At 38.3% G+C, this 576,716-nt stretch overlaps 16 protein-coding genes, 1 non-coding gene and 1 pseudogene across 23 annotated transcripts in view; 9 read left to right on the forward strand and 9 right to left on the reverse strand.

Moving 5' to 3' along the window:
• Positions 1–11,833: 11,833 nt before the first annotated feature.
• On the reverse strand, positions 11,834–23,316 carry LOC109729208 (UDP-glucuronosyltransferase 2B4-like). Its single transcript, XM_020284266.2, has 6 exons — positions 22,574–23,316; positions 21,116–21,264; positions 17,308–17,439; positions 15,201–15,288; positions 14,076–14,295; positions 11,834–12,470 (listed from the first exon to the last, which is right to left on the reverse strand). The coding sequence occupies exons 1-6, from the start codon at positions 23,295–23,297 to the stop codon at positions 12,191–12,193; spliced, it is 1,593 nt and encodes a 530-aa protein (XP_020139855.2). The 5' UTR covers positions 23,298–23,316; the 3' UTR covers positions 11,834–12,190.
• A 10,755-nt stretch (positions 23,317–34,071) lies between these two features.
• Positions 34,072–34,868, reverse strand: LOC105879077 (UDP-glucuronosyltransferase 2B31 pseudogene; annotated as a pseudogene).
• A 3,254-nt stretch (positions 34,869–38,122) lies between these two features.
• LOC105883085 (UDP-glucuronosyltransferase 2B31-like) lies at positions 38,123–52,620 on the reverse strand. Its single transcript, XM_012785972.3, has 6 exons — positions 51,827–52,620; positions 50,204–50,352; positions 46,238–46,369; positions 44,146–44,233; positions 43,022–43,241; positions 38,123–38,756 (listed from the first exon to the last, which is right to left on the reverse strand). Exons 1-6 carry the CDS (start codon positions 52,548–52,550, stop codon positions 38,477–38,479), a joined length of 1,593 nt encoding a protein of 530 aa, XP_012641426.2. The 5' UTR covers positions 52,551–52,620; the 3' UTR covers positions 38,123–38,476.
• A 3,234-nt stretch (positions 52,621–55,854) lies between these two features.
• Positions 55,855–75,211, reverse strand: LOC142860987 (UDP-glucuronosyltransferase 2B4-like). 2 transcript variants are annotated; one of them, XM_075997810.1, is made up of 7 exons: positions 74,815–75,208; positions 74,247–74,634; positions 72,784–72,932; positions 68,831–68,962; positions 61,856–61,943; positions 60,769–60,988; positions 55,855–56,491 (listed from the first exon to the last, which is right to left on the reverse strand). In XM_075997810.1, the coding sequence occupies exons 1-7, from the start codon at positions 74,968–74,970 to the stop codon at positions 56,212–56,214; spliced, it is 1,413 nt and encodes a 470-aa protein (XP_075853925.1). In that variant the 5' UTR covers positions 74,971–75,208; the 3' UTR covers positions 55,855–56,211. The 2 variants fall into 2 exon arrangements, with proteins under 2 accessions (XP_075853925.1, XP_075853924.1); XM_075997809.1 differs by having other exon boundaries at positions 74,247–75,211.
• Positions 75,212–77,681: 2,470 nt separating this feature from the next.
• Positions 77,682–87,589, reverse strand: LOC105883084 (UDP-glucuronosyltransferase 2B4-like). Its single transcript, XM_012785967.3, has 6 exons — positions 86,825–87,589; positions 85,342–85,490; positions 83,955–84,086; positions 81,843–81,930; positions 80,724–80,943; positions 77,682–79,034 (listed from the first exon to the last, which is right to left on the reverse strand). The coding sequence occupies exons 1-6, from the start codon at positions 87,546–87,548 to the stop codon at positions 78,755–78,757; spliced, it is 1,593 nt and encodes a 530-aa protein (XP_012641421.2). The 5' UTR covers positions 87,549–87,589; the 3' UTR covers positions 77,682–78,754.
• Positions 87,590–107,028: 19,439 nt separating this feature from the next.
• LOC105883086 (UDP-glucuronosyltransferase 2B4-like) lies at positions 107,029–132,991 on the reverse strand. Its single transcript, XM_012785975.3, has 7 exons — positions 131,682–132,991; positions 127,177–131,554; positions 124,989–125,137; positions 122,172–122,303; positions 120,060–120,147; positions 118,944–119,163; positions 107,029–108,593 (listed from the first exon to the last, which is right to left on the reverse strand). Exons 2-7 carry the CDS (start codon positions 127,898–127,900, stop codon positions 108,314–108,316), a joined length of 1,593 nt encoding a protein of 530 aa, XP_012641429.1. The 5' UTR covers positions 127,901–131,554; positions 131,682–132,991; the 3' UTR covers positions 107,029–108,313.
• Positions 132,992–133,096: 105 nt separating this feature from the next.
• On the reverse strand, positions 133,097–155,771 carry LOC105869304 (UDP-glucuronosyltransferase 2B4-like). Its single transcript, XM_075997863.1, has 6 exons — positions 154,997–155,771; positions 153,550–153,698; positions 149,490–149,621; positions 147,385–147,472; positions 146,263–146,482; positions 133,097–133,620 (listed from the first exon to the last, which is right to left on the reverse strand). The coding sequence occupies exons 1-6, from the start codon at positions 155,718–155,720 to the stop codon at positions 133,341–133,343; spliced, it is 1,593 nt and encodes a 530-aa protein (XP_075853978.1). The 5' UTR covers positions 155,721–155,771; the 3' UTR covers positions 133,097–133,340.
• Positions 155,772–183,024: 27,253 nt separating this feature from the next.
• LOC142864735 (UDP-glucuronosyltransferase 2B4-like) lies at positions 183,025–197,265 on the forward strand. Its single transcript, XM_075997843.1, has 6 exons — positions 183,025–183,808; positions 185,137–185,285; positions 188,565–188,696; positions 190,799–190,886; positions 192,132–192,351; positions 193,951–197,265. The coding sequence occupies exons 1-6, from the start codon at positions 183,085–183,087 to the stop codon at positions 194,228–194,230; spliced, it is 1,593 nt and encodes a 530-aa protein (XP_075853958.1). The 5' UTR covers positions 183,025–183,084; the 3' UTR covers positions 194,231–197,265.
• A 4,414-nt stretch (positions 197,266–201,679) lies between these two features.
• On the forward strand, positions 201,680–212,675 carry LOC105869299 (UDP-glucuronosyltransferase 2B4-like). The gene is made up of 6 exons (XM_075997847.1): positions 201,680–202,427; positions 203,759–203,907; positions 207,190–207,321; positions 209,345–209,432; positions 210,335–210,554; positions 212,161–212,675. Exons 1-6 carry the CDS (start codon positions 201,704–201,706, stop codon positions 212,438–212,440), a joined length of 1,593 nt encoding a protein of 530 aa, XP_075853962.1. The 5' UTR covers positions 201,680–201,703; the 3' UTR covers positions 212,441–212,675.
• A 1,155-nt stretch (positions 212,676–213,830) lies between these two features.
• Positions 213,831–232,034, forward strand: LOC105872235 (UDP-glucuronosyltransferase 2B4-like). Its single transcript, XM_075997844.1, has 6 exons — positions 213,831–216,875; positions 218,192–218,340; positions 221,102–221,233; positions 223,255–223,342; positions 224,241–224,460; positions 230,354–232,034. Exons 1-6 carry the CDS (start codon positions 216,152–216,154, stop codon positions 230,631–230,633), a joined length of 1,593 nt encoding a protein of 530 aa, XP_075853959.1. The 5' UTR covers positions 213,831–216,151; the 3' UTR covers positions 230,634–232,034.
• Positions 232,035–237,855: 5,821 nt separating this feature from the next.
• On the forward strand, positions 237,856–253,451 carry LOC142864736 (UDP-glucuronosyltransferase 2B7-like). Its single transcript, XM_075997848.1, is given in 8 exon segments — positions 237,856–239,224; positions 242,853–243,001; positions 244,592–244,723; positions 246,752–246,839; positions 247,745–247,870; positions 247,873–247,963; positions 249,560–249,910; positions 253,319–253,451. Coding segments are annotated over 6 exon segments (825 nt in total). The 5' UTR covers positions 237,856–239,224; positions 242,853–242,893; the 3' UTR covers positions 249,840–249,910; positions 253,319–253,451.
• Positions 253,452–253,519: 68 nt separating this feature from the next.
• LOC105869279 (UDP-glucuronosyltransferase 2B4-like) lies at positions 253,520–269,157 on the forward strand. Its single transcript, XM_075997846.1, has 6 exons — positions 253,520–254,391; positions 255,709–255,857; positions 260,418–260,549; positions 262,562–262,649; positions 263,549–263,768; positions 268,347–269,157. Exons 1-6 carry the CDS (start codon positions 253,668–253,670, stop codon positions 268,624–268,626), a joined length of 1,593 nt encoding a protein of 530 aa, XP_075853961.1. The 5' UTR covers positions 253,520–253,667; the 3' UTR covers positions 268,627–269,157.
• Positions 269,158–281,118: 11,961 nt separating this feature from the next.
• LOC105869277 (transmembrane protease serine 11E-like) lies at positions 281,119–375,807 on the reverse strand. Its single transcript, XM_075997747.1, has 11 exons — positions 375,650–375,807; positions 360,201–360,536; positions 305,592–305,716; positions 300,668–300,789; positions 297,988–298,055; positions 294,025–294,188; positions 292,941–292,979; positions 291,101–291,278; positions 289,560–289,819; positions 288,803–288,945; positions 281,119–281,280 (listed from the first exon to the last, which is right to left on the reverse strand). Exons 1-11 carry the CDS (start codon positions 375,805–375,807, stop codon positions 281,119–281,121), a joined length of 1,755 nt encoding a protein of 584 aa, XP_075853862.1.
• Positions 375,705–417,389, forward strand: YTHDC1 (YTH N6-methyladenosine RNA binding protein C1). Of its 5 annotated transcripts, none has more exons than XM_012760977.3 (18): positions 375,705–376,109; positions 385,108–385,143; positions 392,098–392,199; positions 392,540–392,868; positions 392,987–393,404; positions 395,313–395,402; positions 395,876–395,929; positions 396,494–396,588; positions 398,974–399,082; positions 399,165–399,282; positions 406,427–406,511; positions 407,494–407,660; positions 410,209–410,291; positions 411,573–411,609; positions 411,682–411,745; positions 411,854–411,916; positions 413,357–413,491; positions 416,397–417,389. In XM_012760977.3, the coding sequence occupies exons 1-18, from the start codon at positions 376,082–376,084 to the stop codon at positions 416,619–416,621; spliced, it is 2,238 nt and encodes a 745-aa protein (XP_012616431.1). In that variant the 5' UTR covers positions 375,705–376,081; the 3' UTR covers positions 416,622–417,389. The 5 variants fall into 5 exon arrangements, with proteins under 5 accessions (XP_012616431.1, XP_012616434.1, XP_012616432.1 ...); XM_012760978.3 differs by having other exon boundaries at positions 375,706–376,109; positions 411,706–411,745; XM_012760980.3 differs by lacking the exon at positions 395,876–395,929.
• A 12,971-nt stretch (positions 417,390–430,360) lies between these two features.
• LOC105869276 (transmembrane protease serine 11B-like) lies at positions 430,361–455,557 on the forward strand. The gene is made up of 10 exons (XM_075997748.1): positions 430,361–430,401; positions 439,962–440,080; positions 445,869–445,984; positions 446,068–446,135; positions 447,836–447,996; positions 450,167–450,205; positions 451,992–452,169; positions 453,918–454,177; positions 454,536–454,678; positions 455,361–455,557. The coding sequence occupies exons 1-10, from the start codon at positions 430,361–430,363 to the stop codon at positions 455,520–455,522; spliced, it is 1,287 nt and encodes a 428-aa protein (XP_075853863.1). The 3' UTR covers positions 455,523–455,557.
• An 8,588-nt stretch (positions 455,558–464,145) lies between these two features.
• LOC105869275 (transmembrane protease serine 11B-like protein) lies at positions 464,146–484,501 on the forward strand. 2 transcript variants are annotated; one of them, XM_075997821.1, is made up of 10 exons: positions 464,146–464,244; positions 471,595–471,713; positions 474,364–474,482; positions 474,582–474,649; positions 476,128–476,288; positions 477,582–477,620; positions 478,465–478,639; positions 480,709–480,968; positions 481,791–481,933; positions 483,608–484,501. In XM_075997821.1, the coding sequence occupies exons 1-10, from the start codon at positions 464,237–464,239 to the stop codon at positions 483,767–483,769; spliced, it is 1,254 nt and encodes a 417-aa protein (XP_075853936.1). In that variant the 5' UTR covers positions 464,146–464,236; the 3' UTR covers positions 483,770–484,501. The 2 variants fall into 2 exon arrangements, with proteins under 2 accessions (XP_075853936.1, XP_075853935.1); XM_075997820.1 differs by lacking the exon at positions 464,146–464,244 and having other exon boundaries at positions 471,578–471,713.
• A 7,847-nt stretch (positions 484,502–492,348) lies between these two features.
• LOC142864753 (U4 spliceosomal RNA) lies at positions 492,349–492,489 on the reverse strand. Its single transcript, XR_012915100.1, has one exon. It is a non-coding gene; the product is annotated as a U4 spliceosomal RNA (small nuclear RNA).
• Positions 492,490–575,344: 82,855 nt separating this feature from the next.
• Positions 575,345–576,716, forward strand: part of LOC105869307 (transmembrane protease serine 11F) — a 40,268-nt gene continuing 38,896 nt past the window's right edge. Inside the window, exon 1 of the mRNA XM_075997749.1 lies at positions 575,345–575,412. Coding sequence (XP_075853864.1) covers positions 575,345–575,412 — 68 coding nt within the window. The remainder of the gene's footprint in view (positions 575,413–576,716) is intronic.

The raw sequence follows: 576,716 nt of genomic DNA on the forward strand, positions 1-576,716 counted from the left end.
ATGATTACAAAATAACTCAAAGAGGTCCAGGTGATTTTATACTCTTTTCTCGTAGGAAAAGAGAAGAAAGGAATGTAGGAGCAAATGAATTTTAAGGAGAAATCAGTGGGCCCAGAGGCAGAAATTATTTTGTAAATTATACTCTTTGTAAATTGAATGGCATTAGAGAAGAAATAATGGTTTGGGACAAAGTTTATCTGTGTTCTAGGTGTGGTGCTTAATTTCCAATCTCTTCTATGATGAGTTTTTTTTTATTCTGTGGTGAATATAATTATAGAGAAGGAATTGAAGGCAATTGTTTTCCTCTTTGTTGAGTCCAATTTCAAGGTAGATAAGGGAAGTTCAGAGAACAGTTTCATCCTGTGCTTTGGCAGAGACAGAGTGTTGAGAGATAAGGGGAGGGTTAGAGAGATAGATTATGAGGATTATGCTAATTAGTTCAGCATGTCAAAGCACTATATTTTAGGATACCATTTTCTGAGCTCCAACATTCCCCTGTGTAAAACTGCCCCAGAAGTTTTATACATTAAAAGCTGATTTGGTGACTATGGAAAGAAAAATTGAGTTAGTAGCCTCATGGCAAAAGATCCCATTAAACCAGTCTCTCATTTCTGGGACTATGACAGTTCAATTAAACATTTGTATTTCATTTCAGGAGATAGCATTACTGATGGGCCTTCAAAGAAAAGCATAAATCATGCAGGAAACTGGTCTTTAATAATAGACATTTCTATAGAAAAAACGAGAAAACAGAGTTAATGTCTGGAGTAGCTTGTAAGCTAGTTTCTTTGGAGTCAAGAGGGAAGTCATTTGAGAAAGTTTTTAGATTTAGGATTTGAGGATCATTTTCAATTGGAGCAGAAGTAGGCAGTGGCAATCTAGCAGATTTTCCTGGTTTTTATTTTGCATGTCACAAAGTATATCCAAACATAAGCTGTTGTGATTTTTCTATAAAGTCCAGTTGATCTATTCAAGTTTTCTGTTCTTTTATGGCACTTATTTTTTCCTCTGGTGTCTTTCTATTGACTTTTCTTTGGTGTCGAGAAGTTACAAAACATACATTTGTTATTTGTAAATATTCTAGAATACTGAGTTATGACAGTGGCTCAGAGCAACTGGCAAAGAAATGCGATCAATTAAGGTCAGAAAGACTGGTATAAATTAATAAGTAATCCTAGGTCAGAGGGGGTGAGCTTTGAAGCTGGATGGGTCAATCAAAAGGAGGACATGCAGGTTGCAAGAGTCAAAACAGAATGAAATAAAATTGAGATAAATATATTGATAAGTTCACAAATTCCTCAATGAAGCATAGCATGAGAAATTAAGGTCAAGAATTGTACAAAAGCAATTTATGTAACCACAATGTTTGTACCCCCATAATATTCTGAAATAAAATAAAATTTTAAAAGAGCAATTAGAGGCTGACACCATGGCACTCACTCTAGCTTGAGCAACAAAGTGAGACTCTCTCAAAAAAAAAAAAAAAAGACACTGAAAAAATACATAAAGTACCTGAGTTAAATTAAAAATAAAATAAAAGAGCAATTCAGAAAAAGAAAGCTTTAGAAGTAAAGCAGATAATCAGGAGAGCACTAATGTAAAGTGCTAACGAATAAAACATTTTAATCAGCTTATTGGCAATTTATAATATGTTTACTGATTCCTGTTGAGCGCTCAGAGGGTGAGTCAGAAAAACTGAGAATTCACTAATGCTCTCTACTTCTGATCTTGTTCATTCTTTTATTCATCTATTCAATTATATTTTATTTCATGTAAACAATAACATTTCATATAATTGAAGAATGTATTTCTGATTTTAATAATATCTAAGTAGTTGTTTTTATATCCATTTTTCTCACCTCCTAATATTGTCTTATGTCAATGAATCTTTTATTTCTGAACATCTGGGTTGTGCATATTAAAATATCATTCCGCTTTTCCCCCCCTAGCTCTAATCCTCAGGTACAATCTTTCTTTTCTGTATGATTGGTTATTACCTGATAATTTTTATCAGTTAATCTTCAGCAGATGTCAATTTCTTCAAACATTCCTCATATCTCATATTGTGAGAGCATCCCTTCACAATGGAATGTTGATTATTTCTGTCGTAGCCTAGAAAGGGTTCCAGTTTCATAACATTTGGTTTAGAAATCACCTCATACTTGTTACAATGGCTTTTATGAAAAGGGTGAAAGAAAACGTGTATTGGCAAGGATTCAGGGAAAAGGGAGCTCTTGCAGATTGTTAGTGGGGATGTAAATGAGTACAGCCATTATGGAAAATAGTATGGAGGTTCCTCAGAAAACTAAATATAGAACTACCATATGATCCAGCAATCTCACTTTTGGGAATATATCTGAAAGAAGTGAAAGAAATATGTTGAAAAATACCTGCACGTCCACGTTCATTGCAGCATTATTTACAAGAGCCAAGACATAAAAACAACCTAAGTGCTCATCAACTGATGAACAGATAAAGAAAATGTGGTATATACACACAATGGAATGCTATTCAGCCCTAAAAAAGAATGGAATTCTGTCATTTGAGACAATGTGGATCAACCTAGTAGAGATTATGTTAAATGAAATAAGCCAGGTACAAAAAGACAAGGAACACATGACCTTATTTATATGTAGAATCAAAAAAAAGAAGAAGAAGAAGAGAGTAGAATGATGGTTACCATAGCCTAGGGAAGAAGAGGGGAAAGGGAGCAAGGAAACAGAGATTGCTGGTCAAGGACACCAAGTTTCACCTGGACAGGAGGAACAATTTTTGAGGTCTAGTATTCAGTAGGGTGACTATAGTCAATAATGTATTAATATTTCAAAATAAGTAAGAGAAAATTTTAAGTGTATCACCACAAAAAATGTTAAATAAGTGAGAAAAATATTTAATTTGCTCAATTTAATCATTCTACATTGTGTACATATAGCAAAACCATCATATTGTACTCCATAAATATAATTATGATTTGTTGATTAAAATAATATTAATAAAATATGTAGTGTAGATTCTTTTTTAAAAATTTTAAACATATTGCTGACCCTGCAATTCTATATCTAGGAATCTGTCATGCAGAAATACTTGCATATGAACATATGTATGTATGGTATATTCCTTCCAGCACTTAAATGGCTATCAGTCAACAAACACACTCACTTCCATTAAAAGGTGAAAGATATACAGCCATTACAGAGAAAGAGTAGATCATAGGCATATTGTTGAATGTTTTTTATTTGACGTAGCAAAATAGAAAACAATTTTCAGGAAAAACATAGGCATAATATTATTCTTTGAAAAAGAAAACAAAATATTTATAAATTTCTATAAACAAAGAAAATAATCTGGATTCAATACACAGAATTTCTAACAAGGGAATTGTGAATTTTACTCCATCTATATCGCTGACTACCTTTTCACAATAATGTTTTCATGCATTACTCACAGTTGGCCCTCTGTGTCTATGGGTTCTGTCTTTGCAGACTTGACCAAACATGGATGAAAAATAAGTAATAAATAATAAAATCACAACAATAAAAAATAAGATCAAATTTTAAAAACAATACGACCATTTACATAGCATTTATATTGTATTAGATAATATAAGTAATCTAGTGAAGATGTAAAGTATGTGGAAGGATGCATGTAGGTTATATGCAAATATTATCTCATTTTATATAAGGAGCTTTAGCAGCCATGGATTTTGATATCTGGTGAGGGCAGGTCCTGGAACTAATTCCCCTGGAATATCAAGGGACAACTGAATATAGTTTAAAATTAGTAAAAAGTAGTAAAATATACCTATTGACCCCAAATGGCAAGTTTCAGGATTCTGATATCATATTATATGTTAGTCATTAAGAATACTTAAATTGACCAGATATATGGGACATTATCAATGTGATCCATTTAAGGATTGTTTTAGGACACTTATTTAAAATATAGATAGATAAATATATTACAATGTTAACTGAAAGTTATACTAGTTTTAAAAAATCTAAAATCTCACAATTTGAAGTAATGTTACTATATTTTTTCACTTGTTAATGTATACACTGAGATTTTACTATATTTTTAATATTAATCTTTAATATTTTACAGTACCTTAGTGCCCTCTTCGGGCTACTTCAGAAGCTTTTGTTAGTGGTAATTTGGACACATTACTACAAATAATTTCAAAATACTTCAAGTCATGTCCCATTCCCTGAACTTTGGCAAACCTTGTGGCTGCCTCAACTAACAGAATGCAATGAAAGTGATATATCTTAACTTTCAAGGCTTGGTGACAAAAGGTAATACCTCTTCTCTCTCTCTCTCTCTCTGTCTTCCTTCTTTTCCCTGTCTCTGTCCCTCTCCCTGTCTCTCCATATTTCTCCTTCTCTCCCTCTCTCCTTTATTCCTATATTTCTTCTCTCATTCTTGTTTTCTCTCTCTCTCTTTCTCTCTCTTTTGGAGCTTTGTGCCATACATCAATTACCAAAGAAAAAAGTACAGGAATGATCACAGAGATATCATAAGAAAGTAGAGAAAGATTCTTTGTGTGATCAACCTTTACTCAGGCTTCTGAACCTTCTCCTAGGCCTATCTGTGCACTTCCTTGTAAAATTTAGTACTATCAAAAGAGCCTAACTCAGTCAGTTTAGCCAGAAATCCACATCATTGATATCTGATTATCTTCAATATCTTATAAGATTCCTTATCTTCCGCCCTCTCCTAAGTGGACTAACTACCATAGTCTATCTTCAGCAAGAATTCTGTTAGTTCTGTTTAGCCAGAATCCCCTTATACTTGATGTTTCCTCTTGGTAATTTTCCATCCACCAACTCCCATCCTGCTCCTTGACTATAAATTTCTACTTACTCATGCTAAGAGTTGAGTGCAATCTCTCTTCCATACTGCAAGATCTCATTGCAGTGGTCCCTTAATTTATCACAATGGGCATGAAAAGAGATTTTCTCATTGTGTTTTAACGTGTATCACAGAACATATTTTTTCTGTAAAAACTCCCAGTTCTTACAACCAACTGTAGTTTGAGTCTTCCCAAACCAATAATCAAGTATGTACTGAAAAATCTTTAGATGTTTACAGCTCCAGTAACCATACAATTGACTAAAAAAAAACCCAAATAAAAACTATATAGCTGAGTTCAGCCAACATTCTGAACAATGAGAAATGATAATAAAATGGTCATTGTTGTTCTAAGCCCCACAGTGGTGGGTAGTTGGTTATGCTGTAATAAATAACTAAAGATTATTTCTACTTATTTTCATTGCATATAGGTAATATTACAATTAATATGTAGCTACATAAATGGGAACATAACTGTACATAAATATTATATTTTAGAAACAATTATTACCCAGGAAGGGGAGTCAGGCATGGAGGTGTACAGATTGCCCTCTGCACCCAGTTAGCCTGGATATAATCCCTGCAAAACCACTACATAGATACGTGGCATTGGACAAGTTACTTAACCTTTCTCTGTCTCAACTTTCCTCCCAGTGAAACGGAGATGATAGTAATGATACTACTTACCTCCCAGGGTTGTTCAATGGCTAAATGTGTTAACACAGAAGAGTTCTAGAAATTGCTATATGGAGCTTTCTTATGTAGCAAAATTCAATTTGTTTTATCATCATTGTTAAGTGAAGAATAGTGAAAATATTAAATAGATAGAAAAGAGAAGAAAGAATTCCCCTACATAAAGTCCTGTGAGATGTTTGCCTGAAAAGAAAACCAGCTTGGAGTCTCCAGATCCTCTCCCATCACAACGTGTGCTCCTAAAACCCACCCCGACCACTTGACTTAACGTCTATGCTTCTGAGAATCCAGCTATAGGCACTGCTACTAGGAGAGGAGGGAGGTAGCCGCTGGGAGGTGACAAAGAGGCTTCTCTTTTCACATCTGGGTGCAGTGGTGACATCAGGACCTACTTTGGGCATCTCCTTCCCATTCCTCACCAGGCTGCACCACAGAGTTCTGTTCAACACCAGGACACTCAAGGCAGGAAGAGTGCCAGAACAATCCAATTGAAAGTGGGATGCAAATTAAAACCTTCACTGCATACTGAGCAGGGGATCCATAATGCCATCCAAAGGGCTTTCAATATTGATGTGGGTCTTCATCCAGAAGTCCTGAAGTGTTAGGTAGATAGTGAAGGATTCCAAATCTCCTAGGAATAAAAATGGGTGCTATTGCCCCCATCTTGGTCCCGCTCAACCCTGATTCTCCATACCTTGGTGAGAAGTGAATATCCCATGTATCTGCCAATTATAACTTGGTGCACCAGCTGCAAAAGATGCAGAGGACTCTCTAGCCCACAGGCCAGGTCATATGGGTACCATAGAGTCCACAAAGTGACCTAGAACCCACTGTGTAATTGAGGCTCAGGTCATTTGACTCCCAATTGTCTAATTAAAGTGGTTCCATGGTGATGGTGAGTTCTGAAACACAAGTGAGGTCCCTATCTGGACACTATAAAATAGCCAAGTTCCCTCTTTCTCTTTGCTCTCCCTTCTGATTTCCCTACTGCAACAATGGGTCGAGTAGTCATTCATAGCACATGTTCCATGCTTTATAAACCTATATATCAAGCTCTTGCCCTATAATCCTATCTATCTCTCCTCAATTAACCTCATTTTTGTAGTTGCCTAACTTTGGTGTGTCTGGTCATTTTTTGACCATGCACATCCCAAAAACTGATGGTCTCAGACTGAAACCTAACAGAAGGACTCATGTCACCTATATCCAACCCTAATACAGCATTCACTTATGAAGCATGGAGGTTGTATTCCACATTTGTTATTTGATAAATTAGAAATACTTTAGAAAATAATTTAATACAATCTAAAATGTTTCTTGTTTGTCTTCATTGTCCAGACTGCCAGGGGAATACACCTACTTGATCTGGGGAGGCTGTAGAGTTTATTTGAATTAAGCCTTGATGGACCACCAATTCCAGCTTACAGCATGTTACCAAAACACATGCGAATTATAACCCAACAAGCAGTGTAAGAATGTTCCGTCTCTCCACATCCTCACCATCATGGTATATTTTGGGATTTTTTGATACAGTCCAATCTCACTGGAGTTAAGTGATATCTCATTGTGGTTTTTATTTGCATTTTTCTAATGATTAGAGATGTTAAGCAATATTCTACATCGTAATATGATAATATCTGGCATTTCCCCTCTCCTCCTCTATTTTCATTTCTTCTAATCTTGACGGTTTTATTTGAGGGTTCTTTATTGTTGAATGCAATATGACAATAGCAAATGAATTTTGCAAACTTAAGACTCATCTCTAACCCATCACTTTTTTTTCTTTTTTTCTTTTTGCTTCATCCCCCAAACATTGTACATCTTACTTGTTGTGGTTGTATATACACATCCCTACCTCTCCCCTCCCACCCTCCCGACACCTGAAAATGTTACTCCTATATGTCCACTTAGGTTTTGATCCATTAATACCAATTTGCTGGTGAGTATATGTGGTGCTGGTTTTTCCATTCTTGAGATACTTCACTTAGCAGAATGGGTTCCAGCTCTATCCAGGAATATACAAGAGGTGCTATATCACCATTGTTTCTTAAAGCTGAGTAGTATTCCATGGCATACATATACCACATTTTATTAATCCACTCATGAATTGATGGGCACTTGGGTTGTTTTAACATCTTTGCAATTGTGAATTGTGCTGCCATAAATATTGAAGTACAGATGTCTTTTTTATAGAGTGTCTTTTGTTCTTTTGGGTAGATGTCCAGTAATGGAATTGCTGGATCAAATGGAAGATCTACTTGTATCACTTTAAGTTATCTCCATATTGCTTTCCATGGAGGTTGAACTAGTTTGCAGTCCCACCAGCAGTGTAGGAGTGTTCCTCTCTCTCCACATCCACTCCAGCATTTGTTGTTTGGGGACTTTTTGATAAAGGTCATTCTCACTGGAGTTAAGTGATATCTCATTGTGGTTTTGATTTACATTTCCCTGATGATTAGAGATGTTGAACATTTTTTCATATGTTTGTTCACCATTATTCTGTCTTCTTTTGAGAAGTTTCTGTTCTTGTCCCTTGCCCAATTTTTCATAGGGTTGTTTGATTTTTTTTTTTTTTTTTTTTTTTTTGCTGATTTTCCTGAGTTCTAAATAGATTCTAGTTATCAGCCCTTTATCAGACATGTAGCTTGCAAAAATGTTCTCCCATTCTGTGGGTTTTCTGTTTGCTCTCTTGACAGTTTCTTTGGCTGTGCAGAAGCTTTTTAATTTGATCAGGTCCCATTTGTTTATTTTTGTTGCTGTTGTGATTGCCTTTGGTGTCTTCTTCATAAATTCTTTGCCTAGGCCAATGTCTAGAAGAGTATTTCCAACATTTTCCTCTAGAATTCCAATAGTTTCACACCTAAGGTTCAAGTCTGTTACCCAGCGTGAGTTGATTTTTGTGAGAGGTGAAAGGTGTGGGTCTTGTTTCAGTCTTCTACATGTGGCTATCCAGTTTTCCCAGCACCATTTATTGAATAAGGATTCTTTTCCCCAGTGTATGTTTTTGTCTGCTTTGTTGAAGATTAGTTGGCTATATGAGGATGGTTTTATATCTGGGTTCCCAGTTCTGTTCCACTGGTCAATGTCCCTGTTCTTGTTCCAGTAAAAAGCTATTTTAATGACTATAGCCTTGTAGTATAGTTTGAAGTCTGGTAAATTGATATCTCCTATTTTGTTTTAATTGCCTAGGATTGGTTTTGCTATATGGGGTCTTGTCTGGTTCCATACGAAGCGTAAAAATATTTTTTCTATATCAGTGAAAAATGATGATGGTATTTTGATAGGGATTGCATTGACTCTGTAGGTCACTTTGGGTAGTATAGACATTTTAACAATGTTGATTCTGCTGACCCATGAGCATGGTATATTCTTCCATCTGTTTACATTCTCTGCTATTTCCTTCTTCAGTGTTTCATAGTTCTCCCTGTAGAGGTCTTTTACCTCCTTAGTTAAATATATTCCAAGGTACTTTATTTTCTTTGTTGCTATTTTGAAGGGAATGGAGTCTTTGATTTGGTTATTACTTGTACTGTTGTTGGCGTATATGAATGCCTCTGACTTCTGTGTATTGATTTTGTATCCTGAGACTTTACCAAAGCACGAGAGTTTGATCACTTCTGCTCCCATTTGGATGCCCTTAATTCCTCTCTCTTGTCTGATTGCTGTAGCGAGGACTTCCAGCACTATGTTGAACAGAAGTAGAGATAGTGGGCAACCTTGTCTTGTTCCAGTTCTAAGTGGGAATGCTTTCAATTTCCCCCCATTCAGTATGATATTGGCACTGGATCTAGTGTCCAATGACACTCTACAAATAGACACCTGCACTCGAATATTTATAGCAGCACAATTCATAATTGCAAGTCTGTGGAAACTGCCCAAGTGCCCATCAATCCAAGAATGGATTAATAAAATGTGGTATATGTATACCATGGAGTACTATTCAGCTCTAAGAAACAACGGTGATATAGCACATCTCATATTTTCCTGGTTAGAGCTGGAACCCATACTACTAAGTGAAGTATCCCAAGAATGGAAAAACAAGCACCACATATACTCACCAGCAAACTGGTATTAACTGAGCAGCACCTAAGTGGACACATAGGTACTATAGTAATAGGGTATTGGGCAAGTGGGAGGGGGAGGGGGGCGGGTATATACATACATAATGAGTGAGATGTGCACCATCTGGGGGATGGTCATGCTGGAGACTCAGACCTGTGGGGGGAGGGGGGAAAGGGCATTTATTGAAACTTTAAAATCTGTAGCCCCGTAATATGTCGAAATAAAAAAAAATTTTTTTAAAGAATTTAAATTATATAACCAATGTGAAACCAGCTTTATTTTCCACCAGTAGGTAATATTGAAAGAATTTAAATTATATAACCAATGTGAAACTTCATTTTATTTTCCACCAGTTATTTCAGAGTTGCTTTGAACTCTATAAATTTAATGAGTAACAATTAGTGCAAAGATCATCTACATTAAAAAAAACTGTTCAGGAAGTTAGACAAAAATATCTCCTACGTTCTCAAAACAACCCCACATGGCATTGCCTTCAGCACAAGCAGTCCAGGCCGGGGTGAAGGGCCAACAGAGGACAGGAAAACTGATTTTGCTGTGATTCCAAAGGTAGCTGCGTCCTTTGTGGCCTGAGCTGCCTGATGGTGTCCGTTGCCACCAGACCGTCTGTCTCCTGATGACCAAGGCAATGAACTGTAGCTTCTTCCTCGGGGGCTAAAATGGCATCTAGCAAGGCTAGGATTTGTTTGGTATATTTTATTTCTTTATTACTGGACATTAAGTGTCCCTTTTCTATCTAGATGGCTCCATGCACATGAACAACAGGAAAAGCATACCTGGAGTCTGGGTAATGGTCACTTGTGTGCCTTTATCTAGTTGGAGTGCCAGACAAGGGCTGCGAGTTCTGCCTTCTGTGCTGAGGTTCCAGAAGGGAGGACTTCAGCCCTAATATCTGTTGATGGGTTATCACTGCATACCCAGCTCTCCATTCTGTCTGATCCATAAAGCTGCTTCCATTAGTAAATCTCTCTAGGTCTGGGTTTCCTACGGGTGCATCAGTTAGATCCAGCTGGCTAGAATCAACTCATTCAATTAATTATTTGTAAACTGTCATGCACACGTTAGGATGGCATTTGGGGAAGTAAGGTGTCAGGATTAAAGGTAGAGACTGCTCTCAGTGTTATATTTCGGGTATCCTAAAGGATGGTCTGATATCTCTCAAGCCTCCCAGAGGCCAGCCAGTATTCTCCTGTCTGTTCCAGTAAGGGGAGCACACAGTGGGGTGTGCAGAGTGGAGGGCTGGCCTATTGTAAACTTCTCTGCCTCTTGATACAGGTAAGAAGCGGCAGCAATAGCCTGAATGCAAGAAGGGCATCCCTTTGTGACAATGTCCACTTGCTTTGAGAAATAAGCAATGGGTATCTTAATATTTCCCAGATCCTGACTTAGCACTCCTAGACTCATTCCTTGCTTCTTATGCACAAAAATATCAAAATGTTTTTATATATCTGAGAGTCCCAATGCAGGGGCACTCAACAGTTATTCCTAGATATTTCAGAAACCCTTGGCAGTCCCCAGTTCACTCTAACAGATCATTATCTCCTCCCCTTAAGGCATCATACAGAGGCTTAGCAATGAGTCCCAAGTTAGGAATCCAGACGTGACAGAAACTGGCCACGTCTCAGACTCTACAGCTGTTGTCAAGTGAGAGATCTGGCTGCTCTCCAAAGGCCTCCGGCTAATCAGGGAGCAGGTTTCTCTGTCACTGGGAAAACCTGAACTCAAGATATTTAACTGAAGGCTGTAAAATCTGAGCCTTTTTCTTGGATACCTTGGATACAGCCAGGAAGTTTAGAGTCAGAATAGTACTCTTGTTGGATGCTTTTTGTCGTAGTGCCCACAACTAGTATGTCATCAACATATTGCAGTAAATGCCCATCATTTAACTGAGGTCTCAGAGGTCCTTCCCAGGAATCTCCCCAAGAATGGGAGGGGAGTTTTTAAAGCCCTGGGGAAGAGCTGCCCAATAGTGTTGTTGCCTTGATTGCATATCTGGGTCTTCCCATTCGCAAACTGGCAGTTCCTGTGAGTCTGGGCTCACAGGGATGCAGAAGAAGCACCTTTTATATCTGAGAGCCTGACCCAGCAGAGCACACCAGTCAGGGTTGTGAGCAGTGTGTAAGGGATGGACAGTTATCAACAGAAATTAAAACTATGAAATTAAAACTATACCTAAATGAAGGAAAGAATTTGAAGCATGTGTAAAACAATATTAATACTGAGCAAGGATGTATTGATGGTCTCATGTTCATGTACAATATGGAAATGATAAAGTTTGTTAAATATTTTTGACAAAATTTCTGAATATGGATAGTACATGTCTACATAAACTCATATCATATTTAATATTTTTCTTTTCCCCCAGTTTTTCTTTTCTATTCACAGTAATATATTTCTAACTTTTAAAAAGTATCAACTGTGACATAAACAAACTTTGATTTGACAAACTAAATTGTGAAAAGTCAAGTTGTCACAGGAGGAAGGGAATCTTACATCACAAACTCTTCTTGCTGGAATAAACTGAAGGAGTCGCATCTTTCAGGGATTACAGGTTCAAACCTAGATCTAATTATTCCCTTTTTGCCTTCTTTCTTGCTGTAACAAACATCCAGCAGAAAAACAGACAACACTTTGTGATGACGAATATAGCAGTGGCCACACAGGCCAGAAGGAACCCAAGCACATCCAGAGAGTGGTACTGGAACCAGGTGAGGTCGTGGGCTGCAACCCGAAGGTGTTTGGCTCCTTTGTGGCGCATGACAAACTCGATCCAGAAGACTGCTCGATCCAGGGGCTTCATTGGCTGATCATGGTGAATTCTTGATAATTTCATAGCATTCTCTTTATACCTGGAAAAAAGTCATAAATATTCCAACATTGAAAGTAAGCTTATTGGCTACCCACATCAAATTCATGAATGGTTTTGGAAAAGTGTCATGCAAATGACTCAAGGGAAATGTAACAATATTGACATAGAATTTGAATGTTTTGAGCCATCATAGCCAGTTTGATTTTTAAATTGGAATTTTATCATTAAAATATTTTTAAAAGGGAAAATGAGAGGTCAGGTGTGAAAGCTCGTATCTTTCTAGCAGAAGAAATATTATGAGTCATCCCATGTGCTGTAAGTAAGGCAGTGGAAATGCAATCTGAGAATGAGCATCTTGATGTTTTCAAAGGGAATTGTGTCCTGGTGGTTGAAATGGCCCCTGAGAAGTCTCTGCTTCTATTCTACTTTTCTGTCTTCACTCTCTGAAATAGAGTGAAATATCTTCTCTCTAAAGAAGATATGGGAATGACCAGTAAGCAGAGGAGGAGATGCTCAAATTTTAGCCATAAGAGAAATACAAATTAAGACTAATGAGAGACTACTTTACTCACACTATAATGGCTGTAATGAAAACACAGATGAGAAGTGGAAACAGTATGAAGGAACTGAAACCCTCCTGTACTGCTGTTAGTAATGAAAAATGGGGCATGTACATTGAAGAACAATTTGGCAGTTTTTCACAAACAAAATTTGCCATAGGGCCCAGCAATTCCACTAATAATTTCTACTGTCATAATATGAGAAACATATTTTCACACAAAAATGTGCATAACAATGTTTATAATTGGAACAAAAAAATATCCCTGAGCTGCTAAATGGATGGATTCATTATGGTATATTCATGTACCAAAGGACATTATACAGCAATAAAGGGGAACAAAATACTGATACATGCAACAACATGGATAAAACTAAAAAAATTATGCCTAGTGAAAAAAACTACTTACAAAACACCATAAATTGCATAATTCCATTTATGTCAGAATTCAAGAAAGGGTAATTCATACAGACAAAAATAAATGGGCCTTTACCTGGCATTAGGGTCTTATTGGAAAAGACATCTATACCCTATGAAGTTTCTTTGGGGTTGATACAAAAGTTCTAAAATTATATTATGGTGATGGCTTCATGATTCTTTAAAAATACTAAAAATATTAAAATTTTACACTCTAAATAGGTGAACTATATGCATTATAAATTATAGCTCATTATCAAAGCTATTAAAGTAATTATAATATAAAAGTAAATTTAGGGGCAAGAAAAAAGTGACACATTCAGAAATTTTAGGAATTGAATTACAATATTTTATCATATTTGTAAGTTCATTACCCTTTTTTAACTGTGAATTCTGTCTTGTTTTTTAAAATTTATCTTTTTTATACTTATCAATATATTGGAAGTTATGCTTATGTAGAAGATTTTGCACTAATTGTTTACCCATTAAATTTATAGAGTTCAATGCAACCGTGAAATAAATGGTGGAAAACAAAAGCAGATTTTACATTGGTTACATAATTTAAATTCTTTCAATATTAATCTACTGAAAAGGGGATGAATTTCATCTTCATGTTGACAAGAGACCATATCTATCAATACCACTTTTTAAAAGAATTAGTGTACTCACACAGGGTCATTAATGACCGTCCTCAAAGCACTGAGCAAATCTGTCCTTGACATTGTGTTGAAGTCCACTCTAACAGCTGCTCCCTTGGCCTTCATGTGAGCAATGTTGTCTGGTTGATCCGCAAACAAAGGGATGCCCACCATGGGGACCCCGTGGTAGATGGCCTCATAGACGCCATTGGCTCCACCATGAGTTACAAAAGCCTTGGTTTTTGGATGACCTGGAATTGGGTGAATATCAGTAGAATTATTCACTATGAGTCTTAGGAATAAAATGGGAAATGCACAATACAGGACACTGAAAGTGGTAATGTTTTCTAGGTAACAGGTTAGAACACCCAGGACACTGCCCTAAAATTGCTGTCAGATTTCAGAGGAGGAAGCACCTACTTTTGCTGGAGAGGAAAGTGAGGCCTGCATGGAAGAAATGGTGTGGGACTCGAGAATGGAAAAATGGATACAAGATTAGTGAGCAGAAAAGATGAAAAGACACATTTTGGGAAAAAGAAATAAAATGTGTGAAATATAAACAAGAAAGAAGAGAAGGAAAAGATTGAGCATGTATTCATAAAAACACGTTCTCTGAAAGCAACATGCAGTGAGGGAGTCTGACATGTGAGTGCCCAGGGCACAGGGAGAGTGCTGGGAGCAGGGCTAGGGTCAGAGGAAGGACAGGCCACACTTCCCTGGGAGGGTGTGAGCACATTACAGTAAAGCCTGGGAGTTTTTCCCATGAAAAATGCAGAGTCACCGGTAATGGAAGAGCAACTGTTCTTGTTCTGTGTCATGTGGAATAACCTTGCAGTAGGGAGAAGGACAGGGGTGAAGTTGTAGAAATAGGAGACAGACAGACAACCCAGGACGCTATTGAAAAATTATCTGAGAATCAGAGACACCTCATATAAAGTTATTTTGTTTTTGCACATAAAAAATATGAGTGTATGTAACATAATGACAACTGTTGTAGTTTATTCTTCCCCCCTAAGGCTTGACAATAAGTATAAAGTAGTTAGGTTTATTTTTGAGTTTTCAACAATAAATAGTCCATATGTTCATTGCTGTTGACCCACTACCACTCTAATTGGCTGTTAGTCACATATTCAGCATTTTTTCTCCAATATCTTACCAAGAAGGTCATTCTGAGGCAACCATTTGTACAGCCGAGTATTGGGTCCTAAGGTGTCTGGTTTCTTGCCATCAAATCTCCATAGAACCTGTCAGGGTAAAAGAAATACCTTGTTCCATGGTGGGAACTCCAAAGTTATGGCAGGGTAAAGCTCTAAAGGGGATATCGACCATCTAGTTAAATCCCCTCCTTATAAAAGATGAAGAAATGAGAACAAGGTTGTTAGGTAATGAGAACTACTAAAACTCTGAGGTAAATAGGATAACCGGATTTTATGCGCTCATGGTTAGAATCACTTTGATATATAAAGAATTTTAAGTAAGTTAGATGAATGATACTTTCAATAGTAAATTCAAGTATTTGAAAAAATTGACAGTCAATATAATTGTAATATAAAACACATACATCGTAATGATCTTTGCATTTATTTTATTTGTGCATTTTCTACTAGCTGCCATCTTCTAAATTTAATAATATTCTGTTTATTCCTTCTTTCAAATTTTATATTTAATTATCTTGGGCAGTGAATATTTATACTTATGTACACATGATATGTTCATACAGGCACAGAATGTGTAAATTGCAATCATGGGAATTGTGGCTATCACCTCAAGCTTTTCAGTAATATAAATAGTCATTCGTTTATATGTACTTTTTATATAAATAATTTCTTTACAGTTTGACATTATTTGATTTACGAAACTAATCTGTCAGATGAGCTACTTGTGAGGAAGATAGCCATTCTGCATTGGTAGTATGCATGACTACTGTTAGGTAGAATTTATTAAGCATTTCTACCAAGAAAAAGTTCAAGTGGAAATTTTTGACAGAAATTTGGAGTGTTATCACTATTTCTAGTTTTGAAAATTCTTTCAATGTAGAAAAATAGTGCTGGTGGTCAATCGACGAATAGCAACACAGCCGTTGAAAAAGTCCAAAACTGTATTTTCCTAAAATTTTACTTAATAGATCATAAACACTTAGATGATAGGCCACAGAAGTGATTCATATGGTCTACTATAACTAAGCCATTTCCATGGCCAATACCAAAATAAGCTTACTGTAGACTTTGCCGGTCAATCCGTATAAACTTGGATAAATTTTAGACCTGATTACCTTCCACTTGCTATTTTAGTGTTGAAGTATTTTGAGTTTTCAGCAAAAAAGTAGCACAGGTCATTAGGGGAGATAGATAGAAAACTTAAAAAGTCATTCATGAATATACATAGACTGCAAATGTATTCTATATATTATTAATGGGAAATACTTTCCTACTAAATTTTAGGGAAGGAGCCTCTGAACCTCTTCCCATTCCTGCCTTCATTCTGATTGAGTCCTTCCTTTATTCCATTCTCTTTCCTCAATCCAAAAGAGGTGTTTATTTAGTGGTTTGGTCAGAGTCTTGTGGGGCCACGTTTTATAATGCACAGGTTCTACTATTAGGGCAGGATCCCATCTGCAACTTCACATTACATCCAGGCCTGTCCAGCAAGGCAGGTGAGTTTTTATTTCTGTAATTTCACTTGGCTGGATGGGTACCTGGGGTAGTGATTTCTCAGCCCAATCATCCTGTCTCTGAATAGAGACCTGACTGCACACCAAATAGGCTTTTTCCAAATTTATAGGAGTTACAAAAGGTCAGATCACATGAGAAGCCTAACCTGCAATGCATTGCAGACTTTTCTCAATACCTGCTCATTGTGATTGTGCTAGTGCAGACACTCACTAAAATTTAATTTCTTTCTGATAATACCTGTAGTGTGTACAGAGCCCTCAGGAAGTCTGTTAAATAGGATTAAATGACAGGGTAGAATTTAGTGATGTCTGTTTTCAATACCATGATATTTAATAATATCAAAATTTCACTGCACCTTTTCAGTATATTTCTTATAATCACACTGTTAATGCCAATGTTATTACAAATGAAAACCCTCCTATTTACTATTGTAGCATCTTCCATATATATTTTAGTTTTTGAGATGATATCTGAGATAAGTAGAGCTATCCTAACAGTTAATGCTTTTGACAGAAATTTCTGCAGCCGTACTCTTTACAAAGTTGAACAGAGTGATTCAGTAGCTGTCCACCATTAGACGCTTTCTCCAACCTTTTGTGGGATCTGGGCAAGGGCTGCAGCGATCACATTGGCCCTTTCTTCTGTCATGTTACTGAGCATCGACCCCAGAGAAAACACCACAATGCCGTTTTTCCCGGAGCTCTGGACAAAGTCTTCCATCTCCTGTGAAGAAAACATGTGTTCCATCACAAATGGGTGTCAGTATAAGAACGACATTTGAAGAGATTGTTAAAAACATCTAAGAAGAGAAAAAAGCAAGTATTATCAAGAATTAGTAGAGCAAGGGCCATTTTTTAACTGAGCTCATCACTTGGTTTATTTGGAAAGTAATGTGTTTTGTGTGATAGATGGCTTCTATTGTCGGTATTTGTGCAAATATGTGTTTGCATGTGTATGCATGTATGTATGTGCATGGGAGGAAGAAATGAAGTAGAGCTATTACAATATAGTTGGGAAAGATAATGCTAGAAAATATTATACCCAGAATGTTCAATTATATTATTGTCTTTACTATTATAATTTACTTTTTTAAAGGTGGATTCACTAGGCTTTAATTCTATGTGGTTATAGTTTCAAATAACTTTTGTTCATTTCAGGCATTTTTCTATAATATTTTTTGGTTTGGAGCCATTGGAGTTATTCTCTGATTATTACCAGGAGGGTATCTTACTAAGAGTTGGGATGATTTTACATCCACATTTTTTCAGTTCTATAATATTTTCTCCCTCACTTAAAGTGTGTCAGAATTTCCCAGTCTTTTCCCACACACGCACACAGACAGTAGGTGAAGGTTGATAGTCACTGATATTCTGGATTATGATATTGTGGTTTAGAATTATAGGGAAATAGTCCCAAGGGTTCCTTTGATACATAGATTTAGATGGTATATAGGTACATAGTTTAATGATATTTCTTAGGTCATTGTTTATGTATGAGACATTTTTTATCCTGAAATTACACTTGAAATTGCTGTGCTATTTATAACTGTCAGGGAGGGACTGTCCTTGTCCTCTCACTGTGTCCCACGGAGAGCAGCTTTGTCACAGGGGAGAGAACAGCAGGCCTCGCTGTCGTGGAGACCTGGTCACTCTCCTGAGTAGCTCACTCACAGTGTGTAAAGTTCTTGGTGAATATGAGCTTGCTTGGACTTGATTGAGAATGATCTTCACTTGTGTTTTCCATTCTGTGCCCATTTTTCAATATTAATACATTCTACATAGGAATATTCTAAACCATTCAATGTATTCTCCCACCAAAGAAATTCAAACAACCAACACCCCCCACCCTCCACAAAAAAAGGAAAGAGGTGAAAGATCAAAAATAAATGTAGAACCAAGTGTATCCTGGGCATCACATCCAAATCATATTCTCTTTTTGTTGTTGTTCCTTTCTTATTAAATTCATTGTTTATTTCTGCAAAATAATGATCATTTTTTTCTACATCACAAGTAGACTTTCATATGTTAATCCTTGGGGTGAACTCTCTATTTAAAACAGCTATTTACAAAAAGAATAGTTTGAACCAATGACATTAGTTTTAAGAGGAGAGTCACTGTACTTTAAACACTCTTCCATGTAATACATGGGACATCCAGGTATTCTGTGTGATTCCGTTACCTGAAGAAACATTTCTTGTAACTTGTTTTCAATGTTTTGTCTCACTGGCTGACTGCCTATAAAAACCTTCATTCATTCACTATGAAGTAATACAACCTCTCTTTACAGATTCATTACTGATCTCTTTCTGTGATTCCTTTATAAAAATAATACAAGATCAATGTAAGAAATTTTGTAATAGTATAAAAAATTAAAAGCAAAGATATTGATTTTCATCCATACTCTCTGTCCAGATATATTCCCAATTAAAATTTCATGTACTTTCATTATGATTTTTATTCTGTTTATATAGCTCAATGTATTTATGTGATATTTATTTAGAAAATTTTAATTTTTTATTCTTTGATCATTTTGCTTTATTTATTTTTTCTATTTTTTAATTTTTTTTATTTCAGCATTTTATGAGGTTACAAATGTTTAGGTTACATGCGTTTCTTTTTCCCTCCTTCAAGTGTGAGAACTTCAAGTGTGAGAACTTCAAGTGTGTCTTTATAAATTGAAATCAGAGAAAACTTTGTGATATTGTTCTCTACATCATTTTGCCTCTCAGTTTCCAACAAAACTTGCATTATGGTTGATTAATTTTGGGTAAAATTACTGTGGTAATATGGTATGAACAGAATAGAAGTTTTTAATCCTTTTTAATATAAGACATGCAAATTACTTTGAGTTGCCAACTTGATTTATTTTTTGTTTCTATAGTTTCACATACGTATACTTTGAAACCAACAGGTACATGCATTCTAAACGCTTCCTATATTTTACTAAATGTCTTACTACTCTAAAATATAAAAGTATTACCTCAGAACTTAATATTTAATGGAAAAGTTAGCAATTTGTGGGATAATTACTTTGTATATTACTTAATATTTTTATATTATATTTTTTGTATATTACTTAAGTAATGTAATTACTTAATATTTAATGGAAAAGTTAGCAATTTGTGGGATAATTACTTTGTATAATAATTAGAGAATACATTTCACAACTTTTAACTTGAATTCAAATTATCATGCAAGTTAGTAGCAATGGCTAGTGCTAGTAATTATCACTATTTTACTACTAGTTGTCCTGTTCCTTATCCTCCTTCTCCTACTCTCTTCCCTCTCTCACTGACTCTATCATCTTCCCTTAAAGTAAATGGGAAAATTTGTTAGGTTTCAATTGCATAGCATTTTCACTAATCTTACCTCTCCTCTTCTCCCTCATGAAAATTACCATAAACAATTTGCATTCAACTTAAATATTGGGTTTTATTTTTTTTTTTATTTTTTTTTTTTTTTGAGACAGAGTCTCACTTTTGTTGCCCAGGCTAGAGTGAGTGCCGTGGCGTCAGCCTAGCTCACAGCAACCTCAAACTCCTGGGCTCAAGCGATCCTCCTGCCTCAGCCTCCCAAGTAGCTGGGACTACAGGCATGTGCCACCATGCCCGGCTAGTTTTTTGTATATATATTTTTAGTTGGTCAATTAATTTCTTTCTATTTTTAGTAGAGACCGGGTCTCGCTCAGGATGGTTTCGAACTCCCAACCTCGAGCAATCCGCCCGCCTCAGCCTCCCAGGGTGCTAGGATTACAGGCGTGAGCCACCACGCCCGGCTGGGTTTTATTTTTGAATAAGATTTCAGTTTTATGTTGGTGCTAATAAAAAGGTAGACAAAAAATATCTTGTAACAGATTACATTAATATGATAGTGCACTAGAAAGCTTACTTCTTTTGTGTTAATAGTAGAATATTAAAGTAAAATATATTTGGTTCCTATGTTCCTTCCTAAGGAGTATTATTTTATATACTGGAAGAATTCTTTTGTAACTCAAATCTAAGCTCACTTCTCAGATACAAGTAATAGAATTTATTTGGTTTTTATTATATACGCACTGCACATTTTCTCTGTGCTTCTCTCTTAGGCAATTATGAGGTTGAGGCAAAAGTTTCCCCGGGCAGCTTTATTGAGGTGTCCTGTAGACTTGGCCTAAAGCAGGAAACACCTGTTGTGATAAGGTAAACCATCCCTTTGTGCTCTAAGAGGTAAAACTCTGGGATCTCAGTGAGGAATGCTTTCAATGCTGGAGTGAAATAAGTAAACATTAAGTTTTGCTGTCAATATTTTGGGGACACCTTTACATTGGTGAGGAACAGTGTTCCTTTTAAGCTAGAACAATGGTGAAGAGCCTCAACTCTTACAATCAATAAACAAAACCAAACAAGTAGGAATATGTTCACCTTAGGCAGAGATTTGGCAGGTTTGCAATGGAGTCCTCCAATGAATTCAATATTAGGTAAGAATGGGCGTGGAAAATCAAAATCCCAATAGTTTCGAATAAGCCACAGATCAGCTTTCTTCATTGTCTCATAGAATGTAGTGGGTCTGCCTGAAGGGAAGAAGGAAAAGAAAACATAGATGACACAAGAGAGTTGTCATGAGAATATAAAGGTAATTTCTTGAAAGGAGTTGTAATAATGTAGCCAAAGACATATAAAGTGTTTGTGTTTTGATAAAAGAAATATATACACATATTTATATACAGGCATGATTTAATTCGCATGTACTATGTATGTTGCTCATAGGTTTGTATAACAAAAGCAAAGTGCTAAGAGAATTTTCAGAGGAGACTATGTCTCTAATATCACATCAGTTTATTCACAATCATCAGTAATTATAAATATGAGCCAATCTGGAATTACCCATGCATTTGCTTGTTTTCTAAAGCTGCTGTACTAACAAATATACATTTACACATGTCTTTTAGCTCTGCTATCAATTAATCCTACCAAACGCATAAAAACTTCATTGTAATAAGTACTGAATATAGTATCAATGATTTATGAAGGTGGTCTCATGATCCTTGTTGGTTCTCCAAGTTTATAAAGAGTTTGTATGAAAATATAGTTGAAATCCTTGTACATACTACTTTTTTGGGTTCATGTGAGAGCTTAATAATATTAGTATTTCAAGAATAAATATATAATATATATACATGGAATCTAGAATTTTTAAAAAATTATAGAAATGTATAGAGTTTCCTACCCCTTCATTTGGCTCATATTTTACTTAATGTAAATGTAGAATTTAATAATATATAGACACAAACTTGGATGTTCATTTATCAGTAAGATTTTAGGCTTTAAAACAGATAGACTCCAAGCCCTTAGTGAAAGAACATAGAAAGATTGGAAATCTTACATTTTAGTTGTTCATATCTAAGACATGCCTGTCTCTCAACTGTGAAGGAATTGTTTTGTTTCTACAGAAAAAAAAATTTTAATTTCCAAATAAGGAAATTAAGGCACACAAAGAGAAGCAACTTCCTCAATGCTACATTAATAGTTGTGCTAGAACAATGTTTAACTCCTCAATCTACACATCTGCCTTCATCAAGATGTTTCTTGATGTGTCCATTAACTTTTGTTAGGGATGAAAAAAATGTGTAATAAAGTAGTTACTAGATTGCTAATCTGCACATCTATGTCTTGATGTACTGTAGAAGTGGTGGCCACAAGGTTCTAACTGATCCTATAATTTTTGATAATATTTGTGAGATTGATATATCATCTTATATTTTCATATCATAATAGCATTTACAAAACATACACTCGTCTGATTCATAGTCATACAAGCTCACCTTCCAAGGTTTAAGGAAAGACAGGAATTACTAACCACCAATTAAAAACATGACTTACCCAGTACTTCACTGTAGAACTGATCCCACTCCTTCACTTTAATTGTTTGGAACCAAAAGTCAAAATAAAGCACATATATCATATTTTTTACCCTCTCCATGAATGTCATTTGATCACTTAATTCTGACATAAGTACAGGTACATAGGAAGGAGGTACTAGAAGTCTTCCACCATACTTTTCAAATTGGTAGCCAGGAGAGAAGCGGAGACTATACACAAGGGGTGTTTTAAGTATCTCAGCCAGCAGCTCACCGCAGGGACCCATGGCATCAGCAAGAACCACATCAAACTTTGACTCTTGTAGCCTTGTCATAAGTTTCTTGTTTAAAACTGCATCTTTACAGAACTTTCTCATAAATTCAGAAAATCTCCACATGATTTCTTGTACTTGAGAAAAATATGACAAAAATGTATCTTTTGGAAGATTATATATCCATTTATTGATCAGTTGAATGATAACATCTTCAAAATCACTTTTAGTTAAAGACGTAGGAAAAACTTCAAATTTAATACTGGTTGCTTGTTTCCGATCAATGAGAATGGAAATAGGATGTGTCAATACAGTCACCTCATGACCCCTCTGGATAAGTTCATCCAGGATTGTCTTCATGTTCATCCAGTGGCTGTATCCTGTGGGCCACACCAGCACCTTTCCACAAGACCCAGAGCTAAAGTGACCACTCAGTTCTATCAGCAGGAGAACTGAAGCCAATTTCATAGCCATCTTGGTGAAATGCAATGCTGTTTATTCAAGTGGATGGTCTTTTCTGTCATTTCTCATGCTTATAACCAAGGATAAATCAATCCAGTTAAAATTTAACTCATATACTTAAAAGTAAATGCAGTATTTGAACAAAGTGAGCATGTGGTTCCTAATTGGACAAAACAAAGGTAGATGAGCTGTATTTACTCAAGTGTGTTTAATGTCTCTTTCATATTTATAAGTGCTATAATCCAGCTAATTTTGATGACCTGGAATGTGGAAGTAAATTGTGTTATGTAATATATGTTAGGGGACTGTCAAAAATAGTGGCAAGAGAGAGGCTCCTGGGTCTGCAGACCCATGACACAGAACTAGAAATAAGGTAATTATACAGCTGAGTCAGTATTTCTTATATATTATGGTTCAAAGATTTTTTTGTAAAACTTTGTTGATATGTAATGTGTAAACCATATGATTGACCAAGGATTGATTAAAATTAAATGTTTCATAAGACACTCAAAGAATTGTACATCCACTACAACAAATAGTGTTATCTCTCGAAAAGAATTCCTGTGTGATTTAGCTTTAATCTCCTCACCTTGCATTTCTCCACCCTCCTCCCCTAACGCAACCACAAATGTAATTTCTGTGTCTATACATTTTCTTTTTCTATGCAATTCGATAAATGGAATCATAAATTATGTGGTCCTTTATGAGTTGCATTTTTTACTTAGCATAATGTTTAAAAAAGGACATCCATGGCATTCCTTATATAGGGACTTCACTCCTTTTTATTTCCAAATTGTATTGTATCATATGGACAGACACATTTTATTTATTCATTTGTCAATTAATAGACATTGATTTTGTTCAATTTTTACTTTTATGAAAGCCAAAAGTTATTTATTAACATGTATGAATGTTATTTATTGTTTATTGACATCATTATAATGTTGATTTTTATTATTCATTTACAAGCTTTGTATGGACATATTTTGATTTATTTTGGGTATATGCCTAGAAGTAGAATTACTAAGTCATATGCTACTTGTATGTTTATGCTTTTGAGGAATTATCAGACTGTTTTCCATAATGGCTGCACCATTTTCCATCCCCAACAGCAATGGGTTTCCATTTCTCCACATCTTTGCAAGCACTTTTAATTACACATGTGTTGATTTTAGCCAGTGGGAGTGAAGTGATATCTTTATATTTCCTTATTTTCCATTTCCTTATTTTCTAAAGGTGTGGAGAATTTTTTTTTACATTTCTTTATTTTCTAAAGGTGTGGAAACTTTTTTCTTGTGCTTATCAGATATTGTATATATTTCTTGGCAGAAATCTCTATTCAGATCTTTAGCCTATTTTCAATTTACCTATTTGTCTAACTTTTGAATTGTATTTTCAAATATATTTTTGATAATTGTCCCTTATGAAACACATAATTTGCAAATATATTTTCTAATTCTGGTGTTTGATTATCATTTCCTTGATTGTGTGTTTTGAAGCACAAAAGTGCTAGTTTTGATGAAGTTCAATTTATCTATTTTAATTTGGTTGCTTTTGTTGTTGTTATATCTAAGAAACTAATAGCAAATCCAAGATCACAAAGATTAATCTCTATGTTCTATTTTTAGAGATTAGAATTTCTTCTTGATTTTTAAAAATTACTTCAGGGATCAGAAAATGGTGGCTTAGGGGTTACCTCTTGGCTCTCTGCTCCCAGCATAGGAGGTGAAGAATGCAAACAGCTACACATGAGAGGATTGCTCTCCCACAGGATCAGCATCATGAACCTGCAGAGAATTAGTGCAGGACAAGCCGCACTAGAAAAAGAAAAAGGTGTGTTAGAAAATCCACTGCAAAGCCTGGAGAGTGTGAGACATACAATAGGGAATAGAGCATGGGAAGTTGGCGCCCTTTGGCCAGCGTTGGCAGTGTGATCTGACCCACAGGAGGGCGACTCTTCCGCTACATCCACATCCTCCACATCCACTCAGGTAGGGAATCTCCTGAAGTCAGTGTGAAGTTGTAGCATGGGCTGAAAGGCAGCGTAGAGAAGAGACAGGAGTGGGAAACATTTTGAACTCTCCAGTGCACTGTGCTGGGTCCACACTGGGTTGGGGAGGGACTGGTCTGAGTGGACACTACCTGGGTCAGCAGGAGGGAGCTTGGAGACAGGCACCTTGCCTCTGGTGTCCATTGGGACCAGAACAAGAGAGATGAACACCAAAAAGGAGGCTCTGCTCTTGGAACCCACTGAAGATTCAGCTGGCGCAGGGTGGGACAGAGTACAGATCTCTCCCATGGAATAGTCATGAGTCAGTGTTTTAGGCTACCAGTGGGCTCAGCAGGAGGCTTTTAGAGACAACGTGCCCAACCCAGCACCTCTTACCCACTGGGCAGTCTCCAGCGCAGGCTCTCTGTGGGTGGGAAGCTGCCATTTTGGGAGTCCATAGCCCAAAACCCTGTGGGGTGTTGGCCAGGCAACAGACTCAGGCAACACCCCTATCCCTGCCCAGCAGATCAGGCCCCACCTTTGGAGGAGGAGAGAAATAAGACAAGGTGTTTTCTGGGCTGAGACTTGTGGAAGTCATACAAAAAACCCCTCCCCCAGCCATACAGGACAGACTCAGCCCGTGAAGGCAGGGAGACAGGAGAAAGGTTGCTTTCCCTGTGTGACTGGCTTGACTCTATGAGACCTTAGAACTAAGCAAAAGGGGACAGACTATTGACTGAGTGCACTGGGTTGGTTATGATCATCTAATAAGATCATAACACAAGGGCTTGCCCTTAGAGCCCTAGCTATTGCCAGTTTAGGGGCTTATGGTCTGGGAAGGAAAATCTTATTCAGAATCCTTAGCAATTGCACCATTGGACACCCCACACAGGAAACGTGAAAGATCAGAGAGAAAAGTCATCTCCCAAAGAAATATTTCCATCTCCTTCAGTAGATACCAACTTACACAGTGTGATTAAACTGATAGAGGAAGAATTCCAAATATGGATTGTAAGAAAATTCAATGGAATTGAAGAGAAAATAGAATCCCAACATAAAGAAACAACAAGAACTATACAGGAAATGAAGACAAATTCTCTAAAGAAATGGAAAGCTTTTTTTGTGTATTTTCTTCTCCCTCTGAAACGACAATGATTCCTATATTTGGCTTCTTTATGTAAACCCACATTTCTTGTATGTTTTTGTCTTATCTCTTATTTCTGTGTCCTTTTACTTCATCTGATTTGTTTAGCCCATAGGCATTATCTTCTAGTCTCAGAGTCTTTCCGCTGTGTGATCCATTCTATTCTGGAGGCTTTTCGCTGTGTTTTAAAGATCCTTAAATGTCTCCTTCATTGCCATGAATTCCATTTGGTTTTTTCGTAGTATTTCCATTTCTTTAGAGAATTTGTCTTCATTTCCTGTATAGTTCTTGTTGTTTCTTTATGTTGGGATTCTATTCTTTGGGAGGTGACTTTTCTCTCTGATCTTTCACGTTTCCTGTGTTCTTTCACTGATTCTTTCAACCAAGCTACTTTGTCAAGGACAGGGCATACTCAGACTGGTTTATCAACCTAGTTCTGAGTCCCCAAAGTGACATTTCTTGACATTTTTGATACAGGCTAATCTCACTGAGGTTAGGTGATATATTTCATTGTGGTTTTGATTTGCATTTCCCTAATGATTAAAGATGTTGAGCATTTTTTAATATGTTTGCTGGCCATTATTCTGTCTTCTTTTGAAAAGTTGCTGCATTTCCTTTGCCAATTTGTTGATGGTGTTGATGGTGTTGTTTGGATGTGCAAAAGCTTTATAGTTTGATCAGATTCCATTTATTTATTTTGTTGCTATTGTTATTGCTTTGTGAGTCTTCTTCAGGAATTCTTTACCTAGGCTGATGTTTGAAAGAGTCTTCCCAACATCTTCTTATAGAATTCTTAAGGTTTCATGCCTTAGATATAAGTCTGTTCTTTATCTTGAATTGATTTTTGTGAGAGGTGAGAGGTGGGGATTCAGTTTCAATCTTCTGCATGTAGCTATCCAGTTTTGCTAGCACTATGTACTGAAAAGAGATTCTTTTCCCTAGTGTATATTTTTGTCCGCTTTGTCAAACACTAGATTAGCATATGTGGATGGTTTCATCTCTGAATTCTCCATCCTGTTCCAAAGGTCTATGTCTCTGTTCTTGGACCAGTGCAATACTGTTTTAATTTCTATAGCCTTGTAGTACAGCTTGAAGTCTGGTAGACAGATACCTCCAATTTGTTATTTTTCTTAAAATTGCTTTGGCTATATGAGGTCTTCTCTAGTTCCATACAAAGCATAGAATTATTTTTTCTAGATCTGTAAAGAATGATGATGGTACTTTGATAGGGATTGCATGAATTCTGTAGATGACTTTAGGTAGTATGGACATGTTAATGATGTCGATTCTACCAATCCATGAGCAAGGTAGATTTTTCCATCTGTTTACATCTGCCACAATTTCTTTTCTTAGTGTTTCCTAGTTCTCCCTGTCAGAGTCTCTCACATCTTTAGTTAAATATATTCCCAGATATTTAATTTTCTTTGAGGCTATTGTAAAAGGTATTACATTTTTTATTTGAATTTCAGCTTGACTATTATTGACATGTATGAAAGCCTCTGATTTGTGTGTATTGATGTTGTATTCTGAGATTTCACTGAATTCATTTATCAATTCCAGGAGTCCTGTGGTTGAATATTTGGTGTTTTCTAGATACACTATCATATCCTCAGCAAAGAGGAGAGGTTGATCTCATCTGCCCCCATTTGGAAACCCTTATCCTTCTCTTGTCTAATTGCTCTAGCAAGGACTTCCATCACTATGTTGAATAGAAGTAGAGATAGTGGGCAACCTGTCTGGTTCTGGTTCTAAGTGGATATGGTTTTAATCTTTCCTCATTCATTTTGATATTGGCTGTGGCTTTATCATAAATGGATTTGAGAATTTTAAGGTATGACCCATCTATGCCTATTTTGTTAAGAGTTTTTATCATAAAAGTGTGCTGGACTTTCTCAAATGCTTTTTCTCCATCTACTGAAAGTATCAATGGTCTTTGTTCTTGTTTTTACTTATGGGGTGAATTGCATTTATAGATTTGTGTATGTTGAACCAGCCTTGCATTCCTGGATTACAGCCCACCTGGTCATGGTGAATTATTTCTTTGATATACTGCTGAATTCGATTTACTTAAATTCTGTTGAGGATTTTTGCATGAAGGATTTTTGCATGAAGGATTATTCATGAAGGATATTGTTCTATAGTTTTCTTTTTTTTCTTGTGTCCTTTCCTGGCTTTGGTACCAATGTGATATTGGCTTTTTAGAATGAGTTAGGAAGGATACCATCTTTCTGAATGTTGTGGAATAATTTCTGTAGTATAGGTATGAGTTCTTCTTTGTATGTTTGGTAAAACTCTGAAGTGTAGCCATCTGGTCCAGACTTTTGCATTTTGGAAAGTTGTTAATTGCTGCTCCTATTTCTGAGCTTGAGATTGATCTACTCAGGAATTCTACTACCTCCTGGGTGAACTTAAGGAGGTTGTGTGTTTCCAAGAATTTGTCCATTTCATCCTCTTTATGTAGTTTATGGGCATGTAAGTTTTTATAGTCATCAAAAATAATGTTTTGTATGTCTGTGGTGTTTGTTGTTACCTCTTTGTTTCATTTCTACTTGAGTTTATTAGCATTCTTTCCCTTATTAATCTTCTCAATTTAGCAAGAAGGCTGTCAATTTTGTTTATCTTTTCACAAAACCAGCTTTTGGTTTTGTTGATCTTCAGTATAGTTCTCTTGTTCTCAATTTCATTTAGTTCTGCTATTTCTTTTCTACTACCAGGTTTTAAATTTATTTGCTCTTCCTTTTCCAATTCCTTGAGACTGTTTATTAGATTGTCAATTTTTGATCTTTCTGTTTTTTGGATGTGAGCATTTATTGCTATTAGTTTTCCTTTCAGTTATGCTTTTGCTGTATCCACAGGTTTTGATAACTTGTGTCTCCTTTATCACTTAATTCAAAGAAACTCTTGATTTCTTTCAGTATTTCCTCCATGATCCAATAATTATTCAACAAAGATTGTTTATTTTCCATGACTTCGTCACATGGTGAGTATTCCTGGTTGAATTCAACTCTAATTTTATACTACTTTGATCACAGAATGTACATGGCATAATTTGTACCTTTTGAATTTTTGAGGTCTGATTTGTGGCCTACTATGTGTTCAATTTTAGGGAAAGTTGCATGGGCTGATGAGAAGATTGTATATTTTGCTTCATTTGGGTGGAATGTTCTGTAGCAGTCTGTCAGATCTTTTTGTTCTAGAGCTCTTTTTAAGTCCCTTATTTCCTTGCTGATTTTCTGTTTTGGAGAACTGTCCTGTTATTTCAATTGGGTATAGAAGTCCTTTCCTAATATGGTATTATTGTTTATCATGCTATTAAGATTAAACAAGGTTTGCTTTATGTAATTGGGAGTTCCTGAGTTAGGTGCATAAATATGAAAAATTGTTAATTCTTATTGTTGGATCTTCCCTTCCCCATTACATAGTGGCCATCTTTGTCCTTTTTTACTTTTGCTATTGTAAAATTTATGTTATCTGAAAATACTATAGCTACCCAGGAGAACGGGGAAGACCCTGAGGCTGAGAGACATAGACCCAGCTTGGGCTCGCTGTGGGTGAATTGGGACTGGAACTCTTCTCCCTGGTGGGGATATAGTTTGAACTCTGGGACCCAGAGGTCAGACCTGCAGACCAGATCCCATGTACCGAGGTCTCGCATTGCCCGGGGCACAGAAGGGATATACACAAACAACATACTGAAGTGTGTGTGCCTTCAGGGGCAGATCAGCATCCTAGAGGGCAACCCTCCTCCCAAAGGGAGACCATGTGTCCAGCCCAGGTGGCATTCCTGCACAGGGAAACTCCCGGCCGGCATCACAGTCCACGGAGGCCTCGTGGCGTGTGGTTTGACCTTCTGGCAGAGGCCCAGGAGTAGCTGCGGAGTTGGGGATGGTGGAAAGACGCAAGGCCCGCTCCAGACTGCAGGTATCAGACAGCCCCACTCCACATGCAGACTTTCTGACTGAGCAGGGCCATTCGAGCCCCTCCCTGTCAGCTTTGCCTGGTAGCAGAGAACAGAACTTTGACTACTGCTAACGACATTGGTGGTGCCTGAGGGCAGGCTTACCCAACCCAGCTCCACCCAGATTCTCTCCTAGACCAGTCCTCACTGAAGGGGAGAAAAGGACACACCTGGAAGTCCCAGGGTCGCACCGACCACCTGAGGCACTAGAGTGCCTCCTTACAGGAACAAGAGCTGGTTACAGGACACAAAAACAACAGCATAGCCTGTTCCTCCAAGAAAGCACCACCTACTGACAGGGAGAACATCCTGCACAGCCTTTTTATGGCACCTACTGACTCATTATACAGGGAATGATCAAATCTCACCCACAGACACCAACTACTGGCTCAGAAACTAAATAAGACATGTGAATATCCAAACAAAAAACTAAAGCAAAGAAACAGCAACTTATTGATATGGGAAGAAATCAGCAAAGGAACTCCAGAAATATGAAGAACAAAATGGAAAAAAAAACCCCAAAGAGGAGCACCAGCCCCCTAGAAACGGACACCAACCAAAATAAGGCAACCAAAATGACGGAAGAGGAATTTCGTATGTGGATCATAAGAACACTCACCGAGCTGCAACAACAACTCAATGACCAACACAAAGAAACCACAAAAAGCCTCCAGGACATTGAACAACACAATGAAGAAAAGTTTAACCAAATTCCTGGAAATGAAGAATCAATTCAGGGAACTACAAAATTCAGGGTAGATCAAACAGAAGAAAGAATCTCAGAGATTGAATATAACACCCACCAATTAAATAAATCAGTCACAGAGATAGAGCAGAGAAACAAGAGAAAAGAGCAAAGCCTACAAGAGCTGTGGGATTATGTGAAGAAACCTAATGTGAGAGTCATACGGTTACCAGAAGAGGAAGAAGACAACACTCAAGTGTTGAAAAAGCTATTTGAAGATATAATAGGGGAAAATTTCCCAGGCCTTGCTAAAAACCTCGATATACCATTCAAGAAGCTCAGAGGACCCCTGTGAGATTCAACGCAAACAGAAACACGTCACAAAATGCAGTCATCAGACTGACCAAAATATCAACTAAAGAGGCCCTTCTAAGAGCTGTAAGATGAAAGAAGCAAGTAACATACAAGGGAACGCCAATTCGAATAACAGTAAACTTCTCTAATGATATGATATTATATCTAGAAAACTCCAAAGATTCAACCAAGAAACTCCTGGAACTGATAAATAAATTTAGTAAAGCTTCAGGATACAAAATCAATACCCAGAAATCAGAGGCATTCATATATGCCAACAACCATCTAATTGAGAACCAAATCAAGACTCAATTCCCTTCACAACAGCAACAAAGAAATTAAAGTACCTTGGAATATACTTAACCAAGGAGGTAAAAGACCTCTACAGGGAGAACTATAAAACACTGAGGAAGGAAATAGCAGAGGATGTAAGCAGATGGAAATCCATACCATGCTCGTGGATCGGCAGACTCAACATTATTAAAATGTCTATACTACCGAAACTGATCTACAGATTCAATGCAATACCAATTAAAATCCCATCAGCATTCTTCACAGATATAGAAAAAATAATTTTACACTTCGTATGGAACCAAAGAAGACCCCAAATATCAAAAGCAATTCTAGGCAACAAAAACAAAATCGGAGGTATTAAGATGCCAGAGATCAAACTATACTACAAAGCTATAGTAATTAAATCAATATGGTATTGGCACAGGAATAGGAATATTGACCAGTGGAACAGATGTGAGAATCCTGATATAAAACCATCCTCATATAGCCATCTAATCTTTGACAAAGCAGACAAAAAGATACACTGGGGAAAAGAATCCCTTTTCAATAAATGGTGCTGGGAAAACTGGATAGCCACTTGTAGAAGGCTAAAACAGGACCCACACCTTTCACCTCTTACAAAAATCAACTCCTGCTGGATAACAGACTTAAACCTAAGGTATGAAACTATTAGAATTCTAGAGGAAAAAGTTGGAAACACTCTCCTAGACATCGGCCTCGGCAAAGAGTTTATGAAGAAGTCTCCAAAGGCAATCACAGCAGCAACAAAAATAAATAAATGGGACATGATCAAACTACAAAGCTTCTGCACAGCCAAAGAAACAGTCATGAAAGTAAACAGACAACTTACAGAATGGGAGAAAATTTTTGCATCCTATGCATCTGATAAGGGGCTGATAACTAGAATATACTTAGAACTCACGAAAATCAGCAAGAAAAAAATCAAATAACCCTATTAAAAAGTGGTCAAAGGACTTGAACAGAAACTTTTCTCAAGAGGACAGAAGAATGGCCAACAAACATATGAAAAAATGCTCAATATCTCTAATCATCAGGGAAATGCAAATCAAAACCACAATGAGATATCACTTAACTCCAGTGAGAATGGCCTTTATCAAAAAGTCTCCAAACAATAAATGCTGACGTGGATGCGGAAAGAGAGGAACACTCCTACCCTGCTGGTGGGACTGCAAACTAGTTCAACCTCTGTGGAAAGCAATATGGAGATACCTTAAAGCGATAAAAGTGAATCTACCATTTGATCCAGAAATCCCATTGGTGGGCATCTACCCAAATGATCCAATGACACTCTACAAAACAGACACCTGCACTCAATTGTTTATAGCAGCAAAATTCATAATTGCAAGGCTGTGGAAACAGCCCAAGTGCCCATCAATCCAAGAATGGATTAATAAAATGTGGTATATGTATACCATGGAGTAATATTCAGCTCTAAGAAACAACGGTGATATAGCACATCTTATATTTTCCTGGTTAGAGCTGGAAACCATACTAATAAGTGAAGTATCCCAAGAATGGAAAAACAAGCACCACATATACTCACCAGCAAACTGGTATTAACTGAGCAGCACCTAAGTGGACACATACGTACCAGAATAATAGTGTATTGGGCAGGTGGGAGGGGAAGGGGGGCGGGTACATACTTACATAATGAGTGAGATGTGCACCATCGGGGGATAGTCATGCTGGAAACTCAGACTTAGGGGGGAGAGCATTTATTGAAACCTTATAATCTGTACCCCCATAATATGCTGAAATAAAAAAACAAAACAAGCAAACAAAAACCAGATAAACTCCAAGCCCTTAGTGAAGGAACTTAGAAACCTTGGAAACCTGAGATTTTTAGCTGTTTGTTTCTGAGACAGATCTCTCTCTCAACTGTGAAGGAATTCTTTGGTTATATAGAGAAAATATTTTAATTTCTAAATAAGGAATTGAAGGTCGCAAGGAGAAACCACTTCCTCAATGCTACATTAATAGTTGTGCTAGAACAATGTTTAACTCCTCAATCTACACGTCTGCCTTCATCAAGTTGTTTCTTGATGTGTCCATTAACTTTTGTTAGGGATGAAGAAAATGTATAATAAAGTAGTTACTAGATTGCTTCAAGAAATGCTAAGTGCTTTTATTTGCACATCTATGTCTTCTTGGATATACTGTAGAAGGGGTGGCCACAGGGTCCAACTGATCCTATAATTTTTTATAATATTTGTGAGATGGATATATCATCTTATATTTAAATTTCATAATTACATTTACAAAACATACACTTGTCTGCTTCATAGTCATAGAAGCTCACCTTCCAAGGCATAAGGAAAGACAGGAATGACTAACCACCAATTAAAAATACGACTTACCCAGTACTTCACTGTAGAACTGATCCCACTCCTTCATATTAATTGTTTGAAACCAAAAATCAAAATAAAGCACATATATCATATTTTTTACCCTCTCCATGAATGTCATTTGATCATTTAATTCTCACAGAACAACAGGTACATAGAAAGGAGAGAATAGAAGTCCTCCCCCGGACTTCTCTAATGTGTAGCCAAGAGAAGCGGAGACTGTACACAAGGGGTGTTTTAAGTATCTCAGCCAGCAGCTCACCACAGGGAGTAATGGCATCTGCAAGAACCACATCAAACTTTGACTCTTGTAGCCTTGTCATAAGTTTCTTCTTTAAAACTACATCTTTACAGAGCTTTCTAATACAGTCAGAATATTCCCACATGATTGTGAAAATATGACCAAAATACATCCTTTGAAATTTTATATATTGCTTTGTTGATCAGTTTCACATAAAGATCCTCAAAGTCCTTTTTAGTTAAAGATGTGGGATAAACTTCAAATTTAATAGCAGATGTTTTGCTGGGATGAACAAGAATGGAAGCTGAAGATGCCAGTACTGTCACCTCATGATCTCTCTGGACAAGTTCATCCAGGATTGTCTTCATGTTCATCCAGTGGCTGTATTCTGTGGGCCACACCAGCACCTTCCCGCAAGTCCCAGAGCTAAAGTAAGCACTCAGTTGCATCAGCAGGAGAACTGAAGCCAATTTCATAGCCATCTTGGTGAAATGCAATGCTTTTTATTCGAGTTGCTGGTCCTTTCTGTCATTTCTTTATGCTTATAACCAAGGGTTAATTAATCAAGGTAAAATTTAACTCCTGCATTAAAAGTAAGTCCATCCTCTGAGCAGTCTGAGTGTGGCTGGCAAGTGGACAAAGCAAAGGCAGATGACTTCGTGTTCACTCAAGTGTGTTTAACGTCCCTTTCTGTTTATAAGTGCATTAATCCAGCTGACTTTGATGACCTTGCATATGCAAGTAACATGTCTTATGTCATATATTTTAGAGTTCTGTCAAAAATAGTGGCAGGTGAGAGGCTCCTGGGTCTGCAGTCCCGTGACACAGAACTATAAATAAAGTAATCATATAGCTGAATCAATATTTCTCGCATATCATGGTTCAAATATTTTTTTGTAAAACTGTTTTGATGTATAATGCACATACCATATTATTCACCATATTGTTTAAAATTCAATATTTCTTAGTATATTCACAGAATTGTGCATCTACTACAACAAATAGTTTTATCTCCTTAAAAGAAACCCTGTGTACTTTTGCTTTTATCTCCCCACTCTGCATTTCCCCATCCTGTCTGCTCTAGGTAATCATTAATTTAATTTTTATATCTGTAAATTTGCTTTTTCTGGACAGTTTGATAAAGAGAATAAAAAATATGTGGTCTTCTGTGACTGACATTTTTCACTTAGCATAATGTCTAAAGAGGATCATCCATGCTATTTTTTATTGCCAAATAGTATTCCATAATATGGATATAAATATTTTATTTATTCATTTATCAAGTGAAGGACATTGAGTCTGTTTGGTTTTTGGATTTTATGAATAATGTGGTTAATCAGCATTCATGCACAAGCTTTGCATCGACATATTTTAATTTCTCCTTGGTATATGCCTATAAGTAGAATTACTGGGTCATATGCTACCTGTATGCTTATCCTTTTGGGGAATTGCTAGACTGTTTTCCACATCGGCTGCACCTTTTTCATTCCCACCAGCCTCCTATGAGGGCTTCAATTTCTCCACATCCTGGCAGGCACTTTTTATTATCTATCTTTTAATTATAATCCATGAGAGTGAAGTGATATCTCATTATGTTTGACATGTGCTTGTTTTCTAAAAGTGTTGAGAGTGTTTTTCTTGTACTTATCATCAATTGGATATTTTTCTTGGCAGAATTTCCATTCAAATTCCTTCTTCTTTTTGTTTTGCCTGTTTGTCTTATTATTGAGTCATATTTTAATATTTTTATTTTATCATTGAGTTATGTTTTTAAAAATATATTTTTAAATAGTCCTTCATTAGACATATAATTTATTCTTTTGTCAAAAAGAAAGATGATATTGTTTTTCAGTAGATTAATATTAAAATAATTTAAATTATATGACCAATGTGAAACCTGTTTTTATTTTCCACCAGTTATTTCAGAGTTGCTTTGAACCCTATAAATTAAATGAGTAACCAATTAGTGCAAAGATCATCTACATAAAAAAAAAAACTGTTCAGGAGGAAACAGAAAGATATCTCCTCCATGCTCAAAACAACCCCACATGGTCCTTGCCCTCAGCACAAGCAGTCCAGGCCGGGGTAAAGGGCCAACAGAGGACAGGAAAACTGATTTTTCTGTGATGCCAAGGGTAGTTGCCTCCTTTGTGGCCTGAGCAGCCTGATGGTGTCCGTTGCCACCAGACTGTCTGTCTGCTGATGACCAAGGCAATGAACTGCAGCTACTTCCTCGGGGGCTAAAATGGCATCTAGCAAGGCTAGGATTTCTTTGGTATATTTTATTTCTTTATTACTGGACTTGAAGTGTCCCCTTTCTTTCCATGTGGCTCCATGCACATGAACAACAGGAAAAGCATACCTGGAGTCCGGGCAATGGTCACTTGTGTGCCTTTATCTAGTTGGAGTGCCAGACAAGGGCTGTGAGTTCTGCCTTCTGTGCCGAGGTTCCAGAAGGGAGGACTTCAGCCCTAATATGTGTTGATGGGTTATCACTGCATAGCCAGCTCTCCATTGTCCCTGATCCATAAACCTGCTTCCATCAATAAATATCTCTAGGCCTGGGTTTCCTTGGGGTGCATCAGTTAGATCCATGAAATTATTTGTAAACTCATTCAATTATTTGTAAACAGTCATGCACACGTACAGATGGCTTTTGGGGAAGTAAGGTGTCAGAATTTAAAGTAGAGACTGCTCTGAGTGTTATATTTTGGGTATCCAAATGGATGGTCTGATATCTCTCAAGCCTCCCAGACACCAGCCAGTATTCTCCTGTCTGTTCCAGTAAGGGGAGCACACAGTGGGGGTGTGCAGAGTGGTGGGCTGGCCTATTGTAAACTTCTCTGCATCTTGAAGCAGGCAGCAGGTGGCAGGAATAGCTCAAATGCAAGAAGGTCATCCCTTTGTGACAATGTCCACGTGCTTTGAGAAATAAGCAATTGATATCTTAATATTTCCCAGGTCCTGACTTAGCACTCCTAGACTCATTCCTTGCTTCTTATGCACGAAAGGTTATGCATCAAAAGGTTTTAATATATCTGGGAATCCCAATAATGGGGCACTCAACAGTTATTCCTAGATATTTCAGAAACCCTTGGCAGTCCCCAGTTCACTCTAACAGATCATTATCTCCTCCCCTTAAGGCATCATACAGAGGCTTAGCAATAAGTCCCAAGTTAGGAATCCAGATGTGACAGAAACTGGCCATGACTCAGAAGCTCCACAGCTGTTGTCAAGTGAGAGATCTGGCTGCTGTGCAAAGGGCCTCCGTCCAATCAGGGAGCAGGTTTCTCTGTCACTGGGAAAACCTGAACTCAAGATATTTAACTAAACGCTGTAAAATCTGAGCCTTTTTCTAGGATACCTTGGATAAAGCCAGGAAGTTTAGAGTTACAATAGTGCTCTTGTTGGATGCCTTTTTCTGTGGTGCCAACAACTAGAATGTCATCAACATATTGTGGTAAAGTCCTGATTTAACTGAGGTCTCAGGGGTCTTTCCCAGGAATCTCCCCAATAATGGGCGGCGAGTTTTTAAAGCCCTGGGGAAGAGCTGGCCAATAGTGTTGTTGCCTTGATTGCATATCTGGGTCCTCCCATTCACGATCTGGCAGTTCCTGTGAGTCTGGGCTCCCAGGGATGCAGAAGAAGCACCTTTTAAATCTGAGAGCCTGACCCTGCAGCGCACACCAGTCAGGGTTGTGAGCAGTGTGTAAGGCTTGGACAGTTTTCAACAAACATTAAAACTATGAAATACTATACCCAAATGATGGAAAAAATTCGAAGCATGTATAAAACAATATTAATACTGAGCAAGGATATATTGATGGTTTCATGTTCATGTACAATATGGAAATGATAAATTTTGATAAATAGTTTGATATAATTTCTGAATTGGAATAGTACATGTCTACATAAACCCATATCATATTTAATTATTTTTACTTTTCCCCCAGCTTTTCTTTTTGCTTCAGAGTAAAATATTTCTAACTTTTAAAAATATCAATAGTGACAGAAACAAACTTTGATTTGACAAACTAAATTGTGAAAAGTCAAATGGTCACAGGAGGAAGGGAATCTTGCATCATAAACTCTTCTTCTTGCTGGAATAAAATGAAGTAGTTGCATCCTTCAGGGATTACAGCTTCAAACCTCCATCTAATTATTCTCTTTTTTCTTTCTTTCCTGCTGTAGCAAACATTCGGTTGAAAAACAGACAACACTTTGTGATGACGAATATAGCAGTTGCTACACAGGCCAGCAGGAACCCAAGCACATCCAGAGAGTGGTACTGGAACCAGGTGAGGTCGTGGGCTGCAACCCGAAGGTGTTTGGCTCCTTTGTGGCGCATGACAAACTCGATCCAGAAGACTGCTCTATCAAGAGGTTTCATTGGCTGATCACGTTGAATTCTTGATAATTTCATAGCATTCTCTTTAAACCTGAAGGAAAAACATCAACATTCCAACATCAAAATACGTTTATTGCCTAAACATCTAAAATCTTGGAAAGATTTTTGTAAAGTATCAAAATTAATGCCATAGTTTTGCCTTAGAGAAGTACACTTATACTTGGGTGATTATGGAAAGTTTGGCTTTTATTTATTGACTTTTTTGAGACAGAGTCTCACTGTGTTGCCCAGACTAGGGTGCCATGGTGTCAGCCTAGCTCACAGCAACCTCACACTCTTGGGCTCATAGGTCCTCCTGCCTCAGCCTCCTGAGTAGGTGGGACTACAGGCATGCACCACCACGCATGGCTAATTTTTTCATATGTTTTCAGTTGTCCAGCTAATTTCTTTGTATTTTTAGTATATATGGGACCTCGCTCTTGCTCAGGTTGGTTTCAAACTCCTGAGCTCAAACGATCCGCCTCCTAGAATTTTAGGATTACAGACGTGAGACACCGTGCCTGGCCAAGTTTGGGTTTCATGTAGAAATTTTCTCATTAGGAAATATATACATAAAAGCATATGGAAAAAATATATATTTGTTTGATTATTTATTTATTTTTGTAGAGATGAAGTCTTACTCTGGTGCCCAGGCTGGAGTTGGTGACATGATCATAGCTCACTGTAACATTGATCTCCTGGCTCAGAAGATCCTCCTGCCACAGCCTCCTGAAGAGCTAGGACTAGAGGAGTGCTCCTCCATGTGCAGGCTACTTTATTTTTAAATTATTATACAGATGGGGTCCTACTGTGCCGCCCAGGTTGGTCTCCAACTTGTAGCCTCAAGTGATCCTCCCCCTTAGCCTCCCAACGTTCTGGGATTATAGATATGAACACTCACATCGAACCAAGAAATATATTTAAAATGGAAAATGGAAAGTTAATATCTCTCTAGCAGAGGAAATAATATGAGCCATTCTAAGTGTTATAAGTAAGATAGTGGAAATGCAAGCTGAGGATGGTCGTCTTGATTTTAAAAGGGAATCCTGTCATGATGGTTGAAATGCCTCCTAACCGGTCTCTCTGCTTCTACTCTCCTCTTCTGTCTTCTACACTCTGTTTCCCACCTAGTACTCAGAATGAATTTCTTTTAAATAAATGCCATGTAAATTATGCTCCCTGGTTAAGATTTCCATCTGGCCTCTCATCACATTAAGAATAAAATCGAACTCTGCTCTTTGGTCTACAGGTTCCTACATCATCAGGCTCTGGATCATCTTCTCTTAATACTTTCCCCTGGTGCACTGTCTTCTAGGGACATAGACCCTCTATTGTCTTTTAAGCGACCACGTGCTTTCTCACCTTAGCACCTGTAAGGTGCTAGCACTGTAAGGTTTGTGTCCCCTCTTTCTCTCTCTTTGTGCATTCTTCCTTGAAACAACAAAAGCGTTGCCTCATTCTCTTTAGAGGCTTCCCCTTAAATGTTCCCTCTCAGAGAGGCTACTCCTGGTGTGGTAGCACACAGGTAGGACTTCCTGTTTCTTTAATGTGCTTATCTTTCTTTTAGATCTTAGAATTTTAAAACATGTTGTATATCGTTTCAAATAAACACTTAAATGTAAAATACATAAGATAAATGTATGTACTCTAAGTAAGCAGCTCAAATGTTCAAAATCACCTGAAAAATTATTATGAAGACACTGTATACACATTACTCAGATCATAATATTTGGTATCACACCTGTCTAGTAGTATCCCCTTTCCATAGAACACTTTAGTCCCTACCCCCATCTTCAAATTAAGTATTATCCTGACTTCTAACACCGTAGATTAGCTTTGCTTATTTATGTAACTGAGTCATATAGTGTGTCCTTATTTGTGTCTGTCTTTTTTAAAGCAGTAGTTTGTTAATTCCATTGCTATGTAGTATCTCTTGCTTGACAAATGCTACAAATTATCTCTTCATATTATGATTGACAGACATTTATGATGTTAACATTTTTGAACACTACTAACAATTCTGGTATCAACATTCTAGTATATATATCATCAGGTTTATATGTTTATACATTTTTGCTTCTTATATACTTGGGCAGGAATTATGGAGATGAATATATATATATAATGATGACTTTCTTGTTGACTGAATTTTATCAAAATGTATTTTTAATGATTAAAATATAAAACAAATGATCATTTCTTTGACTATTTCTAACTTATATATACTATGGCTAGACCATATATCTTTATGATTATCAATTTTTTTAAATTTATTGACTATTGATCTATAACTATATGGTCTATTCAGGTAACTGAATTTCATATATATATATATTGCATATGTATTTGCTACACATCATTATGCATATGCATATCACATAGCTTACTTTTTTTTTTTAACCATTCACAAAAATGTATTTGGGATCAATTATAAACCTAAATGTAAAGCCTAGTTTCACAAAGCTTCCAAAGAAGATATAGGAAGATATCATAACTTTGGAGAAGATAAAGTTTCCTACACAGGATGCAAAAAGCTCTCACTACAAAGGTTTTGGTTAAAGTGTGTTCTCTGAATGTTTTATGTCCTTAATCATTATTTTGTCTTTTCTTTATCTGTTTAGATTTAATATAAGTACTGGTGTATCCACATTCATATCTAACATCTCATTCTGAATTGTCTCTTCTATTTTTCCAATCTGCTCTATGTTTATTTTCTCATTTTTTCCTCCCTTCAGTTAAAGAATTTTTACCATTATTGTCCCACTATTTTCTTCTTGATTAAATATTTTTAAAGTATCTCTTCAAGTGATCCTTCCTTATATGCCAATCTTACTGATGGTAGAAATAAATGCTGAATGGATAGTAGCTGGTCTAGGCATAGAATTTTCCAATTTATTTCCTATGGAGTATGGAAACAATTAATTATTCAAGATGTCTTTTATCAAAATGAAAAATTCTGTGCTTTAAAGAATATCATCAAGAATGTATAAAAATCAACCCATCCAGAATGGAAGAAAATATTTGAAATCATAAATCTGCTAAGGGATTATAACCATAATATATAAAGGAGTGTTATAAGTCCTTAATAAAATGAGTTAAAAAAATAGCCTAATGTTCAAAAGATTAAAGTAGAACCATCTCCAAAGAAGATATGTCAATAATCAGTAATCACATGAAAAGATGCTAAATATTTTTAGTCACAGGGAAATACAAATCAAGACCAATGAGAGACTACTTTTCACCCAGTACAATGCCTGAAATATGAAGACAGATGGTGAGTGTTGGGAATAGTGTGAAGGAATCGGACTCCTCCTATGTTGCTTATGATAATGCAAAATTGTGCATGTGCTTTGGAAAACAATTTGGCAGTTTTTCATAGACAAAAAGTTCCCCTATGGCCCAGCAATTCCATTAATAATATCTACTCCCAAAATATCAACACATATTTTCGGGCAAAAACATGGCCATCAATCTTCATAATTGGAAACAAGGAAAATTTCCATGAGCTGATGAATGGATAAATTAATTGTGGTATATCCACACTAAAGACTATTATGCAGCAATAAAAGGGGACAAAATACTGATACATGCAACCACATGGATAAAGCTAAAACACAATATGCTTAGTGAAAAAGCTATTTCCAAAGCACCATAAATTATATGATTCCATTGATAGCAGATTTCTAGAGAGGGTGATCCATAGAGAAAAAAATTGGTATTTCCGTAGGGTCGGGTGTTTATGTGAAAAGACATCTATGTCTTATGAAGTTTATTTTGGGTTGATAAAATGGTTCTAAAATTATATTATGGTGATGGCTTCAAAACTCTGTAACATTAATAAAAATATTCAAATTTTATACTCTAAACAGGTGAATCTTATGCATTGTAAATTATACCTCATTATTATATCTATTAAAATAATTATAATATACAAGTAAATTTTTGAGTAAGAAAAAGGAATACATTCAGAAATTTTAAGTATTGAACTAAAATATTTTATCATAGTTTTACATTGATTACTCTTTTTAACTGTGAATTCTGTCTTGTTTTTTAAAATTCATGTGTTTTATACCTATCTATATATTGGAAGTTATTTTTATGTAGAACATTTTTGCACTAATTGTTTACTCATTAAATTTATTAGGTTCAATGCAACCGTGAAGTAACAGTCTAGTGGAAATGAAAGCAGATTTCACATTGGTTACATAACTGAAATTCGTTCAAAGTTAATTTACCAAAAAAGGGATTTATTTTACTCATTGTTGACATGAGAACCTATCTATAAATACCACTTTTTAAAAGAATTAGTGTACTCACATAGGGTTATTAATGACTGTCTTCAAAGCGCTGAGCAAATCTGTACTTGACATTGTGTTGAAGTCCACTCTAACAGCTGCTCCCTTGGCCTTCATGTGGGCAATGTTGTCTGGTTGATCCGCAAACAAAGGGATGCCCACCATGGGGACCCCGTGGTAGATGGCCTCATAGATGCCATTGGCTCCACCATGAGTTATGAAAGCCTTGGTTTTTGGGTGACCTAGAATTGGGTGAATATCAGTAGAATTATTCATTATAAGTCTTAGGAATAAAATGTGAAATGCACAATACAGGACACTGAAAGTGGTAATGTTTTCTCGGTAACAGATTAGAACACCCACGACACTGCCCAGAAATTGAATTCAGATTTCAGAGGAGGAAGCACCTACTGTTGCTGGAGAGGAAAGTGAGGCCTGCATGGAAGAAATGGTGTGGGAAGTGAGAATGGAAAAATGGATACAAGATTAGCGAGTAGAAAAGATGAAAAGACACATTTTGAGTAAAAGAAAAAAATGTGTGAAATATAAAAAAGGAAGAAGAAAAGGAAATGACTGGGCAGGTGTTCATAAAAACACGTTCTCTGAAAGCAACATGCAGTCAGGGAGTCTGACATGCGAGTGCCCAGGGCACAGGGAGAGTGCTGGGAGCAGGGCTGGGGTCAGAGGAAGGACAGGCCACGCTTCTCTGTGGAGGTGTCGTCACAGTGTAGTAAAGACCGGGATTTATTCCCATAGAAAATGCAGAGTCACTGGCAATAGAAGAGCAACTGTTCTTGTTCAGTGTCCTGTGGAATAATCCTGCAGTAGAGGAAAGGACAGGGGTGAAGTTGTAGAAGTAGAAACAGAGAGAACCCAGCAAGCTATTGAAAAATTCTCGGAGAGGCAATTACACCTGAAATAAAGATATTTTATTTTCGGACATAAACAATATGAGTGCATGTAACAAAATGCTCACTTGCTATAGTTTATTCTTTCCCCCAGGAATAAAAAATAAATATAAAGTTGTTAGGTTTTATTTTTGTGTTTTCAAAAATAAATATTCAATATGTTAGCTGCTTTTGAACTACTATCACTCTAATTGGCTGTTACACATATATTCAGTTTGTTTTTTCTCCAGTATCTTACCAAGAAGGTCATTCTGGGGCATCCACTTGAACAGCCGAGTATTGGGTCCTAAGGTATCTGGTTTCTTGCCATCAAATCTCCAAAGAACCTGTTAGGGTAAAGAAAATACCTTGTTCCATGGGCGATACTCCAAAGTTATGGCATGTTAGAACTTGAAAGAGATCGTCAATTATCCAGTTAAACCCTTCCCATATAAAAGAAGAAGAAATGAGAATAAGGTAGTTAAGTAATAAGAACTACTAAAACTCTGAGCTAAATAGAAAAACCGGATTTCATGTGCTTATTTTCTAATTAATTTGGTATCTAAGGAATTCTAAGTAACTTAGAGAAATTATATTTTCAATGACAAATGCAAATATTTAAGAAATCATTTGATAGTCAAGGTACTTCTTATAAAGTTATCATCTTATCTTATCATCTTATAAAGTTAATATTAATGTGTTTTTCTAAATGTTTTATTTTTAATTATTTTGGACACACAATAGTCGTAATTGTGTATGGGGTACATGTGATGTTTTGATACAGGCTAACAGTGTGTAATTATCAAATCATGGTAACTGTGGTATCTGTCACATCAAGCATTTCAGTGATATGAGTAATTGTTTAGATCTACTTGTTCTATAAGTAATTTCATTAGAGTTAGACATTATTTGGTTTACAAAACAGCAAATCAGTAAGATCAGCTACTTGCCAAAAATATATCAAGGCTGCATTGGTAGCATGAATGATACTGTTAGGAAATAAGTTATCAAGCACTTCTCCCAAGCAAAATTTTGAGGGGCAATTTTTGACAAAAACTTGGAGTGTTATTACTATTTGTAGTCTTGAAAATTCTTACAATGCAGAAAAGTGGAGCTGTTGCTTAGTTCAAAAAGTCTAAAATTGTATTCTGCTAAATTTTGCTTACTAGATCATTAACACTTAGATCACAGGCTACAGCAGTGATTCATATGGTCGCTATAACTAAGCCATTTCCAAGCCCACTACCCGAATAGCTACTGATTGCAGAATTCCCAGGCAGTCCTTATAAACTTGAGTTTAATTTAGGGGTGATTATCTCCAACTTGCTAGGTGAATATTACACAAATTTCGAGTTTTCATCAAAAAAGTAGCACAGATCATTAGGAGACATCTATGTCAGATAGAAAACTAAAAAGTAACTCATGAATACACATAGACTGCAAGTGTATTCTGTATATTAGTAAATAAGTTCCTACTATATTTTATTGAAGGGGCATCTGAACCTCTTCGCAATTCTGGCTTCCTTCTGATTGACTCCTTCCTTTATTCCATTCTCCTCCTCAATCAGGAGGAGAAGTTAATCTGGTGATTGGAGCAGAATTGTGGTGGGGCCACGTTTTATAATGCACAGGTGCTACTGCAAGGGCAGGATCCCATCTGCGTCTCTTCATTACACTCAGGCCTGTCTAGAGAGGCAGGAAAGGTTTTCTCTTTTTGTAAATCTACTCAGCTAAATGGGTATCTGGAGTAGTGATTTTTCAGCGTAGGGGGATTTTTTTCTCTGATCAGAATCCTGGACAAAGCACTGAAAAGGTATATTCCGAATTTATAGGAAGGTGCTTGCTTCGGCAGCATATATACCAAATTCATAGGAAGTACCAAGGTTAGATCGCATGGGAAGCCTAAACTGCAATGCATTGCAGACTATTTTTAATACCTGCTTCTTGTTATTGTGCTAGTGCAGATACTCATTAAAATTTAACCTCTTTCCAATGATGTCTATATTGTGTACAGAGCCTTCAGAAACATAGCAATAGGATCAAATGACACATAGAATTTGGTGATTTCTCTGTACATTCTTGCAATACCATGATAATACCAAAACTTTTCTGCACTTCTTAATTATGTTTGTTTATGACCACAATGTTAATGTCAAAGTTATTTAAAATGAAAATCTACATTGTTACCATTTAGCATCTTCCATATATATTTTAGTTTTTGAGCTGATATCTGAGATAATTAGAGCTATCCTAACAGTTAACCTTTTGGACAGAAGCTTATGCAGGTGTACTCTTTACAAAGTTGGACAGAGGGATTCAGTAGCTGTCCACCATTAGGCGCTTTCTCCAACCTTTTGTGGGATCTGGGCAAGGGCTGAAGCGATCACATTGGCCCTTTCTTCTGTCATGTTACTGAGCATCGACCCCAGAGAAAACACCACAACGCCGTTTTCTCCAGAGCTCTGGACAAAGTCTTCCATCTCCTGTGAAGAAAGAATGTGTTCCGTCACAAACAGGTATCAGTACAACAAACACAGTTGAAAGGATTTTTACAAACATCTAAGAGAAAATCAAGAATCAATGATTGTTCTTCTTTTGAGGAATTATTATTTTTTAACTGACCTAATCACAAAGTTTTCTGGAAGGAAATTTTCATTATGAGATAGATGGCTTCTATTTTACATATCTGTGCAAATATGTGTATGCATGTATGTATGTGTGTGGGAGGAAGAAATGAAGTGGAGCTGTTACAATGTAGTTGGGAGAGATAATGCTAAAAACAGATTATAGCCAGACTTTTCATTTATATTATTATATTTACTAATATAGGTTCTTGAATGTGGCTTTCCTTGAATTAATTGTATATGGTTAATGCTCTCTACTAAATCACTTGTGTTCATTTTAGGCATTTTCTGTAGAATTGGTTTAGTTTGGACCCATTGGAGCCTTCCTTGACTATGAGCTAGGAGGAAATCTTACTAAGGTTTAGGATGATATTTTATCTATATTTCTTTAGTTGTATAATCTTTTATACCTCACTTAATATCTGTCAGAGTTTCCCAGTCTTTTCCCCTAAAAATAAAAAGAACACACACACACACACACACACACACACACACACACTCTCACACACTTAAAAGCAGGAGGTTAAGAGTCGCTGATATTTAGGATTATGATACTGTGGTTTGGACTTTTAGAGAAATAGTCCCAAAGGTCCCATTTATAATACATAATTATGAGGACAGGGTAGAAAGTATCTAGCCATAGTTAATAGAACAATAAAACATAACAGGGGGGATAATTTCTGGACAGCTCTTCTATACGGTATATAGTTATACGGCTGAATAATCATATTTCTTACGTTAGTGTGTAGATATGAGGCATTTTATTTATCCTGAATTTGAATGATTAAACTGATGAGCTATTTATAACTGGCTGTGAGGGACTGTCATTGTCCCTCACTGTGTCCCACAGACAGCACCTGTGTCACTCGGGAGAATCACCAGGCTTTGTATCACGGAGATCTGGTCACTGTCTTGAGGACTAAATCACTCTCTATAAAACTCCTGGCGATTATGTGCTTGCTTGGAGTTGATTGAGAATTATTCTTACTGCTGTTTTCCGTTGTGTGCCACATTTTCAATTGAAATACATTCTATACAGGAATAATTGCAAATTGCTCCAAGTATTCTCCCACCAAAGAAAAAATCAAACAAACCAAAACAAACGAAAGAGAAAAAAAATAAAGGAAGAGTCAAGCGTTTCCTGGATTTTACATCAAAATCATATTCTCATTTTTTGTTGTTGTTCCTTTTACATTAAATTCATGCTTTTTATTCTCTGTGAAATAATCATTCCTCTAACATAACAAGTAAACTTTCATGTATTAATCCTTGGAGTAAACCTTCTCTGTAAAACAGTGTTTACAAAAAAAATTCCAAATTTGAAAAATATAGTTTTCACTAAATGACATTGGTTTTTATAGGAGAGTTACCATGTTACTTTTCCACATAATATATGGGAAAAGAGGATATTTGGTGTGAATCTAGTTCCCTGATGCTGCATTTCATGTAACTTGTTTTCATCATTTGTCTCCTGGGCTGACTGTCCCCCAAGGCATTGTGCGTCCATCCATTCAGTGTCAAACTAATGCATCCTCTTTACAGATTCATCACTGATCTCATTCTGTTATGTCTTTATGAAAATAATATAAGATCAATGTAAGCAATTTTGTGATGGACTGGAAATGTAAAACAAAGATAATGAGTTTCACCCAGATTCTGACCAGAGGTACTCCCAATTATATGTGTGTCCTATTATTATGGTTTTTATTCGGTTTATATGACATAATATAATTATGTGACATATATTTAGAAAATTTTCATCTTATTTTATATACCTTTCATCCAACAAAAAGTATGATATTGTTCTCTTCAGTGTTTTGCACCTTAGTTTCCAACTAATGTTGCATTCTGCTGACTATTTATTTTATGGTAAAATTATTGGTGTGGTATGGTATGCACATTGTATGAGTTTTTGATCATTTTTATGTAAGATATTTAAATTACTTTCAGTTTATTTTATGAATATCTGTCACAAATCTTAAATCTACTCATCTTGATTTATTTTTTGTCTGTACATTTTATGTAAGTATACTGTGAAACCAGCAGCTATGTCCATTTTTAAAACACTTGGTATATTTTGTCTAATGTCTTACTATTTTATTAGTAAAACACACAGGCATTATTTGAGAACCTAATATTTAGTGGAAAAGCAAGCAATTTGGGGTCACAATTACTATCATAATTAGAGAACAGATTTCAGATTAATAATAGATTAATCAGAACAGATTAATAATAATTAGAGAACAAAAGTCACAACTATTGACTTGACTTCAAATCATTATGCAAGTTAATTTCTATGGCTGGTATTAGTAATGATCACTATTGCACTACTAGTGAGCCTGCTCCTTGTCCATCTCATCATATTCTCTTCCCCCTCCTACTGGCACCATCACTTTCCCTTAATGTGAATGGATATATGTATTGAGAATATGTTTAGATTGCACAGAATTTCATTACTCTTACATCTCCTTTTGTCCCTTGTGGAAGTTATCATAATCAGTTTACATTCAAAATACATATTGAGTTTTACCTTTGAATAAGGCTTAAGTTTTAAGTTGGTGCTAATAAGAAGGTAGACAGTGGGACTGCAAACTAGTTCAACCTCTGTGGAAAGCAATATGGAGATACCTTAAAGCAATACAAGTGGATCTACTATATCTTCCAGCAATCCCATTACTGGGCATCTACCCCCACCCCCAAAAAAAGTCACTCTATGAAAAAGACACCTAAACTCGAATGTTTATAGCAGCACAATTCACAATTGCAAAGCTGTGGAAACAACCCAAGTGTCCATCAATACATGAGTGGATTAACAAAATGCCATGGAATACTAGTCAACTATAAGGAACAACAGTGATATAGCACCTCTTGTATGTCCCTGGATAGAGCTGGAACCCAATCTATTAAGTGAAGCATCCCAAGAATGGAAAAATAAGCACCACATGTACTCACCAGCAAATTGGTATTAAGTGATCAACACCTAAGTGGACATATAGGAATACCATTTATCTGGTGTCGGGCAGGTGGGGGGGAGGGGATGAGTATATACATACATAATGAGGGGGATGTGCACCAACTGGGGGGTGGACATGCTTGAAGCTCTGACTTCAGGGAGGAAGAGGGGCAAGGGTAATATATGTAACCTTAACATTTGTACCCCCACAATCTTCTGAAATAAATAAATAAATAGAAGGTAGACAAAAAAGATCTTGTAAAAGATCACATAGTAGGGCACTAAAAAACCGTTTTCTCCTTTATCTTAAAGTATGATATTAAAGTAAAATATATCAGGTTCTTAATTTCCTGCATAAGGAATATTTTTTTATATTATGGCAGAATTCTTCTGTAAATCAAATCTAAGGTCACTTCTCAGATACAAGTAACAGAATTTAGTTGGTCTTTGTTATATGTGGACTGTACATCTACTGTGACTTTCTCTGTTAGGCAGTTATGAAGTTGAGACAAAAGTTTTCCGGGCAGCTTTATTGAGGAGTCCTACAGACTTGACCTAAGGCAGGAAACTTTCTCTGATAAGGTAAACCTTCCTGTTTATGCTCTAAGGGGTAAAACTCTGGGATCTCAATGGGGAATGATCTGAATGCTGGAGTGAAACAAGAATAAGCAAGACTAATGGTGAAGAGCCTCAACTCTTACAATAATTAACCAAAACCAAACAAATAGGAATATATTCACCTTAGGCAGGGTTTTGGCAGGTTTGCAATGGAGTCCTCCAACGAATTCAATATTTGGCAAGAGTGGGCGAGGAAATTCCAAATCCCAATAGGTTCGAATAAGCCACATATCAGCTTTCTTCATTGTCTCATATAATGTAGTGGGTCTGCCTGAAGGGGAGACAGAAAAGAAAACATAGATGACACAAGAGAGTTGTCTTGAAATATAAAAGTAATTTCCTGAAAGGAGTTGTAATAATGTAGCCAAAGACATATAAAGTGTTTGTGTTTTGATAAAACATATACACATATTGATATACTGGCATGATTTAATTCCCATATACTCTATATGTTGCTCATAGGTTTGTATAAGAAAAGCAAAGTGCTAAGAGAATGTCATGTCACATCAGCATATTCACAATCATCAGTATATATTAACAGAAGCCACTGTGGAATTCCCCATGCAATTGTTTATTTTCTAAAGCTGCAATAGGAAAAAGTACTACAGTAATAGGGTATTGGGCAGGTGGAAGGGGGTAAGGGGGGTATATACATACATAATGAGTGAGATGTGCACCATCCTGGGGATGCTCATGCTGGAGACTCAGACTTGTGGGAGGAGGGGAGGAAAAGGCATTAATTGAAACCTTAAAATCTGTACCCCTATAATACGCTGAAATAAAAAAAACTCTTTGAGCATCACTATCAATTATTCCTGCCAAAATGATAAAAACTTCCTTCTAAAAGGTACTCAATTTTGTTTCTTCTATTTATAAAATAGAAGATCATGATCCTTAGTTCACCAATTATATCAACATTTTTTGTGAAAATATGGTTGAAATCCTTGTACCTATTACTACTTTTGGTTCATGTGAAGATCTTAATAATATTAGTATTTTAAAAATAAATATACTTGGAAATGACAGGTGGAAATTTTCAAAAGTTATAGAAATGAATAATTTTTGCTCCCCTTTCATTTAGCTCATATTTTTCATAATGTAGAGGTATATTTTAATAAAATATACATAATATTGAAAGTTCACATCCCAATAAGATTTTAGCCCTTAAAATAAATAATCTCCCAGCCCTTAGTGAAGGAATGCAGAAATATTAGAAACCTCAAATTTTAGGTATCTGTGTCTGAGACAGAGCCATCTCTTAACTGTGAAGGAATTCTTCTTATATAGCAAAAAATATTTTAATTTCTAAATAAGGAAAATAAGGTATACAAGGGGAAGCAATTTCCCCAATGCTACATTGGTAGTTGTACCAGAACAACGTGTGATTCCTCAGTCTACACGTCTGCCTTCATCAAGATATTTCTTGGTGTATCTATGAACTTTTATTAAAGATGAAAAAAGTGGATACTACAATGGATATGGGATTGCTTGAAGAAATCATGAATGGTTTATTTTGCACATTGATGACCATATGGAGTGGGCTGTAGGAGTGATGGCCACAAGGTTCTAAGTGATCCCATAATCTTTCCATAGTGTTTGTGTGATTGATAGATCATCTTATATTTTTCATTAATTGTTTCAAGTACAAAAGATACAGTCCTCTGACTTCATATTCATACAAGCTCACCTTCCAATTCACAAGGAAAGATAGGAATTAACAATCACAAATTAAAAACATGACTTACCCAGTACTTCACTGTAGAACTGATCCCACTCCTTCATATTCGATGTTTGGAACCAAAAGTCAAAATAAAGCACATATATCATATTTTTTACCCTCTCCATGAATGTCATTTGATCATTTAATTCTGACAGAGAAACTGGTACATAGGAAGGAGGGATTAGAAGTCCTCCACCATACTTTTCAAATTGGTAGCCAGGAGAGAAGCGGAGACTGTACACCAGGGGTGTTTTAAGTATCTCCGCCAGCAGCTCACCGCAGGGACCAAAGGCATCTGCAAGAACCACATCAAACTTTGACTCTTGTAGCCTTGTCATAAGTTTCTTGTTTAAAACTGTATCTTTACAGAGCTTTCTAATACAGTCAGAATATTCCCACATGATTTCTTCCACTTGTGAAAAATATGACCAAAATACATCCTTTGAGATTTTATATATTGCTTTGTTGATCAGTTTCACATAAAGATCCTCAAAGTCCTTTTTAGTTAAAGATGTGGGATAAACTTCAAATTTAATAGCAGATGTTTTGCTGGGATGAACAAGAATGGAAGCTGAAGATGCCAATACTGTCACCTCATGACCCCTCTGGACAAGTTCATCCAGGATTGTCTTCATGTTCATCCAGTGGCTGTATTCTGTGGGCCACACCAGCACCTTCCCGCAAGTCCCAGAGCTAAAGTGACCACTCAGTTGCATCAGCAGGAGAACTGAAGCCAATTTCATACCCATCTTGGTGAAATGCAATGCTTTTTATTCGAGTTGCTGGTCCTTTCTGTCATATCTCATGCTTATAACCAAGGACAAATTAATCAAGGTAAAATTTAACTCCTGTACTAAAAGTAAGTTGATCCTCTGAACAGTCTGAGAGTGTGGCTGGCAAGTGGACAAAGCAAAGGCAAGTGACCTCGTGTTCACTCAAGTGTGTTTAACGTCCCTTTCTGGTTATAAGTGCATTAATCCAGCTAACTTTGATGACCTTGCATGTGCAAGTAACATGTCTTATGTCATATATTTTAGAGTTCTGTCAAAAATAGTGGCAGGTAAGAGGCTCCTGGGTCTGCAGTCCCGTCACACAGAACTAGAAATAAAATAATTATACAGCTGAGTCAGTATTTCTCGCATATCATGCTTTAAATATTTTTTTGTAAAACTGTTTTGGTGTAAAATGCACATGCCATATTATTCACCATTATTGTTTAAAATTCAATATTTCTTAGTATACTCACAGAATTGTGCATCTACTACAACAAATAGTTTTAGCTCCCTAAAAGAAACCCTGTGTACTTTTGCTTTTATCTCCCCACTCTGCATTTTCCCATCCTGTCTGCTCTAGGTAATCATTAACTTAATTTTTGTATCTATAAATTTGCTTCTTCTGGAAAGTTTTATAAAGAGAATACAAAATATGTGGTCTTCTGTGACTGGTATTTTTCAATTAGCATAATGTTTCAAGAGGATCATCCATGCTATTCCTTATTGCCAAATAATATTCCATAGTATGGATATAAATATTTTATTTATTCATTTATCAAGTGATGGACGTTGATTCTGTTTGGGTGTTAGCTTTTGTGAATAATGTTGTTAATCAGCATTCATGCAAAAGCTTTGAGTCAGCATATTTTAATTTCTCTTTGGTATGTGCCTATAAGTAGAATTACTGGGTCATATGCTACCTGTATGTTTATCCTTTTGGGAAATTGCTAGCCTGTTTTCCGCATTGGCTGCACCTTTTTTCATTGCCACCAGCCTTCCTGAGGGTTTCAATTTCTCCACATCCTGGCAGGCACTTTTTATTATCTATCTTTTGATTATAGTCAGTGAGAGTGAAGTGATATCTCATTATGTTTGACATGTGCTTGTTTTCTAAAAGTGCTGAGAGTGTTTTTCTTGTGCTTATCATCCATTGTATATTTTTCTTGGCAGAATTTCTACTGAAATCTCTTCTTCCTTTTTGTTTTGCTCATTTGTCTTAGTATTGAGTCATATTTTAATATTTTATTATTGAGTTACATTTCTAAAATATATTTTTTTAAATAGCTCTTCATGAGACATATAACTTATTCTCTTGTCAACAAGGAAGATGAGAGTCATCTGTTTTAAAGTAGTTTAATATTAAAAGAATTTAAATTATATAACCAATGTGAAACCTGCTTTTCCACCAGTTATTTCACAGTTGCTTTGAACTCTAAAAATTTAATGAGTAACCAATTAGTGCAAAGATCATCTACATAAAAAAAGCACTGTTCAGGAGGAAACAGAAAAATATCTCCTACATGCTCAAAACAACCCGACATGGCCCTTGCTTTCCAGGGCCAAGCAGTCCAGGCAGGGGTGAAGGGCCAACAGAGGACAGGAAAACTGATTTTGCTGTGATGCCAAGGGTAGCTGCGTCCTTCGTGGCCTGAGCTGCCTGATGGTGTCTGTTGCCACCAGACCGTCTGTCTGCTGATGACCAAGGCAATGAACTACAGCTACTTCCTCAGGGGCTAAAATGGCATCTAGCAAGGCTAGGATTTCTTTGGTATATTTTATTTCTTTATTACTGGACTTGAAGTGTCCCCTTTATTTCCAGATCACTCATGTGCATGAACAACAGGAAAAGCATACCTGGAATCCAGGTAATGGTCACTTGTGTGCCTTTATCTAGTTGGAGTGCCAGACAAGGGCTGTGAGTTCTGCCTTCTGTGCTGAGGTTCCAGAAGGGAGGACTTCAGCCCTAATATGTGTTGATGGGTTATCACTGCATATCCAGCTCTCCATTGTCCCTGATCTATAAAGCTACTTCCATCGGTAAATATCTCTAGGTCTGAGTTTTCCTAGGGGTGCGTCATTTAGATCCACCTGGCTAGAATCAACTCATCCAATTATTTGTAAACACTCATGCACAGGTTCAGATGCCATTTGGGGAAGTAAGGTGTCAGAATTTAAAGTAGAGTCTGCTCTCAGTGTTATATTTGGAGTGTCCAAAACGATGGTCTGATGTATATCAAGCCTCCCAAGGCCAGCCAGTATTCTCCTGTCTGTTCCAGTAAGGGGAGTACACAGTGGGGTGTGCAGAGTGGAGGGCTGGCCTATTGTAAACTTCTCTGCCTCTTGAGGCAGGTGACAAATGGCAACCATAGCCCAAATGCAAGAAGGTCATCCCTTTGTGACAATGACCACTTGCTTGAGAAATAAGCAATGGGTATATTAATATTTCCCAGGTCCAGATGTAGCACTCCTAGACTCAGTCCTTGCTTCTTATGCACAAAAACATCAAAAGGTTTTAATATATTTGGGAGCCCCAATGCTGGGGCACTCAACAGTTATTCCTAGATATTTCAGAAACCCTTGGCAGTCCCCAGTTAACTCTAACAGTTCATTATCTCCTCCCCTTAAGGCATCATACAGAGGCTAAGCAATAAGTCCCAAGTTGGGAATCCAGACGTGACAGAAACTGGCCACGTCTCAGACTCCACAGCTGTTGTCAAGTGAGAGATCTGGCTGCTCTGCAAAGGGCCTCCGTCCAATCAGGGAGCAGGTTTCTCTGTCACTGGGAAAACCTGAACCCAAGATGTTTAACTGAACGCTATAAAATCTGAGCCTTTTTCTTGGATACCTTGGATAAAGCCAGGAAGTTTAGAGTTAGAATAGTGCTCTTGTTGGATGCCTTTTTCTGTGATGCCGACAACTAGTATGTCATAAACATATTGTGGTAAAGTCCTGATTTAACTGAGATCTCAGGGGTCTTTCCCAGGAATCTCCCCATGAATGGGAGGGGAGTCTTTAAAGCCCTGGGGAAGAGCTGCCCAATAGTGTTGTTGCCTTGATTGCATATCTGGGTCCTCCCATTCGCAATCTAGCAGTTCCTGTGAGTCTGGGCTCCCAGGGATGCAGAAGAAGCACCTTTTAAATCTGAGAGCCTGACCCAGCAGAGCACACCAGTCAGGGTTGTGAGCAGTGTGTAAGGCTTGGACAGTTTTCAACAGACATTAAAACTACGAAATACTATACCCAAATGATGGAAAGAATTCCAAGCATGTGTAAAACAATATTAATACTGATCAAAGATATATTGATGGTCTCATGTTCATGTACAATATGGAAATGATAAATTTTGATAAATAGTTTGATATAATTTCTGAATTGGAATAGTACATGTCTACACAAACCCATATCATATTTAATTATTTTTACTTTTCCCCCAGCTTTTCTTTTCACTTCAGAATAAAATATTTCTAACTTTTAAAATGTATCAATAGTGACAGAAACAAACTTTGATTTGACAAATTAAATTGTGAAAAGTCTAGTGGTACAGGAGGAAGGGAATCTTGCATCATAAACTCTTCTTCTTCGAATAAAATGGAGGAGTTGCATCCTTCAGGGATTACAGCTTCAAACCTCCATCTAATTATTCTCTTTTTTCTTTCTTTCCTGCTGTAGCAAACATCCGGTTGAAAAACAGACAACACTTTGTGATGACGAATATAGCAGTGGCCACACAGGCCAGCAGGAACCCAAGCACATCCAGAGAGTGGTAATGGAACCAGGTGAGGTTGTGGGCTGCAACCCGAAGGTGTTTGGCTCCTTTGTGGCGCATGACAAACTCGATCCAGAAGACTGCTCTATCCAGAGGCTTCATTGGCTGATCATGTTGAATTCTTGATAATTTCATAGCATTCTCTTTATACCTGAAGGAAAAACATCAACATTCCAACACCAAAATACGTTTATTGCCTAAATGTCTAAAATCTAGGAAAGATTTTTGCAAAGTATCAAAATTAATGCCATAGAATTGCCTTAGAGAAGTACACTTATACTTGGGTGATTATAGAAAGTTTGGCTTTTATTTATTTACCTTTTTTAAACAGAGTCTCTCACTGTTGACTGGGCTAGATGTCATGGCATCAGCCTAGCTCACAGCAACCTCAAACTCCTGGGCTCAAGCCATCCTCCTGCCTCAGCCTCCTGAGTAGCTGGGGCTACAGGCATGTGTCACCATGCCCGGCTAATTTTTTTTATATATTTTCAGTTGTCCAGTTAATTTATTTCTATTTTTTTAGTAGAGACGGGGTCTCACTCTTGCTCAGGCTGGTCTCCTAGTCCTGAGCTGAAACGATCCACCTGCCTCGGCCTCCCAGACCGCTAGGATTACAGGAGTGAGCCACCACGCCTGGCCAAGTTTGGCTTTTAAATAGAAATTTTGTCATTAACAAATACATACATTAAAGCATATAGGAAAAAATATATACATCTATTTGCTTATTTATTTATTTTTCATAGAGATAAAGTCTTATTCTGTTGCCCAGGCTGGAGTTGGTGACATGATCATAGCTCACTGTAACATTGATCTCCTGGCTCAGAAGATCCTCCTGCCACAGCCTCCTGAGGAGCTAGGACTAGAGGAGTGCTCCTCCATGTGCAGGCTAGTTTATTTTTAAATCATTATAGAGATGGGGTCCTACTGTGCCGCCCAGGTTAGTCTCCAACTTGTAGCCTCAAGTGATCCTCCCCCTTAGGCTCCCAACGTTCTGGGATTATAGATATGAACACTCACATCGAACCAAGAAATATATTTAAAATGGAAAATGGAAAGTTAATATCTCTCTAGCAGAGGAAATAATATGAGCCATTCTCAGTGTTATAAGTAAGATAGTGGAAATGCAAGCTGAGCATGGTCGTCTTGATTTTAAAAGGGAATCCTGTCATGATGGCTGAAATGCCTCCTAACCGGTCTCTCTGCTGCTACTCTCCTCCTCTGTCTTCTACACTCTGTTTCCCATCTAGTACTCAGAATGAATTTCTTTTAAACAAATGCCATGTAAATTATGCTCCCTGGTTAAGATTTCCATCTGGCCTCTCATCACATTAAGAATAAAATCGAACTCTGCTCTTTGGTCTACAGGTTCCTACATCATCAGGCTCTGGATCATCTTCTCTTAATACTTTCCCCTGGTGCACTGTCTTCTAGGGACATAGACCCTCTATTGTCCTTTAAGCGACCACGTGCTTTCTCACCTTAGCACCTGTAAGGTTTGTGTCCCCTCTCTCTCTCTCTCTCTCTCTCTCTCTCTCTCTTTGTGCATTCTTCCTTGAAACCACAAAAGCTTTGCCTCTATCTCTTTTGAGGCTTCCCCTTAAATGTTCCCTCTCAGAGAGGCTTCTCCTGGTGTGGTAGCACATGGGTAGGACTTCCTGTTTCTTTAATGTGCTTATTTTTCTTTTAGATCTTAGAATTTTAAAACATGTTGTATATCCTTTCAAATAAACACTTAAATGTAAAAGGTAAATGTACATACTGTAAGTAAGCAGCTCAAATGTTCAAAATCACCTGAAAAATTATTATGAAGACACCGTATACACATTACTCAGATCATAATATTTGGTATCACACCTGTCTAGTAGTATCCCCTTTCCATAGAACACTTTAGTCACTACCCCCATCTTCAAATTAAGTATTATCCTGACTTCTAACACCGTAGATTAGCTTTGCTTATTTGTGTAACTGAGTCATATAGTGTGTCCTTATTTGTGTCTGTGTTTTTTAGAGCAGTAGTTTGTTAATTCCATTGCTATGTAGTATCTCTTGCTTGACAAATGCTACAAATTATCTCTTCATATTATGATTGACAGACATTTATGATGTTAACATTTTTGAACACTACTAACAATTCTGGTATCAACATTCTAGTATATATATCATCAGGTTTATATGTTTATACATTTTTGCTTCTTATATACTTGGGCAGGAATTATGGAGATGAATGTATATATATAATTATGACTTTCTTGTTGACTGAATTTTATCAAAATGTATTTTTAATGATTAAAATATAAAACAAATGATCATTTCTTTGACTATTTCTAACTTATATATACTATGGCTAGACCATATATCTTCATGATTATCAATATTTTAAGTTTATTGACTATTGATCTATAACTATATGGTCTATTCAGGTAACTGAATTTCATATATATATATTGCATATGTATTTGCTACACATAATTATGTATATGCATATCACATAGCTTACTTTTTTTTTTTTTACCATTCACAAAAATGTATTTGGGATCAATTATAAACCTAAATGTAAAGCCTAGTTTCATAAAGTTTCTAAAGAAGACATAGGAGGATATCATAACTTTGGAGAAGACAAAAGTTTCCTACACAGGATGCAAAAAGCTCTCACCACAAAGGTTTTGGTTAAAGTGTGTTCTCCAAATGTTTTATGTCCTTAATCATTATTTTGTCTTTTCTTTATCTGTTTAGATTTAATATAAGTACTGGTGTATCCACATTCATATCTAACATCTCATTCTGAATTGTCTCTTCTATTTTTCCAATCTGCTCTATGTTTATTTTCTCATTTTTTCCTGCCTTCTGTTAAAGTATTTTTACGATTTATTGTCCCACTATTTTCTTCTTGATTAAATATTTTTAACGTATCTCTTCAAGTGATCCCTCCTTATATACCAATCTTACTGATGGTAGAAATAAATGCTGAATGGATAGTAGCTGGTCTAGGCATAGAATTTTCCAAATTATTTCCTATGGAGTATGGAAACAATTAATTATTAAAGATGTCTTTTATCAAAATGAAAAATTCTGTGCTTTAAAGAATATCATCAAGAATGTATAAAAATCAACCCATCCAGAATGGAAGAACACATTTGAAAATCATAAATCTGCTAAGGGATTATAACCATAATATATAAAGGAGTGTTATAAGTCCTTAATAAAATAAGTTTAAAAAATAGCCTAATGTTCAAAAGATTAAAGTAGAACCATCTCCAAAGAAGATAAGTCAATCAATAATCACATGAAAAGATGTTAAATATTTTTAGTCACAGGGAAATACAAATCAAGACCAATGAGAGACTACTTTTCACCCAGTACAATGCCTGAAATATGAAGACAGATGGTAAGTGTTGGGAATAGTGTGAAGGAATCGGACTCCTCCTATGTTGCTTATGATAATGCAAAATTGTGCATGTGCTTTGGAAAACAATTTGGCAGTTTTTCATAGACAAAAAGTTCCCCTATGGCCCAGCAATTCCATTAATAATATCTACTCCCAAAATATCAACACATATTTTCGGGCAAAAACATGGACATCAATCTTCATGATTGGAAACAAGGAAAATTTCCATGAGCTGATGAATGGATAAATTAATTGTAGTATATCCACACTAAAGATTATTATGCAGCAATAAAAGGGGACAAAATACTGACACATGCAACCACATGGATAAAGCTAAAACACAATATGCTTAGTGAAAAAGCTATTTCCAAAGCACCATAAATTATATGATTCCATTTATAGCAGACTTCTAGAGAGGGTAATCCATAGAGAAAAAAATTAGTATTTCCCTAGGGTCAGGTGTTTATGTCAAAAGACAACTATGTCTTATGAAGTTTATTTTGGGTTGATAAAAAGTTTCTAAAATTATATTATGGTGATGGCTTCAAAACTCTGTAACATTAATAAAAATATTTAAATTTTATACTCTAAACAGGTGAATCTTATGCATTGTAAATTATACCTCATTATCAAATCTATTAAAATATTGATAATATACAAGTAAATTTTTGAGTAAGGAAAAGGAATATATTCAGAAATTTTAAGAATTAAACTAAAATATTTTATCATAGTTTTACATTGATTACTCTTTTTAACTGTGAATTCTGTCTTGTTTTTTAAAATTCATCTGTTTTATACCTATCTATATATTGGAAGTTATTTTTATGTAGAACATTTTTGCACTAATTGTTTACTCATTGAATTTATTAGGTTCAAAGCAACTGTGAAATAACAGTCTAGTGGAAATAAAAGCAGATTTCACATTGGTTTAATAATTGAAATTCTTTCAAAGTTAATCTACTAAAAAAGGGATTTAGTTTACTTATTGTTGACATGAGAACTTACCTATAAATACCACTTTTTAAAAGAATTAGTATACTCACATAGGGTCATTAATGACTGTCTTCAAAGCACTGAGCAAATCTGTACTTGACATTGTGTTGAAGTCCACTCTAACAGCTGCTCCCTTGGCCTTCATGTGGGCAATGTTGTCTGGTTGATCCGCAAACAAAGGGATGCCCACCATGGGGACCCCGTGGTAGATGGCCTCATAGACACCATTGGCTCCACCATGAGTTACAAAAGCCTTGGTTTTTGGATGACCTAGAATTGGTAAATTTTCTCATTATATCTCTTAAGGAATAAAATGAGAACTGCATACTACAGAACACTGAAAATGGTAATGTTTTCTAGATAGCTGGTTAGAACACCCAAGACACTGCCCTGAAATTGCATTCAGATTTAGAGGAGGAAGCACCTATTATTGCTGGAGAGGAAAGTGAAACCTGCATGGAAGAAATGGTGTGGGACTCGAGAATGGAAAAATGAATACAAGATTAGCAGGTGGACAAAATGAATAAAAGCACATTATGGATAAAAGAAATAAAATGCACAAATAAAAAAATGGAAAAGAAAAGGGTTAGTCACATAAGAACACGTTCTCTGAAAGCAACATGCAGTCAGGGAATCTGACATGCGAGATGCCCAGGGCACAGGGAGAGTGCTGGGAGCAGGGCTGGGGTCAGAGGAAGGACAGGCCACACTTCCCTGTGGAGGTGTCGTCACAGTGTAGTAAAGACCGGGATTTATTCCCATAGAAAATGCAGAATCCCTGGTAATAGAAGAGCAACATTATGTTTCAGTGTCATGTGGAATAATCCTGCAGTAGAGGAAAGGACAGGGGTGAAGTTGTAGAAATAGAAACAGAGACAACCCAGCAAGCTATTGAAAAATTTTCAGAGAGGCATTTACACCTGAAATAAAGATATTTTGTTTAAAGAAAATGAGTGCATGTAACAAAATGCCAACTTGCTATAGTTTATTCTTTTCCCCAGGATTAGAAAATAAATATAAAGTTGTTAGGTTTTATTTTTTGGTGTTCAAAGATGTGTGTTAGTTGCTTTTGACCTACTATTCACTCTAATTGGCTGTTACACATATATTCAGTTTGTTTTTTCTCCAGTATCTTACCAAGAAGGTCATTCTGGGGCATCCACTTGAACAGCCGAGTATTGGGTCCCAAGGTATCTGGTTTCTTGCCATCAAATCTCCAAAGAACCTGTTAGGGTAAAGAAAATACCTTGTTCCATGGGCAATACTCCAAAGTTATGGCATGTTAGAACTTGAAAGAGATTGTCAGTCATCCAGTTAAACCCTTTCCATATAAAAGAAGAAGAAATGAGAAGAAGAATGTTTAAGTAATAAGAACTACCAAAATTCTGAGGTAAATAGAATAACCAGATTTCATGTGCTTACTGTTATAATTAATTTGGTATCTAAGGAATTCTAAGTAACTTAGAGAAATTGTATTTTCAATGATAAATGCAAATATTTAAGAAATCATTTGATAGTCACAGTACTTCTAGCATAAAAACATACATTAATAATTATCAATTCATTTATTTTATGCTAGCTATCATCTTATAAAGTTAATATTAATCTGTTTTTCCAAATGTTTTAGTTTTAATTATTTTGGACACATAATAGTTGTAATTGTGTATGGGGTGCATTTAATGCTTTGATACAGGTTTACAATGTGTAATTATCAAATCATAGTAATTGTAGTATCTGTCACATCAAGCATTTGAGTAATATGAGTAATTGTTTACATCTACTTGTTCTATAAGTAATTTCATTAGAGTTAGACATTATTTGATTTATAAAAAAGCTAATCAGTAAGATCAGCTACTTGCCAAAAATATATCAATGCAGCATTGGTAGTATGCATGATACTGTTAGGAAGTATGTTATCAAGCACTTCTCCCAAGCAAAATTTTGAGGGGCAATTTTTGACAAAAACTTGGAGTGTTATTACTATTTGTAGTCTTGAAAATTCTTACAATGCAGAAAAGTGGAGCTGTTGGTTAGTTCAAAAAGTCTAAAATTGTATTTTGCTAAATTTTTCTTACTACATTAACACTTAGATCACAGGCTACAGCAGTGATTCATATGGTCACTATAACTAAGCCATTTCCAAGCCCAGTACCCAAATAGCTACTGATTGCAGAATTCCCAGGCAGTCCTTATAAACTTGAGGTTAACTTATAAGTGATTATCTCCAACTTGCTATGTGAATATTACACTAATTTCGAGTTTTCAGCAAAAAAGTAGTGCAGATCATTAGAAGAGGTCCATGTCAGGTAGAAAACTAAAACATAATTCATGAATACACATAGACTGCAAGTGTATTCTGTATATTAGTAAATAAGTTCCTACTATATTTTATGGAAGGAACATCTGAACCTCTTCCCAATTATGGCTTCCTTCTGATTGACTCCTTCCTTTATTCCATTCTCCTCCTCAATCAGGAGGAGATGCTAATCTGGTGATTGGAGTAGAATTGTGGTGGGGCCACGTTTTAAAATGCACAGGTGCTACTGTAAGGGCAAGATCCCATCTCCATCTCTTCATTACACTCAGGGCCCATCCAGTGAGGCAGGAAAGGTTTTCTCTTTGTGTAAATCTACTCAGCTAACTGGGTACCTGGAGTAGTCATTTTTCAGCTTAAGGCCCATTCTTTCTCTGAGCAGAACCCTGTACAGCACACTGAATAGGCATATTCCAAATTTATAGGAAGGTGTTTATATACCAGGTGCTGCATATATACTAAATTTATAGGAAGTACCAAAGGTTAGAGCAAATGGGAAGCCTAAACTGCAATTCATTGCAGACTTTATTCAATACCTGCTTCTTGTTATTGTGCTAGTGCAGATACTCATTAATATTTAACTCCTTTCCATGATATCTATATTGTGTACAGAGCCTTCAGAAACTCTGTTAGCAATAGGATCAAATGACAGGTAGAATTTGGTGATTACTCTGCACATGCTTGCAATACCATGATAGTACCAAAAGTTTACTGCACTTCTTAAGTATATTTGTTTATGACCACAATGTTAATGTCCAAGTTATTAAAAATGAAAATCTGAGGGGGGAGATCAAGATGGCAGACTAGAAACACCACCAGACAGAGTGTCTCTGCAGAAACGACAGATTCTAGCAGAAATTAGAAAAAAGAAGCAAGAAGGCGAGCATACAGCGGACAAGGGCCGGGAGGAGGGGTACCTGAGACCCCGGGAGACTCCATGGGAGGAGGCTGCAGAGGAGAACTGGAGGCTGAGACCGCCAGAGCAGCCTGGAGACCAGTGAGAAGGGTAGGTGGATCACTCACCTTTCCCTCCCCTGCATTTGGGACTGCTGGTGGGCTCCCCGCGGGTGGAGAGACCTGAGGATACCAGCCCAGAGACGGCTGCCGCCACCTAGCGGTGAGCCTGTAGCGGACTCTGCACCAGGCTCCCAATTCCCTCGGGGCACCTCCGTGTGCACAGACCCGAGACAATACAGCCACCAGCCAGAGGCACCTCCAGAGAACGAGACCTTCCTTTTTGGGACCCCACAGCTGACTAAGGGGAACACAGACTGTGAGCTCCCTATCCACCAGCCCTCCCAGGTGCTGCTGGCACAGTGTTCCCTGGAGAACGGTGAAGACTCAGAGGCTGAGAGACAAGACCAGCCCTACAAGAAGTACTCAAAACAGTGTTATGCACAGAACACCATGATAAAAACTCACAAATATAAAAACAACCAAAACCCAAAGATTAAAGGCCAGATATCTCTAGGGATCAAGAGAGAAATCAAAGCAACAACATCCAACCCAACAGAATGAACAGTAATCTACCTTACCTATCAGTTCTCTCAATGAATGTGAATGGCTTAAACTCTCCACTCAAGAGACATAGGCTGCCTGAATGGATAAGAAAATACAGGCCAAGTATATGCTGTCTTCAGGAAACACATCTAACCTGCAAGGATGCATATAGACTAAAAGTAAAAGGGTGGAGATCAGTACTCCAGGCAAGTGGAAGCCAAAGGAAGGCTGGCGTGGCAGTTCTAATTTCAGACGATTTAGTTTTTAAACCGACAAAAGTAGTGAAAGACAAAGAGGGTCATTATATAATGGTGAAGGGCACACTTCTACAAGAAGAGATAACAATTTTAAATATATATGCACCCAACTTAGGTGCACTCAGATTCATAAAGCAAACCTTACTGAATCTAAGCATATTGATTAATAGCAACTCCGTACTCACCAGAGATTTCAACACAATACTGATGGCACATGACAGATCCTCCAAACAGAAAATTAAGAAAGAAATAATGAACTTAAACAAAACCCTGGAACAATTGGGTCTGACTGACATCTATAGGACATTCTACCCAAAATCCACTGAATATATGTTCTTCTCATCAGCTCACGGGACATTCTCTAAGATTAACCATATGCTAGGACACAAAGTAAATCTCAAGAAATTAAAAAAAAATAGAAATCATACCATGTACCTTCTCAGATCACAGTGGAATAAAAGTAGAAATCAACCCTAACAGAAACTCACATTTCTATGCAAAAACGTGGAAATTAAACAATCTCCTGCTAAATGATTACTTCATAAATGAAGAAGTCAAGATGGAAATAAAAAAAATCTATGAAGAAAATGACAATGTAGAGAGAGTTATCAAATCCTCTGGGACACAGCTAAAGCAGTTCTGAGAGGAAAGTTTATCTCCATAAATGCCTATAACCAAAAGACAAAAAGATCACAAATACACAATCTAACAAAATGACTCAAAGAGCTGGAAAAAGAAGAACAGACCAACCCCAAACCCAGCAGAAGAAATGAAATCAACAAGATCAAATCAGAACTAAATGAAATTGAAAACAGGGAAGCTATTCAGGAGATTAATAAAACAAAAAGTTGGTTCTTTGAAAAAATAAACAAAATTGACACACCATTGGCTAAGCTAATGAAAAGCAAAAAGAGAATCTCTAATAAGCTCCATCAGGAATAAAAAAGGAGATATCACAACTGATCCCAAAGAGATACAAGATATAATTCATGAATACTACAAAAATCTTTATGCACACAAACTGGAAAATGTGGAGGAAATGGACAAATTTCTAAAAACACACAGCCTCCCTAGGCTCAACCAGGAAGAAATAGATTCCCTGAACAGACCAATCTCAACAGCTGAAATAGAAACAGCAATTAAAAATCTCCCTAAAAAGAAAAGTCCTGGTCCAGATGGCTTCACACCTGAATTTTACCATGCTTACAAAGAACTGGTACCTATCTTGCAGAAACTATTCCACAACATCGAGAAGACTGGAAACCTCCCCGACACCTTTTATGAAGCGAATATTACTCTGATACCCAAACCAGGAAAGGATGCAACAAAAAAAGAAAACTACAGACAAATATCCCTAATGAATATAGACGCAAAAATTTTCAACAAAATCTTAGCTAACTGAATCCAGACGCTTATCATAAAAATAATCCATCACGACCAAGTGGGCTTCATCCCAGGGGTGCAGGGATGGTTCAACATACGTAAATCTATAAATGCAATTCACCACATAAACAGAAGCAAAAACAAACACCACATGATTCTTTCAATAGATGCAGAAAAAGCTTTTGACAAAATTCAACACCCTTTCATGATGTGAACACTTAAGAAAATAGGCATAGAAGGGACATACCTAAAAATGATACAAGCCATATATGACAGACCCATAGCCAACATCATACTGAATGGGGAAAAATTGAAATCATTCCCACTTAAAACTGGAACCAGACAAGGCTGGCCACTATCTCCACTTCTGTTCAACATAGTGCTGGAAGTCTTGGCTACAGCAATCAGACAGGAAAATGGAATTAAAGGTATCTAAATAGGGGCAGAAGAGATCAAACTTTCACTGTTTGCTGATGATATAATATTATATCTAGAAAACTCCAAAGATTCAACCACGAAACTCCTGGAACTGATCAATGAATTAGTAAAGTCTCAGGATACAACATCAATACACAGAAATCAGAGGCATTCATATATGCCAACAACAATCAAATTGAGAACCAAATCAAAGACTCAATTCCCTTCCCAATAGCAACAAAGAAATTAAAGTACCTAGGAATATACTTAACCAAGGAGGTAAAAGACCTCTACAGGGAGAACTATGAAACACTGAGGAAGGAAATAGTAGAGGATGTAAACAGATGGAAATCCATACCATGCACGTGGATTGGCAGACTCAATATCATCAAAATGTCTATACTACCCAAACTGATCTACAGATTCAATGCAATACCTATTAAAATCCCATCAGCATTCTTCACAGATATAGACAAAATAATTTTACGCTTTGTATGGAACCAAAGAAGACCCCGAATATCAAAAGCAATTCTAGGCAACAAAAACAAAATGGGAGGCATTAATATGCCAGATATCAAACTATACTACAAAGCTGTAGTAAATAAATCAATCTGGTATTGGCACAAAAATAGGAATATTGACCAGTGGAACAGATGTGAGAATCCTGATATAAAACTATCCTCATATAGTCATCTAATCTTTGACAAAGCAGACAAAAACATATGCTGGGGAAAAGAATCCCTTTTCAATAAATGGTGCTGGGAAAACTGGATAGCCACCTGTAGAAGTCTAAAACAGGACCCACACCTTTCACCTCTCACAAAAATCAACTCATGCTGGATAACAGACTTAAACCTAAGGTATGAAACTATTAGAATTCTAGAGGAAAAAGTTGGAAACACTCTCCTAGACATCAGCCTAGGCAAAGAGTTTATGAAGAAGTCCCCAAAGGCAATCACAGCAGCAACAAAAATAAATAAATGGGACATGATCAAACTACAAAGCTTCTGCACAGCCAAAGAAATAGTCATGAAAGTAAACAGACAACCTACAAAATGGGAGAAAATTTTTGCATCCTATGCATCCTATAAGGGGCTGATAACTAGAATATACTTAGAACTCATGAAAATCAGGAAACAAAAATCAAATAACCTTATTATAAAGTGGGCAAAGGACTTGAACAGAAACTTTTCTAAAGAAGACAGAAGCATGGCCAACAAATATATGAAAAAATGCTCAACATCTCTAATCATCAGGGAAATGCGAATCAAAACCACAGTGAGATATCATTTATCTCCAGTGAGAATGGCCTTTATCAAATAGTCTCTGAACAATAAATGCTGGCGTGGATGCGGAGAGAGAGGAACACTCCTACCCTGCTGGTGGGACTGCAAACTAGTTCAACCTCTGTGGAAAGCTATATGGAGATACCTTAAAGCGATGCAAGTGAATCTACCATTTGATCCAGAAATCCCATTGCTGGGCATCTACCCAGATGATCCAATGACACTCTACAAAAAAAGACATCTGTACTCGAATGTTTATAGCAGCACAATTCATAATTGCAAGGCTGTGGAAACAGCCCAAGTGCCCATCAATCCAAGAATGGATTAATAAAATGTGGTATATATATAATCCAAGAATGGATTAATAAAATGTATACCATGGAGTACTATTCAGCTCTAAGAAACAATGGTGATATAGCACATCTTATATTTTCCTGGTTAGAGCTGGAACCCATACTATTAAGTGAAGTATCCCAAGAATGGAAAAACAAGCACCACATATACTCACCAGCAAATTGGTATTAACTGAACAGCACCTAAGTGGTCACATAGGTACTACAGTAATAGGGTATTGGGCAGGTGGGAGGGGGGATAGGGGCGGGTATATACATACATAATGAGCGAGATGTGCACCATCTGGGAGATGGTCATGCTGGAGACTCAGACTTGTGGGGGGAGGGGTGAAATGGGCATTTATTGAAACCTTAAAATCTGTACTCCCATAATATGCTGAAATAAAAAAAATTTAAAAATTAAATAAATAAAAAAAATGAAAATCTACGTTGTTACCATTTTAGCATCTTCCATATATATTTTAGTTTTTGAGCTGCTATCTCAGATAATTAGAGCTATCCTAACAGTTAACCGTTTGGACAGAAAGTTTGTGCAGATGTACCCTTTACAAAGTTGGACAGAGGGATTCAGTAGCTGTCCGCCATTAGGCGCTTTATCCAACCTTTTGTGGGATCTGGGCAAGGGCTGAAGCGATCACATTGGCCCGTTCTTCTGTCATGTTACTGAGCATCGACCCCAGAGAAAACACCACAACGCCATTTTCTCCGGAGCTCTGGACAAAGTCTTCCATCTCCTGTGAAGAAAGAATGTGTTCCGTCACAAACAGGTATTAGTACAACAAACACAGTTGAAAGGATTTTTATAAACATCTAAGAGAAGAAAATCAAAAATCAATAATTCCTCTTCTTTTGAAGAATTATTATAGTATGGGTTATTTTTTAACTGACCTAATCACAAAGTTTTGTGGAAATAAATGTGCTTTATGAGATAGGTGGCTTCTATTTTATATATCTGTGGAAATATGTGTTTGCATGTGTTTGCATGTATGTTGTGTGTGGGAGGAAGAAATGAAGTGGAGCTGTTACAATGTCGTTGGGAGAGATAATGCTAAAAACAAATTATAGCCAGACTTTTCATTTATATTATTATATTTACTAACATAGATTCTTGAATGTGGCTTCCCTTGGGTTTAATTGTATATGGTTGAAGCTCTCTACTAAATCACTTGTGTTCATTTCAGGCATTTTTCTGTAGAATTTTTTTAGTTTGTTGCCATTGTAGCCATTCCTTGACTATGAGCAAGGAGGAAATCTTACTAAGGTTTAGGATGATTTCTTACATATATTTCTTTAGTTCTATAATCTTTTATACCTCACTTAATAACTGTCACAGTTTCCCAGTCTTTTCCCCTAAAAAAAAAAAAAAAAGAATACATACACACACACACACACACATCTAAAAGCAGGAGGTAAAGAGTCACTGATATTTAGGATTATGATACTGTGGTTTGGACTTTTAGAGAAATAGTCCCAAGGGTCCCATTTATAATACATAATAATGAGGACATGGTAGAAAGTATCTAGCCATACTTAATAGTACAATAAAACATAACAGGGGGGATAATTTCTGAACAGCTCTTCTATACGATATATAGTTATACAGCTGAATGATCATATTTCTTATGTTATTGTGTAGATATGAGGCATTTTTTTATCCTGAAATTGCATGATTAAACTGATGAGCTATTTATAACTGGTGGGAGGGACTGTATTGTCCCCCCACAGCACCTGTGTCACACTGGAGAGAATCACCAGGCTTTGTATAACGGAGATCTGGTCACTGTCTTGAGGACTAAATCACTCTCTATAGAATTCCTGGTGATTATGTGCTTGCTTTGACTGAGAATTATTTTTACTGCTGTTTTCCATTGTGTGCCACATTTTAAATTGAAATACATTCTATACAGGAATAATTCCAAATTGCTCCAAGTATTCTCCCACCAAAGAAAAAAACAAACCAAAACAAACGAAAGAGAAAAAAAATAAAGGTAGAGTCAAGCGTTTCCTGGATATTACATCAAAATCATATTCTCATTTTTTGTTGTTGTTCCTTTCACATTAAATTCATGCTTTTGATTCTCTGTGAAATAATCATTCCTTCAAAATAACAAGTAAACTTTCATATATTAATCTTTGGAGTAAACCTTCTTTGTAAAACTGTGTTTAAAAAAATTCCAAATTTGAAAAATATAGTTTTAAGTAAATGACATTGGTTTTTATAGGGGAGTCAGCATGTTACTTTTCCACGTAATATATGGGAAAAGAGGATATTTGGTGTGAATCTAGTTCCCTGATGCTGCATTTCATGTAACTTGTTTTCATCATTTGTTTCCTGGGCTGACTGTCCCCCAAAACATTATGCGTCCATCCATTCAGTGTCGAACTAGAGCAACCTCTTTACAGATTCATCACTGATCTCATTCTGTTATATCTTTATGAAAATAATACAAGTTCAACGTAAGCAATTTTGTGATGGACTGGAAATGTAAAACAAAGATAATGAGTTTCACCCATATTCTGTACAGAGATACTCCCAATTAAATGTGTGTACTCTGGTTACAGTTTTTATTCTGTTTATATAACATAATATACTTATGTGACATATATTTAGAAAATTTTCATCTTATTTTATATACCTTTCCTCCTACAAAAAGTATGATATTGTTCTCTTCATTGTTTTGCACCTTAGTTTCCAACTAATGTTGCATTCTGCTGACTATTTATTTTATGGAAAAATTATTGGTGTGGTATGGTATGCACATTGCATGAGTTTTTGATCATTTTTATGTAAGATATTTAAATTGCTTTCAGTGTTTATTTTATGAATATCTGCCACAAATATTAAATCTGCCCATCTTGATTTATTTTTTTCTCTGTACACTTTCATGTAAGTATACTGTGAAACCAGCAGCTATGTGCATTTTTAAAACACTTGGTATATTTTGCCTAATGTCTTACTATCTTATTAATAAGACACACAAGCAGTATCTGAGAATCTAATATTTAGTGGAAAAGCAAGAAATTTGGGGTCACAATTAATAATTAGAGAACAGATTTCAGATTAATAATAGATTAATCAGAACAGATTAATAATAATTAGAGAACAGATTTCACAACTATTGACTTCAAATCATTATGCAAGTTAATGGCTAGTATTAGTAATGATCACTATTGCACTACTAGTGAGCCTACTCCTTGTCCATCTCATCATATTCTCTTCCCCCTCCTACTGGCAACATCACCTTCCCTTAATGTGAATGGGGATATTTATTGAGAATATGGTTAGATAGCACAGAATTTCATTAATCTTACATCTTCTTTTGTCCCTTATGGAATTTACCATAATCAGTTTACATTCAACATAGATATTGAGTTTTACCTTTGAATACGGTTTCAGTTTTATGTTGGTGCTAATAAGAAGGTAGACAATGAGACTGCAAACTAGTTGACCCTCTTTGGAAAGCAATATGGAGATACCTTACAGCAATACAAGTGGATCTACTATATCATCCAGCAATCCCATTACTGGGCATCTACCCCCCCCCAAAAAAAAGTCACTCTATGAAAAAGACACCTAAACTCGAATGTTTATAGCAGCACGATTCACAATTGCAAAGCTGTGGAAACAACCCAAGTGTCCATCAATACATGAGTGGATTAACAAAATGCCATGGAGTACTAGTCAGCTATAAGGAACAACAGTGATATAGCACCTCTTGTATGTCCCTGGATAGAGCTGGAACCCATTCTATTAAGTGAAGCATCCCAAGAATGGAAAAATAAGCACCACATGTACTCACCAGCAAATTGGTATTAAGTGATCAACACCTAAGTGGACATATACGAATACCATTTATCTGGTGTCGGGCAGGTGGGGGGGAGGGGATGGGTATATACATACATAATGAGGGGGATGTGCACCAACCAGGGGATGGACATGCTTGAAGCTCTGACTTGAGGGGGAGGGGGCAAGGGCAATATACGTAAGTTTAAGAATTGTACCCCCACAATATGCTGAAATAAATAAATAAATAAATAAATGAAAAGAAGGTAGACAAAAAAGATCTTGTAAAAGTTCACATAATAGCACACTAAAAAGCTCATTTTCTCCTTTTTTCTTAAAAGTATGATATTAAAGTAAAATATATCAGGTTCTCAATTTCCATCATAAGGAATATTAGTTTATATTATGGCAGAATTGTTTTGTAAATCAAATCTAAGGTCACTTTTCAGATACAAGTAACAGAATTTAGTTGGTCTTTGTTATATGTGGACTGTACATTTACTGTCACTTTCTCTGTTAGGCAATTATGATGTTGAGACAAAAGTTTCCCAGGCAGCTTTATTGAGGTGTCCTACAGACTTGCCCTAAGGCCGGAAACACCTGCTCTGATAAGGTAAACCTTCCCTTTTGTGCTCTAAGGGGTAAAACTCTGGGATCTCAATGGGGAATGATCTCAATGCTGGAGTGAAACAAGAATAAGCTAGAATAATGGTGAAGAGCCTCAACTCTTACAATAAATAACCAAAACCAAACAAATAGGAATATGTTCACCTTAGGCAGGGTTTTGGCAGGTTTGCAATGGAGTCCTCCAACGAATTCAATATTTGGCAAGAGTGGGCGAGGAAATTCCAAATCCCAATAGGTTCGAATAAGCCACATATCAGCTCTCTTCATTGTCTCATATAATGTAGTGGGTCTGCCTGAAGGGGAGACAGAAAAGAAAACATAGTTGACACAAGAGAGTTTTCATGAGAATATAAAAGTAATTTCCTGAAAGGAGTTGTAATAATGTAGCCAAAGATATATAAAGTGTTTGTGTTTTGATAAAACATATACACATATTGATATACAGGCATGATTTAATTCCCATGTACTCTATATGTTGCTCATAGGTTTAAGAAAAGCAAAGTGCTAAGAGAATTTTTAGAGGAGACTATATGTCACATCACATCAGCATATTCACAATCATCAGTATATATTAACAGAAGCCACTGTGGAATTCGCCATGCAATTGTTTATTTTCTAAAGCTGCAATAGGAACAAATATACATGAAAAAAATCTGTGAGCTCCACTATCAGTTTTTCCTACCAAACTGATAAAAACTTCCTTCTAATAAGTACTCAATTTTGGTTCTTCTATTTATGAAGCTAGTGTCATGATCCTTGGTTTGCCAATTATATCAAGAGTTTTTGTGAAAATATGGTTGAAATCCTCCTTCCTATTACTACTTTTGGTTCATGTGAAGATCTTAATAATATTAGTATTTTAAAAATAAATATACTTGGAAATGACAGGTGGAAATTTTCAAAAGTTATAGAAATGAATAATTTTTGCTCCCCCTTCATTTAGCTCATATTTTTCATAATGTAGAGGTATATTTTAATAAAATATAGATGATATTGAAAGTTCACATCCCAATAAGATTTTAGCCCTTAAAATAAATAATCTCCAAGCCTTTGGTGAAGGAATGCAGAAATATTAGAAATCTCAAATTTTAGGTATCTGTGTTTGAGACAGAGCCATCTCTTAACTGTGAAGGAATTCTTCTGATATAGCAAAAGATATTTTAATTTCTAAATAAGGAAAATAAGGTATACAAGGAGAAACGATTTCCCCAATGCTACATTGGTAGTTGTGCCAGAACAACGTGTGATTCCTCAGTCTACACGTCTACCTTCATCTAGATGTTTCTAGGTGTGTCTATTAACTTTTATTAAAGATGAAAAGACTGGATAGTACAATGGATATGGGATTGCTTGAAGAAATCGTGAATGGGTTAATTTGTACATTGATGACTTCATGAAGTGGGTTATAGGAGTGATGGCCACAAGGTTCTAAGTGATCCAATAATCTGTCGATTATGTTTGTGTGATTGATAGATCATCTTATATTTTCCATCAATTGTTTCAAGTTCAAAAGATACAGTCCTCTGACTTCATATTCATACAAGCTCACCTTTCAATTCACAAGGAAAGATAGGAATTAATAATCACGAATTAAAAACATGACTTACCCAGTACTTCACTGTAGAAGTGATCCCACTCCTTCATATTAAATGTTTGGAACCAAAAGTCAAAATAAAGCACATATATCATATTTTTTACCCTCTCCATGAATGTCATTTGATCATTTAATTCTGACAGAACAACAGGTACATAGGAAGGAGGGAATAGAAGTCCTCCACTGGACTTTTCAAATTGGTAGCCAGGAGAGTAGCGGAGACTGTACACAAGGGGTGTTTTAAGTATCTCAGCCAGCAGCTCACCACAGGGAGTAATGGCATCTGCAAGAACCACATCAAACTTTGACTCTTGTAGCCTTGTCATAAGTTTCTTGTTTAAAACTGCATCTTTACAGATTTTCATCATGATTTCAGAAAATTTCCATGTGATTTCTTGTACCTGTGAAAAATATGACCAAAATGTATCTTTTGGAAGATCATATATCCATTTATTGATCAGTTGTATGATAACATCTTCAAAATCACTTTTAGTTAAAGATGTAGGAAAAACTTCAAACTTAATACTGGTTGCTTGTTTCGGATCAACAAGAATGGAAACAGAATGTGTCAATACAGTCACCTCATGACCCCTCTGGACAAGTTCATCCAGGATTGTCTTCATGTTCATCCAGTGGCTGTATTCTGTGGGCCACACCAGCACCTTTCCACAAGTCCCAGAGCTAAAGTGACCACTCAGTTGCATCAGCAGGAGAACTGAAGCCAATTTCATAGCCATCTTGGTGAAATGCAATGCTTATTATTCGAGTTGCTGGTCCTTTCTGTCATTTCTCATGCTTAAAACCAAGAGTAAATTAATTAAGGTAAAATTTAACTCCTGCATTCAAAGTAAGTCCATCCTCTGAGCAGTCTGAGAGTGTGGCTGCCAAGTGGACAGAGCAAAGGCAGATGACTTCGTGTTCACTCAAGTGTGTTTAACGTCCCTTTCTGTTTATAAATGCATTAATCCAGCTAACTTTGATGACCTTGCAAGTGCAAGTAACATGTCTTATGTCATATATTTTAGAGTTCTGTCAAAAATGGTGGCAAGTGAGAGCCTCCTGGGTCTGCAGTCCTGTCACACAGAACTAGAAATAAAATAATTATACAGCTGAGTCAGTATTTCTCGCATATCATGGCTCGAATATTTTTTTGTAAAACTTTTGGTATATAATGCACATTCCATATTATTCACTATATTGTTTAAAATTCAATATTTCTTAGTATATTCACAGAATTGCGCATCTACTACAACAAATACTTTTATCTCCCTAAAAGAAACCCTGTGCACTTTTACTTTTATCTCCCCACTCTGCATATCCCCATCCTGTCTGCTCTAGGCCATCATTAATTTAGTTTTTATATCTATAAGTTGGCTTTTTCTAGATTGTTTGATAAAGAGAATAAAAAATATGTGGTTTCTGTGATTGGCATTTTTCACTTAGCATAATGTTTCAAGAGGATCATCCATGCTATTCCTTAGTGCCAAATAGTATTCCATAGTATGGATATAAATATTTCATTTATTCAGTTATCAAGTGATGGACATTGATTCTGTTTGGTTTTTGGCTTTTATGAATAATGTTGTTAATCAGCATTCACGTACAAGCTTTGCATCGACATATTTTAATTTCCCTTTGGTATGTGCCTATAAGTAGAATTACTGGGTCATATCCTACCTGTATGCTTATCCTTTGGGGAATTGCTAGACTGTTTTCCGCATTGGCTGCACCTTTTTTCATTCCCATCAGCCTTCTATGAGGGCTTCAATTTCTCCACATCCTGGCAGCACTTTTTATTATAGTCAGTGAGAGTGAAGTGAAATCTCATTATGTTTGACATGTGCTTGTTTTCTAAAAGTGCTGAGAGTATTTTTCTTGTGCTTATCATCCATTGTATATTTTTCTTGGCAGAATTTCTATTGAAATCGCTTGTTCCTTTCTGTTTTGCTTGTTTGTCTTAGTATTGAGTCATATTTTAATATTTTTATTTTCTCATTGAGTTATGTTTTTAAAAATATATTTTTTAAATAGTCTTTCATTAGACATATAATTTGTTCTCTTGTCAACAAGGAAGATGAGAGTCATCTGTTTTTCAGTAGTTTAATATTAAAAGAATTTAAATTATATAACCAATGTGAAACCTGCTTTATTTTCCACCAGTAGTTAATATTGAAAGAATTTAAATTATATAACCAATGTAAAACCTGCTTTTACTTTCCAACTGTAGTTAATATTGAAAGAATTTAAATTATATAACCAATGTGAAACCTGCTTTTATTTTCTACCAGTTATTTGAAAGTTGCATTAAACTCTATAAATTTAATGAGTAATCAATTAGTGCAAAGATCATCTACATAAAAAAAAAAAAACTATTCAGGAGGGTACAGAAAATATCTCCTACGTGCTCCAAATAACCCCACATGGCCTTTGCCTTCAGAACAAGCAGTCCAGGCCGGGGTGAAGGGCCAACCGAGGACAGGAAAACTGATTTTGCTGTGATGCCAAGGGTAGCTGCGTCCTTCGTGGCCTGAGCTGCCTGACGATGCCCCTTGCCACCAGACTGTCTGTCTGCTCATGACCAAGGCAATGAACTGCAGCTACTTCCTCGGGGGCTAAAATGGCATCTAGCAAGGCTAGGATTTCTTTGGTATATTTTATTTCTTTATTACTGGACTTGAAGTGTCCCCTTTATTTCCAGATCACTCATGTGCATGAACAACAGGAAAAGCATACCTGGAATCCAGGTAATGGTCACTTGTGTGCCTTTATCTAGTTGGAGTGCCAGACAACGATTGCGAGTTCTGCCTTCTGTGTCGAGCTTCCAGAAGGGAGGACTTCAGCCCTAATATCTGTTGATGGGTTATCACTGCATACCCAGCTCTCCATTGTCCCTGGTCCATAAAGCTACTTCCATTGATAAATATCTCCAGGTGTGGGATTTCCTAGGGGTGTGTCAGTTAGATCCAGCTGACTAGAATCAACTCATTCAATTATTTGTAAACAGTCATGCACACGTTCACATGCCATTAGGGGAAGGAAGGTGTCAGGATTTAAGGTAGAGTCTGCTCTCAGTGTTATATTTGGAGTGTCCAAAACGATGGTCTGGTGTTTCTCAAGCCTCCCAGAGGCCAGCCAGTATTCTCCTGTCTGTTCCAGTAAGGGGAGCACACAGTGGGGTGTGCAGAGTGGTGGGCTGGCCTATTGTAAACTTCTCTGCCTCTTGACGCAGGTGACAGGCACCAGCAATAGCCCGAATGCAAGAAGGTCATCCCTTTGTGACAATGTCCTCTTGCTTGAGAAATAAGCAATGGGTATCTTAATATTTCCCAGATCCTGAGTCAGTACTCCTAGAGTCAGTACTTGCTTCTTATGCACAAAAACATCAAAAGGTTTTAATACATCTTGGAGTCCCAATGCTGGGGCACTCAACAGTTATTCCTAGATATTTTTAAAAGCCCTTGGCAGTCCCCAGTTAACTCTAACAGTTCATTATCTCCTCCCCTTAAGGCATCATACAGAGGCTTAGCAATAAGTCCCAAGTTGGGAATCCAGACGTGACAGAAACTGGCCACGTCTCAGAAACTCCACAGCTGTTGTCAAGTGAGAGATCTGACTGCTCTGCAAAGGGCCTCCGTCCAATCAGGGAGCAGGTTTCTCTGTCACTGGGAAAACCTGAACTCAAGATATTTAACTGAAGGCCGTAAAATCTGAGCCTTTTTCTTGGATACCTTGGATACAGCCAGGAAGTTTAGAGTTACAATAGTGTTCTTGTTGGATGCCTTTTTTGCGGTGCCGACAACTAGTATGTCATCAACATATTGCAGTAAAGTCCTGATTTAACTGAGGTCTCAGAGGTCTTTCCCAGGAATCTCCCCAAGAATGGGCGGCGAGTTTTTAAAGCCCTGGGGAAGAGCTGCCCAATAGTGTTGTTGCCTTGATTGCATATCTGGGTCCTCCCATTCGCAATCTAGCAGTTCCTGTGAGTCTGGGCTCCCAGGGATGCAGAAGAAGCACCTTTTCAATCTGAGACCCTGACCCAGCAGAGCACACCAGTCAGGGTTGTGAGCAGTGTGTAAGGGATGGACAGTTTTCAACAGAAATTAAAACTAGGAAATACTATACCCAAATGATGGAAAGAATTCCAAGCATGTGTAAAACAACATTAATACTGAGCAAGAATATATTGATGGTCTCATGTTCATGGACAATATGGAAATGTTAAAGTTTGATAAATAGTTTTGATATAATATCTGAATTGGAATAGTGCATATCTCCATAAACCCATATCATATTTAATTTTTTTACTTTTCTCCTAGCTCTTCTTTTCTCTTCACAATAAAATATTTCTAACTTTTAAAGAAGTATCAACTGTGACATAAACAAACTTTGATCTGACAACCTTCATCCTGAAAAGACAAATGGTCACAGGAGGAAGGTAACCTTACATCAGAATCTCTTCTTGCTCGAATAAACTGAAGGATTCCCATCTTTCAGGGATTCCAGCTTCAAACCCAGATCTAATTATTCCCTTTTTGCCTTCTTCCCTGCTGTAGCAATCATCCACCAAAAACACATAGAACATTTCATGATGACGAATATAGCAGTGGCCACACAGGCCAGCAGGAACCCAAGCACATCCAGAGAGTGGTACTGGAACCAGGGGAGGTCGTGGGCTGCAACCCGAAGGTGTTTGGCTCCTTTGTGGCGCATGACAAACTCGATCCAGAAGACTGCTCGATCGAGAGGCTTCACTGGCTGATCATGGTGAATTCTTGATAATTTCATAGCATTCTCTTTATACCTGGAAAAAAAGTCATAAATATTCTGACATTGAAAGTAAGCTTATTGGCTACCCACATCAAATTCATGAATGGTTTTGGAAAAGTGTCAACCAAATGACTCAAGGGAAATGTAACAATATTGACATAGAATTTGAATGTTTTGGGTCATCATAGCCAGTTTGATTTTTAAATTGGAATTTTATCATTAAAAAAATTTTTAAAGGGAAAATGTGAGGCCAGGTGCAAAAGCTAGTATCTTTCTAGCAGAAGAAATATTATGAGTCATCCCATGTGCTGTAAGTAAGGCAGTGGAAATGCAATCTGAGAATGAGCATCTTGATGTTTTCAAAGGGAATCATGTCCTGGTGGTTGAAATGGCCCCTGAGAAGTCTTTCTGCTTCTATTCTACTTTTCTGAACTCCTGACCTTGAGCAATGCGCCCGCCTCAGCCTCCCAGAGAGCTAGGATTACAGGTGTGAGCCACCGCACCCGGCTACTTTTCTGTCTTCACTCTCTGAAATAGAATTTTCTCCAAAGAAGATATGGGAATGACCGGTAAGCAGAGGAAGAGATGCTCAACCTTTAGCCATAAGAGAAATACAAATTAAGACTAATGAGAGACTACTTTACTTACACTCTAATGGCTGTAATGAAAAGACAGATGAGAAGTGGAAACAGTATGAAGGAACTGAAACCCTCCTGTACTGCTGTTAGTAATGAAAAATGGGGCATGAACATTGGAGAATCATTCAGCAGTTTTTCACAAAAAAATTTTCCATAGGGCCCAGCAATTCCACTAATTATTTCTACTGTCATAATATGAAAAACATATTTTTACACAAAAATGTGCATAACAATGTTTATAACTGGAACAAACAAAATATCCCTGAGCTGCTAAATGGATGGATTAACTATGTTATTATCATATACCAAAGGACATTATGCAGTAATAAAAGGGAAGAAAATACTGATAAATTCAAACACATGGATAAAACTAAAAACAATTATGCCTAGTGAAAAAAAACTATTTACAAAACACCATAAATTGCATGGTCCATTTATGTCAGAATTCTAGAAAGGGTAATTCATAGAGACAAAAATAAATTGGTCTTTACCTGGCATTAGGGTCTTATTGGAAAAGATATCTATGCCCTATAAAGTTTCTTTGGGGTTGACACAAAAGTTCTAAAATTATATTATGGTCATGGCTTCATGATTCTTTAAAAATACTAAAAATATTTAAATTTTATACTCTTAAATAGGAAAACTTTATGCATTATAAATTATATCTCATCATCAAAGTTATTAAAGTAATTATAATATAAAAGTAAATTTCGGGGCAATAAAAAAGTGACACATTCGGAAATTTTAGAAATTGAATTAAAATATTTTATCATATTTGTAAGTTCATTACCTTTTTAACTGTGAATTCTGTCTTGTTTTTTAAAATTTATCCTTTTTTATACTTATCTATATATTGGAAATTATACTTATGTAGAAGATTTTGCACTAATTGTTTACTGATTACATTTATAGAGTTCAACGCAACCATGACATAAATGGTGGAAAATAAAAGAAGATTTTACATTGGTTATATAATTTAAATTCTTTCAATATTAATCTACTGAAAAGGGGATGAATCTCATCTTCCTTGTTGACAAGAGACCATATCTATCAATAGCACTTATTAAAGGAAATAGTATACTCACATAGGGTCATTAATGACTGTCCTCAAAGCACTGAGCAAATCTGCACTTGACATTGTGCTGAAGTCCACTCTAACAGCTGCCCCCTTGGCCTTCATGTGAGCAATGTTGTCTGGTTGATCCGCAAACAAAGGGATGCCCACCATGGGGACCCCGTGGTAGATGGCCTCATAGACGCCATTGGCTCCACCATGAGTTATGAAGGCCTTGGTTTTTGGATGACCTGGAATTGGGTGAATATCAGTAGAATTATTCACTATGAGTCTTAGGAATAAAATGGGAAATGCACAACACAGGACACTGAAAGTGGTAATGTTTTCTAGGTAACAGGTTAGAACACCCAGACACTGCCCTGAAATTGCTGTCAGATTTCAGAGGAGGAAGCACCTACTTTTGCTGGAGAGGAAAGTGAGGCCTGCATGGAAGAAATGGTGTGGGACTCGAGAATGGAAAATGGATACAAGATTAGTGAGCAGAAAAGATGAAAAGGCACATTTTGGGTGAAAGAAATAAAATATGTGAAATATAAAAAAGAAGAAAAGAAAAAGATTGTGCATGTATTAATAAAAACACGTTCTCTGAAAGCAACATGCAGTGAGGGAGTCTGACATGCGAGTGCCCAGGGCACAGGGAGAGTGCTGGGAGCAGGGCTGGGGTCAGAGGAAGGACAGGCCACACTTCCCTGGGAGGGTGTGAGCACATTACAGTAAAGCCTGGGATTTATTCCCATGGAAAATGCAGAGTCACCGGTAATGGAAGAGCAACTGTTCTTGTTCAGTGCCATGTGGAATAACCTTGCAGTAGGGAGAAGGACAGGGGTGAAGTTGTAGAAATAGGAGACAGACAGACAACCCAGGACGCTATTGAATATTATCTGAGAAGCAATTACACCTCATAAAAGGATACTTTGTTTTTGCACAGAAAGCATATGAGTGTATGTAATAAAATGCGAACTGTTATGGTTTATTCTTCCCCCCCTAAGTCTTGAAAATAAATATAATGTAGTTAAGTTTATCTTTGAGTTTTCAAAAATAAATATTCCATATGTTAGTTGCTGTTGACCTACTATCACTCTAATTGGCTGTTAGTCACATATTCAGCATTTTTTCTCCAGTATCTTACCTAGAAGGTCATTCTGGGGCAACCACTTGTACAGCCGAGTATTGGGTCCTAAGGTGTCTGGTTTCTTGCCATCAAATCTCCATAGAACCTGTCGGGGTAAAAAAAATACCTTGTTGCACGGGGGAACTCCAAATTATGGCAGGGTAAATATCTAAATGGATTATCAACCATCTAGTTAAATCACCTCCTTATAAAAGATGAAGATATGAGGACAAGGTTGTTAAGTAATGAGAACTACTAAAACTCTGAGGTAAATAGAATAACCGGATTTTGTGTGCTCATGGTTAGAATCACTTTGATATATAAAGAATTTTAAGTAAGTTAGACGAATGATACTTTGAATGGTAAATTCAAGTATTTGAAAAAATTGACAGTCAATATAATTATAATATAAAACACACATCAGTAATGATCTTTGCATTTATTTTATTTGTGCATTTTCTATTAGCTGCCATCTTCTAAATTTAATAATATTCTGTTTATTCCTTCTTTCAAATTTTATATTTAATTACCTTGGGCAGTGAATATTTATACTTATGTACACATGATATATTCATACAGGCATAGGATGTGTAAATTGCAATCATGGGAATTGTGGCTATCACTTCAAGCTTTTCAGTAATATGAGTAGTCGTTTGTTTATATGTACTTTTTATATAAGTAATTTCTTTACAGTTTGACATTATTTGATTTACAAAACTAATCTGTGAGATGAGCTACTTGTGAGGAAGATAGCCATGCTGCATTGGTAGCATGCATGACTACTGTTAGGTAGAATTTATTAAGCACTTCTTCTAAGAAAAAGTACAAGTGGCAATTTTTGACAAAAACGGGAGTGTTATCACTATTTCTAGTTTTGAAAATTCTCTTAATGTAAAAAAATAGTGTTGGTGGTCAATCAGTGAATAACAACAGAGTTGTTGAAAAAGTCCAAAATTGTATTTTGCTAAAATTTTACTTAATAGATCATAAACACTTAGATGATATGCCACAGAAGTGATTCATATGGTCTACTATAACTAAACCCTTTCCATGGCCTGTACCAAAATAAGCTTACTGTAGACTTCGCCAGTCAATCCATATAAGCTTGAATAAATTTTAGACGTGTTTACCTACCACTTGCTATTTTAGTGTTGAAGTATTTTGAGTTTTCAGCAAAAAAGTAGCACAGGTCATTAGGGGAGTTCTATGTCAGATAGAAAACTTAAAAATTCATTCATGAATATACATAGACTGTTAATGCATTCTATATATTATTAATGGGAAATACTTTCATACTATATTTTATGGAAGGAGTCTCTGAACCTCTTCCCATTCCTGCCTTCATTCTGATTATTTCCTTTATTCCATTCTCCTTCCTCAATCCAAAGGACGGTGTTTGTCTAGTGGTTTGGTCAGAGTCTTGTGGGGCCATGTTTTATGATGCACAGGTTCTGTTAGGGCAGGATCCCACCTGCGTCTTTATGTTACATCCAGGCCTGTCCAGCAAGGCAGGTGAGTTTTTCTTTCTGTAATTCGACTTGGCTAGGTGGGTACCTGGAGTAGTGATTTCTCAGCCCAAACATCCTGTCTCTGAACAGAACTCTGACTGCACACCAAATAGGCTTTTTCCAAATTATAGGAGTTATAAAAGGTGAGATCACATGGGAAGACTAAACTGCAATGCATTGCAGACTTTTCTTAATACCTGCTGATTGCTATTGTGCTAGTGCAGACACTCACTAAAATTTAATTTCTTTCTGATAATATCTGTAGTGTGTACAGAGCCCTCAGGAAGTCTGTTAAATAGGATTAAATGACAGGGTAGAATTTAGTGATGTCTGTTTACATGCTTTCAATACCATGATATTTAATAACATCAAAACTTCCCTGCATCTTTTCAGTATATTTCTTGTGATCACACTGTTAATGCCAAAGTTATTACAAATGAAAACCCTCCTACTTACTATTGTAGCATCTTCCATATATATTTTAGTTTTTGAGCTGATATCTGAGATAAGTAGAGCTATCCTAACAGCTAACACTTTTGGCAGAAATTTTCTGCAGCCGTACTCTTTACAAAGTTGGACAGAGGGATTCAGTAGCTGTCCACCATTAGGCGCTTTCTCCAACCTTTTGTGGGATCTGGGCAAGGGCTGCAGCGATCACATTGGCCCTTTCTTCTGTCATGTTACTGAGCATCGACCCCAGAGAAAACACCACAACGCCATTTTCTCCAGAGCTCTGGACAAAGTCTTCCATCTCCTGTGAAGAAAGAATGTGTTCCGTCACAAACGGGTGTCAGTGTAAGAATCATATTTGAAAAGATTGTTAAAACAGCTAAGAATAGAAAATCAAGTATTATTAAAATTATTAGAGCAGGGGCTAGTTTTTAACTGAGCTAATCACTGAGTTTATTTGGAAAGTAATGTGTATTATGAGATAGATGGCATCTATTGTGGTTTTGTGCAAATATGTGTTTGCATGTGTATGCATGTATGTATGTGTATTGGAGGAAGAAATGAAGTGGAGCTATTGCAATGTAGTTCAGAGAGATAGTGCTAGAAAATATTATACCAGACTGTTGAACTATATTACTGCATTTACTATTATAATTTACTTTTTTAAAAGAGGGCTTCACTTGGCTTTAATTCTACATGTTTGTAATTCTAAATTGCTAGTTCATTTCAGGCATTTTTCTATAGATTTTTTTTGGTTTGGAGACATAGGTGTCATTCTCTGATTATTACCAGGAGGCTGTCTTACTAAGAGTTGGGATGATTTTATATCCACATTTCTTCAGGTCTATAGTCTTTTCTCCCTCACTTCAAGTGTGTCAGAATTTCTCAGTCTTTTCCCACACACGCACACAGACAGTACGTGAAGGTTAAAATCTGTGACATTCTAGATTATGATATTGTGGTTTAGAATTTTAGTGAAATAGTCCCAAGGGTTCCATTGATACATAGAATTAGATGGTATATAGGTACATAGTTGAATGATCATATGTCCTAGGTCATTGTTTAGGTATGAGACCAACAGCTATATGCATTCTTAAAATGCTTTCTATATTTGCCAAAAGTCTTATTCTTTTAACATACACAAATGAGAAAATGTATGGTCACTTTTAAGACACAAGTAATATAATTTATTTGTTTTTTATTATATACACACTGTACATTTTCTCTGTTCTTCTCTCTTAGGCAATTATGAAGTTGAGGCAACAGTTTCCCCAGGCAGCTTTATTGAGGTGTTCTGTAGACTTGGCCTAAGGCAGGAAACACCTGCTCTGATAAGGTAAACCTTCCCTTTGGTGCTCTAAGAGGTAAAACTCTGGGATCTCAGTGAGGAATGATTTCAATGCTGCAGTGAAAAGAGTAAACATTAAATTTTGCTATCAATATTTTGGGGACACCTTAATATTGGTGAGGAACAGTGTTCCTTTTAAGCTACAATAATGGTGAAGAGCCTCAACTCTTACAATCAATAAACAAAACCAAACAAATAGGAACATGATCACCTTAGGCAGGGGTTTGGCAGGTTTGCAGTGGAGTCCGCCAACAAAATCAAAATTTGGTAAGAGTGGGCGAGGAAATTCAAACTCCCAATAGGTTCGAATAAGCCACATATCAGCTTTCTTCATTGTCTCATATAATGTAGTGGTTTTGCCTGAAAAGAAGAAAGAAAAGAAAACATAGATGACACAAGAAAGTTGTCTTGAGAATATAAATGTAATTTCCTGAAAGGATTTGGAATAATGTAGCCAAAGATATATAAAGTGTTTGTGCTTTAATGAAACCAACATATATACCTATTGATCTATAGGCATGATTTAATTCCCATGGACTATATATGTTGCTCATAGGTTTGTATAACAAAAGCAAAGTGCTAAGGGAATTTTTAGAAGAGATTATGTCTCTAGGATCACATCAATATATTCACAAGCCTCAGTAATTACTAATATAAGCCACTCTGGAATTACCCATGCCGTTGCTTATTTTCTAGAGCTGCTGTACTAACATATATACATTTATTTGAGCTCTGCTATCAATTAATGCTACAAAACACATAAACATAGTTGTAATAAGTACTGAATACAGTTACAACAATTTATGAAGGTAGTCTCGCGATCCTTGGTTCTCCTAGTGTATAAAGAGTTTTTCTGAAAATGTGGTTGAAATCCTTTTAGATACTACTTCTTTGGATTCATGGGAAGATATTATTAATATTATTATTTTAAGAATAAATATATAATATTTACACATGAAACTAGAATTCTTTTTAAATTATAGGAATGTATAGAATTTGTTACCACTTCAAGTGGCTCATATTTCACTTAACTTAGACATATAATTTAATAAAATGTAGACACAAACTTGGATGTTCACACATCAGTAAGATTTTTGTCTTTAAAACAGATAACCTCCAAGCCCTCAGTGAAGGAACTTAGAAACCTTGGGAACCTCAGGTTTTAGTTGTTTGTTTCTGAGACAGACCTGTCTCTCAACTGTGAAGGAATTCTTTTGGTTCTATAGAAAAAATATTTTAGTTTCTAAATAAGGAAAAGAAGGCACACAAGGAGAAATAACTTCCTCAATGCTACATTAATAGTTGTGCTAGAACAATGTTTAACTCCTCAATCTACACGTCTGCCTTCATCAAGATGTTTCTTGATGTGTCTATTAACCTTTGTTAGGGATAAAGAAAATGTGTAATAAAGTAAATACTCTATTGCTTAAAGAAATACTAAGTTCTATAATTTGTACATTTGTGACTTTGTGGATGTAATGTAGAAATGGTGCCCACAAGATTCTAACTGATCCTATATTTTTTCCATAATATTTCTGAGATTTCCATAATATTTCTGAGATTTATCTTATATACTCATTTCATAATTGGATTTAGAAAACCTACACTCATCTGATTCATAGTCATAAGAGCTCACCTTCCTAAGTGTAAGGAAAGATAGGAATTAACAATCACGAATTCAAAACATAACTTACCCAGTACTTCACTGTAGAACTGATTCCACTCCTTCATATTCAATGTTTGGAACCAAAAATCAAAATAAAGCACATATATCATATTTTTTACCCTCTCCATGAATGTCATTTGATCATTTAATTCTGACATAAGTACAGGTACAAAGGAAGGAGGGAATAGAAGTCCTCCACCATGCTTTTCATATTGGTTGCCAGGAGAGAAGCAGAGACTGTACACAAGGGGTGTTTTAAGTATCTCAGCCAGCAGCTCACCACAGGGAGTAACGGCATCTGCAAGAACCACATCAAACTTTGACTCTTGTAGCCTTGTCATAAGTTTCTTGTTTAAAACTGCACCTTTACAGATCTTCATCATGATTTCAGAAAATTTCCACATGATTTCTTGTACTTGTGAAAAATATGACCAAAATGTATCTTTTGGAAGATCATATATCCATTTATTGATCAGTTGTATGGAAACATCTTCAAAATCACTTTTAGTTAAAGACGTAGGAAAAACTTCAAATTTAATACTGGTTGCTTGTTTTCTATCAATGAGAATGGAAATAGAATGTGTCAATACAGTCACCTCATGTCCTCTCTGGACAAGTTCATCCAGGATTGTCTTCATATTCATCCAGTGGCTGTATTCTGTGGGCCACACCAGCACTTTTCCACAAGCCCCAGAGCTAAAGTAACCATTCAGTTGCATCAGCAGGAGAACTGAAACCAATTTCATAGCCATCTTGGTGAAATGCAATGCTTGTTATTCGAGTTGCTGCTCTTTTGTGTCATTCCTCATGCTTATAACCAAGGGTAAATCAATCCAGTTAAAATTTCACTCATATACGTCATAGTAAATATAGCATTTGAATAATGCCAGCATGTGATTCATTATTGGACAAGCCAAAAGTAGATGCGCTCTTATTTACTCAAGTGTGTTTAATGTCCCTTTCATATTTATAAGTGCTATTATCCAGCTAATTTTGATGACCTGGCATGTGGAAATAATCTGTGTTATGTAATGTATGTTAGGGGACTGTCAAAAATAGTGACAAGAGGGAGGCTTCTGCATCTGCAGTCCTGTGACACAGAACTAGAAATAAAGTAATTATACAGCTGAGTCAGTATTTCTTGTCTATCATGGTTCAAAGATATTTTTTGTAAAACTTTGTTGATATATAATGTATAAACCATGTGAATAACCAAGGATTGATTAAAATTAAATGTTTCATAAGACACTCGAAGAATTGTACATCCACTACTATATCAAATGGTGTTATCTCCCCAAAAGAATTCCTGTGTGCTTTAGCTTTAATCTCCTCACCATGCATTTCTACACCCTTCTCCCATAACGCAACCACATATGTAATTTCTGTGTCTATACATTTTCTTTTTCCGTGCAATTCAATAAATGGAATCATAAATTACGTGGTCTTTCATGAGTTGCATTTTATACTTAGCATAATGTTTAAAAAGGTCATGCATGGAATTCCTTATATAGGGACATCACTCCTTTTTATTTCCAAATCGTATTGTATCATATGGATAGACACACTTATTTATTCATTTGTCAATTAATAGACATTGATTTTGTTCAATTTTTGCTTTTATGAAGGCAAAAAGTTATTTATTAACATGCATGAATGTTATTTATTATGTATTCACATAATTATAATGTTTTTTTATTCATATTTAAACTTTGTATGGACATATTTTGATTTCTTTTGGGTATATGCCTTTAAGTAGAATTACTGGGTCATATGCTACCTGTATGTTTATCATTTTGAGGAATTGCTAGACTGTTTTCCACAATGGCTGCACCATATTCAATCCCCAACAGCAATGAGTTTCCATTTCTCCACATCTTTGCAAGCACTTTTAATTATACATTATAGCCAGTGGGAGTGAAGTGATAGCTTTACATTTCCTTATTTTCTAATGGTGTAGAGAATTTTTTCTTGTGCTTATCAGATATTGTATTTATTTCTTGGAAGAAATTTCTATTCAGATCTTTAGCCCATTCTTGAGTTACTTATTTGTCTAACTTTTGAGTTGTATTTTCAAATATATTTTTGATAATTGTCCCTTATGAGACACATAATTTGCAAATATATTTTCTAATTCTGGTGTTTGACTATCATTTCCTTGATGGTGTGTTTTGAAGCACAAAAGCACTAATTTTGATGAAGTTCAATTTATCTATTTTAATTTGGTTGCTTTTGTTGTTTTTATATCTGATAAACTAATAGCAAATCCAAGGTCACAAAGATTAATCTCTCTGTTTTATTTTTAGAGATTAGAATTTCTTCCTGATTTTTAAAAATTACTTCAGGGGTCAGAAAATGGTGGCTTAGGGGTTACCTCTTGGCCCTCTGCTCCCAGCGTAGGAGGTGAAGAATGCAAACAGCTACATGTGAGAGGATCGCTCTCTCACAGGATCAGCATCATGAACCTGCAGAGAAGCAGCGTGGGACAAGCTGCACTGGAAAAAGAAAAAGGTGTATTAGAGAATCCACTGCAAAGTCTGGAGAGTGTGAGACAACAATAGGGAATAGAGCATGGGAAGGCCGTGTCCTTTGGCCAGCGCTGGCAGTGTGATCTGACCCACAGGAGGATGACTTTCCTCCACTGATCTCAGCATCCCCTTAGGTAGGGAATCGCCTGAAGTCAGTGTGAAGTTGTAGCATGGGCTGAAATCCAGCATAGAGAAGAGACAGGAGCGGGAAACATTTTGAACTCTCCAGCGCACTGTGCTGGGTCCACACTGGGTGGAGGAGGGACTGGTCTGAGTGGACACTTCCTGGGTCAGCAGGAAGGATCTTGGAGACAGGCACCTTGCCTCTGGTGCACACTGGTACCAGAAAATGCGAGTTAAACACCAAAAAGGAGGCTCTGCCTTTGGAATCCCCCAAAGATTCAGCTGGCACAGGGTGGGACAAAGTACAGATCTCTCCCATAGACAGTACTGAGTCAGTGTTTTAGGATAGCTTTGGGCTCATCAGGAGGCTCTTAAAGACAGCATACCAAATCCACCACCTGCTACCCATGGAGCACTCCCCTCCAGCGCAGGTTCTCTGTGTGTGGGCAGCTGCCATTTTGGGAACCCATAGCCTGAAAACACTGTGGTGTGTTGGCCAGGGAAGGGACTCGGACAACATCCCTGCCCCTGCCTGGCAGAGCAGGGCCCACCTTTGGAGGAGGCTAGAAACAGGACAAGGTGCTTTCTGGGCTCACACTTGTGGAAATCCTACCCAACACCCCTTCTCCACTGGTACAGGACAGACTCAGCTCTTAAAGGCATGGAGACAGAGAAAGGTTGCTTTCCCTGTGTGACTGGCTTGAATCTGTGGGACCTTGAGACTAAGCAAAACGGGACAGATTATTGACTCTGTACACTGAGTTGGTTATGAACACCTGATAAGATCATAACACAAGGGCTTGCCCTTGGTGCTCTGGCAATTGCCAATTTAGGGACTTGTGGTCTGGAAAGGAAAATAATATTCAGAGTCCTTAGCAATTGCACCATTGGAACCCCACCAATATAAGCTAGCTTGCCAGTGTGGCAAAAAAGCCCTGAATAACATATTGGCAGCTCTCCCCTAACTGCAGATCAAGAAAAAGCTGAAGTACACACTCATAGGCTTGCAGGTACCTGTAGCTCTTCCCACACCCCTGAAATCTTAACAGGACACAAGTAACCCTTGGGAGAGGCATGCCAAAGACAGACACACTTGTATATCCCATTTGGGGGTTTAAAGCTAAATACAAAGGTATTCGAATGTATTGATAACCAAATCCTCCATGCAAATTAAAAGCAACAAAAGAGAGGGTAACCTCGTAGCCCAAAACAGTGTCTTCCATCTCAAACTAGTAGACCACAGTGGAGTCACAGCCCCAAAAGTGAGCCAACTCCAGGGAGTCTATGCAAGGGATCCAAACTCACTAACCTCCTTAAGCAGGATGTGAAGACAATAGGTCAGAGTTAACCCAACAGGCTAAAACACTTCTAAGATATTATAGGAACAGAGGGCATCTTCCCAGCATTGTCAAGAAATGTTCCTTGGGAACTCAGAATTAAGTCCATAAACCAGTCTCAGTACCCCCTGTCCTTGACAAAGTAGCTTGATGAGAAAGAATCGGTGAAAGAACACAGGAAGCATGAAAGATCAGAGAGAAAATCACCTCCAAAAGAAAATATTCCATCTCCTTCAGTAGAAACAACTTACACAATATGATTCAACTGACAGAGGAAGAATTCCAAATATGGACTGTAAGAAAACTGAATGAAAGTGAAGAGAAAATAGAATCCTAACATAAAGAAACCACAAGAACAATATAGGAAATGAATGACACATTCTCTAAAGAAATTGAAATACTACAGAAAAACCAAACAGAATTTTTGGCAATGAAGGAGGCATTTAAGGCAGTTTAAAACACAGTGGAGAGCCTCAAGAATAGAATGGATCACACAGAGGAAAGAATCACAGAGCTTAAAGACAATGTCTATGTTCTAAGCAAATCAGATGAAGAAAAAGGACACAGAAATAAGAGATAAGACCAAAACGTACAAGAAATGTGGGTTTACATAAAGAAGCCAAATATAGGAATCATTGTCATTTCAGAGGGAGAAGGAGAATATACACAGGGGCTTGAAAATTTATTTCATGAAATAGTGGTGGAAAATATGCCTGGCCTGGCCAGAAATCTTGACATCTTGATACAAGAACATATCTAGATATAAGAAGCATACAGAACTCTTGGGAGACTACATGTGAAAAGGCAATCGCCATGTTATGTAGTTATTTGGCTGACCAAAGTAAACATAAAAAAGCAATTCTCTGAGCAGTGAGGCAAAAGCAACAAATAAGCTACAAAGGAAAACCTATGAGACTAACTGCAGATTTCTCAACTGAATATTAGAAGCCAGAAGTGACTGGGTGCCTCTACTTAATCTTATAAAACATAATAATGCCCAACCTAGAATTCTTTGCCTGGAAAAATTAAGTTTCATCTATCAGAGAGAAATAGTGTTCTTCCCAGATAAGCAATCACTGATTGAATTTTCGAAGACCAGATCAGCCATACAAGAAGTACTCAGACCTGCATTACACACCAAACAGTACAATAGACTCCCTACAAAGTAAAATCATTCAGGAGTTAAATGGTAAAAGCTGGACTCCATGATGGCTTAAAGAGTAAAACAAAAACAACAGGATTCACCCAACAATACGAATGGAAATCTACCTTACATTTTAATCCTTCAACAAATGTAAGTGGCTTCAACTGTCCTCTGAAGAGACACAGATGAGCAGAACAGATAGAAATCCATAAGACTAGTATCTTCTTACTACAGGCAACACATCTAACCCACAAAGATGTCTTCAGGCTGAAGGTCAATGGATGGAAAACAATCATCCATGCGATTGGAAGTCAAAAGAAAGAAGGAGTAGCTATAGTATTTTCAGATAACATAAATTTTAAAATAGCAAAAGTAAAAAAGGACAAAGATGGCAACTATATAATGTTGACGGGAAGATCCAACAATAAGAATTAACAATTTTTTATATTTATGCACCCAACTCAGGAACTCCCAGTATATAAAGCAAACCTGGTTCGATCTAAATAACATGATAAACAATAATGCCATATTAGGAGGGGACTTCAATACCCCACTGAAGGAACAGAACAGTTCTTCCAAAGAAAAAATCAGCAAAGAAATAATGAATGTAAACAGAGCTCTAGAACAAAAGGATCTGTCAAACTGCTACAGAATATTCCACCCAAATAAAACTAAACATATCATCTTCTCTTCAGCTCATGCAACTTTTCCTAAAATGGATCACATATTAGGCCACAAATCATACCTCAAAAAATTCAAAAAGAGAGAAATTATGACGTGTATTTTCTGTGATCAGAGTGGTATAAAATTAGAGTGCAATTTCAACAGGAATATCACCACCTGATGAAGTCATGGAAACAAAATAATCTTTTGTTGAATAACAGTTGGGTGAAGGAGGAAATACTGAAAGAACTCAAGAGTTTCTTTGAACTAAATGATAACGGAGACATTATAAATATCTTGAACTAAATGAAAACGGAGAGTGATCAAAACCTGTGGGATAAGGCACAGGCAAACCTGAAAAGGAAAACTAATATCGATAAATAGTCACATCCAAAAAACACAAAGGTCAAAAACTGACAATCTAATAAACAGTCTCGAAGGAATTGGAAAAGGAAGAGCAAATCAATTCAAAACCTGGTAGAAAAAAAGAAATAACTAAGATCAAAGAAGAACTAAATGAAATTGAGAATAAGAGAACTTTACTGAAGATCAACAAAACCAAAACCTGGTTTTTTGAAAAGATAAACAAAATTGACAGCCCTCTTGCTAGATTGACAAGGCTAAGAAGGGAAAGAATGCTAATAAACTCAAGTAGAAATGAAAAAAAGAGAGGTCACAACAAACACCACAGAAATACAAAACATTATTTTTGATTACTATAAAAATTTATATGCCCCAAGACTACATAATGATGATGAAATGGACAAATTCCTGGAAACATACAACCTCCCTAAGTTCCCCCAGGAGGTAGTACAATTCCTGAGTAGACCAATCTCAAGCTCAGAACTTGGAGCAGCAATTCAATACTTTCCGAAATGCAAAATTCTGGACCAGATGGCTACACTTCAGAGTTGTACCAAACATACAAAGAAGAACTCATATGTTTACTACAGAAATTTCTCCACAACATTGAGAAAGATGGTATCCTTCCTAACTCATTCTATGAAGCCAATATTACCTTGATACCAAAGCCAGGAAAGAACACAACAAAAAAAGAAAACTATAGACCAATACCTTCATGAATACAGATGTGAAAATCCTCAACAAAATTTAAGCAAATCGAATTCAGCAGCATATCAAAGAAATAATTCACCATTAACAGGTGGGCTGTAATCCAGGGATGCAAGGCTGGTTCAACATACATAAATCTATAAATGCAATTCACCTCATAAGTGAAAGCAAGAACAAAGACCATATGATTCTCTCAGTCGATGTAGAGAAAGCATTTGACAAAGTCCAGCACAATTTTATGAGAAATACTCTTCACAAAATAGGCATAGACGGGTCATAACTTAAAATTATCAAATCCATTTATGATAAATCCACAGCCAATAATGAATGAATGGGAAAACATTGAATCCATTCCCACTTAGAACCGGAACCAGACAGGTTGCCCACTATCTATTCAACATAGTGATGCAAGTCCTTGCTGGAGCAATTAGACAAGAGAGAGGAAGTAAGGGTTTCCAAATGGGAGAAGATGTGATCAACCTCCAATTCTTTGCCAGTGATATGATAGTATATCTAGAAAACATCAAAGATACAATCGCGAGACTCCTGGAATTCATAAATGAATTCAATGAAGTTTCAGGATACAACATCGATACACACAAATCATAGGCATTCATATATGCCAACAACAGTCAGTCTGAAATTCAAATAAAAAGTGTAATACCTTTTACAGTAGACTCAAAAAACATTAAATATCTAGGAATATATTTAACTAAAGATGTGAGATACTTAGCAGGGAGAACTAGGATACACTAGGAAAATAGTGTAAAATTGTGGCAAATGTAACCAGATGGAAAAATCTACCTTGCTCATGGATTGGTAGAATCAACATCATTAAAATGTCCATACTACCAAAAGTGATCTACAGGTTTAATGCAGTCCCTATCAAAATACCATCATCATTCTTTGCAGATTTAGAAAAAATAATTCCATGCTTTGTATGGAACTAGAGAAGAACTCGTATAGTCATACCAATCTTAAGTAAAAAGAACAAATTGGAGGTTTCAGTCTATCAGAGTTCAAGCTGTACTGCAAGGCTGTAGTAAATAAAACAGTATAGCACTGGCACAAGAACAGAGACATAGACCTTTGAAACAGTACAGAGAATCCAGAGATGAATCTAATCTTTGAAAAAGCGGACAAAAATACACACCAGGGAAAAGAATCTCTTTTTAGTAAATGGTGCTTGCAAAAGTGGATAGCTACACACAGAAGACTGAAACTGGATCCCCACCTCTCACAAAAATCAATTCAAGATGGATAACATACTTATATCTAAGGCATGAAACCTTAAGAATTCTAGAAGAAGATGTTAGGAAGACCTTTCAGACATTGGCTCAGGCAAAGAATTTTTGAAGTGGAACCCCAGGGCAATTACAACAGCAATAAAATAAATAAATGGGAACTGATCAAATTAAAAAGCTTTTGGATAGCCAAGGAAACTATCATTAGAGCAAACAGCCTGCAGAATGGGAGAAAATATTTGCTCTCTACACATTTGATAAAGGGCTGATAACAAGAATCCATCTAGAACTTAAGAAAAATGAAAAAGAAAAAAATGAAACAACACCATCAACAAACGGGCAAAAGAAATGAACAGCAACTTTTCAAAAGAAGACATAATAATGGCCAGCAAACATATTAAAAATGCTCAACATTTTTAATCACTAGAGAAATGCAAATCAAAACCACAATGAAATATATCACCTAACCTCAGTGAGATTAGCCTGCATCAAAAAATCCTAAAACAACAAATTCAGGTGAGGATGTGGAGAGATTGGAACACTCTTACACTGCTGGTGGGATTGCAAATTAGTGCAACCTCTGCGGAAAGGAATTTGGAGATACATCAAAGAAATAAAAGTAAACATACCACTTGATCCAACAATAGCACCATTTGGCATCTACCCCAAAGAGCAAAACACATTCTATAATAAATACATCTGAACCCAAATGTTTATGGCAGCACAATTCCCTATTGCAAGGATGTGAAAATAACCCAAGTGCCCATCAATACCTAAGTGGATTAATAAAACATGATATATTTATACAATTGAATATTACTCTATTTTAAGAAATGACAGTGATATAGCATCTCTTATATTTTCCTGGATAGAGCTTGAGCCCATTATCCAAAGTGAGATATCACAAGAATGGAAGAATAGGCAGCACATGTCCTCACCATCAAATTGGCACTGACGGATCACCACCACATTGCTCACATGGTAGTGATATTCTCCAGGGATTAGGGGGCTGTGGGGAGTAAACTCACAACTGAGGGATACCATGAGCATTGTAGAGGGGAAAGGCTTGCCTCTAGTCCTCACTTGGGTGAGGCAAAATCATGAAATGTAACCAAAATATTTGTACCCTCATAGGATCGTGAAATAAAAATAAGTTAAATAATTACTTTAATCTCCTAGTTAAATTTCTTTGATAGGCTTCTGAATTCCATCTCTGCGTTGTCTTGATGTCCATTGGGCTTCCTCAAGACAGCTATTTAGAATTCTCTGTCTGAGAGTTCACATATCTTCATCACTCCAAGATCTAAAATTGATCACTGGTGACTTATTTAGTAGTGTGTGTGTGTGTGTGTGTGTGTGTGTGTGTGTGTGTGTGTGTGTGTGCTCATGTTTTCTTGAATGTTCTTGATGCTTGTGAATGTTCACTGATGTCTGGGCTTTGAAGAGTTTGGTATAATATTGACTTTTATATTGACAGTCTGGGCTTGTTTTATATTCATTCTCCTTGTTAAGGATTTCCAGGTATTCAAAGGTAATTTAGGATTTTCATCTAAATGTTTGGCCACTGCAGCTTTATCAGCACTAGGGGGCACCTCAAGCCCAGCAATACTGTGACTCTTGAAGATTCTTAGTGGTACCTCCTTAGTGGGGTTGGGTAAAATACAGGAGAATTCCTTGGATTATAACAGAGAATGGCCTGGGGGAAAAATATTTTTTGTCTCCTTAAAGCTCCCACTTATTTTGTGAACTGCAGCCTTGCCTGCTTCCCTGAGGCAGGTTAACTCTTTTCATAAAGTTCGCAGGTGAATGGAATGCACAGGCTCTGTCTTTGGCAAAGATATGGTGATCAGAATTATTAACCACAGTCATTGTCTGAACATGAGAACACTCCCTTTAAAATGTCTGTATTTCTGCCTATGTTCAGGGGGTTTGGAATTTTGATGTGAAGTCTACCATTTTTTCTCCTTTACAAAGTAAACTCTCTTTCCTACCTCCCCAAATCTCTTGTCTTGATTCTCCTGATTTGCTCTCATGGACAAGGGGTCGAATTTTCAGTGACAGGATTACCAGGAAAAATCTCTTTCCTCACTTTCCCCGAAACAGAAGGAGTCTCACTCTCTGGGCTGGGCTTCCTGGAGTAGGTAGAGGGGTACAATGAGTACTTCAATGGACACCACACCTGGGACTGTGCAGAGTCCACCTCATATCAGTATAGTACTGGGTCTTCCCAAGTGCTGTGACCACAACTGCCTGGCTACCACGGATGTTCATTCGAGGTTCAAGGTCTCTTTAGTTATTAGGTGGTGAATCTTGCTGGGATGAGTTCCTTTACTTCAGAGCATCCGGTTCTCTTTGGGTCCAGAGTGGTCTAGAAATGCCATGCAGGAATCAGGGGCTTCAGAACTCTGCTGAGTACTTACTTTTTTTTTATTATCATTATTATGGCTAAGATGATAGCCAGGGTGCAAGACAAGTCCTCAGTACAATTTGCTATCCTTTTCCACAGCAGGAGGAGTCTCTTTCTGATCTTCATTGCCTAGATTTGGGAAAGGGTGAAAAAGACATTCCCTACGCAGCCACAGCTGGTGTATGCACTATGTGTCACATGCACCCATAGTGCACTGGCCCCAAGACCAGTGCAACACCAGGACTTACACAAGAACTGCAATCTATGTGGCCGACTGCCTTTCACATCCAGTTGGAGCCCTGGGACACGTTCACAAGCCAGAGTCGGAGGTAGCTTCTATTCATTTTCTACTGCCGAGGCAGAGGATTCCCCTCTGGCTGGGACTGGTCTAAATGCTTACTCTGTGGGTGCTGGCAGAATTCTACCTCATGTTGTCCTCCACTGTGGCAGGAAAGCACTGAGTGCCAGTACAAAGTCCCATAATTACTTCACTATCTCTCCCCCAAGCACAAAGATCCTCTCTGCTTCTGTGCAGCCCTGCTGGGGAATTGGGAGGTGGTGGAAGAGGCAGTCCATAGTATATTTCTTGTCCTCTTCAATGCCTCTTTCCTTAGTATGACATTAAAACCAGTTATTGTGTTCACTCACCCGTTTTTTGGTACTTACGAAGGTGCTCTCTTGCATAGACAGCTGTTCAGTCTGGAGTTCCTGTGGGGGATGATTGCAGGAGGATTCTATTCAGCCACCTCGCTCTACCCCTTTCGTGGGAAATCTCAATCACTTTTTCTTGTAAGTCTACTCAGGTTTTCTGTTTGCTTTTCAATATATTTCACAATTTTTCTTGTCTTTCCCTATCTGTGATGAAGATCTGGTCACAGAGTGGCAATGGTAGGGAGGGTGGAACAGGTCAGGTTTGAAATGCAATAGTCTCTCCATAGTTTGTTGTTTGTTTGTTTGTTTACATTTTTTAATAGAATACAAAATGGAGTTTCTAACTGGGAAGCAAGAAAATAGTCTATTAGGTGTATTCAACACTGTCTATTATATTAACTGCTAATACACTTACCCACCTTCCCCATGTTGACTTTGCTTTATTTTATATTATTTTAGCCTATTATGGGGGTACAAGTGTTAAGGTTACATATATTGCCCATGCCCCCTTCCCCCTCGAGTAAGAGCTTCAAGCATGTCCATCCACCAAATGTTGCACATCTTACTCATTGTGGTTGTATATACCCATCCCTCCTCACCCCTCCCACCCTCCCGACACCCGAAAATGTTACTCCTATATGCCCACTTAGGTGTTGATCCGTTAATACCAATTTGTTGGTGAGTATATGTGGTGCTGGTTTTTCCATTCTTCAGATACTTCACTTAGTAGAATGGGTTCCAACTCTATCCAGGAATATACAAGTGGTGCTATATCACCATTGTTTCTTAAAGCTGAGTAGTACTCCATAGTGTACATATACCACATTTTATTAATCCACTCATGAATTGATGGGCACTTGGGATTTTTCCATAGCTTTGCGATTGTGAATTGTACTGCTATAAACATTCAAGGGCAGGTGTCTTTTTCATAAAGTGACTTTTGATGTTTTGGGTAGATGCCCAGTAATGGAACTGCTGGATCAAATGGTAGATCTACTTGTATCGCTTTGTGGTATCTCTTTATTGCTTTCCACAGAGGTTGAACTAGTTTGCAGTCCCACCACCAGTGTAGGAGCTTTTGTAGTTTTTTTAAGTACAACTTTTTATTGCTACCGGAGTCTTTTATCAGCAGTACATGATCTGACTGCAATACCTTATTCAGACAAAATATGTCTTTATGGGCTATGTATTAGGATGATAATTTTTACATACTTTAACTTTTTTAGCTTAAAAACATTTTTAAATGTTAAACATGCATTGTAAATGCATCACTTTCACAATTAGGATGATTTGTGATATGATCTAAACTTTTAATAAGTTAATAGAGTAAATTTAATAAAGTCATGTAGGACATATCTTGAGTGTACATTCAACAATTCAGCACCGAGTTATGTTTTGTAAACACACACACACACACGGTCACATACGCATATACATACTAATGTGTCACGCAGCTGGCACTGTCTTCATAAAGGTATTCCAGTGTTCTACCATGCTGAAGATGCTTCAGAATGGGGGGAAATATGGTAGGACTAGTAAATTTCATAAACATGGGGCCATTGCCACTCTTCCTTTGGTGCACAGTAAATTCCTTGATCACAGTTATGCTGTATAGATTGTCATGATGACTGATAAGCCACAGATGGTAATTTTGGCAGGCGCATTGCATGCAAGAAATGCAAATCTGTATTGAGATTGTGTATTTCAGTTGGAGTAAAAGGCTGTCCGATGTAATCAACTTGCTATCAGGTAGCTTGATGATCACCCTGGTGAATGATATCATATCAGTAATTCATATTGGTCTCTGCTGTTGGTAGATTGAGCTTTTAGTGGTGGTCTTAGCAAGGTTTCCCTTGGTGAACTAAAGTCCTTGTTGCTGACCGTAGTCAAGTTTGCTCCTGAGTCCACAGGGTAATGATAGCAGTGTCTGAGGAGAGAGGCTGACTGGTGCTCACAAAACAGTCATCTTATCCACTCGATGATCAAAATTCTCCTCTGCCAGTGACACCGTTTGGTGAACACTCATATGGGACACAATTACTATCTTTAGGATTTTGGCCACCCAGAGAGGTTCATGTACATACCTCTTCCCCGTACTTCCTTGTCATAAATTTTCCAATCATGTTCCTTCTAAGTCTCTGATCATTCAGCCAAACCACTGCTACAGAATCAGTATACATTGCATGTCTGGCCTGTATCCTTCCAGGCAAAGTGACGAGTTAGGCACACTGATTGAAGTTCTGCCACTAGAAAGATTTCTCTTTGCCACCGTAGTTCTTTGTTGTTGTGGTTGATGCCCCAGAAAGGCAACGTGCTGCTACAAGTGTCCACTTTCAGGTGATCTTTGTGGATCATGCAGAGCCATTTGTACAAGAGGCTCAAGGGCACCTCCCCTGTTAACTGACCACAGGGAACTCCCCATATGGTTATAGATACAACTTCTGGGAGATAAAGCAGGATGCCATGAGTAGGAACCCCGGGCTTTGGGCCACATCTTAATGGAACTTACTTGTGCCTTCCTGTCCTGCTCCAGCTGGATCATGCATAATCCACTTCCATCTGATGGTGGAGTGCTGCTGTGCATAGCTAACTTTATGGCTCGAGGGTTTAGATAACATCCAGTTCAGGATGGGCGGCTCAGGTCACATGGGTACATGACGGCTTATGGTTAAGTGCTTAGTCTCTACTAAGATCTATTAACAAGCCAAAAAGTATTTCTCAAAAGAGTAGTTATGTGTGAAGAATAACAAGACTTTGCTCTAAATATTTAAATGCCTATGCTGTGATTCGTGTATGGGGCTAGTCAAAGGCTCCAAACACCATCCTTGTCTGTCAGCACCACCTCCAGCACCACTGGATCTGCTGAATCATGGCTCACATGGCAGAGCAGTCTGCACGTGCTCCACACCTTTCTCCTCTTCCTGGCCATGCTGAAAACTCAAATATTGTGGATCACTTGGCAAACAGGCTGGAGAAACATACCCAAAGAAGAATATGTTTCCTGCAGTATCTGGAGGCCTATAAGGCATTATTAATTTTGTAGTTGTAGGAGTGGCCAGATGCAATAAATTACACTTCACTGTGGAAGGGATGTCAAGTTATGTCCCACAGCATTGGTTTCGAGCAATTTCACTTGAGTTTTTGGTCAATTTATATCCCACCTTTTACTTCTCGAATATCTTACCAATATGTCCAGAGGAGCTGCTACCTTTTGCTCACTAGTCCAATCAGCATCATGTCATCAATGGAATGGGCCACTGTGATACCTTTTGTAACAGAAAGTCAATCAAAATTACTGTGAAATAAATTAGAGAATAGGGCTGCAGACTTGATCTATCCCTGAGGTAAGACACTATAGGTGGTTTTTCTAGCTGACAGAAAACTACTCATGGTGGTCTTTACTAATGAGTATCAAGAAAGAAATATTGTCCAGATCAATACTTGCACAGCAGATACTGAGTGGTATGTTCTAATTCTTAGTGAATGAAACTACATCTGGCACATCCGTTTCAGTTGAAGTCACCACTTGGTTAAACTTATGATAATTCAACATTTTTCTCCAAGAGCTACTTGTCTTCTACACAGTCAAAATAGGTGAATGAATGAGGATGTGTTGAAGTCACCACCTTTACATAATTTACACCCTTAATGTGCAATATCTCCAAAAATATGGTATTGTTTTGGTTTTATTATTTTCTTATAAAGGGAAAGGTATACTAACTTCCACTTGGTTTTTCCCACATTTATAGCCCTCCCTGCTTAGGTAAAGAAACCAGTGTGGGAAATATTCCAGCTACTGGGTATATGCATTTCAATTATGCATTCCTGAAGAGGCAGAGAGACCGAGGATGGGTACTAGGACAGACAGCCCCCCTCCACTGGTGACCTGGTTTCCATAAACCCCTATCTGACTGGTGGCCACAGTGACTTTTGGGTTCTGCTTAAATTAATGTGAGCTCAGAGCCAATGTCCAGTAACCCAGAAACTATCTGGTTATTTCCTTTTCTCCAATGCTCAGTTACCCTGATAAAGGGCACATTTCCTTTCAGGGATGGCTGGCGATAATTTAACATACATTTTTCGTAATGTACCAATGTTCTTCCTAAAGAGGACCTATTCTCCCCTTCATTCAAGAAGTTCTGTGCTTGTAAACTGGTTCACGTCAGGCAATTGTTTGACTGTTTGTCTTGTGACTCAAGTTAGACTTTTGTTCATTTGAACTAGACCTTTTATATTTATACAGAACTAATAATAAGTTAGTGGTCTTTCCAACTATTCCCATTCTAGGAAAACCATGATCAACTAGTCAACAATATAGGCTTGCACAAGTCAAACTACTTGATTGCCGCTTTGATTCTGTGTCCATTACAGTAACCATGCCCACCTGGGGTGTTGTTCCTTAACACCTGCCACCCCAGGATATAAGTACTTCCATTTTAGTTAGCCCTCAGACTCTGGATGCCTTTCCTTAACATTTTCACCAAGTAGTTTGGGCATTTTCAGTTCAGTCCAGGTAGCCCATCTCTTGGCCCAGGTTTCAGAAAATCAAACAAAGAATCCATTAGAGCACTTTTTAACTCTCAGAACTATAATATTAAAAGCAGAATCTCTGCTTAGGGAACCCCTATCAATAAATTTAATTTGCTTCAACAACTTTATGTTCCTTACACCATTATCTCACACACTTGGTACCCATTCCCATACATTACTAAGATTTTTGTCTGCACATATCAGCAATCTCAAGTAGATCTTTTGGAGCATAGTGCACCTGCTTGTGGGTCACACATCAAGGCTCACAGTTGAGGGTCCTCTGGGAACTGAGTCTTGCTATAGGTCATCCATAATTTGAATGCCCCTTTCAAAACTCATGTTGAGGTTTAAGTGTTATGCAACGGTTTTAAAGGTTGGTACCTTTAAGAAGTGAATAGGTCATGAGAACCCAGTTCTCAGGAATGGATTAATGTCATTATCATGAGAGTGGGCAAGTTATTATAGGAGTGGGCTACTGATAAAAGGGTATGTTTGTCCCACATTTTGTCAGTAACCTAACTCAAGAACAAACTAACCCAAAGCCAGTAGATAAAAGAGATAATAAACATTAGAATAGAGATATGTGAAATAGAGCACAGAAAAACAACAGACAATCAAAAATACAAAAGATTAATTTAAAAGATCAAAGATTATTGACAAACTTTCAGGTAGACTAGAAAAGAACAATGGAGAAAAATGCAAATAACGACATGAAAAATGAAAATTGGGACATTATTTGTGATCATTTGGAAATCAAAAAATTATAAGAGAATACTATAAACAAAAAACAAACTAGATAGCCTAGATAAAATGGAAAAAAATTAAAAACCCAAATTACATAATCTGATTCAAGAAGAAATGGACAATTTCAACATACATTTAATAAGTAGAGAGATTAAATCAGTAATCAAAAACATCCCAAAGAAAAAGCACACAACGGGAGATTTCTACTAAATATTTAAAGAAGATGTAACACTAGTTCTTTGAAAAATCTTTTAAAAATGCAAGAAAAGAGTGTCCTCTACACTTTCCTACTCACTATATAACTTTGGTATCTATACTATATCACTATATCACTATATCACCTACTCACTATATCACTTTGGTATCTTCATCCAGATACCAAAGGAAGACAAAGACATCTCAAGATAAAAAAATATATAAAATAATATCTTTCTTGAGTATAGATGCAAAAATTTTTATGAATGTCATAGCTCGTTGAATCCAGCAACATATAAAAAGTACACTATGACCAACCGTGAATTTTCCAGAAATGTAAGGATTGTTCAATCCTTATACAAAAATCAATCACATACTTTTACACGATTGAAACACTCCCCAGAGTAGTGTTAGAAGAAATTTTCTCAACATGATAAAAAGTGTCTATGAAAACCCACAACTAACATCATATTTATTGGTGAAGACCAAACAAAGACTTTCTCCCTAAGGTTAGGAAGGAAACAAAGACGCCTTGTTTCACCACTTCTACTCCACAGTGTACTGGAAGTTTCAGCCAGAGCATTAAACGAGAAAAAGAAATAAAATGGCCTTCTCAGCTAGGGTCCTCCCCGTATTTATTTCCAAGGACACAGGCAGAGGCTCGGGGCCCTTTGTTAATTTCTTTAACAACTCCCATACAGGTCAGCTGTTTTCAGCTGACCTTTGCACTCAGCAAGCAAACAGCTTTGGGCAGGCGTTTTCGCCTGACCCTCATGGTCTACCATCCACCCATCCTTTCTTTCCAGCCAGGTCAGCTGTTTTCAGCTTTGCACTCAGCGGACAAACTGCTTTGTGCAGGAGTTTTTCACCTGATCCTTCATTCGCCGTGCTCAAGTTCTTTCCATTCATCATTTCTTCTTGGCCCAACCCCTGCACGGAGAGAGAATTGTTAAGTGACTGTTTAATGTCATGATGAGGATGCTCTGGACCTAGATAGGTGTGAAAGGTACACAACATTACGTAAGCGTCAAATGCCACTGACCTGTACAGTTTAAAGTGGTTAAAATGGGCCACTTTCTCCTCTGCCAGGCAGCCTTTGCACCAGGCTCCACCCGGGGCCTCTTTTCACTGGAGCCCCCACCCAGGCACATGACTCCAGGAAGCAGGAAGAGCAGGAGGCAAAGTGAGAGACGTCCTGTCTGCCCCAGCCCTATGTGGCCAGGAGAAAAGGAACCTGAAGAAAGACTGGAATCAGAAGGAAGAAAGTTCATTTCAGAGACAAAATAGTTCCCTCTTCTGCTGTACCTGTTCCTCTGGCAATGCAATCTTTCAACTTTCAGGTTGTGAAGCATTCTAGACCTTGATCATGGAATCAAGATTGAAAAAAGGCCGGCACGGTGGCTCACGCCTGTAATCCTAGCATTCTGGGAGGCCGAGGCTGGTGGATCGCTCAAGGTCAGGAGTTCGAAACCAGCCTGAGCAAGAGTGAGACCCCATCTCTACTAAAAATAGAAAGAAATTAATTGGCCAAATAATAATTAGCTGGGCATGGTGGTGCATGCCTGTAGTCCCAGCTACTTGGGAGGGGGCAGAAGGATCGCTTGAGCCCAGGAGATTGAGGTTGCTGTGAGCTAGGCTGACACCATGGCACTCTAACCTGGGCAAGAGTGAGAGTCTGTCTCAAAAAAAAAAAAGAAAAAGAAATTGAAAAAAGACATGGTGTTCCTCCACTGGAGCCCAATTTGGCAGCGCTCTGTTGCAGGGTCAAGAAGCCCAAGTTGAGAGAGGAGAAAAAATGGCGGAATAAAGGTCTCCCCCCGGATTCCTGCTCCCAGAGAAGGATACATAGATCTTGGTCTCCTACCCACGACTGGGTCTCCCCCCTACAAGGACGGCATCGAGAATTGGCAGAAGTTCAGTGCAGGACTCTCAAAAAAGGAAAAGGCAAGGTGATCGGGAGACAAGACCGCATGCTCTGGAGAGTGCAAAACAAACAATAGGGCGCGTGGGCGGCGCCGCCCCCAGACCTGGGGTGAAGTGGGATCTGACCCACAGGAGGACCCCTTGCTTCCCACCGACCTCCACACCCACCCAGCCAGGGACCTGTCTGAAACTGGTGGGAAATCGGCAGGAGAAGAGGGTGCTGGAGAGTCAGGTCCTCAGTGGAAACTTGTGGGAACCGTGCTGGGACGGCTCCAGGACGGGACAAACCGAACTGAGCTGACAGGGGAGGCAGTTAGATGCCGTGCCTCTGGTAAGGAGGGGCCAGCCCCACAGAGCTGCTCACTGGGTCGGGGACTCTAAGCTGTAACTGCCTGGGGTGAATAAGACTGCACGGGGGTCAGCAAGAGCGAGGGCTGGGGCCGAACAGGCGGTCGGGCAGGCGGCACACAGGAGGCAACAGGGCGTCCTGATGACCCAGACCCCCAACCCGGCGCCTGCCACCTCCTAAACAGTCGCCCCCAGTGCTGGTGCCCCGCCAGTGGGCAAGCCGTCGCCATCGAGGGGGTCACAGCCCAGCTGCCAGACGGTGCAGTGGCAGGCCCCTCCCCCACCAGTCTAGCAACTCTCCGGGCAAATTCCGTCCCTACGCAATCTGCAATCGGCTCGCCAGGCCTGGCTCGACCAAGGAACTACTGAGCAGACAAACTGCCCAGGGGAGTTACAGCCACTGGGGCGCCGGGTGCAGGGCCGACTGGGGAGCTACGAAGTGACGGCCACCTTATATTTACCTGAAATTGCTAAGGGAGGATATTGGCATCAGATCCAGACAACAGACTCTTTGTTCAGGAAAGGTGACTTAAAGGAGCCAATTACCAGTAAATTCAGGAAAAAAAATTAAACTTACCAGGTACTGAAGTGAGAAGGTGAAAATCAGTTACTTAGAGCACGTTTCGTCTCCACTGCTCTGTTTCCAGAATGACATTCTTCACGCCCCGTTCCTATACAGTCATTACTCCTGACACAGGAATGACCAGTCCCACCCCCTAGTGGCCCCCGGTGGCTATGACATCACTGAAGCAAATGCCTCCTCTTCCTGGCTCAGTCACTTCTATTATGCACCATTTTATGATGCTGGCTCTCCTTGACAGGTCAGCCTCTGTCTGACTGAGGGGTGAGGCTACATGCAATAAAATAGAACTTGAAGGGCCCAAGTCTTACGTCAGCCTTTCCTCCATATGGGCCTGCATTGGATTGGGCTTCCTACATGATTAGTGAGAATTATTGTGTGGGTCCAGAAGCCTCTTGTTGGGTTATTTGCCACATGTGTGTTGGTGACATGCTGTAAGCTGGAACTGATGATCCATGAAGGCTTAATTCACACACACTCTACAGCCTCCCCAGATCAAGGAGGTGTATTCCCCTGGCAGTCTGGACAATGAAGACTAATAAGAAATATTTTTAGGTTGTATTAAATATTTTTTTAAAAAAAATTTTGAATTATCACATAACAAATGTTGAATACACCTCCATGTTTCACAAGTGAATGCCATGTTAGGGTTGGATGTGGGCACCATGAGTCCTTCCATTAGGTTTTAGTCTGAGACCATCAGTATTTGGCATGCCCATGGTCAAAGAATTACCAGACACACCAAAGTTAGGCAAGCACGGAAATGAGGTTTATTGAGGAGAGAAAGATAACATTATAGGGCAAGAGCATGATATGGGTTTACAAAGCATGGCGCATATGGCATGGACGAATACTGGACCCATTGTACCAGCAGGACAGTCAAAAGGAAGAGCAAAGAGAAAGAGAGAGCTTGGCTATGGTCTGAGTCCTATTTTATAGTGTCCACATAGAGATCTCCCTTGTGGCTCAGAGGTCACCATCACCATGGAACCACTTTGATTAGACAGTTGGGAGTCAAATGACCTGAGCTTTAACTACATATCAGGTTCTAGGTCACTTTCCAGTCTCGATGGTTCTCATGTGGTTTGGTCCATGGGCTAGAGAGTCCTCTGCATCTTTTGCTGATGGCACACCAAGTTCTAACTGGCAGATTGATGGGGTAGTCCCTCCTTCCCCAAGTATAGAGAATCAGGGTTGGGAAGGACCGAGATAAGGGCAACAGCAACCACTTTTGTCCCTAGGGAACCCAGAATCCCTTACTATCTACCTAACACTTCAGGGCTTCTGGATGAAGACCCACATCAAGATTGAAAGCCCTTTGGATGGCATTACAGGTCTTCATTACAGATCTTAGTAAGCCATGAACGTTTTAATTTTCATCCCACTTTCAGTTGGATTTTTCCATCACTCTTCCTGCCTTGAATGTCCTGGTGTTGAACAGAACTCTGTGGTGTAGCCTGGTGAGGAATGGGAAGGAGATGCCCAAAGTAAGTCCTGATGTCACCTCTGTACCCAGATGTGAAAAGAGAGACCCCTTTGTCACCTCCAAGCGGCTCCCTCCCTCCTCTACTAGTAGCAGTGCCTATAGCTGGATTCTCAGAAGCATAGATGTACAGGCATGAGTATGAGAGAAGGAATCAGAGAAGAAATATAGGAATAAAGGAGAGAGAGAGAGAAGAAGAAATATGGAAAGACAGGGAGAGGGACAGAGACAGGGAAAAGAAGGAGGAGAGAGAGAGAGAGAGAAAGTACAATTCATGTACTGAATTGGAACAGTACATGTCTACATAAACCCGTATCATATTTATTTATTTTTTATTTTCCCCCAGATTTTCTTTTCTCTTCACAATCAAATATTTCTAACTTTCAAAAAATTATCAATTGTTTCATAAACAAACAGATTCGACAAACTTAATTGTGAAAATTCAGGTGGTCACAGGAGGAAGGGAATCTTACGTCACAAGCACTTCTCGCTGGAATAAACTGAAGAATTCTCATGTATCATGGACTTCTGCTTCAGGTCTAGATCTAATTACTCCTTTTTTTTCTTCTTTCCTGCTGTAGCAAACATCCACCAAAAACACATAGAACATTTCATGATGACGATTATAGCAGTGGCCACACAGGCCAGCAGGAACCCAAGCACATCCAGAGAGTGGTACTGGAGCCAGGGGAGGTCGTGGGCTGCAACCCGAAGGTGTTTGGCTCCTTTGTGGCGCATGACAAACTCGATCCAGAAGACTGCTCGGTCGAGAGGCTTCACTGGCTGATCACGCTGAATTCTTGATAATTTCATAGCATTCTCTTTATATCTGGGAAAAAAGTCATAAATATTCTGACATTGAACGTAAGCTTATTGGCTAACCATATGAAATTCATGAATGGTTTGGGAAAAGTGTCATGCAAACGACTCAAAGGAAATGTCACAATATCGACATAGAATTTGAATGTTTTGGGTCATCATAGCCAGTTTGATTTTTGAATTGGAATTTTACTATTAAAATATTTTTAAAAGGGAAAATGAAAGGGCAGGTGCAAATGTTAGTAACTTTCTAGTAGAAAAAATATTATGAGGTATTCCACATACTGTAAGTAAAAGAGTGGAAATACAGTCTGAGAATGATCATCTTGATGTTTTCAAAGGCAATTGTGTCTTGCTGGTGGAAATAGCTCCTGAGAAGTCTCTCTGCTTCTATTCTTTTTTCTCTTCTACTCTCTGTTTCCTATCCAGTACCCAGAAAGAATTTCTGTGAAACAAGTGTCATATTATGACACTCAGAGAACAAGACTTCCACCTGGATTCTCGTCACATTAAGAATCTGTTCTGTATTCTACATGACCCTACATTGTCAGTCCTGGAACATCTAACTCTCTCCCATGCACCTTCTCTTCCAGGGAAGTTGTCCTTCTGTTGTCCTTTTAGCTACCACCTGTGTACTCACCTTTAAACGTTTTGTCCCCTCTCTCCCTAACTTGGAACATTCTTCACTGACACAACACAGTGCTTGCTTCCATCTCTTTTTGAGGCTTCCCCTTAAATGCTGACTCTCAGACAGGCTTCTCCTGGTATGGTAGCACCCCTAGGATTTCCTCTATTTTAGTGCGCTTATTTTTCATTTGATCTTAGAGTTTTAAAATGTGTTGTATATCATCTTAAAGAAACCTTTAAATAGGAAATTGAAAAGATAAATGTACATACTCTAAGCAAACAGCTCAAATGTTAAATTTAACTAAAAAATTATGTGGATCCCAACGCACCTATTGCCCAGATTACAATATGTGGTATCGCACCTGCTCAGTCGTATCCCCTTTTCTTAGATAAGTTTAGTCACTACCCTCACCCTCAAATTAAGTATGACCCTGACCTCTAACACCATAAATTAGCTTTCTTTATTTATATAATTAAATCATATAGTGTCTTTTTATAGCAGTTGTTTGTTAATTTTATGACTGTGTAGTATCCCCTTGATTGACAATGGCTACAGATTATTTCTTACTATTACTTTTGATAGATATTTATTTTGTTCATGTTTTTGGACACTAGTAATAATTCTGGTATACATATTCTAGTGTATTTATCATCGGGTTTATATATTCATATGCTTCTGCTTATATATTTGGGTGAGGCATTTCTGGGACAAGAGTGTGTGCATTATTATGATATTTTGTTGACTCTGAATTGTATGAAAGCATATATTTAATTGACGAATATAAAATTTTTAATTACCATCTCTTTGACTCTTTTTAAGTCATATATATAGTATGGGTAGACCATTTATCTTTATGAGTCTGAATCTTGAAATATTCACTGAGTTGTGATCTATATGGTCAACTCAGGTAACTATTATATATATTCTTGACAAACGTGTCTTTCCAGTTTATACACACATACACACAAGAGCATACATGTGTATAAATGTAGTACATATATATGCTATACATAAATATCTAAACATCTGTCACATACATTACATTTTTATATTGTGTTCTTTAAATGCTTATGTCCTGAGTCATTATTTAGATTTTATATTAATACAAGTACTGCTGTATTTACATTTATTTATAACTCTCATTCCGTATTTTCTCTTCTATTTTCCAACCTGTTGTATGTTTATTTTCCAGTTTTTTGTTATCTTTTTAACGTATTCTTATCACTTGGTGTTTACTATTTCTTAAAGTATTCCTTTAGGTGATACCTCTTTATATAACAATATTATGGAGAGTAGTAATAAATACTGAATTGGTAGTGGCTGGTCTAGCCATAACATTTTCCAAATTATTGCCTGTGACTATGGAAACAATTAATTATTAAAGATTTATTTTATCAAAATTAAAAATTTGTGCGTCAAAGGGTATCATTAAGAATGTAAGTAAAATAGTGGAAATACAATCTGAGAATGATCATCTTGATGTTTTCAAAGGCAATTGTGTCTTGCTGGTCTAAATCAACCCATTTAGAATGGAAGAAAATATTTAAAAATCATATATCTCGCTCCTTGTGGTGGCTCTGGCCTGTAATCCCAGCACTCTGGGAGGCCAAGGCGGGCGGTTCATTTGAGATCGTAGGTTCAAGACCAGCCTGAGCAAGAGCAAGACTCTGTCTCTATTAAAAACATAAATAGAAATTAGCTGGACAACTAAAAATATATACATAAAAAATTAGCAGAGCATGGTGGCACATGCCTGTAGTCCCAACTACATGGGAGGTTTATGCAGTATGATTGCTTGAGCCCAGGAGTTTGAGGTTGCAGTGAGTTAAGCTGACATCATGGCACTGTAGCCCGGGCAACAGAGTAAGACTCTGTCACAAAATAAATACACAAATACATAAAATAAAAATGATATATCTGATAAGGGATGTTATCACAATATATAAAGTTTTTAAATAAATCATTAATAAAAGAAATTAAAATTGGGGGGTGGAGCAAGTTGGCAGACGAATAACACTGCCAGAAAGAGTGTCTCTGCAGAAAAGACAGATTCTAGCAGAAATTAGAGGAAAGAAGCAAGAAGACGAGCATACAGCAGACGAGGGTCAGAAGGAGGGGTACCTGAGACCCCGGGAGACTCCACGGGAGAAGGCTGTGGAGGAGAACTGGAGGCTGAGACCACCGGAGCAGCCCGGAGACCAGCGGCAAGGGGAGGTGGATTTGCTGTTTCCCCTCCCCTGCATTTGGGACTGCTGGTGGGCTCCCCAGTGGGTGGAGAGACCTACGGATATCAGCCCAGAGATGGGAGCCGCCAGCCAGCGGTGAGCCTGTAGCAGACGTGGCACCAGGTTCCCAACTTCCACTGGGCACCTCTGTGTGCACAGACACGAGCCACGCGGCAGGGGCCATATTTCCTCCTCCTCCCCTCCGCCGACCCTACCAGAGGCTGCCCAGAGAGGCAATACTGCCACCAGCTGGAGGCACCTCCAGGGAATGGGACCTTCCCTTTTGGGACCCTACAGCTGACTCAGGGGAACTCAGACTGTGAGCTTGCTACCCGCCCGCCCTCCCAGGTGCTGCTGGCATGGTGTTCCCAGGAGAACGGTGCCAACTCAGAGGCTGAGAGACATAGACCCAGCTTGGGCTCCCTGTGGGTGAATTGGGACCGGAAATCCTCTCCCTGGTGGAGATACAGTTTGAACTCTGGGACCCAGATGTCGGACTTGCAGACCAGATCCCCTGCACCGAGGGCTAGTATTGCCTGGGGCACAGAAGGGTTATACGTGAACAGCCTACTGAGGTGTGTGTGCCTCCAGGGGCAGATCGGCATCCTAATGGGCAACCCTCCTCCCAGGAGTAGGCCGTGCACCCAACCCAGGTGGCGTTTCTGTGCAGGGAACCTCCCCGCCGGCATCACAGTCCAGGGAGGCCTGGTGGCTTGTGGTCTGGCCTGCTGGCAGAGGCCCAGGAGTAGCTGCGGAGTTGGGGAGGGTGGAAAGAAGCGAGGCCCGCTCCATACTGCGGGTCTCAGACAACCCCACCCCCACACCAGACTTTCTGGCTGAGCGGGACCATTCCAGCCCCGCCCTGACAGCTTTTCCTGGAAGCAGAGTACAGAACTTTGACCCCTGCTAACTGCAACTCCATAATCGCCGGACATTTCAACACCCCACTGACAGCACGAGACAGATCCTCCAAACAGAAAATTAATAAAGAAATAATGGACTTAAACAAAACTCTAGAACAATTGGGTCTGACTGACATTTACAGAACATTCTACCCAAAATCCACTGAATATACGTTCTTCTCATCAGCTCACGGGACATTCTCTAAGATTGACCATATCCTAGGACACAAAGAAAATCTCAAGAAATTTAAAAAAAAGAAATCATACCTCAAGAAATCATACCATGTACCTTCTCAGATCACAGAGGAATAGAAGTAGAAATCAACCCTAACAGAAACTCACATTTCTACACAAAAATGTGGAAATTAAACAACCTCCTACTAAATGATTACCTCATAAATGAAGAAATCAAGACAGAAATAAAAAAAAATTCTATGAAGAAAACGACAATAGAGACACAAGTTATCAACTCCTCTGGGACACAGCTAAAACAGTTCTGAGAGGAAAGTTTATCTCCATAAATGCCTATAACCAAAAGACAAAAAGATCACAAATAGACAATCTAATGAAACGACTCAAAGAGCTGGAAAAAGAAGAACAGACCAACCCCAAACCCAGAAGAAGAAGTGAAATCAATAAGATCAAATCAGAACTAAACGAAATTGAAAACAGGGAAGCTATTCAGGAGATTAATAAAACAAAAAGTTGGTTCTTTGAAAAAATAAACAAAATTGACACACCATTGGCTAAGCTAACGAAAAGCAGAAAAGAGAAATCTCTAATAAGCTCCATCAGGAATAAAAAAGGAGATATCACAACTGATCCCAAAGAGATACAAGATACAATTTATGAATACTACAAAAATCTTTATACACACAAACTAGAAAATGTGGAGGAAATGGACAAATTTCTAGAAACACAGAGCCTCCCTAGGCTCAACCAGGAAGAAATAGATTCCCTGAACAGACCAATCTCAACAGCTGAAATAGAAACAGCAATTAAAAATCTCCCTAAAAGGAAAAGTCCCGGTCCAGATGGTTTCACACCCGAATTTTACCACACTTACAAAGAAGAATTAGTACCTATCTTGCAGAAACTATTCCACAACATCGAGAAGAACGGAAACCTCCCCGACACCTTTTATGAAGCTAATATTACTCTGATACCAAAACCAGGAAAGGATGCAACAAAAAAAGAAAACTACAGACCAATATCCTTAATGAACATAGATGCAAAAATTTTCAACAAAATCTTAGCTAATCGAATCCAGACACTTATCAAAAAAATATCCACCACGACCAAGTGGGCTTCATCCCAGGGATGCAGGGATGGTTCAACATACGTAAATCTATAAATGCAATTCAACACATAAACTGAAGCAAAAACAAAGACCACATGATTCTTTCAATAGATGCAGAAAAAGCTTTTGACAAAATTCAACACCCTTTCATGATACGAACACTTAAGAAAATAGGCATAGAAGGGACATACCTAAAAATGATACAAGCCATATATGACAGACCCATAGCCAACATCATACTGAATGGGGAAAAATTGAAATCATTCCCACTTAGAACTGGAACCAGACAAGGCTGCCCACTATCTCCACTTCTGTTCAACATAGTACTGGAAGTCTTGGCTACAGCAATCAGACAGGAAAATGGAATCAAAGGTATCCAAATAGGGGCAGAAGAGATCAAACTTTCACTGTTTGCTGATGATATGACATTGTATCTAGAAAACCCCAAGGATTCAACCAAGAAACTCCTGGAACTGATCAATGAATTTAGTAAAGTCTCAGAATACAAAATCAATACACAGAAATCAGAGGCATTCATATACGCCAACAACAATCTCATTGAGAACCAAATCAAGGACTCAATTCCCTTCACAATAGCAACAAAGAAATTAAAGTACCTAGGAATATACTTAACCAAGGAGGTAAAAGACCTCCACAGGGAGAACTACGAAACACTGCGGAAGGAAATAGCAGAGGATGTCAACAGATGGAAATCCATACCATGCTCGTGGATCGGCAGACTCAATATCATCAAAATGTCTATACTACCCAAACTGATCTACAGATTCAATGCAATACCTATTAAAATCCCATCAGCATTCTTCACAGATATAGAAAAAATAATTTTATGCTTCATATGGAACCAAAGAAGACCCCGAATATCAAGAGCAATTCTAGGCAACAAAAACAAAATGGGAGGCATTATTATGCCAGATATCAAACTACACTACAAAGCTGTAGTAATTAAAACAATATGGTATTGGCACAAAAATAGGAATATTGACCAGTGGAACAGATGTGAGAATCCTGATATAAAACCATCCTCATATAGCCATCTAATCTTTGACGAAGCAGACAAAAACATACGCTGGGGAAAAGAATCTCTCTTCAATAAATAGTGCTGGGAAAACTGGATAGCCACCTGTAGAAGGCTAAAACAGGACCCACACCTTTCACCTCTCACAAAAACCAACTCATGCTGGATAACAGACTTAAACCTAAGGTATGAAACTATTAGAACTCTAGAGGAAAAAGTTGGAAACACTCTCCTAGACATCGGCCTGGGCAAAGAGTTTATGAAGAAGTCCCCAAAGGCAATCACAGCAGGAACAAAAATAAATAAATGGGACATGATCAAACTACAAAGCTTCTGCACAGCCAAAGAAATAGTCATGAAAGTAAACAGACAACCTACAGAATGGGAGAAAATTTTTGCATCCTACGTATCCGATAAGGGATTGATAACTAGAATATACTTAGAACTCACGAAAATCAGGAAGAAAAAATCAAATAACCCCATTAAAAAGTGGGCAAAGGACTTGAACAGAAACTTTTCTAAAGAAGACAGAAGCATGGCCAACAAACATATGAAGAAATGCTCAACATCTCTAATCATCAGGGAAATGCAAATCAAAACCACAATGAGATATCACTTAACCCCAGTGAGAATGGCCTTTATCAGAAAATTTCCAAACAATAAATGCTGGCGTGGTTGCAGAGAGAGAGGAACACTCCTACACTGCTGGTGGGACTGCAAACTAGTTCAACCTCTGTGGCAAGCAATATGGAGATACCTTAAAGCGATACAAGTGAATCTACCATTTGATCCAGCAATCCCATTGCTGGGCATCTACCCAAAAGATCCAGTGACACTCTACAAAAACGACACCTGCACTCGAATGTTTATAGCAGCACAATTCCTAATAGCAAGGCTGTGGAAACAGCCCAAGTGCCCATCAATCCAAGAATGGATTAATAAAATGTGGTATATGTATACCATCGAGTACTATTTAGCTCTAAGAAACAGTGGTGATATAGCACATCTTATATTTTCCTGGTTAGAGCTGGAACCCATACTACTAAGTGAAGTATCCCAAGAATGGAAAAACAAGCACCAGATATATTCTCCAGCAAACTGGTATTAACTGAGTAGCACCTAAGTGGACACATAGGTACTATAGTAATAGGGTATTGGGCAGGTGGGAGAGGGGATGGGGGCGGGTATATATATACATAATGAGTGAGATGTGCACCATCTGGGGGATGGTCATGATGGAGACTCAGACTTTTGGGGGGGGCAGAAATGGGCATTGATTGAAACCTTAAAATATGTACCCCCATAATCTGCCGAAATTAAAAAAAAAAAAAAGAAGTTAAAATCAACAAAGTGTCCAAAATATTGAAACAGAACTTTCTCCAAGGAAGATTGGTGAAAGACCAGTAAGCACGGGAAGAGACGCTCAATATTTTTAGCTATAAGAGAAATACACATCAAGACTAATGAGAGGATAATTTACACCGACTATAATGGCTATAATAAAAAGACAGATGAGAAGTGTTGGAAACCATATGAAGGAATTGAAACCCTCCTATACTGCTGTTATTAATGAAAACTGGTGCCTATACACTGGACAACAATTTGTCAGTAGTTTTTCATAAACAAAATTTGCCATAGGGCACAGCAATTCCACTAGTAATTTCTACTGCCATAATATAAAAAACATAATTTCACACAAAAATATGCATAACAATGTTATGATTGGAATAAACAAAATATCCCTGAGCTGCTAACGGGATGGATTAATTATTGCATATTCATCTACCAAAGGATACTATACAGCAATAAGAGGGAATAAAATACTGATACGTGCACAATATGAATAAAACTAAAAACAATTATGCCTAGTGAAAATAACTATTTACAAAACGCCATTAATTGTATGACTCCATTGATGTCAGATTTCTAGAAAGAATAATCCATAGAGAAAAAAAGGAATTGGTATTTACCTGGGGTTAGAGACTTATTGGAAAAGATATCTATGCCCTATGAAGTTTCTTTGGGATTGATAAAAAAAAATCCTAAAATTATATTATGGTGACGGCTTCATGATTCTTTAAAGATACTAAATATATTTATATTTTATACTCTAAATAGCTGAATTTTATGCATTGCAAAATATATCCCATTATCAAAACCATTAAAGTAATGATAATATCAAAGTAAATTTTGAGGAAAGCAAAAAGGAACACAGGTTCTGGATCATGGAGCTGAGTCAACAGGATGCCCCGTTGTCTCTTTTATGTCACCCTCCCACCATCTCACGCCTGTCCAGCAGGAGCTCTCGCTCTTACTGACCCACCTGGTTAAAATGTCTATACTACCCAAAGTGATCTGCAGATTCAGTGCAACATCACAAGATTATTTTTCACAGATATAGAAACAATAATTTTACACTTTGTATGGGCCCAGGAAGACCCCATATAGCAAAAGCAATCCTAAGCAATAAAAAAAAATAGGAGGTATCAATTTACCTGATTTCAAACTATACTACAAGGCTATAGTACTTAAAAAAGGTTTGCACTGGCACAAGAACAGGGACATTGACCAGTGGAACAGAACAGAGAACCCAGGTATAAAATCATCCCCATATAGCCATCTAATCTTTGACAAAACAGACAGAAACATACACTGGGGAAAAGAATCCTTATTCAATAAATCATTCTGGGATAACTGGAAAGCCACCTGTAGAAGACTGAAACAGGATCCACACTTTTCACCTCTCACAAAAATCCACTTATGCTGGGTAACAGACTTAAACTTAAGGTGTGAAACTATTAGACATTGGTCTAGGCAAAGAATATATGAAGAAGACCCCAAAGGCAATCACAGCAATAACAAAAATAAATAAATGGGACCTGATCATATTAACAAGCTTCCGTACAACCAAAGAAACTCACGAGAGCAAACAGGCAACCTATAGAATGAGAGAAAATTTTTGCATGCTACACATCCAATAAGGGACTGATAACTAGAATCTATTTAGAACTCTGGAAAATCAGGAAGAAAAAAATCAAACAACCCTATTAAAAAGTGAGCAAAGGACATGAACAGAAAGTTTTCCAAAAATAAGACAGAATAATAGCTAACAAACATATGAAAAAATGCTCAACATCTCTATTATTCAGAGAAATGCAAATCAAAATCACAATGAGATATCACTTATCATCAGTCAGAATGGCCTTTATCAAAAAGTCTCAAAACAATAAATGATGGTGAGGATGTGGAGAGATAGGAACACTCTTACATTGCTGTTGGGACTGCAAATTAGGTCAACCTCTGTGGAAAGCAATATGGAGATATCTTAAAAAGATACAAGTAGGTCTACCATTTGATCCAACAATCCACTACTGGGCATCTTCCCAAAAGAACAAAAGACATTCTATAAAAAAGACATCTGCACTCATATGTTTATACCAACACAATTGACAATTGCAAAGATGTGGAAACAACCAAGTGCACATTGATCCATGAGTGGATTAATAATATGTGGTATATGTGTACCATGGACTACTATTCAGGTATAAGAAACAATACAAGCACCTCTTGTATTTCACTAGATAGAGCTGACACTTATTCTACTAAGTGAAGTATACCAAAATTGGAAAAATAAACACCTCACGTACTCACCAGCACAGTGATTTCACTGATCAACACCTAAGTGCACATATAGGAATAACATTCATTGGGCGTCGAGCAGATGGGAAGGCGGAGGAGGGGATGGGAATAAACATATATATTGAGTGTGATGTGCACCGTCTGGGGGATGGACAGGCTTGACGCTCTGAATCGAGGGGTGCGGGGGAACAAGGGCAGCATACCTAACCTAAACATTTGTACCCCCATAATATACTGAAGTAAAAGTATAAACAAAAAAGTTAAAGTAATACATTCAGAAATTTTAGGAATTGAGTTAAAATATTTTATCATATTTCTAAGTTAATTACTCCTTTTAAATGTGAATTTCTGTCTTATTTTTTTAAAATTCATCTTTTTTTATAATTCACTATATATCTGAAGTTATTTTTATATAGAAGAGTTTTGCACTATTTGTTAACTCATTAAATTTATAGAGTTCAATGCATTTCAGAAAAAGAGTCTACTGGAAATAAAAGCAGATTTCACAGTGGTTATATAATTTAAATTCTCTCAATATTAATCTACTGAAAAAGGGATGAATCTCATCCTCCTTGTTGACAAGAGAACCTATCTATAAATACCACCTAGCAAAAAAATTAATATACTCACATAGGTTCATTAATGACTGTCCTCAAGGCACTGAGCAAATCTGCACTTGACATTGTGCTGAAGTCCACTCTAACAGCTGCCCCCTTGGCCTTCATGTGAGCAATGTTGTCTGGTTGATCCGCAAACAAAGGGATGCCCACCATGGGGACCCCGTGGTAGATGGCCTCATAGACGCCATTGAGTCCACCATGAGTTATGAAAGCTTTGGTTTTTGTGTGACCTAGAATTGGGTGAATATCAAAGAAATTATGGATTATGCACCTTAGGCATAAAATGAGAAAAGGACAATACAGGACACTGAAAGTTGTAATGTTTTCTAGATAACAGATTGGAACACCCACAACACTGCCCTGAAATTGCTGTCAGATTTCAGAGGAGGAAGCACCTACTGTTGCTGGAGAGGAAAGTGAGGCCTGCATGGAAGAAATGGTGTGGGACTCGAGAATGGAAAAATGAATATGAGATTAGCAAGCTGAGAATGAAAAGACACATTTTGAGTAAAAGAAAATGTGTGAAATATAAAAAAGGAAGAAGAAAAGGAAAAGTTTCGGCATGTATTCATAAAAACACGTTCTCTGAAAGCAACATGCAGTCAGGGAGTCTGACATGCGAGTGCCCAGGGCACAGGGAGAGTGCTGGGAGCAGGGCTGGGGTCAGAGGAAGGACAGGCCACGCTTCCCTGTGGAGGTGTCGACACAGTGTAGTAAAGCCTGGGATTTATTCCCATAGAAAATGCAGAGTCACCGGTAATAGAAGAACAACTGTTCTTTTTAAGTGCCGTGTGGAATAACCTTGGAGTAGGGAGGACAGGGGTGAAGTTGTAGAAATAGGAGACAGACAGACAACCCAGGGCGCTATGGAAAATTATCTGAGAATCAGATACATCTCATATAAGGATACTTTGTTTTTGGAAATAAAGAATATGAATGCATGTAACAAAATGGCAACTGTTGTAGTTTATTCTTCCCCACTAGGGCTTGAAAATAAATATAAATATAGTTAGGTTTATTTTTGAGTTTTCAACAATAAATATTCCATATGTTAGTTGCTGTTGACCTACTCTCACTCTAATCGGCTGTTAGTCACATATTCAGTATTCTTTCTCCAGTATCTCACCAAGAAGGTCATTCTGGGGCAACCACTTGTACAGCCGAGTATTGGGTCCCAAGGTGTCTGGTTTCTTGCCATGAAATCTCCATAGAACCTGTTGGGTAAAGAAAATATCTTGTTTCATGAGTGTAACTCCAAAGTTATGGCACAGTAAAACTCTAAAGGGGATATCAACCATCTAGTTAAATCCCCTCCATACAAAGGATGAAGAAATGAGAACAAAGTTCTTAAGTAATGAGGACTACTGAAACTCTGAGATAAAATAGAATAACCAGATTGCATGTGCTTATGATTAGAATCACTTTGGCATATAGGAATTTTAAGTAACTTTGATGAATGGTACTTTCAATGTTAAATTCAAGTATTGAATAAATAGACAATGTATATATAAAACACATACATCAATAATGATCTTTCCATTGATTTTATTTGCCTATTTTCTATTAGCTGCCATCTTCTAAATTTAATAATATTCTGTTTATTCCTTCTTTTAAATGTTTATATTTAATTAGCTTTGACACTTAATTGTTTTGCATATGTATACACGATGTCTTCATAGATGCATAGAATGTGTAACACTTAAATCATAGTAATTTTGGTATCTATCACCTCAAGCATTTGAGTAATATGAGTAGTAGTTCATTTATATCTACTTTTTACATACGTAATTTCTTTACAGTTTGACATCATGTGAGTTATAAAAATGATCTGTATGATGAGCTGCTTGTGAGAAAGATAGCCATGCTGCATTGGTAGTATGCATGACCACTGTTAGGTAGAATTTATTAAGCACAGCTTCCAAGAAAAAGTTTAAGTGGCAATTTTTGAGAAATATTCATAGTGTTGCAGCTATTTCTAGTTTCAGAATTCTTTCACTGTAGAAAAAAGTGCTGGTGGTCAATTGATGAATACCAACACAGCTGTTAAAAAGTCCAAAATTGTATTTTGCTGTATTTTGCTTAACAGATCATTAACACTTAAATGATAGGCTACAGCAGTGATTCATATGGTCTGCTGTAACTAAGCCATTTCCATGCCCAGTACCAAAATAAGCTTATTGTAGAATTTCCAGGCAATCCTTTTAAACTTCAATAAAATTTAGAAATGTTTACCTTCCAGTTGGTATTTTAGTGTTGAAGACTATGGAGTTTTCAGCAAAAAAGTAGCACAGGTCATTAGGAGAAATCTATGTCAGACAGAAAACTTAAAAACTAATTCACAATTCACATAGACTGCAACTGCATTTTGTATATTATTAGTGGGCAATACCTGCCTACTACATCTTATGGAAGGGGCCTCTGAATCTCTTCCCATTCCTGCCTTCATTCTGATTGAGTTCTTCCCTTATTCCATTCTCCTTCCTCAATCCAAAGGAGGTGTTTGTCTAGTGGTTTGGTCAGAGTCTTGTGGGGCCACGTTTTATAATGCACAGGTTCTACTGCTAGGGCAGGATCCCACCTGTGTCTTCACATTACATCCAGGCCTGTCCAGCAAGGCAGGCAAATTTTTCTTTCTGTAATTCAACTTGGCTGGGTGGGTACCTGGAGTAGTGATTTCTCAGCCCAATTATTTTTTCTCTGAATAGAACCCTGACCGCACACCAAATAGGCTTTTTCCACATTTATAGGAGTTACAAAAGGTCAGATCGCATGGGAAACCTAAGCTGCAATGCATTGCAGACTTTTATTAATACTTGCTTATTGTTATTGTGCTAGTGCAGACACTCGCTAAAATTGAACTCGTATCTGATAATATCTGTAATGTATAAAGAGCCCTCAGGAAGTCTCTCACAATAGGATTAAACGGCAGGGTAAAATTTGGTGATTTGTGTTTACATGCTTTCAATACCATGATATTCAATAATATCAAAACTACCCTACACTTTTTCAGTATATTTGTTATTATCACACTGTTAATGTCAAAGTTAGTACAAGTGAAACCCTCCTCTTTACTATCATAGCATCTTCCATATATAGTTAAGTTTTTGAGATGATATCTAACTTAAGCGGAGCTATACTAACAGTTAACACTTTTGACAGAAATTTTCTGCCCCTGTATTCTTTACAAAGTTGAACAGAGTGATTCAGTAGCTGTCCACCATAAGACACTTTATCCAACCTTTTGTGGGATCTGGGCAAGGGCTGCAGCGATCACATTGGCCCTTTCTTCTGTCATGTTACTGAGCATCGACCCCAGAGAAAACACCACAACGCCATTTTCTCCAGAGCTCTGGACAAAGTCTTCCATCTCCTGTGAAGAAAGAATGTGTTCCGTCACAAATGGGTGTCAGTGTAAGAAACATATTTGAAAAGATTGTTAAAAACATCTAAGAAGAGAAAAGCAAGTATTATCAAGAATTAGTAGAGCAACAGTCATTTTTTAACTGAGGTAATCACTAGGTTTATTTTGAAAGTATGTGTTAAGAGATAGATGGCATCTATTGTGGGAATATGTGCAAATATGTGTTTGCATGTGTATGCATGTGTGTGAGAGGAAGAAATGAAGTAGAGCTATTAAAATATACTTGGGAGAGATAGTGCTAGAAAATACTATACCCAGAATGTTAAACTATATTATTGTATTTTATAATTTACTTTTCAAAGAGGGCTTCACTTGGCTTTAATTCTCTATGGTTATAGTTCTAAATCATTTTTGTTCATTTCAGGCATTTTTCTATAATATTTTCTGGTTTGGAGCCCTTGGAGTCATTCTCTAATTATTACCAGGAGGCCATCTTACTAAGAGTTGGGATGATTTTATATCCACATTTCTTCAGGTCTATAATCTTTTCTCCCTCACTTCAAGTGTGTCAGAATTTCCCAGTCTTTTCCCACACACGCACACAGACAGTGGGTGAAGGTTAATAGTCACTGACATGCTGGATTATGATATTGTGGTTTAGAATTTTGGTGAAATCGTCCCAAGGGTTCCTTTGATACATAGATTTAGATGGTATATAGGTACAGAGTTTAATGATATTTCGTAGGTCATTGTTTATATATGAGACATTTTTTATCCTGAAATTACACTTGAAATTGCTGTGCTATTTATAACTGCCAGGGAGGGACTGTCCTTGTCCTCTCACTGTGTCCCACGGAGAGCAGCTTTGTCACAGGGGAGAGAACAGCAGGCCTCGCTGTCGTGGAGATCTGGTCACTCTCCTGAGTAGCTCACTCACAGTGTGTAAAATTCTTGGTGAATATGAGCTTGCTTGGACTTGATTGAGAATGATTTCCACTTGTGTTTTCCATTCTGTGCCAATTTGTAAATATTAATACATTCTACATAGGAATATTCTAAACCATTCAATGTATTCTCCCACCAAAGAAAATCAAACAACCAACCCCCTCCACCTGCCAAAAAAAAAAAGGAAAGAGGTGAAAGATCAAATAAATGTAGAACCAAGTGTTTCCTGGGCATCATATCCAAATTATACCCTCTATTTGTTGCTGTTCCTTTCCTATTAAATTGATTGTTTCTTTCTGCAAAATAATGATCAATATTTTTCTACATCACAAGTAAACTTTCATATGTTAATCCTTGGGGTGAACTCTCTATTTAAAACAGCTGTTTACAGAAAGAAGAGTTTTAATCAGTGGCATCAGTTTTAAGAGGACTTTAAACTGTGCTTTAAACAGTCTTCCAGGTAATACATGGGACATCCAGGTATTCTGTGTGATTCAGTTACCTGAAGACAGATTTCATGTAACTTGTGTTCGATGTTTTGTCTCACTGGCTGACTGCCTATAAAAACCTTCATTCATTCACTATGAAGTAATACAATCTCTCTTTATAGATTCATTACGGATCTCATTCTGTGACTCCTTTATACAAAGAATACAATATCAATGTAAGAAATTTTGTAATAGTATAAAAAATGAAAACAAAAAGTATTGAGTTTCATCCATACTCTCTGTCAAGACATATTCCCAATTAAAATTGTTCATGTGATTTCATTATGATATTTATTCTGTTTATATGACTCAGGGTATTTATGTGATATATGCTTAGAAAATTTTAATCTTTTTTTATTCTTTGATAATTTTGTTTTATTTATTTTTCTATTTTTTAATTTTTTTAAATTTAAGCATTTTAAGGGGGTACAAATGTTTAGGTTACCTGTGTTTCCATTCCCCCACTTCCCCTCTGGGGTCAGAATTTCAAGAGTGTCTTACTGTATATAAATTGAAATCAGAGAAAACTTTGTGATCTTGTTCTCTTCATCATTTTGCCCCTCATTTTCCAACAAAACTTGCATTATGGTTGATTAATTAATTTTTGGTAAAATTATTGTGGTAATATGGTATGAACAGAGTATCAGTTTTTAATCTTTTTTAATATAAGATATCTAAATTACTTTGAGTATTTTATGAATATCTGCCAGAAATATTGTATCTTCCATCTTGATTTATTTTTTGTTTGTATAGTTTCACATACGTATACTTTGAAACCAACAGGTACATGCACTTTTAAAATGCTTGATATATTTTGCCAAAAGTCTTACTCTTTTAAAATACACAAATACAAAAAATATAAGGTCACTTTTCATATACATTGGTAGAACTTATTTGGTTTTTATTATATACACACTGTACATTTTCTCTCTGCTTCTCTCTTAGGCAATTCTGAGGTTGAGGCAAAAATTTCCCCCGGCAGCTTTATTGAGGTGTCCTGTGGACTTGGCCTAAGGCAGGAAACACCTGCTCTGATAAGGTAAACCTTCCCTTTGGTGCTCTAAGATGTAAAACTCTGGATCTCAGTGAGGAATGATTTCAGTGCTGGAGTGAAACATGAAAACATTAAGTTTTCCTGTCAATATTTTGGGGACACCTTTACATTGGTGAGGAACGGTGTTCCTTTTAAGGTAGAACAATGGTGAAGAGCCTCTGCTCTTACAATAATTAAACAAAACCAAACAAATAGGAATATATTCACCTTAGGCAGGGGATTGGCAGGTTTACAGTGGAGTCCACCAACAAAATCAAAATTTGGTAAGAATGGGCGAGGAAAATCAAAATCCCAATAGTTTCGAATAAGCCACATATCAGCTTTCTTCATTGTTTCATATAATGTAGTGGTTTTGCCTGAAAAGAAGAAAGACAAGAAAACATAGATGACACAAGAGAGTTGTCTTGAGAATATGAAAGTAATTTCCTGAAAGGAGTTGGAAAAATGTAGCCAAAGATATATAAGGTGTTTGTGCTTTAATAAAACAAACTCATACACATATTGATTTATAGGCGTGATTTAATTCCCATGGACCATATATGTTGCTCATAGGTTTGTATAAGAACAGCAAAGTCGGCCGGGCGCTGTGGCTCACGCCTGTAATCCTAGCTCTTGGGAGGCCGAGGCGGGCGGATTGCTCAAGGTCAGGAGTTCAAAACCAGCCTGAGCAAGAGCGAGACCCCGTCTCTACTATAAATAGAAAGAAATTAATTGGCCAACTGATATATATATAAAAAAAAATTAGCCGGGCATGGTGGCACATGCCTGTAGTCCCAGCTACTCGGGAGGCTGAGGCAGAAGGATCACTCAAGCCCAGGAGTTTGAGGTTGCTGTGAGCTAGGCTGACGCCACGGCACTCACTCTAGCCTGGACAACAAAGTGAGACTCTGTCTCAAAAAAAAAAAAAAAAAAAAAAAAAAAAAAAAAAAAAAAAAAGAACAGCAAAGTGCTAAGAGAATTTTTAGAGGAGATTATGTCTCTAAGATCACATCAGTATATTCACAAGCATCAGTAATTACTAATATAAGCCACTCTGGATTTACCCATGCAGTTGCTTATTTTCTAGCGCTACTGTACTAACATATATATGTTTATTTGAGCTCTGCTATCAATGAATGCTACAAAACCCATAAACTTCATTGTAATAAGTACTGAATACACTTTCAACAATTTATGAAGGTAGTCTGATGATATTTGGTTCTCCTAGTATATAAAAGAGTTTTTCTGAAAATGTGGTTGAAATCCTTTTAGATACTACTTTTTTGGATTCATGGGAAGATATTATTAATATTATTATTTTAAGAATAAATATATAATATTTACACATGGAAGCTAGAATTCTTTTTAAATTATAGGAATGTATAGAATTTGCTACCCCTTCATGTGGCTCATATTTTACTTAACTTAGATGTATAATTTAATAAAATGTAGACACAAACTTGGATGTTTACACATCAGTAAGATTTTTGTCTTTAAAACAGAGAAGTTCCGGCCGGGCGCGGTGGCTCACGCCTGTAATCCTAGCACTCTGGGAGGCCGAGGCGGGCGGATTGCTCGAGGTTGGGAGTTCGAAACCATCCTGAGCGAGACCCCGTCTCTACTAAAAATAGAAAGAAATTAATTGACCAACTAAAAATATATATACAAAAAATTAGCCGGGCATGGTGGTACATGCCTGTAGTCCCAGCTACTTGGGAGGCTGAGGCAGGAGGATCGCTTGAGCCCAGGAGTTTGAGGTTGCTGTGAGCTAGGCTGACGCCACGGCACTCACTCTAGCCTGGGCAACAAAAGTGAGACTCTGTCTCAAAAAAAAAAAAAAACAGAGAAGTTCCAAGCCCTTAGTGAAGGAACGTAGAAAAGTTGGAAACCTCAGGTTTTAGTTGTTTATTTCTGAGACAGACCTGTCTCTCAACCGCGAAGGAATTCTTTTGGTTATATAGAAAAAAATATTTTAATTTCTAAATAAGGAAGTTAAGGTACACAAGGAAAAATAACTCCCTCAATGCTACATTAATAGTTGTGCTAGAACAATGTTTAACTCTTCAATCTACATATCTGCCTTCATCAAGATGTTTCTTGATGTGTCCATTAACTTTTATTAGGGATAAAGAAAATGTGTAATAAAGTAGATACTATATTGCTTAAAGAAATACTAAGTTCTGTAATTTGCACATTTATGACTTTGTGGATGTAATATAGAAATGGTGGCCAGAGGTTCTAACTGATCCTATAATTTTTCCATAATATTTGTGAGATTGATATTTCATCTTATATTTTCATTTCATAATTGCATTTACAAAACATACAATCATCTGATTCATAGTAATAAAAGCTCCCTTTCCAAGGGATAAGGAAAGATAGGAATTAACAATCACAAATTAAAAACATGGCTTACCTAATACCTCACTGTAGAACTGATCCCACTCCTTCATATTCAATGTTTGGAACCAAAAGTCAAAATAAAGCACATATATCATATTTTTTACCCTCTCCATGAATGTCATTTGATCACTTAATTCTGACATAAGTACAGGTACATAGGAAGGAGGGAATAGAAGTCCTCCACCATGCTTTTCATATTGGTTGCCAGGAGACAAGCAGAGACTGTACACAAGGGGTGTTTTAAGTATCTCAGCCAGCAGCTCACCGCAGGGAGCAATGGCATCTGCAAGAACCACATCAAACTTTGACTCTTGTAGCCTTGTCATAAGTTTCTTGTTTAAAACTGCACCTTTACAGAACTTCATCATGATTTCAGAAAATCTCCACATGATTTCTTGTACTTGTGAAAAATATGACCAAAATGTATCTTTTGGAAGATCATATATCCATTTATCGATCAGCTGTATGATGACATCTTCAAAATCACTTTTGGTTAAAGATGTAGGAAAAACTTCAAATTTAATACTGGTTGCTTGTTTTCGATCAATGAGAATGGAAGCAGAATGTGTCAATACAGTCACCTCATGTCCTCTCTGGACAAGTTCATCCAGGATTGTCTTCATGTTCATCCAGTGGCTGTATTCTGTGGGCCACACCAGCACCTTCCCGCAAGTCCCAGAGCTAAAGTGACCACTCAGTTGCATCAGCAGGAGAACTGAAGCCAATTTCATAGCCATCTTGGTGAAATGCAATGCTTTTTATTCGAGTTGCTGGTCCTTTCTGTCATATCTCATGCTTATAATGAAGGATAAATTAATCAAGGTAAAATTTAACTCCTGCACTCAAAGTCCATCCTCTGAGCAGTCTCAGAGTGTGGCTGCCAAGTGGACAGAGCAAAGGCAGATGACTTTGTGTTCACTCAAGTGTGTTTAACGTCCCTTTCTGTTTATAAGTGCATTAATCCAGCTGACTGTGATGACCTTGCAAGTGCAAATAACATGTCCTATGTCATATATTTTAGATTTCTATCTAAAATAGTGGCAGTAAGAGGCTCCTGGGTCTGCAGTCCTGTGACACAGAACTAGAAATAAAATAATTATACGGCTGAGTCAGTATTTCTCGCTTATCATGGTTCAAATAGGTTTTTGTAAAATTGTTTTGGTATATAATGTACATTCCATATTAGTCACCATTATTGTTTAAAATTCAATATTTCTTAGTATATTCACAGAATTGCACATCTACTACAACAAATAGGTTTATCTCCCTAAAAGAAACCCTGTGTACTTTTGCTTTTATCTCCCCACTTTGCTTTACCCATCCTGTCTGCTCTGGGCAATCATTAATTTAGTTTTTTATCTATAAATTTTCTTTTTTGGGACAGTTTGATAAAGAGAATAAAAAGTATGTGGTCTTCTGTGACCGGCATTTTTTACTTAGCATAATGTCTAAAGAGGATCATCCATCCTATTCCTTATTGCCAAATAGTATTCCATAGTATGGATATAAATATTTTATTTGTTGATTTATCAAGGGATGGACCTTGATTCTGTTTGGGTTTTAGCTTTTATGAATAATGTGGTTAATCAGCATTCATGCACAAGCTTTGCATGGACATATTTTAATTTCTCTTTGGTACATGCCTATAAGTAGAATTACTGGATCATATGCTACCTGTATGCTTATCCTTTTGGGGAATTGCTAGACTGTTTTCCACATCGGCTGCACCTTTTTCATTCCCACCAGCCTTCTATGAGGGCTTCAGTTTCTCCACATCCTGGCAACACTTTTTATTATCTATCTTTTGATTATAGTCAGTGAGAGTGAAGTGATATCTCATTATGTTTGACATGTGTTTGTTTTTTAAAAGTGCAGAGAGTGTTTTTCTTGTGCTTATCATCCATTGTATATTTTTCTTGGCAGAATTTCTACTGAAATCTCTTGTTCCTTTTTGTTTTGCTCATTTGTCTTAGTATTGAGTCATATTTTAATATTTTTATTTGATTATTGAGTTATATTTTTAAATATATATATTTTTAATAGCCCTTCATCAGATATATAACTGGTTCTCTTGTCCACTAAGAAAATGAGATTCATCCATTATTCGGTAGATTAATATTAAAAGAATTTAAATTATATAACCAATGTGAAACCTGTTTTTCTTTTCCACTAGTTATTTCAAAGTTGCTTTGAACTCTAAAAATTTAATGAGTAACCAATTAGTGCAAAGATCATCTACATAAAAAAAAATTGTTCAGGAGGAAAGAGAAATCTCCTACATGCTCCAAACAACCCCACATGGCCCTTGCCTTCAGCACAAGCAGTCCAGGCCGGGGTGAAGGGCCAACAGAGGACAGGAAAACTGATTTTGCTGTGATTCCAAGGGTAGCTGCATCCTTCGTGGCCTGAGCTGCCTGATGATGCCCCTTGCCACCAGACCGTCTGTCTCCTGATGACCAAGGCAATGAACTGCAGCTACTTCCTCGGGGGCTAAAATGGCATCTAGCAAGGCTAGGATTTCTTTGCTATATTTTATTTCTTTATTACTGGACTCAAAGTGTCCCCTTTCTTTCCATATGGCTCATGCACCTAAACAATAGGAAAAGCATACCTGGAGTCCAGGTAATGGTCACTTGTGTGCCTTTATCTAGTTGGAGTGCCAGACAATAGCTGCGGATTCTGCCTTCTGTGCTGAGGTTCCAGAAGGGAGGACTTCAGCCCTAATATGTGCTGATGGGTTATCACTGCATACCCAGCTCTCCATTGTCCCTGGTCCATAAAGCTGCTTCCATCAGAAATATCTCTAGGTGTGGGTTTTCCTAAGGGTGCGTCAGTTAGATCCAGCTGGCTAGAATCAACTCATTCAATTACTTGTAAACAGTCATGCACAGGTTCAGATGGCATTTGGGGAATTAAGGTGTCAGGATTTAAGGTAGAGACTGCTCTTAGTGTTATATTTCATGTATCCAAAAGGATGGTGTGATATCTCTCAAGCCTCCCAGAGGCCAGCCAGTATTCTCTTGTCTGTTCCAGTAAGGGGAGCACACAGTGGGGTGTGCAGAGTGCTGGGCTGGCCTATTGTAAACTTCTCTGCCTCTTGAGGCAGGAGACACACGGCAGCAATAGCCCGAATGCAAGAAGGTCATCCCTTTGTGACAATGTCCACGTGCTTTGAGAAATAAGCAATGGGTATCTTAATATTTCTCAGGTGCTGAGTCAGCACTCCTAGACTCAGTCCTTGCTTCTTATGCACAAAAACATCAAAAGGTTTTCCTATATCTGGGAGTCCCAATCCTGGGGCACTCAACAGTTATTCCTAGATATTTCAGAAAGCCCTATGTCCATCCCCAGTTCACCATAACAGTTCATTATCTCCTCCCCTTAAGGCATCGTACAGAGGCTAAGCAATAAGTCCCAAGTTAGGAATCCAGATGTGACAGAAACTGGCAACATCCCAGAAGCTCCACAGCTGTTGTCAAGTGAGACTCTGTCACGGGGAAAACCTGAATCCAAGATATTTAACTGAAGGCTGTAAATTCTCAGCCTTTTTCTTGGATACCTTGGATACAGCCAGGAAGTTTAGAGTTAGAATAGTGCTCTTGTTGGATGCCTTTTTCTGTGGTGCCGACAACTAGTATGTCATCAACATATTGCAGTGAAGCCCCATCATTTAACTGAGGTCTCAGAAGTCTTTCCCAGGAATCTCCCCAAGGATCGGAGGGGAGTTTTTAAAGCCCTCGGGAAGAGCTGCCCAATAGTGTTGTTGCCTTGACTGCATATCTGGGTCCTCCCATTCGCAATCTAGCAGTTCCTGTGAGTCTGGGCTCCCAGGGATGCAGAAGAAGCACCTTTTAAATCTGAGAGCCTGACCCAGCAGTGCACACCAGTCAGGGTTGTGAGCAGTGTGTAAGGGTTGGATAGTTTTCAACAGAAATTAAAACTACGAAATACTATACCCAAATGATGGAAAGAATTCCAAGCATGTGTAAAACAATATTAATACTGAGCAAGGATATATTGATGGTCTCATGTTCATGTACAATATGGAAATGTAAAGTCTGATAAATAGTTTTGACATAATTTCTGAATTGGAAAAGTGCATGTCTCCATAAACCCATATCATATTTAAGTTTTTTAATGTCCCCCAGCCTTTCTTTTCTCTTCACAATAAAATATTTCTAACTTTTAAAGAAGTATCAACTGTGACATAAACAAACTTTGATTTGACAAACTACATCCTGAAAAGGCAATGGTCACAGGAGGAAGGTAACCTTGCATCACCATCTCTTCTTGGTCGAATAAACTGAAGGATTCCCATCTTTCATGGGTTCCAGCTTCAAACCTAGATCTAATTATTCCCTTTTTGCCTTCTTTCCTGCTGTAGCAAACATCTGGAAGAAAAACAGACAACAGTTACTAACAGTTAACGCTTTTGACAGAAATTTTCTGCAGCCATACTCTTTACAAAGTTGGACAGAGGGATTCGGTAGCTGTCCACCATTAGGCGCTTTCTCCAACCTTTTGTGGGATCTGGGCAAGGGCTGCAGCGATCACATTGGCCCTTTCTTCTGTCATGTTACTGAGCATCGACCCCAGAGAAAACACCACAACGCCGTTTTCTCCAGAGCTCTAGACAAAGTCTTCCATCTCCTGTGAAGGAAGAATGTGTTCCGTCACAAACGGGTGTCAGTATAAGAAACATATTTGACAAGATTCGTTGCAACATCTAAGAATAGACAATCAAGTATTATTAAAATTATTAGAGCAAGGGCTAGTTTTTAACTGAGCTAATCACTGAGTTTATTTGGAAAGTAATGTGTATTATGAGATAGATGGCATCTATTGTGGTTTTGTGCAAATATGTGTTTGCATGTGCATGCATGTATGTATGTGTATTGGAGGAAGAAATGAAGTGGAGCTATTGCAATGTTGTTTGGAGAGATAGTGCTAGAAAATATTATACCCAGACTGTTCCGCTATATTATTGTATTTACTATTATAATTTACTTTTTTAAAAGAGGGCTTCACTTGGCTTTAATTCTATATGGTTGTAATTCTAAATTGATAGTTCATTTCAGGCCTTTTTCTATACATTTTTTTGGTTTGGAGACATAGGTGTCATTCTCTGATTATTACCAGGAGGCTATCTTACTAAGAGTTGGGATGATTTTATATCCACATTTCTTCAGGTCTATAGTCTTTTCTCCTTCACTTCTAGTGTGTCAGAATTTCCCAGTCTTTTCCCACACACGCACACAGACAGTAGGTGAAGGTTAATAGTCACTGACATGCTGGATTATGATTATGTGGTTTAGAATTTTAGTGAAATCGTCCCAAGGGTTCCATTTATACATAGAATTTGATGGTATTTGGGTACATAGTTAAATGATCATATTTCCTCGGTCATTGTTTAGGTATGAGACACTTTTTATCCTGAAATTACACTTGAAATTGCTGTTCTAACTGTCAGGGAGGGACTGTCCTTGTCCTCACACTGTGTCCCACGGAGAGCAGCTTTGTCACAGGGGAGAGAACAGCAGGCCTCGCTGTCGTGGAGACCTGGTCACTCTCCTGAGTAGCTCACTCACAGTGTGTAAAATTCTTGGTGAATATGAGCTTGCATGGACTTGATTGAGAATGATTTCCACTTGTGTTTTCCATTCTGTGCCAATTTTTTAATATTAATACATTCTACATAGGAATATTCTAAACCATTCAATGTATTCTCCCACCAAAGAAATTCAAACAAGTTAATAGAAGTTAAAACTACCAAATACTATGCCAAAATGAAGTAAAGCATCCTAAGCATTCATAAAAAATTGTAACACTGAGACAGGATATTGTGATGGTCTCATATTCATGTATAGTATGTAAATGTTAAAGTTAAACACATTTTTGATATAACTTCTGAATTGGAACAGTACATGTCTACATAAATTAATGCCATATTTATTTATTTTTATTTTCCCCCATATTTCTTTTCTCTTCACCATAAAATATTTCTAACTTTTAACAAAGTATCAACTTTTTCCTACACAAACTTAGATTTGTTAAACTAAATTGTGAAAAGTCAAGTGGTCACAGGAGGAAGGGAATCCTACATCACAAACTCTTCTTGCTGGAATAAACTGAAAGAGTCGCATCTTTCAGGGATTCCAGCTTCAAACCTAGATCTAATTATTCCCTTTTCTTCTTCTTTCCTGCTGTAGCAAACATCCACCAAAAACACAGACAACACTTTGTGATGACGAATATAGCAGTGGCCACACAGGCCAGCAGGAACCCAAGCACATCCAGAGAGTGGTACTGGAACCAGGGGAGGTCGTGGGCTGCAACCCGAAGGTGTTTGGCTCCTTTGTGGCGCATGACAAACTCGATCCAGAAGACTGCTCGATCGAGAGGCTTCACTGGCTGGTCACGCTGAATTCTTGATAATTTCATAGCATTCTGTTTATACCTGGAAAAAAAGCCATAAATATTCCAACATTGAAAGTAAGCTTATTGGCTACCCACATCAAATTCATGAATGGTTTTGGAAAAGTGTCATCCAAATGACTCAAGGGAAATGTCACAATATTGACATAGAATTTGAATGTTTTGGGTCATCATAGCCAGTTTGATTTTTAAATTGGAATTTTATCATTAAAAATATTTTTAAAAGGGAAAATGAAAGGTCAGGTGCAAATGTTAGTATCTTTCTAGTAGAAAAAATATTATGAGGTCTTCCACATACTGTAAGTAAAATAGTGGAAATACAGTCTGAGAATGATCATCTTGATGTTTTCAAAGGCAATTGTGTCTTGCTGGTGGAAATAGCTCCTGAGAAGTCTCTCTGCTTCTATTCTTTTTGCTCCTCTACTCAGTTTCCTATCCAGTACCCAGAAAGAATTTCTGTGAAACAAGTGTCATATTATGACACTCAGAGAACAAGACTTCCACCTGGATTCTCGTCACATTAAGAATCTGTCCTCAAGATGGCGGACGAATAACACCGCCAGACAGAGGGTCTCTGCAGAAAAGACCGATTCTAGCAGAAACTAGAGGAAAGAAGCAAGAAGACGAGCATACAGCAGACAAGGGCCGGAAGGAGGGGTACCTGAGACCCCGGGAGACCCCACGGGAGGAGGCTGCGGAGGAGAACTGGAGGCTGAGACCACTGGAGCAGCCCGGAGACCAGCGGCAAGGGTAGGTGGATTTGCTGTTTCCCCTCCCCTGCATTCGGGACTGCTGGTGGGCTCCCCAGCGGGTGGAGAGACCTGCGGACACCAGCCCAGAGACTGCCGCCGCCTGCCAACGGTGAGCCTGTAGCAGACGTGGCACCAGGTTCCCAACTTCCTCCGGGCACCTCCGTGTGCACGGACCCGAGCCGCGCGGCAGGCGCCATATTGCCTCCTCCTCCCCTCCGCCGACCCTACCCGTGGCTGCCCAGAGAGACAATACAGCCACCAGCCGGAGGCACCTCCAGGGAACGGGACCTTCACGTTTGGGACCCCGCCCGCCCTCCCAGGTGCTGCTGGCACCGTGTTCCCAGGAAAACGGTGCCGACTCAGAGGCTGAGAGACATAGACCCAGCTTGGGCTCCCTGTGGGTGAATTAGGACCGGAAATCCTCTCCCTGGTGGGAATACAGTTTGAACTCTGGGACCCAGAGGTCGGACCTGCAGACCAGATCCCCTGCACCGAGGGCTAGCATTGCCCAGGGCACAGAAGGGTTATATGTGAACAGCCTACTGAGGTCTGTGTGCCTCCAGGGGAGGATCGGGTCCTAGAGGGCAACCCTCCTCCCAGGAGGAGGCCGTGCGCCCAACCCAGGTGGCGTTCCTGTGCAGGGAATCTCCCCGCCGGCATCACAGTCCGGGGAGGCCTGGTGGCTTGTGGTCTGGCCTGCTGGCAGAGGCCCAGGAGTAGCTGTGGAGTTGGGGAGGGTGGAAAGAAGCGAGGCCTGCTGCAGACTGCGGGTCTCAGACAGCCCCACCCCCACACCCAGACTTTCTGGCTGAGCAGGATCATTCCAGCCCCGCCCTGACAGCTCTCCCTGGAAGCAGAGAACAGAACTTTGACCCCTGCTAACGGCCTGAGGGCAGGCTTACCCAACCCAGCTCCGCCCAGAACAAGAGCTGATAACAGGACTCAAAATCAACACCATAGCCTGTTCCTCCAAGCAAACGCCACCTACTGACAGGGACGGCATCTTGCACAGCCTTTCCACGGCACCCACTGACTCAATATACAGGGAGTGGTCCAATTTCACCCACAGGCACTACCTAACGCCTCAGAAACTAAACAAGGTGTGTGAATACCCAAACAATAACCTAAGGAAAGAAACAACAACTGATCGACATGGGAAGAAATCAGAGAAAGAACTCAGGAAATATGAAGAACCAAACGGAAAACACACCCCCAAAGAGGAGCACCAGCCCCCTAGAAACGGACACCGACCAAAATCAGGCAACCAATATGACAGAAGAGGAATTTCGTATGTGGAACATAAGAACACTCACCCAGCTGCAACAACAACTCAATAACCAACACCAAGAAACCACAAAAAATCTCCAGGATATGAGAAAAGAAATAGACACATTGAAGAAAAGTATAGCCGAACTCCTGGAAATGAAGAATCAATTCAAGGAACTACAAAATACAGTGGAAAGTCTCAAGAACAGGGTAGATCAAACAGAAGAAAGAATCTCAGAGCTTGAAGATAACACCCTCCAATTAAATAAATCAGTCACAGAAATAGAGCAGAAAAACAAGAGAAAAGAGCAAAGCTTACAAGAGCTGTGGGATTATGTGAAGAAACCTAATGTGAGGGTCATAGGGTTACAAGAAGGGGAAGAAGACAACACTCAAGGGTTGGACAAGCTGTTTGAAGATATAGTAGAGGAAAATTTCCCAGGCCTTGCTCGAAATCTCGATATACAAGTTCAAGAAGCCCAGAGGACCCCTGGGAGATTCAATGCAAACAGGAAGACGTCACGTCATGCAGTCATTAGACTGACCAAAGTATCAACTAAAGAGACCCTTCTAAGAGTTATAAGACAAAAGAAGCAAGTGACATACAAGGGAAAGCCAATTTGAATAACATCAGACTTCTCTAATGAGACTTTACAAGCAAGGAGAGACTGGGGCCCCATTCTCACTCTTTTGAAACAAAACAATGCCCAGCCTAGAATATTATTCCCTGCAAAACTAAGCTTCATATATGAAGGAGAAATAAGGACATTCTCAGACAAGCAAAGGCTCAGAGAATTCACCAAGACAAGACCAGCCCTACAAGAAGTACTTAAAACAGCGTTATGCACGGAACATCATAATAATAACCCAGGGATATAAAAACAACCAAAACCCAAAGATATTAAAGGCCAGATATTACAATGGCTCAAGACAGAAATCATAGCAACAACATCCAACCCAACAGAATGATCAGTAATCTACCTTACCTATCAGTTCTCTCAATAAATGTGAATGGCTTAAACTCTCCAATCAAGAGACATAGGCTGGCTGAATGGATAAGAAAATACAGGCCAAGTATATGCTGTCTTCAGGAAACACATTTAACCTGCAAGGATGCACATAGACTAAATATAAAAGGGTGGAGATCAATATTCCAAGCAAATAGAAGCCAAAAGAAGGCTGGTGTGGCAGTTCTAATTTCAGACGATTTAGTTTTTAAACCAACAAAAGTAGTAAAAGACAAAGAGGGTCATTATATAATGGTGAAGGGCACAGTCCAACAAGAAGAGATAACAATTTTAAATATATATGCACCCAACATAGGTGCACCCAGATTCATAAAGCAAACCTTACTGGAGCTAAGAAAATGGATTAATAGCAACTCCATAATCGCCGGGGATTTCAACACCCCACTGACGGCACGAGACAGATCCTCCAAACAGAAAATTAATAAAGAAATAATGGACTTAAACAAAACTCTAGAACAATTGGGTCTGACAGACATCTACAGAACATTCTACCCAAAATCCACTGAATATACGTTCTTCTCATCAGCTCACGGGACATTCTCTAAGATTGACCATATCCTAGGACACAAAGAAAATCTCAAGAAATTTAAAAAAATAGAAATCATACCATGTACCTTCTCAGATCACAGTGGAATAAAACTAGAAATCAACCCTAACAGAAACTCACATTTCTACACAAAAACGTGGAAATTAAACAACCTCCTACTAAATGATTACTTCGTAAATGAAGAAATCAAGACGGAAATAAAAAACTTCTATGAAGAAAACGACAATGGAGAGACAAGTTATCAACTCCTCTGGGACACAGCTAAAGCAGTTCTAAGAGGAAAGTTTATCTCCATAAATGCCTATAACCAAAAGGCAAGAAGATCACAAATAGACAATCTAATGAAACGACTCAAAGAGCTGGAAAAAGAAGAACAGACCGACCCCAAACCCAGCAGAAGAAGTGAAATCAACAAGATCAAATCAGAACTAAATGAAATTGAAAACAGGAAAGCTATTCAGGAGATTAATAAAACAAAAAGTTGGTTCTTTGAAAAAATAAACAAGATTGACACGCCATTGGCTAAGCTAACGAAAAACAGAAAAGAGAAATCTCTAATAAGCTCCATCAGGAATAAAAAAGGAGATATCACAACTGATCCCAAAGAGATACAAGATACAATTTATGAATACTACAAAAATCTTTATGCACACAAACTGGAAAATGTGGAGGAAATGGACAAATTTCTAGAAACACACAGCCTCCCTAGGCTCAACCAGGAAGAAATAGATTCCCTGAACAGACCAATCTCAACAGCTGAAATAGAAACAGCAATTAAAAATCTCCCTAAAAAGAAAAGTCCCGATCCAGATGGCTTCACACCTGAATTTTACCATACCTATAAAGAAGAACTAGTACCTATCTTGCAGAAACTATTCCACAACATCGAGAAGAACGGAAACCTCCCCGACACCTTTTATGAAGCGAATATTACTCTGATACCAAAACCAGGAAAGGATGCAACAAAAAAAGAAAACTACAGACCAATATCCCTAATGAATATAGATGCAAAAATTTTCAACAAAATCTTAGCTAACCGAATCCAGACACTTATCAAAAAAATAATCCGCCACGACCAAGTGGGCTTCATCCCAGGGATGCAGGGATGGTTCAACATACGTAAATCTATAAATGCAATTCACCACATAAACCGAAGCAAAAACAAAGACCACATGATTCTTTCAATAGATGCAGAAAAAGCTTTTGACAAAATTCAACACCCTTTCATGATACGAACACTTAAGAAAATAGGCATAGAAGGGACATACCTAAAAATGATACAAGCCATATATGACAGACCCATAGCCAACATCATACTGAATGGGGAAAGATTGAAATCATTCCCACTTAGAACTGGAACCAGACTAGGCTGCCCACTATCTCCACTTCTGTTCAACATAGTGCTGGAAGTCTTGGCTACAGCAATCAGACAGGAAAATGGAATCAAAGGTATCCAAATAGGGGCAGAAGAGATCAAACTTTCACTGTTTGCTGATGATATGATATTGTATCTAGAAAACCCCAAGGATTCAACCAAGAAACTCCTGGAACTGATCAATGAATTTAGTAAAGTCTCAGGATACAAAATTAATACACAGAAATCAGAGGCATTCATATACGCCAACAACAATCTAATTGAGAACCAAATCAAAGACTCAATTCCCTTCACAATAGCAACAAAGAAATTAAAGTACCTAGGAATATATTTAACCAAAGAGGTAAAAGACCTCTACAGGGAGAACTATGAAACACTGAGGAAGGAAATAGCAGAGGATGTAAACAGATGGAAATCCATACCATGCTCGTGGATCGGCAGACTCAATATCATCAAAATGTCTATACTACCCAAACTGATCTACAGATTCAATGCAATACCTATTAAGATCCCATCAGCATTCTTCACAGATATAGAAAAAATAATTTTACACTTCGTATGGAACCAAAGAAGACCCCGAATATCAAGAGCAATTCTAGGCAACAAAAACAAAATGGGAGGCATTAATATGCCAGATATCAAACTATACTACAAAGCTGTAGTAATTAAAACAATATGGTATTGGCACAAAAACAGGAATATTGACCAGTGGAACAGATGTGAGAATCCTGATATAAAACCATCCTCATATAGCCATCTCATCTTTGACAAAGCAGACAAAAACATACGCTGGGGAAAAGAATCCCTCTTCAATAAATGGTGCTGGGAAAACTGGATAGCCACCTGTAGAAGGCTAAAACAGGACCCACACCTTTCACCTCTCACAAAAATCAACTCACGCTGGATAACAGACTTAAACCTAAGATATGAAACTATTAGAACTCTAGAGGAAAAAGTTGGAAACACTCTCCTAGACATCGGCCTGGGCAAAGAGTTTATGAAGAAGTCCCCAAAGGCAATCACAGCAGCAACAAAAATAAATAAATGGGACATGATCAAACTACAAAGCTTCTGCACAGCCAAAGAAATAGTCATGAAAGTAAACAGACAACCTACAGAATGGGAGAAAATTTTTGCATCCTATGCATCCGATAAGGGACTGATAACTAGAATATACTTAGAACTCACGAAAATCAGGAAGAAAAAATCAAATAACCCCATTAAAAAGTGGGCAAAGGACTTGAACAGAAATTTTTCTAAAGAAGTCAGAAGAATGGCCAACAAACATATGAAGAAATGCTCAACATCTCTAATCATCAGGGAAATGCAAATCAAAACCACAATGAGATGTCACTTAACCCCAGTGAGAATGGCCTTTATCAAAAAATCTCCAAACAATAAATGCTGGCGTGGTTGCGGAGAGAGAGGAACACTCCTACACTGCTGGTGGGACTGCAAACTAGTTCAACCTCTGTGGAAAGCAATATGGAGATACCTTAAAGCGATACAAGTGAATCTACCATTTGATCCAGCAATCCCATTGCTGGGCATCTACCCAAATGATCCAGTGACACTCTACAAAAAAGACACCTGCACTCGAATGTTTATAGCAGCACAATTCATAATTGCAAGGCTGTGGAAACAGCCCAAGTGCCCATCAATCAAAGAATGGATTAATAAAATGTGGTATATGTACACCATGGAGTACTATTCAGCTCTAAGAAACAATGGTGATATAGCACATCTTATATTTTCCTGGTTAGAGCTGGAACCCATACTACTAAGTGAAGTATCCCAAGAATGGAAAAACAAGCACCAGATATATTCTCCAGCAAACTGGTATTAACTGAGTAGCACCTAAGTGGACACATAGGTGCTACAGTAATAGGGTATTGGGCAGGTGGGAGGGGGGAGGGGGGCGGGTATATACATACATAGTGAGTGAGATGTGCACCATCTGGGGGATGGTCATGATGGAGACTCAGACTTTTGGGGGGAGGGGGGGAAATGGGCATTTATTGAAACCTTAAAATCTGTACCCCCATAATATGCCAAAATAAAAAAAATAATTAAAAAAAAAAAAAAAAAAAGAATCTGTTCTGTATTCTACATGACCCTACATTGTCAGTCCTGGAACGTCTAACTCTTTCCCATGCACATTCTCTTCCAGGGAAGTTGTCCTTCTGTTGTCCTTTTAGCTACCACCTGTGTACTCACCTTACCACCTTTAAACTCTTTGTCCCCTCTCTCCCTAACTTGGAACATTCTTCACTGACACAACACAGTGCTTGCTTCATCTCTTTTTGAGGCTTCCCCTCAAATGCTGACTCTCAGACAGGCTTCTCCTGGTATGGTAGCACCCCTAGGATTTCCTCTATTTTAGTGCGCTTATTTTTCATTTGATCTTAGAGTTTTAAAATGTGTTGTATATCATCTTAAAGAAACCTTTAAATAGGAAATTGAAAAGATAAATGTACATACTCTAAGCAAACAGCTCAAATGTTAAATTTAACTAAAAATTATGTGGATCCAAACGTACCTATTGCCCAGATCACAATATGTGGTATCGCACCTGCTCAGTAGTATCCCCTTTTCTTAGATAAGTTTAGTCACTACCCTCACCCTCAAACTAAGTATGACCCTGACTCTAACACCATAAATTAGCTTTCTTTATTTATATCACTATGTCATATAGTGTCTTTTTATAGTAGTTGTTTGTTAATTTTATGACGGTGTAGTATCCCCTTGATTGACAATGACTACAGATTGTTTCTTACTATTACTTTTGACAGATATTTATGATGTTCATGTTTTTGGACACTACCAATAATTCTGGTATAAATATTCTAGTTTTATGTATCATCAGGTTTATATGTTCATATGTTTCTGCTTATATATTTGGGTGAGGAATTTCTAAGACAAGGGTGTGTGTATAATTATAATATTGTGTTGACTCTGAATTATATAAAAGCATATTTTTAATTACTGAATATAAAATTTTTAATTATCATCTCTTTGACTCTTTTTAAGTCATATATATAGTATGGCTAGACCATATATCTTTATGATTCTGAATCTTGAAATATTTACTGATTCGTGATCTATATGGTCAACTCAGGTAACTATTCTATATATTCTTGACAAATGTGTCTTTCCAGTTTATACACACAAGAGCATACACGTGTATATATGTAGTACATATATATGCTATACATAAATATCTAAACATCTGTCACATACATTACATTTTTATATTGTGTTCTTCAGTTGCTTATGTCCTTAATCGTTATTTTGTCTGTTTAGATTTTATATTAATACAAGTACCGGTGTATTTACATTTATTTATAACATCTCATTCCATATTTTCTCTTCTATTTTCCAGCCTGTTTTTTTTTTTATGTTTTTTTATTTCGGCATATTATGGGGGTACAGATTTTAAGGTTTCAATAAATGCCCATTCCTCCCTCACCCCACAAGTCTGAGTCTCCAGCATGACCAACCCCCAGATGGTGCACATCTCACTCATTATGTATGTATATACCCACCCCTCTCCCCCTCCAACCTGCCCAATACCCTATTATTGTAGTACGTATGTGTCTACTTAGGTGCTACTCAGTTAATACCAGTTTGCTGGAGAGTATATGTGGTGCTTGTTTTTCCATTCTTGGGAAACTTCACTTAGTAGTTTGGGTTCCAGCTCTAACCAGGAAAATATAAGATGTGCTATATCACCATTGTTTCTTAGAGCTGAATAGTACTCCATGGTATACATATACCACATTTTATTAATCCATTCTTGGATTGATGGGCACTTGGGCTGTTTCCACAGCCTTGCAATTATGAATTGTGCTGCTATAAACATTTGAGTGCAGGTGTCGTTTTTGTAGAGTGTCACTGGATCTTTTGGGTAGATGCCCAGCAATGGGATTGCTGGATCAAATGGTAGATTCACTTGTATCGCTTTAAGGTATCTCCATATTGCTTTCCACAGAGGTTGAACTAGTTTCCAACCTGTTTTATGTTTATTTTCCAATTTTTTGTTATCTTTTTAACGTATTCTTATCACTTAGTGTTTACTATTTCTTTAAAGTATTCCTTTAGGTGATACCTCTTTATATAACAATATTATGGAGAGTAGTAATAAATACTGAATTGATAGTAGCTGGTCTAGCCATAACATTTTCCAAATTATTTCCTATGACTATGGAAACAATTAATTATTAAAGATTTATTTTATCAAAATTAAAAATTTGATAAAAAATTTTTCAAAGGGTATCATTAAGAATGTGTAGAACCAACCCATTTAGAATGGAAGGAAATATTTAAAAATCATATATTGGGCTGGGTGAGGTGGCTCTGGCCTGTAATCCCAGCACTCTGGGAGGCCAAGGCAGGCGGTTCATTTGAGATCGTAGGTTCAAGACCAGCCTGAGCAAGAGCAAGACTCTGTCTATATTAAAACATAAATAGAAATTAGCTGGAAAACTAAAAATATATACATAAAAAAATTAGCAGAGCATGGTGGCACATGCCTATAGTCCCATTTACTTGGGAGGTTTATGCAGTATGATTGCTTGAGCCCAGGAGTTTGAGGTTGCAGTGAGCTAAGCTGACACCATGGCACTGTAGCCATAAATAAATAAATAAATACATAAAATAAAAATCATATATCTGATAAGGGATGTTACCACAATATATAAAGTTTTAATATAAATCATTAATAAAATAAATTAAAATCAACAAAGTGTCCAAAATATTGAAACAGAACTTTCTCCAAGGAAGATTGGTGAAAGGCCAGTAAGCACAGGAAGAGACGCTCAATATTTTTAGCTGTAAGAGAAATACACATCAAGACTGATGAGAGGCTACTTTACACTGACTATAATGGCTATAATAAAAAGACAGGTGAGAAGTGTTGGAAACCGTATGAAGGAATTGAAACCCTCCTATACTGCTGTTAGTAATGAAAACTGGTGCCTGTACACTGGACAACAATTTGTCAGTAGGTTTTCATAAACAAAATTTGCCATAGGGGACTGCAATTCCAGTAGTTATTTCTACTGCCATAATATAAAAAACATATTTTCACAGAAAAACATGCATAACAATGTCATAATTGGAATAAACAAAATATCCCTGAGCTGCTAACGGGATGGATTAATTATTGTATATTCATCTACCAAAGGATACCATACAGCAACAAGAGGGAACAAAATACTGATACGTGCCACGACATGGATAAAACTAAAAACAATTATGCCTAGTGAAAATAACTATTTACAAAACGCAATTATTTGTATGACTCCATTGATGTCAGATTTCTAGAAAGAATAATCTATATAGAGAAAAATGAATTGGTATTTACCTGGGGTTAGGGGCTTATTGGAAAAGATATCTAAGTTTCTTTGGGGTTGATAAAAAAAAGTCCTAGAATAATATTATGGTGATGGCTTTATGATTCTTTAAAGATACTAAATATATTTATATTTTGTACTCTAAATAGCTGAATTTTATGCATTGTAAATTATATCCCATTATCAAAACCACTAAAGTAATAATATCAAAGTAAATTTGGGGGAAAGCAAAAAGGAACACAAGTTCTGGATCATGGAGCTGAGTCAACAGGATGCCCCGTTGTCTCTTTTATGTCACCCTCCCACCATCTCATGCCTGTCTAGCATGAGCTCTTGCTCTTACTGACCCACCCTGGTTAAAATGTCTATACTACCCAAAGTGATCTGCAGATTCAGTGCAATCCATATTAAAATACCAACATCATTATTCACAGATATAGAAACAATGATTTTACACTTCGTATGGAACCATAGAAGACCCCATATAGCAAAAGCAATCCTAAGCAATAAAAAAATAGGAGGTATCAATTTACCAGGCTTCAAACTATACTACAAGGCTATAGTACTTAAAAAAGTTTTGCACTGGCACAAGAACAGGGACATTGACCAGTGGAACAGAACAGAGAACCCAGATATAAAACCATCCCCATATAGCCATCTAATCTTTGACAAAGCAGACAAAAACATACACTGGAGAAAAGAATCCTTATTCGATAAATTGTTCTGGGATAACTGGAAAGCCACATGTAGAAGATTGAAACAGGATCCACACCATTCACCTCTCACAAAAATCCACTTATGCTGGGTAACAGACTTAAACGTAAGGTGTAAAACTATTAGAATTCTAGAGGAAAACATTGGAAATGCTCTCCTAGACATTGGTCTAGGCAAAGAATCTGTGAAGAAGACCCCAAAGGCAATCACAGCAACAACAAAAATAAATAAATGAGACCTGATCAAATTAAAAAGCTTCTGCACAACAAAAGAAACTCACGAGAGCAAAACAGGCAACCTATAGGATGGAAGAAAATTTTTGCAAGTTACACATCCATAAGGGACTGATAACTAGAATCTATTTAGAACTCAGGAAAATCAGGAAGAAAAAAATCAAACAACCCTATTAAAAAGTGGGCAGAGGACATGAACACAAACTTTTCAAAAAATAAGACAGAATAATAGCTAACAAAATATGAAAAAATGCTCAACATCTCTAATATTCAGAGAAATGCAAATCAAAATCACAATGATGTATCACTTATCTCCAGTGAGAACGGCCTTTATCAAAAAGTCTCAAAACAATAAATGCTGGTGTGGATGTGGAGAGATAGGAACACTCCTACATTGCTGGTGGGATTGCAAACTGGTGCAACTTCATGTGGAAAGCAAAATGGAGATACCTTAAAGCAATACAAATAGGTCTACCATTTGATCCAACAATCCACTACTGGGCATCTTCCCAAAAGAACAAAAGACATTCTATAAAAAAGACATCTGTACTCGAATGTTTATAACACCACAATTCACAATTGCAAAGATGTGGAAACAATCAAGTGCCCATCAATCCATGAGTGGATTAATAAAATGTGGTATATGTATACCATGGAGTACTATTTAGATGTAAGAAACAACGGTGATATAGCACCTTGTGTGTCTTCCTGAATAGATCTGGAACGCATTTTACTAAGTATCCCAAGAATGGAAAAATAAGCACCTCATGTACTCACCAGCGGAGTGAATTCACTGATCAACACCTAAGTGCACATATAGGAATAACATTCATTGGGCATCAAGCAGATGGGAGGGTGGAGGAGGCGATGGGTATAAACACATATATTGAGTGCGATGTGCACTGTCTGGGAGATGGACAGGCTTGAAGCTCTGAACCGAGGGGTGCAGGGGGACAAGGGCAGCATATGTAACCTAAACATTTGTACCCCCATAATATATTGAAATATAAGTATAAACAAAAATGATAAAGTAATACATTCAGAAATGTTAGGAATTGAGCTAAAATATTTTATCATATTTCTAAGTTAATTACTCCTTTTAAATATGAATTTCTGTCTTGTTTTTTAAAATTCATCTTTTTTTATACTTATCTATATATCAGAAGTTATTTTTATGTAGAAGACTTTTGCACTATTTGTGTACTCATTAAATTTATAGAGTTCAATGCATCTCAGAAATAACAGTCTACTGGAAATAAAAGCAGATTTCACAGTGGTTATATAATTTAAATTCTTTCAATATTAATCTACTGAAAAAGGGATGAATCTCATCCTCCTTGTTGACAAGAGAACCTATCTATAAATACCACCTAGCAAAAAAATAAATATACTCACATAGGGTCATTAATGACTGTCTTCAAAGCACTGAGCAAATCTGTACTTGACATTGTGTTGAAGTCCACTCTAACAGCTGCTCCCTTGGCCTTCATGTGAACAATGTTGTCTGGTTGATCCGCAAACAAAGGGATGCCCACCATGGGGACCCCGTGGTAGATGGCCTCATAGATGCCATTGGTTCCACCATGAGTTATGAAAGTCTTGGTTTTTGGATGACCTAGAGTTGGGTGAATATCAAAGAAATTATTGATTATGCATCTTAGGAATAAAATGAGAAAAGGACAATACAGGACACTGAAAGTGGTAATGTTTTCTAGATAACAGACTGGAACACCCACGACACTGCCCTGAAATTGCTGTCAGATTTCAGAGGAGGAAGCACCTACTGTTGCTGGAGAGGAAAGTGAGGCCTGCAAGGAAGAAATGGTGTGGGACTCCAGAATGGAAAAATGGATACAAGATCAGCAAGCAGAGAATGAAAAGACACATTTTGAGTAAAAGAAATAAAATGTGTGAAATATAAAAAAGGAAGAAGACAAGGAAAAGATTGGGCATGTATTCATAAAAACACGTTCTCTGAAAGCAACATGCAGTCAGGGAGTCTGACATGCGAGTGCCCAGGGCACAGGGAGAGTGCTGGGAGCAGGGCAGGGGTCAGAGGAAGGACAGGCCACACTTCCCTGTGGAGGTGTCGTCACAGTGTAGTAAAGACCGGGATTTATTCCCATAGAAAATGCAGAGTCACTGGTAATAGAAGAGCAACTGTTCTTTTCCAGTGTCCTGTGGAATAGCCTTGCAGTAGGGAGAAGGGCAGGGTTAATGTTGTAGAAATAGGAGACAGAGAGTCAACCCAAGACGCTGTGGACAATTATCCGAGAATCAGGGACACCTTGTATAACATTACTTTGCGTTTGGAAATAAAGACTATGAGTGTATATAACATAATGACAACTCTTGTAGTTAATTCTTCCCCCCTAGGGCTTGAAAATAAATATAAAGAAGTTAGGTTTATTTTTGAGTTTTCAACAATAAATATTTCATATGTTAGTTGCTATTGACCTACTATCACTCTAATTGGCTGTTAGTCACATATTCGGTATTTTTTGTCCAGTAGCTTACCAAGAAGGTCATTCTGGGGCAACCACTTGTACAGCCGAGTATTGGGTCCCAAGGTGTCTGGTTTCTTGCCATCAAATCTCCATAGAACCTGTTGGGTAAAGAAAATATCTTGTTTCATGAGTGTAACTCCAAAGTTATGGCACAGTAAAACTCTAAAGGGGATATCAACCATCTAGTTAAATCCCCTCCATACAAAAGATGAAGAAATGAGAACAAAGTTCTTAAGTAACGAGGACTACTGAAACTCTGAGATAAAATAGAATAACCAGATTGCATGTGCTTATGATTAGAATCACTTTGGCATATAAAGAATTTTTAGTAACTTAGACAAATGATACTTTCAATGTTAAATTCAAGTATTGAATAAATAGACAATGTATATATAAAACACATACATTAATAATGATCTTTCCATTTATTTTATTTGCCTATTTTCTATAGGCCGCCATCTTATAAATTTAATAATATTCTGTTTATTCCTTCTTTTAAATGTTTATATTTAATTATCTTGGACACTTAATTGTTGTGCATATGTATACATGATGTCTTCATAGATGCATAGATATGTAACATTCAAATCATAGTAATTGTGGTATCTATCACCTCAAGCATTTGATTAATATGAGTAGTAGCTCGTTTATATCTACTTTTTACATATGTAATTTCTTTAAAATTTGACATCATTTGATTTATAAAAATAATCTGTACAATGAGCTACTTGTAAAAAAGATAGCCATGCTTCATTGGTAGTATGCATGACCACTGTTAGGAAGAATTTATTATGTACAACTTTCAAGGAAAAGCTTAAGTGGCAATTTTTGAGAAAAATTCATAGTGTTACCGCTATTTCTACTTTTGGAATTCTTTCACTGTAGAAAAATAGTGCTGATGGTCAATTGATGAATACCAACACAGCGGTTAAAAAGACCAAAATTGTGTTTTGCTACATTTTACTTACTAGATCATTAACACTTAGATGATAGGCTACTGCAGTGATTCATATGGTCTGCTATAACCAAGCCATTTCCATGCCCAGTACCAAATTCAGCTTATTGTAGAATTTCCAGGCAATCCTTTTAAACTTCAATAAAATTTAGAAATGTTTACCTATAGTTGCTATTTTAGTGTTGAAGAGTATGGAGTTTTCAGCAAAAAAAGTGGCACTGGTCATTAGGAGAAATGTATGTCAGATAGAAAACTTAAAAACTAATTCACAAATACACATAGACTGCAACTGTATTCTCTACATTATTAATGGGAAATACTTTCCTACTACATCTTTGGAAGGGGCCTCTGAACCTCTTCCCATTCCTGCCTTCATTCTGATTGAGTTCTTCCTTTATTCCATTCTCCTTCCTCAATCCAAAGAAGGTGTTTGTCTAGTGGTTTGATCAGAGTTTGTGGGGCCACGTTTTATAACGCACAGGTTCTACTGCTAGGGCAGGATCCCATCTGCATCTTCAAATTACATCCAGGTCTGTCCAGCAAGGCAGGTAGTTTTTCCTTCTCTAATTTGACTTGGCTAGGTGGGTACCTGGAGGAGTGATTTCTCAGCCCAATCATCCTGCCTCTGAATAGAGCCCACCAAATAGGCTTTTTCCACATTTACAGGAGTTAAAAAAGGTCATATCGCAGGGGAGGCCTAAACTGCAATGCATTGCAGACTTTTCTCAATACCTGCTTATTGTCATTGTGCTAGTGCAGACACTCACTAAAATGTAACTGGTATCTGATAATATCTGTAATGTATATGGTGCCCTCAGGAAGTCTGTTACAATAGGATTAAATGACAGGGTAGAATTTGGTGATTTCTGTTTACACGCTTTCAATTCCATGATATTTAATAATATCAAAACTTCACTGCACTTTTTCAGTATATTTGTTATTATCACACTGCTAATGTCAAAGTTACTACAAATGAAAACCCTCCTCTTTACTATTGTAGCATCTTCCATATATATTTTAGTTTTTGAGCTGATATCTGAGATAAGTAGAGCTATGCTAAAATAGTTAACCTTTTGGACAGAAAAATTCTGCCCCTGTACTCTTTACAAAGTCGAGCAGAGGGATTCAGTAGCTGTCCACCATTAGGCGCTTTCTCCAACCTTTTGTGGGATCTGGGCAAGGGCTGAAGCGATCACATTGGCCCTTTCTTCTGTCATGTTACTGAGCATCGACCCCAGAGAAAACACCACAACGCCATTTTCTCCAGAGCTCTGGACAAAGTCTTCCATCTCCTGTGAAGAAAGAATGTGTTCCGTCACAAACGGGTGTCAGTATAAGAAACACATTTGAAAAGTTTGTTATAAACTTCTAGGGACAGAAAATCAAGTATTGTCAAGAATTAGTAGAGCAAGGGCCATTTTTTAACTGAGCTTATCACTTGGTTTATTTGGAAAGTAATGTGTACTGTGGGATAGATGGCTTCTATTGTGGGTATTTGTGCAAATATGTGTTTGCATGTGTATGCATGTGTGTGCGTGTGTGGGAGGAAGAGATGAAGTAGAGCTATTACAATATAGTTGGGAGAGATAATGCTAGAAAATATTATACCCAGACTGTTCAACTGTATTATTGTATTTGCTATTATAATTTAGTTTTCTAAAGGTGAATTCACTTGGCTTTAATATTATATGGTTATAGTTTTAAATCACTTTTGTTCATTTCAGGCATTTTTCTATAATATTGTTTGGTTTGGAGCCACTGGAGTTATTCTCTAATTATTACCAGGAGGCTATCTTACTAAGAATTGGGATGATTTTATATCCACATTTCTTCAGGTCTATAATCTTTTCTTCCTCACTTCAAGTGTGTCAGAATTTCCCAGTCTTTTCCCACACACACACAGACAGTAGGTGAAGGTTAATAGTCACTGACATGCTGGATTATGATATTGTGGTTTAGAATTTTAGTGAAATCCTCCCAAGGGTTCCATTGATATATAGAAGTAGATGGTATATAGGTACATAGTTGAATGATCATATTTCCTAGGTCATTGTTTAGGTATGGGTCATTTTTTATCCTGAAATTACACTTGAAATTCCTGTGCTATTTATAACTGTCAGGGAGGGACTGTCCTTGTCCTCACACTGTGTCCCACGGAGAGCAGCTTTGTCACAGGAGAGAACAGCAGGCCTCGCTGTCGTGGAGACCTGGTCACTCTCCTGAGTAGCTCACTCACAGTGTGTAAAATTCTTGGTGAATATGAGCTTGCTTGGACTTGATTGAGAATGATCTTCACTTGTGTTTTCCATTCTGTGCCAATTTGTAAATATTAATACATTCTACATAGGAATATTCTAAACCATTCAATGTATTCTCCCACCAAAGAAATTCAAACAAACAACCCCCTCCACCCTCCACAAAAAAAGGAGAGAGGTGAAAGAACAAAAAGAAACAGAAACAAACAGAAAGAACCAAGTATGTTCTGGGCATCACATTCAAATCATATTCTCTTTTTGTTGTTGTTGTTGTTGCTTTCATATTAAATTCATTGTTTCTTTCTGCAAAATAATAATCCATTTTTTTCTACATAATAAGTAAACTTTCATATGTTAATCCTTGTGGTATACTCTCTATTTAAAACAGTTGTTTACAAAAAGAATAATTTTAAGCAATGACATCATAGAGTCACTGTAATTTTAATACTATTCCATGTAATGCATGGGGCATCCAGGTATTCTGTGAGTCAAGTTACCTGAAGCTGCATTTTGTGTAACTTGTGTTCAATGTTTTGTCTCACGGGCTGACTGCCTATAAAAACCTTCATTCATTCAATATGAAGTAATACAACCTCTCTTTACAGATTCATTACTGATCTCATTCTGTGACACCTTTATAAAAATAATACAAGATCCATGTAAGAAATTGTGTAATACTATAAAAAATTAATAAAAATGATATTGAGTTTCATCCATACTCTTTGTCTAGCAATATTTCTAATTAAAAGTTTATGTGCTTTCATTATGATTTTTATTCTGCCTATATAACTCAATGTATTTATGTGCTATATGTTTAGGAAATTTTAATCTTTTTTTAAATTCTTTAATCATTTTTTAAATTTATTTTTCCTATTTTTAATTTTTTTTATTTCAGCATATCATGGGGGTAGAAATGTTTAGGTTACATGTGTTTCCTTTCCCCCCTCTACCTTTCCAGAGTCAGAGCTTCAAGTGTGTCTTATTGTCTAAAATTTAATTCACAGAAAAAATTGTGATCTTGTTCTCTTCATCATTTTGCACCTCAGTTTCCAACAAAACATGCATTATGGTTTATTAATTAAATTTAGGTAAAATTATTGTTGTAATATGGTATGAACAGAATACAAGTTTTTAATCCTTTTTAATATAAGATATGTAAATTACTTCCAGTATTTATTTTATGAATATCTGCCACAGATATCGAATCTGCCATCTTGATTTATTTTTTGTTTCTTTTCCTTTTTTGAGACAGAGTCTCGCTTTGTTGCCCAGGCTAGAGTGAGTGCCGTGGCGTCAGCCTAGCTCACAGCAACCTCAGACTCCTGGGCTCAAGCAATCCTCCTGCCTCAGCCTCCCAAGTAGCTGGGACTACAGGCATGCACCACCATGCCCAGCTAATCTTTTCTATATATATATTAGTTGGCCAATTAATTTCTTTCTATTTATAGTAGAGACAGGGTCTTGTTCTTGCTCAGGCTGGTTTCAAACTACTGACCTCGAGCAATCCGGCTGCCAAGGCCTCCCAGACTGCTAGGATTACAGGCTTGAGCCACCGCCCCCGGCCTATTTTTTGTTTCTATAGTTTCACATACGTATACTTTGAAACCAACAGGTACATGCATTCTAAAAGCTTCCTATATTTTGCCAAATGTCTTACTATTTTAAAATACAAAAGTATTATCTCAGACCTTAGTATTTAATGGAAATTTGGCAATTTGTGGAATAATTACTTTGTATAATAATTAGAGAATACATTTCACAACTTTAACATTAATTCAAATTATCACTATTTTACTCCTAGTTGTCCTGTCCTTCTCCTACTCTCTTCCCTCTCTCACTGGCCCTATCATTTTCCCTTAAAGTAAATGGGGAAATTTATTAATAGGTTTAGATTGCATAGAATTTCTACTAATCTTACTTCTCCTTTTGTCCCTTGTGAAAATTACCATAAACAATATGGTATTCAAGTTAAATATTGTGTTTTATATTTGAATAAGATTTCAGTTTTATGTTGGTGCTAATAAAAGGTAGACAAAAAATATCTTGTAAGAGATTATATAAATATGATAGTGTACTAAAAAGCTTCTTTTGTGTTAAAAGTAGGATATTAGGGCCGGGCGCTGTGGCTCACGCCTGTAATCCTAGCTCTTGGGAGGCCGAGGCGGGCGGATTGCTCAAGGTCAGGAGTTCAAAACCAGCCTGAGCAAGAGCGAGACCCCGTCTCTACTATAAATAGAAAGAAATTAATTGGCCAACTGATATATATATAAAAAAAAAAGAAAAATTAGCCGGGCATGGTGGCGCATGCCTGTAGTCCCAGCTACTCGGGAGGCTGAGGCAGAAGGATCACTCAAGCCCAGGAGTTTGAGGTTGCTGTGAGCCAGGCTGACGCCACGGCACTCACTCTAGCCTGGACAACAAAGCGAGACTCTGTCTCAAAAAAAAAAAAAAAAAAAAAAAAAAAAAAAAAAAAAAAGTAGGATATTAAAGTAAAATATATTTGGTTCTTGTGTTTCATAAGGAATATTATTTTATATGCTGGCAAATTCTATTGTAACTCAAATAAGGTCACTTTTCAGATACAAGTAATAGAAATTATTTGGTTTTTATTATATACACACTGTACATTTTCTCTGTGCTTCTCTCTTAGGCAATTATGAGGTTGAGGCAAAAGTTTCCCCAGGCAGCTTTATTGAGGTGTCCTACAGACTTGGCCTAAGGCAGGAAACACCTGCTCTGATAAGGTAAACCTTCCCTTTGGTGCTTAAAAGTGGTAAAACTCTGGGATCTCTGTGAGGAATGATTTCAATGCTGGAGTAAAACAAGAAAACATTAAGTTTTGTCAATATTTTGGGGACACCTTAACATTGGTGAGGAACAGTGTGCCTTTTAACGTAGAACAATGATGAAGAGCCTTTGCTCTTACAATAAATAAACAAAACCAAACAAATAGAAATATGTTCACCTTAGGCAGGGGTTTGGCAGGTTTGCAATGGAGTCCGCCAACGAAATGAACATTAGGTAAGAGTGGGCGAGGAAATTCCAAATCCCAATAGGTTCGAATAAGCCACATATCAGCTTTCTTCATTGTCTCATAGAAGGTAGTGGGTCTGCCTGAAGGGGAAAAAGAAAAGAAAACATAGATGACATGAGAATATAAAAGTAATTTCCTGAAAGGGGTTGGAATAATATAGCCAAAGATATGTAAAGTGTTTGTGTTTTGATAAAATAAACATATACCCATATTCAAATAAAGGCATGATTTAACTCCCATGTACTATATATGTGGCTCATAGGTTTGTATAAGAAAAGCAAAGTGCTAAGAGAATTTTCAGAGGAGACTATGTCTCTAATATCACATCAGTTTATTCACAATCATCAGTAATTATAAATATAAGCCACTCCAGAATTACCCATGCATTTTCTTATTTTTTAAAGGTGCTGTACTAACAAATATACATTTACACATATCTTTGAGCTCTGCTATCAATTAATCCTACCAAACCCATAAAAACGTCATTGTAATAAGTACTGAATATGGTATCAATGATTTATGAAGGTAGTCTCAAGATCCTTGTTGGTTCTCCAAGTTTATAAAGGGTTTTTGTGAAAATATGGTTGAAATCTTTCTACATACTACTTTTTTGGTTTCATGTGAAGATCTTAAATATATTAGTATTTCAAGAATAAACATATAATATTTATACATGGAATCTAGAATTTTTTAAAAATTATAGAAATCTATAGAATTTACTATCCTTTCATTTGGCTCAGATTTCATTTAATGTAGACATATCATTTAATGAAATATAGACACAAGCTTGGATGTTCACACATCAGTAAGATTTTAGGCTTTAAAACAGATAATCTCCAAGCCCTTAGTGAAGGATCGTAGAAACATTGGAAACTTCACATTTTAGTTGTTCCTTTTTGAGACAGACCTGTCTCTCAGCTGTTAAGGAATTGTTTGGGTTATGGAAAAAAATATTTTAATTTCCAAATAAGGAAATTAAGGTATACAAGGAGAAGCAACTTCCTCAATGCTACATTAATAATTTTGCTAGAACACTGTTTATCTCCTCAATCTACACATCTGCCTTCATCAAGATATTTCTTGATGTGTCCATTAACTTTTGTTAGGGATAAAATAATGTATAATCAATTAGTAACTAGATTGCTAATTTGCACATTTATGACTTCATGGATATACTGTAGAAGTGATGGCCATAAGGTTCTAACTGATCCTATAATTTTTCCATAATATTTGTGAGACTGATATATCATCTTATATTTTCATTTCATAATAGCATTTACAAAACATACACTCGTCTGATTCATAGTCATACAAGCTCAGCTTCCAAGGCATAAGGAAAGACAGGAATGATTAACCACCAATTAAAAACACAACTTACCCAGTACTTCACTGTAGAACTGATCCCACTCCTTCACATTAATTGTTTGGAACCAAAAATCAAAATAAAGCACATATATCATACTTTTTACCCTCTCCATGAATGTCATTTGATCACTTAATTCTGACATAACTATAGGTACATAGGAAGGAGGGAATAGAAGTCCTCCACCGGACTTTTCATATTGGTAGCCAGGAGAGAAGCGGAGACTGTACACAAGGGGTGTTTTAAGTATCTCAGCCAGCAGCTCACCACAGGGACCAAAGGCATCTGCAAGAACCACATCAAACTTTGACTCTTGTAGCCTTGTCATAAGTTTCTTGTTTAAAACTGCATCTTTACAGATCTTCATCATGATTTCATAAAATATCCACATGATTTCTTGTACTTGTGAAAAATATGACCAAAATGTATCTTTTGGAAGATCATATATCCATTTATCGATCAGTTGTATGAAAATATCTTCAAAATCACTTTTAGTTACAGACGTAGGAAAAACTTCAAATTTAATACTGGTTTTTTGTTTTGGATCAACGAGAATTGAAGCAGAATGTGTCAATACAGTCACCTCATGTCCCCTCTGGACAAGTTCATCCAGGATTGTCTTCATGTTCATCCAGTGGCTGTATTCTGTGGGCCACACCAGCACCTTTCCACAAGTCCCAGAGCTAAAGTGACCACTCAGTTGCATCAGCAGGAGGACTGAAGCCAATTTCATAGCCATCTTGGTGAAATGCAATGCTTGTTATTCCAGTGGCTGGTCTTCTCTGTCATTTCTCATACTTATAATCAAGGATAAATCAATCCGGTTAAAATTCAACTAGTATACGTAAAAGTTAATACAGCATTTGAACAATGTGAGCTTGTGGTTTTTAAGTGGAGAAGCCAAAGGTAGATGCACTCTTATTTACTCAAGTTTGTTTAATGTCCCTTTTCTGTTTATAAGTGCTATACTCCAGCTAATTTTCATGACTTTGCATGTGCAAGTAAGCTGTTATGTAATATATGTTAGGGGACTGTCAAACATAGTGGCAAGTGAGAGGCTCCTGGGTCTGCAGTCCCATGACACAGAACTGGAAACAAAGTAATTACACAGCTGAGTCATTATTTCTTCTAGATCATGGATCAAGGATTTCTTTGGTAAAAATTTCTTGATATGTAATGTGTATACCAAAAGATTAACCAATGATTGATTAAAAATGAATGTTTCATAAGACATTCAAAGAACTGTTCAACCACTGCAACGAATAGTTTTATCTCCATAAATGAATCTATGTGCAATTAAGCTTTCATCTCTCCACCCTGAATTTCTCCATCCCACCTGCCCTAGGCAATTACTGATTTTATTTCTGTGTCTATACATTTTATTTTTCTGTACAATTCGATAAATGGAATCATAAATTAAGTGGTCCTTCACGAGTTGCATTTTTCACTTGGCATAATGTTTTAAAAGGGTCACCCATGGTATTCCTTATATGGGGACATCATTTCTTTTTATTGCCAAATAGTATTCTATCATGTGGATGTATACATTTTCTTTATTCATTTGTCAATTAATAGACATCTTTTGTTCAATTTTGACTTTTATGAATGCCAAAAGTTATTTATTAACATGCATGAATGTTATTTATTGTTTATTCACATCATTATAATGGTGTGTTATGTCTATAATTGGTGTTATGTCTAAGAAACTAATAGGAAATACAACGTTACAAAGGTTAATTTCTATCATTTATTTTTAGAGTTCTATAGTGCTAGCACTTAGACTTAAATTTCTTTTATGTATTTTTAGTTAGCTTTTGTAAATGATTTGAATTAGAATGTTCAACTTTATTTTTTTGTATGTGGGTAATCTATTTTCCCAGCATCATTTGTTAGCTAATGTGCTCTTTTTCCATTAAATAATTACATCACCATTGCCAAAAGCCAGAAATGTGGGCATGCTTGGTGGCTCAGGCCTACAATTCCAGCACTTTGAGAGGCCAAGGCAGGAGGATCACTTGAGACCAGAATTCCCAGACCAGACTGGGGTACATGGTGAAAGCAGGTCTCTAGAAAACAAACCAAGAAAGAATTAGCTAAGTGTGGCAACATGCGCTTGTAGTCTTAGCTAACTGGTAGGTTGAGGTGGGAGGATGGCTTTAGTCCAAGAGTTGCAGTCCAGGTTTCTCAGCATTTGGGTGTATGATTATTACATGCCCTAAGGTATTATTTTTTGGGTTAAATCTGCTTGGTATTCTATGACCTTCTTGTACCTGAATATTGATATATTTCCGTAGGTTTGGAAAGTTCTTTGTCATCATTTCTTTGAATAAATTTTCTCCTCCGATCTCTTTGTCCTCCTCCATTGTAAGTCCAAGAACATGTAGATTTGCCTCTTTGAGGTTATTTTCTAAATCCTGTAGGCATGCTTAATTCTTTTTCATTCTTTTTTCCCTTCTCATTGTGTATTTTCGTATAACCTACTTAAAGGTCACTAATTTGTTTTTCTGCTTGATCACTTCTGATGTTAGGAGACTTTGATACTTTCTTTCATTTTGTCAATTGACTTTTCCAACTCCAGAATTTCTGCTTGATTTTTAATAATTAGTTCAGGGGTCAGAGTATGGTGGATTAGGGGTGACCACCTGGCTCTCTGCTCCCACAGGAGGAGGTGAAGGACGTGGAAAGCTACACGCAGTGGCTCCCTCTCCCACAGGATCAGCATCCTGGACCTGCAGAGAAGCAGCCGGGATGAGCAGCGCTGGAATAAACAAAGTGAGTGAGAAAATCAACCGCAGAGTCTGGAGAGTGGGAGATGAACTGTAAGAACAGAGTGTGGGGAAAATGGCGGACAGGAAGGCGGGAGAGGAGAGGCCTGAAAAGTCGCAGTGAGCTGGAGCCGCCGGAGGACCTGAAGAAGAAGCAGAAAAACCTGTGAAAACTAAGACTGTGTCTTCCAGTAATGGAGGGGAAAGTTCCAGTCGCAGCGCTGAGAAGAGATCAGCTGAAGAAGAAGCTGCAGACCTCCCAACAAAGCCTACAAAGACCTCCAAGTTTGGATTTGCCATAGGTAGTCAGACAACAAAGAAAGCATCGGCCATGTCCATCAAACTTGGATCAAGTAAGCCTAAAGAAACTGTTCCAACTCTTGCTCCAAAAACTCTTTCAGTAGCAGCGGCTTTTAATGAAGATGAAGATAGTGAACCAGAGGAAATGCCTGCAGAAGCAAAGATGAGGATGAAGAATATTGGAAGGGATACATCAACATCAGCTGGACCAAACTCCTTCAATAAAGGAAAGCGTGGGTTTTCTGATAACCAGAAGCTATGGGAACGAAATATAAAATCTCATCTTGGGCCGGGCGCGGTGGCTCACGCCTATAATCCTAGCACTCTGGGAGGCCGAGGCGGGCGGATTGCTCAAGGTCAGGAGTTCAAAACCAGCCTGAGCAAGAGCAAGACCCTGTCTCTACCATAAATAGAAATTAATTGGCCAACTAATATATATATATAGAAAAAATTAGCCGGGCATGGTGGCGCGTGCCTGTAGTCCCAGCTACTTGGGAGGCTGAGGCAGAAGGATTGCTTGAGCCCAGGATTCTGAGGTTGCTGTGAGCTAGGCTGATGCCACGGCACTCACTCTAGCCTGGACAACAAAGCGAGACTCTGTCTCAAAAAAAAAAAAAAAAAAAATCTCATCTTGGAAATGTCCATGACCAAGACAATTAAATGATGTGTTTTGAAATTGGGGTGTGGGGTGGGTGTAAAGTTAAAAGGAACAGTTTCCTTTTTTAAAGAATGGTATAAGACTATCTTTGGAGCCGCTTTTTTTTTTTTCTTTTTCATTTTTTTTTTTAGGATTGAGTGGTACACTAATAAATGAGAGTTTGAAATTAGAGGTAATTTATGTTTTATATACAGATTTCAAGACATTTGCTAATTTTGTAGTTTCATGTGATTAGTTTCCAAAGGTTACAGATGATAAAGAAATCAGAAATGGTACCTTTTTAAGAATTGCATATTTTTTTAAACACAACTATTAGCACATTGAAAGGGAAGCAAAAAGTTATTGTCTATTTAAAACTGCAAGCAGTTACCCTCTTAACTCCCTAAACTGGCTCCCAGGAACAGCCTTATAGAGAGAGGGAGTGTTGTATTGGGAGGGAAATGTTACTGAACTATTGACTGAAAGTAAATGTAGATAAAATTAAAATACAGCTTTTTTTCCTTATGGGCATTTGTTTTGTTTCAAGTCAACATAAACTAGGTATTGCATTGCTATCAGTGGATATAGACACTTAGCTCTTTTTTAAAAAATAAATAAATTTTAAATTTTTATGTAAACTGTTGAATATTTGAAACAGCTCACTTCATCTTAAATGGGTCTTGTCTTTCTTCACTAGCCTTCAAAGGAAAACCATTTGCTACCAAAGTAAATCAGTATTTTGAATGTGCTTCTCCTGGTTTCTGTTTATTAGCTAGTTCATGTAAGCATTTCCACCAGAACTTGAGGCAAATCATAAGGAAGCTGTTTCTTTTAAAATAAAAACCACCACCAAAAATTTAAATGTACATATTGCTTAAGTATCTGGCTGTTTTTATTTTTTAAAGGTATAAACACCAAAAAAAAAAAATTTTAAATTGTACGAAGATGGAAAATGAGAAGATGCACTTTCTGTAACTTTGTCTAAGCATTTAAGTTGCTAACTTATGAAATCCAATTTGAATTGAACTTAACTACAGGCTTTATTATTATCTGGTTTATTTTAAGAATATACATATTGACCAATGATGGCCTTTCAAAAAGCACATTTTAGGTACTGAAAATAGAAGGAAAGAAAATGCATCTTCAAACATTTTATGGAATCTCTCACCACATTTACTTTGTTAGATTTGTGTGTTTGTAGGGTGTTTGTTTTTGTATTTTTGTATTGTATATGAACTTTTTTTTAATGTGACAGTTACACATCTTTAAAAGCATAGAGACAAAAGAAACATACAGTATAATGATTCCCTTGAAAAGTCCTGCAATGTTAAAATTTGGAGGCAGCTTCATTCTATTTTATTGGTGGTAACTACTCGCTGAGCTCTTTTAATAGGTAATAACTCCAGAGAAGCAGCCTGTGTATATTGCTAACACTTTGTTCATTTGCTTTTAAGTTTAGAATAATCCCCAGGTAAAACAACAGAAATGTATATAGAACTCTTGGTTCTTACATGATTTAATTTTATCAAGATACATGAATTTAACTTAGGATACATGAATTTAACTTAATGTGGGAAAACTATCCATTTTTCTCCAATTTACTGTTTGTTAAAATGACATCCCTCTCCTACATATTCTTTTCTTGACCCAAATGAAATATAACCTAAGGTCAAGATGGGAGAGAGAAATGACTGAGATGAATGTCTTTACTAAAAAACAATAAATTTGTCAAACTCAAAAAAAAAAAAAAAAAGAAGAGAGTGTGGGACAGCCACGCCCATTGACTGGCGGGGGCAGTGTGGTCTGACCCACAGGGGGACGACTCTTCCTCCACCGACTCCACATCCACTCAGGCAGGGACGCACCTGAAGTCAGGGTGAAGTTGTGGCACGGGTGGCATGCAGTGTGGAGAAGAGGAAAAAGGGGGAACCACTTTGAACTCTCCAGTGTGCTGTGCTGGGTCCACACTGCACGGGGCAGGGACTGGTCTGAGTGGACACTTCTGGGGTCCTCAGGAGGGAGCTCGCAGACAGGCACCTCGTGGCTGGTGCCCACCCCCAGACTAAAACAAGGGAGGCGGACCCCAAAAAGGAGGCTCTGCCCTTCTAAAGCGCTGAAGATGCAGCTGGTGCAGCATGGTAGGGAGTACAGACCTCTCCTTCTGAACAGCTGGGAGTCAGTGTGTTAAGGAGCACTGTGCTCAGCAGGCTTAGAGACAGCGAGCCAAAGCAGCACATGCCACCCACCAAGCTGTGGCCTGCAGAGCTGGCTCTCTGTAGGTGGGCAGCCGCCATGTTCAGACTCAGGCCATGCCCCTTCCCCTGCCAGGCAGAGCAGGCCCTGCCCTTGGAAGAGGGGATGACAAGAGAAGCCGCTATCTGAGCATCCTGTCCCAACCCAGCCTCTGGCCTTTTCTCACCAGCAGGTAAAACCCTGTCCTTAAAAGGGTGGAAAAAGGAGAGAAGCCACTTTCCTGAGTGAGTTGCCATGCAATCTTGAGCGACACCCATCCCACTCAGCTGCCTGAGTTTTGGGCCAAACGGACAGACCCCCTCCTGGAAGGGTGGAGTAGTGAAGGAGGTTGCTTATTGAGGCAAGACCTGTGTCTGCCCCTTTGCTGCAACTCGGTTTCCAGTACCTCCCACTAGAGGGACAAACCCAACTGTGAAAGGGCAGAGTAGTGGTGATGGAAGGCCCTCGGATGGGACCAGGCCTCTGTTATTTCCTGTGAAGGGACAGACCCCATGCCTGGAACAGTTGAGTAGTGAGGTAGGTCACTTTCTGGTCTGAGACCCTCAGTGGCCTTGGTCAGGGCTTCTTCAGCAGCCGTGGGGTCTGCACCTCATACCAGCTAGACACATCCTGCCCTTGGAGGGTCGAAGTAACAAGAGTAGACACTTTCTTGCTGAGATGCCCAGTGGCCTCAGGACATGCTCATCCCCCAGTCAGGTGACTTATCTTTCTCTTTGGCAGAGCAGATCCCACTCTTGGAGGTGGGGAGAAATGAGAGAAGACATTTTCCGGGCTGGCACTTGAGGCAATCTCGGCCAACACCTCTCCCCAGCCTGACAGCAGAGACTCAGCCCTGGAAGGCAGGGAGAAAGGAGAAAATTCTCTCTTTCTGTGTGACTGGCTTGAATATCTGGGATCTTAGAACTAACAAAAGGGGACAGAGTGGTGACTTAGTATAGCAGGTTGGTATTGACCATCAGATTAGATCGTAACACAATGGCATCCCCTTGGGGCCTTGGCTGTTGCCAGCTTAGGAGCTTGTGGTCTGGAAAGAAGATCTGGTCCAGAGTCCTTAGCAATTGCACCAGTTGACACCCCCCATCAGGAGCTGCTTTGCAAGTGTAGTGAAAGAGCCCAGAATAACATATTAGAAGCTCCATTTTAGCTGCAGATGAAGAAAGCTTTGAAGTATACACCCTTAGGCTTGCAGGTACCTGTTGCCCTTCTCACCCTAACTAAATGGGCTCAAATAACCCTTGTGTGTGGCATGACATTCCCCCAAAACTGAGACACTTTTATATCCCCCTTTGGGTTTTGCAACAAAAGAGAGGGTAACCTCAGGCCAAACACAGTGTCTTCCATCTCAAACTAGTGGACAGCAGTGGAGTCAGGCACACAAGACCGATCTAAGTTCTGGGAGTCTAAGCAAGGGATCCAAACTCACTAATCTCATTAAGCAGGAGGTGAAGACAAGTCAGAGATAACCCAACAGCCTAAAACACATCTAAGACAATACAAGAGAAGAGCAAATCTCCCCAGCATTGGCAAGGAACGTCACTTTGGTGACTATAAACCAGTCACAGTACTCCCACTTCTGGACTAAGTAGCCTGATGATAAATAATCAGCAAAAGAACATGGGAAACATGAAAAATCAGAGAGACAAGTCACCTTCAAAAGAATATATTCAATCTCCATCAATAGATACTAACTTACACGACATAATTAAACTGACAGAGGGTGAACTCTGAATATGAATTGTAAGAAAACTCAATGGAATTGAAGAAAAAGAGAATCCCAACATAAAGAAACCACAAGAACAAAATCTCTATAGAAATAGAAATACTACGAAAACACCAAACAGAATTCATGGTAATGAAGGAGGCATTCAAGGAACTTCAAAACACAATGGAAAGCCTCAAGAATAGAATGGATCATGCAGAAGAAAGAATCTCAGAGCTTGAATATAATGCCTATGTGCTAAACAAATGGGATGAAGAAAAAGAACACAGAAACAAGGGACAAGACCAAAACAAACAATAAATCTGGCATTGCATAAAGAAGCCAGATATTAGAATCATTGACATCTCAAAGGGAGAAGAGGAAAATGAACAAGGGATGGAAAATTTATTTCAAGGAATACTGGATGAAAATATGTCTGGTGGGACCAATAATCTTGATAGCCAGACACAAGAAACACACAGAACTCCTGAGAGACTCAATGTGAAAAGGCAATCACCACATCACATACTTATTAGGCTGACCAAAGTAAACACAAAAGAAGCAATTCTCCAAGCAGTGAAGCGAAAGCAATGAATAAACTACAAAGGAAAACCTATCAGACTAACTTGCAGATTTCTCAACTGAAACTTTTCAAGCCAGAAGGGACTGGGTGCCTATCCTTACTTTTCTAAAACATAATAAGGCCCAACCTAGATTCATTCTCCAGCAAAGTTGAGTTTCATCTATGAGGGAGAAATAAAGTCCTTCCCAGAGGAGCAATCACTGATGGAATTTTCCAAGACCAGACAAGCCCTACAAGAAGTACTCAGACGTGTATTACACACTTAACAGTGCAATAGACACTCTTCCAAGTAAAACCATTCAAGAGTTAAAGGCTAGGCCGGGCGCGGTGGCTCATGCCTGTAATCCTAGCTCTCTGGGAGGCCGAGGCGGGCGGATTGCTTGAGGTCAGGAGTTCGAAACTAGCCTGAGCAAGAGCGAGACCCCGTCTCTACTATAAATAGAAAGAAATTAATTGGCCAACTAATATATAGAGAAAAAATTAGCCGGGCATGGTGGCGCATGCCTGTAGTCCCAGCTACTTGGGAGGCTGAGGCAGGAGGATTGCTTGAGCCAGGAGTTTGAGGTTGCTGTGAGCTAGGCTGATGCCATGGCACTCACTCTAGCCTAGGCAACAAAGTGAGACTCTGTCTCAAAAAAAAAAAAAAAAGAGTTAAAGGGTAGAACCTGGACTCCATGATGACTCAAGGTGTAAAATAACACAACAAGATTTCAACTGACAATATGAATGGAAATCAACCTCAAATTTCAATCCTCTCTATAAATGTGAATGGCTTCCTCTGAAGAGACATAAACTGGCAGAGTAGATAAAAATCCAAAAGCCTAGTATCTGCTATCTACAGGAAACACATCTATCCCAGAAAGATGCCTTCAAGCTCAAGGTCAAGGAATGAAAAACAGTCATGCAGGCAAATGGAAGTCAAAAGAAAGCAGGAGTAATTATACTATTTTCAGATAAGATAAGTGATAAAATAGCAACGGTAAAAAAGGACAAACATGGCCACTACTTAATTGTGAAGAACTAACAAGAAGAATTAACAATTGTTAATATTTATACACCCAACTCAGGATCGCCCAGTTACAGAAAGAAACCTTGTCTGATCTAAATAGTATGATAAACAATAATGCCATAGTAGCAGGGTATTTCAACACCCCACTGAATGAATTGGACAGGTCTCCCAAACAGAAAATAATGAAAAAAGTAATGGCCTTAACAGAGCCCTAGAATAATAGGTGACATACCTCTACAGAACATTCCACCCAAATAAAGCCAAATATACAATCTTCTCATCAGCTCATGGAAAATTCTCCAAAATTGATTACATATTAGACCACAAATCAGACCTCACCAAATTCAAACAATAGAAATTATACTGTGTATCTTCTCTGATCATAGAGGGGCAAGAGTAGAGCTTAATTCCAAAAGGAATACTCACCACCTCAAAGTCACGGAAACTAAACAATCTATTATTGAAGAACTATTGAGTCAAGGAGCAAATAGTGAAGGATATCGAGAGTTTCTTTGAACTAAAGATAACAGAGACACAAGATATCAAAACCTGTGGGATACAGCAAAAGCATACCTGAGAGGAAAACTAAAAGTAATAAATATTCACATCCTAAAAACAGGAAGCTCAAATATTGACAATCTAATAAACAGCCTCAATGAATTGGAAAAGTAAGAGCAAATTATTTCCAAACCTAGTGGAAGAAAGAAGTAACTAACATCAAAGCAGAAGTAAATGAAATTGAGAACTAGAGAACTATATGAAAGACCAAGAAAACCAAAACCTGGTTTTTTGAAAAGATAAACAAAATTGACAGCCCTCTTGCTAGAATGACATGAATTCAAGGGAAAGGACTCTAATAGCTCAATTAGAAATGAAAAACGAGAGGTCACAACACATACTATGCACATACAAATCATCACTTTTGATTACTATAAAAATTTATATGCCCCAAAAACTACATAAAGAGGTGACAATGGACAAATTCTTGGAAAAATACAACCTCCCTAAGTTCACCAATAGAATTCCTGAATAGACCAATCTCAGGCACAGAAATTAAAAAGCATCAATTAAAAACTTTCCCAAATGCAAAAGTCTGGACCAGATGGCTACACTTCAGAGTTTTACCAAACATACTTAAAGGACTCATAGCCATAGTACAGAAATTAATCCACAACACTGAGAAAGATGGTATCCTTCCTAACTCATACTACAAAGCCAATATCACCTTGATACCAGAGCCAGGAAATGACACAACAAAAAAGAAAACCACAGACCAATATCCTTCATAAATATAGATGCAAAAATTGTCAACAAAATTTAGCAAATTGAATTTAGCAATATATCAAAGAAATAATTCACCCCTGGCCTTTATTCCAGGGAAGCAAGGCTGGTTCAACACACACAAATCTATAAATGCAATTCGCTTTATATATAAAAGCAAGAACAAAGACAATATGATTCTCTCAATAGATCCAGAAAAAGTATTTGACAAATTCCAGCATATGTTGTTTTTATAAACTATTAATAAAATAAGCATAGATGGGTCATACCTTAATATTGTCAAGTCTATTTTGGATTAAACCATGGCCAATATCATACTGAATAGGGAAAAAGGAAACCATACCCACTTAGAACCAGAACCAGACAAGGTTGCCCACTATTTCCACTTCTATTCAACAGAGTGTTGAAAGTCCTTGCTAGAGCAATTAAACAAGCGAGGGGAATTAAGGGTGTCCAAATGGGGGCAGATGGAATCAAACTCTCACTCTTTGCTGATGATATGATACTATATCTAGAAAATCCCAAGGATTCAACCGAGAGACTCCTAGAATTGATAAGTGAATTCAATAAATTCTCAATACACACAAATCAGAGATATTCATATATGCCAATAACAGTCAAGCTGAAACTGAAATAAAAAATGCAATACTGTTTAAATAGCCTCAAAGAAAATTAAATATCTAGCCATATATTTAATGAAAGATGTGAGAGACTTGTACAGGGAGAACTATGAAACACTCAGAAAAGAAATCGTAGAAGATGGAAACAGATGTAAAATTCTACCTTTCTCATGATTGGTAGACTGAACATCGTTAAAATGTCCATACTACCCAAAGCGATCTACAGAATTAATGCAGTCCATATCAGAGTACCATCATCATTCTTTAGAGATCGAGAAAAAAATAATTCTATGCTTTGTATGGGACCAGAGAAGACCTTGTATAGCCAAAGCAATCTGAAGTAAAAATTACAGACTTGGAGGTATCAATCTACCAGACTTGCAGCTGTATTACAAGGCTATAGTAACTGGAACAGCTTTACACAGACACAAGAACAGAGACGTAGACCTTTGGAACAGGACTGAGAATCCAGAGATGAAACTATCTACATATGGCAATCTAATTTTTGCAAAACAGACAAAAATATACACTGGAGAAAAGAATCTCTGTTCAGTAAATGGTGCTTGCAAAACCGGATAGCTACATGCAGAACATGGAAACTGGATCTTAACCTGTCACCTCTTACAAAAATCAATCCAAGATGGATAACAGACTTAAATCTAAGGCATGAAACCTTTGGGATTCTAGAAGATGTTGGGAAGACCCTTTGAGACATCAGCTTAGGCAAAGAATTTTTGAAGAAAGCTCCTAAAGCAATCACAACAGCAACAAAAATGAATAAATGGGATCTGATCAAATTAAAAAGCTTTTGTATAGGCAAGGAAACTATCTTTAGAGCAAATAGCCTACAGAATGGGAGAAAATATTTGTTCTCTATACATTCGATAAAGGGTTGATAACAAGAATCTATCTAGAATTTTTAAAAAATCAGTAAGAAAAGCCGGCATGGAGGCTCACGCTTGTAATCCTAGCACTCTGGAAGGCCGAGGCAGGCGGATTGCTCAGGGCAGGAGTTCAAAACCAGCCTGAACAAGAGTGAGACCCCATCTCTACTATAAATAGAAAGAAATTAATTGGCCAACTAAAAATATATCTATAGAAAAAATTAGCCGGGCATAGTAGTGCATGCGTGTAGTCCCAGCTACTCCGGAGGCTGAGGCAGCAAGATTGCTTGAGCCCAGGAGTTTGAGGTTGCTGTGAGCTAGGCTGACACCATGGCACTCACTCTAGCCTGGGCAACAAAGTGAGACTCTGTCTCAAAAAAATGTTATGTTCTAACCTGATGATCAAACCAACCTGCTATATACTAAGTCAACACTCTGTCCCCTTTTGCTTAGTTCCAAGGTCCTGTAAACTCAAGCCAGTCACACAGGAAGAGAGACCTTTCTCCTTTCTCCCTGCCTTCCAGGGCTGAGTCTGTGCCATGGGGCTGGGAGAGAGGAGTTGGCTGAGACTGCCTCGTGTCCCGGCCCGGAAAATGTTTTCTCTCATTTCTCCCCACCTGCAAGAGTTGGATCTTCCCTGCCAAAGGGGAAGATAAGTCGCCTGACTAGGGGATGGGCTGTTCCTGAGGCCACAGGGCAAAATCTCAGCACAGGAAGTGTCTACTCTTGTTACTGTGCAGTAGATAGACTGAAGATGACTCCTGTAGTTCTGAGATGGAGTCAGTCTTGCTCCAACTATTAGTAAAAGTTCCTGACCACGTAGGAAAGTTCCCAGAGGAGGGAGGAGAAAGTTGAGGAAGCCTGTTATCAAAAAGAATGGAGAGGTCCTGTTGGCTGAAAGTCCCTTGTCCCTTAGTGTGCCTTTCCATTGTTCGCTTAACTAACTCCTAACCTCAAAGTTCTGCTTTTGTGATTGCTTGCTTGCATAGCTGCCAGCCCCCAGGGTATAAGAAAAATGCAAAGACTTTGTTTGGGGCCGTTTCTTCCTCCCTGCATGGTGACAGCAAGAGTGGTGACAGCCCCTGGGCAGGTAAAAATAAACTAATTTGGCTGATTGGATTCTGGTGTCCGAGTGCCCTTGATCTGCTGGTTTATAACAATTGGAGGCCCCAGTGAGATCAACAGCTTAAATCAACCGGACCCTGCCCAGAGGAAATCCAGTTCCTCTGCGGGAAAAAGTTCTCAGTTGGGGCAGTGGCCCGCCACTGTAGGGGAGGCCGCGGAGAGACGTTCCTCCTCCCCACGGTTGGCTGGGGCCCCGCAAAATTCCACAGGTGAAAATCTGGAGAGACGTTCCTCCAGCCCGTGGAATCAGGCGCCCAGGGAAAGACGTCTTTGGTGAGTCTGAATGACTCTGTACAGAGTTTTTGGAGGGGAAAGAGCTGCTGGATGCAGCTTAAGGGTCACCCCTGAGTTCTGAGTTAGGTTAGGTGTTTGGGTAAAGTTTGTCTGTCGTTTGGCACCAAATTGTCAAACCCCGTGTGCATGTGCGAGTGACAGTAACTCAGTGACTGCTTGCAGCCACGGGGTCTGTGGCCCCAAGGCTTCGGCTACGGGGCATGAGTGGGTCCTAACCTGCAGTTCTGTGGTCGCATTGTACTGCATAACGGTGATTCACTCCCTGTTAGGGAGTGACCGGGCCTGGGCTTTATACAGGTACACCTTGGCCAAGACATGCCTAAGTTCCCGCGAGGGACACAGGACACCTGATAGGAATCCCCAGCCCTCTTTGTTTTTGGAAGTGCATTCTGTGAAATCGCAGTGTCAAGTGTGGTCTGTGTCTGTCTAGTTGTTTCTGGGTTTTGGCTAAATATGGTCTCTTGTTTTCTTCTGCGGGGGAATGGGATTTCAGGAAGGTGAGGTTGAATCTGGCGAGACATAAAAAATGACTATAGGGGACCGTGTGGCTGTGTAGACAGCATCCCCAGCCCTGGCCAGGTAGCCTGAGCTGCAGTTCCTGTGGACTCTGCAAGCGGTGGTGAGTGAGAGGGACACGGTGACTACCCGCTGGCCGAGTGAGGGAAGGGAACCCCCTCGTGGTCCGCGTGTCTCCTGTTGACTGCCGTTGAGATTGGATTCTCTGCAGGTCCTTTACTCCTCCCTCCGCAGGTCTCAGCGCGTTCTCCCCCACCAACCAGACTAACTCTTACTTTTCTTTCCTTGCTTCTGGCCAGCCTCTCGCTTTCAGCATGGGACGGGGGCCCTCAACTCAGAAAAAACCCCTTGGGGTGTCTCCTGAGAAACTTCTCTGGCTCCCCTACCCTCAGGACTTTATGTGAATTGGAGTGACCCTCTTTGGGTCCTCACTGGCCACCAGAGGGCACCTTCCACCTGTCTCTTCAGTAACTAAATGTGTTGATGTGAATCCTTCTAAGATTTCGTTTGAAGGGTGGTCTGTCAGATCCCAGGTGCTCGTCCTAAGGCTACCCCCTCTCCCAAAAAGCCCTCACCACCTCCAAAGTCAGGTCACCCTGTGTTCCCATCCCAGGTGGAAGATCCCTGTGTGACTTGTGGATCCCCCACCCTATGCCCTCTGTCTGCTGAGGAAGGGGACAGAATGGAGGAAGGGAGGGAGGAGAGGGAAGTGGCCCCTGAGCCACCCAGTAGTCCACCAAGGACTCGGGGAAAGAGAAATCGAGACCCTCACCAGACTCTTCTGGGGACCCAAGGGCAATCCTTCCGCTGCGCCAGATGGCCCCTCTACCCAGGAGTGACCGTCCTTTTATGGTTTATGCCCCATTATCCACTAGTGACCTCTATAATTGGAAGGCCTCAAATCCCCCTTTTTCTACAAATCCGCAAGGTCTCATGTCCTTTGTGGAGACGGTGTTCCACACCCACCAACCCACATGGGATGACTGCCAGCAGCTGCTGCCCGGGGCCTTTTCACATCAGAAGAACGTGAGCACATCAGCTGGGAAGCGAGAAAGGCCGTCCTAGGCCCAGATGGACAGCAGCATCTGCTGCAGACTTCAGAGAGACCCAAGTCCCAAATCACAGACCACATTGGGATCCAAACACCGATCAAGGATGGGGGTCAGTATGGCCAGACTCTGCCACTGGGCCTCCGTGGAGCGGCTAGGAAGCCTACAGATATGTCTAAGTTTAGTGGATTGGATCAAGGGAGTGGGGGGAGTCCGGCCACCTTCTCAGAGCGCCTATTTGGGGCATACCAGACCTACACCCCCATAGACCTGGAGGCACCCAAGAATCCTAGAACTTTTGTATCTCAGTCGGCCCTAGACATTAGGAAGAAGTTGCAAAAGTTAGATGAGTTTGAAGGGAAGAATCTCAGTGAGTTGGTAAAAATAGCTCAAAGGTTTTTAATAACCAGGACTCAGCCAAGGTAGCAGCCTCCAACAAGACGGCAGAAGTCGTTATCGCTGCCCTGCAGAAAACTAAGCCACGCCAGAGACAGGGAGGCCCTCCTCCAAGAATCTGAAAAAAAAAAAAAGAGAAACCCAGGGGAAACCTTCCAAAAAGGCAGACAGGTGGCACCTGACCAGTGTGCAGTTCGTAAGCAATTTGGACATTGAAAGAATAAACGCCCCAATAGAGGGAGACCTAAGGAGAGGCCAGCCCAGGTCCTCCTGGAAAATGCTGAATGAGGGGTCGGGGCTCCTATCCTCTTGCCCCGGGAGGGCTCCCAGCTGGTAGGTGGCTCTACCAGTGCATGAGTGTGAACAAGGCCTGAAAGCCGAAGCAGCTTAATCCGGGACGGTGTGCGGGTGGCAGGGTCCACAGTCACCAACCACCATGACTGAGGTGCTGTGGCCGCAGACACTAGGACATGTAACCTCAGCTCAAAAGGCAGAGCTCTTAGCCGTGACCCAAGCTTTAAGGCTAGCAAAAGGGAGGACTGTCAATATCTACACAGATAGCCGGTACGCATTTGCAATGGCGCACTCACACGGGGGTTTGTACCAGGAGCGAGGACTCCTAACCTCGGGAGGCAAGGAGATAAAGAACAAGGCAGAGATCCTGGCCCTGTTGGAGGCCACTTGGCTCACAAAAGCAGTAGCAATTGTTCATTGCCAGGGCCACCAAAAAGATGAATCAGACATAACAAAAGGCAATACGTTCGCTGATCAAAGTGCAAAGAAAACAGCCCAAAGACCAGTGGGGCCTGTCGATATTTTGCCTGTCCTGCCCTCAAGACTCCTACCTCCCAAACCGACCTGCTCCCATGAAGAGCAAAGGGTGGGAGCCTAGATGAACTGTGTCAAAAAAAAAAAAAAAAAAAAAAAAAAAGCATTGGTTAAAGACTCCAGATGGTAGGATATTCCTCTCCAGGAGGTTGGGCAAGAGCTTTTGCACCATCTTCATCTGAGATCTCACCTAGGGGCAACCAAACTTCAGCAGTTTGTGTCCAGACATTGTCTCCTCACTAACTTGGTCTCAATAGCAAAGGACATCACCAGTCATTGTGTAACCCGTACAAAGGTAAATGGCACGAAGACTCCCCAGATCATCAGAAAATGGGAAAGAGGACAGAGCCCTGGAGAGCAATGGGAACTTGACTTCACAGAAATGAAACCAAGAAAGTATGGGTACAGATACTTCCTTGCATTAGTAGATACCTTTTCAGCATGGACTAAAGCTTTTCTTACTAAAAAAAAGAAAAAACAGCACAGGTAGTGGCTAAGTTCCTACTCACTGAGATCATCCCCCGATTCGGCCTCCCTTTAGAATTGGGGTCCGACAATGGCCCCCCATTCATTGCCCAGATCTCCAAAGCAGTAGGTGAGGCATTAAAATTACTTGGAAGCTACATTGTGCTTATAGGCCCCAGAGTTCCGGGCAGGTAGAAAGAATAAATAGGACTATAAAAGAAACCTTGACCAAATTACACCTAGAGACTGGCGAAAATTGGGTTAGCCTGCTCCCCTTTGCCTTGCTGTGGCCCGCTGCACTCCCTGCAGGGCAGGAATCACCCCCTTTAAAATCATGTATGGATTTCCCCTGCCAATACTGCCACAATCAAGGCAAGAGGCACAGGCCTCCATAAGGAACAATGACCTTCTTAGTTCTTTACAGGCCCTCCAGCGTCTGCAATCAGACCTCCGAAAGCTGTCGGGGCCCAGCAGGACATGAGGTTTATTCCTCCCGGCCTCAATCCACTTCAGTGTTTGAAACCTGGTGATTGGGTGTGGATTAAAAGGCATAATCCAGACTCCCTCGAAGCTCGGTGGGCTAGAGCATAGCCTGTAATCCTTACTACCCCTACAGCTTTCAAGGTTGCAGGAAAAAGACCTGGATTCATTACACACAAGTAAAGAGGCCCCAAGACAGCCAGAGACCAGAAACATGGAAAACAGAACACACAGGCGACCCCTAAAGGTGTGTTTGTCCCAACACTCTCCATAGTCCTCCTCTTCCTCCTAGCAGCAATTCCCCTGGGTTGGACCAGCTGGGCTTGATCCAACTACATGCCCCCATATACCTGGATTTTGTCGCACACGGAGGACGGACAGGAGATTGCCTGGACAAACGCTACCTACCAATCAGCAACCCTTCTTGTAGTTGATCTGTGTGACTTAATGGGTCCGAATCTCCCTAATCAAGCACAGTGGTGGTGGGAAGCTCTCTCAGAAGGCTATGGGGTGCAGCCCCTGGTGCAGGCACGAGAGTGCAAAGATCACAATCTAAACAATGTACAAGTGTATGTGAGCCGATGCTGTAGGCTGGGGCGGGGCCTCACGTTACTACTGTCAGCCCTAGGGTTGTAAAACTAAAGCCCTCTAAAAAAATGCCAACGCTGGAAAACGTATTACAATCAGGCGTGACTCCAGTCTTTGTTCCAACAACAATAATTGTAATAAGCTTAAAATTTTCATCAAAGATTGGCATCAGGCTGAGTAAAAGGCTAGAAAAACCTGGGGACTAAGACTACATACAACAGGACCAGATCCAGGAGTGTTATTCACTATTCAAAAATTACCTATAGTTAGAGTCCCCAAACCCATCAGGCCAAATGAGGTCTTAAACCCAGCCAAAGACCAGGGTATCCCACCCCCAAAAAATGACCCAGTACTCACAAAACCTACCCTGGCAGAGCCCCTGACACCCCCAGGGTGGAAACAGGATAAGCAACACCCAGTGCTGCAAACCCTGGACGCGGTGTTTAAGTTTATAAACAATACCAATCCAGGTGTCGTTCAGGATTGCTGGCCGTGCTTAAGCCCAGCGCCTCCCTATTATGTTGGGCTCGCTGCTGGTGCTCCCATGGGAAACAACTCTACTGACATTAAAAACATAAGTGAAAACTCACAGTGTAACTGGAACCAGATGCCTGTGTTAACCCTTGGAGACCTCCAAGGAAAAGGGACATGCAGGATATCCTCCTCCGTTCATATGTCAGCATCCCGATATAAAAAAACTGTGATGCGACCATAACCCTCCCGGAAGAAAAAGCAGAGACGGAAGGGCTATCACGTGTACCTTAAGAGCCCCAAATGGCACTTGGTTTGCTTGCTCTGGGGGGCTAACTCTGTGTATATCCTCCTTCATAATGACTAAACATCCGCAAATTTGTATCCTAACTCGTGTTATTCCCCAACTATATTATTACTCAGGAGAAGGAGGACTAGAGCATTTTAAAAGACCACACAGATGGACCAGGGCCCCATTCCTGGTGCCCTCCTGGTTAGAATCCGACTGGCCAGATCAACCCCCATCAGCGTCACTGCCCCGGCCACCGGACCTCTAAGCCCCAGCTCCCGAGCCTTCACCACCCAGGTCAATGCAGACCTGAAAGAGCTTGAGAGTTCTATCTCCCACCTAGAAACTTCTCTAAACTCTTTGGCCGAAGTTGCTCTGCAAAACCGCCGTGGTTTAGACTTACTTTGTCTAAAGCAAGGAGGGCTTTGTATGGCTCTCGAAAAAACATGCCGCTTCTATGCTAATAGACCTGGAGTAATCAGAGATAGTCTAGCTTTAGTAAAAATACGAATCAAATTTTAAAAAACACAGCAAAAAAAGAGTCACATTGGTATAAAAGTGTCTTCAGTTGGTCACCCTGGTTAACAACTCTAGTATCTGCCCTTGCAGGCCCCTTAATTCTCCTTGTGGGGCTCACTTGTGGCCCCCTCACTGATACAGAAAATGGTGGGTGCCTGGAAGAGGCTGCTTGCCGCCTCCCCGTTGCTCTGCATCTCTGGGGGCCAGCGCTGCGCATGGCCAGTTGGAGGACACGCTGCTGGGGCCTGGCCCGTGACACACAGCTGCCCCAGACCCCACATGCCGCCAGGACCCCGCATGCCAGAATGCCCCCAGCCCCATGTGCCACTGCCTGTTTCCGGCCACGCTGCTTGCGTGATCCTGATTGGGTAATTTTTGAATCCCACTGTTGTTGATTGGGTGTTAAAGCCTGTTGCTGATTGGATGTTAAAGCCAGTTGCTGATTGGATGTTAAAGCTTCTAGCTGATTGGACGCTTCTTGAGCCCTACCAAGGGTATAAAAGCAGGGGCAGAAGGGCAGGAGGGGAGGACGTCGGAAGACACGAGGAGAGCTGTAACTCTAGGTGTGCTGAGTCTGCTGTAGAAGAATAAAGGCTGTTCTCCGACTCTTCGTGTGCTGCTCGGCTCTTTCCCAGGTCAAATGAATAAGAGCTGTGATAAGAGCTGTAACGCTAGCTGTACGTACTGCCGCCACATTTTGGTTCCCTGACCGGGAAAGCCAACCAAGCTGGCTCCTTGAAGTCACCGGAACAGTGAATGGCGCGGACAGTGAATGGCACAAACAACGCGGGCAGAGGAGCCCCATCCGCTCCTGGGAGGTAGGCCTGTCAGTGGGACAGAAGAGGAGCCCAATCGGCTCCTGAGGTGTAGGCCCGTCAGTAGGACGGAAGGGGAGATATCCTAGGGAGATAAGCCTGTCAGTGACAAAAGAGGAGCCTCACTGGCTCCTAGGTGTAGCCCTGTCAATGGGATAGAAGAGGAGCCCCATTGGCTCCTAAGGAGAGGAATCTCCCAGGGGAGGAAATGTGGAACCTCTGAGTGAATGTGAGTAGAGAGAACAGTGATGCTTGCGGTCATTGTGTCGGTAGCCCCACAGCTTCGGCTACAGGGTTTGAGTGGGTCCTAATCTGGGGTTCTGTGGGGATGTTGGCATAACGGTGATTGCCAAGATGTGCCTAAATTCCCTCAAGGGACACAGATATGGGGACACCTGAGAGCAGGAAAGGAGTGTTGGACAGTGTAGGGAACAGGAGTGCTGGATGAACATGGGAGGGTTCAAATCCAAGCCAACAGTTGCAAGGTGCATGCTCGTAAGTTTCATGCATTCATTGTGGAGAGTGGTGACTGGGACTGCACCCGACACCCCACCACCATCGGTTTCTCCACCGCTGGCATCTCCACCACTCGTCCACCGGTTGCAGTCTGCCCCAGCCTTCCAGATGCCTCTGCATGAAATGCGAGGTCCAGCGCAGGTTCGGGATGCCAGAACCATCCAGCCAGGGGACCTGCCCTGCATTATCAGGCTTTCTCCACCACTGATCTATTGAATTGGAGACACCGTACACCGTCCTACTCAGAGAAACCACAGCCCCTGATCGACCTCCTGGAGTCTGTCTTCCAGACTCACCGCCCCACGTGGGAAGATTGCCGGCAACTCTTGCTGACTCTTCAATACCGAAGAACGGCGTCGGATCATGACTGGAACTCCAAAGTGGCTGCAGGAACGGATGCTGATGGGCACCCTAGATGTGGAACAATGCGTATCACGAGCGTGCCTGAGACCAACCCAGAGTGGGATTTCAACGCACCAGAAGGACAGGCGGCACTCGAGCGGTACCGAGAGGCTCTTCTCCAAAGAGTGTGAGAAGGGGCCAAAAAGCCGACCAACATGAACAAGGTTTCCCTAATTACTCAGAAGCCAGAGGAGTCACCGTATGACTTCTACGAGCGCCTCTGTGAGGCACACCAGATATACACACCTATCGACCCAGAGGCAGCTGAAAACCAGAGAATGGTGAATGCAGCGTTCTTTGGGCAATCGGCCTCCGACATTTGGAGGAAGCTGCGGGAACTTGAAAGATTTGCAGGCATGCGTATCATGCAGTTAATGGAAGTGGCCCACAAGGTGTACGTCAACCGAGACCGGACTGCTCAGAGGGAGGAAGACCAGAGGATGAAGAAAAAGGCTGCCCTCCTGGCTGCTGCCCTTGGTAGATCCGCCCAGGAGGCCCAGACCCACACAAAAAGGGGGAACCAGAGGACAGGCACCCTTGGCAAGAGACCAGTGCGCCAATTGCAAGAGGTTTGGCCACTGGAAGAATGAATGCCCCCACAAGGGAAGTCAGCTAGTGCGCCCCAGACCCCCACAAAGGGGGGAACCAGAGGACGGGTGCCCCTGGCAGGAGACCAGTGCGCTAATTGCCAGGGGTTTGGCCACTGGAAGAATGAATGTCCCCACAAGAGAAGTCACCTATTGCAAAGGAGGGCCCCATTCAGAACAACCCAACAGAAACCGGAAGCCCAAGAACTAGTGGAGCTCGCTGGCATTGAGTCTGAGTTGGGCCGACCGGGTTCCTTCAGCCCTCAGGAACCCACAGTCGAGATGGAAATAGGGGGCCAACAGATGGCATTTGTGGACATTGGAAGAGAACATTCAATTATAAGGCACGAGGTTCTCCACATGCCAGACTGTCCGGTGCCTCTTTTGGGACAGGACTTGCTGAGCAAGTATGAGGCAGACGTCAACCAGAGGACCGAGGAGCGGAAGGCCAAGAAGAAGCTGGCAGAGAAAGATAAGGAGTGCACTAATCTGAGGCGCAGCCACCAGCGGGCAGTGGAGTCCCTGCAGGCCTCCCTGGATGCTGAGAGCCAGGCCCACAACAAAGCACTGAGGCTTAAGGAGCAGATGGAGGTGACCTCAGTGACCTGGAGCTGCAGCTGGGCCATGCTGCCCAGCAGGCCATGGAGGCCCAGGTGGCCACACGCTGCTGCAGGCCCAGCTGAAGGAGGAGCAGGCAGGGCGGGATGAGGAGCAGCAGCTGGCAGCTGAGCTCCGAGAGCAGCCGCAGGCCCTGGAGTGCTAGGCTGTGCTGTTGGCTTCTGAGCTGGAGGAGCTGTGGGCTGCACTGGAGCAGGGTGAGCGCAGCCGGTGGCTGGTGGAGCAGGAACTGTTGGAGGCCACTGAGCACCTCAACCTCCTGCATTTGCAGAACACAGGCCTCCTGAACCAGAAGCAGCAGCTCAAGGTGGATTTGGCTCACCCAAGTGGGGAGGTAGATTTGGCCCACCTGAGTGGGGAGGCAGAGAAAGTCAAAAAGGCCATCACCGATGCCAACATGACGGCTGAGGAACTGAAGGAGTAGGACACAAGTGCACACCTGGAACGGATGAAGAAGACACTGGAACAGATGGTGTGGGAGCTCCAGGCCCAGCTTGAGGCTGAACAAGCTGCCCTCAGAGGTGAGAGGCAGGTCCGTATGCAGGTACTGGTGCAGACTGTGGGCCCCTGGCAGAAGCCAGTGGCCTTTCTGTCCAAGCGGCTAGATGGCCACCTTGTCTGTGGGCACTGGCAGCGACCATCTTGTTGGTCAAGGAGGCAGACTGGCTTGTTTGGGCAGGGTGTCCATACCCTGAACCCTGCCATCTTCCTTCCTACTGGGCCAGGGCCCCCAGACCATGACTGTGCTGAGGCCGTGGAGGAGGTCTGGGCAAGGTGGCCAGACTTGAGGGATGGTCTGTTGCCGGCGTCTGACCTCGAGCTCTACACAGACAGCAGCAGGATGGCAAACAGTTGGCTGGCTATGCAGTTACCACAGGGAGAAAAGTCATCATGTCAGCCCCTCTGCCTCAGGGATGGTCAGCCCAGAGGGCAGAGTTATGGGCACTCATCCAAACCCTCAGGTATGCCCCCGACAAAAGGGCCAATGTATATACAGACTCCAAATATGCCTTCGCTACAGTGCACATACATGGGGCAATCTATAAAGAAAGAGGGCTATTGACCACGGGGGTTGGGGGGAAGAAATCAAGAATAAGGAAGAAATTCGTCAACTATTGGAAGCAGTGTGGGCACCGAAGGAGATTGCAGTCATCCACTGCAGGGGCCACCAGAAGGGCACAGACTCAGTCACCAACGGCAACCATCTGGCGGACCAGGCAGCAAGGCAGGCAGCCAGTATGGGGCAACCAGAGGATCTCACCAAATGCCACATTCTCCTGGCCCCTGAGTGGCCAGAGAAACCCAGGTACATGCCAGAGGAAGACCAATGGGCAGAGAAGGAACAGGCCAAGAAAAACGCAGATGGATGGTGGCAGTTGCCCAACAAAACCGTCTTCATCCCAGAAAAGCTGGCCTATCCCATTGTGCCACGGTATCATAATCTGACTCATCTGGGAAAAACAGCCCTTACCCAGTTGCTCGCCCGATACTATTACATAGCCAAACTCCTATCAGTGGTAATGATGGCCAGTGCCCAGTGCCAGATCTGTGCCAGGAACAATGCAGTGGCTAAACCAAGGCCAGCTCCAGGAATTCAGCACACTGGGGTGTCCCCATTTGAGGATGTGGAAGTGGATTTTACAGAAATCAAACCAAGCCGGGGATACAAGTCTGTTCCCACCTGAACTGAGAAGGCCAGAGAAGTAGTGAAGCTCTTGCTGAGAGAGGTCATCCCCTGGTACGTCTTGCCTCTCTCCATCAGCAGTGATAATGGACCTAGCTTCACTCCAGAAGTTACACAGATCCTATCCAAGGCATTAGGTATCCAGTGCAAGTTACACACAGCCTATAGGCCGCAGAGCTCAGGGAAAGTAGAGCGCATGAACTGAACCCTCAAGGTTACATTGGATAAACTCTGTCAGGAGACACAGTTATCCTGGGTAGGTATGTTAAACATCGCCTTACTGCAGGTAAGATGCACTCCTGGCCCCACTGGGTACTCACCCTTTCAGATCCTATATGGTAGGCCACCTCCCATCATCAAATGCCTGAAGGGGAATGCTAGGCAGTTGGGAGAATTGAACCTAGACCAACAGCTCCAGGCCTTGGCTAAAAGCCACTATACACCTGACTGTTCAAGAGAGAAACCAAATTGGAATGGGAGTCCCAGTCCACCCCCATAAACCTAGGAACCTGGTCTGGGTAAAGGACTGAAAGCAGGAACCCTTAGAGCCAACCTGGAAGGGACCCTATACTGTGATATTGGTTACCCCCACTGTGGTCAAAGTTGCAGGTGTCACCCCATGGATCCACCATTCCCGAGTGAAGCAAGCCCAGACAGATGTTGCGACCAGTCATTGGACGGTGCAACAAGGTCAACAGGACCCGCTGAAGATCTAGCTCAGACACTTGTCTACAAGTTGGCCCTGAATATGGCTGGACTCAATGGGACCACTGGTCTGGACTGTCATGGGAATTGGACTCGGGGCCTTTGCCCCAAGAGACTGGACTAACTTGCTTTGGTAATCCTTTTCTGGGTTTATATGGGATGCCTCTGTGTTCTTGGTTGGGGCTCTCTGGGGAAGAATATGTAAACCAATCACTGCAGCAAAGGGGCATCCACAGGTGTTGGCTCATTAAGCAACCACCTTCAGTACTCGACCCTTCCAGGAGGGAGGGGAGTGTCTGTCCCTTTGACCCAAAACTCAGGCCGCTGGGTGGGATGGGTGTCGCTCAAGATTGCATGGCAACTCACTCAGGAAAGTGGCTTCTCTCCTTTTTCCACCCCTTTAAGGACAGGGTTTTACCTGCTGGTGAGAAAAGGCCAGAGGCTGGGTTGGGACAGGATGCTCAGAAAGCGGCTTCTCTTGTCATCCCCTCGTCCAAGGGGGGGCCTGCTCTGCCTGGCAGGGGAAGGGGCGTGGCCTGAGTCTGAACATGGCGGCTGCCCACCTACAGAGAGCCAGCACTGCAGGCCACAGCTAGGTGGGTGGCATGTGCTGCTTTGGCTCGCTGTCTCTAAGCCTGCTGAGCCCAGTGCTCCTTAACACACTGACTCCCAGCTGTTCAGAAGGAGAGGTCTGTACTCCCTACCATGCTGAGCCAGTTGCATCTTTGGCACTTTACAAGGGCAGAGCCTCCTTTTTGGTGTCCACCTCCCTTGTTCTGGTCCGGGGGTGGGCACCAGAGACAAGGTGCCTGTCTGTGAGCTCCATCCTGAGGACCCCAGAAGTGTCCACTCAGACCAGTCCCTGCCCCGTGCAGTGTGGACCCAGCTCAGCGCACTGGAGAGTTCAAAGTGGTTCCCCCTTTTTCCTCTTCTCCACACTGCACTTCACCTCCTGCTACAACTTCGCGCTGACTTCAGGTGCGTCCCTGCCTGAGTGGATATGGAGTCGGTGGAGGAAGAGTCGTCCCCCTGTGGGTCAGACCACACTGCCCCCGCCAGTCAATGGGCGTGGCTGTCCCACACTCTGTTCTTACAGTTCATCTCCCACTCTCCAGACTCTGCGGTTGATTTTCTGACTCACTTTGTTTATTCCAGCGCTGCTCATCCCGGCTGCTTCTCTGCAGGTCCAGGATGCTGATCCTGTGGGAGAGGGAGCCACTGCGTGTAGCTTTCCACGTCCTTCACCCCGTCCTGTGGGAGCAGAGAACCAGGTGGTCATCCCTAATCCACCATACTCTGACCCTGAACTAATTATTAAAAATCAAACAGAAATTCTGGAGTTGAAAAAGTCAATTGACAAAATGAAAGAAAGCATCAAAATCTCCTAACATCAGAAGTGATCAAGCAGAAAAACAAATTAGTGACCTTGAAGATAGGTTATATGAAAATACACAATGAGAAGGGAAAAAAGAATGAAAAAGAATTAAGCATGCCTACAAGATTTAGAAAATAACCTCAAAGAGGCAAATCTAGGTGTTCTTGAACTTACAATGGAGGAGGACAAAGAGGTTGGAGGAGAAAATTTATTCAAAGAAATGATGACAAAGAACTTTCCAAACCTACGGAAATATATCAATATTCAGGTACAAGAAGGTCATAGAACACAAAGCAGACTTAACCAAAATAATAATACCTCAGGGCATGTAATAATCATACACCCAAATGCTGAGAAACCTGGACTGCAACTCCTGGACTAAAGCCATCCTCCTACCTCAGCCTACCAATTAGCTAAGACTACAAGCGCGTGTCGCCACACTTGGCTAATTCTTTCTTGGTTTGTTTTCTAGAGACCTGCTTTCACCATGTACCCCAGTCTGGTCTGGGAATTCTGGTCTCAAGTGATCCTCCTGCCTTGGCCTCTCAGAGTGCTGGGATTGTAGGCCTAAGCCACCAAGCCTGCCCACATCTGGCTTTTAGCAATAGTGATGAAATTATTTAATGGAAAAAGAGCACATTAGTTTACAAATGATGCTTGGAAAACAGATAACCCACATACAAAAAAATAAAGTTGAACCTTCTAATTCAAATCATTTACAAAAACTAACTCAAAATACATAAAAGAAATTTAAGTCTAAGTGCTAGCACTATAGAACTCTAAAAATAAATGATAGGAAATACAATGTTACAAAGGTTAATTTCTATTAGTTTCTTAGACATAACACCAAAAGCAAAAGCAACCAAATTAAAATTCATAAATTCAACTTCATCAAAGTAAGCACTTTGTGATCCAAAGATCAAGGAAGTGAAAAGAAAACACCAGAATGGGACAATATATTGGCAAATTATGTGTCTAATGAGGAATGATCATCAAAAATATATTTGAAAATACAACTTAAAAATTAGACAAATAAGTAAATCAAAAATGAGCTAAACATCTGAATAGAAATTTCTGCCAAGAAATATATACAATAGCTGATAAGGAACAAGAAGAGAAAGAAAGAAGAAAAAAGTCTCCACACCTTTAGAAAATAAGAAAATGTAAAACATAATGAGATACCACTTCACACCCACTGGTTATAATCAAAAGACATATAATTAAAAGTTTTTGCAAAGATGTGGAGAATTGGAAACCCTCATACATTGCTAGTGGGAATGGAAAATGGTGCCACTATTGTGGGAAACACTCTAGCAATTCCTGAAAACCATAAAAATACTGGTAGCATATGACCCAGTAGTTCTACTTCTAGCCATATACCCAAGAGAAATCAAAATATGTTCATACAAAGCTTGTACATGAATGATAATAAACAATTTTATAATTATGTGAATAAATAATAACATTTGTGCATGTTAATAACTTTTGGCATTCATAAAAGTCAAAATTGAACAAAAGATGTCTAATAATTCACAAATCAATAAATGTATACATCCACATGATAGAATATTTGGCAATAAAAAGGAATGATGTCCCCATATAAGGAATACCATGGGTGACCCTTTTAAAACATTATGCTAAGTGAAAAATGTAACTCGCGAAGGACCACATAAATTATTATTCCATTTATCGAATTGTGCAGAAAAATAAAATTTATAGTCAAGGAAATTAAATTAGTAGTTGCTTAGGGCAGGTGGGATGGAGAAATTGAGGGTGGAGAGATGAAAGCTAAAGTGCACAGAGATTCATTTTGGGAGATAAAACTATTTGTTGTAGTGGTTGCACAATTCTTTGAGTGTCTTTTGAAACATTTAATTTTAATCAATCATTGGTTAAACTTTTGGCATACACATTACATATCAAGAAATTTTTACCAAAAAAATCTTTGATCCATGATACAGAAGAAATAATGACTCAGCTATGTAATTACTTTGTTTCCAGTTCTGTGTCATGGGACTGCAGACCCAGGAGCCTCTCACTTGCCACTATTTTTGACAGTCCCCTAACATATATTACATAACAGCTTACTTGCACATGCAAAGCCATGAAAATCAGCTGGAGTACAGCACTTAAAAACAGAAAAGGGACATTAAACAAACTTGAGTAAATAAGAGTGCATCTACCTTTGGCTTTTCCACTTAAAAACCACAAGCTCACATTGTTCAAATGCTGTATTAACTTTTACGTATACTAGTTGAATTTTAACCGGATTGATTTATCCTTGATTATAAGTATGAGAAATGACAGAGAAGACCAGCCACTGGAATAAAAAGCATTGCATCTCACTAGGATGGCTATGAAATGGACTTCAGTTCTTCTGCTGATGCAACTGAGTGCTTACTTTAGCTCCGGGTCTTGCGGGAAGGTGCTGGTGTGGCCCACAGAATACAGCCACTGGATGAACATGAAGACAATCCTGGATGAACTTGTCCAGAGGGGTCATGAGGTGACTGTATTGACACATTCTGTTTCCATTCTCGTTGATCCGAAAAAAGCAACCAATATTAAATTTGAAGTTTTTCCTACATCTGTAACTAAAAGTGATTTTGAAGATGTTTTCACACAACTGACCGATAAATGGACATATGATCTTCCAAAAGATACATTTTGGTCATATTTTTCAAAAGTACAAGAAATTGCATGGGGATTTTCTAAAGTTATAAGAAAGATCTGTAAAGATGCAGTTTTAAACAAGAAACTTATGACAAGGCTACAAGAGTCAAAGTTTGATGTGGTTCTTGCAGATGCCATTACTCCCTGCGGTGAGCTGCTGGCTGAGATACTTAAAACACCCCTTGTGTACAGTCTCCGCTTCTCTCCTGGCTACCAATATGAAAAGTCCGGTGGAGGACTTCTATTCCCTCCTTCCTATGTACCTATAGTTATGTCAGAATTAAGTGATCGAATGACATTCATGGAGAGGATAAAAAATATGATATATGTGCTTTATTTTGACTTTTGGTTCCAAACAATTAAAGTGAAGGAGTGGGATCAGTTTTACAGTGAAGTACTGGGTAAGTCATGTTTTTAATTGGTGGTTAGTCATTCCTGTCTTTCCTTATGCCTTGGAAGCTGAGCTTGTATGACTATGAATCAGACGAGTGTATGTTTTATAAATGCAATTATGAAATGAAAATATAAGATATATCAATCTCAGAAATACTATCAAAAATTATACGATCAGTTAGAACCTTGTGGCCACCCCTTCTACAGTATATCCATGCAGTCATAAATGTGCAAATTAAAGCACTTAGCATTTCTTGAAGCAATCTAGTAACTACTTTATTATACATTTTCTTCATCACTAACAAAAGTTAATGGACACATCAAGAAACAACTTGATGAAGGCAGACGTGTAGATTGAGGAGTTAAACATTGTTCTAGCACAACTATTAATGTAGCATTGAGGAAGTTGCTTCTCCTCATGTACCTTAATTTCATTATTTGGAAATTAAAATATTTTTTCTATAGAACCAAAACAATTCCTTAACAGCTGAGAGACAGGTCTGTCTCAGAAGGGAACAACTAAAATGTGAACTTTCCAATGTTTTCATGTTCCTTCACTAAAGGCTTGGAGATTATCTGTTTTAAAGCCTAAAATCTTACTGATGTGTAAACATCCAAGTTTGTGTCTATATTTTATTAAATTATATGTCTACATTAAGTAAAATCTAACCCAATGAGGGGTAGTAAATTCTATAGATTTCTACAATTTTTAAATAATTTTAGATTCCATGTATAAATATTATGTATTTATTCTTGAAATACTAATATTATTAAGATCTTCACATGAACCCAAAGAAGTAGTATGTACAAGGATTTCAACCATATTTTCACACAAACTCTTTATAAATTTGGAGAATAAACAAAGATCCTGAGACTACCTTCATAAATCATTGACACTATATTCAGTGCTTATTACAATGAAGTTTTCATGGGTTTGTTAGGATTAATTGATACCAGAGCTAAAAGACATGTGTAAATGTATATTTGTTAGTACAACAGCTTTAGAAAACAAGCAAATGCATGGGTAATTCCAGAGTGGCTCATATTTATAATTACTGATGATTGTGAATAAACTGATGTGATATTAGAGACATAGTCTTCTCTGAAAATTTTCTTAGCACTTTGCTTTTTTTATACAAACCTATGAGCAACATATATAGTACATGGGAGTTAAATCATGCCTGTACATAAATATGTGTATATGTTTGTTTTATCAAAACACAAACACTTTATATATCTTTGGCTACATTATTACAACTCCTTTCAGGAAATTACTTTTATATTCTCATGACAACTCTCTTGTGTTGTCTATGTTTTCTTTTCCTTCCCCCTTCAGGCAGACCTACTATGTTCTATGATACAATGAAGAAAGCTGATATGTGGCTTATTCGAACCTATTGGGATTTGGAATTTCCTCGCCCACTCTTACCTAATGTTCATTTCGTTGGCGGACTCCATTGCAAACCTGCCAAACCCCTGCCTAAGGTGAATATATTCCTACTTGTTTGGTTTTGTTTAATTATTGTAAGAGTTGAGGAACACTGTCCCTCACCAATATAAAGGCGTCCCCAAAATATTGACAGCAAAACTTAATGTTTACTTATTTCACTCCAGCATTGAAACCATTCCTCACTGAGATCCCAGAGTTTTACCTCTTAGAGCACCAAAGGGAAGGTTTACCTTATCAGAGCAGGTGTTTCCTGCCTTAGGCCAAGTCTGTAGGACACCTCAATAAAGCTGCCTGGGGAAACCTTTGCCTCAACCTCATAATTGCCTAACAGAGAAGCACAGAGAAAATGTGCAGTGCGTATATAATAAAAACCAAATAAATTCTATTACTTGTATCTGAGAAGTGAGCTTAGATTTCAGTTACAAAAGAATTCTTCCAGCATATAAAATAATACTCCTTAGGATGAAACACAACAACCAAATACATTTTACTTTAATATTCTACTTTTAACAGGAAAGGAGAAGTAAGCTTTTTAGTGCACTATCATATTAATGTAATCTGTTACAAGATATTTTTTGTCTACCTTCTTATTAGCACCAACATAAAACTGAAATCTTATTCAGAAATAAAACCCACTATTTATGTTGAATGCAAATTTTTAGGGTAATTTTCATAAGGGACTAAAGGAGAGGTAAGATTAGTGAAAATTCTAAGCAATCTAAACCTATTAATAAATTTCCCCATTTACTTTAAGGGAAGATGATAGGGCCAGTGAGAGAGGGAAGAGAGTAGGAGAAGGAGGATAAGGAACAGGACAACTGGTAGTAAAATAGTGATAATTACTATTGCTAGCCTTTACTACTAACTTGCATGATAATTTGAATTCAAGTTAAAAGTCGTGAAATGTGTTCTCTAATTATTATACAAGGTAATTATTCCACAAATTGCCAAATTTCCATTAAATACTAAGGTCTGAGTACTTTAAAATAGTAAGACATTTGGCAAAATATTGGAAGCTTATAGAATGCATGTACCTGTCAGTTTCAAAATATACATATATGAAAAAATACAAACAAAAAATAAATCAAGATGGCATATTCGATATCTGTGGCAGATATTCATAAAATAAATACTGGAAGTAATTTACATATATTAAGTGGGAAATATAAGAAACAGAGCATAAGAACAGAAGTATAAGAACAAAGTAGAAAACAGTATAAGAAATATAAGAACAGAGTAGGAAACGTCTATTCTGTTCATACCATATTACCACAATAATTTTACCAAAAAGTAATTAATCAGCCATAATGTAAGTTTTGTTGGAAACTAAGGGGCAAAATGATGAAGAGAACAAGATCACAATTTTTTCTGTGATTTCAATTTATATACAATAAGACACACTGGAAGCTCTGACTCCAGAAGGGAAGGGGTGGGAAGGAAACACACGTAACCTAAACATTTGTATCCCCATAATATGCTGAAATTTAAAAAAATTTAAAAATGGGGAAAAAATTTTTTAAATGGTTAAACAATTAAAAAAAGATTAAAATTTCCTAAACATATATCACATAAATAAATTGAGCTATATAAACAGAATAAAAATCATAATGAAAGCACATAAACTTTTAATTAGCAATATCCATGGACAGAGAGTATGGATGAAACTCAATATCTTTTTATCAATTTTTTATAGTATTACACAATTTCTTACATTGATCTTGTATTATTTTTACAAAGGTGTCACAGAATGAGATCAGTAATAAATCTGCAAAGAGAGGTTGTATTACTTCATACTGAATGAATGAAGGTTTTTATAGGCAGTCAGCCAGTGAGACAAAACATTGAACACAAGTTACAAGAAATGTAACCTGACTCACACAGAATACCTGGAAGCCCCATGTATTACATAGAATACTATTAAAAGTACAGTGACTCTACTATTAAAATTGATGTCAGTGGTTCAAACTATTATTTTTGTAAACAGCTTTTTTAAATAGAGAGTTCACCACAAGGATTAACATACGAAAGTTTACCTGTGATGTAGAAAAATCTTGATCATTATTTTGCAGAAAGAAACAATGAATTTAATAGGAAAGGAACAACAACAAAAAGAGAATATGATTTGGATGTGATGCCCAGGACACAATTGGTTCTACATTTATTTTTGCTCTTTCACCTCTTTCCTTTTTTTGTGGAGGGTGGGGGGTGTTGGTTGTTTGAATTTATTTGGTGGGAGAATACATTGAATGGTTTAGAATATTCCTATGTAGAATGTATTAATATTAAAAAATTGGCACACAATGGAAAACAAAAGTGAAGATCATTCTCAATCAAGTCCAAGCAAGCTCATATTCACCAAGAATTTTACACACTGTGAGTGAGCTACTCAGGAGAGTGACCAGATCTCCACGACAGCGAGGCCTGCTGTTCTCTCCCCTGTGACAAAGCTGCTCTCCGGGGGACACAGTGAGAGGACAAGGACAGTCCCTCCCTGACAGTTAGAACAGCAATTTCAAGTATAATTTCAGGATAAAAAGTGTCTCATACCTAAACAATGACCTAGGAAATATGATCATTCAACTGTGTACCTATATACCATCTTATTCTATATATAGAATTGGAACCCTTGGGACGATTTCACTAAAATTCTAAACCACAATATCATAATCCAGCATGTCAGTGACTATTAACCTTCACCTACTGTCTGTGTGCGTGTGTGGGAAAAGACTGGAAAATTCTGACACACTTGAAGTGAAGGAGAAAAGATTATAGACCTCAGGAAATGTGGATATAAAATCGTCCCAACTCTTAGTAAGATAGCCTCCTGGTAATAATCAGAGAATGACACCTATGTCTCCAAACCAAAAAATATCTATAGAAAAATGCCTGAAATGAACTAGCAATTTAGAATTACAACCAGATAGAATTAAAGCCTACTGAAGCCCTCTTTTAAAAAAGTAAATTATATTAGTAAATACAATAATATAGTTGAACAGTCTGGGTATAATATTTTCTAGCACCATCTCTCCAAACTACATTGCAATAGCTCCACTTCATTTCTTCCTCCAATACACATACATACATGCATACACATGCAAACACATATTTGCACAAAACCACAATAGATGCCATCTATCTCATAATACACATTACTTTCCAAATAAACTCAGTGATTAGCTCAGTTAAAAACTAGCCCTTGCTCTAATAATTCTTAATAATACCTGATTTTCTATTCTAGATGTTTCAAACAATTTTTTCAAATATGTTTCTTATACTGACACCCATTTGTGACGGAACACATTCTTTCTTCACAGGAGATGGAAGACTTTGTCCAGAGCTCTGGAGAAAAAGGTGTTGTGGTGTTTTCTCTGGGGTCGATGCTCAGTAACATGACAGAAGAAAGGGCCAATGTGATCGCTTCAGCCCTTGCCCAGATCCCACAAAAGGTTGGAGAAAGCGCCTAATGGTGGACAGCTACTGAATCCCTCTGTCCAACTTTGTAAAGAGTATAGCTGCACAAATTTTCTGTCAAAAGCGTTAGCTGTTAGGATAGCTCTACTTATCTCAAATATCAGCTCAAACACTAAAATATATATGGAAGATGCAACAATAGTAAATAGGACGGGTTTTCATTTGTAGTAACTTTGGCATTAACAGTGTGATCACAAGAAATATACTGAAAAGGTGCAGTAATGTTTTGATATTATTAAATATCATGGTATTGAAAGCATGTAAACAGACATCACTAAATTCTACCCTGTCATTTAATCCTGTTTAACAGACTTCCTGAGGGCTCTGTACACACTACAGATATTATCAGAAAGAAATTAAATTTTAGTGAGTGTCTGCACTAGCACAATAACAATCAGCAGGTATTAAGAAAAGTCTGCACTGCATTGCAGTTAAGGCTTCCCATGTGATCTCACCTTTTGTAACTCCTATAATTTGGAAAAGGCCTATTTGGTGTGCAGTCAGAGTTCTGTTCAGAGACAGGATGTTTGGGCTGAGAAATCACTACTCCAGGTACCCACCTAGCCAAGTCGAATTACAGAAAGAAAAACTTGCCTGCCTTGCTGGACAGGCGTGGATGTAATGTAAGACGCAGATGGGATCCTGCCCTAACAGCAGAACCTGTGCATTATAAAACGTGACCCCACAAGACTCTGACCAAACCACTAGACAAACACCGTCCTTTGGATTAAGAAAGGAGAATGGAATAAAGGAAATAATCAGAATTAAGGCAGGAATGGGAAGAGGATCAGAGACCCCTTCCATAAAATATAGTAGGAAAGTATTTCCCATTAATAATATATAGAATACATTTGCCCTCTATGTATATTCACAAATTACTTTTTAAATTTTCTATCTGACATAGAACTCCCCTAATGACCTGTGCTACTTTTTTGCTGAAAACTCAAAATACTTCAACACTAAAATAGCAAGTGGAAGGTAATCAGGTCTAAAATTTATTCAAGTTTATATGGATTGACCGGGGAGGTCTACAGTAAGCTTATTGTGGTACTGGCCATGGAAATGGCTTAGTTATAGTAGACCATATGAATCACTTCTGTAGCCTATCATCTAAGTGTTTATGATCTATTAAGTAAAATTTTAGCAAAATACAATTTTGGACTTTTTAACAGCTGTGTTGGTATTCATCGATTGACCACCAGCACAATTTTTCTACAATTAAAGAATATTCAAAACTAGAAATAGTGGTAACACTCCAAGTTTTGTCAAAAATTGCCAGTTGAACTTTTTCTTAGAAGAAGTGCTTAATGAATTCTACCTAACAGTGGTCATGCATGCTACCAATGCAGCATGGCTATCTTCCTCATAAGTAGCTCACCTGACAGATTAATTTTGTAATTGAAATAATGTCAAACTGGAAAGAAATTACTTATATAACAAGTACATATAACTGAACAACTATTATACTACATATGTTACTATATATACTATATATATTATTATACTATATATTCTATATACTATAGTATAACATATACTATTATATTACTGAAAAGCTTGAGGTGATAGCCACAATTCCCATGATTGCAATTTACACATTCTATGCCTGTATGAACATATCATGTGTAAATAAGTATAAATATTCACTGCCCAAGATAATTAAATATAAAATTTGAAAGAAGGATTAAACAGAATATTATTAAATTTAGAAGATAGAAGCTAGTAGAAAATGCACAAATAAAATAAATGCAAAGATCATTAGGATGTATGTGTTTTATATTACAATTATATTGACTGTCAATTTTTTCAAATACTTGAATTTACCATTGAAAGTAGCATTCATCTAAATTACTTAAAATTCTTTATATATCAAAGTGATTCTAACCATGAGCACATAAAATCCAGTTATTCTATTTATCTCAGAGTTTTAGTAGTTCATTACTTAACAAAATTGTTCTCATTTCTTCATCTTTTATAAGGAGGAGATTTAACTAGATGGTTGATAATCCATTTAGCTTAAACCTGCCATAACTTTGGAGTTCCTCCATGCAACAAGGTATTTCTTTTACCCCGACAGGTGCTATGGAGATATGATAGCAAGAAACCAGACACCTTAGGACCCAATACTCGGCTGTACAAGTGGTTGCCCCAGAATGACCTTCTTGGTAAGATACTGGAGAAAAAATACTGAATATGTGACTAACAGCCAATTAGAGTGATAGTAGGTCAACAGCAACTAACATATGGAATATTTATTTTTCAAAACTCAAAAATAGGCCGGGCGCAGTGGCTCACGCCTGTAATCCTAGCTCTCTGGGAGGCCGAGGCGGGTGGATTGCTCGAGGTCAGGAGTTCGAAACCAGCCTGAGCAAGAGCGAGACCCCGTCTCTACTATAAATAGAAAGAAATTAATTGGCCAACTAATACATATACAAAAAATTAGCCGGGCATGGTGGCGCATGCCTGTAGTCCCAGCTACTCGGGAGGCTGAGGCAGGAGGATTGCTTGAGCCCAGGAGTTGGAGGTTGCTGTGAGCTAGGCTGACGCCACGGCACTCACGCTAGCCTGGGCAACAAAGTGAGACTCTGTCTCAAAAAAAATAAAAAAATTAGAAAAAAAAAAAACTCAAAAATAAACTTAACTACATTATATTTATTTTCAAGCCTTAGGGGGAAGTTGGCATTTTATTACATACACTCATATGCTTGATGTGCAAAAACAAAGTATCCTTTTATGAGGTGTAATTGGTTATCAGATAATATTCAATAGCGTCCTGGGTTGTCTGTCTGTCTCCTATTTCTACACTTCACCCCTGTCCTTCTCCCTACTGCAAGGTTATTCCACTTGGCACTGAACAAGAACAGTTGCTCTTCCATTACCGGTGACCCTGCATTTACCATGGGAATAAATCCCAGGCTTTACTGTAATGTGCTCACACCCTCCCAGGGAAGCATGGCCTGTCCTTCCTCTGACCCCAGCCCTGCTCCCAGCACTCTCCCTGTGCCCTGGGCACTCACATGTCAGACTCCCTCACTGCATGTTGCTTTCAGAGAATGTGTTTTTATTAATACATGCACAATCTTTTCCTTGTCTTCTTCCTTTTTTATATTTCACACATTTTATTTCTTTTACACAAAATATGCCTTTGCATCTTTTCTGCTCACTAATCTTGTATCCATTTTTCCATGCTCGAGTCCCACACCATTTCTTCCATGCAGGCCTCACTTTCCTCTCCAGCAACAGTAGGTGCTTCCTCCTCTGAAATCTGACAGCAATTTCAGGGCAGTGTCTGGGTGTTCTAACCTGTTACCTAGAAAACATTACCACTTTCAGTGTCCTGTGTTGTGCATTTCCCATTTTATTCCTAGGACTCATAGTGAATAATTCTCCTGATATTCACCCAATTCTAGGTCATCCAAAAACCAAGGCTTTCATAACTCATGGTGGAGCCAATGGCGTCTATGAGGCCATCTACCACGGGGTCCCCATGGTGGGCATCCCTTTGTTTGGGGATCAACCAGACAACATTGCTCACATGAAGGCCAAGGGGGCAGCAGTTAGAGTGGACTTCAACACAATGTCAAGTACAGATTTGCTCAGTGCTTTGAAGACAGTCATTAATGACCCTATGTGAGTATACTAATTCTTTTAATAAGTGGTATTGATAGATATGTTCTCTTGTCAACAAGAAAGATGAGATTCATCCCTTTTTCACTGAATTAATATTGAAAGAATTTAAATTATATAACCAATGTAAAATCTGCTTTTATTTTCCACCATTTATTTCATGCTTGCGTTGAAATCTATAAATGTAATGGGTAAACAATTAATGAAAAAATCTTCTACATAAACATAACTTCCAATATATAGATGAGTGTAAAAAAAGATAAATTTTAAAAAACAAGACAGAATTCACAGTTAAAAAAGGTAATGAACTTATAAATATGATAAAATATTTTAATCCAATTCCTAAAATTTCTGAATATGTCACTTTCTTCTTGCCCTCAAATTTACTTTGATATTTTCATTACTTTAATAGTTTTGATAATGAAATATAATTTACAATGAGTAAAATTCACCTATTTAGAGCATAAAATTTAAATATTTTTAGTATTTTTAAAGCATCATGAAGCTATCACCAAAATATAATGTTATAACTTTTGTGTCAACCCCAAAGAAACTTCATAGGCCATAGATGTCTTTTCCAATAAGACCCTAACGCCAGGTAAAGACCAATTTGTTTTTGTCTCTATGTATTACCCTTTCTAGAATTCTGACATAAATGGAATAATGCAATTTATGCTGTCTTATAAATAGTTTTTTTTTTTCCACAGGGACTATTGTTTTTAGTTTTATCCATGTTGTTGTATTTATCAGTATTTTGTTCCCTTTATTACTGTATAATGTCTTTAGGTATATGAATACACCATAGTTAATCCATCTATTTAACAGCTCAGGAATATTTTGTTTGTTCCAGTTATAAACATTGTTATGCACATTTTTGTGTGAAAATATGTTTTTCGTATTATCACAGTAGAAATTATTAGTGGAATTTCTTGGTCCTATGGCAAATTTTATTTGTGAAAAACTGCTGAATTATTCTCCAATGTTCATGCCCCATTTATCATTACTAACAGCAGTACAGGAGGGTTTCACTTCCTTCATACTGTTTCCACTTCTCATCTGTCTTTTCATTACAGCCATTATAGTGTGAGTAAAGTAGTCTCTCATTAGTCTTAATTTGTATTTCTCTTATGGCTAAAGGTTGAGCATCTCTGCTTACTGGTCATTCCCATATCTTCTTTGGAGAAAATTCTATTTCAGAGAGTGAAGACAGAAAAGTAGAATAGAAGCAGAGACTTCTCAGGGGCCATTTCAACCACCAGGACACAATTCCCTTTGAAAACATCAAGATGCTCATTCTCAGATTGCATTTCCACTGCCTTACTTACAGCACATGGGATGAATCATAATATTTCTTCTGCTAGAAAGACACTAGCTTTTGCACCTGGACTCGCATTTTCCCTTTAAACAAAATTTTTAATGATAAAATTCCAATTTAAAATTCAAACTGGCTATGATGACCCAAAACATTCAAATTCTATGTCAATATTGTGACATTTCCCTTGAGTCATTTGGATGACACTTTTCCAAAACCATTCATGAATTTGATGTGGGTAGCCAATAAGCTTATTTTCAAAGTTGGAATATTTATGACTTTTTTTCCAGGTATAAAGAGAATGCTATGAAATTATCAAGAATTCACCATGATCAGCCAATGAAGCCCCTGGATCGAGCAGTCTTCTGCATCGAGTTTGTCATGCGCCACAAAGGAGCCAAACACCTTCGGGTTGCAGCCCACGACCTCACCTGGTTCCAGTACCACTCTCTGGATGTGCTTGGGTTCCTGCTGGCCTGTGTGGCCACTGCTATATTCGTCATCACAAAGTGTTGTCTGTGTTTCTGCTGGATGATTGCTACAGCAGGAAAGAAGAAGAAAAGGGAATAATTAGATCTAGGTTTGAAGCTGAAATCCCTGAAAGATGGGAATCCTTCAGTTGATTGCAGCAAGAAGAGTTTGTGATGTAAGGTTACCTTCCTCTTGTGACCACTTGCCTTTTCAGGATGTAGTTTGTCAAATCAAAGTTTGTTTATGTCACAGTTGATACTTTGTTAAAAGTTAGAAATATTTTAATGTGAAGAGAAAAGACAAGCTGGGGGAAAAGTAAAAAAATTAAATATGATATGGGTTTATGTAGACATGTACTATTCCAATTCAGAAATCATATCGAAAATATTTATCAACCTTTTTCATTTCCATATTGTACCTGAACATGAGACCATCAATACTTCCTGGCTTAGTTAATATTGTTTTACAGATGCTTAAAATTCTTTCCATCATTTAGGTATAATATTTCATTGTTTTAATTTCTGTTGAAAACTGTCCAAGCCTTACACACTGCTCACAACCCTGACTGGTGTGCTCTGCTGGGTCAGGCTCTCAGAGTTAAAATGTGCTTCTTCTGCATCCCTGGGAGCCCAGACTCACAGGAACTGCTAGATTGCGAGTGGGAGGACCCAGATATGCAATCAAGGCAACAACACTATTGGGCAGCTCTTCCCCAGGGCTTTAAAAACTCCCCTCCCATTCTTGGGGAGATTCCTGCAAAAGACCTCTGAGACCTCAGTTAAATCATAGGACCTTACTGCAATATGTTGATGACATTCTACTTGTCGGCACTGCAAAAAAAGGCATCCAACAAGAGCACTATTCTAACTCTAAACTTCCTGGCTGTATCCAAGGAATCCAAGTATATCTAGTTCTTGGCTGTATCCAAGGTATCCAAGAAAAAGGATAAGATTTTACAGCGTTCAGTTAAATATCTTGGGTTCAGGTTTTCCCAGTGACAGAGAAACCTGCCCCCTGATTGGACGGAGGCCCTTGGCAGAGCAGCCAGATCTCTCAGTTGACAACAGCTGTGGAGTCTGAGACGTGGCCAGTTTCTGTCACATCTGGATTCCTAAGTTGGTACTTATTGCTAAGCCTGTGTAAGATGCCTTAAGGGGAGGAGTTAGAGTTAGAGTTAGAGTTAGAGTTAGAGTGAACAAAGGGGGGGATGGACAAAGGGCTTTCTGAAATATCTAGGAATAACTCTTGAGTGCCCCAGCATTGGGGCTCCCAGATATAGGAAAACCTTTTGATCTTTTTGTGCATAAGAAACAAGGACTGACTCTAGGAGTGCTGACTCAGCACCTGAGAAATATTAAGATACCCATTGCTTATTTCTCAAAGCAATTGGACATTGTCACAAACGGATGACCTTCTTGCATTCGGGCTATTGCTGCCGCTTCTTACCTGAGTCAAGAGGCAGAGAAGATTACAATAGGCCAGCCCAGGACTCTGCAAACCCCACTGTGTGTTCCCCTTACTGGAACAGACAGGAGAATACTGGCTGGTCTCTGGGAAGCTAGAGAGATATCAGACCATCCTTGTGGATACACGAAATATAACACTGAGAGCAGTCTCTACCTTAAATCCTGACACCTTAATTCCCCAAATGCCATCTGAATGTGTGCATGACTGTTTACAAGTAATTGAATGAGTTGATTCTAGCCAGCTGGATCTGACGCACCCCTAGGAAAACACAGACCTAGAGATATTTCCGATGGAAGCAGCTTTATGGACCAGGGACAATGGAGAGCTGGGTATGCAGCGATAACCCATCAGCACATATTAGGGCTGAAGTCCTCCCTTCTGGAACCTTGACACAGAAGGCAGAACTCGCAGCCCTTGTCTGGCACTTCAACTAGATAAAGGCACACAAGTGACCATTGCCTGGACTCCAGGTATGCTTTTCTTGTTGTTCAGGTGCATGGAGCCATATGGAAAAAAGGGTGCAAAACCGGGTGCAAGTGGTCAAGCTAATGGTCTTAAGCACCCAATACCAAACTTTAAGGCCAGTAATAGTGAAATAAAATATACAAAATAAATCCTAGCCTTGCAAGATGCCGTTTTAGCCCCCGAGGAAGTAGCTGTAGTTCAATGCCTTGGTATGCAGCAGACAGACGGCTGGTGGCAAGGGCCATCATCAGGCTAGATGATCACCCTAGAGCCAACCTGGAAGGGACCCTATACTGTGATATTGGTTACCCCCACTGTGGTCAAAGTAGCAGGTGTCACCCCATGGATCCACCATTCCCGAGTGAAGCAAGCCGAGACAGATGTTGCAACCAGTCATTGGACGGTGCAACGAGGTCAACAGGACCCGCTGAAGATCCAGCTCAGACACTTGTCTACAAGTTGGCCCTGAATATGGCTGGACTCAATGGGACCACTGGTCTGGACTGTCATGGGAATTGGACTCGGGGCCTTCGCCCCAAGAGACTGGACTAACTTGCTTTGGTAATCCTTTTCTGGGTTTATATGGGGTGCCTCTGTGTTCTTGGTTGGGGCTCTCTGGGGAAGAATATGTAAACCAATCAGGAATTGTAACTACCTAAGTCAAAGGGCTATGGTAACCATGGGGCCCAATGTAGTTATTAGATTCATAGAGAGGTTGATGCCTCTGTGTAAACTGATACGGGCATCAAAAGTGGGGAATGATGCAGAAAATGTTGGGTGCCGGGAAGCGGCCATCTCCCTGTTGGTCTGCATCTCTGCAGGCCAGTGCTGCACATGGCCAGTTGGAGGACACACTGCTGGGGCCAGGCCCCACAGCACACAGCAGTCCTGGACCCCGAGTGCCGCCGGGACTCCGCATGCCGGAATGCCCCCAGACCCACGGGCCACTGCCTATTTCCTGCCGTGCTGCTTGGGTGATCCTGATTGGTTACTTTTTGAATCCCACTGTTGTTGATTGGATGTTAAAGCCTGTTGCTGATTGGATGTTAAAGCTTCTAGTTGATTGGACGCTTTTGAGCCCTACCAAGGGTATAAAAGCAGGGGCAGAAGGGCAGGAAGGGGGAGGACATCGGAAGACACGAAGAGAGCTGTAACACTAGGTGTGCTGAGCCTGCTATAGAAGAATAAAGGCTTTTCTCCGACTCCTTGTGTGCCGCTCGGTTCTTTCCCCAGTCAAATGAATAAGAGCTGTAACGCTAGCTGTACACACTGCCACATCATCATAATGAACCGCATCATGGCATTTGTGCAAAACCGGGTGCAAGTGGTCAAGCTAATGGTTTAACCACCCAATACCAAACTTTACCAGACACAGATCCCCTGGTAAAATCAAGGATTTGATTAGCTAATAAGACCAGTGGGGAATGAAGTAGATAGATTAAAGATGGCTCCTATAGACCTAAAATGGAGTCAGTCTTGCTCCAACTATTAGTAAAAGTCCTGATGTAGGAAAGTTCCCAAAGGAGGGAGGAGAAAGTCGAGGAGGCCTGTTCTCAAAAAGAATAGAGAGCTCCAGTTCCTAAATGTCCCTTAGTGTAACTTTCCATTGTTCGCTTAACTAAGGGCTAACCGCAGAGCTCTGCTTCTGTGATTGCTTGCTTGCATAGCTGCCAGCCCGCAGGGCATAAGAAAAAAGGCAAAGGGCTTTGTTCGGGGCTGTTTCTCCTTTCTTGCATAGAGTGGAGACAAACCCTGTGCAGGTAAAGATAAACTAATTTGGTTGATTGGATTCTCGTGTCCGAGTCCCCTGATCTGCTGGTTTACAACAACTCCGCCCCTCCAAGGGCAGGATGTGTCTAGCTGGTATGAAGTGCACACCCCACGGCTGCTGGGGAAGCGCTGCCCAAGGCCACCGAGGGTCTCAGACCAGAGAGTGACTTATCAGACTACTCAACCATTCCAGGCATGGGGTCTGTCCCTTCACAGGAAATGACAGAGGCCCCGTCCAAGCTGAGGGCCTTCCATCACTTGGACAGATCTCAGACCAGAAAGCGGTTTCCATGGCTGCTCTGCCCTTTCACAGTTAGGTCTGTCCCTCCAGCGGGAGGCACCGGAAACTGAGTCACCGCAGCAAAGGGGCAGCCACAGGTCTTGGCTTAATTAGCAATCACCTTCAGTACTCGACCCTTCCAGGATGGAGGGGGGTGTCTGTCCCTTTGACCCAAAACTCAGGCCGCTGGGTGGGATGGGTGTCGCTCAAGATTGCATGGCAACTCACTCAGGAAAGTGGCTTCTCTCCTTTTTCCACCCCTTCAAGGGTGGAGTTTTCCCTGCTGGTGAGAAAAGCCAGAGGCTGGATTGGGACAGGAATGCTCAGAAAGCGACTTCTCTTGTCATCCCCTCCTCGAAGGGAGGTCTGCTCTCCCTGGCAGGGGAAGGGGCGTGGCCTGAGTCTGAACATGGCAGCTGCCCACCTACAGAGAGCCAGCACTGCAGGCCACAGTTCGGTGGGTGGCATGTGCTGCTTTGGCTCCCTGTCTCTAAGCCTGCTGAGCCCCGTGCTCCTTGACTCGCTGACTCACAGCTGTTCAGAAGGAGAGGTCTGTACTCCCTACCATGCTGAGCCAGTTGCATCTTTGGCACTTTACAAGGGCAGAGCCTTCTTTTTGGGGTCCGCCTCCCTTGTTCTGGTCCGGGGGTGGGAACCAGAGACGACGTGACTATCTGCGAGCTCCGTCCTGAGGACCCCAGAAGTGTCCACTCAGACCAGTCCCTGCCCCGTGCAGTGTGGGCCCAGCTCAGCGCACTGGAGAGTTCAAAGTGGTTCCCCTTTTTTCCTCTTCTCCACACTGCACTTCACCTCCTGCTACAACTTCGCGCTGACTTCAGGTGCGTCCCTGCCTGAGTGGATGTGGAGTCGGTGGAGGAAGAGTCGTCCCCCTGTGGGTCAGACCACACTGCCCCCGCCAGTCAATGGGCGTGGCTGTCCCACACTCTGTTCTTACAGTTCATCTCCCACTCTCCAGACTCTGTGGTTGATTTTCTGACTCACTTTGTTTATTCCAGCGCTGCTCATCCCGGCTGCTTCTCTGCAGGTCCAGGATGCTGATCCTGTGGGAGAGGGAGCCACTGCGTGTAGCTTTCCACGTCCTTCACCTCCTCCTGTGGGAGCAGAGAGCCAGGTGGTCACCCCTAATCCACCATACTCTGACCCCTGAACTAATTATTAAAAATCAAACAGAAATTCTGGAGTTGAAAAAGTCAATTGACCAAATAAAAGAAAGCATCAAAGTCTCCTAACACCAGAAGTGATCAAGCAGAAAAACAAATTAGTGACCTTTAAGTAGGTTATATGAAAATACACAATGAGAAGGGAAAAAAAGAATGAAAAAGAATTAAGCATGCCTACAAGATTTAGAAAATAACCTCAAAGAGGCAAATCTACGTGCTCTTGGACTTACAATGGAGGAGGACAAAGACATTGGAATAGAAATTTATTCAACGAAACGATGACAAAGAACTTTCCAAACTTACGAAATATATCATTATTTAGGTACAAGAAAGTCATAGAACACCAAGCAGATTTAACCCAAATAATAAATACCTCAGGGCATTTAATAATCATACACCGAAATGCTGAGAAACCTGGACTCCAACTCCTGGACAAAAGCCATCCTCCCACATAAGCCTACCAATTAGCTAAGACTACAAGCGCATGTTGCCACACTTGGCTAATTCATTCTTGGTTTGTTTTCTAGAGACCTGCTTTCACCATGTACCCCAGTCTGGTCTGGGAATTCTGGTCTCAAGTGATCCTCCCGCCTTGGCCTCTGAAAGTGCTGGGATTGTAGGCCTGAGCCATCAAGCATGCCCACATTTCTGGCTTTTGGCAATGGTGATGAAATTATTTAATGGAAAAAGAGCACATTAGTTTACAAATGATGCTGGGAAAACAGATTATCCACATACAAAAAAATAAAGTTGAACCTTCTAATTCAAATCATTTACAAAAACTAACTCAAAATACATAAAAGAAATTTAAGTCTAAGTGCTAGCACTATAGAACTCTAAAAATAAATGATAGAAATTAACCTTTGTAACGTTGGATTTCTTATTAGTTTCTTAGACATAACACCAAAAGCAAAAGCAACCAAATTAAAATTTCTCAATTCAACTTCATCAAAAAAGCACTTTGTGCTCCAAAGATCCAGAAAGTGAAAGAAAACACTAGAATGGGACAATATAGTCACAAATTATGTGTCTAATGAGGAACAATTATCAAAAATATATTTGAAAATACAATTCATAAACAAATAAGTAAATCAAAAATGGGCTAAACATCTGAATAGAAATTTCTGTCAAGAAATATATACAATAGCTGATAAGGAACAAGAAAAGAAAGAAAGAAGAAAAAAGTCTCCACACCTTTAGAAAATAAGGAAATGTAAAACATAATGAGATATCACTTCACTCTCACTGGTTACAATCAAAAGATATATAATTAAAAGTTCTTGCAAAGATGTGGAGAAACAGAAACCCTCAAACATTGCTGGTGGCAATGGAAAATGGTGCCACCATTGTGGGAAACACTCTAGCAATTCCTCAAAACGGTAAACATACAGGTAGCATATGACCCAATAGCTCTACTTCTCGGCATATACCCAAGAGAAATCAAAATATGTTCATACAAAGCTTGTACATGAATGATAATAAACAACATTATAATGATGTGAATAAATAATAAATAACATTTGTGCATGTTAATAACTTTTGGCATTCATAAAAGTCAAAATTGAACAAAAGATGTCGTTTAATTGACAAATGAATAAATAAAATGTGCATATCCACATGGTAGAATACTATTTGGCAATAAAAAGGAATGATGTCCCCATATAAGGAATACCATGGGTGACCCTTTTTAAACATTATGCTAAGTGGAAAATGCAACTCGCGAAAGACCACATAATTTATGATTCCATTTATCGAATTGTACAGAAAAATAAAATTTATAGTCAAAGAAATTAAATTAGTAGTTGCTTAGAGCAAGTGGGATGGAGAAATTCAGTGCGGAAATTAAAGCTAAAGTGCACAGAGATTCATTTTGGGAGATAAAACTATTTGTTGTAGTGGTTGCACAATTCTTTGAGTGTCTTTTGAAACACTTAATTTTAATCAATCATTGGTTAATCTTATGGTATACACATTACATATCAACAAATTTTTGCCAAAAAAATCTTTGATCCATGATACAGAAGAAATAATGACTCAGCTGTACAATTACTTTATTTCTACTTTTGTGTCATGGGACTGCAGACCCAGGAGCCTCTCACTTGCCACTATTTTTGACAGTCCCCTAACATATATTATGTAACAGCTTACTTGCACCGCAATGTCATCAAAATCAGCTGGAGTACAGCACTTACAAACAGAAAACGGACATTAAACACACTTGAGTAAATAAGAGCGCATCTACCTTTGGCTTCTCCACTTAAAAACCACAAGTTCACATTGTTCAAATGCTGTATTTAGTTTTACGTATATGAGTCAAATTTTAACTGGATTGATTTATCCTTGGTTGTAAGCATGAGAAATGACAGAAAAGAAAAGCCACTAGAATAAAAAGCATTGCATTTCACCAGGATGGCTATGAAATGGACTTCAGTTCTCCTGCTGATGCAACTGAGTGGTCACTTTAGCTCTGGGACTTGTGGCAAGGTGCTGGTGTGCCCCACAGAATACAGCCACTGGATGAACATGAAGACAATCCTGGATGAACTTGTCCAGAGAGGACATGAGGTGACTGTATTGACACATTCTGTTTCCATTCTCGTTGATCCGAAACAAAAAACCAGTATTAAATTTGAAGTTTTTCCTACATCTTTAACTAAAAGTGATTTTGAAGATGTTTTCAAACAACTGATCGATCAATCGACATATGATCTTCCAAAAGCTACATTTTGGTCATATTTTTCACAAGTACAAGAAATTACATGGAGATATTCTGAAGTTCTAAGAAAGATCTGTAAAGATGCAGTTTTAAACAAGAAACTTATGACAAGGCTACAAGAGTCAAAGTTTGATGTGGTTCTTGCAGATGCCATTATACCCTGCGGTGAGCTGCTGGCTGAGATACTTAAAACACCCCTTGTGTACAGTCTCCGCTTCTCTCCTGGCTACCAATATGAAAAGTCCGGTGGAGGACTTCTATTCCCTCCTTCCTATGTACCTATAGTTATGTCAGAATTAAGTGATCAAATGACATTCATGGAGAGGATAAAAAATATGATATATGTGCTTTATTTTGACTTTTGGTTCCAAACAATTAAAGTGAAGGAGTGGGATCAGTTTTACAGTGAAGTACTGGGTAAGTCATGTTTTTAATTGGTGGTTAATCATTCCTGTCTTTCCTTATGCCTTGGAAGCTGAGCTTGTATGACTATGAATCAGACGAGTGCTAGTTCTGTAAATGCTATTATGAAATGAAAATATAAGATGATATATCAATCTCAGAAATATTATCAAAAATTATACGATCAGTTAGAACCTTGTGGCCACCCTTTCTACAGTATATCCATGCAGTCATAAATGTGCAAATTAAAGCACTTAGCATTTCTTGAAGCAATCTAGTAACTACTTTATTATACATTTTCTTCATCACTAACAAAAGTTAATGGACACATCAAGAAACAACTTGATGAAGGCCGATGTGTAGGTTGAGGAGTTAAACATTGTTCTAGCACAACTATTAATGTAGCATTGAGGAAGTTGCTTCTCCTCGTGTACCTTAATTTCATTATTTGGAAATTAAAATATTTTTTCTATAGAACCAAAACAATTCCTTAACAGCTGAGATACAAGTCTGTCTCAGAAAGGAACAACTGAAATACGAAGTTTACAATCTTTTCATGTTCCTTCACTAAGGGTTTGGAAATTATTTGTTTTAAAGCCTAAAATCTTACTGATGTGTAAACATCCAAGTTTGTGTCTATATTTTATTAAATAATATGTCTATACTATGTAATATCTGACCAAATGAGGGGTAGTAAATTCTATAGATTTCTACAATTTTTAAAGAATTTTAGATTCCATGTATAAATATTATGTATTTATTCTTGAAATACTAATATTATTAAGATCTTCACATGAACCCAAAGAAGTAGTATGTACAAGGATATCAACCATATTTTCACACAAATTCTTTATAAACTTGGAGAACCAACAAGGATCCTGAGACTACCTTCGTAAATCACTGATACTATAGTCAGTACTTATTACAATGAAGTTTTTATGGGTTTGGTAGGATTAATTGATACCGGAGCTAAAAGATATGTGTAAATGTATATTTGTTAGTACAGCAGCTTTAGAAAACAAGCAAATGCATGGGTAATTCCAGAGTGGCTCATATTTATAATTACTGATGATTGTGAATAAACTGATGTGATATTAGAGACATAGTCTCCTCTGAAAATTTTCTTAGCACTTTGCTTTTTTTATACAAACCTATGAGCAACATATATAGTACATGGGAGTTAAATCATGCCTGTACATAAATATGTGTATATGTTTGTTTTATCAAAACACAAACACTTTATATATCTTTGGCTACATTATTACAACTCCTTTCAGGAAATTACTTTTATATTCTCATGACAACTCTCTTGTGTCGTCTATGTTTTCTATTCCTTCCCCCTTCAGGCAGACCCACTACGTTCTATGAGACAATGAAGAAAGCTGATATGTGGCTTATTCGAACCTATTGGGATTTTGAATTTCCTCGCCCACTCTTACCTAATGTTCATTTCGTTGGCGGACTCCATTGCAAACCTGCCAAACCCCTGCCTAAGGTGAATATATTCCTACTTGTTTGGTTTTGTTTAATTATTGTAAGAGTTGAGGAACACTGTCCCTCACCAATATAAAGGCGTCCCCAAAATATTGACAGCAAAACTTAATGTTTACTTATTTCACTCCAGCATTGAAACCATTCCTCACTGAGAACCCAGAGTTTTACCTCTTAGAGCACAAAAGGGAAGGTTTACCTTATCAGAGCAGGTGTTTCCTGCCCTAGGCCAAGTCTACAGGACACCTCAATAAAGCTGCCTGGGGAAACCTTTGCCTCAACCTCATAATTGCCTAACAGAGAAGCACAGAGAAAATGTGCAGTGCGTATATAATAAAAACCAAATAAATTATGTTACTTGTATCTGAGAAGTGAGCTTAGATTTCAGTTACAAAAGAATTCTTCCAGCATATAAAATAATACTCCTTAGGATGAAACACAACAACCAAATATATTTTACTTTAATATTCTACTTTTAACAGGAAAGGAGAAGTAAGCTTTTTAGTGCACTATCATATTAATGTAATCTGTTACAAGATATTTTTTGTCTACCTTCTATTAGCACCAACATAAAACTGAAACCTTATTCAGAAATAAAACCCACTATTTATGTTGAATGCAAATTTTTAGGGTAATTTTCATAAGGGACTAAAGGAGAGATAAGATTAGTGAAAATTCTAAGCAATCTAAACCTATTAATAAATTTCCCCATTTACTTTAAGGGAAGATGATAGGGCCAGTGAGAGAGGGAAAAGAGTAGGAGAAGGAGGAAAAGGAACAGGACAACTGATAGTAAAATAGTGATAATTACTATTGCTAGCCTTTACTACTAACTTGCATGATAATTTGAATTCAAGTTAAAAGTCGTGAAATGTGTTCTCTAATTATTATACAAGGTAATTATTCCACAAATTGCCAAATTTCTATTAAATATTAAGGTCTGAGTATTTTAAAATAGTAAGACATTTGGCAAAATATTGGAAGCTTATAAAATGTATGTACCTGTCAGTTTCAAAATATACATATGTGAAAAAATACAAACAAAAAATAAATCAAGATAGCAAATTCGATATCTGTGGCAGATATTCATAAAATAAATACTGGAAGTAATTTACATATCTTATATTAAAAGGGAAATATAATAACAGAAGTATAAGAACAAAGTAGAAAACAGTATAAGAAATATAAGAACAGAGTAGAAAACGTCTATTCTGTTCATACCATATTACCACAATAATTTTACCAAAAAGTAATTAATCAGCCATAATGTAAGTTTTGTTGGAAACTGAGGGGCAAAATGATGAAGAGAACAAGATCACAATTTTTTCTGTGATTTCAATTTATATACAATAATACACACTGGAAGCTCTGACTCCAGAAGGGAAGGGGGGGGAAGGAAACACACGTAACCTAAACATTTGTATCCCCATAATATGCTGAAATTTAAAAAAATTTAAAAATGGGGAAAAAAATTTTTTTAAATTGTTAAAGAATTAAAAAAGATTAAAATTTCCTAAACATATATCACATAAATAAATTGAGCTATATAAACAGAATAAAAATCATAATGAAAGCACATAAACTTTTAATTAGCAATATCCATGGACAGAGAGTATGGATGAAACTCAATATCTTTCTATCAATTTTTTATAGTATTACACAATTTCTTACATTGATCTTGTATTATTTTTACAAAGGTGTCACAGAATGAGATCAGTAATGAATCTGCAAAGAGAGGTTGTATTACTTCATACTGAATGAATGGTTTTTATAGGCAGTCAGCCAGTGAGACAAAACATTGAACACAAGTTACACAAAATGCAGCTTCAGGTAACTTCACTCACACAGAATACTTGGATGCCGCATGTATTACATAGAATACTACTAAAAGTACAGTGACTCTACTATTAAAACTGATGTCATTGGTTCAAACTATTCTTTTTGTGAACAGCTTTTTAAAAAGAGAGTTCACCACAAGGATTAACATATGAAAGTTTACCTGTGATGTAGAAAAATCTTGATCATTATTTTGCAGAAAGAAACAATGAATTTAATAAGAAAGGAACAACAATAAGAAGAGAATATGATTTGGATGTGATGCCCAGGACACAATTGGGTCTACATTTATTTTTGCTCTTTTACCTCTTTCCTTTTTTCGTGGAGGGTGGGGGGTGTTGTTTGTTTGAATTTCTTTGGTGGGAGAATACATTGAATGGTTTAGAATATTCCTATGTAGAATGTATTAATATTCAAAAATTGGCACAGAATGGAAAATACAAGTGAAGATCATTCTCAATCAAGTCCAAGCAAGCTCATATTCACCAAGAATTTTACACACTGTGAGTGAGCTACTCAGGAGAGTGACCAGATCTCCACGACAGCGAGGCCTGCTGTTCTCTCCCCTGTGACAAAGCTGCTCTCCGTGGGACACAGTGAGAGGACAAGGACAGTCCCTCCCTGACAGTTATAAATAGCACAGCAATTTCAAGTGTAATTTCAGGATAAAAAGTGTCTCATACCTAAACAATGACCTAGGAAATATGATCATTCAACTATGTACCTATATGCCATCTAATTCTATGTATAAATGGAACCCTTGGGACGATTTCACCAAAATTCTAAACCACAATATCATAATCCAGCATGTCAGTGACTATTAACCTTCACCTACTGTCTGTGTGAGTGTGTGGGAAAAGACTGGAAAATTCTGACACACTTGAAGTGAAGAAGAAAAGATTATAGACCTGAAGAAATGTGGATATAAAATCATCCCAACTCTTAGTAAGACAGCCTCCTGTTAATAATCAGAGAATGACACCTATGTCTCCAAACCAAAAAAAAATCTATAGAAAAAGGCCTGAAATGAACTAGCAATTTAGAATTGCAACCATATAAAATTAAAGCTTACTGAAGCCCTCTTTTAAAAAAGTAAATTATAATAGTAAATACAATAATATAGTGGAACAGTCTGGGTATAATATTTTCTAGCACTATCTCTCCAAATAACATTGCAATAGCTCCACTTCACTTCTTCCTCCAATACACATACAGACATGCATGCACATGCAAACACATATTTGCACAAAACCACAATAGATGCCATCTATCTCATAATACACATTACTTTCCAAATAAACTCAGTGATTATCTCAGTTAAAAACTAGCCCTTGTTCTAATAATACTTAATAATATCTGATTTTCTGTTCTTAGATGTTTCAAACAATCTTTTCAAATATGTTTCTTATACTGACACCCGTTTGTGACGGAACACATTCTTTCTTCACAGGAGATGGAAGACTTTGTCCAGAGCTCTGGAGAAAACGGCGTTGTGGTGTTTTCTCTGGGGTCGATGCTCAGTAACATGACAGAAGAACGGGCCAATGTGATCGCTGCAGCCCTTGCCCAGATCCCACAAAAGGTTGGAGAAAGCGCCTAATGGTGGATAGCTACTGAATCCCTCTGTCCAACTTTGTAAAGAGTACAGCTACATAAGCTTCTGTCCAAAAGGTTAACTGTTAGGATAGATCTACTCATCTCAGATATCAGCTCAAAAACTAAAATATATATGGAAGATGCTACAATAGTAAATAGGAAGGTTTTCATTTGTAATAACTTTGGCATTAACAGTGTGATCACAAGAAATATACTGAAAAGATGCAGGGAAGTTTTGATGTTATTAAATATCATGGTATTGAAAGCATGTAAACAGACATCACTAAATTCTACCCTGTCATTTAATCCTATTTAACAGACTTCCTGAGGGCTCTGTACACACTACAGATATTATCAGAAAGAAATTAAATTTTAGTGAGTGTCTGCACTAGCACAATAACAATCAGCAGGTATTGAGAAAAGTCTGCAATACATTGCAGTTTAGTCTTCCCATGTGATCTGACCTTCTGTAACTCCTATAAATATGGAAAAGGCCTATTTGGTGTGCGGTCAGGGTTCTCTTCAGAGACAGGATAATTGGGCTGAGAAATCACTACTCCAGGTACCCACCTAGCCAAGTCGAATTACAGAAATAAAAACTCACCTGCCTTACTGGACAGGCCTGGATGTAACCTATAGACGCAGATGGGATCCTGCCCTCACAGAACCTGTGCGTTATAAAACGTGGCCTCACAAGACTGACCAAACCACTAGACAAACACCGTCCTTTGGATTGAGGAAGGAGAATGGAATAAAGGAAGTAATCAGAATTAAGGCAGGAATGGGAAGAGGATCAGAGACCCCGTCCATAAAATATAGTAGGAAAGTATTTCCCATTAATAATATATAGAATACATTTGCCCTCTATGTATATTCACAAATTACTTTTTAAATTTTCTATCTGACATAGAACTCCCCTAATGACCTGTGCTACTTTTTTGCTGAAAACTCAAAATACTTCAACACTAAAATAGCAAGTGGAAGGTAATCAGGTCTAAAATTTATTCAAGCTTATACGGATTGACTGGCGAAGTCTACAGTAAGCTTATTTTTGTACTGGCCATGGAAATGGCTTGGTTATAGTAGACCATATGAATCACTTCTGTAGCCTATCATGTAAGTGTTTATGATCTATTAAGTAAAATTTTAGCAAAATACAATTTTGGACTTTTTAACAGCTGTGTTGGTATTCATCGATGGACCACCAGCACAATTTTTCTACAATTAAAGAATATTCAAAACTAGAAATAGTGGTAACACTCCAAGTTTTGTCAAAAATTGCCAGTTGAACTTTTTCTTAGAAGTGCTTAATGAATTCTACCTAACAGTGGTCATGCATACTACCAATGCAGCATGGCTATCTTCCTCACAGGTAGCTCGTCTGACAGATTAGTTTTGTAAATCAAATAATGTCAAACTGGAAAGAAATTACTTATATATAAAGTACCTATACCCGAATGACTACTCATATTACTGAAAAGCTTGAGGTGATAGCCACAATTCCCATGATTGCAATTTACACATTCTATGCCTGTATGAACACATCCTGCGTACATAAGTATAAATATTCACTACCCAAGATAATTAAATTTAAAATTTGAAAGAAGGAATAAACAGAATATTATTAAATTTAGAAGATGGCAGCTAGTAGAAAATGCACAAATAAAATAAATGCAAAGATCATTACGATGTATGTGTTTTATATTACAATTATATTGACTGTCAATTTTTTCAAATACTTGAATGTACCATTGAAAGTAGAATTCGTCTAACTTACTTAAAATTCTTTTTATATCAAAGTGATTCTAACCATGAGCACATAAAATCCGGTTATTCTATTTTCCTCAGAGTTTTAGTAGTTCTCATTACTTAACAACTAACTTGTTCTCATTTCTTCATCTTTTATAAGGAGGTGATTTAACTAGATGGTTGATAATCCATTTAGAGCTTAACCCTGCCATAACTTTGGAGTTCCCCCGTGCAACAAGGTATTTCTTTTACCCCGACAGGTGCTATGGAGATTTGATGGCAAGAAACCAGACACCTTAGGACCCAATACTCGGCTGTACAAGTGGTTGCCCCAGAATGACCTTCTTGGTAAGATACTGGAGAAAAAATACTGAATATGTGACTAACAGCCAATTAGAGTGATAGTAGGTCAACAGCAACTAACATAGGGAATATTTATTTTTCAAAACTCAAAAATAAACTTAACTACATTATATTTATTTTCAAGACTTAGGGGGGAAGAATAAACTATAACAGTTCCCATTTTATTACATACACTCATATGCTTGATGTGTAAAAACAAAATATCCTTTTCTGAGGTGTAATTGGTTATCAGATAATATTCAATAGCGTCCTGGGTTGTCTGTCTGTCTCCTATTTCTACACTTCACCCCTGTCCTTCTCCCTACTGCAAGGTTATTCCACTTGGCACTGAACAAGAACAGTTGCTCTTCCATTACCGGTGACTCTGCATTTTCCATGAGAATAAATCCCAGGCTTTACTGTAATGTGCTCACACCCTCCCAGGGAAGTGTGGCCTGTCCTTCCTCTGACCCCAGCCCTGCTCCCAGCACTCTCCCTGTGCCCTGGGCACTCACATGTCAGACTCCCTGACTGCATGTTGCTTTCAAAGAATGTGTTTTTATTAATACATGCACAATCTTTTCCTTGTCTTCTTCCTTTTTTATATTTCACACATTTTATTTCTTTTACACAAAATATGCCTTTGCATCTTTTCTGCTCACTAATCTTGTATTCATTTTTCCATGCTCGAGTCCCACACCATTTCTTCCTTGCAGGCCTCACTTTCCTCTCCAGCAACAGTAGGTGCTTCCTCCTCTGAAATCTGACAGCAATTTCAGGGCAGTGTCTGGGTGTTCTAACCTGTTACCTAGAAAACATTACCACTTTCAGTGTCCTGTATTGTGCATTTCCCATTTTATTCCTAGGACTCATAGTGAATAATTCTCCTGATATTCACCCAATTCTAGGTCATCCAAAAACCAAGGCTTTCATAACTCATGGTGGAACCAATGGCGTCTATGAGGCCATCTACCACGGGGTCCCCATGGTGGGCATCCCTTTGTTTGCGGATCAACCAGACAACATTGCCCACATGAAGGCCAAGGGGGCAGCAGTTAGAGTGGACTTCAACACAATGTCAAGTACAGATTTGCTCAGTGCTTTGAAGACAGTCATTAATGACCCTATGTGAGTATACTAATTCTTTTAATAAGTGGTATTGATAGATATGTTCTCTTGTCAACAAGGAAGATGAGATTCATCCCTTTTCAGTAGATTAATATTGAAAGAATTTAAACTATATAACCAATGTAAAATCTGCTTTTATTTTCCACCATTTATTTCATGCTTGCGTTGAACTCTATAAATGTAATCGGTAAACAATTAGTGAAAAAATCTTCTACATAAACATAACTTCCAATATATAGATGAGTGTAAAAAAAGATAAAATTTAAAAACCAAGACAGAATTCACAGTTAAAAAAGGTAATGAACTTACAAATATGATAAAATATTTTAATCCAATTCCTAAAATTTCTGAATGTGTCACTTTCTTCTTGCCCTCAAATTTACTTTGATATTATCATTACTTTAATAGTGTTGATAATGAAATATAATTTACAATGAGAAAAATTCACCTATTTAGAGCATAAAATTTAAATATTTTCAGTATTTTTAAAGAATCATGAAGCCATCACCATAATATAATTTTAGAACTTTTGTATCAACCCTAAAGAAACTACATAGGGCATAGATGTCTTTTCCAATAAGACCCTAACGCCAGGTAAAGACCACTTTGTTTTTGTCTCTATGAATTACCCTTTCTAGAATTCTGACATAAATGGAATAATGCAATTTATGGTGTTTTATAAATAGGTTTTTTTTCCCCACAGGGACAATTGTTTTTAGTTTCATCCATTTAGTTGCATGTATCAGTATTTTGTTCCCTTTTATTACTGTATAATCTCTTTAGGTATGTGAATATACCATAGTTGATCCATCCATTTAGCAGCTCAGGGATATTTTCTTTGTTCCAGTTATAAACATTGTTATGCACATTTTTGTGTGAAAATATGTTTTTCGTATTATCACAGTAGAAAATATTAATGGAATTGCTGGACCCTATGGCAAATTTTATTTGTGAAAAACTGCTGAATTTTTCTCTAATGTCCATGTCCCATTTCTCATTACTAACAGCAGTACAGGAGGGTTTCACTTCCTTCATACTGTTTCCACTTCTCATCTGTCTTTTCATTACAGCCATTAGAGTGTGAGTAAAGTAGTCTCTCATTAGTCTTAATTTGTATTTCTCTTATGGCTAAAGGTTGAGCATCTCCTCCTCTGCTTACTGGTCATTCCCATATCTTCTTTGGAGAAAATTCTATTTCAGAGAGTGAAGACAGAAAAGTAGAATAGAAGCAGAAAGACTTCTCAGCGGCCATTTCAACCACCAGGACACAATTCCCTTTGAAAACATCAAGATGCTCATTCTCAGATTGCATTTCCACTGTCTCACTTACAGCACATGGGATGACTCATAATATTTCTTCTGCTAGAAAGATACTAGCTATCGCACCTGGCCTCCCATTTTCCCTTTAAACAAAATTTTTAATGATAAAATTCCAATTTAAATTCAAACTGGCTATGATGACCCAAAACATTCAAATTCTATGTCAATATTGTGACATTTCCCTTGAGTCATTTGGATAACACTTTTCCAAAACCATTCATGAATTTGATGTGGGTAGCCAATAAGCTTACTTTCAAAGTTGGAATATTTATGACTTTTTTTCCAGGTATAAAGAGAATGCTATGAAATTATCAAGAATTCACCATGATCAGCCAATGAAGCCCCTGGATCTCGCAGTCTTCTGGATTGAGTTTGTCATGCGCCACAAAGGAGCCAAACACCTTCGGGTTGCAGCCCACGACCTCACCTGGTTCCAGTACCACTCTCTGGATGTGCTTGGGTTCCTGCTGGCCTGTGTGGCCACTGCTATATTCGTCATCACAAAGTGTTGTCTGTGTTTCTGCTGGATGATTGCTACAGCAGGAAAGAAGGAAAAAAGGGAATAATTAGATCTAGGTTTGAAGCTGGAATCCCTGTTATATGGGAATCCTTCAGTTGATTGCAGCAAGAAGAGTTTGTGATGTAAGGTTACCTTCCTCTTGTGACCACTTGCCTTTTCAGGATGTAGTTTGTCAAATCAAAGTTTGTTTATGTCACAGTTGATACTTTGTTAAAAGTTAGAAATATTTTATTGTGAAGAGAAAAGACAAGCTGGGGGAAAAGTAAAAAAATTAAATATGATATGGGTTTATGTAGACATGTACTATTCCAATTCAGAAATCATATCAAAAATATTTATCCAACTTTATCATTTCCATATTGTACATGAACATGAGACCATCAATACTTCTTTGTTCAGTATTATTATTGCTTTACAGATGCTTGGAATCCTTCCATCATTTAGGTATAATATTTCATTGTTTTAATTTCTGTTGAAAACTGTCCAAGCCTTACACACTGCTCACAACCCTGACTGGTGAGCACTGCTGGGTCAGGCTCTCAGATTTAAAAGGTGCTTCTTCTGCATCCCTGTGAGCCCAGACTCACAGGAACTGCTAGATTGCGAGTGGGAGGACCCAGATATGCAATCAAGGCAACAACACTATTGGGCAGCTCTACCCCAGGGCTTTAAAAACTCCCCTCCCATTCTTGGGGAGATTCCTGCAAAAGACCTCTGAGACCTCAGTTAAATCAGGACTTTACTGCAATATGTTGATGACATTCTAGTTGTCGGCACTGCAAAAAAAGGCATCCAACAAGAGCACTATTCTAACTCTAAACTTCCTGGCTGTATCCAAAGTATCCAAGTATATCCAGTTCTTGGCTGTATCTAATGTATCCAAGAAAAAGGATAAGATTTTACAGCCTTCAGTTAAATATCGTGGGTTCAGGTTGTCCCAGTGACAGGGAAACCTGCTCCCTGATTGGACAGAGGCCCTTTGCAGAGTAGCCAGATCTCTCAGTTGACAACAGCTGTGGAGTCGGAGACATGGCCCGGAGACGTGGCCAGTTTCTGTCACATCTGGATTCCTAACTTGGGACTTATTGCTAAGCCTCTGTAAGATGCCTTAAGATAATGAACTGTTAGAGTGAACTGGGGATGGCCAAAGGGCTTTCTTAAATATCTAGGAATAACTGTTGAGTGCCCCAGCATTGGTGCTCCCAGATATAGGAAAACCTTTTGAAGTTTTTGTGCATAAGAAGCAAGGACTGAGTCTAGGAGTGCTGACTCAGCACCCGAGAAATATTAAGATACCCATTGCTTATTTCTCAAAGCACGTGGACATTGCACAAAGGGATGACCTTCTTCATTCGGGCTATTGCTGCCGCGTGTCACCTGCCTCAAGAGGCAGAGAAGTTTACAGTAGGCCAGCCCTCCACTCTGCACACCCCACTGTGTGCTCCCCTTACTGGAACAGACAAGAGAATACTGGCTGGCCTCTGGGAGGCTTGAGAGATATCACACCATCCTTTTGGATACACGAAATATAACACTGAGAGCAGTCTCTGCCTTAAATCCTGACACCTTACTTCCTCAAATGCCATCTGAACATATGCATGGCAGTTTACAAGTAATTGAATGAGTTGATTCTAGCCAGCTGGATCTAACTGAGGCACTCCTAGGAAAACCCAGACCTAGAGATATTTACCAATGGAAGCAGCTTTATGGACCAGGGACAATGGAGAGCTTGGTATGCAGTGATAACCCATCAACAGATATTAGGGCTGAAGTCCTCCCTTCTGGAACCTCAGCACAGAAGGCAGAACTCGCAGCCCTTGTCTGGCACTTCAACTAGATAAAGGCACACAAGTGACCACTGCCTGGACTCCAGGTATGCTATTCTTGTTGTTCAGGTGCATCAGCCATCTGGAAAGAAAGGGGACTCTTCAAGGACAATAATAACGAAAAAAATATATACAAAAGAAATCCTAGCCTTGTAAGAAGCCATTTTAGCCCCCGAGGAAGTAGCTGCAGTTCGTTGCCTTGGTCATCAGCAGACAGACAGTCTGGTGGCAAGGGGCATCCTCAGGCAGCTCAGGCCACAAAGGAGGCAGCTACCCTTGGAATCACAGCAAAATCAGTTTTCCTGTCCTCTGTTGGCCCTTCACCCCTGCCTGGACTGCTTGTGCTGAAGGCAAGGGCCATGTGGGGTTGTTTTGAGAACATAGAAGAAATCCTTCTGTTTCCTCCTGAACAGTTTTTTTTTTTTTTTTATGTAGACGATCTTTGCACTAATTGGTTACTCATTAAATTTTTAGAGTTCAAAGCAACTGTGAAATAACTGGTGGAAAAGAAAACCAGGTTTCACATTGGTTATATAATTTAAATTCTTTTAATATTAATCTACCAAAAAATGGATGAATCTCATCTTCCTTGTGGACAAGAGAACAAGTTATATGTCTGATGAAGGGGCATTTAAAAAATATATTTTTAAAAATATAACTCAACAATAAAATAAAAATATTAAAATATGACTCAATACTAAGACAAACAAGCAAAACAGAGAGGAACAAGCAATTTCAATAGAAATTCTGCCAAGAAAAATATACAATGGATGATAAGCACAAGAAAAATACTCTCAGCACTTTTAGAAAACAAGCACATGTCAAACATAATGAGATATCACTTCACTCTCACTGACTATAATCAAAAGATAGATAATAAAAAGTGTTGCCAGGATGTGGAGAAACTGAAGCCCTCATAGAAGGCTGGTGGGAATGAAAAAGGTGCAACCAATGTGGAAAACAGTCTAGCAATTCCCCAAAAGGATAAGCATAGAGGTAGCATATGACCCAGTAATTCTACTTAAGGCATGTACCAAAGAGAAATTAAAATATGTCGATGCAAAGCTTGTTCATGAATGCTGATTAACCACATTATTCATAAAAGCTAAAACCCAAACAGAATCAAGGTCCATCCCTTGATAAATCAATAAATAAAATATTTATATCCATACTATGGAATACTATTTGGCAATAAGGAATAGGATGGATGATCCTCTTTAGACATTATGCTAAGTAAAAAATGTCGGTCACAGAAGACCACATACTTTTTATTCTCTTTATCAAACTGTCCAAAAAAAGAAAATTTATAGATAAAAAACTAAATTAATGATTGCCCAGAACAGACAGGATGGGAAAAGCAAAGTGGGGAGATAAAAGCAAAAGTGCACAGGGTTTCTTTTAGGGAGATAAAACTATTTGTTGTAGTAGATGTGCAATTCTGTGAATATACTAAGAAATATTGAATTTTAAACAATAATGGTGACTAATATGGAATGTGCATTATATACCAAAACAGTTTTACAAAAAAATATTTGAACCATGATAAGCGAGAAATACTGACTCAGCCGTATAATTATTTTATTTCTAGTTCTGTGTCATGGGACTGCAGACCCAGGAGCCTCTTACTGCCACTATTTTAGACAGAACTCTAAAATATATGACATAAACATGTTACTTGCACTTGCAAGGTCATCACAGCTGGATTAATGCACTTATAAACAGAAAGGGACGTTAAACACACTTGAGTGAATACGAAGTCATCTGCCTTTGCTCTGTCCACTTGGCAGCCACACTCTCAGACTGCTCAGAGGATGGACTTACTTTGAGTGCAGGAGTTAAATTTTACCTTGATTAATTTATCCTTCGTTATAAGCATGAGATATGACAGAAAGGACCAGCAACTCGAATAAACAGCATTGCATTTCACCAAGATGGCTATGAAATTGGCTTCAGTTCTCCTGCTGATGCAACTGAGTGGTCACTTTAGCTCTGGGACTTGCGGGAAGGTGCTGGTGTGGCCCACAGGATACAGCCACTGGATGAACATGAAGACAATCCTGGATGAACTTGTCCAGAGAGGTCATGAGGTGACTGTATTGACACATCCTATTTCCATTCTCATTGATCGGAAACAAGCAACCAGTATTAAATTTGAAGTTTTTCCTACATCTTTAACTAAAAGTGATTTTGAAGATGTTATCATACAACTGATAGATAAATGGATATATGATCTTCCAAAAGATACATTTTGGTCATATTTTTCACAAGTACAAGAAATCATGTGGAGATTTTCTGAAATCATGATGAAGCTCTGTAAAGATGCAGTTTTAAACAAGAAACTTATGACAAGGCTACAAGAGTCAAAGTTTGATGTGGTTCTTGCAGATGCCATTACTCCCTGTGGTGAGCTGCTGGCTGAGATACTTAAAACACCCCTTGTGTACAGTCTCCGCTTGTCTCCTGGCTACCAATATGAAAAGCGTGGTGGAGGACTTCTATTCCCTCCTTCCTTTGTACCTGTACTTATGTCAGAATTAAGTGATCAAATGACATTCATGGAGAGGGTAAAAAATATGATATATGTGCTTTATTTTGACTTTTGGTTCCAAACATTGAATATGAAGGAGTGGGATCAGTTCTACAGTGAGGTATTAGGTAAGTCATGTTTTTAATTTGTGATTGTTAATTCCTATCTTTCCTTATCCCTTGGAAAGGGAGCTTTTATTACTCTGAATCGGATGAGTGTATGTTTTGAAAATGTAATTATGAAATAAAAATATAAGATAATATATCAATTTCACAAATATTATGGAAAAATTATAAGATCAGTTAGAACCTCTGGCCACCATTTCTATATTACATCCACAAAGTCATAAATGTGCAAATTACAGAACTTAGTATTTCTTTAAGCAATATAGTATCTACTTTATTACACATTTTCTTTATCCCTAATAAAAGTTAATGGACACAGCAAGAAACATCTTGATGAAGGCAGACATGTAGATTGAGGAGTTAAACATTGTTCTAGCACAACTACTAATGTAGCATTGAGGGAGTTATTTCTCCTTGTGTACCTTCATTTCCTTATTTAGAAATTAAAATATTTTTTCTATAGAACCAAAAGAATTCCTTCACAGTTGAGGGACAGGTCTGTCTCAGAAACAAACAAGTAAAATCTGAGGTTTCCAAGGTTTCTAAGTTCCTTCACTAAGGGCTTGGAGGTTATCTGTTTTAAAGACAAAAATCTTACTGATGTGTGAACATCCAAGTTTGTGTCTACATTTTATTAAATTATATGTCTAAGTTAAGTGGAATATGAGCCACCTGAAGTGGTAACAAATTCTATACATTCCTACAATTTAAAAAGAATTCTAGCTTCCATGTGTAAATATTATATATTTATTCTTAATAATATTAATAATATCTTCCCATGAATCCAAAGAAGTAGTACCTAAAAGGATTTCAACCACATTTTCAGAAAAACTCTTTTATATACTAGGAGAACCAAGGATCATCAGACTACCTTCATAAATTGTTGAAAGTGTATTCAGTACTTATTACAATGAAGTTTATGGGTTTTATAGCATTCATTGATAGCAGAGCTCAAATAAATGCATATTTGTGAGTACAGCAGCTCTAGAAAATAAGCAACTGCATGGGTAAATCCAGAGTGGCTTATATTAGTAATTACTGATGCTTGTGAATATACTGATGTGATCTTAGAGACATAATCTCCTCTAAAAATTCTCCTAGCACTTTGCTGTTCTTATACAAACCTATGAGCAACATATATGGTCCATGGGAATTAAATCACGCCTATAGATCAATATGTGTATGAGTTTGTTTTATTAAAGCACAACACTTTATATATCTTTGGCTACATTATTCCAACTCCTTTCAGGAAATTACTTTTATATTCTCAAAACAATTCTCTTGTGTCATCTATGTTTTCTTTTCTTTCTTCTTTTCAGGCAAAACCACTACATTATATGAGACAATGAAGAAAGCTGATATGTGGCTTATTCGAAACTATTGGGATTTTAATTTTCCTCGCCCATTCTTACCAAATTTTGATTTCGTTGGCGGACTCCACTGCAAACCTGCCAAACCCCTGCCTAAGGTGAACATGTTCCTATTTGTTTAGTTTTGTTCATTTATTGTAAGAGTTGAGGCTCTTCACTATTGTTCTAGCTTAAAAGGAAGACCGTTCCTCACCAATGTTAAGGTGTCCTGAAAATGTTGACAGCAAAACTTAATGTTTACTTGTTTCACTCCAGCATTGAAACCATTCCTCACTGAGATCCCAGAGTTTTACATCTTAGACCACCAAAGGGAAGGTTTACCTTATCAGAGCAGGTGTTTCCTGCCTTAGGCCAAGTCCACAGGACACCTCAATAAAGCTGCCGGGGGGAACTTTTGCCTCAACCTCAGAATTGCCTAAGAGAGAAACACAGAGAAAATGTACAGTGTGTATATAATAAAAACCAATAAGTTCTACCAATGTATATGAAAAGTGACCTTACATTTTCGTATTTATGTATTTTAAAAGAATAAGACTTTTGGCAAAATATATCAAGCATTTTAAAAATGCATGTATTTGTTGGTTTCAAAGTATACATGTGTGAAACTATAGGAACAAAAAATAAATCAAGATGGCAGATACAATATTTCTGGCAGATATTCATAAAATACTCCAAGTAATTTAAATATCTTATATTTAAAAAGACTAAAAACTGATACTCTGTTCATACCATATTACCACAATAATTTTACCAAAAATTAATTAATCAACCATAATGCAAGTTTTGTTGGAAAATGAGGGGCAAAATGATGAAGAGAACAAGATCACAAAGTTTTCTCTGATTTCAATTTATATACAGTAAGATACTCTTGAAGTTCTGACCCCAGAGGGGAAGTGGGGGAAAGGAAACACAGGTAACCTAAACATTTGTACCCCCTTAAAATGCTTAAATTTAAAAAAATTAAAAAATAGAAAAAATAAATAAAACAAAATTATCAAAGAATGAAAAAAAGATTAAAATTTTCTAAACATATATCACATAAATACCCTGAGTCATATAAACAGAATAAATATCATAATGAAATCACATGAACAATTTTAATTGGGAATATGTCTGGACAGAGAGTATGGATGAAACTCAATATCTTTTTGTTTTCATTTTTTATACTATTACAAAATTTCTTACATTGATATTGTATTCTTTGTATAAAGGAGTCACAGAATGAGATCCGTAATGAATCTGTAAAGAGAGATTGTATTACTTCATAGTGAATGAATGAAGGTTTTTATAGGCAGTCAGCCAGTGAGACAAAACATCGAACACAAGTTACATGAAATCTGTCTTCAGGTAACTGAATCAAACAGAATACCTGGATGCCCCATGTATTACATGGAAGACTGTTTAAAGTACAGTGATTCTCCTCTTAAAACTGATGTCACTGATTAAAACTCTTCTTTCTGTAAACAGCTGTTTAAAATAGAGAGTTCACCCCAAGGATTAACATATGAAAGTTTACCTGTTATGTAGAAAAATATTGATCATTATTTTGCAGAAAGAAACAATGAATTTAATAAGAAAGGAACAGCAACAAACAGAGGATGTAATTTGGATGTGATGCCCAGGAAACACTTGGTTCTGCATTTATTTGATCTTTCACCTCTTTCCTTTTTTTGTGGAGGGTAGAGGGGGTTGGTTGTTTGATTTTCCTTGGTGGGAGAATACATTGAATGGTTTAGAATATTCCTATGTAGAATATATTAATATTCAAAAATTGGCAAAGAATGGAAAACACAAGTGAAAATCATTCTCAATCAAGTCCAAGCAAGCTCATATTCACCAAGAATTTTACACACTGTGAGTGAGCTACTCAGGAGAGTGACCAGATCTCCACGACAGCGAGGCCTGCTGTTCTCTCCCCTGTGACAAAGCTGCTCTCCGTGGGACACAGTGAGAGGACAAGGACAGTCCCTCCCTGACAGTTATAAATAGCACAGCAATTTCAAGTGTAATTTCAGGATAAAAAATGTCTCATACCTAAACAATGACCTACGAAATATCATTCAACTATGTACCTATATACCATCTAAATCTATGTATCAATCACTCCCTTGGGACTATTTCACTAAAATTCTAAACCACAATATCATAATCCAGCATGTCAGTGACTATTAACCTTCACCTACTGTCTGTGTGCGTGTGTGGGAAAAGACTGGGAAATTCTGACACACTTGAAGTGAAGGAGAAAAGATTATAGACCTGAAGAAATGTGGATATAAAATCGTCCCAACTCTTAGTAAGACAGCCTCCTGGTAATAATCAGAGAATGACTCCAAGGGCTCCAAACCAGAAAATATTATAGAAAAATGCCTGAAATGAACAAAAATGATTTAGAACTATAACCATAGAGAATTAAAGCCAAGTGAAGCCCTTTTTGAAAAGTAAATTATAATAGTAAATACAATAATATAGTTTAACATTCTGGGTATAGTATTTTCTAGCACTATCCCTCCCAACTATATTTTAATAGCTCTACTTCATTTCTTCCTCTCACACACATACACACATGCATACACATGCAAACACATATTTGCACAAATACCCACAATAGAAGCCATCTATCTCACACTGCACATTACTTTCCAAATAAACCAAGTGATGAGCTCAGTTAAAAAATCACTGTTGCTCTAGTAATTCTTTTTTTTTTTTTTTCTTTTGTTTTTTTGGAAGTAAACAGCGAAGGAAGCTCTAGTAATTCTTGACAATACCTGCTTTTCTCTTCTTAGATGTTTTTAACAATCTTTTCAAATGTCGATCTTATACCCACACCTGTTTGTGACGGAACACATTCTTTCTTCACAGGAGATGGAAGACTTTGTCCAGAGCTCTGGAGAAAATGGTGTTGTGGTGTTTTCTCTGGGGTCGATGCTCAGTAACATGACAGAAGAAAGGGCCAATGTGATCGCTGCAGCCCTTGCCCAGATCCCACAAAAGGTTGGAGAAAGCGCCTAATGGTGGACAGCTACTGAATCCCTCTGTCCAACTTTGTAAAGAGTACAGGGGCAGAAAGTTTCTGTCAAAAGTGTTAACTGTTAGTATAGCTCCGCTTAAGTTAGATATCATCTCAAAAACTTAACTATATATGGAAGATGCTATGATAGTAAAGAGGAGGGTTTCACTTGTACTAACTTTGACATTAACAGTGTGATAATAACAAATATACTGAAAAAGTGTAGGGTAGTTTTGATATTATTGAATATCATGGTATTGAAAGCATGTAAACACAAATCACCAAATTTTACCCTGTCATTTAATCCTATTGTGACAGACTTCCTGACAGCTCTTTATACATTACAGATATTATCAGATACGAGTTCAATTTTAGTGTCTGCACTAGCACTATAACAAAAAGCAAATATTAAGAAAAGTCTGCAATGCATTACAGTTTAGGCTTCCCATGCGATCTGACCTTTTGTAACTCCTATAAATGTGGAAAAAGCCTATTTGGTGTGCGGTCAGGGTTCTATTCAGAGAAAGGATAATTGGGCTGAGAAATCACTACCCCAGGTACCCACCCAGCCAAGTCGAATTACAGAAAGAAAAACTTGCCTGCCTTGCTGGACAGGCCTGGATGTAATTTGAAGATGCAGGTGGTATCCTGCCCTAGCAGTAGAACCTGTGCGTTATAAAACGTGGCCCCACAAGACTCTGACCAAACCACTAGACAAACACCTCCTTTGGATTGAGGAAGGAGAATGGAATAAGGGAAGAACTCAATCAGAATGAAGGCAGGAATGGGAAGAGATTCAGAGGCCCCTTCCATAAGATGTAGTAGGCAGGTATTGCCCACTAATAATATACAAAATGCAGTTGCAGTCTAAGTGAATTGTGAATTAGTTTTTAAGTTTTCTGTCTGACATAGATTTCTCCTAATGACCTGTGCTACTTTTCTGCTGAAAACTTCATAGTCTTCAATACAAAAATAGCAACTGGAAGGTAAACATTTCTAAATTTTATTGAAGTTTAAAAGGATTTCCTGGAAATTCTACAATAAGCTTATTTTGGTACTGGGCATGGAAATGGCTTAGTTACAGCAGACCATATGAATCACTGCTGTAGCCTATTATCTAAGTGTTAATCATCTGTTAAGTAAAATACAGCAAAATATAATTTTGGACTTTTTAACAGCTGTGTTGGTATTCATCAATTGACCACCAGCACTATTTTTCTACAGTGAAAGAATTCCAAAAGTAGAAATAGCGGTAACACTATGAATTTTTCTCAAAAATTGCCACTTAAACTTTTTCTTGGAAGCTGTGCTTAATAAATTCTACCTAACAGTGGTCATGCATACTACCAATGTAGCATGGCTATCTTTCTCACAAGTACCTCACCGTACAGATTATTTTTATAACTCACATGATGTCAAACTGTAAAGAAATTACGTATGTAAAAAGTAGATATAAACGAACTACTACTCATATTAGTCAAATGCTTGAGGTGATAGATACCACAATTACTATGATTTAAATGTTACACATTCTATGCATCTATGAAGACATCGTGTATACATATGCACAACAATTAAGTGTCCGAGATAATTTAATATAAACATTTAAAAGAAGGAATAAACAGAATATTATTAAATTTAGAAGATGGCAGCTAATAGAAAATAGGCAAATAAAATCAATGGAAAGATCATTATTGATGTATGTGTTTTATATATACATTGTCTATTTATTCAATACTTGAATTTAACATTGAAAGTATCATTCGTCTAAGTTACTTAAAATTCCTATATGCCAAAGTGATTCTAATCATAAGCACATGCAATCTGGTTATTCTATTTTATCTCAGAGTTTCAGTAGTCCTCGTTACTTAAGAACTTTGTTCTCATTTCTTCATCTTTTGTATGGAGGGGATTTAACTAGATGGTTGATAACAACTTTAGAGTTTAACTATGCCATAACTTTGGAGTTACACCCATGAAACAAGATATTTTCTTTACCCAACAGGTTCTATGGAGATTTCATGGCAAGAAACCAGACACCTTGGGACCCAATACTCGGCTGTACAAGTGGTTGCCCCAGAATGACCTTCTTGGTGAGATACTGGAGAAAGAATACTGAATATGTGACTAACAGCCAATTAGAGTGATAGTAGGTCAACAGCAACTAACATATGGAATATTTATTGTTAAAAACTCAAAAATAAACCTAACTATATTTACATTTATTTTCAAGCCCTGGGGGGGGAAGAATAAACTACAACAGTTGCCATTTTGTTACATGCATTCATATTCTTTATTTCCAAAAACAAAGTATCCTTATATGAGATGTAACTGATTCTCAGATAATTTTCCATAGCGCCCTGGGTTGTCTGTCTTTCTCCTGTTTCTACAACTTCACCCCTGTACTCCCTACTCCAAGGTTGTTCCACATGGCACTTAAAAAGAACAGTTGTTCTTCTATTACCAGTGACTCTGCATTTTCCATGGGAATAAATCCCGGTCTTTACTACACTGTGTCGACACCTCCACAGGGAAGTGTGGCCTGTCCTTCCTCTGACCCCAGCCCTGCTCCCAGCACTCTCCCTGTGCCCTGGGCACTCGCATGTCAGACTCCCTGACTGCATGTTGCTTTCAGAGAACGTGTTTTATTAATACATGCCCAATCTTTTCCTTTTCTTCTTTTTTTTTATATTTCACACATTTAATTCTTTTACTCAAAATGTGTCTTTTCATTCTCTGCTTGCTGATCTTGTATTCATTTTTCCATTCTCGAGTCCCACACCATTTCTTCCATGCAGGCCTCACTTTCCTCTCCAGCAACAGTAGGTGCTTCCTCCTCTGAAATCTGACAGCAATTTCAGGGCAGTGTCCTGGGTGTTCCAGTCTGTTATCTAGAAAACATTACAACTTTCAGTGTCCTGTATTGTCCTTTTCTCATTTTATTCCTAAGGTGCGTAATCAGTAATTTCTTTGACATTCACCCAATTCTAGGTCACACAAAAACCAAGGCTTTCATAACTCATGGTGGAGCCAATGGCGTCTATGAGGCCATCTACCACGGGGTCCCCATGGTGGGCATCCCTTTGTTTGCGGATCAACCAGACAACGTTGCTCACATGAAGGCCAAGGGGGCAGCTGTTAGAGTGGACTTCAGCACAATGTCAAGTACAGATTTGCTCAGTGCTTTGAGGACAGTCATTAATGACCCTATGTGAGTATATTAATTTTTTTGCTAGGTGGTATTTATAGATATGTTCTCTTGTCAACAAGAAAGATGAGATTCATCCCTTTTTCAGTAGATTATTATTGAAAGAATTTAGATTATATAACCACTGTGAAATCTACTTTTATTTCCAGTAGACTGTTATTTCTGAGATGCATTGAACTCTATAAATTTAATGAGTTAACAAATAGTGCAAAACTCTTCTACATAAAAATAACTTCTGTTATATAGTGAAGTATAAAAAAAGATTAATTTTTAAAAAACAAGACAGAAATTCGCATTTAAAAGAAGTAATTAACTTAGAAATATGATAAAGTATTTTAACTCAATTCCTAAAATTTCTGAATGTATTCCTTTATCTTTTGTGTTTATATTTTTACTTCAGTATAATATGGGGGTACAAATGATTAGGTTACATATGCTGCCCTTGTTCCCCCGCACCCCTCAATTCAGAGCTTCAAGCCTGTCCGTCCCCCAGACGGTGCACATCACACTCATTATATGTGTTTATTCCCATCCCCTCCTCCGCCCTCCCATCTGCTCGACGCCCAATGAATGTTATTCCTATATGTGCACTTAGGTGTTGATCAGTGAAATCACTGTGCTGGTGAGTACCTGAGGTGCTTATTTTTCCAATTTTCGTATACTTCACTTAGTAGAATAGGTTCCAACTCTATCCACGAAAATACAAGAGGTGCTTGTATTGTTTCTTATACCTGAATAGTAGTCCATGGTACACATATACCACATATTATTAATCCACTCATGGATCGATGTGCACTTGGTTGTTGCCACATCTTTGCAATTGTGAATTGTGTTGGTATGAACATATGAGTGCAGATGTCTTTTTTATAGAATGTCTTTTGTTCTTTTGGGAAGATGCCCAGTAGTGGATTGTTGGATCAAGTGGTAGACCTACTTGTATCTTTTTAAGGTATCTCCACATTGCTTTCCACAGAGGTTGACCTAATTTGCAGTCCCACCAGCAATGTAGGAGTCTTCCTATCTCTCCATATCCTCACCATCATTTATTGTTTTGAGATTTTTTGATAAAGGCCATTCTCACTAGAGATAAGTGATATCTCATTGTGATTTTGATTTGCATTTCTCTGAATATTAGAGATGTTGAGCATGTTTTCATATGTTTGTTAGTTATTATTCTGTCTTATTTTTGGAAAAATTTCTGTTCATGTCCTTTGCCCACTTTTTAATACGGTTGTTTGATTTTTTTCTTCCTGATTTTCCAGAATTCTAAATAGATTCTAGTTATCAGTCCCTTATTGGATGTGTAGCATGCAAAAATTTTCTCCCATTCTATAGGTTGCCTGTTTGCTCTCGTGAGTTTCTTTGGTTGTGCGGAAGCTTGTTAATATGATCAGCTCCCATTTATTTATTTTTGTTATTGCTGTGATTGCCTTTGGGGTCTTCTTCTTAGATTCTTTGCCTAGACCAATGTCTAATAGTTTCACACCTTAAGTTTAAGTCTGTTACCCAGCATAAGTGGATTTTTGTGAGAGGTGAAAAGTGTGGATCCTGTTTCAGTCTTCTACATGTGTCTTTCCAGTTATCCCAGAATGATTTATTGAATAAGGATTCTTTTCCCCAGTGTATGTTTTTGTCTGCTTTGTCAAAGATTAGATGGCTATATGGGGATGGTTTTATACCTGGGTTCTCTGTTCTGTTCCACTGGTCAATGTCCTTGTTCTTGTGCCAGTGCAAACTTTTTTAAAGTACTATAGCCTTGTAGTATAGTTTGAAATCAGGTAAATTGATACCTCCCATTTTTTTTATTGCTTAGGATTGCTTTTGCTATATGGGGTCTTCCTGGGCCCATACAAAGCATAAAATTATTGTTTCTATATCTGTGAAAAATAATCTTGTGATGTTGCACTCAATCTGCAGATCACTTTGGGTAGTATAGACATTTTAACCAGGGTGGGTCAGTAAGAGCGAGAGCTCCTGCTGGACAGGCGTGAGATGGTGGGAGGGTGACATAAAAGAGACAACGGGGCATCCTGTTGACCCAGCTCCATGATCCAGAACCTGTGTTCCTTTTTGCTTTCCTCCAAATTTACTTTGATATTATCATTACTTTAATGGTTTTGATAAAGGGATATAATTTACAATGCATAAAATTCAGCTATTTAGATTATAAAATATAAATATATTTAGTATCTTTAAAGAATCATGAAGCCGTCACCATAATATAATTTTAGGACTTTTTTTAGCAACCCCAAAGAAACTTCATAGGGCATAGGTATCTTTTCCAATAAGTCCCTAACCCCAGGTAAATACCAATTCTTTTTTTTTTTTTTTTTTTGAGACAGAGTCTCGCTTGTTGACCAGGCTAGAGTGAGTGCCGTGGCGTCAGCCTAGCTCACAGCAACCTCAAACTCCTGGGCTCAAGCAATCTTTCTGCCTCAGAATCCCGAGTACCTGGGACTACAGGCATGCGCCACCATGCCCAGCTAATTATATATATATATATTAGTTGGCCAATTAATTTCTTTCTATTTATAGTAGAGACGGGGTCTCACTCTTGCTCAGGCTGGTTTCGAACTCCTGACCTCGAGCAATCCACCCGCCTCAGCCTCTCAGAGTGCTAGGATTACAGGCGTAAGCCCCCGCGCCCGGCTACAATTCATTTTTGTCTCTATGGATTATTCTTTCTAGAAATCTAACATCAATGGAGTCATACAATTAATGGCGTTTTGTAAATAGTTATTTTCACTAGGCATAATTGTTTATAGTTTAATCATATCGTTGCACGTATCAGTATTTTGTTCCCTCTTATTGCTGTATGGTATCCTTTGGTAGATGAATATACCATAATTAATCCATCCCGTTAGCAGCTCAGGGATATTTTGTTTATTCCAATCATAACATTGTTATGCACGTTTTTGTGTGAAAATATGTTTTTTATATTATGGCAGTAGAAATTACTACTGGAATTGCTGTGCCCTATGGCAAATTTTGTTTATGAAAAACTACTGACAAATTTTTGTCCAGTGTACAGGCACCAGTTTTCATTACTAACAGCAGTACAGGAGGGTTTCAATTCCTTCATACGGTTTCCAACACTTCTCATCTGTCTTTTTATTATAGCCATTATAGTCGGTGTAGAGTAGCCTCTCATAAGTCTTGATGTGTATTTCTCTTATAGCTAAAAATATTGAGCGTCTCTTCCTGTGCTTACTGGTCTTTCACCAATCTTCCTTGGAGAAAGTTCTATTTCAATATTTCTGACACTTTGTTGATTTTAATTTATTTTATTAATGATTTTTTTAAAAACTTTATATGTTGTGATAACATCCCTTATCAGATATATCATTTTTATTTTATGTATTTATATATTTATTTATTTATTTATTTTGAGACAGAGTCTTGCTCTGTTGCCCGGGCTACAGTGCCATGGTGTCAGCTTAAATCACTGCAACCTCAAACTCCTGGGCTCAAGCAATCATACTGCATAAACCTCCCATGTAGTTGGGACTACAGGCATGTGCCACCATGCTCTGCTAATTTTTTTATGTATATAGTTTTAGCTGTCCAGCTAATTTCTATTTATGTTTTTAATAGAGACAGAGTCTTGCTCTTGCTCAGGCTGGTCTTGAACCTACAATCTCAAATAAACCGCCCGCCTTGGCCTCCCAGAGTGCTGGGATTACAGGCCAGAGCCACCACAAGGAGCCAGATATAGGATTTTTAAATATTTTCTTCCATTCTAAATGGGTTGATTTAGACCAGCAAGACACAATTGCCTTTGAAAACATCAAGATGATCATTCTCAGATTGTATTTCCACTATTTTACTTACATTCTTAATGATACCCTTTGACGCACAAATTTTTAATTTTGATAAAATAAATAATAATTAATTGTTTCCATAGTCACAGGCAATAATTTGGAAAATGTTATGGCTAGACCAGCCACTACCAATTCAGTATTTATTACTACTCTCCATAATATTGTTATATAAAGAGGTATCACCTAAAGGAATACTTTAAGAAATAGTAAACACCAAGTGATAAGAATACGTTAAAAAGATAACAAAAAACTGGAAAATAAACATACAACAGGTTGGAAAATAGAAGAGAAAATATGGAATGAGATGTTATAAATAAATGTAAATACACCAGTACTTGTATTAATATAAAATCTAAACAGACAAAATAATGATTCAGGACATGAGCATTTGAAGAACACAATATAAAAATGTAATATATGTGACAGATGTTTAGATATTTATGTATAGCATATATATGTACTACATATATACACGTGTATGCTCTTGTGTGTATGTGTGTATAAACTGGAAATACACGTTTGTCAAGAATATATAAAATAGTTACCTGAGTTGACCATATAGATCACAACTCAGTAAATATTTCAAGATTCAGAATCATAAAGATATATGGTCTAGCCACACCATACATATGACTTAAAAATAGTCAAAGAAATGATAATTAAAAATTTTATATTCAGTAATTAAAAATATGCTTTCATACAATTCAGAGTCAACAAAATATCATAATTATACAGACACCCTTGTCCCAGAAATGCCTCACCCAAATATATAAGCAGAAGCATATGAATATATAAACCTGATGATACATACACTGGAATATGTATACCAGAATTATTAGTAGTGTCCAAAAACATGAACATAATAAATATCTATCAAAAATAATAGTAAGAAATAATCTGTACCCATTGTCAATCAAGGGGATAATACACAGTCATAAAATTAAGAAACAACTGCTATAAAAAGACACTATATGACTTAGTGATATAAATAAAGAAAGCTAATTTATGGTGTTAGAGTCAGGGTCATATTTAATTTGAGGGTGAGGGTAGTGACTAAACTTATCTAAGAAAAGGGGATACTACTGAGCAGGTGCGATACCACATATTGTGATCTGAGCAATAGGTACGTTGGGATCCACATAATTTTTAGTTAAATTTAACATTTGAGCTGTTTGCTTAGAGTATGTACATTTATCTTTTCAATTTCCTATTTAAAGGTTTCTTTAAGATGATATACAACACATTTTAAAATTCTAAGATCAAATGAAAAATAAGCGGACTAAAATAGAGGATCTCCTAGGGGTGCTACCATACCAGGAGAAGCCTGTCTGAGAGTTGGCATTTAAGGGGAAGCCTCAAAAAGAGATGAAGGCAAGCACTGTGTTGTTTCAGTGAAGAATGTTCCAAGTTAGGGAGAGAGGGGACAAAACGTTTCAAGGTGGTAAGGTGAGTACACACGTGGGAGCTAAAAGGACAACAGAAGGACAACTTCCCTGGAAGAGAATGTGGATGGGAAAGAGTTAGATGTTCCAGGACTGACAATGTAGGGTCATGTAAAATAAGAACAGATTCTTAATGTGACGAGAATCCAGGTGGAAATCTTGTTCTCTGAGTGTCATAATATGACACTTGTTTCACAGAAATTCTTTCTGGGTACTGGATAGGAAACAGAGAGTAGAAGAGAAAAAAGAATAGAAGCAGAGAGACTTCTCAGGAGCTATTTCAACCAGCAAGACACAATTGCCTTTGAAAACATCAAGATGCTCATTCTCAGATTGTATTTCCACTATTTTATTTACAGTATGTGGAATAGCTCATAATATTTTTTCTACTAGAAAGATACTAACATTTGTATCTGACCTTTCATTTTCCCTTTTAAAAATATTTTAATGATAAAATTTTAATTTAAAAATCAAACTGGCTATGATGACCCAAAACATTCAAATTCTATGTCAATATTGTGACATTTCCCTTGAGTCATTTGGATGACACTTTTCCAAAACCATTCATGAATTTGATGTGGGTAGCCAATAAGCTTACTTTCAATGTTGGAATATTTATGGCTTTTTTTCCAGGTATAAAGAGAATGCTATGAAATTATCAAGAATTCAGCGTGACCAGCCAGTGAAGCCTCTCGATCGAGCAGTCTTCTGGATCGAGTTTGTCATGCGCCACAAAGGAGCCAAACACCTTCGGGTTGCAGCCCACGACCTCACCTGGTTCCAGTACCACTCTCTGGATGTGCTTGGGTTCCTGCTGGCCTGTGCGGCCACTGCTATATTCGTCATCATGAAATGTTCTATGTGTTTTTGGTGGATGTTTGCTACAGCAGGAAAGAAGAAAAAAAGGGAGTAATTAGATCTAGACCTGAAGCGGAAATCCATGATACATGAGAATTCTTCAGTTTATTCCAGCGAGAAGAGCTTGTGACGTAAGATTCCCTTCCTCCTGTGACCACTTGACTTTTCACAATTAAGTTTGTCGAATCAAAGTTTGTTTATGAAACACTTGATAATTTTTTGAAAGTTAGAAATATTTTATTGTGAAGAGAAAATAAAATCTGGGGGATAATAAAAAATAAATAAATATGATATGGGTTTATGTAGACATGTACTGTTCCAATTCAGAAATTATATCAAAAATTTATTTAACTTTATAATTTACATATTATACATGAATATGAGACCATCACAATATCCTGTCTTAGTATTAATATCATTTTATAAATGCTTAGAATGCTTTACTTCATTTTGGCATAGTATTTGGTAGTTTTAACTTCTATTAAACACCGTCCAATAATTAGAATTGCATAAACCACGTACCAGAAGGGAACAGGGACGAAAGGCCGACCTCAGTCATTGGTGACGAGATCACCCTAGACAGAAGAGTAAGTTGCAAGGAAGAAGCACAGCCCAGGTGAAATGTGTGGGAAAGGTACCAGAGCCGACCCTTACTGGAGGTCACACAGCAAGAAGTTGTGGAGCAGAACAGGGAGAGAAAGGTTTTGGCAGAATCTAAGCCCTGAGGGATTCAGGGCCTGGTGGAGGAGGGAGTGGGAGTGTTGACTTTTGCTCCCTCACCCCTGTGGCAGTCTTCCAGCTCCCAGTCTGTCAGAGAGCCCTTCCTCCCGACCAATCCAGACACTGCTGCCATCCCTGACTGAGGGCTTCCTGGGAGCAGAGCAGTGGGCTGCGGGCCCCTGTGGGGTGCTTCCCTCCACACGCTCAGTCTGAGATGGCAGGCGCCATAGTGCCCCACACAGGCCGGGGCCTCCATCCTGTGGGGGAAGCCACAGCCCCTCAGTCTCTCTTTTCCTGGATCCCACACCACCATTCCCAGGAACCCATTTGCACTATGACAAACTCAAAGGAACAGGGAGACACAGGAGAGGAACAGTATTCCTGGAGTCTGACTCATGAGGCAACTGAGGCAAAGTTTCAGGACTCTGATTTCATGTTATCTGTCAGTCATTCAGAATTCTGCAATTGACTTGATATGTGGCACATTATCAATGTGACCCATTTAAGGTTTGTTTTAGGATACTTACTTAATATTTGAAATATAGATAAACATATTACAATGTTAATTGAAGTTATAATACTTTAAAAAAATCTAAACTCTTACAATTTTAAGCAATTTTACTATGTTTTTTAAGATGGTAATGTGTATACTGAGAATTTACTGTATTTCTAACAGAAATGTGTTTTAACATTAATATTTCGCAGTAGCTTAGTGACCTCTGCTGGCTACATCAAAGCTTTTGTTTTGTTAGTGGTAATTTTGACACATGACTACAAAGAATTTCAAAATCCTTCCATCACGTCATGTCCCCTTTCCCTGAACTTTGGCAAACCTTGTGTCTGCCTCAACTAAGAGAATGCAATGAAAGTGATATATCTTCACTTCCAGGGCTTGGTGAGAAAAGGTAATACCTTCTCTCTCTCTCTCTCTCTCTCTCTCTCTCTCTCTCTCTCTGTCTCTCCCTCTCTGTCTCTCTCTCTCTCTCTCTCTCTCTCTCTCTCTCTCTCTCTCCCCTCTCCTTCTTTTCCCTGTCTCTGTCCCTCTCCCTGTCTCTCTATATTTCTTCTTCTCTCCCTCTCTCCTTTATTCCTATATTTCTTCTCTCATTACTTCTCTCATTCTCATGCCTGAACATCTATGCTTCTCAGAATCCAGCTATAGGCACTGGTACTAGGAAAGGAGGGAGGTAGCCGCTGGGTGGTGACAAAGGGGTCTCTCTTTTCACATCTGGGTACAGAGGTGACATCAGGACTTACTTTGGGCATCTCCTTCCCATTCCTCACCAAGCTACACCACAGAGTTCTGTTCAACACCAGGACACTCAAGGCAGGAAGAGTGATGGAAAAATCCAACTGAGAGTGGGATGAAAATTAAAAGCTTCATGGCTTACTAAGATCCGTAATGAAGACCCGTAATGCCATCCAAAGGGCTTTCAATCTTGATGTGGGTCTTCATCCAGAAGCCCTGAAGTGTTAGGTAGATAGTAAGGGATTCTGGTCTCCTAGGGACAAAAGTGGTTGCTGTTGCCCCTATCTTGGTACTGCCCAACCCTGATTCTCTATACTTGGGGAAGGAGGGACTACCCCATCAATCTGCCAATCAGAACTTGGTGCGCCAGCTGCAAAAGATGCAGAGCAATCTCTAGCCCATGGACCAAACCATTTGAGAACCATAGAGACTGGGAAGTGACCTAGAACCTGATATATAGTTAAAGCTCAGGTCATTTGATTCCCAACTGTCTAATCAAAATGGTTCCATGATGATGGTGACCTCTGAACCACAAGGGAGGTCCCTATCTGGACACTATAAAAGGACTCAGACCATAGCCAAGCTCTCTCTTTCTGTTTGCTCTTCCTTTGGACTGCCCTGCTGGTACAATGGGTCCAGTAGTCGTCCATGCCATATGCGCCATGCTTTGTAAGCACATATCATGCTCTTGCCCTATAATCTTATCTTTCTCTCCTCAATAAACCTCATTTCTGTGCTTGCCTAACTTTGGTGTGTCTGGTCATTCTTTGACCATGGGAGTGCCAAATACTGATGGTCTCAGACTGAAACCTAATGGAAGGACTCATGGTGCCCACATCCAACCCTAACATGGCATTCTGTTGTGAAACATGGAGGTGTATTCAACATTTGTTATGTGATAATTCAGAATTTTTTAAAAAAATATTTAATACAACCTAAAAATACTTCTTATTAGTCTTCATTGTCCAGACTGCCAGGGGAATACACCTCCTTGATCTGGGGAGGCTGTAGAGTGTGTGTGAATTAAGCCTTCATGGATCATCAGTTCCAGCTTACAGCATGTCACCAACACACATGTGGCAAATAACCCAACAAGAGGCTTCTGGACCCACACAATAATTCTCACTAATCATGTAGGAAGCCCAATTCAATGCAAGCCCATATAGAGGAAAGGCTGACATAAGACTTGGGCCCTTCAAGTTCTATTTTATTGAATGTAGCCTCTCCCACTCAGACAGACAGAGGCTGACCTGTCAAGGAGAGCCAGCATCATAAAATGGTGCATAATAGAGGTGACTGAGCCAGGAAGAGGAGGCATTTGCTTCAGTGATGTCATAGCCACCGGGGGCCACTAGGGGGTGGGTCTGGTCATTCCTGTGTCAGGAGTAATGATTGTATAGGAACGGGGCGTGAAGAATGTCATTCTGGAAACAGCAGTGGAGACGAAACGTGCTCTAAGTAACTGATTTTCACCTTCTCACTTCAGTACCTGGTAAGTTTAATTTTTTTTTTCCTGAATTTACTGGTAATTGGCTCCTTTAAGTCACCTTACCTGAACAAAGAGTCTGTTGTCTGGATCTGATGCCAATATCCTCCCTTAGCAATTTCAGGTAAATATAAGGTGGCCGTCACTTCCTAGCTCCCCAGTCTGCCCTGCACCCGGCGCCCCAGTGGCTGTAACTCCCCTGGGCAGTCTAGTCTGCTCAGTAGTTCCTTGGTCGAGCCAGGCCTGGCGAGCCGATTGCAGATTGCGTAGGGACGGAATTTGCCCGGAGAGTTGCTAGACTGGTGGGGGAGGGGCCTGCCACTGCACCGTATGGCAGCTGGGCTGTGACCCCCTCGATGGTGACAGCTTGCCCACTGGCGGGGCACCAGCACTGGGGGCGACTGTTTAGGAGGTGGCAGGCGCCGGGTTGGGGGTCTGGGTCATCAGGACGCCCTGTTGCCTCCTGTGTGCCGCCTGCCCGACCGCCTGTTCGGCCCCAGCCCTCGCTCTTGCTGACCCCCGTGCGGTCTTATTCACCCCAGGCAGTTACAGCTTAGAGTCCCCGACCCAGAGAGCAGCTCTGTGGGGCTGGCCCCTCCTGACCAGAGGCACGGCATCTAACTGCCTCCCCTGTCAGCTCAGTTCGGTTTGTCCCTGCACGGTTCCCACAAGTTTCCACTAAGGACCTGACTCTCCAGCACCCTCTTCTCCTGCCGCGATTTCCCACCAGTTTCAGACAGGTCCCTGGCTGGGTGGGTGTGGAGGTCGGTGGGAAGCAAGGGGTCGTCCTGTGGGTCAGATCCCACTTCACCCCAGGTCTGGGGGCGGCGCCGCCCACGCGCCCTATTGTTTGTTTTGCACTCTCCAGAGAATGCGGTCTTGTCTCCCGATCACCTTGCCTTTTCCTTTTTTGACAGTCCTGCAATGAACTTCTGATGACTCTCGATGCCGTCCTTGTAGGGGGGAGACCCAGTCGTGGGTAGGAGACCAAGATCTATGTATCCTTCTCTGGGAGCAGGAATCTGGGGGGAGACCTTTATTCCGCCATTTTTTCTCCTCTCTCAACTTGGGCTTCTTGACCCTGCAACAGAGCGCTGCCAAATTGGGCTCCAGTGGAGGAACACCATGTCTTTTTTCAATTTCTTTTTCTTTTTTTTTTTTGAGACAGACTCTCACTCTTGCCCAGACTAGAGTGCCGTGGCATCAGCCTAGGTCGCAGCAACCTCAATCTCCTGGGCTCAAGCGATCCTCCTGCCCCCTCCCAAGTAGCTGGGACTACAGGCATGCACCACCATGCCCAGCTAATTATTATTTGGCCAGTTAATTTCTTTCTATTTTTAGTAGAGATGGGGGTCTCACTCTTGCTCAGGCTGGTTTCGAACTCCTGACCTTGAGCGATCCACCAGCCTCAGCCTCCCAGAATGCTAGGATTACAGGCGTGAGCTACCGTGCCGGCCTTTTTTCAATCTTGATTCCATGATCAAGGTCTAGAATGCTTCACAACCTGAAAGTTGAAAGATTGCATTGCCAGAGGAACAGGTACAACAGAAGAGGGAACTATTTTGTCTCTGAAATGAATTTTCTTCCTTCTGATTCCAGTCTTTCTTCAGGTACCTTTTCTCCCGGCCACATAGGGCTGGGGCAGACAGGACGTCTCTCACTTTGCCTCCTGCTCCTCCTGCTTCCTGGAGTCATGTGCCTGGGTGGGGGCTCCAGTGAAAAGAGGCCCCAGGTGGAGCCTGGTGCAGAAGGCTGCCTGGCAGAGGAGAAAGTGGCCCATTTTAACCACTTTAAACTGTACAAGTCAGTGGCATTTGACGCTTACGTAATGTTGCGTAACTTTCACACCTATCTAGGTCCAGAGCATCCTCATCATGACATTAAACAGTCACTTAACAATTCTCTCTCCGTGCAGGGGCTGTGCCGAGAAGAAATGATGAATGGAAAGAACTTGAGCACGGCAAATGAAGATCAGGTGAAAACTCCTGCACAAAGCAGATTGCCCGCTGAGTGCAAAGCTGAAAACAGCTGACCTGGCTGGAAAGAAAGGATGGATGGATGGATGGTAGAACGTGAGGGTCAGGCGAAAACGCCTGCCCAAAGCTGTTTGCTTGCTGAGTGCAAAGGTCAGCTGAAAACAGCTGACCTGTATGGGAGTTGTTAAAGAAATTAACAAAGCGCCCCGAGCCTCTGCCTGTGTCCTTGGAAATAAATAAGGGGAGGACCCTAGCTGAGAAGGCCATTTTATTTCTTTTTCTCGTTTAATGCTCTGGCTGAAACTTCCAGTACACTGTGGAGTAGAAGTGGTGAAACAAGGCGTCTTTGTTTCCTTCCTAACCTTAGGGAGAAAGTCTTTGTTTGGTCTTCACCAATAAATATGATGTTAGTTGTGGGTTTTCATAGACGCTTTTTATCATGTTGAGAAAATTTCTTCTAACACTACTCTGGGGAGTGCTTCAATCATGTAAAAGTATGTGATTGATTTTTGTGTAAGGATTGAATAATCCTTACATTTCTGGACAATTCATGGTTGGTCGTAGTGTACTTTTTATATGTTAGTGGATTCAATGAGCTATGACTTTCTTAAGAATTTTTGCATCTATAGTCAAGAAAGATATTATTTCATATTTTTTTTTCTTGAGATGTCTTTGTCTTCCTTTGGTATCTGGATAAAGATAGCCTTATATAGTGAGTAGGAAAGGGTAGAGAACACTCTTTTCTTGCATTTTTAAAAGAGTTTTCAAAGAACTAGTGTTACATCTTCTTTAAATATTTGGTAGAAATCTCCCGTTGTGGGCTTTTTCTTTGGGATGTTTTTGATTACTGATTTAATCTCTCTACTTATTAAATGTATGTTGAAATTGTCCATTTCTTCTTGAATCAGATTATGTAATTTGGGTTTTTAATTTTTTTCCATTTTATCTAGGCTATCTAGTTTGTTTTTTGTTTATAGTATTCTCTTATAATTTTTTGATTTCTAAATGATCACAAATAATGTCCCAATTTTCATTTTTCATGTCGTTATTTGCATTTTTCCCCTTTGTTCTTTGCCAGTCTACCTAAAAGTTTATCAATCATCTTTGATCTTTCAAATCAATCAAGTTTTGTATTTTTGATTGTCTCTTGTTTTTCTGTGCTCTATTTTATCTCTATTCTAATGTTTATTATCTCTTTTATCTGCTAGCTTTGGGTTAGTTTGCTCTTCTTCCTCTGGTTTCATATAGCATGAGTTAGGTTACTGACTTAATATTATTCTTATTTTCTATGCAGATATTTACAGGTATAATTGCTTTTCTTTGAACACTGCTTTCTTTGCACTCCATAAATTCTGGTTTGTTGAGTTATACTTTCCATTTTTTCTCAAAGGATTTTTTAATTTTACATGAAATTTTTCTTTTACCTTTTGGTCGCATAACAGTGCATTTTTAAAATGTCTATGTATTTGTGAATTCTCCAGTATTTCTTCTGTTATCGGTTTCTGATTTCATTCCATTTTATTTAAAGAAGACCCTTCATATGATTTCTTTTTCTTTTTTCTTTTTCACAGAAAACTTTTTTCATCGGCCTTTTGGCAAGAGGCACTAAGTTATTTGCCTGGGAAAATAATCCCATCATATTTACTTCTGCTGTAACCAGCGTGTGGCTTCCTCTTTGCTGACACCATACAATTCATTGAGATTCTGAATAAAACTAAAATGAGGAGGAAGGTAGGATTCACTTTCTATCTGACTCCTGACTACCAGAGAAGGGATACTGATTTCCTTCTGCCCTTGGAATGTGTGATTATTAGCATTTGGACCTGGATTAGAATCTATACTAACAACTTTTCTGGGCTTCCAACTCAAAGATGGGAGATCATGGGAATCTCACACTTCATATTTATTTGAACCAATATATTATGTTTCTATAGATAGATATGTGTGTGTATATATAAATACATATGTATATATATAAATCACTTATTGGTTCTGTTTTTTGGAGAACCCTAAATAAACAGATTTTGATACACAGAGTTTTAAGAAACAGAATTTTAGGGGTGAATTTTATGAATTAGTTCCAGGGCTTTTGGAATTGGCATTCTGATATTATTTTATTTAAATAGGTGAATGATTCTACTTTCTGTGGTACAAAAGCATTGACAGTCTATGTAGTAAACTAGAAATAGGAATAGGCAAAATATCTGCAATCAACTCTCCTAATCAACCACTTATAAGGAGCAAGGAGGTAGGTGATTGAGTAGATGACACTTGCTAACATTTATAGAAATCATAAATATGACATTGGTTGGTGGCTACTAATGTCACTGGACAAGTGGTGAAAGAAAAGCATCAGTGCAGAATTTGAAATTCATGTCTAAGTGCAGTATAAATGATCAGAAGGCTTCTATGTGTGTCCTGAAGAAGACTCCTATCTCCCATAGCCACAAGACTAATGTGGCTGAAAATCCAGTGCGCAATCTCATACTTTGCGCGTTAATTTAAAATACAAGTTCAACTGGCATAAAAGGTTGTCTTCTGTTAAGGTGGGATCATTGATTGAGACAGAATGAGATCCTGTAAGTTGGGAAGGAGACGTGAAAGGACCATAATGAAGCTGGGGCTAGTACCCCTTAATTCTGAGGAGTCTTTGCCAATGGACAGGGTCACCCCACCCCAACAGAAACAATTTTCTCATGTCTGGGGGAAGTTGCTTCCCCACCAACAGTGGCGACAGCAATCCCACCTTCAGAGGTATTGGACTTATCAGCCCCAGTGCTGTCAGCCTTTCCACCTCTGAGACTACTAACCCTGCACTGCCTGAAGGAACCGTAATGGCCTTCCTGGAGGCGGGTCCCATGCAAAATAATGCTGATTCCTCTAAGGACAAATGCTCACCAACATCTTGGAACAAAGATTTAGTCTTCATCCATTTTCTGTTGGTGTAATAGAATGCCATAAACTGAATCATTTATTGAAAAGAAATGTGGGAGGAGGAGCCAAGATGGCGGACGAGAAACACCGCCAGACAGAGTGTCTCTGCAGAAAAGACAGATTCTAGCAGAAATTAGAAAAAAGAAGCAAGAAGACGAGCATACAGCGGATAAAGGTCGGAAGGAGGGGTACCTGAGACCCCAGGAGACTCCACGGGAGGAGACTGTGGAGGAGAACTGGAGGCTGAGACCACCGGAGCAGTCCGGAGAACAGCAGCAAGGGTAGGTGGATTTGCTGTTTCCCCTCCCCTGCAATTGGGACTGCTGGTGGGCTCCCCAGCGGGTGGAGAGACCTGCGGACACCAGCCCAGAGACGGCCACCGCCAGCCAGCGGTGAGCCTGTAGCAGACCTGGCACCAGGTTGCCAACTCCCTCGGGGCACCTCCGTGTGCACATTCCCGAGCCTCGTGGCAGGCGCCATATTGCCTCCTCCTCCCCTCCGCCGACCCTACCCGAGGCTGCCCAGAGAGACAATATAGCCACCAGCCGGAGGCACCTCCAGGGAACAGGACCTTCCCTTTTGGGACCCGACAGCTGACTCAGGGGAACTCAGACTGTGAGCTCCCTACCCGCCAGCCCTCCCAGGTGCTGCTGGCACAGAGTTCCCAGGAGAACGGTGCTGACTCAGAGGCTGAGAGACATAGACCCAGCTTGGGCTCCCTGTGGGTGAATTGGGAGGGAACTCCTCTCCCTGGTGGGGATACAGTTTGAACTCTGGGACGCAGAGGTCGGACCTGCAGACCAGATCCCGTGCACCGAGGTCTAGCATTGCCCGGGGCACAGAAGGGATATATGTGAACAGCCTACTGAGGTGTGTGTGCCTTCAGGGGCAGATCAGCGTCCTAAAAGGCAACCCTCCTCCCAAAAGGAGGACAAACGCCCAGCCCAGGAGGCGTTCCTGCGCAGGGAACCTCCCTGCCGGCATCACAGTCCAGGGAGGCCTGGTGGCGTGTGGTCTGGCCTGCTGGCAGAGACCCAGGAGTAGCTGCGGAGTTGGGGAGGGTGGAAAGAAGCGAGGCCTGCTGCAGACTGCGGGTCTCAGACAGCCCCACCCCCACACACAGACTTTCTGGCTGAGCGGGACCATTCCAGCCCCGTATACATATGATATATGTATACAATTGAATATTACTCTATTTTAAGAAATGACAGTGATATAGCATCTCTTATATTTTCCTGGATAGAGCTTGAGCCCATTATCCAAAGTGAGATATCACAAGAATGGAAGAATAGGCGGCACATGTCCTCACCAAGAGGTAACCCCTAAGCCACCATTTTCTGACCCCTGAAGTAATTTTTAAAAATCAGGAAGAAATTCTAATCTCTAAAAATAAAACAGAGAGATTAATCTTTGTGACCTTGGATTTGCTATTAGTTTCTTAGATATAACAACAACAAAAGCAACCAAATTAAAATAGATAAATTGAACTTCATCAAAATTAGTGCTTTTGTGCTTCAAAACACACCATCAAGAAAATGATAGTCAAACACCAGAATTAGAAAATATATTTGCAAATTATGTGTCTCATAAGGGACAATTATCAAAAATATATTTGAAAATACAACTCAAAAGTTAGACAAATAAGTAACTCAAGAATGGGCTAAAGATCTGAATAGAAATTTCTTCCAAGAAATAAATACAATATCTGATAAGCACAAGAAAAAATTCTCTACACCATTAGAAAATAAGGAAATGTAAAGCTATCACTTCAGTCCCACTGGCTATAATCAACACATGTATAATTAAAAGTGCTTGCAAAGATGTGGAGAAATGGAAACCCATTGCTGTTGGGGATTGAATATGGTGCAGCCATTGTGGAAAACAGTCTAGCAATTCCTCAAAATGATAAACATACAGGTAGCATATGACCCAGTAATTCTACTTATAGGCATATACCCAAAAGAAATCAAAATATGTCCATACAAAGTTTAAATATGAATAATAAAAAACATTATAATGATGTGAATAAACAATAAATAACATTCACGCATGTTAATAAATAACTTTTGGCCTTCATAAAAGCAAAAATTGAACAAAATCAATGTCTATTAATTGAAAAATGAATAAATAAAATGTGTCTATCCATATGATACAATACTATTTGGAAATAAAAAGGAGTGATGTCCCTATATAAGGAATTCCATGGATGACCCTTTTTAAACATTATGCTAAGTATAAAATGCAACCCACAAAAGACCACATAATTTATGATTCCATTTATTGAATTGCACGGAAAAAGAAAATTTATAGACACAGAAATTACATATGTGGTTGCGTTAGGGGAGGAGGGTGTAGAAATGTAGTGTGAGGAGATTAAAGCTAAAGCACACAGGAATTCTTTTGGGGAGATAACACCATTTGATATAGTGGATGTACAATTCTTTGAGTGTCTTATGAAACATTTAATTTTAATCCATCCTTGGTTAATCATATCGTTTATACATTATATATCAACAAAGTTTTACAAAAAATATCCCCATAGACAAGAAATACAGACTCAGCTGTATAATTACTTTATTTCAATAAAGTACTAGTTAAGTTATATTTTTAATTCATAATGGTTAATTCCTATCTTTCCTTATGCTTAGGAAGGTGAGCTTTTATGACTATGAATCAGATGAGTGTAGGTTTTCTAAATCCAATTATGATATGAGTATATAAGATGATATGTAAATCTCAGAAATATTATGGAAAAATTATAGGATCAGTTAGAATCTTGTGGTCAACATTTCTACATTACATCCACAAAGTCACAAATGTACAAATTACAGAACTTAGTATTTCTTTAAGCAATTTAGTATCTACTTTATTACACATTTTCTTTATCCCTAATAAAAGTTAATGGACACATCAAGAAACATCTTGATGAAGGCAGACTTGTAGATTGAGGAGTTACACATTGTTCTAGCACAACTATTAATGTAGCATTGAGGAAGTTATTTCTCCTTGTGTTCCTTCTTTTCCTTATTTAGAAATTAAAATATTTTTTCTATAGAACCAAAAGAATTCCTTCACAATTGAGAGACAGGTCTGTCTCAGAAACAAACAAGTAAAATCTGAGGTTTCCAAGGTTTCTAAGTTCCTTCACTAAGGGCTTGGAGGTTATCTGTTTTAAAGACAAAAATCTTACTGATGTGTGAACATCCAAGTTTGTGTCTACATTTTATTAAATTATATGTCTAAGTTAAGTAAAATATGAGCCACATGAAGTGGTAGCAAATTCTATACATTCCTATAATTTAAAAAGAACTCTAGTTTCCATGTGTAAATATTTATTCTTAAAATAATAATATTAATAATATCTTCCCATGAATCCAAAGAAGTAGTATCTAAAAGGATTTCAACCACATTTTCAGAAAAATTCTTTATACACTAGAAGAACCAAGGATCATCAGACTACCTTCATAAATTGTTGTAACTGTATTCAGTACTTATTACAATTAGGTTTATGTGTTTTGTAGCATTAATTGACAGCAGAGCTCAAATAAATGTATATATGTTAGTACAGCAGCTCTAGAAAATAAGCCACTACATGGGTAATTCCAGAGTGGCTTATATTAGTAATTACTGAGCCTTGTGAATATATTGATGTGATCCTAGAGAAATAATCTATTTTAAAAATTCCCTTAGCACTTTCCTTTTGTTATACAAACCTATGAGCAACATATATGGTTCATGGGAATTAAATCATGCCTATAGATAAATAGGTGTATATGTTTGTTTTATTAAAGCACAAACACTTTCTATGTCTTTAGCTACATTATTCCAACTCCTTTCAGGAAATTACTTTTATATTCTCAAGACAACTCTCTTGTGTCATCTATGTTTTCTTTTCTTTCTTCTTTTCAGGCAAAAACACTACATTATATGAAACAACGAAGAAAGCTGATATGTGGCTTATTCGAAACTATTGGGATTTTGATTTTCCTCGCCCACTCTTACCAAATTTTGATTTTGTTGACGGACTCCACTGCAAACCTGCCAAACCCCTGCCTAAGGTAAACATGTTCCTATTTGTTTGGTTTTGTTTATTGATTGTAAGAGTTGAGGCTCTTCACTATTGTTCTAGCTTAAACGGAACACCGTTCCTCGCCAATGTTAAGGTGTCCCCAAAATATTGACAGCAAAACTTAATGTTTACTTATTTCACTCCAGCATTGAAATCATTCCTCACTGAGATCCCAGAGTTTTACCTCTTAGAGCACCAAAGGAAAGGTTTACCTTATCAGAGCAGGTGTTTCCTGCCTTAGGCCAAGTCTACAGGACACCTCAATAAAGCTGCCCGGGGAAACTTTTGCCTCAACCTCATAATTGCCTAAGAGAGAAGCACAGAGAAAATGTACAGTGTGTATATAATAATAAAAAAATATATTCTATTACTTCTGTCTTAAAAGTGACCATACATTTTAATATTTGTGGATTTTAAAACAGTAAAACTTTTGGCAAAATATATCAACCATTTTAAAAATGCACATAGCTGTTGTCTCATACCTAACAATGACCTAGGAAATATGATCATTCAACTATGTACCATCTAATTCTATGTATCAATGGAACCCTTGGGACGATTTCACTAAAATTCTAAACCACAATATCATAATCCAGAATGTCAGTGACTATCAACCTTCACCCACTGTCTGTGTGTGTGTGTGGGAAAAGACTGGGAAATTCTCACACACTTGAAGTGAGGGAGAAAAGATTATAGACCTGAAGAAATGTGGATATAAAATCGTCCCAACTCTTAGTAAGATAGCCTCCTGGTAATAATCAGAGAATGACACCTATGTCTCCAAACCAAAAAAACATCTATAGAAAAATGCCTGAAATGAACTAGCAATTTAGAATTACAACCATATAGAATTAAAGCCAAGTGAAGGCCTCTTTTTAAAAAGTAAATTATATTAGTAAATACAATAATATAGTTGAACAGTCTGGGTATAATATTTTCTAGCACCATCTCTCCGAGCTACATTGCAATAACTCCACTTCATTTCTTCCTCCAATACACATACATACATGCATACACATGCAAACACATATTTGCACAAAACCACAATAGATGCCATCTATCCCATAATACACATTACTTTCCAAATAAACTCAGTGATTAACTCAGTTAAAAACTAGCCCCTGGGCCGGGCGCGGTGGCTCAAGCCTGTAATCCTAGCACTCTGGGAGGCCGAGGTGGGCGGATTGCTCGAGGTCAGGAGTTCGAAACCAGCCTGAGCAAGAGCGAGACCCCGTCTCTAATATAAATAGAAAGAAATTAATTGGCCAACTAATATATATATATAAAATTAGCCGGGCATGGTGGCGCATGCCTGTAGTCCCAGCTACTCGGGAGGCTGAGGCAGAAGGATCGCTTGAGCCCAGGAGTCTGAGGTTGCTGTGAGCTAGGCTGACGCCACGGCACTCACTCTAGCCTGGGCAACAAGTGAGACTCTGTCTCAAAAAAAAAACAAACTAGCCCCTGCTCTAATAATTTTAATAATACTTGATTTTCTATTCTTAGATGTTTTAAACAATCTTTTCAAATATGTTTCTTATACTGACACCCGTTTGTGACGGAACACATTCTTTCTTCACAGGAGATGGAAGACTTTGTCCAGAGCTCTGGAGAAAATGGCGTTGTGGTGTTTTCTCTGGGGTCGATGCTCAGTAACATGACAGAAGAAAGGGCCAATGTGATCGCTTCAGCCCTTGCCCAGACCCCACAAAAGGTTGGAGATAGCGCCTAATGGTGGACAGCTACTGAATCCCTCTGTTCAACTTTGTGAAGAGTATGGCTGCAGAAATTTTCTGTCAAAAGCATTAACTGTTAGGATAGCTCTACTTATCTCAGATATCAGCTCAAAAACTAAAATATATATGGAAGATGCTACAATAGTAAGTAGGAGGGTTTTCATTTGTAATAACTTTGGCATTAACAGTGTGATCACAAGAAATATACTGAAAAGGTGCAGTAAAGTTTTGATGTTATTAAATATCATGGTATTGAAAGCATGTAAACAGACATCAATAAATTCTACCCTGTCATTTAATCCTGTTTAACAGACTTCCTGAGGGCTCTGTACACACTACAGATATTATCAGAAAGAAATTAAATTTTAGTGAGTGTCTGCACTAGCACAATAACAATCAGCAGGTATTAAGAAAAGTCTGCAATGCATTGCAGGTTAGGGTTCCCATGTGATCTCACCTTTTGTAACTCCTATAAATTTGGAAAAAGCCTAATTGGTGTGCAGTCAGGGTTCTATTCAGAGACAGGATGATTGGGCTGAGAAATCAGTACTCCAGGTACCCACCTAGCCAAGTCGAATTAGAGAAAGAAAAACTCACCTGCCTTGCTGGACAGGCCTGGATGTAACGTTAAGACGCAGTTGGCATCCTTCCCTAACAGAACCTGTGCGTTATAATACATGGCCCCACACGACTCTGACCAAACCACTAGACAAACACCTCCTTTGGATTGAGGAAAGAGAATGGAATAAAGGAAATAATCAGAATGAAGGCAGGAATGGGAAGAGGTTCAGAGACCCCTTCAATAAAATATAGTATGAAAGTATTTCCCATTAATAATATATAGAATACATTAGCAGTCTATGTATATTCATGAATGACATTTTAAGTTTTCTATCTGACATAGAACTCCCCTAATGACCTGTGCTACTTTTTTGCTGAAAACTCAAAATACTTCAACACTAAAATAGCAAGTGGAAGGTAAACAGGTCTAAAATTCATTCAAGTTTATATGGATTGACCAGGGAGATCTACAGTAAGCTTATTGTGGTACTGGCCATGGAAATGGCTTGGTTATAGTAGACCATATGAATCACTTCTGTAGCCTATCATCTAGGTGTTTATGATCTATTAAATAAAATTTTAGCAAAATGGAATTTTGGACTTTTTCAACAGCTGTGTTGTTATTCATCGATTGACCACCAGCACTGTTTTTCTACATTGAAAGAATTTTCAAAACTAGAAATAGTGATAACATTCCAGTTTTTGTCAAAAATTGCAACTTGAACTTCTTCTTGGTAGAAGTGCTTAATAAATTCTACTTAACAGTGGTCATGCATACTACCAATGCAGCATGGCTATCTTCCTCACAGGTAGCTCGTCTGACAGATTAGTTTTGTAGATCAAATAATGTCAAACTCTAAAGAAATTACTTATATAAAAAGTACATATAAACGAACGACTACTCATATTACTGAAAAGCTTGAGGTGATAGCCACAATTCCCATGATTGCAATTTACACATTCTATGCCTGTATGAACATATCATGTGTACATAAGTATAAATATTCACTGCCCAAGGTAATTAAATTTAAAATTTGAAAGAAGGAATAAACAGAATATTATTAAATTTAGAAGATGGCAGCTAATAGAAAATGCACAAATAAAATAAATGCAAAGATCATTACTGATGTATGAGTTTTATATTACAATTATATTGACTGTCAATTTTTTCAAATACTTGAATGTACCATTGAAAGTAGAATTCGTCTAACTTACTTAAAATTCTTTATATATCAAAGTGATTCTAACCATGAGCGCATAAAATCCGGTTATTCTTTTACCTCAGAGTTTTAGTAGTTCTCATTACTTAACAACTAACTTGTTCTCATTTCTTCATCTTTTATAAGAAGGGGATTTAACTAGATGGTTGATAATCCATTTAGATATTTACCCTGCCATAATTTGGAGTTCCCCCGTGCAACAAGGTATTTTTTTTACCCCGACAGGTTCTATGGAGATTTGATGGCAAGAAACCAGACACCTTAGGACCCAATACTCGGCTGTACAAGTGGTTGCCCCAGAATGACCTTCTTGGTAAGATACTGGAGAAAAAATACTGAATATGTGACTAACAGCCAATTAGAGTGATAGTAGGTCAACAGCAACGAACATATGGAATATTTATTTTTGAAAACACAAAAGTAAATGTAACTGCATTATATTTATTTTCAAGCCTTAGGGGAGAAGAATAAACCATAACAGTTCGCATTTTATTACATACACTCATATGCTTTCTGTGCAAAAACAAAGTATCCTTTTATGAGGTGTAATTGGTTATCAGATAATATTCAATAGCGTCCTGGGTTGTCTGTCTGTCTCCTATTTCTACAACTTCACCCCTGTCCTTCTCCCTACTGCAAGGTTATTCCACTTGGCACTGAACAAGAACAGTTGCTCTTCCATTACCGGTGACTCTGCATTTTCCATGGGAATAAATCCCAGGCTTTACTGTAATGGGCTCACACCCTCTGAAGGAAGTGTGGCCTGTCCTTCCTCTGACCCCAGCCCTGCTCCCAGCACTCTCCCTGCTGCCCTGGGCACTCACATGTCAGACTCCCTGACTCCATGTTGCTTTCAGAGAATGTGTTTTTATTAATACATGCACAATCTTTTCCTTTTCTTCTTCCTTTTTTATATTTCACACATTTTATTTCTTTCACCCAAAATGTGCCTTTTCGTCTTTTCTGCTCACTAATCTTGTATCCATTTTTCCATTCTCGAGTCCCACACCATTTCTTCCATGCAGGCCTCACTTTCCTCTCCAGCAAAAGTAGGTGCTTCCTCCTCTGAAATCTGACAGCAATTTCAGGGCAGTGTCGTGGGTGTTCTAACCTGTTACCTAGAAAACATTACCACTTTCAGTGTCCTGTGTTGTGCATTTCCCATTTTATTCCTAAGAGTCATAGTGAATAATTCTACTGATATTCACCCAATTCTAGGTCATCCAAAAACCAAGGCTTTCATAACTCATGGTGGAGCCAATGGCGTCTATGAGGCCATCTACCACGGGGTCCCCATGGTGGGCATCCCTTTGTTTGCGGATCAACCAGACAACATTGCTCACATGAGGCCAAGGGAGCAGCTGTTAGAGTGGACTTCAGCACAATGTCAAGTACAGATTTGCTCAGTGCTTTGAAGACAGTCATTAATGACCCTATGTGAGTATACTAATTATTTTAATAAGTGGTATCGATAGATATGGTCTCTTGTCAACAAGGAAGATGAGATTCATCCCTTTTTCAGTAGATTAATATTGAAAGAATTTAAACTATATAACCAATGTCGAATCTGCTTTTATTTTCCACCATATATTTCACGGTTGCGTTGAACTCTCTAAATTTTATGGGTAAACAATTAGTGCAAAAATCTTCTACATAAGCATAATTTCCAATATATACATAAGTATAAAAAAAGATAAATTTTAAAAAACAAAACAGAATTCACAGTTAAAACAGGTAATGAACTTACAAATGTGATAAAATATTTTAATTCAATTCCTAAAATTTCTGAATGTGTCACTTTTTTCTTGCCCCCAAATTTACTTTTATATTATAATTACTTTAATAGCTTTGATAATGAGATATAATTTACAATTCATAAAGTTAACCTATTTTGAGTATAAAATTTAAATATTTTTAGTATTTTTAAAGAATCATGAAGCCATGGCCATAATATAATGTTAGAACTTTTGTGTCAACCCCAAAGAAACTTTATAGGGCATAGATGTCTTTTCCAATAAGATCCTAACGCCAGGTAAAGACCAATTTATTTTTGTCTCTATGAATTATCCTTTCTAGAATTCTGACATAAATGGAATCATGCAATTTATGATGTTTTGTAAATAGTTTTTTTTCACTAGGCATAATTGTTTTTAGTTTTATCCATGTTGTTGCATGTATCAATATTTTGTTCCCTTTTATTACTGTATAATGTCTTTAGGTACATGAATATACCATAGTTAATCCATCCATTTAGCAGCTCAGGGATATTTTGTTAATAAATATTGTTATGCACATTTTTGTGTGAAAATATGTTTTTCATATCATGACAGTAGAACTAATTAGTGGAAATGCTAGGCCCTATGGCAAATTTTGTTTGTGAGGAACTGCCGAATGGCTCTCCAATGTACATGCCCCATTTTTCATTACTAACAGCAGTATAGGAGCGTTTCAGTTCCTTTCTACTGTTTTCACGTCCTATCTCTCTTTTTGTTACAGCCATTATAATGTGTGTAAAGTAGTCTCTCATTAGTCTGAATTTGTATTTCTCTTATGGCTAAAATTTGAGCATCTCTTCCTCTGCTTACTGGTCATTAACATATCTTCTTTGGAGAAAATTCTATTTCAGAGAGTGAAGACAGAAAAGTAGAATAGAAGCAGAAAGACTTCTCAGGGGCCATTTCAACCACCAGGACATGATTCCCTTTGAAAACTTCAAGATGCTCATTCTCAGATTGCATTTCCACTGTCTTACTTACAGCACATAGGATGACTCATAATATTTCTTCTGCTAGAAAGACACTAGCTTTTGCACCTGGCCTCTCATTTTTCCCTTTTAAAAAAATTTTTAATGATAAAATTCCAATTTAAAAATCAAACTGACTACGATGACCCAAAATATTCAAATTGTATGTCAATATTGTGACATTTCCCTTGAATCATTTGGATGACACTTTTCCAAAATTATTCATGAATTTGATGTGGGTAGCCAATAAGCTTACTTTCAATGTTTGAATATTTATGACTTTTTTCCAGGTATAACGAGATTGCTATGAAATTATCAAGAATTCAACATGATCAGCCACTGAAGCCTCTTGATCGAGCAGTCTTCTGGATCGAGCTTGTCAAGCGCCACAAAGGAGCCAAACACCTTCGGGTTGCAGCCCACGACCTCCCCTGGTTCCAGTACCACTCTCTGGATGTGCTTGGGTTCCTGCTGGCCTGTGTGGCCACTGCTATATTCGTCATCACAAAGTGTTGTCTGTTTTTCTGCCGGATGATTGCTACAGCAGGAAAGAAGGAAAAAAGGAAATAATTACATCTAGGTTTGAAGCTGGAACCCCTGAAAGATGGGAATCCTTCAGTTTATTCGAGCAAGAAGAGCATGTAAGGTTACCTTCCTCCCGTGACCATTGCCTTTTCAGGATGTAGTTTGTCAAACCAAACTACGGTAGTAGTTTGTAGTTTGTTTATGTCGCAATTGATACTTCTTTAAAAGTTAGAAATATTTTATTGTGACGAGAAAAGAAAAGCTGGTGGAAAATTTTTAAAAGTTAAATATGATATGGGTTTATGGAGACATGAACTATTCCAATTCAGAAATTATATCAAAACTATTTATCAAACTTTATCATTTCCATATTGTACATGAACATGAGACTATCAATGTACCCTTGTTCAGTATTAATATTGTTTTACACATGCTTTGAATTCTTTCCATCATTTGGGTACAGTATTTCATAGTTTTAATTTCTGTTGAAAACTGTCCATCCCTTACACACTGCTCACAACCCTGACTGGTGTGCGCTGCAGGGTCAGGCTCTCAGATTTAAAAGGTGCTTCTTCTGCATCCCTGGGAGCCCAGACTCACAGGAACTGCTAGATTGCGAATGGGAGGACCCAGATATGCAATCAAGGCAACAACACTATCGGGCAGCTCTTCCCGAGGGCTTTAAAAACTCCCCTCCCACTCTTGGGGAGATTCCTGCTAAAGACTTCTGAGACCTCAGTTAAATCAGGACTTTACTGCAATATGTTGATGACATTCTAGTTGTCGGCACTGCAAAAAAAGGCATCCAACAAGAGCACTATTCTAACTCTAAACTTCCTGGCTGTATCCAAGGTATCCAAGAAAAAGGCTCAGATTTTACAGCCTTCAGTTAAATATCTTGGGTTCAGGTTTTCCCAGTGACAGAGAAACCTGCTCCCTGATTGGACGGAGGCCCTTGCAGAGCAGCCAGATCTCTCACTTGACAACAGCTGTGGAGTCTGAGACTTGGCCAGTTTCTGTCACGTCTGAATTCCTAAGTTGGGACTCATTGCTAAGCCTCTGTATGATGCCTTAAGGGGAGGAGATAATGAACTGTTAGAGTGAACTGGGGATGGCCAAAGGGCTTTCTGAAATATCTAGGAATAACTGTTAGTGCCCCAGCAATGGGACTCCCAGATATATGAAAACATTTTGATGTTTTTGTGCATAAGAAGCAAGGACTGAGTCTAGGAGTGCTGACTCAGGACCTGGGAAATATTAAGATATCCATTGCTTATTTCTCAAAGCACATGGACATTGTCACAAAGGGATGCCCTTCTTGCATTCAGGCTATTGCTGCCGCGTGTCACCTGCCTCAAGAGGCAGAGAAGTTTACAATAGGCCAGCCCAGCACTCTGCACACCCCACTGTGTGCTCCCCTTACTGGAACAGACAGGAGAATACTGGCTGGCCTCTGGGAGGCTTGAGAGATATCAGACCATCCTTTTGGATGCTCCAAATATAACACTGAGAGCAGTCTCTACCTTAAATCCTGACACCTTAGTTCCCCAAATGGCATCTGAACGTGTGCATGACTATTTACAAGTAATTGGATGAGTTGATTCTAGCCAGCTGGATCTAACTGACGCACCTCTAGGAAAACCCACACCTAGAGATATTTACCGATGGAAGCAGCTTTATGGACCAGGGACAATGGAGAGCTGGGTATGCAGCGATAACCCATCAACACATATTAGGGCTGAAGTCCTCCCTTCTGGAACCTCAGCACAGAAGGCAGAACTCGCAGCCCTTGTCTGGCACTTCAACTAGATAAAGGCACACAAGTGACCATTACCCCAACTCCAGGTATGCTTTTCCTGTTGTTCAGGTGCATGGAGCCATGTGTAAAGAAAGAGTACACTTAATGTCCAGTAATAAAGAAATAAAATATACCAAAGAAATCCTAGCCTTGCTAGATGCCATTTTAGCCCCCGAGGAAGTAGCTGCAGTTCATTGCCTTGGTCATCAGCAGACAGACGGTCTGGTGGCAACGGACACCATCAGGCAGCTCAGGCCACAAAGGAGGCAGCTACCCTTGGCATCACAGCAAAATCAGTTTTCCTGTCCTCTGTTGGCCCTTCACCCCTGCCTGGACTGCTTGTGCTGAAGGCAAGGGCCATGTGCGGTTGTTTTGAGCATGGAGGAGATATCTTTCTGTTTCCTCCTGAACAGTTTTTTGGTTTTTTTTATGTAGACGATCTTTGCACTAATTGGTTACTCATTAAATTCATAGAGTTCAATGCAACTTTGAAATAACTGGTGGAAAATAAAAGGAAGTTTCACATTGGTTATATAATTCAAATTCTTTCAATATTTACTCTGGTGCAAAATAAAACCAGGTTTCACATTGGTTATATAATTTAAATACTTTCAATATTAACTACTGGTGGAAAATAAAGCAGGTTTCACATTGGTTATATAATTTAAATTCTTTTAATATTAAACTACTGAAAAACAGATGAATCTCATCTTCTTTGTTGACAAGAGAACAAATTATATGTCTAATGAAGGACTATTTAAAATATACATTTTTAAAAACATAACTCAATAATAAAATAAAAATATTAAAATATGACTCAATACAAACACAAATGAGCAAAACAGAAAGGAACAAGGCATTTCAATAGAAATTCTGCCAAGAAAAATATACAATGGATGATAAGCACAAGAAAAACACTCTCAGCACTTTTAGAAAACAAACACGTGTCAAATGTAATGAGATATCACTTCACTCTCACTGACTATAATCAAAAGATAGATAATAAAAAGTGTTTCCAGGATGTGGAGAAACTGAAGCCCTCATAGAAGGCTGGTGGGAATGAAAAAGGTGCAGCCAATGTGGAAAACAGTCTAGCAATTTTCCCCAAAAGGATAAGCATAGAGGTAGCATATGGCCTAGCAATTCTACTTATAGGCATATACCAAAGAGAAATTAAAATATGTCGACTCAAAGCTTGTACATGAATGCTGATTAACAACATTACTCATAAAAGCCAAAAAACAAACAGAATCAATGTCCATCACTTGATAAATGAATAAATAAAATATTTATATCCGTAGTGTGGAATACTATTTGGCAATAAGGAATAGCATGGATGATCCTCTTTAGACATTATGCTAAGTGACAAATACCAGTCACAGAAGACCACATATTTTTTATTCTCTTTATCAAACTGTCCAGAAAAAGAAAATTTATAGATAAAAAACTAAATTAATGATTGCCCAGAGCAGACAGGATGGGGAAATGCAGAGTGGGGAGATAAAAGCAAAAGTGCACAGGGTTTCTTTTAGGGAGATAAAACTATTTGTTGTAATAGATGCACAATTCTGTGAATATACCTTAGTATATTGAACTATTGAATTTTAAACAATAATGGTGAATAATATGGCATGTGCATTATACATCAAAACAGTTTTACAAAAAAATATTTGAACCATGATATGCGAGAAATACTGACTCAGCTGTATAATTATTTTATTTCTAGTTCTGTGTGACGGGACTGCAGACCCAGGAGGCTCTCACTTGCCACTATTTTTGACAGAACTCTAAAATATATGACAGAAGACATGTTACTTGCACATGCAAAGTCATCAAAGTTGGCTGGATTAAGGAACTTATAAACAGAAAAGGACGTTAAACACACTTGAGTGAACACGAAGTCATCTGCCTTTGCTTTGTCCACTTGCCAACCAAACTTTCAGACTGCTCAGAGGATGGACTTATTTCGAGAGCAGGAGTTAAATTTTACCTTGATTAATTTATCCTTCGTTATAAGCATGAGAAATGACAGAAAGGACCAACAACTCGAATAACAAGCATTGCATTTCACCAAGATGGCTATGAAATTGGCTTCAGTTCTCCTGCTGATGCAACTGAGTGGTCACTTTAGCTCTGGGACTTGCGGGAAGGTGCTGGTGTGGCCCACAGAATACAGCCACTGGATGAACATGAAGACAATCCTGGATGAACTTGTCCAGAGAGATCATGAGGTGACTGTATTGACACATTCTGTTTCCATTCTCATTGATCCAAAACAAGCAACCAGTATTAAATTTGAAGTTTTTCCTACATCTTTAACCAAAAGTGATTTTGAAGATGTTTCCTTACAACTGATCAATAAATGGACATATGATCTTCCAAAGGATACATTTTGGTCATATTTTTCACAAGTACAAGAAATCACATGGCGATTTTCTGAAATCATGATGAAGATCTGTAAAGATGCAGTTTTAAACAAGAAACTTATGACAAGGCTACAAGAGTCAAAGTTTGATGTGGTTCTTGCAGATGCCGTTACTCCCTGTGGTGAGCTGCTGGCTGAGATACTTAAAACACCCCTTGTGTACAGTCTCCGCTTCTCTCCTGGCTACCAATTTGAAAAGTCCGGTGGAGGACTTCTATTCCCTCCTTCCTATGTACCTGTTGTTCTGTCAGAATTAAATGATCAAATGACATTCATGGAGAGGGTAAAAAATATGATATATATGCTTTATTTTGACTTTTGGTTCCAAACATTGAATATGAAGGAGTGGGATCAGTTCTACAGTGAAGTACTGGGTAAGTCATGTTTTTAATTCGTGATTACTAATTCCTGTCTTTCCTTGTGAATTGGAAGGTGAGCTTGTATGAATATGAAGTCAGAGGACTGTATGTTTTATACTTGAAACAATTAATGGAAATTATAAGATGATCTATCAATCACACAAACATTATGGAAAGATTATGGGATCACTTAGAACCTTGTGGCCATCACTCCTATAGCCCACTCCATATGGTCATCAATGTGCAAATTAAACCATTCAACTTTTCTTCAAACAATACCATATCCATTGTTCTATTCATTTTTCTCATCTTTAATAAAAGTTAATAGACACACCTAGAAACATCTTGATGAAGGCAGACATGTAGACTGAGGAATCACACGTTGTTCTGGCACAACTACCAATGTAGCATTGAGGAAACCATTTCTCCTTGTATACCTTATTTTCCTTATTTAGAAATTAAAATATCTTTTGCTATATCAGAAGAATTCCTTCACAGCTAAGAGATGGCTGTCTCAGACACAGATACCTAAAATTTGAGGTTTCTAATATTTCTGCATTCTTTCACTAAGGACGTGGAGATTATTTATTTTAAGGTTAAAATCTTATGGGGATGTGAACATCCAAGTTTTAATCTGTATTTTATTAAAATATACCTCTACATTATGAAAAATATGAGCTAAATGAAGGGGGAGCAAAAATTATTCATTTCTATAACTTTTGAAAATTTCCCCCTGTCATTTCCAAGTATATTTATTTTTAAAATACTAATATTATTAAGATCTTCACATGAACCAAAAGTAGTAATAGGAACGAGGATTTCAACCATATTTTCACAAAAACTCTTGATATAATTGGCGAACCAAGGATCATGATACTAGCTTCATAACTAGAAGAAACAAAATTGAGTACTTTTTAGAAGGAACTTTTATCAGTTTCACAGGAATAATTCATAATGGAGCTCAAAGAGTTTTTTACATATATAATTTTTCCTATTGCAGCTTTAGAAAATAAGCAATTGCATGGGGAATTCCACAGTGGCTTCTGTTAATATATACTGATGATTGTGAATATGCTGATGTGATGTGACATATAGTCTCCTCTAAAAATTCTCTTAGCACTTTGCTTTTCTTATACAAACCTATGAGCAACATATAGAGTATATGGGAATTAAATCATGCCAGTATATCAATATGTGTATATGTTTTATCAAAACACAAACACTTTATATGTCTTTGGCTACATTATTACAACTCCTTTCAGGAAATTACTTTTATATTCTCAAGACAACTCTCTTGTGTCATCTATGTTTTCTTTTCTGTCTCCCCTTCAGGCAGACCCACTACATTATATGAGACAATGAAGAAAGCTGATATCTGGCTTATTCGAACCTATTGGGATTTGGAATTTCCTCGCCCACTCTTGCCAAATATTGAATTCGTTGGAGGACTCCATTGCAAACCTGCCAAAACCCTGCCTAAGGTGAATATATTCCTATTTGTTTGGTTTTGGTTATTTATTGTAAGAGTTGAGGCTCTTCACCATTAGTCTTGCTTATTCTTGTTTCACTCCAGCATTCAGATCATTCCCCACTGAGATCCCAGAGTTTTACCCCTTAGAGCATAAACAGGAAGGTTTACCTTATCAGAGAAAGTTTCCTGCCTTAGGTCAAGTCTGTAGGACTCCTCAATAAAGCTGCCCGGAAAACTTTTGTCTCAACATCATAACTGCCTAACAGAGAAAGTCACAGTAGATGTACAGTCCACATATAACAAAGACCAACTAAATTCTGTTACTTGTATCTGAGAAGTGACCTTAGATTTGATTTACAGAAGAATTCTGCCATAATATAAAAGAATATTCCCTATGAAGGAAATTAAGAACCTGATATATTTTACTTTAATATCATACTTTAAGATAAAGGAGAAAACGGTTTTTTAGTGCCCTACTATGTGATCTTTTACAAGATCTTTTTTGTCTACCTTCTATTTATTTATTTATTTCAGAAGATTGTGGGGGTACAAATGTTAAGGTTACATATATTGCCCTTGCCCCTCTTCCCCCCTGAAGTCAGAGCTTCAAGCATGTCCACCCCCCAGTTGGTGCACATCCCCCTCATTATGTATGTATACACTCATCCCCTCCCCCCCACCTGCCCGACACCAGATAAATGGTATTCGTATATGTCCACTTAGGTGTTGATCACTTAATACCAATTTGCTGGTGAGTACATGTATGTGGTGCTTATTTTTCCATTCTTGGGATGCTTCACTTAATAGATTGGGTTCCAGCTCTATCCAGGAAAATACAAGAGGTGCTATATCACTGTTGTTCCTTATAGTTGACTAGTACTCCATGGCATTTTGTTAATCCACTCATGTATTGATGGACACTTGGGTTGTTTCCACAGCTTTGCAATTGTGAATTGTGCTGCTATAAACATTCGAGTTTAGGTGTCTTTTTCATAGAGTGACTTTTTTGGGGGGTGGGGGGTAGATGCCCAGTAATGGGATTGCTGGATGATATAGTAGATCCACTTGTATTGCTTTAAGGTATCTCCATATTGCTTTCCACAGAGGTTGAACTAGTTTTCAGTCCCATTGTCTACCTTCTTATTACCACCAACATAAAACTGATACCTTATTCAAAGGTAAAACTCAATATCTATGTTGAATGTAAACTGATTATGGTAACTTCCACAAGGGACAAAAGGAGATGTAAGATTAATGAAATTCTATGCAATCTAACCATATTCTTTTTTTTTTTTTTTTTTTTTTTTTTTTTTTTTTGAGACAGAGTCTCGCTTTGTTGCCCAGGCTAGAGTGAGTGCCGTGGCGTCAGCCTAGCTCACAGCAACCTCAAACTCCTGGGCTCGAGTGATCCTTCTGCCTCAGCCTCCCGGGTAGCTGGGACTACAGGCATGCGCCACCATGCCCGGCTAATTTTATATATATATATCAGTTGGCCAATTAATTTCTTTCTATTTATAGTAGAGACGGGGTCTCGCTCAGGCTGGTTTTGAACTCCTGACCTTGAGCAATCCGCCCGCCTCGGCCTCCCAAGAGCTAGGATTACAGGCGTGAGCCACAGCGCCCGGCCTAACCATATTCTTAATACGTATCGCCATTCACATTAAGGGAAGGTGATGGTGCCAGTAGGAGGGGGAAGAGAATATGATGAGATGGACAAGGAGCAGGCTCACTAGTAGTGCAATAGTGATCATTACTCATACCAGCGATAAGAAATTAACTTGCATAATGATTTGTAGTCAAGTCAATAGTTATGAAATTTGTTCTCTAATTATTATTAATCTGTTCTGATTAATCTATTATGAATCTGAAATCTGTTCTCTAATTATTAAAGTAATTGTGACTCCAAATTGCTTCCTTTTCCACTAAATAGTAGGTTCTCAAATAATGCCTGTGTGTTTTATTAATAAAATAGTAAGACATTTGGCAAAATATACCAAGTGTTTTAAAAATGCACATAGCTGCTGGTTTCACAGTATACTTACATACAATTGTACAGACAAAAAATAAATCAAGATGAGTAGATTTAAGATTTGTGACAGATATTCACAAAATAAACACTGAAAGTAATTTAAATATCTTACATAAAAATGATCAAAAACTCATACAATGTGCATACCATACCACACCAATAATTTTACCATAAAATAATTAGTCAGCAGAATGCTAGTTTAGTTGGAAACTAAGGTGCAAAAGAATGAAGAGAACAGTATCATACTTTTTGTAGGAGGAAAGGTATATAAAATAAGATGAAAATTTTCTAAATATGTGTCACATGAGTGTATTATGTTATATAAACAGAATAAAAACTGTAATCAGAGTACACACATTTAATTGGGAGTATCTCTGGACAGAATATGGGTGAAACTCATTATCTTTGTTTTACATTTCCAGTCCATCACAAAATTGCTTACATTGATCTTGTATTATTTTCATAAAGATGTAACAGAATGAGATCAGTGATGAATCTGTAAAGAGGGTGCATTAGTTTGACACTGAGTGGATGGAAGCATAATGCTTTGGGGGACAGTCAGCCCAGGAGACAAAATATTAAACACAAGTTACATGGAATGCGGCGTCAGGGAACTAGAATCACACAAAATATCCTCTTTTCCCATATATTACGTGGAAAAGTAACATGCTGACTCCCCTATAAAAACCAATGTCATGGCCGGGCGTGGTGGCTCACGCCTGTAATCCTAGCACTTTGGGAGGCCGAGGCGGGCGGATTGCTCAAGGTCAGGAGTTCGTAACCAGCCTGAGCGAGACCCCGTCTCTACCAAAAATAGAAAGAAATTAATTGACCAACTAAAAATATATATACAAAAAATTAGCCGGGCATGGTGGCGTATGCCTGTAGTCCCAGCTACTCGGGAGGCTGAGGCAGAAGGATCGCTGAGCCCCGGAGATTGAGGTTGCTGTGAGCCAGGCTGACGCCACGGCACTCACTCTAGCCTGGGCAACAAAGTGAGACTCTGTCTCAAAAAAAAAAAAAAAAAAAAAAAAAACCAATGTCATTTAGTTAATACTATATTTTTCAAATTTGGAAATTTTTTTGTAAACACAGTTTTACAGAGAAGGTTTGCTCCAAGGATTAATACATGAAAGTTTATTTGTTATGTTAGAGGAATGATTATTTCACAGAGAATAAAAAGCTTGAATTTAAGGTGAAAGGAACAACAACAAAAAATGAGAATATGATTTTGATGTAAAATCCAGGAAACGCTTGATTCTACCTTTATTTTTTTTTTTTTGTCTTTCTTTTGTTTTGTTTTGTTTTTTTGGTTTTTTTCTTTGGTGGGAGAATACTTGGAGTAATTTGGAATTATTCCTGTATAGAATGTATTTCAATTTAAAATGTGGCACACAACGGAAAACAGCAGTAAGAATAATTCCCAATCAACTCCAAGCAAGCACATAATCGCCAGGAGTTTTATAGAGAGTTATTGAGTCCTCAAGACAGTGACCAGATCTCCGTGATACAAAGCCTGGTGATTCTCCCGAGTGACACAGGTGCTGTCTGTGGGACACAGTGAGGGACAATGACAGTCCCTCACAGCCAGTTATAAATAGCTCATCAGTTTAATCATTCAAATTCAGGATAAATAAAATGCCTCATATCTACACAGTAACGTAAGAAATATGATTATTCAGCCGTATAACTATATACCGTATAGAAGGGCTGTCCAGAAATTATTCCCCCTGTTATGTTTTATTGTTCTATTAACTATGGCTAGATACTTTCTACCCTGTCCTCATAATTATGTATTATAAATGGGACCTTTGGGACTATTTCTCTAAAAGTGCAAAACACAGTATCATAATCCTAAATATCAGTGACTCTTTACCTCCTGCTTTTAAGTGTGTGAGTGTGTGTGTGTGTGTGTGTGTTTGTGTGTTTTTTAGGGGAAAAGATTGGGAAACTCTGACAGATATTAAGTGAGGTATAAAAGATTATGGAACTAAAGAAATATAGATAAAATATCATCCTAAACCTTAGTAAGATTTCCTCCTTGCTCATAGTCAAGGAATGGCTCCAATGGCTCCAAACTAAACAAATTCTACAGAAAAATGCCTGAAATGAACACAAGTGATTTACTAGAGAGCGTCAACCATATACAATTAAACCCAAGGGAAGCCACATTCAAGAACCTATATTAGTAAATATAATAATATAAATGAAAAGTCTGGCTATAATCTGTTTTTAGCATCATCTCTCCCAACTACATTGTAACAGCTCCACTTCATTTCTTCCTCCCACACACATACATACATGCAAACACATATTTGCACAGATATGTAAAATAGAAGCCATCTATCTCATAATGCAAATTTCTTTCCAGAAAAGTGTGTGATTAGGTCAGTTAAAAAATAACCCTTACTCTAATAATTCTTCAAAAGAAGAACAATTATTGATTCTTGATTTTCTCCTCTTAGATGTTTATAGAAATCCTTTCAACTGTGTTTGTTGTACTGACACCTGTCTGTGACGGAACACATTCTTTCTTCACAGGAGATGGAAGACTTTGTCCAGAGCTCTGGAGAAAATGGTGTTGTGGTGTTTTCTCTGGGGTCGATGCTCAGTAACATGACAGAAGAAAGGGCCAGTGTGATCGCTTCAGCCCTTGCCCAGATCCCACAAAAGGTTGGAGAAAGCACTTACTGGTGGACAGCTACTGAATCCCTCTGTTCAACTTTGTAAAGAGTACACCTGCATAAGCTTCTGTCCAAAAGGTTAACTGTTAGGATAGCTCTACTTATCTCAGATATCAGCTCAAAAACTAAAATATATATGGAAGATGCTAAAATGGTAACAATGTCGATTTTCATTTTTAATAACTTTGACATTAACATTGTGGTCATAAACAAATATACTTAAGAAGTGCAGAAAAGTTTTGGTATTATCGTGGTATTGCAAGAATGTACAGAAAATCACCAAATTCTATGTGTCATTTGATCCTATTGCTAACAGAGTTTCTGAAGGCTCTGTACACAATATAGATATCATTGGAAAGGAGTTAAATTTTAATGAGTATCTGCACTAGCACAATAACAATAAGCAGGTATTGAGAAAAGTCTGCAATGCATTGCAGTTTAGGCTTCCCATGCGATCTAACCTTTGGTACTTCCTATGAATTCGGTATATATGCTGCCGAAGCAAGCACCTTCCTATAAAGTTGGAATCAACTTTATAGGAATGTGCCTATTCAGTGTGCTGTACACGGTTCTGATCAAAGAAAGAATTAGATCCTACGCTGAAAAATCACTACTCCAGATACCCATTTAGCTGAGTAGATTTACAAAAAGAGAAAACCTTTCCTGCCTCGCTAGACAGGCCTGAGTGTAATGAAGAGATGCAGATGGGATCCTGCCCTTGCAGTAGCACCTGTGCATTATAAAACGTGGCCCCACCACAATTCTACTCCAATCACCAGATTAACTTCTCCTCCTGATTGAGGAGGAGAATGGAATAAAGGAAGGAGTCAATCAGAAGGAAGCCAGAATTGAGAAGAGGTTCAGATGCCCCTTCCATAAAATATAGTAGGAACTTATTTACTAATATACAGAATACACTTGCAGTCTATGTGTATTCATGAGTTACTTTTTAGTTTTCTATCTGACATAGATGTCTCCTAATGATCTGTGCTACTTTTTTGCTGAAAACTCGAAATTAGTGTAATATTCACTTAGCAAGTTGGAGATAATCACCCCTAAATTAAACTCAAGTTTATAAGGACTACCTGGGAATTCTGCAATCAGTAGCTATTCGGGTAGTGGGCTTGGAAATGGCTTAGTTATAGTGACCATATGAATCACTGCTGTAGCCTGTGATCAAAGTGTTAATGATCTAGTAAGCAAAATTTAGCAAAATACCACTTTAGTCTTTTTCAACTAACCAACAGCTCCACTTTTCTGCATTGTAAGAATTTTCAGGACTACAAATAATAATAACACTCCAAGTTTTTGTCAAAAATTGACACTTAAAATTTTGCTTGGGAGAAGTGCTTGATAATTTATATCCTAACAGTATCATGCATACTACCAATGCAGCCTTGATATATTTTTGACAAGTAGCTGATCTTACTGATTTGCTGTTTTGTAAATCAAATAATGTCTAACTCTAATGAAATTACTTATGGGACTAGTAGATATAAATAATTACTCATATTACTCAAATGCTTGATGTGACAGATACCACAATTACCATGATTTGATAATTACACACTGTTAGCCTGTATCAAAACATCACATGTACCCCATACACAATTACAACTATTGTGTGTCCAAAATAATTAAAAATAAAATATTTGGAAAAACACATTAATATTAACCTTATAAGATGATAAGATGATAACTTGATAAGAAGTACCTTGACTATCCAATGATTTCTTAAGTATTTGCATATATCATTGAAAATATAATGTCTCTGAATTCCTTAGATTCCGAATTAATTATAACAGTAAGCACATGAAATCCAGTTATTCTATTTACCTCAGAGTTTTAGTAGTTCTTATTACTTAACAACCTTGTTCTCATTTCTTCTTCTTTTATATGGAAAGGGTTTAACTGAATAATTGACAATCTCTTTCAAGTTTTAACATGCCATAACTTTGGAGTATTGCCCATGGAACAAGGTATTTTTCTCTACCCTAACAGGTTCTTTGGAGATTTGATGGCAAGAAACCAGATACCTTAGGACCCAATACTCGGCTGTTCAAGTGGATGCCCCAGAATGACCTTCTTGGTAAGATACTGGAGAAAAAACAAACTGAATATATGTGTAACAGCCAATTAGAGTGATAGTAGGTCAAAAGCAGCTAACATACTGAATATTTATTTTTGAACACCAAAAAATAAAACCTGACAACTTTATATTTATTTTCTAATCCTGGGGAAAAGAATACACTATAGCAAGTTGGCATTTTGTTACATGCACTCATATTCTTTATGTCCGAAAACAAAATATCCTTATTTCAGGTGTAATTGCCTCTCGGAGAATTTTTCAATAGCTTGCTGGGTTGTCTCTGTTTCTACTTCTACAACTTCACCCCTGTCCTTTCCTCTACTGCAGGATAATTTCACATGACACTGAACAAGAACAGTTGCTCTTCTATTGCCAGTGACTCTGCATTTTCTATGGGAATAAATCCCGGTCTTCACTACACTGTGACGACACCTCCACAGAGAAGTGTGGCCTGTCCTTCCTCTGACGCCAGCCCTGCTCCCAGCACTCTCCCTGTGCCCTGGGCACTCGCATGTCAGACTCCCTCACTGCATGTTGCTTTCAGAGAACGTGTTTTTATGAATACCTGCCCAGTCATTTCCTTGTCTTCTTCCTTTTTTATATTTCACACATTTTATTTCTTTCACCCAAAATGTGTCTTTTCATCTTTTCTGCTCACTAGTCTTGTATCCATATTTCCATTCTCCCTTCCCACACCATTTCTTCCATGCAGGCCTCACTTTCCTCTCCAGCAAACTTAGGTGCTTCCTCCTCTGAAATGCAATTTCAGGGCAGTGTCGTGGGTGTTCTAACCTGTTACCTAGAAAACATTACCACTTTCAGTGTCCTGTGTTGTGCATTTCCCATTTTATTTCTAAGACTCATAGTGAATAATTCTACTGATATTCACCCAATTCTAGGTCATCCAAAAACCAAGGCTTTCATAACTCATGGTGGAGCCAATGGCGTCTATGAGGCCATCTACCACGGGGTCCCCATGGTGGGCATCCCTTTGTTTGGGGATCAACCAGACAACATTGCCCACATGAAGGCCAAGGGAGCAGCTGTTAGAGTGGACTTCAACACAATGTCAAGTACAGATTTGCTCAGTGCTTTGAAGACAGTCATTAATGACCCTATGTGAGTACACTAATTCTTTTAATAAGTGGTATTTATAGATAAGTTCTCATGTCAACAATAAGTAAACTAAATCCCTTTTTTAGTAGATTAACTTTGGAAGAATTTCAATTATTAAACCAATGTGAAATCTGCTTTTATTTCCACTAGACTGTTATTTCACAGTTGCATTGAACCTAATAAATTTAATGAGTAAACAATTAGTGCAAAAATGTTCTCTATGAAATAACTTCCAATATATAGATAAGTATAAAAAAAGATAAATTCTAAAAAACAAGACAGAATTCACAGTTAAAAGGAATAATGAACTTAGAAATATGATAAAATATTTAAATTCAATTCTTAAAATTTCTGAATGTATTCCTGTTTCTTACTCAAATATTTACTTTTATATTATCATTATATTAATAGATTTGATAATGAGATGTAATTTACAATGCATACAATTCACCTGTTTAGAGTATAAAATGTAAATATTTTTAGTATGTTTACAGAGTTTTGAAGCCATCACCATAATATAATTTTAAACATTTTTATCAACCCAAAATAAACTTCATAAGACATAGATGTCTTTTCACATAAACACCTGACCCTAGGGAAATACCAATTTTTTTCTCTATTGATTACCCTCTCTAGAAGTCTGCTATAAATGGAATCATATAATTTATGGTGCTTTGGAAATAGCTTTTTCACTAAGCATATTGTGTTTTAGCTTTATCCATGTGGTTGCATGTATCAGTATTTTGTCCCCTTTTATTGCTGCATAATAATCTTTAGTGTGGATATACCACAATTAATTTATCCACTCATTAGCTCATGGAAATTTTCCTTCTTTCCAATTATAAAGATTGCTATCCATGTTTTTGCATGAAAATATGTTTTGATATTTTGGGAGGAGATATTATTAATGGAATATTAATAATATCTGGGCTATATGGGAACTTTTTGTCTATGAAAAACTGCCAAGTTGTTTTCCAAAGCACATGCACAATTTTGCATTATCATAAGCAACATAGGAGGAGTCCGATTCCTTCACACTATTCCCAACACTTACCATCTGTCTTCATATTTCAGGCATTGTACTGGGTGAAAAGTGTCACTCATTGGTCTTGATTTGTATTTCCCTGTGACTAAAAATATTTAGCATCTTTTCATGTGATTACTGATTATTGATTATCTTCTTTGGAGATGGTTCTACTTTAATCTTTTGAACATTAGGCTATTTTTTAACTTATTTTATAAAGGACTTATAACACTCCTTTATATATTATGGTTATAATCCCTTATCAGATTTATGATTTTCAAATATTTTCTTCCATTCTGGGCAGGTTGATTTTATACATTCTTGATGATATTATTTAAAGCACAAAATTTTTCATTTTGATAAAAGACATCTTTAATAATTAACTGTTTCCATACTCCATAGGAAATAATTTGGAAAATTCTATGCCTAGACCAGCTACTATCCATTCAGCATTTATTTCTACCATCAGTAAGATTGGTATATAAGGAGGGATCACTTGAAGAGATACTTTAAAATATTTAATCAAGAAGAAAATAGTGGGACAATAAATGGTAAAAATACTTTAACAGAAGGCAGGAAAAAATTAGAAAAGAAACATAGAACAGATTGGAAAAATAGAAGAAACAATTCAGAATAAGATGTTAGATATGAATGTAGATACACCAGTACTTATATTAAATCTAAACAGATAAAGAAAAGACAAAATAATGATTAAGGACATAAAACATTTGGAGAACACATTTTAACCAAAACCATTGTTGTGAGAGCTTTTTGCATCCTGTGTAGGAAACTTTATCTTCTCCAAAGTTATGATATCTTCCTATATTTTCTTTGGAAACTTTATGAAACTAGGCTTTACATATAGGTTTATAATTCATCCCAAATACATGTTTTGTGTTTTTTTTTGAGACAGAGTCTCGCTTTGTCGCCCAGGCTAGAGTGACTGCCGTGGCGTCTGCCTAGCTCACAGCAACCTCAAACTCCTGGGCTCAAGCCATCCTGCTGCCTCAGCCTCCCAAGTAGCTGGGACTACAGGCATGTGCCACCATGCCCGGCTAATTTTTTCTATATTTAATAGTTAGCCAATTAATTTCTTTCTATTTATAGTAGAGACGGGGTCTTGCTCTTGCTCAGGCTGGTTTCGAACTCCTGACCTCCAGCGATCCGCCCCCCTCGGCCTCCCAGAGAGCTAGGATTACAGGCGTGAGCCACCGCGCCCGGCCCCAAATACATTTTTGTGAATGGTAAAAAAATAAAGTAACCCATGTGATATGCATGTACATAATTATGTGTAGCAAATACATATGCAATATATATGAAATTCAGTTACCTGAATAGGCCATATAATGGGTTATAGATCAATAGTCAATAAATTTTAAAAGATTCAAAATCATAAAGATATATGGTCTAGCCATACTATATATGTTAGAAATAGTCAAAGAAATGATCATTTGTTTTACATTTTTTTTTCTTTTAAATGACATTAGGTTTCCAGTTTTACATTTTAATAATTAAAAATACATTTTGATAAAATTCAGTCAACAAGAAAGTCACAATTATATATGTACATTCATCTCCATAATTCCTACCCTAGTATATAAGAAGCAAAAATGTATAAACATATAAACCTGATGATATATATACTAGAATGTTTATATCAGAATTATTAGTAGTGTTCAAAAATGTTAACATCATAAATGTCTGTCAATCATAATATGAAAAGATAATTTGTAACCTTTGTCAAGCAAGAGATACTACATAGCAATGGAATTAACAAACTACTGCTACAAAAAATACAGACACAAATAAGGACACACTATATGACTCAGTTACATAAATAAGCAAAGCTAATCTACGGTGTTAGAAGTCAGGATAATACTTAATTTGAAGATGGGGGTAGTGACTAAAATGTTCTATGGAAAGGGGATACTACTAGACAGGTGTGATACCAAATATTATGATCTGAGTAATATGTATACAGTGTCTTCATAATAATTTTTGAGTTAATTTTGAACATTTAAGCTGCTTACTTAGAGTATATACATTTATCTTATGTATTTCACATTTAAGTGTTTATTTGAAAGGATATACAACATGTTTTAAAATTCTAACATCTAAAAGAAAAATAAGCACATTAAAGAAACAGGAAGTCCTACCCATGTGTTACCACACCAGGAGAAGCCTCTCTGAGAGAGAACATTTAAGGGGAAGCCTCAAAAGAGATAGAGGCAAAGCTTTTGTGGTTTCAAGGAAGAATGCACAAAGAGAGAGAGAGGGGACACAAACCTTACAGGTGCTAAGGTGAGAAAGCACGTGGTCGCTTAAAGGACAATAGAGGGTCTATGTCCCTAGAAGACAGTGCACCAGGGGAAAGTATTAAGGGAAGATGATCCAGAGCCTGATGATGTAGGAACCTGTAGACCAAAGAGCAGAGTTCGATTTTATTCTTAATGTGATGAGAGGCCAGATGGAAATCTTAACCAGGGAGCATAATTTACATGACATTTATTTAAAAGAAATTCATTCTGAGTACTAGATGGGAAACAGAGTGTAGAAGACAGAGGAGGAGAGTAGCAGCAGAGAGACCGGTTAGGAGGCATTTCAACCATCATGACAGGATTCCCTTTTAAAATCAAGATGACCATCCTCAGCTTGCATTTCCACTATCTTACTTATAACACTTAGAATGGCTCATATTATTTCCTCTGCTAGAAAGATATTAACTTTCCACTTTTGATATTAAAAGTATTTGTTGGCTGGTGTGGTGGTTCATACCTCTAATCCCAGCACTTTGGGAGGCTAAGGCGGGAGGATCACTTGAGACTACAAGTTAGAGACCAACCTGGGCAGCACAGTAGGACCCCATCTCTATAATAATTTAAAAATAAACTAGCCTGCACATGGTGGAGCACTCCTCTAGTCCTAGCTCCTCAGGAGGCTGTGGCAGGAGTTTGACGTTACACTGAGCTATGATCATGTCACCAAGTCCAGCCTGGGCAACAGAGTAAGACTTCATCTCTATAAAAAATAAATAAGCAAACAGATGTATATATTTTTTTCCTATATGCTTTTATGTATGTATTTGTTAATGAGAAAATTTCTACATAAAACCCAAACTTGGCCAGGTGCGGTGGCTCACGCCTGTCATCCTAGCACTCTGGGAGGCTGAGATAGGTGGATAGTTTGAGCTCAGGAGTTGGAGACCAGCCTGAGCAAGAGTGAGACCCCATCTCTACTAAAAAAATAGAAAGAAATTATCTGGACAACTGAAAACATATAGAAAAAATTAGCCGTGCATGGTGGTGCATGCCTGTAGTCCCAGCTACTCAGGAGGCTGAGGCAGGAGGAGCGCTTGAGCCCAGGAGTTTGAGGTTGCAATAAATAAAACAATAAGTAAATAAAAGCCAAACTTTCCATAATCACCCAAGTATAAGTGTACTTCTCTAAGGCAAGTCTATGGCATTAATTTTGATACTTTTCAAAAATCTTTCTTGGATTTTAGATGTTTAGGCAATAAATGTACTTTTGATGTTGGAATGTTGATGTTTTTCCTTCAGGTATAAAGAGAATGCTATGAAATTATCAAGAATTCACCATGATCAGCCAATGAAGCCTCTCGATCGAGCAGTCTTCTGGATCGAGTTTGTCATGCGCCACAAAGGAGCCAAACACCTTCGGGTTGCAGCCCACGACCTCCCCTGGTTCCAGTACCACTCTCTGGATGTGCTTGGGTTCCTGCTGGCCTGTGTGGCCACTGCTATATTCGTCATCACAAAGTGTTGTCTGTGTTTCTGCCGGATGTTTGCTACAGCAGGAAAGAAGAAGAAAATGGAGTAGTTACAGCGAGGGCTGAAGCTGGGATGCCTGAGGATGGGTCTGCAGTCTATTCCAGCAAGAAGGGGTTGTGATGGCGAATTCTCCTCCTCCTGTGACAGAACATCTTTTCCGTACTTACTTCAAGTCAAAATTTGTTTTCCAGAGATTTAGTACCTGTTTAAAAGTTAGAAATATTCCATGTCAAATACTGGGGGGGGGGGGGACTAGGAAAAAGTAAAAATAATGTAAAATAAATGAGTTTCCAGTTAAATTTATTGTTCTAATTTATAAGTTATAGCACAAAACATGCATTGAACTTAACTATGTTTTACACATTGTACATGGACAGAAGAACATTGAGAAGTCCACTCATAATATCAAGACTGTTTTGCTAATACTCAGAAAACTTTGACTTCATTTTGAGCAGAATTTTGTTCTTTTTTTTTTTTTTTTTTTTTTTTTTAAAGCCAGTCAAATTTAGCAGTGGGGGGTTGAATACCAACTTTAGTGACACTAATGTGAATAAGTTCTGATAACCCACTACCATCGGACCAGCCTGTTCTTTTAATTGTTACTGAAGAAACTATTAAATGATTAATTTCAGTAAAAGGTCTCTTCCTTCCTTTTGATATTGTTAGACCAATGGTGCTACTTGGCTTTTACTGGACATGCAGCCCCAGTGTACCTCTTTCCTAAAAGATATGGCAAGACATTTATTTACTTTCTCACAACCTAAGGTATTTCCCAGGGGAATGTATGTGGAATTAGAAATATAGTGACTACTACCTGTTTCCCACAGTAAAATGGAACTACTTTACAAACTCTTTGGTTTCACAAACCAATTTTTAAGGCCATTTTAAAAGATTTAGCAGAATGATTTCACTCCCTTTTTCAGCCTTTTATAAAAGATGTAGGGTCTCAACTTTAAAGTGTGACAATATAGGAATATTACATATAAGATATCTATATATAGGATATTATAGCACTATAAAGGGACTTATTGAATTTTCAATCTCTCTAAACATACATGTACAAACCTATGTATATTTGTTTCCAAATAAGACATAGCCTCACTTAACTACCTAACAGGTATGTTATAAAATTCAATATGTTTGTTGAAGACAGTTTGAAATAATGACTTTTAGTCTATATAACCATGCTTTGGATGATCATGTCTAATTTTTGTTTCTTTTTATAGAAGCCTGTTGCTTCATTTCTCCCATAATCCTAATGTAGAAACATGACATCCTTTGGCATGACTAAAAGTAAGATAACCATCATTTTCTTTTGCATCTAAGCACCCTATAATTGGCCATAATCAACAAAAATTCAAAGAATACAAAAAATTACATAAATTGTATAGAAAATAATTAAATAAAACTATAGTAATTCCTAAGGCCCTCTTTTAATCTGCACATCATGGAAGCACTTTATGATCAAAATGTTGCAGGTTGACAAAAAAATCTAGTTATCTCTATTGGTAAGAAGTCTTATCACATCAATGTCTCACAACAAATATTCTTCGGCCTAATACATGATTTTTTTAAAAAAAACTAAAACTTTGATGCTAGGGAAATTATGTGAAGAGTTTATAACAGAATATTCCATACAAATAATCCAGCAATTGACACATAATTACAGAAAAACAGAATATACAGCCATAGTTGAAAATGTTGTTTTATGATGCATGAAACCTAAATTAATTACATCAAACTTATTCTACAGCACATATAACAAAATACTTGGTGCTCATTGTATATTAAGAATTACTACAAATTACTACAAATCCCTAACCAAAAAGATAAATAATCTAATGTAAAAATTGATGGAGGACATGAACTGGCAATTCAAAGTAAAAATGGACAATAACATAAACGATGACAAAAGTCACTGACATTTAGGAAAATAGAAATTATGTATGTAAATTTGACCTAGAGAAAATTTGCAACCTATAAAACCCTGATAAAACTATTTTCCAGGGTGTATCATGTGGAATAATATTTTCAAATAAAACTTAAATATGAGAGAGGAGTGAGATGCCCTGCAGGCAGTCAGGGCAGGGTGAGAAGTACAATAGGACCACCAAGTCACAAGAATGTGAGCATGCTTAGCTAAGATAATGTAACCAGTAGGGACCCTTAGTTATTTTACTCTAACCATAACATCTTTAAGATAAAAGGGGGAAAATCTAATTGTTGGATTTGCCAGCATCTTCCCAAATCTAACCAAGACAAACATCTGCCATCCCTGATCCCTGTTACTTTTTAGACATTCCTGGTGTGACCACCCACTTAGATCTTCCTCTTTCCTTAACCACCTTTCAAGTTAGGTTGGCCACCCAGCAGGATACCCCTGTTGAGAAATATGATTGAGGAATTAATGAAACATGGCTCATATACGATCATTATTCTATGGGATAACCCAATATTACTATATTAAAGACAGAAACAGGAGTTGGCAGGGTTTTGCCCTGAAGGAATGTGTGGACTCAATGGTTCACTTATTAGAGGCTGCTATCATGGGAGAGCTCTCAAATCTCCAGTAGGGATGTTTTCCAAGAAGGCTTCCCAGTATCTCAAAATCTGTGAGCTTCCCTGTGTCTTGAAAGACAAGACAAGGCAAATATGGCCCACAGGATGGGAGCCGGAGACAATGAGTGCACTTTGCCCAGAGAAGCACCCAGTGGTTATAAACAACCTGGTTATTAGAGACGGGTTTCCTGCTCTCTCCTGTCTGTCTACCTTTAAGTCCACCATAACTAATCAAAGAAATACAGAGTCACTAAACCTCTTTTGTTATACCTTTGTTAATTGACAACTACTACCTCTTAGAATTTAAAAGTTAGCCCCTGAAAGACTTTGTACCTGTTTGTTCACCTAGGTAGATTAGAAGCCCCTTGAGAGGACTTTTGACCCTAACCCACTACCTGTATCCCCTAGCAACTGCATTCCCTGATATGCAAATATGTTACCCTGACAACTGGTAATTGATTAATTTCTGTGATTATAAAAACCTGTATGAATCTAACCATATTGCTGGTGTTCATGGAGATACGCCAGTCTCCTGAGTACCCCGCTGTGTTATATCTGATCTTTTTATATATATAAAACTATAAACTATATCTTAGTCTCTGTGTATTCTTTTATTTCTCTCTGTTGCCTATCAATTTCCTTATCCTCTGTGGCGACCCTTATCTTAGGGAACTGGCTCCGTGGAGAGAAGCAGCTGATCTCGCCGTGGGCCTGCCTCAACTACTCCCCTGCAGTCTGGCCTAGTAGGCAGGACTCCGGCAGGACATTTTTGGGCTGGATACGGTTTTGCAGGATTTTTTCGGCAGGTTTCTTCTGCATGTTTCCTAAGATAAATGGCTTCACTGGAGTGAAGAAGCTCTCCATATTGCACCACAGGGGACCAGGATGTCAGCACCAAGAAAGGAGAGGTGAAAGCCTCGGGAATTGGTATTTAAGAATACTTGCGGCCATGCGCAGTGGCTCACACCTGTAATCCTAACACTCTGGGACACCGAGGTGGGCAGATTGCTCAAGGTCAGGAGTTCAAAACCAGCCTGAGCAAGAGCAAGACCCCGTCTCAACTATAAATAGAAAGAAATTAATTGGCGAACTAAAAACATATAGAAAAAATTAGCCGGGCATGGTGGCGCATGCCTGTAGTCCCAGCTACTCGGGAGGCTGAGGCAGGAGGATCGCTTGAGCCCAGGAGTTTGAGGTTGCTGGGAGCTGGGCTGATGCCAGGGACAGAGTGAGCTGGGCTGATGCCAGGGACAGAGTGAGCTGGGCTGATGCCAGGGACAGAGTGAGACTCTGTCTCAAAAAAATAAATAAACAAAAAATAATGGGGAAGAATTCTTGATTCTGAGCTAGACTCAGGTCTTTTTGGTGAGATGGAGAATCCCGTCCTAAAAAAAAAAAAAAAAAAAAAAAAGTGCAGTAGAGAATTCAGAGCATGGGGTTTGCAGGAAGGAGGATGTAATTTGCAACCTTCCGTCTGCATCAGGCCAAAAAGAAAGCAAGCCTGTGAAGATGGCTGTGGGCCCTGAGTATGGGTCGATGAAAGAAAAAGTGGAGAAGCGAAAAGAGTCTAAAGGTGAACTTAAGCTCAAAGTGGTAGCCAGGAATTTTCCCTCCCTGAGCTCCCAGCCTGGGCCTGAGAAGCCAATGCTTTCTTATGCAAATGCTCCCAGAGGCAGAATCTGCCCTTGAGAAAGGTCCTTAAAGGGAACTTCTGAAAGACGGGCTGAGGTCCTGAAAGATAGCAAAGAAATTTAGTGACACCAAGAAATTCAGAAATTTAGATGCGCGTCTTTATCCTGTTGCTGAAATACAGCAGAGTTCAGATTCCAACGGTCCGGACGGGGAGGCGGGACACCTCGCAGCCCCCCGCAGTGATCATGAGATTATTCCATTTAAAACTTTCAAAGAGAAAGTCCGTGGCTGATGTCTCCAAAAAAGAGAAAAAAGAAAGCACCAGATATATTCTCCAGCAAACTGGTATTAACTGAGTAGCACCTAAGTGGACACATAGGTGCTACAGTAATAGGGTATTGGGCAGGTGGGAGGGGGGAGGGGGGCGGGTATATACATACATAGTGAGTGAGATGTGCACCATCTGGGGGATGGTCATGATGGAGACTCAGACTTTTGGGGGGAGGGGAGGAAATGGGCATTTATTGAAACCTTAAAATCTGTACCCCCATAATATGCCAAAATAAAAAAAATAATTAAAAAAAAAAAAACAATTAAGGAATCAACTACTGAAGTAACAAATGAATTCAGCAAGGCTGCAGAATACCAAATCAATATACAAAAGTTAATTGTATTTCTAGGCACTTGCAATGAAGAATTCAAAAATGAAATTAAGAAAACAATTCCATTTAAAGTATTAAAAAGAATAAAATACTTAAGAATAAATTCAACAAAAGAAGTACAAAACTTATTGTCTGAAAACCAAAAAACATTGTTGTAAGAAATTAAAGATTATCTAAATATATATAAAAATTCCCTTGTTCATGAATTGGAAGACTTAATATTGCTAAGATGGCAACAGCCCTTAAATTATCTAGTTTTAACATAATCCCTATCAGAATACAAACTGGCTTCTTTGTAGAAATTGTCAAGCTGATTCTAAAACTCATATGGAATTAAAAGGGATCCAGAAGAGTAAAAACAATCTTTAAAAAAAGAACAACTAAGTTGGAGAACTTACATGTGCCAATTTGAAAACTTACTCCAAAGCAAGTTGGTAATCAAAATAGTGTGGTACAGTCATAAGGATAGACATTTATAAAAATGAAATAAAACTGAGAATCCATAAATAAAAAAAAAAGAGAGAAAAAAGAAAAGAAAAAAGTAGAAAAATAAAAAATATTTAAATAAAGAAAAAAATAAAATAAAATAAATAAAACTTTCAAAGAATTAAAACAAGCCTGTGTTTCATATAACACAAACTCTCTTTACACCAAGAGCTCGCTTCAAGAATCGGCTCAAATAGAAAAGTTAATTCCTTGGGGCTGGAAATCTCTGGCGCAAACAGTCTTGTCTATCTCCACTGGAGTTCTTACAGTTCACCTCTTGGTGGAGGGATGAAAGGCATCAGCAAACCTAGCTCAGTGAGGCTAGAGACCCGCCGGTGAAGATCTCTGGCACGAATTACTGGGACAAGGAAATTGGTTTGGTATCAATGCTTAATTAAAATATGATGATCAGGCTATTGCTCAAATTCGGCAGTGCTGTACTGAAGTATGGGAAAAGATAGCTTCTCTTAGACAAGCTGTGTCTTCCTGTATAAATGTGAAACAAAATGTTAATGAAACTTATGTGGATTTTATTGTTCGACTGCAAGAAAGATCTTGTGCAAAAAAATGGTCGGTCCTCCTAATTTAGGAAATATGATGTTGACTTTTAATAATGTTAATTCAAAAGGCTGGCAGCTTTATGCCTGTTAAAATTAGAGGGGCACACCGCGCTGCTGAAAACAACTTTTAAAAAGTTGCCAAAATGTCTGGTCAGACATTTAAAAATGCAAATGTTAGCTAAAACTATCAGCAAAAAAGTCAATTCCAAAAAGCAAAGACCATCTCGTGGCAATGGGATCTTAACGCCATCTACTGATATATTTATAAAAGTACCTATAGACACATTTGGCCTGACCCTCCAGGCACATTAATATTAATTAACAGTTGATCATAATCCTGTTACATTAAAAGGAATATTAATACATTTAGGTGTAATGTATTCGGATTATTCAAAAAAATGCAGTTATGATGAGTTTCACTTCTGATTATTCTATTCAGGCTAGAGACCGTATTGCACAACTTCTGTTATCACCTTATGTGCAAATTGAAAGATCTAATGTTTTAAGACAAGGAGGTTTTGGAAGTACTCAAACTAAAGTATATTGGCAAACTTTTATTAATGACCAAAAACCTCAATTAGAAATTAAGCTTGGCCGGGCGCGGTGGCTCACACCTGTAATCCTAACACTCTGGAAGGCCGAGGCGGGCAGATTGCTCAAGGTCAGGAGTTCGAAATTAATACTTGAATAGATCTCAGGGGACACTAAGTGAAAAAGCCAATCTGAAAAATTACGCATTGTATGATACATGTATATACTATTCTTAATGAAACTTAAAAACTTAATGAAGATGAAGTATAGATTAGTGGTTGCCAGGGCTTAGTGATGGGGTGGGGGGAGGAGGGAGGGAGAGAGAGAGTCAGGTGACTGTTAGCAGCATGATGGATTCTTGTGGTCAAACTATCTGTATCTTGATTGTGGTAGTGGTCACATGATATGATATCATGTGAATCTACAGACATGATAAAATTACACAGAGGTAATTACACACACACACGACAAAATCATGTGCTTTCAAAACTGGTAAAATCTGAATAAAGGCGATGCATTGTCTCAATGTCAACTTCCTGGTTATAATATTGTACTATAGCTAAGCAAGGTGTTACTATTGAAGCAATCTCACTAAAGGGTACACAAGATTTCAGTATATTATGTCTTACAGTTATATCTTAACTGTATCTAAATCTATGATTATTTGAAAATAAAAACTTTTTTAATGGTAAGGAATTTCAGAAAAGGGTATATGTTACATCCAATTGAAGGAATCAAGGAAACCTTCATGGGAGAGGCAACACTTGAACTAACACTTTAGATCTTGATATAATCTAACTACTCTATGGTTAAGAAGATTTATTAATTTTGTTAAAATTGAAATGAAAAATTAGAACAAATCCTCACAGTGAGAGATCTCCTTGACAGATTTGTTTTGGAGTGATCCCAATAAAACTTCTTTTGTAGAATCAGAATTAAACAAGAAACCAGCACATTCTGTAGGTCTAATTTTCTATTCATTTCAAAACCAAATTATTAAACTTATGATCAGGTACCATATTGCAGGGGAGTAGTTGAGGCAGGCCCTTGAGGAGATCAGCTGCTTCTCCCCACTGCGCCAAGTCCCTTAGGTAGGGGTCGCCACAGAGGATAAGGAAATTGATAAGAAAGAGAGAGAATAAAAGAATACACAGAGATTAAGATATAGTTTATAGCTTTATATAAAAGATCAGATATAACACAGCGGGGTACCCAGGAGACTGGCATATCCCCATGAACGCCAGGAATATGGTTAGATTCATACAGGTTTTTATAATCACAGACATCAATTAGCAGTTGTCAGGGTAACATATTTGCATATCAGGGAATGCAGTGCTAGGGGATACAGGTAGTGGGTTAGGGTCAAAAGTCATCTCAAGGGGCTTCTAATCTATCTGGATGAACAAACAGGTACAAAGTCTTTCAGGGGCTACCTTCTAAATTCTAAGAGGTAGCTGTCAATTAACAAAGGTAAAACTAAAGAGGTTTAGTGACTCTGTATTTCTTTGATTAGTTATGGTGGACTTAAAGGCAGACAGACAGGAGAGAGAAGGAAGCCCATCTCTATAAAACAGGTTGTTTACAACCACTGGGCACATCTCTGGGCAAAGTACACTCATCGTCTCCGGCTCCCATCCTGTGGGCCATATTTGCCTTGTCTTGTCTTTCAAGACACAGGGAAGCTCACAGACTTTGAGATACTGGGAAGCCTTCCTGGAAAACATCCCCACCAGAGATCTGAGAGCTCTCCCATGATAGCAGCCTCTAATAAGTGAACCATTGAGTCCACACATTCCTTCAGGGCAAAACCCTGCAAACTCCTGTTTCTGTCTTTAATATAGTAATATTGGGTTGTACAATAAAATAATGATCTTATGAGCCATATCTCATTAATTCCTCATATTTTCCCAACACCATATTTTTCAAAACAGGACTATATTCAGATCAAAGTGTCAGGGGAAAAAAAAAACAAAACAGGACTATAGTTTCATTACAGTAACTGTCATAATAGTTACCATGTCTTCAATATCTACTATGTTCCAAGAATGTGCTAAGCCCTTTTTAAACATTCTCAGTTTTATTCCAACAACAATCATTTTAGTAAATATTAATATTATCTCTGTCATACAGGTGAGTAAATTGAGGCTTAGAATATTTAAATACTCTATCTGGTTTAAGTCACGCAGTTAATGTAAAATCGGCGATTACTTTTTAAAATCAATGTGTAAATAATAATAAAGCTATGTTTTCTGCATAATGTAAAAATAAAAGTCATTTAACAACATTTATTAAGAGACTTAGACACAGAGCACCTTACTAAGTGCTGTGGGAAGAAATATAAAAGATATAAGCCGGGCGCGGTGGCTCACGTCTGTAATCCTAGCACTCTGGGAGGCTGAGGCGGGCGGATTGCTCGAGGTCAGGAGTTCGAAACCAGCCTGAGCAAGAGCAAGACCCCGTCTCTACTATAAATAGAAAGAAATTAATTGGCCAACTAATGTATATATATATATAAAATTAGCCGGGCATGGTGGCGCATGCCTGTAGTCCCAGCTACTGGGGAGGCTGAGGCAGAAGGATGGCTGAGGCAGAAGGATTGCTTGAGCCCAGGAGTTTGAGGTTGCTGTGAGCTAGGCTGACGCCACGGCACTCACTCTAGCCTGGGCAACAAGCGAGACTCTGTCTCAAAAAAAAAAAAAAAAAAAAAAAGATATAGAAGAGGAACTGCCTGCCTACCCTCTAGTACAATGAGTAAATATCACAGTCATGTCTTCCTAACTTTCTCCAATGAAATCTTTACCACAAAATGCCAAAATTACATATTATTTTTCAAAAGAAATTACCATTTTATAAATATGATAGTGTACTATCTATTTCTCTATGCACATAAAGTCTAAACCAGGCGTCCTCAAACTACGGCCTGAGGGCCACATGTGGCCCTCCAAGGACATCTACCAGGCCCGCCAGCTGTTTTTGCTGCCGCTGCCTATCCTGCTTAGCAGCCCATTCGTCCCGGGTCCACAGTGCGCATGTGTGGAATGCGCACTACACTCTCCAATGGTTCTCCAACGGTCTGGTCTAAAGTATTGCTTGTATGTTCACTGTGATACAAATTTTATTTGTCAAATCCTTTGTAAAATCAACACGAATTAATTTTCAAATGCCATTTTTCAAAGATGAATTGTATTCTTTTGGCTTTGTAAGATCCTTTTACAGCATTTAGAGTACAGTTTTCATTATTACTTAAACATCCAGACATCTTTCCTGAATCTGGATGGCGTTTCCTCCCTTTATTTTTCTATAGCTTGAGGGTTCCACCTACAGGCTCAACTGCAGAATATACTGAAACAAGGGAAATTAATTTGTAACAGAACACTGAGAGTCATTTAGTTTGAACTATACGTATATATTTACTTAAAATTCAACATTTTTCTCAATGTTGTTTTTTCTCAAAGGGCTTTATTAAATGGGACAAAACAGTTTATGCAAAATAGTTAACACTGTCAATTCATGTCAGTTTTTGTATCTTATTTTAGCCAAGTGCCTAAATTTTATCAGTTCATATGCCAATGTTATTCAGGTCAATAAAAGTCAAGTTTTTCCTGCTAATATTGGTTTTCAGAGTGGCTGTTGTAACAATACAGAACTTGTATGAGTAACTATCCACAACGAGGAAAGGGTAACCAAAAGACTCAATAAAATCTAACCCCGATCATGCTGTAACTCTTGGCACCGTCCTAACTTCACTATGACCTAGATCATTTGAATGTTGTGTCTCTAATAGCTCAGTAATAATTTGCCAAAATCCAAAATTATAAAGATGGCCAATATTACGCTTTTATTCTTCAGTTTTGTATCCAGGCAGTTAGCAATTCAGTGTTATACTAGAGTCAGCAGGGAGGCACTAGCCATGTGCAGACTGTAAACACAGCAAGAGGGGAAGAGGAATATATGCAAGCATCTCAAAATGGAGGGCCAAGACCCAGCTTCAGTTGCATGACGACAGCTCCACACACTGACACCTGGACCTTATTCCCTTCAAGGATTTGCAGTTTGGGAAAGTTTTAGCTGCACAAACACTTCATGATAATCCCACTTCAGTCAATAGTTTGGACTGGTCCTCTCTTCATTCCCTGTCATTTAATTGAACAATTATTTTACTACATTTTACTACATGCTGATTGTCATTAAATGAATTTTCATTTTAGCCTCACATTTTAAAGAATCTATAATAATAAATTAACTGTAACATTTTCCCCATCTTCCCTTCCTTTGTGGATTATCATATTATAATATCAAGCAAATGGGCCGGGCGCGGTGGTTCACGCCTATAATCCTAGCACTCTGGGAGGCCGAGACAGGCAGATTGCTGGAGGTCAGGAGTTCTAAACCAGCCTGAGCAAGAGCAAGACCCCATCTCTACTATAAATAGAAAGAAATTAATTGGCCAACTAATATATAGAGAAAAAATTAGCTGGGCATGGTGTCACATGCCTTTGGTCCCAGCTACTCAGGAGGCTGAGGCAGAAGGATTGCTTGAGCCCAGGAGTTTGCAGTTGCTGTGAGCTAGGCTGATGCCATGGCACTCACTCTAGCCTGGGCAACAAAGTGAGACTCTGTCTCAAAATTTTATATATATATATATATATAAAATATATGTCAGTCCCCTACATATGTATACATATGTAGGGGACTGACATATATTTTCCTAGTTTAAGAATTAAATTTAGTGAGTAATGTACTTATTCTGCCCAGAGCATTTGAAAGTAATGTGTTCCGGACAAGTCCCTTGTGACAAACATGGTTGCTGCCTAGAGGCATAACAATAGACCTGAGTTTCTGCAATGAGGCAAGAGCTGTCCAGCCCCATGATAAGTGGAGGCCCAGAGGACACACAATAAGCACATTGTTTTTTTGATTGCTGCTTAGCCTCATAAGATGGCTGGTTAGTCAATGACAGGTAAGACCCCTCAAGGGAGGGGCGACCTAAGCCAGGCACAGCCACAGGAGATCAGCCTAAGAGGAACTGGGGATGAAAAATGACCCTGGTGGAGGCCTTGCCCAACCTTGCTAATCTCGGTCTGTGATCTATACCTGGCACCTCGAGCAACTGCCTGGAAACCTTGAGTCAGGAGACATCTGTGTCCTTAGGCTACATGTTCCAGAATTTATGGCTGTTGCTGCCACGCCTGAGTGGGCACATACAAGGAACTAAGTTTGATTTTGGGGGTATAAAAATAAAACGACTGGTGCATTCTGCACTGCAGTCTTGTAACCGTCTTTGTGTGTGTGCATGTGTCTTTTTGTGTTCTGTGTTCAACCTCTGTCCTGCAAACGGGCCACAACAATATATATAATATCAAGCAAATGGGTGATTTATCTATTTTTTATTGTTTTTTATGGACATCATTAGCACTGCAATGTTAAATAAATATTGTTTGCTTTAATGTGTTTAGAATAAGTACATTACATAGAGTTTGTATAATTATTGTAGGTCACAGAAAACAGAATCTTCCTCACATTTCTCCCAGTAGTTGTTTCACTGGAAATAAAAATAAAGCTAAATCTTATTTCTCTCTCAACTTCCTTAACTGAGTTTCTATTCTTCCTTCATCATGAAGCAGTTGGTACTTTGCTGTCTCCATCTTCTTGAACTATCATAATAAATATGATCATTTTCCACATTGCACTAAAAAAAGAAATAATATGTTTCTGTATACACAAAAAAATGTAGTTTTTTTTCTTTTCATATTTTCTTTTATTCCTTTCTTTATTCTGAAAGTACAAATTTACTAAGATGAGAGAAGCTTAAGGAAATCAAGGAAGGGATTGCTTCAAATTGTACATATAGGCATGAGAAATTTATATCAACACATCAAAACTGTGATGACAGAAATCTTCTAGAAAACAAATGAACGCAGGCTGGGGCAGACAATCTGGCAGAAGCAAGGTGCCCATATATAGAACAGAGCTAAGAAGGAAATATATGCATCAAGCTGACAGTTTAATGAGATCAGTCAGATCCGGGTGGTTTGCAAGGCTTCTTCTGCAATTCTGTATGTCTAAGAATGGACAATACACAAAAAATGTGTTCCATTCTAGCAGGTTTTCTTAGATACCAGTTTTGGAAGTGATCCAGTTCCGGAAGGCAGTAACCCTAGTGTAAACACCAGGCTTGTTGGGTTTTGCGCATTCATCTCCCCAGCTCACAATTCCAGCGAGGTACCAGATATCTCTGACATCTGCACTGACCAGGGGTCCTCCAGAGTCACCCTAAAGGAGAAGGGCGAGATTAGTAATTCATAATTCAATCCATTGCAGAGAAATTTGCTATTTTTTTAACTTAAAAGTGTAATAAAAGGAGTGATCTTTAAGTCTTCAGTGTGTCCAAACTCAGAAGTGAGTCTATCCACCTATTCCAGCTATCCAACTAATGAAAGAGCTCTAATATCTGGAAAACTGATTTAGCCTCAGGGTTAGGTATGCTGAGACTGAAGGCCCCATCTCTTTGGGGAAGAGTACTCTTAACTTATCTGATACATCTGACAAAATAACTTCCTAAACAAGTTGCCTCTTTATTAATGTGACATAACTCCAAAATAAAGGCAGGAGGAGCTGGTAAAAAGTCTATTACTGATAAGAAACACAGAAATTAGAGTCATACACCTGGGTTTCTATCTCAAGTTTGGCTCTTAGAAGCTGGCAGACCTTTCATTTACATAGTTATAAATGCTCCTAATGTATAAATGCTCTGATAATTACTATGAAGATTATGTAAGACAGTGAATGTAAAGTGCTTAGTCTAGCACAAAGCAGAATTTAGGGAATGTATATATAAAAAGATAAATTCTAATTGTTTATATCCTGCAAATAACAGAGCTCTGGGCCGGGCGCTGTGGCTCACGCCTGTAATCCTAGCTCTTGGGAGGCCGAGGCGGGCGGATTGCTCAAGGTCAGGAGTTCAAAACCAGCCTGAGCAAGAGCGAGACCCCGTCTCTACTATAAATAGAAAGAAATTAATTGGCCAACTGATATATATATAAAAAATTAGCCGGGCATGGTGGCGCATGCCTGTAGTCCCAGCTACTCGGGAGGCTGAGGCAGGAGGATCGCTTGAGCCCAGGAGTTTGAGGTTGCTGTGAGCTAGGCTGACGCCACGGCACTCACTCTGGCCTGGACAACAAAGCGAGACTCTGTCTCAAAAAAAAAAAAAAAAAAAACAAAAAAAAAAACAAAAAAAAAAAAAAAAAAAACAGAGCTCTGTTTCTTCACACAGGTCATATAAACAAGGTATTGACTGATCATTACTGAGCCTCTAGTTATTGATCACCCATTTAAGTGCTCAGTACTCTATGAAGCTTTTAACTAACATATTATCTCATTAATTCACATAATTATTGCACAAAAACCCATAGAGTTAGATTTAATATTCTCTAGTTTAGCAATAAGGAAACTGAAACTGACAGAAATTAATTAAATTGTCTGAGATCACATGCTAATCAGTGGCAGAACTTGAATTTGCATCCAAAGCCATCTAACTGAGAAGTCCATGCTTTTTTCCCTATATTACACCAAATTCCTTGTGAATTTTCTTTTTTCCATTTACAAATATCAACTAATATTGAAAATAACTACTCGAGGGGGGAGGGAAGGCATGGGCAATATATGTAACCTTAACACTTGTATCCCCATAATATGCTAAAATAAAAAATAAATAAATAAATGAAACTTTTTAGTATAAATAAATAAATAAAAACAGCTGAATTCGAAATAATGTGTTTATAATTTCTAAATCAATTAACCAATAAACATTTACTAACACCCTCACATGTGGTGGGAAATATTAAAAAAGTAATATAAACAGATCTTGCCCCCCAGAGCCTACAATCTACTTATAGAAATAAGATGTATCATATAAAGCTATTTGAAAACAAATAATTTTGATGATTAAAACCCAGCCTACTTTTGGCATCTCCAGAACCTGAGAAAGCCACCTGAAAGGCCCAAGATCAGCATGCCTGGGCCCACTAACACTGTGCCAGTGTTTGCTGTCCTGCGGCCCACGGACAGGCATGCTGAGCCTACTGCTACCACCACTGGGGTCAAAAGACTGGCCCACCTGACACACCAGTACCCAGCCTCCATTAATAACCACATCCTAAGCCATCAAGAAAATCACAGACACCACTGGTGCTGTTTACAGCCAAAGAAGTCATAGAGAGACTACAATACTTCACACACCAGAATCAAAACCAAAATGCCCTACCTGACCAACACCATAGATGCACCCTCAGAAAAATGTCTTCTCCAGTGAAAGCAAATTCAAAAATTTCAAAGAGGCAACTGTTACACCAGTTGTGCTGACATCAATATAAAGACACAGGAAACATAAAAAAGCAAGGACATAAAACATCGCCAAAGAAACAGTCTTCAACGATAGATCTGAATCAAAAAGAAAATTAATAATTCCCAAAAGAAGAATTATAAATATTGTTTCTAATGAACCTCATTGAGATACAAGAGAATTCTGAAAAACAAAAACCAAAAAAAGAAATCAGAAAAACAATTGAGACTATGTGCGAGAAATTTATCAAAGAGATAGACATCATTAAAAAGAACTAAACAAATTCTGGAACTGAAGAATTCATTGAGTCAAATATGAATTATATTCAAAAGCTTTAAAAACAGATTAGATCAAGCAAAAGGAAGAATCTCAAACATTGAAAACAAGTCTTTTGAAATAACCAAGATGAAAACCAAAGCAACCAAATATACCCATTTTCAGTGTCCCAGAAGGTAAGAGAAGACGAAAGGGTTATAAAACATATTTAATGAAATAATAAAAGACTAACCCAGAGAAAGGCAAGATGGCAGATGAGAAACACCACCACCCAGGGCATCTCTGCAAGAAGGAGAGATTTTTGGATGAAAGTGAATGAAACAATCAGGCAGACAAGCATAGATTGGATGAGGGTTGAAAGGAAGGGTGTCCAAACCTACAGAAGACAAGGGAAGACGTTGCAGAGCAAAACCGGAAGGGGAAATGCATCGGCAGGGACTCAGCCCTGAGAGGCTTGGAAACCAGCAACAAGGGTAGGTGGAGCAGTTCAAATTCCCCTCCCTCACATCTCGGACTGATGGTGGGCTCCCCAGCTGCTGGAGAGACCTGCTCACAGCAACACAGAGACTGCTACCGCCAGTGAGCAGAGATCCTCTTGCAGACAGTGCACCTCCCCAGTTGGCAGGTATCATATTCTTTCATGCTCCCCTTCCCCTCCCCTATCTGTGGCTGTCAAGAGAGACAATTTAGCCACCACTCAGAGGCATCCACAGGGAATGGGACCTTCCCTTTTGGGGCCCTGCAGCAGACTCAGGGGTGCTTGGACTGTGAGCTCCCTACCCACCGGCCCTCCCTGGTGCTGCTTGCCTGGTTACTCCAGCAGAGCAGGGCAAACTCCAAGGCAGAGAGACATTAATCCAGCTTGGGCACCCCATGGGTGACTTGGGACCAGCACTCTTCTCCCTGGCATTGTCAGGGATTGATCTCCAGGGCCTGGCAGATGGGCCTGCAGGCCAGATCCTGTACACACAGGTCTTGATTGCCTTGCCCAGGAGCACAGAAAGGATATTTGTGAACTAGTTTATTAGGGTGTGTGTACCTTCAGGGGCAGATCAGAGTTAGTCCCAGCTGCAGCATTCTAGGGCTGCACTTCCAGCTCAGGCTGTGATCCTGGGCAGAGAACCTCCTGGCCTACATCACAGTCACAGATGGAGCTCAGCTGGCTTGAGGTCTAGTCTGCCAGCAAAAACCTGGGAGAGATCATGGAATAGGGGAGAGTGGAAAGGAGTGAGGCCTGCTACAGACTGCCGGACTGGGGGTCTCAGAGAGCCATACCTCCATTCCCATACTTTCTGGTTGAGTGGAGCCACTTCAGCCCCTCTGTGACAGCTTCGCCAGAGGCAGGGAACAGAACTTTGATGCCTGCTGAAAGCATTTGTGGAGCTTAAGGGCAGGCTCACACAACCCAGCCCTGCCCAGCCTCACTCTCAGACCTGCCCCTGTTGAGGTGGAGAATAAGGACACATCTGGAAGTTCCAGGGCCCCACCCACCAGGTCACTCCCAGATCTGCCCCTGTTGAGGTGGAGAATAAGGACACATCTGGAAGTTCCAGGGCCCCACCCACCACCTTAGGCACTAGAGTGGCTCTCCAGAGGAACAAGAGCTGGTTACAGGACCCAGAAACAACATCGCAGCTTGCTCCTCCTGGCAAGCATCACATACTGACAGGAAGGTCAATATGCATGCCCTTTTACTGCATTTACTGACTCATTATATAGGGTGTGGTCAATTCTCACCCATAAGCACCACCTACTTACTGGCTCGGAGACTAAACTGGGAATGTCAATATATAAATGAAAATCCAAAGCTAAGAAGCAACAGTTGCTCCAGATGGGAAGGAATCAGCAAAAGAACTCTGGAAGTATGAAGAATCAAACAAAAAGGACACCCCTAAAAGGGAACACCAGCTCTATAGCAATGAATACCAACCAAATTCAGAATACTAAAATGACAGAAGAAGAATTTCAAGCATGAATTATAAGAAAACTCAATGATATGCAAGAGAAAATGGATAACCAACACAAAGAAACCACCAAAAAAAAAAAATCCAGGACTTGGAAGAAAAATTCACTAAAGAAATTGAAATATTAAAGAAAAATCAAACAGAACTTCTGAAAATGAAAAAATTTATTCAAGGAATTACAAAACATAGTGGAAAGCTTCAAGAATAGGGTAGATCAAACAGAAGAAAGAATCTCAGGGATTGAAGATAACATCTTTTAATTAAACAAGTCAGTTGCAGAGATAGAGCATGTCTGAGAAGGTCTTTATTTCTCCCTCATTCGTATAAGAAACTTAGTTTTGCAGGATACAAGATTTTAGGCTGGGCCGGGCATGGTGGCTCACGCCTGTAATCCTAGCACTTTGGGAGGCTGAGGCGGGCGGATTGCTCAAGGTCAGGAGTTCGAAACCAGCCTGAGTGAGACCCCGTCTCTACCAAAAATAGAAATAAATTAATTGACCAACTAAAAATATATATACAAAAAATTAGCCGGGCATGGTGGCACATGCCTGTAGTCCCAGCTACTCGGGAGGCTGAGGCAGGAGGATTGCTTGAGCCCAGGAGTTTGAGGTTGCTGTGAGCCAGGCTGATGCCACGGCACTCACTCTAGCCTGGGCAACAAAGTGAGACTCTGTCTCAAAAAAAAAAAAAAAAAAAAAGATTTTAGGCTGGCCAACATTCCTAGGAAACATAGATGCAAATATTCTCAACAAAATAATAGCAAACCAAATCCAACAGTACATCAAAGACAATGTACCATGAACAAGTAGGATTTTTCCCAGGTATAGAAGGATGGTTCAGCATATACAAATCAATAAATGTGTTATATCACATCAACAGAATGAAGGACAAATGCCATATGATCATTTCACTAGATGCAGAAAACACCTCTGATAAAATCTGATATCTTTTCATGATAAAAACTCTCAGCAAGCAAGCTAAGCATAGAAGGAACATACCTCAATATAATAAAGGCCATATGTGACAAACCCACAGATAACATCATGCTGAATGGGGAAATTTGAAAGCCTTTCCCCTAAAAACTGGGACAAGACAAAGATGCAAACTTTTACCATTCTGATTCAACATAGTACTGGGAGTTCTCACCAGAGCAGTCACACAAAAGAAATAAGAGGCATCCAAATTGAAAAAGAAGTCAAATTGTCCCTCTTGCTGATAATATGATCTTATGTCCCGAAAAACCTAAGGACTCCACCCAAAACTTCTTACATTTGATAAATTTATTGAGTAAAGTTTCAGCATACAAAATCAATATGCAAAAATCAGTAGTGTTTCTATACACCAATAATGAACTAGCTGCAAAGAAATCAAGAAGGCAATCCCATTTACAATAGCTATAAAATAAATATGAAATACCTAGGAATAATTTTTTTATTTCAAAGTATTATGGTGGTACAAATGTTTTTGGTTACATGGATAACTTTTTTAATGCTCAAGTTGGGGTTAAAAGTGTGCCCGTCACCCAGATAGCGTTCATTATACCCATCGGGTAGGTTTTCCCCCAACCTCCTCCTCTCCCTTCCTGCTGCTTGATTTCCTTTGGGATTTATTATACTTCCCTCTATGCACATATGTGCTCATCAGAATAAATTTAACCAAGGAGGTGAAAGACCTCTACAAGAAATACGGAAAAACACTAAATGAATGAAATTATAGAGGATACACAAAGACGAAAAGCTAGCCCATGCTCATGGATCTGAAGAAGTAATATCATTAAAATGACCATACTGCTCAAACCAGTTTATAGAGTCAATGCAATCCATATCAAAATACCATTTCTGTCTTTCACAAAAATAGCAAAACAATCCTAAAATTTGGATGAAACCAAAAATGATCCCAAATAGCCAAAGTAATCCTAAGCAAAAAGAACAGAGCTGGAAGCATCACACTGCCTGACTTCAAAATATATTCCATGGCTATAATAAGAAAAACAGCACACTATTGTTATAAATAGAGGCACATAGACCAATGGAACAGAGTAGAGAATCTAGAAATACATCCATATATTTATAGGCAACTGATGTGCTGAGAACATACATTGGAGAAATGACACCCTCTTTAATAAATGGTGCTGGAAATATTTGATATTCATATATAGAAAAATGAAACTGGACCCTTATATCTCACCTTATACAAAAATCAACTCAAGATGGATTAAGGACTTAAACATTAGCCCCCAAACTATAAAATTACTAAAGAAAATTTAAGGAAAAACTTCAGGACATTGGTCTTGGCAAAGACTTTCTATAACTAAAACATCAAAAGAACAGGCAATTAAAAAAATATATAGACAAATGGGACTATATTAAACTAAAAAGTTTCTGCAAAGCAAAAGAACAATCAGCAAAAAGAAGAGACAACCTGTTGAATGGGAGAAAATATTTGCAAATTATTCATCTGACAAAGGACTAATACCCAGAATATACAATGAATTCAAACAACTCAACAGTAAAAATAATAATAAAAATAATTCCACCAAAAAGTAGACAAAGGACTGGAACAAAGATTTCTCAAAAGAATACATACAAATTGCCAACAGGTATATGAAAAAATTCTTAGCATCACTAATCATCAGGGAAATACAAATCAAAACCACAGTAAGATGCCATCTCACCCCAATTAGAATAGTTTACACACCATAAATTAGAGGAACTAAAATTTTTCTATTAATACAAAGAGATAGTCAACAACACTAATAGATAAATCAAAATTAAACTCTATGAAAAAGTCACTGTGTAATTCTATTTATATGACATTCAGAAATTATAAAATTATAGAAATATAGAACAATTTAGTGACTGCCAGATGTTAAGAGGTGACAAGAGGTAAAGAGAGTTACTCTTGAGGTAGATCTTTGTGGTAGTAGAATAGTTCTCCATCTTAACTACAGTGATGATCACACAAATCCACACACATGACAAAATGCCATAGAATTAGATGTACACTTTATATTACTGTCAATTTTCTCAGTTGTATATTGTACTATAGCTATGTGAGATGTAACCATTGGGGGAAACTGGGTAAAGGGTACGTGTGACTTCTCTGTACTATCTTTGCAAATCTATAAACTTATAATTCTATAAATCTATAATTATTCCAAAGAAAAGTGCACAAAAAATTATGCAGCATTTTAACAGGTAAAACCATTTACCTGGCATGCATCTTTTTTTCCTGTTAAGAAGCCAGCACACAACATTCTAGGAGTTATAGCACCATTGTAAGCTTGAGGTTCATTGCAGGTTTTAGTGTCGATGAGAGTCACCTGTACTTGCCGAAGGTGATTTTGACTGATACCTAAAGGGGAAAAAGTCTTTATATTTGTAGATATACATATATTTTACAAACCTGAAGAAATTTTTTCATAATTATTGGATAAGATAGTAATATAAAAATCTTAGAATACATATATTTTTAGATACAGTAATATTTGGGAAGAGAATTCTTTCTTAACTACTTTAAATGAAAGTTGGCTGCCTAGGAAAGAAACTCAAGTTTTTTAACTCCATTCTTAAGATTTAAAGGAAATTTTGGTAGGGGAGAATGGTAGCTTTATGATTCTCTGATCTTCACAATTGGATATATTAAAGATCTCTAATCTCTTGAGTGGCTAATTCCCTAATAAAAAGTTCAGTGGCAAGGAGACTGAACTCTTTCAGTCTCTCTTTCTCTCTATTTGCTCTTTCAGATACCTCATCAGCACCATTGTTAGAGTACTAATGACGCACTTAATGGTAACCTAGGGAGGAATGTGTCTTCTAAAGGACTTACTCCATCGGTAGGACCTGACTTGGCCTGAGTCCATATGACCAAACAACAAACAAACATATTTTGGCATAGTGGCGTTTCATTCTTTCGACACCATGGAATAACAAATTGGATTTGATTTGAGTTTCTTTTCAGATGCTCACCATCATTTTGCAGTGCTCCAAATCCTGTCACAAACATCTCATCACCTGGGTGGAAGTCATAGGATGCATCAGGTAGACAAACTTTATGTACTGCGTTTGTGTAGGAAACAGGGCTAGAAAGCTCTGCAAGTGAAATGTCATAGTCATGTGATGGGTATTTGTATTTCTCATGGACAATTATTCTCCGGAGACCTCGTTTAATTTTTGCAGGTATTAGTGTTACTCCAAAGGAAACAGTCCATCTGGTGGGGTCCTTATACCTGGGGGTAAAAAATGAAGAATAAATTCCAGTCTAGCATGCTACCAATCAAATAATTTATATTAAATAATGTAGCCTATAGGTATAGAGTGTTTTTTTTTCTTTTTAAAGTTATAGTTTCTATGTATAGAAACAAACTCTTTCTAAGCTGAGACTCAGGCTCAGGGTTCTGAGCCTGAGGGTAGAAAACCCACTGCTTCCTAAGATATACATACTACTCCTTATGCCATGTCAACCACTCTGTATCCTAGAAATTTTTGACATTTCCAGACACCAGTGACTCTAAGGGACATATGGAAATAACATCCTTTACAGAATGAGAGAACTAAACATATTCTATGTGCCTCATGTCCCCTACTCAAAAATATATACATGTCTCTGAAAACCACAAATGCCACACAATAATTTAACAAAATAAAAAAGTAATTTTACTACTACATATTCTCCTGCTGCTGCCCATGGTCCTCCATTTCTTGTAATATTAATATAACTATTTACCCTATTCAGTTGTACCATTCGCTAGTTACAACGTTCTTCATACTTAATTATCTTTCTTACCATGCAGAATTTCACCCTGGGCACAAAACCACAACCTATCCAGCCTCCATCTCTGATAGAGACAACTCAACAGAGAGATACAGCGCTTCTCTTTGACATCAAGCTCAAAGTCCAAAGATGATTTTAAAATCCCTGCTTTCTTTGACAAACTATTGTGTATTTACCAGTGAAAAATTTATCTACATGTACTTTGATGCTGTTTCCATTTCCAGACTATAAAACCTCTTAGTAGGCCCGGCGCGGTGGCTCACGCCTGTAATCCTAGCACTCTGGGAGGTCGAGGCAGGCGGATCGCTCAAGGTCAGGAGTTCGAAACCAGCCTGAGCAAGAGCAAGACCCCGTCTCTACTATAAATAGAAAGAAATTAATTGGCCAATTAATATATATAGAAAAAATTAGCCGGGCATGGTGGTGCATGCCTGTAGTCCCAACTATTTGGGAGGCTGAGGCAGGAGGATTGCTTGAGCCCAGGAGATTGAGGTTGCTGTGAGCTAGGCTGATGCCATGGCACTGTAGCCTGGGCAACAAAGCAAGACTCTGTCTCAAAAAAAAAAAAAAATAACCTCTTAGTAAAGTTAATGAGTTCCCCATTCCCTTTGCGATATGCACACTATCTTAAATTTACGCTAAACTCACCTCTTTCAAAATTCACGAGGTACATCCTTTTTGCCAACACCCAATGCACTTTGTTAAGCCCCAGTCATTCACGAGGTTCGAGACTTACATTCTAAAGCAGTGAGCAGCACTCACAAGCCACGTGGCATTGATCAAAGTCGCTCCACAGCGGTGGACGCCATCCCACCGCAGGCTGGCTTGCCATGGCCATTCTCCCTCTTCTACCGGCGTCCCTCCAACGATCCTGAGACTCTGTCCTGTAGGTTTACTCCTCCGTGTCCCACAGCCTACCAGAGAGGGTACATTAATTAGCTGTTGTTCTAAGCATCAAATTGTGTTACTAGGCCCCAAAATTGTTTGTGTTTTGTGCTTCAATAGTGTCAAACCTTTTCTCATGCTCTTACTTGTCCACAAACTGTAATGTTTCATTTAGTTAACTCCTATTCATCTTGTAAGACTTAACTAAGTTGTTACCTCTTCTAGGGTGTCTTCTCTAAACAATGCCTCTGTCTCCAAACTGGATTAGCTATAACTTTCTTGATGCTTTCATAATAATGACAATAATAACAAATATTCTCTCCCCACCCCCAAGTTGTAGTCTCTCTCTCTCTCTCTCTACACACACACACACAAAATACCACAATGAGGCCAGGCATGGTGGCTCACACCTGTAATCCTAGCACTCTGAGAGGCGGAGGCGGGCGGATTGCTCGAGGTCAGGAGTTCGAAACCAGCCTGAGCAAGAGCGAGACCCCCGTCTCTACTATAAATAGAAAGAAATTAATTGGCCAACTAATATATGTAGAAAAAATTAGCCAGGCATAGTGGCGCATGCCTGTAGTCCCTGCTACTTGGGAGGCTGAGGCAGGAGGATTGCTTGAGCCCAGGAGATTGAGGTTGCTGTGAGCAAGGCTGATGCCAAGACACTCACTCTAGCCTGGGCAACAAAGTAAGACTCTGTCTCAAAAAAAAAAAAAAAAAAAAAAAAAACACCACAATGAGGCTTTATATCTAGGGTATCAAAATTGGCCTTGGTTGAGAACTGTTGTTTTAGAATTATATGTTCATGCGTTAGTCTCATGCATCTAATCCCATTAGGGTATCAGCAGCTTTAGGGGATTATATCTTGTCCATTTTGTATCCGTATTGCTTTACACACTACTAGCACACAGTAGGTTCCCGATAAATATTGGTGGTGGTAAGAATATATGTCATTTAGATAGTGGGATTATCTTTTGATTTTTGTGTTTAGCTGAGTTTATCAATTAACCAACATTCTGAGCGGGTGAGTAGCACATTTTCTTCCATCTTTTAAGATAAATGTAGTATGAAATAATTCCGTATCTCTTAAATTTACTCTCTAAATCATGGTGGGGTACTCCACTATAGGGGAAGGAAAGTACTAGGCCTAGAGTCAGCATTTTTAAAGTGCAGGTAAAGATATTTAGATAGACCTTTAGTAATTTCATCAAAATATATCCCACCCCTATAGTTGCCTACAGTTTCCATGACATGGTATTAATAACATCAAGAAGATTTTATTGAGTGTAAAGTGACAATTAAGTTTCTGCTTCTATCTGAAAATGTCAACATATAGATTACTTTTATATAAGCTTTAGAAAATTTTTATGAGAGCATATTATAGACATCTGGGAACAGAACATTGATAAGTGCACATTTTTTGTTTTTTTTAATAGTTGCACAACTCACTTCCACTACATATCTGCCATAGGCACCCCTATGTCCACTCCAAAGTTCTCCCAATTTTACTGTTTTCCACTAATAAACGGTGCCTCAGAAATAAGATAAAGCATTGTGAACTTTGCACAAATAACTCAAATTTTATTTGTCCTGTCCCTATAATATCAACACCAAGTATGCCTAAACGATCTACAGTGTTAACTTTTTACACTCAGGTAATGCCATTTCAAAAAATATAGTACACTTACAGTTGTTCAGGTAGTTGTCTGATTCTGTCTTGTTGATTTCTGAAATACACAGACACAGTGAATAGAACAGGGTCAGCACATCAGATTTGCACCATGCCTCTGAGTTTTGCAAATCCTAAAAAGCTGCTTGATTCCATTATAAGATGATTTCTCCAGGTTATAAAGAAAACAACATGGTTAGTTGGTCATAGATATAGTTTGTCTATTGTCTTGGGCAGGAGGGAATCCATGAACAGAGGTCTTTAAACTTCAATGTACGTAAGAGTCACACAGGGTTTATATTTATGATGCAAACTTCAGTTACCCTTCTGAGTAATTCTAATTCAGTAGTTTTATATTGAAGCCCAAGAATCTGAATTTTACACCAGGAAATAAAGTACAGGTAGTTCACAGCCCCTCTTTAGGAAATACTCATCTAAACCATAGTATTCATTACCCAAATGTAATGACATTTTTATTGACCATTATTTCAGATTATTTTACTAAGCTTATAAACATAGTCCCATTTGTATAACACATGTGGGTAGCATATCCAGAAATTGGTCCTCACTCACATTTTAAAACAACGCTATATCTAAGTCTTCTTTATGTTAAGTTTTAGAAAGACAGTCTGTCCTCAAACTGTCACTCAACCCCAGCCCATGACTCCTTAGCTTGTTGACTTCTCAATAGTCAGGCCTATGCAAACACTAACTCAGCAATAGACACATCAAACTCTAAACTCAAACTTTACCAATTTAGTAAAGTTTGGTCACTGGTCAGTTTACCAGTGACTAAACTGTTTTCTTTGAACATGGCAGGTTGGATGCCCTTAATGCAAAAATATTAATCTGTTAATTTTTTCTTTTAGTATTGAGTAGCATGGATTTACTGGAAATCTGTATTCTAGAAAGTATTCTTTCTGACTTTATGTATTCTGGCTATTTGTGGGCAAAATGGCAAAATACTTCATTTGGACCAATTTAGTTACAAAGAAATATTCTACTGGTGGCAAGACCCCAGAATTCAAGAATATTTTTTTAAACATTTAAAAATAAGCTGTTCTATGTAAGAAGAATAAACTAAATAAGGGCTAGCAACTTACTTTTAATTTCAACTGATTCAGGATCTACTTTAGGGGGTCCTGAAGCATCTCGCAGCTTTTCATGTAGAACACGTTGAACAGTTTTATTTACTACTGCAGGATCTTCAGTGGTGCGAAATTTACAAATCAGCAGCATGTGAGCCAACACTCCATGTTTTTCTTGACTGTGGACAAAAAGGAAGGAAGGAAGGAAGAAAGGAAGGAAGGAAGGAAGGAGGGAAGGAGGGAGGGATGGAGGGAGGGAAGGAGGCAGGAAGGGAAGGAAGGAAGGAAGGAAGGAAGGAAGGAAGGAAGGAAGGAAGGAAGGAAGGAAGGAAGGAAGGAAGGAAGGAAGGAAGGAAGGAAGGAGAAGAAGGAAGGAAGAAAGGAGGGAAGAAAGGAAGGGAGGGAGGGAGGGAAGGGAGGGAGGGAGGGAGGGAGGAAGGGAGGAAGGAAGGAAGGAAGGAAGGAAGGAAGGAAGGAAGGAAGGAAGGAAGGAAGGAAGGAAGGAAGGAAGGATTTATGGTATCACAATCAGTTTTTTTCCTTTGTCATTTATTTGAAGTACACAAAAATAAATCTATGAACGCTTCTTTCTATATTTCTCTTGTTTAGTATGTACAGAACCCCAAATACGTTCATGTGGTTTCCCTTACCACCAATGGGGTCTCATTAAGGACACGGCTATTAATATAAAAAGACATTTACCTTGTCAACCACTCAAAATTACTTAATGTGTAGTAAATAAATATGAAGTCAACAGTGCATTTGGCTTTCAGATTTCATTCCCATGACTCAAATCCAGTGATCTCTCCTAAACAATCTTCAGGCTTTCCTAAACAACTCCTAATCCTAAGGATATTAGAAAGCTTGACCAGCCGGGCACAGTAGCTCACGCCTATAATCCTAGCACTCTGGGAGGCTGAGGTGGGCGGATTGCTTGAGGTCAGATGTTCGAAACCAGCCTGAGCAAGACCCCATCTCTACTAAAAATAGAAAGAAATTAATTGGCCAACTAAAAATATATATATACAAAAAATGAGCTGGGCATGGTGGCACATGCCTGTAGTCCCAGCTACTCAGGAGGCTGAGGCAGGAGGATTGCTTGAGCCCAGGAGTCTGAGGTTGCTGTGAACTAGGCTGACGCCACGGCACTCACTCTAGCCTGGGCAACAAAGTGAGACTCTGTCTCAAAAAAAAAAAAAAAAAAAAAAAATAGAAAGCTTGACCAAATTGTATTAACCTCATGTGACTGTATTTTTATGATAGAATATTAATTAGCCTTAAGGTTATTTTTATGAATTGCTACCTGGGAATCATTCTGCCAGCTATTTTACCCCCTCCTTCTCATAGGCAGTTCCCAAAAAATCTTACACTGCACCAACCCCTACTCTCATAAACTGTAATGGGGAATATAAATTAGTATACTATTTTTAGAAGGAAGTTTTATTTATCTATTATAAATTTGAATATCCATCCTCTCTACAGAGCATTTCTACTTCCAGAAATTAAATCTTCAAATGTACTCTCAAGTGTGCAAGGAGTATAAGCATGCTCATTATGACCTTGTGTTTATAATAGGAAAATAAATAACAACCTAAGTGTGCATTAATAGGGCAAATCAACAGTATCTAAATCAACACTGGCACATACTTGTAATGAAATACTATACAGCCAGCTAAAGAATGAAATAGATCTATGTGTAGTCATTGGAAAGATGTTCAAAATAAATTAAGAAGATGTGTTATTTGTGAGAGTGGAATTATTGGACAGGAGGCTTTCTCATTCTATTTGACATAATGTTGTGTTATTTGAATTTTGTATAATTTTGTATTGCTTTTTTAATCTGGAAAAAAATAGGGCTTTAAAGACATTATTATTATGTATCTTTTCAATAAATGTTTTCACTGCCTCAACAACCCAGTACCATCAGTTATTTATTACACTTTCTCTTAAACTAGTCCTACACTTGCTGGCTGATAAAAATAAAAGCAAATAAAACCCTCTCTCGACCTTGCTATTCTATTCATCTCTCACTTTCTTGTCACAGAAAACCTTCTCGAAATGATGAATTACTGTCTACCTCATACTGGCTTTCTTACAGTGTGCTTTTCTCTTTCATTTCCAGAGTTATGTCTCTGCTCAGATGCTAATGGTCTCCTAGTTGACAGGCCCAGTGGGTTCTTTTCAGTATTTACATTACTCAGTCAGGAGTACTGGTCAATGCTGGCCACTCCCTCCTAGAAAATTCTTGTCGTTAGCACAAGTGTTGCCTCACTCATGACTTTTCTTTTTTCCTGCTTCTTTCCTGTTTCTAAGGTCCCTGTTTTTCTTCCATCCCCTTAAATATTCTTGTTCTTCAAATTTTCTTTATCATTCTTTTTTTTCACCTTGCATTACCCTTTTCCTGAGAAATTCACACTCATGCTTTCCAAAATTTTGACTCAATGATGAGCAAACTTGTCTCTTGCACTCATTTCCCTTTCTCTCCACCAAGTCACATTCATTTTCTAGTCCCCCAGTATCTTAGCTCAACCTCTCTAAAACTGACTTCATCTTCCCAATATAAACTTGCTTTTCTTTTACAGCAACAGAACAAAGAATAATGAGTAGCAGTAGCAAGATCACTGGGATAAAAAGGCAAACAAATTACAAAGGGATTTGGAAAATAGAATTGGTAGAACTTAGTTATTCATAAAGTATGAGGGGCCCAGAGAAGGGAGGAGTATATGATGATTTCCAGGTTTCTCATTAATGTGACCAAACTCCCTTGAGTTAGGGAATTTTCCCTGGAACTTCCATGTGGACATGTGCATGGGCAAGCATATAATTAGGGAAACTTAGAAAATAATCCAGACTGGAGATAGAAACCAGGATTTTAATAGCACATGAAGCCACATGTGTGGATGAGGTCCCCTTGAGAGAGTGGAAATTTAAGGATCGAAGAAGTAGATGTAGATCCAAGAAAGGATACTATCTCAAACATCAGAGAATACAGAATTTTCAGGGGAAAGTGGTAAAAGTAATGCCTCAGATATCAGCTAAATAATAGACTGGGAAGTAACTTTCAGAGTTTTGTCTTTAGAATAATACTGGTAACAGTTCTTGTCTTTTAGAAAAACACAAATAATTTATATTAAGACAATATATTATATAGAATCCTTATATAGTATTTTCCTTAAAATGTTAAGTTCTCAACCTATTTATTAATGTCTGATTAACAGAGAAGATCTTCTTAGCTAAATATTTGAAGCATAAAGAGGTGGTATAGAAGAAAGTAAAGAAAATTGGTTGGGCACAGTGGCTCATGCTTGTAATCCTAGCATTCAGGGAGGCCGAGGCAGGAGGATCACTTGAGGTCAGGAGTTCGAGATCAGGCTGAGCAAGAGCCAGACTCTGTCTCTATTGAAAAATAGAAAAGTTAGCCAGGCATCATGGTGCACACCTGTAGTCCCAGCTACTCGGGAGGCTGAGGCAGAAGGATTGCTTAAACTCAGGAGTTTGAGGCTACAGTGAGCTATGATAACGCCACTGCACACTAGCCTGGGCAACAGAGCAAAACTGTGTCTCATAAAAAAAGAAGAAGAAAATAAAGAAAATTGATAAGGAGGAGAACCAAGGGCTGAAGACAAAACCCATCTACCACGTTATTTTACATAGGGAAATACTTACTATTAAACCCATGATGTATGTTAGTTAGTTCCTTCTTTGTACTAGAAAGAATTTCCCCAAAACAATTTTATAGCATAGGCACTAATTACACTTATGTCCCTAGCAGTCATCTTGCAAGTGCTTACTTTTGGATTTAAAGAATGAATAAGGGACTTTGTAACCTGTGACTTACACAGAACATGCGCCAAATAAGCGCCTATTGAACTGAATTACATCATGTCATTTAACACTTCAAAACATGCTTATTGCTGACCAGGCTAACAGCTTCACCTTTAAATTAGATTTAGAGGTCAGAATTCTGGATTTACATACCTGAACTTGATAACATGAGACTTGACAAATTCTTTCCTTAATGGAGACTTATAAAATGCATTTTTCACCTGTTTGAAAAATAATGCAAATATGTCAGCAAGAACAACTCTCTGAAATTCCTCAAGTTAATTCAAAGCTCTATGAAAAATTAGAAACAAAACAAAAAATATTGACCAACATTTCACAATGTGCTGAACTTGAGGAAGATTGAGGAATCGTTTTTGCTATTCTCAGGGATTTCAACTGAATTCTGCCTTGGGAATGATAAGAGCAGGGGAACCATAGTGGGACCAGAAGAAATATCCGCTGTTCCGCACTAAGAAAGAGACCAAAGGAAATGAACATGCTATGTCTTGAAAAGTAAGAGTGAGCACTTACACCCTGAGATAAGGACTTTTACTACATGCAGACAAAGGAAATAAAATAATTCTGCCAGGTGATAGTTGGATCAGAGAAAGGAGCTCAGGGCAGTATCACATGGTTCCCAAACCTAGTGAAAAAGTTGCCAAGTGTCCTGGCATAACATGCTCCCAGTTTAGCACTTAAAATGCTCTTAGCGCCATGTAAACTGGGATTCTTAGCCTTACACACCTATAAGTTTTACTTTGATAAAATGAAAGAAAGTATTTTGTAAAGCTATTTCTTACTATAATGATATAAGACCAGAGGTCCTCAAACTTTTTAAACAGGGGACCATGCTGTGATGATCACGTTTATAAAAAAAAAATAAAAAAAAAAAAAATAAACAGGGGACCAGTTCACTGTGCCTCAGACTGTTGGAGGGCCGTTGGAGAGTGAGGTGCACATTCCACACATGCACACTGTGGGAATGGGGCGAGTCGGCTGCTAAGCAGGACAGGCAGCGGCAGCAAAAACAACTGGCAGGCTGGAAAATGTCCTCGGCGGGCCACATGTGGCCCACGGGCCATAGTTTGAAGACGCCTGATATAAGAAGAAAAATTCTAGCCAACTTGATGTCTTAAATTAGCAATTTAAGTAAGGAGACACTTAAGGTGTTTCTTGCTTTCAGTATGTAGAAATCTACCAAACAGTTAACTACAAGCGGGTGACTGATTAACAGAAGCAATGAGCCTTTTTATTCTTTCTTATGCTTTATTGATTCTTGAGTTTTTGTATCCAAGCATGATGCCTACAGTTATGAGACAAATCAGCACAGTTCAAGTCAATCCTCTAAATAGGATGACAGTATTCACTGGGCAATTTTTATTTAAGGGTTTATTTTTATCAAGTAATCTAAAAACTGTTACTAATTATAAAGGTATTAAAGAATCTTATCTATATTCCTTTAGATTTAAACTCAAAGTTCACTTATTTAAATAAATAAAATTTATTTGGGTGAATGGAGCCATACACAATGGCTCATACCCATTATGCCAGCTACTCAAGAGGCTGAGGCAGGAGATCGTTTAAGGCCAGGAATTCAAGGCTGCCATGAGCTATGATCATGTCACTGCACTTTAGCCTAGGTGACAGAGTGAGATCCTGCTCAAAAAAAAAAAAAAAAAATATATATATATATATATATATATATATATATATATTCACCAAATAGATAGATAGATAGATAGCTGAATGGTACAAAGAACTAGGAAAATAATTGTATGTTTTCTTGACCTTTTTGGTTCCATTCCTTTATTTTGTGCATGCATCTATCCTTAGAGAAGGGCTTCTTCATATATTTCCCTGATTTGGTGTTTTCAAGGACAAATGTAACCAGGATTCGATCTCTGTCTGCCTCAGGTGGCCAAATCCTCAGGCTTCCAGTCTACTAGGCAATTTCTGGGAGCAGAGGGATGGGGAGGGGAGCACTTCCACTTTGTTATTATCCTGGATATTGGAACTGGAAGATGATTTGGAAATTATCTAATCTAATATTTTAATTTTCATATAAGGAAATTTGTCTAGAATGATAAAATGATGTGCCAAATGATACAGCCTTAGCTAGTAGATGGTACTAGAACTAGGTGTTCCTCCCAAATCTTAGCTCAGTGTTATTTACAGCATATTATACCACTAATTACCTTGCAAACTATCAGGAAAGTTAAATTATTCTTTAAGTGATCTGACAGTGATGACATATCATTATTCGGGCCCTTGCTCTTTTGGCGTATACTGCTAATGTTTCCAGTTTCTTAAACATTTGATCCACCCTTTAGGATGAACATTATGATGCTTTAAGGATGGAGATGAGTATCCATGATTTTCCTATAGACTTTTATACCAAAAACTGGTTGAGGGTCAGATAATATCTTTAAAAACTAAAATGCTATTTAGATATGTATGCATAGTTTCAATTATTGGCAATCTTTTGCTCAGGGTCTCTTGTTTAGGACATCTAAGGATACAATAACCACATTTTGGGTCACCTTCACAGTTCCAAACTTTCTGGGCTCTGCCGATCAAGAGTGCAGCGCTTGCTAAGTGTCAGTAGTAGGGATATAAATGAAAAGCTAAAAGTGCCTTCATTCAGCCTTACGAGGCATAGTCTGCTAAGCCATGTAATCGTCAGTTTTGTTTTACATCCCCTAGATAGGGCCTCTTCCCATTTTGCAAGAATACACAGGATAAGTTGAATGGATGTTTTAGATGCTAGGATACTCAAAAATATGGTAAAAAAATGACAGCAATGCCCTGAAAGTAGAGGGGGAAAAATGCTTACCATCGATTCAAGTCTGTGGCTCATTTCTGTAAAATTTTTGGAAGCCTCTCTTCCAAAGTCAGCATACAGTTTGTCACTTGTGAATGACAATGTGCTGTAGTAATTATAGGTCTTCCTTTGATCTATAAGGAAAGGGACAAAAATCTTATCATAATTTTTATCAGATATGTGTAAAGCATCAATATTTCTCTATTTGGTGGTTGCTAGAAATATTGAGACAAGAAGGAATACTCCCAGCCCAGATCATCATCATCCTCGTCATCCTGCCCCAGGCTTCATAGTTATCTCAAGATAAAGGACAACAACATTCATCATGTTATAATTTATGGTATAAAATCTATAAGAAATGCCTGGTGTTCCGGCAGCATTGTTCAAACACCGCAGTGGAGCTGTGGGCTGATTACTCATGTGTTATCCATTCGAGAAGGAGCCACAGGGATAGCAACTCACGCTATCCGAGCACACAAACAGGGACGGATTCAGAAGCTTCCCAAGGGTGACTGCATTTTTGTATTCCAAAAGTAGATTTCCCTCTTCAGTCACATCAATTCTGGCCACTAGGATTCTAGTATGAGAAAATTTATTTCAGCTAAAGAGGGAGATGAAGGTAGGAAGTAAAATGCTAGGGATTCGGTAAGTAGAAGTTTCAGGAGCTAGAGCTGCCACCTGGCATAATTCCAGGGACACTATGTCATTTCACCAGGCTTCTTGGTTACTATATTTATTTTTTTCCACCAACCACAGGGGTTGGGTGGGCTGTCCCTTAGCCACTGTGTCCACTCTCTGCATTCAGTTTAAGCAAGCCACACTTTTGGCCTGCTGAAGAGGTAATGCTATATACTACTATCCTCTACCCTCTTATTCCTGAAACAAGAGCAGAGCCATCAGAAGATTCATTTACTCATTCAATAGATGTTAATGGGCCAGCCGCAGTGGCTCACGCCTGTAATCCTAGCTCTCTGGGAGGCCAAGGCAGGCAGATCGCTCAAGGTCAGAAGTTCGAAACCAGCCTGAGCAAGAGCAAGACCCCATCTTTACTATAAATAGAAATAAATTAATTGGCCAACTAATATATATATAAAATATTAGCCGGGCATGGTGGCACATGCCTGTAGTCCCAGCTACTTGGGAGGCTGAGGCAGTAGAATTGCTTGAGCCCAGGAGTTGGAGGTTGCTGTGAGCTAGGCTGACGCCATGGCACTCACTCTAGCCTGGGCAACAAAGTGAGACTCTGTCTCAAAAAAAAAAAAAAAAAATAGATGTTAATGCTACTTTTCTGTGAGTGACACTGTGCCAGTCATTAGGAATACACAAGATTGAGACGGTTGTGTGTGGTTATTATAGGAAAATAGAGCGTGGCTCCTCCAATCTTAATCTCTCTCCCTTCTCGTTCTTTCCCGCTTCACCTAAACATCAGAGGAAAAGGAAACTACCACTGAGCACCAGCACCCCAGGTATATTCACATAACTCCTTTAAATCTCAATAGCCCCATGGGAGGGCAGTATTATCCACATTTAACAGACTACAACGTCAGAACTGGAAATAACTTGGCTAACCCCAACATGGCATAGCCTGGAAAAACAGAGTTGAGCTTCCAGCCAAGGCCTAACTTCCAAAGCACAGACTTCTTTTACAAATTGCTTCTTGGGATGGGTGGGGGGGGGAACAAAAACCAAAGCCACTAATTGAAGCTACCAGAGAAGTCTTTTGTTACATAAAAGTTATGCAAAAAAATGACTGGTACATTTCAAAAGAGCACCCTGGACATCCAAAAAGAGGCCAAAGGATTTGGTGGCAAAAGAAGAAAGTTGCTGTCAGACTCCAGCAAGGCCTAAGGAGGGGCTGCTGATGAATAAAAGAGATTGGTGGCAGCCTGGAGACACTAAAAGTTCAAGGGTATCCTGAGCATTAGGGACCTGGGTGAGGAACTAGGGAGGTTTTGCCTTTCTTCCATCTTTTCTCACCTCCCTTCCCCTGAATGGCCAGAGTGACATAAAATGCAGGCACATGCCTGAAAATATGCATCATTCCAAGTAAGGTTTTAAATTTATTGAAATATTGAAAAAGAACTCATAACCATCTTTGTGAATGACTGTTCCATTATATTTGCATTTTCTAACATCTATCTAATGGTTAACTACAACTTTCTATATGGTTGCAACCATTGTTATAGAATGCTGCTTCTCAAAATTTAATGTGCAAATTAGCCACCTGGGGAGCCTGTTAAAATGCAGATTCTGTTACATTATGGGTCTAAATGTGGACCCAAGATTTTGCATTGCCAACAAGTTCCCAGGTGATGCTGATGCTGCTGGTATCTAATCACATGGTGACTAGGAAAGTTCTAGAGAGGAGGACAATAGACACTTTAATACCCTTAGACCTGGTTTTTTAAATTATTATATCGGTTCATTTGAAATTGCCATCAGTATGGGTCAAAAATAGTCAACTATTAGCAATTCCATATACTTTCAACCAGATTTACAACTTATGATTTATATTCACTATTTTACTTTGCTCTATAGACTTAAACAGGCCACTAAGCATTATAACATACTCCCAGCTGCCAGAAATATATATCTATATATATATATAGTATGTATAGTTATTGAAAAATATCATTGAAGATATTAACAGAAAAGCAAAATAAATAACAATGAATGTGAGTTTATTGATAATTTTTCAGCAGGTTTGTGATTCTATAACCTGCAATGATATTGCTCATAACAGATTCGCCTTCTGACATCCAAATCACAGAGGGGCAGAAATGCAGCCCCACACCTAGACACAAACTACACACAGAATTCTGTGCTATCCCAGGCTTTATGAAATGAGAGTCAAAATGATGTTTTGGCCAAATCCAATTACCTTCATCCGTATCTATCTCTGTGACAGATTTGTTTGGTTATTTTGTCATGCTGGCTCCTAATTGCTCATGTGCTTCTTACCTCCCCAAAACAGAGGGCAGGTCACAAATATAAAACAGAAACACACATCACAGCAATCCTGTTTATTCAGGTGTACTGTGTAGGCAGTAGAAGTTCCATATTACTCAACTGATCATCACAACAGGATCTAAGAACAGGTTCCTGGAAAAATCCTACCAAGTTTTCACTGTACACATATGAGTAAGATGTATAAACCTTACAAAACTTAGCTTGGGAAGAGGCAAAGGAAAAATAGGAACATTTTCTTTCACTGAGATAATTGGGCCCCTAACAATATTAGGAATTCCTTGTGAAGTCAGACAAGACAAAGTATGCCCCAAGAATATATCGTAAGTATGACGCATTCATTTATATCATCCAGTATTCAATAAGCATTGATATAGAACCTAACAGGTGCCAGAATTCTGCTAAGTTCTGGAAACACAGAAGTGAGTAAAACATAGTCCTAGGCAGCCATAATGATCCTTAAAACATAATGGGACTCAATATACTCAACAACTGGTCCGGGCGAGGTGGCTCACGCCTATAATCCTAGCTCTCTGGGATGCCGAGCAGGGCGGATCATTTGAGTTCAGGAGTTCGAAACCAACCTGAGCAAGAGCGGAGACCCTGTCTCTACTATAAATATAAAGAAATTAATTGGCCAACTAATATATACAGAAAAAAATTAGCCGGGCATGGTGGCACATGCCTGTAGTCCCAGCTACTCGGGAGGCTGAGGCAGTAGGATTGCTTGAGCCCAGGAGTTTGAGGTTGCTGTGAGCTAGGCTGATGCCATGGCACTCACTCTAGCCTGGGCAACAAAGCGAGACTCTGTCTCAAAAAAAAAAAAAAATATATATATATATATATATATACTCAACAACTGTATAATTGTAAAGTTATTTCAGCAATTCTTTTTTATTAAAAGCATACTCAAGAAAAATCTGTTATCAAAATGCCACATATAAAGACCAGCATGTGAGCTAATTCTACCCCCCCAAAAAAATCTTTGCTTTAACTATTTTTTTAAAACTAACCAAGAATAATCCACCTTGCTTTGGAAATTGAGATTGAACTTTTAAGGATAGTGGAGGAAGATAATCAGTTTATGGATCACTCTTTCTCTTTACTGGAAAGCAACTTCAGCAAATTCCCACGTAAATTAGGATCAAGTGATTAGTTTCTATGGTTACGGGGCCTTGAACATCAAAATATAATCTAGTCACAGAGGGAGATGTTAAACTAACAGGTCATAGCCGAGTCAACTAATTAAAGCAAGAGGCAGAGCAGAAGGAAACTTCAGAAGCTTAGTTACACCCTAGAACAGTCCTGAAGGACCCTGGAGACCTTTCTAATAACATAGCAACTAGCAATTCATCTAGCAGTGAAGTATCTGATAACCTCAGAGTGAACTTAATTATAATTAACCTCCTCAGCATATCCTATCCTCTTTAATCACTGACAACATATCGCAAGAGGAGCTTTAAGTAACAGAAACAGGCACTTATTCAATAATATGTCGCTGTGAGCATTTTCCCAACTTACTAGTACAGAAGAGAGCCCAGTTCCCTGTGACCCTTGATTGTGTAATTGATTTATGGCACTGTCAGGATTCCAATGAGTTGGCATTATTTTGAATCAAGGTGATCGCCTTGTGACCTCAAACAACGCAAGACATTAGGTTCTAGCTATCCTATGGTTCTCTCCTATTTACGACTTGATTATTGATTATTAATAAATATGAAAACTAGCATGCTGTTATTCCCAGCAGAAAGCAATGCAACATCAAAGACAGAAGAAAGAATCCTTCTTGGCTTGTTAAGTAAGATTAAATAAGAGATTAAATAAGAGACAAAGCAGGCAAAGAGTTCTTTGTACAAGCTATGCAAATGAATCGTAGTGATGAATAAACAAGCTAGAAGCAAATCAAAACAGGTGCAGCAGGAAATGTATTTGCAGTAAATCACGGGGCACCAGAGCAGTTCATACTTACTGTATCTCACATAATGAACAATGAGTCCGATGCACACTGCCAGGACAATCAGGCATATAAAAGTGATGAGGCCAATAACCCAGGGCTCCAGACACACTCTCCTCCTAGCCCTCACCGCAGCTGACCTACGGAAGCAAGTAAATAGATGGATTATCAGAGCTCACACTATGTCCACTCCTTAGGCAAAACAAATATTTCTGGGGAGTAAACATTCAGTTAGATGGTAGTATACTGTCTTGATTTGCAACACACCGTGGCCCCAGGCTGCTGAAGCCAAACCTGGCTCTGGCTGTCTGACATTAGGCAAGAAACTTGACTTCCCCATGCCTCAGTTGCCTTCATTAATAAAAGGAAGATGATAATGATAGGATTATTGTGAGGTTTAAGTAAAGTTTTCTTTGTAAAGCACCTGTATGTAGAAAGTGCAATGTCAGTGTTAGTTATCACCTGCTGAGCTTGCTATGTACCTGGTATAGAGTTGGGCACTGTAGGAGCTACAAAAATGTTTGAAGGCTATTCTAACTAACATCCTGAAATCTTAAATGGCCTGTGAAATATGTTATAGCTCGAATCATGTCTGGTTCCAGGTAGAGTTCCTAATTCTATTCTTCTTCTTCTTTTTCTGATTAATTTCCAAACCAAACTTTGAGGGTATACATAAGAGATAACCAGAGGCCCCTTTCCAAAGCACCCGAGGTTTTGAGCTAATATTTACCTCTAAGCTTCAGGAAATCCTTCCTGCCTGAGATTCCCTTAACCCCTCCCATTTGTTCTGCCTCCAGAAAACACGTTACTGAAAAAAGTTGGTCAACCTGGTTTTTGTTTAATTGCTGGAGCTACTGTTCCCTTGGGTTATGACAGTTGGGAAGCAAACTCAAAAACAAGGGAAAATTAAATATTTAATAATAAGTCAGAGCTGGCTAAGGAGTGCAAACATGACACTGGTATTTAAATTTTTTTTTGAGGCATTTGCCATACTGGTAAGTGCTGTACTTTTTTCCAAAGTGCTACCTGTCTGGTCCATGAGGACTTGGGGAAAATGTGACGTTCTCTTGGAGGAGCACCAGGTGTTGAATCAGAATAAAGAGGATTCTAAGCCCAGTCCTTCCCTTACCAGCTCTGAGATTCAAACAAAGCATTTAAATTCTGAGTTCAGTTTCTCCATCTATCAATAAGGGGCAGGATACTCATTCTGTCTAAAGCACGGTGGGACCCAGAACGAGATCATGAATGCGTCAATTTCTTGCAAATTGCAAAACATTTCACAATAATTATTTTTTTGCTTACAAGAACCAAGGAGACTCTGTTTCCTGGTGATATAGCACCAGGGGCTGATGATATTATCATACTGGTCCCTGCCATGTCATCACTGCATCCTGGCCCTGCCTGGACCCAGAACAGGGAAATAGTCACAGAAGTTTATGGTGTTATAACTGCTACATGACTCTGCCCATGCTGAAGGCACTAGGATGTAGCAGAAGACTCCAGGGACTCTACTTGGTCTCCTCTCTTGTTTCTAGGCTTTCCCCCATGGGGCTGTAGCCAGGGAAACTTCATCTTCCTCTCCCCAACCTCCCCTATCTCCAGTTTTCCCTTGAGTGAGATTCCAAACACCTGTTCCTAGAATGGCAGTCACTGCAATATAAAAAGATTTATCCATGAGGAGGTTATTTCTTTATGTGCAATTGTACCTAAGAAGCTCCCCAAACTGACTCCTGTTCCTTCCTCCCTGAATGCTTGCTATTCATCTGTTGGAGAAGAAAGGAGATGTGTACAGCAGACGTAAGCAAAACTTTGGGGGGAACGGGAAGGGAAGGGTTTCGCAACTAATGTCAAAACATGTGAGATGAAGAATATGAATGTGTGCTTATAAAAATAGGATAATATTATGAAAAGTATATGATTGCTATGTAAAATTGTGAAATGCAAAACAAATTGTTTGTTCTATCATAACTTTTTTCCTAAAAAAATATCAACTGGAACTGATACAATAGCTTTTTATCAAGAGAGTAAACAACACAGTCATTAAACTGAGGAGGTAGGTAGGTCTCATGTATTAACATGGAAAAGGTCGATGATACATTTTAAGAAAATATTTTTTAGATAATATGCTTTCTATGTTCTAGTTTTTATAAATAATAAAACTATATATATGTGTGTGTGTGTGTACATTAAAAATATAGAGAGAGGGAGACATACCAAATTGTTAACAGTAAGAAGTGGAATAAGAAAAAAGAGAGAAACTTTCATTTTAATTTATGTATTTTTTTGGTTTCATGGTGGATTTTTTTGTTAACAATAAGCAGCAGAGCTTTTTAATTAGACGAGAGAGAGAGATTTTTAAAAGAAGAAAAAATAAATGAAGGCGATTATACATGTCTTTTCATGGAGTTCACGTGACTATTGTATTCAAGGTACCACTGTCCCCCCTTTCCTGATTACCACCTCCGACAATTATTTTAGTGACATTCTCCTCTTGGTGGCTTAGAAGGAGACAAGAGGGACAGCCTGGGATAAAGAGAAAAGAGAATACAGCCCAAAACACTTGGAACAAGCAATTAAAAGTTTGCATTTCTGAGCCCTGTAACCAATTTATTTATCAGATAGTCTTATACTGGCAGATTCAGCTCTCTCTCTTATTTTCTCCATATGAAAAATAGGAATAATAATTCCTGACCCCTCCCAACCTAATGAGCTATGTGGAGATAAAAAGGACAAGATGCTTTAGTACTTGGAGCTCCCAAGCAGAAAAATTGTTGTATAAATAATAAGGATGATTATTATAATCACTATTTTAATTATTAATAATAATAATAATGCTCACATTGCTAACATGGTTGTCATTTGAAACATTATCTTCTCCTTGCCCAGTCTGTATGGCATTGCTTTTCAAACTGATTCACTTTATTTTTTTCAGCTTTATTGAGGTATATTTGACGCTGCTTCTGACTTTTTTTTCCTTCGGCAAGTGATTCAATACTGAATAACTCCAAATTAGATGTGGTAGGGAGTGTGCTCAAAAAAAAAAATCAGTGAAGTGGAGGAATAAATTAATTCTATATATCAATAAATACTTGTGTAATTAACTTTCTCCTGAACGTAAACAATTGTCCAATCATTATTTCTACCTGTTATCTGAATCTCCTTATGTAAAATTACCTTCATATAGACTGGATGAATTTTAATAGCTTCAGGGATATTAAATTGCTTTCTATGATCTTTTTCTTCCAATTTTGGGATGTGTAATTAGTGACAAGCCAAGTGACTATACCAGTTAAAGTCTGTGTACATTTTTATTAGCCCTAAATTGTCAGAAGATGAGCAATATGTCCAGAGTTCATTGCTTTTATTATTTAAGGTGTCATTCTTTAGAATAGTACTAAAAAAGGAAAAGCAGCAACGAAAACAAGAAGGCAAGGGGAGAAAGGTGCTAATGCAAATAAACCTTATGGAGAGTACTGGAAGATGCTAAGTCAAGGTGCACGGTGCTTCAAGGAAAATTTACGAGAACAAGCCCCTACTCAACACCACCATGTCCTGACCAAACAGCAGGTCTTGAACTCTGCTCACTCTTCCCAATGATAAGCAGCACCGATATTCTCAGTTCTCATGTTTTACCAGTTCTCAGTCCAGCTGAGCTGTTTTGAATGAACATGTTCAGAATTTATACAAAATTGGTGGTTCCAAAGCATTATTATCAGCTACTTAGGGAATCAGCAGACTTTTCTGTAAAGGCTTCCCTTAGCCTGAGTCCCTTCTTCTTCAAGAGCTCTTTGCTTTTGCTCCTCCTGCCTCTTATGTGGAGTAACTTGGAGTCTATTCTTTGCTTGGATCATCAAGCCCTGTATGCATTTAAGAACCAGTTCAAAAATCCCCTCTATGGCTGGGCAGGGTGGCTCACACCTGTAATCCTAGCACTCTGGGAGGCCGAGGTGGGGGGATTGCTCAAGGTCAGAAGTTCGAAACCAGCCTGAGCAAGAGCAAGACCCCATTTCTACTAAAACTAGAAAGAAATTAATTGGCCAACTAAAAATATATAGAAAAATTAGCCAGGCAAAGTGGTGCATGCCTGTAGTCCCAGCTACTTGGGAGGCTGAGGCAGGAGGATTGCTTGAGCCCAGGAGTTTGAGATTGCTGTGAGCTAGGCTGATGCCACGGCACTCTAGCCTGGGCAACAGAGTGAGACTCTGTCTCAAAAAAAAAATCCCCTCTAGTCAGGTCTATTCATTCCTGCGCATCATGTTGACATGTACATTTTAAGCTCCTAGAGGATGGGGTCTGAGCCTTACTTTTCTCTATATTCTTTGACCACATACTCAAGAAATGTTCACAGAAGAAATTGAATTGAAGCTGACTAAACCAATTGAGCTGATCATTTGTCAGTGCCACAATATGTGTCAATCTCTCTTAGTGCACTTGGAGTCCACTCTAATCCTAGAAAAGAACTTTGACTAGTACCCACAAGGAAAGACAGATCAGGCATTAGGAAGAACAACTGATATTTAAGTAAAGCCTGATTCAATAAAATACTTCATGCAATGATCAATCTTTGTGGTTAATATTTCTATTTCACTGGTAATTAAATTATATAATTTCCCAAGGATGTGTTCTATCTATTGTAAAAATGTTAGCATAGCACAGAAAGTGCAAATGCAAATAAGGAGACATTAATTTCAGGTGACACATATTATACAGGGTCATTGAATGTATGAACAAAAGCACAAAGAAAGAAAATCACAATGAAGTAGCAGCATACTACTTTATGATATTGCAAATTTCCTAAGTCAGTGCTTAAGATTTAAAATGTCAATTAATAAATATATTCAGTATTTAGTATGCATTTGACACTAGCTTTGCTCATAGGATTATGCCTGCTTATGGTATCCACACAAATATTTTAAATGTTTTTTACTTTGTGGAAAGCTCATACCAGCAGACATTGATGAGATCTTCAATTTTTCTCATAGTTTCTCAAAAAAGACTATAAAAATACCTACAGTAGAAATAAAATATAATTTTATATATGTGTGCATGGACAATGTTTTCATTGCTGTTATTTTTTTAGAAAGAAGAAATACAAGCAAATGACTTCTTATAAAATTAGAGGCTAGGTATGGTGGCTCATGCCTGTAATCCCATTGCTTTGGGAAGTCAAGGTGAGAGGATTGCTTGAGGCCAGGAATTTGAGACCAGGCTGGACAACAGATTGAGACCTCCATCTCTACAAAAAATAGAAAAATTAGCTAGGCATGGTGGTGCACACCTGTAGTCTTAGCCACTTGGGAGGCTGTTAGGAGGATTGCTCGAGCCCATGAGCTTGAGATTACAATGAGCTATGATTGCACCTCTACAAGTACAAGACTCTGTCTCTACAAAAAGAAATTACAAATAGCATATTTCTTTCCTGTCCACTGATAGACAAAATACATTTATAAAGTATCTAATAGTATCTGCCAGGTTCTTGGACTGAATTATAATGTGCACATCCCCTAAAATAATAATTATGTGTAGTTCTCATATACAATTTACAATTATAGTGGCCGGGCATGGTGGCTCATGCCTGCAATCCTAGCACTTTGGGAGACCGATGCAGGAGGATCACTTGAACTCAGGAGTTCAAGGCCAGCCTAAGCAAGAGCCAAACCCCATTTCTATTAAAAATAGAAAAAAATAGCCGGGTGTGGTGGCACGTGCCTGTACTCCCAGCTACTCGGGAGGCTGAGGCAGGAGGATCATTTGAGCCCAGGAGTTGGAGGTTGCTGTGAGCTAGGCTGATGTAGCACCACTCTAGCCTGGGCAAGAGAGCAAGAATTTGTCTCAAAATAAATAAATAAATAAAAGTTACAATTATAACAAGATGGTACCAGACAATGATTTCCATGTTCTTTTTATAACACCAGACAAATGATCGGAAATTCATTATTTCTCTTATGAATGTTTTTATTTATATCCCACTTGTAACAGACTATTTAAGGTAGCTTATATAGACTATATATATATATATATATAAGCATATACACACACACACAAATATGGAGCATGTGTGTATGGTATTAAATTAAATTTAGAAATGTAAGATGAAAGCAAAACATAAGTGAAAACATAAAATGGGAATAGTGCTAAAACCACATATTATAATTCCCATCTAGATATTTACTTAAGTCAGGCCACGAAACTGGTAGGTAACCTTCTAGCAGCCAACTCAGAAACAAAACTAAACAAAAGCAAAAAATAAACAAGCAAACCTTGCTCAGGAACATTATTCGTGTTAGCCATAAGATAAAAACATAGCATCTGTCCAGCAGCAACACAATTATTTTAGGTTGTTATAAAAAGAATACTGTGACAAACTATATTCTCTACAATATTCTTAGCATGGAACGAAATTAATTTTGTAATACTCTTAGTATATTCTTAAATACTGGTCAATAGCATCAATTACTACCCAATAAAGCAATTTGCTATGGGGGTGGGGGAAGGGGGTTTTGGTGTCATTGAGACACCAAGCTCCATGAGAATTTTTTTTTAATATATGATGACACTTTCTTAATTATTGTTGAAATAGCTCCAGAAGGCATTTCCACATTATAAAGATTATCTAAAGATTATTGAAATCATAGGCATAAAACTGGACTTTTGAAAATATATAATAACTTAGTATAGCAGTAAGTTCTTGGTAAATATCGCGAGAGAAAATCCTACCACTTAGTAACTGTTAACTTTGGCAAAAAGCAGAATTTAACCATTTCTTTATTTAACCAACCGTAAAACTCACGAGATGCTATCTTTCCTCCCACCTTCTTTAAAATGAGGTGGGCCCAGCGCGGTGGCTCACGCCTATAATCCTAGCTCTCTGGGAGGCCGAGGCGGGCGGATCGTTTGAACTCAGGAGTTCGAAACCAGCCTGAGCAAGAGCGAGACCCCGTCTCTACTATAAATAGAAAGAAATTAATTGGCCAACTAATATATAGAGAAAAAATCAGCCGGGCATGGTGGCGCATGCCTGTAGTCCCAGCAACTCGGGAGGCTGAGGCAGGAGGATCGCTTAAGCCTGGGAGTTTGAGGTTGCTGTGAGCTAGGCTGACGCCACGGCACTCACTCTGGCCTGGGCAACAAAGCGAGACTCTGTCTCAAAAAAAAAAAAAAAAAAAAGAGGTTGTGAAGACTGCATACGATATCATCAGACTGTGTTAGGTAGGTGTGTTATGTAAATATCAGTGACAACTCAACAGGAAGGAATGTTTCTCATCTTTTTTGTGTGACCATCTAGGTCCTTATTAAGTTCTCAGCCAGATATGGTGCTGCATAGGTTACTACGAACTCATATTTATGCTGACACTTTGACCTCTAGAAACTTACAATTACAGATAGATGGAGTGCAAAATACTTAAAGTTATGATTAAATAATAAGGTATGGGTTTGTAGACTTATATATTGAGCTATTGTGAGTCTTAATTCCACTAATATATTTGCTTTTTTTCTCAAACTCTTTCCAGTTTGAGATATCATAATAAATTGGTATGATCTGAGTTAGCAACTTTATTTATTTGTTTATTTATTTTTTGAGACAGAGTCTCTCTCTGTTGCCCGGGCTAGAGTGCTAGAGTATCAGCCTAGCTCACAGCAACCTCAAACTCCTGGGCTCAAGCGATCCTCCTGCCTCAGCCTCCCGAGTAGCTGGGACTACAGGCACGTGCCACCATGCTCGGCTAATTTTTTCTATATATTTGTAGTTGTTCAGCTAATTTCTTTCTCATTTTTTAGTAGAGGCATCTCGCTCTTGCTCAGGCTGGTCTCAAACTCCTGATCTCAAATGATCCTCCCACCTCAGCCTCCTAGAGTGCTAAGATTACATGCATGAGCCACTACACCCAGCCCGAGTTAGCAACTTTAAAAGCAGCAATACCCTACAGCGAAGTTAACAAGGGATGCTAATGCAGCCAGTCTTAGGGAATTGAACACACTTTTAAGTGTGTAATAAAAATTAGAATTAACAGGCAGTGTGCTGATATGTCATGGCAAGTTTATCAGAAGAAAAATGGTTAAGAAACCTGAGCTAGGTAGAGCATGGTGGGTCACGCCTGTAATCCTAGCACTCTGGGAGGCCGAGGCAGGAGGATTGCTCAAGGTCAGGAGTTCGAAACCAGCCTGAGCAAGAGCAAGACCCCTGTCTCTACTAAAAATAGAAAGAAATTATCTGGACAACTAAAATATATATATATATATATATATATAAATTAGCTGGGCATGGTGGCGCATGCCTGTAGTCCCAACTACTTAGGAGGCTGAGGCAGCAGGATTGCTTGAGCCCAGGAGTTTGAGGTTGCTGCGAGCTAGACTGATGCCATGGCACTCTAGCCTGGGCAACAGAACCAGACTCTGTCTCAAAAAAAAAGAATCCTGAGCTAAAGACACTCTTGTGACCACTAATATATAGCTTCAGACTTTCAGAAACTTTTCATAATGTTAGCTGTTTTCCTACTAAATCTTGCTCGTGACTTTGTCTAGATGCCCTCTATGAGAGTTGATGTGATACGGTGGAAATGGCTCTGAACTGGAAGACCAGTGACCTGTATCTCAGTCTCAGTTTGAACAGATGAAAAACCTGAGAGCACATTCAACATCACACAAGTCCCAGCATCCCCTGGCCCCCAGTGTGTATGATGGCGTGTGTTCTCATTTTCTTCATCTGTTAGAAACCCAGTGGAGATTTAAATTGATCTAGAGATGCTCTTTAATTTTCACAAAAGCTAATAATGTTCCATGCCTCAAATAACCCAGAATGCTTAATGTAATAATTAACATTCAGTATTTATTAAACATCAGCCTTCATGTAGGTTTTCAAATGCATCATTTTTCTGTTGGAAAATGTTAAAAAATGTTAGAAAATTTCGATCTTAGAAAATTTGGAATAATTTGCAGTCAAACTAAGGGACTGCAAATTATTTGAAATAATCCAAGTCTCCTACCTATGGCAAAGTCCTACTTTGATTTTTGAAGTTAAAGTCATACTTGACTACTTACATGAAGAAGCTGATGGGATACAAAAATATAGTTAAAAAGAAGAAATAAATTCTACTATTATATAATAGTAGGGAAATTATAGTTAGCAATAATTCATGGTATATTCTAAATAGCTAAAAGAGAAGAATTATAATGTTCCCAACACAAGAAAAGATAAATGTTTGAGGTGATAGATATCCCAATTACCCTGATTTGATCATTACATATTGTATATGGGTATCAAAATATCACATGTATCTCGAAAATATTTACAACTATTATATAATAAAAAAAAATTCCAGACCTTGATTAAAATGTGCCTGGGCCAGGCACAGTGGCTCACACCTGTAAACCTCGCACTCTGGGAGGCCAAGGAGGCGGGTGGATCGCTCGAAGTCAGGAGTTCGAAACCAGCCTGAGCAAGAGCGAGACCCCGTCTCCACTAAAAATAGAAAGAAACTAATTGACCAACTAAAAATATATACAAAAATATTAGCTGGGCATGGTGGCACATGCCTGTAGTCCCAGCTACTCAGGAGGCTGAGGCGGGAGGATCGCTTGAGCCCAGGAGTTTGAAGTTGCTGTGAGCCAGGCTGATGCCACGGCACTCACTCTAGCCTGGGCAACAGAGTGAGACTCTATCTCCAAAAAAAAAAAAAAAGTGCCTGGATGTGCCAGTTGGAACACATGCTAACACCCTGTGATGTCCTCTAGGTCAGCAGTCCCCAGCCTTTTTGTCACCAGGGACTGGTTTCATGGAAGACAATTTTTTCCATGGACTGGGTTGGGAGAGGGATGGTTTCAGGATGATACAAGCACATTGCATTTATTGTGCACTTTATTTCTTTTATTATTACACTGTAATATATAATGAAATAATTATACATCTCACCATCATGCAGATGCACTGGGAGCCCCGAGCTTGTTTTCCTGCAACTAGGCAGTCCCGTCTGGCAGTGATGGGAGACAATTTAATTTATTGTGGGCTCCATGCAGTCAAACCTCTCTGCTAATGATAATCTGTATCTGCAGCTGCTCCCCAGGGCGAGCAGCACCGCCTCAGCTCTGCCTCAGATCATCAGGCATTAGATTCTTTTTTGTTGTTGTTTTGTATTTTTTGAGACAGAGTCTCACTTATTTGCCGAGGCTAGAGTGAGTGCTGTGGCGGCGTCAGCCTCGCTCACAGCAACCTCAAACTCCTGGGCTCAAGCAATCCTCCTGCCTCAGCCTCCCAAGTAGCTGGGACTACAGGCATGCGCCACCATGCCCGGCTATTTTTTTCTATATGTATATTAGTTGGCCAATTAATTTCTTTCTATTTATAGTAGAGATGGGGTCTCGCTCTTGCTCAGGCTGGTTTTGAACTCCTGACCTTGAGCAATCCGCCCACCTAGGCCTCCCAGAGTGCTGGGATTACAGGCGTGAGCCACCCTGCCCGGCCCAGGCATTAGATTCTCATAAGAAGTGGGTAAGCTAGCTCCCTGACATGCAGAGTGTACAGTGGGGTTTTTGCTCCTATGAGAATCTAATGCCATCCCTGGTCTTACAAGAGGCAGAGCTCAGTTGGTGATGTGAGCAATGGCGAGTGGCCGTAAATACAGATGAAGTTTCACTTGCTTGCCCGCAGCTCACCTCCTGCTGGGCAGCCTGGTTCCTAACAGGCCATGGACGGGTACTGGTCCATGGCCTGGCACTGGGGACTGTAGCTCTAGGTTGTTATTTCCCTGGCCCAGCACTCTAAACCATACACCAAGAATCCCTAAAATCATCTAGAAATTCCTATATATAAGAAAACCTGTCTGAATTAATTTAGCAATGGCTAGCTACTGGAAAATTTATAGACCCTCCTAATTTTTATATGATTCTTTCAAAAACAAATGTGAGTTTTCTTGATTAATGAATTTCCTGCCCTAATTATTGACCTATAATATATGTAAGTATTGAGTTTTAATTTGGGGATGGAACACATGATTTGTGAAATTTGTGAAATTGATTATTATATACTCACTTTAACTTAATCATATTCTAATATATTGTCACTTTAATAACGTAGTGAAATAAGCTCAGGTTCACATTAGAATATAAGGTAGAATTTTCTGTGTAAATTAACACCATAAAACTATAAGAAAAGTAATATTTTATCCAGAAGAACCAAATATTTTTAGTTACCAATGTCTATGGTTTTACTTCGTATCTATATGCTAATGGCTACCAATTCTATAACTGCAGCTCAGCTCACTTGCCTAAACTTCAGACCCATGTATCCACCTGCATACTGCTCATCACAGTGGGATGTACCTCTTCTCATTAAAATGTATTATGTCTATGTTAGAGATGCCCAGATATTTATTCTTTTTTTCTTAATAATAGAAACTTTGATATTTAGTTAGGCACATTGACACCTGGAAAATAGAATAGTGTCCCATGTTCAGACGAGTCACCCTATGATTAAGTTCTGACCAACAAGTCTCTATTTCAGTGGCTAGAATCCTAATGTGCACTTCACATAAAGAACATATATTTGCTAACCACAGCTCAGACTACCACACTGGACCATGATTTGTAAGGCACGTGTTCATGTTAGCGGGTCAGCATGATACCAGGAGCCCAGATTCCTAATTACTTTGTGAACCTACCTATTGGCTATTACCTGCCTACCTCTGGACTTGTTTTCAATTAAACAGAATAAAATTCCATTTTATCCACAGTAATCCACTGTGACTCTGGGCTTCCTTGTCACTCATAGCTAAATCTGATAATATTTCAATATGCAAAACAGAGTTTTTGTAATCAAGGTAAACTGCCATTATCTTTGGGAAAAGAGAACATCAAGAAACATATTTCCTAATTCTCTTGCAGATTCTGCACTTGGAAAAGAAGTACACTATTGGCCGGGCGTGGTGGCTCACGCCTGTAATCCTAGCACTCTGGGAGACGTGAGGATTGCTCAAGGTCAGGAGTTCAAAACCAGCCTGAGCAAGAGCAAGACCCCATCTCTACTATAAATAGAAAGAAATTAATTGGCCAACTAATATAGAGAGAGGAAAAAATTAGCCGGGCATGGTGGCGCATGCCTGTAGTCCCAGCTACTTGGGAGGCTGAGGCAGGAGGATCACTTGAGCCCAGGAGATTGAGGTTGCTGTGAGCCAGGCTGACGCCACAGCACTCACTCTAGCCTGGGCAACAAAATGAGACTCTGTCTCAAAAAAAAAAAAGAATTGCTGTTGGACGGGGTGGGACAGAGTTCTGCTTTCCCTCCCTCCTCTTACCCCCTCAGGCATATGTGAGGCATCGGGACGGGTTTTTCAACTCACTTTAAAATTAATTTCTCATTATAAAGGAGGAAATAATGACAGTAGCCAACAGTTCTGGAGTAGTTGCGGTGTGCTTGGCATGGCACCAGATGCTCTGTGTTATTTTATTTAAGATTCAGAAGAGCCCTGTGAGTTCGGGCCTATCCCTGTCTCTATTTGTTGGTGGTGACGTGTAGCCTTAGCGAGGGTGAGTAGCCTCAGAGCTGCTAGTAGAGACAGAGTTAGGACTAAACTGAAGCTGTTTGACGCCGAAGCTCGGGTCTTTATCCACTAAACAAGAAAATGGAAGTCATTTGCTTACGTTCATAGAGCTTGTTACAAGGGGCTCCTCAATTGGAACCTTGGCCTTCTGATTTATCAGTATTAGATTTATTATTTGTATTTCAAAATCATGCTGTTAGAGAAAATTAAGTAAAAATAGTGTACCAGATAATCTTTTCCTCTATATATATTAGTTGGCCAATTAGTTTATTTCTATTTATAGTAGAGACAGGGGTCTCGCTCTTGCTCAGGCTGGTTTCGAACTCCTGACCTCGAGCAATCCGCCCGCCTTGGCCTCCCAGAGAGCTAGGATTACAGGTGTGAGCCATTGCGCCCGGCCTGTCCAACAGCAATTCTGCTCAGACATCAGGAGTTTGTGTCAGGCCTTCTGTGTGGGAAAAGGGGTTCAGCCAGTGAACAAAATGTAGAAAAGCACTCATCTTTGGACCTAGCCGGCTCTAAGAATTTATGAGTCAGGCAGCTGCCAATTGTCAGCCATGATGTACACAGTTCGGTGCAAGGACTTAGAACTCTTTCTAGAAGGCCACATCCAGCTTTGTTGTTGAATCCAGTCATTTATGTGCAAGTGCTTAATAGTGGCTTGAATGTACCGTGTAATTTGAAAGATCAGTGTGAAATATTTCAGATGTTTTCATTTATCATCAGTGGTGGTTTCTTGATTAGAAAAGTTGAGACGTTAAGATTAAGGTTAATTGTCTGGAGGTCAAGGAAAGTTAGCTCTGCTTAACCAAGGAAGCATCTGTGGTTCCTGGGATCATGACCTGGTAGAGAAAGCAGAGAGGGCCAGGGGTGGTGGCTCATACCTATAATCCTAGCACTCTGGAAGGCCAAGGTGGGGGGATTGCTCAAGGTCAGGAGTTCGAAACCAGCCTGAGCAAGAGTGAGACCCCCGTCTCTACTATAAATAGAAAGAAATTAATTGGCCAACTAATACATATAGAAAAAAGTAAGCTGGGCATGGTGGCACATGCCTGTAGTCCCAGCTACTTGGGAGGCTGAGGCAGAAGGATTGCTTGAGCCCAGGAGTTTGAGGTTGCTGTGAGCGAGGCTGACGCCACGGCACTCACTCTAGCCTGGGCAATAAAGTGAGACTCTGTCTCAAAAAAAAAAAAAAAAAAAAAGCAGAGAGGACTAGAAAGTACAGGGTGAGGTGAGAACATGTGTGTTCAAATTCCAGTTCTATCAATAACTTATTCAGAGATTTGGAAGTCTCAGTCTTCCTAACTTTTGGTTTCCCTAACTGTAAAGTCAGGGTAATATTAAAATTATTACCCTGCCTCACAGGGTTGTTGATAAATATCAAATGAGAAAACGTATGTTGGAATTGTGAACATAGTACATACATGCATATATACACACACAGGTGAACATATGCATACCCACACACATATATATGAAAGAATATTTTTACTCCTACTATATGTACTCTCTCTAAATTTTACTAAATGTGACCTGACACGATTTTAATGTGAAATAACTAACTTTAAAAGGACCGTATATTTTTACACAGGCTCAAATGGTAATAAGTAATAACAATAATATTTCTTGGGTCATGTCATCATCTGTGTTAGTTTAACTCTTCACTTGACTATATTGGACTCAGTGTACAGGTGCACTGGGAGGACAGATTTCATCTCTGGTATTGACTGACTCACCCATTCCTGTGACCACATGCAAATTATCTAATCCTTGAGCATTTTAATTCTTTACATTATAGCATGCATATAGCAATGCTTCCTGTCTACCAACTCCACAGATCTATATCAAGGATTATCCTTTGAATATAACATTTTTACTTGAAAATATAAATTTTGTATATTTTAACATAATAAGACAGAGTAGTAGAAGAGCCAGCTAGTCAGACAAAGGAGACATGGTGGGAATGGTATAGCATTGTGATTAAGAGCATGGGACAGGCTTTGAAGTCAGGTGAATCTGTGTTAATTACCAGTTCTGCCATTTATTACCTCTGGACAAATAATGCTACCCGTCTGTGCCTCAGTTTTCTCATCTGGAAAATGGGTATAATAATATAACCATAGGTTGTTACAAAGGTTAAACACACATGATGTTTTAGGAGAGTAGTTGGCACATAGGACATGAGAAACAAATGATAGCAATTATTATTTTGTCTTGCGCTGACTCACGGTTCAACTTTAAACATAGTGCTAAATCCTGTGTCTGCCTTCGGAGCTTCAAAAAGGAGGTATCATTTGGCATCTTCAGATGAAATGTTACAAGATAATGTGGTATTTTGGATTCCCGTAAGATTAATTCTGTTATCTTAGAATCACCATTCTAAAAATCTCAAAAATTAGCCAACCACACAGGCCATGTATGTATCTGGGAGAAGAAAGTTGGGCTTGCAGGTTCTGGCATGAGTTGGTGTCTCTGCAGCCCATTTTTCTTTCTCAACCTTTTAAAGCTTTCCCACTCTCTCATCCAGTCATTTCAAACCTGTTCAATTATGTCTGAGCCTGTGAGAATATTCTTCACAATTTTCATGCATTATCTTCAATGAGAGCAGGTCCAAAAGTGTGCTTGAAGAACTCAGTGCAGTTCCTATAAACCCTAGCCCTGATAGAGCCATGAAACAAGCCAGAAAACTCATTTCACCACCTACCATCTCAGAAGACCTGCTCCACGACTGCTCAACCCCCCCATTCTCAAGCTATAAAGCAGGCGTCCTCAAACTATGGCCTTCGGGCCACATGCCGCCCCGCTGCCTGTCCTGCTTAGCAGCCAACTCGTCCCGGGCCCACAGTGCGCACTCTCCAATGGTCTGAGGGACAGTGAACTGGCCCCCTGTTTACAAAGTTTGGGGGCTCCTGCTCTAAAGCCATCAGGCACATTTAAAAACCTCCGTGCTGATACTGCAGTACAAGATAGTGCTATTTTTCTTCAATGTTTCTATTTATCTCCTCTTTATGTTGAAGCAGTGACATAATTTTGTAGGAAATTAGGCAACAATGACAGAATGACAAAGGTCCATTTGATAGTTACAGTTACTGCAGACCAATAACTTAGTTCCATGAAATGCCGCACTAAGATGAACTTGATTTTCACAATATAACAAACAGAATCCTTTTTAGAAAACAGAGATGATGCAATTGAAGCACTATACTCTCAGTCACTGATCACCTTTTAAATAATATGGAAAAATTAGGTCACTGCTCGTCTTATTTAAATACAAAAACAGTCTTAAGAAAATTAAATAATGGTAGCCAGTGAATTCTTTAAATGTTTTTAAAATCCACAAATAAAAGCAAAATTGTATCTTCACCCTTCCTCCCTCAACATAAATGTGCATTATTTCATATTAATCTTTATATTATCTGGCGTTTTTTGCCAATATAGTCACATTTTCTCCATATGTGTATATGTGTGCATATGTTTCATTTCTGTTTTAGAGCATAAACTTTCCAAAGATTCTACTTTGGTAAAGTTACAGGGGAAAGAACATAGACTTTAAAGCCAGAAAGACCAGGGTTAGATTAGAGATCCAAAACTTAACAGAAGCCTGGACAATCTATATCACCGTTACTCCATCTTTTAAAAAGGAAAGAAAACAATACCCATTTCTCAAAGTATTATCAAAATTCAGTGAAATTGGGAGGCCAAGGCGGGCGGACTGCTCAAGGTCAAGAGTGAGAAACCAGCCTGAGCAAGAGCGAGACCCCCGTCTCTACTATAAATAGAAAGAAATTAATTGGCCCACTAATATATATAGAAAAAATTAGCCGGGCATGGTGGCGCATGCCTGTAGTCCCAGCCACTTGGGAGGCTGAGGCAGGAGGATCGCTCGAGCCCAGGAGTTTGAGGTTGCTGTGAGCTAGGCTGACGCCACGGCACTCACTCTAGCCTGGACAACAAAGTGAGACTCTGTCTCAAAAAAAAAAAAAAAAAAAAATTCAGTGAAATTGATTTTACAAAATCCACAGTATATAGTAGGTGCTCAACAGACAGTTTTCTTCCACACGGGATTTTTTATTACATAACAAGAACTCACTAATAGTTGTTTTATGGACCAGGGCTGGTCTTAGATGAAGGAGAATTGTGGGCATATTAAATACTTGCAGAACAATCATACATTAACTCAGAACCTAAACTTCAATGGAGTGTCCCTTCAGTGTCACTATTGACTAATACCAGGGGGTGACATTGGTAGATTAGTTTTACTATGAACAAACACATTCTTAAAATTCAAATAAGAGCACCTTCTCTATTTGACACAAACTACCCAAAAACTGTCTGTATCTCCCTTTAGTTTCTCATACCTTCTCGTTACCCTCTCCTTCTTAATCATCACCCTGTTGCATAAATGAGTACTCTTGTACCTCCGAGGGAAAGGTGACTTGGAAGACAGCACCTCCCATTAAGATATAATTATACCAATTTAAATAAAACAAAGGGTTACCTCTTTTCAAATGACCTATTTCATGTATGCTTTAATTTATTTCAGCCTCACAAATTCCTTTCTTTTTTGTCTTTACACGGTCAGTGCTTCTCAAACTTTAGGGTGAATAAGAATTATATTGCAGGCCAGGCGCAGTGGCTCACGCCTATAATCCTAGCACTCTGGGAGGCCGAGGCGGGTGGATCGCTCAAGGTCAGGAGTTTGAAACCAGCCTGAGCAAGAGCAAGACCCCCGTCTCTACTATAAATAGAAAGAAATTAATTGGCCCACTAATATATATAGAAAAAATTAGCCGGGCATGGTGGTGCATGCCTGTAGTCCCAGCCACTTGGGAGGCTGAGGCAGGAGGATCGCTTGAGCCCAGGAGTTTGAGGTTGCTGTGAGCTAGGCTGACGCACGGCACTTACTCTAGCCTGGGAAACAGAGTGAGACACTGTCTCAAAAAAAAAAAAGAATTATATTGCGTTAATTTTTAAAATATGATTCTCATGCCTCAACCAGAGATTCATTAAAATTTCTGGGATGAGAGCTGACCTCAACTATTTTGAGTAAGCACTCATTGACTCTACTGCAGGGCGTCCATGGGCCACACTTTGAGAAACCGTGCTTACTCTATTAAGTAAAAATTACAATTGTTACCTGTAATCCTAGCACTCTGGGAGGCCAAGGTGGGAGGATCCCTCAAGGTCAGGAGTTCGAAACCAGCCTGAGCAAGAGCAAGACCCTGTCTCTACTAAAAATAGAAAGAAATTATCTGGACAACTAAAAATATATATATATAGAATAAATTAGCCTGGCGTGGTGGTGCATGCCTGTAGTCCCAGCTACTGGGGAGGCTGAGACAGGAGGATTGCTTGAGCCCAGGAGTTTGAGGTTGCTGTGAGCTAGGCTGATGCCACGGCACCCTAGCTGGGCACTCCAGCAATCTAGACTCTGTCTCAAAAAAAAACCCAAAATTACAATTGTTCATTTTGTTTCATTTCAATATTACTCGTTGCACCTTCAACTACCTAACTGTGTGTAGATGTGAATGCCTATAAATTCAGTCTGCTTACCTTTAATTATAATCAGTCATGCTGTTACATATAATAGCATATACCCCCCTCCACAATAAATATATTTGATAAATATGAAGTATGTTCTTCTCTTCCCAGACCTCTTCCTGATAGTTTTCTTTCACCTTCTGGTGTGTGTATGTGTATGTGTGTGTGTGTGTGTGTGTGTGTGTGTGTGTGTGTGTGTATTTACAAAATTCATGTGTTGATCATTCCATGCTCAAAGAATAGTTTAAAATAAAATGGCAGGCCGGGCTCACGCCTGTAATCCTAGCACTCTGGGAGGCTAAGGTGGGAGGATTGCTCAAGGTCAGGAGTTCGAAAACCAGCCTGAGCAAGAGTGAGACCCTGTCTCTACTAAAAATAGAAAGAAATTAATTGGCCAACTAAAAATATGTAGAAAAAATTAGCCAGGCATGACGATGCATGCCTGTAGTCCCAGCTACTTGGGAGGCTGAGGCAGGAGAATCGCTTGAGCCCAGAAGTTGGAGGTTGCTGTGAGCTAGGCTGACAGCACAGCACTCTAGCCCAGGCAACAGAGTGAGACTCTGTCTCAAAAATCAATAAATAAATAAAAGTAAAAATAAAATGGTAGCATCAGGCCGGGCGCGGTGGCTCATGCCTATAATCTTAACACTCTGGGAGGCCGAGGCGGGAGGATTGCTCAAGATCAGGAGTTCGAAACTAGCCTGAGCGAGACCCCGTCTCTACTATAAATAGAAAGAAATTAATTGGCCAACTAATATATATAGAAAAAATTAGCCAGGCATGGTGGCGCATGCCTGTAGTCCCAGCTACTCGGGAGGCTGAGGCAGCAGGATTTCTTGAGCCCAGGAGTTTGGGGTTGCTGTGAGCTAGGCTGATGCCACGGCACTCACTGTAGCCTGGGCAACAAAGTGAGACTCTGTCTCAAAAAAAAAAAAAAAAAAAATGGTAGCACCAGAAGAATAATGTTTACCTGCTCCAAATTTTTCTTACCCTTAAATTCTAACAAAGTGACTGTCACTCAGGTGAAATGAGGGAGGAAGCTATCAGCAATGTGACTGAAGAGGGATGAATGTGCTATTTAATAGAACTTCCTGCCTGTTTCTTATATGCTTTCCCAGTTAGTTATAAACCAATGTCCTTAAAAAGAAATTATCTACTTATATCCCATTATTTCAATTATAACTCTTTCTTGAGATCATTCCTGTTGGCACACTTAAATCAGCAAATGTGCATTATAAACTTAATCTCTTTCCCACTGTAGCCCATTTTCTTAACATTTCATCTCATCTAGACCCACTTGAACAGAGATGGGCTTCATCTTTTATACAATCTTCACATCAAGAAGATGCTTTTGTTCATTGGTTGGTTAGTTTTGTGCGTTTGGTTTTTTTCCCTGAGATATAACTTACATGTTCTCTTAAGTAGGACTTTGAAAATTAGGCACATCATTTGCTTCAAATTACTACGCTCAGAAAAATTCACTCCAATATCTCCACATTGTAGCTCCTCTATACATTTAGAATTAAATTCTGACTTACTCAGTTCTAGCTTAGACAAAGCTTGGAATCTATTTAGCATGTTGAGTCTGTTGGAAGTTTTCTTGAAGCACTGCTTTCTATAGTAATATTCTTTTTTAAAATGAGGGAAAGAAGGAAGGATACAAAGCCATCATGGATTATAAAGAAATACTTTCAAAAGGCAGTGAGCCTTGAGATGTCAGGCTAAATTTGTTAATATCTGTAGCTCTTAGTGGCTTCACTGACATTATAGAAGAATATTAAACTTCTCATGATGAGTATGTAGAACGAACTTTCTATCAAGGATGAAACCCAACTGTTTTTCTTTATTAAATGAAGACCACAGATTCTACTGGGAGTTTAATATTTTTCAAACTTTTCTTCTCAAAGTGGAAATTCATCAAAAATGAGATGCCAATATATAAATCAGAGAAAATAAATTTTAATCTGAAGATCAGATTATTTTCAGAGTCAAAACTGGTACCCTGAAACCTTATTATTAATTGGTTTCTAACTCTGAAAGAAAACCACCTAAAAATGACTATGACTTACCTATTAGAGAAGTTGATCGTGGCCAGGCATACCATTGGATTTATTTTTAAAATCCTACTCTAATAATTTAAGCATACTAATTTCTTAAATTGCTTCTGATTCTTTAAAAATATCTATAGTTTTTTGGCCAGGCATGGGTGGTGGCTCACGCCTGTAATCCTAGCACTCTGGGAGGCCGAGGCGGGCAGATTTGCTCAGGTCAGGAGTTCGAAACCAGCCTGAGCAAGAGCGAGACCCCGTCTCTACTATAAATAGAAAGAAATTAATTGGCCAATTAATAAATATAGAAAAAAAAATTAGCCGGGCATGGTGGCTCATGCCTGTAGTCCCAGCTACTTGGGAGGCTGAGGCAGGAGGATCGCTTGAGCCCAGGAGTTTGAGGTTGCTGTGAGCTAGCCTGACGCCACGGCACTCACTCTAGCCTGGGCAACAAAGCGAGACTCTAACAACAACAACAACAACAAAAATAGTACCCTGATACCTTGTTACTAATTGGTTTCTAACTCTGAAAGAAAACCACCTAAAAATGACTATGACTTACCTATTAGAGAAGTTGATCGTGGCCAGGCATACCATTGGATTTATTTTTAAAATCCTACTATAATAATTTAAGCATACTAATTTCTTACATTGCCTCTGATTCTCTAAAAATATCTACAGTTTTTACATTTTAAACCACTTCTGGAAATAAACTTAATTTTTATCAGCATAATTTCACATTTGTTTTTTTCACTTGTATACTTTCTGAAATAAGAGTATTTCTCCATAAGATAAATGAAACCCAAGCTAAAAATACATTCTGTTTTTCTTGAAGCAAACAAATAAACAAACTAACTCAAAGATAGCTGTCAAATCCTATGTACCTTTACATTTTGTAGGACCCTCTAACAGGATACAGAAAAACACTGTGGGCTAGAACTTGAAAGGACAGGGGACACTAACTCTATGTCTTGACATAACTTCATGTGAAATATCAAGCATATTTCTCTGTAGTAAAAATAATAATAAACTGAAGATGTACGCATTCCTTGGTGTGGCTTATGCCACTTTAAACAACAAGTTACCTTAAGACAGAAAGGAAAAGGAACTCACGGGTACATTGCTGACCAGCAGGGAAGAAGTCTCGTGAAGACCGAGGTCCACAACCAAGCGTGTGCATCCAACTCTATCAGTGACTTCGCAGGCTGGAGTGAAGAAAGAAGTCCCTGGTGATCTGTGCAGAACCAGTCTGACAAGTCCCGACTAGTGTGATGGGGACTGTTTGTGTGACTAGTAGGACAAAGACAAATTTTACAGCGAGCAAGAGCAAAAATAAATTATAAGCACTTTCTACGATTGGGGACCTAAAAACTATTGTCTTAAGATGATTTTTTTTAAAATACTAGCATAAACCAAATTTTTTATTTTTTATTTTTTCATATTTTTTTGGAAGTCAGATGTGTAAAGCTAGAAAGAAATTTTAAAGCTATCTTGCTCAGCCTCCTCACGTTTTCCAGTGCAAAAAATGAGGTTTAATTAAGTTAAATGGTTGGGCAAAAAAATCACATAGTTAATGAACTGCCAAACCAGAACTAACACCTTTATTTTTTCAACTAATCTGACACATTTTCCACTTTATCTGCGGATAATAGATGTTTTCCTTTGGTATTAACTATGTCAACTCTTGAAAATGCATTAGAGATTAGACAAGCATTAACATCTTCAAATTATGTGGCATCATTCTTTGTAGAAAAGTCAAGTAGTTTATAAATATTAACACCCAATTGAGACAGTATATTTCTTTCATTATACTGGAGACAGGTATATCAGCTAACACTGGATCACTACTGTCTTATTTCTGGAAAGTAAATCATGCATATTTTTTAAATGTGTGGTCACACACTGTATGCGAATATCTGTGTGTTTGTGTTAGGTTTAATTTTTAAATTGCCTTCTCTGGCTGGGTGCTGTGGCTCACGCCTGTAATCCTAGCACTCTGGGAGGCTAAGGCGGTTGGATCGCCCAAGGTCAGGAGTTCGAAACCAGCCTAAGCAAGAGCGAGATCCCATCTCTACTAAAAATAGAAAGAAATTAATTGGCCAACTAAAAGTATGTAGAAAAAATTAGCCGGGCATGGTGGTGCGTGCCTGTACATTATGCTAGGCTCTAGAACCGTGTATCCTTTTTATTCTGGTCAATATATCATTGATCATTGATGAATAGCAGGTATATTTATTCACTTGGACTTATGCAATATACACTTACTGTCTACTCACTTGAAAATTGTAATTTACCCAAAAATAAAGAAGTAACAATAACATAGGAAAAACTTCCGGGTTATGAGATTAAGCAAGCTGTTTTTCCTATACAGCCTTAAAAAAGTGAAATCTCTGCCAATGAAATCTCAGTGTGGCATCCTATATTCTATTTTATACTCACATTCTATGAAAATGCTGATTTTCTCTTGCTTTCAAAGGAAAATAGATTCTTCTTCAGTGTAACTTTGGGCCAAGACTTGTCCGACTCATTCTAGAAAAATCTCAGGAGATTTTTTTTCTTTCACAAAATCCAGATTCCAAATTTATGGCCATATGGTCCTGTGTACTTAGGGTTATGTGTAACTTAGAAGTGTAGATGCAGGGAATGAGATGGCTCCCATGAATTTTTTTAAAAAACCCTATGAGCATAAGCTATAATTTACAGAAAACCAGAGATAAATGGTGTGTAAATAGAGGATAAATGGATGTCTGCCTAAATATTATATCTGTGGACTTGAGTTTCTTGGAAACCCATGGTTGATATATTACATTGCATAACTTGACCACAGGCATTTTTATCAGCCAACGAATTATTCCATGGTCCTTTATATACTTAGCAACGTCATAGCAATGAGACACCCGATGGCCTTAAGCTGCTGAAGTATAGTGCCAGTGTGGCTAGTCATGGATGATTTTTATCATCGTTTGAATGTCTCCTAGCTTGTACCAAGTTCTCTTATGTCTGATAGTACATAAATGTCTATGTTTAATAATCGGATTAACTTAGGGAAGCCCTTAAAGTTCTACCTGGGTTATGTTTCTGTAATGCTAAAGCACTCATTTTATTGGTCAGTTTATTGGGATGTACATTACAGACCGGCCAATGTTGTTAAACTAGTGTATGAACTAGTTGCATAAATACAGCTATCATCGTTGTGGATCCATTCCCTCTTACCATATACTGTTTTGAAGGTACCTATGTGCCTTAATTTTTTTAACCTGAGAAAACAAAGAGCATCAATATAATTATTTAATAATTACCCTTTGTCTCTATCTCATCAAGAAGAGACCATGTAAAAGTGCTCCTGGTAAACAAGCTGTCACTACTGTCATTGACTCCGTTTTTCTTTGTCTTGGATTCTTAGCTAAAATGTGATCTGTTTTCTCTATTCCTTTATAAGAGGTTCTGCAACTGCTATAAATGTCTTCATGATGCTGTGTATAATTTCCCTGGACATTAACATAGGGATCTGCTAAGCTTTACAATATATAGACAGTGGCCATGCAAGTCAGAATCTGCTAATAACGAGTATGAACAACTTACCTACCGAATCAACTAGCTCCCCCACCAAAAAAAAAAAAAAAAAAAAAAGGAAAAAAGGAAAAAAAAGAAACAGAATAGGAAATAATCTGAGTTCATATTCCTAATAAGAGCCTGGAGAGTTCGTATTATATGTTTCTGATTGAGAGAAGATCAATTCACTTTCTTAAACCAAAGAAGCAGTTGACAGAATCTATACTATGTCAAAACTGAAGAGCTAGATGAAATTTTTACAATTTTATAAAGTAAAATACCATGATTTTAGATTAGTGCACTTTGACTCCTTAGTAGATTTGGTGTAACTTGTATTATTATGCCTCATTGCTTGGTTACTTGTGTGATGTATCTCACTGAGAGTATGAACATCACTGTTTTATTTCCTATTCCCACCAAGGCTTCCAACTATGATGTGTCAAATCTCATTCTCATATTCCTTAATGAAATCTTGGCATGCACCATAAATTTCTACTAATTTTAGTTTTTAGAACTTCATTTGTCCAATGTAAAATATCAATTGTGAAGCTAACATAATTACAATCACCTTCCCTTCCCCTCAACACAGCCCGTGATGCTGGCTGCTTGTAGTAGAGAAGTCGAAAGGAGGTCTGGCTCTGAGACCACCCTTTTCCCTCCCCACTGCTGAGCTCCTCTAGTTTTGGGGTCAGAGAGGGGAGACAAGGCCGGTAGAGATCTTGCATGATCAGCTACATGCCCATGTTGGAAGTATTCTAAGTCTTTGTCTGGCTCAATCCAGTTTTGTCTACTGCAAACAGAAGATGGTGGTATTGAGAACTCTGAGCTGGTATTGTGCTTGAGTTTACATAGACGGTGTTCATCTTTACCTCTCTCATTGAAGAATCCCTCAGGGAAAAGCAACCATATCCACTTCGGTCCCTGATATCAGTCCATGCCCCCGACTCCTCTCCAGCTGGAGCACCGCTCACTGACCAGATGTCCTGGCCTTTTCCTGACCTCCCTGCTGCTTTGCATACAGCCACGATGACTTCCGACACCATCTTCTGAACCCTCCAAAAGCCACAGGGCACTAGGATGGGGTGAAGGGGGAAATTTCTTTCCTCTCGTGAATAAACTCTGGACGACAGTACCTTCCTTCTCTGTTAGTGTGAGCTACTCCAGCACGCTCCCCTCCGCCAGAAATCTCAAGACTAGCAGCTGTCTTTGGTGCACAAGTGGCTCCCAAATTTCAGGTGCCAAATACCCCAGTCCCCTAAGAGGACACTCACCACAGTGCTCTCTGCTAGCCGCTCTGGATGTATTTGTGTGTTCAGTAGATTATCCACCCAGCTGAGTGACAAGGGTCCAGTCTCCCTTCTCACACACACACACAATCTTTTTTTTTTTTTTTTTGAGACAGAGTCTCACTCTGTTGCCAGGGCTAGAGTGCTGTGGCATCAGCCTGGCTTACATCAACCTCAAATTCCTGGGCTCAAGCGATCCTCCTGCCTCAGCCTCCCGAGTAGCTGGGACTACAAGCATGCGCCACCATGCCCAGCTAATTTTTTCTATATATTTTTAGTGGGCCACCTAATTTCTTTCTATTTATAGTAGAGACGGGGTCTGGCTCTTGCGCAGGCTGGTTTCGAACTCCTGACCTTGAGCGATCCACCCGCCTCGACCTCCCAGAGTGCTAGGATTACAGGCATGAGCCCAGCCTGCCATTTTATTTTAAACTATTCTTTGAGCATGGAATGATCAACACATGAATTTTGTAAACACACACACACACACACACACACACACACACACACACACCAGAAGGTTAAAGAAAACTATCAGGAAGGTCTGGGAAGGAAGAGGTCTGAGAAAAGAAGAACGTACTTCATATTTATCAAATATATTCATTGTGGTTGGGGATATATGCTCATTATATGCAACAGCATGGCTGATTAGAATTAAAGATAAGCAGACTGAACTTATAGGCATTCACATCTGCACACATTTAGGTAGCTGAAGGTGCAATGAGTAATATGAAACAAAATGAACAATTGTCATTTTTTTTGAGACAGAGTCTAGAGTGCTGGAGTGCTGAGCTAGAGTGCCGTGGCGTCAGCCTAGCTCACAGCAACCTCAAACTCCTGGGCTCAGACAATCCTCCTGCCTCAGCCTCCCGAGTGGCTGGGACTACAGGCATGCGCCACCATGCCCGGCTAAGTTTTTCTATATATTTTTAGTTGGCCACTTAATTTCTTTCTATTTTTAGTAGAGACGGGGTCTGGTTCTTGCTCAGGCTGGTTTCGAACTCCTGACCTTGAGCGATCCACCCTCCTCGGCCTCCCAGAGTGCTAGGATTACAGGCGTGAGCCACCGTGCCCGGCCCACACACACAATGTTTACACATTCTCCAGTGGGCTCCCACCATCATTTGGCTTCAGAAAGAAAAAAAAGAATCCCTCTTTTCTCCATAGGAAAAGGAGGAACCTCTCCTTACGACCTTTATGTTTTCCCAGGGTCAGCTGACTTGCTGGCCTAGTGTATCAGGGGTAGGGGGGTGCTAGTTGCTGTGAGGAGAACACGTTATTTCACTTCACAGTATGCCCACCCTTGGTAGGCTGAGGCAGTCTCTGGCCCCCATTTCTGGCGTTTCTTTGAAGTTTCTCGTTGAAAGGGGGTTACTTAGTGACCCCCTTAATTTGCAATTATGAGCAAACAAAAAAGTCCCACTCAGATTCCTATAATCCTGTTTACAAATGTATCTAGTTATGTCCCCTGATTTCAGTAACGATATATTTTTTTTGAGACAGAGTCTCACTTTGTTGCCCAGGCTAGAGTGAGTGCCGTGGCATCAGCCTCGCTCACAGCAACCTCAAACTCCTGGGCTCAAGTGATCCTCCTGCCTCAGCCTCCCGAGTGGCTGGGACTACAGGCATGCGCCACCATGCCCGGCTAAGTTTTTCTATATATTTTTAGTTGGCCACTTAATTTCTTTCTATTTTTAGTAGAGACGGGGTCTGGTTCTTGCTCAGGCTGGTTTTGAACTCCTGACCTTGAGCGATCCTCCTGCCTCGGCCTCCCAGAGTGCTAGGATCACAGGCGTGAGCCACCGCGCCTGGCCCACACACACAATGTTTACACATTCTCCAGTGGGCTCCCATCATTTGGCTTCAGAAAGAAAAAAAAAGAATCCCTCTTTTCTCCGTAGGAAAAGGAGGAACCTCTCCTTACGACCTTTATGTTTTCCCAGGGTCAGCTGACTTGCTGGCCTAGTGTATTAGGGGTAGGGGGGTGCTAGTTGCTGTGAGGAGAACACGTTATTTCACTACATAGTATGCCCACCCTTGGTAGGCTGAGGCAGTCTCTGGCCCCCATTTCTGGCGTTTCTTTGAAGTTTCTCGTTGAAAGGGGGTTACTTAGTGACCCCCTTACTTTGCAATTATGAGCAAACAAAAATGTCCCACTCAGATTCCTATAATCCTGTTTACAAATGTATCTAGTTATGTCCCCTGATTTCAGTAACAATTTTTTTTTTTTTTTTTTTGAGACAGAGTCTCACTTTGTTGCCCAGGCTAGAGTGAGTGCCATGGCGTCAGCCTAGCTCACAGCAACCTCAAACTCCTGGGCTCAAGCAATCCTCCTGCCTCAGCCTCCCTAGTAGCTGGGACTACAGGCATGTGCCACCATGCCCGGCTAATTTTTTCTATATGTATTAGTTGGCCAATTAATTTCTTTTTATTTATAGTAGAGACAGGGTCTCACTCTTGCTCAGGCTGGTTTTGAACTCCTGACCTCCAGCAATCTGCCGGCCTTGGCCTCCCAGAGTGCTAGGATTACAGGTGTGAGCCACCACGCCCGGCCATTTTATGCTTCTTGAGGTATTTTTTAGCATGATGTTCCATCATTTCAGCTGAGTCATTGAATGTATCTATTATTAATTCAACATTATTTGACTACTACTCCCTCATCTCCAAATACTCAATCTCACTTTATTCCACTACATTGGCCTTCTGTTTCCTCTTGAGCTCCTGAATTCAGTTCTGCCTCATGGTCCTTATTCTGCTGTTCCCACTTCATAGAAATTTTTCCCTTATTGAGTTTCCCAGCATTCACTCTTTCTGTTCATGTCTCTGCTCAAATATCATCTCCTCAAGAGAGTGGTAACCACTCCATCTAAAACAGTGTGTCCAGATACTATCCCTCATTACTCTCTGTCCCTTTGGCTTCCTTTCTTTTTTTTCAAAGTATTTATTATTAATAATACTTAATATTATTTATATACATGGGTTTTGTTCATTGTCATTTTACTCCATTCAAATGAAAGTACCTTAAAACTGAAAACTTTATCTTGCCCTCCTTGGCCCTATCCACGGGACCTAGACAGGATCTGGGTGCTCATAAATACTTGTTGAATGAATGAATGATTTATTGAGCCATTTGTTTGTATGCAGTCTCTTCATGTCACAGTAGGAGATTCCTGGCGTCACTGTATAGCAGAGCCCCACACGCAAGTAAACGTGGTAATAGGCAACACCTACAAAGTGTTTACCTATGTCATGCCCTCTTGCAAGCACTTCCCATCTATTTGTTGATTTGATCTTCACAACAGTCTTATAAAATAGGTATTATTATTATTTCCATTTTGCAGATAAGGGAACTGAGATGCAAGGACTTATTTAACTTCACCTAGGTTATACACTGGTAGATGGCTAAGCTGAAGTTTGAACCCTATCAGACTAGTTCTAGTTTCTAGGCTGGGCTCTTAACTACCATGTCTTCATATTGTATCTCTTAACTTCTAGACTGGTGGTCTTCCTTAAAGTATTTTTAATAAGTCACTCAACTGCTGGGCGTGGTAGCTCACGCCTGTAATCCTAGCTCTCTGGGAGGCCGAGGCGGGAGGATTGCTCGAGGTCAGGAATTCGAAACCAGCCTGAGCAAGACCCCGTCTCTACTAAAAATAGAAAGAAATTAATTGACCAACTAAAAAATATATATATATACAAAAAAATTAGCCGGGCATGGTGGCGCATGCCTGTAGTCCCAGCTACTTGGGAGGCTGAGGCAGGAGGATCGCTTGAGGCCAGGAGTTTGAGGTTGCTGTGAGCTAGGCTGACGCCACGGCACTCACTCTAGCCTGGGCAACAAAGTGAGACTCTGTCTCAAAAAAATAAATAAATAAATAAGTCACTCAACTTAAAGTATTTTTTATAAGTCACTCAACTTAAAAACTAAAAGACCACCATTTAGTAATCTATAAGGCTAACCAAGAAGCCAGCCATGGTAGTTCATGCCTATAATCCCAGCACTTTGGGAGGCCAAGGAGGGAAGATCACTTGAAGCTAGGAGTTTAAGACCAGCCTAGGCAACATAGTGAGACCATATCTATATTTAAAAAAAAAAAAAAAAAAGCTAACCAAAAAAAGCATATATGTAAATTACCTAAATGTCTAAAAGGAGACATTCACTGTTCAACATCCAAAGATAACAAAGTCTTACTTGCTTTCTTTTTAAAATTGATTTACCTGTAGTTTTATGTAACATCTCATTCTAAAAACAAGAGATAGGAATGGATCTTTAGTAATATTAATGATTTAATGGATGATAGTATTAAAGCTATTTTTCTAATACTAGAAGTTCCAAATTAATTGAAGTTATGTGTTGTTAAAATCATTGAATTTGAACTGTATATCCTTGCACTGGTTATTTAAATAAGTCCTAGCAAGTTGTGTTTGACACATACGTCACTCTGGAATTCAAAAAAATTATTTTGATTACAATAAAGGGAACGGCTGAGATTGCAATCTCTTTTTATAATTGATATATCATAGTTGTACATATGTTTTGCAATCTCTAAGAACTTTTATTTATCTTTTATTTCTCATAAGCATCTGCCACAATGTCTAATACAACAGAGGCACTCAAAAGTAGCTGCAGATTTACTGGAAACATTGCTGTAAAATATGTTGTTCTGCTTGTTTAAAACTGGACCTATGTGAACACCTTTTTGGTTTCCCTCTAAGACCATAAACAAGACTGTTTTGATCTCTGGAAGCCACAATTTCCTGTCTCTATCCCAAATCCTAGTTAACTACAGTAATGTGTTTTCCTACCTATTAGTGGTTTTGTTTGGGCCTAGTAACATTATAATCAAATCCATAAGTGATAATAAGACCTGCCCTATGTGTGGAATATCCTGAAACATGAGATACAAATTATTAAAAATAGAATCCATATTTTCCTGGTTAGAGCTGGAACCCATACTACTAAGTGAAGTATCCCAAGAATGGAAAAACAAGCACCAGATATATTCTCCAGCAAACTGGTATTAACTGAGTAGCACCTAAGTGGACACATAGGTGCTACAGTAATAGGGTATTGGGCAGGTGGGAGGGGGGAGGGGGGCGGGTATATACATACATAATGAGTGAGATGTGCACCATCTGGGGGATGGTCATGATGGAGACTCAGACTTTTGGGGGGAGGGGGGAAATGGGCATTTATTGAAACCTTAAAATCTGTACCCCCATAATATGCCAAAATAAAAAAAAATTAAAAAATTAAAAAAAAAATAGAATCCTCCAGCAATCTGTCAGAATGAACATGCCATTTCTTTATCATCTGAAAAGATTGATGGGAGAATATTCCATATTGAGTCCCCTTCTATAGCATTTTCTGCTTGATATATATATACCTGAAAAAGAAGAGAAAGCATGGCCAAAGCTGGGAAAGAACAAATCTAGACAAGATAGGCTTTTGTTTAAATACCTACAGATCCACAGGGAATGTGAAAGGTCAGTACAGGCCTTTCTTCATCTGTTTTCCCAATCTCCTCCATTACTCAGCCCCGATGAACTTTATTTCCTCTATCTCCACCTTAGAGGAGTTCGCCAGTGGCTGGGTGTGTCTGTTTCTGAATTACTCAGTGGGAAATGAGTCTCACATCACGTTTCATCCTCCAGGAGAAATGCCAACATCACCACCACCATCCCATTCTTTTACTGAGAAACAAGAAACAAAACACTGAACCCACAACTTTCTGAATACTGAAGAGTATAGTCTTTTTTTTCTTCTTTTCTTTTCTTTTTTTTTTTAGACAGAGTCTCACTTTGTTGCGCAGGCTAGAGTGAGTGCCGTGGTGTCAGCCTAGCTCACAGCAACCTCCAACTCCTGGGCTCAAGCGATCCTCCTGCCTCAGCCTCCCGAGTAGCTGGGACTACAGGCATGCGCCACCATGCCCAGCTAATTTTTTCTATATATATTAGTTGGTCAATTAATTTCTTTCTATGTATAGTAGAGATGGGGTCTCACTCTTGCTCAGGCTGGTTTCGAACTCCTGACCTTGAGCAATCCACCCACCTCGGCCTCCCAGAGTGCTAGGATGACAGGCGTGAGCCACCGCGCCCCAGCCTGAAGACTATAGTCTTTTAATGATGAAGTAAGCAAAATAATCAGTGGTAATCTGAAAATTAAATTTTAATCAATTTCATTTATAGATTTTTTTTTTCTTCAGAAGTTGACAGGCAAGTTGAATATTTATAGATTTTTTTAAAAATATCTATTAGGTTTCAGTACAATAGAGTTCTGCGGTAAGGAGGGGGAATGGTTCATTTCTTTCTGCCAGTAGGAAGGTAAAGGAAGAGAGGCACGTCAGGATGTTCTGCATGTGGTCTGGAAATGAAGGGCTATGAGAAGACAAAGAATGGGGCGACGGTTCTGTCCAGCAGAAGGACCGGTTTCTGTGGAGGGAACACAGTTATTATCTAATCCACAGCCACAGTAATCAAACTCTTCATGCTTGTCCCCTCTGAAAATGTGTGTAACAAGCTCCCACACTGAATGCTGTTTTGTTTTGTTTTGTTTTTTTGTTTTGAGACACAGTCTCATTCTGTTGCCCAGGCTAGAGTGCCATGGCGTCAGCCTAGCTCACAGCAACCTCAATCTCCTGGGCTCAAGCGATCCTCCTGCCTCAGCCTCCCAAGGAGCTGGGGCTACAGGCATGTGCCACCATGCCCGGCTAATTTTTTTTTATATATATTTTTAGTTGGCCAATTAATTTATTTCTCTTTTTAGTAGAGACGGGGGTCTCACTCTTGCTCAGGCTGGTTTCGAACTCCTGACCTAGAGTGATCCACCCACCTCGGCCTCCCAGAGTGCTAGGATGACGGGCCTGAGCCACCATGCCCGGCCTGAATGCTGTTTTTGACAGCCCCTTTACTTCTAAGAAACCATCCTTTGTGGTTGAACGAGAGTAAGTTTTTATTCAAACATAGAAAATTACTACCACTTCCTTTTCTTTGCTCTCATCATACTGCATCAAATTCTTGGAAGGCTTCCATGATCCACTGGAGGGACCCTGCATTGTACTGCACAGAAGGCAGTACTTCACCTAATTGAACACTTATTCACCCATTTAGTAATTGTCTAAACATTTTTGTGACTTTTATGTCTTTAGTCTCCTTAAAGAGAAGGATTGTGTCATTTTTAACCAATGTATCCCCAAGGCCCAGCTAATTGCCAGAAACATAGTTGGCATTACATAAAGATTTATTAAATGCATGGGCACCTTAAACCTTGTGGTTTGTGGGTCCAAGATCCTCTCCCAGGGTGCTGGGCCAGGCCTGGCCAGGGAAAGAGTCGACACTACAGGGCTGAAAAGCGAGATTAGTTCTAGGGAAGTGCATACTAACTGAGGATGTCTAAAGTGGAGAAAGCAGCCAGGCGCGGTGGCTCACGCCTGTAATCCTAGCACTCTGGGAGGCCGAGGCGGGCGGATTGCTCGAGGTCAGGAGTTCGAAACCAGCCTGAGCAAGAGCGAGACCCCGTCTCTACTATAAATAGAAAGAAATTAATTGACCAACTAATATATATAGAAAAAATTAGCTGGGCATGGTGGCGCACGCCTGTAGTCCCAGCTACTCAGGAGGCTGAGGCAGGAGGATCACTTGAGCCCAGGAGTTTGGGGTTGCTGTGAGTGAGGCTGATGCCATGGCACTCACTCTAGCCTGGGCAACAAAGCGAGACTCTATCTCAAAAATATATATATAAAGTGGAAAAAGCAAGAGGATTGAATTCAAAGCAAAGTCCTCAAAGAGAATGGAGTTTCAAAGTCAAGGAAATGAAGTCAAAGACAGAAGCAGGGTCTTAAGTGGAGAAAAAATCTCTAGGCTGTGCCTCTTAAACTGGGGACCTTGTGTTCGCAGGGGTATCTGTCAGGCTGCCTCAGAGGACAGGGAGCCATCAGACCCCCGTGGACCATCTTCCTACAGTGTCAAATGTGTTCAATGGTGAGTAATTTAAAACATCCTATTTCTATTAGACATTGGTAGATAAAGTAAAATGAAAATTTTTACAGATTTTAAAACAAAAATGAGATTTAAAAACAACTCTCCGTTTTCAGTGAGCCACTTTATTGCATATGTAGAAGCCCCTAGGTTTATATGCTTTTTCCACTATAATTGGGAGTACTGCAGTACAAGTTTTGGAAAAGCATAGGTAGGGTAAGGAACTAAGAAAAACCAAACTTTCAGAAAAACATATTTCTTCTCTGGCTACAGCGGCATGTTCCTGTACTCCCAACTTTTCAGGAGGCTGAGGCCAGATGATCACTTGAGCTAAGGAGTTCAAGTCCAACCTGGACAACATAGAGAAACTCCATCTCTAAAAGTGTGTGTGTGTGTGTGTGTGTGTGTGTGTGTGTGTGTGTGTGTGTGTGTAGGGAGAGAGAGAGAGAGAGAGAGGGAGAGAGAGAGAGAGAGGGAGAGAGAGAGGGAGAGAGAGAGAGAGTACGATTTGAGAGGAATCTTGGGGCAATGACAGAAATGATATTGGGCTACCCTTAGCTAAGTGTTACTGATTTGCTTTAAAGATATCATATGGATAAGAGAAAATGTTAAGCAGGTGACTAGATCTTAAATTCTCTTTAACTAAAATCAACTGTTTTTCTTATTACAAAGCAATGTACCTAGCACTCTGGGAGGCTGAGGTGGGCAGATTGCTCGAGGTCAGAAGTTCAAAACCAGTCTGAGCAAGAGCGAGACCCTGTCTCTACTATAAATAGAAAGAAATTAATTGGCCAACTAAAAAAACATAGAAAAAGTGAGCTGGGCATGGTGGTACATGCCTGTAGTCCCAGCTACTTGGGAGGCTGAGGCAGGAGGATCGCTGGAACCCAGGAGTTGGAGGTTGCAGTGAGCTAGGCTGACACCACAGCACTCACTCTAGCCTGGGCAACAAAGCGAGACGCTGTCTCAAAAAAAAAAACAAGGCCGGGCGCTGTGGCTCACGCCTGTAATCCTAGCTCTTGGGAGGCCGAGGTGGGCGGATTGCTCAAGGTCAGGAGTTCAAAACCAGCCTGAGCAAGAGCGAGACCCCGTCTCTACTATAAATAGAAAGAAATTAATTGGCCAACTGATATATATATAAAAAATTAGCCGGGCATGGTGGCGCATGCCTGTAGTCCCAGCTACCCGGGAGGCTGAGGCAGAAGGATCACTCGAGCCCAGGAGTTTGAGGTTGCTGTGAGCTAGGCTGACGCCACGGCACTCACTCTAGCCTGGGCAACAAAGCGAGACTCTGTCTCAAAAAAACAACAAAAAAAAAAAACACAAAGCAATGCATAAAACAATATTTTTTTACAAGTTGATAATTGTTAAAGCCAGGTGATTAATACTTGAGGGGTAATTACATTATTCTCTTTATTTTTGGATTTGTTTGAAATTTTGTTTTAACTTTTCTAAAAAAGTTAAAGAGACAAAAATAATGCATGCTTATTTACATAAGACTATTATACACAGGAAAGCAAGAGGAAGAAAATTAAAAATGAATATAATTCATTGTCCAGATAAAATCATATTATGGTATTGATTTTCTAGAATAGTCACAGATAGAGATTTTAAAAATTGTGTTTGACTTCCCAAATGCATTCCACCCCATTCTCTGTAGAAGGGCAGCACTCTGATTTTGGGAACTGACCTTAGCTCAATGGGTGAGACTGACTGATCTAAAGATAATCACATTCCCTTTGTCAACTATCAGTTGAGAAATCTTGTCAACTATCAGTTGAGAAATCAGCATATGATGCAATTCTAGCAAATAATAAATGAGAAGATAGTTGCTGCAGACTTCTAGAAAAGTTCCTCTTTGGTCTTTACAGAAAGTGATAAGAAGCCATTCTCTCCAGCAAATGAATGAGGAAGCAAGTAGTTAAAGCCAATTGCACCTGGAATCTGTCTTACAGTTATTTGAGGAACCAACTGCAAGATAAAGCAAATATTTTAGGTGACAGAGCAAAGAGCTTGAAAGAACCTTGCTCGTTGATAACATTGTTGGGTCACTGAATCAACTAACCCTGAAGCCTCCCCTACCTTTGCAATAGATTAATTAGATTAATAAATGTAATAATTGTCATTATAAAAGTAAATGTCTTTATTTAATTCATTTTAATTGGATGCTCTTTTATTTGCTGCCTAAACTATGCTGACACCACATACTAGTTTACTCTTTTTGACCACTGAGTGATGTATCATAAACATCTTTCCATGTCAGTAAATTCAATTCCACAGTCTCATATTGAATGCCTGTTTGCTCCACCATGTCCAATGTCTACTCTTATACAATCTTGTACTGTCAAATGAGTGGAATGTTTTAGTGGTGAATCTGCTGAAGACATGGTCCCATTACGAGTACTCTTTCGATGACAGAACTAATCCTCCATAAAAATGATCACTATAAATAAGATAGCAATAATATGTTCAAAGCCACTTTATCTAAGTTTGGGATCTGTTGTCAAGATAACACTTCATTCTGATAAAGCTGTGAAAAGTTTTCCATAATACTGTATTCTCTTCCACTTCTAATGAAGGAAAAGGTTACTACAACCTGATACTAAAACAATAGGATGCTATGCAAAGGATCTCCTCTCTGGGCTCCAGGCAAAGGTAGGGCTCAGTGGCAAGAGATTTGCTATGATTATTTTCCTGGCATACTTGTGTATCACTCAGAAGAAAGTAATGAAATCAGAAAGTAATGAAACTCTGGCTATGGTAGGGGAAGACAAGTTTGGAGAGACACATTTGGGGGTTTTTTAAGCTTACTATGCTATGCTAACCAAATAACTGATTGGCAGCAAACTTCTCAAAAAGAATATTGTATTACCAGATTAGGATTAGGGTTATATAAGGGGAATAAACAGTGATTTTTCTTCTAGCTATAACATTTTTATCTGTTACTGAGGGGCCCCAATATGGGTAGAGAAAATGTGAAAAAGGTCAATAGTTCATATATATATAGTCATTTCAATAAATAACCATATAAGATACTATGTCATGATAAAAAGAACATGACTGTGTCATAAATGTGATAAGTATCAGTATTTTACATATACATATTTTACACGCTCAATAAATATTTTATAATTCAATTTTAAATCAGACATTCCATTTTAAGTAGACATGTTAATTAACATGGGTTAATTAACATATCACCTTGTACAGTCAACTCATTTTTAATTATTCTTTATTCATGGACTGGAAGCATGTATTTTTATTTTTATTTCTCAAATTATTTTTCAAGGTTAAATGGATTAATATTGCCCTACTTGCAGAATTTGCCCTGCTATTAAGACGGAGGAAGGGGAGAATATTCACATTTATTGACAACATACCATTGTTTGGTCTCTTAAACATATTATTTCATTTGTTTTGCACAATAACCCTGGGGGAAAATAAGATATGTTTTCTATATTACAAAAATAGGTTCAGGCATGTTTAGTAAAACATGCCCATGGTCGCACAGCTAGTAAATTGCAGGCTAAGATTTAAATCTTAGACTAGATGATTCTTGTATTCCTTCTAGTTTCTTATTGGCACATTGTAGCCTAAAACTCTAAAAGAACATAAAGTCTTGTGTGCTACTAAAAATTTTAATATGCCCTAACCAAGGTTTAAGTGGATTTGAATGAGCCAGATGGGGAGAGGCCATGACTCAACTCTGGCAGACATGCAGGGTTGTTAGAAGGATGGGCTTTCTGGCCGGGCGAGGTGGCTCATGCCTGTAATCCTAGCACTCTGAAAGACCAAGACCGGAGGATCGCTCAAGGTCAGGAGTTCGAAACCAGCCTGAGCAAGAGCAAGACCTTGTCTCTACTAAAAATAGAAAGAAATTAATTGGCCAACTAAAAATATATAGAAAAAATTAGCCGGGCATGGTGGCACATGCCTGTAGTCCCAGCTACTCGGGAGGCTGAGGCAGGAGGATTGCTTGAGCCCAGGAGTTGGAGGTTGCTGTGAGCTAGGCTGATGCCACGGCACTCACTCTAGCCTGGGCAACACAGTGTGACTCTGTCTCAAAAAAAGAAAAGAAAAAAAAAAAGGATGGGCTTTTGAAATGGGAATCAGGCCAGAGACATGAGGCTCCAAGTAAATCTAAAATCTAGATCATTCTTTGTAAGATATTGGGGAGGCACAGGGCATGGGCAAAAAAATAATAATAATAATAAGCATATTAACTGAAAGAACAAACAGAGTGCAGCTTCCAAAGAATCTCTTCAGTGGCAGAGAAAATAAGGAATACATTATCAATATGTAATCGGCAGGAGACTCAGGGATAGGATTAGCCATATAGTATATCTGAAATATGGCTAAAGTATAATTAAATATTTAATATTAAACTAAACTCATAAAGAACTAGAAAACAAGACCATCAAATTCTGTTCTTATCATCTCTGAAAATGGCTTTGTATATTTAATAATTTGAGCAAGCATAGAATTCCAGGTTCAATTTTTTTTTTCTGCTCAATATCTTATTGGTTTCCTTGCAAGCAGTATGCTGATGTCAGGTTTGTTCTCATTTTCCTGTAAGGAATCTTTTTTTTTTTTGAGACAGATTCTTGCTCTGTCACCCCAGCTAGAGTGCAGTGGTGTCATCATATCTCAGTGCAGCCTCAAACTCCTGGACTCCAGTGATCCTCCTGCCTCGGCCTCCTGAGTAGCTGGGACTACAGGCATGTCCCACCACGTCTTGCTAATTTTTTATATTTTAATAGAGATGGGGTCTCACTCTTGCTCAGGCTAGTCTGATCTTAAGCTCCTGGCTTCAAGTGATCCTCCCACCTTGGCCTCCCAGAGTGCTAGGATTACAGGCATGAGCCACCATGGCTGGCCTGTTTTTAAAAATACATTTTCCTTAATTTCTGTGAATTTAATGAAGGAATGAGTATTACACTAAATGTTTATCATTTTGAAACTGGAAATCTGATTTCCACCCTTCTTTCATTAATATGTATGTTTTGTACTTAGTTATATGATCAAATACTTATCCATAAAATTATCTGAGAAGACAAACTAGATTTTTCCCTTGTATTCACATGTATTCCTTAGAAACTTATCTCTGTCCTCATTCCCCCTGCTCTGTCCATTTTCCTCCAAAACATACACATACACATCATACACTCAAGATAAACATGGCCGGGCGCGGTGGCTCACACCTGTAATCCTAGCACTCTGGGAGGCCGAGGTGGGCAGATTGCTCGAGGTCAGGAGTTCAAAACCAGCCTGAGCAAGAGCGAGACCCCGTCTCTACTATAAATAGAAAGAAATTAATTGGCCAACTAATATATATAGAAAAAATTAGCCGGGCATGGTGGCGCATGCCTGTAGTCCCAGCTACTCGGGAGGCTGAGGCAGGAGGATTGCTTGGGCCCAGGAGTTGGAGGTTGCTGTGAGCTAGGCTGACGCCACGGCACTCACTCTAGCCTGGGCAACAAAGTGAGACTCTGTCTGAAAAAAAAAAAAGATAAGCATGAGTGTATGTTTATCTCCCTATAATTTAGGTAGACTTAACAGCAGTTTGAGGATATAATCCTTCATTAAAGGATGATGAAGAAACAATAAAGGCAAAGTGGGAGGGTATAGTTAGGAGATAGTGGACTTTTAACCTTATTGGTTATGACTCTGAAACAGAAATGGCTGAAGCATTCATATACCTTTTAAAACAATGACCTGTTTCTTAAAGGCAATGAAGTATCCCTAAGGGAGATGTCGTCAGACTTTTTCATAGAGAACGCATCTTAAATCTTTCTTCTGTTGTCATGAATGGTATCACTCACATTACTATTTTGGACATATGTACCATAGAATTGTATAAAATAGAATTGTGTATAGTACAGAATTGGCAGTATATAAGTTTATGCTGTTGTATTTACCTGTGGAAGGATTGGCTACAAGTAGTTCAAGACTGAGAATTCATTTTTTTTTTTTTTTTTTTTGAGACAGAGTCTCACTCTGTTGCATGGGTTAGAGTGCCATGGCATCAGCCTAGCTCACAGCAACCTCAAACTCCTGGGCTCAAGTGGTCCTCCTGCCTCAGCCTCCCGAGTAGCTGAGACTACAGGCATGTGCCACCATGCCCAGCTAATTTTTTCTCTATATATTAGTTGGCCAATTAATTTCTTTCTATTTATAGTAGAGACGGGGTCTTGCTCTTGCTCAGGGTGGTTTCGAACTCCTGACCTAGAGCAATCCGCCCGCCTCAGCCTCTCAGAGTGCTAGGATTACAGGCGTGAGCCACTGCACCTGGCCGAGAATTAATTTTGACTTTAGTTGAAATATCTGAGATCAGATATAATGTGGAAGCAGAGTGGGTATCACTGGTTTGGAAGAAACCGTGTAAAGAAAGGAGGCAGAGATCCAGCTGAGCATGATTAGCTATGGACTTGGGTGTTTTAGTTTTGTTAGAGTCATTTCTGAACCCAAGCTGTGTAATGTCGTGGAGACAATTAATACTGTCAGACAAGGACAAGGGAAGGATGTCAAGCTTTCCATGTTGAGTTATTTTGAAAAAAATCCATTCTATTTATATGACTGATTTTTTTTTTTTTTTTTTGAGACAGAGTCTCGCTTTGTTGTCCAGGCTAGAGTGAGTGCCATGGCGTCAGCCTAGCTCACAGCAACCTCAAACTCCTGGGCTCGAGTGATCCTTCTGCCTCAGCCTCCCGGGTAGCTGGGACTACAGGCATGCGCCACCATGCCCGGCTAATTTTTTATATATATATCAGTTGGCCAATTAATTTCTTTCTATTTATAGTAGAGACGGGGTCTCGCTCTTGCTCAGGCTGGTTTTGAACTCCTGACCTTGAGCAATCCGCCCGCCTCGGCCTCCCAAGAGCTAGGATTACAGGCGTGAGCCACAGCGGCCGGCCGATTTATATGACTGATTTTTTAATTCACTTTATAATGTTGAAGCATCCCTATAAACAATGTCTGCTGATTACAAATTTTGTATGCTCTGCATGTGCGTAAATGAAAGAGAAGCAAGTGAAACAAATGAAGAGAAACAAGAGTTTTTGTAGGTACATACCAAGACATGAGTTAGCTGGATAATAGGGCTTGTGCATGTTCAACTTTACAAAATATTGCCAAATTGCTCCGCAACGTGGTTTACCACTTTACACTCCCATCAGCAGTCTAAGAGAGTTCCCGTGTTCCTCCATGTCCCTCCACGGTTCCTTCTCTCATTACATCTCAAGTACGTGACATAATGCTTAACACGTGGTAGGAGTATAAGTGATGTTTGATATATGAATGAACAAATGAATGAATGACAGCTAGGGTTTGTTTAGCTTCAGGACAGTCCAAAATTTATTAATAGGTCCAACATCAGTTCCTACCAGAGGCATATAGGGGGAAATCTAGCATTACAAAAGGATCTGCTTGTAGAAACAAAGTAGAGCACACTAACTGCACGGACAGTGGCAGAGAAACAGCCCCAGGTGAGAAAAGTGTAACAAGATGGGCAGGACACGGCAGCAAGTCAATCTGGCAGTAGGCAATATGCCGAGATCAAGGCAGTGAATTCGCAGCTAGTGGGAACCCTAAGTCTGTAGACAAGACCCCAGTTTCTGAAGGCAGGCAATGGCAAGGCAGAGACCTAGTGTTGGAGAAATTGTTGGCTCTTACAGGAAGAAAGACAGTGGGAGGTGAAAATTACTTTAAGGAGAGCAGGGGCACTGAGTGGAAACCGTAGAAAATCCCGGAGTTAGAATCAGACTGGGTCTGTCAGACTCCATCTCTGCCTTTAAATCTCAGCCCTAGACACCCATTCTCCATCAATGTCAATATATTTCTGGCTGTAGTTCAGGGTCTGTGGCATCAGTCCTAAAATAGATTTCTTTCTGTTCGTAATTCATTTTACTCTGACCATCTCCTCCCTGCTGATCATCATTTGTATTGCATTCCTTTTTCTGTCTAGTGTTTCCTGCTCTGTTAGTCGGTCATTTACTCCTGGTTCCCATACTTTAATACCAAATTGTGGCTTCCCGATTTTAGCTCAGTCCATTGATAGGATTGTTCCAGGTTAATCTGTGAGGGTTAACTATTGTCTTCCTCCCACTTTATTGTATATTGGATTTTTCTATATCGTTGTCCTTATACTGCTCACTTCATGAAGGACTCTATCCCAATATCACGAGGGGGAGGGTGACACCAAATGGTGAACACAATAATTATTGCATCAAATTTAAGTTTTGAAGGACAAAGTATCTATAGTAATAGCTCAACACTCATTAACCCCAGTAATAGGACTGTGTATTCCAAAGCAGTAGCCACACATTTCAAGAAGTCTATATACAGTCATGGCACATTATGATGGTAGGATAATGCAATAACATTGTCCCCACCCTTCCATCTTTGTCCAATATTTCCTATCATAAAGAGCTAACATAACACTATTTCTTTGTGACCCCCTAGTTTCCCTATACACTAAAGGAATGGGGTTAAATTTCATTCACTCATTGGTTAACATAAATTTTGAATTTGATGGTTAAATATGTCAAAGTATGTGCAATGAAAAACTATATTTAGGCTGGGCTTGGTGGTTCATGCTCGTAATCCTAGCACTCAGGCAAGCTGAGGTAGGAAGATTGCTTGAGCTTGGGAGTTCAGTACCAGCCTGAGCAAGAGTGAGACTCTGTCTCTACAAAAAATAGAAAAATTAGCCGGACATGGTGGCGCATGCCTGTAGTCCCAGCTACTCAGGAGGCTGAGGCAGGAGGATCGCTTGAGCCCAGGAGTTTGAGGTTGCTGTGAGCTAGGCTGATGCCATGGCACTCTAACCCATGCAACAGAGTGAGACTCTGTCTCCAAAAAAAAAAAAAAAAGAAAGAAAGAAAAGAAAGCAGCTACCAGATTATAATTTTAGGGGCAGTTATTAAAGGGAAAATGCCTTAATGTTCCTCTCAGTTACCACAGTATGTTCTTCATTCCAGAAATTTCCAAAGCAGGCATTATACAGCTAAGGCAACAACCCTCACAAATACCTTTACTTTAGTTCTGAAGTTCCAAGTTGACTCTATTATGCTGGGAGGATCTTAGAACGTGACCCTGGGTCCCATCATGACAACATCCAAACATTTTAACAACGCACACATTAATAACTGGTCGCCTGCATGATCTCTTCAGGACATTGCCTACTAATCTCAGCACTCACAGAAGCAGCTGTGAAACTGTTGATGTATGCAGTCATTTTTTAAAAGCCCCAAGATAGATATTAATTATAGTATAAGGGTGAGTGGATGTATATAATTTGGGATTTTAACTCGCAGATCCGTATCTGGAAACTCACTGACAATGAAACTTAGTCAGTGAAGCCTTCGCACATGCACTGGGGACTGGAATGCTGGCCAAGAGAGGGCGTAGTCAGCTCCCCGAGAAGCTGGGTGGTGCTTTGGCTGCAAAGCCCCGGGGGCAAACGCTGAAAACTGGTGTTCCTCTTTGGCTTTCCTTCCTTTGTTTTTAGTCTCTTAAATGCTGGGCAAGCTCATTCACTGTAAAACCTGAAAATGTGAAAAGTCCTTGAAAAGGAAATCGAAAAATGAGCAGTTTCTTATTTTCAGAAAGCAGAGAAACTCAATTATCCATGGAAGAGGAAGCTATTTTCCAGTGGATTGGGAAATCCTTTCATTTTTATCTGGAAAGGACCTCTTTTTTTTGAGACAGAGTCTCACTTTGTTGCCCAGGCTAGAGTGAGTGCCATGGCGTCAGCCTAGCTCACAGCAACCTCAAACTCCTGGGCCCAAGCAATCCTCCTGCCTCAGCCTCCCGAGTAGCTGGGACTACAGGCATGTGCCACCATGCCCGGCTAATTTTTTCTATAGATATTAGTTGGCCAATTAATTTCTTTCTACTTATAGTAGAGATGGGGTCTCGCTCTTGCTCAGGCTGGTTTCGAACTCCTGACCTCGAGCAATCTGCCCACCTCGGGCTCCCAGAGAGCTAGGATTACAGGCGTGAGCCATCGCGCCCAGCCTGGAAAAGACCTCTTAAAAGCTGCTTGATCTTCTCTATACCTTTTTAGCTAAAATTGTCAGTTGAAAGTACGATGTGTGATTGAGAGATCTTTTCTTCTGTCATCAGAGCAGCGTCATTGACTCATTTCTAAAAGACTCTCATGAAACCCTCATTTGAGGAGCCATCACTTTTTATCACTAAGTTGAGCAAGTTTTTAAATGAGTGACATGGAGAGACGACTTCTGAAGTATGAGTCAGGCCTCTTATTTGTGATGGATAAGGATTTAAACAATGTAACTATTACAGGGTGCACCTGACAAAAGGAAGACCTGGAGAAAAGGGGAACTGGCTTTCTAGACCAAATGACAATCATTAAGACACCCCCACACACAGAGTCATAAATACTCATTTGGGGTAGAGTCATCCTTCAAATGATGAGTTAATGCTAAATAATTGTTAACTAAAAAAATGAACAAATGTTATACTTTGGACAAAGAAGACCTTTATTTCCCATAAAGGGCAGAGCCTGCTGGGTGTCCTTTCTAACCGGTTGGCAAGCAGTGCCCAGCCAAAAGCCAGGTATACCTGCTCCAAAGGACAACAAAAGGAACAATATTTTATGCTGAGCGGGGTGGTCAAATATTCAAGCTATAGGAGGAGCCACTAATATTGATGAAAGAAAATCAGGCTCATGTGCAATTGTGCTTTATATCTCTCCTGTCCCATCGTGGCTGCAAACTCAGTTTTAAAGTGTTTCTGAGTCTATCTGGCCATTTCTAAAATGGCCTTTTGGCCCCAAGTGGGGTCCATTCAATTAGCACAGGGTTTAGGATTTTCTTTTTATTTTACAGAATTCATCCAGACCAGGATTCATGTGGACCACACTGTTTAAAGACTGATAATTTCTAATGTCCCTCAAATATGATTTAATACTCATCTCTCCTCCTTGTTCTGCAAAGTTCTGCTCTCTAAGGTCCTTCAGCATGCTGCAGACTAAATTAGCTACTTCCTTCTCTTTGCAGAGTACTTTATAGATTCTTCTGTTGCAATCAAAGTGTACAATTTACTATATGATGGACATTGCTCTAGGTTCTTTAAGTATATTAACTCATTTAAATTTCAAGTAACCCCATGAGGAAGGTTCTATTACTATGCCCATTGAGGCACACAAATGTTAAGTAACTTTTCAAAAGCCATGCACACAGTAAATTGAATAACTGATATTCGAACCAAGGCAATCTTGTTTTGAATTCATGTTCTTAACCACTATACTATTTCATTAAATTGAACCAGAATCTTCAAAAGTCTAGTTCCTCCTTGTGGACTGACTCTTCACTCCTTGAAGGCAGGGATTATAATTTACTCATCTTTATATCTTGAGTACAGTACAGGAGCTTAAGAGTTTTTGTTGAAGTGAATTACAAACTCTTTTTTTTGAGACAAGAGTCTCGCTTTGTTGCCCAGGCTAGAGTGAGTGCCATGGCGTCAGCCTAGCTCACAGCAACCTCAATCTCCTGGGCTCAAGCGATCCTCCTGCCTCAGCCTCCTCAGTAGCTGGGACTACAGGCATGCGCCACCATGCCCGGCTAATTTCTTCTATATATATTAGTTGGCCAATTAATTTCTTTCTATTTATAGTAGAGACGGGTCTCACTCTTGCTCTCAGGCTGGTTTTGAACTCCTGACCTCGAGCAATCTGCCCCCCCTTGGCCTCCCAGACTGCTAGGATTACAGGCGTGAGCCACCGCGCCTGGCCTATTACAAACTCTTTAAAGACTAGAATCTTTATTCTTTGAACCTTCATAGTATTCAGTGTGGTTTGAATGCTCTGCACACTAGGAATAATAAACATAGTGTTAATGGGGGAAAAAATATCAAGCTCTGGAAAATAATTCAAAGAGGTTTATTCTGAGCCCAATAAATTGATGGCCGGGAGATTCACAAACCCAAGAAGCCTTAAGTAAACGGTCCTGAGGTGGCCAGGTTACAGTTTGGTTTTATATATTTTAGGGAGACAGAAATAGACTACTGATTTAAGAGAGAAAAATTAAAAAAAAAAAAAGCCAACTCTGTAGACATCTTCAGAGTTTCGTTTTATAATAAAAACTGTTTGAATAATTAGACCTTTACATTCCTGAAGATAAAATAAACATGTAATCTTTTATCTTATTTTTCTCAATAAAATTGTTCAGAAGATCAAAGTGGTAAAGACAATGTACAATTTAACATTTTATTTATTTATTTATTTTTCTAGAGACAGGGTCTTGCTCAGGCTGGTTTCGAACTCCTGACCTCGAGCAATACGGCCGGCCTCGGCCTCCCAGAGTGCTAGGATTACAGGCATGAGCCACGCGCCTGGGCCAATTTAACATTTTAATACTGAAGTTGTACACTGTTTTACTTAACATTTTGGGGGATAACTGCCTCTGACTTCAATTTAAGAAAATACTTTTTGTTACTAATGTAATCAGTTTATGTAATGGCGTCAGCAAATAAAAGGATGCTTATTATTAAAAAAAAAAAAAAAAAAAGCATAGATCAATACATAGAAGGTATCCATTGTCTTGGCCAGAAAAGGAGGCACATGGGACATCTCAAAGCAGCAGGGGGCAGGTGGGATAAGGGGATTGAAGGTAATTACAAGTCATAGGTGAGTTTAAAGATTCTTTGATTTATAACTGGTTAAATAAATAAAGCTTTGCTTAAAGACTTGGAGTCAGTAGAAGGAATGCCTGAGTTAAGACAATGGGGTCTGCTATCATGTGATGCAGCTACGCCAGAGTGAGCTTGCAAATAAGCCACATTACACTGGATTAATTTTTTTAAAAATTCATTTAACAGGCTTTTATGATTTGTAAGGCCCGACTTAAAATTGCCTTGTATGGTCTTAAGTCCTGTTTGCAACTTATTATAGTGCTTATTGCCACCAAGAGTCTGTTTTGTCAGTCTTATGGTCTTTATTTTACCATTAATATTGGTGTGTCTAAACTCCAAATGGCAGGGAGTAAAAGGGGATGTGTCTGACCTCCCTGTCTGTCATGGCAGGGAAATCAGTTTTAAGGTTTTTCTGGAGTCACCTTGGCCAAGAGGAGGTCCACGCAGTCAGCAGGGGATTTAGGATTTTATTTTTAGTTTACAATAGATCAAGGAACCAATTTCTCTCCTTATGAATAAGAGAAATCTTATCAAAGGGAAAGGTAGCAAATACTGAAAATAGAAACTATAAATAGAAACTATAAATAGAATTTTTTTTAAGTGGGACATCTTAAAGGTTAAAAAGTCAGCAAATCTGACTTGTCTTCACAAATTTCACTTTTCTTTCTCCTTTACAAGTTTCTCAACAATTCATTTCTCTAAAAACCAGATTTCCATCATTGTTTGCACTGACTAAATTTTTCCCTGGGAATTCTTAACCATGTGTTAAGAATTGTTCGACCGTTAGATGAACAGTTCTGAGCCTTTTTTCCTTCTTGGTCCAGAGGCTGTTCCTGCAACAACACAAGCTGTGGGTAACACATAATTCCCAGCCACAGGGCTTACTAAAACTCTATCCTTTCCCTGCATGAAGTTGTCTCATTTCACTCATATGCCTCCCCACTTTGTCCTAATATTCTAACCTAGGTGAGCATCCAAACTCCCATTCCCACCTAGGCTTGGAATATCACTTGTTAACTTCTTGCTTGTTTCTGGATTTTATTCTGTTTTGAAGAACTAGTTATTCATTCCCACATTTCCACCTATTTCTTCACAAATAATCCTTTTTATGTATGGAATATACTTTGCTTTCCAACAATTCCTTTTTATATGATCCCCTCTCTTTTCCAACAGGCCAACAGATAAAATTCAGATTGTACAAGATTACTGATTAATCATATAAACAGATTTATTTAATCCAATTAACGTAATTTCTTCTGTATAGTATCTTTGAATATAACAGTTATTTTATTTGCCATAGTAGGACTTGCTAGCCACTATAAACAGCCATCCCAAAATCAAGTGTAGAAGTTGAGGATATTATTGCAATAATTTGTGATATCAACAAGATATTATTAATAATAGATTCTTGAGATATGTTATTTTTATTCAGAGTATGTCAAGGTGTCCATCCAATTTCAACACTACTTTAGTCTATTTAAAGATATAAGAAACTAGAAGATATTTGACTTTATTATAGAGAATAATAAGGACAATGTAATCTTCTCAGGGCTAAATTAGTAATTAACCCTCAAGGAGTTGAATGACTGATCTTCTGAAAGTCATACAATAGGTTATTTTTAGTTGCCTTATCTACAAAATTGTGGCAACGACCTAGGGAGTTTGTGACTTAGTCTGACCTAGATGGATGGATCAAAATCAGAAGTGGAACCAAATCTCGAAGGTCCTGTTTCTTTTGGGAACAAACTTTAAGGAACAGGTGACAATAATCAACCAGCAGCAGGCAAATGCTCAGATAAGCAGGACCTCACGGTTCTGACACTATCAGTCCCAATGGCTTTACTAGTGAACTGTCCTTGGATTCCAAGATAATCCTTTTTGCAAAAATTATTTCAAAATGTGATATATTTAAAAATTTACATGAACACCTGTAATCCTAGCACTCTGGGAGGCCGAGGCGGCAGGAGCGCTTGATGTCAGGAGTTCGGGACCAGCCTCAGTAAGAGTGAGACTCCATCTCTACCAAAAACAGAAACAATTAATTGGCCCACTAAAAATATGTAGAAAAAATTAGCTGGGCATGGTGGCGCATGCCTGTAGTCCCAGCTACTCGGGAGGCTGAGGCAGGAGGATGGCTTGAGCCCAGGAGTTTGAGGTTGCTGTGAGCTAGGCTGACGCCACTGCACACTACCCAAGGCAACAGAGCAAGACTCTGTCACACACAAAAAAAAATTACATGAAATAACCAGAAAAAAGAAATATAATTGTGATGAAAATTAAAAGGAAAGCAGCCTCACCAGTCATTTTACAGAGTGAACACAAACCATTTGGCTATAATAACCAGTTTCCTTAGGTAATCTTTCTGGATCTATTTCTTCTCAATTCACTTACTCAGAGAAATAAGTAACCCTTAACCTTGTTCACTGGTTAGAAGATGAAAGAAGCAGATGACAAGTGAATTGCAATAACCACTCTGAGTGACATAATAAGCTGTTTCTTTTTCAAATGATATATCTATCCATCTTTACCCTAAAATACACACACACATTCTTCCATTTAAACTTTTTTTTTTTTTTTTGAGACAGAGTCTCACTTTGTTGCCCAGCTAGAGTGAGTGCCATGGCGTCAGCCTAGCTCACAGCAACCTCAAACTCCTGGGCTCAAGCGATCCTCCTGCCTCAGCCTCCCAAGTGGCTGGGACTACAGGCATGTGCCACCATGCCCAGCTAATTTTTTCTATATATTTTTAGCTGTCCAAGTAATTTATTTCTATTTTTAGTAGAGACAGGGTCTTGCTCTTGCTCAGGCTGGTCTTCAACTCCTGAGCTCAAATGATCCACCTGCCTCAACCTTTCAGAGTGCTAGGATTACAGGCGATGGCTACCGCACTTGGCCCCATATTTAAACTTTTTGAAGAGCTTTAATCAGCAACCAAAGGCATTCTGTTGATTCCCTGAGATAAAAGTTGGTATTTTCCCTATGATGAACATTCTCTACGCCATCAATTAAGGATGAATCAGTAATGCTAAAACACAATAAATATAATTAAATGTTCTACATGGAATCATAATATCTTCTTAATATTCACATTCAACAGTCAAGAAAATATTATTTCAGCCATTTCCTCTAATAGGCTGTGCTGTGTACTCCATTGCCTTCTTTTCCTTTTGTGATTGTTCAGAGGAAGCAAGACAAGAAGGATATAAAGCATAGGGTAAGTGCAAGATAATTCTGAGAGGCACGGAGCTTCCGTAATAATCCTCATTCAAGGTCATCAATGATAATTAAAGAGCCATAAAATGATGGCTTCAATTGAAATAATTTCTAATGATAATATACCAAGATCGATGAATGCATTTTAAGCCTCACATTATACTGATTAATAAGATAATTGTGAAAGAAATCCCACTGTGAAAAAAATTAAAAATTTACCAGATTTATCACATAGAAAGGTGAACTTTTTGTGGAGCTTTTGTTGTTGTTGTTGTTGTTGTTGTTGTTGTTTTGAGACAGAGTCTCACTTTGTTGAGGCTAGAGTGAGTGCCGTGGCATCAGCCTAGCTCACAGCAACCTCAATCTCCTGGGCTCAAGTGATCCTCCTGCCTCAGCCTCCCAAGTAGCTGGGACTACAGGCACGCGCCACCATGCCCGGCTAATTTTTTTTTTATATATATATATATATTAGTTGGCCAATTAATTTATTTCTATTTATAGTAGAGACGAGGTCTCGCGCTTGCTCAGGCTGGTTTCGAACTCCTGACTTTGAGCAATCCTCCTGCCTCAGCCTCCCAGAGTGCTAGGATTACAGGCGTGAACCACCGTGCCTGGCCTCAGATACCTTTATATACTCTCTCAAATTACCCTAGTCCCACAGTTCAGCTTCTACCATGTGTTATTATGTTCAGGCTACCAAGTGCACAAAATTGAATTAATCACACCCTCCATTTAATTGCTCACTATTAGCATCTGTGCAATGCCCCCCTTTTAATTATATTTTTCAACTTTTTACTATATTTTTCCTATTCATCCACCATCTTCACCTCTTCCCCACCTTTGCATATTTAATTTATGTCCCTACAGTGTATCATTTCTATGTTTATTTAGATACATGTGCATCCTTAAAAATAAATGTAGTGTTGTTTTCTAGACATTTGCATTTAATCGCTTTGAAAGCATTCTTTTATAAATCTCATATTGTTTCTTTGCTTCCCCATTTGTCATGATATTTTAAGAGCCATCTAGATAAATATTAACCTAGAATATTATTTGTGAGTGCTGCATATAACTTTATTATGTATCTGTCTCTCATTTTATTTCCCATTCTTCTCCTGATGGACATGTAGACATTCCATCCTTATTACTAAGAACACTGTAGTGAAAAATACTCTTAGGGACATGTGCAAGAGACCTAGAAATGTAATTGCTACATCATACAGAGAGTATAAATATAACCGAGTACTTCTAGGTCGCTTCCTGAAATGATTGCATTACTTTATTTTCCCTTCAACTTCAGGAGGCTTCTTATTTCCTAACAATGTCACCGCTACTTGATATGATCAGGCTTTCTAATTGTTTTTTTAACTGGCATTTCTCTGATTACAGGGTAAGGATAAATAACTTCTCATTTGCTATTAGGCATTTAGGTTTCCCTGTTTATTTGTTGTATTTTCTTTTTCAACAGTAGAATGCAAACTTCACAGGTGCTGTTATTTATTTGCATTTTTGCTTTTCCTGATTGGTTTTATCAAAAATTTGTCTAGGCCGGGTATGGTGGCTCACGCCTGTAATCCTAGCACTCTGGGAGGCCGAGGTGGGCGGATTGCTCAAGGTCAGGAGTTGGAAACCAGCCTGAGCAAGAGTGAGACCCCGTCTCTACTATAAATAGAAAGAAATTAATTGGCCAACTAATATATATAGAAAAAATTAGCTGGGGATGGTGGTGCATGCCTGTAGTTCCAGCTACTTGGGAGACTGAGGCAGGAGGATTGCTTGAGCCCAGGAGATTGAGGTTGCTGTGAGCTAGGCTGACGCCATGGCACTCTAGCCAAGCAACAAAGTGAAACTCTGTCTCAAAAAAAAAAAAAAAATTGTCTAACCAAGCTTTTAAAGGAAAAACCAGATTGGGGGCCAGGCACGGTGGCTCACACCTGTAATCCTAGCACTCTGGGAGGCTGAGGCGGAGGATTATTTGAGCTCAGGAGTTGGAGACCAGCCTGAGCAAGAGTGAGATCCTGTCTCTACTAAAAATAGAAAAAAAAATAGCCAGTCAACTAAAAATAGAAACAAAAATTTAGCCAGGCATGGTGGCTCATGCTTATAGTCCCAGCTACTAGGGAGGCTGAGGCAGGAGGATTGCTTGAGCCCAGGAGTTTGAGGTTGCTGTGAGCTATCACACCACTGCACTCAAGCGGGAGTGACAGAGTGAGACACTGTTTCAGAAAACACAAACTAAACAAAAAAACCCACAACAGAATAACAACTATATACATAATATTCACATTGTATTAGGTATTACAAGTAATCTAGAGATGATTTAAATTATATGGGAGGCTGAGCAAGAGCGAGACCCCGTCTCTACTATAAATAGAAAGAAATTAATTGGCCAACTAATATATATATAAAATTAGCCGGGCATGGTGGCGCATGCCTGTAATCCCAGCTACTCGGGAGGCTGAGGCAGGAGGATTGCTTGAGCCCAGGAGTTTGAGGTTGCTGTGAGCTAGGCTGATGCCATGGCACTCACTCTAGCCTGGGAAACAAAGCGAGACTCTGTCTCAAAAAAAAAAAAATAAAAAAAAAAATAAATAAATTATATGGGAGGATGTGCCCGGATTATATGTAAATACTATACCATTTTATATAAGGGACTTGAGCAGCCCTAGATTTTGGTATCTGTGAAGATGGAAGGTCTTGGAACTAATCTTTGAGTATACCAAGGGAAGACTACTAATAGCATTCTTCATCCTGCAAAATTCTGTCACTATGTCTTAACGTTTCTCTCAACTTTCTTAGTACCACTTTGTCACTTACTGATTCCTTCTCAAAGAGTTAATTGACCTGATCGGTCAGCTCACTAATTTGTTTTTCACTGTATTCACTCTGAAAAATAGTATCCATAAAATAGTAGCATCTGCTCCTATACTTACTTATTTCAGCTATTAGGTTTGTTTATACTCAGTATCTCCAATTGGTTCTTCATAACTGATTTTCCAGATTCAATTTTTCAACTTCGTCCTTTAGGTTGCTAAGGATATTTATTATGCTTTTTAAAAATTCTTTTCTGGCTCACGCCTATAATCCTAGCACTCTGGGAGGCCGAGATGGGTGGATTGCTCAAGGTCAGGAGTTTGAGACCAGCCTGAGCAAGACCCCATCTCTACTATAAATAGAAAGAAATTAATTGGCCAACTAAAAATATATAGAGAAAAAATTAGCCAGGCGTGGTGGCACATACCTGTAGTCCCAGCTACTTGGGAGGCTGAGGCAGGAGGATCACTTGAGCCCAGGAGTTTGAGGTTGCTGTGAGCTAGGCTGATGCCACGGCACTCACTCTAGCCTGGGCAACAAAGCGAGACTCTGTCTCAAATAAATAAATAAATAAATAAATAAATAAATAAATAAATAAATAAATAAATAAATAAAAATAAAATATTTGTAAGATCATAAAGGAATTAAGATAAGGCAAAATACTTTCAAAAAAAAGGCCTGATGTTATGAATATTCTGTTCACTGTCCGGCATGGGTATTCTTTTTCACTTCCAAATTAGGTAACTTGACACAATTTTGCATTGTTTTACATAGTTTATTTATATTAAAAACTTCAACAAAACAGTGGCGAGGTGTGTCTGGTACTGTAATATTGTTCTCTTTTTAAATGTCTTAGTACACTTTGGTGTCCAAGTATTTCTTCTTTGGAATTTGCTTTCAATTAGCCTGTGTTGCCACTAGATGGAGCACGATGACAATTTACAGTTTTGTGGTCACCACTGCCTTGGGAGATAGCTGTTTAATTATAACACACATGTACAGGGTCTTGTCTTAACCAGGTAAAAAATTAATATTCTAGTTTAAAAAGTGAACGTAGAACAAGTCTTTTTTCCTCTAAATCACTAAATATGAGCTTTTTAAAATAACCTTTTTAATGCTTCCTTTAAATCTCCCCACACACACACACTTTTTTTTGAGACAGAATCTCATTCTTTGTTGCCAGGACTAGAGTGCCGTGGCATCAGCCTAGCTCACTGCAACCTCAAACTCCTGGGCTCAAGCGATCCTCCTGCCTCAGCCTCCCAAGTAGCTGGGACTACAGGCACGTGCCACCATGCCCAGATAATTTTTTTGTATATATATTTTTAGTTGGTCAATTAATTTCTTTCTATTTTTAGTAGAGACAGGGTCTCGCTCTTGCTCAGGCTGGTTTCGAACTCCTGACCTCAAGCAATCCGCCCACCTTGGCCTCCCAGAGTGCTAGGATTACAGGCGTGAGCCACCACACCCGGCCAAATCTCCCCTTTTTTATTTGGGAAAGAAAAGGAAGATCTTTAGCCCCAAGAATAGTAAAGTAATAATAGCAATAATAATGAAACTCTCATGGGCTGGGCGCTGTACTTGCTACTTGCTAAAAGAAAAAGATCTGAAAGATGTCCTGACGGCCTGGGACTCTAGGAATTCATTAGGCCTCGCTAGATCAAGGAAGGGATTCCAGTAGGTGGAAGACCAGCTCTGGATGTCTGGACGTTCCTAGCTTCCCTGAGTCACAGAGCTCTTCTGTACAGAACTCACTTCTTCCATGCCTCTTACTGTGAGTAGCCAGACATTCAAAGCCTGGACCCATGCGCAAGTAACCCTCAGACCTCATAAAATTATACAGATAGATATTCAGAGGCTTAGATTTCAAGTCTAGCATTTGCACCTAAATTCAATTTGCCACATCAAAATCAAGTTACATAATCTTACTTTTAAGTTAAAGCCTACAGGCTTCAATTAAGTTTAATTTTAAAGACAGTTGTGTGCTGAAGAATCATGGTGCATAAAAAAATAAAGTAAAAGAAAAGAAAGAAAATTAAAAAGAAAAAAATAATAATAAACACAGTAAAAAGAAGAACGTTTCATTGGTGGACCAAGTTGAAAGACCAAAAGAGTAATGTCCCCTTACCAATACATGGTTACAGTAAGTGGTCCCTAGATTTTAAAGTTATCTATTTCACTAGTGATAGTTTTACATGGATGAACAAAACAATCATAAGTTTCCCACCATATGAGATCATTTATAAATGCATTGCCAAGAAACACTGAAAAACAGGTAGCTGAAGACTTCATTGTAATTCAGCTGTGGTGAGAATTAAAATTAAAATTCAAACTCACTAGCAAAAGAAATCCAAAGTTTTTAAATGATTTGTCATTTTCCTTTTGAAAATTATTCACAAATGTGTTCATCATGATCGACAATAGGAAACAAGGATGGCTGGAAGGAGTATAAACTGGTATTAGTTTTCAAGAGGGCAATTTTGCAATCATTATCAGAAACTTGAATAATATTCATACTGCTTGACTCAGCAATTTATTTTATTTATTGTAGAGAAAAAATATGTAACAACCTAAAAATTCAAAACTCAAGAAAGGGTTAACAAATTATAATACATCAGGCCGGGGGCAGTGGCTCACCCCTGGAATCTTAGCACTCTGGGAGGCCGAGGCAGGCGGATTGCTCAAGGTCAGGAGTTCGAAACCAGCCTGAGCAAGAGCGAGACTTCGTCTCTACTATAAATAAAAAAGAAATTAATTGGCCAACTAATATTCATAGAAAAAATTAGCCGGGCATGGTGGCGCATGCCTGTAGTCCCAGCTACTCGGGAGTCTGAGGCAGGAGGATTGCTTGAGCCCAGGAGTTTGAGGTTGCTGTGAGCTAGGCTGACGCCATGGCACGCACTCTAGCCTGGGCAACAGAGTGAGACTCTGTCTCAAAAAAAAAAAAAAAATTATAATACATCGCTCTTTTCCCATTCCAATATGCAATTAATACGCTTTCTGTGCCTTGGAGGGTAAAAACTACGTTTCCCAGAAGCCTTCACAACTAAGATGGCGGAAGGGTTTGGGCTCCGCCAATCAGATGCTCGAGATCCTGGCGCGCCGGAAGGGCCGCGGCGGCCCTTTTCGGTGCTGCGCGTCCGGGCGGACGTCGCTTTGTTCTGCCGGCCGCCGCGGTGTGTGGGAGTGTGACGGCTTCCCGGGGGCAGCGCGGGCGTCGGGTGGCGGGACTGGCGGCGCGGTTTGGGAGAGTGGCAGTTGTTCCCACACACTCCCTTAGCGCCGGCTCCGGCAGTTGCGACGAGTTTGTAAGCCGTCTCACAGCCTGTAATAAATGCTGTCCTGCGTCGTCGTGCGCTCTGAGAGCGGTCCGCGCCGAACCGTGTCCAGTCGAGCACCCAAACGATAAAACAGGGCAAACCAGTGTCAGATCACACTCCCGGATGCTAGTAATGACACAGGAATAAATGCTGTGACTTTGTTACTGACTCGAGTTTTCACTGATGTGTAACTTAATCTTGATTTATGCCAAAAACTATTTTCTTTTTCTTAATGTTTTTGTTGTTGTTTGTTTTTATATATATTTTTTTTTGTTATTTTTGTTTATTATTTTATTAAATTTCTTTTCTTTTTTCCCAACAATGCCATTGGTAGTATGTTTGTTTGTGTTTTGAGACAGGGTCTCAGTCTGTCGCCCAGGCTGGAGTGGAGTGGCCCCGGATCATAGCTCACTGCAGCCTCGAACTCTGGCCTCAAGTGATCCTCCTGCCTGAGTCTCCAGAGTAGCTGGAACTATAGACCGCGCTACCACGCCTGGCTAATTTGAAAATTTTTTTGGAGAGACCAAGGGTGGTGGTGTTTTTCCCAGGCTGGTCTGGAACTCCTAGCCTTAAGAGATCATCCCGCCTGGGCCTCCCAAAATTCAAGGATTACAGGAGTGAGCTTCCGCACTGGGCCCCCAAAACTATTTTTTTAAAGGGCCTCTGTGTCTTTTAGAGCAAACACATGTGAGTGGTTACAACTTGTTGTAGGGAAAATTAAAAATTATTTTTTAACACAGCTCTAAAAGGATTTCCCTCTTGGGCTTAGCCACCAGTCTGTGGCTGTACTAACTCAATTTCCCTCAAAAGCATTTGTTTTTTAAAGGTGGAAGCCATGTATCTTTTATTTTATTTTATTTTTAATTTTTTAATTTATTTTTTGTTTTCTATTTTCAGTTGGCCAATTAAATGTTTTTTTTATTTTTTTAGGAGAGACGAAGTCTCACTCTTGCTCAGGCTGGTCTTGAACTCCTGAGCTCTAACGATCCACCCACCTCGGCCTCCCAGAGTGCTAGGATTACAGGCATGAGCCACCATGCCTGGCCTGTGTACCAACCTAAGGTAGCCTGATTTAGAAATTTAAGCAAATTTGGCTCAAACCTCTTTCGTGTAAATAGTAGAATTCCTGCATTCTTTGTGGTTTCGATTGTTCAACCTATTCTTGGGAAAGAGAAGGAAGATGAGATGGTGACTTAGATTTCTTAATTGAGTGATTTTTTTGCTTGTTGTCTCCATTTTTTATAAAAGGGGAAAGGAACTTTCTTTTTTCCCCTCCGATGTGAATTACAACACTTCCCATAACAGGTAGAAGCAGCACAATTTTATTTTTAAATGATTTTTTTTTCTGCCTTTCATTTCACAAGGTTACAGAGTCATCACCTTTTAATTTAAAAACTTTGTAAACCTGAGTACACACCAATATGTTCTGCATATGTTTGGGATAAAGAATTGTCGATGTAGAACAAAGTTAAGGTTGGTCATTTAGAGGAAGGACTGCAAGACATTGTCTAAAAATGTCCTTTTTAATATTTTTTCTCAAGATTTTATGAAAGAATTTTAGGAAGAAGCATGCTTCAGACTGCAGTTTAGAGCTAATTGTGTGACCTTTGTTGCCCTATTTAATCTTCCCAGGATGCCACACCCATTTTAGACCCCTAAAATACAAAGTGTCTGGGAGGCAGGTTAACGCATTAACTGCCATGTGAGTTATATTTAACTCACGCTAGTTTTGAGCCTGGGGGCTCATGAAGCATATATAACTCACATGTCTCTTTACCTTGGGAGCCATTCGAACTATTTTTCAAGTTGCTTATAACTCACACCAGAAAACACAAAATTTTTTCTAGTGTGGCAGTCGATGTGTTAATATGTAGGCTAAAGTGGGATTTAAGATCAAATAGTTCTGGATTCAAGTTTGAGTTCTTCCACATACTTTTGCTTGGGTAAATAAGTGAACCTAAATTTCATTTTTAAAGACATCTTTTAAAATGAGCTTATGATAGTAACTTCCTTATAAGGTTATTATAAAGATGAAATGAGATAATGCATGCATTTAAATTATAGCATGTAAGAGCATACCTAGCTGATTCATTTTCTGTGTTCCTTACCTGTGTTAATGACATCTTTTATTTATTTATTTTGGAGACAGTCTTGCTTTGTTGCCCAGGCTAGAGTGAGTGCCGTTGTGTTAGCCTAGCTCACAGCAACCTCAATCTCCTGGGCTCAAGCAATCCTTCTGCCTCAGCCTCCCAAGTAGCTGGGACTACAGGTATGCGCCACCATGCTCGGCTAATTTTTTCTATATATATTAGTTGGCCAATTAATTTCTTTCTATTTATAGTAGAGATGGGGTCTCGCTCTTGCTCAGGCTGGTTTCGAACTCCTGACCTCAAGCAATCCACCCAGCCTCCCAAAGTGCTAGGATTACAGGCGTGAGCCACTGCGGCGCCCAGCCAATGACATCTTTTAGACGCTTGTCAAGAGCAGATGCGATTTCCTTCTCTGAGCTGGGTATAATTTTGATTCTTTTAAAATGAGCAATGAGAAGATTTCAGAACAGCAATAATAAAACCTACTGCTTGGGGATTTAATAAGTATTAATAAATACATGGACAGTGTAAAATGATCATTACTAACACAACACTTTCTGCCTCAGAGGACAGAATACAAGCAATCAGAACACTTCTCTGTTTTGAAGCAATCATCTAATCATTCTCCAAGAGCTTAACCACTTACTGTGGGCAAAACTTTATGTTTTACCTCTCTTCCTTCTACAAAATGGAGCCACGGTAAAACTAATACCAATAATAATTATTATTATGTCATAATAATTATATTATTATATTGTTATTATTTTTATAGTTACCATTTTTTTCAGCACTTACTGCCATATGCCAGATAACATACAGGCTTAACTTGATAAATCTGCATAGTATCTCTCTGAGGCAGATTTTCTGATTCCCATGTGCCCTCACAGATGAGAACACAGAGTATGGTGAGGTTAACTTGACCAATACAACCAACTGAATAGGTCCTAAGTGGCAGAGTTTGGATTCAATCAGAGAGCCTGATTCCACAGTTCTCAAAGAGAGACATAAAATTTTGCATGCTTGGGCTTCCCACCAACCTAATCACTAGGCATTCTCTTAATTTCATCGAAGTTAATGGAATTATCATTTAAAAATATAGGCAAGTTTACAGTGGCTTGTGCCTGTAATGCTAGCTACTTGGGAGGCTGAGGCAGGAGGGTGGAATGAAGCCAGGAATTTGAGACCAGGCTGAGTGATATAGCCAGGCTCCATCTCAAAAAAAAAAAAAAAAAATATATATATATATATATATATAAATCCAATCATGTTATTCCCTTTAATCACTTGAAGTATTTGTTTAAATGGAAGATTTTCAGGCTCTACAGCAAGCCTGAAATCTGGTTAAGACCAGCAATCTGCATTTACAACAAATTTTCCTTGTGAATCTTGCACAGAACATAGTCTGAGAACTTCTGATCTAGAGGATCAAGTTCAAACTCTCTATTTTGGCATAAAAAGCAATGGCTTGCAGCCTGGTGCGGTGGCTCATGCTTGTAATCCTAGCACTCTAGGAAGCCAAGGTGGGTGGATTGCTCAAGGTCAGCCTGAGCAAGAGCGAGACCCTGTCTCTACTATAAATAGAAAGAAATTAATTGGCCAACTAATATAAATAGAAAAAATCAGCCGAGCATGGTGGCGCATGCCTGTAGTCCCAACTATTTGGGAGACTGAGGCAGTAGGATCGCTTGAGCCCAGGAGATTGAGGTTGCTGTGAGCTAGCGTTATGCCACGGCACTCACTCTAGCCTGGGCAACAAAGTGAGACTCTGTCTCAAAAACAACAACAACAATGACTTGGGCAAGTGCCTATCTTACAATAGATGTTCCACAAATACATGTGGGAAGAAACCCAAGAAGGCAGAGAGAGAAGGAAGTGAGGATGATTGACTGATTAGGCTACTTAAGTTTTGGGTAGAATTAAGCCTTGAGAAGAAGGAAATGATAGACTAGATCCTCTACAGAGATTCTGCACATACTAATTTCAAACTTCAGTTGGCTTTCTGCCTTGTTTTTCTTTTTTCTTTTTTTAATTTGAAAATTTTTGCTGTTTATTTTGAACATCTGGGTGCAGTTGAGTAGAGGCCAAAAAAAGCATCTACCTCTGCCTTGTTTTTCTTTCTCCAAAGGTTAGGTAGCCTTCGAAAAACAAATGCAATGATTAAGTATAAATTTAACTACTCAGTCTTTAAACGCCTCTCATTCTTTCCTTCTTTATAGTACACCTTTCTCCACTTGCACTGGCATGTAAACTGGTTGTGCTGGTCAAATGAGTCAGTTTAGATGAGTGTATTATTTATTAATAGTTTATAAGAGTGTACCTGCACTGAGGCATGCACAGTCCCAAATGCACAAAAGTAGTGACAGTACATCTGTATTCCAGTTAGACCAAATAACTTTTTTTCCCCCTTTTTCTTGAATAGCTCAAACAACTCTTAAGATATTCCTGGAAATTTGTCCTAGAAGCTGCTTTAGAAAGTCTGGCACAATTAAGTCCATACTTACCCATGAGGAGTCTCCTATTGATTTTTCCACTATGTCCTACCCTTCACCCCCACCACTGTTCAAAAAACAGAAAAAGAAAAATAATGATGCATAATTCTATCACATACCACATTAGAGAGTAATTGAAAATTAGAGCTAAAAGGAAACTTAAAAATACTAGGAGCCATACTTAAAATTTTTATAGCATTTTATACTTGTAAATGTACTTTTACATGCATAGCTCTTTTGATCTTCACTATAACTCTATGAGGTTGACAATATCTTTGTTTTATAGATGAGGAAATTGAAGCTATGTGATGTAAGAGCCAAGGCCCTTGGCCCTGTTTGCTGAAAAAAATCACCAGTATGAGGCAGATTGATTAATAGGAGAAAAGTCATATGAATTTATTTGACTTGTATACATGGTAGCCGTCAAAACGAAGACCCAAATAGATGGGAAATTGTCTGTTTTTATGCTTAGGTTCAACAAAGTATGGACAGTTGTGTAGAAATGTGATTGGACAAAAAGGGTATGATCCAATGCGAATGGGCTGAGTGGGGAAACCCAGCAAGGCCTGTCTGTCTAGATGCTTGACCTCTGAGCATGCATTTGTCCCCTCTGGGTATGGGCAGGACTGTCTCTGGAATGGGGGTCTTATGACCTACAGTCAAACAATGTAGGTCAGATAATTTCTTGATGGCCAGTGTTACACAGAAGGGCAGAGGGAAAGTTAGATGAATATTTTTATGTTTTATGGCTGGCTTTGGGGAAAAGGGATTCTGGTTTTTATGACCTGCCTTGATTGAGGAAGAGGGATTCTACTTTCTATAAGTAGGTACTGGGGAGAATGGGACTGAGAAACAGGAGAGCAGGAGAAAAGCTTTTGCTTCTGAGGCAGCTGCTGAGGCCTTCATTATGGGTTATTTTTTTTTCTAAGTCCCAACAGTGACTTGCCTAAGCTCAAGGGAAAATTCAAGTCCAGTTTCTTATTGTGCAAATGAGAAAATGTAGGCAGAGAGAGAACTTTTATAGTGTTGAATCTAGTCACTGGCAGAATCCTGACTTCCTAAAACTCTCTGTTTATTCATTTTTTTTTCTTCTCTTCATTAAATACTTGTTTGGTACTTATGTGCCGGTCACTCTGCTGGGGTTCCATAATAGCTCATAATTTATCTATAATTATAGTTGTTACAGTAGAGACATGTACAAATGTAGTGGGAACACAAAAGGGGCACCTAATTCTGCTAGGGAGAGGTTGTCAAGGAAGAATTCCTAGGTGAGATGCAGAATGAGCTGAAACCTGTAAGGTAAAATGGTGTTTTTCAGCTAGTAAGTACCAAGAGAATATTCTAGAAAGAAGGTACACATGAATAATTCATGGAGTTATTCCCCTATTATATGTCTCTGTAGTATTGTATATTATTCCTCTTGTAACTCTTGCCACCCAGAGGAGTAAATTAGCCATTATCTGTATCTTAGCTCCCTTCCCCTTCATTCCCACTCTGCCACTGTACTATAAGTGCTGCAGGTGGGAGGTGAGGGAAGAGAATAATTCCCAGATCCCTGCATGAAAAAGTTGGTGGAGAGTGGGGGGGTGGTAGAAGATCAAGGGGATACTGTTGAACTTTTAAAACTTGAGCTCCCCATGAGACATCTAAGAAAAGATAACAAAGAGACAGTTGACATCAGATGAGAAGTATGGCTGAAATAATCACGACTATATAGATGGCGATTAAACCGTGGGAGCCATTGAGCTTGTTAAAGGAGAGCTATTTACCTTTCTAGTGCCTCAAAAACTTTTATTTTCAACAATGAGAGGCAAGTTAAACCCAAACACACATTACAGTAGAATCTAAGGAGAAAGGGAGCTCTATTTAGAGTGTGGTTTTGTCAGAAAGGAGAGTTCAAATATCTATGCTAATGTTCATTATCTACTAATACAGTTAGGACAAATTTTTCTTTCTTGATCTGTAAGCTATAGAGCAACTGAACATTTCTCAGCTTGTATTATATGATTATTATTAGCTAATGTTGGTATTTCATTTCTCCTCTGTGTTCCTCTTTTTGTTTGCAAATAACAAAAAACAATTATAAGGGAAAATTATAAGGAGGAAGCATTATCTGCCCAAGTCTAAGGGTAAAATGTAACCAGGCCTGAGGAAGAGCTGCAGCTGAAAACTAGGTTGCTTTAAGACAACCAAGACACGTGTGTATCCCCATTTGTGCTTTCCCTTTGCATCTTTTCATTCTTTGTTACTGGAAGATCAATTTTATCTGCTATTCAGGCCACATTATGGTCAAAAAATACCTGTCTGTAGCTTCAAATATGCATGAGTTATAGCTTCAGTCACAGAGAGAGAATGATTCCTGGTTTCATACCATTACCAAATTCTGGGAGAAGTGACTTGGAATGCATTCCTATTTCTGTTCACTCTCATCGGCTGTGACCAGGATATACTAATACATCATACAAACATGGCCACTGAGAGCTGTGTATCTGAGGGGCAGTTAAGGGTAGTGATGGGCCAGGCACAGTGGCTCACGCCTATAATCCTAGCTCTGTGGGAGGCTGTCCCGGCCCTCGGGACCTTCTGTTACTCGTGGGGTCAAGGGGGACCATGCCTGAAAGAGATGGGCGAGAGAAAGGAACGAGACCAAGCAAAGGGTTGTCAAGGTCTACTTTACTTGGATTCTTTGTAGGTTTTATAAGCATACAGAAACAAGGAAGTAGAAACAGAAAAATAGAGTGGGGTGACGATGAGTCTTGGGTCTGGGGCAATCAGCCCCAATCAGCGTCTTATCGGCATCCTGTTTGTGACTGATTACTCAACCCCAACCTAGCAGGTGGTCGGGAACAATTGCAGTCAGCACTCCCTGGAGCATTCCGTGGTCAGCACGTCATGGCATGCATTCTTCTCGGAGCTATAGCTGGAATTTTCCAGGGCGAAGCCTGTGCGTAGGACGAGTCATAGGGGAGTTGAGGGTCTTTGAGGGTCCTTGCCTCCAACAGGAGGCCGAGATGGGAGGATTGCTCAAGGTCAGGAGTACGAAACCAGCCTGAGCAAGAGCGAGACCCCCATCTCTACTATAAGTAGAAAGAAATTAATTGGCCAACTAATATATATAGAAAAAATTAGCCAGGCATGGTGGCGCATGCCTGTAGTCCCAGCTACTAGGGAGGCTGAGATAGGAGGATTGCTTGAGCCCAGGAGTTTGAGGTTGCTATGAGCTAAGCTGATGCCACGGCACTCACTCTAGCCTGGGCAACAAAGTGAGATTCTGTCTCAAAAAAAAAAAGGGTAGTGATGTACTAGAGCCTGGTCATAACGACTCACAAGAGCCACTTGTTAAATTTTCAGAAATTTTACAGACTGGTTGGTAAACATGGGGATAATTTTAAATTAAATTATGTAAATTTATGTGAATTATATTTACTATAAAAGCAATAAATATGCAAAACTCACCACTTTCTGATTCTTTCAACTAAAATTTAATACGATTTTTTTCTTGAGATTATTTACATTTACATCTATTGCATCCGTATGGTAGAAATACTATAAAATGGTGTGTTACTGCATGCTTCTTCTTTTTTTTTAACCTCAAACTCCTGGGCTCGAGTGATCCTTCTGCCTCAGCCTCCCGGGTAGCTGGGACTACAGGCATGCGCCACCATGCCCGGCTAATTTTTTTATATATATATATCAGTTGGCCAATTAATTTCTTTCTATTTATAGTAGAGACGGGGTCTCGCTCAGGCTGGTTTTGAACTCCTGACCTCAAGCTATCTGCCCGCCTCGGCCTCCCAAGAGCTAGGATTACAGGCGTGAGCCACAGTGCCCGGCCTGCATGCTTCTTCTTAACTCCATGGTCAGCAATGTGATGTCCCATTAGTGGTTTGAAATGGGTCATGGTAGTAGTATTTAAACCACAGAAATTAACAAACACTATAAATAAGTTTTGTTCATTTATTTTTTTTCTGGAGAGCTGGTTGTTAAACATTTATCAGCTCTCCATCTCTTCTTATAAAGTCATTAGTTCCCCTCCCATGACAACCCATTAATCCATTAATGGATTAATCTTATTGTTAAGGGCAGAGCCTTCATGATGCAATCACCTCTTCAAGGTTCCATCTCTCAATATTGCCACATTGCTGATTAAGTTGCAAAATGAGTTTTGCAGGGGACATTTAAACTATAGCAACTGTATAAAACATATATATATATATTTTTTGAGACAGAGTCTCGCTTTGTTGCCCAGGCTAGAGTGAGTGCCCTGGCATCAACCTAGCTCACAGCAACCTCAAACTCCTGGGCTCAAGCAATCCTCCTGCCTCAGCCTCCCTAGTAGCTGGGACTACAGGCATGCGGCAACATGCCTGGCTAAGTTTTTGTATATATATTAGTTGGCCAATTAATTTCTTTCTATTTATAGTAGAGATGGGTCAGGCTGGTTTCGAACTCCTGACCTCGAGCAATCCACCCGCCTTGGACTTAAAATATATTTTTATATATTTTAATCCCAGAGCCTAGAGCAATATTTGGTACTAACTAGAAATTTAATAAATACTAGTTGACTGAATTAAAAAATAAGTAGAGCATCATATAACAATACTTTTCTTCATTCGTCCTCTTCTTACCTAACTCAGGGGTGGGGAATATTTTCATGTTGGAAGGCTGCATTAATTTAGCTGTAATCCAGTAAGACTGCATTCAAGAAACTTCAACTAGATATACTTAAAAATGTACATTATTTGTAAAAATCTAACTAATAAGTACTTAATAATTTAAAAAAATGAAAACTATTTGTTAATTTTAAAGTTAACTAACCTTCCAATGACTTTGTCATGTCTGCTTTTCTTGTCAGAAAGCATTTGAATATTTGGTTGCAGCATGGAGGTCCACAGTTTCAGTTGATTCCCTAGATCAGGCGTCCTCAAACTACGGCCTCCGAGGGCCACATACAGGCCACCTAGCACATTTATCCAGCCCTCCTGGTGTTTTTGCCGCCACTGCCTGTCCTCCTTAGCAGCCAACTCATCCCGGGCCCACAGTGAGCACTCTCCAACGGTCTGAGGGACAGTGAACTGGCCCCCTGTTTAAAAAGTTTGAGAACCCCTGCTCTAGATGGGTGTCAGTCATTTGTAACCTTAAGGGCAGTCATGACTTGGGTTAGGTAGGAGAATGTAGATTCTCAGCAGTAAGTGGTTGAAAAGCAAGAAAGCATTTGTCAAGCATGTTGTCAAAGTCATGGGTATTCTACTGCATTTTTCCAGATTTCAATTGGATCTTAGCATCAAACAGTGACTTTAAAATGTCATCTACTGAGAGCTCAATTAATTCCATCTGTAGTTCTTTAGGTGCCTTGGTGATATTGACTAAGTGAGACCAAAATGGTAATTTGAGTGTGATGTTGTGATTCTCAAAGTCAGTGAGCCTTTCATTGTATTCTCCAATTAATAGGTCTATAATAGCTGTGTATTCTTCAAATGATTTCCATATATCATCCTGCTCATCAATGACTTTTGCTAACTGGAGAAAATGTTCATCCAAATTTCCTTTTGAAGAAGTGTTTTGAAAGAAAGAGAGCTTTTTTCAAGATGCTTGGATTTTTTTTGCCACATATCATATATAGACCTAGTTTTACCTTGCAAAGAAATATTCAAGTCATTTTGATTTCACATATCACACAGAAATGCTGCATTCCTATAGAAATCTTCTTTCAATAATTCACATTGCTGATTATGTTCTTCATAAAACTTAACTATCTATTCTCATAGAGATAAAATTTTGGTTAACATCTGACCCTGCAATAGCCAATGCACTTTAGAATGATACAGCAAATCCACACTGAATACTTCATTGTTGAACTTTAGCCTGTTATGAAACTGACAATGCTGTGTTGCATTTGCTAGAGTATGTTAAATAGTTAACAATTCTTATAACTTGTTGCAAAGTATCACTTAAAATAGTAGCTTTAGCACAGAGAGTTTTCTGATGCAAGATACAATGAAAAGAAATGAGAATATCTGGACCTGTTAACACTTTTTTTTTGTTTTTTTTTTTTTTTTGAGACGGAGTTTCATTCTCTCTGTTGCCCTGGCTAGAGTACAGTTGCATCATCATAGCTCACTGCAACCTCAAACTCCTGGGCTCAAGGGATACTCCTACCTTAACCTCCTGAGTAGCTGGGACTACATGCATGCTCCAACATGCCCAGCTAATTTCTTCTGATTTTTTTTTTTTTTTTTTCATAGAGACAGGTTCTTGCTCTTGCTCTGGATGGTCTTGAACTCCTGAACTCAAGTGATCCTCTTGCCTTGCCCTTCTAAAGTGCTAGGATTATAGGTGTGAGCCACCATGCCCAGCCTTGTTAATATTTTTTTTTAAATGTGTGCAATTTATGTTTTCCTGTTATGGAAGGTGCACTGTCTGTACATACACTTACTAAATTTACCAAATTCAGTACAACTTCACATTTACCTTGAAAGTTGTTGAAGATCTATAAATCTATTCCCCATGTCCTGTTTGCAAAAGTGCCCAAAGCAAATAACTCTTCATAGCAAAGAAAACCTCTGATATGACCTGAATGAAGTATAAAACCTTTGCAGAGTCAGTAGTATCAGTTGATTTATACAAAGTGGATTGAATAATATGCATTTTCCTTTTGAAGTACTGCATGAAATTATTCTCTTAAATTGAAGCCTAATTCGTGCTGCCGATCAGTTTTGGTTCTCCTTGAAAGAGGCAGCTCGTATTTACTCTGAAACATTATCAGGGTCTAAGCATCCTACAATATCAACAATGCTTTCTTTCACAATTTCTACACCACTGAATGGCTTCCTTTTTTCCCCTGAGTATATAAATTACTTTATAAGTTGCTTCAGTGGCATTATTTCCAGGTCTTATTGTTGCTTGAAAGAATTATCTTTGCTTTTGCTTTTCATCTTTTAATTTCTGCAATATGACCTTTCATGCCTCTCTCTCTAACTTAAAATATTTGTGGTCCTTATGAGTGTTATAATGCTGATGAGCATTGAATTTCTTTAATTTTGATATTGCAGTATCACACAGTAAGAAAATCATCCTATCTTTATCAGAAACAAGATAATGTTGCAATTTCCAATCCTTATATAAAAATCTGTTTATTAGGCCGGGCATGGTGGCTCACGCCTATAATCTTAGCACTAAGGGTGGCCGAGGCGGGCGGATTGCTCGAGGTCAGGAGTTTGAAACCAGCCTGAGCAAGAGCGAGACCCCATCTCTACTATAAATAGAAAGAAATTAATTGACCAACTAAAAATATATATACAAAAAATTAGCCAGGCATGGTGGCGCATGCCTGTAGTCCCAGCTACTCGGGAGGCTGAGGCAGGAGGATTGCTTGAGCCCAGGAGATTGAGGTTGCTGTGAGCTAGGCTGATGCCACGGCACTCACTCTAGCCTGGGCAACAAAGTGAGACTCTGTCTCAAAAAAAAAAAAAAAAAATCTGTTTTTTTCCTTTAGCAATTTCTTGGTCTTCTTTGACATGATGGGCTGTTAAGCAGACAGAATTAAAAAACCCTGTGGAGCTGTGCAACTATTCACAAATTCCACTTCAAGCAGAAGCACCATGCACCATTGTCAAAAGCTGACAACAGACTGGCGTATTCAACCCCCATAAACTCCCACCAACCAGCCTTTCGCAGTAGTGGCACCAGCAAGGTAGGGGAAGTTAGAATTAAATCATGAGTGTAAATAATGAGTGTAGGCCGGGCGCGGTGGCTCACGCCTGTAATCCTAGCACTCTGGGAGGCCGAGGCAGGTGGATTGCTCAAGGTCAGGAGTTCAAAACCAGCCTGAGCAAGAGCGAGACCCCGTCTCTACTATAAATAGAAAGAAATTAATTGGCCAACTGATATATATATAAAAAATTAGCCGGGCATGGTGGCTCATGCCTGTAGTCCCAGCTACTCGGGAGGCTGAGGCGGGAGGATCGCTTGAGCCCAGGAGTTTGAGGTTGCTGTGAGCTAGGCTGACGCCACGGCACTCACTCTAGCCTAGGCAAGAAAGCGAGACTCTGTCTCAAAAAAAAAAAAAAATATATATATATAATGAGTGTAACTGCCATCTATTTAGCCCTTCTGACTTACTTATGTTCTGATTGTGCCAGGCAATCTGGGAGGGTTATTTTGTTGAAAAGTTATTTTATTGTTTGGTATTTTAGATACGTTCATTTCAAAAATAAAATAAAAATATAAAAGACGAACAAAAATGTATTAATACAAATAAAAGGATTTGTTCTGTAAAATGTGGATTCAGTCAAAAGGCTGCTCTTGAGGACCTAGATGGCCACAAGTGGCCTTAAGGCTTCAAGTTTCCCACCCCTGTCCGGGTTACTCAGTATCAATCTGAATTGAACTAGGAATAGCTCGGCCAGTTAGGACCTTTTCATTTGAAAACTATCGCTCTACTTTCTCTTCTTGTCATTTCTCCCCTTCACCTCAATTAAGTCTTTTCAGTTTACAGTTAGGGTTTATTTCCCTTTCTGCAGAAAGCCTTCCTTGGCTAAGCTCTTTATCCTTACCAGTCTAAGTGACATGACTCTCTGGGTTCCAGTGACCCTGTGACCTTACTCCACGGAAGACAGCATTATCAAGAGTAGGCAATATTATCAAGTGGGGGGGGGGGCTGGAGCCAAATTGCATGGATTTGAATCATGCCATGTTACTTACTACTAGCCCTGTGACATCGAGGACTTTAATTTCATATTACTGCTTTCCCTTTATGTAAAACAGAGCTAATAGTATACTAGGGTTTTTGGGAAATGAAATAAAATTGTGTAGGCCAAGTGCTCAGAACAATATCTGGCACAGAATAAGAACACACCATTTTTTGCTACTATTCTTACACAATAAGTTCCTGTTAACTTGTCTCTTCCCTATTTTAGGCTGAAAATTCCTTAAAAGCAGATATACTGTCTTGTTCACCCTTGATACCCCAGCATCTGACACGCAGCTGGATGTTTTATTTACTGAATTGTTTTTCTTTTTTTTTTTTAATTGTAATTTTATTTATTTATTTGAGACAGAGTCTCACTTTGTTGCCTGGGCTAGAGTGCCGTGGTGGCATCAGCCTAGCTCACAGCAACCTCCAACTCCTGGGCTCAAACGATCCTCCTGCCTCAGCTTCCTGAATAGCATGCGCCACCATGCCCAGCTAATCATATATATATATATATATATATATATATATATATATATATGTTTTTAGTTGGCCAATTAATTTCTTTCTATTTTTAGTAGAGACGGGGGTCTCCCTCTTGCTCAGGCTGAGTTCAAACTCCTGACCTTGAGTGATCTGCCCACCTGGGCCTCCCAGAGTGCTAGGATTACAGGCATGAGCCACCCGCGCTTGGCCTCAAATTGTTTTTACTATTCTCACTCTGTCCCTACAATCCAATCTCCCCATGGCTCCAAACAAAGCACTGTGTTTTTCAGCTGATTACAATCTTGTCTTCAGTTTGGCCTCAACTCTTGGCCATCAATGACCAACATTTTGTAGACTACTTGTCTTTCTTTGAATGTGAAGTTACCTTGTTACATTTCTTCCGAATTTTGTAACTTTCTGTGCAGTGAAGCAAAATTACATCTTCATTTTCTTAGACAATGAATGAACCTTATGCAAATTTCTCTTAAGGACTTTACTACATTATGTAGTTACTTAACTGCTGGTCGGCTTCTGTAGTTTCCTGCAATGATGTGTTTAAATCAACAGTGTAGCATAGGGCCTCAAAAATGTTTAAATTTTTATGTGAATTCCAAAGCCAAATTAAAATACAGTGTAATTCCTTTCTGTAAGGCTGCTGGTGGGGACTCTCCCTTCCCTAGATCAAAAAAGAAAAGGCTCATGAGACCAGACCTGCCAAGGACAAAACTGCCAGGCCCGGGGGAGTCCACCTGGATAAGTTTTGGCTCCTGGATTCCACGAATACTTCCAGCCCCTCCTAAAATCCCTGGCTCTTCCCGCCAAAAGTCCCCAGCCAGGCCCAAAGGGTATAAAAGGGCTCAGCCCCTTCAAACCTTGGCGACCTCTAGGCCCCCGGAACCTCGGCCACGAGTGAATAATAAAGCCACGTGGGTTGGTCCCCACTCTTTCTCTCTCTCTTCTCTCTCTGTTTTCGCCGTCCCTGAAAAATCTTACACTTTCGTCAATTAAAAATAAATTTTTTAAACAAAACAAGTAGGCTTTTGTGACAATAGGTGAGTTGGATGCACGCTGCACCATCTTTGGGCAAGCCCTGGGACCCCGACTAAGAAAGTACATCCGGTACACAGAAGGGACCAGCGACAACCTGTCCTAAGCAAGACCTGGATTTCTAGAAGGGTCTGCAGAGCGACAGGAAGCAAGTTCGCATCCAGGTGAGAAGGCCTGCCAGCGTCTCCCCGGCGTTTCAGATGGGAAAGCTGCGCCACCTGCGCATGCGCATCACAGCAGCCCACCCTTACACAAGCTGAGCAACCTAATCCCAGAAATCAAGACTGTTCCAAGGGCGCCTGGGCTGCGGGGGGCGGGGCGACGCGCTGACGTCACGTCACGTTCCCTCGGCCGTCCCGCCTCCCCGCCTCTCTCCGCACTGTGACGTTCCCAGAGAGGAACGAAGCGTAAACAGCGCAGGGCATTTCGGGAGCAGGATTGTTTCACGCAGGAAGCAGGCTCCATTTTAGCGCCGCCCGCCGTCGCCATCTGTTTCCCTTCCCTCCCCCTTACCCTCGCCCGTGGCTGAGTCCCAACGGGAAGGCCGGGCCTAGGTTTCTGGAGGCCGGAGTGAAAGGAAGGCAGGGAGAGAGGGAAGAGACGGGAAGGGGCGAGGAGGGTGGGTGCTAGAGGCCGAGTGCGCGGCGCGCCGCCGGCGGCCGGGCTGACGGACGGGCCTGTGCTTCTGCTGCCGCGGCTGCAGCGCCCGCGCGAGTCGCGTCTCAGCGGCGGCGGCGGCGGCAGCGGAAACCGGAGGGGCGCAATGGCGGCGGACAGCCGGGAGGAAAAAGGTTAGTGCGGAGAGGGGTGACGGGCGGAGGCGGGTCGGAGTGGGGTGACGGGCCGGGCTGGGGGTTGGGGAGCTCGGCGTGCCTCGCGCCGAGCCGGTCGCCCCTGCGAGACCCCCGGACGCGCTGGCAGCGCCGGCCCGCCCTCTCGTCCTCGGTCTCCGGATGGCCTGGCGTTTCTTCTCGCCTGGGGTTTTTTCTTTGATCCGGATTTCACGCTCGGCTTTCCGTTTAGCCGTCCTGGGCGCGGCTGCGAGAGGGCCTCTTCTGACTTGCAGGCCCCTAGGTTTATTTCCTGGTAAGATCTATGCGGATGTACTGCGTATTTTCAGGACAACCTTTTTTTGTTGGGCTACATTTTGGAAGCCTTTGATGTCGCGATCAACGCGTTTCGTCTGCTGAGTGAGCATGTTTAAGCAGTGGTGCAGGTAGATTATTAATCTCTAGAAATGCCTACAAGTAACTTCTGGGTGTTCCTGTTAAATTGGCAAAATGACAAGAATTGCCCATTTTGTTACTCTACTTATTTTAGAAAGCATGGTATTTGAAAAGAATTGTGACTTAGTGCTGGCAGAAAAACTAGGTAACACGTTTTGTGTAGCTGCTAGAGTGTGCAAGTTATGGACGGTTGGAGAAATAAAATTTCAGTGAAATATAGGAAGAACTTATGTTATTAGAATGGAGTGTCTTGTCTTTTGAAATGCTGAACTCCTGGGCCCTAGAGATATTAATGTAGCTCCTAGATCAATACCTGTCTGGAGCGTGGTCTAAATTAGGCGCGGTATACCTAAAGGTCTATTTAAACCCTAAGGTGAACATGATATTCTTGGGAAAGTAAAGTCGATGAAAATATGACACAGTTCCTGCCTTGTATCTGAGAGATCTCGTCTGTATGCCTAATTAATTTGGAGTGAGGGTTTGTTAAGTGGGCTCTAGGGTCAAGCTGCATTAGGCCTGCAATCTTTTTTTCTTCAATTTTTCTGATTTCTCCATCAGGAGAGTCTTCATGCTTCAGTGACCTGCTCTAGGATAAGGACAAGCTTGTGAGGTGGGATGGGTGGGAATATGCTTAAGGATTGCCCTTATCCTAAAGCAGTCTGTTGATTGGATTATTGCAGTTTTATTTTCCATACTTAAACTGAATCCTAAAAATCTCCCCCACCCCCTTTTTTTTGAGAAATCCAGGAAGAATGTGAACGTAGGGTTGTATGGTGTTAGTGAATAAAGGAAAATGCTTTTAATTAGTAGCTATTAAAATACGTTATCTTAATCAGTAAGAATTCAGTAGTTAAACATTTGATTGTGTAAATTATGAGCTGTGTGTATGGGAGTCTAGTGATTGTGATAGGCGTGATAAACCAAATACAAAAATGAGTGAAATTCATTACTTCTCAAGAATTTATTGTCTGTTACAATGAACATACTTAGAAGTCAGGTAATACTGTGGACGCAATAATGCATATCGAAGAAGAAAACTAAATTTAAAATTATTGTTTTTGACATGGATTCAGTGATGATAATGTACTCCAAGTACATAAACTTTAGAAGAGTTATTGGGAAGTGGTAATGTTGTCTATTAGTAATACATAGGATAAATTTTTCAACTTTTGAAAGGGTATTTTTTGCTTCACATTTGTTTAGTTTTTAAAAAAATTTAATTTCCATAACAGAACTTCCTGGCTGGGCAAGGTGGCTAACGCCTGTAATCCTAGCTCTCTGGGAGGCCAAGGCAGGAGGATTGAGGTGAGAGCATCACTCAAGGTCAGGAGTTCGAAACCAGCCTGATCAAGAGTGAGACCCCATCTCTACTAAAAAATAGAAAGAAATTAATTGGCCAACTAAAAATATATTGAAAAAATTAGCTGGGCATGGTGGCGCATTCCTGTAGTCCTGGTTACTCAGGAGGCTGAGACAGAAGGATTACTTGAGCCCAGGAGTTGGAGGTTGCTGTGAGCTAGGCTGACACCACGGCACTCTAGCCCAGGCAACAGAGAGTCTGTCTCAGAAAAAAAAATATGATATGGGCTGGGCTCAGTGGTTCACACTTGTAATCCTAGCACTTTGTGAGGCTGAGGTGAGGGAGCTAGCAAATACCTACTGGAGTTGGTTTATTTAATTTTGGAAGAGTTCTGAAATAACCCACAGGGTGTATTAGTTGTTTGAGCATTGTCATTCCCCTAGGATTGTAGAATTGGAATCAATACTTGACAACTCCTCTCTTAAATAAGTGGGAATCTAAGCACTTTATTCTCATCAGTTATTTTATATGAAACATTAGGAAATTATAAATAAAGATAAACACTGTTAGAATCATAGTCGTGTCACAAACTTTAAGTCCCTTCTTAATAGGTTAATATGAAATATTCTGAGTACTAAGTTTGACAGTTGATATCTCTGACATTTCACTGTGACACTTGTTTTATTTTACTGTGAAGATACAGCCTCAGTCTCGTAAATGCACATTTTGGCTTGTGAGTATCTTTCAAGTTTTTTTTTTTTTTCTTGGAGCAATTTTTGTGAAACCATGGATAAGTCAAAATTTCATGTTACTTCTGAATATGAGTTCCATCATGGAACCAGTGCAGCACGGACAGCTCAAAATCTCAATGAAGTGTTGGGTAGGATGTGGCTAATGAACACACAGTACATCTGTGGTTTGAGAAGTTCTATTCTTGTGATTTTAATCTTGAAATGGAGCCATGGGGGTGACCTGAGTCCAAGGTGGATAATGATGAGCTGAAAGCTGTAGCAGAAGAATCCTTCTCAACCTATTCATGAATTACTAGCAAGGTTTGATGTTACTGTTCCAGCAATATTGGACCATTTGAAACAAATCTGCAAGTTAAAGAAACTTGATAGATCAGCTTGATAGATCAGATAGATGGATATCACATGCATTAAATGAGAGTTGGAAGAGAAGCTATCTTTTAAGCCAGGCGTCCTCAAACTATGGCCCGAGGGCCACATGCAGGTGTTTTTGCCCGTTTGTTTTTTTACTTCAAAAATAAGATACGTGCAGTGTGCATAGGAATTTGTTCATAGTTTTTTTAAACTATAGTCTGGCCCTCCAGCAGTCTGAGGGGCAGTGAACTGGCCCCCTGTTTAAAAAGTTTGAGGACCCCTGTTTTAAGCTTACCTTTCTGTGCTGTCACAACATAAAGGCAAACCATTTCTTTTTGGGGGTGGGGAGTCTCACTCTGTTGCCCGGGCTAGAGTGCCATGGCATCAGCCTAGCTCACAGCAACCTCAAACTCCTGGGCTCAGGCGATTCTCCTGCCTCAGCCTCCTGAGTAGCTGGGATGGGACTACAGGCATGTAGCAGCATGCCTGGCTAATTTTTTCTATATATTTTCAGTTGTCCAGCTAATTTATTTCTATTTTTAGTAGAGACAGGGTCTTGTGCTTGCTCAGGCTGGTTTCAAACTCCTGACCTTGAGCTCCAGCCTCGGCCTCCCACAGTGCTAGGATTACAGGTGTGAGCCACCACACCTGGCCTAGGCAAACCATTTCTATACAGTATTATTATGTGTGATGGAAAATGGATTCTTTTTGACAATAGTAAGCGTTCAGCATATTGGTTGGATAAAGATGAAGTGCCAAAACACAGTCCCAAACGGAATGTTCATCCCCAAAAGCTAATGGTGTCTGTTTGGTGGTCCAGCACTGATATTATCTATTGTAGCTTCATGAAATGTGGTCAGTCGATTACAGTGGATATCTACTGCAGTCAGTTGGATGAAATGTTAAGGATGCTTGTGGTTAAGTAGCCGAGATTGGTCGATAGAGACAGGCCAATCCTCTTGCACTTCAACAGTGGCCCACATGTCTCACAAACAACACTGCTCAAACTACAGAAGCTGGAGTTGGAAACTGTCATCCACCATATTCACCAGAACTTGCACCAGCTGACTACCAGTTCTTTCAGGCTTTGGACCACTTCTTGCAAGAAAAAATTTTCCATTCTCAGCAAGCTGTGGAAAACGCCTTTTTTTTTCTTTTTGAGAGAGTCTCACTTTGTTGCCCAGGCTAGAGTGAGTGCCGTGGCATCAGCCTAGCTCACAGCAACCTCAGTCTCCTGGGCTCAAGTGATTCTACTGCCTCAGCCTCCGTAGTACCTGGGACTACAGGCATGCGCCACCATGCCCGGCTAATTTTTTTTTGTCTATATATTTTTAGTTGGTCAATTAATTTCTATTTTTAGTAGAGAACGGGGTCTGGCTCAGGCTGGTTTCGAACTCCTGACCTCGAGCAGTTCGCTCACCTCGGCCTCCCAGAGTGCTAGGATTACAGGCGTGAGCCACCATGCCTGGCCAGAAAACACCTTTCTTAATTTCGTCACCACTTGCTCCCCAGGCTTCTTTGCTGCTGGCATAAACAAGCTAGCATTAAGATGGTAAAACTCTCAATAGTTTAGGCGCATACTTTGATTAATTGTACTGCTTGTTTGAGGTATAATAAATCACACTTTTGATTGAAAATTGGACATTTCCTATGTAATGACCTAATAAGGTATAAGATCTTATACCTTATATGAGATCTTAATATTCTTATATAAGATACCTTTTATATATTAATTACAGAGCAGTCAAACTCTTGCTCATGGAGTTCTTGAATTGGGTTTTACATGTGAGCTCTGTAATATGCAGAGATAAACTTCTATAAAGCTTTTATAATACTTATCCCTCGAAGCTGAAGCCTGTGTAATTGGACAGATTGCCAGCTCCCGGTGATTCTTGTGGTGATTATTTGTCAAAAAGTAGATTTGAAAGATGTTAGAATGCTGGTATTAACTAGTGTTAAATGCCATTTTTCTATATAAGGAAGAAATGCACATCTTTGCTGTTGTTATAAATGCCTTGTATAAATTTTATTTCTTAAGTTCTTACAGAGTTCTCTATAAAGAACAGTTATAAAAGTTTATCCAAAGTGTAGTATATAACAAGTTACTATTTTCAAAGTAATGTGCTTTTCTATCTTATCAGACTGGAAGCTCCATGAGGGCCAGGAGTATGTCTCTCTTGTTATCAGGGGGTTTCTGGTGTATGGTAATTTTATCTCAATGCCATGGATATTACAAGGTTGGACTTCATTAATAACTGACTATGCAACGTGACATCCAAAGCTAAGAGTTTCTCAGTTTAAGTTATACAATAGTCCCCTTGCCCAATCCTTGGGAGATATGTTCCAATACCCAAAGTGGATGCCTGAAACCATGAATGTTACAGAACCCACCCTGTGTATACCATGCTTCCCCGAAAATAAGACAGGGTCTTATATTTATTTTTCCTCAAGAAGACACCCTAGGGCTTATTTTCAGGGGATGTGTTATTTTTTTTAAGTACGGCGCAACAATCTACATTGATTCAAATAGAGTTAAGTCGTCGTCTTCTGGAACATCATCATAACTCTCCAAACCCTGAATTCCATCCTGAATTTCTTGCGACTCTATTTCCTTTAGAACTATTGGCCCCAATCTCTCATGCCAAGCAATAGAGCTCTCATGGGGCAGATGAGAAGGGCTGCTCATCTTCTTGACTTCTTCTTGACTACTCCGCGATGAAATGCATGGGTTGTACCGATGCGCTGCGTAGCCACGCCCATCACTAGGTCTTATTTTCGGGGTGGGCTTCTATTGTGCAAATACTTAGAAATCCTGCTAGGGCTTATTTTATGGGAAGGTCGTATTTTTGGGGAAACCTGGTACTGTTTTTTCCTATACATACATACCTGTGATAAAGTTTAATTTATAAATTCGGCACAGTTAGAGATTAACAACAACAATAATGAAATTGAACAGTTAACACTATAACAACGTGCCAACATTCCTACTCTTGTATTTTGGGACCATTATTAACCACTTCAGTACCAGCATCGACTATAGTTGATAGCCACAGATGAACGCGCACAGCGACTTTAGCAGCAGCCGTGATATGAAGGCGCACAGCTGAGTGAGCTGTCAACTTTAGCCGACAGCCATTATATGACTTTTCTAATTTTTCATTTATCAAAATAAAATTGTGAACATTTAAAAATAACATAATGAAAACATATATGTATATGTTACCTATTTTGATTTACAAGTAAAGCTGCCTGTAAAGTAAAACAAGCTTTCAGTGCTTTAAAGCTTTTCTCGTCACACAAGAGCAAAACGGATTCGTCGTCAATGCACAGCACAAACTATCGTGCAGACTATGAGTGCCGGCTGTGGGCAAGGCTTTGTGGCCGGTGAGCGCGGTACTGAAGTGGTTAAGTAAAATAAGGATTACTTAAGCACTGTGATAGCATGACACTTGATCTGCTAACCGAGATGGCTACTAAGTAAGTGACTGATGGCAGGTAGCCTATATAGATAGTGTGGATATGCTGGACAAAGAGATGATTCTTATCCCTGGTAGGGCAGCGTGGGGCAATGTGAGAATGCTAGTCAGAACAACATAATTTAATACTTACTGGTTATTTATTTTTGAGATTTTTTGTTTAATATTTTTTGACCATGGGTAACATAAACCTTGGAAAGGAAAACCGCAGATGGGGGGGACTACTGTATATATACATACACACAGAGTTATATGCATACATACATACACAGTTATGTGTTGCTTAACCATGGGGATACATTCTGAGAAAGACGTTAGGCAGTTTCATTGTGTGATCGTCATAGAGTGAGCTTATGCAAACTTAGATGATGTAGCTTATTATAGACATAGGATATATGGTATAGCTCATTGCTACTAACATATACTACAGCACATGCTATAGCGTGTTACTGTGCTGAATACTGTAGGCATTTGTAACACAATGGTAACCATTTGTGTATCTAAACATAACTAAACATAAAAAAGGTGCAGTAAAGATATGGTACTATCATCTTATGGGACCATGATTTTATATGCAGTTCATTGTTGACCCAAACATAGTTATGTGGCACATGGTTGTATATCTGTTATGGCACTCACAATAGTAAGTATTTCAGATAAAACTGCTTTTCCTAGTTTACTTTAGGTAGGGCTCTGTAAAGCATAGAATATGTAATTGGTATGCCCATGTATTCGTTTTACCTATAATAGAAGTAAGGTAGAAAATTAAAAATGCTATTCTTACACACTTCAGTTGTATGCTTTGGGGAAAACTGGGAGTTTGACTAGACTGGGAACTCCAAGTCTCTTAACTTCATTTAGAGCAGTGGTCCCCAACCTTTTTGGCACCAGGGACCAGTTTCATGGAAGATAATTTTTCCAGGGGGGTTGGGGTGGTGTTGGTTTCATGATAATTCAAGTGTATTACATTTATGGTGCAGACAAACCTCTCTGCTAATGATAATCTGTATTTGTGGCTGCCCCCCAGCTCTAGCATCACCATCTCGGCTCCGCCTCAGATCATCGGGCATTAGATTCTCATAAGGGAGGGACACGCAACCTAGATCCCTCGCATGCGCGGTTTACAGTAGGGTTGGTCCTCCTATGAGAATCTAATGCCACAGCTGATCTGACAGGAGGTGGAGCTTAGGCAGCAAGAGTGATGGGGAGCTAATGAGGAGTGGCTGTAAATACAGATGAAGCTTCCCGCTGCTCCCCTCCTGCTGTGCGGCCTGGTTCCTAACAGGCCACAGACCAGTACTGGTCCCTGCCTAGTCTGGGGGTTGAGGACACAGATTTAGAGGAATGGCAGTTTTGAATGACAAAAAGTAGCTGAGAAACTGGTCTAAATGTAAAGTGTACATTGCAAGATAATAGAAGGGGAAGTTCCAGGAAATCTTGCACCATTGCCAAAACCCACTAAAACTAAAATTAAGTGAATTAAAGTAAAAAAAGTATAATGTACTTTTTTGACTTGGGTGTTGGGAAATAAAATGTGTAGTATGTTTAACCTTTCTTTAAATACTAAGTCTGATGCTGGACCCTGAAATAAATATAATACTTTATATCTTCTGACCCAGAAGGTTCTGGGATCAAAAATTGACTGTGATAAAGTAATTTTCTACACTGATATCCCTGGAGTTAAGGTTTGTGACCTTCCTGGGCCTGGAATTTAAAGATTAAGATAAATTTGGGTATAATAGAGCAAGCACTGAATTCGGATTCAGAGTTTTGAGATTTTAGTCAAGTCTGTTGAACTCTGTGGGCTTCATTTTGGAGTTTTGCTGTGTACATAACCTTCTATGTTTAAACTACTTTGAAAGCCAGGTAGATTAAGTTCCCATGTTTACCTAAAACAAAAACCCCAATCAAGCAACAAAAAACTAGGTTTGTTACTTCTAACATCTTGTCAGTTTTTGAACAGGCTTTAAAAACAATGGTTGCTATTCTTTTTATATCCTTCTTTTACCTTGTATACCCTGGGAATCTGGACCTTTTCCTCAAAACTCAGTTTGTGGTGGTAACTAAGATTGTGCTAGTTTACATCACTGACAACAGTGCAGTCCATATACAGCAGGTAACGTGAATGCAAAATATTCACCCATGATTGTACTTTCACAAAGGAATCAAGCTAGCAACCAACTGTTTTTTTGTGTTTTTTCTTTTTTAATTGAAGCAACATTTAAAAGTTAGGCAGTTCCAATTAAAAATTTGAGTTTGGAAATCCTCTTGAAAATATGGAAAATCTGACGAACACTGTTCTTTGCATTTGGAGTTGAGTAGGCGTGTCCTCTTTAGTGTTCTGCCTTTTTTACCTTACAGAGTATTATATACTGAATTCAGAAACTGGAGTTTGATGTCCCTGTGCCTCAGTGTCTATTGAACTGAACCTTCAGTTTATTTGAAGTTGTTTAACATCATTGTTATTCAGGGGTTGCAGACATATATGTATACTAGGGTCAGACAGATTAAGTACTTGCTTGATATACTAGGTGATAGTATTATGGGTTTGTTTTGTTTTGTTTGGAAGAGCAGGCATGGTATGTGTTCACGCAGTAATAGTAAATACGCTGATTCACCAGGTATAAAGTCAGATTGTCTCATGCAAAACCTTGACATATGTTACCTTCTCTGTGTCTTGACAGAAGACTATCAGGACTGCTCCAGCTGGTTGTTTCCAGGTGAGAATCTGGGCCCCTTAATGGTCAAATAATCCTTTTAAAAAGTGGGGGTTTTTGAATATTAAATCCTTAGAATTTTCAAACACGAAGCATCCAAGAGCTGGATTTATCGTGTAAGTTACTAATGTATAACTTTTGGATGGATTTGAATTTTAGCTCTAAATGGGAATGAAGTATTGTTTCATTGAGCACTGGCACATTATGAAAAAAAGTCTATATTGGTGTGGCATCTTAATTTTGAAACAGTTTTAGAGATTCAAAAATGATTTTTAAAGTCAGTATAGTTCTCTATATGGACATAAAAAAAAACCCTTACATTGTGAAGTGCCCTTTTTTGGTTGTTGTTGTTGTGTTTTTTCAGAGGTGAGATCTCACTGTGTTGTTCAGGCTGGAGTGCAGTGGTGTGATCATAGCTCACTGCAGCCTGGAACTCCTGGGCTCAGTCTTTCCACCTCACCCTCCCAAGTAGCTGCCACCATGCCTGGCTAATTTTTTTTTTTTTTTGTAGAGGCTAGGTTGGTTGCCCATGCTGGTGTTTAAACTCCTGGCCCCAAGCAATCCTCCTGCCTCAGCCTCCCAGAGTGCTGGGATTACAGCTGTGAATTGCTTTATCTCATAGAAATTAGGATTATTTTTGTAGTCATGAAGTGTATGTTTATAGAAGTTTTTTTAATCTGGCATTTGCTAAACCTTTGTTCATTTCACCGTTAACATTCTTTGGGGTGCTGCTGTCAGCTACTACTGTGAAGTAATTGAATGTACACATATCTCTACATAGGATATCAGTAATATTATATTTCAAGACAAAGATAGTGATTTAAAACATTTATTAAGGGAGTTTTAAAAAGTCACCCTAGAACTAGCGGATGTTACTTTATTTCTTAAAGAGGTAATTATTTCTTTCCAAAAAAGATATGCCAAGGATGATTATAGTCTTTAATAGCAATAGCTTGTGAGAGTATTAAAATGTTTCCTTTCTTTATAACTAATTCATTCTACATTGAAAAAATGAATTGTATGTAAAGTGTACTTTTTCAAGCTAATGAAGGAAGTGGCCAGAGGAAGCAGCTTACATTAGCCTTATAATCCAATACTATAAGCACCAACACTGGCCTTTTAAAGCCAGTTTTTGGTTTTTAAAAACGTACCTTACATATATAATTAAAATCCTTGCAGTTAAATAAAACTAAGTATATGTGGTAGCTTTGAAAACCTCCACCACATATTGACACCTCTCCCAATAATAAGTGTAATTTATGTTCCCTTTGAACCTGGGTGGGCTTTTGTGATTGCCTCTGAATAAAATACTGTGGTAGTGTGCTGAGTTTTTTCATGGTCCTTTCTCTGGCGATACACATTTAGAATCCTAATCTACCATGTAAGAGGTCTGCCTATCCTGAAGCTGCTGTATTGGAAGGTGACCACAGAGAGCTCCAGTGCCCCAGAAGCTGCAGCTGCTTTGAGTCTTCCCAGCCTAGGTGTCAGCCAGACTTGTGAATGAACAAGCCTTCAGATGATGACCCCACATTTTACTGCAGCCACGTGAGGGACCCTAGTTGAGCTCCAGAGCCATGAGCCACAATCAAAAATAATTGTTACTGTTTTAAGCCACCAAGTTTTGGGGTGATACACAGCAGTAGCTAGTACTTGTTTTGTTGAAGAAAGGATTGTTTTAAAGAAAGGATTTTGTTTTATGTTCTGGACCAGATTTTGTATATTATGTTGCCTAGCCATTAGTTAAAAGAAAAAAAAAAGGACTGGGTCAGGTAGGGTTTATTAGAGTCTGTTAGTCATAAGAAAAGACTTAAAGTTTGAAAAATCCATTAGGAGTCAAACAATTGTCCTCCTTTTTTCCCCCCTAACACTGATCTTTATATTCTAAATGCCTATGATCAGAGGTGAAGAAACTTGAGCTCAAAAAAACTGGGCCTTTCCTAATACCTAGCTCTTTTTTTTTTTTTTTTTTTTTTTTGAGACAGAGTCTTACTCTGTTGCCTGGGCTGGAGTGCCATGGCATCAACCTAGCTCACAGCAACCTCAAACTCATGAGCCCAAGCAATCCTTCTGCTTTAGCCTCCCGAGTAGCTGGGACTACAGGAATGCGCCACCATGCCCGGCTAATATTTTCTATATGTTTTTAGTTGGCCAATTAATTGTTTCTATTTATAGTAGAGACGGGTCTCGCTCTTGCTCAGGCTGGTTTTGAACTCCTGACTTCGAGCAATCCACCCACCCTCCTTGGCCTCCCAGAGTGCTAGGATTACTGGCGTGAGCCACGAGCCAGGGCGCCCAGCCCTTAATACCTAGCTCTTAAGCAATAACCTGCATTTTCTTGCCTCCAAATCTCTTTCCTCTGTTTATCCTATTTCAGTAAATATGTAACTACTTTCAGTGGTGGATAAAAGTAACTTAAAAATGTGGTCATTTATATCAGGGGCTGGAAAATTTTATTATTATTATTTTATTTTTATTTTTTTGATACATTCTCGCTTTGTTGCCCAGGCTAGAGTGAGTGCCGTGGCGTCAGTCTAGCTCACAGCAACCTCAGACTCCTGTGCTCAAGCGATCCTACTGCTTCAGCCTCCCGAGTAGCTGGGACTACAGGCATGTGCCACCATGCCTGGCCGATTTTTTCTATATATATTAGTTGGCCAATTAATTTCTTTCTATTTATAGTAGAGACTGGGTCTAGCTTTTGCTCAGCCTGGTTTCGAACTCCTGACCTCAAGCTATCCGCCCGCCTCGGCCTCCCAGAGTGCTAGAATTACAGGTGTGAGCCACTGCGCCCGGCCTATTATTATTATTTTTAAAGCCTTAAAAATATAAAAACCATTCTTGAAGGCCATAGAAACAGGCCATGAGCCATATTCTGCAGGTTTTAGTTTGTCAGTTTGTGATAAAACCAACCACACAGCTTATTGCTGTCATGGACTATATAATATGGATAAAAATGTGTATATCATCAAGTGAGGATGTTGTAGTTGATCTTAAATATCCAAATAAATTTAAGACATTTTAATGTTGGAAATACAGAATTTTCTAGTGCACCAATTTAAAATTGATCTACATGCATATGATCTTTTACATTTTACATTTGTGTTCTTTATGCTTAAGGTGCTGTTAATGTTCCCCATCTAATTTAACTGTAGATTTAGAAAGCCGCAACTCCAGACTAATATCCCACTGTTATTAGACAAATGTATTTGGTCAATTTGAACTTACATTTGTCTTCAAAGTAATGGATGATAAGACATGCCTTATTTATTTCATATCGTATGTATACATAATATATGTGATGATGATAAAATGTTAAAGTGAGAAGGTATTTTATTAAGGATTGGTTAATTGTCTTGCAAAAGTTTGTAGGTACTTTTATAAAACTGCAATTAATGTACAAATTGAAATTCATTAACACTTTTTAAAAACAGTAATACCCCTTTTTATAGGGCAAACATGATTTAGACATGTTTTTAAAATGTAAATTTATTTAAGTTCACCTCCTGCATAATTCTTTCATTCTGTATTTATTAAATTTGGCACAAATAAAGTACGTAATTTCATGTAAATATTCAGGTTTAGGAGTGATATTTCTAATTAAGGTCTAGTGACTTTATGAAAAGATTTGTGTAGCACTATGTTTACTTAATTGCCTATTTTGTTGCGATACTTTTAAATTTTTTCTTTTTGTCTTCTGCAGACATATTTGATTCTGGCCAGGCATGGTAGTTCATGCCTATAATCCCAGCAATTTGGGGGGCCAAGGCAGGAGGATGGTTTGAGGCCAGGAGTTTGAGACTAGCCTGAGCAACATAGAGTGAGACACTGCCTCTACAAAAAATAAGAATTAGCTGGGCTTGGTGGCATGCGTCTGTAGTCCTCGCTACTCTGGAGGCTGAGGCAATAAGATTGCTTAAACCCAAGGCTACAGAGGCCTCCCAGAGTGCTGGGATTATAGCCATGGGCCATCACGCCAGGTCACCATTCAGATCTTGAGGGACTTTTGTCTTTATTGAAAACAAATCTAGAGGATGAGAGAAGCTTTTTTGGTTGGCATATCATGATTTTAAATAACATTTTAAAAAAGTAAATACAAATAAAAATCCATTATAGTATATTTTCATTTTAGGAAAATGGTAAAATATAGATTAGCATTGATACCACCCAACAAAATTAATTGTTATGCCATTCTAGGCACAGTAGTTTTCTGATGTCCTTCTTAAATAGAAACTGTGTCTGTCTCCAAATATAGAGGAAAATGTTAACCTTTTCCATTTCTTGTGTAAGCTTATTTCCTGTCTTATATCCTATATTAACTGTTTCAGTCTCATTGGGCACTGATTCTTACCCCTTTGGGGAAATTTCAATCCCATCTAACCTGTTTATAGACCCCAGATTAATTAATAAACTTTGCCATACCTGGAGTGGGCTTTGCTTTTTGCTTTGGAGTCATAAATACAACTTTTTTGTCTCATCAGTTTTCATGACTTTATACTTACCCTTTGCTACATCTTAAATTTGGAAAGACTTTTTTTTTTTTTTTTTTTTTTTGGAGACAGAGTCTCACTTTGTTGCCCAGGCTATAGTGAGTGCTGTGGCGTCAGCCTAGCTCACAGCAACCTCAAACTCCTGGGCTCAAGCGATCCTTCTGCCTCAGCCTCCCAAGTAGCTGGGACTACAGGCATGCGCCACCATGCCCGGCTAGTTTTTTCTATATATGTTAGTTAGCCAATTAATTTATTTCTATTTATAGTAGAGACGGGGTCTCTCTCAGGCTGGTTTAAACTCCTGACCTCAAGCAATCCACCCACCTCGGTTTCCCAGAGTGCTAGGATTACAGGCGTGAGCCACCGCGCCCGGCCTGGAAAGACATTTTTAATTCTGAAATACTTCATGAGTAAAAAAAGCACAAAGTTTTTTTCCCCCTCTCTTTGGAGAGAAAAGAAAAAAATCAATTTAAAGTGTTACCTGCATATATTTCTAAGATTTATTTTGTCTTGTTGGACAGGGTGGTTGTAGGGAAACAAAACTTTCCTGTTTACATGATCCTTGAATGTCAATATAGTCATAGTTATCTTTTCTGAACAAGTTAAACTTCTATAGTCCATACCTGCAGGTTACAACTTTTGATTGTGTAGCACATCAGTGATTATTTTTAACTTTTTGTTTTGACATACTTTCAAATAGTATAGATACAAGAGTAGTACAGTGAATTTTCTTTTTTTTTCTTTTTTGAATTTTCTTTTACTCTCCAACCACATTCTGCAAATGTTAATATTTTATTGTGTTTTTCCTATCCTTTCTGAATCTATGTACACATGCACAATTTTTTTCTTTTTCAGAACCATTTGTCAGTTGCAGACATCTGCATGTGCAGTTGTGTTGCATCTTTGCCCCTAAATACTTAACTGTTTCCTAAAAATAAGAACTTTCTTTTACTTAACCATAGTACTATCAATTCAGAAAATTAACATTGATACTTACTCTAATCTACAAGCCTTATTCAGATTTCACCAGTTTTCCCAGTTATATTTCAGATCATGGGTTGTGTTCATTATCATATCTCTTGAGTCTCCTTTATTATGGAATACTTCCTTAGTCTTTGTGTTTCATAACAGTGACATGTTAGGATGCTCTTCAGTTTGGGTTTGTCTGATGTTTCCTCGTGTGTAGGGTTAGATTTTGCAATTTGCATAGGAATATCACAAAAGCATTTGTTCTGTTTTTCTTAGAGCATCATAACAGGAGTTCTGTGATACTGATTTGTCCCATTATTGATGATGTTAACTTTGATTACCTGATTAAGCTAGCACTTGCCTTATTTCTGCACTGTAAAGTTACTAGATTTTCTTTTGTACTGTTGTGGAGAGTACACATTTTGGTAAATGATTAAAATATTGTACACATGTATTTCTAGACTGATTATTGTGTACATTTTAAAGCCATCACAAGTCAGAAATTAAAAGTTGAAATAGGCCAGGCGCGGTGGCTCACGCCTGTAATCCTAGCACTCTGAGAGGCCGAGGCGGGCGGATTGCTCTAGGTCAGGAGTTTGAAACCAGCTTGAGCAAGAGCGAGACCCCGTCTCTATTATAAATAGAAAGAAATTAATTGGCTAACTATATTAGTAACTATTATATATTATATTAATATATAAATCAGCCGAGCATGGTGGCGCACGCCTGTAGTCCCAGCTACTCGGGAGGCTGAGGCAGCAGGATCGCTTGAGCCCAGGAGTTTGAGGTTGCTGTGAGCTAGGCTGACGCCATAGGGCCATTCACTCTAGCCTGAGCAACAAAGCGAGACTCTGTTTCAAAAAAAAAAAAAAGAAAGTTGAAATAAATATCCTTTTGTGTACCCCACTATATCTTTTTGTAGCCTATGGGATGTATACTCCTAGCTTTGTAGAAGACCTCTGTATATATCCTTTACCTTGTATTGTTTTTTTTCGTTTTGTTTGTTTTGAGACAGAGTCTCACTTTTGTTGCCCGGGCTAGAGTGCCGTGGAGTCAGCTTAGCTCACAGCAACCTCAAACTCCTGGGCTCAAGCGATCCTCCAGCCTCAGCCTCCGGAGTAGCTGGGACTACAGGCATGCGCCACCATGCCTGGCTAATTTATTTATTTATTTATCTGTATCTATATCTGCATATATATATATTTAGTTGGCCAATTAGTTTGTTTCTATTTTTAGTAGAGACAGGGTCTAGCTCTTGCTCAGGCTGGTTTTGAACTCCTGACCTTGAGCAGTCCACCCGCCTCAGCTTCCCAGAGTGCTAGGATTACAGGTGTGAGCCACCATGCCCGGCTTAGCTTGTATTGTTTTATAGAAATGAATCTTGTGTCATAATCCTGAAATAAAAACTCTTTGGGGCTTATGATCTCACACTTAGTAAGTACTTAAAATAAATGTGTAATGATACTGATTTTTTCCTATGAATTCTTCATTTTATTTGCAGATGGAGAACTTAATGTTCTAGATGATATTTTGACTGAAGTACCAGAACAGGATGATGAACTGTATAATCCGGAGAGTGAACAAGATAAAAACGAGAAAAAGGGTATGTAGGATTTCTACTATTTTTGTTACAATGACTGTAAATAGAGGAGATGCAATTTCTTAAGAATTGCTTTTGTATTTATTCCTTGAAGACGGTTAACACCAAACATACGACAAACTGTTTTTATTTTTTTAATATTTGAGACTTATTAAATATATGGATTTGTTCCAAGTATCAAAAGCTTTATTTTCTTTTAGATTAACTCTGGAGTAAAAATACTTCAGAAGACATTTTAAAGCAATGAGGCTTTAGTCTCCCTGATGTATGTTACCTGTTAATCTTTGGTAGAATAAGTGGACTATTACAAATACTTTGTGTCTTTTTAAATTGTATTTTAAAGGATCAAAAAGAAAAAGTGATCGAATGGAATCTACTGACACCAAGCGACAAAAGCCTTCTGTCCATTCAAGACAATTGATTTCTAAGCCATTGAGCTCATCTGTTAGCAATAACAAAAGAATAGTTAGTACAAAAGGAAAGTCAGTCACAGAATATAAAAATGAGGAATATCAAAGATCTGAACGAAATAAACGTCTAGATGCTGATCGGAAAATTCGTCTATCAAGCAGTGCCTCCAGAGAACCTTATAAGAGTCAACCTGAAAAAACTTGCCTCCGGAAAAGGGATTCTGAAAGGAGGGCCAAATCCCCTACACCAGATGGTTCTGAGGTAGTAATATTATTGCAGATATAAAACAGCAATTCTTTTTGATGCTTTAGAGAACTATTCATTCACTCTGACCTTGTCTGTTATATGACTGCTGATTCCCTTTTTCTTTAAACATCAGAGAGTTGGGCTTGAAGTGGATAGACGTGCAAGCAGATCCAGCCAGTCTTCTAAGGAAGAGGTGAACTCTGAAGAATACGGCTCCGACCATGAAACGGGCAGCAGTGGTTCTTCTGATGAACAAGGCAACAACACTGAGAATGAGGAGGAAGGCGTGGAAGAAGATGTAGAGGAAGATGAAGAGGTAGAGGAAGATGAAGAGGTGGATGAAGATGGAGAGGAGGAGGAGGAGGAAGAAGAGGAGGAGGAAGAAGAAGAGGAGGAGGAGGAGGAGGAGGAAGAATATGAACAGGATGAGAGAGACCAGAAGGAGGAGGGAAATGATTATGACACGCGAAGTGAGGCCAGCGACTCTGGTTCCGAATCTGTTTCCTTCACAGATGGGTCTGTCAGATCTGGTTCCGGCACAGATGGATCAGGTACTACTTTTTATGTAAAAGTTTGTCTTTGAGGGAAAAAACCTTGATTGGTTTAGTTCTTGAAAATGTTCAGATTATACAGTTTTTGAGAGATAGGGGTATTAGTAGGATTGTCTTGTGATCTTTTATAGTTATGCTATCGAGTGTTGCAAATACATGTGAATAATTTGAATGAGATCTGCCTATCTCAGTAAAGGTATTTCCCAGCTTCAGATTGATTGTGTGTGTTGTAAATGAACACAAAGCCAGGCTAGGTACAGTGACTCAAATCTGTAAATCCGAGTACTATGGGAAGCTGAGGTGGGCGGATTATTTGAGCTTAGGAGTTCGCCAACAGCCTGAGCAAGAATGAGACCCTGTCTCTACTAAAAATAGAAAGAAATTAGCCAGACAACTAAAAATATAACCAGGCATAGTGAAAAAATTAACTAGGCATAGTGGCGCATGCCTCTAGCCCAAGCTACTCGGGAGGCTAAGGCAGGAGGATTGATTGAGCCCAGGAGCCGTGAGCTAGGTTGATTCCATGGCTTGAGCATGGCCAACAGAGTGAGACTCTGTATCAAAAAAGAAAAAAATTATTTTTTTCATATGGTAGTTTCTCTTTATAATTCATGAAAGAAAAATGGAATGGCTTTGCAACTATTTAATTAGGAGATGTCAGTTTGGGTTTTTTTTTTCTTTAAATAGAGAAGGATTCTTATTCTATCACCCAGGCTGGAGTGCAGTGGTGTTAATCATAGCTCAATGCAGCCTCAAACTCCTGGCCTCAAGTGGTCCTCCTGCCTCAGCCTCCTGAGTAGCTAGGACTACAGTCAAGCACCACCATGGCTGGCTAAGTTTTTTTTTTTTAATCTTTCATAGAGGTAGGGCTGTGTTGTCCAGGCTGATCATGAACTCCTCCTGGCCTCACACAATCCTCCAGCCTCAGCCTCCCAAAGATCTAGAATTACAGGCATGAGCCACTGCACCTGCCTGTGGAGATGCCAGTTTTTAATTACCAGGGATCTCACAGTTTAATTTCTGTTATGAATATTCTAGACTGCAGTTTATTTTAAAAGCAATATGCTGGTTGATGAAACTTTTATTAGATGACTTTCATTTTTATTCCCCAAGGGTAATAGTTGTGGGAGGGGACAATAAACTTAAGAGCAGTGGGAGTTATTAAAAAACAAGGAAAATTCCTTTTAGATTTTTCATACTAATGCTAGGTTTAGCATTATATAAAAACAATTGAGAAGGATCTTCTTCTATTAGGCATTATCTCAGGGATCTTTAGTACTTTGAACCATAAAATAATCTTTTTTAACAGCCAAAAGAGATGTATTATCTTTAGTGTGATCAACTTGTAGTGCTTAGACTCCTGAAAGGAAATATCTATGGAGGAAAATTTAAAAGAGACATGTGAGAACTTTTGAAGGAAATAATAATAAAAAAAAAAACCTCTCAAAACTAGTTAGACAAGTAGTCCTGTTTCAAGGATAGTAGTAAAATATCTTTTTCATTCACTTAATAGAACGCAGGGCTTGTAGTCTCAACCCAGGAGGACCTGCCTTTGAGTCTAAGTTCTGCCAGCCAGGAACCTAGACCCTAGCCAAGTTGCCTAACCCCCCTATAAGTTGAGGTTTCTTCATCTGTAAATGAGAATAGCTCATGAACTTGTTCTGAGAATTAAGGGAGAGAATTTATTTAAAACTCTTTAAATAGTTAGCTGTCATATAGTTTTTGAACAGTGTCTTTAAAATAGAACAATTTCTGAGGAAATTGAGGGATCAGGAGATAGATAAAGATTGACTAATACAAGGGCCGTGTAAAAACACGTAAAGACACATTCGATACATTTCTTATTTGATTATTTGTGTTAGTTTCTGTATTGTGATATTTGAAAAACTCTGTTTGGATTTTTTTTAGATGAGAAAAAGAAGGAAAGGAAGAGAGCTAGAGGCATATCTCCAATTGTTTTTGACAGAAGTGGAAGCTCTGCATCAGAGTCATATGCAGGTATTCTCATTTTACTTTTATTTGTGATCATATTTGACTGATTCTAATGTAATCTGCTTTAGAAAGTGTGTGGAGGCTGTAGTTTAGTGTGAACTTGTTGATGTCCATTAGTACTGATTTTGGCATGTTCAGTGTAATAATTCTAGAAGAAACTAAGCTTTTTCTTATTATTTTAATCCTGTTCTGTTATTGCTTAAGTGAAATTTTTCCTTTTTTTTTTTTTCTTTCTTGGAAGATGATGATTCAGTGACTAGTTTTCTGAGTGGGAAACTGTTCAAATATATTTTTTAAAAATTCCAAACAACCCAAAAAGCAAAACACTCGTACACATTGAGAAGTATTTTTTTGTGTGTGTGGGTGCGCCAGGAGGAATAATTTGTCTTGAATGAGAATTTTATGTGACAAGACTGTAGAAATTTTGTCTTATCTCTATTAAAGCTCAATCTGAACAAATGTACTTTGGCTAAATACAGGTTCAGAAAAGAAGCATGAGAAATTATCATCTTCCGTTCGTGCTGTCCGAAAAGGTATCATTTAAATTTGAAATTGTTTCCATTGCATGCTGCATAAAGTCATTATTTTGCCATATTAGTTCTCCATTAATAGTTGGTTTTAATGTAGTAATGTTCTGATATATTAAGGGAAAAATTAATATGATCTTACATAGAAAGCTCTGTGTCCACTTCTTACTGCCTATCATTTAGAGACATACCAAACATTTCAGGATATTTTAGTTTTTGGACAAAATGGGTTGGTATATATATATATATATATTTTTAATAGCATAATGGTCCATTATCACTCTTAAATAAATCTGATACAAATTCTATAAAACTTGTAGCCATTTTCATTCTTAATATGGATCTGATATATCGGAACATCACTAGATTAGATTTACCTTTTTACAAAATGCTGGTTGTCTTTAACTTCATTTTATTATGTGTTGTGGCTTAGCTTTCCAGGTTGAATGGGTGATTGTTGAATTTAAAAAGTTTTGCTGGGTTGCGGAGGGCTAATTTCAGTTAGTACAATTTATACCCTTTTATGTAGTAATGGCCAATGGTTAATCAATTTGGATGTCTTTTTTTCAGATCAAACCAGTAAACTCAAATATGTCCTTCAAGATGCAAGATTTTTCCTCATAAAGAGTAACAACCATGAGAATGTGTCACTTGCCAAAGCTAAGGTATTATGAGCATCAGTCCTATTGAAACTATCCTAATCTTGAAATTTTTAAATGGGAAATTGGATTTGAGTTATCCTCAATAACATAAGATATTATACTTTTCATTGTAGCTTTAAAGATCCACAGCCCAGTTGCCACTTAGAATCTGGTTTGTGGCCACTTACTGCTAGGCAACCTAGTAGGAATTTGGGTTTTCTTTTACTTTATAGATGGATTTTTGGAGTCAGAATATTCATTGTTGAAGACTGTATAGTTTAACTTTATACTATAAAATATCTGCTTCTGTTGATTTTTGTTGCTGTACTTTTCTGTTGCTTATTTATTGTGCTAATAGTTTTAAATTTCTTTAGTTAACCAATTTTTGTTTTATGTTGATGCTTGTTTTACCCTTTGAGATTCTTTTGAAAAGAAATCGTTTCTTTGTAGAGAGTTTCTTTTATATTTTAAAAATAAGATTACTTGGGTTTAGAAGAAAAGGGAAGAATTAGCTTACTGGCCCACTCCAGATTTTACAAAAAGGGTATGACCAGTTGCTGTAGGATGTTGTAAGATACTAATTTCCTTTTTATGTTTTTGCTACAAAAATCAATTTGTATGTTATACCAGCTATTATAATGTTTTGCTATTGTTGGTTTAAATTGAGTAACTGTATAGTTTCAACTGATTTTCAAAAAATTAAAACTAAAGGTAATTTTTTTTCTAACCATATTTCTGTCAATATTCTATGTTTCTAACTTAGGTCAAAGATTACCAATAAAACTTTACAAATAGAAGGAAACAATACACCAAATAACCTATGTAGTGGTAACTTACCCTGTTATCCAGCTGAAGTGGATGTAGGCAGAAGTACAGTGGCCATGGGTTCCTCTTTGGATTCAACCACAGATTGAAGTATGAGGGAAAAAAAATATAACAATGCGACAATAAAATATAACACAAAAAACCAATACAGTATAACAGCTGTTTACATAGCATTTATATTGTATGAGGTATTGTCTAGAAATGATTTAAAGTATACGGGAGGATGTGCATACGTTATACACAAATACTGTGCCGTCTTATATCAGGGCCTGAGTATCTAGGGATTTGGGTATCCACAGTGAGTCCTGGAACCATCCCTCACAGAGACTGAAAGATAATTGTAATCAAGCACATAGTGTGAATGAGAAGATGTAGTTTTGTGGGTTTTTTTTTTTTTTTTTTCTTTTTTGAGACAGAGTCTCACTCTGTTGCCCAGGCTAGAGTGAGTGCTGTGGCATCAGCCTAGCTCACAGCAACCTCAAACTCCTGGGCTCAAGCAATCCTCCTGCCTCAGCCTTCCGAGTAGCTGGGACTACAGGCACGCACCACCATGCCTGGCTAATTTTTTCTATGTATTTTTAGTTGGCCAATTAAGTTGTTTCTTTTTTTTTTTTTTTTTTTTTTTAGTAGAGATGGAGTCTTGCTCTTTCTCAGGCTGGTCTCGAACTCCTGACCTTGAGCAATCTTCCCGCCTTGGCCTCCCAGAGTGCTAGGATTACAGGCGTGAGCCACCATGCCTGACTGAGAAGATACAGTTTGTATGAACAGATTGGTGTGAGCGGAATTAGAGCTTCTGCCTTATCTTACCATTACATCTCTTTTTGTATTTTATGAATGAAGAAATTAGTTAAAATGCTTCAGAAATTATTAAATAACTTATGTTCTAGCTCTAGGTAAAACACAGGCATCTTTAGCCAAACATACATAAAAATTTGAACTTAAATAGAAAAATTGCTTAAAAAATATAGAACAATGATAGAATCTTGACAGAAATTCTTCACTTAGGAGTTTACTAAAATAGTAATTTTTTTTTTTTTTTTGAGACAGTCCGCTTTGTTGCCCAGGCTAAAGTGAGTGCCGTGGCGTCAGCCTAGCTCACAGCAACCTCAAACTCCTGGGCTCAAGCGATCCTTCTGCCTCAGCCTCCCAAGTAGCTGGGACTACAGGCATGCGCCACCATGCCTGGCTAATTTTTTCTATATATATGTTAGTTTGCCAATTAATTTCTTTGTATTTATAGTAGAGACAGGGTCTCACTCTTGCTCAGGCTGGTTTTGAACTCCTGACCTCGAGCAATTCGTCCACCTTGGCCTCCCAAATAGTAATTTTTGATTATTTTATTTTTGATTATTTCTCAGGGAGACAAGCATACAACTTGTAATTCACCTTATAGCTGATTGGTTTTTTATAAATTATTACTACATTATTTTAACAGTTGATGAATATGACCTTTCTTCATTATAGCTTACTGAAATTTAAAGCACACTGAAATCTGTATGTAGCCTTGGTCCTATGCAGATATTACTGGAAACATGATAGATTTGCAGTTAATTTTAATTTGTGGTCTTTATGTTATTTGTATAGGGTGTATGGTCCACGCTCCCTGTAAATGAAAAGAAGTTAAATGCTGCATTCAGATCCGCAAGGAGTGTTATCTTAATATTTTCTGTCAGAGAGAGTGGAAAATTTCAAGGTAAGAATAAGAATAATTTGGACTTACAAGAATATTACTTATATTAGTATCTACATTTAATGTTGTGATATGATTCCCTTAGGGTTTGCAAGGCTTTCTTCAGAATCACATCATGGAGGATCTCCTATACACTGGGTGCTTCCAGCAGGAATGAATGCTAAAATGCTGGGAGGTGTCTTTAAAATTGACTGGATTTGCAGGTTAGTTATACACTTTAGTATAAATAAAATTTCCCTTGTTTTGAATAGGCTACCAGTTGGAAATAATGTATTAAAGTAAAAACAACATCATATGCTTACCTTATCTTGTTCACTGTCTTTATAATCTAATACAGGCTGCAAAAGGCAAAGATTTATTTAGTAAAGAGTTTTATCTGTTTGTTCTCTGTGTTAGTAATATAACAATAAATTGGACAATTGCTTAGAATGTTGTCTGGCATATATATCTGTAATTTTAGTGTCAGTTACTGTGGATTGGGAAAATAATTACTCTTTGACTTCACTAACAGTTTTGGAAGGGATTACTTAAGTTGTGGACAGTGTATTTTAAGGAGATTAACAAACAGCGTTTAGTTGGCATTGTGATGTTTTGAAATTGGGTTAAGATTTAACTGTGTTTAATTTTAGTCAAATAATTATCTGAAAGGATATGGATACTTTTGAGTTGTAAGTTGGCTTAGGATGTTGAATTTTGATGGGCATGAAGGAATTGGTTAAGAATAAAGAAGAAAAAATGCTATCTATATTCAAGTAAACAGATTAGCACAAGGAAGAGCATGTAAACAAAACATTGGGGGTGTATGGGTTTGTATGGTTGGGATAGTCACCTTTTTTTATGAAGCAGATGGTTAGTAAAAGAGAACAAATGACACAGATGAATAGTAATGAGTGAATGTGGGGCAGCCTAAACTTTTACTATAAGATAGTGAGGAATTATGAAGATACGTAGGCAATAACGGAGTAGAAATAGCTTACATTCATGTGCCGCATCTGATGTGTCCGTCAATAAGGAACCACATAGAGGACCTTGATCCTCTAAGATTATACCACAGTATTTTTACTGTACCTTTTCTATGCTTAGATACTGTGTTTAAATACTTCTCCTATGTTACAGTTGCCTACACTATACAGGACAGTAATAAGTTGAACAGGTTTATAGCCTAGAAACCCTAGCTGTGTAGTAAGCTACACCATCTAGGTTAGTAGAAGTACACCCTGGGATGTTTGCATAACAGCAAAATCACCTAATGACACCTTGTATGTATTGCCTCCACCACCTCATCATTAAGTGATGCATAACTGTATTAGGCTGATTTTTAATAGAGTAGCAAAAAGCTATATGCAGAAAAAAGTCATCCCATCATTACTTTCTATGGGGAAAAATTGGAAGCCATCTGAATTCTTCCAAAGAGAAACTTGATTAAATTAATTATGGTTTGTCTCTTAAGTATAGTATACAATAATAATTATCCATGTAACAACATGGAAAGATACAGCAAATGGAAAAAATACATACCATGTTGGAATGCAGTGTTACCGTGAAGAGACTTTCAGTGATATCCCGCCCCCCCCCACCCCCGATTGTCTTCAGGGTTTTAAAATTTAGTTTGCAGGCCAGGCGAGGCGGCTCACGCCTGTAATCCTAGCACTCTGGAAGGAGACGGGTGGATTGCTCGAGGTCAGGAGTTTGAAACCAGCCTGAGCAAGAGCGAGACCCCATCTCTACTATAAATAGAAAGAAATTAATTGGCCAACTAATATATATAGAAAAAAATTAGCTGGGCGTGGTGGCGCATACCTGTAGTCCCAGCTACCCGGGAGACTGAGGCAGCAGAATTGCTTGAGCCCAGGAGTTTGAGGTTGCTGTGAGCTAGGCTAACGCCACGGCACTCACTCTAGCCTGGGCAACAAAGTGAGACTCTGTCTCAAAAAAAATTAAAAAAAAAAGAAAAGAAAACCCAAATTGGGCCGGATGTGGTGGCTCACGCCTGTAATCCTAGTACTCTGGGAGGCTGAGGTGGGAGGATTGAGCTCAGGAGTTCGAGACCAGTCTGAGCAAGAGCGTGACCCCGTCTCTACTAAAAACAAAAAAAGAAAAATATAGAAATCAGCTGGACAACTAAAAGTATATACCATGTTTCCCCGAAAATAAGACCTACCCATAAAATAAGACCTAGTGCTGGGCGTGGCTACACGGCATATCTGCACAACCCATGCATTTCATCTCGGAACATTAGAGAAGAGGAGCAGCCCTTCTCATCTGCCCCATCGTGACAGCTACTATCCCAGAGGTGACTGGAAAGGTGCGGGCAGCCCCACCAAGATCAGCTCCTCCGTCAGGTCCCGACCATCCTGTGCATGCGGCAAACTGAGGCTTTGAGGGGAAAATAACACATCCCCTGAAAATAAGCCCTAGTGTGTCGTCTTGAGGAAAAATAAATATAAGACCCTTTCTTATTTTGGGGGAAACATAGGGGTGGGGGTGTGTGTGTGTGTGTGTGTGTGTGTGTGTGTGTGTGTGTGTAGCAGGAGGATCACTTGGGCCCAGGAGTTTGAGGTTGCTGTGAACTAGGCTGACGCCATGGCCCTCTAGCCCAGGCAATAGAGACTCTGTCTCAAAAAAAAAACAAAAAAACCCAAATAGTCCATCCTACTAACATCAGGTGTAAAATTTTGAGCAGTAAAGTGTTTTTATTGTTTAAAATCTGTTTTAGGTTTACCTAGAAATAATACTTTTAAATGAAAATACTATAATTTTAATTTTTTTAATACCCATAAGTTCTGTTAAGAGTAATTTTACAATACTTACAGTTCTGGAGGCATGTGATAATTAAGTGCATTGATAATTTCCTTGGGTAAGTCACTTGAACTCCTTGAGTTTAAGTTTACTGTATAAATGAGAATTACATTGAACTCTCAGAATTAAAAGGATTTGATGTTTATAAATGCAGAGGCTTTGCTATTAATAGCAGTAACTGCTATTAATATTTTTTCTTTTCAGATATGATAGTCATTAGACTTTTATTCACAGATTCTTTTTTTTTCCTTCCACTTTTCCACGTGGTAAAGTTTATAGAGGGCATGAGGGGTACAAGGGGGCCCTGGGCGTCTGAGGCGAGGCCTGGAATCTGCCTGAACAGTGGACCAGCGGGTGGGGACAGGGTCTCCACAGCTGGGTTTACTCGAAAGTGTAACTCTCAGCTCCACCCTGCCCAAAGTCTTTGGGCCCAAACATGGCAGAGTAGCAAGGGTGCTTGCAATAGGGCTTGCCTTCATGCTCAAGATGACCCCCAGAGGTGAGCGTCTTCCCACATTTCTCACACTTCAGGCAGGGCCGACGCCCGTCCTTGCCCAGAGAGGTCACCCGCTCAGTGAAGTACACCTCCTTGTCGCTCTAGGGGGACTTGGGGGCGTAGCGGGGCTGAGGCTGTTGGTGGGAGACTCCACAGATTCTTCAGATTTAATAATAACAAGACTTTTTTTAAAAAAAAATTGCTTATTTGTAAACTTTTTTTTTAGCAACAATGAGCATGATTGACTTCTGTCCATCATATTTTTTCTTTTTTTAAAAAATTTTAGAATATTACAGGCTACAACCATTTTGGTTATATAAATTACTTTTGTACAGTTTGAGTCAAAGTTATAAGTGTGCCCATCACCCAGATAGTTTGCATTGTACCCATTAGGTGTGAATTAATCCCTCCCATCCTCCTCCACTTCAACTGCTTGATTTCCATTGCATTTTACTACCATATGTATGTGAGTGTTGATCATTTAGTTCCAATTTAATAGTGAGTACATATGGTGCTTGCTTTTCCATTCTTGCGATACTTCACTTAGAAGAATGGTCTTCAGTTCCATCCAGGTTGTTAGAAAAGGTATTCACCTTTTTTTAATGGTTGAGTAATACTCCATAGTATACATATCCCACATTTTATTAATCCACTCATGTGTTGATGGGCGCTTGGATTGTTTCCACATCTTTGCAATTGTGAATTGTGCTGCCATAAACATTGGAGTGCAAGTTTTTTATAAAGTGTCTTTTTTTTTTCCTTTGGGTAAATACCTAGTAGTGGGATGCTGGATCATATGGTAGGTCTACTTTTAGTTCTTGAGGAATCTCCACACTGTTTTCCTTGAACTAGTTTGCAGTCCCACCAACAGTACATATGTGTTCTTTTCTCTTTGCATCCATGCCAGCATCTGTTGTTTTGGGACTTTTGATAAAAGCCATTCTTACTGAAGTTAAGTGATGTTTTATTGGGGTTTTGATTTGCATTTCCTTAATGATTAGAGATGTTGAGTTTTTTTTTAAATATGTTTATTGGTCATTCGTCTATCTTCTTTTGAAAAGCTTCTGTTCATGTCTTTTGCCTGCTTTTTAATGGGGTTGTTTGATGTTTTCTAGACTAAGTTTCCTTAGGTGTGGTCCCTAGTGATTTATATCAGTAGCATCTGATTGTTAAAATGTGAAATCCTGAGACCCACTTTAAACCTGTTGAATCCCTGATGGCTCAGGTACTTTGTAGGCACAAGGAAGTTTGAAACTGGGTATGTTGCATGTTAGCTGGTAAAAGAAAGGCGTAAAAAGTGACTTAAGTTGCTACCTGTAATTAGCTCAAAATAAGGCTGTGGTCATGACTTATGAACTGTCATTCATCCAGAATTAAATTTACTTATTAGATTTTTATACTCCTTTCATGTTTATTTCAAATAACTCATTGCTCTTTTCTTTCAGTTTCTCTATTCTTTTTAATGTTAATAACCAAACCAATATGCAGTACATAAGAGCCTCGGCACAATTTTATGTTTTGTTAAATTTGCCCTATTTGCTGAACTGCTTAGGTCAGAGTCCCTTACGTGTTCTCTAATAGAGCACTCATAGTAAAGGAAGTTGTATCTGTAGGCTTCTTCATAGCACATCTACTCAGAAGGTAACTGTTAGGATGCCTGTGCCATAATTGTGATCCAGAGAAGAAAGGAAAAAGTAAGAATGTGGCATGGACCACGGACCCTACAATTTCTTTTAATTTATTCAGAGCCGTTAGGTGGACCTAAGGCTTCATAGTTTTCTGCCGGTTCTGGCTCTGGCTCTGAGATTAATGTATTGAAATAGTGAACAAATACCTCTTTAGAGTTAGAGTCAGTGCCACCAAAGAATCTCAACCCCTTATGATGCATCTAGCTCAGCATATGCCTTTACGTTTACTTTGAGTCTTGGGTATTCCATTGCTAATATTTAAATTATAATAACATCATTAATAATTTGTAACCTTCCTATATTTTGGTGGCTGTAGGTGTTTGCTTTTTTTTCTTTCCTGTAACTTTTAAATTGCCAATTTAGAAGAAAAATCTAAAGTATTGGACAAAGAAATAATTAACTAGAGCTCTGCCTCTGGATATTCTAAGCTTTTGGTATGTGCTTATTATAGTCTTTCCACTTCCAATAATCTGAAAAGGAACTAAAAACCAGTACTGTTGAATCACTTCTGATGGATGAAGTAAGATGTGTATTTTACTAAGAAATTAAGCTTTTAAGCAGTTCCTAGTGGGCATTTCCGTTACTCACTTGGCACTCCCCCCATGTGTACACACACCACCACAGAGCATGCCACCGTGTTAATTGGACTCTAATATACTTAGCTCTCCCTGCAAATATCAGAAGTTTTTCTGAGGTTTAAAACAAGTTATATAAAATCTGTAACTTTGCTTTCCTTCTCTACATATGGATGTAGCTTTACCTGAGTTGCTTTTCTTTCAAGCTTATGTCAGGTACCACTACTTCCATGAAACATTTTCTGATTGCTTTTCTTTCTCTCAAAATATATGAGACTACCCCCATTAAAAACAAAACAAAACTTCTGTATTCTGCATATGGTGCCCATTCTCTTACACCGTAGTTGTGTGTGCCTGTTTATTTTGACCAATGGTTGTGAAGCAAGTTGAGGATGCAGGCTGCTTTATCTTAGTCATCTTTGCATGTCTTTTGAATAAACGCTTCATTTGTATTGCAGGTACAGTGAATAGTTATTTATTTATTTTGGCATTTGTTTTGTGTATAAGTAGTTAAAAACCTTATCAAGTGCTATTAATTTCTGATTATTTCTTGGCATCTAGCGATTGTTTATTGTGTCATCTTTGTGTTTATCATTGTTGATAAAAAACTATAAAAGGTTGATAAAAAACTATAAAAATACAGGATAGGCCCGGTGCGGTGGCTCACTCCTGTAATCCTAGCACTCTGGGAGGCCGAGGCGGGCAGATTGCTCGAGGTCAGGAGTTCGAGACCAGCCTGAGCAAGAGCGAGACCCCGTCTCTACTATAAATAGAAAGAAATTAATTGGCCAACTAATATATATAGAAAAAATTAGCCGGGCATGGTGGCATATGCTTGTTGTCCCAGCTACTTAGTAGGCTGAGGCAGTAGGATCACTTGAGCCCAGGAGTTTGAGGTTGCTTTGAGCTAGGCTGATGCCATGGCACTCACTCTAGTCTGTGCAACAAAGCGAGACTCTGTCTCAAAAAAAAAAAAAAAAAATACAGGATATCTAAAATTTAGTGAGACCATTTCACCCTGTGGTTCTGAGATCTTAAAACCAGGTTATTACTGTTTAAATTATATTGATACTGCCCTTGAGTTTAAGTAGAGGACATAATTAATAATATATGAATTCATAAATGAGTAACTTATTGTACAACTTGAGCCATTCACGGTGGTGAAGAAGATTGCCTGGTTGAATTGGGGAAAACATTTGAATCTGGGAAAGCAGCCCTGAAATAAGGATAGGGGACATTTCTGTTTTCATTTGTTGTTAACAGCCAGGTTGAAGTTCAGCTTCTTCTTGGTCAGACAATTACAGTTTTTTTGTTTGTTTGTTTTTATTTTCTTTCCTTTTAATCATATGCTTGTATAAGATAATAATTACAGTTTTTTGAGCATACTGAAGCAAGGGATATGTAAATATTTTGTGTTGTTTTATTGCAGACATATGTAAAACAATTATGAAGTAGATAATGATATCCTTATAAGATGAAGAAACTCAGGCTCAGAGAAGTTAAGAGGGAGAGCTGGGGTTTAAGCCCAAAATTGTTTTGGTTTTCAAGTCCATTCTCTTAAGCACTGTATATTTATTATTTTAGCTTTTTTTTTGAGAAAACTGTAGAAGATGGAAAGAACTAGTCTGTGAAGGGGCTTTCTCCACAATAAACTCTGCCACTATAAGTGATTTTTAAAATTTTAATCACATTTAAATCACAATTAACATAGGAATTCACTACCAAAGGTAGCATAAGGTCCTTACAGGATTCTGCAAAATAATGTAATTGGTAATTACTTTGTATTTAGGCGAGAATTACCATTCACTAAGTCGGCTCATCTCACCAACCCTTGGAATGAACATAAGCCAGTAAAGATTGGACGTGATGGACAGGTTTGTTGTTTTAATTGATTCTTTAAAAAATACATACATTTAATCAACCCTTTTAGAGATCTTAATTGAAGGACATCTTTTAACCATTTCTGAAGAACTTCATATGAAAGTTTAGGCAAATACATTTTTGTTTGGAATTTATGATTACTGTGATTAAGACCGATTAATAAGACCCCCATCATGTTGCAATATATGTAGCTTTATATGGTACTTTCATGGAATATAATTGAAGGAAAAATTTTTAAAGGAATTGACCTGATTTTAAATGATTTTTCATGATCCCACTCTTTAACAGGTTCTTTACATTCTATAGTACATATTAGAATTGCTATTTAACATATTTACTGAAATTTTCTCAGTAGAAATCAGTGTATAGTGTATATACTCAGGTTTCCAAATCTGCAAGTGAATTGAAAGTGTGTAGTAACTTAAATCAAAATCTTTGATCTTCATAGTTCCCACACATAATTCTGAGCCAGAAGTAATATTTTCATTGTTCATAAGTAAAGATGTTGGTACTATGTTGAAAATAAGACTTAATTTTAAAAAGCTCATAGGTTAGTCTGCCTTTGTGGTTAACCTAAGGTATTTCAGTACATTTAGCAGTTGTCAATTACCTACCAAAGTTTTTGGCACATATGCTAACATGTATTTTTCCTTCTCTGTATTAAGATGGATGACTTTGTCCTGGTATTTTGTATTTTTGCTCAAAGAAGTAAGATTTCAGAGGGTGATTGTCACAGAATTTTAAGCAACTGCATTTGTGTATTTTGCTTTGGAGAGCCTACACTTCTAGTTTTTACCCTTTATAAAATACATGAAACATTTTTGAAAGGTTTATATATCTGGAACTTTTTGAAATCCCATATGATCGTCAACCTTGGGAAGGAAGCCTCCAAATCAGTTTTTGTTTTTGTACATCAGGAAAATATTGAAAGGTTCTCTTGTTTTTGTTTTGTAAATTGCTACTTTCCTATTCTAGGAAATTGAACTTGAATGTGGAACCCAGCTTTGTCTTCTATTTCCCCCCGATGAAAGTATTGACTTGTATCAGGTCATTCATAAAATGCGTCACAAGAGAAGAATGCATTCTCAGCCCAGATCAAGAGGACGTCCATCCCGTCGAGAACCAGTCCGGGATGTGGGAAGGTTAGAAACGTTCTTTGGACTGATAATAGGCACATGTGTCAGAATAACATGATGGAGGAATGTGATTCGTCAAAAGTTTGTTCTGCGGTAAAGAAGAAAGAGAAAATCCTCAAATCAAGCTGCATGGACTGGTTTGTGGCTTCATTGAGGATTTCACATGGTCACCTTGGTCTCAGTCATTTTTCAAGAGGAAAATGGGGATCTTTCCTTATGCAGAAAAAATTATTTGCTAAAGAGTGATGACCAGTTTAAATTAGATAATACTCAGATAATACAATGTATACAATTGAAATGAGGTAGGCATTTGTTACTAAGAACAGGCTAGAAAGGAGGAAGAGGAGGAAGTCTTTGTTTGCAAAAATTGTTAATATTTTGTAAAAAGCCTTTTCTTTCAGGTGTGTCTCTGGATAAGCCTTATCAGATATGGGACTTTTATAAAGGATCACTAATATTTTTTCAGAAGATGACGCCTCATTTAGAGGATAAAATATTTTAAGTTATTTTGATATTCAAGAGGAGCATTATTGGGACTGTTTGAAATTTTATCACCGTGATGTGTTAACCTTATTGCCAGATATTCTCTAACATGTGCCCAGTGAATTCATACATCTTGCTGAGCTTCTGAAAACAATAGGTTCTTTCCAAAGGGGATGAAGTGGCCCTGGGAGACCCGGCAACAAACCAAAAAGAAGGGCTGTTGCTGTGTCTGTTTACAACTTTTCCAGATGCTGGCAGTACCTGTGGACTTAAAGTGTTTTTTAGAGGATCGCCATGGTTATTGATCACTGCTTTATGAACTAAACAGCATTTTCCAGGAAAAGGGGGTTTAACTTGTTACAGAATTGGAGAAGTCTTTGCAAAGGACTGATTTAAGCCCTTCTACCCAACACCTTCCCCTGTGTAGATTTGCGTACAGCTAAATCTAAAATATTCTGCTAAAGACTATTGGATGTATGGTTGATGGGATGAAACCTTTGGTTAACAAAGTTTCCTTTTGGTGGAAACATCCTGTGGTAGGTACAGATAATACAACAAGAGTCCCCATTTCTTTGAGCTTAAAAAGGACACTGTCGAATAGGTAGGAGGAAACCTGGCAGAGCCCCTTATTTTTGGCCTAAAAGGACTGAGCACCGAGATGTCTTTTGAAGTTTTAAGCTAAGAGGTTTCCAGTGCAATACAGTATACACAAGTGAAGTTTTACCTCAGTTTTGCAATGGACTGCAAACTATACTTATTACACCACTACACCTTCTCTCAAGCCTGCCAGGGCCTCCATTTATGTATGTGGCTTACAGCTTAAAGTCAGTAGTTGGACTACTATATGAACTGTTACTATCATGTTTTATACCGGTCGTAAATGCACTCCCCAAACTACAAGAAAGCGGTATGTTTATTTTTTAAACCAGCTTTTAATTTTCTTAGTATTACTTATTGTAGATGCAACTGTTTTTATTATGTTGGGGGGATTGGGGTTATTGCACTTAATATTGTAGTTTAAGTGAACTTGTCTTGCAAAAGTTAATGAAAGCAGTTGTTCTTTAGAGAAATAGCTGAAAAACTAGTGATGTCAGGTTGTAATAGAGTTTTTATTTGACATTAAGGGTAAAAAGATAAATTTATTTCATAAGTATTTCAATTTTTTTGTTTTTAATTCTTTATTATCTACTAAGAAAATTGAAGTGTATTTAATGATGTGTTACATTAACCCTTAAGATTCCTGAAAGACAGTAAAGAGCAGCCCTCTGTAGAGAGTAAAATTTCACCTTCTAAAGAATACACTTTAAACTAATTATATGAACTTTGTTAAAACTCTGACCTGTTACTTGCCGATTTATAAAAGCTAGTTTTATTTCGAGGCATTGTCTCTGGGAAAAAATGTCCCTAGTTCCTGTTATTAAGTATAGAAAGAAAAACTGAATGTTATTAAGAAATACTAAGAAATTAGTGTTCCCAAGTATTAAGATTTTTAAAACTTTCTTGTAAAATCACTTTTAATAAGTATTGAATTTTCTGTATTCTCATCTGAAAAGTATGATTTTGTGCAAAGCAGAGGAAAAAATATTTAAGAAATTCTTAATTTTGTTTAGACATACTTAAAATGGCCTTAATAAGTTTAGAGTTACCTGTTGTACAATGATGGAAGAGGATTTTCCCCCCTTTTTCACCTGCAGACTTTATTTGAGAAAGTGTATTGTTTAAACTGGATATTTACTTTAGTTTGATGATGGTTCATTTGCTTTTGTTTAGATAACTGCTAAAGTCTGATTTACATGTTTTGATCAGATTACTTTTCCTGGTTATCTCATGATAGCTTGAGATTGCAGAGAATATCTATCTACTTTCAGCAATTAAAGGTTTGGTTCATAGGGATTTATTTGAGGCTTTAAAAATTAGGAATTTTAAGACAACTTGCTCATCAAAAATTAAGATGTTAATTTAAAGGAAATAATAATTCTTTGTAATTATTTCTGTCAGAAACTACTCTTGCTTTACTGTTTATTCTCCCAGCAGTTTTTGGTTTAATTTCTAATGTGTCTAATTTGTGTAGGCGTCGACCAGAAGATTATGATATTCATAACAGCAGAAAGAAACCAAGGATTGACTATCCCCCTGAGTTTCACCAGAGACCAGGTTAATATTTTATAATCCTGCAGATATTTGACGTAAAATTATTAAAAAACAAAACAAAACAATTTACTTGTAATCCTATAGTTTTAAAAGTGAGAAAAATTCAGGACATGACTCCTTAAACCTTAGGAAATCATTAATAGTTCTCATTAGTAATTCTTGCCCTACTTTCTTAAGGTTGTCTAATCTATTCCACTGTGACTCATCATAATCTATTAAAATTACCTGAAATTGCTAATTTTGCAAAAATGGAATCTACCCTGTACATGTGTTTAATTTTAAATGTAGTTAGGTAAAGCAATGACCATTATACTTTTTGTTCCCTGTAATACTTAGTGTTTCATGTGGTATATATCTTTAGTTGGAAAGTGAAATTATGCTATTTTTTAAAAAAATGAAAATCGTTAACTTCATGTGGTTTGGAGAGGAATGGGAAATATTTTATTTGTAAGCTAAATGCAACTTTTCAGTTAATCTATCCCTTACTAGAATTTAAAAAAGCAAATTACATTCAAGAAAAGATACCATATATTTAGAATAGAGTCAGTAACACACTTATAAAACTTGCAGTTTGGAAATTTGTGTTATTGGGCATTATAGCACCATTGTGTAACAAGTGGCTTTATAAGTCTCATTCATTTCCCAAATGGGAGATTCTGTTGCAGAAAGTCAAAATAGTTTTTCCCCAGTAACATGGCCACTCAAATGTTTTTATGTTTTAATTTGCTGGGTCTAACTAACAGAAGGAAGAAGAGGAAAGAGCATTGTTTTCTCTCTCCATGGTTCTTTGATTGAAAATGTATACATCTTCATTTTTGCAACTTTTGCAATTTTGTTTCCCTCCTTCTTGAATTTGCATTTTTAAAAACTTAAGTATGGTTTACTTAGCAAGGCCTGTATATACCTAAGGTGGAAGGTAAACATTTGTTTTAAGGAAGCCCTACTACAGTATCCTCAAGATAGTTTTCTGCCCTTAACCTTCCTGTGGTACAGAATGAAGAAATTTCCTATTTAGCAAGATTTGGAACGTGAACTTAGAAGATACATATGAAAGCTTCTCTAGCAGTTTACAATTCTGTGATATCATTAAGTTACTTAGTTATTTCCTCGATTATCATGTCATTTGAGAAGAAAATTTGAAAATGGAATAATACAATAATAGCATCACTTAAAGTACATATTTCATGGAAAGAATTGAAACAAGTGGTAAGGAAGGTTTAATTATAATGCCATAATAAAAAAATATATAAATTTGATTTACTGAAATACTTGATGTTTGAACAGGGTATTTAAAGGATCCACGATACCAGGAAGTAGATAGGTAAGTCGGGTTCACTCTTGCTTAGCTTTGAATTACATTCTTGGAACTAGTTTATGAATTACCTGAATTTAGTTTCACAAATCTTATTCCCAACAGACGATTTTCAGGAGTTCGCCGAGATGTGTTTTTAAATGGGGTAAGCATTTAATTTTATATATTTAATGTAGATAAAATCAGGATCTGACTTATTTTATAGTTCTGGAATTATTTTTATTTATATTGACGTTATCATCTTTCATTTTAGTCCTACAATGATTATGTGAGGGAATTTCATAACATGGGACCACCACCACCTTGGCAAGGAATGGTTTGTATTATTCTATTTTTGTAAGTTATTTAACTTCATTTGCAGTTCCTAATATTTTGGGTACTTAGAATATTAAGAGACTTAAAGTATGAATTTTTGGGTGATTAATAATTGTATGCTATTTTTAAAAACTAAAGACTAATGAATAAGTTGATTTGTGTTAATAATACAATACTGACTTAATTGAGAAGTGTAATAGTGTAATATAGCAATGGTGAGTAGTGCAAGATGTACCTGGGTTCAGATACATTCCTTTCTCTTCTCAATTCTATGACCTTGGGTAAATTTCACAATGCAACTCTTAGTTTTCCTCATCCATAAAATTCAACGGACATCAATTGCTTTTTATGGCTAATCAAATACTATATTTAGTATGTTCCCTGTGCGAGGCTACTGTGCTTGTTCTGGGTATACAGTGGTGAATGAGATGGACATTACACCTTTCCTTGTACAGGAAGGAATTTCCCTAGAATTTAACATAATAGTATCAGTCTCATAGGATTGTCAAGAAGACAAATTTATAATGCATGTAAAGTATAGCATAGTACCTATATAATACTCAGTAAATTTATTTCTCTATGTAAAAATAAGACTAAACACTGAGTAGGTTTTTTTTTTTTGACTTTTTATTTTTTATTTTTTTTATTTTTATTTTTTATTTCGGCATATTATGGGGGTACAGATTTTAAGGTTTCAATAAATGCCCATTTCCCCCCCCACTGAGTAGTTTTGATTTTAAATTATTTCCTTTAAAAAAATTGTGTATTCTTTTTGGAATATGTTTTAGATTCTATGACATTTAGATTCTATGAAGTATTTAATGTATGATGTTGACTATAACTGTGAAAGTAATTTTTGATTTGCCCTTTCTTCATTTTATAACAGTATTTAAAAGATCATTAGCTCCTGGATTTTTTTTAAATAATAGATTTGTGCATAGTGGTTAAGCAGCTCACCAGTTCTAGGACCAGGATGCCTGATACTGTGTACCTACTTTCTCCTTTTAATAGCAGTGTGACTGTAAGCAGGTTACTTAACCTCTTGGTACCTCTGTTTTCCCTTTTGTAAACTAGGAATATAATAGCACCTATCTCATTGGGTTGCTGTGAAAATTAAATGAAACTTATAAAATACTTAGAATAGTGCCTGGCTTCATAGTAAGCATTATGTAAGTGTTTGCTATTTCTATTAATATCTAGATGATATGAGCAGAAAAGTATAAACATTAAATTTTAGAAGATGTGTAATCAGAGTTTGTTAGACACATTTGTTTTCAACAAACAAAAGGGCTATTTTGAAGAATCTTAAAGCCATCAAAGTAAATTGCTAGTAGATTATTTTGGGGGGGGGGGTTGGTGGTTTGGGTAGAGGAATTCAAAGAATGCTTTATTTACAAGGATATTTGGTAGATTCTTATGAAAATGGTTTTCCTTTTTTTAGCCCCCTTATCCAGGAATGGAACAGCCTCCACACCATCCTTACTATCAGCATCATGCTCCACCTCCTCAAGCTCATCCCCCTTACTCAGGACATCATCCAGTACCACATGAAGCAAGATACAGAGATAAACGAGTAGTAAGTTAACACGAAGGCAAAGGTGTGAGGGAACTACTCAGAATTCTATAGGTATTAGGTCATTAAATATGAAATGTCCAATTTTGAATAAAAATGTAGTTTATTATATCTCAAAAAAAGAATGCAGTACACTTAAAGTATGCACCTAAGGCCGGGCGTGGTGCCTCATGCCTGTAATCCTAGCACTCTGGGAGGCCGAGGCAGGCGGATTGCTTGAGGTCAGAAGTTGGAAACTAGCCTGAGCAAGACCGAGACCCTGTCTCTACTATAAGTAGAAAGAAATTAATTGGCCAACTAATATATATAGAAAAAATTAGCCAGGCATGGTGGCGCATGCCTGTAGTCCCAGCTACTCGGGAGGCTGAGGCAGGAGGATTGCTTGAGCCCAGGAGTTTGAGGTTGCTGTGAGCTAGGCTGACGCCACGGCACTCACTCTAGCCAGGGCAACAAAAGTGAGACTCTGTCTAAAAAAAAAAAAAAATGTAGTGGAAGAATAATTGTCCTTTAGTAAATGGTTCTGTTAATTATTTGATATTATAGATGTGAAAGCTTTTTAAAAATCGCTGCAAAACAGTACTAATGAAAGACAATTTCTAGTTTGAGTTTTCTGGGTTTTTATTATACATGTGAGGCTGAGTTTGTTTATAAAATGCTGGTCTCCCCCTGCTCCCAATAGTACTTTTATTTAAAAAGTGGAAATTGTCATCTGGCACCTGTTGGCAGCATAATCCATATGCATGTAAGTTTAGTAGCCTTAGAAAGGAAGTTTTGATGTTAAAGTAGGATATATAAATTGAAATTTTTCCCCCCAACTTAGGGTAATTAGTTTGGGCAAGGCCAAATTATCTTCTCACTATGAGGGAAGAGTGTGTATATTTGAGAGAGCCTATTAGAACAGTAATTTTCTAGTCTGTCTTTGAGACATTGTTATCATTTTAAATTTGTTATCATTTATTTCTTTATCATTATAAAGATAAGTCTTAAAAATCAAATCATATCAGGACATTTAACATTCTGTAAAACAATTAGAGATTCCTGACTAATTAATAGACTTTAAATTATTTTATTGTTTTAGTTAGTCACATAAGGAAGAAATATATAGCCTATGTATGATGAAATCTTAGTTGACCTGATGGGTTGTGGTATCTTAAAAAATGCTTGTAAATGATAATATAGTTTTCATTTTATTTTTGAGATGGAGTCTCACTCTGTTGCCTTGGCTAGAGTGCCGTGGCGTCAGCCTGGCTTACAGCAACCTCAAACTCCTGGGCTCAAGTGATCCTCCTGCCTCAGCCTACCAAGTAGCTGGGACTATAGGCATGTGCCACCATGCCCAGCTAATTTTTTCTGTATATATTTTTTGTTGGCCAATTAATTTCTTTGTATTTTTAGTAGAGATGGGGTCTTGCTCTTGCTCAAGCTGGTTTCCAACTCCTGACCTTGAGCAATCCTTCCGCCTCAGCCTCCCAGAGTGGATCACATAGTTTTTAAAATAGAAAGTCTTTCTCAGACTTTTTTTTTTTTTAACTGAAGTATACTTGTCTTTTTTAAACAAGTTTCTAGGCTGGGCATGTGGTTCACACCTGTAATCCCAATACTTTGGGAGGGTGAGGCAGGAGGATCACTTCAGGCTAGGAATTCGAGACTACCCTGGGCAATATATGCGACACTTGTCTCTAAAAATATAAATAAAAAATTAGCTGGATATGGTGGCTGACACCATGGTTCTCGATACTTGGGAGGCTGAGGTGAGAGGATCACTCAAGCCCAGGAATTCCAGCCTGAGTGAAGAGTGAGATTCTGTCACAAACAAAAACAAGTTCTATTTCATGAACCTTTATATAGTAATTTTTTGATTAGTATATGTATATTCTCTGCTTGTATAATCACATATTCATTATATATGAAGGGTAGTGTGGAATTGTATTTTTAAACCGTATGTTCTTTATATTTTAGCTGAGTTTTTAAAAAGGGACCAAAATCAGTAAGTAAAGGTGAGCTAAGAACTGAGAGTAGAAAGCTTACACCAGAGCAGGCAGGGGTCAAGTTTAGAAGTGGCCACAGCTTTCCCTTGCCCCTCACTGCGGCAGTTACACTTCTTACCCTTTCTCGTCCTCTTCAGCCTGTAGTATGTTGTTGGCTAGTAAGACTTCACCGTCTTACTGTAGTATGTATTTTCCTAAAGTGCCATCAAATTTTATAAATTTAGTTTGGTTTGAAAGAAAATCTAGAACATAAGACTTCCTAATTTCACCTTAAGGGGGCAGAGTTCAGTTCATAGAATTGAAATTTGTAGAATTTGAAGGAGGAAAAAAAGTAGGGTTAACCCTTTGCACTTGGATGTCGAGTGTGACTCGACACGTCCAGCAAAAATTATAGAGATTAAAATTACTCTTTGAATGTATCAATAATTTGAAATATAAAAAATCCAAATAAATAAGTTTGTATGAAAAGAAACTTCAGTTTTTTATTCTGCCGCGATTTGTAAAATCTGGGGTATTGAAAAAGTTAAATCCCGAGGAGAAGAAAGGAATCGAGAAAACAAGCGAGTGCAAAGGGTTAACGATAACTGTTGTAGAATAACATCAATAACATCTAGCATAATTGGCAGCACGTAAGCATTAATGGTTGATGGTCATGACTACGTGATTACTTTGGACTAAATCTTACTAAGGGGTCAGATGGAAAAGTCACTAAAGTTGAATAAGAAACTACATGGAAAGATTTGAGTCTTAGGGTATCTAATGAGACATCAAAATCCCTTCTCTAAATAATTTCAAAATTATGTTTTGAATTAATTCATTATTGTGTTTCTCTAGATTCTTCTTCTGTCAGACAATTATTATATAGGGACTCATTCCATTTTCATTTTTGACATACCTGACCCATTTCTTCCTTTTTCCAGCATGATTATGATATGAGGGTGGACGATTTCCTCCGTCGCACTCAAGCTGTCGTCAGTGGTCGGAGAAGTAGACCCCGTGAAAGAGATCGAGAACGAGAGCGAGACCGTCCCAGGGATAACAGAAGGGACAGAGAGCGAGATAGAGGACGTGATAGAGAAAGAGAAAGAGAGCGATTATGTGATCGGGACAGAGACCGAGGGGAGAGAGGTCGATATCGGAGATAATGCGCTTTTGCAAGCACTGATTGTTTAAAGATAAAAAAAATCTTGTATTTTTTTTGTGTGTGTTTACAAGTAGTAAATTTATTTTCAGCTGTCTACATAAAGTTCATTGTGTAGAAGGATTTATTATGACCCCCCTTTGTTCCAAGCATGCAGTATAATAAGAACTGGAAAAACTCAAATCCGCCAAAAATACACAGTCGACAGTTGACTTGACACTTCTGTTGGGGCAGAATGGAACGGTCCAGGAATGTAGATATTGATTCATTCTTCGTAAATGTTCATCTTACAGTGCGTTCATCCTAGTTATTTTTTGTTTGTTTTCTTTCTTTTGGATCTTGATTGATAACTGCCATGATATTTTGCTTTGATGTGTTTCTACATGTAGTTGCACACGGTTCAGTAAATATGCTGCTATCAAGTATGCAAATATTGAAGTATGATGGTTTGACTATATGGCAGTGTTATAGCAGCCTCTTGGTTTTTTCCTTTTCCTGTTTTTTTAAACTTATAAAGTCACTTTTTATTTTTATTCAGTCTTCAATGATGAGAGCAATATTAAGAAGACACTGCTATCTAATTTTTAATCTTTTTAAATAAAAAATTCCTATGTTCAGTAGCATGGTTGATGCTATCGTTTATCCTTCCCTTCCAAACTGTATACATTGGCTTGGAATGTTCACAACTTGCGTGTGTGGCAGCGGAAGATAATTCCCATACTCTACATTGCTACTGTTTTGTATAAAATAAATTGGTAAAGATTGACACTCATCTTTTGTATTTCTTGTCTGATTGTAAGTTTGTTTTAGTGTGCATAGAAGAATGCTTTTTGTTTAGGAAATTTTAGGAACCTCATTTGCTTTTTTATTTATTTTTGACATGTTTGAACAGAAATGATTAACCTAGGCCAGTTAACAGCTTATTAACAAAACGTGGTATGTGTATACAATGGAGTCCTACTCAGCCATCAAAAAAAAAATGACGAACTACCTATTGTATTATCCTGGATGGAGCTGGAGCCCATTCTTTAAATGAAGTATTACAAGAATGGAAAAACAGCTTACTTCTATTTCTAATATAAGAATGAGTGGTACACAAGAGTTATGTTGGTGTTTTGGTTAAGTATTTGTATATCTTTTAAGACTTTTGGGTCTACTTTAATCACAAAATTATTTTCTTACTCATTTAATTTTTTTGTGTCAGTCTTCTAGAAGTGAACTACTTTGTAGATATTTTCTATTTTACTTACACATGGACTTTTAAAATTTAATCCTCTTACAGTTAGTTACATATTTTAACGCCAGTCTCTCCCAGTAGTAACAAGCTAAAACAGAAGTAGTAGAGCTACGCAAGAAAAGTTTGTGAAAGAATTTTTTGACATTTCAATTTCATGCGTTACACTTAAAATCATGGCCTTTATAAAGTTGAACATCTAAACATTAAGGATATTCGAATGTTTGCATACTTCTAAAAATGTTTTCATACAGTATAGTTTTGCTATGTACCAAATCATAATACACAATTTTAACATTAATCTATATTGGCCTGAAAAGGAGAATGTGGGAGTTTTAATCTTTTTTGGTTTTTTTTTTTGAGACGGAGTCTCACTCTGATGCCTGGGCTAGAGTGCCGTGGCATCGGCCTCGCTCACAGTAACCTCAAACTCCTGGACTCAAGCGATCCTGCTGCCTCAGCCTCCCAAGCTACAGGCATGCACCACCATGCCCAGCTAATTTTTTGTATATATGTTTTTAGTTGGCCAATTAATTTGTTTCTATTTTTAGTAGAGACGAGGTCTCGCTCTTGCTGAGGCTGGTTTGGAACTCCTGACCTTGAGCAGTCCTCCCGCCTCTGCCTGTCAGAGTGCTAGGATTACAGGCGTGAGCCACCGTGCCCGGCCAGGAGCTTTAATCTTAAAGGATATTTAAAACTATAATTTTACTGCATTCGTATAGTAGCATTTAGAATATTTTTCCATACATTCACTACAAGTAGTTATATTTACCAATCTCAAAATTTAAGCCTAAATTTTTAAATCTGTGCGGTGTGGTAGAGAGAAAGAACACTCAACTCTGTTTTAGGAAACCTGGGTTCTAGTTTTGACATTGCCTTTGGTTAAACTAAACCAGTTGGTGCTTGTCTTTGAATTTTGACAACTAAAATGTATACATATAAAATATATCAGTTCGTGCTGTAAGTATGTCAGTTCACTTATATTTTGTTTGTATTTAGCAGTTAGACAATAATACGTTTTTTTTTCGTGTTCTTAAACACTGCAGAATTTTTGTAATTTAGAAAAATTGCCAAAACTGTTATGAGATAACTAGTTACACAAAACTGGTTGGTAATAAAGTTATTTGCCAGAAATAATAGTAATAAATGTTATATAATATTGAGCCCTTAGTAGGCAACACTTTCGTGTTTCTGTGTACTGACTTATTTCCTCCTCCTGTAACATCCTGGTTTGTATTTTTGTAGAGGGGAACTAGGCTCATAGAGGCTCAAAAACTTACCCACAGTTACAAAGGATAGTAATTGATGGGTCCAAGAGTCACCCCATATTTTTATCCAATTTGGAGTTTCCAAAGAAGCCACGTCATCACTTAAAAATGGAATATAAATTAATGTCTAAATTGATGATGCCAGGTGTTCTGTTGAGGATTTTGAACATTAACATTTTCTTAAGCCTTCATTTAAGCAGAGAGTTCTCCTAAAGTGTCCATCCATCCACGTAGATGTATTTTGTATTTTTTTATTATTTTTTTTGAGACAGTAAAACTCTGTTGCCCAGGCTAGAGTGTCCCCAGCTCACAGCAACCTCAAACTCCTGGGCTCAAGCGATCCTCCTGCCTCAGCCTCCTGAGTAGCTGGGACTATAGGCGCGTGCCACCACACCCAGCTAATTTTTTCTATTTTTGTCAGGCTAATTTCTTTCTCCTTTTAGTAAAGACAGGATCTCACTCTTGCTCTGGCTGGTCTCGAACTTCTGAGCTCAGGCAATCCTCCCGCTTCAGCCTCTCAGAATGCTAGGGTTACAGGTGTGAGCCACCATGCCCACCTGTATTTTGGATGTTAAGAAGCTTAGTATTGAGTTAATCTTAGTATCAGGCATTATTCTGTATACTTGTGTAGGTCATATCCTCACAGTAATTGTTTTCTCCCTGAGTTTTTTGTTTTTGATGGAAAAAGTGACAAATGTTTACAAGATTGCAAGATAATTTTTCTGTACAGAGGAGTCACTACGTAAAATCAGACTTTTTAATTTAATATTTGAAGACATACAGCCTTAGTCACCATGAGAGATGGTTTGTTCCCATGTGCTCAACAATGTTTTGATTCTAGAATTTGTATGTCAGCATCATGTGTGCATCTGGAAAACAGGAAATTCAGTCATTCAGAGTTTAGAAATCTAGTGAGTGGCCAGAGTAAAAGTTTAAGGAAGTGAGAATGAATTCAGGCATGCAATTTTTCTTTTGAATTTACTTTGCTTTAGTAAATGATGGCTTTTACTCAAGCATGGTCTAAATGTCCTAGAAATGGCCACTGCCATCTCCAAGCATCCATTATCTGTATAGTTATCAGTGTCAGAAGGAAAGAGACTCTTCCACTCGGCAGCTATGTCAGTTCTACAAAAGGACTGAGTAGCCATACTTTCTGCATGGAGCCAGTGCTAATCTGATCTGTGTCCAGGGAAATGGGGTTCCTTCAACCAGCTTGGGAGGCAAGAGAGGCAGATGATGTTATGGTCACCTCCATGGAGATTACATAAGGAGGGGCAGCTTCCAAAAGGCATGGACAGACAAAATTAACAGGTGTCTGTTAAACGCATGATCTAACCAATAATTGAATGTCTGACTTACTCAGTATTTTGTCATCATAGGCATGGCCTCGGCTCTTAGATATCTCCACATCCTTCTGTGGAGTTCCTTGGTCACTCTTCTGAAGGGTACATCTTACTTTGCCATAATGTTAAAAATTATCAGTCCTCAGGCATGTCAGGTGTGTGGAATAGGAAAAGGAAGAAGGAAATGGAATTCTTTTCGGTATTTCACTGACCATGCTAGAGTTCCCTGGCACAAGGTAAGAAGGTGGTTGTATCACACAAGTATCATTTTATCCTGATCTTTAAAATGTTTGATTTGGGTAGAAAGCATCACTAATGCAGTTTGATACACATTAAAGTTGAGGCACATGGGATAAAACCTGCTGAAATTTAGACCCCAAGTTTTTTATAGTAGGAATAGGAATCTTAAAGAGCAAACAATTGATAGTATTCTATTCTCTGTTGTATGAGTCATTTTTATCTCTGGGTTTTTTGTTTTTCGGGGTTTTTTTTTTTTTGGCTTCTTTTGTTTTTAAATCCCACTTTGTGTTTCTCTTTCAGTTTCTTCTATGCCTTAAATTTGTGGCATCTGAAATATTTAGTCTTTACTAATGATATTCAGAGTATAAGAGGTCAGTAAACTATTGCAGATTGTAGTCCTGCTGAAGTCACTAAAGAAATTTGCCTTCAGATTATGTGGTGAGGAGGCTACAGTTAGCTTCAGAGTTTCCAAGGGACTGTTAGTGATTTTAAGTGTGGGCTCTGTTTAGTCAAGCATACCTGTGATTTGGCTGGAAATATTACGTTGAAAAATAGCTGGCTTTTGGAATGCACAAATGCCTGCTTTCTACTGCATTTATGGTGGTTTTCTGAAGTTAATGAGAATTCGGTACAAAATTAATCGTGGTTTTTATGAAAGCACCTCAAGTTAAAAAAGTATTTTCTGTACTATGGAAATAATCACGTATTTTTTCCTCTGTTGCTTGTGAGTTTTTAACTGAAACCTATGGAGATAGAATATTGTTGGGATTAATTTTAAGCTGTGAACACACTTTTTTTCTTATTTAAACCATTTAAATGTACACAAAGTATTTCAAGTATATAAACTTTCTTGGGATTTTGGATAAGGTTAAATCCCCATTGATATCATTTCTGATTTCAAAGTCACAAACCCATATTTGCTGTGAAAAAGCTCATGCAAGAAGCGAGGCTCTTAAACTTCAGGCGGAGAGCTTTAGAAATACACATTATCTTTACTATAGCAGCTGTCTGTTGTCACTTCAGTGAGGTGACACAATTTGGGTGAAGTCATTTGACAATGGGCTCCACCTGCTCATTTTATTAATAAATTGTAAATAAAGGGTTACAGCAAATGTTAACTGATTTCCTTTTACTATAGCCTCCTGCATCCACTTTCTTCCTAACAATACTTCAATTATGACTGTATACCAACCTGCTTGAACTCATGTGATTCAGAAATAGCTGGCCTCATGCTCAGAGTGGACTTGATTGCCTGGGTAATCTCGTGAGGAAAAATTAATCGGCATGGCATTCCTTTTGGCAGAACTTGATTTAGGAATGAGCAGTTCATGTTACTTAGGCCAATGAAATGCTAGGAGAGTTTTTCTGAGGATTTCTGTCAATGAGGGTTTACTTGCTTTTAGGAGGGAGCCAGGAAAAGAGATGCCTTTTTGCCTCGGCACTAATTTATGTGAATATAAAGCCTGAGGAAACTGGTTTAAGGATAAATGCATTAAATCCACCAGAAAAGGACAAAGCCTGAAGTAATCGTGCATGATGCAATAGGGTAGAACCTTTTGTAATCTTTGAGGAACTTTTCTACCTCACAGGATGCAAAGACCCTGTAAGTACAGTCAAGGATATACAGAAACAGGAAGAATAATTGGGAAGAGATCATATTAATAGATCTGAATAAAACAAAGTACAAGATCAATGGGGACAAGCAGATCTTTTTTTTTTTTTTGAGACAGAGTCTCACCCTGTTGCCCCAGCTAGAGTGCTGTGGTGTCGGCCTCGCTCACAGCAACCTCCAACTCCTGGGCTCAAGCGATCCTCCTGCCTCAGCCTCCCAAGTAGCTGGGACTACAGGCATGCACCACCATGCCTGGCTAATTTTTTCTATATATTTTTATTTGGCCAATTTCTATTTTTAGTAGAGACGGGGTCTTTCGCTCTTGCTCACACTGGTTTTGAACTCCTGACTTGAGCGATCCTCCTGCATCGGCCTCCCAGAGTGCTAGGATTACAGGCATGAGCCACCACACCCGGCCTACAAGCAGATCTTGATAAAATAGTGCACCCCAGTCACACAGGGATATGTTTTGCAACTGAACTCACCTCACACCAAGTGTTTCTGTGGGTAAGAGGTGCTCATTGCACATTAGAATTGCATAGGGAAAATCTGGTAAAGGAGAAAAAGAAAGGGGGAGAAGTTTTATGCTGCTATATTTATTCACACCATCTTTCTTTGGTAGCTACCCTATTTTTTGTTGCGATGGTGTCTGGCTATGTTGCCCAGGCTAGTCTCCAACTCTTGCCCTCAAACCATCCTCCTGCCTCAGCCTCCCAAAGTGCTGGGATTATAGGCATAAACCACCGTACCTGGCCAAAATATATTTTTTAAGAAGTTATATCCGGCCTAATTACAGCTTCCAGTTAAAAAGGGAGAGAAAAATGACAATAATACTGACTTTGAAAGTATATTCTATCTAACATGTCAATAAATTCAGCAAGCAGGTATTAAATGTTTCCAATGGGACACTTGGGGAGATGTATAGGTATTAAAAAACAATGTCTCCCTTCAAGGAAATTAAACCTTATAGGGAAACTAAATGCATAGTCAATGAGAATATAAGCATGAATCCTGATGGTAAAGGATTGATTGGGGGAAATGAATGAGATTTAAAGAAAGGGTAGATAAAAGGGTAGTGATGGAACATAGAAGAGTAGTAGAGTTGAAAATGAAGGCCGGACACGGTGGCTCATGCCTGTAATCCTAGCACTCTGGGAGGCTGAGGTGGGCATGATCACTCTAGGTCAGGAGTTCAAGACCAGCCTGAGCAAGAGCGAGACCCCGTCTCTACTATAAATAGAAAGAAATTAATTGGCCAACTAAAATATATATAGAAAAAATTAGCCGGGCATGGTGGAGCATGCCTGTAGTCCCAGCTACTCGGGAGGCTGAGGCAGAAGGATCGCTTGAGCCCAGGAGTTGGAGGTTGCTGTGAGCTAGGCTGAGGCCACGGCACTCACTCTAGCCTGGGCAGCAAAGCGAGACTTTGTCTCAAAAAAATCCCAAATATTTATGGAAGTATTTTGCAAACACTTAACATGCATAAAGATAAAAAGAATTAGTGTTCTTATTTAATAATTAAGATTCCACGACAACTAATTACCAGTGTTATGCTTGTACCAGCTCTTAAGAGCTCACTGTGCACATCCTTCCTGACTCCAGGTTCAGCAGTTTCATGTTCCATAGCTCAAAATGGGCCATGGTGTATTTGTATTATGGAAATCAGTAAACACTACAAATCTGGGTGTTTTGCCTACACTCCCCTCCCGTAAGAGTTGGTAGTGTGTGTTACTACCAAGCTTATCCTAACCTCAGTAAGTACTCTGGCAAGAAAATTAATGATTGTAATTTTCTACTGTTTTATTTAAAATACCTTAGACTTTTTTTTTCCTTTTATGGATTTTGACTTTTATTGATATTTTAAAATTTGACTTGCATTTTATTTATTTAGACACAGAGTCTCGCTTTGTTGCCCAGGCTAGAGTGAGTGCCGTGGCATCAGCCTGGCTCACAGCAACCTCAAACTCCTGGGCTCAAGCGATCCTTCTGCCTCAGCCTCCCGAGTAGCTGGGACTACAGGCATGTGCCACCATGCCCCGATAATTTTTTCTATATATATTAGTTGGCCAATTAATTTCTTTGTATTTATAGTAGAGACAGGGTCTCGCTCTTGCTCAGGCTGGTTTCGAACTCCTGACCTCAAGCAATCCGCCTGCCTCGGCCTCCCAGAGTGCTAGGATTACAGGCGTGAGCCACCGCACCCGGCCTTGACTTGCATTTTAAACTTCTGAGGCATAACCTTTTCCTACCAAAATTCTTAGGACTTTTTCCTAGAGAAAACCTACTAGTATGAAGGTGATTTTTATTTTTAAATATCTGACATTAACACAATGATAGTTTGAAAAAGAACCATCATAGCATAGAACAGCTCTGAGCAAATATATCAGGATTCTAGTAAATCAGAATTTTCCTATATTCATTATAGTATACATATCTTTGAACTGAGTCAGCCACCAGAAGTGACAATGTAAACTCAATTTTCTTCCCTTTTGATAAATGTCTGATACACTGAAAAAGTTTATGTGGATGGATATGTTAGAATAAGAAATATGTTTGGTCTTTGTTACTGGTTCCTTGGCACAGAGCTCCTAAAACCTGTGGAATTTCCTTAGTGATAGAAGTGTCTTTCGTTATTGATAACAAGTCCCTTAAATTCTTGAGGTGGAATAATTTGAGTGATCCTAGTACCCTGTTAGTACAGCACTGAAGTGTTTGTATCTCTCCTTGTTTTTTCTCGGTCATATATAAAGTACTATGCTTTAAATACTTATCACTGCTCAACCCTAACTCACCTCCTTTGATACACGAATTAGACATGGGCAGATGGAAAAGCCATCCCTTCAAAATCAAGCGTCTAGAAAAGTTCTCAGGAGAACTAAGAAAGCAAAATACTGACTTTTCGTTGGTTTTACTTTTTTTAGAGTTGTGCAAAAATCAATTACAAAATTATCTCATTTAAATCATTAAAATGCATGTTGAGGTGGGGCGCGGCGGCTCATGCCTATAATCCTAGCACTCCGGGAGGCCGAGGTGGGTGGATTGTTCGAGGTCAGGAGTTCGAAACCAGCCTGAGCAAGAGCGAGATCCCGTCTCTACTAAAAATAGAAAGAAATTAATTGGCCAACTAATATATATAGAAAAAAATTAGCTGGGCATGAGGCTGAGGCAGGAGGATTGCTTGAGCCCAGGAGTTTGAGGTTGCTGTGAGCTAGGCTGACGCCACGGCACTCACTCTAGCCTGGGCAACAAAGCGAGACTCTGTCTCAAATCAATCAATCAATCAATCAATCAATCAATCATTAAAATGCATGTTGAGTGACAAGATCCAGAAACATGACAGTGTATGTAAATCAAGCAAATACCACCTACTTCGTTTCCACTTCTATATTGTGCAAGCTGAATCCTGCTAGTTCCAAAAAGTAGAATAACCGGCAGCTGCCACTTAGAGTTCTTCTATCATTTAAGGCCACCAGTGAGCCATGCCTGGCAGGGACTGAGCGCTCCTCAAAGAGCAATAAAATCCCCCGTAGGTGCTACTAGTCCCCACATTTCCTTCCCTCCGTGCCTCCAAGGGATATCTTAGTGGTTGCTGGCGTTGCTTCCTTCTCCCTTCCGGTCACGACTTAGTGTCTACCCGTGGCCTGCCTCTTGACAGAAGAGATTCTTTGCATTCAAAGGACTCCAAAAATCGAAAAAGATGATTTTAACAGGCAAATGAGAAGTTTTAAACAGTAAAATGGTTAAATTATGAATACCTATTTAGTATCGATTTCTCTCACTTTTTAAAAGTAATTAGGATCACAAAGGATGAAACCCAAAGCAAATTCTCAGATCTTCGATTTAGACACCATGGTCATCTTCTAATCCTTTGATTTTTATCCGTTTTCCCTGTCCTTGCACGCCATCTAGTGGGCATGTGGAGTAATGACCAAAACACGGACGGTAAGAGCAGAAAGGCCTGGAGAGTCAGAGAGCCAGTTTTTGAGTAATGAAATAATGAGAATAACTAGGCTTTCAAGTTGGACCATTAGTTATTTTCTGGAATCTTTTAGTCAAACACTGAATTTCCACCGTGTGCAATGCACTGTTCTAGAACTAAACAGGCATGCAGAGCAGAATAGTGAAACCGCCCCTCAATAACGGGATGCAAAGCAAGAACTATGGTCAGGGCCTAGCTAAAAATAACGTACAGGCCTAGCTGAGAATAATAATAATAATTAGCAACTGTCCCCCTGTGATTGCACTCTGGGGCCACGCAGCTGGTGGTCGTAAAGATCCTTAACTTCTCCCCACAGCTGGTGTCCATAAAGATTCTTAACTTTCCCTGTAGATAACATCACCTTTTCAAAACCTAAAGGCAGTTTTTAAGCTACCTTCCAGGCCCACGTTCCAGTGGATGGGTGAGCCACCCAGGGGCCCATGCCAAGAAACCCACTCAACTGGAATTGCGGCCCCAGGGACTAGAGCAAGAAGATTTCTACATCCTTATGATTTTGCCCCAATTAACAAACCTAATTGCCTAATCCTTGCCTGTTAAACTACGCTTCAAAACCCTGTCTCCCAAGTTCTCCGGGAGGAGGATTCCAGAAATTTCTCCCTGTCTCGCTGCTTAGCTCTAAGCGGAATAAACTCTCTCTGCCTTGTAAACCCTGCCGACTGGGGTGTTGGCCTCCTCTGGGCAGTGGGCACATGAGCCCTGCGGGCAGCAACATTTGGGGGCCTGTCCCCCAGCCTCTCACCAGAGGAGCGGACTCAGACACACCTTTTGGACCGAGGGCCATCTCTGGCTCCTCCCTACTGATGGGACATTGTGGACCCATGGTGCTTGGCCCTGTTCGCAGCAGAGAAACAGTTTCTAGAAGTTAAGGATGTCCTGGTAAGTATTCATTTTATTTTTATTTTATATTATTTTTTAGATTGGTATGTAAGGGTATGCTAATAACTTTTTTTGCTATTTTCTTTTTTTATATACAGAATCTCACTCTGTTACCCGGGCTAGAGTGCCATGGCATCAGCCTAGTTCACAGCAACCTCAAACTCCTGGGCTCAAGCAATCCTCCTGCCTCAGCCTCCCGAGTAGCTGGGACTACAGGCATGCGCCACCATGCCCGGCTAATTTCTTTTATTTAGTCTAGAGACACCTCCTACTTCCTTGATCAAGCTATAACCTGGGTTAAGGCTTACTGGTTCCGCTTAGAAGGGTACTTTAGTTAAAATGTTCGAAAGCAAAACGTTAGCCGTCTGTCCTGGCTAGAGTTGGCTCCACTTGCTCTCTTTCCTTCCTGCTCCTTCTTTTTCACTGACCACTGACTCTGGGCCGAGCTAAGGCAGCCAGTTGCTCAAGGCAAATGCTGAGCTGTGCGGCAGCGCTGGGGTCTCTGAACTTCTTCTGGTTCAGCTGTCCCGTCTGTGGAATGTTCTTTCCCCAATCCAACTGCTAAATTCGTCAGAAGTGGGTCCCAAAAGAGATCTCCCAGAGACCCCCTCCCCAGGAGCACCGACAGTGGGCATAGGCACCTGGTTGGGTGGCAACGATTGCATAAAGCCCATAATCCCAAAGATACTATCAATCTATAAGGACAGATAAATGAGGTGATTGTTGTCAGCTCAGCATATTCGCTGTGAACTAAAGTAAAATTTTAAGGCTCACCCCACCCCCACCAGCTGACTGATTGGATCCCCTCGTGGCCAAAGGAATATTTTAAAATTAAATTGTCTGCCAGGAGGAGGGAAGTCAGACAGGCCTCATCATGCCCCCCTCCCTTCTTGGGAACTTCCTTTGGAACCCATTAAGAGGCCTAAGGGTGTGCAAGACACACCTGCATGTCCTCAATTTACTCAACAAATCTATGTCGGTGGCTCATCTCTGATAACAGCTCCTTATGTTAAAACATTCCAAGCCTTTAGAGAAAGCTTCATGTCTTTAACCAATGACAAGCCAAAGAATCTTTAAACCCACCTATGACCTGTAAGCCCCGCCCCTTCAAGATGTCCCACTTTTTTGGGCCAAACCAATGTATGCCTCCCACGTATTGATTGATGACTTTACCTGCCTGAAATGTATAAACACCAAACTAACTCAGTCACATCAAGTCCACTTGCCCGAGGCCTCTTGGCAGTGGCTCCGCGTCATGGTCCTCAAATTTGGCTCACAATAAGTCTCTTTAAAATTATTTTACAGAGTTTGGCTTTTTCCGTTGACATTGCAGGAAAGTACCTGTTGGAGAAATACAACACAAACGCTCTCAACCCAGAAATTACATACAAGCTTTTAAGATAAACAATAGCTAGTTCCCAAGTGAGAGGACCACACCATCATTCATTACACATAGTTCATCCTGTAACTTTTCCTGGTAATAGGAGGGGCACCATCTGTCACACAACTGACTTTATGAGAGGAGGTAGTTTTGCAATTTGCAGTAAGGTGCCCTCCGAGCTCAAGTTCCTGGCTCCCACAGAAAGTGGGAGATAGGGCACTATTTCCCATCACATTTGCATTTCAAAGAGATGGCTCCTAGGCCTTGAGAAAGACATTCCAGGGTCATAAAGTTGACAAAAAGTCTATTTAGTCTTCAAAAGAATTATATACATTTCAAAAGGAGGCGGAACTCCTTACAATTACCTGTTTTCTAAAAGTAAAAGTTCAAAGAAAAAGGAGGGGAGAAAATCTCTTCCTTTATTCTCAACAGGGAGACTTAAGCCTTTTATTTTTAATTTGTATTTTTCCTTACACCACTTACTCTAGGACCAGGGGCTAGTTGCCATTTATTGCAATTTTCTCTCAGCCTTAGGGGTCTTGGCTAAAGCTGAACAGAATGAACCTTACGTGTAGTTACGGTTTAGTATAAATGTTTATTATTCTGGTTTACATTATTCTTAATGTAAGCTTTGCAGTCATGAAGCTGCAATATAATTAGAGAGATAGGCTCTTGATGTTAAAAAACTGACAAGTTTTTCACCAGGCTGTGGATGACAGTCATTGTCAGACATCAGTTTTAGAGAAACAGACCAACTTTTGACCAGGACAGGCCTTGGGAGACCAATAAGAGAGAAAAAGCCAACACCAGTGGGGCCTTGTAGGGCAGAGGAATTTGTAGGATAGAGGAAGGGCAGAGGAATTCTTCCAATTGTCGGGAATTTACTTGGGTGGGGCAATGAGCTAACCGCAAACCTTTGCTTCTGGTCATTGCTTGCTTGCTACACCGCTGTAGGGGGAATTATGGGATGAGGTCATTGAAGCACGGGCGACTGGCCCATCAGGCAATAGAGGGCAACCAACCCGCCAATTATTTCAAAAGGCAATAGTGGGCAACCAATCATTTTAAAGGTCAACTCACAATCCATGCATAGTCAGCTTGTGCGCAGCTTGTGCACCATGGGGATAAAAGGCATGCCGTTGTTCCGGTCGGGGTCCTTGCCTGTGAGAGTGGCCACTGCGTTGGTGCTCTGGGGCTTGGACCCTGGCTAGCCAGAAAATAAACCTCCTCTTGTGTGATTGCATCCTCGATGTCTCTGCTCTTCTGTCCGGTGGGGCTGTGGAAGGTCGGTCCCTAACAGCCTTTCTGATTAGTGGACGGTGGGTGGCTGGTGACTGTAGCTTCTTGTTTTGTTGAGTAAGTTCCTAAGCTCGGCTCAAATTCAGAAACATTGGGAGTAAATCAAAATAACATTCAACCCAAAGCAGCTGTCTGTGGGACTAAAGCTAAAAGACTAAAGGCTAATTAGGGCCAAGTGGAATTCACAAACAGCATTATAATGGTAGAGTAGGGAAAACATTTTGACTTGTTTTTATAAAAAAAGATGAAGGAAGGTGAAGAAAGCTAAAATTGGGGTGTAGGGTACTTCTTATGCATCTGGAACTGTAGATATTGCTTTTAAGTTTAATCCTCACAATTTTCTATTTTTATTTTATTTTTATAATTATTTAACTCTTCTTTGCTTTTTTTATTACCTGTGATCAACATACTTCAGATCAATTTTCTATTTTTAAAAGGAGGAAAATAAGACTCAGAGAATTTCAGTAATTTGTCCAAGGTCACACGGAATATGAATGACCTAGCTCAGATTTGCAGCCAGATCTCCGAAATGTATGTTTTTCCACTCGGTATTTTTCTTGTTGTAAAGGGAAAATAAAAATCTCAGGATCCCCCAAAATTCATTATGCCGAAGGGAGAACTGAGCCTGAGAACTGAGTCACACAAGCACTTGCATCCTGTCCCCATGGATCCTCTTTTTAAGAAATAAAGGGGGGCGGGTATATACATACATAATGAGTGAGATGTGCACCATCTGGGGATGGTCATGATGGAGACTCAGACTTATAGGGGGACGGGGGAATGGGCATTTATTGAAACCTTAAAATCTGTACCCCCATAATATGCCGAAATAAAAAATAAATAAATTAAAAAAAAAAAGAAATAAAGGGGCTTAGAAAATGACTATTTTTGGTGGACAGAGTTTAGGAAGGAGAGAGTAATCCTGGCCAGCAAGGTGGCCTTGTTATGCAGATAAGCCTCATGATAACAGCCCTCAGGGAATTATCCTATTCAGATGTTGGGGGGTGTCACTCAGCAAAACTGTCCCAGATCAAATAGGCTGGGCCTGGCTGCATTTCACAGAGATTCTCTACAGTTGCGAATTTCTCCCCATCTACACAGCCTTGTGGCTTTATTCCTGCTTGCCCACTGCCATCTCAAATATCTCAAAGAAATGTATTCGGGATAAAAATATGTCTTATATATCTTTGCCTTAAAACAAAACAAAACACCCTTCAAGATATACAGCCCCTATAATGTGAGTACATGTCAATTATTTCCTAAATAAACTCTTAATGTTGATTACGATTTTACCTCCACAGGTGCAAACCAAGGAAGAGAGATGATTACTCTTCTACCCCCCCTGAGAAGATCACGTTAACTATTTCTTCTACTCTCTGTTTTCTGTGTTCAGCTCATCTTATGTCAATTTACTGAGCACCTGAAGGAACTCAGGAAATTTCACCCTGTCAATGGAAAAAAAGCCAAACTCTGTAAAATAATTTTAAAGAGATTTACTCTGACCCAAATCTGAGGACCCTGATCTGAAGCCATGCCCAAGAAGCCTTGAACAAATGGACTGGTTGTGGCTGGGTTACAGTTTGGTTTTATACATTTCAGGGAGACAGGGGTTACAGGTAAAGTCATAAATCAATACTTGAGAGGCATACATTGGTTTGCCCCCAAAACATGGGCCATACCTCTAAAAGGGGCCTCACAGGTTATAGGTGGGTTTAAAGATTCTTTGACTTGTAGTTGGTTTAAAGACATGATGCTTTGTCTAAAGTCTTGGAATTTTTTTTTTTTTTTTGAGACAGAGTCTCGCTTTGTTGCCCAGGCTAGAGTGAGTGCCGTGGCATCAGCCTAGCTCACAGCAACCTCAAACTCCTAGGCTCAAGCAATCCTGCTGCCTCAGCCTCCTGAGTAGCTGGGACTACAGGCATGCGCCACCATGCCCAGCTAATTTTTTTCTATATATATTATTTGGCCAATTAATTTCTTTCTATTTTTACAGTAGAGATAGGGTCTTGCTCTTGTCAGGCTGGTTTCGAACTCTTGACCTCGAGCAATCGGCCCACCTTGGCCTCCCATGGAATGTTTTAAGATAACGAGGTCTGTTAAACAGAGACAAGCCATCTGACATATATTTGTGGTGTAAATTGCAGACCCACAGGTTTATCTTGCATAGCCTGAGGCCTGTTAATGGGTTACAAAGGATGTCTCCAAGAAGAGAGGGGGGCATGATTAGGCATGTCTGACTTCCCTCCTCTTGGCAGGAAATTTAGTTTTAGGATATCCCTTTGGCCAGGAAGGGGTCCATTCCATCAGCTGGTTGGGAGGGTAGGGAGGAGCCTTAAGATTTTATTTTAATTCACACTGTCGTTTTTTCAGTCTCTTATTATTTAAGTTAACACTTTTGTAACAATTCAGAATATTCAGGAGGAGTAGAGCAGGCAATGGCCAGGACTCTGGAGTAGCTCTTCTGGGTCTGAATTCCCAGAGAGGCGGGACAATGATCCAGAAGTGGCCTTGAGAAGTATGGAGGACACCCCTCCACTATAGGGACAGTAGGAAAAGGGATGGAGGGGCAAGAAGAGCCACCAGATAAGATGTTCCGGGAGGTATGAACAGCTCTTGGCCTATTTCACCGGCGGGCTCAGAGAGGCATATCTGCCACCAAACTCTGAGTGCTCCTTTTTTGTTTTCTTTTAGTTTTATAACTTTTTGGGGGTTATAGTTAACCAATGGCAAGTTTTCACAAAAGTCACCTCATTTACATAGTAGCCAATCAGAAGTATGTCCCAAAAGTTACTTCATTAACATAGTAGTCAGCCAATCAGAAGTACGTCCCAAAAGTTACTTCATTTACATGGTAGCCAGCCAATCAGAAGTATATCCCCAAAGTGACTTCATTTACATGGTAGTCAGCCAATCAGAAGTATGTTCCAAAAGTTACTTCATTTACATAGTAGTCAGCCAATCAGAAGTATGTCCCAGAAGTTACTTCATTTACAGGGTAGTCAGCCAATCAGAAGTATGTCCCAGAAGTTACTTCATTTACAGGGTAGTCAGCCAATCAGAAGTATGTTCCAAAAGTTACTTCATTTACATGGTAGTCAGCCAATCAGAAGTATGACCCAAAAGTTACTTCATTTACATAGTAGTCAGCCAATCAGAAGTATGTCCCAGAAGTTACTTCATTTACATGGTAGTCAGCCAATCAGAAGTATGTCTCAGAAGTTACTTCATTTACATAGTAGTCAGCCAATCAGAAGTATGACCCAAAAGTTACTTCATTTACATGGTAGTCAGCCAATCAGAAGTATGTCCCAAAAGTTACTTCATTTATAGGGTAGCCAGCCAATCAGAAGTATGTTCCAAAAGTTACTTCATTTACATGGTAGTCAGCCAGTCAAAAGTATATCCCAAAAGTTACTTCATTTACATGGAAGTCAGCCAATCAGAAGTATGTCCCAAAAGTTACTTCATTTACAGGGTAGTCAGCCAATCAGAAGTATGACCCAAAATCACCTCATCAGCTGTGAGTATTAGTAGCTGCTCAATTTAGGAGCAGAATAAGCGAAACAGGTGGGTTTTGGTGGAACGCCATGACAAAGATGGCGGCAAAGAAATCTGGGAAGGACTCATAGTGAAGGATGGGACGACTGTGACTGGGGTTTATGGGTCCTGAAGTGAGTGATGCGGACAGGAACAAAAGGCAGGATAGGATAGGGCCTGATGGGCCACCAGGCAATCTGTGGTGGGGGATCCGAGAGAGTGGGAGCTTGGGGGGGAAGGAAGGTGGGAGCTCCCCAGGCAGATAGCAACCAAAGGGGGAAATATCCAGGTAACCGCAGTCAAATCCTTGCCAGAACTATGTGGGAAGGAATGGTTTCTTTTGCAATTATTAACGCTCATATATGCCTTATGAATTTAATAGTTTTGTTTTGTTTTAATCTTTTAAATTAATGATATTGCCTATACAACGTAGTCCTATATTTAAAAATAAATATCAAGGCAGTACTGTATAAATTCCATTCAATGTGCCATTAAAAATTGACCTTTCTCCATAGAGCAATACACAGGTCGGACTCTAGATGGCGATACTACTCTGGACATCAGAGCTTCAGCAGGGAAAGAAAATTTGCCTGGTGAGGGAACAATTAGCATGTCTATTTTAAAATTAATTATTATTTTAAGTGATCCAATATAGGCTTAAAGTAATAATTGCTTCCAATGTTCATGTTTGCCCAGTCATACTTTAAGTAATTTGTTCTGGATTTTTTTCCCCTCAAAATTGGTATCAGACTCAGTGACAAATGATTTTCAATACCAACTTTTACAGGTTAAAAAACATAAACTCTATTTATCTCCACTTTTGTATTCCTCTCATTCATCAAAATTCCATAAACATTAGGTATAACACTAAGGCAGTTTCGTTTGTTAGTACTTTGAGATGTGCAAACAGTCTCTCTCCATTTTACAGAGAGACTGAAACTCACAAACAGCAGTTTGGTCTCTTACAATCCTCTTACTAATGTTATTTTTATTTAATGTTCATTATAGTTACGTGCATTGCCAAGGCATATCAATCTTCTCTCAATTTTATTAGTAGGAACAGATGATATTATCAAATTATATTTTCAGTGGCAAAAATGACTAATATGTAGGAAATAGTGTTTTAACCTCGGAGGTTTATAGGAAGTGGAGGAGGGGGTGGGTATATTCACACCTAATGGGTGTGGTGTGCACTGTCAGAGCTTGTAGCTCTGGCTTGGGCAGGGCAAAGACAATATATGTAACCTAAACATTTGCACCCCCAGAATACTCTGAAATTTAAAAAAATAAAAATAAAATGGGAAACTCTGGAGGAAATAAAATGAAGAATAGATGCATGTGAAATAATTAGTATCTAATATAAACACTTTGTATATCAGTTTCAACTATTTGAGTCTTGTTTAAGGTGTTTAAAAAGTTAATTGACAATAAATGTCAAACAACATCTTTATTAGTTACAGTTATTATTAGCTATTTCAACAGATAAATTTCTAAATCTCAGTGGATTGATAAAAATTTATTTCAAGTTTATGCAAAGTCCAAAATGTGGTATGCCTAAAGGGCAGGTAGCTTTCCTTATAGTGGTGGTAATGTCAGTTTTGGCAACTTGTATTACCTTTTTTAGGAATTTGTTCACAATAATTTATTTGCAATAAAATAGTTACTTTCCAACTTGTTTTATAAGGCCAACATAACCTTGATACAAAACTTAACAATGGCAATAAAAGACAGGAAAACTATGTAATTCTTTCTCAGAAGTATGGATGCAAACATCCTAAACAAAGTATTAGCATATAAAACCTAGTAATATATAAAATATGTCGTAAATTGCAATCTACTTGGAATACAATATTGGTTTAACATTTAAATATCAATCAGTATAATTCACAACATTGAAAAAAGTTAAAAAATAACATGATTATCTCCATCAATGCAAACAAAAGCATTTGATCAAATTCAAACTTCATTTACTATAAAACCTTAGCAAACTAAAAACAAGAGTTATCTTAATCTGATAAAGTGGCAGCAAACATTCCACTTAAAGGTGAAATACTGAAAGCCTTTTTCTGAAATTGGGAACAAGGGAAGAATGCCTGCTATCACCATACCATTCATCAATGTATTGGAGTTCCATAAGGCAAACATAATCAACCAAAACTAAATACAAAATATAAGCAAGGGGCCGGGCATGGCAGCTCACGCCTGTAATTCTAGCACGCTGGGAGGCCGAGGCAAGCGGATCCTTTGAGCTCAGGAGTTTGAGACCAGCCTGAGCAAGAGCCAGACCCCGTCTCTACCCCCAAAACAGAAAGAAATTAGCTGGACAACTAAATATATATATATATATATGTAAAAAAATTAGCTGGGCATAGTGGTACATGCCTATAGTCCCAGCTACTTGGGAGGCTGAGGCAGCAGGATCACTTGAGCCCAGGAGTTGGAGGTTGCTGTGAACTAGGCTGACACCATGACACTCTAGCCCATGTAACAGAGTGAGACTCTGTCTCAAAAAAAAAAAAAAAAAAAATATATATATATATATATATAAATTAGCTGGGCAACTAAAAATATAATTAGCCAGGCATGGTGGCACATGCCTGTAGTCCAGCTACTCGGGAGGCTGAGGCAGGAGGATCGCTTGAGCCCAGGAGTTTGCAGTTGCTGTGAGCTAGGCTGATGCCATGGCACTGTAACCCAGGCAACAGAAGGAGACTCTGTCTCCAAAAAAAAGAAATTTAAAAATCCCCAAGTGGATAAAAAGATCCCATTAAATAATGAATTGTCAAGCTACATCCTGAGGAATAGGTGACTAATTAATAGGTGAACATAACTGATTAATATCCAGTATAACAATATATATTCAGAATATATGAGGAACTCATATATATCCATAAGAATAAAAGAGTAACAACCTAATTGAAAAAAATAAAAGCTAAATTTATAAGCAAGATTCTCAGAAGAGGAAACCCAAATTCCCTCAAAATATGTGAAATGATGATTATTCTCACAAGTAATTAAGGAAATGCAAATGTAAACCACAATAGAATAGAATTGTATTTGTATCAGAATTGTGGCAATATTGGTTACATTCGAGTTGATTCCTCGTGAAAAGACATTTGCCAAAAACATCTACTTGTTTGTGGCTAGGCTGTAGCCGGTTTCAGTTGAGGAAGAGCAAGTCAGGAAAATGGAATTGTCAAATACAGAGGTGAGATTATCCCTGTTTACCACAAAGCTATTTCTTGGGTGTACCTCTTAGGTAACTAATTCAGACTGGGCTATTATTTTTTCCTAAATAACCAAGTCAAGGACATTTGTCATTCTCTGGATGACTCTTATCTTGAAACCATAGAAATGTGACAGTCATGAACACTAGTCAGACAAGTTTCATCTTATTCGTTCTTTACATCTTACCCAGCCTATAAAAAACAACCAACCAACACTGGACATAGCACATAAGTCAAAAGCTATACCAGAAGTTTCTTATTTCTGTCATCACTACCATCATCATCATCATCACCACCACCACCATTATCCTGACACGGCAATCAGAACATTATGTACAGGTAAATCAGATTTTATTTTGGAAATTGTCCGCAAAACTTCACAAGTTGCCATAGAGTATCTTCTGGTTTCTTGTTAATTGATTCCTTTCTATAATTCAGTTTTTATTTCTTGACATTGTCAAGAAACATGGTATTGTCTGAGGTCTAAAGGCCTTTTGAAGAGTCTGGGAAAGTCTCAGAGTTAAAAATAAGAATCAGAATTCAGCAAAATTTTGCTTGCTGGGAAAGAATGTAAGTATATAATTGACCTAAAATGTTAAGGAAACGAGGCATAGCATTTTTCTAACCTCCCATAAGAACTCTGCCATTTTTGTTTTCTAGTAATGTAATTGAAATCAAATTTTCTTGTGTTAAAAGGTTTTCTTAGAAATGATTCAAAAAATCTGAATGCCATTATAGATTTTTGGAATAAGGTACCTTATAATATAGATCCTGAGTTAGCAGCTGACAAACTCCTTACATTTTCAAATGGGTTCCCTTCCATAGACTCTTCTTTTCAAAGCTCCGGAAGGCAGTAGAGATGGCGGCCATTCAACCCATTTGACCATTATATTTTCCTGTTCCTCAGGCACATTTTTCTAGAGAAAAGTGTGATTTAAAACTCTATGGAAATAAGGTTTATTTTTATAAAATTCAGAGAATTTTTTTTTAATGGGAAGTAGCCTTGGAAAAATTCAGAGAATTTTGTACTAAATTTGATCTAACACTTTTCATTACATAACAGAATTCAGGTGCATCTAATTCAAAAGGTTTGTGAATGAAGTTCTAATAAATGAAAGCTACAGTTTTTGCATGCTTTGCAGTTTTACTGTTTGAGCAATACCAGAATGTCATTATAAGGGACTCTAAACTAAGAAATAATACCTAGCATGGACTGTGAGAAGAGAATTATAGTGAGAATGATATTTTAAAATTGTGAATAATGTAATTAGCACGATTTTTATTAACATTTTATTAACATTATTATTGTAAGTTGATTAAGACAAAGGGTTGATTATGTCAGAATAGCAAAGGGGTCTTGAAGTATGATCAGTCTAAAAGTGAAGCAATTACAATTTAGATAATTATATGGCATTGGTTGAATTAATTGAAGATTAATTTTTAACTTATATTCTCTTTGATAAATGAGAGATTAATCCTGGAATGCACATTTCTCCATTTGAAAAATACTGTGGACAAAAATTAATTTGATACATGAAAGTAAGTTGTTTCATGAATGGATCTTCTTAAAAATATTTAGAAAATTATTTTAACAAGTTCAAATATTATTCAGAAATAATCAATTCCAATAATTCCTAGAGCATATATATCACATTTACTAGAGTTGAATTAATCATAAATTACGATAATCTTTTAAACATAAAAGAATCTCTGCAGTTGTTTTTGACATAAGGAAAGCCATGTGAGGGGAGAAAAGTCTTCTCAGAGCTATAGTATACAATATGTATGTTATAGAAACTTCCAGAGCATCCTAAGGGAATTGTGAGAGAAAAGCCTCTTATAAGCTGTAAAGTAGTGATTATTTGTATAGAAATTATCTCACCACTTAGAATCATTATTTAGGCACATAATGTTTGAGTCCTTTGGACTAATATGTGTATCTCAAAAATACTAAGCTATCAGACTAAGTTATAACTGGCTAATTTAAAACAAATTTGAGACCTTAGTCTCACAGTGTACTTTTTATAGTCATTAGAAGAAACATGTTATCAAACATTAATAGGTTTATTAATATTATGTAAAAACCATTATGCCTGCATAGCCTTTTTTTCCCTCTGAGGCTGAGATTAAACAACAGCATTCAAGTATGGAATGTGTCTGAAATAAGGAGTTTCTCTTAAGAGCTTTGATAAATTATGTTGGTTCTGGGAAATGCCAATTAGCAAGTCATCAAAAGAGACAAAGAGGTAGGATTAAGAAGGAAGAACAGAGAGAAGAGGAAATAAAACCGGGTGGAGTTGCACAGCTGTGGTATAAGGTCATGTTTGGGGAAAAAAAAAAAAAGAACTTATATAGACAAAAGTCAGTTGGTCCTGGAAGGGATGAGAATAAAAAGATTTTCATATTTATAGGAAATATCTAATTCACCAAACATATCCCCTGATTATAAACTCTTCTGTTTTGCAAGGTTTACTTGGGGGGATGCAGAATATAGAGATCGGGGAAACAGAGGAGGCTATTGTGAAATTTGAAATCAGAAACTTTAATGTTAGAGCCCTTCGTCCAATGGGCAATTACACGGTAGAATATCTTTTAAGACACACAAAAATAACTAGTGACCAAGCCTTATACAGATTAGGTTTAGTGTGGCCATAAAACCTGACTGTAACCCTACACTGTTCTATGTGTAGGATGCCAAGCCACCATGTTTTCTGATTTTTTTTTTATATAATTGGTGGGTTTTGATGATAACACTACTAATGTAGCTATTAATTTATACTGCACAAATAAACCACATTTGTTGTAGAAAAATTAGAAAATATGGTTAAGGAAAAAGCAAACAAAAAAGAAAAAAATTATGCATAATCTCATTAACACAGGGTATTACAGCAGTTGACAATATTGTGTTTCCTTCCACATTTATTAGACCTATAATTAAAATCTGTTATATATTTAATTGTGTCTATAAATTTTTATGTGTTCATGTTTATGATACTGCTATAGTTAACAAAAATACAATCAGATTAATCCTAATGTTTTGGAACCTGCTCTAGATTAAAAAAGAAAGCAAGTCAATTTCTCCTCAGCAACATGACAGAAGCCATGTCTATTTTGCTAACTGCTGTGTCCAGCAGCTAACATGGTGCTCAGATATGATTTAAGTGAATGAGGATTAGAGTCTCTTGGGGCGTTTGCAGTTTCTATGTTTTAAGCTAACAAAAGGAACTAATGCACAGATCATAAATCATGTAACATGAGTTAAAGGAGAGGCAGGTAGATTTAGAATGTCTGTCATCTAATTTGAGCCATTTTTTCCCTCTTTTATAGGTACGGCACATCTTCCAGAAGACAGTCTTGGCCACTGTGGAAGACGGTCCTTATTTTTCTTGGAGTGGTGGCAATCTTGGGAGTAACCATTGGTCTCCTTGTTCATTTTCTGGCAGTTGGTCAGTATTGGCTATTTTCAATTTTCACCCTTACCACTAAATCACCTTGTAGTTTTAAACACGGATAAGAAATAACATGAATAATTAAGTTTCTTCTTGAAAGTTTTCTCATTTATTTATTATTTTAGTTTAACACAATAATTTTCTATTTTTGACACAGAAGTTTATAATTTTTTTGAATCAGATGCCTCCTTATAAATGAGATCACCAGGTATGGTGGTATGGGTGAGACTCAAATGATCAATATTCACTATCATTAAAGACGCTTATGGAGTGGGCTTGTGTTGTGTGGTTACATCCTGTAGTAAACATATCTTAAACTGTAGAGATCCTAACTCTTTTTGGCTCAACTCTGCTGTTGGTTATTAAGATATGATGAGTAAGCAGCAATGGATAATCCACAAACGACTCTTTTAATAGAAAATGGTCAAGCATGGTTGAATGGCTAAATATTGGTACAAACTTGATTTTATTTTTAAAACCTTTTTTAACAGTATACTCACAAAGCTTGGTTTTCCAATTTATTTATTTATTTATTTATTTTATTCTATTTTTTTTGAGACAGAGTTTTGCTTTGTTGTCCAGGCTAGAGTGAGTGCCGTGGCATCAGCCTAGCTCACAGCAACCTCAAACTCCTGGGCTCAAGCGATCCTCCTGCCTCAGCCTCCCGAGTAGCTGGGACTACAGGCATGTTCCACCATGCCTGGCTATTTTTTTCTATATATATTAGTTGGCCAATTAATTTCTTTCTATTTATAATAGAGATGGGGTCTTGCTCTTGTTCAGGCTGGTTTTGAACTCCTGACCTTGAACAATCCTCCCGCCTCGGCTCCAATTTATTTTTACCTCTCAGAAAAGGAAGCCTTTAAATTGTGCAATTGTTTAATATTATTAAAAAAATTTGACAGCCATGATTCCACTTGATCCTCAATAATCCTTTGAGCTAGGGAGGGCAGGTTTTACTGCTATCCCTATTTTCACATGCAGGGCACTGAGGCTCAGAAAACCCAAGTGACTTGCTTGGTATCATAAGATTTTAAATGGAACAGCTCACTTAAATGCTTAATATTAATATACTTAATGTTTTAAGTATATTATTCTACTTTATCATGATTTTTCTGAGTTTTATTTCTCTGAAATATATTAACCTATACAATAATGCAGTGCAGATACGTTTTGGCTGATTCAGTGGCAATTCCACATTTTCTTTCAACATGGCTTCTCCTTTGTTTCTTTCTCCTCAACACTCTTGGGACTTTTCCTTCAGAAGGGTGGTTGTTGCTTACAGTCTCTTGCTTGCCATATCTATCCATGAAATCTGCATTGTATGAATCTTTCTGTCTTCTCCTTGACTCTACTTATTAAAAAATAACATTCTTTACATAATGTCCTTAAGGACACTGCTCTGAGTCATCAAAATCAAAGCCTCTGTGAGTAAATTCTACCAATAATGTTAGGGGAGCCCAGCAGTTTAATTATTAATAGTTACCTTTCCATACCAAAAATAGAAAGAAATTAATTGACCAACTAAAAATATATATATACAAAAAATTAGTCAGACATGGTGGCGCATGCCCGTAGTCCCAGCTACTCAGGAGGCTGAGGCAGGAGGATCGCTGGAGCCCAGGAGTTTGAGGTTGCTGTGAGCTAGGCTGACGCCACGGCACTCACTCTAGCCTGGGCAACAAAGTGAGACTCTGTCTCAAAAAAAAAAAAAAAAATAGTTACCCTTCCAAAATATAGTTTGCATTTGCACAGGTCCCTTTTGCTCGGGGAACAATGCCTCAATGCCTCAAAGGGAACCGTTTTCCCTTCCGAGCTGAGTCTTCAAATCAGACTGAAGAGGGGAAAAGCGCGGATCCTGTTAAAGTCTTTACACTGAAACAGGATCCCCACTTTTCTCCCGTCTCGCGCATGCGCACTTCTCACCTCGGATAATCAGCCAGAGGGAAGGACTGACACAGGACCCGCTCTTTCCACCTCTCGCAAAGGCCAGCTCCAAAAAATTATTCGTGAAAGGATGCTGAAAGGGGCTACCATTCTTGAAGTAATGGTGATCGCCGGGGAGATAATTCTTTTTTTTTTTTTTTTGAAACAGAGTCTCACTCTGTTGCCCGGGCTAGAGTGAGTGCCATGGCGTCAGCCTAGCTCACAGCAACCTCAAACTCCTGGGCTCAAGCAATCCTCCTGCCTCAGCCTCCCGAGTAGCTGGGACTACAGGCACGCGCCACCATGCCTGGCTAAGTTTTTTCTCTATATATTATTTGGCCAATTAATTTCTTTCTATTTATAGTAGAGATGGGGTCTCGCTCTTGCTCAGGCTGGTTTCGAACTCCTGACCTTGAGCAATAACCATTTAAAGAATGGTTATTTAGGCCGGGCGCGGTGGCTCACGCCTGTAATCCTAGCACTCTGGGAGGCCGAGGCGGGCGGATTGCTCAAGGTCAGGAGTTCGAAACCAGCCTGAGCAAGAGCGAGACCCCGTCTCTACTATAAATAGAAAGAAATTAATTGGCCAACTGATATATATATATAAAAATTAGCCGGGCATGGTGGCGCATGCCTGTAGTCCCAGCTACTCGGGAGGCTGAGACAGAAGGATCGCTTGAGCCCAGGAGATTGAGGTTGCTGTGAGCTAGGCTGACGCCTCGGCACTCACTCTAGCCTGGACAACAAAGCAAGACTCTGTCTCAAAAAAAAAAAAAAAAGAATGGTTATTTTAAAGGCTCTAGGACCGACTTCTTCGAAATATCCCCTTAACTAGGCATCGGCATAGAAATCTCTGCGAGAATCATCTTAGGCTGTGAGCTCATGAAACTACTCCTCTAAAAATGCTGGTGAAATGCCTGGTGTCTTTGAAGAAGGTGAAACAATGGTGAAATAACGCTTAAAATAATGATTTTTTCAACACTGGTGCTAGCTACTCCTCGAAAGGAAAGGAAAAGGCATGATGCAGAGGGAAACCACTGCACCCTGGCTTGAGCAGGCATTGTGCAGGACCAGAACTCACCCTTGAGTGTCTTCACATGGTCAACCAGCTAACATTTCAGATTTAGGGCTACAGCTCATATTACTTGAAGTTAAATCAGTTTACCTGGGCTGTTCGTGGAGAAAAAAATAGACATTCAAATTCTGTTGTAAAGATTGTTTGAAGTTTGCAAGATGGGTTTGCTCTAGGATTCTGGCTTAGAAACCAGCACAATCTTTGTTAACACTGAGAACCACTTGAGTTGAATGATGGCTATTGCAATCCCTTGTTTAAGTGGTATGAAATTAGTTTCCCTGAAAACTCTTGTTCCTCAAGCCATTTTTTCATTCTTGAGTTTCCACTTCTTGGATTAACTCAAGAGATCAATATTTCATAAGAATCATTATTCTAGAAATTACTTTGGTTCAGCTCTTTCTTAACTGTTTTGCATAACTCTGTTTCTAAAAGTTTATATACACATGTGTAAGCAATTCCAAAATCCTTCAGATGGTCTGTGTAATAGTTCTAAGTCCTGGCATCCTCTTACCATCCCCTGCGAAGCTCTTTTAAAGACGTGTTCATTCTGGGCCCTACCCTTAGGTTACCTGATTCAATAGGACTGGGGCCCATGTGTGCCTCTTGGAAGCTTTGTGTTGATTGTGCTGTACAGATAGGGTCAGTGTTTTGGAGAAGTAATAAAATATATGTCTATCATAAGATAAAAGACTTGATCATAAACTTTGGGATCAAGGACAGGTTACCAGGGAAGTCTGTTGCTATGTCTGTAAAACTGACACTCGTCACATTATGGGGTAGAGAATATAGATTTCCATTCAATTTATGGAAATAATGATAGTAGCTCAAGCTGTCATAACAAAATGCCACAGACTGGCTGGCTTAACCAACAGACATTTATTTTTTTACAGTTCTGGAGACTAGAAATCTAAGACCAAAGATCCAGTAGGGGCCAGACGTGGTGGCTCATGCCTATAATTCTAGCACTCTGGAAGGCCAAGGTGGACGGATTGCTTGAGGTCAGGAGTTCAAAACCAGCCTGAGTGAGACCCCATCTCTACTAAAAATAGAAAGAAATTAATTGACCAGCTAAAAATATATATAGAAAAAATTAGCCGGGCATGGTGGCACATGCCTGTAGTCCCAGCTACTCGGGAGGCTGAGGCAGAAGGATCGCTTGAGCCCAGGAGATTGAGGTTGCTGTGAGCTAGGCTGACGCCACAGCACTCACTCTAGCCTGGGTAACAAAGCGAGACTCTGTCTCAAAAAAACAAACAAACAAAAAAATCATAAAACAGTAGGAAGAAGAGGGTCTTGGAGTTTATCTATTGTGATTTAGTCTTTGTGATTAATAAAGAAAATCCTGAGGGCTAAAGTGATATGTCAAGATGGGACAGCCAATTTGTGGCAGGGCTGAAACTAGCTCCTGCAACTTCATGTGCAGCATCCTTTTCCGAGGACCTCAGGTAACTTCTTAGACAGAACCTGGCATTTGACTTTCATATGTACTGGTTATCATAAGGAAAAATATAGGAATCTATAGAAATGTAGGGAAGCAGTTTTCATTTTAGACTAAAATTATTTCTGTCTTACAGGGCAATGAATTATTTCAGCGCAGGAGATTGTACTTTTCAGGTTCTTAGAGACTATGTGGTGTATTTTTAAGGTGGATCAAAAACATAATTGCTCTCAAAATATAGAAATGGCTTATTACTTAACCAAAACAGGGTAACTATTTTATATTAATTCCTATTTTTTTTTTGTTTTGTTTTTGAGACAGAGTCTCACTCTGTTGACCAGGCTAGAGTGAGTGCCGTGGCGTCAGCCTCGCTCACAGCAGCTTCAAACTCCTGGGCTCAAGCGATCCTCCTGCCTCAGCCTCCCGAGTAGCTGGGACTACAGGCATTCGCCACCATGCCCGGCTAATTTTTTCTATATATATTATTTGGCCAATTAATTTCTTTCTATTTTTATAGTAGAGACGGGGACTCGCTCTTGCTCAGGCTGGTTTCGAACTCCTGACCTTGAGCGATCCGCCCGCCTCGGCCTCCCAGAGTGCTGGGATGACAGGCGTGAGCCAGCGCACCCGGCCAGTTCCTATTTTTAAAAGTAAAGTTATAACCTGGAAGAATGACCTGTAGGCTTATCTTGTTTCAAATGATGGTGGCCTAGGGTATCAGGCCAAGCAGTTTATGTTTGGAGAAAGGAAAAGGTGGGACAATATGTCCTTGTGACGCACAGCAAACACCACCACCAATGCCACAGGGAGGTGGGAGGGAAGCACAGAGTGTCCAGGAATGAGATCAAGGAGTGGAAAGCAGGCCAAGAGGCGACGGGCCTACGAAAGGTGCAAGCGAGTGTAAGTAAATTCATCCAGAAAGTGAAGGGTGATGCTTGTAATGTTTCCTATGTCAGAACTGCTTAGAAAGATTAATCGGGTAATCACTAGGCTAAGAGTTTAGATTATACATGAGAAATAGTTTTCATCCTAACTAAGTGCACACTCAGGTGGATTGTTAGTGGCTGCTGACCTTGCTGTTTTGAGGCAGATGCCGAGGGTATATGTGGATTTGGCAGGACAGGGATATCTATTATCACATGAAGGAAAGACGAGAGGTCATTCAGTGGAAGCTGGGTAGTTGCCATTTGTAAAATGAACGGATTTCCATTCTTTTCCCCTTCCCTTCTTCCCCTCTTCAGTTATTTCTGACACTGGCTTGAATATTAATTTTGAAGCAGAGATATAAATCAACTTGAAACTACTTCTTGTTTTAAAATTCTTTTGAGTATTTCTTTATTTTACAGGAAGGGTTTACTATTATCAAGGTGATTTTCGTATTTCTGGAGTCATTTACAATGAAAGTTGTGAAAATGCAGCTTCACAAAACAGCACAGATCTAAGCAAAGATATTGAGACTAAGGTAAATCAAAGATTTATTAATTTTATTATAAATTTGATTGAAACATACATATAATGGTGGCTCTTTTTTTTTTCTCTTGACAGATGTTGTATACATTTCATAATTCTAGTATATATAAAGAGTATGTCAACTCTGAGGTCATCAAACTTTTGTAAGTATAAATTCATTCAAGATCTTTGGAAAGAGGATAGGTAATGTATCACACAGCCCTGGTTTTAGATAACAACAATATAAAACAAACATGAAGACAGAGATGAAAGACAGACAGACAGACAGACAGACAGACAGACAGACAGAAAGAAAGAAAGAAAGAAAGAAAGAAAGAAATAGGGGGGAGGGGACACGGGCAATATACGTAACCTTAACATTTGTACCCCCATAATATGCTGAAACAAAAAAAAAATAGAAAAAAAATAAATAAAAAGAAAAAGAAAGAAAGAAAGGAAAGAAAGAAAGAAAGAAAGAAAAGAAAGAAAGAAAGGAAATAAAGAAAGAAAGAAAAAAAGAAAGAAAGAGAAAGAAAGAAAGAAAGGAAAGAAAGAAAAAAGAAGGAAAGAAAGAAAGAAAAGAAAGAAAGGAAAGAAAGAAAGAAAGAAAGAAAGAAAGAAAGAAAGAAAGAAAGAAAGAAAGAAAGAACGAACGAACGAGCGAACGAGCTCTCCATAAAATAAAGTATCACTGTATTTAGCAAATTGCTGTTCAGGGCGAGAACTATTATATACAAGCCTGTAATCTCCTCTGTACTTGCAGGAGAATTATAGGTTGGTGGTGGTCAGTCCTAATTGACTCCTATGGTGGAAGAGAATTGTAACTCTATGGAAAAGAAGTAGTTCAACCTGATTGTTTTTCTACCCATATGCGAGGCATCTCTTCTCCCACCCATATGCATCTGGCCATGCCTTCCCTAAAACAACTCTCTTTTGGTTTCTTTAGTAATTAGAATTCCTGCAAGAGCTGTGAAGAAAAGTCAATATTTTAACATTTGATTTGTCCAAATATGCCTTTGAGGGGTGCCTGAGTAGTGGTAGTAGGAATGGGTACATGGAGGAAGGTGTGGTCTATGGGGGAAGAGGGATAAAGGTAGAGTATGCTTGTAGTTGGGTTACTGTAGTTGGGTTACTCCAGTCTATTCTGGAGAATTCTGAGCTCCCAAAACAAAATAAGCAAAAAATCCAGCTGACCAAGCAACCAACCTACCTACACACTTACAAACAAAAACCTTCAAGACCCTTCAACAGATCATAATTATTTGAGTATAGAATTGTGGATTCATTTTTTTTTTAATTGTGATTAATATGGCTTTTGGGTTGAAAGCCTCACAAAATGAATTAATCTCCTTTTCTGATGAGTAAAAAGAATGTACTGAATATATAATAAAGGTGCTGTTCATGCCGTAGAGTGCTCTCTCTGAGCTTTCTGATCGTGTATATCTACTGGGGCAGATGATTATGTGTGAGGAACAACAGGAAGAAGCTGAGGGCTGGCTCCCAGTATATTATTAAAAAAAATCCTGCATGAAAGCACTGTGTTTTTTTTTTTTTACTATATTATAATAAAATCTTAAGCCACTCATTTGTTGGCTGGTACTCAGTTTCTCATATGTGTTTAAAATATTCTGATTTTTATACTAGTTTGTGGTCCATATCTTTTTCCATAAACGCCAACTCTGAACTAGTTAGAAGACTTTTAGGGACCCTTGCGCATTGAAAACACTGGGACAGTATCTGCATATTTTTTCATGAATATCTGTAAAGGAAATATGATAATTAAAATGTGGGCAATTCAATATGTTCACAAAATAGCTAAAAAAGATCAAGAAGCAGCACAATAAAACATCTCTGTTGTTTCTAGGCCTTCTGCCAACGGTTCGAGTGTACAGTTACAGCTGACATTCAAGTTTCCTCCCGCAAAGAGAGATCTCATGAGGACTAAAATCAAGGCTATCTTACGGAAGATGCTAGAAGACAACATGACATTCTGGAATGCAGTTCCCGATTCCATTAAACTTACAGGTATGTCACTTATTCCCATTATTTTCTATTTCTTAGGTTTCTGGTTACTATTCAAAAAAAGTACTAAAGAAATGAACAAGAACATAAATGCTAACTTTTCCAGTCCAATTACGCCCAACATTTAACTATTCAGACCTTAGACCAGTTCCTATATTGACTATTGGCTCCTTGAACTTCTATGTGTTCCATTTATATATCCTGAAACTAAGAGTTTTAGGAATTTGGGAAAAAATATGCTTACCAAACTCCGTCACTCCTAGCAGTGACTTGGTAATGGAAGGGGCAGTCCCATGGAATCGTTTCCCGAAGAGTGATAGGAATGAGGGTTCAAGTGCAGAAATGCGTGTGAGTTTGGAAGGTCTGGCCCTTGCCCTTGGGAAAGCAGGTGAGGAGTCCTAATGAAACAGCTTTCCTCCTTAGCCCCTACTTTTGTCAGGATCTCATGACAGGGAGCACATTTAGGGTCTTCATGGTCATTAGTAAGGCGATTGCAGGAGAAAGATCCAAGTTGGGGGTGGGAGTTCTCATTGATTCTTGTGGGAGAATTGGAGTTGTACCACTCTTAAAGAAAAAGGTTGGGCCGGGCGCGGTGGCTCACGCCTGTAATCCTAGCACTCTGGGAGGCCGAGGCGGGCGGATTGCTCGAGGTCAGGAGTTCAAAACCAGCCTGAGCAAGAGCGAGACCCTGTCTCTACTATAAAAATAGAAAGAAATCAATTGGCCAACTAATATATATAGAAAAAATTAGCCTGGCATGGTGGTGCATGCCTGTAGTCCCAGCTACTTGGTAGGCTGAGGCAGCAGGATTGCTTGAGCCCAGGAGATTGAGGTTGCTGTGAGCTAGGCTGACGCCACAGCACTCATTCTAGCCTGGGCAACAAAGCAAGACTCTGTCTCAAAAAGAAAAGAAAAAGAAAAGGGTTGCCTGGAATCATTCCCTAGAAAATAAAGGAAGGAAATGATAGGATTTTGCCCTCATAGAGAAAATGAAATGTGTAAAGATCATGAAGGTCTTGCAAAGGTCTTGAAACTCTCACTTGGATTGGTAAAAGTCCTGCTAGGTGGTAAGTGTGTGGTTCCAGACCCAGTTTGTTTTTTTTTTTTTTTGAGATAGAGTCTCACTCTGTTGCCCAGGCTAGAGTGCCGTGGCATCAGCCTAGCTCACAGCAACCTCAAACTCCTGGGCTCAAGCCATCCTCCTGCCTCAGCCTCCTGAGTAGGTGGGACTACAGGCACATGCCATCATGCCCGGCTAATTTTTTCTATATATTTTTAGTTGGCCAATTAATTTCTTTCTATTTTTAGTAGAGACGGGGGTCTCGCTCTTGCTCAGGCTGATCTTGAACTCCCGAGCTTGAGCGATCCTCCCGCCTCGGCCTCCCAGAGTGCTAGGATTACAGGCATGAGCCACTGTACCCAGCCCAGAGGCCAGTTTTGTGGTTCTTCCAGGATGAAGAACAGTTTGTCCTAGTGTCTCTGAAAGGCTGCCAGCTGCCGGTGACAGCTTCTTCTCCTCAGAATACAGACTGTGCCACCAATGGGCCACGCACAGGAAGTGCGTTTGAGGTGGACCTTCTCAAGGAGGCGATAAGATTGCTCTGTTGGCTGCGCTGGTCACTGTCCCTCTGTGTCCCAGAGAGTACAGTGAGCACGTTCCAGTGTTTCTGCCTTGGTTCCCTCCCCTTCTCTTTCTCTCTAAAGTCTCTTTCCAGTAGAAACAAGGTTTAAATTTAAGTCCTTAAAATTTCATAATTCAGTCTTAGTAAGGAGATTACTCTAAAGGGAAGGATGGGCTCAATGAGATATAGTTTTATTTGGGATTTTAAAAAATATAGATAACTTTGGTATTTCGGAGTACAGATAATTACCATGGGGCAAGACATCCAAATATTTGTAAGAGCGTTGGCTTCTTATTTTACTGAATATTTTATTACAATTGTCATAAAATGGAAATCTTTGTTATTTATTTATACTACCTAGTAGAGATGTGGAGAAATGTTCAAAATATGACATATAGAAGTTCAAGGGGCTGATAATCAATATATGAACTGGTCTGAATAGTTAAATGTTGGGTGTAATTAGACTAGGAAAGTTAGCATTTATGTTCTTGTTAGGTTGAACACAACTCATTGGTGATCTTTTATCTATTTTATTTTATTTTTACTTTCAGAAATCAGCAAGGCTAATTATGAAATGCTTACCAACAACTGTAAGTTAAGAACATTTATTACAAATTTGATACATTCACAAGTATTTCATCATTTTTCTAAAAAGGATCTTTGAAGTACACCATATGAAAATCCACACTACCCTTTCAAAATTACTGGATATATTGGATATCTACTTGGAATTTCTTCTTGAAAAACAGCACTGGTCTATGAATTTTAACATTTGTAAGGAATTATGCAAAAAGGTGAAATGAGAATTGATTTCAAATAATGAGATATGAGGGAAGAATATCATATCTAAATAAGTTAAAATAAGAAAGACTACAGGAAAAAAGGACAACATAAAAAAGAACAAACTATAAAACTAGGCTATATCAAATATATTGATTATAAGATAAAATATTTCTTCATCTTTTTTTTAATTCATATTTTTATTTTTTAGAGACGTGGTCTGTCTGTGTTGCCCAGGTTAGAGTGCAGTGGTTATTCACAGGCGCAATCATAGCACGTTACAGACCAGAACTCTGAGCCTCAAGCTATCCTCTGTCCTCAGCCTCCCAAGTAGCTGGGACTACAGGAACACACCACTGCATCTGGCTACAACATTAAATAAATTCTCTTTAGAGTATCATGTCGGCCACAATATACATCCATGCACTCATGCACTCAAAGGATATTTATGGAATATCTGTTATCCACATGGTGCCTTACGGCCAGCACTACATATACTGTGCAAGATGCAAATATTAATAAGGCAAAGTCTCCACCTTCAAGAATTTTGCAATTTAGCAGAGGAGACAAGAATTACAACAAATAGATGCAATAAAAGGCAGTGGGTTGAAAGATGCTTGAGACCGGAAAAGAGGATAAGAGTCACTCAAACCAAGACGGAGTGGGGGGACCATTGTGAGAATACATTGCAAGAAAGAAATAGCATTGGCTGGGCGTGGTGGCTCACGCCTGTAACCCTAGCACTCTGGGAGGCCAAGGCAGGAGGATCACTCAAGGTCAGGAGTTCGAAACCAGCCTGAGCAAGAGCAAGACCCCATCTCTACTAAAAACAGAAAACAATTAATTGGCCAACTAAAAATATATAGAAAAAAATAAGCCAGGCATGGTGGCACATGCCTATGGTCCCAGCTACTCAGGAGGCTGAGGCAGGAGGATTGCCTGAGCCCAGGAGTTTGAGGTTGCTGTGAGGTAGGCTGATGGCACGGCACTGTAGCCCAGGCAACAGAGTGAGAAAGAAAGAAAGAAAGAAAGAAAGAAAGAAAGAAAGAAAGAGAGAGAGAGAGAGAGAGAGAGAGAGAGAGAGAGAGAGAGAGAGAGCGAGGGAGGGAGGGAGGGAGGGAGGGGGAGGGGAGGGGAGGGGAGGGGAGGGAGGGAGGAAGGAAGGAAGGAAGGAAGGAAGGGAGAGAGAGAGAAAGAGAGAGAAAGAAAGAAAGAAAGAAAAAGAGGAAAGGGAGGGAGGGAGGGAGGGAAAGAGAGTAAGAGAGAAAGAAAGAAAGAAAGAAAGAAAGAAGAAAGAAAGAAAGAAAGAAAGAAAGAAAGAAAGAAAGAAAGAAAGAAAGAAAGAAAGAAAGAAAGAGGGAGGCAGGGAGGGAGGAGGGAGGGACAGAGAGAAAGAGAGAGAGAGAGAAAGAGACAGAGAGAAAGAAAGAAAGAAAGAGAGAGAAAGAAAGAGAAGGAAAGATAAAGAAAGAACGAAAGCATTGATTAGTGGATGCTGAATGATCACTGGAGAGTTTTAAGTAATATTTTAAGATATGTTTCTTACAAAGCATAATCAAAGATACCTGCTCTCGTGTAAATAAAACCCTTTTCTAGGTTGTGGGAGACGACTGGCCAACAACATCATAGCTGGCAACAAGATCGTAAATGGGCAGAAGGCGCCGGAGGGGGCGTGGCCGTGGCAGGCCAGCCTGCGGTGGAGAGGCAGCCACACCTGCGGGGCGTCTCTGATCGGCCGCAGGTGGCTGCTGTCTGCAGCTCACTGCTTTGCTGCGTAAGTTTCAAATATATGTGACTCAATGAGGGATGCCGGGTGCAGGGCTATTTGGGATGGCCAGTAGGGGTTAACCTAAATGTGTGAAGGTTCATCAACGCCATATGACATTTACAATCATACAGAAAATTTACAATAACCTGCATAATTGAAGGGCAACGAAAGCATTTAAATTGGGGAAAGGAAGGAAAATTGAATGGAAGTCATTGACATTTTCCAAAGAGCTACCTTGGCCTGACCTTAAGTGCTTTACTTATATCATTTTATATTTCATCACAACAATAATTCTGTATGGAAGGTATAATTTAAAATATTTAAAGATGAGGAAAATATTTAAAGATGAGGTATAATTTAAAATATTTAAAGATGAGGAAATGTTTTTAAATATTTAAAGATGTGGTATATCACCTCTCTTATGCTCTAAGGCATAAGAGAGGTGATATACCTTGTCCAAGATTATATAGCTCTTAAATAAATAAAAGAAATTGAGTGTGTACTCCAGTATTTCTGACTCCCATGTTTATTTGTCTTGCCATCCAGAAGTTCACAGTCTAGCTGAAAAAATTTTAATGTTGGCCGGGCATGGTGACTCACGCCTGTAATCCTAGCATTCTGGGAGGCCGAGGCGGGTAGATTGCTCAAGGTCAGGAGTTCAAGACCAGCCTAAGCAAGAGTGAGACCCCTGTCTCTACTATAAATAGAAATAAATTAATTGGCTAACTAAAAAAAAAAAAAATATATATATATAGAAAAAATTAGCCAGGCCTGGTGGCACATGCCTGTAGTCCCAGCTACTGGGGAGGCTGAGGCAGGAGGATCCCTTGAGCCCAGGAGTTCAAGGTTGCTGTGAGCTAGGCTGATGCCATGGCACTCCAGCCCGGGCAACAGAAGTGAGACTCTGTCTCAAAAAAAAAAAAAAAAAATGTCATATATTAGAAGTACAAGGTAGCATAGTATAGGAAACATCCATGTATGACACAGATAGTTAAGTCTATGGCAATTTGAAGAAGAAAGAGAGCATATCCATCAGATGTAAAATTTAATCTGGATCCAAAAGATGGAAGATTTGATGGATAGGGGCAGGTGGATGGGACAGAATAATATGTGTTTTAGTTGTGAAAACAGTCTTCTTCAAATGTGTGGAAAAGGAGCAACACTGCCCGGGGGGCTTGTTAGAAGTGTAGATCCTTAAGTATCACACTGGGGCTTTTAAATATAAATCTCTGGAGGCAGAACCTGAATTGATTCTAAGAGAATGAAGCTTAAGAAGTGTTGCTGTTGATCTTGTGGAATAATGGAAGATTTTATTTTTTATTTTTTTGAGACAGAGTCTCGCTTTGTTGCCCAGGCTAGAGTGAGTGCCTTGGCATCAGTCTAGCTCACAGCAACCTCAAACTCCTGGGCTCAAGCGATCCTCCTGCCTCAGCCTCCCGGGTAGCTGGGACTACAGGCATGTACCACCATGCCCGGCTAATTTTTTCTATATATATTTTTAGTTGGTCAATTAATTTCTTTCTATTTTTAGTAGAGATGGGGTCTTGCTCTTGCTCAGGCTGGTTCCGAACTCCTGACCTCGAGTAATCCGCCTGCCTCGGCCTCCCAGAGTGCATAAACAATATTTTTGAAAATAGAATTTAAGTGGTTTATAGTGTCGGCTGGGAACCTCATGCCTTGTAATTATGAGATAAAGACCACCAATAACACTGTGACCCAGAAACAATGTATTGTCATTACGTTGTATCCTCTAGGAAAAATAATTCAGCAGATTGGACCGTCAGCTTTGGAACTACATTAAATAAACCCTATATGACGAGGAAAGTCCAAAACATTATTTTTCATGAAAATTATAGCAGTCCTGCTGTTGTTAACGATATTGCCCTGGTGCAGCTTGCTGAAGAAGTTTCTTTTACAAAGTACGTTCGTAGGATTTGTCTTCCTGAAGCCCAAATGGAGCTTCCAGAAAATGCCAGCGTTGTAGTTACGGGATGGGGAGTCCTTTATATGAATGGTAAGATTTTTTTATAAAAACATTATAGCTTCATGGGAATAATTATTTAATTAATTAATCAATCAATCATCCCCTCATGTGATTAATCAATCCGTAAATATACTGAAAAGAAAACTAAGTGGAGGCACAAAAAGCATGGCATCACATTGTTGCTCCTTTCTAACCTATCTCTGGGAATGGAAATTGAAAAAAATTGGAATTTTTTGTTCGGTAGTAAACTGTAACAAATATCTGGAATAGATTAACTAGCCTGGGACTAGCCCAGCTGTTGGTGACTAAATAAATCTGTTTTATGCATGTTCTTGACCCTTCAAACAAGGCCAAGGTCCCCATAATATGCAGAATTTATTGCCTTTAGGTCCCCATCCTGTGGTACTCCAAGAAGCCTTTTTGAAGATTATTGACAACGAAAATTGCAATGCCCCACATGCGTTGTCTAATTTGGTGACTGATGAAATGCTCTGTGCTGGGTTTATGTCAGGAGAAGCTGATGCTTGCCAGGTATGTCTAGCTACGTTATCAAATCATTTCCTCCCAAAGACCCAACCAAATAGAAGTTGTTATCAACATATTTTTGTTGTTGTTGTTGTTATTGATTTTCACCTTGTAGCTTCTTATTTCAATTTGCTAAAAAAATGTATTAATCCCATTTATGTACTAGACATCAGCCTACACACTGGGCATGCAATGGTGAACATAATCCTGCCCTCAGGAAGTTATTAGTCTAGGAATCCATACAAGAAATAATACTGAGAAATTTGTAAGATAATATTGGTCCTATTTTCTGGGCAACCTGCAGACCTAGAATGCTGCCTCCTCCTTAACCAGAGATGCAGAGAGAGGCTGGGCGTGTCCTGTGTGACTCATGCCTCAGAGACTTCGTCATGGAGACTTAATTAATTAAGCTCAGTGCAGTATCTAGAGCAGCCAAGTGACCCTCTCCGTAGTCAAGGCTGGTCTCATTATAAAGTCAAATGCTCATCTTCCCAATCCAACATTTGGCAGCTGTGGGCAATGTATTTCAGATTGTAACTGCCCTGGGCTTTGAAAAAACCTAAGGGTGTTAGAGTTCCAAGTCAAAACATGGCAGGTTGATTTCAGTGCCCAGGAAGTATTGATAACTCCAAAAGAGAGGTACAAGGAAATTCTTTGACAAGAAACATGTTTTTCCTTCTACTTTTAGAATGATTCTGGAGGACCACTAGCTTATCCTGATTCCAGAAATATCTGGCACCTTGTTGGAATAGTAAGCTGGGGTGACGGATGTGGTAAAAAGAATAAGCCAGGTGTCTATACTCGAGTGACTTCTTATCGCGATTGGATTACTTCTAAGACTGGACTCTGAAAGCAAAGTAATTATAGAATAAAATGTAAATACAGTTGCGGGGTAGTCTTATCTGTTGATTCAGGATCTTTTTCTTTCGATTGTTGGTAAACCAATTATTTTCTTATATACCAAAATATAAATGTCTGTATCTATATTATATCTAAAACACTCTCCATTTTTTTTAGCCAATATAGGAGATAGGAAGAAAAGAAATAAAGAAGGCCATCGTATAATTTTTATTAATAGCCCAGTTATGATTTATTTTACCATTTATATTTAGAATGGACCTTAATTTGTTTTTCAGAATTAGAAGAAAATAAAATACACATTTGTTAGTATAAGAACATAAATGCAGGATTTACCAAATATATATTTTTTTGTTATATCAATTATAATTGCATTTTGTTAAGCTTGAATATGTAAGACAAATAGTGTACATTTTTTATTTACATGTGAGATAATTTGTGTATCTGAGAAAATCATACAATCTTGAAGTGGGTAAGGGATACCAGAAGTTCCCTAGACCAGGTCTGTCACTTTATAGATCAAGAAACTGAAGACCAGAAAAGAGAATTTATTTGCTTATCGTTATTCTTCATCATCCCTGATAAATTGATGAATTTATCCTCCTACAAATTTACCGTCGTTGAGTTTAGATCCAAAATTCGTTAGGAATTAAAGACTGATTTTTAAGTTACAATTATTTATGTAACATTTTTTCATGTCCTTCTTTTGTCATTTGTTTTGTTTGTAACAAAAATTATATGAGGTCCTCAGGGCAGGGGGCCGTGTGTTGTCTATTTCAGTAGTTCTCTTTATAGTAAAAGTATGATCATATAGAAGGCTGAATTTGTAACCTCTACAAATAATTTACCTTTGGTAATTTCCTAAAATTAATGAAAGTAGCACAAAATTTTAAAGGCAGCTGCAATAAACTTAAAAAATATTCCTTCTTTCAGTTGTGTCTGGAGGTACTCTTTTATTCTTTCTTTGTTATAAAGTATGACTCAAATGACATGCAGAATGAAATCAAGCCAATCCACAACCAAGATGGTGTCTCTCTGTCCCTACTTCTTCCTTCTACATATTTATTGAGCTCCTAGTGTGTTTCAAGAACTGTCAGCTATAGACACAGTACCTTCCTTCGAGGATGCTACATGTAGTGGATAAAGACAGGAAACACACAGATAAGATAATTTTGGATTGTGATAAATGTTATCAGGAAATAAAAAGTAATGCGTTGGAAAATAACGAGACACATAAAGCGTACATTAGATTGCACAGTCTGAATAACTTCTCTGAGAGGTAGCACTTGGAGCTGTACCTAAATGATAAAAAGCAAAACATACAAAACATCTATGAGAAGAGACATTCAAAGGGAACAAAGGTAAGATCTAGCAAGAGAAATAAATGAAGTGGATGTGTGGGGCAGGAAGAAGGCCAGTGTGATGGATGCCTGGTGAGTAAGTGAGAGATGGTAGGAGAGAATATGGAAGAGATAATCAGGGGACAAGTCAAGTAGGGCTTTGTAAGCCATAGTATAGACGTTGGATTTTCATTCTAACTGCAGTGGGAGGCCCTGGAGTTTGTGAAGCAAAGGAGGGAGTGAGATGATCTTATATATACTTTGAAAAGATTATTTAAGCTTTGGTGAAGAGAATGGGCTAGAGTAGGGAGTGAACACAACAAGAAGCAGGGAGAGAGAGGGCAAAAACCTACTGCAGAGGAGAAGTATCAAGATGGCCTCCTAGACACAGGTCGTAAGTGCCTTCTTCACAGAGATGAAGAACAATAGTAAGTAGATATTCACATTTTGGACAGATCGTCCAGGAGAGAATGCTAGGATTCACCAGAGAAGTGATAGGAAGCCCCAGCAGTAAGTAAAGAGAGGGTTCTGGCCGGGCGCGGTGGCTCATGCCTGTCATCCTAGCACTCTGGGAGGCCGAGGAGGGCGGATTGCTCGAGGTCAGGAGTTCGAAACCAGCCTGAGCAAGAGTGAGACCCTGTCTTTACTATAACTAGAAAGAAATTAATTGGACAACTAATATATATAGAAAAAATTAGCCGGGCATGGTGGTGCATGCCTGTAGTCCCAGCTACTCGGGAGGCTGAGGCAGGAGGATTGCTTGAGCCCAGGAGTTTGAGGTTGCTGTGAGCTAGGCTGACACCATGGCACTCACACTAACCTGAGCAACAAAGGGAGACTCTGTCTCAAAAAAAAAAAAAAGAACTCACTCATTACCACAAGGAGGGCACCAAGCCAGTCATGAGGGCTCTACCGCCACTACCCAAACACCTCCCACCAGGCTCCATATCCAACACTGGGGATCAAATTTCAACATCAGATTTGAAGGAGCCAAACATCCAAACCATATCAACCACATTGAAGTATTATCTTACACCAATCACAATGGCTATTATTAAAAAGACAAAAAAATAACAGATGTTGGTGAGGATGCAGAGAAAAGGGAACTCTTATACTCTCTGGATGGCAATTTAGGTTAGTGTAACTTCTATGGAAAGCAGTACGGAGATTTTCAAAGAACTAAAAATAGAACTACTCTATGATCTACCAATCCCACCACTGGGTATATACCCAAAGGAAAAGAAATCATTATATAAAAACGATACCTGCACCGTTCACAACAGTAAAGATACGGAATCAACCTAAGAGTACATCAATGGATGATTGGATAAAGAAAATGTGGTATATATGAGATCTGTCTGGAAAGTGTTCAGTCATTGTTAATATAACAAGAACGATTCGTGTGACATCAATATAACCTGGCAGCCCAGGAGAGCGGACTGGAATGTGCATGAGTGAACAATGACGACGTCACTGTACTAGTCAGGGGGTGCTAGATGCCATTGAGTGAGCACGCGTACCGTGTGGCAGTTGTCTTCATAATGACTGAGTGAATAGAGCAACAAATCTGCATCAAATCTTGCATTAAGCTTGAACACTCCTCCATGGAGACTATTTGTATGATTCAGAAGGCTTTTGGCGATGATGCAATGAGGGCAGCACAAATAAAAGTGTGGCACAAACGCTTCAAAGATGGTTGAGAATCTGTCGAAAGTGATCCACGTTCTGGAAAGCTTTCAACAAGCAGAACACCTGAGAATGTTGAATGTGTGTGGGCTGCATTTTATTGGCATTTATGGTCTTGAGTTTATTTACACTTATTGTATCTTTATGATGGGTCTATTATGTAACAGAGCACTACTGTTCATCCCTTCCCAAATCCATATTTATTGATGACATGTGGGTGAAATTGGCCATGGCGTATTTACACTATGGAAATTGGCAGATGCTACAAATTAGCTCCCACCCACTGGCCCTATGACCTGAATGTGAAACACTTACCAGCACACCACTGAATGTAATTATTTTCATTTATGCTCTTAAAAGTAATCTTCCCTAGATGATGCAACTGGAGCACAATTTTTATCCCCTAACGTTACAAACTAGCTTTTGGTTATTGTGCCAGATATGTTGTCAAATGCCCTAAATAATGCCTGTGAGGGACTGTAGCAAATAAAGTTTGTTACTGGTTTTCATTTTTCATAGTTCTAATATAAGAGGAAGTTTCACAATAATCTGCTTTTGAAACATTTCACAGTGATATGTCAAGGACATTTCAGATTTTCAGTTTATAGTGATTAAAGGATTCTAGAAAAAAAACACAATTATATGTTATTAGAACATGTTGTTATTCTACACAATTATTATGCTTGTTTATGACAACAAAATAATTCCATCATACTTTCTTACTGCCTTAAAATTAAATTATCTTCATTTAAAATTTATCACAGTAGGCATTCATGGTTGAATAAACAAAACTTTATTTTCACTAAATATAGTAATAGGAACATATACAAGAATTCCATTAAGTAACTATCTCAGGTTTTATAAGCCTGGGTTTATGCTTTTTAAGTCAGATTATCTCATCTACCAAAGACAGTGAGACAGAAATCACTAACGAAGGGAGATCGTCCCCACATTATCCTTCCTAGTTTTTTGATGAAAGAGAAAGGATTAAGAAAAATCAAACCAAACTATGAGCAGAGCAGTAAACTTAAGAGCCAGACATTCTAAATTAACCTGGCTTCCTTTTAAAGAGCCAGACATTCTAAATTCTGGCTTCCTTTTAAAGAAAATGCTGCTTGTCACTTGAATTGTTGATCCTTCCACCTGTCCCTAATGTACTATAATGACATTGTTCAGAGGACAAGCATCTCGGTAATCACGGAGAATTAGTCTGGGAGCACCCCTCTCTGCTGTGTAAAATCCTACTCCACCCCTCGCTTCTCATCTTGATAACCTTACAGAACTAAGCCTAAAATCCTTCTTATGACTTCCAAATCCATCAAAAGCTTGACTCATTCTTCCTTCTCATTATTCAAAACATAGTTCAGGAGTCGCCTCCTACCAGGTAGCCTTTCCTGACATCTCCAGACTGGTGCTCTAGATTGTTCCAGGTCTTTTCCACAGATGTAAAAATTATCTGTTTATACATCTGGATCTTCTAACAGACCATGAGCTTCCCAAGGGCTCCCTTTCATCTCTGTGTTCCTGGACTTGTGGCTGGATCGATGGAGGTAGTCATTGTGTCCAACTGAATAAAAATGAAACGCACCATCATAATCTGGCTGCTACATATGTTTCCGTATTATGTCCCATCATGCCCTTGTGTTTCCGTGTTATGTCCCATCATGCCCTTGCCTGTAACCCATGTTCCAATCACTTTATTACTCAAGATTTCTAAAACATGCTATTCTGGACTTTTCTAAATGGTGTACTCCTTGTCTGAAATACTCTTCTCTGACATTTTTTTTTCCTGATAAACTCCTAACATGCTTTAAAAATTAGCTCATACTTTTATGTGATTTTTTTTTATCCACTGTAGTTTTAAAGATTTTGTGCTTATTGTCCTCAAGACACCATCTCATCCTGAAAAGTTCTACAAAGCCAACAAATATAGTTCATTTTGGGTGAATATTAATTTGGCTCTAACTCCCCAAGAACCTATATTTTATTGCCAATTCTTCCTTTTTTTCTCTACTCCGATCTACATAGAGGATAAGCTTTTACTTTAATTCAACAAGTATTTTTAAAAATTTTTAAATAATTAAAAAAATTTTTTTTTAAATAATTAAAAATTTTTTTTGCATAAAAAATGTATGAACACATTATCCTTGTGAAGAAAATGAATCCATTATAGATCAGGCTAAAGTTTCTTTAATAATTTCCAATTCTGGACTGTTTCTTTCTCTGGGGTAATCCTTATTTTTTTTTTTTATTTCAGCTTATTACAGGGTTTCAAATGTTTAGGTTACATATATTGCCTTTGTCCCACCTAAGTCAGAGCTACAAGCATGTCCATCCCCCAGACGGTACGCACTGCACCCATTACGTGTGAATATACCCGTCCTCTCCATCCCTCCCACCTGTCCAACATCCGTAACTCCTACCTCTTACAAAACTCAACTCATGATGGTAATCCTTATGTTTTCAATGCTTTCAGATCATTTTGTATATTCATTTACATTTTCATAAATAAATCCATGAAGTTAAATACATATATTAACACCCATTAAAATGTGCAGTATTATTTACTGTTTCTTTTCAGTTTTTTTTTTTTTTTTTTTTTTTTTTTTGAGACGGAGTCTCACTTTGTTGCCTAGGCTAGAGTGAGTGCCGTGGCGTCAGCCTAGCTCACAGCAACCTCAAACTCCTGGGCTCAAGCGATCCTTCTGTCTCAGCCTCCCAAGTAGCTGGGACTACAGGCATGAGCCACCATGCCCGGCTAATTTTTTCTATATATATTAGTTGGCCAATTAGTTTCTTTCTATTTATAGTAGAGACGGGGTCTCGCTCTTGCTCAGGCTGGTTTCGAACTCCCGACCTCGAGCAATCCACCCGCCTCGGCCTCCCAGAGAGCTAGGATTACAGGCGTGAGCCACCGCGCCCGGCCTCTTTTCAGTTTTAATGGCATCATATTGAGTTACCATTCTGCATCTCACATTCCACTCAATAATTTTTCTTGAAGTCTTTCTATTAATATATAGATCTACAAGTATCAGTCAGGGCTCAGAGCAGAACAGCTACGTTAAGCAGAAAGAAATCTGAAGTGCGAGATCATGTACTGCAAAAATTGTTGGGATGGGCTGGGGGTACAGGCTTTAGGTTTCGCCTCCAAGACGATTCGCACAACACTAGAGAACCATTGCCCAGGGGAGCTACTGAGACAGGTGTTGTGAACTCAGTAGCTAAAATGCAGGGATTACAAAGCCACCAACACCAATGACATGACCACGACAGCCTCCTAACACTCACAAGCTGATCTGGTCTCTGCCTACCCTAAAATTGTTTCTCAACCCCAGGAAGCTTGAGGATAAACAGTGGATTGCTACTGCAGAAAACATCACATGTCCATGACCTTTTGCTATAGAATCCAAAAGCAGCCTCACTTCTGCCTTGGAAGGCCTCTGACTTGATAAATGAGTCAACCCACTATATATATTAGAATCTCATTCCTTTTAACACCTGCATAACATTCCATAAATCAATATACCATAGTTCCTTTAACCATGCTCCTACTGATTAATAATTTGTTTTCATTTTTTGAAAGTGTTAATTTTGTGATAAACATGATCATATATTCCTGTTTGAGTCGGGACAGACACCTAGAAGTGAAACTGCTTGGTTACAGGATATATAGTTTTAAAATTAAGAAGATGCTATCAAGCAGCTCTCTGAAGTTGTTAACCTCAATTCAAACTTCTATCATTAATGTCTGAGAGCCCATTTTCCCACACTCTTACCAAATCTTGAAATAGTATTTTCAATTTAGTAGTACCACCTTATTGTTTTCATTTATATTTCTATAAATACTAATGGAAGAGATTAAGCACCTCCTTATATACTAATGGCCATCTTTTATAAATACTCTGTTAAAACCATGTATATACTTCATAAAGAGTTTTAAAAATATTTCATTCATTTCTAAGAGATCTACATATATTTTAGATGTTAATCGTATATTTGAAACATATAACTTATCTACTATTTACGAGATACCCAACACTGTGATGATCATATAAAAAACCAGAGAAATATAAAATACAGTTCTTGCCTACAAGTTTAAGCAGCTTGTACTTGGGGTGATAAGACCACCCACGGTATAGATTCAAATAAAAATCAACCCAACAGCAGATGACTAAATCCAAAATGAATATTGATAACAGGAAATGATTAGAGACCAGAACAAAAGAGCTCAAAGAGGATGATGCTTTATAGCGAAGGCTCAGTGAAAGAACTGGCAATTAGGTTCAACCATGAAGCATGAATAAACAGCGGATGATGGGTAGAAATGGCAATCTTGGCAGTATTAGTATAAATAAAGTCATGGTGGTAGGAAGGCACTGGCCATTCGAGAAAGCAGATGGTGAGAAATGTCTGGAGTGAAACCAAGCTTTAGGTAAAGTCATTGTTAAGAGGCCGCATGTCCTGGGCATGGTGCCAAGCACGTGGCATACGTGGTCTCAGTTGATACCATAAGTTTACAAGTATCGTCCTGCTAGAGAAAGCCGAAGCTCAGAGAGATTCGTGTCCAAAAGCTACTTATCAGTGGCCCTGGCGTTGGAAGGGAGCTCATGGCCTTTCTGTTGCACTTGTACCACTATGGAATAACGTGGATAAAGACAGATGGTGTTTGAAGTGCATAGAAAAGCAACCAAACAAATATGTATTTTATCCTGAAAGCAGGTGAGAGATTTAAAGATTTTTAAATAGAGAAATCTCATAAATATGTATTTTAGGAGAAAGAATCACACAAATCGGTATCATTATTCAGACTCTGCTGGAAGCCCCTTCTTCAGAAAGGGCCGTTCCTGGTCACCTACAGATAGATAGCCACCCCTACCCTACCCGCCACTCTCTGCCCATTCGCACTGCTTTGTTGTCTTTATGGCATGTATAAATAACTTACATTAAACTATGTATTTACTATTTTGTTAGTGTTTGTCTGTCTTTCCCATTAGAGTGTATGGTCCATGAAGGCAGAGACTTTATTATTATTATAGCCACTGTCATATTCCCACCACTGGGAATAATGTGTAGATCCAGAAAGTACATGACAAATATTTATTCAATGAATGAATGAGAGTAAGCATGCTGGAACTATTTCTTACTCTAAAACCTGCCTCCAGTTGTAAATCCATTCCTACGAAAGTAATGTACAGAGTCCCGGTGAGAATTTCTAGATGAAGCGTGTTTCAGATGAGTAATGTTATAGCAGAATGATTTTGTCAAAAAAGACAACTTAAATATTGCTCCAGCAGAGACAGCTGGTTTCTCTGGGGAGGAGCTGTATGCCATGAAGGGGTGGATAGGACCTGAGTCAGAACACTGATTCACCCGTGTGCGGTGGTATTTCTTGGGTGGAACTCTCAGATGACCAATCCAAGTCAAATCTTTTGTTTTTTCTTCTAAGCATCCAACTCAAAGAAAATTTTCATGTCTTCTTTAAAACCACAGACCCATAGCTCTCAACACACTCGTTAAACAAGTTTCCTTTTAATTGCTTTCTGCCATTGCACCCAGCCCTTAAAATCCCAACTATCATTGTGGTTAGCACATTTACCCGAGAAGCACTGGGCAGGACAAAGGGAGTGCAGAAGTTTCCTTTATCATTATTAACATCAGCAGCCATTGTTATCAGCACAGTATGTATAGGTAAGTGGAGATTTGATTGCCTAAAATTCTGACATAAATAAAATTAGCACTGTCTCCCCACTATGACTCCCACCCAAGGGTTGCAGCAAAACAATTGAGTTTAGGGGAAAATGGTGTCGTTTTCCACAGTATTTTAGATTTTCTGTATGGAGACGACTTTGTCACAAGCATGTACTTGTGTCTGGAATCTATAGTTTTTATGTTGTGATTTGGGGAGTGCTTCAGAAAGGTGATGTGCAGCTTAACAACCTGTGAATGAGAAATAGTATGAAAGTATGACTGTTGTAAAGAAGAGAAGAGGTATCAGAGAAAGCATTTTCTTTTCTCATAAATCAAATAATAAATTGGTGGTGGCAGTGAGGATTGTGACTTTCTTGTATTGGTTTAACATCTCTTGCTTTCTATGGCACTTTCACGAATATTATATTGAATCTTGCAGTACCACTGCTTCATAGATGTTCTCTGTAGACCCATATATAAATCCATATATTTTTATTTGTTAAATGTTCATGAACCATAATAGTGTAATTAGGTATAGACCATGTGCTATCTATTTATAAAGTATCTAACTAGATAATTATCATATTAAATGAACGGTCATCATTAATGGCAAAATTTTAAGGACATACTTTCAGCTTGTAAAGAGGTTTTATCAAAATATATGAAATGTAGCAAAATTAACTGAATCTAATGTGGAATATTTAATGTTAAGATAACTGTGAAATATAACTGTATACTTTACATAAATATTTCTCTAAAGTGTATATCTTAAATCCATAGTTGAGTCCTTTAAGCCATATATATATGTATATTGTATACGTGCAGATATTCACATAAAATGTGATTAGACAGGTCACACTCACTGTGATTGAATATACTAAGATCATTTATTTGAACTAAAGAATTTATTGTTGTGTGATTTCTTCTTTATTAAAGATGTTATTTTATTCAAAACGCTGATGTTATTAGCCAAATCTCTAATCTATTAATAAAAGAGTGATCACACATATTTAAAAGAGAAAAGGAAACAGCATGATTGCTTTGTTTTGTTTTGCCTGTGACATAGTGATCACCTTTATGCTGGGTGGATGTTATTTTTTATTTATGTAGCACCTCCTCCCTTTCCTTCATCACTTTGACACTTTTGTGAAGTCCTAACATGAAAGATTTCAAAGGATTAAGCCATTGTTTCTAAGAAGTCCTTGTTAACAGGAAAGGTTCAAGCCCTAATTCGGGGATTAATTTCTCAGAGTGAGGCATTAATCTGACTACACAGCAGAGTTTGGAGGGTTTTGGAAACATGGTTGATTTTGCAGGTATATTTGAGAAGACCTTAGTGAACTTTGTGCTTGCCTATGGGGGCCTGAATTTTTAATGGCTGAGAGGAAAAAGGAAACAGTAGAAGTAGAAGTAAAAATTTTATGATTTAAATCTACATTTTATGAATTTCAAATCTTTTCTTAGAATTAATCCTATAGGATGAAATGGAGAAAAATTCAGAAGAAAGCTATGTTTTAGATCCTTGCCAAAGGAGCATTGTGAAGTTCGTGTCTAGGAGGTTTTTATGGCAACATATTATTTAAATTCTGTAATTCCTTATGTGATTTTCCAGAAGAATGTCTAGTATGGGCTACCAGAAATTGGTTAATAGTTGAGTGATTTTTCTGCTTGAGAAGTCCCTTGGTCATTTTTAAGCAGCTATTTAATCTTACATCATGATTTGTAAGATCTTTATGTTATAAGTTAAAGATATCTACAACCCAGAGAAACATCTAGGGGACAGGGAATGAAAATAGTAAATCCTATAGAAAGTTTAATAAAATAAAATAGGAAATTAGGAAGTCATTGCAGTATTTTGCTTTCAAAACATAGGGTCAGGATGGCCAGGTGTGGTGGCTCACACCTGTAATCCTAGCACTTTGGGAGGACGAGGTAGGCAGATTGCTTGAGGTCAAGAGTTCAAAACCAGCCTGAGAAAGAGCAAGACCCCATCTCTACTAAAAAATAGAAATTAGCTAGACAACTAAAAATATATAGAAAAAAATTAGCCGGGCATGGTGGCACATGCCTGTAGTCCCAGCTACTCGGGAGGCTGAGGCAGGAGGATTGCTGGAGCCCAGTAGTTTGAGGTTGCTGTGAGCTAGGCTGACGCCACCGCACTCACTCTAGCCTGGGCAACAAAGTGAGACTCTGTCTCAAAAAAAAAAACAAAAACAAAAAAAACAAACATAGGGTCAGGATTAATTCTAAGACATTTTATTTGATCAAAAATTTTTTTTCCATTGCAAATTGTTTTATTTTATTTATTTTTTATTTCAGGGTGTTATAAGGGTACAAACATTTTGGTTACATTTTATGACTTTGCCTCACCCAAGCAAGTGTTAGAGGCATGCCCCTCCCCGCCCCCCCAAGCCCCTAGTCCCTGGAGAATGTCACTACCATGTGAACACCATAGTGTTGATCAGTCAGTGCCAATTTGATGGCGAGTACATGTGGAGCCTATTCTTCCCATATTGTGATGCCTCACTTTGGATAATGGGCTCAAGCTCAATCCAGGAAAATATAGGAGGTGTTAGCTCACTGTCATTTCTTATAATTAAGTAATATTCCATTGTATACATATACCAAATTTTAATAATCCACTCGTGACTTGACGGGCACTTGGGTTGTTTCCACATCCTTGCAATAGTGAATTGTGCTGCCATAAACATTTGGGTGCAGATGTCTTTATTATAGAATGTCTTTTGCTCTTTTGGGTAGATGCCTAATAGTGCTATTGCTGGATCAAATGGTATTTCTATTTTTAGCTCTTTGAGGTATGTATCTCCAAATTCTTTTCCACAGAGGTTGCACTAATTTGCAGTCCCATCAGCAGTGTAAGAGTGTTCCCATCTCTTGATCAAATTTTAATAGATTTAGATTTCTTTTTGTTCTTATAAGAATACAAGTTCTGAAACCAAAGTGTAGAGAGAAAAGTTTCCCCAATTTCATACAAACACCTGTTCTGAGTTAAAGCTTTAAAAAATAAACCTAGTCAAAACAAGAATGTACAAATGTATCCCTAATTAAGGGTTGATTAGGAAAAAAGTAATTGGTAAGAGTTCATAGTATACAGAGAAAGAAAGAAAAGTTGAGGGCCGGGCGCGGTGGCTCACGCCTGTAATCCTAGCTCTCTGGGAGGCCGAGGCGGGCGGATTGCTCGAGGTCAGGAGTTCAAAACCAGCCTGAGCAAGAGCGAGACCCCGTCTCTACTATAAATAGAAAGAAATTAATTGGCCAACTGATATATATATAAAATTAGCCGGGCACGGTGGTGCGTGCCTGTAGTCCCAGCTACTCGGGAGGCTGAGGCAGGAGGATCGCTTGAGCCCAGGACTTTGAGGTTGCTGTGAGCTAGGCTGATGCCACGGCACTCACTCTAGCCTGGGCAACAAAGCGAGACTCTGTCTCAAAAAAAAAAAAAAAAGTTGAGGAGTAAAGATTAGAGGGCCAAGCGGTGAGCAAGGTAGTTTTGGCAGAGCTGAATGCTTGTTGGATGAGGTAAGTACCAACCTGTCACTAAAAGATCCACAATATTTAAAATTTGACAGTTAAGAAACAAATGCTTGGCAGGGTGTGGTGGCTCACGCCTGTAATCCTAGCACTCTGGGAGGCCGAGGCGGGTGGATCACTCAAGGTCAGAAGTTCAAAACCGGCCTTAGCAAGAGCGAGACCCCATCTCTACTAAAAATAGAAAGAAATTAATGGCCAACTAAAAATATATATGGAAAAAATTAGCCGGGCATGGTGGCACATGCCTGTAGCCCTAGCTACTCGGGAGGCTGAGGCAGGAGGATCACTTGAGCCCAGGAGTTTGAGGTTGCTGTGAGCTAGGCTGACACCACGGCACTCACTCTAGCCTGGGCAACAAAGTGAGACTCTGCCTCAAAAAAAAAAAAAGAAACAAATGCTCATCATTTAAAGGCTTTTGAGAGACGTCAAGCAATAAGACTATAAAATGCAGGAAGGGTATGGAAAAATTGAGATGAATTAATTGTCATTAGAATGGAAACAAATGTTTGGCTTGGAAAGACAAATACCAATTTTGTGCAATATTTCACATAATAAAATAAGCACTGTGATACACTGATCCAGTTTCACAACCTTGGTTAACTTTTGTTTTTAGATAACTTCTAATTTTCTATCTCTACCTGTGGCTCCTCAGGTAACAAAGAGCCTAACATTTAAAATTGTGTACTAGAAATTTAAATACCCCTCAAATTTAAGTTATAAAAATTTACCATTTTTTTCTCTCCAAATGATTTATTCTAGACTTCATGTCACTTTCCCTTTCTGGAGGTAAAATCTTGTGTCATCTTTAACATATTCTAGTGCTTTATCAATATAGTTAATTAATTACCAAATTATGACTAATATTCTACTGCTATACATTTTCTGAAATTCTTCACTTTCTTTCCATTTTTGCTACCGTCACCAGAATCCTGTCACTCCATTGCCACGGATTATAATAGCCTCTTTGCTAATTGGTTCTCCCCCTTTTTGTTCTTTTTCCTTTCAACTAGTATCACACACACTGTAAGAAGATATATCTTCCTTTGCCCTACAAGTCCTGATGCTAGTAATTTCCACAGGACAAAATCAGAATCCTTTGGCCCTAAAGGTTTATACAATTTGGATTCCTCCGCTCTGTCTACCCTTCCAGATGTGGCTGTCTTTGACCCCCTCGTTTGTATTCATTCAGTTACTCAACAAATATTATCTATAATGCTAGGCACTGTGTTTTGTCCTGGGTTATAAAAAGCAACAAATAATATGGTCCCAGACCACAACATGCTCATGAATAGAGGTAAAAAGACTGACAAGTAATGATAAAAATATACTTTGAATGTAGGATCATGGTCAGGTTGGCCTTGAAAGACTTCAATGAACAGGAAATGACAAGAGTGACAGGATTGAGTGGAAGCCTCGGTAGACCTATGGTGGACTTTTCAGGCAAAAGAACAGCAAGTGCAAAGACATGATGGCATGAAAGAGTCTCGTGTGTTCGTAGAGCTCTGAGCAGTTTGAAATGGCTGGAACATAGGTTACATGTTGGAGAGTGAGAAGAGATGGAGGAGAAGTTGACCTAACATAGGGTCAAAGGCAATTTATTTATAGAAACACGAGGAGAAGATTGAGTGTGGTGAATAGATGAAGAGAAGTTCATAAATGTGATGGAAGAATTGTAAATATTATTCTTTGATACCTTTTATTTTCTCATGGGGATAGGGAGGTTATCAGTTAATGGCGAGGAAGAGGCGGATCATGCTGAAGATTTGAGGATAAAAAGTATGAAATCATTTTCTAGGAGAATGATGAAACCTCAGTAAAGCATGGATTAAAAAAAAGAATGTTCTGAAAGAATCAACCCAATTTATTGTCATCTATGATCCAATACATCATATACTCTGCATCCAGATGCTACTTCTAATCTGAAAAATCTGTCAATATTCCCTGGGAGATTAAAATTTTTCAAAACTTTCTCAGGAAGACAGTGTATAGTTTAGTGAGAATCTGCATTACCAGGATTGTTAAAGTGCAAATTCCCAGGCCCGTCTAGGAATTCAAAATTACTAGATCTGGAATAGAATCCCACAATCTGCATATTTAACAAGCACCCCCAAGTGATTCTGACTTAGATCACCCTCTAATCACACTTGAAAGAGCCCCAACATAAAACAAAATCTTAACACCTTTGTGTGGTATCAAAGCCCCTCTATTTGTATCAGTCAGAGTTTTCCAGAGAAACAGCACTGAAAGGAGATATGCATACATGTATATGTACACACACACACACACACACAGGTTTATTGGCTCACACAATTGGAGTCTGAAATTCACAGGACAGGCCAGCAGGCTGGAAACTGAGGCAGGATTTCTATGTTATACCCTCAAGGCAGAATTTCTTCTTCTCCCAGAAACGTTAGCTTTTGCTTTTAAGGCCTTCAACTGATCGATTGGATGAGGCCTATGTGTATAGTAACAAAAGCAATCGCCTTTACTTAAAGTTAACTGATTATAAATGTTAATCACAGCTATAGAATACCTTCACAGCAACATCTAGACTAGCGTTTGACCAAAACGGCTCGGCACCATAGCCTGGCCAAAGGTGACACAAAATGAACGATCACATCCTCCAATTTCATCTTTGGACAACTCATGACTCTCAGTTTGCTGCAATAAGATTGAATTGCTGTTGGTTCTTGGAGCACTGCGTATTGGTCCCTCTGCCCAGTCTGTCTCTCCTCATGCTTCTTTGTCTGGGAAACTCCCACGAATCCTTTTCTCAATTTGAGTTGAGGCTTTCAATACATATCTGTTGCCTAACCAAGACACAGTGAAAATACCTGACTTATTGCAGATTCATGACAGCATGCTTTTCTACAAAAGATTTCTTTGAACCACAGTAATAAACAAACTATAATAGTAAGAGAGATGTACAGTGCTCCAACCCAATAGAGCACTTCATATTTGTGTTCTTTGCTTATAATAAGGACATAATAAATAACATAGGATCATGACCACACTTTAACAAATGAATATGAGGGCCGGGCGTGGTGGCTCACGCATGTAATCCTAGCACTCTGGGAGGCTGAGGCGGGTGGATTGTTTGAGCTCAGGAGTTTAAGACCAGCCTGAGCAAGGGTGAGACCCTGTCTCTACCATAAAAAAATAGAAAGAAGTTAATTGGATAGCTAAAAATATACAGAAAAAATTAGCTGGGCATGGTGGAGCATGCCTGTAGTCCCAGCTACTAGGGAGGCTGAGGCAGAAGGATTGATTGAACCCAGGAGTTTGAGGTTGCTGTGAGCTAGGCTGACGCCATGGCACTCTAGCCCGGGCAACAAAGTGAAACTCTGTCTCAAAAAAAAACAACAAAAAAAATGAATATGGGTTTAGGGATAAGGAACTTCTGAGACATTTCCCTACCCCATGTCTCCCCGTGACTTGAAAAGATCTTCACTTATTGATACTGACTCTATTTCTATCCATTGATCATGGGAGGGAGCTAGATACAAGTACAGATAACTTGGCACCAACCGTCATACTCCTAAAAATAATTTCATAACTCAGATCTAGAGAGCTTCAATCAATAGCTTAAAGGGAAGCCCATAGTTTTGTTTTGTTTTCTCCTTCCCTTCCTCTCTCCTTCCCTCCCTCCCTTTCTCACTTCCTTCTTAAAAATGTCTTTTGCTACTACTATGCCTAAATTGTGGAGCTTCTAGGGGTTAGCAAGAGAAAAGAAATACAGCTTTAAAATGAGTATGGTTTTTCTGATATATCCTTCATATTCATGTCCTTTACTTGCAGGCCGGTCGTAACCTCCCCCCGCACATCCATCCCACTGTGGATGATCGCCCTGATTGTGTTCGGAGTGCTGGCGATCCTTGGAGTAACTATTGGTCTCCTGGTTCACTTTCTGGCAGTAGGTTGGTAAAGAATATATTTTATTTATTTCATTGTGTTGTAATATTTATTTACACTTCTACAAAAGATAAAGAAAGAACTGCAAGCAGTGAATTATCTCCTTTTAAAATGGCATCTGTGGCCATGCATGGTGGCTCACACCTGTCATCCTAACACTCTGGGAGGCTGAGGCAGGCGGATTGTTTGAGCTCAGGAGTTCGAGACCAGCCTGAGCAAGAATGAGACCCTATCTCTACTAAAAACAGAAAGAATTTAGCTGGACAACTACAAATATATAGAAAAAATTAGCTGGGCATGGTGGCACATGCCTGTAGTCCCAGCTACTTGGGAGGCTGAGGCAGGAGGATCGCTTGAACCCAGGAGTTTGAGGTTTCTGTGAGCTAGGCTGATGCCCCGGCACTCTAGCCCTGGCAACAGAGGGAGACTCTGTCTCAAAAACAAACAAACAAAACCAAATAAAATGGCACCAGTCATCCCAGATTCCAGGAATAAGCATTCTTAGCATGTGCCAAACGCTGTATTGCAGACATCTTTTTGAATATACACAGGTAAAAGAATGGATATCCATACAGAGCCAGGAATCCATAGACAATTGATAGGCAGAAGAAGTTATTCTACCAAGATGATCTACATGTGTTATAAAATATTATAATTATTCTACATGTAAAGAGAAACCAATGAATATTAAATTTTGACTAGTTGTTTCTTTACAACAAAGACATGAAGATAGAAAAATCCCTTCAACATAGATTTTAAAAAGACTTTGAAAAACGTAAGGAAAGTTGCAGTTGTTTTTTTAAAAACTATATATTTTAACTTTAGACAGTATATCATTTATACCTTACTGTGAAAGACAAGAAAATTAACATACTTATACTTCTTATTTTCCTCCTAGTCAGCCATCTTGCCCCACTCCCTTTGATCTTATTTTTCACAAAAATCTTCTCTGAGGATAATAATGTTTAAAAATTTTTCTTACCCCTTTTACTTATCTGCTTATTTTGGTTGTATTTCATATTGGATAGTTTTTTTTAAATATATGTTAATCCTTTGGTGTCTGCTTGAGGCTTATCCATGTTGCTGAAAATGACAGGATTTCATTATTTTAATGGCAGAATAGTGTCCATTGTGTATACACACCATATTTTCTTTATCCATTCATCTACTAATGGACACTTAGGTTGATGCCATATCTCAACTATTGTGAATAATGCTTCAATAAACATGGGAGTGGAGATGTTTCTTTGACATTGTGATTTCTTATTCTTCAGAGATACACACAAACACACACAGTAGAATTGTTGGACTCTGATAGTTTTATTTCCAACTTTTTGAGAAACTTCCATAATGTTTTCCATAACGTCTATATTAATTTACATTCCCCATGAACAGTGTCTAAGAGTGCCCTTTTCTCCACATATTTGCCAGCATTAGTTATTTTTGTCTTTTTGATAATTGCCCTTCTAACTTGGGTGGGATGATATCTCACTGTGATTTTGATATGCATTTTTTTTTTTTTTTTTTGAGACAGAGTCTCACTTTGTTGCCCAGGCTAGAGTGAGTGCCGTGGCATCAGCCTAGCTCACAGCAACCTCAAACTCCTGGGCTCAAGCCATCCTCCTGCCTCGGCCTCCTGAGTAGCTGGGACTACAGGCATGCGCCACCATGCCTGGCTCATTTTTTCTATACATATTAGTTGGCCAATTAATGTCTTTCTACTTATAGTAGAGACGGGGTCTCGCTCTTGCTCAGGCTGGTTTCGAACTCCTGACCTTGAGCAATCCACCTGTCTCGGCCTCCCAGAGTGCTAGGATTATAGGTGCGAGCCACTGCGCCTGGCCCATTTTCTTGATAATTAGTAATGTTAAGCATTTTTTCATATAGCTATTGGCCATTTGTATATTCTCTTGAAAGATTTCTATTCAGATCAATTGCCTATTTTTATATGGAATTATTTGGAGGGTTTTATTTTGTTGTTGTTGAATTGAATTCCTTGTATATTCCATATATTAATCCCCTGTAAGATGAATAGTTTGCAAATATTTCCTACCATTCTGCAGATTGTCTATTTATTCTTATAATATTTGTATATATATTCAATTATTTTTATTATTTTTTTGAGACAGAGTCTCACTTTGTTGCCCAGGTTAGAGTGAGTGCCGTGGTGTCAGCCTAGCTCACAGCAACCTCAAACTCCCTGGGCTCAAGCAATCCTGCTGCCTCAGCCTCCTGAGTGGCTGGGACTACAGGCATGCGCTACCATGCCCAGCTAATTTTTTCTATATATATTAGTTGGCCAATTAATTTCTCTCTATTTATAGTAGAGATGGGGTCTCGCTCTTGCTCAGGCTGGTTTTGAACTCCTGACCTCGAGCAATGCACCCGCCTCGGCCTCCCAGAAAGCTAGGATTACAGGCGTGAGCCACCAAGCCCGGCCTATATTCAATTATTGATCCTATAAACAATATCTATAATGCCTAGATTATCCAATCAATTGTATCATAAAAATTCACAAGGGTTTATCAATATCTAATATGAGCACAATACATGCTAGTTGGTAATTCTATGAAATCTATATTTCTATTTGAAGTGTTTGTATTAGAAGATTTTATTTAATTTAAATAATTCTTGGATCTTTTCTCTATCTTAAAGAAAACAGGACCTACTACTACCAAGGTAGCTTTAACGTGCTGGACATCCCCTATAATAGAAATTATGAAAGGGAAACATCACCAGAAAATAACTATCTTAGCAAAATTCTTGAGACTAGGGTAAGTTAGTATTTTTCTTTATTTGTTTCATTGTTAATTGTCTAAAATATAAAAATATTATTGGAATTGGATGTTTGAATCTATGTTCTCTTTTAACAGATGGAAGATGCATTTCAAAGTTCTAGCATTTACAGACAATATATCAATTCTCAAGTCATCACACTGGTGTAAGTAACTAACATGAACTATTAGAAAAGAGATCAACCCATCATACATAACCATTATACTTCAAGTTTTTATGTAAAAAGTGTTCATTAATATGGTACCCTCATTAGCCAATAACCTGCTAATATCCAGCATTATTATAGTATCAGACTAATCGTTCCATATAAAACCAAAGGAAAGATTGAGTCTATCTAGATGAGTTCATTGTGTATTGAGAGTGTATTAATCTTCAAATTATAGATGACTCATCCTTCTGGTTTTCTAAGTATTAATTATGTCCAGAAAACATTAGATGGTTTGGTGCTCTAACATTTTTATTTAGCAGTAGCATAAATAATAGACCTTGTTTTTTCCTGTCTTTCTGCTTTCAAGTCAACAGTTGTGGAACTTCCCCTAGATTTCTTATTAGATATAGGGTAGAAGAGAGCATATCACCAATTAAATCGAGGCTTTGAGACCAAGGAAAACCTTCTAGTCACCATAACAAGAAGTAAGATAGTTGTGCTGTGTTTCTTGCATGTGCATTTGTGTATCATGGAATGGCAGAGGGAGACCTAGAAGAAGAGCTAGACAAATGCCCCATCCTTCCTATGAATATCTCCAGATAATATAAATATCTGATTGCTTCTGCTTCATGTATTATAATCATCTGTATACATGTCTTATGTCCCCTAAAAGTCTGGAAATTCCTTGAGGATGGGAACTGTGTCTTGGTTACCCTTGGATCCCATGGTCCAGATGCTTGTCTATGGCAGTTGCCCAGTGAATGATTGATGAATGCATGAAATGAAAGATCCCAGTTCTTTTTTCTTTTCTTTCTTTATTTTTTTCTTTTTTAACTTTGATTTTAGGGTAGATCCCAGTTCTTAGTGGATACCTTTATCCTGTGCCTCAGGCTTTTCCTGTTTTTTCAGATTTGTAGAACTGCTTGTTCTCTAAATTGAATTAATATAGCTACAGTGAATGATTGAAGAATGCATGAAATGAAAGATCCCAGTTCTTTTTTCTTTTTTCTTTTCTTTCTTTCTTTCTTTCTTTCTTTCTTTCTTTCTTTCTTTCTTTCTTTCTTTCTTTCTTTCTTTCTTTCTTTCTTTCTTTCTTTCTTTCTTTCTTTCTTTCTTTCTTTCTTTCTTTCTTTCTTTCTTTCTTTCTTTCTTTCTTTCTTTCTTTCTTTCTTTCTTCTTTCCTTTGATTTTAGGGTAGATCCCAGTTCTTAGTGGATGCCTTTACCCTGTGCCTCAGTCTTTTCCTGTTTTTTCAGCTTTGTAGAACTGCTTGTCCTCTAAATTGAATAATATAGCTACACGCATGCTATCACCAAGTAAAAGTAGGCAGATGGATGACTCTACTCTCTTAACCTAAAGCGAAGGTACTGCACAAACCCGCACGAGACCAGAAGAAGCTAATCTATAAACAAATCAGGGAATGAGGAAGGAAATGCTATTTTTAGCAGCATGTGAAAACTTTATGTTGTTTCCAGTCCTGATAACAACGGCGTGACAGCACAGATATGGCTGGTCTTCAAGGCTCCCAGATCGTCGAAGGAGAATACGAGAAGAAGAATCGAGAGCATTCTGCGCCAGATGCTGGGCAACCACTCAGGGTCGGTGGCGACAGACCCTAATTCTCTGAGACTCCAGGGTGAGCTATGCATTGCACGGGAGCAGTGTCGCTTTCATTATTTTGTCCCCAACGCCAGGCACAAAACCCATCTTCAATATTTTAAAACATGAGTAAGTCATTGTTTTGCATCAGAGCAATTATTTGTTTTCTTCATTAAAATCACATCCACACCCCAATACTAACACGGCTGATAGTTGTTTCTGGAAAGAGAGTGCTGCTGCTCATTCTAAAGCAGATATGGAGACTGTAAACCAGGGGTCCTCAAACTTTTTAAACAGGGGGCCGGTTCACGGTCCCTCAGACCATTGGACGGCTGGACTATAGTTAAAAAAAACTATGGGCCAGGTGGTGGCTCACGCCTGTCATCCTAGCACTCTGGGAGGCTGAGGTGGGAGGATCGCTTGAGGTCAGGAGTTCGAAACCAGCCTGAGCAAGAGGGAGACCCCCGTCTCTACTATAAATAGAAAGAAATTAATTGGCCAACTAATATATATATATATATATATATATATATATATATATATATATATATATATATAAAGAAATTAGCCGGGCATGGTGGCGCATGCCTGTAGTCCTAGCTACTCGGGAGGCTGAGGCAGGAGGATTGGTTGAGCCCAGGATATTGAGGTTGCTGTGAGCTAGGCTGATGCCACGGCACTCACTCTAGCCTGGACAACAAAGCAAGACTCTGTCTCAAAAAACAAAACAAAACAAAAAAAACTATGAACAAATTCCTATGCACACTGCACATCTCTTATTTTGAAGTAAAAAAACAAACGGGCAAAAACACCCGCATGTGGCCCGTGGGCCGTAGTTTGAGGACGCCTGATTGAAACAGTCTTTGTAAGTTATGATGTATCTTGCTATTCTTTCTTTTCATGATCTGCTATAAATTTCAAAAAGTAGCACTGGATCCATCAGGATAAGACAGATCACCCTTTCAAAGTTATTTTTGTATATTGACAAAAATGAGGTCCACTTGTGGGGACTTCTTCTTCTAAGAAAAGACACTCTCAATTTCCCACTTTATACAATGTAGAATACGATTCCAATTAAACAAAAAAGAAGTCTTTCACATGGAACTATTCATATGAAGATAGTACTTCTATATCATACATTCACATATGGTGAAAGGACAATTCCAATAAACCAATATTTCTCTTATTTCTATTGACACTTTCTCTTGAAATTCCAAATTATTTCTGGACCCTCTGCCCTGCTCAATCTAGCCTCTTACTCCCTCACCCCAGGTCAGTAGTGCTGGGTTGCAAATTTACTATGGATTATTTTGTTGTTGTTCTATTTCAGAAATCAGCAAGGCCGATGCTGAAAAGATCATCAACAGCCGTAAGTTCAGATACTCTTAAATTAAATGTAGAATTTAATGACCTGCAGCATAAACAGTCGTGATTTGGTAACAATTAGCAAGGCACAGTTGTAAGTGATTTATACACAATAATTCATTTAATCCTAATAACAGCCGGGAACGGTGGCTCACGCCTGTAATCCTAGCACTCTGGGATGCTGAGGCGGGAGGATTGCTCGAGGTCAGGAGTTCGAAACCAGCCTGAGCAAGAGCAAGACCCTGTCTCTACTATAAATAGAAAGAAATTAATTGGGCAACTAATATATATATATATAAAATTAGCCGGGCATGGTGGCGCATGCCTGTAGTCCCAGCTACTCGGGAGGCTGAGGCAGGAGGATTGCTTGAGCCCAGGAGTTTGAGGTTGCTGTGAGCTAGGCTGACGCCACGGCACTCACTCTAGCCTGGGCAACAAGAGACTCTGTCTCAAAAAAAAAAAAAAAAATCGTAATAGCAATCCTAGACAGAGGTATTATACATTATGATCCCATTTTAGAGATGGGGAAATTGAAGCACAAAGATGTGAAATAATTACCCAAAATTCAAACTCAGGGAGTCTGGTGGTGGAGTCCCTGGGCTTAGCCATGACCTTGTCTACACATTCTCCAAGTGCTGACCTTGTCTACACATTCTCCAAGTGCTGTCTTGGAGACACGATGCTGGGTGTGCAGGATACAGGGGCTGCTACAGGTTCCGTTTTGTACCTATCAGTGCAAGATCTTGTTGGATACAACATACGAGGACAACTCGGTTTGCTCTCTGCTGTGTAATAAAACAAGCACTATCTTGCTATTTCCCCTGGAACAAAACTGGCCTTTCTAACAGGCTGTGGGAGACGAGCGAGGATGTCAGCCACCTACGACCGAATCAGGGGGGGCTCCACCGCGCAGGAGGGAGAATGGCCGTGGCAGGCGAGCCTCAAAAAGAACGGGAGACACTACTGCGGGGCGTCCCTGATCGGGGAAAGGCACCTGGTGACGGCAGCTCACTGCTTTCAACAGTAAGTTCATCAAGTTGCCCAAGGCCGGGGCACCAAAGGCTGTGGGCGCTTCCAGTGGGCACCTGCTATCCCTGTTTGGTTGTTAGGAGCTGTGCACCTGCTATCCCTGTTTGGTTGTTGGGAGCTGTGCACCTGCTATCCCTGTTTGGTTCTTAGGAGCGCTCCTCTCATTCTCCAGAGTGTCCTGGTTTAGAAGATAAACTGTATGTTAAGCCTATCTGAGACTTTCCTACCTTACTAGTAAAAATGGGAGGAGTCTCTCATTTCTGACATTATAATCTTTTCTTACATGATTTTATTTTATTTTATTTTTTCTTTTGAGACAGAGTCTCACTTTGTTGCCCAGGCTACAGGCATGCGCCACCATGCCCGGCTAATTTTTTCTATATATGTATTAGTTGGCCAATTAATTTCTTTCTATTTATAGTAGAGACGGGGTCTCACTCTTGCTCAGGCTGGTTTCGAACTCCTGACCTCGAACAATCCGCCCACCCACCTTGGCCTCCCAGAGTGCTAGGATTACAGGTGTGAGCCACCACGCCTGGCCCTTACATGATTCTTACCTCTCATCGATTCATACTCCAGGCATGGTGGCACATGCCTGTAGTCCCACCTACTCGGGAGGCTGAGGCAGGAGGATTGCTTGAGCCCAGGAGTTTGAGTTTGCTGTGAACTAGGCTGATGCCAGGGCACTCTAGCCCGGGCAACAGAGTGAGACTCTGTATCAAAATAAAATAAAATAAAATAACATAAAATAAAATAAAATAAAATAACGGCCAGGCACAGTGGCTCACGCCTGTAATCCTAGTCCTCTGGGAGGCTGAGGCAGGAGAATCACTCAAGATCAGGAGTTCGAAACCAGCCTGAGCAAGAGCGAGACCTCGTCTCTACAATAAATAGAAAGAATTAGTTGGCCAACTAATATATATAGAAAAAATTATCCAGGCATGGTGGTGCATGCCTGTAGTCCCAGCTACTCGGGAGGCTGAGGCAGGAGGATTGCTTGAGCCCAGGAGTTTGAGGTTGCTGTGAGCTAGGCTGATGCCAGGGCATTCACTCTAGCCTGGGCAACAGAGTGAGACTCTGTCTCAAAAAAAAAAAAAAAAAAAAAAATTTCATACTCTGGAAGTCCTCAACTATTTGTAGTTGCTGAAATACATCATCCTGTTTCATGTCTCCCTTCCTCTCTGCACATGCCTGTCCCCTCCTCCTCATCTTTGAGGAAAAAAATGACTCAGCCATACAGTCTCATTCTAAATGCTACTTAAGAATCATTCCATTCTCTTAAGCATATAGATTTAAGTCTTCCTGTTTTATGTTCCCACTAATTATATATGCCACCATTTAATTGATTTTTATAACTGCCTGTGTTTTTTTGTTTTTGAGACAGAGTCTCACTCTGTTGCCCAGGCTAGAGTGAGTGCCATAGCATCAGCCTAGCTCACAGCAACCTCAAACTCCTGGGCTCAAGTGATCCTCCTGCCTCAGCCTCCTGAGTAGCTGGGACTACAGGCATGCACCACCATGCCCAGCTAATTTTTTCTATATATTTTTAGCTGTCTAGCTAATTTCTTTCTATTTTTCAGTAGAGACAGGTCTTGCTCTTTCTCAGGCTGGTTTCAAACTCCTGACCTTGAGCGATCCTCCCTCCTTGGCCTCCCAGAGTGCTAGGATTATAGGTGTGAGCCACCATGCCTGGCCAACTGCCTGTGTTTATACTCATCTTTCATTAGATTTAAGCTTCTTGAAAGTGTGGGCGATTTATTTTCATTTCTATATCCCTGTTGCCTTACATAGTATATGTCATAGGGAATCAAACAAGAATTTTAAAATGAATTAAAATATCAGATTGTATCATTGCTAATGGACTATCTAGCAAGGAAATATTCATGTCATAAAAAGGGTACAGTATTGCTGTTTTGTGATCGTCTAAAGAAATTAAGAAAAAAGAAGAAGAAGAAAATATAAACAATTAAAACATAAAAAGAAAAAGAAAGGGTACAGTAGATGCGGAATGTATTTCTATTGTCTTGAAATAAATACAAAATACATGATTTCTGTTTCTGTAGGACAAAAAATCCAAAAAACTATACTGTCAGCTTTGGCACTAAAGTAACTCCTTCTTATATGCAACATTATGTTCAAGAAATTATTACTCATGAAGACTACGTCCAGGGTGAAAAACATGATGACATTGCTATTTTACTGCTCACTGAGAAAGTTTTATTTAAGAACGACGTACACCGAGTTTGTCTTCCTGAAGCCACGCAGAATTTTCCACCAGGTGAAGGAGTAGTTGTTACAGGCTGGGGAGCACTTTCATATGATGGTAAGTCCAGTGAAAAGTTAACATGCGGTGTAAAGTACAGAAGCAACAAGAAAACTTAGCCATCTAGGTAAAGAGTCAAAGGCATCATTGAGGCTGGGTGCAGAGGCTCACACCTGTAATCCTAGCACTCTGGGAGGCCAAGGTTGGCGGATCACTCAAGGTCAGGAGTTCCTCGAAACCAGCCTGAGCAAGAGTGAGACCCTGTCTCTACTAAAAATAGAAAGAAATTAATTGGACAACTAAAAATATATAGAAAAAATTAGCTAGGTGTGGTGGTGCATGCCTGTAGTCCCAGCTACTTGGGAGGCTGAGGCAGGAGGATGGCTTGAGCCCAGGAGTTTGAGGTTGCTGTGAGCTAGGCTGACGCCATGGCACTCACTCTAGCCTGGGCAACGAGCAAGACTCTGTCTCAAAAACAAAACAAAAAAAGACAAAGGCATCATTGACCTCCAGATGCCCAGGACTCCCAGGCAATCCGTCAGGGAATGGTGCATATGGAGTTATGACTTTCAAATTGCCTTGGTTTCAAACATTCCAAGGAGTTGTGTTTGGTTGTAGAACCTCCCTAACCTGGAAAACCTGATTGAGAAATCTCTGGTCCAAGATGTAAGAAGAGAGATAAGGACCCAAAGGCAAGATTAGAAAGATATTTCAAATTATACTTGGAACATTTCTTTTTTATCTGTCCAAGTAAGGGAACTGAGTAAGCTTTTTCATGCTAAAAGCAGTCAACAGTCAAATACGGGTCTTATGTACAGAGAAAGCAACGTTTCCATCCTGCTCTGTTTCAGCTCTTTTGCTGAAAATGTTTCCTTCCTATAGGTGAATACCCAGTGCTGCTTCAGAAAGCCCCTGTGAAGATTATCGATACAAATACTTGTAATGCTCCAGAAGCCTATTATGGTATGGTGCAGGACACGATGCTATGTGCTGGGTACATGGAAGGAAACATTGATGCCTGCCAGGTAATTTCAGGACATTATTTATATTGACTACATAGTATACAATTAACTGCTATTATTATATTTTATGAAAATCATCAATATAGAGACAATTCTATGCTTCCATTAATTTGCACTTTGACAATCCATTCAAAGTCTCTCTTGGCTGGGCACGGTGGCTCACACCTGTAATCACACCTGCACTCTGGGAGGCCGAGGTGGATGGATTGCTCAAGGTCAGGAGTTCAAAACCAGCCTGAGCAAGAGTGAGACCCCTGTCTCTGCTAAAATAAATGGAAAGAAATTGATTGGCCAACTAAACATATATATATATATACATATATATATATTATTTTTTTATTTAGGCATATTATGGGGGTACAGATTTTAAGGTTTCAATAAATGCCCTTTCCCCCCTCCACCCACAAGTCTGAGTCTCCAGCATGACCATCCCCTAGATGGTGCACATCTCACTCATTATATATGTATATACCCGCCCCCTCCCCCCTCCCACCTGCCCAATACCCTATTACTGTAGTACCTATGTGTCCACTTAGGTGCTGTTCAGTTAATACCAATTTGCTGGTGAGTATATGTGGTGCTTGTTTTTCCATTCTTGGGAAACTTCACTTAATAGTATGGGTTCCAGCTCTAACCAGGAAAATATAAGATGTGCCATATCACATATATATATATTTTTTAAAAAATTAGCTGGGCATGGTGGCGCATGCCTGTAGTCCCAGCTACTCGGGAGGCTGAGGCAGGAGGATTGCTAGAGCCCAGGAGTTTGAGATTGCTGTGAGCTAGGCTGATGCCAAAAATGTAAGAAGAGAGATAAGGACCCAAAGGCAAGATTAGAAAGATATTTCAAATTATACTTGAATTATAGCCTCTAGCCTGAGCAACAGAATGAGACTCTGTCTCACAAAAAAAAAAAAAAAAAAAAAAAAGAAAAGAAAAGAAAGAAAACAAAAACCAAAAAGCAAAGTCTCTCTTAACTTGGGCACCAAAGTAATTTTTCCCTACATGTAATATGTGTTTTTAAGCATTTAACAAGCATGTTGGACTTACTCTGAGTCAAGCACTGTTCTAAGTCCTTTACAAATATTAATTCTTTTAATCCTCATTACAACCTTATGATGTTGGTACTACCATTGTTCCCATTTCATAGATGAGAAAATCGAGGCAGAGGAAAGTAACAGACACGTCACACACCTAGGGACTGGCAGAATTGGCATACAAATCCAGGCTGTCTAGCATCACAGTCTGGACTCTTAATGATATTTCAATAAACGACCAGTCTCAGAAAATTTTCAATTACTTTTAGCCCATTCTGAATTCCTCTCACCTTCTTACCTCCGCATGGCCAGAGTTCTGGCTACTTTCCTTAGATATGAAGCTCTGAACTCCAAGTATTTCATATCATATGTCTCCCAAAGCTTTTTCATAGCACTAGAGCTTACAGCTTTTGGATCATTCCTTCACATGTCAGGTAAACCCACAGAGTCTCAGGGAATGTGTTCTGCTTAGTCACAGTTGAGGTTAAGGGTGACAGAGGGATTTACACCATACACCTTCCTAGGGTCTCTATGAAGCACTCATCCCTTACAAACTTCAGCTTTTAGGCTTATCATTTAGGGTCAATAAAGTATCTGAAAGGAAATTCTCAGAAAGACAAATATTCTTTGTTTTATTTAGGGTGATTCTGGAGGACCACTAGTTCATCCCAATTCTCGAAATATTTGGTATCTTGTTGGAGTAGTGAGCTGGGGACACGAATGTGGTCAGATCAACAAGCCGGGGGTCTATGTGCGCGTGACCGCCTACCGCAACTGGATCGCCTCCAAGACCGGCATCTAAGAGCAAAGCGTCTTGTAGCAACTGTTGTAGGTCATTTTTGCCCATTACCTTATTTAATGTGCATTTTAAGTTAGTATGTACAATGGCTGTTTTGAAAGAAATGTGGTTCTGAGGGAATATTCACAAACTTTTCTTTTAAGCCAACTCAACCTGACAAAATAAGAAATCTGATTTTTTTTTTGGTCCAGAAAAGCCTAATCAAAAGTGGTCCCATCAGAAATACAGTATTATAATACTTTTTGTCTTCTATTTCACTAACTCACATCGTGGCTGAATGATGTGAGTTACTCACGACAGCATGAACTCTCGGTTTTTGCCATTCAGACTGTCTAGAATTATGAAAGTATACCCTTGCCTATGGCAAACCCGCAGACAGCCCTGTCGGAGATTGTAAGCAACGCCTCATGAGAGCTGGCTTGGAACATTCTCTGTCTACCCCCATGCCACAGCTTTTGTGGAAGGGAACATGCTCGTGACCCAAATCTGGTGAGAATGTTACAATCTCTTACTCCTACCGGGGTCTCGCTCAATTCCTGCAATCACAGTGAGAAAACTTTGCCATCAGCAAAACTAGACAAAACAACCCATTTTAGACTTACAGAGACCAGGTACAGTAATTCTTCAGTGTTGACACAGGTTTCCGTGGAAATTCCTTATTTGTAACATATTTTGAAAAAGTAGTTATGATATGAACCATGAAAATGTGTAATGTATTTTAATTAAAACAAATTTAAAAGCAGACTATCTTTGTTCAATGACAATTTTCTTTTTATCTTTCTTTTTTTTTTCTTATGAGTTAGTAGTTGGGCCTTTCCCCCTTTTCTGTTTTTCTCTCTTTCTGTCTTCTTTTTCTGTAAAAAGCAGCATTGCTTGGTCCATCCATGGGTTAGGACAGAGCTGGCTGGTAAGAAAAGCTATATGGAGGGTGCAGAGACAAGCTCAGGCAGACGCCCCAGGGCAGGGGGGTGCAGTGGGCAGGGCCCTGAAAGCCCACTGGGCCCAGGAGGCTGCTAATCACACCTGAGGATGAGGCCCGGCCATCAAGGTTGGGCCCCTCCAGCCTGTGGAATTTGGTCAGGTAGTTGCCCATCTCCTGGATGAGTTTCAGCTCCCGGTCTAGGAAATAGCTCTCCAGGCAGCCACAGAGGTGGGGGTCCGTATGCATCGTGCCCAGGCCCTGCAGATCCAGCAGGACCTGCTTCAGGCTCATCTCCAAGGCCAAGGTGACTTCCATGGCATCCAGACTGCTGTCCCACCCATCCTGGGATGGCTTCCGGACAGCCTGGCAGAAGGCTCAGTTGCTGTGTGTTTTTTTTTTAATTTATTTTTTATTTCAGAATATTATAGGGCTACAAATATTTAGGTTGCATATATAAATATATTACTTTTGCTCAGCCTGAGTCAGAGCTACAAGTGTGTCCATCCCCCAGACAATGTGCTGTTTTCTTTTTTTTTTTTTTTGAGACAGTCTTACTCTGTCCCCTGGGCTAGAGTGCCATGGCGTCAGCCTAGCTCACAGCAACCTCAAACTCCTGGGCTCAAGCGATCCTCCTGCCTCAGTCTCCCGAGTAGCTGGGACTACAGGCATGTGCACCATGCCCGGCTAAGTTTTTCTATTTTTCTTTTTTTTTTTTTAGTTGTTTGGCTAATTTGTTTCTATTTTTAGTAGAGACAGGGTCTTGCTCTTGCTCAGGCTGGTCTCGAACTCCTGACCTCAAACGATCCTCCCACCTCGGCCTCCCAGAGTAATAGGATTACAGGTGTGAGCCACCGTGCCGGGCCACAATGCTCTGGTTTTGCATCTTCCTCAGACACCGGGTGCCCTCACTCTTCTCTATTGCCAGCTACCGGAAGAAATGGCCCAGGCCTTCCATGGCCGTGTGTTTGCCCTGGAAATAGAGGCCCTGGGACAGGTAGGTGAGGGAGGCCCGCAGGTGCAGGTTGACCAGGCAGCCGAGCACGGCCTCAACCTCGGTGCCGTAATTCTGGCTGAGCTGGGAGCTCACAGTTCATTGGCAACAAGGAACCAACTACAGAACAAACAAAAAACCAAGAAAGGAAAGAAAATCGTTAGCAAGTCTTGGAAGAAGGATGACAAGAAAGAAGGCTCAGAAGCTTTTTCGCTGATTCCTTCTCATCTGGAGCAGCTGTTGACTCTAACTTTTGGATTTTCTTTGCTTTAGATAATGACACAGCCAGTTTAATCTGAGTCAACAGGTGGAGCTCGTGGGTGAGGATCCACCACGCCCTGTATGATTGAGTCAGTAATTGCAGTAAAGGGTGTGCAAATTGACTTCCCTGTCAGTAGGTGTCGCTTTTTGGAAGGAACAAGTAGCAATATTGTTTTTGGGTCCTGTGACCAGCTCCAGTTCCTCAGCAGAAGCTCTGGAGTGCCCCAGGTGGTGGGTGGAGCCCTGGAACTGCAGGTAGGTCCTTATTCTCGGCCACAGCAGAGGTTGGTGGGAAAGTGAGGCTGGGCGGGCCTATGTTAGCTGGGTTAGCCTGCCCTCAAGCTCCGCAAATGCTGGCAAGGTAGATGCAGGGTCAAAGGTTTGCTTCCCACTTCTTGCCAAAGCTTCCGGGGAAGGGCCAAAGTGGCCCCACTCAACCACAAGGTCTGAGTGTGGAGGCCAGGCTGTCTGAGACCACAGTCTAGAACAGGCCTTGATCCTTTCCACCCTCCCCTAGTCCCCTCTTTCTCCCAGGTCTCTGCCAGCAGGCAGGGTCTCAAGCCAGCTGAGCTCCCCTGCAACTGTGATGCAGCCAGGGAGGTTCCCTGTCCAGGATCCTGGCCTGAGCCGGGAGTGGCAGTCCCACGAGAAGAGGGGTGACTCCTAAGCACACCACAGCGAGGACCCACTGTACACTCTCCCATCTGATCTGCCCCTGTGGGCACCAGCACCTCCCAAGACTGATTCACAAATATCGCCTCTGTGTCCCGGGGCAACACTATCGAGACCTGGGGGAATGGGGTCTGGCCCGTGGCCCATCCCCAGGGCCCTGGACATCCATCCCTGACCATGCCAGGGAGGAGCATGCAGCCTCCAAGTCACCTATGGGGTGCCCAAGCTGGAGCAATGTCCTTCCGCCTTCAGGCGTGCTTTACTCAGATGGGGCCTTACCAGACACCAAAACGGCCAGCACCTTGATCTTGGATTTCTCAAACTCCAAGAACCACGAGAAATAAATTTCTATTGTTTATAAATTACCCAGTCTGTGGTATTCTGTTATACCAGTACAGAACAGGCTAAGGCAATAATAATCCTATTTCCCTGATTCAGTAGAGAACTTAGCTGCATGTTAATTAAACATAAATTAGAAAAGAGGGATAAATCAAGGGTTCTCAGAAGCATGGAAAAGGAAAACTTTAACTAGATGGTCTTGTATTGATGGAGAGCCGAAAGTCATTTGAGGAAGCAAATGGAGAACACTCTTAAGTTTTTATTTTTATTTTTGTTCTGTGAGACATTCTAGCAAACACGCATAAGTTTTTAAAGAGCACAGTTTCTTTTTGCTTTCATTTATCATAAAAAATGTTATATAAAAGGATAAGTTGCTATTTTTAAAGTGCAGGCTACATTGGAGTATCAAAGTAAGTCACATTAAGGAGTTTCTAAAACAATTCCACATGAATGAAAAGGAACTCATTCATCTTTGGAGGATGTGAAATCACCCAATTTTGACCATAATGACATACACATTTTTATATTGGGGTCACCTCCCTGTTAACTGCTGCTATAAACATTCTAAGAAGGAGGAAGACTAACAAAAGCAAACAATATGTCTTCTTCCAGGAAAATCAAGGATTCAAGTGAAGGCTGGATGCCCACTTATTTTGAAGGGGCAGAGGAGATCCAAGGGTCTGGTTTTTGGGGTAGGGGTAAAATTAGAGGTTAAGGGAAGTGAAGCTAGTGATCACTAAGATTCTCATAAACCCCATAGTTTTATGTTTTTAAACCTTCAGGTGCGGCTTCCGTGATAGTTGACTTGTTCTGTGTGAATTCCTGCCAGAATCCTATCTTGAACTTAGAATCTTCTTGGGTTCCATTTGCCTCTGAGAGCCAGAGTTTATTATTGTGGAATAGTAAACTATTTTTCGTTAAAAATATCAATTTATTGCAAGTCAATATTTGTACACCTTAAAACAAAATGAGCTTTACAGAACCCAATTGGTATTTTAAAAAAACTTTTAAGTATACCTTAAACAGAATTATGTATTTTACTGAATTAAGGTTCATTAATGACAAACACTGCAATGAGAAGTAGCAATGCAGAGGCAGTTTTTTTTTTTTGTTTTTTTTTTTTGAGACAGAGTCTTGCTTTGTTGCCCAGGCTAGAGTGAGTGCCGTGGCATCAGCCTAGCTCACAGCAACCTCAAACTCCTGGGCTCAAGCGATCCTCCTGCCTCAGCCTCCCAAGTAGCTGGGACTACAGGCATTCGCCACCATGCCCGGCTAATTTTTTTTTGTATATATATTAGTTGGCCAATTAATTTCTTTCTATTTATAGTAGAGACGGGGTCTCGCTCTTCCTCAGGCTGGTTTCGAACTCCTGACCTCGAGCAATCCGCCTGCCTCGGCCTCCCAGAGAGCTAGGATTACAGGCGTGAGCCACCGCGCCCGGCCCAGAGGCAGTTTTTTTAATACATAAAAATTTTATACAGATTATTTATTGAAATCAAATGCTGCCAATTAGCATTAGGTCTATGGATATTTTTAAATGAGAGAGTATACCATAAACAAAAAGTTACAAATTAAAGTGTGCTTTACTTAATTATATAAACTGGTAAGTAAGGTAAAAAAAAAAAAAACAAACTACTAATTTGGTTGATTTATTCATAAAATGAAAATTTTAAATATGTCTTCTGATAGTCTTTTTTTTCCCCTGATAATCTTGATGCTGTCATTATGTTGAGTGGTGCAAAATTTGACACAGTTTTCATTACAAACATTTATCTTATTAATAAATATTTCATATAAATTAATTAAAAGCACATAACAAAATGTATGCAGTCAATGCATGATAAAAAGGAGGCTTCCATATATTTTGAAAGTTTATGACTATAGATTGTGTATTACACATTAAAGTTCTATACTTTAAAATCTTGAGATTAAAGAAATGGAAAACAATGGAAAACAATGATTAGTTTAAGCGTTATTCTAGGAATTTATTTAGTTTGTATTAAAAGCAATTAAACCTCAGAGAGATCAGTGCCTGCCAAGTCTGGAAACTTGATGTCCAGTCAATAATTCTAGCACAATTTTTCTAAGTCCTCAGAAGGGTGCTTCTCCTATAGCACTGTGGAGGGATCCTGGATTATCATTGGATGATGGTTTTCCCATTTGTACTTGCTCCTCACACCTTCTTTGGCCTTATGTATTCATGAGGCCATTGACAATATCTTTAAGTGGTGGTGGCAGGTTCTGTAACCCTGATTTTTCTATAAAACCAGATCCAGTTCTTTATTTTTTCTTTTTCTTTCAAAAGTTGGGCAGATGAGAGGGAGGGGGAGGGGATGGGTACATACACACCTAATGGCTGTGGTGCACCCCATCTGGGAGGTGGACATGCTTGAAACTCTGACTCAGGTGGGGCAAAGGCAATATATATAACCTAAATATTTCTACTCCCATAATATGCTGAAATAAAAAAATTCAAAAAGGTTTTATTTTTAATTATTATAGGTACATAGTTATATATATTTATAGGGTACATGTGATGTTTTGATGCAAGCATACGATGTGTAGTAATCAAATCAGGGTAATCGAGGTATCCATCACCTCAAACCTTTACACCTGATTGTGTTAGGAACATTCCAGTTCCTCTCTTTTAGTTATTTTAAAGTACACCATAACTTATTGTTCACTGTAATCACCCTATTGTGCTATCAAATATTGTTCATTCTAACTATCTAACTATATTTTTACACCCATTAACCATCCCCACTTCATCCCACTACCCTTCTTAGTCTCCAATAACCACCATTCTACTCTCAGTCTCCATGAGATCAATTGTTTTAATATTTAGCTCCCACATATGAATAAGAACATGCAAGATTTTTCTTTCTGTGCTTGGCTTATTTCTAACATAACATATTTCTAACATAATCTCCCAGTTCCCTCCATGTTGTTGCAAATGACAGGATTTTATTTTTTTATGGTGAAATAATATTCCATTGTGTATATGTTCCACAATTTCTTTTTTCATTCATCCATTGATGGACATTTGGGTTGGTTCCAAATCATGGCTCTTGTGACTAGTACTGCAATAAACATGAATGTGCAGATATCTTTTTGATATATTGATTTCCTTTCTCTTGGCTATACACCTAGCAGTGGGATTGCTGGGTCCTATGGTAGTTCTAATTTTAGGATTTTGAGGAACCTCCGAACTGTTCTCCATAGTGGTTGTGGTAATTGACACTCCCAACAGTAGTGTATGAGGGGTTTCCTTTCTCCACATCTTCACCAGCATTTGTTATTACCTGCCTTTTTTTTTATTAATAATATTTGTATATCTTTAAAGGGTACTTGTGATGTTTTGATACAGACATACAATTTGTATTAATCAAATCGGGGTAATTGCGTTATTCAGCACCTCAAACATGTATCATTTCTTTGTGTTAGGAACATTTCAATTTTCTCTTTCGGTTATTTTAAAGTATACCCTAACTTATTGTTGGCTTTAGTCACTTTGTTGTGCTGTCACATAGTGTTCATTGTATTTAGCTATGTAACTATTTTGGCACCCATTAACCAACCTCACTTTATCTCCCTCCATTTTCTGCTGAGTATATTCTCCTTTTGAATACATACTCAGCAGCGGGATTGCAGGGCTGTATGGTAATTCTATTTTTAGTTTTTTGAAGAAATGTCATGCTGCTCTCCATAGTGGTTGCACTAATTTGCATTCCCACCAACAGAGTACCATGGTTCCCTTTCTCCACATCCTCATCAGCATTCATTATTGGCCGTTTTTTTGATAAAAGCCATTTCAACAAGGTGAGATGACACCTCATTGTAGTTTTGATTTACATTTCTCTGATGACTACTGATGTTGAGCATTTTTTCATATAGCTGTTGGCCATTTGTATGTCTTCATTTGAGAAATGTCTATTCAGATCCTTTGCCTATTTTTTAATTGGATAATTTGATTTTTTCCTATTGAGTAGTTGGGACTCCTTATATATTCTAGTTCCTAATTCCTTGTCAGATGTGTAGTTTGCAAATATTTTCTCCTGTACTGTCACTTGTCTCTTCACTTTGTTGATTGCTTTTTTTGCTGTGCAGAAGTTTTTTTAGCTTGATGTGATCCCATTGGTCCAATTTTGTTTTGGTTTCCTGTGCTTTGAGAGTATTACTCAGGAAGTTCTTGATGAGACCAATGTCCCGGAGCATCTTCCCAATGTTTTCTTTTAGTAGTTTCATAGTTTCAGGTCTTAGATTTAAGTCTTTAATCCATTTTGATTTAATTTTGTATATGGAGAGAGATAAGAGTCTAGCTTCATTCTTCTGCATATGGATATTCAGTTTTTCCAGCACCATTTATTGAAGAGACTGTCCTTTCCCCACTGTATGTTCTTGGTACCTTTGTTGCAGATAAGTTTATTATAGGTGTGTGGATTCATTTCTGAGTTCCCTATTCTGTTCCATTGGTCTATGTGTCTATTTTTATGCCAATACCATGCTGTTTGGGTTCCTATAACTCTATAGTATAATATGAAGTCAGGTAAGGTGATTCCTCAAGTATTATTCTTTTTGCTCAGGATTATTGCCTTTTTAATAAAAGTCATTTTAATGGAATGAGAGGGTAACTCATTGTAGTTTTGATTTGAATTTCTCTGATGCCTAATGATGTTGAGCATTTTTTCATATATCTGTTGGCCATTTGAATGTCTTCTTTTGAGAAATGTCTATTCAGATCTTTTGCCCATTTTTAAATTTAATTTTTTTATTTTTTCCTATTGAATTGTTTGAGCTCCTGATATATTCTAGTTCTTAATCTCTTGTCAGATGGGTAGTTTGCAAATATTTTCTCCCATTCTGTGGGTTGTCTCTTCACTTAGTTGATTGTTCTTTCCTTTGTTGTACAAAACCTTTTTAGATTGATATAATCCCATTTATTCAATCTTATTTTGGTTGCCTGTACTTTTGGGGTATTACTCAAATAATCATTGCCCAGACAAATGTCCTGGAGCATTTCTCAGCTCCTTTCCTACTGGAACTTTTTAGTTCTTTTATTTTTGTCTTTTCAGTTTTTAGCTGCTTATTTTCTTTTATTCATTCATGCATTCTCAGCCACAAGATTTTTCCACATGTGTGTTTGTATTGGTAATGTTTGCTGGATCTGTTGGTTTGCTCTTTTATGATCCTGTGACAAATTTTGAAGATATTTTTTTTTTTGAGACAGGTTCTCACTCTGTTGCCCAGGCTGGAATGCAGTGGCATCATCATAGCTCACTGTAGCCTGATCTCCTGGGCTCAAGCAATCCTCCCACCTCAACCTCCCAAAGTGCTAGGATTATAGATGTGACCTACCACGCCTGTGTGAAGCTTTTTTTTTTTTTTTTTTTTATCCAGTCTCCGTGGGGACCGTCAAAAATTGCCAATGCCGACTATATTGCAAGTCGTCATGGCGGGGTATTGGGAAAAGTTTTCAATTAGCAATAATCGCGCCTCGGATAAACCTCATTGGCTACGATACTGCCACTGCGCAAAGCTTGAAGCTTTGTTTTGAATAATATATGGACTTTTTGGCTCACTCATTTTCTCAAAGAGTGTTGGGTCCTGTCAAAAACAAAAGGAAACAAAAATATAAAATCTGAATTTGTGGCATGTGTTCCTCTTAGGAAAAGCTACATTTCTGGCAAAAAATGGGATGTGGGCCCTCAGCATCCTCTGAAGAAAGTGTTTGTGAAGGCTGAAGATGGGTCCCTCCATTCTTATCCATGCTCTGCTGGGCATTTATTCTATTTTTCGTCCTTGTTTTTCTTTCCTCAACACTCTTACATGGGTAGTAGCTATTTCATGAAACTATGTAATTTCTGTTATAAATGAGCCTGTTCAGATGGTAAGCCTCACAGTTTCAAAGGGATAGTTGAGTTTTTGTAGCAGTAAGTAGCCTCTTAGTATTTTCCTACAACTAAAAATCTAAATGCTTTTCTATTAACACTCTCTTGATGAAACAGGTTGGGAGGGTCATCCCATCACTTTTAATAGTTTCTGGTATGGGTGGCAGCCTGGAAGCAAGGGCACCAGAGCTCTAGCATAGGAGAGTAGGTGTAGGGAGTTCATCAGGCTATTGTGAGGGACCTCTCCTGCACCTGGGAATCTGGAATAGTAAGAGCTTTGCTACTTTCTCCAGAGGCAGCTGTTACCCTGAAATGAGATTGGGGGATTTATTACAAACTAGTTCCATGAGGTCTGTGAATTTCAGGGTGCTTATCACTGCTCTAAACTTTCTCTGCTAGCTTTGCCAAGTTCAGATGCCCAGTCCTAGATTTTCTATAGGAGTTGTTCTCACTTTGTGTTTTTAGTATCTCGTTGTACTCTTCGAAATTGTTGAGAACTCCAAAGAACTTTTGTTTTTGTAGGTGATATCTGTTATAGTACCATACTAAAAATTAAAACTAAAAAATATTTAAAGTAGTTAAATTGAATTTAAAATAATAATAAACTCATTACATGTTAACATAAATAGAATTTTTATTTAAAAATAACTATTTTTGCAAAACAAAAAAATGGAAAAATGGCATTGTTTCACGGTTTTGCTAATGTCTTTAGTTTCTGGCTTAATAGAAGGTGGCAGGATTCTCATATCTGCTTATTCATTCGATCTGTTGTTTTGGTTGAAGTATTAATATATGAAGGAAATGTGGTTTTAGACAGGTTAATAACTGAAAAGGGAAGAGCATGCTAATGGCATTTTCAGATATTTGTAGATTTTCTCCTTTGAAATACACCAGAATGCAACAAGTGGTAGTTTCTTCCAATGTGGAATTTAACCATATCAACAAACTTCACGTGCTCTGTTCTATTAAAATCCATTAGTATATCTTACATACTGAATTGATCTTTTATCCATGCATGATTTCATAACAGCATTTATCTGTCATTTTGAAAATGTTGATTCACTGAGTAAAGCAGATATTCCAAATTATAACACCTTTCATTATATAAAAATCACATTCATTAATATTAAGACTGATCACATCTTAAAAGTATTTTTTTTATTTATTTTATAATTTTGTAATTTTTTGTCATTTTTGTACAAAGATGTAAAGGTCATTGGAAATCTTAAAAGTATTTTAAGTATCAGGAGGCTGTCATAATCACAGGGCCACATAGAAGTTTGCTGCAATTCTAATTTTCATAATAAATCTTGAATTTTATTATTAGCAATAAATTCTGTCAGTTGTTTTCCTTGTGACAGGTTTACTTTGTTCATTTTCAAGAAATTATCTGCCAAGTACTGATTCTAAATAACCATAGTTTGTTAGTTGTACTTTTCAAATAAAATGTTGTTTCATGACAAAAATGATAAGCTCAGCTTGCAAATCATAAAATTGCTTAGGTGCTTTTACTTGAGACTGCCACTTTTAATTCCATAATTAAATTAAATTAATTGCCATAATTAAATTTTTAATTTAATTTAAGCAGCAATAGCGCTTATATGTATGTCTCATTTTGTCATGAAGAATATTACAAAGACATGTATCTATTCAAGGCCTAAATTTAATACTATTTATAATGCTTAATGTTTCATCCAGGGCATTCTTAAATGAAATTGGATTAATTTTTCCCCTGCAAATGTATGTCAGTGAAAAACAATGATACAATGACTCCTGTTTCAGTTTGGTGCCACCACCTTGATTCACTAAGATGCCAGCCTTTTTAGCCATTATTGCTTTCATATCGGTCCAATCAATATCACAGACTTCTTGAAGGGGTCTCAGAGATTCTTAGGGGTATGCACAACATACTTTGAAAACCACTGATCTATGGTAATTATTGTTTAAAAAAAAGTCCACATAAATGATATCTACAAATTAATCTTATCAATCCATAAATAGCCAGGAGTCAATTATGTATATATTCATGGCAGTACAAAAGCATGTGATAGGGACAACTAACTCAGAATAAGGGATAGGGACAAAGGTTTATTGGAGCAGTTGCCTCTGAGATGAACTTTATAGGATTAATGAGAGGAAAATATTTCTTGGTGAAGGGGTGTTTGGAGGTGTTTTTGAGAAGGGCATCCAAAGCAGAGAAAACTATGTCAAATATTGTGACTGAATATACCATCATGTATTAGTCAGGACAAGCTTGATTTTATTGCAGTAACACACACCTAAATCTTCATAGCTGAACACATCAAAATTTATTTCTCCCACAAGGCCCAGGAGGATGACTCACCAAGGCAGGTAGCTCAGCAATCCAGGGTTGTTTTTATCACAATTTCTATGACAGAGGAAGAGAAAGCTGCTAATAAGGACCCCTAACAGAACCGGAAGGACATCTGCCAGTGCTCCTAGGTCATTTGCCAGAATTCCTCAAATGGCTCTTCCTAACATTCATATGACAGAGTGCATGTGGATATTTGGAGAACCATAAATTTCTCTGGCCTAACCTAGTTCCTTAAAACAAACCCCCTGACACTATTTTCTACTGTAGCAAAAACAAGTAGACAGAGTAACAGTAGAGGGCTCTTATAATCAACCAGAAAGATGACAAGTAGACAGGTTCATACTTCAGTGCCAGATCAAAAGGAGTAGAAGTCCAGCCTGGAGAATGCTCTGTTAAGTAGGAGAGTCTTTCTGGTGTAGTGATCAAAAGCTCTGTCTAGCATCGGAGAGCTAACCTTTTTCTTTCAGTGAGTAGAAGACAAAAAAGGAAACAAATACTGTATTGGGGTAAAAGCCTTTAGAATTACACAGTTTTACATATCATAATGCTAAGAGGAAAAAAAGTTATATAAAACTGCTATGTAATGCTATGTAGTTTGTCTCTCCTATGTAAAATTTGAATAGAAAAAAAGACTCGAAAGAAATACAGGACAACAGAATTTATTCTACTGATATTATGAATGATTTTTATATTCTAGAGTATGTCTTAAATTTTCCATAGTGAGCATGATTATTTTTTAATCAAAGGTAAAAAAATATCTTTGTTGAAAAAATTCTAATTTAAATGATACATTTTAATAAATCTTTAGTTGTTAGATATGGACAAGAGATATTCATAAACAGGGTGAACATATTTTCCTCACCCTGAATTGTAACATGTGACTTAATATAAAATTGGATAATAAGATTAAAATTTTTGTGTTAAAAAATTGGGAAACCATATGATTACATCACCACAAAGAACTGAAATCCTGTAATTATTTCTTTAAGCTCAAATGGCACATATTTGTACGATTTATAATTTATTTTTGCTCTCCACAATTGTGTTAGCAAAATTTGTGTTAATGTGGTTTTTATAAACTTAATTATACATTTTATTACTATAATTATTAATTTTAAATCACAATAGCTTGGCATTTAAATAAATGCATTGTTTTGAACTACTTTTCTTTATAAAATATAAATGCATACATATTTGTTTAAAGACTAATAAGCCTTTAATTATTACCTCTGACATCTGGGCTTCTATTATTTATTTATTTATTTTTTGCAAACAGAACACACCTATGTCCTATCACTTATCCCAGCAGAGGGCGCTGCAACCCAAGTATCAGGCTCCATATATTTCCCATAAATGTCAAACTTAATATCGTTAACTTGACAATCTCATAACTGAGCAACTGCATAAATGTGCAATCCCAGCTGGAGGCAGGAGAAAAGACAAGTGAAAATTTCCCTTCCAATCCTTATTTCTGGGAAACAAAGAATACAAAACAAGATGATAGGTGCAATCAGTTTGTACCAGGTATCAAATGAATGGCAACGCTAACAGCCCAGAGGGCAAAGAGTTTTTGTGAGGATGACATCACATCTGGGAAGAGTTGAAAATGGTTTTTGGAAGAAGATACATTAAATTCCATTTTAAAACCCATTTTTGCAAATGGCAGTGTCAAGTTCTATGATAAAGATGTCTATAATGAGTAATGGATTTTGCTCTAAAAACCATATGATGTCTTGGAGAGAAAGTATAAATACACAGCAAGTTCAAATGCAGAATAACTGTGATCACCGCCAAGTTTAGACCCCTACACTATGTTTCATATCTCCAGCTGCCTACTTGGCCACTCCAAATAATTCAAGATCCCCAAAACTTATCGTGCCCACATTTCATCACCTGAGACATATGTGTTCTTCTTTCTCTGTTCAGTCATTTATTTAGCAGTGTTACTGTTGTTGAAAATCCATTGTCACCTTTAATTTCTCCTTTCTACCATCTTTCTCCAAACCTAATTCCCAATTGTCTTCTGACTAGTATTTAAAGCCTTTGTTGACTTACTTATACATGAAGCATGACTTTTTTTTTTTTGAGACAGAGTCTCACTTTGTTGCTCAGGCTAGAGCGAGTGCCGTGGCATCAGCCTAGCTCACAGCAACCTCAATCTCCTGGGCTGAAGCAATCCTCCTGCCTCAGCCTCCCGAGTAGCTGGGACTACAGGCATGCGCCACCATACTTGGCTAATTTTCTGTATATATATTTTTAGTTGGTCAATCAGTTTTTTTCTATTTTTAGTAGAGACAGGGTCTCGCTCAGGCTGGTTTCGAACTCCTGACCTTGAGTGATCCACCTGCCTCGGCCTCCCAGAGTGTTAGGATTACAGGCATGAGCCACCGCGTCTGGCCTGAAGCATGACTTTTAAAATCTTACTTTCCAAGCCTTCCATAATCTGAATTCTATCAAAATTCCCAGTCTTACCTGTGGATACCTCCTTCAGCAACTCAGCACTCAAAACTCTAATTTCTTTCAAAGCCCAGATCAAATTCTGCCTAAAAAATACTTGTTGCTAAAAATTATTCTCTCCTTTCCAATTCCCTGATAGAATAGCATTTATGTTTCTGTTAGAACACTAGTCAAAGTCTGTCTTATATTAAAATAATTTGTATATGTTTCTTTCCACTGTGCCACGTTTATCAAGTGCTGAGCCAAATGGCACATTGAGCACAATGGAAGCTTAATATGCTGAATCAAATAGTAACTGATAGTACAAGTAGGATATCTTTACACTGTGTACTTGTTGATTTGTGCTATGCATTGCTTATATCCACTTTTTCACAAGAATTTCACTGGAAGAACACAGGTTTATATTTTTTATTTATTATTTTTTAATTTCAGCATATTATGGGAGTATAAATGTTTAGGTTATGTATATTGCCTCCCCTTCCCCCTGTCAGAGCTTCTAGCGTGCCCATCCCTCAGATGGTGCACATCTCACTCATTATGTATGTATATACCCATCGCCTCCTCCCCCCTCCCATCTGCCCAATGCCCAGTGAATGTTATTCCTATATGTCCACTTAGGAGTTGATCAGTTAAAACCAATTTGATGATGAGTACACATGGGGCTTATTTTTCCATTCTTGGGATACTTCATTTAGTAGAATGGGTTCCAGTTCTATCCAGGAAAATATAAGAAGTACTACATCACCATTGTTTCTTATAGCTGAATAGTACTCCATGGTATACATATACCACATTTTATTAATCCTCTCATGTATTGATGGGCACTTGGATTGTTTCCACATCTTTGCAATTGTGAATTGTGCTGCTATAAACATTCGGGTGCAGATGTCTTTTTTATAGAGTGTCTTTTATTCTTTTGGGTAGATGCCCAGTAGTGGGATTGCTGGATCAAATGGTAGATCTACTTGTATTGCTTTAAGGTATCTCATATTGCTTTGCACAGAGTTTATACTAGTTTGCAGTCCCACCAGCCGCCGTGTCTGAATGTTCCTCTCTCTCTGCATTCACGCCAACATTTATTGTTTTGGGACTTTTTGATAAAGGCCATTCTCACTGGAGTTAAGTGATATCTCATTGTGGTTTTGATTTGCATTTCCCTGATGATTAGAGATGTTGAGCATTTTGTCATATGTTTTTTGGCCATTATTCTGTCCTCTTTTGAAAAGTTTCTGTTCATGTCCTTTGCCCACTTTTTTTTTTCCAGTTTGTCAGCAGAAGGTGATTAATTGGGGAACTTGCAGACAGCAGCGTGGGCCTGTGCAGCAGCAAGACGGGAGGATCTCCATGCAGCTACCCCCAGACCAGGGCTTATATACAATAGGAAAGGGTGTATGTGCTCTACAGGGAATGAACCAGATGATTAAAGTCAACCTTCCAGGAAAATACAAGAATGCCATGTACATCATAGCCCTTAATTTGTGCAATAGCATCAATGTTGTTTTGAGCTAAGCTTTGCCCACTTTTTGATAGGGTTGTTTGATTTTTTTTTCTTGCTGATTCTCCTGAGTTCTAAATAGATTCTAGTTATCAGCCCTTTATCGGATGAGTAGCATGTGAATATTTTCTCCCATTCTGTAGGTTATCTGTTTGCTCTAGTGATAGTTTCCTTGGCTGTACAGAAGCTTTTTAATTTGATTAGCTCCCATTTATTTATTTTTGTTGTTGCTTTGATTGCCTTTGGGGTCTTCATAAATTCTTTGCCGAGGCCAATGTCTAGAAGAGTATTTCCAATGCTTTCTTCTAGAATTCTTATAGTTTCATGCCTTAGGCTTAAGTCTGTTATCCACCATGAGTTGATTTTTGTGAGAGGTGAAAGGTGTGGGTCTTGTTTCAGTCTTCTATATGTGGCTATCCAGTTTTCCCAGCACCGTTTATTGAATAAGGATTCTTTTCCCCAGTGTATGATTTTGTCTGCTTTGTCAAAGATTAGATGGTTATATGAGATACCACTTATCCCCCATGAGAATGGTCTTTATCAAAAAGTCTCAAAACAATAAATGCTGGCATGGATGTGGAGAGATAGGAACACTCCTACACTGCTGGTGGGACTGCAAACTAGTTCAACCTCTGTGGAAAGCAATATGGAGATACCTTAGAGCGATACAAGTAGATCTGCCATTTAATCCAGCAATTCCACTACTGGGCATCTACCCAAAAGAACAAAAGACATTCTATAAAAAAGACATCTGCACCCGAATGCTTATAGCAGTACAATTCACAATTGCAAAGATGTGTAAACAACCCAAGTGCCCATCAATTCATGAATGGATTAATAAAATGTGGCATACGTATACCATGGAGTACTATACAGCTTTAAGAAACAATGGTGATATAGCACCTCTTGTATTTTCCTTGGTAGAGCTAGAACCCATTTTACTAAGTGAAGTATCCCAAGAGTGGAAAAATAAACACCACATGTACTCACCAGCAAATTGGTTTCACTGATCAACACCTAAATGCACATATAGGAATAACATTCATCAGGCGTTGGGCAGATGGGACGGGGAGGAGGGGATGGGTATACACATACATAATGAGTGAGATGTGCACCATCTAGGGGATGGACACGCTTGAAGCTCTGACTCGATGGTGGGGGGCAAGGGCAATATATGTAACCTAAACATTTATACCCCCATAGTATGCTGAAATAAAAAATAAAATAAAATAAACAAGTAGTTCCCAGCTTTGAGCCGTGGGGGCAAGCATGGGATGTGGAGTTAGCACAAGGAATCCTCAAATCTATTACTGCCCCCAAACAATGCCTCAAACTGGATATATATTACTATTACCTACCACTTCTGAATATGAATACACGCTGCAATTCATGAAACACAAATTTATTTAAAAGAGTTAATGAATTAATAGATATTTTAACTTTTATCAACGGATGCTGTTCTTCAGGTCTTAATCTTAATCAGAGAGGCTTTCTCTGGTTCTGCTGCCTAACATAGTCACCACGTCCTTTTTGTGCTCTAGTCCCTTATTCTGTTCCAATTTGCTTCATAGCATGAAACGCAACCTGACATTCTATTATGTATTTGTTTATTCCCTGTTTCTCCTTTCTGAATATAAACTACTATGAAGGCGAGGGTTTTGCTGTATTCGCTACCATCACTCTAGCCATCAGGCCACTGTTTACACATGGAGGGCTTCAGAAATATTTGCTGAAAAGATAAACAGAGTCACAAAATACTAGTTTCAAATGCACACTACAAGGCAAATTAATTGATTATGCTATATGCAGCCATTTTCATCGTCTCAGTGAATAATTCAAATTAAAATAGCGTTAGAAGATTCTTGACTTCCTCTTTATAGTCATCATTGGCTCCTTGCCTGAAATGAGACTTCTTATTAATAAATGAGATGCCACAGAAAAATTGGGCCAAATGCAATGAGACACATAAGAGGAAAATGAAAGGCTTTATTCTAAAAGGGTACAGCTTAAATGTGAAAAAGCATTGCTTTGAGATACGAGGACATATAACATAGCTATTCCCTTCAGTGCTCAAATGATAAAGACATTAATCAAAGCTTCCTCTAACCCTAAACAAGTTAAACCTCTAGCATATTATTTAAGATTAGGTAATGTGTGTTGTCACTCAGATGCCTGCTCATCTACTACCAATTTATTTTGAACTTGTACAACTTCAAGACAGAGAACATATGTCATGAGATTACCTAGACGTGTAATAGAAACAAAATCTGTTCTAATTTGTTAATCAATCAGATCATCAAAGGATATATTTAGCATTTGATAAACATTAATGTGACCCCAAATACTCAATATATAGTATTATATCAGAAGACACCTGCATTTTTACTATCACTGTCATATTTTTTGAGCCCTTATCATGTTTATTAGGTTCCCTGCTCTTTTACTCTGACCTCTGTAGACCCAAATCCATTAGATTGCCACTGATTGTAGGGGAAGGGTTGATAGCTCCACTAAAATAATTTATGCATCTGAACTTCCCTTTCCCAACCTTTGATAAGGTTGTTTTCACTGTATTTTCTTCCTGTGAGAGGAGTGGCCATGCTGAGTTCTTTTCTTCTCCCAAATCTGGTTGTAATTCCTTAAACATAGTACATTAGCAAATTCGCTCTGGATATTTGCTCTGTAAAGAATGCATAGTATGCATGAATATAAATCCCAGTAGTAAGCAAACAAATAATTGCACATGGAATAACCTGTTTATCCATGTATTCTCCTGTTGCTACATCAGAGTTATTTCTGACATGTCTATCGCTAAAAATTCCTAAGCTCCACCTCTTGCAAATCAAGTATATTTTCAGTGCTGGTGGCTTGAATAGTTGCATGTGTAACTCACTTCCACCCACCATACCATCTGTTGTCTACAAAGTGCAGGAGTTGGGGTCAGGAAATTTGTCACAGTTCTCCAAGTGGGACAACCTCCTCTACTTTCTCGGAGTCCAGTAAATGTGGTTCTCTCTTCTGTTCCTCTTTTTGTCCGTCAATCAATGAACTATAAGTGAACTCCAAAAGATCCCTTACTACAATTTAAAACTGTTGTTAATCCTTTTTAATTAGATGAATAGGATTTGACTCTAGGCGGAGAGGCTGATGGTAGCAGATCTTAGGTTGGCCAATTGTCTGGATTTTCTAGAAAACAGCAAAAATCCCCACTTTATGTGGTATGCAGTTCTAGGGAAGAAGGACTGAGGGAAAGGGGAAAATAGAGCAAGAAGGGATGAACAGCACATGAAAGGTTGGTACATTAGCAACCTAGCTAGAGCTTTATATCACGCTAGTGGAATATCTTTGCAGAGTCTATATGAGCTACTGTATTTCTGAATAATCTGTCCAGGGACAGGAAGGGAGAAGAATTTATCCACCTTTTTCCATCTGCCACTGGAAAAAGTTCAGTGGCAGATGGTGCATCGACTGTGACACACTTTTGGGTTGTACTCCTGGCCCCTCTAGCAGCTTGCCCCTGTAGAGGGCAGAGCAATGCAGGATACAATTGTTTTCGGAGGCTCCATCCCCAAACATCAATGACAGCATCTACAGTGGCAGTCACATTGCCTAGAGTGTGCTAGTGAGCAGAAGCAAGTCAGCGCCACCTGCCACCTGTCTGTGTATAGTCCGCAGCCTCCCAGACCCCGCTGGGCTAGCCAGTGCACCTCCACAGTGTCCCAGAGGCAACAGGGAAACCCCAGGTGGGAAGCAAGAGATGCTTGGTAGAGAGTGAAGCAACATCCGGTCAGGTCCTGTTTGAACCCCACGAGGGACTGGGAGCAGGCACCTCCCAGTGGAACTGGCTGGCCCAGCAAGTGTAGTATGGTAAAAACATGGCCGCCACTGCAAAGGCATCTATAGGATTTCCTCCAAGGAAGTCTGGGAGCCCTTCCTCTATGCTCTACACTACTGTGGTAGGTGCCAGGCAATCTGGAGCATCATCCGGAGGCTTCTATGGAAAATTACAGTCTAGAATTCAAGCGATTTCCAAACCGGGTTGAGCCAGTGACCCAACAGAGCTGGAAGGGAGTGAGGTCATGATGAAGGATTGTAGCTGTAAGAAAGAACTATTTCTGCAAATTGAGCTTCTAAAAGAAGCAAGAGAATAAGCCATTCTTAATTCTAACCTGTTCAACGTAAATTCTTTAAAGGTATCCAACTATTTTTCAGTGTTCTCTAAAGTGAGGGAATGTTAACCGAAGCAAATAGATTGTACCTCCACCAACCGTGGGGAATGTGAAGCACTGAGAGGTAACGAAAAGAAAACTACTTGGAAGTAATAACAACTGGATTTCAGTTCCATTTCTGTTACTCATATTATGCCCTGAAAAGTTTATTCAACCTCCCTGACCTCAGTTTGCTCTCTAGTTTAATGGTAATAAAGTATACTTCACAGCACTGCAAGGATCAAGGACATGAGGTACCGAAAAGTGCTCAGTACCACAATTAGAAATCAGCAAACTTAATTAAATCAGAAACTACTCTTTTTTTTTTTTTTTTTAAAGACAGAGCCTCGCTGTGTTGCCTGGGTTAGAGTGCCATGGCATCAGCCTAGCTCACAGCAACCTCAAACTCCTGAGGTCAGGTGACCCTCCTGCCTCAACCTCCTGGGTAGCTGAGACCACAGGCATGTGCCACTATGCCCGGATGATTTTTTCTATATATATTAGTAGGCCAATTAATTTCTTTCTATTTATAGTAGAGATGGGGTCTCACTCTTGTTCAGGCTGGTTTTGAACTCCTGACCTCGAGCAATCCGCCCGCCTCGGCCTCCCAGTGTGCTAGGATTACAGGCATGAGCCACCACGCCTGGCCTAGAAACTACTCTTGAATCATACTTTTTCACATACATTTTTCTCTTAAAATATTTAATCTAGAACATGCATGCAGATCTTTTCCATCAGCTACCTAACATAAAGTGGTATAAAGTGATTTTGCTTTGGAGTAGTTAAAAATTCAACCAAGGTGTTAAAAGCATTATATGAGAAATGATTGTTCTTGGGCGTAATAATAATATTTAGCATTTAGTAAGCACTTCCTGTGTAACAGGTGCTGAGCTAAGTGTTTTAACATTGATAATCTTATTTAACTGCTCAAAAGCTGTACAAAGTGGAAACAGGCCCGCCAAGTAATTTGTGTGGTCTAGTAAAAAATGAAAATACAAGACTTCTTAAACTTTTTCATTTAAAAATATTTTATAACATATAATACATCATAAAGATAGTAATGGTTTATGAGTAACAATATAAATTAATAAATTAAAAAAATATAATTTTTGGTGATATAATTTTAGACCATAAAATAAATAATTCTATTTTTTTTTTTTTTGAGATGGAGTCTCCCTTTATTGTCCAGGCTAGAGTGAGTGCCATGGCATCAGCCTAGCTCACAGCAACCTCAAACTCCTGAGCTCAAGCAATCCTACTGCCTCAGCCTCATGAGTGGCTGGGACTATAGGCATGCGCCACCAGGCCCAGCTAATTTTTTTTCTCTCTATATATATTAGTTGGCTAATTAATTTCTTTCTATTTATAGTAGAGACGGGGTCTTGCTCTTGCTCAGGCTGGTTTAGAACTCCTGACCTCGAGCAATCCGCCTGCCTTGGCCTCCCAGAGTGCCACCGCACCCGGCCAATAATTCTTTATAATGTGTTATCTTAATTCATAATAAATTTCTTTGACTTGCTTTTCTGGAAACTCATTTATTAGGTTATCAAAATTCTTTTACCAACTTCATTTTCAGTTGATATAATTGAAATTACTGTCAATTGCTCTTGGCAAGATCAATTTTTTTTTTTTTTTTAGTTTTTATAAAGATGAACTTTTTATTTTATAAGAGTTTTAGGTTTACAGAAAAATAAGATTATAGAAAAGTAAGGTTTACAGAGAGTTTCTGTACTATATATTCCAAGCTATTTCCTCCATTGCTACCATTTTATAGTTGTATGGTACATTTGTTACAATTAATGAACTGATATTGATAAATTATTATTATTATTAAAGTCCAATCTTTATCTTATTTCTTTAGTTTTTGTCCAATGGCCCCTTTCTGTGCCAGGATCTCACTTAGGCTACTAGATTACATTTAGCCATAATGTTTTCTAAGGATCCTTTTGACTGTAACATTTCTCAGTTTCTTTGCTTTGGATGATCTTGACAATTTTGAGGAGTAGTGGTGAAATATTTTACAGGACATTCCTCAGTTAGGATTCCTCTGATGTTATTCCCCTAATTACACTGGGGTTATGGGTTTTGGGAGAAGATCTGGAGGTAAGGGGCCATTTTAATTCCATTTCAGTGGTCCCTACTGTCAATATGACTGATCACTGCTGATAATAACCTTGCTCACCTGCCTGAGTGGTGTTTGTCACTACAGTATAGGGTTCGCTTCTCTGCTATATAGTGATGCCTCGCCATCTTTCCATTTATACTGTTTGGAAGGAAATCACCATTTGTAGCCCACACTTAAAGAGTGGGGAGTTATGCCTTACCTCCTTGGGGGTGGAACATCTACATAAATTATTTGGAATTTTTCTACATGGGATATTTGTCTCTTCTCTCTCATTTACTTATTTATTCAATGATTTATTTATAACAATATATATACTGATTGGATATTTATTGTATACTTTGGATTATAATCCAATGCTACTTTACTAATTTTATTGTTCAAATTTCTCTAGAGTTGAACATTGTAACAATCCACCTACATTAAGCCAAACATGAGTTCATACTGATGTCTCTAAATCTAACCCATTGCCACTTGGATCATTCTAACTTTAGAATGTTTAAGCATTTTTATTTGGAGAAAGCTCTGCTACTTTCTCAAAATTAAAATACAACTTGTCACACAACTGCTACTGGAGCTGTTGAGTGTATTTTATAGAATCTGACAACGCTGGGATAAATTTCTAATAAAATACTTCAAAATTTAAGTTTTAGTACATCTAGAGTTGATGATTCTTATAGAGCAATTTTTCTAAAAAGATTTAACTCTTCATACAAATCAGTTTTGTGTTAAGCCTGAATTTAATTTTAAATGTAAATTTATACAATGCCATTTAATGTTTCTTCTGACATTTCCTGTGCTTATGGAAGTAATGTGAGAAATGGAAAGAGGCTTCACGATTTGTACTTAATTTTTCTTTTTTTGAGACAGAGTCTCACTTTGTTGCCCAGGCTAGAGTGAGTGCCATGGCGTCAGCCTCGCTCACAGCAACCTCAATCTCCTGGGCTCAAGCGATCCTCCTGCCTCAACCTCCCAAGTAGCTGGGACTACAGGCATGTGCCACCATGCCCAGCTAATTTTTTCTATATATATTAGTTGGCCAATTAATTTCTTTCTATTTTTAGTAGAGACGGGATCTCGATCTTGCTCAGGGTGGTTTCGAACTCCTGACCTCGAGCAATCTGCCCGCCTTGGCCTCCCAGAGTGCTAGGATTACAGGCGTGAGCCACCGCATCCAGCTGATTTGTACTTAATTTAAAACACATGTGCAAAGAAAAATTAACTTTAAAATCATCTTTCTCATTAATTGGTTCATCCAAAGTTTCACATGAAAATAATGTCCTTTTACATCAAATGTGATCATTGCATTTAATTTCTATTTCTAAGCATGTGGATATTTGCTTTGCAATATTGCAGCCGTTTTCAAAAAGCAGAAATCCTAAACTCTTGGAAGAAGTCTAATAACTCCCTGATGTGCTTTGTTACAATGTCCATGAGTGTGCTTTTATTTTGTGATAATTTACTGGGAAAGTTTATTGTTTAAATGCTGGCAGTCCCTACGTCAGTGCACGGGCTGGAGAGTTAATATTTGGGCAGCCACTGCAGGGACAGCTTTGGGAGCAGACAGACAAGCTGCATTTCTGCCTGTGATCTCAGTCCTTCCTCCACGCGGAGATCCTCATTTCTCTGAGGCCACTGCCATTCCTGCTTCTGTCTCTGCTGCTACTGCCACCACTGCTGTTGTCATCCTGGGCCCACTTCCCACCCTGGCAGCCCACGCAGGTCTGCAGCACCCTGACCTGTCCCAGGAATGCATGTGCACACCTGACCACCAGGACAACTGCCCACTGTGCTGCCTGCCCATTGTGCCCAGGACCTGAGCCCAGAGCTGTGGGCTCTGCTGCCTGACCACAACGACACGCTCGTGCTGTCACCCAGTGGGATCGCCTCTTCCCACGGGCATGTCCAAGCATAAAATTACTAAGAATTTCAAGATGGTGACAATGGCACATTAAGCCCAGCCGGGGCCCTTCTAGTGGGCGGTGCTGTGTGAGACTACACACGTTCCACTCGCCTGAAGCCATCTCCGGAGTAAAGACTCAATACCCCTGTTACAAACTTTGTAAACTCAGGTTCAAAAAGTCAACCTGCCCGAGGTTATATAATTAGTAAGAAGCAAAGCTGGAAATTAAATTCAAATATGTCTAACCCAGAAGTTAACCTCTTAGTTCTCAGGCTCTGCCCCATGGAAAAATTCCCTCTGAAAGATTTTTTTCTTAAAACTCTGGTTAAGCACAGAAACTGCTAATGGCTTATTATAATGAAGTAGCATTGTTTTCCTATGGGAAATGCCTTTTTCCCTAGTTCCAAAACCAAAATAAAAAAATTAAAAAGAGGTCTGTGGTACTGATATCTTTAGTAGATTAAATGTTATAAAATGAACGAATGAGTGTTGGTAAAGTTCATTCTCCCAGTTATAGCTTATAGGACCGTATAGACTACACTCCAGAGCTCCACTACTCAGATTTGAATCCCAGCTAGGATGCTTACTTGTTGGGTAACCTTGGGAAAGTTGCTTAATTTCTCCTTGCCTTGTTCTTCTGTAAAATGTTCTTCTTGTCCATCTGTAAAATGGGAGCAACAATAACACCTACCTCACTGGAATCTCGCTGAGGATCTAGTAAGCTAATCCATGGAAAGTACTTAGTAAATTGCCTGGCATATATTAAGTCCTCACTCAGTAAATGTTAGCGTTTATATGGCTTTAAGACTTCATAACAATTTTATATGTACAAATATTATAATAAAAGAAAAAATTGGTTTTATTTTAGAAACATGAAGAAGATATTTCTTCCCATTATTGCTCCATGCAAAATAATCTCTCTCTCGACCTCTCCTGCTCTCCCCTCACAAAAAACACACACACACTTATGACAGTGTAAATCCAGAAAATACATATATGGATCCATCGTACACTTAAAATACACTTAAAATATAAATATATACACTTAAAATACAGTTAAATTTGAATTTTAGTAAACACAAAATATTTTAGTATAAATATGCTCTAAATTTTGCTTGTCCTAAAAAATAAGTGGTAGGCCTCAAACCTGGGGCGGGGGTGGGGAACCCGTGGCCGTGGGGTCACATGTGGCCTTCAGCATCCTTGAGTGTGGCCTTTTAACTAACTCCAAATTTTCCAGAACAAATCCTTTTATTAAAAGGGGTTCAGCAGAGAAACATGAAGCTTTTCTCGCCTCCTTTGGTGGTTAAAAAAGAGCAATCTCGAAATCAGAAGGCCTCAGGTCTCCCCCAGCCCCGACTTGTTTCCCCCCCCTTCCAAGTTCTTGTTCTGTCAGACACACAAACACACACAAACACACACACGGGAGCATTTCTCCCCTGTACAGTCATTTTCACCACATGTCCTCCCCTTCTCACTGTCATAATGAGCCATTCTTGTAGTCTATCACATTTTTTTAGAAGGAGTGAAAAAGCAGAACTGAAACATGACACCAAGGAAGTAAAGTAAAATAGCTTAAATCAGAGTGACACATCCTGTTCTTCTTGTCCCCTCCTGTCTGGGACGTGTCTCTCCGATTACTATGTGATTCGTGAGTCATGGGCCTGTCTTTGCTTTGTTGAATCACAGATAGTCCTTGGGCAAACGCTCTGGTATCAGTTCCCATACTGACAAAGGGCATATTTTTTTTGCAGAGTTAAGTCCTCCGTTCCTTGGATGCTTGCTTCTTTACTTACCACTTTTCATTGGTTTCTTTTTCAGCTGAGGGCTCAGCCAATTTGGGTATCAGAGATTGTGTCTTGCAACTTACTCCTGCTGTCTAAATTATTTATCTTGCTTGTATTTCCTTTGAAAGAGATATTTGGTATTTGGGCTTCTACTCTGACTCTTTCTCAGTCCCATGTCTCTATGACGTCACCTCCTTTTATATAAGAGAGTCATTTGAATATTTAAAAAAATCACCTTCCAGAAAATGGTGGCAAGGCCAAGAGTGAGTTAACTGTTGTAACGAAGTCAGCCATACACATCCTGAGAGGCCTCACGTTCATTGGCTGGGATTTGACAGTCCTTACACCTTGGAATTGGAGATGGGGTGAAAGATATTGGCAGTCACTGAGACCTCACAGCCCTTGCTTACATTCTGAAAGGAGGCATGTAGAAAATTCTAGTGTGGAGGAGAGATGAACATATATCAACATCTCTCCCCAGATTCATAGCTGACATGTAGCGGAAAAAGAAAATCTCTGCACGTTAAAATCTTGGCCTTACTGCTTACTAGCTGTGTGACTTAGAGTTTGTTCATTCACCTCTCTGGGCATTGGTTTCTTCACATTTCAAAGGGTGATAATAATCCTTTGTTCTTGTGTGGATTAGAGATGACATAATGTGGCATATGACACATGGTAGTTTTTATCTTGATAGTTTTATCTTGATTCTTATGCTCTCCTAATTGGAAATCCAAGGTTTAAAATTGTCAGTAAAATATTTTCTTACCTAAGTAAAAATAAAATTGCATCTGTGAATTTTATCTTTCCTCATGATTTGAATGTGCCCAACATAATTGTTCTGTGAGAGAATGAGAGTGTGTCCTCTAGCTATTTCTGAGAGGGGACATAAGTCATACACAGTTTCATCGCAAGAAAAATCCTTAGAAGGCACACTGAAGATTCTTTCAGTGTTACTTAAGATCCTAGTCAGAGAAAAACCCAGAGGTATTCTAAATGTCAACCTTGTTTTGTTTTCTTATCCTGTTCTTCCTTGTAGCCTAACTAAGGCATAGATTAAGCACATTGGTATTCTGATGACTGTCTCATACTCTATTTAAAGACATTTTCTATGTACATGATTTTTGAGTGGAGACTTATAATTTATATATCTAATAATGTACATTATTGCTTTTAAGAGAGAAACAAATGAGACTTTTTGATTTAAGAAAAAGTCCTGAGGGTTCTAGAATAAAAGATCTTTATACTGGAACACTCTACTTCCTGTAAGTTTCTTGATTGGAATTCCCTACGAATATAGTGATATGTCAAAGTATAAATCATAGTTGAACAGTGAAGCTTAGATCCAAATAACTCAAAAGGGAGATGTCCAGCTGAAGTTCCAGATGGGGTGGGAAAATAAAGAAAATGGAGAAGGAGACAAGAGACTAGAAGATCAACTGGCTTCCATATTTCATGAAAAATGAGAGACAGTATTATTCTCCAGAAGCTTTAATCAGTATGTTCTCTGTAAAAAGCACAGTATTGTAGGAAAGAAAGGATGACAAAACATGTGTACTAAATATTTTTAAAATTACATAATTATACCTTTTTGCATTTTTTCGTGTGTGAACAACTCCTGTCATGCCAAGAATATCCATTTGCCTTGGGTTAGGATTTTACAATGAAAATTTTGTAAGAGAAAGATGCAACTTTTAAAATCCAAAGTAAGATTAGTTTGTAGTTGAGAGAAAGCAGTAATTTGAAAGCTAAGCTTTGTTGGTGAGGTGGGAAAAAGTATTTTCTAAATCCTTTTAGCCCCAATTGTCATTCCTAGAGCCAGGCCAGGATAAGAGCATTCGCATTCCTAACTTCCTAACTAGTGTAAAAAGGATATTCTTTCCTACCTTGAAGCCAAACTTTGAGGAGGTCATTACGTAAAATGAAATAAGCCAGGCACAGAAAGCCAGATATTGCTTGTTCTCGCTCATATGTGGGAGCTACAAAAGATCTTATGGAGGTAGAGAGTAGAATGATAATTCTGGAGGCTGGGAGGGGTGTGTGTGTGTGTGTGTGTGCGCGCGTGCGCGCGCGTGCGCGCGCGTGCGTGCGCATGGCGGGGGTGGGGGTGAATGAGGTAGGTTAATGGGTACAAGCATACTGGTAGACAGGAGGAATAAGTTCTAATGTTCAATAGCATGGTGGGGTGACTACAGTTACTAATAGTGTGTTGTATATTTCAAAATAGCTGTATGTTCTGAATACACAGAAATGATAAATGCTTGAGGTGATGGATGTCCTAAATACTCTGGCTTGATTATTACACATTCTATACATGTATCAAAATATCACATGTACCTCATAAATATGTACGAGTATTATATATTAATACAAAATTTTAAAAATTTGAAAAAGACAATTTCTATAGATTTACCTTAAGGTAAATCTACTTCCTGCCCACGGGATTGGGGAGTGGTGAGGTGGGGAAGGCAAGTTTCCATAGCAGTTTAGGCAGAGTTATTCCATAAATCTCTCATGCTCATCCTGATCTTTGCACTTGCCAGACTCAAGAGTCTCCAATGCGAAGAATACGCCCACTGCCCTCACCAGTAACTCCCACTTCTATTGCAGCCCCAAAGTGATTGGAGCATCACATCCTTAATTCAGATTTGATAGCCAATATGCCATTCAACTTTCCATCTTTACAGAATTTATTATTAGCATTGGTCCACTGCCCACTTTCCCATACCCAGTGCTTTTATGAATTTTTTCCATATTTGTAAGTCTTTACTGTTATTTCAACACATTTTCTATAGAGAGTGTTGGCAAACATGGTTGTCTGTCATCTTACATTATACGTCAACTATTTTTAAATAAAACGTGATCTTTAAAATGAAAAAAATAAGTATTTTGTGGGTGATATATTCATTCTATGCAAATGCTGTTCTTCATCAACCCTTCACTTACTGGATTTAGCATCCATTGATAATTTTTGCTGAGTCAATCATTATTACAAGGTTGCCAAGTGGTGATTTTGTTTTTTAATTTTTATGGATACACAATAGTTGTACATATTTATGAGATGCATCTGATCTTTTGATACAAACATACAATGTGTAGTGATCAAATCTGGGTAATTGGGCTATCCATCACCTCAAGCATTTATCATTGCTTTCTGTTGGAAACATTTCAAATCTACTCGTCTAGTTATTTTGAAATATATAATAAATTATTACTAGCTATAGTCACCCTATTGTGCTACCAAACACTAGATCTTATTTTTTCTTTCTAACTGTATTTTTGTACACATTAACCAAGCCCTCTTGATCCCCACTAGTCTTCCCAGCCTCTGGTAATCACCCTTCTATTCACTACCTTCATGAGATCAATTTTTTTTAGCTCCCACATATGACTGAGAATATGTGACATTTGTCTTCCTGTGCCTAGCTTATTTCATTTAACATAATGTCCTCCAGTTCCATCCATGTCGTTGTATGTGACAGGATTTTATTTTTTATGGCAGTATAGTATTCCATTGTGTATATATATACCACATTTCCTTTATCCATTCATCCATTGATGGACACTTAGGCTGATTCCATATCTTGGCTATTGTAATAGTGTTGAAATAAGCATGTGAATGCAGATATTTCTTTGATATCCTTGTTTCCTGTTTCCTTTCTTTTGGAAATATACCAAAAGAAAGGAAACACACCATTGCTAGATCACATGGTAGTTTAATTTTTGTTTTTCAGAAACCTCTATACCATTTTCCATAATTGCTGTACTAGTTTTACCTTCCTAACAATAGTGTTCCCCTTTCTCAGCATTGTAGCCAGCATTTGTTTTTTATTTATTTTTTTATAATAATCATTTTAACTGGGGGCAGATGATATCTCATTGTGGTTTTGATATGTATTTTCCTGATAATTAGTGAGATTGAGCATATTTTCATATACTTGTTGGCCATATGTATATATTTGTTTGAGCAATGGCTATTCAGATCTTTTGCCCCCTTTTTAGTCAGATGGTTACTAGTATTATTATTTGCTATTGAGTTGTTTAGTTTTTAATTATTCTGATTATGAATGCCTTGTCAGTTCAATAGTTTGCAAATATTTTGCCTATTTTGTAAGTTGTCTCTTCACTTTGTTTCACTTGCAGTGTAGAAGTTTTTAGTTTAATTGAGTCTCCTTTGGCAATTTTTGCTTTGGTTGCCTGTGCTTTTGAGGTCTTACTTAAGAAATCTTTGACCAAATCACTGTCCTGAAGCGTTTCCCCATGTTTTCTTCTAGTAGTTTCATTGTTTCTTTCTGACCTTACATTTAAGTCTTTAATCCTCTTTTATTTGATTTTTATATATGGCAAGAGATAGGGGTCCAGTTTTGTTCTTCTGCATATAGATATATGGTTTTCTCAGCACCATTGATTGAAGAGACTGTCCTTTCTCCAATGTATGTTCTTGAAGCCTTACTCAAAAATGGGTTGACTGTAAATTCATGGATTTATTTTGGGGTTCTCTATCTGTTCCATTGGTCTGTGTATCTGATTTCATGCCAGTAACATGCTGTTTTTATTACTTTAGCTTTGTAGTCTAATTTGAAATCAGGTAATATGATGCCTCCAGCTTTGTTCTTTTTGCTGAGGATTGCTTTGGCTATTCTGGGTCTTTTGTGGTTCCATATAAATTTTAGGATTATATTTTCTATTTCTGTGAAAAATGGCATTGGTATTTTGATAGGGATTGCATTGAATTTGTAGGTTACTTTGGGTAAAATGTAGACATTTTAACAATATTGACTCTTCCAATTCATTCATTGTAGAGACCTTTTACTTCTTTGGTTAAATTTATCCCTAGGTATTTTCTTTCTTTTTTATTTTGTAGTTATTGCAAGTAAGATTGCTTTCTTGATTTTTTTTCACATTGTTTGCTGTTGGCATATAGAAATGCTACTAAATTTCATATATTGATTTTGTGGCCCACAACTTTACTGAATTCATTTGTCAGTCTTAATAGTTTTTTGGTGGAGTCTTTAGGTCTTTCTAAGGACAATTTGACTTCTTCCTTTCCAATTTGGATATTCCTTATTTCTTTCTCTTGCCTAAGTGTTCTGGCTAGGACTTCCACTACTATGTGTTGAATAAGAGTGGTATAAGTGGGCATCCTTGTCTTGTTCCAGATCTTAGAGAAAGACTTTCAATTTTGTCCCATTCACGTTAGCTATGGGTTTATTGTATATGGCATTTTTATTTTGAGATATGTTCTTTCTGTACTCAGTTTGTTGAGAGTTTTTATTATGGAGGGATGCTGAATTTTATCAGAAAATTTTTGACATATATTGAAATGATCATGTGGTTTTTGCCCTTGATTCTACTCAATGTGATGTGTTACATTTATTGATTTACATATGCTGAATCATCTTTGCATCCTTGTGATAAATCCCACTTGATCACAATAAATGATCTTTTTAATATTTAATTTTATTAATTTTTAATATTGTTGAATACAGTTTGTTAGTATTTTGTTGAGGATTTTTACACCTATGTTCAGCAGCAATACTGGCATGTAGCTTTCTATTTTCATTGTGCCTTTGTCTTGTCTGCTTTTGATATCAGAGAAGAGGTGACTTTTCTAATTCCATCCTTTTTTTTTTATATTTATTGATGGGCATCCTGCTATAAGGAAACACTACTTTTTTGCCCATTTATTTATTCATTTAGCTATTTATAGCAGCATTGCCTTATAGCTTTCTCTTTTATTTAATGGATTAAAAATCTGGTACTAACATTATTTATTTCATATTAAAATCATCTCAGATTTGGTCAATCAGAACCCCTTCATGCTGGATTTTTTTTGACATATCAAAAATTATTTCAGTAATATATAATTATTTGAGTAATTTCCTACTTTCTGACAGAACCAAATGTTCCAGGCCCATTTTGTACTTTCTGTGAATTAGCCTTGGAATCAGCTGTTTCTCCAAAGAACTCTAGTTCTTCAGTGGGGAAATGTATTTAGAAACCAAGCCCTGAATGTTATGTGTGATATTCACTGTTGAGGTATTACTGTTCCCATGCCCTCATAGTGGACAGAGCCAAAGAATATATGTATATTTATATCTATGACTGTAGCCATGTATGTATACATATATTTATATCTATCTTTCTTTATCAATATATTGAAAACTATGAATTCATATCAATACCTCCAATTTCCATCCAAAATCACAAGGTTCATTTCAGATTTTTTCCTTTTAATCTTTGTAATCTTCCTTCTCCTATTGTGACAAACCTAGCTCCTATTATCCTCAATATATTTATTTATGCCACGACCACTTTCCTACGTGGATGCCCTCCTTGTCGTGCAGGGGCTGTCTCTAGGCTGCCTCAGACGGGTACCCACCTCATCCAGCCCCACTTAATGGCTTTTGGACTGGATTGTAAAAGAAGGAAGCAAGCAAGGAAGGGAGGAGGACAGGTTTAATAGATTTTTAAATCAAGATGTGGCTAACATTTGGAAGGATTTGAGGAGAAAGCTAAATAACTGTTTGTTCTAGGTATTTCTCCACAGTAATACCTGGAGTTGTTCTTTAACTTGAGATTTTAAAAAACAACAAAAATGTTAAATGGGATTATCTTAAAAATATTATTATAAAAAGTAAAATATTTAAAAATATATGACGAATTATATATAGGTGATTAAATAGTTACCTAACAAGGTACTGAAGGTACAAGTAAATGATGGCCAGATCATAGTTAAAAGTGAATCTCTAATCCATTGCCGGCATCCGCCAGCCAAGAAAGCCAACCTAAAATCTGCAACGATCAGTTCAGGAAGCCAAACATCATCTGTAATGGTTGGTGTCAAATGACCAGCGTTTGATTAATAATTTGATTAATAACAGATAGCTTCCCTAATATTTGCCCCACATCCAACTTCAGACCAACCAGAGAGAGTTGAATATGCACTCCAACCAAACAAATAAGATAACTCGCTTCTAGTTAGTCCTCCTACAGTTTTTCTGTGCTAACAGTCTCCAGTGAGGGCATTCTGAAGGCATCCTTTCCCACCGTTCTGCTTGTCTTTCAGTCTCTGTCAAACACAAATTATGGTAGCTGACTCCTTTGCTATAGTAAGCTCTGAATAGTCTTTGCTTGTTCTCATGTGGGTGGTCTTTATTTATTTCTACACTAGATCATATATGATGAAGTATAGTTCCAGCATGAAATTCCAGTGCTTTATTATTAAATAATTGTTTAACCGGGCTTGGTGGCTCACACCTGTAATCCTAGCACTTTGGGAGGCCGAGGCGGGCGGATTGCTCAAGGTCAGGAGTTCGAAACCAGCCTGAGCGAGACCCCGTCTCTACCAAAAATAGAAAGAAATTAATTGACCAACTAAAAATATATATAGAAAAAATTAGCCGGGCATGGTGGCGCATGCCTGTAGTCCCAGCTACTCGGGAGGCTGAGGCAGTAGGATCGCTGAGCCCCGGAGATTGAGGTTGCTGTGAGCCAGGCTGACGCCACGGCACTCACTCTAGCCTGGGCAACAAAGTGAGACTCTGTCTCAAAAAAAAAAAAAAAAAAAAGAATTGTTTAAACTTTGGCTGAGTATACCTAGCAAAAATGTCTCCAAGATCAGATTTCATGTATAGTGTTCATATGCAAAGTCTTTATGCATAATTAATTAATTACTTCAACAAAATTTACAACCATGTGCCAAACATTGTTGTAAGCACTAGAGAGGCAACACTCCAATTCTATTATTTCATTGATAAATGAATATATACATATACATATTTATATACATATCATATATACATACATATGCAATTTACTGAAATTGAGAAGGCTGAGAAAAAGCAATTATGAGAGAGAATTATTAATAGTTATGTTTGGGACATGTCAAGTATAAGATGCCTGTTTGAAATACAAGTGCATATGTTGAGTAGAGATTTAGATATTCAAGCCTAGAGTTCAAAGAAGAGATCAGAACTGGAAATATAAGTTTGGGAATCATAAACATAGATACAGTATATTTGAAATGAAGGAAGTGGATGAGAGTTGATATATTATTAATAAAGAAGAAGATATATAACAGGTGAGCCCTGAGAACTTGTAAGATTTAGTGATTTAGAACAGGTAGAGGATTCGGCAAAAAGTTTCTGAATCTGACAGACTCAGAACAACTCTGAACAACTGATAGCAGTTGTTGAAGGGTCATATAACTCTTAGTTGATTCATGTTTCAAGTATTAGATACAATCTACTAGTGCCAAAAGTGTACTCATAGCATAGTCTATGGTAGTTTGAACATGTTTTCTTTGTTAATTAGCAATAATTTAAAGCCAACATGCAGCTGTAAATTATTTTCTTGGGATATTTGCTTAACACTCTTTTTGAATTAGATGTTTGAATCAAACACTAAAGGTACTGTAAATAATTTATGTAATAATAATGTCTGCTCAACCCTCAAACCTTCAGTGCCTAAAATCGTGTCTTGAAATGGTAAGAACTGAATACATTTTAGTTCCATGCCATAATGGTTCATTAGCAGCTATTTAATAATCACAAAGCCATTTTATGTACTTGCAAAGAACACTCCAAAAATCCTTACTGTAGGGAATATTTCCCATTTGTTCTCTTCTGCAGCACAAAGGCATATAAATAAGGAAAAAGATATTTCTTGAAACAATGATCCCATATCCAAGTTCTTTCATCAATATTTTCACTTCTCACTGACTGTGAAGCTTTGGTCAAACTGCATAACCCCTGTTTACGGTGAGCATGATAATGTTTTCTTTCTATAATTTGGAAACTGTAAGATTTGATGGGATATGTGTTGTCCTCAGAGCTCTCTGGAAGGGAGCCAGGGATAATGATAGTGGAGCTTACAGGTGTGTTAGATAATGCTGCAATTGGCCAGCTGTTGTTCTGAGCATGGCCCTGTGATTGGCTGAAGATAAATGGCATGTGACTAGTTTCAGATGGGCATGAGCCCTTTTGAAGCTGTGGCCCGTGGCTGACTCCAACTTAACAGTTAAGTCCTGGGAGAAGGGGCTGGACTCTGTATGTCTCTCATCTATTTTGGAAAGATTCCGAAGTTTTCATCCTACGACCATCTCCAACAGCTTCCAGCCCAAGAAGCAGATGCTCTCCAATGGCAGAACAATTTCAAGACTAAACTACAAGGTATAGACAACAATTGTTAAAGGGATTAATGCAGATTTTAAAATCCATTGCTTTCCTTATGCCCTATTAGAGTTTCCTGTGATGTGATTTTTAAAAAAAAATTTACTTATGCTTACATTTATTTATTTTTTTCATTTTCACTGTAAATTTTAATTGTAAAATTTAAAAATTAGGTTAAGTTACATGAAACTCCTGTTTTGAAGATATTACTCTTTTTTATTTTTTGCAGTAATCTCTCTGAGAACAGCCAAATGGACTCTGTCGTGGTGTAGGATGATTTCTCTTACAGCCAGTTGAAAATTTGACAAAGTTTTAAAGATGGCTGTCTAATCATGCTAACAAAAAACAGACTTCTGACTTGATTATAAGGTACTTACATTTTTTAAAGTGAGCAAAAATTCTACCTCAGGAATAAGAGAAATGCAAAGGAAAACAGCAAGATAACCAGCTTTTGCCTAACTAATAAGCAAAAAAAATCTTAATGGGAAAATTCACTGTCGGCCTGGGTGTGAGGAGATGGGCACTATCACTGCTGGTGGGAATTAACACGCCTTTTCTGGTAAAGTGTGTTTTTTTGTATGTTTGTTTGTTTGGAGATAGTCTTGCTGTGTGGTCCCCAGTAAAATGCAGTGACGCCATCATAGCTCACTTCTTATGCTTATATTTAAATTCTGTCCTGTTCAAACTCTCTTTGCTTGAACCTTCAATGAATGGTTAGACATTTCAATTTATTGTTTAGAAATGTTACTTCCAGTCAATTTAGAAATATCTCCAGGAAGTGTATAATGGTGTTTGTTTTGCTCGAAAGGTTTAATTCAGTGCTTCTCAAAGTGTGTACCACAGCCCCCTAAGTAGCCCTGAGACTCTCATTGGCTGCTGAGTCAAAATCATTTTCATAACAGTAGTAAAATATCATTTCCGGTTTTCACTGTGCTAGCATTTGTACTGACGTAGAAGAAATGATGATTAGTAAAACTGCTGGTACTGTAGTGAGAATCAAGGCAACCACACAAAACTGCACCACTTCAAAGCACTCCAGAATAAAAGAATTCCAAGTTCACTTAGGAATGTTCTTGATGAAGCAGTACAAATTATTAATTTATTAAATCTTGATCATTAAGTGCAGATCTTTTTTGATACATTGGTCAACAAAATGAAAAACCACATAAACACTTGTGTTGCATACTGAAGTGCAACAGTTGTCTTGAGAAAAGCTCTTGGGCAGGGGTCCTCAAACTTTTTAAACAGGGGACCAGTTCACTGTCCCTCAGACCATTGGAGGGCCGGACTATAGTTTTAAAAAAACTGTGAACAAATTCCTATGCACACTGCACACATCTTATTTTGAAGTGAAAAAACAAACGGACAGAAACACCCACATGTGGCCGCGGGCCGTTGTTTGAGGACGCCTGCTCTTGGGCGTTAGAGTTGAAAATTGAAATAGCTAGTATTTAACATGTAGCACCGTTTTTACTTGGAAGAAAGACTGACCGACCATGGTTATTTAGATGTAGGTCTTTGGAAGATAGCTTATTAAAAATTAATGACATGAGCCTGTTACTTTAAGGAAAACAACTAATGATTTGTTAGTGATAAAATTCAAACACTCAAGTGAAAATTTGAATGTTGAAAAGCTTATATATTCTGAATTTGACAGCTTCCCAGTACTTGAAGACTTTTTGTAATGAGATTGGTGATGATTTTAAAAATGTGGTTTTTTGTATTGTATGATAAAATGTGAAAACATTGGAAAAGATCCTGAACACATTTTCAAGATCTAAATGGTTATGTGAATTAAGTGAACCAATACTGTACAGTTAACCAATACATGATATTACCAAATCATACATGGTAAAAGACCTTCTCAAAGTGTGGGACTGATGGATTTAGCATAACCAAGTAAAAAAATCATTGATATGGCTTCAGATTCTACATTGCAACTCACATTTAAAAAACTAATACTTTTTACATTATTACAGTCAGTAGAATCAGAGAATATCTACAATTATTTGAAAAGGATATTCAAATATTCCTCATTCTTTCTAACTACATATCTAAGACAGGATTTTCTTAAAATGCTTAAATTGAAACAACACATTGAAATATAGTGAATTAAAAGCAGTTAAAAATAAAATGACATCCACAATTTTTTAAAAACTCTTTTAAAAATAAAAAGGTTACTTATATAATGGTTTATTGTTTTAAATTATTAAATAGTTTATTTTAAAATTCCTTGTTTTAATTTTTAATATGCTAAATATCAATATATATCCCACATAAATTATAGCTCTTTGGGTCCTCAATAATTTTTAAGAGTACAAAGGGGCCCTGAGAACAAAACATGTGAGTACCTCTGGCTTAATTTTTTGCAAAAGATAAGTCAGCCATAAAAGAGCTATCTAATGACAGACTAATAATTTATTGGCCTTAAAGCTAGATTTAAAAATGGATAAGCCCACAAAAAATTTTATCTGTTCCTTTTTCATTCAGTAACTCAGTGCACTACATATTTAACATAGTGATGGTACATTAAATGACTATGCACATTAGAAGCTTTAAAAAGTATAATACTGGTCCTCTGGGTGGTATTTTTTTGTTTTAATGAATGCTTAACTCCTAGCCCCAGGCATTTAACATTTTAGTCATGTCCACAGTCATACTAAGGATCTCTAACAATATATATACTTTTTGATCAGAACTTTGCTCCTAACAAACATAGGCTTACGTTTCTCACAGATCAGGTGATTAAAATCATGGAAGTATAATTACTTTAGAATAGCAAAAGGTATCATCTGTGATATAGTCCAGGTTTTCTTGGGGCAGAGATGGAAACAGAGTCTCAGAGAAGGACAGAAAACATACAAGGTCAGTATGTGACTAATTCTGGAACTGCAATCTGAGTTCCTAGTCAGACGCTCTTATAACTACACTATTATTTATTCTTTACAGATCTTTAATTTTGGGTATGTGTAATCTCTTTGACCTTGAGTGGGAAATACTGAATCACTATGTTATAGCAATTGCACAGACCTAAACCATAATCTTTGGAACTTTCACCTACATCCTTCAGTCTACTTGGAGTGTTCAATTTTATTAAGTTAATATTTTGAGATATTAAATTAGAGATGGGAAGATTCAATGCTGAAAATCAAGGTTGGAACCTTAATTTTCCGGAATGTACTGCCCTAGTTGCTGGTAGGACACCTGTTTTTTTTTGGGGGGGGGAGGGAAGCGTGTATGTGTGTATTTTACTTTGCTTGTTTAGGTAATACTGTTATTTAACCTGGAGCCTCTGAGAGATAAAAAATATTGGAAGAGCCATGATCTGAGAACATTCTGAAGTTTATGTCTAAAGGAATAGTTGAGTATTATAACCTCCAGATTTTCCTATGTTTTTCTTTCTTTCTTTTTTTAAATTGTTTTCCAACAATTTTCTTTTATTCTCTGCTCTGCTCCTCTTCTCACCCCTCTCTTTCCCCATCCTCAAACCTAATGCATTTTTGCATTTAAAACAGTTACATTTGTTAAATAATTGTATATTCCCAGTTTACACATATGAAAACAATGTTTAGTCTTGTACAAATGATTTTTTTGTAATGTTTTTCTGCATTTCTTTGCAGCACTTTTTCTCTTTAAAATGCATATGATTTTCTCTACATGGGTTTTGCACCTTTTAAAAGGCTATTACTGGTTATATTGTATACTTTTTGGCCTTGCAAATGAAATGATTTTATTATTACTTACAGTTGGCTAATAGTGGTAAAGTTATTAAATTTGGTGTATTTATTAATATATTTTATAGCAAATCACTTTGAAATACTTTATCAGTTTGCAGTTTTCCTCTTAATTAGCTTAGAATTTCTATGTAGGAACTCACATTGTTTGCAAATAGTGTTTATTACCTCCCAGATTTCAATAGTTAAATGTCTTTGTATAATTTCATGTCATATTATATTATCACGGGCATACAGAAAACCATTAAATAACATTTAAATCCCTCACTTTAACAGTGAGAGAAACTATGCCTCGGAGGAAATGATAGTCTATATTAACACTAGTTAGGGAAAGAAAATATGTGTATTAATCTGTAGTCAATCTCTAGTCTGTTGCAACCAGTTTAGGGTCATCTCACTTGATATAAAATAACTGTGTGGCTATTCATGGATGGCTTAGAATAAATCATCTTTTAAATCTTTACCTAGTAAAGATAGATTTTTTCTTGTTTACTATAAATTTCTGGAAAATTATATCATAATGAAGTCCTTGTTTGCAGCTGGTCTCTATCCTACATCAAAGGGTAGATAAGAGAGAATAATTTGTAATGTTTGAAATGTGTCATTAAGCATAAACTTCTTGTCTTGCTAATTAGGCGTCTAACTATAGCTCTCACAAGGAAATTTTGGCCAGCTAACATTGCATCACGACCAATTTCATTCATAAATTACGTGCATAAAGTGACTCCTTCAGTGACAGGTACTTGAATTATGCATAGATAGTGAGAGAGATAACTAAGGAGTCGGTACACTCACTGGAGATGAATGAAACAAAACAGTGCACATTATTTAGAAAGGAATGGAGGTGGATGAACTTCAGCACTGTGTGAATTTGGAATTGAATACAAAATTGGCTGGAATTCAATGAGAGTAATAATTATGTTTTAGATGGGGAGTAAAGGAAGGGGAGAGATTGGGAGATGTAGCGCTCAGATCAGGTGCATGCTTGGGCATAGAAACTCCGAAAAGCAAAGGTGGGAAGTCACTGCGTACACACCCCTTAGCCTGGGTATTGCCTTTGGTGTTTTATTATCTCTCGTTTGTGCCTACTAGTATCAGAGGCCAAAGAAAATAAATAAGCTTCTATAGGGGCTGGGCCTAGAAGAAAGGATGGATGGATGGAAAGAATGTGACCAGGTGAATGAGGGGACAGGCGGAAAACACCTGCCTGAAGCGGCTTGTTTGCTGAGTGCAAAGTTCAGCTGAAAACAGCTGACCTGTATGGATGTCGTTAAAGAAATTAGCAAACGGCCCTGACCTTTTGCACGTGTCCTTGGTAAAAAAAAAATATGGGGAGGAACCTAGCTGGGGAGGCCATTTTCTCCTTCAGACTTTGGTCTCTCCCCTTCTCTCTAAACTCTCTTTCAGTTAATTATTCCTTCACTACAGAGCTCCAGAGTGAAAAGTTGCTGCTACAACCTTCTCCATTTCTATTTTCACCCTTCGTATCAGAAGTCTAGTTTAGTTTCAATGTTGAATTGCATCTAGTTACAGGACCCCAGGGAAACTAATATATTGTGGAAAACTTTCTTTCTTTTTTTTTTTTTGTTTCCCTCAGCTATCTTCCTGGCCACTTTTTTTTGTTTCCCTCAGCTATCTTCCTGGCCTCTTTTTTTTTGTTTTCCTCAGATACCTTCCTTCCTCAAAAGAAGAGGAACCCTAACCCTAACCCTAACAACCATTCAACAACAAAGAATGGTGGCTCTTTCCTTAACAACCATTTTCTCAGCAAAGCCTTTTCTACACATGCTAACATTTCCACCATCCTTCTTTTCCCACACATAAACATTTCATTATGCTGCTGTACCTTTTCTCCTCTTAACATGTGATATAGTTTGCCCACCTGTTCTGTTTACTGTCATTGTGTGTTTCTTTCACTCTCATGAGTAGGACATTCTGTGCCTAGAAAAGAGCCTAGCATGTAATAGAGTAAGTAGCTACTTCATACCTTTGCATTAACTGAGTATATGGAGTTTACCCTGTGGGTATTGGAAAACTTGCTTAATAGGTCTAATTTAGATGGCTAAGGATCAAATGAGAACGATACTGTTTTCAAAATTAGTGTCATGACTTTTTAAAAGTAAAGATGACTCTTTTTGTGAAACACATATTTATATGTGTACTGTGCTATGATATACATTTTTATTGTGGCATATAGTAAAATTACGCCTGTAATCCTAGCACTCTGGGAGGCCGAGGCAGGTGAATCACTCAAGGTCAGGAGTTCAAAACCAGCCTGAGCAAGAGCAAGACCCCATCTCTACTATAAATAGAAAGAAATTAATTGATCAACTAATATGTATAGAAAAAGTTACCCGGGCATGGTGGCGCATGCCTGTAGTCCCAGTTACTCGGGAGGCTGAGGCAGGAGGATTGCTTGAGCCCAGGAGATTGAGGTTGCTGTGAGCAAGGCTGACACTATGGCACTCACTTTAGCCTGGACAATAAAGGGAGACTCTTTAAAAAAAAAAAAAAGATGTATTAAACCTCAATATTGACCAGGAAAAACCAAATTCCCACAAGCATAACTTAAGAGCAGTGATGTAGGAGGTAGGGTAGGAGTGGGATGTCAGTAGATAGTAGTCCACCCACAGCAGGGAGGAATATTTTATCAATGATGTTGTTTAGAATTGCTGATGTAAGGTGATAATATTAACCATATCAACTTTAATCACTTTCCTTTTGTTTTTAAATTCTTTCAATGTAATGTACTCTCTGATTTCCTACATGCAGAATAGACTGCTTCTATAGCACCTGAGTCTAGCCTTGGTGTATCAGTGCTTTATAGCAGCAATGGGAGTTCCAAGTTGTTACATATCAGAATCAGTGCTTTTTATCAAATTATGAATCTTTATATAAGTCACTGTAAAATCCCAAATCATTGACAAATAAAACAAGAGAAGCATTTAGAGGAAATGGCTATCCTGATATATTTTTTTTTTTTTTTATTTTAGTCAACAGAATGTCATAGCACTGATATTTTTTTAAGTGTAGTTTAGATTCCTTTTTCTTAGCAGCTAAGGAGGAAGAAGGGTTTCTAAAGAGTTCCAGACAGCTAACAATGCAATTTTTATCCAGGGAAATTATTATTATTATTATTTTTTTACTTTCAAAATCAAGGTAAAACAAGGGGACAGATCACAGTTCTAACTTTCAGAAGTTACAAATGGGGTAAATGTGAATTATAGTTTGGAGTAGAATAAAACAAATCTGTCAGTGAGTGTTAATTGACCACCTACTAGACTCTAAAAGACATCTAAGAAACAAAAGATCCAGTTTCTGGTCTTTAGGATTTTAAATGTAGTTGAAGAGACAAAACTAGTATACACAAGACAATAGAAAATAACACAAACTTGCATATTATAAAGAGCTAAATTTTTTGCCATGGGTTATAAATGATAGAAGAATCTACCAGAGGAGAGGCCAAGGTTTATGGAATAATGTACTGCTACTACTAAACTATTGATGATGATGTAATGTTTATTAAGTAATTACTTTTGCTAGTGTTCCAAGTCATCTGCATTCATTATTTCATTTGCACTCACTGCTATTCTCTTACTAAAAGTAAGTGCTATTTTTTTCTTTCTTTTACATATGAAGCAATTGAGGCACAGAAAGATTAGGTGATTTAAACAAGATCACGAAGTTCATGGTAGAATAAGGATTCGAATCTTTTAATTATTTTGAAATGACAAGTACAAACAGCCTCTACTCAGGAACTACACTTTAAACTGCCATCCTAAACTCTGAGATTTCATTAAGGAGGTAGTTGTTAGAGTGTGAAGTCCATGAACGGGGGTGGAAAGAATTCTCAGACAGTGATTAGGATGTGTAAAAGTTTATTTTCCTGAGAAAGAAAAGAAAGGAAGGAAGAAAGAAAAGAAGGGAAGAAAAAGAAAAAAAGAAAGGAGAAAAGGAAGAAAAAAAAGAGTATGGCCAAGACACACAGAGGGAGGAAAGAAAAGTCGGGTGGTGAGGAATGTTGTTTGGTGCTTTTAAAGAGTAGAAATGGCTTTCCTTCTCTGTTTCGGGGGACTGATAACGAAAGTGTCTGTGAAGCTTCTGTGTTGGCTTTTTTATAGCAGAAATTAGTTTTTTCTTTCTTCTTCTTCTTCTTCTTTTTTTTTTTTTTTTGAGACAGAGTCTCACTTTGTTGCCCAGGCTAGAGTGAGTGCCGTGGCATCAGCCTAGCTCACAGCAACCTCAAACTCCTGGGCTCAAGCAATCCTCCTGCCTCAACCTCCCAAGTAACTGGGACTACAGACATGCGCCACCATGCCCAGCTAATTTTTTTTATATATATATACTAGTTGGCCAATTGATTTCTTTCTATTTTTATAGTAAAGATGGGGTCTCGCTCTTGCTCAGGCTAGTTTCGAACTCCTGACCTTGAGCAATCCACCCGCCTCGGCCTCCCAGAGTGCTAGGATTACAGGCGTGAGCCACCGCGCCAGGCTTTTTCTTTCTTCTTGATAGCAGAAGGCAACCTGTATTGTCTCTTCTTGAGGAAGCAGGGGAAGCTCGCATTCCTACTGTCCACTCAGAAACTTTTTCAAGGCCGAGAAAAAACTCAGAGATAACAAGTTAGGCCACATATATTTTAATTAAACAAAGGGTAGTTGTGTTGTGAGTTTATTTCTCTTGCTTTCTGTTTGATAGTTTATTTTCCTCTGTTAGACAGGTTATTAGTGAGGCTACTTTCTGGTAGTAATTGGATTGAGCTTTTACAAAGTGTCATATTTAAGTAAGAGGAAAGAATATGGAGAACACCTCCATAGGAAGGAGGCAGTGATAACAGAGAAATTACAAAGCTGGAACCAGTATTACATGTTTTAAGGATGACAAAAATCAATTAGACTTGAAAATTAATAATGTGATTTATCATGGGAAATAAAACTGGGATAAATTTGATTATTAGAGAATTCTGAAAATTCATTGAGCATATTCTTGATGAGGTAGAAAATAGCCATTAAAATAATTTTTTAAAATAGTCACATGATAAAAGCCATGTTTAAGGGCAATTAGTCTTTAATGAGCATGAAGGTGCACTGGAAAAAGACAAGGACAAGTCAGAGAGTTCAGCTAGAAAGTGGCTCTAAGGTAGGCTGGAAAAAGAGAGGAATATATTAACCAAAGAAATAATTTGAAGGAATAATCAAAATCATTAGCGGGGTGCAAAGAATAAAATTGAGGACAGAGTCAAGAATATTTTTGAATTTTGAGTGCAGGTGATTGGGACATTGGGTGATGCCATGACAAAGAGGAGCTTGGAGGTGCAAACATTTGTTGAATTGGAGATACATAACTAGACTGTAACATTCTCTGAGAGCAAGGTGGTGGTCTCCAGGCAGAGAACATAGTGCTTGGCACATAGTAGGTGGCCAAGAAAATATTATACCCCCTAAATATATACAACTAATATGTACATATTAAAAATTAAAAAGTATATGTGATCTTTTAGTAGGTATCTATAGGACTACAAGTTCGTTGAGGAAATAGGGATACAGATTTAGGAGTTGTCTGAAAGGAGAGGATAAAGTCATGAGAATAGATTAGCTCATGAAAGACAAATTGTTTTGGAAAAAAAAATCTAGAGGACCTAGTGTAGGAACTTCCAACTTGAAAGTTTGAAGACATGAGTGACAGAATAGAGGTTATTAGAAAGATAAGGAACTCAGGACAGTGCACTAAGCCTTAGTTTCTATGTAACAATCATAAATTCTCTGGGAATTGAGAGAATCTTATCAATCAAGAGTATATAAAAAGTAATTTGTGAACTAAAAATATGTGATAATGCAATATTGATTGTGATCAAGAATATGAATATTCATGTTGAAATCAGAGGAGATGAAAGAAAATGGGAAGAAGAAAAGGTAATAAAAATTAGAGATTGGCAGTATTGGTCATTCAAGTAAATGTTTCCTGAAAAAAGAAAGTGATACAATTAATATTGGTATCAGCTATATTCCAGAAACAATATTGAGGAATGTTACTGAAGCAATCTGTCTTAATTCTTTTTTTAATGTCCAATACTTGTATATTGATATTATTGAAACTCCTGAACCTAAAGTACTATAATACCTATAAATTATATTTTTTATAATACCTAAAGTTAACTAATCATGAGCTGAAAGAATGTTGGCGGAGCAATGAATAATTTGAAGCTATAAATACAGTTTGACAATAGACAACTGGACTTCTGTTTTCAGAACCTGTCATGAGTCCTGTGGCTTATTTATGCCTAATAGATAAAACAATGCATCAGATAAAATTTCTTTCATACTTCTTTCCCATCCCTCATTCCTAAACATTGAATTGGAGCTAGGACTGAGTCTGATTAATTATGAAAATAAATAAATTAGATATGTTTATAAAATATTTTGTAGATTCAAATTTGTGTCTGTCTCACAAGGCTTTTGCAGAGACTAAAGACTATCCTCTCTGCCACAATATGAAATGGAAGAGCAATAATACTTAAACTGATTCAAATACGGAATGAAACAAACTGCCTATAAATATTCATTGACAGGAAATATTGTTTGGCTTCTCTGAACCCCAGAATCTTTTTTGTATTAGTCAGGATGTTCCTGTGGCACCTTGTACTTCTGCCATAATAACATACTTACGATGATTATTTGCTTGATATTTGTCTTTGCTAAAGTATAAGGTCTTTGCAGACAGAAATTAATCTTTTTTGGTATAGCGTGCTCAGCAATTAGCATGCTGCTTGCTAATTTATTGGCACACAGTAGGTGCTCATTAAGTGTTTAATGACTATATGCATAAATAAATGAAAGTTTGAGTCCAATTTCTAAAGAACTCTTAGTTTAAACATTTCTAAAATTCACACTTTTATGATAAAATCTTAAAAAAAATAGGCATGGATGGGTCATACCTCAAAATTATTAAAGCCATATATGATAAACCCACAGCCAATATCATACTGAACAGGGAAAAACTGAAAGCATTCTCGCTTAGAACGGGAACCTATCAAGGATACCCACTATCTCCACTTCTATTCAATGTAGTGCTGAAAGTCCTTGCTAGAGCAATCAAGAGCAGGGAATCAAGGGTGTCCAAATGGGGGCAGAAGAGGTCAAACTCACTCTTTGCTGATGATATGATATTATCTCTAGAAAAACCCCCAAAAATTCAAGAGACTCATGGAATTGATAAATGAATTCAGTAAAGTCTCAGGATACAAAACCAATGCACACAAATCAGTGGCATTCATATACCAATAACAGTCAAGCCAAAAATTAAATCAAAGATGTAACACTTTTCACGATAGCATCAAAAACAATTAAATATTTAGGAATATATTTAACTAAGGAGGTGAGAGACCTATAGAAGGAGAACTACAAAACACTGAGAAAAGAAATTGTAGAGGAAACAGTATCAGCTGCTCCATTTCCAACTAGTAACTTTATCATGTTCTTAAGTAGGACAATCCCCTGGGTGACCAAGTAGATAGTGTTGTGTGCTACCAGTGAAGATTAAGATTTTTTTGCTTAAGGACAGAAATAGATTAAATTGGGTAAAAACATCTGGCAAGGCTCTGAATGAAATTTCTACTTGTGGCCCAACAAATTGTCAGTTGTCTTTCAGACACTTAATGATGCACAAGTAGAAAATGACTTAAAAACATACGGTAGTCCTAAGAGTAAATACCAATAAGGAGAATGAAAGGCATATAATAATGCAGAAATATACTTGATAATTGCTTGTAAAATAACTTAAGTAGCAATATTTTTAAATATAGAGAATGCTTAATCATGAATAATAGATTTAAAGTTTGTAAGATATTTTAGTTTTGAAAATTTCTAAGCTAAAAAAATGATATCTTCTTCAGCTTTGATGTTTAGTTGGTCTACTATTGTATAATTGGAAAATAGAATACCCCCAAACCATGAGGAGACCATCCAAAGAATGTTGTGTAAGTTAGTTCCTGCAGTCTTGTTGTACTGCTTCGGACTGATAGATAAATTGTTTTAGCTACTATCACAGATATTTGTCATCAAGGGTACCATTTTAGTACTTCATGCTTGAGTGATAACAGGATATATCTACAACTTTGAGCATGGTTATAGTAATTATTTATATTGATAATTTAAATGTGATCTTTCTCTATGTGTAAAATAGAAACTTTGCTTAAGAATTAGGTTTATTTTTTTAAAAGAAACAATTAACTGAATAAAAAAAAGTATGGACTTGCACATTGGCATAAACAACTCCAAGATTTACTCTTTGAGTTAAAAAAAATGCACATATTATGTTTCAATTTTTTTCATTTCCAGAATTTAATGAGCGTAGAAGTGATCCATAAAAATGAGTTGACTTTACAGTTCTTTTAGATCTAAATACCCAAGCTTGGGAAGGTGTGATTCTGCACTAAATCTCCTTTATGTTCTTTCTTCAATGGAAAAATACTATACTGATTGTTTTACAAGTGCAAGGTAAAACTTAAAACCAACCCTTAAGTTATTAGTAGGTAAAAAGTTATTTCTTTGCTGATGACTTATTAAGTTTAGAATTTAATTTATTCTGTAATCTGCAGTGACAGGGAAGTGTACACATCCTTTTAGAGTTCATTCTAAAAGTTATTTTTATTCCTTTAGAAAATTTTGGACATTGAAGAAACACAGTCAATGTGGGAGTACCTTAACTTTCCCTTTGACGTCCTGGTGTAATGTCATCGTATTGTTGACTTTTCCCCACGAACATTTTGCATCATACGCTCATTGTCTTTCTTCTAATAATCAATCAATCAACAATGCAGCAATAGAAGCCAGCATAAGTGTCTGCCCACATGTGGCAACATGCGCCTAATGGTGCTGAGAGCTAATGAAATAAAATTCACATGTGGTAATTTCACTTTTATGGTACAAATTACTAATGCCTGCCAACCCTCAGAATTAACCTCACGAAGACTTCTCTAGCCTTATGAAGATCACTCTTTTGAAAATCTTCATGTGCTATATGCATTAGATCCTTATAGATCAATGTCTTTATCACAATTAAAGCAAAGGACTTAAGACAATATGTCGCTGAAAGAGAGCCATATAGACAGAAGAGTTTAGAAAATACCCATTTGAAGAACAATGAACCATTTAGTGCTAATCCTAGAAAAAAAGAAGTGAGAATTGAGAGAGAATAAAGTAACCAACTGCTCTGAGGGCTTTATTATGGGCCACACACTATTTTAAATTCTTTACATTTATTATCTCATTTAAACTAGATAAAAGTGTAATCCACATTTTACAGAGAGAGGACCTGAGACATAGAAAGGTTAAGAACATTCCTAAATTCACATAGGCGGTTAATGCCAACCAGTGCCAGCAACTGAGCTCGGGCATCTCACCCGGGAGCCTGGTGTCCTGCCACCCACCACAGTGAAGGCACCACCCCAGAGAATGAAAATGGGTAATTTTATATATTCACTGAAAGCAGAAGGGGGAGGGGACAAAAACAAAGAAATTCAAGCTTTAAAACCAAATAGAAGATCATTAGTAAGGTTCCCGAGGGAGACAGTTAAACCTCTAATTTTGAGTTTTTAAAAATAAGACAGTTTCTATTGCAATCTTTAAATGTTTCCAAATAGATAACATAGATAAATATGAGATAAAATTAGATACAGTAATTTTATCTATTTTTATCTATATCTCCTAAGTGGTTCTCTCCCAAGTCCTCTGATTCAATATGAAAACGCTGATTTTCTTAATCAAGAGAAGGAATATATACAGACCACACGTTTCATTCCAGAATCCTCAAAGCTGGCTTTTGGACTTGCTCGTACTTACTTGGATATGCTTCTTATATAGCATAATTTCCTTGACTTAAGCCACGGAGTTTATTTTCTGTCGTATAATTATTTACTAACATCAAAGTCTGAGACTATTTTTATGAATTTTTTTTTTTTTTTTTTTGAGACAGAGTCTCACTTTGTTGCCCAGGCTAGAGTGAGTGCCCTGGTGTCATCCTAGCTCACCGCAACCTCAAACTCCTGGGCTGAAGCAATCCTCCTGCCTCAGCCTCCCGAGTAGCTGGGACTACAGGCATGTGCCACCATGTCCGGCTAATTTTTTCTATATATTAGTTGGCCAATTAATTTCTTTCTATTTATAGTAGAGACAGGGTCTCGCTCAGGCTGGTTTCAAACTCCTGACCTCACGCAATCCGCCCACCTCGACCTCCCAGAGTGCTAGGATTACAGGCATGAGCCACCACGCCTGGCCTATTTTTATGAATTTTAATAAATAAGGATTATAAACATATTAATTTATTAATGGGAAATATTTTAATGTAAACATTAAAACCATTTTATAAGAATATTATACAATGTTAATTTCAAGTTAGCAGAAGTAGTACTATATATACTATGTAGAAAATGAAAATATGGGTTATAGTCATACACTGAAATTAATATAATTGTTCTAGCACCTTTTAAGATTCTATAATTTTTTGTTTTTAGCAAAAACAATGCTCTAAAGAGAAAAGTTAGTTTTGCTGAATTAAAACAGTTTTCAATGTAGTTAAAGTAATTCGTAAGTTTCGTGAATTACTATTTAGAAATTTTTATTTCTATTCATAATATGAAATTATATGTCTTTTTGTTATATTGTTGATGATTACACAAATCAATCTGCTTTATTTTTTCCATTTGTAAAATGATTTGGGAAATGTATTTCTTTTAATGCCTTAGCAAAGTATTATAATGAAAATGTTAACATTAGCTTTTTATTGTGTTTGTAATATTTTAGATAAAGGTATTCTCTATGAACTATGAAAATACACATTTATAACTTTTGTCTTTAATATCTTGTGGCTCTGAGCCTTTTAAAAGTAGCTATTAAAATTGAAATATCTATCTTCTATTTTACTGATCTTTATTAGAAATTCATGCATTCAGAATAAATTCTCTGTGGATGTTTGTCAGTATTTAAAGGGACTATTTATAAGTACTGGGGAATTCACACTACTAAAATGGACAAAGTTTTCCCTAACGGTAAGAGGAAAAGAAGTCTTTGTTTTTTTTACTTTCCTATTTTTTTTTGCCTTTTTTGGGATAAATAAATTTCAACAAAGTCTATTTATTATGTATAGCGCTAATGGACAGTAATTAGAAAAAGCTAATACAGTCCTGCCAATTTAATTTACAAGGAAAGTAAGTCCAGTAAACTAAGTAGCTTGTCCATGGTCACCCCACCAAAGTGGCAGAGACAGGTACCCTGGTCCACAGCCCAGGTGTTCTCTGTTCTACCACACCTTGTGATTCCCTCAAAGAGGAGAGAAAGAACATTTCTGATGCAGTAAGAAGTGTCATCAATGTACTCTAGTGTTTTGCTTTGTTCTGAAAACAAATTAGGGCCACACCTCAATGCTGATCACACCTTCCCAACCGGAAAAGTGCGGTCTTTTGAGTCATCACCATTTGCACATTCTGAGCCCTGTACTGTTTGGGGCTTCTCTATGCAGGTATTGACAATCATGTCACTGCGTGGAACCGGCTGGCACAAAATTGATCATGTTCTTATCAGGCTCTATCAAGACTGCACATCTCAGTCACTAAACCTGTGAGACTGGTTTCTTTTCTTGTTGCCAATGACTGTCATTATTTTTCAGCCTCCCAGCCCTAACCTGGCTGATATAGATCAGATGTTGATGGAATAGAAGCTGCCCCAGTCTTGGGTTCATGATGTACGCGTAAGTACTCAGTTTTTCTCAGTACGTGTTGTTGATGGGATCAGAGGTTCACAACTCCAGAGACAGGAAATGCAGATGTTGGTCGGTCAAGAGTGCTTCAAAAATTAGAGTTTTTCATGTGTGTGCTTTTGTATTTTCTGGTAAAATTTTATTGGGTTGTGTTGTTGTTGTTGTTGTTGTTTTGTTGTGGTATTGTTGAAATTTCTATATGGAGGCCTCATCCATTTTGATCCAAAGCTTATAGTTCTGAAGATTTTAAGTATCCTTTCTAATTGGATTCCAAACCAGTATTTTTTTTTTAACACAGATATTATGTTAAAAATAGAGACTGTGCATGAAAAGAAGGTAAGGTGTAGTGATTTTTAAAATGTGTTAGTAAAAGTGTTTTTTGCTCAAGGCATTTAGTCTCAAAGAATGAATGTGTAAGACTTTTAAAAAGTGGCCAATATGGTCATTTCTTTCTAAATAATAGAAAGGGAAATGATGTGCAGTGATAAATTAACTCTATTAAAATATTTAGAAAAACCTGTGCTTCAAAAATAAAGTATTTAATATAGTTCATTTGATTTCTCTAATATGTTTAGTAGCATGATATAGATTTTTATAATATGTTGCTTATCGAAATATATTCCAGGAAAATGAGATAAAAATTTAAGAGGAATGTGTATTGGAATTGTTATTTGTTTAACTCTAAAAGAATGATATAGGCAATGGGATTATTGTATGTATTACATTAATGAAATGAGTAAAATTAAAATACTTATCTATAAAAAATTATGGAATTAAAATCTAGACTCTGTGACATTTGAACTCCAAAATAATTCATCAGTTGATGAATTTATGGTAAATAAATTTGTACATATGTTTATATTTAGATAATATTTAGGCTATTTTACCGATTCAAGAATGAATAATTGATATTTGATTAATGATATCATTCAAACTCCTGCTCAGTCTAACCATATTTCTCAAAGAGGTTCATAATCTCTCTATAGACACAAATTTCCCACATGTTCTGTACTGGCTGGTATTTCAGACTTCATGATTTTGTGATAATTGTAATTTTTCTGTCATTTGATTTTTGTCTTCAGTTAAATAAAACACATTAAGCCTGTAGGCTCTGGCACTCTTAAATGATGAATCTTCTTGCTCTCCCTAATTTATTTTCTAATAACAGCATGAACCTGAGGAAGACTGTTCCTTTCATGCCTAAAGATTTCACCAACAGACCCTTTCATGATAGCATGATATAGCATATTGTATGTACTTCCTATGAAACATGAAAGTATATTTCTTATTTACCAAGGTAAACACAAAATAAGATGAAATGTGCAATATAAAAAATTTTTATATTTAACATTCATATAAATATGTTAAAATTTTCAGTTTACAAAATTAACAATTCTAATATAGTTCCTTCTTAAATTTATATTTGTGGTCTCTCATACTCATTTATTTCAGAATTTTGTGGTATGTCTTTTTCTATTAGCCTGATTCTTCTTTTCCCAACTTGTGGCATCATCTCTACTCGCTCACTTTTCCATTCTGAAAGCTTCATTATGGATACATGAAATTTCCATATAGGGGCTCATCAAATTTGATTGAGATTTTATAGTTCTGAGGCTTCTAAGTATCCTTTCTAATTGGATTCCAAACCAGTATTTCTTAAACACAGATATTATGCTAAAAATAGAGATTGTACATAAACAGAAGGTAAGGTAGTGATTTTTAAAATGTGTTAGTAAAAGTGTTTTGCTCAAGGGATCTAGTCTCAAAGAATGAATGAGTGAGATATCCCATAGCTTCTTAGCAAGAGTCCTATCTTCGCTGTGGTTAGGTTGAAAAAGTTCCGGCATGAGATTCAGATGTGTTCTAGATCTAGCTTTGCACTGATTTGTCTAGACAAGTCACTTGCCTCCCAAGACTTAACTTTTATCTATAAAACATGGTGTGAGAGTTTACAGTAGAATAACTGGAGGGAGGGGGTCATCATCATTAATGGGCTTTGAAATCATTTTTATGGATAAACACAAAGCTGTTTTTGGTTTATTGGTTTATTATTTTTTTGGCATTATCTTGTTTTTTTTTCTTTGTTGTATTTCAATAGTAATGAATAATATCTGATATTTCATTATATTTTTACTGTATCTCGTGGAGTCATTGTTTTAGATATATGAGTATTTGTGTGTACCATGCCATGATAATAGAACATTTCTTACTGTGGATCATGGTAAAAAATATTTTTAAAAATACTGTATTAGATAGCTCTCAAGTCCTTTTGAATATTTAAATTGTATGATTTCAAAGAGTTAATAGTATGGAGAACATTAACTTCCTTAAAGGCACTAAAGAACAACTTAAATTATCCCAGATGGTAGATTATTATTTTTATTTTTTTACTAGTCCCTCCATCTGATGCTCTTTATAAGTGAGGCAGAGGTAAGAGATATGGTCACCAGAAATTGAGGCCTTTGTGGAGAGGCAAATCAGTAAGCCACACCCTGACGGCACGATCTGATAAACAAATAAATCAGCATAAACACGGTGCTGTGGAAGTGCCCACTCGATCTCATAAAAGCTGCTCTGAATATATAATAACTGAGTTTAGCCTTAAAAAGCCAGTAGGAATTAGTTGGAGGAATAAGCCAGTAGGAATAAGAAGAAGGTATTCTGGGCTGAGAAAACATAATCCTTGCAAATGTCATGCGACTTGAGATATACTCTCAAATAGATGTTGGAAATTGTCAGATGAAACTGAAGTGATCAGTCTGACTATGGAGGGCCTTTCTTACCAGATTAAAATCTCTGGACTTTATTATGAAAGTTGAGTGAAAATTTAAGCAAGAGGAAAAAATTGATACAATTTGCAATTTAGAACTGTTAGGGTGGACCAGCGCAGTTTGATGGCGCTATTGTCATCTGGGTACAATTGCAGAACTAAATGGAGTGGCTAGGAGACCACTTACATTACACGTTCTTTCGTCTGCCTACAATTAATGCTCCTCCCCACATTCGGTGAGACCCCATGGTCTTCCTTCAAGGTTCTAATCAAAGTTATTGTGAAATTGTTCTCCTACCCTCACATCTTAATTATTCCTAAAGCACAGCCATCCTCTTCAAACTTGGATAACACGTTGTGTACACTTACATTGGCATTTCTCTCCCTGTGTGGTTATTCCTTTTCAGTTATGTCTTCCCAGTTAAGCAGAAAGCTCTCTGTATTCCTGGTGCTAAACAGACTGCCTGTCCCATTGCAGACTCTCAATATGTGCATGTTGACTTATGATTAAAAACTAAATATAAAGGCCAGGTGCGGTGGCTCACGCCTGTAATCCTAGCACTCTGGGAGGCCGAGGCAGGAGGATTGCTGAAGGTCAGGAGTTCGAAACCAGCCTGAGCAAGAGCAAGACCCCCTCCCTACTATAAATAGAAAGAAATTAATTGGCCCACTAATATATACAGAAAAAATTAGCTGGGCATGGTGGCACATGCCTGTAGTCCCAGCTACTTGGGAGGCTGAGGCAGGAGGATCGCTTGAGCCCAGGAGTTTGAGGTTGCTGTGAGCTAGGCTGACGCCATGGCACTCACTCTAGCCTGGGCAACAAGAGACTCTGTCTCAAACAAAACAAAACAAAAAAAACAACAACTAAAGAAATGAAAAATCCTTTGTACTATCTAAAAAAACCCTGCTGGTATTAATATTAGAATGTTAAAGACACATTCCAACAGGTGAGATAATTCAAAAGCAAGTTGGTAAGAATTAATTCCTGAAAATAGACAAAAAGAAAACCTCAGTGCAAAAATAGACTGTAAGGTGTTTCTAGATACTACTGTAAGCAAAAAGGAAAAAAAAAATTCAATTAATCATTTGATCCACAAGGTGCAAAACAACTGTCTTAACTCTTGTATTTCCCTCTCTTATGTCCATTGACAGATTCTGGTATTTGCTTTGCACTGCTTCTTTTTATAATCCACCAAATGAACTTGAACAGGCAGAAGGACCTAAAATGAATGAGGCCTTTAGTGCAATATGTGAATGTCAAATCATAAGGGAATCAGTACAAAGTAAAAGTACCTACAGCTTCATCTTGCTAAAGGTATTTAAAAACAGGTTAAAAATCAGGTCATTGATATGACTCCCATCTTCTACACTGAACTTATTATTTCAGTCATGTGTGTGCACCTGAACATGTTGTAGAGACCTGTTAAGAATTGGGTTTGACATATTAGCATAGACACCACCTCGAAACTACGTCAATGGTATCATCCTTTCTTTCCTCTCTGCTAAATAAGTGAAGCATTTCCTGTCCCATTATGACCCTACTCTCTACCTTCCCCTCCCTTTTATCCTTCATTTTTCCATAATCATCTTGCTCCTCCGTGGTTACTGGGTCCTGATTATACTTCATTTCCAATTGCAAACTTCAGTTGCTTTAAGTGGCCACCATTTCTGATAGGTAAACAAAAGATCTTTCTTTTTTTTTCATAGCTTATATAATCATATTAGTTTTTAAGAAATATTAGCTCATGGGATGTTGCAATTGAGTAGTTGGGATATTATCAGATGAAATGGTTGAGACAAGTATCTTTGCCTTTTCACAGAACGAACAGAAGAATTTTCAGTGACATTAACTCAAGAAATGTGTCCTTTTTAGAGGAGAAGACAGACTTAGATTCCTTTGCTTTCATGATTCATCATGTTTTGGACAACTAATTCCTGCTTAGGACTGCTCCTGTGTTCTTTCCTCCTAGGCCCAATAAGAAAAGCAAGAATTTAATGTTTACTGTTTCTTTGAAATTGGCAAAACAATTAATTTCTCCTTATTTTAACTCATTTAGCTGGTCAACTGCCATCTTTCTCTTGTTGACAGCAGCTTTTAAAAGAACCCTAAACATTATTTGTAACTAAACTGTGGTGATACAGCTCATTAGCTGTTCTCCATACACAAATTTATGGACTTTGAATCAGATTTTTAGTAGTGGTGTGTGTATCTATTTGTATTGTGGAAACTTATTTGCCCTGACTCCCTTAAGGCCCTCCATTAGTTGGAAATTTTGATGGTTAAGGTAGAGTTGCAGTTTATTATCAAGAAACGTAGTAAAGCCAACTATTACTATATTCTTACGCCACTACCCAACTTGAACAAGCTGAGCTAGGTACTGGTTCTGATATTGCTACACCAGACCTCATACTGAAGCTTCACTCTGCATTCTCTCAAAAAAACATTTTGTTTTAGGTAGATCAAGAACTTAGGCAGCACTTAATGAACATACCTCTAAACCAATAAGAATAAAGTATTCTATATTCATGATCATCTTTCTGAAAGTGATTTAATAGATTTTAAATAAGATGCATTTTCATATGACAGGTATGTATTAGGAGTTGTTCTAGATGGCTGCAAGTAGATTATTTGCTTTAATAATGTGTTATCTATGCATTAGAATAAATAACATAAATATTTATAGAATGGAAATTACTTATTAGAATTTCCTTTTCTTTGATTCATATGCTAATGTTGAGGAAACTAATGTTGCATTTATAATGTTTAACTGTTTAACTGCATAGGAGAAAATACATGAAAACTGGATTTCAAATGCTGCAGTTTACTTAATGAAATCTGGCTCTTATAATTCATACAGCTATGGAATAAGATTTTATTTCTGGCTATAATTCCTTTTCAGAGTTATATTTGTAGCCATATAAAGTTGATTAAAGGGTTTTCATGCAAATATGGAAGTAAATTCCTGTTGGTCTATTTATGGAAATAAAAGTAGGATCTTACTAGAATATGAAATTCAATAATAGAACCCTAGATATTCTTACATAGACAAAATTTAGCACTTACATTGTTTAAACTGTATACATATTTATAAGGTTTATTTTTAAAGTTCAGAAATTAAAATTCAATTATTGTTTATTATTCCATAGCTACATGGTATATCCTGTGAAACTGGGAATACTCAGACCTTCAAAAAATAAAAAAAAGTGGTTATTTATAAAAATTTTAAGTCTTCTGAAATAGCGTCTGAGTGGCATAATTTTTTAGTTAATTAGTCAATGATAAGGCAGCTCAGTATTTGAGGGGAAAATTTCAAGAATGAGAAGCTCTTAAACTTCTTTGTATGCAGCACTCTAACCTACTATTACCTGTCTCACACATGGCCTTTCAGAAATGTGACAGGCAGATTCTGGGGCATGTTAATTTTGTTTATTTAATATGCAGATTATATTAGTTGTGAGCATTGTTGATCTCCTTTATCTAGACTAATTATATCTTAATGATAGCTCCACCCTCTGAACTAGATTACAAAATACCACAGAAATACAAACCTTTATGCTAATCATACAGGAAGTTAAATGAAGAATATAGGCTGCTTATTGAAAACAACTGCATTTTGAAATTATATATTTATGTATTATTTTGCCAGAACCTGCATAGTAATAACACATTCTGCTTGGCATTTGTGTGCATGAACCCTCTCTCTCTCTTACTCTATATGTATATATGCACATACATACAAACATCTGGCTCACTTTATATAATGAAATAGAGCTGATATTTATTATAAGCTCTATTTACTACAACTAATAGCACTCTTTTATGACTATTTAATCTTTGAGGCAGGGCACAGTGGCTCATGCCTATAATCCTAGCACTCCGGAAGGCCGAGGCAGGTGGATTGGATTGCTCAAGGTCAGGTGTTCAAAACCAGCCTGAGTGAGACCCCGTCTCTACTAAAAATAGAAAGAAACTAATTGGCCAACTAAAAATAATTAGCCAGGCATGGTGGCGCATGCCTGTAGTCCCAGCTACCTGGGAGGCTGAGGCAGGAGGGATCGCTTGAGCCCAGGAGATTGAGGTTGCTGTGAGCTAGGCTGACGCCACGGCACTCACTCTAGCCTGGGCAACAAAGCAAGACTCTGTCTCAAAATAAATAAATAAATAAATAATCTTTGAATAGGGGACAAAATATTGAAATTTTTAGGGACAGCATACCAAAACTATTCAACATCAACAAATAATGCAAAGTATTTTTCAGAAAAGAGTGTGCTTAACAGTTTATGGATTCTTTTTCAGTCACTATTTTAATTCTGCTTTTGTCTACTGAAATATTACCTCAAACTCAGTCACCAGTGACAGAATTTGATTTTTTTTTTTTTTAAGAAGCATCTTATGGGGTGTTAGATGGGGATGATTAAAATTATTTTGGCTGAAACAATTGGACTTGAGTTTAAGAAAGAATTTATTGAGAGGCCATTGGGCTATTTCATAAAATTTTTTTTAAATAATTGACAAGAAAGGTTTGGCTCCAACCAGCTGGGTGGGTCATGCAGAAGGAAAGGTGAAACTTAACAGAAGCACACCTGGGAGACATTGTGGGCTATATTTCAGACTATCACGGTAAAGTGAGTCACATGAATTTTTTGGTTTCCCAGTGCATAATAAACATTACAGTTATGCTGCATTGTAGTCTATTAAGTGTGCAATGGCATTATGTCTAAAAAAATGCTCATACCTGAATTAAAAAATACTTTATTGCTAAAAAATGCTAACAATCATCTGAACCTTCAGTGAGTTATAATCTTTTTAGCTCGCTGTTGATGGCTACTTAGTGATCAGGGCGGTGGTTGCTGAAGGTTGGGGTGACTTTGGCAATTTCTTAAAACAGTGATGTTTACTGCACCAATTGACTTTCATGGAAAATTTCTCTGTGATATATGATCCATTTGGTAGCATTTTGCCCACAGTAGAACTTCTTTCAAAGTTGGAGTTGATCCTTTCAAAACCTGCTGCTGCCTTTACCAACTAAGTACGTGTAATATTTTAAACACTTTTTTGTCATTTCAAGAATGTTCATACCATCTTTACCAGGAATAGTTTCAATCTCAAGAAATCACTTTCGTTGCTCATCCATAACAAACAACTCTTCTTCTGTGCAAGTTTTACCATGAGATTGCAGCAATTTAATCACATCTTCATGCTCCACTTCTGATTCTAGTTCTGTTGCTATTTCCACCACTTCTGCAGGGCCTTCCTCCACGAAAGTCTTGAACCCCTCGAAGTCATCCAAGAGGATTGGAATCAACTTCTTCCAAACTCCTGTTAATGTTCAATGTTCATGTTTGGGCTCCTTCCCCATGAATCACGAATACTCTTAATGGCATGTAGAATGGTGAATCCTTTCCAGAAGGCTTTCAATTTACTTTGTACCCATTAGTGGAATCACCCTCTTCAGTAGCTATGGCCTCATGAAATATATTTTTTAAATAATAAGATTTGAAAGTCAAAATCTCTCCTTGACCCATGGGCTGCACAATGGTGTTTTGTTAGCAGGTATGAATGCAACACTGATCTCTTCGTACCTCTTCTTCGGAGCTCGAGGATGACCAGGTTTACTGTCAATGAACAGTAATATTTTGAAAGGAATCTTTTTTTTTATGAGCAGCAGGTCTCAACAGTGGGCTTAAAATATTCAGTAAACCATGCTATAAACAGATGGAACATCATCCAAGCTGCGTCGTTCTGCTTATAGATCACTGATGAAGTTGACTTAGGATAACTCATAAGGGCCCTGGAATTTTCAGAATGGTAAATCATCATTGGCTTCAACTTCAAGTCACCAGCTGCATTAGCTCCAACAAGCAAGTCAGTCTGTCCTTTGAAGTTTGGAAGCCAGGCATTGACTTCTCGCTGGCTATGAAGATCCTAGACGGCATCTTTTTGTCAATATAAGACTTAGTTAGCTCTACATCAATGATCTTAGCTAGATCTTCACCAGTGATTGTAGCTAGATCTTTAGGATGACTTGTTGTAGCTTCAGTATCCGCAACTGCTGCTTCACCTTGCACCTTTGCGTTATAGAAATGGCTTCTTTCCTTACACCTCAAGAACCAACCAAAGCTTGAACCAAGCTTCAAGCTTTCCCTCTGCAGCTTCCTCACCTTTGTCTGCCTTGAGAGAATTTAAAAAAGAGATAGGGCCTTGTTCTGGATTAGGCTGTGGCTTAAAGGAATGTTGGGGCTGGTTCGATCTTCTTTCCAGACCACTAAAACTTTCTCCATATTGGCAACAAGGTTTGCCTTTCTTATCATTCCCGTGTTCATTGGAGTAGCATTTTTAATTTACTTCAAGAAATTTTCTTTTGCACTCACAACTTGGCCAACTGGTACAAAGGCCTAGCTTTTGCCTGTCTCGGCTTTCAAATGCCTCCCTCACTCAGCTTAGTCACTTCTAGCTTTGTATTTAAAGTGAGAGACATGCTACTCTTCCTTTCACTTGAACATTCAGAAGCCATTATAGCATTAATAATTGACCTAACTTTATTTCCTATCTATCTATTTTGGGGGGATTCTGAGGTGATTTTAAAAACATTTACTTTTAATTATTATGGACACATAATAGTTGTACATATTTATAGGATATATTTGATGTTTTGATACAGGCATACAATGTGAATTAATCAAATCAGGTTAATTGGGCTGCTTGTCACCTCAGACATTTAACATTTCTTTATGTTAGGAACATTCCAATTCCATTCTTTTTTTTTTTTTTTTTTTTTTTTTTTTTTTTGAGACAGTCTTGCTTTGTTGCCCAGGCTAGAGTGAGTGCTATGACATCAGCCAAGTTCACAGCAACCTCAAACTCCTGAGCTCAAGCAATCCTGCTGCCTCAGCCCCATGAGTGGCTGGGACTACAGGCATGCGCCACCAGGCCCGGCTAATTTTTTTTCTATATATATATTAGTTGGCCAATTAATTTCTTTCGATTTATAGTAGAGATGGGTCTCATTCTTGCTCAGACTGGTTTCGAACTCCTGACCTCGAGCGATCCATCTGCCTCGGCCTCCCAGAGTGCTAAGATTACACGTGTGAGCCACCGCGCCCAGCCTCCAATTCCATTCTTTTAGCTATTTTATTTGTTTCATATTTCTTTCAGGGTATTATGAGGGTACAGACATTTTGTTTACATTTTATGTCTTTGCCTCTCCCTAGCAGAGGGTTAAAGGCATGCCCTAACTTGTTGATTATAGTCACTTTGTTGTGTTACTAAATATTATTTGTTAACTATCTGACTGTATTTTTGTACCCATTAACCATTCCCACTTTATATCCCTACTCTGCTACACTTCCCAGCCTCTGGTAACCATCATTCTATTCTCTGTCTCCATGAGATCAAGTGTTATTAATATTTAGCTCCCATACATACATGCATACATACATGAATGAGAACATGCAATGTTTTTCTTTCTGTGCTTGGCTTATTTCACCTAACATAATGTTCTCCAGTTCCATCCATGTTGTTGCAAATGGTAGGATTTCATTCATTTTTGTCGCTGTATAATATTCCATTGTGTATGTGTACAGTTTATCCATTTATCCATTGACGGACACTTAGATTGATTACATATCTTGACTATTGTGAATAGTGATGTAATAAACATGAGAGTGCAGATATCTTTTCAATATAATGAATTCTCCTCCTTTGGATATATACCCAGCAGTGAGATTGCTGGGTCATATGAAGTTCTATTTTTAGTTTTTTAAGGAACCTCCATCCTGTTCTCCATAGGGGTTGTCCTAATTTACATTTCCAAAAGGACTCTATGAGGGTTCCTCTTTCTCTACTTCCTTTCCAGAACTCATTATTGCCTATCTTTTGGATAAAAGCCATTTTAATAGGAGTGAGATGATATCTCATTGTGGTTTTGATTTGATTTGCATTTCTCTGATGACTAATGGCGTTGAGCATTTTTTGCTTATACCTGTTGGCCATTTGTATGTCTTTTGAGAAATGTCTATTCAGATCTTTCACCCATTTTTAATTGGATTATTTTATTTTTTCCTATTGAGTAGTTGGAGTTCCTTTTATATAATCTAGTTATTAATCTCCTGTCAGATGGGTAGTTTGCAGATATTTTCCCCCATCTTGTGTGTTGTCTTTTCACTTTATGATTGTTTCCTTTGCTGTACAGAAGCTTTTCAGCTTGATGTGATCCTGATCATCCAATTTTGTTTTGGTTGCCTGTGCTTTGGAGGTATTACTCAAGAAGTTCTTGCCCAGACTGATGTCCTGAAGCACTTCCTCAATGTTCTCTTTTAGTAGGTTAATAGTTTCAGGTCTTAGATTTAAATTTTTTTTTTTTTTTTTTTTGAGACAGCATCTCACTCTGTTGCCCAGGCTAGAGTGCCGTGGCATCAGCCTAGCTCACAGCAACCTCTAACTCCTGGGCTCAGGCGATCCTCCTGCCTCAGCCTCCCAAGTAGCTGGGATTACAGGCATGTGCCACCATGCCCACCTAATTTTTTCTGTATATTTTAGTTGGCCATTTAATTTTCTTTCTATTTTTAGTAGAGACGGGGTCTTGCTCTTGCTCAGGGTGGTTTTGAACTCCTGACCTTGAGCGATCCTCCTGCCTCGGCCTCCCAGAGTGCTAAGATTACAGGCGTGAGCTACTGCGCCTGGCCAAGATTTAAATTTTGAATCCATTTTGATTTGATTTTTTTGTATATGGGGAGATATAAGAATCTAGTTTTATTCTTTTGCATATGGATATCTAGTTTTCCCAGCACAATTTATTGAAGAGACTAGCCTTCCCCCAGTGAATGTTCTTGGCACTTTGAACAAAGATAGGTTCACTATAGATGTGTGGATTTATTTCTGGGTTCTCTTCTGTTCCATTGGTCTATGTGTCTGTTTTTATGCCAGTACCAGGATGTTTGGATTACTACTGCTCTGTAGTATAATTTGAGTCGGGTAATGGCATTCCTCTTTTCTTGCTCTTTTTGCTTATGATGGCTTTGGCTGTTCTCAGTCTTTTGTTCTTCCATATATGTTTTAGGATTACTTTTTCTATTTCTATGAAGAATCTCATTGATATTTTGAGGGGGATTGCATCGAATCTGTTGATTGCTTTGGGTAGTATGGACATTTTAACAATATTCATTCTTCCAATCCATAAGCATGGACTATCTTTCCATTTTTTGTGTCCTTTTCAATTTCTTTCATCAATGTTTTATAGTTTTCATTATAGAGATGTTTCACTCCTTTGATTAAGTTCATTCCTAGGTATTTCATTATATGTGTAGCTATTTTAAATGGGATTACTTTCTTGCTTTTTCATATTGTTTACTGTTGGTGTATTAGAAATGCCACTGATTTTTGTATGTCAATTTTGTAATGTGAAACTTTACTGAATTTGTTTATCAATTACAATTTTTTTGTGGTATCTTTAGGTTTTTGTAGACATAAGATCATATTGTCTGCAAACAAGGATAATTTGACTTCTTCCTTTCCAGTTTGAATACACTTTATTTCTTTCTCTTGTCTGATTGCTCTAACTAGACCTTCCAGTAATATATTGAATAACAGTGGTGAAAGTGGGCATCTTTGTCTTATTCCAGGTCTTAGAGGAAAGGCTTTCAGTTTTTCTCCATTCACTATGATACTAGTTGTGGGCCTGTCATATATGGTGTTTATCATGTTGAGGTAAATTCCTTCTATATCCAATTTTTTGAGAGTTATTATGATGAAGGGATGTTGACTTTTATTGAATGTTTTTTCAGCATCAATTTAAATGATCATATGGTTTTTGTCCTTTGTTCTGTTGATATGATGAATCACGTTGATTGGTTTGCATATATTAAACCATTCTTACAATCCTGGGATGAATTGCACTTGATCATGATGAATAATCTTTTAAATGTGTTGTTGAATTCAGTTTGCTAGTATTTTCTGGAAGACTTTTGCATCTATGTTCATAAGAGATTTTGGCCTATAGCTTTATTTTTTTTGTGGTGTCTTTGGTTTTGGTATCAGGTTGATACAGGCCTTGTAGAATAAGTTTGGGAGTATTCCCTCCCTCTTGATTTTTTTGGGATAGTTTAAATAGGATTGGTATTAGTTCTTCTTTGACTGTTTGATAAAATTCAGCAGTGAAGCTATCAGGTCCTGGGCTTTTGTTTGATGGGAGACCTTTTATTACTGCTTCTATCTTGTTACTTCTTATTGGTTTATTTAGATTTTTGATTTCTTCCTGGTTCAATCTTGGTATGTTGTATGTGTCTAGGAATTTGGTCATTTCTTCTAGGTTTTCCAATTTATTGGCATATAGTTATTTATAGTAATCTCTAATGGTCCTTAGGATTTCTGTAGTATCAGTAGTTATGTTTCTTTTTTCATCTCTGATTTTATTTACTTGGGTCTTCTCTCTTTTTACTTTTGATTAGTCTGGCTAAAGGTGTGTATTTATTTATTTATTTTTTATCTCTTCTAAAAATGAACTTCTCGTTTCATTGATCTTTTGTATTTTTTGTTTCATTTATTTTTGCTTTGATTTTTATTATTTTTTTTTCTATTAATTTTGGGTTTAGTTTGCTCTTGGTGTTCTAGATCTTTGAGATACATCATTAGGTTTTTTATTGAAGCTTTTCTACTTTTTTGATATATACACTTATTGCTATAAACTTTCCTCTCTTTACTGCTTTTGATGTATCCCATGATTTTTGATATGTTGTGTTTTCTTAGAGAGTTTTTAATTTTCTTCTTAATCTCTTCATTAACCCCTTGGTCATTCAGGAGCATATTGTTTAAATTTCATGTGCTCGTATATTTCCCAGTGTTCCTTTTGTTATTGATTTCTAGTTTTATTCTATTGTGGTCAAAGAAAATACTTGGCATGATGTCAATTTTTTTGAAATTTTCAGAACTTGTTTTGTGGCCTAACATATGGTCTATTCTTGAGAATGATCCATGAGCTGAGGAGAAAAACATATATTCTGCAGCTATTGAATGAAACATTCTATAAATATATATTAGTTTCATTTGGTATATAGTGTAGATTAGGCTCAATGTTTCAGTGTTGATTTTTCTGTCTGGATGATCTGTCCAATGCTGGAAGTGGAATGTTAAGGTCTCCAGTGATTATTGTATTGGGGTCTGTCTTTCTATTTAGCTCTGATAATATTTGCTTTATATATCTGGGTGCTCTCATGTTGGGTGAATATATATATATATATATTTAGAATTATATTTTCATACTGAATTGACCCCTTTATTATTATGTAATGACCTTCTTTGTCTCTTTTTATTGTTTTTTTATTTATCTATTTTATCTGATAGAAGTATAGCTATTCCTGCTCTTTTTTGGTTTCCATTTGCATGGGTTATCTTTTACCATCCCTTTATTTTCAGTCTGTATGTCTTTATAAGTGAAGTATGTTTCTTGCAGACAACACATTGTTGAGTCTTGTTTTCTTTTTATCCAGTCACTCTGTCTTTTGATTGGACAGTTTAGCCCATTCACATTCAGTGTTGTTGTTCATAGGTAAGGACTTACTACTGACATGTTGTTGTTTGATTTTTGGTTGTTTTGAGGTTCTTTCTTAATACCTTCCTGTATTCCTTTGTTAGAAGTGACATTCTCTGGTAGTATGTTTTAATTTCTTGTTTTTTATTTTTTGTGTAGCTCTTATAGGTTTTTTGGTTTGAGGTTACCATTAGGCTTGCAAAAAAACATTTTGTAACCAATTATTTTAAACAGAAGATAACTCTGCTTACAAACAAGCAAACAAGTAAAGAGAAATATAAAAAATTTCTACCATTTAATAACATTTCCCCTGCTTTTTAACTTTTTGTTTTTGCCATCCGTATCTATTTATACTATCTCTCAAAAAGTTATTTTTTATAGATTTGTATTTTAGTCTTCTTACTCAAGATATAAATTGTTTATACAGAACAATTATAGCAATAGAGTGCTCTGTATTTGTGTACTTACTGTTACCAATATACAAGCAGTGAGCTGTATGCCTTAGGATGATTTCTTATTGTTCATTAAAGTCCATTTCTTTCAAATTGGAGTACTCCTTTTAGCATTTATTGTAGGATATGTCTGGTGTTGGTGAAATCCCTCAGCTTTTGTTTGTATTTATTTCTTCTTCATGTTTGGAGGATATTTTTGCAGGATATAATATTCTAGGGTTATTTATCCTTTTTTTCTTTTTTCTTTTCTGGCTGTGTATATTCAAATAGCCTGTCTTCAAGCTTGCTGATCCTTTCTTCTGCTTGGTCAGTTCTGCTGTTGAGAGACTCTGATGCATTTCTCAGTTGGTCAATTGAATTCTTAAGCTCTAGAATTTCTGCTTGATTTGTTTTATTATTTCAATGTCTTCATTAAATTTCCCTGATCAGTGTCTGAATTCCTTCTCTGTGTTGCCTTGAACTTCACTGAACTTCTTAAGAATGGGTATTTTGAAATCTTTGAAAAGCCACTTATCTCCATTGCTTCAGGATTGGTCACTGGTACCTTATTTAGTTTGTTTGGTGAAGTATGTCTTCCTGGATGTTCTTGATGCCTATGGATGTTTGCCATTGTCTGGGCATTGAAGAGTTAGGTATTTATTTTAATCTTCACAGTCTGGGCTTGTTTGAACCCATCCTTCTTGAGAGGGCTTTCCAGATACACAAAGGGAATCGAGTATTGTGATCTAAGTCTTTGGTCACTGCAGCTATGTCGGCACTGGGCATACCCCAAGCCTAGTAATGCTGTAATTCTTGCAGACTCCTGGTGGTAGTGCCTTGATGGACTTGGGTAAGATACAGGAGAATTCCCTAGATTACCAGGCAAATTCTGTCAATCTCTTCCCTCACTCTCTGTGCTGAGCTGCTGGAGTTGGGGGAGGAATGATGTGGACACTTCCTCATGGCCACCAGAGCCAGGTCACACCTGAAGGCATCCCATTCTCATCCAAAGCCACTGGTGATTGTTGCCTGGCTACTTCTGATGTTTATTCAAAGCCTAAAGGGCCCTTTCATCAGCAGGTGGTGAATCCTGCCAGGACTGGGTTCTTCCATTCAGGGCAGCATGTTTCTTGCTGGCCTAGTGTGGGTCCAGAAATACGATCCAGGAGCAAATACCTGGGATCAGGGGCTTCAGGAGTATGCTTGGTACTTTATCTTACTGCGGCTGAGCTAGTACCTATGTTTCAAACCAAAGCCCTCTGCACTGTTCTCTTTCCTTTTCTCCAGTGGAAGAAGACTCTCCCTGAGCCTCGCTGCCCGTGGTTGGCAGATGAGTGACACAGGCACTGTCTTGTGGACAGTGGAAAGGACAGATGAATGGTAATAATATGCCAGGATGTTTATATATAATCATCTCAGGAAGGTCCTAGTTGAAGAGAGTCTTAACATGAAAAAATGGCAAACAAAATATACATGAGATTGTCCAAGATATTTTTTCTTTTCCTTTTTTTTTTTTTGAGACAGAGTCTCACTTTGGTGCCCAGGCTAGAGTGAGTGCCGTGGCATCAGCCTAGCTCACAGCAACCTCAAACTCCTGGGCTCAAGCAATCCTGCTGCCTCAGCCTACCAAGTAGCTGGGACTACAGGCATGCACCACCATGCCTGGCTAATTTTTTTTGTATATATATTTTTAGTTGGTCAATTAATTTTTTTCTGTTTTTAGTAGAGATGGGGTCTTGCTCAGGCTGGTTTCAAACTCCTGACCTCGAGCATTCTGTCCTCCTCGGCCTCCCAGAGTGCTAGGATTACAGGCGTGAGCCACCGCTCCTGGCCCCTACTAAGATATTTGCTACAGGAGAAAATCAACTCTTCTTCTTTTCTTATATATAATTCATTTTTGTTGGAGGTTTGTCTAGCCAATAACTGCACTCATAGGAGCCCATCTAGCCTAATAATATGTTGTCTGTGGCAACCCCAGGAGATGCAACATGTAATAAGAGTGTCCTTCCTGTTATCAGCTCTAGACATTAAATATACTACAATATTTTTTTAGTTGTCATTTGTGGCTTCCATATTTGTAATCATATACAAATTCTCTTTTTCTCTACTGTGTTTCCTATTAGCACAACCCATTTTACTTTTTGATTTAATTTTAACCACTTGGAGGTATGATTGACATACAAAAAGCTGTACATATTTAAGGCATACAATTTGATGAGTTTGGAGATAAGTATACAACTGTGAGGTCAGGACCACAGCTGGGGCCATAATTTATCCATCATCTCCAAAAGTTTTCTTCTACCCTCTTCATTTTTTTATTTATAATAATTTTTAAATGTTTTCTTTTGTGATAAGAGTACTTAACATAAGATATACCCTTTTAGACATTTTTTAAATACACAATATATTATTAACTTTATACCATATGGTGTACAGTAGATCTACAGAAGTTATTCGTCTTGCATAAATGAAACTTTGTACCCTTTGACAGACACCTTCCCATTTTTTTCTTCTCCATATCCTCTGGTAGCCACTATTCCTACTCTCTGATTCTGAATTTGACTATTTTAGATTCCTCTTAAAAGTGGTATCATTTGGTATTTGCCTTTCTGTGTCTAGCTTATTTCACTTAGCATAGAGTACTTCAAGTTCATCTGTGTTGACACAAATGTCAGGATTTCCTTCTTTTTAAAAACTGAATAATATTCCATTGTATGTATATACCACATTATTTTCTTTATCCATTCATCCACTGATGGGCATTTGTTTCCATATCTTAGCCATAATGAGTAATGCTGCAATGAACCATGGGATGCAAATATCTCTTCAAGATCCTGATTTCCATTCCTTGGGATATATTTCCAGAAGTGGGATTGCTAGATTAAATGGTAATTCTATTTTTAATTTTTTGGGGGAAACTCCATTTTTCATATTGGCTGCACCAATTTATATCCTCATCCACAGTGTACAAGGATTCTGTTTTCTCCATAATCTCACTAACACTTGTTATCTTGTTTTTTTGGTAACAACCACTCTAACAGGTCCATATGTATGTTGTTTGATAAATGTTTATCATGGTTTTAATGCTATTAAATATGGTACTACTCTTATAATTTCAATATCTATTCAATGCTAGTATATGGAAATAGTTTGATTTTTATGTGTGACCTTCCATCTTATGATCTTTGTAACCATAAACTTTAGTCTCTTATGGAAGATTCTCAGAGATTTTGGGTTATAATGCGTTAGTAAAGGCAGTTTATTCCTTGCTATTCTGTATGTTTTTATTTCTTTTTCTTGTTTCATTGAACTAGCTAAGACCTCCAATATGAATAGGAGTGATGAGAGCACACATTCTTGTTCTGTTCCCAGTCTTAGGAGAATGCATTCATTGTCTCACCTTTGGATGTATTGGCTGTAGAATTTTCTCAGAAGACTTTTTTCAAGGTGACAGAATTCTCTTCTGTCACTAGTTTGCTGAAAGATTGGATTTAAATCTATTTTTCTTATTGGTTTATATTTGTTTTATCTGTTTTCCCCCTTTTCTTCCTTCTTTTAGATTAACTGATTATTTAGATTTTTCCACTTTATCGCTATTATTTTTTAGCTACAACTCCTTTTAAAATTTTAAAGTGCCACCTCATGATTTATAATATCCATCTTTAAACTATTGCAATTTACTGTCAGATAATATTATACTGCTTAATATGGTATAAGAAGTTTATGTGCTGTATACTTCCAGTTTCTTTTTCACATTACCTGGGCTACTCCTGGCATATATTTTACTTTTTCTGATGTTGTATATTCCATAGTATATAAACCCCACAATATGTTGTTACAACATAATTTTGCAATCTATTATCTTTTAAGGGAATTAAAAATAATGAAGTTGTCTTATATATAGGTCTGCCTTTTCTATTTTTCTTTTCTTTTCTTTTTTTTTTTTTTTTTTGAGACAGAGTCTCACTTTGTTGCCCAGGCTAGAGTGAGTGCCGTGGCGTCAGCCTAGCTCACAGCAACCTCAGACTCCTGGGCTCAAGCGATCCTACTGCCTCAGCCTCCCGAGTAGCTGGGACTACAGGCATGCGCCACCATGCCTGGCTAATTTTTTTTTTCTGTATGTATTAGTTAGCCAATTAATTTTCTTTCTATTTATAGTAGAGACGGGGTCTCGCTCTTGTTCAGGCTGGTTTTGAACTCCTGACCTCGAGCAATCCACCCGCCTCGGCCTCCCAGAGTGCTAGGATTACAGGCGTGAGCCACCGCGCCCGGCCGTATTTTTCTTTTCTTTTTCTTTCTTTTTTTTTTTTTTAAAAGACAGAGTCTCACTCTGTTGCCCTGGGTAGAGCACAGTGGTGTCACTGTAACTTACTACAGGCTCAAACTCCTGGATTCAAGCAATCCTCCTGCCATAGCCTCCCAAGTAGCTGGGGCTACAGGTGGGCACCATGATGCCCAGCTACTTTTTCTACTTTTTAGTGGAGACAGGGCTTCACTCTTGCTCAGGCTGGTCTCAAACTCCTGAGCTGCAGCCATCCTCCCACCTTGGCCTCCTAGAGTGCTAGGATTACAGGAGTGAGCCACCAAGCCCAGCCCCTATTTTTTAAATGTACTAATCATACTGATGCTTTAGGGTCACTGGACAAGGTATTGCCTCTGCCTAAGATAACCTTTCCCCACCATCTGCATTTTTACTGCTTCACTTCATTATGGTATGGCTAAAATGTCAGCTTCTTAGTGAGAGTGTCCTTGACCACATTATTAAATATTTTAATGCTGCCACCTGGTTCATTATTATAAGCTTACTTGCTTAGTTTTTTCCTCCATAGGAATTATCAGTATCTGAAACGCTGTACATATTTTACTCGTGTATTGTCTATCTGACTTCACAAGAGCATTCTTTGTAAACTACAAAGGGGTGAGGTTTTTGGTTGTTTCATTTGTTGATATATCAAAAGACCGAGAACACACATTATGTGACTGTTTGCTGAGTGAAAAAATAAATGGTGCATGAACACTAATATAATGTTAAATTAGTATTAAAACTTACTTACTTGATTATTGGCCAATGCAATGGCCTGAATGTGTCTCTCGCAAAATTTTTATGTTGAAATCTGAACTTTCAAGGCGATGGTATTTGGAGATACAGGGGCTTTGGAAGGTGATTAGGTTGTGAGGTCAAAGTCCTCATGAGTGGAATTGGTGCACTTATGAAAGAGGACCACAGCCTCTTTGTTACCCCCTTCCACCTCGTGGAAGTGCCAGAAAATGAGCCCTCACCAGATGCTGAATCTGCTGGTGCCTCGATTTGGACTTTCCAGCCCCTAGAACTGTGAGAAATGAATTTCTTTTGTTTATAAACCATCCAGTTTATGGTATTTTGTTTTAGGAGCCCAAACAGGCACAGACAGAAAATTGGTATCAGGAAGTGGGAGCGCTACTGTAACAAACACGTAAAATCAGGAAGCAGCTTTGGAACTGGGTAATGGGTAGAGGCTGCAAGAGGTTTGAGGTGCATGCTAGAAAAAGCCTACGTTGCTGTGAACCAATTGTTGAAAGTGATTCTGGTGAGGGCTTAGACAGAAATGAGGAACGTGTTATTACACAGTGAAGGAAAGGCCGTCCTTGTTATAAAGTGGCAAAGAAATTAGCTGACTTGTGTTCACATTCTAATATTTTGTGGAAGGTAGAATTTGAGCACTAAAATTGGATGTTTGGCTGAGGAAATACTTATGCAAAATTCAAGGTGTGGCTTGGCTTCTCTTGACTGCCTATAGTAAAATTTGAGAAGAGAGAAATCATTTAAAGTTGAAACTGTTAACCAATAGGGAAGCATAACGTAAACATTTAGAACGTTCCCCACTTATCCATATTGGGAAAAATGGGAGCCTGTTATGGAGAGAGCAAGGGTGTGGCCAAGTGACAGTCTGATAGCGATTAGTGTGGATTGGCCAACTCGGGATAATTCAGGTGCTATTCCACAAGACAATGGAGAGATTAGTCAGCCATCTAAATAGAGGTCAAGACCGATTGTCCAAGACAATGGAAAATTATCTCGAGGGCACTTTGGATGTCATCAGGGCTGACCTGTGATGAGAATCGCTGGCCCAGAGTTGCAGGGCCTGTGGAAGCAGAATGGGGTCACCTGGCTCAGTCTCACACCATGGGCTCTGCTCCCCACACTCTATAGCTGTGCTTTCCCCTGCCCCAGGTGTGTTTCTGGTGAGACTCGGTACAGATTGCAATGTGCCCAGGAAACCTACCGGGGTTTGGCTGCCTCCATCTGGATTTCAGAGGGTACCCCAGAGAACTGTGGGGCCCAGGCAAAGAACCGTCATGGGGCTAGGCCACTGTAGAGAGCCTCCATAAGGCAGTGCCTAGTGGAGCCATGCGGGTGTCACTGTACCCAGGGGTCCCAGGCCAGTGCAGACATAAGAGAGTGATTCTGGCCTGGGGAGCCAAGGTACATGACTGGGGGGCACAGCTGCCACCAGAGTGGGGGTGACCAAAGTCATGGGGACAGAGCTGCCACCCCAGTGTGTCTGGAAATAGGACCCCCTATACCAGTGGGTCTGGAGGGCAGAGCATTGAGCCAAAGGTTATTTTCAAGACTGAATATTTTATTTTGTTTCCCTTGTTGATTTTAAGACTTACCCCTTTCTTCTTTCCCTTTCTCCCTTTGGAATGGGAATGTCTATCCTGTGCCTGTCCCGCCATTGCATTTGGGAAGCACATAACACACAGGCACACAGCTAGAGAGCGGTTTGCTCAGGATGAATTTTACCTCGAGTTTCCCTGTATGTGATTGAGATGATCATGTCAACCTGGACTAATTCAGTTTTAAACAGTTCATTCAGATGAAAAGCTGAGAATGGCCATCTAGAAAGCACAGAATCCAGAGTAATGTGGTCAGTGCCCTGAAGTTAAAAGTTAAGGTCTTGCTTATATAGGCAGAAAACGAAGGAATTTAGTAGGATTATAGCATTTTTCTATACAAGGCTGGCTCATGAGTTGCAACAATTTAATTAGTTACAGATTGTTTTCTTTTCCATACAGCTTGTTTTGTTTTCTTTACAGCTTGTTTTTATTTCCTTTCAAATTGAAAAGAGTATATTTAACATTTCACCTCAGACAATGTATTAGTCATGACGTCTTTAGGCTGGCAAAGTAAGGGGGAAGTTAATTTCACTAATCTATAAGATCAATGGTGAAGAGGGAAAGGTTCTTCCCTGGCCCCTTTAATCCATTTACAACAGTTTACAAAACAATGTAGGTAAAGAAGAAGGCTAATCTACAATGGGAGAAGCAAAGGTTATAGATGCCTAGGTTACAGCTCCCTGTCACATGACTCGGGCCCCATATCACATTTCTTTAAGGCTCAACATGACTTAAAATTCCAATAGCTCCGACTATGAATTGCTTATTTTAACAATATTTAGAAAAGACTCTAGACTTTAAAATTTGAGTTGCTGCTCGAATGAGTAAAGACTTATGGGATTATTGGGATACAATGAATGTATTTTGCAGGTGGGAAGGATATGAAATGGGGGGGGGGGGGGTCCAGGGACAGATTGCTATGGTCTGAATGTTTATTCTGCTCCCAAATTTATATGTTGAGATCCTACCATTCCAGGTAATGGCACTAGGAGATGGGACTTCTAGGAGGTGATTGAGTCACGAGGGCAGAGTTCTCATGAATGGGATTGGTTCCCTCATAAAAGAGGCCCAGGGGAGCTCAGTTGTCCCTTCTACCACGTGTGGACCCAGCAGGAAGATGTCTGTGGCCAGAAAATGGGCCCTCTCCCAGACACCGAATCTGTTGGTACCTTAATCTTGGACTCGCCAGACTCCAGAATGATGAGAATTGAATTTCTGTTGTTTATAAGCTACCCAGTTTATGGTATTTTGTTATAGCAGCTGGAACAGACTAAAACAGTCAATATTGAAATGTATGCATGCTTTGTTAAGTATTTAATTTCCAAAAAACAGACTTCTTTTAAATATTATAAGCCACTGCAACATCTATCATTACATTGTCATGACTCTGATTTTAATAACTGTGACCTATTTTCATTTGCAGTTCCATTAAGTGAAACTCACGCTAGCAATTTATTGTACCAAAAATTATACTAATAATTTTATTACTAGTTATTTTTTATCCATTTATACTAGATTTTGGAAATATTTTAATATAAGTTGACAGTGATCAAAGGTATGTTGGGAAAGTCTTTCTGTGAAGAGGAGTCTTCTATTAAGATATGTTATAACTATCCCTCCTCGGGATAGTTCTAGTACCAAGAATTCCCTTTGTTGAACATCAAGACTGAGTATTACATTAAATCAACATGAGGCACAACTTCTTCCTTCAAGAAACTTATACTAAGCAGCTCTTTATCTCTCTTTTAGCTGTATGTATATTTGAAAAATTGTTGCAAACCAGCTACAAATATGTCTTTGGTATAAACTTGTAATTCAAACTGATAAAGAAGTTCATGCTATAAAATACTAAAACAGCAATAAATCTTTTTTTTTTTTTTTAATTTTTTTTTTATTTTGGCATATTATGGGGGTACAGATTTTAAGGTTTCAATAAATGCCCATTTCCCCCCCTCCCTCCAAAAGTCTGAGTCTCCATCATGACCATCCCCCAGATGGTGCACATCTCACTCATTATGTATGTATATACCCACCCCCCTCCCCCCTCCCCCCTCCCACCTGCCCAATACCCTATTACTGTAGTACCTATGTGTCCACTTAGGTGCTACTCAGTTAATACCAGTTTTCTGGAGAATATATCTGGTGCTTGTTTTTCCATTCTTGGGATACTTCACTTAGTAGTATGGGTTCCAGCTCTAACCAGGAAAATATAAGATGTGCTATATCACCATTGTTTCTTAGAGCTGAATAGTACTCCATGGTATACATATACCACATTTTATTAATCCATTCTTGGATTGATGGGCACTTGGGCTGTTTCCACAGCCTTGCAATTATGAATTGTGCTGCTATAAACATTCGAGTGCAGGTGTCTTTTTTGTAGAGTGTCACTGGATCATTTGGGTAGATGCCCAGCAATGGGATTGCTGGATCCAATGGTAGATTCACTTGTATCGCTTTAAGGTATCTCCATATTGCTTTCCACAGAGGTTGAACTAGTTTGCAGTCCCACCAGCAGTGTAGGAGTGTTCCTCTCTCTCCGCAACCACGCCAGCATTTATTGTTTGGAGATTTTTTGATAAAGACCATTCTCACTGGGGTTAAGTGATATCTCATTGTGGTTTTGATTTGCATTTCCCTGATGATTAGAGATGTTGAGCATTTCTTCATATGTTTGTTGGCCATTCTTCTGTCTTCTTTAGAAAAATTTCTGTTCAAGTCCTTTGCCCACTTTTTAATGGGGTTATTTGATTTTTTCTTCCTAATTTTCGTGAGTTCTAAGTATATTCTAGTTATCAGTCCCTTATCGGATGCATAGGATGCAAAAATTTTCTCCCATTCTGTAGGTTGTCTGTTTACTTTCATGACTATTTCTTTGGCTGTGCAGAAGCTTTGTAGTTTGATCATGTCCCATTTATTTATTTTTGTTGCTGCTGTGATTGCCTTTGGGGACTTCTTCATAAACTCTTTGCCCAGGCCGATGTCTAGGAGAGTGTTTCCAACTTTTTCCTCTAGAGTTCTAATAGTTTCATATCTTAGGTTTAAGTCTGTTATCCAGCGTGAGTTGGTTTTTGTGAGAGGTGAAAGGTGTGGGTCCTGTTTTAGCCTTCTACAGGTGGCTATCCAGTTTTCCCAGCACCATTTATTGAAGAGAGATTCTTTTCCCCAGCGTATGTTTTTGTCTGCTTTGTCAAAGATGAGATGGCTATATGAGGATGGTTTTATATCAGGATTCTCACATCTGTTCCACTGGTCAATATTCCTGTTTTTGTGCCAATACCATATTGTTTTAATTACTACAGCTTTGTAGTATAGTTTGATATCTGGCATATTAATGCCTCCCATTTTGTTTTTGTTGCCTAGAATTGCTCTTGATATTCGGGGTCTTCTTTGGTTCCATACGAAGCGTAAAATTATTTTTTCTATATCTGTGAAGAATGCTGATGGGATTTTAATAGGTATTGCATTGAATCTGTAGATCAGTTTGGGTAGTATAGACATTTTGATGATATTGAGTCTGCCGATCCACAAGCATGGTATGGATTTCCATCTGTTTACATCCTCTGCTATTTCCTTCCTCAGTGTTTCATAGTTCTCCCTGTAGAGGTCTTTTACCTCTTTGGTTAAATATATTCCTAGGTACTTTAATTTCTTTGTTGCTATTGTGAAGGGAATTGAGTCTTTGATTTGGTTCTCAATGAGATTGTTGTTGGCGTATATGAATGCCTCTGATTTCTGTGTATTGATTTTGTATCCTGAGACTTTACTAAATTCATTGATCAGTTCCAGGAGTTTCTTGGTTGAATCCTTGGGGTTTTCTAGATACAATATCATATCATCAGCAAACAGTGAAAGTTTGATCTCTTCTGCCCCTATTTGGATACCTTTGATTCCATTTTCCTGTCTGATTGCTGTAGCCAAGACTTCCAGCACTATGTTGAACAGAAGTGGAGATAGTGGGCAGCCTTGTCTGGTTCCAGTTCTAAGTGGGAATGATTTCAATCTTTCCCCATTCAGTATGATGTTGGCTATGGGTCTGTCATATATGGCTTGTATCATTTTTAGGTATGTCCCTTCTATGCCTATTTTCTTAAGTGTTCGTATCATGAAAGGGTGTTGAATTTTGTCAAAAGCTTTTTCTGCATCTATTGAAAGAATCATGTGGTCTTTGTTTTTGCTTCTGTTTATGTGGTGAATTGCATTTATAGATTTACGTATGTTGAACCATCCCTGCATCCCTGGGATGAAGCCCACTTGGTCGTGGTGGATTATTTTTTTGATAAGTGTCTGGATTCGGTTAGCTAAGATTTTGTTGAAAATTTTTGCATCTATATTCATTAGGGATATTGGTCTGTAGTTTTCTTTTTTTGTTGCATCCTTTCCTGGTTTTGGTATCAGAGTAATATTCGCTTCATAAAAAGTGTCGGGGAGGTTTCCGTTCTTCTGGATGTTGTGGAATAGTTTCTGCAAGATAGGTACTAGTTCTTCTTTGTAAGTATGGTAAAATTCAGGTGTGAAGCCATCTGGACCGGGACTTTTCTTTTTAGGGAGATTTTTAATTGCTAAAACAGCAATAAATCTTTATAGGAAGGCAACAGCTACAAAACTAAGTTGATTCATTCATCAAATAGTTACATCATACCGACCATATATTTCATGTTAAGTTCATATATTTTAATGGAGGCATAAAATAGGCAAATATATATCATAATTTAGGTAACAATAAATACAATGAGGAAGAATAAAAGGACAGAAGGTGATATGGGCTATTTTAAGATAGTCACCAAATTCCTCTTTGAAATGATTTTTGAGTAGTTGCTTGAATGAAATAAGGGAGAAAGATGCATAGATTTCCAGAGGAGAATTATTTCAAGCAAAAGAGGAGCTTTTTAGTGCAAAACCCAGACTTAGCCATTTTTAATGATTTGGATTAAAATGTTACTAAGCTAGAATAACTGGGAGATAAGATAGCCTCAGTTACAAAATATTTGATATGTTATATACATCAATAATATCTAGAACTAGGCCACCAAGATAGTTCCTAAGTGTGTACATTTAATTTAGTTGTAAGGATGATTTCTATGTAATTTACTAGTGATTAGGACTAAATATTATTCCCAAACTTATTAAGAAAGCAAACTTCTTAATTTCTTTTAAAAACACTATTAGTGTATTCAAAGTAAAACTTCAGCAGGATTAAAAGAATCTGTTTGGTTTTTATGCAAAATCAGCATGCTTTAGTGAACTGCCAACCTTCATTTCATTGTGTTCAAATTCTTGGAATATATATTATTGCTAATAGCATTTGTGAGGTAGTTCCTAACAAAATATCCTAAAATACTGAGCAGTGATTTAATAATCCAGAGCCATTCAACTAGCATATTTTGTTTTAAAGTATACAAGTTAGTATAGCTGTATAATAATTTATATATAATAGAAACAAATATTCTAGAATTTTACTTTCTATAGAGCAAATTTTACAGGGAGTTTTATTAATATAATTTTTAATCTAGAATCCCATTTGTATTTTTGTTAGTTTATTAATATATTTGATACATATATGTATGTGATCTCTGCAAGAGATATAAAGAAGAATGTTATAGATTCTTCCCTTTAGGAAATCATAACCTCAAAGAAGTAGAAATATTAGTAGTATAAAAGAAAATTAAATGAAATGCAGAGCAGAGAGGGCACAACATATAACAGAAGAATATTAACCCCAAATGGGTTTGAAGTTAAAGAAAAGAAAGGTCACTCTTAGCTAGGGATTGAGAAAGGCTCCATAATTGTAATGGACGTGTAATGTTTGAGTTGGATCTTGCAGGGTGGGTAGGATTTGGGTGTGTGGAAGAAGTAGGAAAGAGCAATGCTGATAAGTCTACACCTTGAAACAGAATCATTAAAGTGCGGTGGCATATTCAAAGTATCAAAGACAGTCCAGTACACAAGCTGGACTTACTGAACTCAAAACTTCAATGAAATAGTAGATTCTTATCTTAAAAGGTATTCATAGAGCCATGAGTGCGTGCTGTGAAATCTGCACTTGATTCAGTAGACAAGAGGCAGCTGGAGAAGACATTTGAGCAGAAGAGACATCATCAAAAAGGGCTTTCCAGAATGTCTCTGGTCACAGAATGTCAGGTGGATTCCGGGGAAGAAAAAGTAAAAACAAGGAGAACAGCTAGGAGTCCATTGTGATAGTTCAGTAAGGATGTAATGAGATAAAACTTAACCTATATATTTGGTTTTAATGGTCTGTGGGTTACCTTCATTACCTGAAGGTAACCCACAGATAATTAAAAAGAAGATACATTCAAAAGAAGATATGTAGAATACAGAAATAATTGAGAATCTGAAATCATAGTCCTGAGTCCAACTCTTTGTTCCATTATGTGCCAGTCTTACCTTGCCCAAATTAATCTCTTTGAACTTTACTTAACTCATCATTAAATGAGGCTCTTAATAACTACTAGACAAAATTGTTGGTTGAATGTGAGATAAAAATGCATCAACTGCCCACCATCATGCTGGGGGAGATATTCAAAGTAGAAATCATGCAAATTCCACTTCCCTCTCAGGATGGCATTTGAGGAGTTCCATTGAATTATAGTTTCAAGTGATGAATAGTAGTAATTATAATAGTTTCCTTTTATGTCTGCCTATTATCTGTCAGAGGCTATGCTTGGCAAACTTGATTTATATTATTTCTAAACCTCACTACAGTCCAGAAATTTAGCGCCACTATCCTCATTTTTCAGATCAAGAAACTAAAGGTTATCAAGAGGATAGAAAGCTAGTAAGTGACAGAACTTGCTGCTTTCTGCAAGTATTGAGTAACCTGCTTCATGTTTTCTTAATACAGCAGGCAGGATTTTCTGAGTTTGTCATAAGAGTAGTCATAACGTTTTTGGAAAGAGAATATGTATATTGAGATTCAACACAAGAGAAGAAATCTTTTCAGAAATATGAAACTTAGATGGGTAAAGATTGTGATTATAGATATATAAGCCCTACCTAGAAAAAGTAGATTGAACAAGTCAGGTAAAGATAGGGAAAATGGCTGTGTTTTGGGATGATACTGCTGAGAGTTAGTAATGTTATAGTATCATGCCTAATGAAATATAGAATTTGTAAAAAGGCAGCCTCTAATTGGTGGACTTCAACCTAAGTAAGGCATAAAAAAACATTGTAAGGTACATTAAATCTGTTGTTTATTTTATTTTCACAGGAAACTTATAAAGTAGATGCCATTACGACAATTTTGTAGGTAAAAAGACCTGAGGCACAGAGAAATTGAGCATCTTGCCAAAATGTCATAAATGTCAGAGTAGGAATATAAAATAGAATGCCTGGTGACAAGGATGTGATGAAAAGGGAAAGTTGTGCACTGTTGGTGGGAATGTGAATTAGTGTAGTCATTGTGAAACAGTATAGAGATTTCTCAAAAAACTAAAACTAGAACTACCCTATGATCTAGCAATCTCATTACTCTTTTTTTTTCTTTTTTCTTATCCAAAGAAAAAGAAATCAGTGTATCAGAAAGATACTTGCACTCTGTTTATTGCAGCCCTATTCATAATAATAAAGACATAGAGTCAACTTTTAAATGTCCATTAACAGATAAATGGATAAAAAATGTGATACATCACACATACACAATAGAATACTGTTTGGTCACAAAAAAGAATGAAATCCTGTCATTTGCAGCAACATAGATGGAACTAGAGGTCGTTATGTTGAGTGAGACAAGCCAGGCGTAGAGAGACAAGTGCTGCATTTTCTCATAAGTGGGAGCTAAAAAGTTGATCTCATGGAGGTAAAGAGTTGAATGTTAGATACTAGAGTCTATAGACGGGGTGTGAGTATGAGGAAAGGATGAAGAGAGGCTGGTCAATGGGTGCAAACATGGAGTTAGATGGAAGGTATAATTTCTAATGTTCCATAGCAGGGTAAGATGACTGTAGTTAGCAACAGGGACTGGTAGGTATGTTTCAAAGTAGCTGGAAGGGAGGATTTGAAATGTTTCCAGGACATAGAAGTGATACATACTCTATATAACAAAATATCACATGTACCCCACAAATATGTAAGATATGTATCAATTTAAAAAATAAAATAGAATGGCTAGACCAAAGTGTGTGCTTCTAACCAGTATGCTATGCTATCTCTCAAATCTCTCAAAACAAATTCCATTCCTTTTAACTGCCCATAGAGCAGACCACAGTAAAAAACAGTCCATTCTTGGTGATTTGCTTCCACTTGGCTACATATCCATGACTAACCACAGGGGAAGAAAGGTCTGGGTCTATAGAGATTGCTGAGATTCACAGGTTCCTTTGTACCTTCAAAATTGCATTTAAAATGAATACTGTGTTTGTTATCTGTTGCTGCTTCTCACCATTAGCATGTGTGTGTCACTGTGTGTGTGTGTGTATTGTGTTAAGGAAGTTCATTATCCTCAGTTAACCTGTGTCATTATAGAGATATTATTAATCATGAGTATTCCCAGAAATGAAGGCTCTTTGGCAAGAAGCAGAGAGGGCTGTGCCCAAACAGAATATCTAATGTGTATCTATGCTCCAGGTTGAATACAAATGTGTTAAGACATGTGTAAGACATAGAAAGAATTTCCCCTCAGGACTATTGCTGCCAGAACACTTGATTGGCACATAAATATTTATGCTGCATGTAAAAAGTGTACTGCACTTAATTTTGTTTCATTATTTACATTTCTTTAGTACCAAGAGTAGTCAGGTATTTAAATCCTCTTCTTGGTGGCATCAATTATCTGATGGATTCACTTCACTTGCTTCCAATTAGTTGTACAGAGTTTCCTTGTAACATTTTAATGACATTGAAAATAAACATAGAAATAAGCTCAATGAGAAAGTCAACTAAGGGTGGTCATAAAGATCTGAATAATACTGTCATACTTTATTAAAGGGTGTTTACATAGTACTCACAAAATAAGTTCTCTTTTGGACTTAAACCCTTGGCCAACTCTTCCTCCTTTCCTGTGTGTTACCGAGTTGAATCAATATACAAACGTATGCAACATAAACTCTTGGCTCTCGTTTTAATTTTCCGAGGTATTATTTTATTGGTTGATTTTTAAAACAAAGCCAAAGCCTTAAATTCTGAATGAACAAAAACAGATTTATAAAGGTCTTCAGGAACTGTGCTTTCATTTGCATATTCACCTGTTATAAAATTCCTGTTAATATTTCTTAATTTATTAAAGGTATGTTGGAAATTCTTCCTCAACATGTCCCTAACACTTTCCCCAAGGCAATAAAGAAATTTAACCCTCTTGGTTGGCCACCTGATGGACGAAACTGTGGAAATACAACTGATTTAAATTTATGTGACAAGGACTTTGGCTTGCTCATTAGTAAATACCAAGTACTTAGGATGGTGCCAGGCACACAATTGGTGCTCAAAGAGAACTCATTGAATGATTAGATGTGGCAGAATAGTTAGATACATTTTGTAAGGAAATATTTTCTAGGGAAATCCAGCTAATGTAATAGATATAAACTTTGGAACTGCATCCCTAAAAACCATCATCAGACTAAATAAAGATGGGAACAGCTTCCCCAAGAGGTTAGTAAGGAAGTGCTTTAAGAATAGGTTGGATGGTATCATAGTTATGTTTCGAAAAGGGGACATTAGAGTTGGTGATTGTAGTGGTTTGACTGTAAGTCTGTGATTCTGTAAAATAAAGGAGTCCTTCAGAGCTCTAGTAACTGCAGTTGCAAATGTATTCATGTCAGTTATCAAAGACCAACTTCTCTCGATCCCAGCCTTTCCTGCATCTTCTGAGGCCTTTGGACAGAAAGAAAATAAATGGCTCATGTCTATAACCACTGCCTGCCTGCTGTTCAAAGCCTGCCCGGGATTGCTATGTTGAAAAGACTTTGTAGAGGCGACACTGGGAAAATGAAGACATGCTCCCTGGGCGCGTGGCAGGGAAAGGCTGGAGAACCAAATGCAGACTGTCCGGGGCTCCCGTATCATGGAGGATCTCCAGGGTTTTGTTGAAGTTTGCAGCCAGTGTGAAATTCAGCAGTTAATTCTTGCAAATGTGTCCCAAGGGGGAGCTTATAAATGCACAGAGTTCTACATACCCTCTCCATCCCAGAACATCTGTTTTAAATCTGTCTTGTACATTGGAGTTCTATATAAGAATGAATTTGAGAAAGATGTCACCACTTTCAAAATGTTCCAAAGCCACTGTATTATCACATTTTCCCTTGCTCAGGCTAAACACCTTGGAATCCTCCACAACTTTTCTCTTTCTCTCACAATCTTCAACCAGTTCATCAGCAAATTCTGCCAGCTGTAACCTCAAAATATATTCTGAATTCAATGACATGTTCTGCTCTGCTCATTGCTGGCGTTCTAATCCAAGCAGCCACCAGTTCCCACTTGAACTGTAGGGTCCCTTAGCCAGTTTTGCAGCTTACACTTTTCCCGCAACCCCCTGCCGCCGTCACCCAGTGTGTCCTCGACAGGGTGATCCTTTTAAAAGGCTCATTCCAGTCCGATAATCAAAACTCTATAGTGGCTGCCCTTTGTGACTCAGAATGACATAAAGCAGTCCTTATTATGACCTGCTGGGCTATGATGTGGTCCATAATTATCTCTGAACCCAACTTCTCCCTTCTTCTGCTTGCTTACTGAGCGCTGGCCACCCTGCCTTCTGCAAACTCGCCACATCTGCTCCCACCCCGGGGCCCTTGCACTTACTCTCCCCTTTGCTGGTGGTACTTTCCCTCCCATATCTGCACGGCTGCCCCCCACCTCCCATCACTTTGCTCATGTGTCTACTTAGACTTCACCTTTGCAGGTGGTCTTCCCTGATCACCTTAATCCCACCACATCCCTTATAGCTGCGGTCCCCACCCCCCTGCCCCTGTCTGGTCCATGGCCTGCTAGGAACCGGGCGTGTGTCATCGCCTGAGATCTGTCACCCCTTTCCACCCCCCCCAGCCCCTTCCATGGAAAAATTATTTTCCATGAAGCTTAGGAACCAGGCCGTGCAGCAGGAGGTGCATGGCGGGCAAGCAAGGGAAGCTTCACCTGCAATTAACAGCCGCTCCCCATGGCTCGCATCACCGCCCACACCCCCGGCCATGGAAAAATCGTGTTCCAGGAAACCAGTCCCTGACGCCAAAAAGGTTGGGGACTGCTGCCCTATCATACTCCCATTTATTCCTTTATTTATTTATTATTTCAGCATAACAAGGGGGTACAAATGTTAAGGTTACATACATTGCTCTTACCTCCCCTCCACCCTTGAGTCAGAGCTTCAAGCATGTCCATGCCCCCGACAATGCACATTGCACTTATAATGTATATATATAAATCCATCCCCTCCACCTGCCTGACACCCGATAAATTTTTTTTATATATATATAACATTATGGTTAGATTACTCCCATTTATTCTCTATCCTCTTAACTGACACTTGGCATTTATGTATGGATTTGTTTATTGCATACTCTCTGTGTCTTTCCTGTCCAGAGACATGAGGGCAGAGTCTATTACAGTACTGCTGTATCCCTAGTACTTAAAATACTGTCTGTAACATAGTAGATGCTCAATGAACACATGCTGAATGAACGTGTGCTGAAAGAATGAATGAAATCCATTTTTTATTAACAGGAGGCGTGGCAGTCATAATAACCACGAAGTCTTCTTGAGGTGGAAAATATGATAACACTAATGCAATTCATGTAGTCATCCAGAAGATAAAAGATTTTGAAGAGCCTGATAGTTTTTTCTGTGTCCTTCCAGAATCTATGTAATATTTCCTTATATTTGTATGAATTAAATTAAGTATTGTTGCTCCTGTAGCTGCCAGCAGAAGCATGGAGCTAACCTTGCTGGTGTTGTAGCGTGGGAGGAGGTGGAAGAGCTTGCTTCGGAGCGCTCACTAAATGATGATGATGAGCTTGAAGGTCAGCTCTGCGGGGGATAGCTTTTTTTTTTTACTTGATCTAGAATTCATAGGTCTAAAACTTTTTAAAGGAATTTTTTGAAAACTCATGAAATTATTATGACCAATGTCTTGAAATGTTTTATGTGTTTTTATATTCTATTCTATAGCAATACTATATTTCCCCTAAGTACAGAACTGTTAATAATACTAATATTAATAATATTAGTAATTATAATAATTATACTATATTTCCCCTAAGTACAGAACTGTTAATAATACTAATATTTCCCCTAAGTACAGAACTGTTCTACATTCTAGTAAAGGAGCAGGAGATGTTATACAATGTCTACCCATGCCCTGTGATTTTTGCCCTCCTCTGTTGAATGTCAAATCAGTTATTTCTAGCTGATAGGAAGCTAATTTTGATGACTAACTCATATTTGAAATTTCCCCACTTTCCCACCCCTTTGCTAGTTATTGTTGCTTCTCAAATCACTTGTCATGACATTTACAGACTGTACCCTCATGTGCCTTTTGGATAAAACCAAGGATTTATTTTATTCTTTTGCAGTCCTTTGATTTGTCTTCCTCATCTTTGAAATGCTTATCGAATCCAAAGCAGATTTTACCTCATCATGAAATACCAGTGTAATTGCAACTTAGATGTATCATTTTAATTGCTAGAACAACTAGCTCCTCCCTTTTACTATCTACTGTTGCCAGTGTTTCTGATTCATGCTTTCCAGTATTGCCAATAGTCCTGCTATCGAAAGAGATCTCCCAGAGAAAATTCCACTGCCATGAGCAGAACTAGACTATTTAAACTGTGAAGATAGTTTCTCAAATTTTCTTAAACTCTTTCTCATTTTCTATCCAAAATACATGAGTTGTGTTTTTTGGCCTTATCAATAATTCTTTTGAGTGGAAGTGAAAAATAGTATTAATCAATGAGCTCTCTTTGATTTTCAAATAAATTCTATGGTCACATTCCTGTTTTAAAAAGCACTTTCATACTAATGAGAAAGTTGTCTTACTTGCAAGCAAAGGAGTAAAAGGGGCAGAATGTATTAACCAGTCTTATGTGCTAGAAAATTCCCTTTATCCTTCAACGGCCATCTCAGCTATCCCACCTGAGAAATCTTCCCTGTGCCCTTTTCTGTCCATTTCACAAACAACTTTATTGTTTAATCCTCCATGTTTTCTTATCACTGTACTTGGTCCACCCATTATTTTTACTATGTGACTATATTGATTTTATTATTTTATGTCTTTCTACTCCACCATGAGCCTCTGCATTTTAAAGGAAATTGTTTGTATCCCTGGTTATTGAGATATATTAGACACACATAAATGGTTCTTGAATAGAAAGGACTGTAGCAATCCTTCTGCCAACTATACCCATGCATCAGGTTTTCTGGGTATGTTCCAAATTCAGTACCAGCGAAGCCTTGTCTAGAAACACTTGACACATTTTACATGCATAGACTCATTGCTATATTGGTTTATATTATTAATATGTAGTTTTGGCACCTTTTACATGAGCCCGGTAGTTATATAGTAAGACTGCAGGGTACAAAAAATACTGGAAAACGTCTGATGTATTTAAAGTTCAGAGAAAGTAGATAATACCCAAGTTTACAAGGCTTACTCCAAGTTTTGCCTCTGTAGCAACAAAAAACAATATTGTGGTTTTTTTTTTTTTTAAAATAGAGCCATTTAAGATAGATGTAGATATACATAGATGTAGACTAAAATATGCTCCCTTTCAGCTATATTTATATATCTGGATTGCAGTTAGCTCGGAGAACCAAGAAGCTGAGAATTTGTCAATCAATGCTAAACCAGCAAATAATTATTCAGTAATAGCATCAGTGCTTTTCTGGTGATATAATCTTAGAAGATCACACACACACCAACTGAATTAGGAAGTCGAGAAATGAAAAAGTAACGTGAATATATTTCAGTGATAAACTTTCAATTTCCAATGTTACAACTGAATAAACTGAAGTGCTGAGAGATTAAAGAGAGAGACAGTACTGTTCCTAGTCACATGATATAAAGTATCTCAAATTAGTGGCTTAAATCATGTCAAGCAAAAAGACACACAGGAAAAAAATCCTAAATAGGAAGCTAAAACTTAAACCTTTTGCCAGTCTCACCTGACTCTTTAATCATGCCGTCAAGGGAATGTCTGGCAGTGATGTTTGGTGATTGAGGAGGTTTTGCTCTAGCCTAGGGACATCTCTGTCATCATGTTAGTGTCATCCTCCTTTCTGTCACTTCTATGATCTCCCTGAACCATATAGGTGAACATATTTCAACTTAACTACTTAAAAGGCTACAAGTGGATTGACTTTGAGAATTCCATAATAAGAATAATTTTGGCAATGATACACTGTCTTATATATCTTCATCATCATAACTTATTTGTAATTCATTATTTAATCTGGTCAAAAGTACTCTGACCTTTCTGAGTATTTCCATGTATCATTGGAATTTGAGCAGCTTTATTCTATGGATTCCTATAATCTAAATGATATACCGAGGTAAAGCATGAGGGACTGAAACATATAACAATCTTAGTCATGTAACAGTCTCCTCATTGTGCCTAATATAATAGGCACCCATGCCATTTGATGCAAAAAATATATAATGAAGGTGGCCAACTTCTGCATATCTCTACTTAGACTACATTAGTTAGAACCCTGATTGATTTGACATGAAACCCTCCATTAAAAATAAAAGTCTATAAAAAAATGGTGGGAAAGCAACTCTATTTCAGTTGCTTTGGTAGTTAAATAGAACTTCTTAAAATTTTAAGACTGAAATTTTAAGCTCTTCTCCCTCTCCTATCAGCAATTGTCCTATGCCCAGTGATGAGTAATCTTTGATATAGTAATCATAGAGCTTATTACAAGTAATTATTGGGAGGGGACAGGCTTTCTCACCTATTTATTGAGGTGTGATTACAGTGCTTATCCTCAAAGAGCCTGCCTCCAAAAGAAGACAAAGTTCTCAGGCTTAATTCCTAAGGCACTTAGGTGGCATTTTGGGGGAGGAATGTGGGAGGGTATCATAGATTATGATTGTTTGCTCTCTTGATCAGAGTATTTGTGAGACTATGTACAGAGAAAGGTGTGAGACTGATCTGTGTGTGTGTGTGTGCGTGTGTACATCTTTTTGGTCTTACTGATAATGTAGTTAGCCTACTATATCTAGCTGAGTTAGGTCGTAAGAATGAGATAGCAGCATAGACTTAGACCTAGGAAAAATGTAAGGAAGAGCTTTCTCTGGGAATACAGAAGGAATTCTTCGTGCTAAGGCAACTAAAATGCTTCTTTTACTATCTAAATTTTCTGAGGAAATATTCATTAATTTATAGCTGCATCTCCATGATAATTTTTTTCAATGTCTGATAGTCAACAAGCCTACTTATTTTTCAATCCAAGCACTTCACACACTTTCTACCTCCCAGAAACAAATTTGCAATCATTCTACACATGGCAAGTTTCTTCTTTTTTTTTATTTTTATTTTTTGCAAGTTTCTTCTTATCCTTCATGTCTCAGCATGATACCTTACAAAGAGGACTTCCTGACCTACTTCAGGTAGTCTTCTCTCCTCACCCAATATATACCCTCTTATTTTTGATCAGACATTCTACTCTTCTTCATAGCTCTTATCAAACTTTTAAGGATCTCTGTTTACTAATTTTATCAGTTTTCACTTCCAGACTGTAAGTAGCATATGACATCAGGAACCATGTGTTTGTATTTTATTCACTGTATATTTAGTTCCTACCTGTTAATGCCTAAAACATGGTAGGTGTTTATGAAATAATTGCTTGTTGAGTATTAAAAAGTAATTCTTATTTCTAGAATTCTTTCAGCTTTGTAGTCAAAGTTTTTCTGGAGCTAGGAGATAGACTTAGTTTCTTTCATCATTTGTTCATTTATTCATTTAAAGAGTAACAACATTTATACAAGGTGTTGTGCTAAATATTAGGGTTAATACGAAGTAGTATAATATTCTATTTTTCTCAAAGAAGCTTATAGTTTCTGACTATAAGTTGTATTCATATTGTTCTTTAAAAATTATGAAATAGCTTCATAATTTAATCCTCACAAAAACTTTGAGAGGTAAGGGATATTATCACCATAATTTAGTAGATTCTTAGAGAATCAGAGATATCGAGTAAACAGAGTCAATATGTAATTTAAAAAAGTCTTTAACCTAGGATTTATGGTGTTAAATTTCATGCTCTTTTTTTTATTCATGCTCTTTCTAATATTGTTTCCATGTGTATTCCATTACTGTAACCGTTCAAGTTTTATTTCTATGCAAATTACCAAGAGGCTTAGTTCCTGTATTGTTTGTTTGAATGGATTTTTAGAAATGATGAACTTCCAAAGATGGTAGTTGTTTTAGGGATCATAATAACATTAATGTGATGTCACAACAATGTCATTTTACTTAGTGTCCACATTGATGCATTAGTCATAAAGCATTATCCTAGAAGGTTTTTTAAAACAAAGGTATGGGTTTTATTTTAATATTCTAGGTTTGTTACCCTCAGCCTGAGCATCAAGATTTTATTTTATTTTAATTCTGCTGAGTGGTTGATATATGAAAGCAGATGAAATAAGTCAGAGAACTTTGGCAATGAAAAATAATAGATTTATATTAATTTTTATGCTTCAAGAGATCAGATTTTCATTCTGTAACAAATTCAGAAGCAATAGTTTTCTAAATTATTAATATAATTACTGTCAAAGTTACTCATGCTTGTTATTTATTATATTAATAATTTAGATTACTCTGGAGAAATTATAGAAATATTTTTAGCTATAAACTGTCAGGTCATAGAAGAATTATATTTAAAGACAAGGCCCCAAACAGAACAAAACAGAAAAATAAAGCCCTTTTTACTTCAGGTTCTGAAATAAACAGGCTATCCTTTCTTTTTACTTGTATTATTTATTTATACTATTTGGATTCTAACAAAGCCATGAAAAGCTTTTATTCTTTATTATACAGATGAGGAGATTGAGACTGAATTTAGCTAGCCTGCTGATAGTAGCAAAGCCAGGATCAAACCCAGTCAATTTGTGTTTATTTCCATCATAAAAAGCCATCACCAATTTAGAGGATGTACAGACATTCTCCATTTAACCTAAGAGGGTTACTTAAATGAAAGAGTGAGTTGTAGATTTCCCAATTTTTATTCTCATTTTACTATTATATGAAGAAAGAAAATAAAGCAAACAAACAGCATCCCACCCTCAAAAGAACTACAGAACAAACATGCTTAATTTGTTCTTTTAAAACAGATACAATACAAAGGATCGTAAAAGGCTGTTAACTCTCAGCAAAGAAAAGCCCAGAACCAGAAGGCATGGCTGAATCCTACCAAACATTCAAAGAGGAATTAATATCAATACTTCTTAAACTCTTCGGAAAAACAAAACTAAAGGGAATATTTCCTAACACAATTTATGAGGCCAGCATCCCCTTGATCCCTAAGACAAGACAAGGACATGACAAGAAAAGAATACTACAGGCCAATTTCTCTGATAAACCTTGATGCAAAAATACTCAGTAAAATCTTAGCAAACTGAATCCAACAACATATCAAAAAGATTATACATCCTTGATGCTGGCACTGATAAAAAATTAAAAAAAAGAAAGAAAAAGATTATACATCATGACCAAGTGGGATTTATTCCTGGAGTGCAAGGCTGGTTTAACATACACAAATCAATCAATGTAATGCATCACATTAATAGAGTGAAAGATGAAAACCTCATGATCGTCTTAATTCACATAGGAAAAGCCTTCAACATCCTTTCTTGATAAAAACTTTCAATAGTTTAGATACAGAAGGGAAATTACTCAATATAAGAAAAGGCTGTTTATAAAAACCTAACAACTAACATAATGATCCACTGATATCTGGTACTAGCCAAAGATACCTACTCCTACCACTTCTATTCAACATTGCAAATACTAGCAAGAGCATTCAGACAATAAAAGAAATAAAAGGTATCCAAATTGGGAAGGACGAAGTCAAATTATATCCATTTGCAGATGACATGATCCTATATGTATAAAATTCCAAAGATGCCACATAAACACTATTATTAGGACTAATAAGTGAATTTAGTGAAGTTGCAAGATACAAAACCAACATACAAAAATCAGTAGCATTTTATACACAACTAAAAATAAATCAAGAAAACAATTTCATTTCTGATAGCATCAAAAAATACCTAGGATAAATATAACTAAAGAGGTGAATGATCTATATGCTGAACGCTATGAAACATTGATGAAAGAAATTAACGAAAACACAAATAAATGGAAAACTATCCTATAGTTTAGAAGAAATGCCATTGTTAAAATGTCCATACTAGCTAAAACCAATTCAATACAATTCCTATCAAAGTCCCAATGGTATTTTTCATAGAAATAGAAAAAAATAAAGTTTGTATGGAACCATAAAAGATCATGAATGGCCAAAATAATTCTGAGAAAAACAGAACTAGAGGCATCATACTTCCTGATTTTAAACTATATTATAAAGCTATGAAAATCAAAATAGTATGGTACTGGCATAAAAACAGATACATAGATCAATGGAATATAGTAGAGAACTGAGAAATAAATGCAAACATATATGGTCAACTAATTTTTGACAAGGATGCCAGGGACACAATTTGGAAAGAATAGTTTGTTCAATTAATGTTGCTGGGAAAACTAGATTTCCACATGCAAAAGAATAAAATTAAACCCTTATTTTACACCATATACAAAAATCAACTCAAAATAAATCACCTAAATATAAGACCAAAACTATTAATATAAAACTCTTAGAAGAGAATATAGGGAAAATCTCCTAGACATTGGCAATTGGCAGTTGCCTTGGCAATGATTTTTTGGATATCACACCAAAAGCTCAGGACACAGAAGGAAAAATCAATATGACAACATCAAACTAAAGAGCTTTTAGCACAGCAAAGGAAATAATAAAATGAAAAGGCAGCCTAGTGATTAAGAAAAAATGTTTGGAAACAATATAGTGGTTAACGGGTTAATATCCAAAATTTATAAAGAACTTATATAACTCAATAGTAGCATAACCTGATTTTAAAAATGTGCGAAGACCCAAATAGACATTTCTCTAAAGAAGACATAGAAATGGCCAACAGGTATATGAAAAGGTGCTCAAGTTCATTAATCATCAGGAAACTGCAAATCAAAATCACCATGAGATACCACCTCATACCTGTTAGGATGGCTATTATCAAAATATTGGGAGGTGGCCAGGCGTGGTGGCTCACGCCTGTAATCCTAGCACTCTAGGAGGCCGAGGCGGGTGGATTGCTCAAGGTCAGGAGTTCAAAACCAGCCTGAGCAAGAGCGAGACCCCGTCTCTACCATAAATAGAAAGAAATTAATTGACCAACTAAAATATATAGAAAAAATTATTCGGGCATGGTGGCACATGCCTGTAGTCCCAGCTACTTGGGAGGCTGAGGCAGCAGGATTGCTTGAGCCCAGGAGTCTGAGGTTGCTGTGAGCTAGGCTGATGCCATGGCACTCACTCTAGCCTGGGCAACAAAGTGAGACTCTGTCTCAAAAAAAAAAAAAAAATATATATATATATATATGTGTGTGTATATATATATATGTATGTGTGTGTGTGTGTATATATATATATATTGGGAGGTATATTTTGGCAATATATGGAGAAAAGGGAACCCTAGTACACTGTGGGTGGGAATGTAGATTGGTATCACCGTTATGGAAATCAGCATGGAGAATAAATTAAAATAAATTGAAATTAAAAATAAAACTATCCTATGGCCCAGGAATCCCTCTTCTGGATGTATACACAAAGGAAATGAATCTACCACCTGGTAAAAATATCTGTGCTCCCATATTCACAATAGCTATGCTGTGGAAACAACCTAAGTGTCCACCAACAGTTGAGTGGATAAGGAAACCATGCTCCATATATACAATGGAATGTTATCCAGCCCTAACAAAGAACAAGATCTCGCCATTTGCCACACATGGGTGAACCTGGAACCTGTTATGCTAAGTGGAATAAGTCAGATACAGAAGGAAAAATATTGTATGATCTCACTTATATGTGGCATATTAAAAAATTCATATATACAGAGAACAAAAAGGGGGTTATGGGGAGGACGAAATGGGGAGATATAGGTCAGAGGATACAAAGTTGCAGATACGTAAGATGAACAGGTCTATAGATCTAAAGTACATCATGAAGACTGTAGATATACACAATAAAATTTCTTTTTTTTTTTTAAAGAAAAGGCTGTTAAAATGTTCCATTTAGCCTCCAACTTATATTTAGATTTAAAGGACCAAATAATTGTCATGTAGAAATAAGGAGAAACATTTAGGAATATTTAAAGGCTTTAGGGATTTTAAATTTCATCAAAATAAAACCATTTTTTCAAAGCTTGAACTCTTTATACATTTAGAAATATACCCAACTCTTCATAGCTAAGTTTTCAAAGTTTATTGCACACTTAAGAATGGCTTGAGTGTGTTTTGTTTTGTTTCCCATGCTCATGAAAAGCTTTCAGCAACAGCCTAACCAACAAATGTCTTCACAATTTTCTGAATACTTTGTTGGGTTTTTATGACCTTATTTTCTCCAACGCGCGTGTTTACCCGCATTGCAATTGCCTGGTGTCTTCATACTGTTCCCGCCAGGTACACTTCAAAACACAGATATAGGTCTTTGGCAAATCTTGTTTCAATTTTCCTGGGAGAGAAGTCAACATCCTAGTTACATCAGACCGAAAAATCGCTAATCACCAGACTGAAGAAACTCATTTTAAAAATAAATATGACCATGATAAAAAAAAAAAAAAAGTCTGCTTTACAATGACACAGTGTTACCATGATGTGATACTTGGCTGTCATCTCAGAAATTTCGTAAAATTTGATTCTTATCATTTCTTGCTTCTTGAAGGGTTCAGCATGCAGCAATGAAATTTACAAGACTAGGGGGAAAAGAATAATAAAAAATAATTGCAGCAGTCACAATATCTACAAACTAAATAATCTAGACTATTGCCACAGATTTTGGAAATAGAGACTTCAGTTATGGGTTAGAAGGAAGGCATTACAAATGAGGACACAGTAATTTTCTTGATTTTTTTTCCACCCCCTGGGTTCTGTAGTTCTAACCTTAACAGTTGCTTTTATTAGAATCACGTAAAGTATTAGTGACACAACTAAAATAAAATGAGTTAAAGAGGGCATAAGACACATACTTTACATCTGGCTTAGACCCAAGTGTAAGGCAGCAAATTGTCTTTTATTAATAATCCTGAGGTCTTTGTTGGAAATATTTTTTTAAATCTTCTTCCAGATGAGTAGAGCCATTGATCCTTTCCTTGTCCCACAGCTGATCAATCACTCACCAAAGCTCAAGAATTGGAGCCATTTTCTTCTCTCCACGAGAGCCACAGCCCAGACCCTCACCATTTCTCTCTTGGACCTTCAGTAGGGACCCCTAAACTGGTCTGCAGGTCCGCACTCTCACC

Source organism: Microcebus murinus, chromosome 26, assembly GCF_040939455.1.
Source record: "Microcebus murinus isolate Inina chromosome 26, M.murinus_Inina_mat1.0, whole genome shotgun sequence".
NCBI lineage: Eukaryota > Metazoa > Chordata > Mammalia > Primates > Cheirogaleidae > Microcebus > Microcebus murinus.

Coding starts and splice junctions, on each gene's coding strand:
- LOC109729208 (XM_020284266.2), bottom strand. CDS start 23,297: ATGGCTATGAAATTGGCTTCAGTTCTCCTGCTGATAGAACTGAGTGGT. Junction 17,440..21,115: donor CTGCCAAATCTCTGCCTAAG/GTGAACATATTC, acceptor TTTTCTTCACAG/GAGATGGAAGACTTTGTCCA. Junction 15,289..17,307: donor TTGCCCAGATCCCACAAAAG/GTTGGAGAAAGC, acceptor TTACCCTGACAG/GTTCTATGGAGATTTGATGG.
- LOC105883085 (XM_012785972.3), bottom strand. CDS start 52,550: ATGGGTATGAAATTGGCTTCAGTTCTCCTGCTGATGCAACTGAGTGGT. Junction 50,353..51,826: donor GTTCTACAGTGAAGTACTGG/GTAAGTCATGTT, acceptor TCTCCCCTTCAG/GCAGACCCACTACATTATAT. Junction 38,757..43,021: donor ACAGTCATTAATAACCCTAT/GTGAGTACACTA, acceptor TTTTTCCTTCAG/GTTTAAAGAGAATGCTATGA.
- LOC142860987 (XM_075997809.1), bottom strand. CDS start 74,970: ATGGCTATGAAATTGGCTTCAGTTCTCCTGCTGATGCAACTGAGTGGT. Junction 68,963..72,783: donor CTGCCAAAACCCTGCCTAAG/GTGAACATATTC, acceptor CTTTCTTCACAG/GAGATGGAAGACTTTGTCCA. Junction 60,989..61,855: donor GCCCCAGAATGACCTTCTTG/GTAAGATACTGG, acceptor TACCAATTCTAG/GTCATCCAAAAACCAAGGCT.
- LOC105883084 (XM_012785967.3), bottom strand. CDS start 87,548: ATGGCTATGAAATTGGTTTCAGTTCTCCTGCTGATGCAACTGAATGGT. Junction 81,931..83,954: donor TTGCCCAGATCCCACAAAAG/GTTGGAGAAAGC, acceptor TTACCCCGACAG/GTTCTATGGAGATTTGATGG. Junction 80,944..81,842: donor GCCCCAGAATGACCTTCTAG/GTAAGATACTGG, acceptor ACCCAATTCCAG/GTCATCCAAAAACCAAGGCC.
- LOC105883086 (XM_012785975.3), bottom strand. CDS start 127,900: ATGGCTATGAAATTGGCTTCAGTTCTCCTGCTGATGCAACTGAGTGGT. Junction 119,164..120,059: donor GCCCCAGAATGACCTTCTTG/GTGAGATACTGG, acceptor ACCCAATTCTAG/GTCACACAAAAACCAAAGCT. Junction 108,594..118,943: donor ACAGTCATTAATGAACCTAT/GTGAGTATATTA, acceptor CTTTTTTCCCAG/ATATAAAGAGAATGCTATGA.
- LOC105869304 (XM_075997863.1), bottom strand. CDS start 155,720: ATGGCTATGAAATTGGCTTCAGTCCTCCTGCTGATGCAACTGAGTGGT. Junction 147,473..149,489: donor TTGCCCAGATCCCACAAAAG/GTTGGAGAAAGC, acceptor TTTACCCAACAG/GTTCTATGGAGATTTGATGG. Junction 146,483..147,384: donor GCCCCAGAATGACCTTCTTG/GTAAGCTACTGG, acceptor ACCCAACTCTAG/GTCATCCAAAAACCAAGACT.
- LOC142864735 (XM_075997843.1), top strand. CDS start 183,085: ATGGCTATGAAATGGACTTCAGTTCTTCTGCTGATGCAACTGAGTGCT. Junction 183,809..185,136: donor GTTTTACAGTGAAGTACTGG/GTAAGTCATGTT, acceptor TTCCCCCTTCAG/GCAGACCTACTATGTTCTAT. Junction 188,697..190,798: donor TTGCCCAGATCCCACAAAAG/GTTGGAGAAAGC, acceptor TTACCCCGACAG/GTGCTATGGAGATATGATAG.
- LOC105869299 (XM_075997847.1), top strand. CDS start 201,704: ATGGCTATGAAATGGACTTCAGTTCTCCTGCTGATGCAACTGAGTGGT. Junction 203,908..207,189: donor CTGCCAAACCCCTGCCTAAG/GTGAATATATTC, acceptor CTTTCTTCACAG/GAGATGGAAGACTTTGTCCA. Junction 209,433..210,334: donor GCCCCAGAATGACCTTCTTG/GTAAGATACTGG, acceptor ACCCAATTCTAG/GTCATCCAAAAACCAAGGCT.
- LOC105872235 (XM_075997844.1), top strand. CDS start 216,152: ATGGCTATGAAATTGGCTTCAGTTCTCCTGCTGATGCAACTGAGTGGT. Junction 216,876..218,191: donor GTTCTACAGTGAGGTATTAG/GTAAGTCATGTT, acceptor TCTTCTTTTCAG/GCAAAACCACTACATTATAT. Junction 218,341..221,101: donor CTGCCAAACCCCTGCCTAAG/GTGAACATGTTC, acceptor CTTTCTTCACAG/GAGATGGAAGACTTTGTCCA.
- LOC105869279 (XM_075997846.1), top strand. CDS start 253,668: ATGGCTATGAAATTGGCTTCAGTTCTCCTGCTGATGCAACTGAGTGGT. Junction 260,550..262,561: donor TTGCCCAGATCCCACAAAAG/GTTGGAGAAAGC, acceptor CTACCCTAACAG/GTTCTTTGGAGATTTGATGG. Junction 263,769..268,346: donor ACAGTCATTAATGACCCTAT/GTGAGTACACTA, acceptor TTTTTCCTTCAG/GTATAAAGAGAATGCTATGA.
- LOC105869277 (XM_075997747.1), bottom strand. CDS start 375,807: ATGGCGACGGCGGGCGGCGCTAAAATGGAGCCTGCTTCCTGCGTGAAA. Junction 300,790..305,591: donor TGTTCATTATGTGAGATACA/GTAAGTATGAAC, acceptor CTTTCCTTATAG/ATCAAAGGAAGACCTATAAT. Junction 292,980..294,024: donor TGAATCAGTTGAAATTAAAA/GTAAGTTGCTAG, acceptor TGTGTATTTCAG/AAATCAACAAGACAGAATCA.
- YTHDC1 (XM_012760977.3), top strand. CDS start 376,082: ATGGCGGCGGACAGCCGGGAGGAAAAAG. Junction 376,110..385,107: donor GGACAGCCGGGAGGAAAAAG/GTTAGTGCGGAG, acceptor GTGTCTTGACAG/AAGACTATCAGGACTGCTCC. Junction 385,144..392,097: donor CTCCAGCTGGTTGTTTCCAG/GTGAGAATCTGG, acceptor TTTTATTTGCAG/ATGGAGAACTTAATGTTCTA.
- LOC105869276 (XM_075997748.1), top strand. CDS start 430,361: ATGAATGACCTAGCTCAGATTTGCAGCCAGATCTCCGAAAT. Junction 447,997..450,166: donor CGATTCCATTAAACTTACAG/GTATGTCACTTA, acceptor TTTTACTTTCAG/AAATCAGCAAGGCTAATTAT. Junction 454,178..454,535: donor GGGAGTCCTTTATATGAATG/GTAAGATTTTTT, acceptor TATTGCCTTTAG/GTCCCCATCCTGTGGTACTC.
- LOC105869275 (XM_075997820.1), top strand. CDS start 471,578: ATGTCCTTTACTTGCAGGCCGGTCGTAACCTCCCCCCGCACATCCATC. Junction 476,289..477,581: donor TAATTCTCTGAGACTCCAGG/GTGAGCTATGCA, acceptor GTTCTATTTCAG/AAATCAGCAAGGCCGATGCT. Junction 478,640..480,708: donor GCAGCTCACTGCTTTCAACA/GTAAGTTCATCA, acceptor CTGTTTCTGTAG/GACAAAAAATCCAAAAAACT.